This window comes from Eptesicus fuscus, chromosome 11, assembly GCF_027574615.1.
Source record: "Eptesicus fuscus isolate TK198812 chromosome 11, DD_ASM_mEF_20220401, whole genome shotgun sequence".
Lineage (NCBI taxonomy): Eukaryota > Metazoa > Chordata > Mammalia > Chiroptera > Vespertilionidae > Eptesicus > Eptesicus fuscus.
The window spans coordinates 8,605,022-9,181,737 of NC_072483.1; the positions used below are offsets into that span (position 1 = coordinate 8,605,022).

Consider the following 576,716-nt stretch of genomic DNA (forward strand, 5'->3'; position numbering starts at 1 on the left):
TGCTGGTGTGTTCCCCTGAGCACAGGAATGGCTCAGGACAGCCCACACTGATCAGGAGTTTAAAGACCTAAACTGGATGCTCCTTTATGCTGAGCAGCACAAATGAGCACTTAATTACATATGCATCACAGGGCAGGAAACTACAAAGCAAATCCCAGGAGGGCTAGTTTAACATCAGTCCTTGACAACCTGTAGGGAAGGCTTTATCGGCACCGTTTCCACGTCACCCATTCCCAGCAGCAGCGCGGTTCACCTTACGCACCTAAAGAGTCAAGCCAGGCCGTGTTTTTCTGGGCGTTGGGATTGCAGGTGGTTATTTTTAGACTTTTTTCTATGTTCTATATGAGCACGTACTACTTTAACATTCAGAATTATTTTTTGTACAGAAAAGTGATGAGGAAATTCTAGAGGACTTTTTAAAACAAACAAAATTCCTAGTGTAATGTGGGATGTGAGTTCCTTCAGAATGTTGTGTATAGTTTCAGTCATGGGATTTGTTCAAGAAACAAAATCCCACCCACCCACCCCCGGATTCAGTTTCTGTCCTGGTATTTTTTGTTTTGTTTTCTTGCTTACAAGCTCTCAATTTATCCAGCTTGTACTGAAAGGAAGCGGAGGCCATGTCCCAGTAGGTACCTGCGTGGAGCAGTGCCAGTCCAGAGCGTGCTGTGCTCCTTCATCACCGAGTCTGTGGGCTGCAGTCCCCGGGCCCAGGAAGAGGCGTGAGGACCGGAGGGACACGCCCAGGGTAACGTTAACCCACCCCTCCCCTTCCCGGCTGAACACTTACAGGAAACCAGGGGTGCATGGCTGCTTCCTGTGGGAAGGCCGAGCTGCAAACGACGGGCAATTGATTTCTCTGTAGTTGTTACCTTGCTGTAACTTTGGAGTACTAAGACAGCCAGTCCAGGAAGCATTCAAAAATATGGGTGACATCTGAGAGCCCTCTGTGTTCTAATCTGCTCTTTAGCATTGCAATAATTGTTTAAAAAGGGAAAGAAAGCTAGCACAGCATCTACCTACATAAGATCCTCATTCCGTTCCTAACTCCCTGACTTCCAGGTAATGCAGAGAAAAGTGCAAGTTCTCTGACAGGATAGGGACACTCACCTGACACCAGAGAGAGAAATGACATGGACCACCAGAGGCTGCCTCGTAGGAAGCACTATGAACAATGACGACCACTAGGTGGGGCCAAGAGCTTGAAGCAAACCATAGGGAACGTCATTCCCTTGTTTTAGGAACTTAAAACTTCAAAAATTAAAGAAAGTAAAAGACCAGGCATCCTCATCTGAGGAAATGCGCAGTGTAATTAAACTCTTCCAGTCAGACTAAACACTAGTTGTTTTTCATGGAACTGAAGTCAAATCCAGGCAAACTTTTTTGTTTTTTTTTCACCAACAAGTACAGGGCAAACTCCTGCATCCAACACGTTCAGCAGAAACTGATTCCAGGGCGGAACGTGGAAGCGTGCTGAGCATCCAGGTCCAGGCAGGAGGAGGCAATCCCTTAGAGCTCAGTTGTCAGTAAGCACTTCTGCTTCAAGATGGGTTCTTCGGTCACAACTGGAGCAGAGCTGAAAGGAAGACAGAATGGGTTATTCCATGAAACCCTTTGAGATAGAAACAACACCCATTTCTCCACGAGTGCCACATGGAGCACGCTGACAGTAAATGACAGACCTAGCGGCCGGCGTGGCTCAGTGGTTGAATGTCGACCTATGAACCAGCAGCTCACGGTTCGGTTCCCAGTCAGGGCACATGCCCTAGAATAGGGCGTGCAGGAGGCAGCCTATCAATGATTGTCTCTCATCATTGATATTTCTATCTCTTTCTCCCTCTCCCTTCCTCTCTGAAATCAATAAAAACATTTATACAAATAAAAGGGTAATATGCTAATTAGACCAGGAGACCTTCCAGACGTCCTTCCGGACAAAGCCATGGTGGCAGGGCTGAGGCAGAGGCAGTTAGGGATGATCAGGCCGGCAAGGGGGTGCAGTTGGGGGCGAACAGGCCAGCAGGGGGGGGTAGTTGGGGGTGAGCAGGCCAGCAGGGGGGGTCAGTTGGGGGCAAACAAGCCAGCAAGGGGGGCAGTTGGGGGAGAACAGGCCGGCAGGGGGGCAATTGGGAGTGATCAGGCCGTCAGGGGGGGCAGTTGGGGGTGAGCAGGCCATCAGGGGGCCAGTTGAGGGTGATCAGGCTGGCTTGGCAGGATAGTTGGGGGCAAGCAGGCTGGCGGGGAGGGGGGGCAGTTAGGGGTGATCAGGCCGGAAGGGGGGGTAGTTGGGGGCAATCAGGCCAGCAGGCAGGTGAGTGGTTAGGAGCCAGCGGTCCTGGATTGCATGAGGGATGTCTGACTGCCGGTTTCAGACATCCCCCAAGGGGTCCCAGATTGGAGAGGGTGAGGCTGGGCTGAGGGACACCCCCCGTGCACGAATTTCGTGCACCGGGCCACTAGTATTGATATAAAATAAAATAACAGACCTAAGTTACTGTGTTGTAATACTTAATTTAGCAATAAGGTATTCCACAGAAGGGAATTTTCTAGATAACTGATGCATATTTAATCTTGAAATTAAATCTAAAGATATCAATGTCTCCTACTTCCTTGAATAACATATACCAAACAGATACTTGCCCATTTCTTAATGAGTCAGTTATTATGATGAATATCAAGAACAACCGCCCTGACCAGTTTGGCTCAGTGGATAGAGCGTTGGCCTGCAGACTCAAGGGTCCCAGGTTCGATTCCAGTCAGGGCATGTGCCTTGGTTGCGGGCACATCCCTAGTGGCGGGGGTGCGGGAGGCAGCTGATTGGTGTTTCTCTCTCATCGATGTTTCTGGCTCTCTCTCCCTCTCCCTTCCTCTCTGTAAAATATCAATAAAATATATTAAAAAAAAAAAAAAAAAAAAAGAACAGTACTGTGCTGAGCATGACAGCAACCTGCTCAGGAAAAACCCAGTGGGCTGTTCTGTGCTTCTTTACATAGACTCAGGTGGCTGTCCAAGTTCCTATACCAGCCAGTATGTTTTGTTAGAGCTATGTGAAAAATAAAGTCTATGGCCCTGGCCCTGGCTGGGTGGCTCAGTTGGTTTGAATGTCATCCAGTGTGCCAAAAGGGTTGCAGGTTCGATTCTTGGTCAGGGCACATACCTAGGTTGTGGATTCAATCCCAGGTTGGAGCATACAAGAGGCAACAGATCAATATTTCTCTCTCTCTCTAAAAATCAATTAAAACATATCCTCACGTGAGGATTAATAAAAAATTTAATTCAATTAAAAAAATAAAAATATAAAGGCTTTGCAAAAGAGTCTCTTTTGTAAGTGAAGAGCATAAATTTAGGTGCAAGAACTTAACATCTATTTTGGTTTCAGATAAACTTAATATCAAAACATATAGTACAAGGACATACATTTGACCCCTGAACAACACGGGGATTAGGGGTGCCAACCCCCACGCAGTTGAAAATCTGCACATAACTGGACTCCCCAGAACTTAATTACAGCCTCTTGGTATCCACTGGGGATTGGTTCCAGGATCCCCATGGATACCAAAATCCAGGGATGCTCAATATTCGGACTGGCAAGGACATATATAGCATTTTTATAAAACGCTATAAACAATGCATAGTTGGCACCATGCATCTGGGGATGGAAAACACTGGTTTTCATCTGAGGTTGGTCGAATCCGTGGATGTGAAACTCAGGGATACAGCAGGCAGACTGTGTATTTATTTTTTAAAATACGCATGTAAGTAGGTGGTGCAGTTCAAACCATGTTGTGTTCAAGGGTCAATTATAGTTTAAAATATCAAAAGTACTAACAAGATTTATAAATGAAACAGCAATTATTTATCTCACCCTCTTCATTCCTACTACAAAACACTTTCAACTGTGGGGTGTTTTGTTTGTTTGTTTTTTCTGAAATTTTCCCTTCCCTTTTCTGTATCTCTGGTTTTCTGAGTGTAGGCCCTGGAATTGGTTATAAATGCAGATTCTTAGACACCATACCAGACATACAGAACCCAAGAGTCTGAGGGTAGGGCCCAGTAACGTGTGTTCTAACTAGCCCTCCAGGTAATTCTCGTGCACACCTAGCGCCAGTCCTGACTGTCCTCAGAGATGCTTCTACAGTGACTTCCTACTGGAGACCATGAAAACGTAACATTCCTGCACCCCACTCACCAGCCCCACAATCCTTTGTTCTTAATTTTCAACAGTTTATTAGAATTTTTGGTGATGCTAATATTCAGTATTTATTGTAATTATGCAAATATTGTCACAACTGAATATAGGTGCATTAAGTATTTTTTTCTTGCACAATTTGTTTTCTTGGGACTGAATAACTGCCTCTTCTGTTGTGAACTACTTTCCCAATTTTCTATCCTTGCTTCCGAGTGACCCCTAACCTCGCAGATAACCCCGGCTCTCTTCTGAGTAAGTCAACCGTGCCATGTAAGTTTTAAAAACTGGGGTGGGCTGTGTTTTCTTGGCAACATCCCTCCTGGAACTATATTCCCCTCTTCAAATCCACAGGATCTTTCCAGACCTCGGTGGGCAGCTGCCACCTTGGACGCTGCCTCCCCTCCCTTCTGGTAAATCCCACTCCTGTCTCCTGGCCCCACCTTGTCTTCTTTCTTAGATAATCAGCTTGTTCTGATGGAACACATGCGCCCATGAACAGCTTCCTGAGGAAGACCACAGGAGGAGCACCTACTCTACAGAGAAACTCTGTCTATTTCGCCTAACCCCACACTTGAATGATCGTTTGGATATGAATCTCTAGGTGAGAAATGCTTTTCCTCCAGAATTCTGAAGACATTGCTCCATTATCTTCTAGCTCTCAGTTAAGTCTGCTGTCATTCTGATTTCTAATCTTTCATATGTATTCTTCCCCCTGCCCCACAGACATGTATCCTCTCTTAACTTTGATATTCTGACATTTTACAATGTTCCTTGGTGTTGTCTGTTTTCATTCTCTGTGCTGGGTACTCAGTAGGCCTGCTGAATGTGAAAACTCAAGTACTTCTGTTCTAGGGAATCTCGATTCCTTTTTGTGACAATTCTCTCACGTTCATTTACTCTGTTCTTCTTTCTCTATCGCCAATGACTCCTATATTGGATTTCCTAGGCCAGTGGTCGGCAAACTCATTAGTCAACAGAGCCAAATATCAAGAGTACAATGATTGAAATTTCTTTTGAGAGCCAAATTTTTTAAACTTAAACCTCTTCTAACACCACTTCTTCAAAATAGACTCGCCCAGGCCGTGGTATTTTGTGGAAGAGCCACACTCAAGGGGCCAAAGAGCCGCATGTGGCTCGCGAGCCGCAGTTTGCCTACCACGGTTCTAGGCCAATAGTCAGCAAACTGCGGTTCGCAAGCCACATGCGGCTCTCGAGCCGAGGTTTGCCACTCTGTTGACTAATGAGTTTGCCGACCACTGGATAGGGGCTTAATCACAAGGAACAACAACAGCCTGTAATTATTGGAATCGAGAGTCTAGGTCAGTGGTCGGCAAACTCATTAGTCAACAGAGCCGCAGTTTGCCGACCACTGTCCTAGGCCAACCCTCCATTTTCTTTTCTTTCCCAGTTTTTACTTTTTTTATTTTGGGGTAGATTTTCCTCCATCTTATCTTCCACATATTTTTTGGATTTTATTTTTAACCTGGTTAATAGTTTCTAAGAGTACTTTAGTTTCTGTTTTCTTTTAAATGTCCTGTGTCATTGCATAGATGTAGTCAGTTATCTTTTCCCTCACGCTATTATCATTGTGCACTTTTTATTTCCTCCTGTTTCTTTTTCATTCAGTTTCCCTGTTCGGGTCTTTCCTCAAACATCTGATGACCTTTGCTCCCGTCATACTGAAGAGGGAAGCACTGGAACGCTGTTTGGAAACCACCCGTGGGTAAAACTGCTGAACATTAATGGGCTTCCAGGTAGAGCTTTTAGGCGGATTTCCTGGGATTCCATCAGGGGACCCACACACAGCCTTGTGGGCCTTTTCTCTTTGATGTGTCAGTTCCTCTATAAAAGAATCCTCTTAATTTCCCACTTGAGACAGTTATGCTTAGCCAACGACACTCTGGACTTTCAGTGTGTGAACTTTGAGTTAACCTTCCTGTTTTCAGTTTGGGACCTTACTCTACAGAAACCCCAATCCAGAGCTGCCGGAAGCCAATTCCAGCATGTCATAATTACAAGAGTTTCAACAAAAGGTTGATGAAACTTGGGGGCTCAATAAGGGCTGAGTCACATATGTAATCACCTGTTGGAATGGCTGAAAAGGCACTTGCCCCAAACCTGAATAGAATGATTGTTTGCTGCCAGACAGCTCAGGGCATCTTAATCTACATGTTATTGCCTCCTGTTGGCCAAACACCTGAACAGCTGTAGGCTATTCCCCAATGTGACAATGCTTCTGTAAACCCTACCCTTTGAAGTGTATTATCTCCACCTTGCCTTAGGACAAATTGTGTTAATAAAAAGTAGGGGGAGAAACCAAGATGGCAGCATAGATAAACACCTAAACTGCTGCCTTGCACAATATCAAAACTACAACTAAAAGACAAAACGGACACCATCCAGAACCACAGGAAAGCTGGCTAAGTGGAAATTCTACAACTAGAAGAAAAGAGGAAAGCACATTGAGACTCAGAGGAGCTTCAAAACGCTGAGGTATGGAGACTCGCACGTGGAGAGGACGGGGCGGCTGTGTGCACGGGTGGCTGAGTGTGCGGTTGGCTTTCTAAAGCTGGAGGGAGATGGAAGCTCCCGACTGCACTGAACTCTAGTTCCGGGAAAGTTTCTGGGAATCCCGACTCATTCGGGGAGAAACTGGACTGTCTGGCAGCGGACGAAAAATGAGGGCGACTTTCTCTCAGAGGTGCTTGCAGCGATTACTGAGGGACACTGAGACCCAGGGGCCTCATAGGGCAGGGCTGACAGGAAACCAAGGCTGTCTGCTCTGCCCTGAAACTCTGCCCCATCCAAGCTGAGCACAGAGGCTTTTGCAATTTTGCAAGTCTTGTCTCATAAGAGTGTCTCCAGCACAGAAGTTCTCCCAGCGTAGACATAGCTAATCCTCACAGCCAATTGGCCTGGAGGTCAATTCCTCCCAGTGATACCAACAACAATCAAGACTTAATAACTACAACAAGGCTGAGCACATAGTCCACAAAGGGGTGCAACAAGAGTGTCCACCTCAGGTAACTGGGGAGGCTGAGCCACTGGGCCCTATAGGACACCTAGCACACAAAGCTACCCTACCAACTCAGGGAAGCAGCGAAAATGCAGAGACAAAGAAACAGATCACAAATGAAAGAAATGGAGGAAAGCAAACGACTGGAGATAGAGTTCAAAACCACAGTTATAAGGTTTTTAAAGAATTTCCTAGAAAAGGCCGATAAATTTAGTGAGACCCTCGAGGATATGAAAAAGGACCAACTAGAAATTAAACATACACTGACTGAAATAAAAAATATTATACCGAGACCTAACAGCAGACTAGAGGACTGCAAGAATCAAGTCAAAGATTTGAAATACAAAGAAGCAAAACATACTCAGCCGGAAAAGCAAAAAGCAAAAAGAATCCAAAAATTTGAAGATAGTGTAAGGAGCCTCTGGGACAACCTCAAGCATACCAACATCCGAATTATGGGGGTGCCAGAAGAAGAGAGAGAGCAAGATACTGAAAACGTATTTGAAGAAATAATCATCGAAAACTTCCCTCACCTGGTGAAAGAAATAGACTTACAAGTCCAGGAAGCGCACAGAACCCCAAACAAAAGGAATCCAAAGAGGACCACACCAAGACACATCATAATTAAAATGCCAAGAGCAAAAGACAGAGAGAGAATATTAAAAGCAGCAAGAGAAAAACAGTTAATTACCTACAAGGGAACACCCATATGATTGTCAGCTGATTTCTCAACAGAAACTATGCAGGCCAGAAGGGAGTGGCAAGAAATAGTCAAAGTGATGAATAGCAAGAACCTATAACCAAGATTACTCTACCCAGCAAAGCCATCATTCAGAATTGAAGGTCAGCTAAAGAGCTTCACAGATAAGAAAAAGCTAAAGGAGTTCATCACCACCAAACCAGTATTATATGAAACGCTGAAAGGTATTCTTTAAGAAGAGGAAGAAGAAGAAAAAGGTAAAGATAAAAATTTTGAACAACAAATACATATCTATCAACAAGTGAATCTAAAAATCAAGTGAATAAAAAATCTGAAGAACAGAATAAACTGGTGAATAGAATCAGGGGCATAGAAAGGGAGTGGACTGACAATTCTCGGGAAGAAAGGGGTGTGGGAGGTGAGGGAATAGACTGGACAAAAAGCATACACCTATGGATGAGGACAGTCGGGGGGAGGTAAGGGCAGAGAGTGGGGTGGGAACCGGGTGGAGGGGAGCTATGGGGGGAAAAAAGAGGAACAATTGTAATAATCTGAACAATAAAGATTAAATTAAAAAAAAAAAAAAGTAGGGGTCCTGAGACAAGGAGAACTAAGAACGAAGAACTTGGAACTTTAGCTCCTTTAGCTGAAGCTCCTCTGACCCCCAATGCCTTTCAAAATTATCTTTCATCTCTGGACTCTTACTTAATCTCTGCACAGCCTTTCTCCAGATTACTGAGCCCTTTGTAATGCTGCAACAAGAGCATCAACACAGAGCCTCTCTGGCCCAGCTCCTCCAGCACAGGTAGGTTGGGGAGGACTGTTTACATGGGTACAAATACTTTCAGTCAATTCTCATTCTCAATCCCACCTTATACCCCTGTCTTCACAAATATCAGGACCCCCAATTCCTGAGCCTCTCCAGGGCTCTGCAATGTGAGTTTGCAAGCTTTGTATGTTTCTCAGTTTCCACTCCCTCCCTTTTCAGGTTTAAATTTCAGTTAAATGGAGCCTGCTAAATTGGTTACTACTTATTCATCATTTATCTGCTTCTAAAACTTGTTGAAGTCTCTCAATTGCTGTTGTCTCCTCTCCTGTTCTTTGTCTTTGTGGTTTTATACCTGAAAATTAAATTTTACAGAGAATACTCAAAGTAAATCTCATCTGTAGAAATGCAACCCGGGCATAATTTTTAGAAACATTTTATTGATTATAATGTATATACACTGAAGTGCACAGATCATGAGTGTACAGCTTGATGACTTTTTGCAAATGAAACACACCTTTGCAATTAATCAGCATGCAGATCAAGAAATAGAAAACTACTTGCCCTCCAAAGGTCCTTTTTGGACTTCCTTCTAGTCACTAACCACCTCAAGGATAACCATTATTTTGATTTCTAGGAGTTGCGCCTCATTTTGAACTTTACTTTGCTTACATTATGGTGAGGAGATGATCTCCAATGATCCTGACCTCCTGGAATTCACATGCTTACTTAATCTCCTCCCCTTGAGCATGGGTAGGACCTGTGATTTGCTTTAGTCAATAGAACATAGCCGAGGTAACAGAATGTCCCTTCTGTGATTAGATTGTACATGACTGACTTCCAGCTTGCTAGCAGGTACTACTGCCTTCTTGGTTTGCTAGCTTTGATGAAGTAAGCAATTATTGTGAAGAGGTCTGTGTGGCAAGGACTGAGGTAGCCTCTGGCCACTAGCCAGCTAAAACACGGAGGCCCTCAGTTTAACAGTCCTTCAGGAACTGATTTCTGCCAAGGACCATGACCGGAGGCCCTTCTCCAGTTGAGCCTTAGGATGAGAACCTATCCCTGGCCACCACCCTGATTGTGGCCGTCAGAAATCTGATGCAGAGGACTCACAGGAAGTGAGATTGTAAATGTGTATTGTTTTAAGCTGCTACATATGTGGTACTTGGTTCCACAACAATGAATAACTAATGTAAATATGTTTATGTGATTCATCTGTATTGCTACATTGCAGTTGTAGTTCATTAATCTTCACTGCTCTATTCTAATATTTATCTAGCTGACTGCTAATGGGCTTTTGTAAAGTTTTCAGCTTGGATCATTATGAATACAGCTGCTATAAACATTCTTGTACATGTCTTTCAGTGCACATATATTTGTACTTCTATTGGGTGTGTACATAAGAAGAGAGTCACTGATTCACTGGGTATGTTCAACTTTTGTAAATACTGTCAAACCTATTTCCAACATGGCTATTCCAATTTTCAGAGTTCCAGCTGCCTCCTATCTTCACCAACACTTGGTACTATGTGTCTTCTCTACACTGTAGCCCTTCTGGTAGTACGCAGTGTTCTCACATGGTGGTTTGAATGTGTATTCTTCAATGACTATCAAGCTGCACCCTATTTTGTATGCTTATTGCCCATTTGGATATCCTCTTGTGAATTGTCTAGTCAATTATTTGGTGAAATTTTCTATTGAGTTGTCTTTTTCTTGTTGGTTTATAAGAGCTCTTTATATACACTGGGTATGAGTCCTTTGTCAGAGAGGGGAGAAGAAGAGAGCAAGAGAGAGAAGGAGAGAGAGAGAGAGAGAGAGAGAGAGAGAGAGAGAGAGAGAAAGAGGAAGGGAAGAAGGAAGAGCGAGGGAATACAAATGTTCTCTCCCACTCCGTGGCTTCCCTTTTCAAGCTCTTGAAATGATATCTTTTGAGGAACAGAAGTTCTTGATATAACTCAAGTTATAATGTTTTTTCTGTGTGAGTAAAGCTCTTTGTGACCTGTTTAAAAAACCTTTGCCTCTATTCAAGGCCACAAAGATGTTCACACTGATATTTTGTTCTAAAAGCTTTATTATTTGATGTTTCATATTCAAATTTCCAATCCATCTAGTATGGATTTTTGTATATAGTATGAGGTGAATCAAGATATTTTCCCCAAATATTAAAACACTGTAAAGATATATGTACCCATGTGTTCAGTGCAGCATTATTCAAAATAAGATACAGAAACAACCTAAGTGTCCTTCAACTGATGATTAAATAAAGAAGATGTTGTATATATGCAATGGAATACTACTCAGTCATAAAAACGATGAAATATTGACATTTGTGATAATATGAACAGATCTTGAGAGTATCATGCTAAGTGGAGTAAGTCAGATGGAGAAGAACAAGAACTGTATGATTTCATTCCTATGTTGGATATAAAACAAAAAGCAACAAGTAAACAAATAAGACAAAACAAACAAGACAACAGAATGGTGGTTACCAGAGGGGAACGAGGATGGGAGGAGAACAAACTGGGTAAAGGAAGTCAATATATGGTGATGAAAGGCCACTAGACTTTGTGGGGTGAGCACACAAAAACCCATACTAGATGGACTGGAGATCTAAATATGAAACATCAAATAATAAAGCTTTTAGAAGAAAATATAAGTGAACAATGGAGTATACAGATGTTGTATTATAAAGTTGTATACCTGAAACTTATGTAATGTTATTAACCAACTAGCTTTCCCGTTGCAGGAAAAATCCTGCAATAGCATTTCCTGCTGCACTCTACCCCGCCTCCGTTCCTCCCTTGTTCGCCCGCCTCACCTTCTCCTCCAGCTCGCCCGCATTTCCCTTCGCCCCCGGCCCCGCCTCCGCTCCGCCTGCCCCGCCTTCTCCTCCAGCCCGCCCGCGTTTCCCTTCACCCCCGGCCCCGCCTCCGCCCCGCCCTTGTCACCCGCCTCACCTTCTCCTCCAGCCCGCCCGCGTTTCCCTTCACCCCCGGCCCCGCCTCCGCTCCGCCCGCCCCGCCTTCTCCTCCAGCCCGCCCGCGTTTCCCTTCGCCCCCGGCCCCGCCTCCGCTCCGCCCGCCCCGCCTTCTCCTCCAGCCCGCCCGCGTTTCCCTTCACCCCCTGGCCCCGCCTCCGCCCCGCCCTTGTCACCTGCCTCACCTTCTCCTCCAGCCCGCCTGCGTTTCCCTTCACCCCCGGCCCCGCCTCCGCCCCGCCCTTCTCCTCCCCCCTGGCCCCGCCTCCGCCCCGCCCTTCTCCTCCCCCCGGCCCCGCCTCCGCCCCGCCCTTCTCCTCCCCCCCACCTTGCTTGCTTCTTTGAAGCTTTACTCCCTTCTGCAGCTGTTGGCTTCTTTGGACGCTGTCTTGATATGCAAATTAGCCGCCATCTTTGTTGGGGCAATTTGCATACTCATCCTGATTGGTTGGTGGGCGTGGCTTGGCTGGTGGGCATGGCTTAGGTGTAGCGAAGGTGCGGTCAATTTGCATATTTGTCTATTATTAGATTAGATGTTACCCCAATAAATTTAATTAAAAAATTAAAAAAAATTTCCCACATGGGCATTTAACTTGTCTACCTGATTTACTGAAAGACCATTCTTTCCCCTATAGCGTTTTTTCATAAATCAGGTAACTGCAAACGTGTTGATTTGTTTCTGGACTCTATTCCGTTTCACTGATTTATTTACTTGTCATTTTTTGAATTATAATTGACATAATATATTAGTTTCAGGTATACTACTTGTCATTTTTATCTCTCTTATTCGTTTATGACTACTTTGCTTTGGGAAGGAGTAGAGATAAGCTCTTTTTCATCCGTAATTTTTAATTTGGAAATCCTTAAGAACTCACATTACATTGTGCAAACTCAATTACAAAGCATTATCATCTGGTCCTCTGTATGTAATCTCTATTTTTATAGTGGCAGTTACTAGGCAGATAAATGTTTAGAAAAATAACCTATTAAATTTCTCTTAAGTTAACCATCTAATAATTTGCCCTCTCTAATTAGGAAAGCATTTACTTCAATGACTCATATTTTCAATACTAGGAGGACATGAGAAATATGAGACATAATCAGGAAAAAGTCTAAGGTGAAAATGAAGGCAATTTTAAAGCTTTTGTAAAATGAGCACAGTTTTGGTCCTAACAACTAAATGTTGAAGGATTACAGGATAAACAAAAGCTCTTTTGAGTCCAATTTTTCTTTGTGGCAAGTGCTATGCAGAAATGAGTGTGCAACAGGTTTCAGTACAGGCTATCTCAGAGCCTGACCTTGCAAACTCCTACCTCACCCTGAGCTGTGCCTCTTCACCATACTGATGGACAACAGAATAGTAAAGCATGAAAGGAAGACAAATCAACTTCAATATGCACATGTGCAGAGCCCCTGGACAGACAACAGTGCAGAGGAAGGCCTGGGAGGGGACAGGAGTGGGGTAGAGGAGGTCAGTGGGGGGCAGGGAGAGGACATGTGTAATACTTTCAACAATAGGTAAATTAAACACACACACACACACACACAACACACACACACAAATTTTAAAAGATAAGCCTGTAACATTTTTATCTAACAAAGATTTCATTAAAAAAGTCATAATGTCTACTTCATAATTTTGTAGAAAATTGCTACTTGTCAAGAAAAAAGAAAACACTAAATAGTAAGCAGAGAAAAGACTTATCCAATTTCAATTAAGTTCAATGAAAGAAGAATTTACATTATTGCTTCAAATATATTTAATTTTTTCCCCTACTAACAGATGCCTAAAAACTGCAACTAAAAAAATGTCCTCACCTGGTCACAGCATCCACCAAGAATGGTGCTGGGGGAGAGATCAGCGAGATCACGTCTCTACTACCATGTCCCTCCTTCCCCACCAAGGACGGTCCATTTTCTGCGAGGCCATTAGAAAGGACACTGCTCTGCTGAGGGAGACATACAACACATGTGTGAGCAGTGGTGACAATGCTTACCCAAAGGTCAGTGCTTCAGCTCTAAGTCATCTTCCTAATGATTATGGTAATGAGGATGATGATTTTGATGATCGTGGTTGTTTTGGTTTGTTTGTTTGTTTTTAATCATCCTTTCCTTCAGATTTTTATTTTGTTCATCATTTATAAGTATTTACAAACAGAAAAGTTAAATAGCTAGTTTGAAGCTATTAAGTCAGTAAACAGAATTTTGATAATGACCCCTTGTTTTTCAGGAAAAACAAGAGCCTGGTAATCCTTTAGGTCTCATTCTGAAAGGGTAACCAACAGGAAAATTGTAAATATTAACTTACTGGCACAATCCACCGGGGCGTGATCATGGATGTTGAAGATACCTAAAATAAATTACATGTATGTATTTATTTTCATAATTATACTCCCCATGCTTTCTTCTACAATGAGACGCATTGGGTGGGGTAGGGGGCAGTTCTTAATGGTCCCTCGAGCAGACATGAACTTCTGAATCCAAGATCCTTTTCTACAACACAAATAATTTTGAGAATCTCTTTAATCTAAATATTTACTACTCCAAGAATGCTACTACTACTTTCAGTTCATTTAATAGGACTGTCCCCCACCTCAGCATTGGTTTAATATTTTATTTTCTGAAATTTTAGTTCATTACAAATAATTATAGCCTTCTTGGTAGGATTCTGAACAATGGATTATGACAAATCAAAATGAATAGCATAAAAAAGTACACAGGAAAAACATCTGTTTATACAGAGGTCATTCTCTAATTATCATGCATTCATTAGAAAACAACAATAGAACCACCCATATTACTTCTGCTTCATAGGGCCTTTGTTAGATTTATTTCAACATTTAATTTTCTAGATCTTACTTTTATGTGTAGAATTATAATCTAATAAACTCCCCTATTTTATAAAAACTTAGACTAACCCTTGCAGATAGCTTTATATTCTGAAAATAATAATAATAATATAAGTCCAGGTCTTAATCTACACTAATAAAAGAGAAAGATGCAAATTGACCATCACTTCGCAATGCCCACCAGCCAATCAGGAGTATGCAAATTAACCCGACAAAGATGGTGGGTTAATTTGCATATGCAGGCACCGAGCAGCCGGGTGCGGGGTGGGAACATCTGCAACACGGTGTATGTTCCTGCCCTGTGGACACTTGAGTTCATGCCAGCACCAAGCAGTCTGCGTCCCAGGGACAGGCATTCTCGGGAGCCAGGCCGCTCTGAGCCTGTAGGCCCGCGCATAGGCCCGGAGCCGCCGGGGTCCTGGAATGCCCCCGGCTGCTCTGGGCCTACGCATGCAGGCGCCGAGCGGCTGGGGGCAGGGCAGGAACATCCCTGGGACCCAGGTGCTCCGAGCCAGCGCATGTGCAAGCGGCCAGGGGGCAGGGCGGGAATGACCCCCACAGCGAGCAAGCAGACAGCAGGGCCCTGCTTGCCCCTGGCCGCAGCAGCAAGGGGCAAGCAGTCCCCCTCAGGGCCCCCACAGAGAGCAGACACCAGGGCCTGTGGTGGCATCAAGCAGGCAGGTCCGCAGAGAGCATAGAACCACGGGGAGCAGGCCTAAGCTGTCAGTAGGACATCCCCTGAGGGCTCTCAGATTGGAGAGGGTGCAGGCCGGGTTGAGGGACCCCCCCCCACCCCCCCTCCATGCACAAATTTCATGCACCGGGCCCCTAGTAAGTTATAATCACCAATATTTCAAAAAAAAAATGGACTTTTACCACTGGAAATAGAGAGAGAGAGAGAGAGAGAGAGGAGAGAGAGAGAGAGAGAGAGAGAGAGAGAGAGAGAGAGAGAGAGAGGGAGAGAGAGAGGAGAAACTACAGTAAAAGTAAACAAAAAATGGTTAGGAAGAAACAAATCCTATTATCATACTTACAGTAAATATAAATGGATTAAACTCAATCAGAGAATAAAGACTCTCAAATAAGATTTTAAAAACAAAATGCAACAAAATCTTGTTCATAAAAGGTTCATTTAAAACCAACAGATACACAGGAAGGTTGAAAATAAAAGGACAGAAAATTATACACTAGGTAAAACAAACTTAAAAGAAAACTAGGGTATCAATTTTATATCAATCAAGAGGGAAATTAAGAGAGAAAAAAAGGGCAAAGAAGGATACTTTAAAGTGCTTAAAGAAACTTAAGAAAGTATCATTATCATCAACATATATGCATCTCACAGCCTATCTTTAAAATATGCAAAACAACTACTGACAGATCTAGCAACACATGAGAAATGGATTAATCAATAATTGTAGACAGATATTAAACACACCCTAGAAACTGACTGAATATTCCAGGGAATCAGTAGATTGACTAATGAAAGAATTCAGCAAGTTTGCTAGACACAAAATCAAATTATTAATTCAATAGTAACAAATTAAATACCATTCACAATATCAATAAAACTACATTTAGGACTTAACCTAATGAGGAATATAGAAGACATATAGAGAACATTTAGTGATTCAAATAAAGATGAGAAATTAGAAATATATATCAAGTTTGTGAAAAGGAAAAGATATTTTTTTAAATGCCAGTTTTCTTTAAAAAATCTGTAAATTTAATATAGACTCCAATTTAGTGCAGGCAGAGTTGAGGGGAAATCTGACATACTGATGCTAAATTTATAATTAAAGATTTACTAGATATCAGAAAATAAAAACACAATAGTACTAGAGCAGGAAAAGAGGGCCCAACAACTCACTTGAGCATAAGCACTGCTGCACAGCGACAGTGGGAATGAGCATGCTGGATGAAGATGAGTTACACCCCAGGCAGGTGGAGGGGATGGCACCAGATTTCATCACGCTACTCAGAATGGCATGTAACTTAAAAGATGAATTGTTTATTTCTGGAATTTTTCATTTAATATTTTTGGACCATGGTTTACTGTGGGTAACCAAAACTTTGGACAACTGAAACTGTAGATGAGGAGGGAACTATGTACAAATACTGAATTATAATGTTGTATACCTGATATCCTATATAATAATAGAGGAATATGCAAACTTTCCAGGACTCCGAAACGTCAAGACCGCTTAGCAGGCTGCGCACGCGGCATGCCCCAGTAAGGCTGCTGAGGCTTTCATCTGGCCCTTTCTACACCGAAGACAGGGTTCAAGGAGGAAGGGCTCCAGTTTCGTTTTCTCAGCACCCAGCTAGGAGGCCTCCCTGGGGCGGCTCTCCCCTCCCAGCCCTGTGCAGGGTGGGCGCTCCAGCCCGGGAGCCCCAAGGGGAGGCGGAGCTAAGTGCTTTCCCTCCGGGACTCCGCTCTCCCTGGGAGTCTGGCGCAGAGGGCGCTCTCCCTGGGAACCCGGAAATCCGCCTCCCAGGGCGACTGTGCAGCAGCCGGGCGAGCCGTAGAAAGGCGACCGACCCATGCGGATGTGTACGCTGGCAGAGGCCACGCAGCTGCCATAGTTGAAGTCGTCCTCAATGGAGGAGCAGGGGTAGCGGGGATCAGAGTTGGCCATGTCGGCAATGGAACCCCAGCTCCCTGCCAAATGACGTAGAGTACACAGACCTCAATGGTCTTCGGTCACTTCCTGAGCAGCAGTCAGCCCTGACCGGGGATCAAACCTGAAACCTAAGTAGGTGCCCTGACAGAATGGAACCCACACCTTTGCTGTGGCGGAGGCGCTCCAGCCCACGGCGGGGCCAGGGCACCCAGGGGGGTTTTGTTAGGGGCCCTGACAGGCAGCCCGCAGCGCAGTGGGTTAGACCCTCCTCCTGATACAGCAAGGTTGCGGGTTCAGGGCACTGACAAGAAGCAACCAAAGAGCACAACACACTGGTGTTTCTCTCGCTCCCTTCCTATCTCTAAAATAATCAATCAATAAAAATTAAAATAAAAAATAAACCCTCTGGCTTGCAGAGTTGCTAAAACAGTTGAAAGTGAAGTCCCATCCCTTCCCGTTCATTCAACAAACACGTCATATGCTCCTTCAATAATCACACTGTGGATAGGTGTTTGTTTGTTTTGGTTAATCCTCACCTGAGGACATTTTTCCATTGATATTTTTTTTAGAGAGAGTGGGAGGGAGGGAGAAAGACAGAAACTAATGTGAGAGACATCAATTGGTTGCCTCTTGCTGAATCCCCAACCAGGGCCCAGGATTGAGCCTGCAACCCAGGTACGTGCCCTTGATCGGAATCCAACCCGGTACCCTTCAGTCCACAGGAGCACTACCCACTGAACCAAACCAGCATTTTTTTTCTTTTTAAGTCCTCCTCTAAGGATATGTTTTTTTTTGTGTTTTTTTTTTTTCATTGATTCGAGAGAGAGAGGAAGGGAGAGGGAAAGAGAAAGAGAAACATCTATCAGCTGCCCAAGCAATCTGACAGGGATGGAACCCACAACCTGTGTGTGTGCCCTCACCTGGAATCGAACCCATGACCCTTTGGTACATGGGAGGACACTCTAACTACTGATCCACACCGACCAGGGCCTGGAGGTACACTTAAACATTTTTTTTCAGATCTGCCCTGGCCAGGTGGCTCAATTGGTTGGAGTCTCAACCTGTACACCAAAGGATTTCCTGTTGGATTCTAGGTTAGGGCACATACTTAGGTTTAGGTTAGATTCCAGTGGGTCAGCAGGTGCAGAGGCAGCCTACCAGTATTTCTCTGTCACATGGATGTTTCTCTCTCTAAAAATCAATTTTAAAAACATCCTTAGGTGAGAATTAAAAATATATATATTAAAAATTTTTCAGACCTAAATTTTATTTGTTTTTTTTTTAATTTTTATTTTTTAAAATATATTTTATTGATTTTTACAGAGAGGAAGGAAGAGGGATAGAGAGTTAGAAACATCGATGAGAGAGAAACATCGATCAGCTGCCTCCTGCACACTCCCTACTGGGCATGTGCCTGCAACCAAGGTACATGCCCTTGACTGGAATCGAACCTGGGACCCCTGAGTCCGCAGGCCAACGCTCTATCCACTAAGCCAAACCGGTTAGGGCTGGTTCTTTTTTAAATTTTATTTTTCATTTACAGTTCACATTCAATATCCTATCCTATATAATAAAACCCTAATATGCAAATTGACCCAACGGTTCCTATGAACTGACCACCAGGGGGCAGACGCCCAATGCAGGAACTGCCCCCTGGTGGTCAGTGCGCTCCCACAGGGGGAGTGCCTCTCAGCCAGAAGCTGGGCTCACGGCTGGCGAGTGCAGCGGTGGTGCCAGGAGCCTCCACGGCAGCACTAAGGAGCAGCGAGCCGAGCGGTAGGGAGCAGCAAGCAGTTGGGCATTAAAGAGCGAGGGGTCCTGGACTTCGAGAGGGATCACGGACTGTGAGAGGGCACAGGCCAGGCTGAGGGACGCCCCCACCCCCCACCCCCAGTGCATGAATTTTGTGCACTGAGCCTCTAATATATATATATACCCACATATGTGTGTGTGTGTATAGTATATCAATTTTACCACAATAAAAAACTAAACAACAAAAAACAAGAAAAAAAGAAAGAACCCAATGAAACAGAATAGAAATATTAGTAACAAACCAATTAGGAAAGGATGGATTATTTAGTAGATAATAATTAGAGAATTGGCTTTTTATAAGGATGAAAAACATAACTGGGTTATAGCAAAACCACAATTGACATCCCCTCCCCCACAAAACTCAAACTGTTCAAATGTGTTAAAATCTAAATGTGAAAGATATAATAAAATCATAGCTAATAGAGAAAACCAGAAAATTTCTCAGGCCCCACCCCACACTTACCAAATTAGAAACTCAGGGTGGAGTCTAGCCATCTGTTGTTGTTTTTTAATTTTTATTGTTGAAAGTATGACATATGTCCCCTTTTTCCACCATTGTCCTCTTCTAGTCCACCCTTACCCCTTAGCCCCAGTCTTTACCACCATACTATTGTCTGTGTCCATGGGTTATGCATATATGCATACAAGTTCTTTGGTTGATCTCATCTCACCCACCCACCCTCCCCTGCCTTTCCTCTGAGATTCGACAGTCTGTTCCATGCTTCTATGTCTCTGGATCTATTTTGTTCATCACTTTATTCTGTTCATCAGATTCCACATATGAGTGAGATCATGTGATACTTGTCCCTCTCTGACTGGCTTATTTTGCTTAGCATAATACTCTCCAGGTCCCTCCATGCTGTCTCAAAGGGTAAGATATCCTCCTTTTTTACTGCTGCATAGTATTCCATGATGTAAATGTACCACGGCTTTTTTATCCATTCATCTACTGATGGGCACTTGGGCTGTTCCCAGATCTTAGCTATTATAAATTGTACTGCTGCTATGAAAATAGTAATATGCATACATTCTTTCTGATTGGTGTTTTGGGTTCCTTAGGATATATTCCTAGAAGTGGGATCACTAGGTCAAATGGCAGTTTCATATTTAATTTTTTGAGGAAATGCCATACTGTTTTCCATAGTGACTGCACCAGTCTGCATTCTCACCAGCAGTGTACTAAGGTTCCATTTTCTCCACATCCTCGCCAACACTGTCATTTGTTGATGGTAGCCATTCTAACAGGTGTGAGGTGATACCTCATTGTCATTTTAATGTGCATCTCTGATGATCAGTGACTGCGCATTTTTTCATGTCTCTTGGCCATCTGTATGTCCACTTTGGAGAAGTGTCTATTTAGGTCATTTGCCCATTTTCTTATTGGACTGTCTTCCTTTTGTTAAGTTGTATGAGTACCTTATATATTTTGGATATTAACTCTTTATCAGATGTATCATTGACAAATATGTTCTCCCATACAGTGGGTTCCCTTTTCATTTTGTTGGTTTTCTTTTTATTTTGATGTAGTCCCAATTTGTTTATTTTCTCCTTAAGTTTCCCTTGCCCTAGGAGATGTATCTGCAAACATATTGCTATGAGAGATGTCTGAGATTTTGCTGCCTATGGTTTCTTCTAGGATTTTTATGGTTTCATGACTTACATTTAAGTCTTTTATACATTTAGAGTTTATTCTTGTGTATGGTGTAAGTTGGTGTCTAGTTTCATTTTGCATGTATCTGTTCAATTCTCCCAACACCATTTATTGAAGAGATTGTCTTGACTCTATTGTATGCTCTTGCCTCATGTGTCAAATATTAATTGAGCGTAATGGCTTGGGTTGATTTCTGGGGTCTCTATTCTGATCCATTGATCGATATGCCTGCTCTTGTGCCAGTAACAGTGGCTTTGTAGTGTAACCTGGTATCTGGTATTTTGATCCCTTCTTTGTTCTTCTTTCTCAAGATTGCTGAAACTATTTGAGGTTTTTTTATGGTTCCACATAAATTTTTAAAGTATTTGTTCTATATCTGTGAAATATGCCATTGGTATTTTAATAGGGATTGTGTTGAATCTATACATTGTTTTGAGTAGTATGGACATTTTAATTATGTTAATTCTACCAATCCATGAATACAGTATATTCTTCCACTTGTTTATATCTTCCTCTATCTCTTTTTCAATGTTCTGTAGTTTTCCAAGTACAAGTCTTTTACCTCCTTGGTTAAGTTTATTCCTAAGTATCTTAATTTTTTTGTTGCATTGGTAAATGGGATTGTTTTTTTAGTTTCTCTTTTTGAAAGTTCATTATTGGTATATAAAAAAATGCCATCAATTTCTGGGTGTTAATTTTGTATCCTGCTACATTGCGGAGTTCATTTAATATATCAAGTAGTTTTTTTGGTGGAGTGGTTAGGGTTTTCTATGTACAATATCATGTCATCTTATATAATAAAAGGGTAATGTGCAAATAGACTGAATAGCAGAACAATCGAAAAACCAATCAAAGCGTAATATGCTAATGATACGCTAACGCTGCTCAACTGCTCGCTATGACGTGCACTGACCACCAGGGGGCAGTCAACTGGTTGACCAGTCACTATGATGTGCACTGACCACCGGGGGCAGATGCTCCGACTGGTAGGTTAGCTTGCTGTTGGGGTCTGGCTGAATGGGACTGAGCGAGATGGGCCAGACATGCCCTGGAGCCCTCCCACTGTCCCTCCCTGGCCCGATAGTGCACCAGTGGGGTCCCTCAGCCTGGCTTGTGCCTTCTTGCAATCTGGGACCCCTAGGGGGATATTGGAGAGCCAGTTTCAGCCCGATCCCGCAGGCCACTCCCCTTGGGAGGGTGCCAGATGCAGGGCTCATGGCTGGCAAGCACTGCTGCAGCAGCGCAAGCCTCTCCTGATCGGGGACTGATTGGGCATGAGCCTGCAGCAGGCACAGTGGGTCTGGATGAGCGGGAGCGGCAGGTAGGAGCTGCAGGTGGCATTGGACTGCGGATTTTGGCCCAATCCCTGCAGGCCACCTAGAGGGACCCCACCCATGCATGATTTCGTGCACCGGGCCTCTAGTCTACAAATAAATGAGAGTTTTACTTCCTCCTTTCCTTAGCCATCTGTTTTAATCACTGCAAGGATGATTCTGTTACACATCCAAGTTTGAGAACTAGTAATCTAAGCAAACATTCAGCACCATAGGCAGTACCATCTTCCAAGCCTTCAGAATTTCTAGTTCCTACAGCAATTTTTGTCACATTACTCATAATTCACTAAATGAGTTATCTGTATACAGTTCACCCACTAGACTGTAAGTCTCTGGTGGGAAGGAACTATTGTATTATGATCACAGTACTTAACACAGTATCTCCCATCCTACCTAATAAAAGAGTAATATGCAAATTAACCATCACTCCGCTACATGCACCAGCCACGCCCACCAGCCAATCAGAGCGAGTATGCAAATAAACCCAACCAAGATGGCTACAGCCACAGAGAGCAGGAGGGAGGCTTGGGTTTCCCAGGCAACGGAGCAAGCCAAGCTTTCCGCCTGCCCTTCCCGGCCTAAGCCTCCACTCAAGGCTACAAAGTTTCAATTATAGAAGGTAAACAAATCCAAACAGAAATGGCAGCAGCCACGTAGCTGGAAAGAGCAGGAGGCTAGGGTTGCCCCCCCCTTTCCGCACACCCTGGCTGGCCCAGGCCTCTGTGTAAGGCTACAAAGTTTCAATTATAGAAGATATACACAAACCCCAACAGAAACGGCTGCTGGCCATGGAGCGAGCAGGAGGCTTGGCTCCACTCCAGGCTACAAAGTTTCAATTGTAGAAGGTAAATAAATTCCAGATACCAGGGCCTCCGCTTGGGTCGCCAGGGGGCATGGCTGGCCTGCAAACCACCACAGGCCCCTCGCTCAGGCCGCCCCACACCCCAAGGGAACCCCCACCCTGATACGGGACACCCTTCAGGGCAAACCAGCCGGCCCCACCCATGCACCAGGCCTCTATCCTATCTAATAAAAGAGTAATATGCAGATTGACCATCACTCCAACACACAATATGGCTGCCCCCATTTGGTCAAAGATCCTGCCCCCATGTGGACACAAGATGGCCACCACAAGATGACCAGCAGGGGAGGACAGTTGGGAGGCACCAGGCCTGCAAGGGAGGGCAATTGAGAGGGACCAGCCCTGCAAGGGAGGGCAGTTGGAGGTGATCAAGCCTGCAGGGGAGGGAAGTTAGGGGTGACCAGGCCGGCAGAGAAGGGAAGTTGGGGACAAACAGGCTGGCAGGGGAGCAGTCAGACATCAATCAGGCTGGCATTGGAGTGGTGAGGGGGTGATCAGGCTGGCAGGCAGAAGCAGTTAGGGGCAATCAGGAAGGCAGGCAGGCAAGCAGTTGGGAGCCAGCAGTCCTGGATTGTGAGAGGGATGTCCAACTGCCTGTTTAGGCCCGATCCCACTGGGGGTCCCAGATTGGAGAGGGTGTAGGCTGGGCTGAGGGACACCACCCCCGCCCCCCGTGCACGAATTTCGTGCACCGGGCCTCTAGTACTACAATAATGATCAATATGTTCAATGCCACCCATATTTATATTCCCACCTTTCTGTAAATATTTTTAAAAATTAAATATGTCCTTATTGTCTTAACTCTTTTAAAAAATATAATTTGTATTGATTTTAGAGAGGGAGAGACAGGGAGAGAGAGACAGAAACAGCAATGATAAGAGAGAATTATTGATCAGCTGCCTCCTGCATGCCCTCCACTGGGGATTGAGCCCACAACCTGGGTATGTGCCCTGACCAGTAATCAAACCATGACCTCCTGGTTCATGGGTTGACATTCAACCACTGAGTCACACTGGCTGGATTGTCTTAACTCTTTTCAAGCTGGTTTATTTCCTCTATGTTATTTACAGTATGGTACTGAATTACAAATAGGCATATAGTAGTAACACACTGTACTGTGACACCCACATTCAAATTGGTAGAGTTTTATAGTACAGAAAAGGCAATGCTAATGCCAAGTGTTACTGAAATATGAACTCTTATTATGTGCGAAGTTTTACTAAATTGTTAAAAAGGCCAAAATTGGAATTCAGCAGCAACATTTGCAAAATAGAAATTTTTTTCCATTTTGGTGATTTAAAGCATATTTACCTGAGGTGTGACTGTGCTGTCAATCAGATTCTCAGTTAGAGATAAAAACAAGGCATCAAATTCATCTGTAGCATCCTATGGAGACAAAATATATATAGTTGATAAATGACCCACTAATCAGACTACTTTTCCCTTATCCTCTCAATTTATCATTCTGACCAAGGCCTGATTGGTGTTAACCTTTAAACAAACAGGGACATTCAGGAATCACACTTCTAGGAGGAGAACCTAGACTATAATCAGAATTTTAAAAAGCTAGGCATTATGTGAATTTGCAGATTAGCCATTCCTTCTGGTGAGACAAAATTTGGGTAGGGGAAAATTTGGGTAGGGTTAAGACTGTTCTGGTTCTTTTTTTTTTTTTAATCCTCACTTGAGGATATGTTTTTCATTGATGCAAGGAAGGGAGGGAGGGAGAGTGAGAGCGACACCAATCAGTTGCCTCATGCACACGCCCCAACAGAGGATGGAATCCACAACCTGGGTCATGTGCCCTAACTTGGAATTGAACCCACAACCCTTAGGTGCACGGGGTGATGCTCTAACAACTGAGCAGCACTGGCCAGGGCTGTTCTGGCTCTTAGACTAGACTACAACGTTTAGCACAGAAGCAAGATGAGTAAAGAGATGCCTGAATTCTAAATGCTTCTTTATCCAGATATATGAAAACTTCACTATTTTTGGAAGAGGACAGTATGAACTTCCCCATAAATGTTAATTAACACTTTTTGTTAAATTAGTATTTGAAGCACTTTATAGAACACACAGTTCTGTACTGCAGAGTGTGTGTGTATGTGCATGCATGTGTGTGTATGTGTGCACATGCATGTGTGTGTAGGGGGGGCAGGAAGAACTTTAAAAGTACAAAAGATAAAATTCCAATCTGGAAATAAGAGAAATAAGTATCTAATGTGTAGTACATAACAAAAAAGGCCCTTCATTTATACAATTCTATTTCTATCTACCTGCTTTCAGGCCAACTTTAATTACACACGTGAAAAAATTATTCTCTCTCTTCTTAGATTTCCCTCCTCCTATCTCACCCATCCCATCCTCTGGCCTGGGTGAGTGCCCCAAAACAGCTTGTGCATGTCCTACCACAGGCATTAACATTCTCTCTCCCTTTCTATAATTCTGACCGAGGCCTGATTGCTGTTACTATGTTTCAATCTATGTTTCAGTCTATTTTAATTTCCAAAGCCTAGTATGCTGTCTAGTGTATATTATGTATGCAATAAATCTTTGAACTAAATGTCCTGTTCCAAAAATCTCAGGTTCCGCTAACAATTTTCAATGGTCTAAGATGTCAATATATCTTTTTAGAATTTTAATTAGCAGAAAGGAAGATCCTGGTTGTTTGTTCATTTAACCCAAAAGTTTGAAAAGTTATACACCCAAATATTAACTACACTGTTTTGGGGTAGTGGGAATACATGTGATTTCTAATTTTTTCTTTTTTGAAATATTTGAGAAATTACTATAATAAATATGCTTATGTAATAGAAGAGCAAAATGATAAATGCTATTTTTGAGAATAACTTTTCATTTAACTTGCAAATTAAAACATTCACTAGGCAATGAACTAGGTTTCAATGTTTTCTAAACTGGTAAGGGTGTGGCAAGAGGGTATGGGAATGGCAGGAGCTGTGATGAGCTAGGCACACTGCAACACAATGACAGGATGCTGTTATTTCAGAAAGTTCATTTCAATGAATGGTTAGTGCCTACTATGTGCCATGTACAGTTTGAGACACTAAGGAAGCATAGCCAGCACCCAAAAAAGCAAAAATACAAAGACTACCCCAAACCAAAAATACCAACAAATAACACAAAAACTGGAGAAAAATCCCTGAGATCCTCTTGTGAGGGATTTGACAATAGGACTCTCCCTAGAGAATTCAGGCTCAGTGCTTTTCTCATAGCTTGAGTTCTGGTGTGAATCAGAATCACCAGATGCCCATGGTTGTACTACAGGATTCAACTCAGTATGGTCTTTGGGAAAACCTTTAAAAGATTAAAGATATTGTTACCTTTAGAACAGAACCATTTCCTGCAGGTGTGCTGTGCACTGGAGCAAGGGAACCTTCAGAGAGGGGCACATTATTCTCACTTACTACAGCCCTGGAAAGAAAATACAAATTCACATCATGGAGGTCTGTCTGAGCATGGGCAGTGTTTTCAAAGAAAGGCCTTGGGAAAGAAGTGTAACAAATTCATGTGGGAGAAGAAGAAATTCAACTTGTGAGGAGCATGACAGAAGTCCAGGTCACGCTCATATGCTTTTATGAAACCCTTTCCCATCCATCACATAACAGTTTCAAATCCAGGTCAGACTCACTCACAGATGGATCAAAATTGTGGGCTACTTTGCTTCCCTCCTAAGTCTCACTGAAGGACAGAAAAGATTTATCTTGAGAAGAAAAACAGATACACAAAAATGATAGATGAATAGATTGCTTTTTTTAAAGCTGTTATCAAAGACATGAATGAGAAGCTCAGTGGAACAAAAATCATACAGAATACCTGAGATATGGGAGAACAGTCAGGAACCACGAGAAGCCCCCATGTGAGGACACAGGCTGGAGAGCTCTGCTGAGAAAGAAGCAACATCCAGAATGCTCCAGGTATTACAACAGGACCAGCCAGGTGAGAGGATGCCAGAAAATGTTACCTGGAGGCCCAGCAGTAATGACAAGCAGGTCTAACCCCAGATGAGAACAAGAACAGGAGCAGTCTTACAGATGGCTCAACACCAGGAGAAAGGGGGGAATATACAGCCAAAGGTCATCCTCCACTAAGCTAACACCTCCAGCAGGAAATCCCAGCCCGCTCCATATCACTGAAACGTGTGCAAGCGACAGGAGCAGTTCTGTCCAATCCTGCAAGGAGACTGGGAAAAACAAGAGATAGATCCTAGACTGGAAAAGTCAGATGTAACTTCTGAAGTGAAAGCTAGGATGGTTGCAGCCACAACACTGAGGCAAATAGAGGCAAAGAGATGAAAAGAAATAAGGAACAGTTGTGAGAAAGAGAGAAGTGATCAGAATATTTCAACTAATGGATAGTGGATATTCAAAAAATAATGGCTTACGATTTTCTGAACTGAATAAAAGACATAGATCTTCAAATTGAAAGACCACCTTGAATACTAACAATTAAAAAAAAAACTATTCTTAGGTATACAGTAATGAAAATGCAGAACCTCAAGAATGAGCAGTAAAACCTGAAAGTTACCAGAGAAAAAATAGCTTTGTGTTTCAGAAAGAAGAAACAGTTTCAGACAAAAGGAGTTGATATGAGAAACAGTGAGTATTAAAAGAAGTAATGCTTTACAATGAATTCTCCCAACACTTCAGCAAAAGATTGGTCCTGGATAGCTTACACTGCTGCCCAACATGGAAAGAAGCACATGTAAAGCTTCTGCATCCATTCTGTTCAGCATGTGTCATGACCCAGCAATTCCATTCCTAGGCATACACCCTAAAGCAGTGGTCACCAACCTTTAAGACCTCATGGACTACCAACGGTCCATGGACCACCGGTTGGCGACTGCTGCCCTAAAGAATCCTCACAGCACATGTGTATATAGAGGAGCACACAAAATGTTAACTTGGAACAAGCATTTGCCCATTAATAAAAGAATGAATAGGAGAGAAACCAAGATGGCAGCATAGGTAAACACCTAAACTGCACCCTCGCAAAACAATTTCAAAAATACAACTAAAAGACAAAACGGACATCATCCAGAACCACAGGAAAGCTGGCTGACTGGAAATTCTACAACTAGAAGGAAAGAGAAAACCACAAGGAAAATCAGAGGAGCTGTAAAAGCCTGAGGTATGGAGACACGGGTGCGCGCGTGCGGAGAGGACGGAGTCAGAGAGGACGGGGCGGCTGAGTGCCTGGCTGGCGTTCTCTAGCGGGAAGGAGACAAAAGCTCCGGACTGCGCTGAACCCCAGTTCCGACTGCACTGAACCCCAGTTCCGGGCAAGACCCTGGGGACCCAGGGTCATACTGGGGGAATCTGGGCTGTAAGGCAGAAACTCAGGGGAGTGGCGAAAGGCAGAGCTCTGGAGGCATGCACGTGAATGCGCACAGAGGACGGACTGTTGACTGTGCCGCTGGATTGCCCTAGCGGGAAGGAGACAAAAGCTCCGGACTGCACTGAACCCCAGTTCCGACTGCACTGAACCCCAGTTCCAGGCGAGAATCTGGGAATCCAGATTCATTGGGGAAGAGACTAGACCAGGGGTCCTCAAACTACGGCCCGCAGGCCACATGCGGCCCGCCGAGGCCATTTATCCGGCCCGCCAGGTGTTTTTGCAGCCGACTTAGCAGTGTGCATAGGAATTTGTTCATAGTTTTTTTTTTAAACTATAGTCTGGCCCTCCAACGGTCTGAGGGACAGTGAACTGGCCCCCTGTTTAAAAATTGAGGACCCCTGGACTAGACTGTCTGGCAGCGGGCGAAACTCGAAGGCGCCTTTCTCTCAAAGGTGCTTGCAGCGAGTACCGAGGGACACTGAGGGACACTGAGACCCAGGAACCTCATTGGGCGGGGCTGATGGGAAGCCAAGGCTGTAGGCTCCACCCTGAAACTCCGCCCCATCCAAGCTGAGCACAGAGGCTTTTGCAGTTTTGCAAGTCTAGTCGAATAAGGCTGTCTCCCGATGTAGACACAGCTGATCCTCACAGCCAATTGGCCTGGAGGTCAACTCCACCCACTGATACCAACAACAATCAAGACTTAACTACAACAAGGCTGTACACACAGTCCACAAAGGGGTGCACCAAGAGCGTCCACCTCAGGTAACTGGGGAGGCCGAGCCACTGGCCCATATAGGACACCTAGCACACACAGCTACCCTACCAACTCAGGGAAGCAGCGAAAATGCGGAGACAAAGAAACAGATCACAAACCAAAGAAATGGAGGGAAACAAACAACTGGAGATAGAGTTCAAAACCACGGTTATAAGGTTTTTCAAGAATTTCCTAGAAAAGGCCAATAAATTTAGCGAGACCCTCGAGGATATGAGAGAGACCTTGAGGATATGGAAAATGACCAACTAGAAATTAAACATACACTGACTGAAATAAAAAATATTATACAGACACCCAACAGCAAACTAGAGGAACGCAAGAATCAAGTCAAAGATTAGAAATACAAAGAAGCAAAAATCACTCAACTGAAAAAGCTAAAAGAAAAAACAATCCAAAAATTTGAAGATAGTGTAAGAAGCCTCTGGGACAACTTCAAGGGTACCAACATCCGAATTATGGGGGTGCCAGAAGAAGAGAGAGAGCAAGATACTGAAAACCTATTTGAAGCAATAATGACTGAAAACTTCCCCCACCTGGTGAAAGAAATAGACTTACAAGTCCAGGAAGCGCACAGAACCCCAAACAAAAGGAATCCAAAGAGGACCACACCAAGACACATCATAATTAAAATGCCAAGAGCAAAAGACAAAGAGAGAATATTAAAAGCAGCAAGAGAAAAACAGTTAATTACCTACAAGGGAGCACCCATACGATTGTCAGCTGACTTCTCAACAGAAACTATGCAGGCCAGAAGGGAGTGGCAAGAAATAGTCAAAGTGATGACTAGCAAGAACCTACAACCAAGATTACTCTACCCAGCAAAGCCATCATTCAGAATTGAAGGTCAGATAAAGAGCTTCACAGATAAGAAAAAGCTAAAGGAGTTCATCAACACCAAACCAGAATTATATGAAATGTTGAAAGGTATTCTTTAAGAAGAGGAAGAAGAAGAAAAAGGTAAAAATAAAAATTATGAACAACAAATACGTATCTATCAACAAGTGAATCTAAAAATCAAGTGAATTAAAAATCTGATGTACAGAATAAACTGGTGAATATAATAGAATCAGGGGAATAGAAAGGGAGTGGACTGACAACTCTTAGGGGAAAGGAGTTTGGGGGTGTGGGAAGAGACTGGACAAAAATCATACAGCTATAAATGAGGACAGTGGGGGGAGGTAAGGGAAGAGGGTGGGATGGTAACCAGGTGGAGGGGAGCTATGGGGGGAAAAAAAGAGGAACAACTGTAATAATCTGAACAATAAAGATTTATTAAATTTAAAAAAAAAAGAATAGGGTGTGCTTGACTCACGTAATGGCAGTAAATATGAAGGACCCATAGATAATTTTTAAATACAAATATGTAAAAAAAAAAAACCACTGAGTTGTACACTTTACCTACTTTATTCTTTTTAAGTATTACATATGTCCCCTGAATTGTACAGTTTAAATGGGTGAATTGCATGGTATCCTAATAATAAAAGCCCAGGGTTGTAACTTGTAACAACCGATCACAACCAAAGGCTGACCAACCGGAAGTCAGTGCTGGGTTGCCGTGGCGACCTTGACAGCCACTGCCACATGCTGTGGGCTCGACTGGTCAGCTCCCCCCAGCCCATAGGAGACTGGTGAGCTGCAGCTGGTGGAAAGCAGTGAGCCCAGGCCCAGCCACCCCGGGATCACAGGGCGAACAGGCCAGGCCGAGCTGCCCTGCGATTTGGGGCAAACAGGCCAGGCCCAGCCGCCCTGCAATCATGGGGTGAAGAGCCCATGCCCAGCCGCCCCTCTATCATGGGGCGAAGAGCCCAGGCCGAGCCGCCCCGCGATCACAGGTGAACAGGCCAGGCCGAGCTGCCCCGCGATCACTGGGTGAACAGGCCAGGTCCAGCCTGGCCAAGCTGCCTGCAATCCCAGGTGAAGAAGCCGCTCCACTGACCAACCTGCGCTAGGGACCTGTCTGGGGCCTCTAGCCTGCAGCCACGGGAAGTCTCCCTCTCCCCAGAGTTAGGAGCACCAGCCCAGGTCTACCCAGCGGCCTGGTCCTGACTGCAGGGGTGAGTTCCTGCAGGCTGGGGTTTGATCCCCACGCATTAGCAGTAGGAGACCAGTGCCTTTGTTATTGCCGTGTGTCCAGGTTTTAATTGGACAAATGCCCGGCGTCCTGGGCGCCAGCTTAGCAAAATCTTTTAGAAGAATTCTGTCTGGGTTTCCTCAAATTCCCTCAGCCCCTACTCACCCCTCTGTAAAGGCGCAGAACAAGTGAGGCCCCTTAAATAACAATCAGAGGTCTCCAGCAACGGTGGGCCTCTCTCATCACAGTCATTTGGACTGGATGGCATTTGAGTATTTATCTAGGCACCATGACAGAGAAACACAAGCTCAAGTCATGATCTCTGCCCTTAAAAAATTCACAATCTTATTAGAGCGAGTGGATGATAAAAGCGCAGTAATAACATCAGAATGTAAGGCAACAACACAGAGAGGAACAGAGGCAATTGCTAGGATGATTTTCCAATAATTAGTACAAAGAGTATGTGCTGTGAATTAAATTAAAAAAATATGTGTGGAAGTAGCTGCTTCATGAGTATGGCATCCCTTCCTATTTTAAAGGAAGCTGAGTTCCACGTGAACTGTGTACTATGCTATGATATCTGAGGCACAGGACAAGGGAGGCCCTAAGTGTAATATGCTTTGATATTCGAGTCATTCTTTCTTGTTCAATGTGATTTATTTCTGTATGCCTCAGTTTTATAATAGTTAAATTACTAGAATAATACATCTTGCTATAAAATATTACTAGAAGATCAAATGATCAGGTGACATTTATTGCTATTTTCTATAAATGAACACAATCTCTGGTATGCTAAAGTGATAGGTATTATAGAAATATGCAGATAGGGAGACCTACAGGCTTGATTACAAGTGAGGCTTACTATCACAACCCAAATTTATTGCTTAAAAAAAAAAAGCAGGGAGCCAACTAGAAACTGAACCAAATATAAGCCCTTGAAGGGCAAATGTAAATTGGATAAGCTTTGCTATTACAAGAGCAAGAAGAAAAAATTCAGATGCAAGAATGAAAACCACATTACATCTACTCTAAGCAGCTGTTAAAGAAAAAGAATGATATACTATGAAAATACTTAATACAGATTGTAAAGACATTTGTTCAAAGAGGATTTCCTAGAGTAGGTGATATTTCAGTTAATTTTTTTAAAATGTGAAGAGATTAGCTAGATAAGAAAAAGGTGTAGGGGTCCGAATTGCAGAGGGTGCAGGCAGGACTGAGGGACCCCCTTCCATGCACGAATTTCGTGCACCGGGCCTCTAGTTTATTATATTTGCTAAAGCTGTTACTAAAGAATTAATGACCTGAATAGACATTTCTTCAAAGAAGGAAAGATGTTAACATCTTTAGTCCTTAGATAAATGAAAATCAAAACCTCAATGAGACACCACTTCATACTCACTGGGATGAGTATATTTTTTAAAATGGAGAATATTAAGCATTGACAAAGCTATGGAGAAACTGGAACTTTCATACCTTGCTGGTGGGAATGAAAAATGTTGGAGCTGTTTTGGAAGACAGTTTGGCAGTTCCTCAAAAAGTGAAACACAGAGTTATCATGTGCTCAGCAATACCCCTCCTGGGTATGTATTAAAGAGAACTGAAAGCATGGCTACAAAAATTCTTATATGTGAATGTTCATAGCAGCTTTATTCATAATAGACAAAAGTGGAAACATCATAAATGTCCATCAATTGATACATGGATAAATCAAATGTGGTATATCGATACAATGGAATATTATCCTATATAATAAAAGCCTAATACTCAATTCAACCAAATGGTGAAACAACGACTGGAATGACCAGTTGCTATGATGTGCACTGACCACCAGGGGGGCAGACGCTCAACACAGGAGTTGCCCCCAGCCGACAGGCCCCAGGCCGCCCAAGGCGGGTGCCAGCGGGGGTCCCCCTGATCGCCCCGCTGGTCGCCCCACAGATTGGCCCTGATTGCTGGCCAGGCCTAGACACCCTACCGGTGCACGAATTTCATGCACCGGGCCTCTAGTTCAGCCATAAAAAAGGATGAAGTACTAATACATATTATAATATGAATGATCCTTTTACTAGTAAGTTAAAGAAGCCAGGTACAAAAGGCCACATATTGTACACTTCCATTTACATGAATTGTCCAGAGTAGGCAATTCCAATAGAGGCAGAAAGTAGAATAGTGGTTGCCAGGGGCTGGGGCAGGAGTGGGGATGGGAATGGAGAAGAATGTGGAGATCAAATGGGTGTAGTGGTGCTTTCAGGGGCGATGACAATATTATGGAATTAGATAGTATATACAGTGGTAATAGTTGCAAAACTTTGTTAGTCTACTAAAATGCACTGAATTGTGTATTTTGAAAGGGTCAATTTTAAATTTTATGATATGGGAATTACAACTTAATAAAAAGATAAAAGAAAAGTGGTCAAAATCTATAATAGCAAAATATGAAGATGTGACAAAACTTGATATTTGGTATACAAATACACTTTATATAATCTCCATAGTTTTCTCTATGCCTGAAATATTTCATTTCTAAAAAGGGGATACAGTAATTTTTTTAAGTGTACAGTTTAGCAGAAAAGGGAAAGGTCCATAAATAGACCCATGTTTAAACAAGAACTTAGTATATATTATTTTATTTTTTCCCTATTCATTGAATTTATTGGGATGATACTGGTTAACAAAGTATACAGGGTTCAGGTGCATAATTCTATAACACATCATCTGTATGCTGTATTGTGTGTTCAACACCCCAAGTCAAGTCTCCGTCCATCACCATTTGTCCCCCCTTATACTCTCCTTGACCTCCCTTCACTCCCCCTTTCTCCTGGCAATCAACACACTGTTTTCCCTGTCCATGAGTGGTTTTGTTTTTTACTATTTTGCTCAATGCCCACCACACACACACACACACACACACACACACACACACACACACACAGTTGTCAGTCTGTTCTCTATCCATAAGTCTGTCACTGTTTTGCTTGCTAGTTTATTTTGTTCATTAGATTCCACATATGAGTGAAATCATATGGTACTTGTCTTTCTCTGACTGGCTTATTTCACTTAGCATAATGCTCTCCAGGTCCATCCATGATTTTACAAATAGTAAGATTTCCTTCCTTTTTATGGCCGAGAAGAATTCTATTGTATAACTATAACACAGCTTTTTTATCCACTCATCTACTGATGGACCCTTGGGCTGCTTCTAAATCTTGACTATTGTAAATAACACTGCAATGAACATAGGGTTGCATATATTCTTTTGAATTAGTGTTCTGAGTTTCTTTGGATAAATTCCCAGAAGTGGAATCGCTGGGTCATAAGGCAGTTCCATTTTTAATTTTTTGAGGAAACTCCATACTGCTTTCCACAGTGGCTGCACCAATCTTCATTCCCACCACAGTGCACAAGGGTTCCCTTTTCTCCACATCCTTACTAACACTTGCTGTTGGCTGATTTATTGATGATAGCAATTCTGACAGGTGTGAGGTAATATCTCATCATGGTTTTAATTTGGATTTCTCTGATGATTAGTGATGTTGAGCATCTTTTCATGTGCCTATTGGCCATCTGTATGTCCTCTTGGAGAAGTGGCTATTTAGGTCCTTTGCCCATTATTTAATGAGATTGTTTGTTTTTCTGGTGTTGTGTTTTATATGTTCTGTAATATGTGTTCTCATTCAATAGGCTGTCTTTTCATTTTGTTGATGGCTTCCTTTGCCATGCAAAAACTTTTTAGTTTGAGGTAGTTCTGTTTGTTTATTTTTTCATTTGTTTCCCTTTCCCAAGGAGATATATATATATAAAATATTGCTATGAGAAATATCTGAGATTTTACTGCCTATGATTTCTTCTATGATTTTTGTGGTTTCAAGTCTAAGATTTTAGTCTTTAGTCCATTTTGAGTTTATTCTTGTGTATGATATAAGAAGGTGGTCTAATTTAATTTTTTGCACTTATCTAATTTTCCCAACACCATTTAAATATATATATACATACATACATATATATATATATATATATATATATATTATTGATTTCAAAGAGGAAGGGAGAGGGAGAAAGAGACAGAAACATCAATGATATTTGGTACACAGATACACTTTATATAATCTCCATAGTTTTCTCTATGCCTGAAATATTTCATTTCTAAAAAGGGGATACAGCCCATCATTGATGGGCTGCCTCCTGCATGCCCCACATTGGGGGCATGTGGCCTTGACCGGAATTGAACCCCCAGGATCCTTCAGTCCATAGGCCGAAGCTCTATCCACTGAGCCAAACTAACTAGGACCCAACACCATTTATTGAATACACCATCTTTACCCCACTGTATGTTTTTGCCTTCTTTGTCAAATATTGACTATAAAAATGTGGGTTCATTTCTGAGCTCTCTATTCTGTTCCATTGGTCTATATGTCTGTATTTTATGCCAGTATCATGCTATTTTGATTACTATGGCCTTGTAGTATAGTTTGACATTAGATAATATGACTCCTCCAACTTTGTTCCTTTTCAACATTGCTGTGGCTATTTGGGGTCTTTTGTGGTTCCATACAAATTTTTGGAATATTTGTTCTAGTTCTGTACAAGACACCATTGGAATCTTGATAGGAAATGCATTGAATGTATAGGTTGTTTTGGGTAGTATGAACATTTTAATGATGTTAATTTTTCCTCTCCATGAGCACAGTATATGCTTCCACTTATTTGTATTTTCTTCAATTTCTTTCTCCAGTGTCTTATAATTTTCTGAGTATAGGTCTTTTACATCCTTGATTGAATTTATTCCTAGGTATTTTATTCTTTTTGAAGGAATTGTGAATGGGATTGTTTTCTTAGTTTCCCTTTGTGATAGTTCATAATCAGTGTATAAAAATGCAACTGATTTCTAGATATTTATTTTGTATTCTGCTACTTTACTGAATTCATGTACAGTTATAGTTTTTTTGGGTTCTCTGTATACAGTATCATGTCATCTGCAAATTAATGACAATATTCCTTCTTCCTTTTAAATTTAGATGCTTTTTATTTCTTTTTATTGTCTGATTGCTGTGGCTAGCACGTCCAGTACTATACTGAATAAGACTGGTGAAAGTGGACATTCCTGTCTTGTTCCTGATCTTAACTAAGGGAAACACTTTAGTTTTTGCCTGATGAGCAGAACTTAGTATATTTTAAAGGATGCATTAAATTCAAATCCTGGCAGGAAAAAAATTATTGAAAATATCAACAACCACTTAGAGAAAAGTAAATCTGGAAGTAAAGTGGAGTATATTCTATGCTCTTTCCAGCTTTTAGAGTTCAATGAAACTGGGCCATTATCTTCCTCTTAGAAAAAAAAAAGTTAATGAGGTTATTCTAAAAGGCTCCAATAATAATAGTATTAAAAATGTCAACTGATTTATTAGAATTAACTTAAAGGTTAAGTTGAAATTTCAGTTTTACCCCGATCATCAATTAATATGTTTGTTGAATACTAATTATAAAGTCCTATATACAAAGCCTGCTATATTCTTAAGTGCTATGTTGATTACAGTATCTGGAACCAAATATAACTAATCAGAAAATGCTCCACTAAGTTTTGAATAATGAGAAAAAAAGCAGCATTCATTCATTCAACAATGTTTAGCACCAACTAAGTACAGAACATTAAATACACAGTGATGAAAGAAACAAATTGGCATAGAGCAAGGAAAAAGCCCAGAGACAAATAAATGGCATAATACCCATTTAAAAAGAGAGAGGCACAAAGGACTGCAAAAGAAAATGAGAACCTATAGGAAGAAAGTTTATAAGAATGAGGACATTGGGATGACAGGAAAGTTAACTACCATACCCATGAGAAATAATATACATTCCTCCCAGGTACCTAATAAGATTAAAAATACCTGTAGAGGTTGTTTTTGCTTTGTAACTTCAATCAATTCAAAAAGAATGAGAACAGAGAGATTAATTAGGATTATCTTCAAATAATCTAAAACTAGGTACTAAGCAGCTATGTAAAGGACAGAAGAGTGAATTCAAGTTGTTTTTCAAATAGATATCCTGAAATCATGTGGTGATAGATTGGAAATGAAGAAAAAAGGCTACACAGAAAAGTTAAGAGGAAAAGAACATCATTTAATTCAGTGTAATCATGTGGTGATAGATTGGAGAATAGGAAAAAAGGCCCCCCAAAAAAGTGAAGAGGAAGAAAACATCACTTAATTCATTTTACCCAGAACTGTACCTGTTTGTGGCAGCATCCTGAACACTGGCGTTTTTATGACTCAATAGGCCATCTTCTCTTGTAACCTAAGAAAAAGAAATACACATTGCCCTAGCCAGTTTGGCTCAGTGGATAGAGCGTCGGCCTGTGGACCAAAGGGTTCTGGGTTTAATTTCAGTCAAGGGCATGTACTTTGGTTGCAGGCTCCTTCCTGGCCGGGCCCTGGTCAGGGCACATGCAGGAGGCAACCAATCCATGTGTTTCTCTCACATCGGTGTCTCTCCGTCTTTCTCTCTCTTCCACTCTCTCTAAAAGATCATTGGAAAAATATCCTCAGGTGAGGATTAACAAAAACAAAACAAACAAACAAAAAGATTATAAATATTAAATCTTTGTAGAGGATAGTAAAATAACAAGAAACTTAAATTTCTTTCCTGTAATTTAAAAACAGAAATATCAGTTTGCTTCAGTTCCAAAAGAGGTAATCATACCTTATCTATGGAGATAACAGTACTGCACCAAGTGCAATCTTATCCCATATCCAAATTAATAATCTACGCTTCTACTTGGATATATTAGTATACAAAGCCACATGCTTTACTAGATAACTTTCAATTATTTAAGACACCATGGTGTGTTAGTCTATACATACAGATTCCCAAAAGATTGCACATCAGAATTTTTTGAATTTACATGATAAAACAGATGTTAAGGTATATATTTGGCTTTTTATTTTTCCCTGAATGCAAGAATTATTTAATGAGAGAATTCTAAATATATTTTTCTGAAGAAATCAGTGTTTTTCATTAACTTTATTGAGGTCTCATTTATATATAGTAAAATGCACACATTTTTATTGTACAGTTTGATTAATTTTGAAAAATAAATACAGGTGCATAACTAACTCTACAATGAACATATACAGTGATGAAAGAAACAAATTGGCATAGAGCAAGGAAACGCTCCCTGAGGCTTCCAACACAATCCCAGCAAAACCCTTACTATGGCAAACAAGGACTCTTACTTTCTATAGTTCATATAAATGAAGTCATTATACTTAAATTTTGTATCTGCCTCTTTAGAATAGCATGTTTTTGAGATTCACCCATGATAGTCCACTTATCACTAATTAATTCTTTATGTGCTGAGTAGCATTCCACTGTATGGATATACCATAATTTACCTGTTGCCCTGATAATGAACATTTGGGTTGCTTCTGGTTGTTAGCTATTATAATAAAGCTCCTAGGAACTTTCCTGTACCAATGTCTATTTGAACCGACATATTCATTCCTCTTGGGTAAATACCTGAGAGGAACTGCTAAATCGTATGTGAGTGTACGTTTAATACATCGCCAAACTCTTTTCTAAAGAGCTTATCAAGCATTGTTTTTACTCATACCTGCAATGTGCACTGCAGGAGCCCTGCCACTGACAACATGGGAAAGGTCTGTTTTTAATTTTAGTTGCTATTCTAGTGAATGGATCTTCTGCCACAAAGTATTATGCTAGGTATAGATTTTCCCATAGATGCCCTTTACCAGGCTGAAGCAGTTTCATTCTATTCCTAGTTTGCTGTGAGTTTTTATCATGAAGGGAGGTTGAATTCTGTGAAATGACTTTTCCATAGGACTTGAGAAAATTTTCTTTATTTTTAACATGGTAAACTATACTGATATTTGAATGATAACCAACTTTCTTCCTGAGATAAACCCTATGTGGTCAGGATGTACCATCCTTTACATAAATTGTGAGTATGATTTGCTTATATTTTGTTAAGAACTTTTGAGTCCATGTTCAAGAGAGTTAGTCTATTGTTTCTTTTCTTGTCGTATGTTTTTCTGATGTTGGTACTGGGGTAATAATAGTCTCATAAAATGAGTTGGAAAGTGCTCCCTCCTCTCTATTTTCTCAAAGCCTTTGTGTAGAACTGTCATTAGTTCTTCCGTAAATGTTCAGTAGATTTCAACAATGAAGTTATCTGGTCCTGGATTTTTCTTCATGGTAAGGTTTTAAACTATAAAATAAAATCTCTTTAATTAAGGGCTAGTCAAGTTATTTCTCTCTTCTGCAATTCAAAAAATATCCAAAAATATAACTGAAATGTAAAGCAATGACAACTACTACCACTGCTACTACATGTAGTTCCAACATGTATTAAACGCTCATTATGTGCCAGGCACTATTCTGTGTCCTTTACATTTATTATCATTTCATCCTTGTAACCTACCTTAAGGTAGGTACAACCACGAACTTTTTTTCAAATACAATTAAACTGAGATTCAGAGACATTAACTAACTTGCCAAGTCACAAAGCTAGTAGGTGGTAGATTAGAAATAGGATTCAAACTCAAGTTGTCTGATTTATTTTTTATATGAAAATATTATGTTTTATGTTTATACTGGGGGAGAGGATAGATCAAAAGCACAAACAATATTCTTCAAGTCCTCTCAGTTCTTTTCAAGGCTGTTGCTGGGTACAGAATGGGTAAAATATATCTTCTCAACAGTAGGATGTTTTGAAATCCTTGTTGACAACATGATGTAGTGAGACAGGCTTTTGTCCTGGTTTACTACAGAGGACAAGTCTGACAATAAGGGAGGGCCAAGGGACAACTATCAGTGTGAGCAGGGATGCCAAAAATGTTGTGGGGGCTGGTCTCAACCCATTGTATCACTCACGATGTCACAGTGGACTCTTTCACCTTGTAACTTTCATTCTTGTTGCTTAGAACTTCACAATTTTGCCAAATTGGGGGTAGATGGGTGGTAGGAAATAGCAGATTGATTAAAAAATCCTAACATCATAGACTTAAGAGTGACAGGAACCTAAGAATCTCCAGATTTTCTGGCTATAACAAGAGGCAAAGATTAAGGACTCACTTTTATAGGATTTTTACCTTTTTAAAAAACTTATTAAACCCTAGAGCGTCTCTACTCTTACTTTGTATCCCATGACTACCCCTCTTAATCTAGCTTGTATTTAGAATTAGGAAGGCATTTTGCCATCTCGAGTATGTTTCTTGGTGTACTCTCTATCTCTAATCACTAGCTAATGTTCACGTATTTTATTCGCTTAATGCTTAATGTTCACGTATTTTATTCGCTTTTCAGAGTTTCTAGACTAAGTTTCATGTTCTTTTCACTTCACCAGGACTATCTCTATTAAAGCAGCTTACCTTTTGCACTGCTTCTACTTGAGCCTTCAAAATGTTACTCTTCAAGTCAGGAGGAACTCGCCTAGCATTCAATCCTGGGCTCTCAATGGCATTATTAAGACATTTCTCAGTCAGCTTCACCACTTCCTCCTATATATTAAAAACATACTATAAGCAAATCTGATAGTTACATGGAAATAGAAAAGGGGCTGATGAAAGTTCATATTTAGACAATCAGGAAATTATGTGTCTTAAACAGTCATAGCCTATTCCAGGAATAGTCAACTCCTACATGTAATTTCAAACTAAGGCTTGATTATTACAAACATGAAATATGAATTGATTGGGACCACAAAAAACCATCTAGACCAATTTCCTGTCTTTAAGAAATTGAATAACCAATTATATTACCTGGGACAAATGCTTGAGCTAACCACACACAAAGAATGTGTCATTTGCTGTCCCCCCTTACTCACAGCAGGTATGCTCCAAAATCCCCATTGGATCCTAAAAGCACAGATAGTACCAAACTATGTTTTCCTACATATATGCCTGCAGTGAGGCACAGAAAGAGAGTATAAACAATGACTGCTAATAAAATAGAACAATTATAACAATATACAATAATAAGAATTATGTGACTGTGGTTTCTGTCTCAAAATATCTTACTGTACTGTACTCACCTTTTCACTAAAGGAAGTTTCTATGGCTTCTGTTTGTTATATCTGAATTGCCAGCATCACTACTCTTGCACTTGGGGCCATTATTAAATAAACTAGAGACCCGGTGCACGAAATTCGTGCACTGGGGGCTGGTCCCTCAGCCAAGCCTGCCCCCTCTCACAGACTGGGAGCCCTCAGGGGATGTCCTACTGACAGAGAGTGGACCTAAGCCGCAGTCTAGCCTCCCTCTGCGGGAGGTGACTGGGCTGATCAGGGGAAGGCGCCAGCCCCATCACCCCGCTGCTGCTGCCACTGTCACAGCCACCAAGGTGTTTTCATCAACACAGACTCCAGTCCCTTCACCATGAAAAAATGACAACTTTCTTTAGGCATTTTCAAGATGTGTCTTTCATAGGATATGACATTTCTTTCTTTCTTTCTTTTTTATCCTCACCTGAGGATATGTTTCCCTTGATTTTTAGAGAGCTTGGAAGAGAGAGGGAAAAACAGAGAGAAACATCAATGTGAGAGGCACACTTTGATTGGTTGCCTCCTGCATGAGCCCTGACCTGGGCCCTGGCCAGGGAGGAGCCTGCAACCTAGGTACATGCCCTTGATCACAACTGAACCTGGACCCTGCAGTTGGCAGGCCGAGGCTCTATCCACTGAGCCAAACCGGCTAGGGCAGGATATGACATTCCTTAGCCCCTGCAGCAGCAGACCTTAGTTTTTGTCTCCAGGAGTGTGGTGGAAAACCCCTAGATTACCTTCTTGGATTCTTATTACCCAAGTTACCAAGAACACTGTGAGTGGCAGTGTACAGGGAGCTTAGCCAATGAGCCTTCAGAAAAGGTGTTTCCTCTGCAGCTCATGCGCAGAGGACCCCCTGCATTGTGTCCCCAGGGTTTCTGTCCACTTGGCTGGGGGCGTGTCCCGAGCCACATGGCAGCGGCCGCCTGGGGCACACCCCCAGTTCAGCGGCCCCACATTCTGTCTGCTGGGCCTCTGTCCACTGGGCTTCTGTCCGCTGGGCTGGGGGCATACCCCAAGCCACAGCCCAGGGGCCGCCAGGGGCACGCCCCCAGCCCAGCGGCCCAGTGTTCTGTCAGCTGGGCTTCTGTCCGCTGGGCTGGGGGTGTGTCCCGAGCAGCCGCAGCTTGGAGCACGCCCCCAACCCAGCAGTTCCACGTTTTGTCTGCAGCCCTCCCTCCCCCCGTGACCTGGGCGTGGGACGCTAGCATCGTCACCAGGGCGACACCGCCAGCATCCCGCCCTGGCGCTATGGGCGCCACCATCTTTGTCGCGGAGTGATGGTTAATTTGCATATTACCCTTTTATTAGATGGGATAACACACAGGCACTGCGAGACCATGACAGTTGACCTGATAACCAAGGTAACTACTCATTGCCTGGGTGGGACAGTGTGATAGTTTATCAGACTTCCCAGAATGGCACACAATTTAAAACTTATAAACTGTTTATTTCTGGAATTTCCCATTTAACATTTTTGGACCATAGTAGACCACAAGTAACTGGAACAATGGAAAGTGAAATCATAGATATGGAAGGACTACTGTAATTAATTTCAACTGGATTTTCAGTTAGGCTAATCCCTGTAATTCTGTAGCTGTCACCTGGCAGATAATTATGTTTGGATTATTTTATATAGCCACAAAAAGGTCACTTTCAGCTATAGACTTATGAAAATTATAGAATAAAACACAAATCCAGTTAATAAAGATCATAATTAAAACAATATAAATTAACTATTATGAAAAGAAGTGGGAGGAAGCAAATTAATAAGTTTAAATTATCTACACTACAATTGATATTTACTTAAAATGAATGACAACCGCCGAAACCGGTTTGGCTCAGTGGATAGAGCGTCGGTCTGTGGACTGAAGGGTCCCAGGTTCGATTCCGGTCAAGGGCATGTACCTTGGTTGTGGGCACATCCCCAGTGGGGGGTGTGCAGGAGGCAGCTGGTCGATGTTTCTCTCTCATCGATGTTTCTAGCTCTCTATCCCTCTCCCTTCCTCTCTGTAAAAAATCAATAAAATATATTTAAAAAAAAAAACACAAAAAAACAGGCTAGCTGGCATGTATGGGGTTATATACTGCACCACTATTCCAGGTTTAAAAAGATTTAATTAATGTGATTATTATTTAATTTGATGTTTCTTAGTATGGTCTCCACATATCTGCCTCCGGGTGCGATCCCAAAATCTGAATGTTTAGCAAGCTTTCCCATGTGATTCGGTACATACAAATCTGAGCATCGCTACTTCGGCCTAGACTATATCTATGTGTGTAACCTCCTCATCTTTAGAATGGTTCCTATTAATTGAAATAAGTCCTTATTGTCCTTTTCTGACCATGGCTACTTCATGGCTACTTCATGCCTTATGATCCAGCAATCCCACTTCTGATGATATATCCAAAGGAAACAAAATCACTATCTTGTATAGATATACTCCCATGTTCACTGCGGCATTATGCACAATAGCCAAGATATGGAACCAACCTATGGGAACATTAAAGACTGAGTGGACAAAGAAAATGTGGTGTTTGTGTGACTGTGTGTACACACATGGAATATTATTCAGTCTTTAAAAAGAAGGAAATCCTGCCATTTGCAACAACATGGAAAATGCTGGCAGGCATTATGCTAACTGAAATAAGTCAGACAGAGAATGACAAATACTGCATGATATTATTTATATGTAAAATCTAAAAAAAAAAAAAATTCAACTCATAGAAACAGAGTAGAATGGTTGCTACCAGAAACTGAGGGTGAGGGGGATAGGGAGAGGTTGGTAAAGGGTACAAGCTTTCAGTGATAACATGGTTAAGTTCTGAGGATCTAATGTACAGCATGATGACTATAGTTCATTATATTGTTTGGTACACTTGAAATTTGCTAAGAGAGTAGATGTTAAACATTATCACAAAAAAGCAAAACAAAACAAAACAAAATGATAACTCTCTGAAGTGATGGATGTGTTCATTTAATTGCAGGAATCATTTCACAATGTATACATATAGCAAATCACCATGTCATGTGCTTTAAATATATTACAATTTTATTTCTCAACTAGAGGTCCAGTACACGAAATTCATGAATTGGGAGGGAGGGTCCCTCACCCAAGCCTGTGCCCTCTCACAGTCCGGGAGCCCCAAGATCAACTGCCTCACAGAGGGAGGCCCCGCCCACTCACCACAGCACCACTGGCCGGGTAGCCTGGGCCTCCCTCTTTGGGGCAATGGTGGAGGCGCCCCCCCATTGGTGCCCCACCAGCCAGTGGCCAGGGCCTCCCTCTACGGGCGATCTGGGGCAATGGCGGGGGCCCCTGGCCAATCGCACTGCACCTGCTTTGGCTAGCCTGGTGCCAGGGCCTGTCATAGCGTATTGTCTGGACAGTCATCTGCTGTCCAGCCTTTGTTCGATTTGCATAGAACACTTTTATTATTGTAAATTTTATCTCAATAAAGCTGAAAAAAATCATAGCTAGTTCAAATGCTTTGACATTTTCTTTTCAGAGACAATTACGTTGCAGACTTGAGATGACTTGTTAATCACATTATAGGGTTCTCAGAACAACCTGCCTCTGACATAGGCAGATATTTATTTTCATGCCTATATTAAAAACAAAAACAATAGTTCAACTAACATCGCAGGTAAAAGTATAAATTGTTTCCATCTTTCTGGGAGACAATTTTGCCAAAGTACCAAAGGCTTTAAAAGTCTGCCCTGCCTGTACTCTGACTTACCACTTCTACTTCCCAGGAGGAAAATATCAAAGATGATTGCAGATATTTATGTGTAAGTCTGTCACGCAATAATTAGGACAGTGAAAATTAGCCACAGTCTGTCTAATGGGGATTGAGTAAACACACTGATGACTCATGCATGCAACTTAATTATTGCCTGTAATGTCACTGAAAAAAAGAATGATGTTTACAACTGATTAGTTTCAAAAAGCAGTGTTATTGCTTTTTAATTTTAAAAAATATATCACATTTAAATGCTTAAAGGTACATAAGTTTTTGCTTTTTAAATTTTGCTTTAATTTTAAAGTATCATGTATGTGTACAATTGAAAAATTTACTGAAATACAAGTTGAGTAATAACTTTAAAATATTTTCACTTTATTTCCTTATAGCACATAACTCCAATGGCACCCAGCTGCTGATATATCTGCCTTGGATGGCCAAAATGTGGCAAACATAAGACCAAAAGAATTAAAAGGACACCTGATTCCTAAATACCCCAATTAGAACTCATCTGAAATGACCCTCTACCGCAAAGAAGTCCTTGGTGGTCAGGTGCTTATGTCAGGGGTTAAAGGCAACCCAAAGTCTGCTTAAGTTCTCAACCAGTGTAACGAACACTCACTCTGCTTCTCCCCTCCTCAAGAGTCACCAGGCTTCATTCTTTTTTAGTTTCATTCAAGTCCTCCACTAAATTTGTGTCAAATTAACCTTCTGTCTCTGACCCTGCATTCTCCTACTTTACAGTGATAGTAAAGCAACTGACAAGGTGAAAGCACACAGACCAATATAATTACAAATATCAAGGTGGTCAAGAAAATAAAAGCCTTCCTGAAATTTAATCAGCTTCTAAAAGATATTTCTAAGAAAAAAACACATTAAAAAAAAAAAAAAAACTGGATTCAAAAGAACAGCTTTAACAAGTGACCATGCAAGAAAGAAGAAAATCACTCTCTACTTCATACTTGTCTCCGAAAAAATTCCTATTAGTTATCCAGGGATGAAAGAACACTGCAGATAAAGTGTTCCCCTTTCTTCTTTAAAACCGAATTAAAGCAGGATTCCTTCAACAGAGCCTTGCTATCTGTTGTCTATACAAGGGTGTCTCCAGATCATTACCTAAAATTCACTCTTCCATTTAGTGGGGACATCTGATAGCTAATACAATTAATTATTTTTATCTCATTCCATTTATTTTAGATATTTCATGTAGAAATAAGAAAATGCTTTGCAATTAACTAAAGTTTAATTGGTATGCACCCCTCCCCGCCCCAACACACACCCAATGCCTTAAAAACTCCAGAGAGACAGGGTGGTGAAAGGTATGAAAGATAAATCTGAAGCATCTAAAGATCTATTCTCTTCAAACAGAGCAGCTCCTTTCAAACAAACCCTCCTATAACTTCAAAAGCCATCACTAAGTTCAACTAAATCAAGACCCACTAAACAGAATTAAGAAAAAAAAAAGGCTGAATCAAAATTAAAAGTTACCATCTATATCACTTTTGACTGTATGTGTAAAAAAATTATGAGATGATCTTACAGTTCTTAATGTCACTGCCCAAGTTTCTCTTTCCCTCCTAAACATCTGAAAATGTCTCCTTTTTAAATGAGAAAACAGGTTTATAAGAATCCAGCACAGACAGATATCCCAGCAAAAGAGAAGAAAAAGTATTAGCTTTGGAAAGAAAGGATTTCTGGGAGGTCTAGAGATATGTGACAGGTATACAAAGGAGAAATCTGAATACCTGGTTGTTGATGTTAACATCAATGTTGGGACGAGGCGACGGCAATGAACCGTTTTCTGTCTCAAGGTGTTTCAGCTTCTCTGGCGCATCTTTTAATGCTGGGGAAAAAAAAAAAAAGGCAAAATAGCCCCTTAGTCTGCCACGCTGTCATAGCTGTGTGAGAGTATCATCAATTAAAGGGTTAGGACCACAGAATAAAGATATTTTCTTTCTGTAACCAGGTAACTCTCCATTAATTTGAATAAGAGTTAACCTAATCAGCAACATTAGCCTGTATCTACACCGCTCCTAAAAAGCCACTACATATGGAATCTCAATAGCATGTGTGGTTAAGAAGGCTTACTAGTTAAAAAGTTCAAAGAAAATGCCTGGCCAGTGTTGCTTAGTGGTTAAGCACCAACTCATGAACCAGGGGGTCACAGACGGATTCTTGGTCAGGGCGCATGCCCAGGTTGCTGGCTTGATCCCCAGTAGGGGGCATGCAGGAGGCAACTGATTGATGTTTCTATCTCTCTCCCATCCTCTCTCTCTAAAATCAGTAAAAATATGCTTTTAAAAGACTTAAAAAACAGGCAGAGCCCAGGCTGGTTTGGCTCTGTGGATAGAGCGTCAGCCTGCGGACTGAAGGGTCCCTGGTTCTATTCCAGTCATGGGCACATGCCCGGGTTGCAGAAGGCAGCCGATCAATGATTCTCTCTCATCACGGTGTTTCTACCTCTCTCTCCCTTCCCCTTCCTCTCTGAAATCGATATATATAGAGAGAGTTCACCTGTGACACTATCCTTTCTTCTATAACCACAACCCAAGCTCCTCTGGCCAAACCTCAGTACTTTGCCATTTTCTTTTCTTGGCCCTATATATACACAACAGCCTAAACCTAAACCATGTGGAGCAAACTGGTGAAGGATATATATTTATTCATTCACTGACTCAACATATTACATATTGGACACATTAGGTGTGATGCGGGACAAGCATTTTGTCTTATGTTCCACCTTGGCTGCAAAACACATCTCTCTATACACAAAAGCCTAATATGCAAAGTGTCCCCTTGGGAGTTCCACCATTCCTGGGAGTTTGGTTGCTTGCTATGATGTGCACTGACCACCAGGGGGCGCTGCAGAATGAAGGAAGGTCTCAGCCGGCAGCCGGGGAAGGGAGGCCTTGGCCACACCGGCAGCTGCTAAGGGACACTACCTGTGCATGAATTTAGTGCACTGGGCCTCCAGTTATAAATAAAGTCCTCTAACCACTAAAAAAATAATGCATTTAATACAATTCAGCTTTAAATGAACTCTATTTAAATTAACCACACTATTATAATCTTATACAGGGACTAATTGATATGAGTTGGAATTTTTACATGTTCATTTGACAAAAAGAGCTGTTGAATGCCTATTAATTTCTATATAGTCAGGCAGAAGAAGGGAGAAAAAACTATTAAATCATTTCCTCCTGGTCAAAGGGATCATATAAAAGTATACAGCAATTAACTCTTGGCTGAACATTAGAACCAGATGTGGAGTTTTTAAGCAATACTGCTTCCCAGAGCTGACCTTAGAACAATAATATCAGAATTTCTGGAGGTAGTTTTCTGGCACTGGTAGTTTTTAAAACTCTCCTGGTAATGAGAATCACTAATTCAACCCTGATCTCAAAATCATCCATACTCATTTACTTGCCATCTCCTGGTTTTCTTATGCTTCAAATTATTTTATGCTAAATTTTAACATGATGATGTTGAGACCACAAGTGCTTTAGCTTATGCTGATAAATTAATACTACCGGGTTTGGGTTTTTTTTGTTTGTTTGTTTGTTTTGTTTGTTTTTGTTTTTTTGCTGTTGTTTAAATAAAGCTTCTTCTGCTACATCTGTTTGGCAGAGGAACATCCTGAGATTGTAGGATAAGCTGTTCTTTAAAAAAAGAACAATACTTTTATAACTACTCAGCTATGCAAATCAGGATTTTCACATTACGGGGCGGGCTGGCGGAGAAGGCGGGCGGGGGGACAAGGGAGGAGCGGAGGCGGGGCCGGGGGAGAAGGAAGGAGAGCGGGGCGGGCTGGCGGAGAAGGCGGGCCGGGGGACAAGGGAGGAGCGGAGGCGGGGCCGGGGGAGAAGGAAGGAGAGCGGGGCGGGCTGGCGGAGAAGGCGGGCCGGGGGACAAGGGAGGAGAGCAGGCGGGGCGGGGTAGAGTGCAGCAGGAAACCCTATTGCAGGATTTTTCCTGCAACGAGAACGCTAGTTTCTGATATATGACAGAAACATTTAAAAAATCCTTTTCTATACTGATTGCAAATCTGCTTCCCTATACTTGCAAATTGCTGGTCCAAGATTTCACCAATGAAGTGTCATAAAATAAATTCTTTGCTATATCAGGCTTTCAAATATTTGAAGAGTTATTATATCTCATATTATCTTTTCTAGGTAACCCTCATTCATCCTACCATATTCACTAAAACCAATACAATTTCCTAAAAAGTAAGTACAAAGTAAATGTTGTTTGCTAATACAACACTATTGCAGCACTGTTAAAAAACTTTTAAAATTCATATAATAGACATAAAATGAAATGTAAATAAAATCAATACTGCCAACTCTATAATGGAGAGTACTTTCATTTTAACCCTGGAAATACTCCATATGAAGCTAGTCCTGCTTCTGGTTGAATCTAAATTCTGCTGGCCTTAGTTTCCTTCTTTGTTTTTTTTTAATATATTTTATTGATTTTTTACAGGGAGGAAGGGAGAGGGATATAGAGTCAGAAACATCAATGAGAGAGAAACATCGATCCGCCGCCTCCTGCACACCCCCTACTGGGGAAGTGCCCACAACCAAGGTACATGCCCTTGACCAGAATCGAACCTGGGACCCTTTAGTCTGCAGGCTACGCTCTATCCACCGAGCCAAACCGGTTAGGCCTGGCCTTGGTTTCTTGTCTCACATCCTTCTAGTGACAAAGAGTGATCTTTGCTAACAAAAGGTAGAGTCCAGCCCTAACTGGTTTGGCTCAGTGGATAAAACATCGGCCTACGGACTGAAAGGTCCCAACTTCGATTCTGGTAATGGGCATGTACCTTGGTTGTGGGCACATCCCCAGTAGGGGGTGTGCAGGAGGCGGCTGATCGATGTTTCTCTCTCATCGATGTTTCTAACTCTCTATTCCTATCCTTTCCTCTCTGTAAAAAATCCATAAAATATATTTTTAAAAAAAGATAGAGTCCAGGAAAGGGCTGTAAAAACTGGAAACTAACCTAAAGGAATTACGGCAAAGAAAGTACAAGACAAACAGTAATGGGGATGTTTTCTTAATCCAATAACTACTACTATCTTTAAAATAAAATTAGAACATTATTCTGAAATTACCAACATAATAAATCAAAGTTAATTTTTGTTTCCCTAATCTCAGATTCATAAGCACAATTCAAACATGGTAGATGTCAATAAGAACATAAAACCTTGAACATATCAGACTATTTGTTTAACCAGGTATTTGTTGTGGTTACTTGGAGAACAAAAGAACAAATTTTTAATGCCACTTACCAGTAGTACTTCTGCATGTTCTACTAACCCAGTGGTCGGCAAACTCATTAGTCAACAGAGCCAAATATCAACAGTACAACGATTGAAATTTCTTTTGAAAGCCAAATTTTTTAAAGTTAAACTTCTTCTAATGCCACTTCTTCAAAATAGACTCGCCCAGGCCGTGGTATTTTGTGGAAGAGCCACACTCAAGGGGCCAAAGAGCCGTATGTGGCTTGCGAGCCGCAGTTTGCCGACCACTGTACTAACCAGAAGCACAGTGTAACTTTTCATTAACATTTCCTATCTCTAAATTACTATACACTACTGCTGTATTCTATATTATTGAGAGACAACAGAATACTCAATGGCAATTACCGATCAAGAGCCACATAAATATGAGCTCCTTTTAAAAGGTACATTACCCTGAGATTCAATAGGAAGTTTTTGTTTAAACATAATTTATACTTTAATATCAAACCAAATTCACAAGTATTAGAAATTTCAACCTGAAATTTACTGTTTTCTTTTAACCTTTTAAAATGTTAAGGAAAGCAATTTTATTTCTGGATTATTTATTTTTGTAGGTCTGTACAACAACAGTCCTCATTAAAAACAAAATACTTTCTAGGAACTAATGGAATGTCCAAACATTTATTCAATCCTGAACCTTAAAAATCTTTCAAGAAACGTTTTCTTTTAATTTTCACTCAAGAAATGAAGTGAAAAAGCAAGTTTGAAAATGTACAAATATTTAATGACTTATAAGTGATACAAATGTTTAATGGTCTCAATTATGCAATCTTAAATATTTCAATGAACCCTTAAGCCAAAAAAAGGCAAGAAGGCATAACTCTTTTACATTAAAATTTAAAATTCAATTACTACATAAAATATTCTTGAAGGAACTGACTTAAGTAGCTCATTTAAAAGGGAGGTAAAATGAAAGGTGTCATTGATGTTCTACAGAATATTTACTCACTCCTGCCTTCAACTTCAGGTTCCTCTAATCCGGTTTGCCTGGGGGCTACGTTAATTTCATCTGGTGATTGCAATGTTTCCACAGTGTCCGGTGCCCCAATTACATCATCAATAGTTGTTTCCAATAAGGCTGGACTATCTAGCAAATCAATATTCAGAGGCAAGCTGTAAAGGTAAGAGAAAACTTACTTAGACCAAGAAATTTATCATTAAAAGAATTTAAAATACTAAGAAAAAAATCTTTGTTGAAAAAAAATTCATGTAAGAGTTAATATCCCAACTAGTTTATTCATCTGTCAAAACATTTTGGGTAGACTTTTCTATCAGCCAAGATGGAGTAAATGGCACTGGATTTAACTTCCTACTTGGAATAACTTAATAAGGGGGGAAAACTGTTTTCAAGTCATCAGACATCAGAAAGCAAAGGACAGTGATTCTGAAATTCGGGAAACAAAGGAGGTGAGCCCTACAGTTGCCTTGAGAGAATTTCCATGCCATGGCGCAGAGAGGATGAAATGAGGCACAGCCCAGAGGGACTCCCTTAGTCTCTTCCTAATAAGTAAGATGAGGCTGAGAGTCCAGGGAGACCACGGCAGCTAAATTCACAGGACAGAGTACCAGACAGGAGAGAGCAGCACTTCAAGGAGGGCTGAATCCTGGAGATGTGCAGGAGGTCCCCTCTCAAGTATTCAGCAAGTGCTGGTCAGAGAATGCATGTGAGGAAACTCTCTGAGCCTCGGAAAAGAACTATCCAAAAGAACTTCCTCCCTCCCTCCGTTTGGCTGGGCAAAGTACTAGTGGCACTCATACTGGACCACTGTTCCTGTTTCCATAGACTAAAACCTCAGAACTCACAGGGCATTGAGTATTTAGGAAGGTCCTGCCTCAATCATGGAAAATAATTAACTCAGGCTAAGCATGGCAACTGGCCCACCTACCCCCAAAAAATCAAACTGTTTCTAAGTAATTTAACTATATCCCAAAACAAAGTTCAAGAAGTTTTAGAGAAATATAGAATTATCTAGCATCAGGTAGGAAAGTTAAATTTGTTAGGTGAAGAACTTGATAAATTGTCAGACATCCACTCAAAGATTACCAGGAATGCAAAGACATCCCATGCTAAAGAGAATAATCAACCAATAGAAACTGTTATTAGAATTAGCAGAGAAATCCATTAAATAGTTATTATATGTATTCCATATAACCAAAAAAGTTAAGCAAAGGCATGGAAGATATAAAAAAGACTCAAAACAAACTTCTAGAGATGAAAACTACAATATCAGAAATGTAAAATATACTAGATGGGATTGACAGTAGATGAAAAGTTAGATAAGACACTAAAGGCATAGCAACAGAAACTATCCAAAATAAAACACAGAGAGATAAAGAATCCCCCCCAATGAAAAGAATATCATTTAGCTGTGGGACAACTTCAAGAAGCCTACTGTATGGATAACTGGAGTTCCAAAGTGGGGGTGGGGCAGGACAAATGTTTAAAGAAATAACTGTTGAAGTTTATCAAAATTTGATGAAAACTATTAGCCCACAGATGCCAGGGCTCCTTACACAGGGCACCACCTTGCTGGGGCTGACCAGCAGACCCTGCGCAACGGATGAATGGATTACTCGGAGATAGTTTCACTGTGAAAGAGAGGCTAAGGGACAGCCTGGCAGAAGTGACCAGGCAGCCTCGATTGCCTGCCTCGTTAGGCTTTTATTGGATTTTTTACCTTTAGATACATGTTCACATTGTCCTCTAGGCAAGGGCATCCAGGGATTAAGCATAAGGATTCCAGTAAACACCTGTGTGTCTGCAAATGCACAGACTTGTTTGGAAAGGTCAAGAAATAATTAGGGGTGTTGCCTTTGACTCTCCCCTAAGTCTCCCTTACATTGGAATTCTGATAAACAGGGCAGGCGGCCTTCCACTCACTTCCCTTTTCTTGGAATATCCTCCTTACAAGCTTTCCAACCAAGTCTCATGCTTCTCCACACACAGATCCAAGAATCTCAACAAAACCTAAAGACAAGAATATGAAGAAAACTACACCAAAGCATATCACAAACTACTTAAAACTTAATGATAAAAAGAAAATCTTAAAAACAGCACAAAATATTATGTGTTCAAATAAAGATATGAGTGACAGCTGATTTCTCATCAGAAACAATGCAAAATAGAGGACATGGAGGAACATCTTAAAAGCACTGAAAGAAAAACTATCAACCAATATTTTATAGCCAGCAAAATAAAGCTTTAAAAAGCAAAGAAAAAGCTAGGTATATACCAAAAAGAAAACACACATTTGCACAAAAATGTGTACATAAATGTTCATAGCAGCATTATTCATAAGAGTCAAAAGTGAGAACAGCACAAATACCCATCAACTGAGGAATGGATAAATAAAATGTGCTAGACCATAGAGCAGTGGTCGGCAAACCGCGGCTCGCGAGCCACATGCGGCTCTTTGGCCCCTTGAGTGTGGCTCTTCCACAAAATACCACGGCCTGGGCGAGTTTATTTTGAAGAAGTGGCGTTAGAAGAAGTTTAAGTTTAAAAAATTTGGCTCTCAAAAGAAATTTCAATCGTTGTACTGTTGATATTTGGCTCTGTTGACTAATGAGTTTGCCGACCACTGCCATAGAGTAAAATACTAATCAACAATAAATGGAGTGAAGCAACGATATATGCTATGACATGAATGACCCTTGAAAACATGATAAAGAAATCAGACACAAAATACCACATATTGTCTGAATAGATTTATATGAAATGTCCAGACTTGGCAAATCCCTAAAGACAGAGAGATTTGTGGTTGCCAAGGGCTGGAGGAGGGGTCAGGGAGGAATGGGGTGTTGTTTGACTGCTGTGGTGTAAGGTCTAAAATTAAGATTCAATACTAAGTGCTACCTTGACATCCCTGCCTCACAAGACTCCAAAGGCCTAATCACAAGTGCCCTTGCTCTCACCAGATATGCCCTCCCCCAAATCATTGAAAAGGTTCCCCATCCAGCTAGATCTGCTATCAACTGTACCACCTGCATTCTACCAGGTTCTAAACCTAACAAATTTCACTCCCCTGACAGCCAAAATTATTCAAACAGGCCAATCACATCCGCTGGTGGGAACCAAGGGTCACCTCATCCTCACGTCATTACAAAGCCCGTGTTTGTTCACATGGCTCCGAGGAGCAACACTCTCGTGGCCCTGTATGTTATGCAGTTTCCTCCTCCCTTGAGATATGAGTATATGTGACCAATAAATTGTGTCTATCTCATCTGTCCAGTGTTGGGTGTCATGTGTTGGACCCTCACCAAAAGAATGAACAGGTGGTAATCAAAACAACTGCTAATGGGTTTGGGATTTCCTTTGGGGGTGGGGGTTTGAGTAAAAATGTCCTAAAATAAAATTGTGATAAAGGTTGCCCAATCCTATGAATGTACTAAAAACATTGAATTGTCCTCTTTAAATGGGTGAATGATATGGTATGTAAATTATATCTTAAAGCAGTAAAAACAAAAAACAAAATAAAAAGATTGCCGTTCATATAAAATAATTCATAACCAAAAGACATGCACTAAAAAATGTTAAAGAATGACCTACAGGCAGAAGTAAAATGAACAATGTATTATGGGGTTTATAACATATATAAAAGTAAAATGCTTGACAAATGATAGTAAAGAAGCTGGGAGAAGAGAAATGGAAGTACACTACTCTAAGATTCTTATACTATACATGAAATGGTATAATATCCCTTGAAAGTAGACTGTTAAAAGTTAAAGTTGTAATGCAAAAGCAATCATTAAAACAAAGAAAGAGTTATAGCTAAGAAGTGAAAAAAAGGATATATGTAGAATTTTTAAAATACATATATTTTTTTATTGATTTCAGAGAGGAAGGGAGAGGGAGAGATAGAAACATCAATGATGAGAGAGAATCACTGATTGGCTGCCTCCTGCACACTGGGGACTGAGCCCACAACCTGGGCATGTTCCCTGAATGGGAATCGAACCATGACCCTCTGGTTCATAGGCTGGGCCCACAGTCAGGGGCAGAGAAACAAGCAAAAATAAATTGCAGGCCTCCAGCCCAGCTGGGTTGCTCAACTGGTTGGAGTGTCATCTGATGTACCAAAAAGTGTCAGGTTCGATTTCTGGTCAGGGCACATACCTAGGTTGAGGATTTGATCCCTGGTGGGGGTATACACACACAGGAGGCTACCAATTGAGGTTTCTCTCTCACATTGATGTTTCTCTCTCTCTCCCTCCACCCCCTTCTTCTCACTCTAAAAAGATCAATAAACATATCCTTGGGTGAGGATTTAAAAACAAAGTTGCAGCACTCAAAAGCCTGCCAGCATGGAACACAGGACTCACAGCTGGGGAATCTGCCCACTCCAACCCCCTGTGGCACTCTGGGCAACAAAATCCTCTCTGGGCAGGTTGTGAAAGGACTGGTAAAAAAACCTTTCCAGCCTAAGTGATCTGTACTCATTGCAGCTAAACTCACAAGGAAGAGCAGAATCAGGGACACCTGAACTCACTTCTCCCAACCCCCACCCACTGCTGCACATCCGAGTAGAGCAGGTGGGTCACTCAGAGCATCTGGCTTCAGGAAGGTGGCACCAGGAAAACACAGGAAATGCATAGTCCACCCCTTCCAATCTCTGGAGGTGGTGCCCTGAGACAGAGGTGCTCAGGTCCGAAAGCAGACGCCCACCTCCTGGGGAATACTGAGTGTTTTCCACAGCTGAGGCAACAGATCCTTGAAGCCCCACCTTCTGGAAAACAAGAATAAGACCTCTATTTAATCAACTAAAATTCTTTTTAAAAAGCAGCTTTCCCCCCCTCTCCCCCTAATGCCAGGCAGAGAAAAAAACTCATCAAACACAATGAATAGTCAAGTAACAAGGGAATTCAGAAATAAAATTAAAATCTCCAGAAAATAAACTGAAAGCAATGGAAATATGTTATTAAATGACAGAGAATTCAATATTGCAGTTCTGAAAAAACTCAAGGAGATACAAGAAAATTCAGAAAGGAAATTCAATGAACTAAGAAACAAAGTTAACAAACAAAAGGAGTACTTCATTAAAGAGACTGAAACTTTAAGAAAGAACCTTCTGTACAGCAAAAGAAACCATCAACAAAACAACAAGAAAGCCCAATGCATGGGAGAACATATTTGCCAATGTTATCACCAATAAGGGTTTAATCTCCAACATTTACAGGGAACTCATACAACTTAACAAAAGGAAGATTAACAATCCAATAAAAAAATGGGCAAAGGCGAAACCGGTTTGGCTCAATGGATAGAGTGTCGGTCTGCTGACTGAAAGGTCCCAGGTTCGATTCCGGTCAAGGGCATGTACATTGGCTGCAGGCACATCCCTGGTAGGGGGTGTGCAGGAGGCAGCTGGTCGATGATTCTCTCTCATCGATGTTTCTAGCTCTCTATCCCTCTCCCTTCCTCTCTGTAAAAAATCAATAAAATATATTTTTTTAAAAAATGTAAAAAAAAATGGGCAATGGACCTAAATAGATAATTTTTGAAAGAGGACATAAGGAAGGCCAAGAGACCTATGAAAACATGCTCAAAGTCACTAATCATCCGAGAGATGCAAATGAAAACGACAATGCGGTACCATCTCACACCTGTCAGAATGGCTACCATCAACAAGTCAACAAATGACAAGTGCTGGCGAGGATGTGGAGGAAAAGGAACCCTCGTGCACTGCTGGTGGGAATGCAGACTGGTGCAGCCACTGTGGAGAACAGTATGGAGTTTCCTCAAAAAACTGAAAATGGAACTCCCATTTGACACAGTGATCCCACTTCTAGGAATATATCCCAAGAAACTAGAAACACCAATCAGAAAGGATATATGCACCCCCTACGTTCATAGCGGCACAATTTACCATAGCTAAGATTTGGAAACAGCCTAAGTGCCCATCAGCAGATGAGTGGATTAAAAAACTGTGGTACATCTACACAATGGAATACTACGCTGTGGTAAAAAAGGAATTATTACCATTTGCAACAGCATGGATGGAACTGGAGATCATTATGCTAAGCAAATAAGCCAGTCAGAGAAAGATAAATATCACATGATCTCACTCATTGTGGAATATAATGAACAACATAAACTGATGAACAAAAACAGATCCAGAGACAGAGGAGCATCGATCAAACCATCAAACCTCAGAGGTTTGATGGGGTAAGGGGGAGAGATCAACCAAAGGACTTGTATGCATGCATATAAACCTAACCAATGGACACAGACACCAGGGGGGTGAGGGCATGAGTGGGGGTGGGGGTGGGGGCAATGGGGAGGATAAGGACACATATAGTAATACCTTAATCAATAAATAAAAATAAAAAAAAGAAAGAAAGAACCGAAATGAAATTCTGGAGCTGAAAAACGCAATAAAAGAGATGAAGAATAAACTATCAAGTTTAGGAAATAGAGCAGACCAGATGGAGGAAACAATTAGTGATAAAGAAGATAAAAATCTAGAAATGACTCAGGTGGAAGAAGAGAGAGAATCAACAGTAATAGAAAATCTCTACGAGAATTATCTGACTTCGTTAGAAAGAGCGATACAAGAATAATGGGTGTAGGGAGAACCAAGATGGTGGCATGGGTAAACACCTATACTTGCTGCCTCTCACAACCACATCAAAATTATAACTAAAAGGCAGAACTACCACCCAGAACTGCGGGAAAGCTGTCTGAGTGGAAGTTACACAACTAGAGAGGTGAAGAAAGCACATTGAGACTGGTAAGAGGTACGGAGGTGCGGAAAGTGCTGGCACCTGGATGTGCTGCTCTTTTAATTGGAAGAGAGATACAAGTTCCCGCTTGCTCTGAACTCCAGTTCCAGGCGAGACTCTGGGGGACCCAGACACACATGGGGAGAAACTGGACTGTCTGGCATCGGGACAGGAACTTGAGGGTGGCTTTCTCTCAGAGGTGCTCGCAGCAATCATGGTTCCTGCACAGGAGCACGGGACGCGGAGACCTGGGAACCTCTCCGGTGCAGGGCTGACTGGCAGCCATTGCTGTTTGCTCTGCCTTGGTGATTCCTAGAGACCCTGTCCCACCCAATTTACAACCCCACCCTAGCTGTGCACATTGGCTTTTGCATATGAATAGCCTGTCCTTTCTCCGCCTAAAACCTGTCAAACTGCAGCTGGGTCAGAGAGCACCAGAGCTTTCAAAAGAAGGCCCAAGGCCAGTAGCAGCAGCCTGCCTTGCTTCACAGCTGGGCCTCATCTGCGCACTTCCAAACCCCATACAAAGAGGAGGAATCTGTAGATGTCTCTATAGCTCCTGCTGGGCACCCCCAGACAGTGGCTGACCTTGCACCTCCTTGGAGATCCAAGAGCCAGTGTACCCAGTGGTCAGAGTGAGACCATACCGGATTACAACTCTTCACATCCATAAGAGACACACTCAAGGGGCAGACTCAGTGAGCACCAAAGCCCCACTGAAGCAAGTCCTGCCCCATAAGGGTGTCTCCTGCGCAACAGATCTTCCAGTGTAGACACAGCTGGTCCTCACAGCCAATTGGCCTGGAGGACAATTCCTCCCAGTGATACCAACAGCAATCAAGGATTAACTACAACAAGACTTTGCAAACAGCCCACAAAGGGGTACACAAAGAGTCTTCACCTCAGATGACTGGGAGGCTGAGCCACTGGGCCCTATAGGACACCTACCACACAAGGCCACTCTATCAACTCAAGGAGACTTAGCAGCTACCCAGTACATAGAAACAAACACAGGGAAGCAGCCAAAATGTGGAGACAAAGAAACAAGTCACAAATGAGAGAAATGGATGAAAGCAAAATACTGGATATAGAGTTCAAAACCACGGTTATAAAGCTACTCAACAATCTTCTAGAAACCTCCAAAAAATTTAGTGAGACCCTCAAGGATATGAAAAAGGACCAATCAGAAATTAAGCATACACTGACTGAAATAAAGAATAATATACAGAGATTCAACAGCAGACTAGAGGATCCTAAGAATCAAGTCAAAGATTTGAAATATGAAGAATCAAAAAACACCCAACCGGAAAAGCAGAAAGAAAAAAGAATCCAAAAATATGAAGATAGTGCAAGGAGCCTCTGGGACAACTTCAAGCATACCAACATCAGAATTATGGGGGTGCCAGAAGAAGACAGAGAGCAAGATATTGAAAACCTATTTGAAGAAATGACAGAAAACTTCCCCTACCTGGTGAAAGAAATAGACTTACAAGTCCAGGAAGCGCACAGAACCCCAAACAAGAGGAATCCAAAGAGGACCACACCAAGACACATAATAATTAAAATGACAAGGGCAAAAGACAAAAAGAGAATCTTAAAAGCAGCAAGAGAAAAACAGTTACCTACAAGGGAGCACCCATACGACTGTCAGCTGATTTCTCAACAGAAACTAAGCAGGCCAGAAGGGAGTGGCAAGAAATATACAAAGTGATGAATAGCAAGAACCTACAACCAAGATTACTCTACCCAGCAAAGCTATCATTTAGAACTGAAGGTCAGATAAAGAGCTTCACAGACAAGACAAAGCTAAAGGAGTTCATCACCACCAAACGAGTATTACATGAAATCCTGAAGGGTATTCTCTAAGAAGAGGAAGAAGAAGAAAAAGGTAAAGATAAAAAAATTATGAACAACAAAGTGACAACAAATACATATCTATCAACAAGTGAACCTAAAAATCAAATGAATAAAAAACCTGATGAACAGAACAGACTGGTGAATGTAATAGAATCAGGGGCATGGAAAGGGATCAGACTGACAAGTCTTGGGGGGAAGGGGTTGTGAGGGGTGTGGGAAGTGACAAAGAGCTTACACCTATGGACGAGATCAGTGGGCGGCAGGGAGGGAGACCTGGAGTGGGGTGGGAACGGGGTGGAGGGGAGCTATGGGGGAAAAAAGAGGAACATCTGTAATAAATTGCACAATAAATATTTTTAAAAAATAATAATAATGAGTGTATCAGAGGATGAAGAGCAGGAGAAAGGGACAGAGGGCTTATTTAAACAAATAAATGATGAAAACTTCCCATACCTTTGGAAAGAACTGGATCCTCGGATACAAGAAGTTAACAGAATAACTAATTATCTCAATTCTAAAAGGCTTTTTTCCAAGGCACATTATATTAAAACTGTCAAAAATTACCAACAAAGAAAGAATTCTCAAAGCAGCCAGGGAAAAGATGATGATAACTAATAAAAATAAATCCCATTAGATTATCATCATATTTTTTTAGCCCAAACTACAAGCTAGGAGAGGGTGAAATTAATTCAAATTATTAAAAGAGAAAAATCACCAGCCAAGAACAGATCCTTACTTCCAGTCAAGATGGCAGCCTAGATAAATGTGGTAATTGAATGCTTCCAAAACCACATCAAAATTACAACTAAACTACTGAACAACCATCATTCAGAGCCACCTGAAATCTAGCTGAGTGGAAGTCCTATAAGAAGAAGCCACATTGAGTCTGGCAGCCACAAGGGATATTCTGGCTGTGGAGGTCTGCCTTGAGGAACGAGAGGTCCCAACCCCACACCAGACAGAAACACAAGGGGGAAAAACAATGGAGACACAGAGCTACCAGAAAACTAACAATTAAATGGCTACAGGAAATCCTCATCTATAATAATAAAAGTGTAATATGCTAATTAGACCTGACATCCTTTCGGACAACCTTCTGGAAGAAGCCGGGCTGCGAGGGAAGCCCAGGTCCTGGGTGCCTGCCAGCGGTCAGAGGGAAGCCCGGGTCCCAGGTGCCAGAGGGAAGCCGGCACCAGCAGCTGGGGGAAGGAAGGCCTACTCTTGCACAAATTTTGTGCATCAGGCCTCTAGTATATCAATACTCATGCTAAATGGAAATGGACTGAACTCATCAATTAAAAGGCACAGAGTAGAGTGTTCAATCAAAAAATAAAACCCAACTGTATGCTGCCTTCAGGAGACACATCTCAGATGCAAGGACAAACACAGACTCAAGTGAAAGGGTAGAAAATGATATTTCAAATAAATGGCATCCAGAGAAAAGCAGGTATAGCTGTACTCATAGCTGACAAAATATATTTCAAGATTACAAAAATGTAACAAAAAAGAAAGATAGACATTTTATGATGATAAATGGGACAATATATCAAGAAGACATACACTTACCAATATGCACCCAACCAGGGAGCACCAAAATATATAAAGCAACGCCTAACAGAACTAAAGGGAGAAAGTGACAAAAACACAATTATGTCCCATTGAGAGCTATAGATAACACATCCAAACGGAAAATTAATAAGAAAATATCAACCTTAATCAACACATTAGACTAAACAGACTAAATATTGCTATCAATATTTACAGAGTTTTTAACCTCAGAACACCAGTGCACATGGAACTTCCTCAAGGATAGGCCATATACTGGGCACAAAATCAGCCTCAACAAATTTTAAGAAACTGAAATCATACCAAGCATATTCTCCTACCACAATGCTTTGAAATTAAAAATCAACTGCAAAAGGGGAAAACTACAAATACGTGGAGACTAAGTAAACAACATGCTACTAAATAATGACTTGATCAAAGAAGAAATAAGAGATCAAAAGATACATAGAGACAAATGAGAATAATAACACGACATTAAAATTTTGGGATATAGCAAAAGTGGCAATTAGAGGGAAGTTTATATCATTAAAGGCCTACCTCATGAAACAAGAAAAATTTCAAATAACCTAACATATCAACTTAAACAAGTATTAAACGAACAAAGTCAGTAGAAGGAAGAAATAATGAAAAGTAGAGCAGAATTAAATGAAACAGAGAATAAAAAGAAAATAGAAAATACCAACACAACCAAGAGTTGGTTCTTTGAAAAGATTAATAAGATTGACAAACCTCTGGCTAGACTCACTAGGGAAAACAGAGAAAAAACTAAAAAAAAAAATAAAAAAAAAATCAGAAACAAAATAGGAGAAGTTACAATGGAAACCAAGAAATACAAAGGACTATACAAGAATACTATGAATGGCTATGTGCCACCAAATTCCATAACCTAGAAGAAACAGACAAGTTCTTAGAAATATATAACCTTCCTAGACTGAATCACAAAGAACTGGAAAATCTAAATAGACCAATCAACAGTAAGGAAATTAAAATAGTCATCAAAAAACCTCCCAAAAAGTAAAAGTCCAGGACCAGATGGCTTCAACTACTAAATTCTACCAAACAGTCAAAGATTTAAAGCCTATGCTTCTCAAACTCTACCATAAAATGAAGAAGAGGCAATACTTCCTAACTCATTTTATAAGGCCAACATGACCCTGATACCAAAACCTGGCAAGGACACCACAAAAAAAGAAAATTAATATAGAAGCAAAAATCCTAAACAAAATACTAGCAAATCAAATACAGGAATACATGAAAAAGATTATATCACAATCAAATGGGATTCATTCCAGGGGCACAAGGATGGTTCAACATACTCAAATCAATCAATGAGATACACATTAACAAAATAAAATATAAAAATCATATAATCCTATCAATAGATGCAGAAAAAGCATTTGACAAGATACAACACTGATTAAGGCACTCAATAAAATGGGTAGAGAAGGAAAGTACCTCAACATAATAAAGGCCATATATGACAAACCCTCAGCAAATATCATACTAAATGGTGAAAAACTGGAAGCTTTTTCTCTGAAATCAGGAGTAAAACAAGGATGCTCACTCTCACCCCTGTTATTCAAAATAGTACTCCAAGTCCTAGCCAGAGCAATTAGGCAAGAGAAAAAAAAAAAACCCCTATCAGAAACTATAAATAAAGTTGCAGAATACAAAATCAATGTACAAAATCCACTGTGTTCATATGTACACTAACAATGTACATTCAGAAAAAGAAAAGAAATAAAAAACAATTCCTTTTATAATCACAACAAAAAGAATAAAATAACTATGAATAAACTTAACAAATGATATGAAGGACCTATACATTGAAAACTGTTAAAATATTATTGAAAGAAACTGAAGAAGACACAAAGAAATGGATATTCCATGTTCATGGATTGGAAGACTCAATATAGTTAAAATGGCCATATTACCCAAAGCAATATAGAGATTTAATGAAATCCCCATCAAAATCCCATTGGCATTACTTAAAGAAAAACAATAACAACAACAACAAAAAAAAACAGATTTATATAGAACAAAAGACCCGAAATAGCCAAACCAATCATGAGAAAAAAGAACAAAGCTGGCCCGGCTGGTGTTGCTCAGTGATTGAGTGTTGATCTATGAACCAGGAGGTCACAGTTCTATTCCGTCAGGACACATGCCCGGGTTGCAGGCTTGGTCCCCAGTGTGGGCATGCAGGAAGCAGCTAATCAATGATTCTCTCTCTCTCTTTCTCTCCCCCTCTCCTTTCCTATCCGAAGTCAATAAAATATATATATATATTTTTAAAAAGAACAAAGCTGGAGTTATTGCACTCCCTGATTTCAAATTATACTACAAAATTACAATAATCAAAACAGTATGGTATTGGCAGAAAAAAAAACACACAAAAACAGAAACATACACCAATGGAACACAATTGAGAGACCAGAAATAAATCCCAATCAATGTATGTGGACAACTAATTTTTGACAAAGGAGCGAAAAACATACAATGGAAAAAAGAAAGCACTTTCAATAAATGGTGCTGGAAAATTGGAAAGCTACATGCAAAAGAATGAAACAAGACTGCTATTTGACACCATATACAGAAATTAACTCAAAATGGATCAAAGACCTAAATATATGTCCTGAAGCAATTAAATACTTAGAAGAAAACATAGGTACTAAACCTTGGTCTCAGAGAGGATTTTATTAATTTGACCTCAAAGGCAAGGGAAGTAAAAGCAAAAATATATTAATGAGACAAGAATCATGATTTTGCTCATATATGGGATATAAAAACAGAAGCAATAAATGAACAAACAAACCTGATTGACACAGACAACAATTATGGTTATCACTAGGTGAGTAGGGTATGGAGATAGTTGAAGAGGGTAAAGAGGGTCAAATATACTGTGAGGGAAGGAGACTAAACTTTGGATGATGAGCACACAATGCAATATACAGATGATGTACACTTGAAACTTATATAACTTTATCAACCAATGTTGCCCTAATAAATTTAATTTTTAAAAACCTTAACCAAATTTGGAAACTAGAATGTAATAATCAGCAAAGTTGCAGGATACAAGATCAATATATAAAAATACATTTAAAAAAATCAATTGTGAACTCGAGAAAATGGCGACGGAATAGAGTCGGGTTTGGAGTCTGTTCCTGGAGCGGAGAGTCGGAGCAGCAGAGGCTCGCAGAGGGAGTGTATGTGGGCAAGCCAAGGGACAGCTAAACTCCAGGAGAAGGCGGGGGAGTGCTGGGCAGTGTTCCTCTGACCGCGCAGCACCCACAGGGGCTGGGTCCCCTCCTGGAGCTGCGGGCTCGCCGGGCGCCTCGCCATCTTGCAAGGAAAGGAGGATTTTAGTGGAAACCTGACTTTCCGCGACAACTGCAAACACTGAACTGCTGGGAGCACCAGACCACCGGTCCCCTATCGGCGCAAACATTCGGATTCAAGGGAACTCTTCACTGCACCACGGAAAGGTCAGATTTCGTCTGAAATGAGGTGCGGTTTCTAATCCCCGCGGTGGGTGAGGGAAGCGCTGGGTGAGGGAAGCGCGGCAGCCGCAGGACCGGCAGGAGCCGGGAGGTCTGTGCCTAGAAAAATCAGCGGCAGTTGGAACTGCCGTGATCCGTGAATGAGGAGGGGGGTCTTCTGAGCTGCTAACAGAAGTGACCTCTTGAAAGCAACTCATTTTAATCTGACGAGGAGGGTCAGACTAAGAATTTTCAAAGGAGTGCAGGCTCCTTAGTCTGGCGCACAGACCCACGGTCCGCACACCTGGGCTCTTTCCGACTCTGATTGCTAAGCCCAACACATAGAAAAACCCAGGTGGAAACCCTGAAAGACTGCAGGGGGAAGGTGTTTTTTCGGAACCTGGGGACCAGAGCTGCGTGTGACCATCAGAGAGGCAGCTCTGAGGCGCACACCTCCACAAACCGGTAGTAAGTGCCATAGAGGGGGAAAAAAAAAAAAAAAGAGCTAGAGAGGCCCGGAAGTCAATTCAGAAACACTGCCACCTAGGGGCTGAAACGCTAATTGTCTCTGGTGTAATAAAAAATAAATACTAGAAATTAAGACACGGCTGGCTTAAGAAGCAGGACTGGCTTCCAACACTGAGGAGCCCTGGAATGAAGCTGAACTGAAATACCGCCCAGACTGGGAAAAAGGCGTACCAAACAGAATAATAGAGGAAGTGAATGACAGCCGCTACTGCACATTTTAGTCTTCCTATTTTTTAATTTTCAATTCTTTTTTCAATTTTTTAAATTTTTTATTCTCATATTTTTTATTTTCATTTTTTGCATCTTTTACTTAAGAAACTAATTTTTTTTCTTTTTCCTCACTCGATTTTCACCTTTTTAATTATTACATTTTTATTTTCAATCAGCACTATTATTACTATTATTTTACTTTTTTTTTTTTTAATGTCATTTGATTTTCTCTTTCTTTTATTTTTGGATTAGTGTCCTACATTCGATTTGCATCTTTCCCTTACAATCGCTTTACCCTATCTCAAAGCTAACATTATGCCATCACTCTCCTCCTAACCTTTCCCCTTTTGGTCCCCAGTTTATCTTAACCCTTTCTGGCTTTAGATTTTCCCTACTTTTTCAGTTTACTCCCTGCTAAAACTTCACCCTACTTATATATCTAATTCCCAACCCCCTGCTCCAAATCCATACAAACCTCTCTCTACGCTACCTTAAAAAAATTATTTTTCTCTCGGGCCTTTTGTTGTTGTTTGCTTGAATGTTGATTAGATTGAATTTTTATGCTTTTTTATGAGATTGTTTTGATTATTCTTTTTGTTGGTTTGGTTGGTTCTTTTGTTTGCTTTGTTTTTGTTTGTTTTTTACTTTTGTTTTCCCTTGCCTCACTTGATATTAGCTGCTGTTGCAGTTTGTATTAATCCCCAGGCTCGTGTTGCTGGAATTTGCTGGGAATAGTGGTTGTTCTAGTGGAGTTTACTCCCCATATATATAGTTTGTTCCCCTTTTCTCTCTTAGTATCATTCTTGTCTCTCTTTCTTTTTTTTTTCTTTTCTTTTTCTTTTCTGTTATTTCTTTTTCTTTTCTTTCTTTCTGCTCTTTTCCCAAGTTCAGATTCACACTCTTTGTTTTGTTTTGTTTTGTTTTTTTTCGTTGTTGTTCTTTCTTTTTACTCTCCCTCTTCCACTCCTATTCCCTAATTTGTCTTTCTCTGGTGGTCACCTTTATTGGAGGTTATTAATATCGTGAATACAATTCTGTTCAGTGCCTTGTCTGTTGTGCCTGGTTGTGTTGTATTTTATACCTTTAAATCAACGCCAGAGAGAGAAATCTATATAACCAGACATCCGGAGAAGAGAGACCATGAGGAGACAAAGAAACAGCCCCCACAGGAAAGAGAAGCAGGCATCACCAGAAAAGGAAGTAAACGATTTAGAGGCAAACAACCTATCAGAGAAAGAATTCAGAGAAATGGTCATAAAGTGGCTGAAAAGGATGGAAGACAAATTCGACAATATGAGTAAGAACCAAGAAGAAATGAAGAAGAACCAAGAAGAAATGAAAAATGACATCGCTGCTGTAAAGAACTCAATAGAAAGCATCAAGAGTAGACTAGATGAAGCAGAGGACCGCATAAGTGAGCTAGAAGACAAGATGGAAAAAAATACCCAATTACAACAGCTTCTAGAAACAAAAATTAGAAAGATTGAGGAGAGCGTAAGGGAACTTCGGGACAATACAAAACAAAACAACATCAGGATAATAGGGGTGCCAGAAGGAAAGGAAACTGAGCAAGGAGTAGAAAACCTGTTTGAAGAAATAATAACAGAAAACTTCCCTGATATAGGGAAGAAAAAACCCACACAAATCCAAGAAGCTCACAGAGTTCCAAGCAAAATGAACCCCAAAAGACCGACGCCAAGGCACATTATAGTTAAGTTGGCAAACACCAACGACAAAGTAAGAATCTTACAAGCGGCCAGAGAGAGACAGACAGTTACATACAAAGGAACCCCCATCAGACTAGCAACTGATTTCTCAACAGAAACTCATCAGGCCAGAAGGGAATGGAATGAAATATACCAAGTCATGCAAAGGAAGGGTCTAAATCCAAGAATACTGTACCCAGCAAGGCTATCAATCAAAATTGAAGGTGAAATCAGGAGCTTCACAGACAAAAAAGGACTAAGGGAGTTTATCACCACCAAACCAGCAATGAAAGAAATGCTAAAGGGTCTGCTGTAAAAAAAAAAAAGAAAGAAAGAAATAGGAAGCAAAGAAGGTACACGGGTATAGAATAAAAATGGCGTCAAATAAGTACCTATCAATAATAACTTTAAATGTAAATGGATTGAATGCCCCAATCAAAAGACACAGGGTAACAGACTGGATAAGAAAACAAAACCCAGATATCTGCTGTCTACAGGAAACCCACCTCAAAAAAAAGGATGCACACAGACTGAGAGTAAAGGGATGGAAAAAGGTTTTCCAGGCAAATGGAAATGAAAAAAAAGCTGGGGTTGCAATACTTATATCTGACAAATTAGATCTCAAAGTGAAGGACATAACAAGAGATAATGCAGGCCACTTCATAATACTAAAGGGAGAAATCCAACAAGAAGAAATAACTCTGGTAAACATATATGCACCCAATACAGAAGCACCAAGATACATTAAAAAACTCCTGGAAGATATCAAAGGAGAGATTGACAGCAATATAATCATAGTAGGAGACTTCAATACCCCACTATCACCATTGGACAAATCCTCTAAACAAAAAATCAGCAAAGAAACATCAATCCTAAATGACTCACTAGAACAGATGGAATTAATCGACATCTTCAGAACATTTCACCCCAAAGCCACAGAATATACATTCTTCTCAAGTGCACATGGGTCATTTTCAAAGATAGACCATATCTTAGGACATAGGCAAAGTCTCTCCAAATTCAAGAAGATAGAAATCATATCAAGTATCTTCTCAGATCACAGTGGCATAAAACTGGAAATCAACTACAATAAAAACAACCCAAAGAAATCAAACACTTGGAGACTAAACAGCATGCTATTAAACCATGACGGGGTTACCAAAGACATCAAGGAAGAAATAAAAAACATCATGGCAACAAACGACAATGAAAACACAACAATCCAAAATCTATGGGACACAGCGAAAGCAGTCCTGAGAGGGAAGTTCATAGCTCTACAAGCCTACTGCAAAAAACAAGAAACAATGGTAATAAATTACCTAACCCAACAACTCAAAGAGTTAGAGAGAGAGAGCAACAAGATAAGCCCAGTGTAAGCAGAAGGAAAGAAATAATAAAGATCAGAGCGGAGATAAACGACATAGAGACCAAAGAAACAATACAAAAGATCAACAAAACCAAGAGCTGGTTCTTTGAAAGGATAAACAAGATTGATGGACCTCTAGCCAGGCTCACCAAGAAGCAAAGAGAGAGGACCCAAATAAACAAAATCAGAAATGAAAGAGGTGAAATAACAACAGATCCCGACGAAATACAAAGGATTGTTACAAAATACTACAAACAACTCTATTCCAACAAACTAGACAACCTAGAGGAAATCGACATATTCCTAGAAAAATACAACCTTCCAAAACTCAATCAGGAAGATTCTAAACAGCTCAACATGCCAGTAACTATGGAAGAAATTGAAGCAGTCATCAAAAAGCTTCCGGCAAACAAAAGCCCGGGGCCAGATGGCTTCACAGGAGAGTTTTATCAAACTTTCAAGGAAGAACTAAAACCTATCCTCCTCAGACTATTCCAAAAAATTCAAGAGGAAGGAACACTTCCAGGCTCCTTCTATGAAGCCAGCATCACCCTAATACCAAAACCAGATAAAGACAACTCAATGAAAGAGAATTACAGGCCAATATCCCTCATGAACATTGATGCCAAAATCCTCAACAAAATTCTAGCAAATCGGCTCCAGCCGTACATCAGAAAGATCATACACCATGACCAAGTAGGATTTATTCCAGGAATGCAAGGATGGTACAATATCCGCAAATCAATAAACGTGATACATCACATAAACAAATTGAGAGATAAAAATCACATAGTCATATCAATAGATGCAGAAAAAGCATTTGACAAAATCCAACACCCTTTCTTGATAAAAACTCTCAACAAGGTGGGAATAGAAGGCTCATACCTCAACGTAATAAAAGCTATTTATGATAAACCCACAGCAAACATCATACTCAATGGGCAAAAACTAAAACCATTTCCCCTAAGAACAGGAACAAGACAGGGATGCCCACTCTCACCACTCCTGTTTGACATAGTACTGGAAGTATTAGCTATCGCAATTAGGCAAGAAGAAGAAATAAGAGGCATCCAAATTGGAAAAGAAGAAGTGAAGCTGTCCTTATTTGCAGATGACATGATATTGTACATAAAAAACCCAAAAGATTCCATCAAAAAACTAATAGACTTAATAAATGAATTCGGCAATGTAGCGGGATACAAAATTAACGCCAAGAAATCTATGGCTTTTCTATCCACCAATAATGAACTTACAGAAAGAGAGACTAAAAAAGCAATCCCATTTACCATCGCACCAAAAAAATTAAGATACCTAGGAATAAACTTAACTAAGGAGGTAAAAGACCTATACGCAGAAAACTACAGGACACTGAAAAAAGAGATAGAGGAAGACGTAAACAGATGGAAGAACATACCATGTTCCTGGATTGGTAGAATCAACATCATTAAAATGTCCATACTACCCAAAGCAATCTACAGATTCAATGCACTCCCCATCAAAATACCAACAGCATATTTCACAGACCTAGAAAGAACTCTCCAAAAATTCATCTGGAATAAAAAAAGACCCCGACTAGCCTCAGCAATCCTCAGAAAGAAGAATAAAGTAGGTGGGATCTCAATACCAGATTTCAAGCTGTATTACAAAGCCACTGTTCTCAAAACAGCCTGGTACTGGCACAAGAACAGACATATTGATCAATGGAACAGAACAGAGAACCCAGATATCGACCCAAACCACTATGCTCAATTAATATTTGACAAAGGAGGCATGAACATACAATGGAGTCAAGACAGTCTCTTCAATAAATGGTGTTGGGAAAACTGGACAGATACATGCAAAAAAATGAAACTAGATCACCAACTTACACCATACACAAAAATAAACTCAAAATGGATACAGGACTTAAACACAAGACGGGAAACCATAAAAATACTAGAGGAATCCACAGGCAACAAAATCTCAGACATATGCCACAAGAACTTCTTCACTGACACTGCCCCTAGGGCAATGGAAGCTAAAGAGAAAATTAACAAATGGGACTACATCAAAATAAAAAGCTTTTTTACAGCAAAAGAAACCATCAACAAAACAACAAGAAAGCCCACTGCATGGGAAAACATATTTGCAAATGCTATCACTGATAAAGGTTTAATCTCCAACATCTACAGGCAGCTTATGCAACTTAATAAGAGGAAGATAAATGATCCAATAAAAAAATGGGCAACAGACCTAAACAGAATATTTTCAAAAGAAGACAGAAGGAAGGCCAAGAGACACATGAAAACATGTTCAAAGTCACTTATTATCCGAGAGATGCAAATCAAAACAACAATGAGGTACCATCTCACACCTGTCAGAATGGCTATCATCAACAAATCAACAAACAACAAGTGTTGGCGAGGATGCGGAGAAAAAGGAACCCTCGTGCACTGCTGGTGGGAATGCAGACTGGTGCAGCCACTGTGGAGAACAGTATGGAGTTTCCTCAAAAAACTGAAAATGGAACTCCCATTTGACCCAGTAATCCCACTCCTGGGAATATATCCGAAGAAACTAGAAACACCAATCAGAAAGGATATATGCACCACTATGTTCATAGCAGCACAATTTACAATAGCTAAGATTTGGAAACAGCCTAGGTGCCCATCAGCAGATGACTGGATCGGAAAACTGTGGTACATCTACACAATGGAATACTATGCTGCCATAAAAAAGAAGGAATTCTCATCATTTGCAGCAACCTGGATGGAATTGGAGAACATTATGCTAAGTGAAATAAGCCAGTCAATGAAAGAAAAATACCACATGATCTCACTCATTTAGGGATAGTAAAGAACATTATAAAGTGGTGAACAAAAAGATAGATACAGAGACAGTAAAGCATCAAACAGACTTTCAAATTACAGGGGGAAAGTTTGGGAAAGGTGGGGGAGTTATGAAATCAAACGAAGGACTTGTATGCATGCATATAAGCATAAACAATGGACGCAAAACTCTGGGGGGGAGGGCATGTGTGGGTGTGGGGTGGGGGGGTAATAGTAAGATATGTACACATATAATACCTCAATAAAAATATTTAAAAAAAAATCAATTGTATTTTCTATACACTAGCAATAAACAGGAAAATTAAATGAGGAAAATAATTACATTTAGAGACCAAATGTATTTTAACAATTTTTTAAGAGAACAAGACTCTCAACTCATCTGTTGTGTGAAAGCTCAAAGGTTGTAGACATTTATTCTGTTGATCTAATATTGAGTTAGAACAAAGGGAAGGAATTGCCGTTGTTAAGAAGGTTCCATGCTTTCCTAGAGAAATGAAGGCCGTGTTTCTATTATACACCCGAGCTGGAACCCAAGTAAGAAAAATATTTGAAAACTATTAAGAGATAGTAAGAACAATGAAAGAGAATTTCTGTGCAAGCGAAAAATCTGTGTCCTAGTCCTGTCTCAGCAACCATCTAGATGTACAACTTAGGACAAGTCACTTTACCTTTACAAACTGTGTTCTACAGAGACCAAAGGCTCCCACAGACGACTGTGAGTAACTTGGCTACAGGTATGGAAGAGGTTGTGAAGTTTTTTATGGACATTTATTTGGAATTCCCAGGTAGATATAATTCAAAGCGTTTCTAAACTCATTTGGAAACCACTGGAGTAAAGGCACTTAAAACACTTTTTACCTTTAACACCAGAAAAATATAATGTAAAACCATCTCAACTCATTTTCACCCTCAGTATGAATCAGGGGCTTTTTTTTTTTTTAAAGATAACATCCAAAGAAGAGGTGTCCAGCCGGTGTTGCTCAGTGGTTGAGCATCAACCAATGAACCAGGAGATCACGGTTTGATTCCCAGTCAGGGCACATGCCTGGGTTGTGGGCTCGATCCCCAGTGGGGGTCGATGATCCTCTCTCATCATTGATATTTCTATCTCTCCCTCTCTCTTCTTCTCTGAAATCAATAAACATTTCTATTTTTAAAAAAAGAGGTGGTGGTGATGATGGGGCAACCAGATGAAACTAAAGTGGCAGAACATTGGAATTTGTTGAAGCTGGTTGATGAGCACATTGCAGTTCATCCTATGTTCTCTCTATGGTTTTGAATTTTTCATCATGAATTTAAAAAATAATAAATACTGATATTCTTGGACAAAACAGCGTGAGCACTGGTTGGAATACATCTCCTGTGGTCCTAACATGAACACATGACAGGAAATAGTTTTTTAAACTACATACCATGTTAATATGTTCAGGTTGCTATAACAAAAATACCATAGATTGGGTGGCTTATTAATAACAGAAATTTATTTCTTCCAGTTCTGTAGACTGGGAAGTCCAAGATCAGACACCAGAAGGCTTGGTGTCTGGTAAGAGCCCGCTTCCTAGTTCAGACGACTGTCTTAGCTGTGTCCTGACACGGCAGGACTGAGGGCTCTCCCTGGGTCTCTTTTTATGAGGGCTCTGATCCCACTCACGAGGATTCTGTCTTCATGATCTAATCACCTCCCAAAGGCCTGACCCCCAAACATTATCACATTGAGGATTAGATCTCAGCATGTGAATCTGCGGGGGACACAAGTATTCAGTGCATAGCACTCAAAAATAAGAAAAAAAAAGTCGTAAATCAGAAATGACATAGAAGCCCATATATGAAAGAACGTTGAATTTTCTCAGAATTTATGCTGAAGAACATGGTCTAAAATACCCTTGTTATGGGTGAACTGTATGTTCCCCCAAATTTCGTATGTTGAAGTCCTAATATCCAATAGCTCAAGAATGTGATCTTATTTGGAAATAGGATGCTTGTAGATGTGGCTTAGGATAAGTTCACAATGAAGCAGGTTAGGCACTTCAGCATAACTGACGTCCTTAAAAACGGGGACACACACACACACACAAGGAAAGTGAAGGTGAAGGCAGAAATCAGGTGATGTTTCTACAATCCAGACTGTCGACAAACCACCAGAAGCTAGGCGAGAGGCCTGAACAGATTCTTTCTTAGCCCTCAGGAGGAAGCAGTGCTGCCTACACCTTCGTCTCTTGGACTTCTAGCCTCTAGAACTGTGAGATAAATTTGTGTTGTCACCCAGTTGTAATGGCAGTCTCAGCAAACCAATACATCTCATGTTCTAAAGTTCTGAACAGGACTTCGTGAAAGAGAACCCGAGAGAACATTAGCAGGGCCATAAAAGACAAGAAATCCAAAAAGACATTCTGTAAGGGAATATAAAGGAAAAGAGAGCACTTTGACTCTTCTCCTTTTGCCCCAGGAGAGTAGGGAATTGCAAAATCACATCAAGTGAAAGGGAGGGTCTAAAAGAACCTGTGAAGAGAATGGCATCTTACTTTCTGGTAGGAGATTGCTGAGCATCAGAAACTACTAGGGCTCTGTCAGGTGTGGCCCTGGGAAAATCTAGTGTATGAATCTATAAGCTTGGGAGCGTGTGTAAATATATTTCCCATGCAGGGAAGTGCGTTCTTCAGCATGGAGAGGTCCAAACTCAGTGAGCTGACTAGAGCCAACCTCAGTAACATGGGGAAAGGCCAGCAGATGGACAGGCTACATTTCCTGTTTGGCAGAGCAAGAATGCAGATTCCCAGAGGCCAAATTTGGAACAGGACACACATTAAAATAAATAAATAAATAATAGGAATGGAGGATATTACATTTTTAAAAATTGATTAGTCTAATAAATTATTTTTTCAGTGAAAGGAAATAGAGTTCTCTTTTACAGAATACCAACATATATTTGTAGAAAGAATGATAGAATTGGAAAATCACCATATTGTAAATACTGAAGTAATAATTGATTTAGGCAAAAAGTATCAATTGATACTAAAACCACTGGGTGAAAGACTGTTAGGAAACAGGATATCCACTCAACCTCAAAATGATACCCCACATATTAGAGGAAACGGGTACATTTACAGAGAAATCTGGTAGACATCACTTAACCAAAACAGTAAAAATGTTTAACTTCAATCTAATCATGAGAAATCTCACACATCTAAGCTGAGAGGTATACTGCAAAGGAACTGGCATAGACTCTTTAAAAAATGTCAATGTCATAAAAGACAAAAAAGGCTGGGGAACTTTTCATGATTTTAGCATAAAGAAACTAATTGAAATCTTGATTGGATCCTGGTTCAGAAAGAAAAGCAGCTAAAAGAGGCACTTACTGAAACATTTGAGTATTGACTATTATATTAGAGGCCCAGTGCACGAAATTCGTGCACAAGTGGGGTCCCTAGGACTGGCCAGCGATCAGGGCTGATCGGAGCCAGGCTGATCAGGGCCCGGCTGGAGAGGTGGTGACAGTCGCCGGGCCAGGCATGAAAGGAACGCAGGCCAGATGCCACCATTGTCGGCGACCCACCACCACGCGGTTCCCTGCCTCCCCACATCCTCCTTCCCTCGCCACCATGCCGCGGGTGGCAGGCCGATCAGGGCCTGCAGCTGGGGGGAGGGATGGGACACGGGAGGTTGGCCACCAGCCCTGAGGAAGGAGCCAGCCCTCAGCCCCCTTGGGAAAGGGGGGTCCGCTGCCACCCACCCCTGGTTCCCTGTCCTAGCCCGGGGCCCTAAGGCCCCAGCGGGGTCGGGAAAGGAGGCAACAGTCACTGGGCCAGGCATGGAAGAAATATACGCCGGATGCTGACACCACCACCGTCAGCCCATCAGCACCCCACCACTGCAGTTTCCCGCCTCCCCGCTCCTCCTTCCCTTGCCACTGCGCCACCACCACGATGGGCAGGTGGTGGGCCGATGGAAGCCTACTGGCTGGGGGAAGGGACGAGGCATGGGAGGTTGGCCGGCGGCCCCAAGGAGGGAGCCAGTCTTCTGCCCAATGGGAAAGGGGCCACGTCCACCACCATGCACCCCCGGTTCTCCATCCCAGCCCAGGGGCCGGCCCCAATCACGCGATCAGGGCCTGCCGGCTAGAGGGAGGGACCACAGGAGGTTGGCTGGCTAGGGGCAGTTGGCTGTGGGAGCACACTGAACACCAGGAGGCAGCTCGTGTTGAGTGTCTGTCCCCTGGTGGTCAGTGCGCATCATAGCGACTGTTAATTTCGTTTGCTAAGGCTTTTATATATATAGATAGTATTATGCCAATGTTAAATTTTTTGAGTGTGATAGATATGTCCTTCGTTTTTAGAGATACATGTAGAAGTATTTAGGGATGTAGTAATATGTTTACTAGTACATTATGATTCTCAATTAGTTCAGCCAAGTAAATAAATAAATGTCAGCATAAAGGCAAAATACTGACAGGTGGGGAATCTAGGGGAAGGGCATATGGCTATCCATCCACCATTCTTTAAATTTCTTTTGGCTTTGAAGTTTTCCAAAATAAAAAGTTGGGAGACAAGAAAAAATGCATATGCTTCTCAAGTTGGGTGTATGTAAGTCCAGCGTGAAGCCCAATCAATGGAATGCCACCCATGAGACAAATGTACCAGGGTAAAATGAGAGGGAGAAGAGCATTGCAAAAGGTGAAATATGAAGTACATTGCCAATGTTGGGCAAGTGACAGGTTTATGAGGGCCTCTGAAAAAACATACTGATAGATCCTCCCTTGCCCCAACTGGTGGACAGAGTATGACATAACCTGCACCTGCGGCCTGGACATACCTGAGTACCTAACCAGGCACCTTATATGGACTATACATTGAACCACCACCCATCAGCACCTGCCAAATACCCTAAGCCCTCGATTCCTAAGTACCTAAGTGACTATGTACCTTATATGGACCATACATTAAGCCACCAATCAGTGCATGCCAAGTACACTAAGCCCCCATTCCTTCCCATTCCTCCCCTCAAAAGGCGTGTTCACCTCTGCACGTGTTGCTGCTCTCCCCTTGCGAGACAGCCCGGCATGTCCTTCTCCTCTAATAAAGCCTGTAGTCCTGGTTTTCGGCCTCTGTCTGATCTTTCACATACTAATGTATAGCACAGAAGAGCTAGCACTTCTACACACACACACACACACACACACACACACACACACACACACTAAATATGCCCTGACAACTTGGATTACAACAACATCATTTAAGTACGACTTTTGCCCCTATTCCTCTTTCTTATTCCTTAACCCTGAAAGTCAGCACCAGAAAAATAATGGGGATAAAGTGAAGATGAAAAGACTAAACCACCCCCACCTTCATTAGAATGAGAATGGGGGAAGGGGGAATCATTAAATTGGGTGTAAGATTAGAAGTGCACTCACTGTAACTCAAAGTATGTTTCAATTACTAAAAATAAGATGGTTCTTATATGGATAAATGATGGGCTAGAAAGAGAAATGAAAGAATTGACCCTGTATAGATGAATGCAGTAATTAAGAAAAAAAGCAGAGGACCCAGCTCTTTACAAAAACAATAGTGATAACTCCCAGTAATAAATTAGGGCTCACTCCAGGAGAAACTCATGGAGCTGAGAGTGGAACTAGGACCTGAAGTCAAATATTCAACTCCCTGGGGGAAATGAAACCCACGACACCTCATGTGAGGCCCTGAACACGAGTCAGACTCAGTACTTGAAACCAGGGGAGTGTATCTTCTCTTTAAGAACAGGGACCGCAAAAAGCTCAATTCACAAGTCCAGTTTCAAATAAAAATAAAGTGCTTGCCTGCAATGAAGGGAAGAATTTAAAATATCTGTGCGATCAGCAATCAGAACATCATCTCCTGACTCAAGGACTAGAAAGGGTCTCTGAAAGATCCTATCTATCCTAAGACCTCTTCAGGGATGAGGACTTCAAAAAGTCAGACTTGGGCAATTTCAAAACTGCCTCAAAGGAAAGAGTGAGCGAAGAATGGAAAGAAAACAAATCTGTTTAAAACAAGGCAAGCTGAATTCACGAACAACAACAAAAGAAATCCAATGCTAACACACAACCAACAGACCTAAAAAATGGGAGCATTTACAGCTGAGCAAGTAGAAAGGATAATCTATCTATATATATATATATAAGAGGTAATATGCAAATTAGGCCGGGGTGCCATAATGGTCATGACCAGCTCAGGAGGAGGGGCCTGGCGCGGGCCCAGAGCCTGAGAGAACAACAGACAGGGCGGCCCCAGAGCTGGAGAGAACAACACACGCGGTGCCGGCCACCAGCCCCAGGCCTGCAGCGCTGCTGGGGCCGGAGCAGAGACACAAACCCGTAGGGGGGCCGGGTTCGATTCTGATCAAGGGCACGTACCTAGGTTGCAGGCTCCTCCCTGGCTGGGGCCCAGGTCAGGGCTCATGCAGGAGGCAACCAATCGAAGTGTGCCTCTCACATTGATGTTTCTCTCTGTCTTTCTCTCCCATGCTCTCTAAACATCAATGGGAAAATATCCTCATGTGAGGATTTTTAAAAAAAGAAAGAAATGTCATATCCTATGAAAGAGACATCTTAAAAATTCCTAAAGTAAGTTGTCATTTTTTCGTGGTGAAGGGACTGGAGTTCGTGTTGATGAAAACACCTTAGCACCTGCGGTGGCTGGCAGTGGCTACAGCAGCGGGGTGATGGGGGTGGTGCCTTCCCCTGATCAGCCCGGTTGCCTCCCGCAGAGGGAGGCCAGACTGCGGCTTGGGACATCGCCTGAGGACTCCTGGACTGTGAGAAGGGACAGGCTGGGCTGAGGGCCCCCCCCCAAGTGCACAAATTTTGTGCACCAGACCTCTAGTACAATATAAAAAGGGATAATAACACTAGAGGCCCAGTGCAGGACATTTGTGCATTGGGGGGGAGGGGGCGAGAGGGTCCCTCAGCCTGGTCTGCACCCTCTCGCAGCCCAGGACCCCTCAGGGGATGTCTGACTGCAGTGAGCAGGCCTAAGCGGGCAGTTGGACATCCCCCGAGGGGTCCTTGCGCTGCCACGGAGGCGGGAGAGGCTCCTGCCACTGCCATTGCACTCGCCAGCCATGAGCCTGGCTTCTGGCTGAGCGGCGCTCTCTCTGTGGGAGCGCACTGACTACCATGAGGCAGCTTCTGCGTTGAGCGTCTGCACCCTGGTGGTCAGTGCACATCATAGCAACTGGTCGTTCCACCGTTCAGTCGATTTGCATATTATGGTTTTATTATATAGGATAATAGTAGAATCTGAACAATCAGATATTAAATGAATCATTAGACATCCAATGTAAGGGACATAGTAAACTAGTAGAGTCAAAAAAAGAATTATTAAATTAAAAGATAAAAATTAAGGAAGTCACCAAGAAAGCAACAGAGAAAAAAATATGGCAAATACAAAAGATAGGAGATACAGAGATAAATATAGCTTAAAAGCTGCCATATACATTTAATAGAAATGCAGAAGAAAAAACAATGAAAAAGAGGGTATGATGCCTACAAATTTTCCCCAAAAAGAAGACATTCCTGAGGGATTAAACACTACATATTGAACACACACATTTTACATTTTACTCCTGTTTTCTCATAAAACTACTCTAAAGGGGAGGACACAAAATCACATTCATGGTCATAAAGATTTACCCCTAAGTTTTTTTTAAGACTTCTATAGTTTTAACTATTAATTTTAGGTCCATGATCCATTTGGAGTTCATTTCTTCATATGGTATGAGGTAGGGATACAATTTCATTTTTTATATATGAATATCCAGTTGTCCCAGCACCATGATAAATTTTTTAAAAAGTAGTACTGACATAACTGGAAAGCCATTTGAAAACAAATAAGATCCATTAATCACACCTTATACTGAGGTGATTCTAAGTGGGTCTGAGCTTACTGATATTATTATATGTTACTGATATTATGTAAGAGTTAATATCCTAATACACATTAGAAACTTAAAAATAGAATATAAAAAAAGCAAACAGTCCTGTTTAGAAAAGTGGGAAGAAGATGATACAGATAAGAGCAGTCAATTCATAGGAAAAAATGCAAATGGATTTAAACATTCAAAAATTTGCTCATATGAGAAATTTAAATGAAAACCACATTGAATATCTCCTTCATTAATTTTTAAAAATATTTTTTTATTGATTTCAGAGAGGAAGAGAGAGGGATAGAAACATCAATGATGAGAGAGAACCATTGATCGGCCACCTCCTGCACCCCTCCCCGCACTGGGAATCGAGCCCGCAACCCAGGCATGTGCCCAACTGGAATTGAACCTGGGACCCTTCAGTGTGCAGGCCAACGCTGTATCCACTGAGCCAAACCAGCCAGGGCCCTCATTAATCTGGACTATGGTATTGGTGTCGCAGGTGTATACATGCCTAAACTTAAACATTTAAAATAAATGTATTTGATTGTGTTTCAAATATACCTCAATAAAGCTGTAAGAAAAAAATACACTTCATCTTCAATGAAGGGAAATATGGCAATATCTAGAAAAATTGTAAATACATTGACTATTAAATGAATAACATAATTACATAAAAAAAAAACGAATCCAAGTCAATTTTAAGTGTAATACTTTATTATTAGTCTAAAGAGAAAGAACTGTGAAGAAAAACTGAACTTAGTAGATTTGTCGTTAATAGTGGTATAGGTACAGAAATTCTGAAACTACTTAGCATATACTGTACAAGTGGGCAAATATGGAGATACCGATATGGTAGGAATTAGACAGAATTTGTTCCTAGAAGGGAGATAGAAATAAGAAATTGGGGAGGCAAAGAAGAACCCTAGTTATTGGACTGAAATTAGAGTATCAGTATGAATTTGTGATTTAGACATATGTATTTTTTTACTCTACTTGGTGATTCTAGAAGCAATAGCACTCACAGTAGCAATGAACATACCTAGTGCCCAGATCTTGGTTCCTAACTACCATCTTAACTAAAAGGAACCAAGGCTCTTAAAGAAATGGTGATTTCAGGGCTAAGGAAAGTACAAATATGGAACCTCCTATGCCAAAAAGTAAGTAAGTGCTCAAAAAGTGAGGCACATATGGCACAGGATGCAGTCGGACGGGGTTCTCATTGCCAATCTGGGACGGTGTGACAATCAAAAGGAGTAACAGACCTGGCTGGTGTGGCTCGGTTGGTTGAGCATAGTCCCATGCACCAAAAGGTTACCAGTTCGATTCCCCATCAGGGCACATGCCTGGGTTTTGGGCTCAATCCCCAGTTAGGGGTGTGCAGGAGGCAGCTGATGCATGTTTCACTCCCCCAATGATGTTTCTGTCTCTCTCTCTCTCTCTCTCTAAAAGTCAATTAAAAAATCTAAAAAAAAAGGATTAACAATTGTCATGGACTATAAAAGAATCCATGAATCCATGTATAAAAAGAAAAAGTTATTTTTGTAGGATAACAACTAAAGAGTGTAGAATGATAGCAAATCATCATTTTGCAACTATCATACTAGTTTTCACCATTAGGTGAAAGTTTGGGGGGAGACGGAATATTTACACACGTATTTGATAATTTTTAATTTCAAAAGGATTACATAATGGAAAAATCTGATAGACATGAGCTTCACCAAGTAAAGTTAGCAATACCAATAATGGACAAAGTGGCACCAAGCACCCTCTGATGTGAAGCACCACAGATACATCACGTCTGTACACAGGTATACAGATACATCATATTTTTCTTGCCCCAAATGCATAACCTGAATTGAATCATGATGAAACAATCAATTATATCCATTCTCTGAAACAGTAAACTTGTACTATTTAGGAATGCAAATGTCATACAATATAAAGAGAGGCTGGGAACTGCAGCAGATTAAGACACTTAAGAAACAATGCAATGTTAATGTATAATCCTGAATCAGATCAAAGAAGTTGCTATAAAAGATAGGATTAGAACACCAGGAAATTTGAATATAGACCTATGTATTACATAACAGTAGGATATATGTTTGATTCCCTGAATGTATGTGGTAACTGTTTAGTGAACATGTAAGATAATGTTGTTTTTGTTCAAAAATACCTGCTAAAGAATTTGGATGTAATGGCTCACTCATTCTCTGCGAATTACTCTCAACTGGTAAGGGAAAAAAACACTCTTGCCTTGTATTTCCCATACAACAAAGTTATCTTTTAAAGGGGTGCATCAGGGCACCTCCCTTACATAAAACCCACCACAGGTGCACACTGCACTTGGAATAAAATTTAAATTATTTTCCCTGACATACAACGCCCTATGTGACTGGGTCCCTGCCTACTGCCCACAGCACCCTTATCGTACCAACATCTTCCTAATGAAGTCCATCCACACCAGTTTCCTTCTGTACCTCAAAATCAACTCAAAGGCCTCTGATTAGCTGTTATTTCTGCCTGAAATTCTCCTCTGCATGGCTGACTCCTTATGCCATTCATATCTCAAGTGTCTCTTCGAAGGCCTAAATCCCACCTCACAGTCACTTACTGTGACATTACCTTATTTTTTTCATAGCACCTATTATTGACACCACGGAATCTTTATCTGTTTTGCATATTTATGTCTCCTTCACTAGACTTTATGTGTCATGAGATTAGAAACTTTTATCTTGGTCACTTATATTTCCAGAATGTAAGACAGTATATGGTACACAGTAGGTACTCAACTAGTCATTGAATTACTGAGTAACTAATTTTGATATGTACCCAGTATGGAGTTTATCACTTAAGCAGGATGAAAATCTTAATGAAATCTCAAATGTTCATGTAGAAGCTATTCAAAACGGTACTTTAAATGCTAAGTATTGGGGAGGGAAAAAAGAAAAGACAGCAACACTTTTAGTGTAAAAACATTATCATCAAGTTAGGAGACACATGAAAACAATGTATTCCATTCATTCCCTGACTCTCAATCTATGAATTTCGTTTCAAACTAAACAAAGCTGGGGTCGGGGGTAGGAGGTAGAGGAAGAAAAAAAGGGAGGGAGGGAGGGGAGCGTGGACAAGAGCACAGAACGTGTAAACAAGGGGAGTGGTGTTAACAAAAGGCTATCTATTATGGAGGTTATCAGCAAGGTTCTCTCTTTCAACCTCTGTCTCAAAACAAAGCTGAATAGGATTCATTTATTTCTTGTCTTCCATTAAAATTATTTGAGCTCTGACTGGTTTGGCTCAGTGGATAGAGCGTTGGCCTGCGGACTGAGAGATCCCGGGTTCGATTCCAGTCAAGGGCATGTACCTCGGTTGCGGGCACATCCCCAGTAGGAGGTGTGCAGGAGGCAGCTGGTTGATGTTTCTCTCTCATTGATGTTTCTAACTCTTTATCCCTCTTCTTTCCTCTCTGTAAAAAATCAATAAAATGTATATTAAAAAAAACAAAAAAAAACCCTAGTTGACACATTCAAGTAATAAAGACTTATGGACACTCTTTCCTGTCTTACTCACACCCTTGCATGCTTATGCCACATTCGTTGTGTGCTGCTGTTACTGAAATTTTCATAGGTAACATCAGATTGAAGCTTGTCTGTCTGCAAAACCACTTCAGGGTTTATCTCGGAATTTTTTGGTAATTTGTTCAGTGTAGAAAATGAAACACCAATGAATCTGGCTGGAACACAGTGTTCAATAACTCCTTAAATAAACATACTGCACCCACTCTTCCCTTCCCTAGGAAAATATGTATGTAATTTAAGTGGCACATTCTTATTGTCCCTTCATCCAGAAATATTTGTTTAACTGCCCACCGAAACTTGTAAACAGATATGAGATTACAATCTACAAATAAGCAATAGTTGAAAGAGAATTTTAAAAAGAAGTTGCCCTTGCCAGTTTGGCTCAGTGGATAGAGCACTGGCCTGGACTGAAGGGTCCCGGGTTTGATTCCATTCAAGGGCATATGCCCGGGTTGTGGGCTCAATCCCCAGTAGGGAGTGTGCAGAAAGCAGCCAATCAATGACTTGCTCTCATCATTGATGTTTCTATCTCTCTCTTTCTCTTCCTCTCCGAAATCAATAAAAATATATATTTTAAAAAATAAATAAAAATAAAAAAATAGAAGTTGGTAACAGCAAGTACATACTTAGCCCTGAGCATCCTACCTTATATACAAAACTTAAATTACTGCTTATCTTTTTATGTTTCCTCTCTGAAACAGAGAAATAACTAATCACCCTGGTACAAGAGCTGCTCACAAACTGAAGTTATTTAACTGTCATTGTGCTTCATTTTCATTCTATACAATCTACCTAACATAGGTAGGGACATATACAGTGTACTACAAAACTGAAGTAAAACATTTGTTTGAAAAGACTACACAGACCAGCCTCCAAAGAACAACAACAAAAAAAACCACACACACAAACAAACAAAAAAGGAAACAGAATTTCAGATGCTACATATAAAGAAATCAAAGGTTGTATTATTGCATTCACTTTTTTAAATGGGCAAAGGATATGAATAAACAGTTCTCCAAAGAGCATGTGCAAATGGCCAATAAGCATATTAAAAATATCCAAAATATCATTAGCCCTCCCCCCCCGCAACAATGCAACTCAAAACTACATCACTATTAGGATGGCTATAATGAAAATTAGATAAAATTGCTGATGGAGATGCAAAATGGCGCAGCCACTTTGAAAAACAATTTGGCAGCTCAAGATGTTAAACATAGTTACCATATGACCAAGCAATTCCACTCCTATGTATATACGCCCCAAAATTGAAAACAAGTTCATAAAAAACAAAACTGTACAGCAGTTCCTCAAATAACAGTTTCACTCAATGTCATCTCACCATTGATAAGAAAAAAATTGATTCCGACCAGAGCCACTGTGTGTGTGTGGTTTGCTTGGTCTCCCCATGTTCTGTGTGGGCTTTCTCTGGGTTCTCTGGTTTCCGCCCATATCCCAAAGATGTGCACATTGGGTGAATTTGTGTTGGGTGAATTAGCGTGTCTAACTTGTCCCAGTCTGAGTGTATGGAAGGGCATCCTGTTCAGGGCGGCTCTCACCTTGAGCTGCTGGGACAGGCTCCGGCCACCCGATACCCTGAACTGGAATAAGTGTGTTGGAAAATAATTATCTTACTTGTTTTTACCAATCTTTCTTAAATGTATATACTTCAATGTTTAATATTAGAAGTGTTTAGATTTTTATTTAAAAGTTTGGTGATATTTTTGTGACCAAAAATATGCCATGGGAACTTAACTCTTACTTATATCACCTAGTCTGTGATGAAATTGGTTTTGTTATACTACATTGTTTTGCTTAAAAGTCAGTTCCCAAGAACCTATCTTCCATGTTACGTGAGCACTTACTTTATATCAATGTTCATAGTAGCATTATTCACAACAGCTGAAAGGTAAAAACCCAAATGTCCCTCAACTGATGAATGGACAAATAAAATGTGTACCATACAAGGAAATATATTAAGCCATTAAAAGGATCAAATATTATACATGCTACAAAATGAACTTTAAAAACACTGTGCTAAATACAGGTAGTTAGACACAAAAAGTCACATATTATATGATTCTACTTATAGAAAATTCCCAGAATGAGCAAATCCATAGAGATTAAGTAGATTAGTGTTTGCCAGGGCCTGGGAGAAGGGGAGAACAGACAGTAACTGCTAACGGCTAAGGTGATTTTTGGGGATGAAAATGTTCTGGAATTATAGTAATAGTTGTACACCTTTGTGAAATACTAAAAGCCAATGAACTGTACATTTAAAGTTTTAAAAACATAGACATTACTGTTTCAATCTGTGCCTTCAGGCAATGTCCCACTGTAATCCATTACTCAAGAACGTACAAAGCAACATGTAAGGGCATTATCTCTCCCATCCATCTCCTTCCTTTTCATGAACTCTTACCTGTGTAAACTGAAGCAGTTTATCCTGTTCCTCACTACACTTTGGGACATTTTGTTTTTATGTATTTAAAGTAGTTCATGCTAGCTAAGAAAAGCAATGTCACCACCCCCGCTCTGAAAATTCAGTTTATCTATCAAGGTCCATTTTCTGTGCATTGCAAATATATACATAGTTTGATGGTTTTTACAAAAATGGAAACATACTTCAGGTACTTCCCTTGAGTTTGTAACTCAACAGTGTATCACTGACATACTCCAGTAACAAGACACATAGAATTTTCCTCATCCTTTAACAATTACAAAATATGGTTGCAGCACATTTTATATCTTAATTATCCAGTCTCCCACCGATCAACATTCATTCTTCACATGGCCTCTCGAGTTATCTTTCTGAAGCAGAACTGTTACTACATTCCTATTCATTCTCCACAATCTAAGCTCCACCAAACTTTACATTGTATGGGGTCAGTACAGTAGATACCAGTCTGGACTCTAGGACCAAGCTGAGTTTGGAGCCCAGCCTTACCATGTACTAGCAATGTGACTTTGGGTAAGTTACATAGCCTGATTATGCCTTGCTTCCTTCACTGGCCTAAACACCTTACAGATTCTTATAATTAAACTAGAGGCCCGATGCACGAAATTGCAGCCCGGCTTTGTCCAGAACGTCATTCAGCTGTTCAGTCTAATTAGCATATTAGCTCTTTATTATATAGGATGCTTTGCTGGAGTAAATGTTTTACCTCCAGAACAATGTCAGGCACAGAAGCACTCAAATATCAGCTGTCATTACTGGAAAACTGCCAGTCTATAGATATTTAAAATCATAACACTAGATGAGATTACCAAGAATATGAGTTATTATAGAAAAGGTCCTAAGACAAAGTTTAGGGGGTTAGGGACATAGGAAAAACTAGAAAGGGGACTAAAAGTGGTTAGTGAGGTTAGCCAATTATCGAGAATAGTGTCCCTGTGCTAAGTGAAGAAAGCATTTCATGAAGGAAGTGGGCAATTGTTTTGAATGCCAGTAACATGACTGAAGATTGTGAGATTAGAAATGTGGAGGTCATCTGTGAACTAACAAAGCTACTTGGTGGAATGACAGCGTAACACTATGGACTATGCAGAGCATCTGTACGGATTTAAACAGTGCCCCTCCTGAAAACCTTTACTTCCATCTCTTGCAAAATTGTCATGGACTGATTTTACGAGAACATGAAATTTAGTGCCACCTACTGGAAACGGTTGTCATGAATGTGATCACGGTCCTGAATGTGGCGCTCTGGTGCAGTGCACAGCCTGCACAATCACACTTACAGGCTTAGCAGAAACAAAGTCTGACTGGAATGGGTTAAAAATAGAATGAGGAAAGAAAGGGCAGTTAAGTACAGACAATGCCCTCATCAGAAGGAGAAATGGGGCAGCAGTCAAGAGGAGGTGGATTCAGGGAAGGTGTTTTTTAATGATATGAGATGTCATAGATTATTTCTGTGCTGATGAGAATATTCTAGTAAAGAGGGAATTGCTTAATAATGTTCCTGAGTAGCTAAGAGTCCAGATATAATAGACCAATGAAGAGGTGGGCAAGAGCATAGGCAATTCACCTAGAGCAGTGGTCTGCAAACTCATTAGTCAACAGAGCCAAATACTAACAGTACAACGATTGAAATTTCTTTTGAGAGCCTAATTTTTTAAACTTAAACTTTTTCTAACGCCACTTCTTCAAAACAGACTCGCCCAGGCCGTGGTATTTTGTGGAAGAGCCACACTCAAGGGGCCAAAGAGCCGCATGTGGCTTGCAAGCCGCGGTTTGCCGACCACTGACCTAGAGCGAAGGAAAGGAAAAAGAGCATCTATGACCAAATGGAAATATGTTAATTAAGAAGATGGTGGGTGTGTTCAGAAGATCACACCCACTTATTTTCTCAATAAAACATTGGAAGTAAGGTCATTAGTTGAGAGTGAGGAGTAGAGAGTGAGAAGTGAGGAGTGATGGAGGCAGCATAGTAGAATGAATAAAAGGAAATGTAATAGGATTTCAGGCAGCACTGAAGGCCTACTTGAGCTTAGAGGCCTAAATTTCAAGTGAGACCATTTAACAATGTTACATTTCACATTCACCACCTACATTACATGCTAAGTAGAGAGGTGGATTTAACAAAATGTGCACAACAGGGGAAGGGTCAAGAAGTCTGAGGGTACCTACAAAAAAGTAATTGTAAGTGATTATGTGTAAGGAAGTGAATAAGGAGATACTCTGGTAGGTATTCAACAAATAATGAGGTGAATAATAAAAAAAAAAAGTATCAGTATAAGATGCCCAAAATCTCTTATTTAAAAACTTGCAAAGATTAATTCAGGCTTCTTTACCAAATCCAAACTCCTCAGGCTGACATTTAGTATCTTCCCATTGCACTTAAATATCTTTAACTGTTATTGCTCCAATAAGGCCTGTGAAGTTCCAATTAGTGATAACCTGGATATTCTTCAGTACCCATATTTCCCAGATCTTTCTAAAGACTTTCAAAGGTTTTGCTAATATTGCCCCTCAGAATTAATGTAAATTGTTAACGTATGTTTTATCTCTAAACTCCTGGAGAGTTTATAATTAAACTAGAGGCCAGGTGCACGAATTCATGCATGGGTGGGGTCCAGCCAGCCAGCCCCAATTGCAGCCAATTGGGCCGGGCCAGCCGGGGAGAGGGGACTCGGGAGGTTGGCCGGCTAGCCCTGCCCCCCATTGGGGTTGAGGGGCTGATCGAGGGTGGGGGAGGGGCTGGCTGGGGGAAGGGGCCGCAGGCGGTTGGGACAATTTGCATAATAGCCTTTTATTATATAAGATAATCCCTAAAGCTAATGGCTGGGCTACAAACATAGCTTTGTTATAAGAAACTCTTTTGTGTAATAGTATATATTCTAGTGGTAATTTAAATCCTAGATGTTTTCCATTAATTCTCTGGCTAGTTCCACAAGGCAAATCAGGCCAGCAATTATCTTCCGATTATCATCTCTTATCTTTCATTCTTTTCTTTTATTCCACACCTAATTTAAATTATTAATTTAATGTTTACAATAACCAGTCAATCAATAAACTAGACCTTCATTAAGGAATCTGCAACTTCTATCAAATCGTAACCATACACTGGCACATCTCATTTCTTCTTTATTAAAATTAGTTAAAAACAAAACAAATAAAAATTTCCTCAACAACAGAAAATAAGATCTGCAGCTGCTGAACCTGTTTTTAAGAGGAGGAAGGACAGGTTTATTGCACCACGAAGGGAGTCTGCAGTCCCACTCCTTGGAGAATGCTGTTCTCCAAGTCAGGCATCTCCTCCAGGCCAGCATAAACAAAGTGTTGGCCAGTTTTCAGGAACAAACTGTAAAAAGTTCACTCAAGCACCTAGAATTAAGGCCACAGCTTGTTGTTAGGAACACAGAGGCTTAGGTAATAGCTAATAAAAAATTTGTGAGAACAATCCCTTTAAGAAAAACAGGAACATGTGTTTTCCTGTTTCAGTATAAAAATAAAAATGTATCATTTAAAAAAACATAATTATTTTTCCTTTCACCAATTTCTTTTGATATTTTCTCTTCACTAGTTCTCTGAGAGGGCTAATATTACAAAGAGCTCAAAGCAAGTAAAGTGTATTACGCCTTAGCAATGGTCAAGAACTAAAGAAAAAAATGAAGTTACATAACATACTAGTATTTTCTATTGAAAGTGACATGCTTCACGTTCTAGTGTCTATACCAAGGTTAATGTCAACTGAGCAAGACAAAATTCTCACAATGACTTCATGTGACTAAAGTAAGAGTTAATTTATATAAACAGAGGATGGGAAATTTTTATGTCCTTCAAAACAGGGAGCTGAGGAAGAATATTATACCTAATTCACATGATCTAGAGTATCTACAAAGAATGTGAGAAATCCCATTTTATACAGAGGCACACGGAGGCACAGGAAGAGGGACAGAGACAGAGGTTTCTGCACCTCAGAAGCCACTTCAAATTCTATCTCTTATGTAAAAGCATCCCATATGCATTCACAACAACTCCAGGAGCAAAGAATAATTTATATTAAATTGTGATATAATTTATATTAAAATAAAGGAAGTATGTGGTGGTAAAGAGATTGTTATTGGTGCAAGATGGCTTTTATTTTTGCAAATCCATGTATACTGCAATGCACCACATACAAAGGATATAAAATAAATTAATGAACTTGATATTATTTTCAAACCCAATATTCAAAGCCTAAGACAAAAAATAATGGTCTTTCAAAGCAATGAACTATGTTTTATTTTTTATATGTTTTTATTAATTTTAAGGAAGAGAGGAAGCGAGAGGGAGAGATAGAAACATCGATGAGAAACATCATTGATCAACTGCCTCTTGCACACCCCTCATGGGTAATCAAGCCCGAAACACCGGCATGTGCCCTGACCAGGAATTGAACCAGTGACCTCTGGGTTCATGGGTCGATGCTCAACCACTGAGCCACACCAGCCAGACAATGAACTATGTTTTAGAAATGAAGAATATGTCCCAACCAAAACAGTTAAAGTACCATGGTTCAAACGATCCCTTCTTCCACCATCAAGAATGCTGCACTAGCCCAGCCGGTTTGGCTCAGTGATTATAGTGTTGGCCCTCAGACCGAAGGGTCATGGGTTCAATTCCCAGTCAAGGGCACATGCCTCGGTTGCAGGTTCAATCCTCAACCCCAGTTGGGGCACAAGCAGGAGACAACCAATCCAGGAGGCAACCAATCGATGTGTCTCTCTCACATCCATGTTTCTCTTTCTCCCCTGTCCCTCTCTCTTTTTCCCTCTTGACTTCCTTCCACTCACTCTCTCTAAAAATCAACAGAAAAAATATACTCACTCCTCAGGTGGGGGTTAAAAAAAAATGCTGTGCTAACTGTGGGGCAATCAATAATCTCCAACTTTTTCAGTTTACATCTGTGAACACATACAGAAGTAAAAGAGATCAAAGTTGAGGATTAATCTTCTTACGCCAGTGAAGCCCATCATCTCCACATTCTTCCTCCCGAAACCCAAAGACATCACTCCTCCACTCCTTACACCCTCCACGTGTTTTCCTGTTCTGGCAAGATTGTACGATGAAATGCATGACATCAGGACATATGAAAGTGACAAAGGAAGGTTGATAATCAAATAACTATTAGTGCCCCAACCAAGTAAATATGCAAAAATCTACTAAATAAGAGAAACTACCATAATTAAAGCTCAGCTAATTTTTTTATCCTATGAAACAAGCTGCCTCCCCATCCTCCATTCAGGAGACACTTCAGTTCTTTATCTTGACATATTTACATGGCACCTATTACATCATGGTTAGTTTTAACAATAAAGATTCACCCAAGTGTATAACATTTTTCTGGGTCAATATTTTAAATAAATTTTAAAAAGCCTCCCCCTCAAAAAAATGAGTTGCGTTATACTGATGATATTACAATATTAGAATGTTTAACAGAGGGGAGAACTGTATACCTGAAACCTGTATAATTTTATTAACCAATGTTACCCCAATAAATTCAATAAAAAAGAATGTTTGTATACTAGCTACTTTTTAAAATACAGACATATTATATACATAGGACAAATAGTTTGTTCTTCCCTATAAATTCATTTAAACGTACATCTATGATTATCCTATCAAGGTAGAAAGGTTAGATTATAATCAGAAAGAAACTTCTTTAAAGTGTTTTTACTAGCAAAAGAAATAATATTTTTTTAAAGCTTGTTTATTTTCATGTGTGAAAGTGTGAAGGTCACTAGCTTTGCTGTGTTTCTGTAAGTTTTTCTCTCTATAACCATTAGGTTGAAACATAACCAAACTAACTTAAGATGTGAAAATTCATTATATTAAATAAAATTAGCCAAGACATGGAAGTTGAATCACATGATCCTGAAGTTCTGTGGTGATGGCTTCCCCTGGTCAAAAGGATGTATGATCATTGACTTTTTAGGCACAATAAAATGCAGAGCATAGCCCTAGCCAGTGTTAAAGCATCGTCCCTTGGTTCAAAGGGTCGAAGGTTTGATTCCCAGTCAAGAGCACATACCTGAGTTGCAGGCTTGATCCCTGCCCCGGTGGGGGGGTGTTCAGAAGGCAACCAACTGTTTCTCTCACATCGTTGTTTCTCTCTATCTCTCCCATCCCCTCCCTCTCCTCCACTCTCTCTCTCTAAAAAAAAAAATCAATGGAAAAAATATCCTCGGTGAGGCTTAAAAAAAAAAAAGCATATAAATAGGCTGACTGCTATTTAATTTAGGTTGAGCTACCTATTAATTCTTCATAGTTCTAGAAACATGAATATCCATCTTAAAATTCTCAGTAGCAAAAAAGAAGTAATCACAATATCTGTTATGAAATCCTAGAGCATATGGGAACTTCTGTAACATAGATAAATTTGCTTCCACTAACACCCACTCTTAGCCCTAGACTTCCACTACCCCCTTTGCTGCCTTTTCTCCCCATCATCCCTCCAACCTAGTTTCTATTATCAGGAATTTATAAATGAACTATTATATAATAAGGATTTCAAAGAAAAAACATGATGTGATTTTTTCAATCACTTAAAGATAACAGTACTGATTAACAAAAATTATAAGTATAGAAATGACCACTTTTGATATAAACTGAAGATCTTGCTCTTCAATTACAATCCTCCCATATTTCCCAAAATTAGGATTCCGCTAAGAATCCTACGAGGATGATTAATTTTAAAGTGAGAGAAGTCAAACCTTAGGACTTTCTAAAATACCAGACAAGTTTTGTTATTATTATACCTCTGTGGCTTCTATTATAGAAATGATAGGTTCTTAATCATATTCACACCCATGAAGTCTTTTCTTGAATGGCACAAACCAGGCTTTCTGTACTTAAAATGTTATGATTCAAATTCCTTTCTTTTAAGAAATAATCATCAACAATACTTGACAATTGTAATCTGTGCTACGTAATCTAAAATAGGAGGGACATACATTAGTGGCTATTTTTAAGTAAACTAAATGATGATAAACTTAAGCAGTAGGAAGCGAGGCTAAATACATGAATCTGTTCATATTTACAGGATGCACTATAGAATACTTTGAGCATCCATGGCATATACATATATGATTGTGATAAACTCACAGATTGAAACTTGCCTATACATTTCATTACCTAAATATTATTTAGTTCTGTTAACTTATGTCTTCTATTAACAAGTTATATTATACTAGAAGCCCGGTGCACGAAATTCGTGCACGGCGGGGGGTTGTCCCTCAGCCCAACCTGTACCCTCTCCAATCTGGGACTCCTGGAGGGATGTCCAACTGCCCGTTTAGGCCCGATCCTGGTGGGATTGGGCCTAAACGGGCATTTGGACATCCCTCTCACAATCCAGGACTGCTGGCTCCCAACTGCTTGCCTGCCTGCCTTCCTGATTGCCCCTAACTGCTTCTGCCTGCCAGCCTGATCACCCCCTAACCACTCCGCTGCCAGCCTGTTTGCCCCCAACTTCCCTCCTCTGCTGGCCTGGTCACTCCTAACTGCCCTCTCCTGCAGGGTTGATCACCTCCAACTGCTCTCCCTTGCAGGCCCGGTCCCTCACAACTGCCCTCCCTTGCAGGCCGGGTGCCTCACAACTGCCCACTCCTGCTGGCCATCTTGTGGTGGCCATCTTGTGTCCACATGGGGGCAGGATCTTTGACCACATGGGGGCAGCTATATTGTGTGTTGCAGTGATGATAAATCTGTATATTACTCTTTTATTAGATAGGATAGAGGCCTGGTGCACGGGTGGGGGCCAGCTGGTTTGCCCTGAAGGGTGTCCCGAATCAGGGTGGGGTTCCCTTGGGGCATGGGGCGGCCTGAGCGAGGGGCCTGTGGTGGTTTGCAGGCCGGCCACACCCCCTGGCAACCCAAGTTGAGGCCCTGGTATCTGGAATTTATTTACCTTCTACAATTGAAACTTTGTAGCCTGGAGCGGAGCCAAGCCTGCTGTTCCCTCCGGGGCAGCAGCCATTTCTGTGGCAGTTAATTGACCTTCTACAATTGAAACTTTTTAGCCTTAAGCGGGTGAGCCCGGCCAGGGTGTGCAGAAAGCTTTGCTTCCCCCGTTGCCAGCGGCAACCCTGGCCTGCTCTCTCAAGCTTCATTCTGCCGCCATTTGTTTGAATTTGTTTACCTTCTATAATTGAAACTTTGTAGCTTGAGTGGAGGCTTAGGCCTGCAACGGCTATGGAAAGCTTGGCTTGCTCTGTTACCTGGGAAACTTGCTCTCTGTGGCTGTAGCCATCTTAGATGGGGTTAATTTGCATACTCGCCCTGATTGGCTGGTGGGCATGGCTTGGCTGGTGGGCGTGGCTTATGTAGCAGAGTGATGGTTAATTTGCATATTACCATTTTATTAGAGAGGATTTGCAACCAACAGTCCACTAATAAAGCCCTCTGAGACATTTACCTTTTCCTAACAAAGAGGGATAAGACTGACCTCTGAGGTGAGCAGGATGGTAAACCAGTTAGGCTGTTTAAAATAAAGTTTCATTATCTTGAAGTATTATAAATTCTCAAATTATAATATATCTTCAAATTGCTATATACATAGTTTAAAAGTTTAAAAATTTTGTTAAAATTTTTTAAAAACTGTTAAAAAATAAATAAAAGAATTGCTTCCCTTAATTCAGTTCCCATTACATTAGAAATGTACTTTTTTTTGTTAATTTGCCTCTATAAATTATAACAAAGAGCTTGAATAATTGTATTTTGAAGTTCATAAAGGATCAAATGTAGTAATATATCCAATCCATTTAAAAGTGATATAGTTTTGACCTCAGACTTTTATTTTAAAGGTTATAGTGGGCCAGATTATATGGCTATTGCAAACCTGGGAAATCTTTCAGATACATGAGATAAAAGAGAAAATTGAAAAGACAAAAGTAAATAAATTTTCCATTTGTACCACCATTCAGTAGTAATAGAACTATTCAGTTAACCATTGGTTAAGTAGTTAATGATGCAAAAGTAACCATTCAGTTTATCTCCCTACATGATTCACATTATTAATGTGATTTCTAGATCTTTCAGTAAATTAAAATACCTATGTTTATTAAAAAATAAGTGTTTTAAATAAAAACATTAATTGAAAGTATAAAATCTTGGGCACTTAACTGAAATTAAGACATGGGTTATGGTCCTTTTGGAAAAATATCACTAAAGACTGATACATTGTATCTGAAGATGGCTCCTTCTGTGTGCCTTTAATTAATGTGTCCAATTCTTTTAACTTCAATCTATTTGGATGGCAAGGAATGGGGTGAAATGGGCAGCTTGTTCACAAACACAAACCGTCTCCTGGACATCTTATGAGTGATATGTTAATATGTTAAAATCATGAAAAACCTTTCTAAAATTACAATGATATACATGCCCTTTCAACACAAAAACATGTGTCATTATCATTGATGGCATATAGCTTCTTCAGATCCTTTTCCCTTCCATAGAATTCCATTACAAACACCACCACACGACTAGTAACTCAATATAAAATAACTTCTCCCAAATTCTCCTAATGTGATCAGTCCCCAATAAACACCAGAGAACAAATACCATCCACTTGCACAACAAAGAGTCCCAGGGCCTAAGAGGCTTAACACTCATATATCAGTCATGGCTGCATGGCCGGGAAAACGAACATCATGATGGACTCCTGCATTCTTCACATTGTGCTCATGGACAAAGTCAGTGCAGTTTCTATGAACAGGCTGGGGCGGGGATAAGGCCCTTGTGTTCCACTGGTTCCCACCACGTTGGCAGCAGTCACTGGCAGCAGAGAGCCTGGATGGTTGGGGAGCGGGAGGGGAGCACAGTTAGTCAATAGGAATAGGAGAAAATTGATGTGTAAGAGGTAATAAAAGAGAATGACCAGCATGCACCACTGCTACAAGCAGTTATCAACATCTCCATGCAAGCACATTAAAAAATAACAAAGGTGGGGAAATTCCACAGTTACATGTAGTGGAAAATGGTAAATATGAAAATATGTATAAGTAATCAGTCTGTTAAGTGAATTAAATAAAGAAAAATTTCATAGAGAGCAAGACACTCTGTATCTGTCCTTGATGTTGCTATCAAAATCAAGGCAGAAATGCTGTTTGAGGTTCTAATAAGAAATAATATTTATAATCAACTTAGTTAAAATATGTCATAGGGCAATTCTACATAAAGACAAAGGCACATATAAAAAAGGGCAATTGTGAAAATTATTCCCCAAATTAAGTGATCTCACAAATTAAGTGAAATCCAGGAAACAAAATTCAGAATGAGGTTGTTGTTTTTTTTAAAAAAAAAACTATGCTCAGAGGCCATGTAATTTTACATCGATGTTCCCAATTAATAAGAGAACTATTATTCCTTCTATAATCAAAGTTCACAGGAGCTTAGAATGAAATTCAACAGGTACAGATAATGTGATGAGATTATAAGCCCGCTCCAAGAAATAGATTTAGTAACTGTATTAGATGCCTTTTACACACAGTGCTATAGAACAGGCCTAGAGAACTATGAGAGTGAAACATGCACACAAGCAGTTCCTGGTTAGAAATGATCAGAGTCCTCCAGTAGAAAGAAAACATTTACCAAGGTTCAGAAAATCAGGGTTTTATGACATGGCAAAAAGGGCAGCATATACTTAAGATAAGTATAAAGAAAAAAAAAAATAACCCCAATTATAAAAGACATATAAAGATATTTAAACATAGTATTTTTTCTAACTCAACCAAAACATGAATATTCATTACGTTTCCGTAGGAAAACTGAAAAAACTGGCTAAAAGTTTTTTACAATAAAATCATCTTCTTTCCTTCAACTGAAATACAATTTGTTCATTAGATATAAAAAAATTCATGACCCTCAATATAGGGTCTTTGAAAATTTAGGACATTAAATTAGGTTTATGTTCTCCCTATATATGCAAGATTTTCCAAATATTATTCAATTTTTTTTATAAATGGTTTAAAGATTTAAGATAAATTGTATCTCAAAGGGTGATACTTATTGGATAATTATAAGTTAATGCTATGCCAAATCATTCACTGCAATAATGGTGTCATTTACAAGACCCTAGGAAGAAAAAGCTACAGAAATTAACAGGGAGTACGTTTAGATGAAATTAGTTAAAAATTATCTGCCAGAAACAGAAAATAGTCCATTATTCTGCCCAACTGTTCAAACCTAGGGAGCATTTCTAAATGTTATTAATGTATCACTTTCTAAAGGAGGACTTTTATAGACATTTAAAAGTATCAAGAATCAAAGCATGCAGAAACAAAGAATGAAATATGGAATGCATTTTAAATTAGGGCTAGGGAGTCCATTAACACCAAGACACGTCGGTTCTGTATTATTCTTGTGCCACTGTTGACATACACTGAGGCTGATTAGGTTTTAAGGATCACCATTTTACTGCATTTCAGCAAGGGAGGTCACAGCACAATTACATAAAGGACACACAGCTCCAAATTTTTCATTTTTCTTCTAAGTCAATATGCTCAGATTCAATATTCTCTCTTTATAAAGGCTGCACCAAAGGAACTAATTAACCAGATTTAAATATGTATGCATAAAAGTTGGAAACCTCAATAAAGATTTAGTGTTACAACACAGGATGCAAAGAAACCAGGCTCTTGTTCCATATTAATATAAAAGGTAAGCATGTATTAAGAAAATTCTTTAAAGTTGAAGTCCCAGAAGCACTAGGTTCCCTTGCCAATAGGACTTGGTGGTAACACCAAGGAGATAAAACATAGCTGCTTATTGGAGCTGTGTTTTCAGTAAGAAATTGAAAAAAAAAACTCTTCTTAATGGCTTAAAAAAATAAAAACTAAAATTTGACATTTAGAAGCCTCACTATTCTATTCATACTTTAAGTGTGTTGTGCCCACATGCACACACACAAGTCCCCCCACCACACTCTCAAGTAGAAAGAAAAAGTAATAGGGTAGGTCCCCTCAATTTCAGAAACTAATCAAGTTATTTGGAACTGAAGTAAAAATATGCCCAACCATCAAGAGCAAAGCACCTTGCAGTTAGTTAAGCCAAAATAATAGCGAAACACAATTACATAGGAAAGTCTGAAAATGATCACCAACCACTGTGGACCCACCACCATGAAGGAAGAACTGGTTGCACAGAAAGCTGACCAAAACCTTGAGATCACCACAGAAACTCATTAGATTTCAGGTAGTAAAACTAAGAGCAAGAAAAAAAAAGAGAGAGAAAAAAATCCTATGAATTAAAGTTCATTTCATAAATAGACACAAAATTTGAACAGATGATGCAACCAACGTGACCAGTCAATCACATAATTCCCAAAGAGCGCCCCCAAGCCACATACATTTAATTGGGAAAAAAATGAACCCCACAGATTAACCCAATAAGCCACAAAGTATCCATATTTGTATACTTACTATCAATCTAAAAAAAAACAAAAACAACATCCCTGGAAATCTAAACAAATGAAATCTCTTCCCTCTCAGCAGGAGTATTTCATGCTTTGTTTTATTGGACTATAATCATGTTCCCCTTATGCCTTTTCTTCAGTCTTTAAAGAAGAAAACACATCCAAAGGGCAGCACCATGTTGTATGGAATAACATGTTTAACAAACATATTTTCCTTATAGGATTTAGGAAAAGGTTCTATTGACTATCATTGAAATCTTTTTTAACAGACTGCCCTTGCCCCCACATCAAAACTCCCAGGTCATGCTAACCAAAATGAGGAGAGCTGTCTGATGGTCTTCATTTAGACAACTGCACTCCCGAGCTTCTTCATCCATAGCCCAGTAACTGCTTAATAATATGCCTCTTTTCAGCTTACAAATATGAATAATTTGCTTTCAATCATTTAAAATACTCTACAGTTATAGCTGGGAACTTATAATACCATTAAGCAAGCAATATTTTCTTTTGGCTTAAGGAGCTAACAAACCATTTCCTGTCATGCTGGTCTGTTCCAGGACTCCTTGGAAGATTCTCCGTCTCCACCAGCAAGGGACCAGAGGGAATGGAAGAAGTCACCAGCAGAGTAGATCTCATACCCCAAGCCTTTGGACACAAGTTATAAAAATCATTTATCTTGCTTAGATAAAGGATCCCTTCACCAATTAAAAGAACATTAAAATGGAATACTATCTACATAGTCAACAAATATAATGTAAATAAATGCTTGTCTGTTATATGTCACCTTGAAGATAGATAGTAATCTAACTGAATATTAATATTTGATTCATTTTATAGGATTTACAGGAACAGAAAGTTTTACAGAGCACCTGCTCTATTCACAACACCTTAGAGAAAATAAAAGAGGGTTTCACATTACTAAGCCACTTTAGAGATAAAATAAAAGAAAAAACTCAGTTATACCACTATGAAATTCAATTAATAAAATACTAGTTTCTGTAATAATTAAGTACAGTGTTCTAGTGCTTTAGAAGCTTAATATTAAGAAGACTTACCTGTTGAGAGGCATTACTCTGAGTTGAAACATTACTGTGAACACTGTAAGGGGGGAAATCCATTGAAATCTATTAAAAACCATATAATGGTATAGGGCTTCTTGTTGTCAGATGACAATAAAAAGTAGCTCTATTTTTAAACACATTAATTTTGTTTCAAATAAAGAAAAAAATTACTGTTGCTTAAAACAAAGAATGTAAGGTGCCCAGAAAACATTTGCTTTTATAAGCACACTCTTGCTTTTCTATAGTTTGCTTATTTGGTACTTCCATGTATTTTAATTGTGCTTTAGATGTACTAAATGTGTTTTCGATGTACTACTAATCTTGTTTATTCACTGGACAATTATCTCAAAGATGACAAAATAAAGAAAGCAGCACAAATGATGCCTTAAATTCAAGGCATTAAGCACAAACACCTACATAAACTTATCTATCACTTCTTTGGTATATTCCTACCCTCTCAAGATTTTCCAGTGTCAGCAATAGCTCAGCATTTTATAACTCAAAAGGCCTTAGTATAAAGTTAGAAACTTCTCTGTATACCTTTCCCTCCAAACGATTTATTAATGTTTTTAAATTTTTAATTTCACTCATTTTCTTCACTGCCTCTCACAAAGCACTTAAAAAACCTAAAGCTATAATTCAACAAAATAGGAAAACTTAGAACAGCTGCTAAGAAAAACAAAAGAAGAGCATTCAATGAAATAAGAACTCAAAGAGGAAATAATACCACAATACAATGAAGGGGAGAAGAGGATACTTTCAGACCCTCTAGCATAAGCATAATTAGTATTCTAAAGTAAATAATTCAACTAAGGCAACAAAAATTTTATTCAAAGTTATTAAAAAATTCCTTGAAAATGATAAAGTAATGAGTGCCCTGGCCAGCACTGCTCAGAGATTAGTGTTGATCTGTGCACTGAAGGGTCTCCGATTTGATTCCATTCAAGGGCATGTACCTGGGTTGCAGGTTTGATCCCTGGCCCTGGTTGGGACATGTGCGGGAGGCAACCAATCAATGTGTCTCTCTTACATTGATGTTTTTCTCTTCTTCCCTGCTCTTTTCTTCCTCCTCTCCCCTCCCCTCCTTTCCACTCTCTCTGAAAATCAATGGAAAAAATATCTTCAAGTGAGGATTCTAAAAAATTAATTAAAAAAAGAATGCTTCTTAAACTCTATACATGCAAAAATAACATAAAATCATTTAAAAAATAAGATTTAATGAGCACTGTGTTCCAGAAAAATGAGATACAGAATTAAATACATTCATCCCTTTATTGTTAAATTATTGACCTTCAAGGACAAGTAAAGAATATTTCAGTTACCCCAAAGAAGATCTAAAAGCCAATTATTGTTAGTATCAGGTTGGCACAGACTTCCCAATAACAATACTCAAGAATATTATACCCAGCCAAGATGTCTTTCTAATAAAAGGAAATAGGCAAAGTTTATCAATCACAAACAAACTCTGAATGCAGCATCCAGGAGCCTTTCTTAGAGGAGCAAGAGCAAAACAAAAACTATCTGATGATGAAAGACTTAAAAAAGGACTCACATGCCCTGGCCAGTTTGGCTCAGTGAATACAGTATCGGCCCAAAGACTGAAGGGTTGCAGGTTTGATTCCTGGTCAAAGGCACGTACCTTGGTTGCAGGTTCCCCAGCCCTGGTAGGGGCGCATGTGGAAGGCAACCAATCGATGTGTCTATCTCACGTTGAGTTTTCTCTTTCTCTCTCTCCCCCTCCCCGCTCCCTTCCACTCACTCTCTAGAAATCAATGGAAAAAAATATCCTCTGGTGAGGATTAAAAAATAAAAAGAACTCACAAATAAAAAAATCTTGCTAAAAGGCTGAGTGATGAAGGAAGTCATTTTATGTTTATTTGTTTTTTTATTCCTCACCTGAGGATATGTTTTTATTAATTTTAGAGAGAGGAAGGGGGAGAGACAGAGAGAAACATCAATGTGAGAAACATTGGTCGGCTGTTCCTATATGCACTCCAACCAGGATCAAACCCACAACCTAGGTATATGCCCTGACCAGGATGTACAGGTGTACAGGATGACGCTCCAACCAACGAAGCCACTCAGCCAGGGCCATTTCATGCTATTTTTAAATCAATTACATCTCTATTATAAGTTGAGTCACCAGAATTTGCACTACTATTGCCTGGATTCAAATCTAAGCCACAGCACTAGCTATTACTCTCAGAATTTCAGGTTCCTCATTTGCATGAAACTATTAGGAATATTAAATTAATTAATAATAGCAAAGCACAAAGAACACTGATAAATAAAATGAACTTGGAAAAAACTCCAAAAAATATTGTTTAATGTAGATCTGTTGCCAAGGCAAATGTAAAAATATACATGTCAGGCATGAGTTATTTTTACTACTAACAATGTTGCTCTTCTCAGAGTACATTATATGCTGGTTTAAGTAACCAATAATCCCAAATATTAATGAAATGTGATCCCACCTGATTGGTACAGAAATTAGACTCGCTACTCTATGGTCCCCTAAATTACTCTCTGGAGCTTTTCCTTAAACTGGGAATAACCCCAGGAAGTGATGGATAAAAGATGAATAATAACATGAGGAAAAAGTACTTAAATAACTAATGTTAACTGGATCAGAGCTCTTTGTTTTCAAACAATTTGAAATGTTCAAAGTACTATTTTCTCATAATTATACATATTCTTTCACCTCCACTAATATGAAAGTAGGAGCACTTCTCACGACTGACATAATCTAAGCTTTCCCTTTTAAAGGATCACCTGCAATAACTGATACCTGTTGCTTTTATACCACCTTTATTCATCTTCTCCTCCACCTTCTTCTTTTCCTCTTTTCTGTCTGCAAAATTCTATGTTAAGCCTGTACAAAAAATGTGATCTTTTAAAATGTCACCTCTTAGGATACTTCATATTATTAGTCAAGACTCACAAGAAAATAGAAGATAAAATAGTACAAGTAAAATGACTGACATCAACCAATTTAAAAATTTGTTATTCAAACTGGCACAGTACAAGGTCAAGAAGCTTTTTAGGTCAAATAGTTTTGCTTTTTCAAACAGTACTGTTTTCCATGGTTCACTGAAGCAAAATTGTTCATGCAAACAGAACTACAAGGGCAAGACTAAAAGGGCATTCATGCCAGTCCAAGCTCAGGCTCTCAAGCTCCACTGAGTAATGCTAAATAACCTTCAGTCAGGAGAGCTGAGTGTCCGCCCCCACAACCACCACTTTCATTTCTAAAAGTTTATTCTAATAAAAAAGTAATAAAGTATCATTACTTAAATATCCTATTTCTAATGTGTTCATTACTCAAGAAAAAATATTGATTATTAAAGTTAAATTAATTTTAGGAAACTTCAGTCACTCATTTTCTAGTCAGAAATGTGTATTTCAAAAAATTTGTAAAGGATGATAAACTCTTACATAACAAAAGACTTAATTTTTCAACTACATGTCATTGCTTGAATGTTTTGTTTATATTTCTGCTGACTTCACCAGGTTATGTTCTTTAAGATCTAATATTCTGTCCTAGCTTCCCTTTCAGGAAAGCAAGACATGATCTATTAAACAAACAAAACCAATTTAAAAAGTTAAAAAAATACAGAACACCTCTAACATTTCTCCACCATTATCTTGACAGCACTGGTTATATGTAACTCCAAGGAAAACAAAATAACCAACAGCTAAAGAAATTTCAGGGATACCTTTCAAAAAGCAGAGTGCTTTTGTGATGAATCAATAATCACAGCATAGCTTTCTAGGTGAAAAAAAAACACTAAATAAGACATCTCAAGGTGAGGCTGACCATACTCAGTGTACACAAATTTTAAAAAGAAATATATTTTAATGTCCTGAATTGATACTTTAACAGGCATTCCAGAAAAGTGATGCACACCAAGGTTGAGAAGCATTATTTGAAACTACATAATGTAATATACACTATTAAAATTTATTGCTTCATCAGAAGTAGGACTTCTAGAATGATGGGTTGAGGATCCTCTCCCCAGTAAAACAAAGATGTAGCTAGTGACAATTATTTTTTTAAAATCATTGAAAGGCATATATCAAGTGGAGAAACATTTATTCAAGAAAATCTTCTAATTCTCAAGAGCCAAGCCTGGCAGTTAAGCCACAATTTGCTCCCCTTTCCCATTTTCCAAGTTCAGTGTTGTGGAAGCTCTATTCCAGGCTGGTGCAGCCCAAAAAATGAACTCTTTCTCAGCAATGCAGACTTTAAATCAGTTATTTTAAATATGTTCAGAAAATAAAGAAATCAAATCTAAAGAAATAAAGGAAAGTATGAGGACAATGTCTACACAAATAAGAGAATATAATTAAAGAGTGAAATTATAAAAACAAAAAACAGAAATTCTGGAGTTGAAATGAACAATAACTAAAAAGAAAATTCACTAAGAAAACACAACGGCAGATTTGAGCAGACAGAAGAATAAGTAACTTGATTATAGGTCAAGTGAGATTATCTAGTCTGAGCTACAGAAAGAAAAAGAAAAAAGAAAAAATGAAGAAAGACTACAGGACACCATCAACTGCAGCAACATGTATAATGGGAGTCTCAGGAGAAAAGAGCAAGATAATTTGAAGAAATAGTGGCTGAAAACCCCCAAATTTGATGAAAACAATATACCATAGAAAAACAACCAGAAGAGAACTGGATTGGAAATACTTATATCAGACAAAATAGACTTTAAAATAAAAATGTTACTGGAGAAGAAGAGGGACATTTTATCATAACAAAAGAATCCAACAATTATAAACATACTAGTGGCCCGGTGCACAAAATTCATACACCGGAGGGGGGGTTCCCTCAGCCCAGTGTGGGGAGCGGGCTGTAAGCTGACACGGTCCTTGCACCTGTAGGGGCTAGCAAGGCTGGCACCTACCCGCACAGATTTCCCAGGCCTGTTTGGATGGCAACTAATCAGTATAACGAGAGCAGCCCCTGCCTACAGAGCTTTCCCAGGGTTTGTTTATATGACTGCTATCAGTAGGATAAGAGCTACTTTCATGGCTTACCAAGAAATATGTATCCAACTAGTGAGATTTATTGTAACAAGAAACCTGTCCTTCAACTTATCCCTCCAGTAGTGATTTTAGAGAAACAAAGAATGTTTTCCTTGTGAGTGATTCCCTGCTTAGTGTCTTATGTATAAAAAGCACTGTATCTAATCTAATAATAGACAAATATGCAAATTGACCATACCTCTGACACACCAGAAGTCACGCCCACAAGCCACACCCACCATCCAATCAGAGTGAGTATGCAAATTAACCCAAACCAAGATGGCTAAAGCCACAGAGAGCAAGATTCCCTAGGTAACAGAGGAAGCCAAGCTTTCTGCCAGCCATTGCAGGCCTAAGCCTCCACTCAGGCTACAAAGTTTCAATTATAGAAAGTAAACAAATTCAAACAAATGGCGGCAGAATGGAGCTTGAGAGAGCAGGCCAGGGTTGCTGCCAGCAACAGGGGTAGCAAAGCTTTCCGAACACCCTGGCCGGGCCCACCCGCTTAAGGCAACAAAGTTTCAATTATAACCCCAACACAAATGGATTCGGGCCTCGGAGGGAGCCCCAGGCTTGGTTCTGCTCCAGGCTACAAAGTTTCAGTTGTAGAAGGAAAATAAATTCCAGATACCAGGGACTCCGCTTGCATCCCAGGGGGCGTGGCTGGCCTGCAAACCACCATAGGCCCCTCACTCAGGCCGCCCCACACCTCAAGGGAACCCCACCCTGATCAGGGACACCCTTCAGGGCAAACCAGCTGGCCCCCACCCCTGTACCAGGCCTCTATCCTATCTAATAACAGAGAACTATGCAGATTGATCATCACTGCAACACACAATATAGCTGCCCCCATGTGGTCAAAGATCCTGCCCCCATGTGGACACAAGATGGCCACCACAAGATGGCCAGCAGGAGAGGGCAGTTGGGAGGCACCCGGCCTGCAAGGGAGGGCAGTTGGGAGGCACCCTGCCTGCAAGGGAGGGCAGTTGAGAGGGACCAGGCTTGCAAGGGAGGGCAGTTGAGAGGGATCAGGCCTGCAAGGAAGGGCAGTTGGAGGTGATCAACCCTGCAGGAGAGGGCAGTTGGAGGTGATCAACCCTGCAGGAGAGGGCAGTTAGGGGTGACCAGGCCGGCAGAGGAGGGAAGTTGGGGGCAAACAGGCTGGCATGGGAGTGATTAGGGGGTGATCAGGCTGGCAGGAAGAAGCAGTTAGGGGCAATCAGGAAGGCAAGGCAGGCAAGCAGTTGGGAGCCAGCAGTCCTGGATTATGAGAGGGATGTCCGACTGCCCGTTTAGGCCCGATCCCAGGGATCGGGCCTAAACGGGCAGTCGGACATCCTTTGAGGGGTCCGAGATTGGAGAGAGTACAGGCTGGGCTGAGGGACAACCCCCTTCCGTGCACGAATTTCGTGCACCGGGCCTCTAGTTACTAATAAAAGTTGCCAGAGCTTCTTGAGAGCTGTGGACCTCCCGAATCCCGCTGTCCTGTCTTTCTTTCTCTTCTCAAATCCCACCTCCCTACCTCAGCCCGGTTCAATCGTCAGGCTGGACCTGACAGCCCAGCTTGCACCCTCTCCAATCAGGGACATCCCTCTCGCAATCTGGGACCGCTGGCTCCTAACCATTCACCTGCCTGTCTGCCTGACTGCCCCTAACTGCCACTACCTACCTGATCTCCCCCAACTGCCCTCCCCTGCCGGCCAGATCACCCCTAACTGCCTCTGCCTCAGCCCCCACCACAATGGCTTTGTCTGGAAGGAAGTTGGACGTCTGGAAGATGGCTGGTCGATCAGGTCTAATTAGCATATTACCCTTTTAGTAGTATAGATAGATTATATAGGATAGGATTGCTTAAATTGAGCCTTTTTCAGCAGGAGGAGATGGTCTTGGCAGACAAAAAATACATAATCCCTATATCTGGACTGATAGCTAGCCATATGCACTATACTGCCAAACTGGTCATTAAAAAATTGAACCGCTTTCTTACACCTTACACCAAACAGCTGCTGCCCTTAAAACCCCTCCTCAGCCCCCACGTTAGGTTCTGCCTTCGCAGTTCACCCAGATTAGGTTCTGATTGGTCGGTTTCTATGTCAGTCAGTGTCAAAAGCTCTGCCTCCTAGGCAGCCATTGGCTCCTCGCACTTCACCCAGATTTGGTTGACTGGTCAATTTCAATGCCAGTCAGCGCCAAAAACTCCGCCTCCTAGGCAGTCATTGGCTCCTTGCACTTCACCCAGATTTGGTTCTGATTGGTCGGTTTCTATGCCAGTCAGCATCTCCGGGCCTGATCAGAGAGGTGGGGCTGATCAGCAGCCTCTGTGGCTGCTGGCAAGGCCCAGAGAGAAAAAGAGGCAAGGGCTGATCAACAGCTGCCACGGAGGCTGTGGATCAGACCTTGCTTCTCTCTCCAGGCCTGATCCGCAGCCCCTTCGGCAGTCAGTGCTCGGTCGCCGCGGCGACCCGGCACTGACTGCAGGACTGACTTCCGGTGTCCAGTCATCCATTCAGTCATTTTGGACGTTATGGATCCTGGCTCTTTATATATATAGATAGATATGCTCCTAACAAAAGCCTCAAAATACATGAAGCAAAAACTGAAAGAATTGAAGGGAGGAATAGACAATAATTGAAGACTTCAAAACCCTAGTCTTAATACTAAATAGAACTAGGCAAAAGGTCAACGATGAAGTAGAAGTCTTGAACAACAATATAAAACCACTAGACCTGTAACAGACATCACAGAACACTATACTCAACAACAGCAAAATCTATATTCTCAAGCTCACATAGACCATCTTCTAAGAAAAATATGCTAGGCCATAAAACAAGTCTCAATAAATTTAAAGGCATCAAAATCATATATATTATGTTCTTTAACCATAATGGTATAAAATTACAAAAAAAAAAAAAAAGTGCCCTGGCTAGCATTGCTCAATGGTTAGAGTGTCAGCCTGGGCACCAAAGGGTTGCAGGTTGGATTCCCGATCAAGAGCACATACAGGTTAGTCCCTGGCCCTGGTCCAGGTGTGTGTGGGAGACAACCAATCAATGTGTCTCTCTCACATCAATGATTCTCTCTCCCTCCCCCTTCCTTGCCTTCCATTCTCTCTAAAAATCAATGGAAAAATTATCCTCGGGTGAGGATTAACAACAACAACAAAAAGACAGTAAAATTTAAGATACTCACAAATATGTGGAAATCAAGCAACAACTCTCAAGTAGCCAATGGAACAAAGAAAAAAATCACAACAGAAATTAGAAGATAATTTGGAACAAATAAAAATGAAAATATTATATACCAAAACTTATGGAATGTGATTCAAGTAGTGCTTTGTAGGGAAATTTATAGCTATTAATGTTATATTAAAAAAATAATAAAGATCTTGCCCTGTCCGGTGTGAATCAGTGGTTGGAGCATTGGCCCATACACCAGAGGGTCACAGGTTTCATTCCTGACCAAGGACTATATCTGGGTTGCAGTTCAATCCTGGCCCCGGTTGGGGCTCTTGCAGGAAGCAACCAATCGATGTGTCTCTCTCACATAGGTATTCCCCCTCCCCCCCCTCTCTCTCTGTCTCTTACTCTCTCTGCCCTTCCCTCCCTCCCTTCCATTCTCTCTAAAAATCAATAGAAAAATATCTTCAGATGAGGATTAACCAAAAAACAAAAAACATAATAAAGACCTCATATCAAAAACCGAATCTTCTACCTTTAAGAAACTAGAAAAAGGGGAGCAAATTAACCCTAAAGCAAGCAGAGGAAATGAAATAATCAGAGTAAAAAATTATAAAACAGCCCTAGCCGGTTTGGCGTCGGCCTGCAGACTGAAGGGTCCCGGGTTCGATTCCAGCCAAGGGCACATGCCTGGGTTTCGGATTCAATCCCCAGTGGGGGGCGTGCAGGAGGCATCCGGCTGATGATTCTCTCTCATCATTGATGTTTCTCTCTCTCCCCCCGTCTCCCTTCCTCTCTGAAATCAATAAATATATATATATTTTTAAAAATTATAAAATAGAGGAAAGTTGATGAAACCAAAAGCTGTTCTTTGAAAAGGCTAACAAAACTGACAAACTTGTCCTGGTAACTGTGACTCAGTGGTTAGAGCATTGGCCCGCATACCAAGAGGTTGGGGGTTTGATTGTCAGTCAGAGCATATACCTAGGTTTTGGGTTTGATCCCCAGTTGGAGCATGTATGGAGGCAACCGATCGATGCTTCGCTCTCTCTAAAAATCAAGAAAAACATATCCTCGGGTAAGGATTTAAAAAAATGAATAATGGGGCATCACTAGCAACCTTCCTATATAATAAAAGCATAATATGCAAGTCAACCGAACTGCAGAACAACAGGTTGCTATGATGCACACTGACCATCAGGGGGCAGACACTAAATGCAGAAGCTGCCCCCAGCCTGCAGGCCCCAGATCAGCCAAGCAGGTGCCAGCGGGGGCCCCCCCGATCGCCCTGCCAGTCGCCCCACAGATTGGTCCTGATCACCAGCCAGGCCTAGGGAACCTACCCATGCATGAATTTCATGCACCAGGCCTCTAGTATAATAATAAAAAGGAAAAGTGAATAATATGAACAACTGTATGCCACAAATTACATAACTTAAATGAAATGGAAAAATTCTAGAAAAACATAAACTTCAAAACTGGCTCAAAATGAAATCTGAATAGACCAATAACAAGAGATTGAATTCAAAATTTTAAAACTTCACACAAAGAAAAAATCCAGGCAAGATGGCTTTAATAGTGAATACTACCATACATTTTAAAGAACACCAATTCTTTACAAACTCTTTCCAAAAGATAGGAGAGAAGGAAACATTTCCCAACTCAATTTGGTGAAGCCAGATACCTGATACCAAAAACAGATGAAGACATTACAAGAAAACTACAGACCTATATCTTAGATGAATATAGGCCACAACTCCACAACAAAATATTAGTGAACCAAACACAGCAACATGTAATATAAAGAAGGATTATACACCATGACAAAGTGGAATTTATCCCACAAATAAAATTAATTGCTTATCTGCAATCAACCTTTCTTTGAATGCATTGTGTGCAAGGACCGTAATTTATTCATCTTTAAATCCTCAGTCACCTACCAATAATTAATGTATGTCATTCTCATTATAAATAGCACATCCACACCCACCCGACTTTTTATTTCTTTAAACTGCATTATTTTATTTTTTGTGTCTGGCCTTATGTGTCTGTTCCCAAACGCTTAGTGACAACTTAAAAACTTTGATAGATCTTCAAAATACTTGTTCAATTAATGATAGCAACTACATAAATTTTAAAAATTCTATGTCAATTCCTAAGATGCAAGACATTACCCACCTGAGTTCTTCAGGTTTTGCTGTACCTGCTGACAGAATAAAAATAAAAAAAAGTCCCATTAGTTTCCTCTTACATGGTAAACTGCATCACTGTTCATAAAAGCAAGTCTGGACTAAATGTTTTGTAAGCCATGGTTCCCAACCATAGATTTAAAAACCTTCATTTCACATCATTAAAGCCAATATGGCAATTACTTCCATTTTTTAAATAAATAAGCGTATATCTCTTCTTTGAAAACAAAACCATCAGCAAGCCTTCTAGAGTGCGCTGAGTGACAATGGAGCATTGTCAGTTCAAAAATAACAGGTAACTTACGAGTTTTAAACCATCACAAATTGAAATGGCTTCATTAATAGCTATATATTATTTAATGTATAGCCATACCAAAATTATAAATATAAATAATATTTTTTAAAAATTGACACTGCCAAACATTAGATCAGGGCAGTTGTTTCTGGACAATTGGTGATGACCCCAATATTGAACATACTTAAAATTCAGTCTATATTTTATTTTTTAAATATGTTTTATTGGTTTGAGAGAGAGGGGAAGGGAAATGGAGAGAGAAACATCAGTGAGAGAGAAACATCAATCAGCTGCCTCCTGCATATGGCCTACTGGGGATCGAGCCCACAACCTGGGCATGTGCCCTGACCGGGAATTGAACCAGAAGCTCTCAGTGCATGGGATGATGCTCACTCAACCAACTAAGCCACACCAGCCAGGGCTCAATCTGTATCTTAATACAAACTTAGACTTGAAACCAAACATAAGTTTTAGTTTCTTTGTCAAAGTAAACCATGCTTGTTATTATATAATTAAAGTAATTTACTGGAAGTAACATTTATGAATTTGCAAATATCTATGGTGAATATACAGTGATGATTAAATTTATTATTTAATAACTGTTATTTCACAGAATCCTTAATAATATTGTAATACCATATGACATAATCTTTACTTAAAATTTATTCATCACTTATCAATGTTTTTAAAAGTTCCTAAAGGGATTTTAAACATTATCATGAGTGAGATCTGAAAGACAAAAAGGGAAGGAAAATGTTTTTCTGCAGAATAACTAAAATAGTTAATACGAACAAAAAATGAACACAAACTTGATACAGTGTTTAAATTGGGATTAAGATCAATTTTAATCTCAGCAACCATGTAGGCTTTTTCCTTTTATATTTTATTTTATTAAATTGATTATGCCTGAATCAAATTCAATAAATGAAGAGTACTTTAGTTGACTCTAACAAACTTAAGAGTCAGACAACATCCTCTCAAGTAAACAGTACCAGTACCAACAACACAATAAACTGCCAAGAACGAACAGTCCTTTGAAACAGGCCTGCATTCACCTTTCATCTGTAGAGTTCGTCGAGAATATCGTTTGCTGGGTCTTCTTTCAAAGGATGTAGATCTTCTTGCTTTATTGGTTTTTGTGGTCTGATACTCAGTTTTCCCACTAAAATAAGTACGATATTAACAGGAGTAAGAAAATTTAAGACCTACAGTAATCAGACACATAAATGGGAGGAAGTCTACATTGGGATTCTCCTTTAACCACCCTGAATTTCATCCTGAGGGAAGTGCTGCTAATAACAGGCTTGATGTCTCCTTCGTGACATCATTCTTTCACTCTTAGGTTTGTGTAAAATATGCAACACACAAATTAAATATAATTTTTTCTTAAGCATGCACATCACCTAACATACTAAAAAGTTAGATGTCAGTGCTTTTATGGAACTCCCTTCTCTGCAATGCAAACTGTGCAATTAACTCAAGATTTTTTCTAATTGCAATATAGTTTTCAGAATAATTTTCCAGAAATATTTAAAACTATTGTCCCATTGTCCGTGATTTCCATTGAAATTGTTAAGAAAATGCCTCCCCACTTTTAATATAGATAGAATAGAATGAATCCCACAAAATTATCTTGCCACATTATTTACAATTCTTCTTTAAAGCCATCTGACTGATTCTCGTGGCATGTTAAAAACTCACAATTAATAATATACTCTCAGGTAAACCAAAATATTCCTACTTATAACCAACCAACAAGGAGTCTAGAATAATAATGGAATTTCAGGTTTATAAAGGACAAGAAATGTTATCCAAATTAATTTCCCACTCAGCACAGGATACCTTTTCTCTATATGGTATTCAGCTGTTGGATGAAGACACCTTAAAGCTCTTATTATATGGATTTAAACTGGAGGCTAATTAAGATATAAAGTAAAGGTCAACAGGGATATAAAATCCATTACACCATTATAATGTTTCCTATCTATTCTGGAAATTTAACAACGTAATTTCCTATCTTTTATTTTGGCCAATTGAAAACACTGGCAAGCCACTTTATTTCTCTGTGCCCTAGTCACCACATCTATAAAATGAGGGGTTGGCCTGTTTTGGCCTCTATGAAAGAAAGATATAGCAGAAAGCTTTTAACATCAACCTATATCTAAATCGTGATCCTAGTCGGATAAATCCTGATCGCTGAGAACCCTTCTGCACAGGGCCTCGGAGACGGAAGAAGGCATGGTGCTCCACAGCACATTTCCATAAATGTTTGCACGCTTTTGGATGGTCCAGTCTAAAAACAAACGTGTGTTCCTGCTCTTTGCCCTGAAAAACAAAAGAATGCAGAGAGGTAATGATTAGGTCAGACATTCCTATCCCGTTACTCAGCTACAATTGCAACCCCAACAATACCAAGAATCAATAAAACATCTTGTTTGCTATCCTGAAACTCAAGATACTCTTTATAGCTATCTATATAAAAAGGAAGAGCTGAAATCATCTTCTCAGCCAATATAAAATTATTCCTAAAAGGTCCTCTCTACTTATATGACATCATTTCTCAGAGATACATAAAATGAGGGTTTATCTGCCATATTTTGGAATATATTATAATTTAAAGATAAGATCTGGCAATATTTACCAACAGACTTAAAAATATCCACATTCTTTGTCACTGTAACCATTCTCACAAGAATCTATATATATAAAACCCTAATATGCAAATAGACCAAACAACAGAAAAACCGAACAACTGATCGCTAATACGTGCGCTATGAGGGGGAGTGCGTGGAAAATGGTGGGTGTCGGCAGCAGGAGGCAGAGCGCGGAAAAAGGTGGGCATCAGCCACGGCTGTATGGTGGAGCAGATGAGCGAGGGCACCAGACAACGGCGGGGCGCCGGTTGCTGTCATCGGGGCGAGCCTCTGGTGGTTACTGAAAATTCTTTGCTCCCGCATGCCACGGTCCTGCCGGGTGCTTGCATCCGCTGGCAGCGCCAGAGCCGGAGCCACTGCTCGCACCCGCTGCTGGCGCCTGGCGCCCGTCCCGATCGCTCCGCACCGTCAGTGGGTGCTAACGGCACCTGCCAGCCCCGTTCATCCCTCAGGGCTTATTCACCTCCCCCCTGCTCCTGAGGGGCGATCGGGGCCCGCAGCCACCTCTTGCACCTGCTGCCGGCGCCAGAGCCGACACTCACACACACTGCCGGTGCCTGGTACCAGCCCCTATTGCTCGGCGCCATCAGCAGGTGCGAGCAGTGGCTGCCAGCCCCAACTGCCCCTCAGGGATTCTCCGTCTCCCTCTGCTCCTGAGGTGTGATCATGGCAGCAGCCACCGCTCACACCCTCTGACAGTGCCGGGCCCCCTCGCACCCACTGCTGGTGCCAGCCCCAATCGCCCTAAGCTGTCGGTGGGTGTGAGCGGGGCTGGCGGCAGAGGGAGTGGGGCTACTGGCAGACAGGGGACCAGGGGCTGCAGCAGGAGGGGCCAGGCAGGGGAGCGGAGGATGGTCCGAGACACGCCCCTGTGCCCACTGCAGCCTCGTGGCCCACAGTTCCTTTCAAGGTGCATGAATTCGTGCACTGGGCCTCTATTCCTATATAATAAAAGCCTAATATGCTAAGTGCCTGGTCGTCCTTTCAACCAATCAAAGTGTAATAAGCTAATGATATGCTAAGGCCACTCAACTGCTCGCTATGACGTGCACTGACCACCAGGGGTCAGATTCTCTGAGAGGTAGGTTAGCTTGCTGCTGGGGTCCAGCCAATTGGGACTGAGCAAGATGGGTTGGACACGCCCTGGAGCCCTTCCACAGTCCCTCCCTGGCTGGCCAACCTCCCACGTCCCTCCCTGGCCCCGATCATGCAACGGTGGGGCCCTTCGGCCTGGCCTGCAAACTCTCACAATCCAGGACCCCTCGGGGGATGTCGGAGAGCCAGTTTTGGCCTGATGGCAGAACGACCAGTTGCTATAATGCACACTGACCACCAGGGGGCAGATGCTCAACGCAGGAGCTTCCTGCTGGTGGTCAGTGTACTCCCACAGGGGGAGCCCCACTCAGCCAGAAGCCGGGCTCAGGGCTGGCGAGTGCAGCAGCAGTCCACGGCAGTGCTAAGGATGTCCAACTGCAAGAGGGCACAGGCCTGGCTGAGGGACCCCCATCCCCGAGTGCACAAGTTCAGTGCACCGGGCCTTTAGTCTAATTATAATAGTTAACATTCATAGCCACTTTCCTAAGAATTTCACATGAATTACCTCAATGAGCAGATACTATCATTTGGCCCATTTCATAGATAAGGAAACTGAGACTCAAGAAATTAAGCCCAAGGTCACAAAGCTAGTTAAGAGAGAAAACCAGAATTTGAACCTCTCCATTCAGACTCCAGGCCCATGTTTGTAATATCTACACTATGTTTCTCCAGATTTTTTAAACAAAAAATTTGCACCCAAAGATTTTCTTCAATCTCATTTATAAGAGTAAACACTGGCACATGTAAAGAAAAAACAAAAAACTAACTGTCCAAAACAAAAGAAATAATCAAGTAAATACTGGTATATTTAAAAACTATACAGCCCTAGCCAGATTGGCTTAGTGGATAAAACATCGGCCTCTGGACCAAAGGGTCTCAGGTTCGATTCCAGTCAAGGGCACATAGGTTGGTTGCTGGCTTCTTCCCAGCCTGGGCCCTCATCGAAGCTCATGCAGGGTTTCTCTAACATCGATATTCCTCTCTTTCTTTCCCTCTTTCTCCCACTTTTTCTAAAAATCAATGGAAAAATATCCTTGGGTGAGGATTAAAAAAAAAAAGAAAAACACTATACAAAGATAAATTAATGAAGGTACTACTGTTTATTCATATTACAGAATACTACATATAGATTAAAATGAATGAACTAAATCTACATGGTTACACCTGTTTAGGTAAAATAACCAACATGCAAAAGAGTTTTAAAAAATATCCTACATAATAAAAAAGAAACATGTAAATTGACCGTACCTCTGCTACGCTCACCAGGCAATCAGGAGTATGCAAATTAACCCGACAAAGATGGAGGGTTAATTTGCATACACAGGTTCTGAGCGGCCTGGGTCCCGGGAACATGCTCGGTACCCAGGCCGCTCCTAGCCTATAGGCCTGCGCATAGGCCCTGAGCAGCCGGGGTCCCAGAATGCCTCTGGCCACTCCGGGCCTACGGACACAGGTGCCAAGAGGCAGCCCGGGTCCACGCCCCCTAGCCCAGCACCCACAATGCGGGGCTGGTTGCCAGCCTCTGGGGCGTGCCCCCACGGGCCGTGGGGACATGCCCCTAGCCCAGTGGACACAACAAAGGGGGTCCCCTGTGCATGAGCTGCAGAGGAAACACCTTTTCTTTTCTTTTTTAAAAATATATTTTATTGATTTTTTTACAGGAAAGAGGGGAGAAAGACAGTCGGAAACATCGATGAGAGAGAAACATCAGCTGCCTCCTGCACAATCCCCACTGGGAATGTGCCCCCAACCAAGGTACATGCCCTTAACAGGAATCAAACCTGGGACCCTTCAGTCTGCAGGCCGACGCTCTATCCACTGAGCCGAACTAGTTCAAGCGTAAACACCTTTTCTGACCGCTCATTGGCTAAGCTCCCTGTATGCCGCCACTTGCAGTGTTCTTGGTAACTTGGGTTATAAGAATCCTAGACGGTGATCTAGGGTTTTTCCACCTCACTCCTGGAGGAAAAAGCGAAGGTCCGCTGCTGGAGGGGCTAAGAAATGTCATATCCTGCCCTAGCCGGTTTGGCTCAGTGGATAGAGCCTCAGCCTGCAGACCACAGGGTCCGAGTTCGATTCTGATCAAGGGCATGTACCTAGGTTACAGGCTCCTCCCTGGCCGGGGCCCAGGTCAGGGCTCATGCAGGAGGCAAAAACTCACATTGATGTTTCTCTCTGTCTCTTCCTCTCTCTTCCACACTCTCTAAAAATCAAGGGAAACATATCCTCAGGTGAGGATAAAAAAAAGAAAGAAAGAAAGAAAGAAATGTCATATCCTATGAAAGACACATCTTGAAAATGCCTAAAGAAAGTTGTCATTTTTTCATGGTGAAGGGAATGGAGTCCGTGTTGATGAAAACACCTTGGCGACTGCGGTGGCTGGCAGTGGCTGCAGCAGCGGGGTGATGGGGCTGGCGCCTTCCCCGATCAGCCTGGTCGCCTCCCATAAGCTGTCAGTAGGACATCCCCTGAGGGCTCCCAGTCTGTGAAAGGGGGCAGGCTGGGCTGAGGGACCCCCCGGTCCAGTGCATGAATTTCATGCACTGGGGCCCCTAGTGTGTGTGTGTGTGTATCCTATATAATAAAGAGGTAATATGCAAATTGACTGTCACCCCCTTGCACAAGATGGCCGCCCCCATGTGGTCAAAGATGGTTGCCCCCATGTGGTCACAAGATGGCCACAAGATGGCCAGCAGGGGAGTGGTTAGGGGGCGATCAGGCTGGCAGGCAGAAGCGGTTAGGGGCAATCAGGCAGCCAGGCAGGTGAGCGGTTGGGAGCCAGCAGTCCCAGATTATGAGAGGGATGTCCAACTGCCGGTTTAGGCCCGATCCCGTAGTTGGACATCCCCCAAGGGGTCCCAAATTGGAGAGGGTGCAGGCTGGGCTGAGGGACAACTCTCTCCCTCCCCCCCACCCCCAAGTGCAAGAATTTCATGCACCGGGCCTCTAGTGTGTGTGTGTATGTGTATATATATGATTTATGTAAAATTTTAAAACAATTCTACCATGTGTTCATATTTTGAGAAAGAAGAGAATGATACCCTCCAAGAATGGTGACCAGCTACGGGGAAGAAAGGAGCAAGCTGGGGTGTTAGATCTTAACTGTATCAAACATACCATTATTATCTATTTCTAAAAGATAATTCTGAAGAAACAATGCCAAAAATGTTAAATCTAAATGAGTGAAATGGACATCAATTTTATAATTTTTGTGCTTTTCAGTATATTTAATTCTGTAACTTGAACTATTTTGTCATTTAAAAATATTTTATAAACTCTATATGTAGGTTCTTCATGACCTTGGTATAGGCAAAAATTCTTAAATTTTAAGACACAAAAAGTACTGACCACAAAGGAAAAAATTGTATTACATTAAAATTGAAATTCTCTATTAACCCAAAAGATACTATTAGGGGAGACAAAAGGCAAGCCAAGAAACAGAAGATATCTGCAACACATATATGACAAAGAACTTTGATAACCCAATAGGAAAATGAACAAAACACTTGAAAAGGCACTCCATAAAAAAGAATATCCAAATATCCAATAAATACAAGCTATACACTGTAACAGCTGATAGCTCAAGTTTGAAAATGAAAGGTATGTTAATAAACACTGCCTTTATAATTATTTGAAATGTGTATATACAGTATAAGTACTGTACTATAGGAATAGTCATCAGGAGAATGCAAATTAAAAGTGATCCTACTATCAGAATGGTTAAAATGAGAAAAAATAACATTAGTAAAAAAAAAAAAGCTCTTATAACACTGTGGGTGGAAGTGTAAACTTATATAAACACTTTGGAAAACAGTTTGGCAGCATCCACCAAAAACAAACACATGCATAGTTTAGTGTTCAGAGCAGCCCTTTTCTAAATAGCCAAAAATTAAAAATAATTCAAATGTCTATCATGGGTAAATAAGTGTATCTACTCATAAAATGGAATACTATACACTATATAGCAATATAATTATCCTATATAATAAAAGGCTAATATGCAAATCAACTGAATGGCGGAACGACCGGTCGCTAGGACACACACTGACCACCAGGCGGCATACGCTCAACACATGAGCTGCCCCCTGGTGGTCAATGTGCTCCCACAGGGAGAGCGCCACTCAGCCAGAAGTCGAGCTCACAGCTGGCGAGTGCAACGGCGGTGGCGGGAGCCTCTCCTGCTTCTGCAGCAGCGCTAAGGATGTCCAACTGCTGGCTTAGGCCTGCTCCCTGAGGGCTCCCAGACTGCGAGAGGGCACAGGCTGGGCTGAGGGACACCCCCACAAGTGCACAAATTTCGTGCACCGGGCCTCTAGTACATAATATAACAATAAGCTAACTACAACCACTCACTGCAACAGGGCTTACACTCACAAATACAATGTTGAAATAAGGAAACCAGATACAAAAAGAACATTCAGTCAGGTTTCATAAATTCAAAAGATAAGCAAAAACTGATCTATGGTGTTAGAGTCAGGAGAGTCGTTATCCTTGGGGAGCTGTACCTATTAGGGAGCACAAAGAAGATTCTATTATTTTGGTACTAGTCTATTTCCTCATCTGGGTACTGGTCATACAGATACATGTGAAAATTCAACAAGCAGTACATTTATATTAGCACTTACCTGAATGTATGCTATATGTCAATGAAATTTATCAACAAAAACCACACATAGGAAAAAACATGGAAAAATGAATAAACTCAAAGTAGGTAAATCTTTCTATGACACAAATCCCATACACCATAACTGACTGACAAACTCATCTATTTAAATTTTTAAAAATAAATGACAAAGATCCCAATAAGCAGTGCTAAAAGACAACAATTAGGTAAGGTATTTACAATTTATATGACAAAGTGCAAAACCTGCGAGAAAAACGTCCAACAACCCAAAAGAAAAATGGGCAAAGGATATAAATAGAGTTTGGAGAAAATGAAATACAAATAATTCAAATTTATGAAAAAATGTTCAATATCACTCATAACAATTAAAAATTAAACCTAGCATGAAATTCCATTTTTCACCTTTCAGATAAAAATGTGATAACTCCTGGAAAAGGTTTGTACACAGATAAGTAGTACCACATGGTAGGCTCTCTCTATATTCATGACAAATGCACATACCCATTTGAACCAGCAAGTCCACCTCCAGAAAATTTATGCTATAGATGCTTACCAATGTAGAAATTAATGTCTATATAGTGAATAAATGTCAATTAAATAAATTAGGGCACATCCTAGAATACTACAGTTTTGTGTTTTTAATAAGAATGAAGAAGCATTCTGTACTGACTAGAAGCCAGGTGCACTAATTCATGCACCAGTGGGGTCCCTCAGCCTGGCCTGCAGGATCGGGCCGAAACCGGCTCTCCGACATCCCCTGAGGGGCCCTGGATTGTGAGAGGGTTCAGGCCAGGCCAAGGGACCCCACCGGTGCACGATCAAGATCAGAGAGGGATGCGAGAAGGTTGGCCAGCCGGAGAGTGATTGTGGGAGGGCTCCAGGGCTTGTCCAGCCCATCTTGCTCAGTCCCGATTGGCTGGATCCCAGCGGCAAGCTCACTTACCAGTCGGAGCATCTGCCCCTTGGTGGTCAGTGCACGTCATAGCAAGCGGTTGAGTGGCCTTAGCATATCATTAGCTTATTACACTTTGATTGGTTGAATGGATGACTGGACTCTTAGCATATTAGACTGTTATTATATAGGATATGAAAAAGATTCCCCAGTTATAATATACAGTTGGAAAAGGATAAGAATAGTATATAAGCATGCAAACTTGTTTTAAAAAGAACTGATATACATATTTACTTGAATATTTGTATAAAATACTTTAAGATCTCTAAAAAACCAATACTGTATTATGTATTAGATCAAATCTAAAATGCCATCAATTGTAAGATGCAGAATTATTTTACAGCCCAATAACAAGTGTCACCAATTAAATTATGACCATATTCTTATCACATAGGATTATATTTTCTTCTTCTTGAAGGGACTACCTTTAGATTAAATTATCATTTAATCATACATGAGCTTTCATAAAAAGGGAAATATTGGAAAACCATTATTTTTAAATGCAATATCTGCCTTTTCTGCTCATATTTTGATAATATAATGATCATCCTCTGTGTCATCAAGAGATTTCTTTTTTAAATGATCAATTACTGTCTCTATGATTTTCTTCCAGGCTGTGTGATAGGACAATCCTTTGTATGTACCTCAATAATAAAACATTCAAAACTTAGCACTGTTATATCTAATTTTCAGAATCTTATTTTAGGTTCTTCTAAGTAGCCCTTCTCACACTTCATTGTGTATGCAAATCTCTTTAACATTTTGCCAAATTTGTTTTCATCTATACCTATCTATATGTATATGTGTTTTTTCAAATTTACTTCTTTGTATACATTAAAATTATATTTATTCACAATCCTGTAAGCTTTGACAAATGCATAGAGCAGCAATTTTCAACTGGTGTGCCACAAGAATTTTTAAAACATGCAATACCAGACCTATTTAGTCAGGGGCACTTTTCCCTTAGATTATCAAATTTAAAAATTACAATAGCCAATACAATAGTTGTCCAGTGCAAATCAATCAAAATCATATCTATTTTTTGTCAGATAAGCAAAAAATATATTTTTTGGTATGCCACAGAATTTTAATACTTTGTGTGTCATGAAATGAAAAAGGTTGAAAATCTCTGGCATCGAGTATAGACAGCAACTACCACCAAAATCAGGATAGAGAATAGTTCTCTCAGTCCTCCAAATTCCCTGTGCTGTTCCTTTGTAGTTAAGCCTTTTTACTCCACTTAGTCCCAAATAATCAGTGATCTATCCTCCCTTCCTATAGGTTTCCTTTCCCAGATTGCCATATAAAATAAACTCATAGTCATGATCTTTTGAATCTGCATAATGCATTTGAGTTGCACACATGTTGTTGTGTGTTTCAATTAGGAACTAGATTTAACTGGGGGGGAGGAAGAGGTAATTGTTAGTTTAGAAGATTTTACTTTAAAATATTATTACGTAGCCCGGCTGGCGTGGCTCAGTGCTTGAGCGTAGACCTATGAACCAGGAGGTTATGGTTCCATTTCCGGGCGGGGTACATGCCTAGAATGCAGGCTCGATCCCCAGTGTGGAGCATGCAGGAGGCAGTCGATCAATGATTCTCTTTCATCATTGATGTTTCTCTCTTTCTCTCCCTCTCCCTTCCTCTCACACATAGTAATCTGTATATACATAGTATCAATGAAGAAACAAAAATAGTTTTTTATATTGTCTTTAATCTTAAAGGCAGAACAACCATATTTTTAGAATGGTGTGACCTTAAGCAAGAAATTATTTAACTAAATTATTAATTATACTGAGTTCTTTGGGTCTATAAAACAACAAGGAACATTTTCCCCTTTTAGAGATTTAAGTTACTACATAAATAGTCATTGTTACATAAGTAATGCAATACAATTCCCACCTGATCATCATCTTCTACCACCACCAAGGTTAATTTAGTCTTCTTAAAATCCAATCTAGTTATCTTGGGCCTGTAACAATATGAGAATAATAGCCAGATTTTTAAAAAATGTCCTCTAAATTAAAAAAAAAAAAAATGTTGTTGTTACTTCAAGCACATTAATCATCTAACTTCTGAACTGAAAACTGGTAAGGGTAAAATAAACATAACCTGCACTGGCCATCAAAAAGGCCTCCAATCTAAAAAAATAGCTAAGATAATAACAAAAATTTTTCAAAAGCAACACTTCTAGCAAAATTGATGCTGCACATTTATCAGGCATTAAAAATGCTGAAGAGCGCTGGCTAGGTGGCTCATTGGTTGGAGCATTGTCCCGTCCACCAAAAGGTTTCAGGTTCAATTCCCAATCAGTGCACATACCCTAGGTCCGTGGTTGGCAAACTGCAGCTCGCGAGCCACATGCGGCTCTTTGGCCCCTTGAGTGTGGCTCTTCCACAAAATACCACGGCCTGGGCGAGTCTATTTTGAAGAAGTGGCGTTAGAAGTTTAAGTTTAAAAAATTTGGCTCTCAAAAGAAATTTCAATTGTTGTACTGTTGATATTGGGCTCTGTTGACTAATGAGTTTGCTGAGCACTGCCCATAGGTTGTGGGTCTGATCCCTCATTGGGGACAGTAGAGGAGGGAACGGATCTATGTTTCTCTCTCTCTTCCTTCCTCTCTCTTTAAAATCAATAAAACATATCTTCAGGTGAATATTAAAAAATTGTTCAGGAAAAAAATGAAAAAATTCATATAAATATTTCACAGGCCCCCAACTATGGTGTAAGAAATTCTCTAGGAACTGGATAAAGACTACAAAGCTTTTATAAAGGCATAAAGGAAAACATATTATTGATTAGGGTCTTCGACTCTATTTTCTATAGCAATTTTGGTTTGAGGAAATACATTTTTAAAAATAATTTTTTAAACCTCATTTTAGGACCCACTTTCCAACTCTATCTCCCATTTGAACTAAAATCCTCAACTACCTACCACATTTGAACTCTGTACTTCTATGAACTGTAATGTCAAAACAATGCAACTCTCACTAATTTTTAAATATCACTTATGTAAAATACTAGAGACCCAGAGCATGAAATCGCGAGAGACCCAGACCCGCCACACCGGCAGGACCCCAGACCCTCCCGACGTGAGCCGCGGGGCCCCACCTCTGTTGCGTGAGCCCCACCTTGTCGTGCAAGCTGCGAGTCCCAACCCACAAGAGGTGTTCCATGCACCTCCTGGTGACCGGTTGTTCGGTCGTTCCTCATCAGGGTGTGACGGCCACAGGCCTTTTATAATTTAGACAATTGTAAAGCACAGCTTGTTTGCAAGAGCTGTACTAAAACAGTAAGTGTAATAGTAATAAGTGAAGGAGGGGGAGGACCTAGAACTTACTTTAAGTGGAACCAATAATTATATATAACTAGAGGCCCAGTGCATTATTGAATCATGCATGTGTAGGATCCCCTACACGCTTTCGCTTTCGATCGCGGGGGAGCTGGGTGCCTGTCCGCTGGTGCACCAGGCCTTTCAGAAGCCTCCGGCTCAGCGGAGGCTTCTGAAAGGCCTGGTGCCGGAGCAGACAGGCACCCAGCTCCCCCGCTTTTGATGGTCTGCGGCGGGATGTGAGCTCGCTGCCCCAGAGGCCCCTTCTGTTCCGCAGCACAGCCATGGCACAGACGCTGGCCCAATCGGCTACCCTGGCCACCCTGAGTCCTGCCCCCTGCGCCTCCCGCTGGCCCAATCGTGGGCGTAGCGGAGGGATGGTAATTCACATATTACCATTTTATTAGGTAGGATGCCTACTAAGTATCAGGTACTCTTCTAAATGTTTTACATGTATTAATTCAATTCATTCTCACCACATTCTATGAGGTGGTACAAAAGATGCTTTATCTCTCAGCCTAGAGCATTTTCTGGCTATGAATCATATCCTGTCAGCCCACAGGGCAAGTTGGAAGTGTAAGAGAATTAACACTCAAGGACTGAGTAAATAAATACCCCAGCTCCCTCACCCAGAGAGGGACAATTATAAAGGTGTTCCATTCAAGTCTCTTAAAGAGTCCCGAACAAGGACACCTAGATGCAAAAATAAATGGAATATTATCTTCAACTTTTTAAGGGGAAATAATTTTCAACCTAAAATTCTATTCTCAGCTCAATTATCAAGAAAACATAAGAGAAGAATATAACATTTTAAGGCATCCAAGGATTCAAATAATTTACTTCCCATATCCTTTTATCAGGCAGTTACTTGAAAAAAAAAAATATATATATATACACACACACATATATATGTATATATATGTATATATGTATATATATGTATATACATATATATATACATATATATGTATCTCAGAAAAAAACAAAAGCAAAGAAAGAAAAATATGGAAAGAGGATACAGAATCCTAGCCAAGAAACAGAAAATGGAAGTCCCAAGATGAAAACTGTACAGCAGTTTAGAGAGCAAACAGTTCCCACTGAAAAAGAATCATTTCATATAGCCCTGGAGAATTTGAAAGAACTTAAGGAGACCACAAAGATGGATAACTTAAAGAGATGTATGTGGTGCTGTGCAAGACACTGGAAGAGGGGGAGCCAAGAGCTCTAGGAAAAACAAAAAGGTACATGGAAAGGAAATGTAATCCCAGTTGTGAGTTCAAGGATTTCAGCGCTGGTCAGGAAAAAGATAGCAGTACTGCACAGATCTTTACTGAGAGGTGTTTGGACAGGTTGCATTAGGGGAAGTCCTTCACAGCAGAACATCCAGAGACAAATGGCACAGAGGCCCCACCAAGAAGGGGAAGAAGGCATCGGGACTACCAGAAAAGGGGAATCAGAAAGGGGGCTTATGTACCTAGGCAATGGCATTCAGCAGCAAGGGGGAGTCTCTGGGTCAGAGAGCTCTGAAAGGCAGTAGTGGTTTGGAGTCTTTCATAGCTACAAGATTTACCCTATCTATGGCTAGTAGGGTTTTTTTTGTTTGTTTTTTTTAAATATATTTTATTGATTTTTTACAGAAAGGAAGAGAGAGGGATAGAGAGTTAGAAACATCGATGAGAGAGAAACATCGATCAGCTGCCTCTTGCACAACCCCTACTGGGGATGTGCCCGCAACCAAGGTACATGCCCTTGACTGGAATCGAACCTGGGACCCTTGTGTCCGCAGGCCGACGCTCTATCCACTGAGCCAAACCGGTTTTGGCTATGGCTAGTAGTTTTTACCGGGATATGCAAACAAGATAGACTTTAAATGGCTGAAAATATACTTAACCCTGACCAGTGTGCCCTGTGGTTAGAACATCGACCCATGCAACAACGGGTCTGCGGCAGGTTCAATTCCGGTCAAGGGCATGTACTTGGGTTGCAGGTTCCATTCCAAGCCCTGGTCAGGGTGTGTGCAGGAGGCAACCAATCACTGTCTGTCTCTCTCTCTCTCTCTGTCCTCCCTTCCACTCTCTCTAAAAACCAATGAAAAAATATCCTCAGTGAGGATTAACAAAAAAATAAAATTAAAATATATTATTAGGATATACATAAAGCAAATGGACGTGTAAGAATTTGAGTTTGGTGCTGAGGGCTTTGAGCTAACAGTCCTCACATGCTATGAAGAAGTAAACAATGTAAGAGCCAATATACAGGGCCATCTTAACCCACGTTTACAACACCAGTGCACTGCTCAAATCTGTGATACTTCTGACACTGACCCAATAATGTAAACACTATTTCTTTTCTTCTTTTTAAATATATTTTATTGATTTTTTACAGAGAGGAAGGGAGAGGGATAGAGAGTTAGAAACATCGATGAGAGAGAAACATCGATCAGCTGCCTCCTACACACCCCCTACTGGGGATGTGCCTGCAACCAAGGTACATGCCCTTGACCGGAATTGAACCTGGGACCCTTCAGTCCGCAGGCTGATGCTCTATCCAGTGAGCCAAACTGGTTAGGGCTGAACACTATTTCTTGATTTTCAGCTATGGACAAAACCTGGAGAACTTAATTACGATTATGAAATCCAACTTATACACAAATATAATTTAAGTTTGGATAATAGAAGTTGGGACACAGAAAGAGCATAGCTTAAAAGGAGACATAAAAGTATTAATATCTTCCTCTCATACAATAAGGAGTAGTGAGTAAAAATACTGCCTATGGAATAAGAAATAGCAAAAATAGTGACACTGAGGCAGGACAGTAAGAAGCTAGGAAAATTCTTTGGCAAGTAGAGTAGGGAAACTGAAACAGAGAGCTGAACAAACTGGCCGAGCAATTTACAGACAGACACAGGTCACCTCCCTACAGATAACAGGTAGGCCTCAGTTGTATTTCAGCACCAGGCCCAGGAAAGCAGCAAACCCAGATGGGCTATGCCAGGACCAGCTGCAATGATTAATGGCCCCCTGCCCTGGTAGTGTCCAACCCTGAAGGGCATACCTGGAAAGGTGACGTATAATTTGTGGAAGTCCCCCCTAAACTCCAGCCTTTAAAAATCCTCAAAACAAAGGACCCAACTTGTGCTCCCCATCCTGGAGCATACCCAAGCCTTTCCCTTCTCCCTCTGCTGCCCCCACAGGCATGTATCTACTAAATAATAAGATGCCCCAGAGACTTGCAACCAGGGGAGCAATGGGCAGCAGCAGCTCTTCCCAGGCTAACCCCCTGCACCTGTCTCCAAAGACTCATTTTTCTCTGACTTACCAGTGAGCCAGAGCAGTCCCACCTCAGCGCTCTTGTTGCTTCTTCTATCCTAAGCCCTTTCTTGTTCCACTGCCCCCAGCTTTAATAAATGTACTCTCAAAATCACCCACAGGCCAGCCCTAGTAGAACATAACTACATATCTAGAAATACATAATACTCATATTAAAACATGTACTTTGACATACCTTGAAACTAATGGAAAATGCGGCTAGAAGAGTTTTAAAACTTGCCCCTGGGTTGTGAAACTAAAGAGGTAGGACTATGACAGGAGACAGTTTCAATTAATTTATAACCTTTTCAGAACAATTTGATTTCCAAATTCTATTTTGTGTATTAACTTCATATTAAAATACAAAACAACAATAAATATCTTTGACACTGACTCTACTTACCAAAAAAATAAGCCAATTTTGGTCTCTCCTTCAAAAACAAGAACTCCTGTTGGGGTTAGTCCCAAACTATAGTCATTCCCGTCTCTAGCCTAATTTAAGGAATAGGAAATATGTTAACTTATTTGCATAAAACAGGCTTCACATTTTCATACAATTGCTTAATTTCATTTTCACACTGAATTATATTAATTATACACAGGTAATATTAATATGCAAGGTATTTTCAACAATTAGAGTTTCCAAAACAACATTCTCAGGAAAATTAAAATGTACATTTAGTTCATTGAAACACTACAGTTTTAAGGTATGTCCTCATTGAAAATAGTTACACTCCCACTACAACAAAAGCTCTTTCCAGATTCTTCTCATGTTCTATTCACCACTTAAACTGCAAATTTTGAAAAAAAAACAACAACTGCCTTTCTGGGAAAATTTAGCTACTTAAACTAAAAATAACTTAAGTCACTATACCAGCTATCCTACAGTTTAACGAAGTCCTCTCAAGTTACAGATTTTCAACTTTGCTTCCTAAATTACTTTAATTTTTATAGAGCCTGCTTATCTTACATATGAGATTATATGAATGTGAAGTGAAAGACTATAAAGTGGTTAAAATCTTTAATAAGTAACAGCTTAAAAGAACAAACATACTTTTTGGAAATTTTGGTTGTTTCCCTTCTTTCTTATATTAACCTTTATGTGAGATTCTTAACATTCAATATTTAATCTCAGCCTTTATAACTACCTATCTAAAGTACCTCGTACTAGCTCATACAAACTCCACAGCCTCTCTCACATTAAAAAATTTCATAGTCACCTTGTATCTTAAAGGAATAATTTTTTTATAAAAGCATCACAATATAGTGCTTACCTTGACCACATGCATATCAACACCATACATTTCTAGCCATTTGGCTTTATTCAGATAATTGGTTTCAGCTTGTGCTGGTGTCTGACCTCTGAAATTAAAAAATATTATTTCAATAATAATAAAAATGTAAAATGAAGTCTATACCAAGTACAGAAATAGAAGAAAACAATATAAAATCAGGATCATGTTGATGTTAAGGAAAGTGTGATCAAATATCAAGTACCTGTATTCCTTCCATTTCTCAAAAATAGCCAACTCCATCTCTTCAGTCTGAATGGGCATGAACCTGAACTCAGTTACAAGTTCAGGACTATGCTCAGCAAGATCACAGTCACCAAGTTCAGCTACAAACATAAGTTTTACAAAGTTATATTTTGTTAACAAGTTTATTTCCTGATGAATCTTTCTTTAAAACCAATTTTATTAATAAATACTGCTAGGATTAGAAAGATTCTTTTTTTTTTTTTTATTGAGGTATTATATGTGTACATATCTTACCATTACCCCCCCCACCCCACACCCACACATGCCCTCCCCCTCCAGAGTTTTGCGTCCATTGTTTATGCTTATATGCATGCATACAAGTCCTTCGTTTGATTTCATAACTCCCCCACCTTTCCCTAACTTTCCCCCTGTAATTTGAAAGTCTGTTTGATGCTTTACTGTCTCTGTATCTATCTTTTTGTTCATCACTTTATAATGATCTTTACTATCCCTAAATGAGTGGGATCATGTGGTATTTTTCTTTCATTGACAGAAAGATTCTTTCTTAAACTACCAGGAATTCATAACACCCAAACCACTCCCAAAAATAAATGTAGCTTACACTTGTGATTTATCTGACTATACACACGAATCACATACTTGTGATGGGTGGTGTATTTCCAATTAAATGTCTTTAATTTATCCAAACCTTATTATAATGCTTAATCTTTGAAAACTTCTTTCTAGACTTCCACAGAGAAATACATTTGACCTTATAATGAATAAACAAGAATATTTAGCAATCCTTAACACTTAGCTGGCATCTGTTAAGAATCTAACATGCAAAGAATGTGACATAAATTGTTAATCCTAAAGAAATAACAACAACAAAAACGCTCAAAAGTATTTGGGGAAGGCAGTGGGAAAAGAACTGAACAATGCACAAACATTTACGTACTCATCTGTGCTGAGCTCTGAACTGAGGGTTTGGAGGAAAAGGGAAAACATTCTAGTTTTCTATACTTAAACATGTTTTCCTTTAAAATAATATTTTACTCATTAAAAATGAAAATATTTCCATTTTTATTTAAAAAAATCAAACTGTGGAGAAAGACAATCTGTCGAGGAGAAACCAAGATGATGGCATAGGTAAACACCTGAACTTGCCACTTCGCACAATCACTTCAAAATTACAACTAAAAGTCAAAACCAACATGATCCAGAACCACAGGAAGGCTGGCTAAGTGAAAATTCTACAACTAGAAGGGAAGAGAAAAGCACACTGAGACTCAGAGGAGCTGCAGAAGTAAAGTGCAGAGGTACAGAGGCGTGCGTGCGTGCGCGCACGTGGGGTGGGCTGGCAACTGAGTACGCGGCTGGCTTTTTCAAGCCGGAGGGAGACACAAGCTCCCGACTGCTCTGAACTCCAGTTCCAGGTGAGACTCTGGGGATCCAGACTCATACGGGGAGAAACTGGACTGTCTGGCAGTGGGCAGAACTCAAGGGCGGCTTTCCCTCAGAGGTTCTTGCAGCGATTACCAAGGGACACTGAGACCCGGGGGCCTCTTAGGACAGGGCTGAGGATCAGCCATTGCTGTTTGCTCTGCCCTGAGACTCCGCCCCATCCAAGCTGTGCACAGAGGCTTTTCTATATGAATGGCCTGGTCCTTTGAAATCTAAACTTACCTATCAAACTGCAGCTGAGTCAGAGACCCAGAATATCCAAAAGAGGGCCCAAGGCCCCACAGCAGCTTGCAGTGCTTCATAGCTGGGCCTCATCTGGGCACCTCCAAAACCCAAACAAAGAAGAGGAATCTGCAGATCTCTCTGTAGCTCCTGCTGGGTGGCCTCAGGCAGAGGCTAAATTTGCACCTCCTTGGAGATCCAAGAACCAGTGTACCCAGGGGTCAGAGTAGGACCATCCAGATTACAACTCCTCAGATCCATAAGGGACACACTCAGGGGGCAGACTCAGTGAGCACCAAAGCCCCAATGAAGCAAGTCTTGCCTCATAAGGGTGTCTCCAGCACAGAAGTTCTCCCAGCGTAGACACAGCTGATCCTCACAGCCAAGTGGCCTGGAGGTCAATTCCTCCCAGTGATACCAACAACAATTAAGGCTTAACTACAACAAGACTATGCACAAAGCCCACAAAGGGGTGCACCAAGAGTGTCCACCTCAGGTAACTGGGGAGGCTGAGCCACTAGGCCCTATAGGACACCTAGCACACAAAGCCACTCTATCAACTCAGGGAAGCAGCCAAAATGAGAAGAAAAAGAAACATGTCACAAATGAAAGAAATGGAGGAAAGCAAATGACTGGATATAGAGTTCAAAACCACGGTTATGAGGTTTTTCAAGAATTTTCTAGAAAAGGCCAATTAATTTAGTGAGACCCTCGAGGATATGAAAAAGGACCAACTATAAATTAAGCATACACTGACTGAAATAAAAAATAATATACATAGATCCAACAGCAGACTAGAGGATCGCAAGAATCAAGTCAAAGACTTGAAATATGAAAAAGCAAAAAACACCCAACTGGAAAAGAAAAAAGAATCCAAAAATATGAAGATAGTGTAAGGAGCCTCTGGGACAACTTCAAGCGTACCAACATCCAAATGATGGGGGTGCCAGAAGATGAGAGAGAGCAAGATATTGAAAACCTATTTGAAGAAATAATGACAGAAAACTTCCCCTACCTGGTGAAAGAAATAGACTTACAAGTCCAGGAAGAGCACAGAACCCCAAACAAAAGGAATCCAAAGAGGACCACACCAAGACACATCATAATTAAAATGCCAAGAGCAAAAGACAAAGAGAGAATATTAAAAGCAGCAAGAGAAAAAACAGTTAGTTACCTACAAGGGAGCACCCATACGACTGTCAGCTGATTTCTCAACAGAAACTATGCAGGCCAGACGGGAGTGGCAACAAATATTCAAAGTGATGAATAGTAAGAACCTACAACCGAGATTACCCAGCAAAGCTATCATTCAGAATTGAAGGTCAGATAAAGAGCTTCACAGATAAGAAAAAGCTAAAGGAATTCATCACCGCCAAACCAGTATTATATGAAATGCTGAAAGGTATTCTGTGAGAAGAGGAAAAAGAAGAAAAAGGTAAAGATAAAAATTATGAACAACAAATACATTATCTATCATCAAGTGAATCTAAAAATCAAGTGAATAAAAAATCTGATGAACAGAATAATCTGGTGAATATAATAGAATCAGGAGCATGGAAAGGGAGTGGACTGACAATCCTCAGGGGGAAAGGGGTGTGAGGGGTGTGGGAAGAGACTGGACAAAAATCATACAGCTATGGATGAGGACAGTGGGAGTGGGGAGGTAAGGGCATGGGGTGGGGTGGGAACTGGGTGGAGGGGAGCTATGGGGGAAAAAAAGAGGAACAACTGTAATAACCTGAACAATAAAGATTAAAATAAATAAATAATTAAATAAATAATTAATTAATTAATCAAGCTGTGGAGAGAACTACATTGAGATAATCATACAAATGATGATAACATTATTTATTGAGCACCCACTCTACACACATATTACAAATACTAGAGGCCGGGTGCATGAATTCGTGCACCAGTGGGGTCCCTTGGCCTGACCTGTGGGATCAGGCTGAAACCGGCTCTCCGACATCCCCTGAGGGGTCCTGGATTGTGAGAGGGCACAGGCCAGGCTGAGGGATCCCACAAGTGCACGATCGGGGCCAGGGTGGGTCGCGGGAGGTTGGCCAGCCAGGGAGGGACCACAGGAGGGCTCCAAGGCATTTCTGACCCATCTCGCTCAGTCCCAATCAGCCGGACCCCATCAGCAAACTAACCTACCGGTTGGAGCGTCTCCCCTCTGGTGGTCAGTACACATCATAGCGAGCGACTGAGTGGCCTTAGCATATCATTAGCATATTACGCTTTGATTGGTTGAACGGCTGACCAGACAACCAGACACTTAGCCTATTAGACTTTTATTATATAGGATATTGTCATTTAACTTCCTTGAAGATTGTTACCACACCCCTTTATTGCTGAAGAAATTGCTCTTTTGTCTGGACTACAGTGACTTTAAGGAGCGCTAAACCAAACTGCTATATAATGTTGTTCAGAATGTTTACTAAAATGGTTCAGAAAAGTGAACTTGAGAGTATGAGAAAAAGGTAGTAACAGCTACCCTAATAAAATATAAAATCATAAATGAAACAAGAAGCTTTTTTTATGAAGATGAAAGTAATACTACAGCAAATTTATTTTTAAGGACCTTAAGAATTAATAGGATTTGATAAAGTATTAGACAAGAGACAAAGAGAGATGCATAGGATAAAACATAAAATTTGAAGGAATCCAAACTAAAGGTGCCATGGATAAAAAGATCAAGAAAAAAATTATTTAGGAAAAAAATATAAGGACTAAGAAATAATGTGTCAGTCACATGTACCAATCAAACCTTAAGTATTTAGTGAGCACTACTCTGAATACTGTTTTGTTAAATACACAAAAATGTATAAAAACCATATTTTCAAGAATCATATACTTTGCTTGTCATGAAAATTACACAATATGACAAAGACAGACTAGCTGATGCAATATCCTATCTACCTAATAAAAGAGTAACATGCTAATTGACCGTACCTTCACGACGCCCACCAGCCAATTAGGAGTGAATATGCAAATTAACCCAACAAAGATGGTGGGTTAATTTGCATACACAGGCGCTGAGCAGCTGGGGGCGGGGTGGACAATGACGCAGGCATTCTGCACCACCCCAGCCGCTCCGGGCCTCTGGGCAGCGTGGGAAGGCAGAAAGGAGTCTCTGGGCCAGAGCGGAAAGGTGGCTCTGGGCAGGAGCTAAGGCGCTGCCGGCAGCCAGGGAAAGGAAGGCCAATTCTTGCACGAATCTTCGTGCATTGAGCCTCTAGTATTTTAATAAAAGGGTAATATGCAAACTGACCCTAATGGACCACTGGGAACGACCAGTTGCTATGGCGAGCACTGACCACCGGGGGGCAGACACTCAATGCAGGAGCTGCCACCTGGTAGTCGGTGCATTCCCGCAGGGGGAGCTCCACTCAGCCACAAGCAGGGCTGATTGCTGCGAGTGCAGTGGCAGTGGCAGGAGCCTCTCCCGCCTCCTTGGCAGCATCCGACTGCGGCTTAAGCCTGCTCAGCAGGTGGAAATCCCCCAAGGGGTCCCGGACTATGAGAGGGAGCAGGCCGGGCTAAGGACCCCCTCCCCCATCCAGTGCATGAATTTTTGTGCACTGGGCCTATATGGTATAACCAATATTGAGAATGACAGCTCTTCAATAGATCAAAAAGTTTTAGAACTAACTTCATATAGAAATTAATAAAATGTAAAATATGTGCTTTTAAGAAAGATGCATGCAGTTATATACTTTTGATTGTTACAATGCTAGAAGCATAGCATTTCCAAACTAGTATCAAGTTAATATTCTGCAGAGGAGAAAAGTTTTAATTTGTAGACAGACTAGGATAGTAGACGGAGAAGGGTAGATAACAATTTATACTAGTAGCAAATTTTTGAAGTACAGAAATTTCGTCCATTCACAATCCTTCTATCAATAGGAAAATATGGTTTCTTAAATATTGGAAGCACAAAATGAGCAAAATATTAGGTTTATTATGAAAACATTAAAATTTTAGTATTATCTTTACAATAGCAAATAAATGCTACTGATCTTAGAGGGATTGGAGATACATATAGAATCAGCCCCCCCAAAAAGCATAAAATTATAATCAGGATATTTCTTTCCATTTTGTAAACAAGGACTGAAATTAATGTTTTACAAGAATTTCAATTTTTTAGAAGAAAATCCCTAAATTTAACACTATATGATTAATGTAACAAGGTACAAGATTTGAGTTTTTAATTACTCTCATTTACTGAAAAAACACTCTTTTATCCTTAAAATAACCATTAGGAACTTTTAAATACATGCTAAGTATTTCTTTCATGTATTTGTTTTTAAGAATACTACTAAAAGCAAACCATGTAGCTGTGGCAACTTTCTAATATATAACCGTATTCTTTTTAAGGAAAGAATAGCTGATGGCCAATTATAACATTTATGAAATTATCAAGTAGACTGCAATAATAATTTGAAAACATTATAGCAGAAAAAGAACAAACAAAGTAAAAGGGACAAGAAAGAAGGCAATGTTCTAAAACTAGTGAAAGTAAAGTCAGAGTTGGATATTGATACAAATTTACACAAAACCAATGCTGCTTCTCCCATATCACTTTGAATCTTCTGAAATTTTTTACCTAAACACACACTGAAAATAGTTATGCTTTGTTCCCAATAATCAACGTGAGAACTGCTTACCTTGCAGGTTATAAGCTGCCAACTGAACTGCTGTATCAAAAGGACACTCCAATCTGAGACCAAACACAATTGGTTAAACAATTTCACAACCTTCAGTGTAAACTACTCAAGAAAATATGGTTTACCTTAAGCAACTAATACTCACTTTCCACTGAGAATATCTTGTCTTAATTGAAGAACAAATAAATACCTAAGAAAAACAAAAGGCCCAAATTTAACTGAAGAGAACAATTTTACCCTTCTAATTTGGAAAGAAACATTCTTATATAGACTTTATTAATTTGGAGAGAAACATTCTTATATACAATGAATATATAGAATGAAGAGAACAATTTTACCCTTCTAATTTGGAAAGAAACATTCTTATACAGACTTTATTAATTTGAGGAGAGAAACATTCTTATATAGAATGAATATATAGAATGAAGAGAACAATTTTACCCTTCTAATTTGGAAAGAAATTAGAAGGGTAAAATCAATGATGAGAGAGAATCATAGATTGGAAAGAAATTAGAAGGGTAAAATTAGAAGGGTAATTTGAATAATTTTGAATAAACTTTAAGTAGGTTATATATATACCTATTTTTACTTTTTCCTGCCCTCCAATCAAAATAAAGTCTATATAAGAAATAAAGTCTATATAGAAAATATATAAGAAAAAAGGGACAATAAGCATCAGGAAGATGGTTGCATGTCTATAAGATAATAGCAAGAAACAGCCTAGTCGGTTTGGCTCAGTGGTTGAGCGTCAACCTGTGAACCAGGAGGTCATAGTTCAATTCCCAGTCAGAGTACATGCCTGGGTTGTGGGCTCAATCCTCGGTTCGGGGGAAGGAGGATGTGCAGGAGGTAGCCAATCTATGATTCTCTCTCATCATTGATTTTTCTCTCTCTCTCTCCCCCTTCTCCCTTCCTCTCTGAAATCAATAAAAAAATTTTTTTTTAAAAAGAAGAAATAGCAGGCACAGAATACATACAGTAGAGAGAAAAGGTTTAAGGCAAATTATTGAGAATGAGCTCTGTGAACTGATTTAACTGTACTCTGACAATGCAGCCACCTCATATGTGAAAGGATACTAGCATGCATATTAACTGTGGATAATAGCTATAATCTCATTGGCAGAGTAGTCAAGAGCAAAACCCTTCTGAAGGGATTCAACTAACTCAATCTTTTTTTTTTTTAATATATTTTATTGATTTTATTACAGAGAGGAAGAGAGAGGGATAGAGAGCCAGAAACATCGATGACAGAGAAACATCGATCAGCTGCCCCCTGCACACCCCCCACTGGGGATGTGCCCGCAACCAAGGCACATGCCCTTGACCGGAATCGAACCCGGGACCCTTCAGTCCGCAGGTTGACGCTCTATCCACTGAGCCAAACCGGTCTTGGCCTAACTCAATCTTTTACTTAAATAGTAAGTGGGCCTCCTGGTGCTTACCACAGGCTGTGTCTTATACTGACTGTACAGAAATAGGAGGCAGAGTAAACCTACCCCATATAGACCTCAGCTCAGGCTCTTTGCCTGGTCTGTATTGTGAATGGGGAGACACTGAGTCAAGGAGGTTTGGGATCTGACTTGTTTTCACTTCCTCTGGGCAAAGAGTAGATGGTGTTATAGATTTATTTGTGATATGGCAGCTCAGCCAGGGAGTGAAAAAACAAAAAAAATAAAAATAAATTGTAAGTGGAATGAGTCATGGATTTGCAATATCATCCATTAAGAAATACCAGGAGGGCAGGAAAAAGTAAAAATAGGTATACATAACCTACTTAAAGTTTATTCAAAATTATTCAAAACAAATAAAAATCTAACATTTTTTATTAATCAATGGCATTTCAATAGGTAAAGCAAATCAGGAGCCTACTTGAATAAATTCCTAGTGGCCAAAGATAGATCATTTTGAACATTAATGAACATGGCAATGTATTTAAACATACCCCGTTTACAATCCATAAGTTGATAATGACACTTAAAAAAAGAACTCACTAGTTACCTTTGGAATATGCTAGGGAACTAACTCTTTATTTTGAAAACTGATAAAAAAGGAAAATAAACATACACTTAAAAAGCACTATCCCAAAATGACATTCTATTGTCTGAGATCTGTTACAAGGGGCAAAGAATACATTTCATTAGCTGTCTATAAACTGGAAAGCATTATGGACAATCTTCCAATATTTTAGCTAGCCTGACCAAACTTTACCCATGTTCAACTACGTCTTACCGGGTTAGCTCTTCACGAAGATTATTTGGTTCTGAGGAATAAAACTTAACTCGAAAATGCAGACAATAGGGTGAACCAACTGCCATTAAAAAAAAAGAAAAGAAAAGAAAAAAGCTTTAATTTTTTATAACTATTTAAATAATAAGAATTTACAGTCAGTAAATCTGTCAAAAATCCACTGAACTGGGGACAAAAGATAACAGGTTATTATTATATTTCAGTTTACAGTGTAGGTTTGATTAAACCTAATACAAAAAGAGCAATCTTTTTTTAAACTATACCAACCACATAATAATCTGCCCTCCTAAGAATAGATAGCTCTAAATTAATTCTAACAGTTCAGGGCCAATGTCTATATACTACAGGCCCAGTGCACGAAATTCGTGCACAGGGGGTGGGGTCCCCTCAGCCCAGCCTGCACTCTCTCCAATCCAGGACATCCCTCTCACAATCCTGGACCACTGGCTCCTAATCGCTCACCTGCCTGCCTGCCTGCTTGCCCCTAAATGCCTCCCCCGCCAGCCTGATCACCGCTCACTGCCTCTGCGTGCCCCCAACTGCCCCCCCCCGCTGGCCTAGTCACCCCTCACTGCCCCCCCTTGCCAGCCTAATTGCCCCCAACTGCCCTCCGGCTGGCCTGGTCGCCTCTTATTGCCCACCCCCTGCTGGCCTGGTTGCCCCTAACTGCCCCCCTGCCAGCCTGGTTGCCCCCAACTGCCCCCCCTCGCTGGCCTGGTTGCCTCTTATTGCCCCCCCCTTGCTGGCCTGGTTGCCCCTAACTGCCTCCCCTGCCAGCATGGTCACCCCACGCAGCCTGCTTGTTCAGCTGTTTGGTAGTCCCTCACTAACCCCCCTGCCGGCCTGGTCATTGTCAGCCATCTTGTGAGGGCATGAGGATCAATTTGCATATTACCTCTTTATTATACAGGAGGATATAAAAGCTTAAGTGATCGTTATAACCAGTCGACCAAACGACCAGTTGACCAGTCGCTATGATGCACACTGACCACTCAACACAGGAGCTGCTCCTGGTGGTAAGTGCGCTCCCACAGCCAACCTCCCATGGCTGGCCAACCTCCCGTGGTCCCTCCCGCAGGCCAGCCAACCTCTCGCGGTCCCTCCTCCTCCCCCCGCCCCGCCCAGCCAGCCCCCATCAGCCCTGATCGGGCCAGCCAGCCAACCTCCTGCGGGGAGGGACAACTGGGCGAGATGGCCCTGATCGGCCTGATTGCCGGCCAGGCCGAGGGACCCCACCTATGCACGAATTCATGCACCAGGCCTCTAGCATCAAATAAAAAAGTTCTGACTGAGCTCTGATCAGTATTCCTCAGGTTCAATTCCCAGTCAAGGGCATGTACTTGGATTGCAGGTTGGATCCTGGGGCCCAACTGGGGCAAGTGTGGAAGGCAACCAATCAATGTGTCTCCCAGATTGATGTTTCCCTTCTCTCTCTCTCTCTCCCTTCCTCTTCCCACTTCCTCCTCCATGTCCTCCTCCTTCTTCTCTCTCTCTTTCTCTCCCCTCTTCCACTCTCTCTAAAAATCAATAGAAAAAAATATCCTCAGGTGAGGATTAACAACAACAAAAGTTCTGTGCAATCTAACAGTCCTGACAATCTGCAGAGCTGTATTTCTTAAAAGCACAGAGGAATACCTATGTTATTAATTGTTCATGGCAAATCCTCCCATACACTTTCCAATTCACTCCACCTACTTCATTAACATCTATATTCTATATTTTCAGTGGTTCCATTATTATGTAAAGACAAGAGTTGAAATGCCCTGAAATCTGTTACTACACAGGATAAGGTGTACTAAGGATTGAACACTGGTATTTTCCTGACTATTGATAGGAATATCACTGGCATTTTCTGTGAAATGCTTCTTTTCACTGTTTTTAATTTTTTTTTAAGTTACAGCCTTGCCTAACTGGCGTGGTTCAGTGGTTGAGCATTGACCTATGAACCAGGAGATCACGATTCAATTCCCAGAGCATATGCCCAGATTGCAGGCTCGATCCCTAGTAGGGAACGTGCAGGAGGCACCAATCAATGACTCTCATCATTGATGTTCCCATTTCTCCCTGTCCCTTCCTCTGAAATCAATAAAAATAAATATTTTTTTAAAAAGTCACAGCCTTAACCTTTTGCACTCGGATGTCGAGTGTGACTCGACACGGTTAGCATCGAGATTAAAATTACTCTTTGAATGTATCAATAATTTGAAATATAAAAAAATCCAAATAAATAAGTTTGTATGAAAAGAAACTCCAGTTTTTTATTCTACTGCCACGCTTTGTAAAATCTGGGGTATTTAAAAAATTAAATCCTGAGTAGAATTAAGGAATCGAGAAAAAAGCAAGCAAGTGCTAAGGGTTAAAGCCTCAAAATATTTTTCAGAACAAGCTGGACAAATGCCAAACAAGAAAATTCCAACATAAGAAATCTATCTATACCAGTGGTCGGCAAACTCATTAGTCAACAGAGCCAAATAGCAACAGTACAACGATTGAAATTTCTTTTGAGAGCCAAATTTTTTAAACTTAAACTTCTTTTAATGCCACTTCTTGAAAATAGACTCATCCAGGCCGTGGTATTTTGTGGAAGAGCCACACTCAAGGGGCCAAAGAGCTGCCTGTGGCTCACGAGCCGCAGTTTGCCAACCACTGATCTATACTAATAAAAGGGTAATATGCTAATTAGACCAGACATCCTTCCGGAAAAAGCCATGGTGGTGAGGTCAAGGCAGAGGCAGTTAGGGGTGATCAGGCCGACAGGGGAGAGCAGTTAGGAGGATCAGGCTGGCAGGGGAGGGCAGTTAGGGGGATCAGGCTGGCAGGGGAGAGCAGTTAGGGGGATCTGGCCGGTAGGCAAGTGAGCAGTTAGGAGCCAGCAGTCCCAGATTGCAAGAGGTATGTCCGACTGCCGGTTTAGGCCCGATCCTGCAGGGATGGGGCCTAAACCGGCAGTCGGACATCCCCCAAGGGGTTTCGGATTAGAAAGTGTGCAGGCCGGGCTGAGGGACGCCTCCCTACCATGCACGAATTTCGTGCACCAGGCCACTAGTCTATATATATATATATAAATATATATATATATATATATATATATGGCTAAGCGACCGTCGCATCCGAAACAACTGAACAGATGACCGAACAGGCTGTGTGGAGCGACCGGGCTGGCAGGGGGGTTAGTGAGGAACAACCAAACAACTGAGCAGCAGGCTGCATGGGGTGACCAGATCAGCAGGAGGGCAGTTGGGGGTGACCAGACTGGTGGGGGGGGGGCAGTTGGGGGCGATCAGGCCGGCAGAGGGGGACAGTGAGGGGTGACCAGGCTGGCAGAGGGGGCACTAAGGGGCAACAAAGCCGGCGGGGTGGGGGCAATTGGCAACTACGCCAGCAGGGGGGGCAGTTGGGGTGAACAGGCAGGCAGGCAGGTGAGCAGTTAGGAGCCAGTGGTCCCGGATTGTGAGAGGGATGTTAGACTGCCGGTTTAGGCCTGATCCGTGGGATTAGGCCTAAACTGGCAGTCAGACATCCCCCGAGGGGTCCCGAATTGTAGAGGGTACAGGGTGGGCTGAGGGGGACCGCCCCCCCTGCCCCCGTCCACGAATTTCATGCACCGGGACTCTAGTTACTATATAAAGGTTAAGCATCTCATGGGAACTTAATCTCATTTGCAAGCTGCAAGGCTTTCTCCTGGAAACAAACTGTAAGGCACTTCAATCTAATTACCATCAACCCTATATAATTTAGGATCAGTATACCAGATTGAAATTATTTTTAGAAAGTAGAGATGCTAAGAAAGTCATCTAAAACATGATTTTTAAGTCCTTACTATTAAAAATAACTAATATATAATTATATATAATTCAATTTCTATTTTTTTCACAATTTTTTTCAATACTTACTTTTAACTTGCTTTTTGATACTCTTTGTAACATCCAGCCAATGCTGAAAACAAAACAAAAATTCAGTTATTAAACAGATGACAGAACTTAGCATTTTAATTACTAAAAGTTAATTTTCATCATGCTTTTATTGGTAACCACAAGGAAATATTTTACAAGGAAAAAAGAGTGAAAATGAGAGGGAGGGTTATTTACCCAAAATCCATCGTAAGCTTATGAATAGAAATGAGCAAAAAAGACCTAAAACCAAATATATGACTTTTTAAAACATTACCTTTACTCTCAGTAACAAGGATAGTCTAAATTTTGCCCTTAGTTCTCAAAAAGAAGACTCACAACTATTAAAATTTGACAGAAGTATCTTCATGTTTCATATTCTTATAATAAAAATAAGATTTATTAACAGATCATGACCCCAAATTAGGTGAAATAACAATGCCATGTCTATTATACAAAGTAGCCCTAGCCAGTTTTGCTCACTGGTTAGAGTGTTGGACGGAAGACTGGAGGGTTGTGGGTTCAATTACTGGTCAAGGGCACATACCTCAGTTGCAGGCTGGAGCTTGGCTGGGGTCAGGGCACATGGGGGAGGCAGCCAATCAATGTGTCTCTCTCATATACTAGTAGATTTTTTTTCCTCTCTTTCCCCCTCTTTCCTTCCTTCCATTCTCTCTAAAAATCAGTGGGAAAATATCCTTGGGTAAAGGTTAAAACAAACAAACAAAAGACACTACTCAGAAGAGTCTGCACAAAATTAGATTTTTCTCATAATCAAGGCCATACCTATTAAGTGAAGCAGTCTTTGCCCCTTTATTTAACAAATAAAAAATGTTAATATTGTAACTAGCATATTTCTGGTTTCATGAGTAACAGCCTTTTGATAACTATAACCTCTTCACTCTCAAATGTCCATAATATAAACAGACTTAAGAACCAATTCCAAAGACTTCCATTGTAAACCATTCCCAGCTTACTTCTCTTCATTAATCCTTTTACACCACCAAGTCCTAACAGTGACAGCAGGCACTCATCCAACTAAGATATACATAATAGTGTTCTTTCCAGCGTGCTTACAATTCCAAGAATCCTAAAGGAAAAGAGTGGCTCTTGTGCTAACTAGTTCACAGAGTGAAGGAATCCAGTTTCAGAAATCCAGATAGACAAAGAGTGGGTAAACAAGGCTGCATTGTAAACAGACTTGTAACAATTTGATTTTCTTGCCAATTATTTGCCCTAGCCTCTTCTCATTCTTTCCCAGGACCCAAAAGTAAAATTCACAGAACTACTAGAATGCCAGCAAAGTACCTCTGCACATTGAAATAAGATGGTCAGTAAACATTTTCAAAGGCAATTAAATACTGTGCAATATTTTCTCTGGATTCCAAGTGTGTAGGCTACTTAGTTAGCTTCTCTCATTTCTTTAAAAATTCAGTTGGACTCCGCATTTAAACATATTTCAATCTAACAAATGTTCAGTTTACACAGACCTCTATTAATAAAATGCTAGGCCAGCCAGTAGACATAAAGTAATTCAATCTATTAGCAGAAAAGATTTCAATCTAGGACATCAAAAATTTCATCCATCATGGCCAAGCCAAACAATCCAATATCCAAAAATCCCAGATTTAACTGTGGAAAATATCTACGACAGCCTGATGTCAATCACATACTGGGTGTGAAATAAAATTAGTTTCCATGCCCGATTGTTTTCTCCCCACAACCATGGACCTAGGAGTTGCCCTATCTTCAGGTTTTACCTATTATACTGCAACAAACAATTTTATGGTTTGTCAGTTTATGGGCAGCCTCTTGTAGCCTTAGTTTTAGGGAGACTCTGATACACCATAAGTGCAAATTAGCACAACCATTCCAGGAGGTAATCTGACAATAGCTTTAAAAAAATCATTATGAATGTGTTCTGATTTACCCACAAGGAATGACATCAGAGAAAGTTAAGACAATTTATATTTCCAACCATAATAAACTGCCTACATGAAGTATTGCAATATGATAAAACACCAGGCAACAATTAAAATGAACGAAAGCAAATACTTAAGATTCTAGAAAATTGCTTACAATATATTGTTAAATTTTAAAAGCAGGTTATAAAATATTATAAACTAGTGGCCTGGTGCATGAAATTCGTGCACAGGGGAGTGTCCCTCAGCCCAACCTGCACCCTCTCCAAGCTGAGACCCCTCGGGGCAGTTGGACATCCCTCTTGCAATTCGGGACCGCTGGCTCCTAACTGCTCACCTGCCTGCCTGCCTGATCACCCCTAACCACTCTGCCTGTTGGCCTGATCACCCCCAACTGCCAACTGCCCCCTCTTCCAGCCTGATAACACCAAACTCCCCCCCCCCTGCCAGCCTGATCGCCCCCAAGTACCCCCCCCCGAGGGCCTGCTCGCCCCCAACTGCCCGCCCCCGGCCAGCCTGCTCGCCCCCAACTGCCCTCCACCCCTGCTGGCCTGATCACCCCTAACCTGCCTCTGCCTTGGCCCCACCACCATGGCTTTGTCCGGAAGGACGTTCGGAAGGTCTCCCGGTCCAATCAGCGTATTACCCTTTTATTAGTATAGATTATTTTTGTCAAAGGTACAAATCTGTATATAGTCATGCGCTTTCTTTTGTACTGAGGCAATCTATCACAAAATAGTAACAGAGTTGTTATCTAGGTGGTTTAGATTACTGGTGATACTTTTTTCTTTGTTGTTTCCTAAATTTTCAACTTAACCAAGAGTACATATTACTTGAAACAATAATCATGGACCCCCTTATTTTAATATTTTATATATAACTAAGATATTCATATAGTTTGATTTTTTGGTAATATTAAAAGGTACATGGTCAACAGTCCCTCCAACATCTGCAACAGGCCAAGGCCATCCTTCCCCCATATACCCAATTTTTATCATCATTCACAAATATAACCCCCAAGGCATTATTGGTTTCTGATTCTTTCCAGAGTTTCTTCAAACAGGGAAGAAAAAACAACTGTGTGTTTGTGCAGGTAAACAGCAGACTAAAAATCAACAGGCTAAATATAAATTTTGCCAAAATAAACTTTGAGGAATATAAAAAACATTAATATAAGACAGACCACTTACTATTTCAAGAACAACCTAAAATCTTAGACAATTATAACTTAAATTTCATCCAGTTTAAGAAATTTAGGCCGAAACCGGTTTGGCTCAGTGGATAGAGCGTTGGCCTGCGGACTCAAGAGTCCGAGGTTCGATTCCGGTCAAGGGCATGTACCTTGGTTGCGGGCACCTCCCCAGTAGGGGTTGTGCAAGAGGCAGCTGATCGATGTTTCTCTCTCATCGATGTTTCTAATTCTCTATCCCTCTCTCTTCCCCTCTGTAAAAAATCAATAAAATATAAATTGTCTCTATTTATTTAAAAAAAAAAAATTTAGGGCTAGTCTCATAGATACTCCTTAAGTCTCTAGTTTGTTTCCTACTATTCTCAGCAGCACAGTAAACATAAAATCATCCCAGTGAAATAAAGGATCAGAGCTTTTCCCAAGTAGGCATTTTAGTCTCTTTTCTACCTGCATGAAATAGCTTTCTAATAACTGGCACATCCTTAAGACAACCCAAAATTCAGATAAAGCACCAAACACATTTGAAAGTGAAATTTAGGAGCTGGGGGAGTTCTGGGTGAAGTTCTGGGGAAGGTCTGAGCTCATGTTTGTATATTCTCAAGTCTGTTTTCTTTCATCTCCTCCACATTCCAAGCCCAGGGACTGGAAAATGCAGAGCTCAGAGACAGGCACTGATAGTAGTTTTCCTTGATTTAGGATCTTTAGGAGTTGAGTTTAAATTACATTAGAAGATAAAGGTGAGAGCATGCAGATATATAGTCTTGTATGTTTGGTGTGAAAAAAATATGGTTCTCTTTCCTCATAGTACTTTAAAAAGGAAACAAACTTTCCTCATGGTACTTTAAAAACTTCCTTCTAATTTCCTACTTTTAAAAGTTTGGTTGATAAACTTTTATACCAAAGGATGTGGAAAGTCAGATTTCTTTTGATGCTATTAAACTGGGCATAAAAGAACAATTATTTACTTGTAAGTCTTAAAATATAAATAACATATAATCACAAACAGACATAATTAAACCAAATAAAGAATCACCTAAGGAGCTTCCAAAACACTAACATACACACACCTTCATCCCAGGCACTATTGCCAAATAATCTGTAAACAGCTCTTCAAATGACTATCTGATTTCTAACTGCCTACATTATTTTGCTAAAGAAAAGCACCATATTTTGCTCAAAAAGCCAAGACCACAAAGCAGAGAAATATTAGTCATCTTTCAAAATAATTTCCTCTGCAAAAAATATTTCTCCTGTGAGAAGTAGAAGCTTATGTTCTGAATTAAATGATTGGTTTAAAACAAATTTAAACATTTTAAACAGTTAACAAAATGTTTTTAAAAATCTATGCTATGAAAACAGAGGACCAATACATTGCATTGCTGTAATCTAACTGAACACACTTCAATTTAGTGTAGATTCCATTATAAATACTTTCTGAGTAATTACTTTTTTGGCATTAACAATTTGTGATATATATCTACAGATAAATATTTAATATATTCATATTTATTTCTAAATATTTTTCACTTCCCACTACTTAACTGAATCCTATTTGTGTTAAGTCTCTCAGGTACAACCTAATCCAATCATCTCCCAACAGTGATAATTTTACCTCCTCCTTTCTAACCTTTATAACGTCAGTAACTGCATTTGCTTACTACTATTATGAAATTACACAACAGTGGTAATAATGAGCATCTTTGTCTCATTTCTTTATTTAGTATGAATACTTCTATTGTTTCTCTATTAATCTATAATTATTATGATTTTTAAAAAATAATTAAAAATTAGTATAGAAAGAGAGCAGAACCCTGAGCAACCACCAGGTCTACTCTCCATAGGTGCTGCCTGTTGGCCCTGCACCCACCACCACCCTTGAATATGGGCACACCTTCCAAAGGTTGGCTAAACCTACACAGATAGAAATGTCAATTCCATACAGGCCAAAGTCCATTAGGTTTATTCAGGGTGTTATGGGGTAAGGAAGAAAGGGCTTAACAGGCCACCAAAAAAACACATGATCAGAATTCTAGAGTATCATGCTACCACTCAACCTCAGATGTGTGAAGTCAGCAAGCCAAACTTACAGCTCACCACATCATGCGTCCAGTACCTAAAATAGCTGAATTCTAAAATTGTGACAAGAATTGCCTCTTACCTTAGCTCAATGGTCTCGGATTTGCTACTATTGTAGCCTCCAGGTGTGCACTTACAAAACATTTACCCAATGTTCCACTAGACAATTGTTTTCTAGCTCTAACATCTCCATTTCTGTTTGTGTTGAATTTTGTCTTTAGGCTAAATGCCATAAACTTCAACTAATCAAGTTACTCATCTTACTTTCTAAAGATTTTAGTTTCAATCTTGTTGAATGTAGTTTCACTTAAGTATACAAAAAAGCAGTAACAGCATAAATTAGTTAACCTGTTCAGAATTGGCACACATCACATCACCTCACCTCACATTCCATGGCCAAAAGCAAGTCACATGGCCAAACCTGATAACAACTGAACAAGAAAGTATAATTCCCTTATAAGCAAAGGCAAGAAACAATCCCATGATATACCTACCATATGTAATAAATTTTATTATTTTTAATAAAACTGATACTGAATCATCTTTGCATTTCCGAGAATAAACCCCACCCAATTATAATGTATCATTTATACTTTCAATAGGCTGCTGACATTTTATTTAGGAGTTTTACATAGAAAACAAGAGAAATTTAAAATACACATATAAAACAAATCAATACAAGTTATCAAGTCAATTTGAGGAAAAAGGCAAAATATAACTATTACTGACATGTTAAGTTCTTTTTCCATATTTTCCAAATATTAGAATAAATACTATCTATGTTTTCCTTTTCTGAAGCCTAAATGTGTACATTCTAACTCATTCTTCTTTAAAAACTGATTGAACCAGTTAAAATTCTAATCTCTAAATATGAAGTTTTAAAAACTTCAAGCAGAGGTCACACACATATAGGTTAGAGAGGGTTGAATCTTGAATTAGAGCCATGTTTTATTTGGCCCACACTATATTTTTTTATTTCTTTAAAAATAATTTTATTATGAAATATTTACAGAAAGTTGCAATAACAAGAGGTCCTTTGTACTCTTTCTCCACCTTCCCCCAATGCTTACATCTTACATAACTATAGTACAGTATTAAGATAAAGAAACTGACATTAGTAGAATGTGTATACAGTAAGTCCCCACTTAATGTTGTTATTGTCAACAGGTTCTTGGAAACTGCAACTTTAAGCAAAATGGCATATAACAAAACCAATTTTACCATAGGCTGATTGATATAAATAAGAATTAAGGATGCCAAAACCGGTTTGGCTCAGTGGATAGAGCGTCGGCCTGCGGACTCAAGGGTCCCAGGTTCAATTCCGGTCAAGGGCATGTACCTTGGTTGCGGGCACATCCCCAGTAGGGGGTGTGCAAGAGGCAGCTGATTGATGATTCTCTCTCATCGATGTTTCTAACTCTCTATCCCTCTCTCTTCCTCTCTGTAAAAAATCAATAAAATCTATAAAAAAAAAAAAAAAAAAAAAAAAAAAAAAAAAAAAAAAAAAAAAAAAAAAAAAAGAATTAAGGATGTTTCGAAAAATGGCGACGGAATAGAGTCGGGTTTGGAGTCTGTTCCTGGGGCGGAGAGTCGGAGCAGCAGAGGCTCGCAGAGGGAGTGTATGTGGGCAAGCCAAGGGACAGCTAAACTCCAGGAGAAGGCGGGGGAGTGCTGGGCAGTGTTCCTCTGGGCAGTGTTCCTCCGCGCAGCACCCACAGGGGCTGGGTCCCCTCCTGGAGCTGCGGGCTCGCCAGGCGCCTCGCCATCTTGCAAGGAAAGGAGGATTTTAGTGGAAACCTGACTTTCTGCGACAACTGCAAACACTGAACTGCTGGGAGCACCAGACCACCGGTCCCCTATCAGCGCAAACATTCGGATTCAAAGAAACTCTTCACTGCACCACGGAAAGGTCAGATTTCGTCTGAAATAAGCTGCGGTTTCTGATCCCCACGGTGGGTGAGGGAGGCGCTGGGTGAGGGAAGCGCGGCGGCCGCAGGACCGGCAGGAGCCGGGAGGTCTGTGCCTAGAAAAATCGGCGGCAGTTGGAACTGCCGTGATCCGTGAATGAGGAGGGGGGTCTTCTGAGCTGCTAACAGAAGTGACCTCTTGAAAGCAACTCATTTTAATCTGACGAGGAGGGTCAGACTAAGAATTTTCAAAGGAGTGCAGGCTCCTTAGTCTGGGGCACAGACCCACGGTCCGCACACTTGGGCTCTTTCCGACTCTGATTGCTAAGCCCAATACAGAGGTAAACCCAGGTGGAAACCCTGAAAGACTGCAGGGGGAAGGTGTTTTTTCGGAACCTGGGGACCAGAGCTGCGTGTGACCATCAGAGAGGCAGCTCTGAGGCGCACACCTCCACAAACCGGTAGTGAGTGCCATAGAGGGGGAAAAAAAAAAAAAAAGAGCTAGAGAGACCCGGAAGTCAATTCAGAAACACTGCCACCCAGGGGCTGAAACGCTAATTGTCTCTGGTGTAATCAAAAATAAATATGAGAAATTAAGACACGGCTGGCTTAAAAAGCAGGACTGGCTTCCAACACTGAGGAGCCCTGGAATGAAGCTGAACTGAAATACCGACCAGACTGGGAAAAAGGCGTACCAAACAGAATAATAGAGGAAGTGAATGACAGCCGCTACTGCACATTTTAGTCTTCCTATTTTTTAATTTTCAATTCTTTTTTCAATTTTTTAAATTTTTTATTCTCATATTTTTTTATTTTCATTTTTTGCATCTTTTACTTAAGAAACTAATTTTTTTTCTTTTTCCTCACTCGATTTTCACCTTTTTAATTATTACATTTTTATTTTCAATCAGCACTATTATTACTATTATTTTACTTTTTTTTTTAATGTCATTTGATTTTCTCTTTCTTTTATTTTTGGATTAGTGTCCTACATTCGATTTGCATCTTTCCCTTACAATCGCTTTACCCTATCTCAAAGCTAACATTATGCCATCACTCTCCTCCTAACCTTTCCCCTCTTGGTCCCCAGTTTATCTTAACCCTTTCTGGCTTTAGATTTTCCCTACTTTTTCAGTTTACTCCCTGCTAAAACTTCACCCTACTTATATATCCAATTCCCAACCCCCTGCTCCAAATCCATACAAACCTCTCTCTACGCTACCTTAAAAAAATTATTTTTCTCTCGGGCCTTTTGTTGTTGTTTGCTTGAATGTTGATTAGATTGAATTTTTATGCTTTTTTATGAGATTGTTTTGATTATTCTTTTTGTTGGTTTGGTTGGTTCTTTTGTTTGCTTTGTTTTTGTTTGTTTTTTACTTTTGTTTTCCCTTGCCTCACTCCATATTAGCTGCTGTTGCAGTTTGTATTAATCTCCAGGCTCGTGTTGCTGGAATTTGCTGGGAATAGTGGTTGTTCTAGTGGAGTTTACTCCCCATATATATAGCTTGTTCCCCTTTTCTCTCTTAGTATCATTCTTGTCTCTCTTACTTTTTTTTTCTTTTCTTTTTCTTTTCTGTTATTTCTTTTTCTTTTCTTTCTTTCTGCTCTTTTCCCAAGTTCAGATTCACACTCTTTGTTTGTTTGTTTGTTTTTTGTTGTTGTTCTTTCTTTTTACTCTCCCTCTTCCACTCCTATTCCCTAATTTGTCTTTCTCTGGTGGTTACCTTTATTGGAGGTTATTAATATCGTGAATACAATTCTGTTCAGTGCCTTGTCTGTTGTGCCTGGTTGTGTTGTATTTTATACCTTTAAATCAACGCCAGAGAGAGAAATCTATATAACCAGACATCCGGAGAAGAGAGACCATGAGGAGACAAAGAAACAGCCCCCACAGGAAAGAGAAGCAGGCATCACCAGAAAAGGAAGTAAACGATTTAGAGGCAAACAACCTATCAGAGAAAGAATTCAGAGAAATGGTCATAAAGTGGCTGAAAAGGATGGAAGACAAATTCGACAATATGAGTAAGAACCAAGAAGAAATGAAGAAGAACCAAGAAGAAATGAAAAATGACATCGCTGCTGTAAAGAACTCAATAGAAAGCATCAAGAGTAGACTAGATGAAGCAGAGGACCGCATAAGTGAGCTAGAAGACAAGATGGAAAAAAATACCCAATTACAACAGCTTCTAGAAACAAAAATTAGAAAGATTGAGGAGAGCGTAAGGGAACTTCGGGACAATACCAAACAAAACAACATCAGGATAATAGGGGTGCCAGAAGGAAAGGAAACTGAGCAAGGAATAGAAAACCTGTTTGAAGAAATAATAACAGAAAACTTCCCTGATATAGGGAAGAAAAAACCCACACAAATCCAAGAAGCTCACAGAGTTCCAAGCAAAATGAACCCCAAAAGACCGACGCCAAGGCACATTATAGTTAAGTTGGCAAACACCAACGACAAAGTAAGAATCTTACAAGCGGCCAGAGAGAGACAGACAGTTACATACAAAGGAACCCCCATCAGACTAGCAACTGATTTCTCAACAGAAACTCATCAGGCCAGAAGGGAATGGAATGAAATATACCAAGTCATGCAAAGGAAGGGTCTAAATCCAAGAATACTGTACCCAGCAAGGCTATCAATCAAAATTGAAGGTGAAATCAGGAGCTTCACAGACAAAAAAGGACTAAGGGAGTTTATCACCACCAAACCAGCAATGAAAGAAATGCTAAAGGGTCTGCTGTAAAAAAAAAAAAAAAAGAAAGAAATAGGAAGCAAAGAAAGAACACAGGGGTATAGAATAAAAATGGCGTCAAATAAGTACCTATCAATAATAACTTTAAATGTAAATGGTTTGAATGCCCCAATCAAAAGACACAGGGTAACAGACTGGATAAGAAAACAAAACCCAGATATCTGCTGTCTACAGGAAACCCACCTCAAAAAAAAGGATGCATACAGACTGAGAGTAAAGGGATGGAAAAAGGTTTTCCAGGCAAATGGAAATGAAAAAAAAGCTGGGGTTGCAATACTTATATCTGACAAATTAGATCTCAAAGTGAAGGACATAACAAGAGATAATGAAGGCCACTTCATAATACTAAAGGGAGAAATCCAACAAGAAGAAATAACTCTGGTAAACATATATGCACCCAATACAGGAGCACCAAGATACATTAAAAAACTCCTGGAAGATATCAAAGGAGAGATTGACAGTAATACAATCATAGTAGGAGACTTCAATACCCCACTATCACCATTGGACAAATCCTCTAAACAAAAAATCAGCAAAGAAACATCAATCCTAAATGACTCACTAGAACAGATGGAATTAATCGACATCTTCAGAACATTTCACCGCAAAGTCACAGAATATACATTCTTCTCAAGTGCACATGGGTCATTTTCAAAGATAGACCATATGTTAGGACATAGGCAAAGTCTCTCCAAATTCAAGAAGATAGAAATCATATCAAGTATCTTCTCAGATCACAGTGGCATAAAACTGGAAATCAACTACAATAAAAACAACCCAAAGAAATCAAACACTTGGAGACTAAACAGCATGCTATTAAACCATGACTGGGTTACCAATGACATCAAGGAAGAAATAAAAAACATCATGGCAACAAACGACAATGAAAACACAACAATCCAAAATCTATGGGACACAGCGAAAGCAGTCCTGAGAGGGAAGTTCATAGCTCTACAAGCCTACTGCAAAAAACAAGAAACAATGGTAATAAATTACCTAACCCAACAACTCAAAGAGTTAGAGAGAGAGCAACAAGATAAGCCCAGTGTAAGCAGAAGGAAAGAAATAATAAAGATCAGAGCAGAGATAAACGACATAGAGACCAAAGAAACAATACAAAAGATCAACAAAACCAAGAGCTGGTTCTTTGAAAGGATAAACAAAATTGATGGACCTCTAGCCAGGCTCACCAAGAAGCAAAGAGAGAGGACCCAAATAAACAAAATCAGAAATGAAAGAGGTGAAATAACAACAGATCCCGACGAAATACAAAGGATTATTACAAAATACTACGAACAACTCTATTCCAACAAACTGGACAACCTAGAGGAAATCGACATATTCCTAGAAAAATACAACCTTCCAAAACTCAATCAGGAAGATTCTAAACAGCTCAACATGCCAGTAACTATGGAAGAAATTGAAGCAGTCATCAAAAAGCTTCCGGCAAACAAAAGCCCGGGGCCAGATGGCTTCACAGGAGAGTTTTATCAAACTTTCAAGGAAGAACTAAAACCTATCCTCCTCAGACTATTCAAAAAAATCCAAGAGGAAGGAATACTTCCAGGCTCCTTCTATGAAGCCAGCATCACCCTAATACCAAAACCAGATAAAGACAACTCAATGAAAGAGAATTACAGGCCAATATCCCTCATGAACATTGATGCCAAAATCCTCAACAAAATTCTAGCAAATAGGCTCCAGCAGTACATCAGAAAGATCATACACCATGACCAAGTAGGATTTATTCCAGGAATGCAAGGATGGTACAATATCCGCAAATCAATAAACGTGATACATCACATAAACAAATTGAGAGATAAAAATCACATAGTCATATCAATAGATGCAGAAAAAGCATTTGACAAAATCCAACACCCTTTCTTGATAAAAACTCTCAACAAGGTGGGAATAGAAGGCTCATACCTCAACATAATAAAAGCTATTTATGATAAACCCACAGCAAACATCATACTCAATGGGCAAAAACTAAAACCATTTCCCCTAAGAACAGGAACAAGACAGGGATGCCCACTCTCACCACTCCTGTTTGACATAGTACTGGAAGTATTAGCTATCGCAATTAGGCAAGAAGAAGAAATAAGAGGCATCCAAATTGGAAAAGAAGAAGTGAAGCTGTCCTTATTTGCAGATGACATGATATTGTACATAAAAAACCCAAAAGATTCCATCAAAAAACTAATAGACTTAATAAATGAATTCGGCAATGTAGCGGGATACAAAATTAACGCCAAGAAATCTATGGCTTTTCTATACACCAATAATGAACTTACAGAAAGAGAGACTAAAAAAGCAATCCCATTTACCATCGCACCAAAAAAATTAAGATACCTAGGAATAAACTTAACTAAGGAGGTAAAAGACCTATACGCAGAAAACTACAGGACACTGAAAAAAGAGATAGAGGAAGACGTAAACAGATGGAAGAACATACCATGTTCCTGGATTGGTAGAATCAACATCATTAAAATGTCCATACTACCCAAAGCAATCTACAGATTTAATGCACTCCCCATCAAAATACCAACAGCATATTTCACAGACCTAGAAAGAACTCTCCAAAAATTCATCTGGAATAAAAAAAGACCCCGACTAGCCTCAGCAATCCTCAGAAAGAAGAATAAAGTAGGTGGGATCTCAATACCAGATTTCAAGCAGTATTACAAAGCCACTGTTCTCAAAACAGCCTGGTACTGGCACAAGAACAGACATATTGATCAATGGAACAGAATAGAGAACCCAGATATCGACCCAAACCACTATGCTCAATTAATATTTGACAAAGGAGGCATGAACATACAATGGAGTCAAGACAGTCTCTTCAATAAATGGTGTTGGGAAAACTGGACAGATACATGCAAAAAAATGAAACTAGATCACCAACTTACACCATACACAAAAATAAACTCAAAATGGATACAGGACTTAAACATAAGACGGGAAACCATAAAAATACTAGAGGAATCCACAGGCAACAAAATCTCAGACATATGCCACAAGAACTTCTTCACTGACACTGCCCCTAGGGCAATGGAAGCTAAAGAGAAAATTAACAAATGGGACTACATCAAAATAAAAAGCTTTTTTACAGCAAAAGAAACCATCAACAAAACAACAAGAAAGCCCACTGCATGGGAAAACATATTTGCAAATGCTATCACTGATAAAGGTTTAATCTCCAACATCTACAGGCAGCTTATGCAACTTAATAAGAGGAAGATAAATGATCCAATAAAAAAATGGGCAACAGACCTAAACAGAATATTTTCAAAAGAAGACAGAAGGAAGGCCAAGAGACACATGAAAACATGTTCAAAGTCACTTATTATCCGAGAGATGCAAATCAAAACAACAATGAGGTACCATCTCACACCTGTCAGAATGGCTATCATCAACAAATCAACAAACAAGTGTTGGCGAGGATGCGGAGAAAAAGGAACCCTCGTGCACTGCTGGTGGGAATGCAGACTGGTGCAGCCACTGTGGAGAACAGTATGGAGTTTCCTCAAAAAACTGAAAATGGAACTCCCATTTGACCCAGTAATCCCACTCCTGGGAATATATCCGAAGAAACTAGAAACACCAATCAGAAAGGATATATGCACCACTATGTTCATAGCAGCACAATTTACAATAGCTAAGATTTGGAAACAGCCTAGGTGCCCATCAGCAGATGACTGGATCGGAAAACTGTGGTACATCTACACAATGGAATACTATGCTGCCATAAAAAAGAAGGAATTCTCATCATTTGCAGCAACCTGGATGGAATTGGAGAACATTATGCTAAGTGAAATAAGCCAGTCAATGAAAGAAAAATACCACATGATCTCACTCATTTAGGGATAGTAAAGAACATTATAAAGTGGTGAACAAAAAGATAGATACAGAGACAGTAAAGCATCAAACAGACTCAAATTACAGGGGGAAAGTTTGGGAAAGGTGGGGGAGTTATGAAATCAAACGAAGGACTTGTATGCACGCATATAAGCATAAACAATGGATGCAAAACTCTGGGGGGGGAGGGCATGTGAGGGTGTGGGGTGGGAGGGTAATAGTAAGATATGTACACATATAATACCTCAATAAAAATATTAAATAAAAAAAAATAAGAATTAAGTTCACATGCCATATTTCTGGTCATAAAAAGAACACTAAACTTCTAAATAAAGACCCAAAACACTTCTAATATTAAACACTGAAGTAAATGTGAGCTATACATACATTTAAGAAAGATAAATAAAAACACATAAAATAATTACTTTTCAACATGCTTATTCCAGTTCAGTGTCACAGATGGCCAGAGCCTGTTCTGGCTGCTCACAGTGGGACCCCACCTGGACATAAGTGCTCACACACACCCACACTCACTCAGACTGGGATAATGTAAATATACCAATTCTCCCAACTTGCACATCTTTGGGCTGTGGGAGGTAACAAGAGAAAGCCCATGCAGTCATTGAGAGAACATGCAAACCACACAGACAGTGGCCCTGGCCAGCAATTACTAGTATTTTTGTTGTTTTCTCATTAATGTTAGAACGAAACAATATTGAACGAAATTACATTATTCAAGGACCTGCTGAATATACATATTTTTAAATATATTTTATTGATTTTTTACAGAGAGGAAGTGAAAGGGACAGAGAACTAGAAACATCGATGAGAGAGAAACATCGATCAGCTGCCTCCTGCACACTCCCTACTGGGGATGTGCCGCAACCAAGGTATATGCCCTTAACTGGAATTGAACCTGGGACCCTTCAGTTCAATGAGCCAAACCAGTTAGGGCTAGTTCTACATCATTTTATCACACATTTAGATTCCTATAACACCACAATCAAGATAAAGAAATATCCCATTATCACAAAGAGCTCTCTCAGTCTACTCCTTTAGAGTTATACCCACCTCCTATCTCCAATATCCTTAAACCTTGGCAACCATTAATTTGATCTCTATCTCTATAATTTTGACATTTCAAGAATGTTATATAAATGGAATCATACAGTATGTGACCTTCTGAGATTGGCTGTTTTCACTCAGCATAAAGCCCTTGAGATCTACCCAAGTTGTGTATCAATAGTCATTTCTATTGATGAGTAGTAGCCAATGGTATAAATGTGCCAGCCTGTTTAATTATTAACCTATTGTAAGACATTTTGTTTTTTTCCCCAAGTGTTTTGCTATTACAATTAAAGTTGCTATGAGCAACCATGCACGGGTTTTTGTGAGAAAATAAGTCTTTATTTCACTGGGATAAATGGCTAGGCATATAAATGCTGTCATATGGTAAGAGTATGTTTAGTTTTTTAAGAAACTGCTAGACTATATTCCATTGTGGTTGTACCATTTTCACATTCCCAAAACCAATATGAGATCCAGTTTCTCCACATCCTCACTAGCACTACTAAGTTGTCACTAGTTTTTGTTTGTTTGTTAAATATATTTTATTAATTTTTTTACAGAGAGGAAGGGAAAAGGATAGAGAGTTAGAAACATCGATGAGGGAGAAACATCGATCAGCTGCCTCCTGCACACCTCCCACTGGGGATGTGCCCGCAACCAAGGTACATGCCCTTGACCGGAATCAAACCTGGGACCCTTGAGTCCGCAGGCTGACGCTATATCAACTGAGCCAAACCGGTTAGGGCAGTTGTCACTAGTTTTTATTTCAGCTGTTCTAATAGATGTGTAGTGATGATGCTCATCAAGGTCTTAATTTGCATTTCCCTTTTGTCCATCTTTTCATGTGTTTATTTGCCACCAGTATATCCTCTAATCCTACTCCAAACTCTAGAGGAGATAACTCTACAATACTATCTGCAAAGAAATGTCTGTATTTATAAAACAATTGAAAAAACTCGAAGCTTTATAAGCCCTTCCTCTTCCCAAATAATTCAGTCCAGAAGTAACTAGGTGGTCTGATCAAGGTCAGCATCGTGCAGGGAGAGGCTAGAGATTAATTCCATACAGACTGAGTAGTCAGGTAAATACACTGATGATAATCAAAGCCTGGTTTCTATACAGAAGAACTGCAAATAGAAAAAAAACAAAACACTGCAAGTAAGTCCTGTGATATTGGACTAAAATCAGAGTTATAGTGTGTGGTATCTCTCTCTATACACACACACACACACACACACACACACACACACACACACACACAGAAAGAGAGATTGAGAAATGTAAACATACAGTCCCTAAATCTAGCCAAAAAGTTCATTAGAGAACTGGCAAATTCCAGGGCTAGAGAAGCGAAATACAAGATGAACATCTTCTTGGGCCAGAAAGTCAGGAAATGCTCAAAGAATAATGTGTATCTTAAATGAATATAGAAGCCATCTTGAAGTGGCTCCCACTGACCAAACCACAGGAAACTGAACATCAAAATAAATGATAGTAACAGGTTATGATCCTTGAATAAAACAGAAATCCATTAGTTCAAAATAAATAAATAAATACAAAATTTGATGAGAAAGCCTCAAAGTAACTGTCCATAAAAAAATTATTGATTACAAAGAGTAAAATAACTTTATAATGGAAAGGACCTGGCCAACACCATGTTAATCAAAGGATCAAAGTTAATATCAACAGTAATGGGACACAATGAAATTACATGTCAGCTGATAGGACAATGAGAACACAGGATCACTTCTGTTATTTCCTGTCAAAGGAGTCTAAGATTAGCCTACTTCATGAGGAAGCATCAGAGAAAACCAAAATGGAGATAACCTACAAAATAACTGTCCTGTACCTTCAAAAGTGTAAAGGTCAAGGAAGTCAAGGAAAGACCAAGGAATTGCAATATTCTAGTGTGAAGACCACGAAAAGACATGGCAACTAATGTAAAGTGTGATTCTGTACTGGATCTTATGGCTATAAAGAACACTCAAGGGGCAACTGGCTTAACTTCAATGGATGGTGGAATTGCCACAGTGTTAAATTAACTTTCTGGTTTTGTCGGTTGTATTGAGTTATCCAAGAGAATATGCTTGTTTGTAGGAAACATACACTGAAGAATTCAGGGGTGATGGAACATCTTATCTGCAACTCTCTCTCAGATGGTTCCAGAAACATATTTATAGTGTCCTGCAGCTTTGCTGTAAATATGAAATTGTTTCAATTACAAAATTAAATATAATGCAGCCAGTGTGGCTCAGTGGTTGAGCATCAACCCATGAACCAAAAGTTTGCTTCCTGGTCAGGGCACATGCCTGGGCTGGGGGCTCAGTCCTCAGTGGGCGGCATGCAGGCGGCAGCCGATTGATGACCCTCTCTCATCATTGACGTTTCTCTCTCTCCCTCTTCCTAGCTCTCTCTGAAATGAATAAAACGTGTTTTTTTAATTAAATATGAACACCTTTTCACATATTCACATAAAATAGGCTACTATAAGCAAAGGTAAACAACTTTAAAAAAAGCAAAATTAGAAAAAAATTTCCAGGCAAATGAAAAAAAACACAAAAGCTGGGGTAGCAATGCTTATATCTGAAATAATAGACCTCAAAGTGAAGGCCATAACAAGAGATACTAGTAAGGAAGACCACTTCATAATACTAAAGGGATCGATACAAGAGGCTATAACTCTGGTAAACATATATGCACCCATTACAGGAGCATCTAAATATATAAAAAAACTTCTGGAGGATATCAAGGAGAGACCGACAACAATATGATCACAGTAGGGGACTGACATCACTGGATAAATCTTCTAGACCAAAAATCAACAAAGAAACAGCAATCCTAAATGACAGTCTAAAACAGATGGAACTAATTGATATCTTCCACCCCAAAGCTACAGAATATACATTCTTTTCAAGTGCACACTGGGCATTTTCAAAGATAGACCACATGTTAGGACACAAGATAAATCTCTACAACAGTGATGGCGAACCTATGACACGCGTGTCAGCACTGACACGCGTAGCCATTTCTGATGACACGAGGCCGCTGAGGCGGCCACATGCCAAGGATGAAACATTTGCTGCTCCTGAGGATGAAACATTTGCGACTAGAGCCTTGGAGTAACTCTAGTCGCAAATGTTTCATCCTCCCCTATTAGACACTCTGTGCCGGAGGTCTGTAGGACAAAACAACAGAAGTCCGGCACAGAGCGTCTAGTTCTGGGACTTCCGGTTAAGCCGGGATCTTTGCCCTCACTTTCGCAGGGAGCAGCGGAACGCAGCGGGGGACGCATCTCTGGGGGCCCTGCCATTACCAGTAACCAAATAACAGTTAACCACAGCAACCATTATCTACTGTTCTGGGGTGTCATGGATTTCTAATCCATCATTACTGAGATAAGTGAGGGGGAGGCTGGGAGAGGCGAGGGTTTGTGGCGTGCTATGGGTGCCGTTTCCCACCATTAGAAATAGCGGCAGCCATTTTAATTCACATAAGGAACACCATCTTGCTCCATAGTGCAGACTCCATTTCACCACTATTACTGTTGTGCATCCTTATTAACCCCTATTTCTGCTTATTAACCCTGCCCTTTCCTAAAAGACAGTTATATGCACCATTTTGTGGTTAGTTAGGCTAGTTAACCCCTAATTGCCTGCAGGCCTAACAAGCTATCTATAATTCTATCTTCTGTCACTGCCCCCCTGATGGAGAACCCAAAAAATAAAAAACTAAGGTTAAGTAAAGGAAGTGGTAGTAGCAGTGGCCGACCCTTTCAAGAGACATGGACCGAGATGTATGGCTTTATAGAAAAAAATGGCAGATTATTTTGCATTCTATGTACTGAAACGGTAGTAAGCAGAACGTGGAATATAAATAGACATTTTGAAAGTAATCATTCCCAGCTCTTGGGAAAAAGTGAGGATGAAAGGAAGGAATACATTTCCAGGCAGCTACACCTTTATAAGAGCCAATCTAATTCCATCCTTAAATTTATGAAAGGCTCTACAAATTTAACATCTGCAAGTTTGAGCATTGCTCACTCTATTGCTCAGCATGGAAAATCGCTCAGTGAGGGAGAATTTATTAAAGAAACTCTCCTAAGATGTGCACCAGTTCTATTTCACGATATGCAGAATAAAGATGCAATTATTAAGAGAATATCTGAGTTACCACTCAGTAGAAATATCATAAAAGACCGAATAATGAGACTGAACACAAACGTACAACATCAATTAAAGAGAGACATAAGGAAGTGTAAATATTTCTCTCTTGATGAAACTACTGATGTCACATCACATGCTCAGTTGGCCATTATTGGTCGATATTCTGATGGTCTCACAATGAGAGAAGAGTTAATAAAGTTAGTATCAGTGTCAACAAGTAAATCAGGAAGCGAAATATGTAATATTGTTATACAAACATTTCGTGACCTAAGCATTGATATCTCTAAAGTTGTGTCAGTGACGACAGATGGGGCACCAAATATGGTGGGAAAAAAGTTGGATTTGTCAAATTGCTTACAGAAGCTATTGGACATCCGATTGTGCCTTTTCATTGTATTATCCATCAGGAGGCTTTATGTGCCAAGGCAGGATTCACCGACTTAAACGACTTAATGTCAGTTGTTACAAAAATAGTTAATTTAATAGCTGCTCGCCCCCTTCACAAGCGAGAATTTTCAGCACTTTTACTGGAGGTTGATTCCACCTACAGTGGACTGCTGATGTACAATAATGTAAGATGGCTGAGCCGAGGCAAAGTTCTTGAGCGCTTTGTGGAGTGCTTTGAAGAAATTAAGGTATTTCTTGATGATAAGGATCTGGGAAACTTTCCTCAGCTTAATGATGATTAGTGGGTCAACACCCTGATGTTTTTTACGGATCTCTCTGTTCATATTAATGAACTGAACTTAAAGTTACAAGGTTTTGGCAAAAGTATTGACGTTATGTTTGGATACATAAAAGCTTTTGAAAGTAAAGTTAAAATTTTCAAGCGAGATGTAGAAACTAAAACTTATAAGTATTATCCTCGAGTAACAAAGTATTTTGAGAAGGCCAGTGCAGCTGTACAAAATGAAATGGAACTCTTGCATATGAAGTACCAGCATGTTTTAGACTCGTTACTTGACCAGTTTAGTGATAGATTTAGTCAATTTAGAAGTCTAGAACAGACCATGAAAATAATTAAGTATCCTGATGTAGTAGTCTACAGTAGTTTGGAACTAAATGGTTTCCAATGGATGCAAATTGATGATTTGGAGATGCAACTTGCAGAATTTCAAGACAGTATCTGGGCTCAGGTGTTTGTCGACTTGAGGTCAAAACTTGAGAATCTGGAAAGGTGCCGCTTGGAGAATCAAGAGGAGTACCACTATGAACAGGAAATTTAGAGTGCCTGGAACCGACTACCAGACACTTTTAGCACCCTGAAAAATATAGCAATGGCTTTACTCACAGTTTTTCCCTCTACATACTTTTGTGAGGCCTTATTCTCAGCATTAAATAATATCAAAACCAACAAAAGAAACAGATTGACAGATGAAGTTAGTAGCGCTTGCTTGGGTCTGAAGTGTACAAAATACCAACCTTCAATTGAAGATTTAGCCAATGAAATTTAGCAACAAAAAAGTCACTAATAGGCAGGTTAGTTAAAGAATTCCCCCTCCCCCTCACTTATCTTAGTTCACGGCACCAAACACAAGCTAAATAATATCAAGACCAACAAAAGAAACCGACTGACAGATGAACAAAGAAGTCACTAAGCAGGTAAGTTAAATATTTAGTTTTTGGTTTATTAAATACAATTATATATAACAATTATACATTTATGTTATTTAGACTATAAATATCGCGAAATAATGTTTTTTCCTCAAAGTGACACACTACCCGAGTTATGCTCAGTTTTTTGGTGAAGTATGACACACCAAGCTCAAAAGGTTGCCCATCACTGCTCTACAAATTCAAGAAAACTGAAAAAACATCAAGCAACTTCTCAGTCCACAATGGCATGGAATTAGAAATCAGCTACAATAAAAACGCTCAAAAACAATCAAATACCTGGAGGCTAAATAGCATGTTATCCTACCTAATAAAAGAGTAATATGCAAATTGACCGCACCTTCACTACGCCAAGCCACGCCCACCAGCCAATCAGGGTGAGTATGCAAATTAACCCAACCAAGATGGCGGTTACTTTGCATACATACCTGGGTCCGGGGAACCTCCTCGGTACCCAGGTCACTCCCAGCCAGCCATCAGGCAGAGGCTTTAGGCTTGGGAAGGGGCCGAGCCTGCGATCGGAGGGATGGGGGTCCCCTTCCCAAGCCTAAAGCCTGGGGCAGAGGCTTTAGGCTTGGGAAGGGGCCGAGCCTGTGATGGGAGGGGTGAGGAGGTGGGGGTGGGGGGAACCACTTCCCAAGCCTAAACCGGAGGCAGAGGCTTTAGGCTAGGGAAGGGGCCGAGCCTGTGATGGGAGGGGTGAGGGGGTAGGGGTGGGGGGAACCACTTCCCAAGCCTAAACCGGAGGCAGAGGCTTTAGGCTAGGGAAGGGGCCGAGCCTGCGATCGGAGGTGCGGGTGGGAAACCCCTTCCCAAGCCTAAACCTGGGGCGGAGGCTTTAGGCTTAAGTAGGGGCAGAGCCTGAGATAGGAGATTGAGGGGGGGACATCTTCCCAAGCCTAAACCTGGGGAAGAGGCTTTTGGCTTGGGAAGGGGCTGAGCTTGGGATCAGAGGGAAGGGGAAAAAATCATTGGAAACATATCCTCAGGTGAGGATAAAAAGAAAAATAAAGAAATGTCATATTCTATGAAAGACACATCTTGAAAATGCTTCAAGAAAGTTGTCATTTTTTCATGGTGAAGGGACTGGGATCTGTGGTGATCAAAATACCTGGGTGGCTGCGGTGACTGGCAGTGGCTGCAGCAGAGGGGTGATGAGGTGGGCACCTTCCCCTGATCAGCCCGGTCGCCTCAAGCAAAGGGAAGCCAGACTGAGGCTTAGGTACGCTCCCAATGGGGAGTGGGCTTAAGCCATCCATAAGACATCCCCTGATGGCTCCCAGTATGTGACAGGAGGCAGGCTGGGCTGAGGGACCCCTCTCCAGTGCATGAATTTCGTGCACCGGGCCCCTAGTCCTATATAATAAAAGGGTAATATGCAAATTGACCGAATGGCAGAACAACCAATTGCTATGATGTGCACTGACCACCAGGGAGCAGACACTCAACACAGGAGCTGCCCCCTGGTGGTCAGTGCACTCCCACATGGGTAGTGCTGCTCAGCCACAAGCCAGCCTGATAGCTGGTGAGTGCAGCTGCCACTGCGACAGCGCTAAGGATATCCAACTGATGGCTTAGACCCGCTCCCTGAAGCCATCAGTCAGACATCCTCCGAGGGTTGAGGGACAACCCCCCCTCCCTACAGTGCACAAATGTCCTGCACTGGGCCTCTAGTTAAGCAATAATTGGGTTACCAAAAAGATCAAAGAAGAAATTAAAAAATAACCTGGAAATAAATGAAAATGAAAACAATCCAAAATCTATGGGACACAGTGAAAGCAGTCCTGAGAGGGAAGTTCATAGCACTATAGGCCTACCTCAAAAAAAAAACAAGAAAAAGTGGCAATAAGTTATCTAACACTACAAATAAGAATAGAAAAAGAACAGCAAGAAACACCCAGAATAAGTAGAAAGAAGGAAATAATAATGATCAGAGATGAAATAAATGATAAAGAGACAAAAAAAATACAAAAGATCAATAAAACCAAGAACTGGTTCTTTGAAAGGATAAAAAAGATTGATGAACTTCTAGCCAAACTCACCAGGAAACAGAGAGACCCAAATAAACAAAATCAGAGACAAAAGAAGTGAAGTAACAACTGACCCCACAGAAATACAACGGATCATAAAAAAAATCATGAAATACTTTATTCCAACAAATGGACAGCCTGGACAAAATGGACATATTCCTAGAAAAATACAACCTTCCAAAACTCAATCAGGAAGAATCAGAAAACCTAAATAGGCCAATAACTACTGATGAAATTGAAACAATAATCAAAACACTCCCAGCCAACAAAAGCCCTGGTCCGACAGATTCATAGCGCAGTTTTACCAAATATTCAAAGAACTAACACCTATTCTCAAACTATTTCAAAAAATTCAAGAGGAAAGAACACTTCCAAACTCTTTCTAAGAGGCCAGCATTACCCTATTTCCAAAACCAGATAAAGACACTGCAAAGAAAGAGAACAAGCCAACATCCCTGATGAACATAGACGCTAAAATCCTCAACAAAATTTTAGCAAATCGGATTCAGCAATACATTAAAAAGATCACACATCATGACCAAGTGGGATTTATTCTGGGGATGCAAGGCTGGTACAATATCTGCAAATCAATTAAATGTTATACTGCACCTAAACAGACTGCAAGATAAAAATCACATGATCATATCAACTAATGCAGAAAAAGCATTCGACAAAATCCAATACCCTTTTTTGATAAAAAACCTCAGCAAAATGGGAATAGAGGGATCACACCTCAACATAATAAAGGCCATATATGACAAACATACAGCCAACATCATAGTCAATGGGAAAAAGTAAAACCATTACCGCTAAGAACAGGAACAAGACATGGATGTCCGCTTTCTCCACTCTTGTTCAACATAGTACTCACTTGCAATCAGACAAGAAGAAGAAACAAAAGACATCCAAATTGGAAAGGAGGAACTAAAACTCTCATTATTCCCAGATAAAATGATACTGTGCATAGAAAACCCTAAAGACTCCATAAAAAAAGCTACTAATTTAATAAATGAATTCGGAAAAGTAGCAGGTTACAAAAATAAAACCCAAAAATCCATAGCATTTTTATACATAACTAGAAGCCCGTTGCACGAAGTTTCGTGCAATAGACTTTCCTTCACCTGGCTGCCGGCATCAGTTTTCCGCCACTACCAGTTTTCCTCTAGCCACCTGCTGATAGGAGCGCCTCCCGCCAGCGCGATCTCTGGCCTCTGGCCACCCCCCCCCCCCCCCCCCCCCGATCGGAGCACCTCCCAAAGGCTGGGGGCGGGACTCGGGGTGGCCGATGGCGCTGGCTGGAGGTGGCTAGAGGAAAACTGGTAGTGGCGGAAAACTGATGCCAGCAGCCACGCAATTGGCCACCCCGAGTTCCGCCACCGGCGCCTTCCGCCGGCCCCATGGGTCCTCCCACTGCGCTGGCCGTTTAGGCCAGTGAGAGGAGTGGGGGGCGTCCCCGCCCCCCGCTCCTCCTGTCAGCCAATCGGCCACCCTGAGTCCCTCCCCCCGCACCTCCAGCCGGCCCAATCGTGGGCGTAGCGGAGTGATGCAATTTGCATATTACCTTTTTATTATGTACAATAGTGAACTCTCAAAAAGAGAAACTAAAAAAATTATCCCATTTACTACTGCAACAAAAAAATTAAGATACTTAGGAATAAACTTAGCCAAGGAGGTAAAAGACCTGTACTCCAAAAACTGCAGAACGTTGAAAAAGAGATAGAGGAAGATATAAACAAGTGGAAGAATACACCATGTTCATGGATTGGTAGGATTAACATTAAAATGTCCATACTCCTGAAAGCAATCTACAGATTCAATGCAATCCCTATTAAAATACCAACGGCATATTTCACAAACCTAGAACAAACATTCCAAAAATGTATATGGAACCAAAAAAGACCCCAAATAGCTGCAGCAATCTTGAGAAAGAAGAACAAAGTTGGAGGACTCACAATACCAGATATCAAGCTATACTACAAAACCAGTGTTCTCAAAACAGCCTGGTACTGGCACAAGAACAGGCATATAGACCAATGAAACAGAACAGAGAACCCAGAAATCAACCCAAGCGACTATGCTCAATTAATATTTGACAAAGGAGGCGAGAGCATACAACGGAGTCAAGACAGTCTCTTCAATAAATGGTATAGGGCAGTGGTCGGCAAACTGTGGCTCGCAAGCCACATGCGGCTCTTTGGCCCCTTGAGTGTGGCTCTTCCACAAAATACCACGGCCTGGGCGAATCTATTTTGAAGAAGTGGCATTAGAAGAACATTAAGTTAAAAAATTTGGCTCTCAAAAGAAATTTCAATCGTTGTACTGTTGATATTTGGCTCTGTTGACTAATGAGTTTGCCGACCACTGGTATAGGGAAAATTGGTCAGATTCATGCAAAATAATGAACTAGACTACCAACTTACACCATACACAAGAATAAACTCAAAATAGATAAAAGACTTAAATGTAAGACATGAAACCATAAAATTCCTAGAGAAAACCATAGACAGCAAAATCTCAGACATCTCTCATAGCAATGTTTACAGATATATCTCCTAGGACAATGGAAACTAAGGAGAAAATAAACAAATGGGTCTATATTAAAATAAAATGCCTCTGCACTGCAAAAGAAACCATCAACAAAATAACAAGAGAGTTCACTACATGGCAGAACATATTTGGCAATGATACATCTGCTAAGGGGTTAATCTCCAAAATATATAGGAAACTCATACAACTTAACAAAAGACAGTCCCATTACAAAATGGGCAAAGGACCTAAATAGACACTTCTCCAAAGTGGACATACAGATGGCCAAGAGACATATTAAAAAATGCTCCAAGTCACTAATCATCCCAGAGATGCAAATCAAAAAGACAATGAGATATCACCTCACACCTCTCAGAATGGCTATCATCAACAAATCAACAAATGACAAGTGTTGGCGAGGATGTGAAGAAAAGGGAAGTTAGTACACTGCGGGTGGGAATGCAGACTGGTGCAGCCACTGTGGAAAAAAGTATGGAGTTTGCTCAAAAAATTCAAAATGAAAGTGCCATTTCACCCAGTGACCCCAATTCTAGGAATACAACCTAAGAAACCCAAAATACCAATCAGAAAGAAAATATGCACCCCTATGTTCATAGCAGTGTAATTTACAACTGCCTAACTCCCTTTTGATTCTACAGTTTTGTCAACACAGTAAATATGACAAAGAAATATGAAAATCATTGTGTTTACATAAATGATCCTGGCCAAAAAACCCACTTGAGCTATCATCATGTTCACTATTTTCACCAAAAAATTGAAGTGTTTTATAAATTTCAATTTTGTTTCATTCTGGAGTTAAATCTGGCCACACAACAAATAAAGTCTTCTCTATGTGTACTTAACGTAATGAAGACTGTCATAGAACCAAGTGAGCTAGCACTTTAAGAATACTTAAAGTGTCATCTAGAGAGGTTATTTTGTTTGTTTTTTGCTAATCCTCACCGGAGGATATTTTTCCATTGATTTTGAGAGAGAGTAGAAGGGAGGGTGCAAGACAGAGAGAGAGAGAGAAGAGAAACATCAATGTGAGACACACATCGATTGGATGCCTCCCACACATGCCCCAACCAGGGCTGGGGATTAAGCCTGCAACCAAGGTATGTGTCCTCAAACAAACTCTAACTGAGGGCCCTTCAAACCCAGGATCCTTTAGTCCATGGGCAGACACCCTATCCAGTCAGGGCTAGAGTTTATTTTTAATAGTTATGGAATCAAGTGAGGGCTAGAGTTTATTTTTTACTAGAGGCCCAGTGCACAAAATTCGTACATAGGTAGGGTCCCTAGTGGCTGCTGGCTGCCGGCCAGGGCCTCCCTTCCCCCGGCCACCTGTAACCACCGCCCACCCATGCGGTGGGAGGCCGGCTGGGGGAGGGGCTGCGGACAGTTGGCCAGCCGGCCCCACCCTAGTCGAACTCCTGGTCGAACTCCAGGTCAAGGGGACAATTTGCATATTAGGCTTTTATTATATAGGATAGTTATGGAATCAAGTGATTTAGCACTTTAAGAATATTTAAAGTACTACCTAGGGTTTATTTTTAATAGTTTTCATCTACCAATTATTGTTCTTTCAGCTCAATTCACCTAGTTTAGAGCAGTGATTTTCAACTGATGTGCCACAAGAATTTTTAACACACATAATACCTGACTATTTAAATCAGGGGCACTGACCTCTTTTTCCTGAGACTGTCAAATTTAAAAAATGACAATAGCCAATACAACAATAGCCATCCAGTGTGAATGAATCAAAATTACACCTATTTTTGCCAGAATAGTAAAAAAATATATTTTTTAGAATTTTAGTAATTAGTTTGTGTGTCATACAATGAAAAGTGTTAAAAATCGCTGGTTTGGAATATTTTAGTGACAGAAAAAAACAGAAAATAAGTAAGCCTATGTAAATTTAATCTTAATGCCTAGATTTCTGGGTATTGGAAGGGATAAACTAGAACTAAAGAGTAGAGAATGAAAAGGCAAGAAAGGCATTTCCCCTTTGATATGTATCAAATAAAAGGGAAAATAATCATTTGGGGATTTAGAATTCAATAATTGCTGATATTGGCAAAGAGTGAATAATACAACCTAGCAATGACTGAATGTCTATTTCTTTCCACAAGCACTTAAATATTTTAAGTACCTGAAACCTAACATTGGCATACTTCTACCTCTTTCCCCCTTGACTCCTCAAAAAACAGTGAACTATAACCTGTATGTCCCTAAAAGCATTTACATTTTTCATCTGATTGCAAGACTTTAATTCCTTATTCTAGAGATGAGAGTTGAATGATATTAAACTAAATAGTCAAGCAAGCCTTCATCAGACTAGATAGCAGAACAGAACTGAATTCAATAAACATTTTGTGTGCCTAAACATATCCAAACATAGAAAAAGCACAGTAAAGCACAGCATAAAATTAAAAATGGTATACCTGTGTAGGGCACTTACCATGAATGGAACTTGCAGGACTAAAAATTGCTCTAGGTGAGTCAGTGAATGAATAATGAGTGAATGGGAAGACATAGGATATGTCTGTACACTACTGTGACTTTGTAAACACTGAATACTTAGGCTACACTAAATCTATTTAAAATAGTATAGCACTGCACTACTACATCACTAGGCAACAGAAATTTTTAGCATCATTATAATCTTTTGGAACCACTGTGGTATATGTGGTCCATCACTGACACGTCATTATGTGGTACATGACCATATTTAACACTAATGGTATTCAGTTTGGAAGAGATCACTACTAATTCACCTTTCAATCTTACCTACTATTTCCTTTCAAATATCCTCCAGTTAAATATTAGTACAATACTCAGCTCTTTGAAAAGCCTCCAACTTCCTACCCTACTACATATACTGTTCTCTCATTTGAAATGCACACGTCAAAGAACATCTATTTATAGATCCATAATCATATATGTGGAAGGGATCTTACTCCACTCGCCTTAATCTGCAAGCTGGAAACTTCTGTCGCTTACTTACCTACAAAACTGGCATTCTTTCCATTACACAGTGCTTCTCCAATTCTAATATGCCCAAAAACAAACTTCACCGGTTATGAAAAACACAGATTTCCAATCCTCATCTACAAAAATCATACACTAATAATTTGGGTTAGGGCTAGAACTCACTATTTTTTAATAAGCACATCATAATAAGAAGGAAGTTAAAGGGGAAAAGAGCACGTTAAGAATATATACTATTAGCCTTAAAAAAAAAAAAAAAGTAGCCTATAGCACTTAGCACATTATCTGAAATTTTCCATTTCTGCCCCATATTGGAACCTCCAAAAAACAGCTACTCACTGCTACTTGTGCTGAATCCATAAATCTCAGTCCAAAATAGTCTCTTTCAATAAGGTCCAAGTGGTATGTAATCTGATCAAACAGCTCTTGACCTTTGGCTTTTTTCTGAAATGGCAAGAAAATAAAAGAATCAGTAAGTGCTTTGCAGGGAGGGTAGGGTGTGGGTGGAGGAGGGCAAAGGAGGGAAAATGGGGAAGCCTATCTAATAAAAGAGTAATATGCAAATTGACCATACCTCCGCTACACCCACAAGCCCCGCCCACCAGCCAATCAGGAGCAAGTATGCTACTTAACCCAACCAAGATGGCTGAGGCCACGGAGAGAGCAGGAGGCTTGAGTTGCCCCAGCGATGAAGGAAGCCAAGTTTCCACAGCCCTGGTCTGCCTTGGCCTCTGCTTAAAGCTACAAAGTTTCAATTATAGAAGATAAATAAATCCCAACAAAAATGGCTGTGGCCACGGAGCAAGCAGGAGACTTGGCTCCGCTCCAGGCTACAAAGTTTCAATTATAGAAGATAAATAAATCCCATATCCCAGGGCCTCCGCTTGGGTCGCCAGGGGGTGTGGCCGACCTGCAAACCACCGCAGGCCCCTCGCCCAGGCCACCCCACACCCCAAGGGAACCCTCACCCTGATCTGGGACACCCTTCAGGGAAAACCAGCCGGCCCCCACCCATGTACCAGGCCTCTATCCTATCTAATCTGCCTATCTAATAAAAGAGTAATATGCAAATTGACTGTCACTCCAACACACAAGATGGCTGCCCCCATGTGGTCAAAGGTGACTGACCCGATGTGGACACAAGATGGCCACCACAAGATGGCCAGCAGGGGAGGGCAGTTGGGAGGGACCAGGCCTACAAGGGAGGGCAGACAGGGGTGACCAGGCCGGCAGAGGAGGGAAGTGGGGGCGACCGGGCCTGCAGGGAAGGGCAGTTGGGAGGGACCCAGGCCTGTAGGGGAGAGCAGTTGGGGGGGGGGGGGGGACCAGGCCTGCAGGGGAGGGCAGTTAGGGGCAAACAGGCTGGCAGGGGAGCAGTTAGGCATCAACAGGCTGGCAGGGGAGTGGTTAGGGGGTGATTAGGCTGGCAGGCAGAAGCAGTTAGGGGCAATCAGGAAGGCAGGCAGGCGAGCAGTTGGGAGCCAGCAGTCCTGTATTGTGAGAGGGATGTCCGACTGCCCGTTTAGGCCCGATCCAGGTAGGATCGGGCCTAAACGGGCAGTCGGACATCCCTCGAGGGGTCCCAGATTAGAGAGGGTGCAGTCTGGGCTAAGGGACACACACACACCCGTGCACAAATTTCGTGCACCGGGCCTCTAGTATCTGTAATAATGACCAAAAAAATGACTTGCAGTATCAACAAGCCAAAATGAAGATGGTTTTAGTTATAAAGATCTCTTAAAAGAAAAAAGAAACCATTAGTTGTAATACCAAAAGTATTACCATGTAGCAGATACTATAGTTTTCTAATAAACCATTTAAGGCCAAAAGAGAATTTGTTATATCTATGTGCTCTCCTGGAGAATGTTACTTCCTAACAACCAACAAATATTACTTTGTACCTAACACTGTGTTAGGAGACACTCTTCTCTTGTCTTGTCACACACACACACACACACACACCCACACACACGCACCAGTACCAATACCCCCTCGCTGGGACTTTCTAATTATTCTTTTTATTTATTAGAGTTTATGATCTATCCTTCAAGGATTAATTTTGAGGGAGAAAGCCAGCAGCTGGCTTATTACAAGGAGCAGCAAGTTCAGTGGCTAAAGCAAAGTGAACAAGAGAAAAATGGTCAACAATGTGACAGAAAACAGCAAAAGACCATGAAATCTTAAACCCATATAGGCAATAAGACAAACTAATTCAATATTTGAACATATTTGTTCTATTAATATGATGAAAAAGAGAACTATGGATTTAGGAAGGGAAGAGACAGACCGTCATTACCAGAAATGACAAAGAAAACTTATGATTTTAAATCATACTTATAATAACCAAGTCACAAAGCACTCAACTTAAACAACAAATACAAATTATGCACAACTTTGCAAATGGCAATGACCCTACAGCAGTGGTCGGCAAACTCATTAGTCAACAGAGCCAAATATCAACAGTACAACGATTGAAATTGCTTTTGAGAGCCAAATTTTTTAAACTTAAACTTCTTCTAACGCCACTTCTTCAAAAGAGACTTGCCCAGGCCATGGTATTTTGTGGAAGACCCACACTCAAGGGGCCAAAGAGCTACATGTGGCTTGCAAGCCACTGTTTGCCGACCACTGCCCTAAAGGAACACAAAATATTTCTAAATTAAGCAGGAAACCACAGAAATTATCTGCAGTATTCATTTACTGGTATCAAACTTAAATACTTCCATGACCTTAAATCTAAGGTACAGTTCTAGAATCAATTTGAAATTCCATTAACATTCTTTTTTAAAAATATATATTTTATTGATTTCAAAGAGGAAAGGAGAGGGAGAGAGAAAAACATCAATGATGAGAGAGAACCATTGATCAGCTGCCTCCTGCATACCCCTCACTGGGGACTAAGCCCGAAACCCAGGCATGTGCCCTGACTGGGAATTGAACTGTGACCTCCTGGTCAACGCTCAACCACTGAGCCACAATGGCCAGGCTCCATTAGCATTCTTTATTTGCTTTAAAGACTAAAAGGAAACACAACTAAAAAAATATATACTCTCATCCTTATTCTGCCAAAGTATCATTTGACAGCCTCTTGAAACATGATAGTGTGTTCTGAAGAAACAAAAAATCGACTTCTGCCAACTAGATAGGTGCTCCTCAGAATAAAACACTTCTCAAGGGTGCCCTAGCCGGTTTGGCTCAGTGGACAGGTTTGGCTCAGTGGACAGAGCATCAGCCTGCAGGCCAAAGGGTCCTGGGTTCGATTCCGGTCCAGGGCATGTACCTTGGTTGCAGGCTCCTCTCCAGCCCAGGCCCTGGTCAGGACTAGTGCAGGAGGCAACCAATCAATGTGTTTCTCTGACATTGATGTTTCTCTCTGTCTTTCCCTCTCTCTTCCACTCTCCCTAAAAAAAAAAAAAATCAATGGAAAAAAAGATCCTCAGGTGAGGATTAAAAAAAAAAAACTTCTCAAGGGTATGTATTAACCCCTTAATAGAGGCTAATTGAAGGCAAACCAATAGTGAACACAAGGCATTTGCAAGTTCGTAATGTTAATAATAATCTGACCTGGCTGGTGTGGTTCATTTGATTGAGCATCATCCCATGCACCTAGAGATCTCTGATTGATTCTGCGTCAGGGCACATGCCACCTGGGCTTGATCCCCAGCAAGAGGCAGCTGATCAATGTTTCTCTTTCACATCCATTTCTTTCTCTTTCTCTCTCATTCTCTCTCTCTCATTCTCTCTCTCTCATTCTCTCTCTCTCATTCTCTCTCTCTCCCTCTCCCTCTCCCTCTCCCTTCTTCTGTAGAAAGTGAATAAAAACATAATTTTTAAAAATAATAATAATGCTTAATCTAACAAATCTGACATTTCAAAAGAATATCTCTCAAAACACGTGAGGAACTGTCACTGTGTTCCAAACCGGCCACACCACCTTACATTCCTGCCAAAAAATGGGAACAATTTTCAGATTTCTCCACATCCTCACCAAGACTTGCTATTATCTGACATTTTATTTTAGCCTTCCTAACTGGAGTGAAGTAGTATGTCACTGTGGTTTTAATTTCCCTGATGATTAATGATGTCAAGCATCTTTTCATGTGCTTATTGATCATTTATATGTCCTATTTGGAGAAATGGCCATTCAGATCCTTTACCCATTTTTAAACTGGATAATTTATCTTTTTATTGTTGTTATAACAATTCTTGATATATACTGAATACAAGTGCTTATAAGATATAAAATTATGCAAACACTTTCTCCCATTTTGTGAGTGTTTTTACTTTCTTAATGGTGTCCATTGAGGTGCAAAAAAATTTAACTTTGATAAAGTCCAGTTTATTTTTCCTTTTGTTGTTCATGTTTTTGGTGACATATCTAAGGACATGAAGTTTTATCACTATATTTTCTCCTAAGAGTTTATAGTTTTAGCTGTTTAAGTCTTTGACCCATTTTGAGTTAATTTTTATCTATGGTGTGAAGTAAGGTTCTAATTTCATTCTTTTGCATCTGGCTATCTAGTTCTCCCAGCACCATTTGTGGAAAAAACTATCCTTGCTGCCACTGAATGGTTCTGGCAACCCTGTCAAATAACAAATAATCACAGTTTTATGGATTTATTTCTGGGTTCTCTAGTCTGTTCCACTGATCTATGTGTGTCTATCCTTGTACCAGTAGCATACCACCTGGATTACCATTGCTTTACAGTAAGTCTTAAAACTGAGAAATATGAATCCTACTACTTTGTTCTTTTTCAACATTGTTTTGGCTACTCTGGGTCCCTTGCAAATGCATATGAATTTTAAAATCAACTTGTCAATTTTTACCAATAAGTCAACTGGTATTCTGATAGGAATTATGTTGAATCTAGAGATCAGTTTGGGATATATAGGGGTATATTGCCATCTTAACAATGTTAAGTCTTTCAATTTGTGCACATAAGATATTTTCTCACTTATCCTATCTAATAAAGAGGAGATATGCAAATTGACCGTCACTCCATCACAAAGATGGCGACACCCATAGCCACAAGATGGCGACGCCCAGTCCCCTCAGCCCCGCCGGAGCTCCCCAGTCCTTTCAGCCCAGCCAGGGGGGCGGCAGGTGCACCGTGTGGCCGGACCTACCCTCAGCCCCCCAGCCACCCAGGGCTGGCCCGAGGCGCAGGTAAGCCTCGGATGTCGGCTGCCCAACTGACACCCGAGGCACAGGCAACCCTCGGGTGTTGGCTGCCCAGCCGCCTAGGGTCGGCCCAAAGAGCAGGCAAGCCTCGGATGCCCGCTGCCCAGCCAACGCCCAAGGCACAGGCAAACCTCAGATATTGACTGCTCAGCTGCCCAGGGCGGGCCGAGGTGCAGGCAAGCCTTGGATGGCAGCTGCCCAGCCACCCAGGGCCGCCCGAGGCTCAGGTAACCAGGGCCGGCCGAGGCTTGTGCTGATGGCAGTGGCAGCAGCAGAGGTGTGATGGGGCATCGCCTTCCCCTGATTGCCGGGTCACCTCCCGCCCCTGAGGGCTCCCGGACTGTGAGAAGGGGCAGGATGGGCTGAGGGACACCCCCTCCAGTGCATGAATTTTCATGCACCGGGTCTCTAGTTTAAGGTATAATAATACATGGTCTATATAATTTACAGATTTCAACATCTATATCAGCAAAGTAGGTATATAAAATTATTATCTATCAGTTAATCAAATATTTCCTATTAATTTAAAATTTAGGAGATACAGAGTTTTAAAAGACAGGCTATTTAAAAGACAAGCAGTACTAAACTCATAAATCAAAAGAGTTACTGTGGCATTTCCAAAATTTTAAAATCAGATAGAAATTTCTATCTGATGTTTTTGTCATTCACTGAAAGGCATTAAAACTGTATTAGTTCTTTAAAAAGAAGAAGAAGGAAGCAGAAGGTATATAAGCCCCCAACCCGAGTTTTGAGACAATAGGAGAAGAGAAAGAAGAAAATGACCATTACTACTTCTACATATTAATTTGAAGTCCATAGACTTAATTTAACCTATTTTAATCACATATAATCCCTTACATATTGCCTGGTCAATCATCTTAATTCCATTCTGGCTTGCAACAATCACTAGTGACCCTAATCCTAATGGGAATAAGTGCTTTCTTCAATTTCCAAAATCAATTCTAAATCTTCTTTCAGAATCATACTAGACTGGTTGAGAAGCTATATCAGAAAAAGGGGAGATTTTTCTTCTCAGAAATTAATATTCCTCTGACCTATTTTTCCCTTCAGTGAAGCAGTTTAGCTGGCAGGCCAATGCCCATTTTATATCCATTCAAGCATCTAGAGTTAGTTTACTAACTCGAATTTCACCTGCAGAGCTGAAAAGATAATTGTTCTAGTTCCACAAAGAGTCAAATCTAAAACTCCTGGCTTTCTCACTGCAACTGCCTGCATGAGAGGCCAGCTTGCATTTCTGGCCTTGGTCAAGCACCACATACACCCCCTTGAGCATACCAGGCATAGGAAACCACTCTATACCAATCACTAGTCATTTGTTCCACTGCTTTAAAACCTAGTGCTGTTTCTCCTCCACAAGACACTGCCTTTTTTAAAAGCTCCTACAAATTCTACTTTCCTAGTACCAGCCTCTCCATTAATAACCATGAGACTTCATACTTCAAACATTAGGTAATAAGAAACTTCTTTCCAGTCTCTTACACAGCAATCTCAAGCTATTCACCACATACCTAATGATATTTTAACAGAATAGTACACAAAAATCTTAAGATGTTTATCAATCCTCTCTAATAATAGACAAATATGCAAATTGGCAACACCTCCGACACACCCACAAGCCACGCCCACAAACCACACCCACCATCCAATCAGAGCGAGTATGCAAATTAACCCAAACCAAGATGGCTACAGCCACAGAGAGCAAGGTTTCCTAGGTAACAGAGGAAGCCAAGCTTTCTGCCTGCCCTTGCCAGGCCTAAGCCTCCACTCAAGCTACAAAGTTTCAATTATAGAAGGTAAACAAATTCAAACAAATGGCTGCAGAATGGAGCTTGAGAGAGCAGGCCAGGGTTGCCGCCGGCAACAGGGGAAGCAAAGCTTTCTGCACCCGCTTAAGGCGACAAAGTTTCAATTATAACCCCAACACAAATGGCTACCGGCAGGCCTCGGAGGGAGCAGCAGGCTTGGCTCCGCTCCAGACTACAAAGTTTCAATTGTAGAAGGAAAATAAATTCCAGATACCAGGGCCTCCCATTGGGTTGCCAGGGGGCGTGGCCAGCCTGCAAACCACCACAGGCCCCTCGCTCAGGCCGTCCCACACCCCAAGGGAACCCCCACCTGATCCAGGTTGCCCTTCAGGGCAAACCAGCTGGCCCCCACTCCTGTACCAGGCCTCTATCCTATCTAATAAAAGAGTAATATGCAGATTGATCATCACTGCAACACACAATATAGCTGCCCCCATGTGGTCAAAGATGGCCACCACAAGATGGCCAGCAGGAGAGGGCAGTTGGGAGGCACCTGGCCTGCAAGGGAGGGCAGTTGAGAGGGACCAGGCCTGCAAAGGAGGGCAGTTGCAGGTGATCAACCCTGCAGGAGAGGGCAGTTAGGGGTGACCAGGCCAGCAGAGGAGGGAAGTTGGGGAAAAACAGGCTGGCAGCAGAGTGGTTAGGGGGTGATAGGCTGGCAGGCAGAAGCAGTTAGGGGCAATCAGGAAGGCAGGCAGGCAAGCAGTTGGGAGCCAGCAGTTCTGGATTTTGAGAGGGATGTCCGACTGCCCGTTGGATCGGGCCTAAACGGGCAGTCGGACATCCCTCAAGGGGTCCCATATTGGAGAGGGTACAGGCTGGGCTGAGGGACAACCCCCCCTCCGTGCACGAACTTCATGCACCGGGCCTCTAGTAAGAAATAAATATGAAAACTATCCTCATAAAGTATCACTATTGCAATTTCTGACAAACCTTCAAGGAGCCCTTACAGAAAGAAAATTTAAATGTGTTAAAGTCTTCTAAAATCAAAAACGCTAAAAATGTCCAGTCTAATGGAAAAGTTATTATTTATAACAATGACTTTAAAACACTTTAACCCAAGAAACCAGAAACACCAATCAGAAAGGATATATGCACCCCTACGTTCATAGCAGCACAATTTACAATAGCTAAGATTTGGAAACAGCCTAAGTGCCCATCAGCAGATGAGTGATTAAAAAACTGTGGTACATCTACACAATGGAATACTATGCCGGTATAAAAAAGAAGGAACTTTTACTATTTGCATCAGCATGGATGGAACTGGAGAGCATTATGCTAAGCAAAATAAGTCAGTTGGAGGAAGATAAATATCACATGATCTCACTCATATGTGGGATATAATGATCAACATAATTTGATGAATAAGAATAGATAAAGCCGAAACCGGTTTGGCTCAGTGGATGGAGCGTCAGCCTGCGGACTGGGTGTTCCCGGGTTCAATTCCGGTCAGGGGCATGTGCCTTGGTTGCGGGCGCATCCCCAGTGGGGGGTGTGCAGGAGGCAGCTGATCGATGTTTCTCTCTCATCGATGTTTCTGACTCTGTCCCTCTCCCTTCCTCTCTGTAGAAAATCAATAAAATATATTAAAAAAAAAAAAAAAAAGAATAGATCCAGAGACAAATGGTAGGGGAGGGGGGGTTAGAGAGCAACCAAAGGACCTGCATATTAGCATAACCAATGGACACAGAGACTGGGGCAGTGGGGGCTTGCCGGGGTGGGAATGGGTGGGGGGGAGGGGTGTTAATTGGGAAAAAAGAAGACATATGTAAAACTTTAGACAATAAAAAAAAAAACCACGTTAAGAAATCCTGTGTCTTTAATTTTATATTCCAATATTTTAAAAATGTATTAATGTACATACTTAGTATGTTCTAAATTATTCAATAATCACAATATTCATTTAAACAAATTATCCAATTTCTTAATCTCTCACTCTGAGTTTATGGACTTCCCAAGCTTATTCAACTAATATATTGTTGCAGCAACCAGGCTATCATCTCTCACAAAAAGACTTTAAAATTTTTTATTTTTGGTAAATGAATGTGCACTAAAAGAGGTTGTGGGGAGGGAAGACATTGTGGAACGTCCAAGATGCGCTCTCTCATCATATCACATACTTTACAGTGTAGCTATTCTTGTAATGCAGAATAAAGTGAAGAAAGAGATTTGCCATTAGTAAAAAACCGCCTGTAAGGAATAAGTTAACCCCTTTCAAATATTTCGGACTGTTTCACACTGTGAGTTAGGATTATTCATAACTGTAAAGAAAATCTGCCCAGCCCTAGCTAGTAGATAGAGCGTCGGACTGTGGACTGAAGGGTCCTGGGTTCGACTCCGGGCAGGGGCTCCTCCTGGCCCAGCCCCTGGTCAGGGCTTGTGCAGAAGGCAACCAGTCAATGTATTTCTCTCACATTGATGTTTCTCTCTGTCTTTCCCTCTCTCTAAAAAAAAAAAAAAAAAAAAAAAATCAATAGAAAAATCTCCTCAGGTGAGGATTAAAAAAAAAAAACCTACCCAAAATGTGAATATGATTACAATACCCCATCTTGAAATAAAGATCACAGTGTACGAAAAACCTCCCCAGCAAAAGACTTCAGGAGCAAAAAGATAGTCAGAACTGAGGAATATAAAGAAAATCCTTTTCCTCACTTCATTTCATTACAATTTCTGTAAGCATACCATGGGAGAAGTATTTGTTTTGAGGAAGGTGAGGAATGTTTTAAAAACTGCAGAAAAGTACAGAGAAATAAAGTCTTACAATATGCATATACGTATCATTCTGGTTCCCAAAGATTCTCATTGCTTTAATAATTGCTCAACAAGCATTGTGAGAAATCCACTGGAGTACACTATATACTACCATTGTAAAGAACACACACACATAAATGACTCGCACCAATAACTGCCCTATCATTTAAACATTTAAGTAACGGCCACTAATTCCAAATATATACTATCAGGCCAGGTTCCTAAGGTTACCTGATATATGTATCTGTATGTTACAGTGCCTGATCCACACTAACCCTTATTACCTATTCCCCCAGGAAGTTATCAAGTAGAAAGCTCAAATGAAGAAAGTGATCTCATAAAGAATTTGCATGTCAGTGAGACCTACGTACCGGCAAGTCCACACTAACATCAGTACCATCCAGAAGGGACACCCGACACGTGATGATGGACTTAGAATCTCCAGCTGCAGGAATGTGTGTGGCAGCTCGTTGAGCTTCTCGGAGTCGTTCCTTCTCAGCATGTTTACGCATTGACCGACGCCCAAGCGTTCTACGGAAAAATCTCAGCATTTTTGTCACTATAAAACAGGAGAGAAAAAGGTATCAGAAGGCTCCTGAATTTGCAGTTAGAAAAATGGTGTTATTTAGTAAAGTTCTGTGGCCATTCCTAAATATGTTATTTAAAAGGGCTTCTGGTCAAGTAAATTTGAAAAGCTAATTAAAACTGGCCACTTCAGAGTTTTTAAAGACTTTATATAAAATAGAATTATGGCTTATGCATTTCTAAACATAGTGGACTATTTGATAAGGAGCTGATCTGTTAGGAGAGGGTAAACATTTATGAGAGGTCTTTTGGATCACTAAATTATAGCCATATCCCCATAAACATTAGGAGGCAATGAAATACACCAAGCATGTCAAACTTGTGGCCCAGCCAATGTAATGATATGTAAGAAATCCTATATAATAAAGATATAATATGCAAGTTGACCATCACGCCCTCACAAGATGGCTGCCTACGACCAGGCCAGCAGGGGCGTTAGTGAGGGATGACCAAACGACTAAACAAGCAGGCTGCGTGGGGCAACCAGGCTGGCAAGGGGGTTAGTGAGGGATGACCAAACGACTGAACAGCAAGCTGCATGGGGCGACGAGGCTGGCGGGCGGGGGGGGGGGGGGGGGGCCGTGAGGGGCGACCAGGCCGCCATGGGGGGCAGTTGGGGATGACCAGGCCTGCGGGATCGGGCCTAAACCGGCAGTCGGACATCCCTCTCACAATCCGGGACTGCTAGCCTCCAACCTCTCACCTGCCTGCCTGCTTGATTGCCCCTTACCGCTTCTGCCTGCCAGCCTGATCACCCCCTAACCACTCCCCTGCCAGCCTGATCAACGCCTAACTGATCCCCTGCCGGCCCGATTGCCCCTAACTGCCCTCCCCTGCCAGCCTGGTCGCCCCTGCCTTCCCCTGCCAGCCCAGTTGCCCCTAACTGCCCTCCCCTACAGGCCTGGTCTCCCCCAACTGCCCTCCCCTGCTGCCCTGATCGCCCACAACTACCCTCCCCTGCCGGCCATCTTGTGGCGACCATCTTTGACCACATGGGGGCGGCCATCTTGTGCGATGGCGTGAGAGTCAATTTGCATATTACTTCTTTATTATATAGGATGACTAAATTATTAGCTGAGCTATGTAGTGTACTGTGATTACTTTCCCTTTTCTACACAACTTCCTGTTTTCTCTGGAATGAAAATTGTCTTTTTTTGTTTATTGGTTTAGTTATATGTGTTTTTCTCAAACTCTTAGTTTTGTAAATTCAAACATTAGGTTAACTTGGTAGTTTTTATGGTATTTCCGTTTTATGTGTATTATATTTTTTAAATTACTAATACCCATTTTTACTAGTATTATTTTTAATGTTCTTAATAGAGATAAGGAACAAAGTAACATTAATTTGATATTATAAAGAATTGTTTATATTAAGTAGCAGCTTAAAATCTGTAACTAATAGAATATTTGATAAAAACTTATACATAAAATACATTTGTATTTTAGTTGAAAAAAGTTATTATTTTTTATTTTTATTATGGAAGCTCAGAAGATAAATGGAACTTCTTAGGATTATTATTTTCAAAGGATACATTAGAGTATGGCAAGGTAGTCAAACTCAAAGGCTAACATGGGCCAAATAAACAAGGTTTAAGTTTATGTGGGCTGCAAAAAAACCAAAAGCTTCAATTTTCATAGAAACAAAGATTTATTTTGGTAGAGAAAGGCTGAAATAAATGAGTAATCGTTAACATAAAATAATAGAACATTTTAATAAAAATTAGTATTTTTTTCTTGAACATTAACTTACCAGACACTGAATAACTGCACCAATTAATAAGTGTAACGCAAATAAACCTATTTTTCTTGTTTTCCAAAAGTGAAATATTTCCTGTTGCGCAAACCAAACAAGTCAGTACAAGACTAATGAATGACGTGGCAATCGGCTGCTAAAATATTCGCTGCGAGTATTAGTGGAGAGAAATGGTGTGCCTGTGTGTAAGGCGAGTAAGGGAAATGAATGCAACATGATTATAGTAGTCAGTCATTAGCAAACGTTGTAGTTTGTTATTAATAACTAACTAGAGGCCAGATGCATGAATTTGTGTATGGGTGGGGTCCCTTGACCTGGCCAGTGATCAGGGCCAATTGGGGCGTGGGAGGTTGGCCGGCTGTCCCGATTTGGACTGGACGGCCAAGGGGGAGGGGCTGCGGGAGGTTGGCTGGCCAGGGGGAGGGGCTGCAGGAGGTTGGCTGCCCAGATCGGGGCTATTGGGCCAGCCGGCCAAAGGGGTGGGGAGGGGCCACGGAAGATTGGCTGTGGGAGCACACTGACTACCAGGGGCCAACTCTGCATTGAGCGTCTGCCCCCTGGTGGTCAGTGTGAGTCATAGCCACCAGTCGACTGGTCGTTCGGTCATTCGGTCGCTTAAGCTTTTATATATATATAGACTAGAGGTCTGGTGCACTACTGGGATCCCTCGGCCTGGCCTGCTCCCTCATGCAATCTGGGACCCCTCGGGGAATGTCAGACTATCAGTTTCGGTCCGATCCCCACAGGCCAGGCCAAGGGACACCACCAGTGCACGATCAGGGCCGGGGTGAGACCGTGGGAGGGCTCCAGGGTGTGTCTGGTCCGTCTCGCCCAGTCTCAATAGGGGCCGACTGGGGCTGGCCGGCAGGGAGGGACTGCAGGAGGTTGGCTGGCCAGGGAAGGACCGTGGGAAGGCTCCAGGGCATGTCCAGCTCATCTCGCCTGTCCCAATTGGCCGGACCCCAGTAGTAAGCTAACCTACTGGTCGGAGCATATGCCCTCTGGTGGTCAGTGCACGTCATAGCGACTGGTCGAACGAATGGTCAGACACCATATTAGGCTTTTATTTTTTTTAATATATTTTATTGATTTTTTACAGAGAGGAAGGGAGAGGGATAGAGAGTTAGAAACATCAATGAGAGAGAAACATCGATCAGCTGCCTCCTGCACACTCTCCACTGGGTATGTGCCCGCAACCAAGGTACATGCCCTTGACCAGAATCGAACCTGGGACCCTTGAGTCTGCAGGCCAACGCTCTATCCACTGAGCCAAACCCGTCAGGGCTAGGCTTTTATTATATAGGATTATATATAACAGGATATTACAAAAATTAAGTAACAACATTTTTATTAAAACACTAGAGACCCGGTGCACGAAATTCGTGCATGGGGGGTCTCCTCAGCCCAGCCTGCACCCTCTCCAATCCGGAACCTCTCGGGGGATGTCTGACTGCTGGTTTAGGCCCTATCCCGCAGGCCTGGTCACCCCCAGTGCCCCCCCTGCCGGCCTAGTCACCCCTCACAGCCCCCCCGCCAGCCTGGTCAATGGCCAGAGTATCCTTGGGTGAGGATTAAGAAAAGAAAAAAATAAATGTCTATAAATTAAAAGTTATCATCATTGGTCCCAGATAGGAGAGGGTGCAGGCTGGGCTGAGGGACACCCTCTCCCCCAGTGTACGAATTTCGTGCACTGGGCCTCTAGTAATATTATAAATACTAAATACTGACTTAACCATAAATGAATGAAGGGTATAGCAGAGCTAGGTGTGGACAGAGAGCTAATTACTCATCTTGTCTAGCAGGAATTCAACAGATAATTCCTAAAACTAAAAAATCAAGAAGTAGCAATAACAGCATGTTATTAAAAACTAGAGGTTTGATGCACGAAGATTCATGCAAAAATGGGCCTTCCTTCCCTTGGCTGCCGGCACCGCCTTTGCTCTGGCCCGGAGCCACCTTTCTGACTTTGCTCCGTCCCGGAGCCTCCTTTCTGCTTTCCCACACTGCCCAGAGGCCCGAAGCAGCTGGGGCAGTGCGGAACACCTGTGTCGTCGCCCCCGGCTGCTCAGAGACTGTGTATGCAAATTAACCCACCACCTTTGTTGGGTTAATTTGCATACTCACTCCTGACTGGCTGGTGGGCATTGCGAAGGTACGGTCAATTTGCATCTTTCTCTTTTATTAGTGTAGATGTGACAGTGGTTGTCTCGAGGAGGGAGAGAATTCAGGGATGCTGTTTTTCAAAAGAAGCCGTTCCATTTGATGACTCAACTAGATAACATTTATAAACTTGACAAAAATAAAAGCTAACTTTAAGTAAATACTATCACATTTAAAAAAAAGTGTCTATTGCCCTGGCCGGTATTGCTCAGTGGTTGGAGCATTCGCCCACAGACCAAAGAGTAATGGGTTCGATTCCCTGTCAATAGCACATACCTTGGTGCAGGTTCCCCAGCTGTGGTAGTGTGTGCAGGAGGCAATCAATTGATGTCTCTCTCTCACATCCATGTCTGTCTGTCTGTCTCTCTCTCTCTCTCTCTCTCTCTCTGTCTCTCTCCCCACAACTCCTTCCCTTCCACTCTCTCTAAAAGTCAATGGCCAGAGTAGCCTTGGGTGAGGATTAAGAAAAAAATAAATGTCTATAAATTAAAAGTTACCATCATACATATATTACATGTATGGATATTCCTACATAATTAGGTAAATTGGAAAAGCCATAGTACTTGTCATTTGTACATTCATCTGCTTAGATCCTAAGGAAATAACTAAAATTTTAGATAGCTTTCAAGTTTATTAAGCATCCATAAATAACATCTGGCTCCAGTCTCTATCTCTCCAGGTGTTTTTTTCAGGCACTGCTCCTTTTGTGCCTTGCTATCCGGTCTCATTTCAGCTGTCTCTGAAAGGTCATACTTGTTATCCCAGACTTCTGTCAGAGAATTGTTCCTTATTTCTATTAACTCAACAACTCTACCTACATCTCCCCCGAGAAACAATTAGTTCTAAACCCTGAAAATATTTTACTGCTTCACTAATCAGATATTAATTATTCACCTGTTTGTCTCCTTTACTGTAAGCTCCTTGGTGAAATAATTCCTACTTTGAATAGCGAGCCACCTGGCACATTTCATTATCAAGTACAACAAATGTTTAGTAAACTAGAGGCCTGGTGCACGAAATTTGGCACTGTGGGGAGAGGGGAGTCCCTCTGCCCGGCCTGCGCCCTCTCGCAGTCCAGGACCTCTCAGGGGATGCCCACCTGCCGGCTTAGGCCAGATCCCCCCGGGGACCTGGCATCAGCCGACACGCAGACATCCCTCTCGCAGTCTGGGGCTCTCGCAGTCCAGGACCCCTTGCTCCTTACCACCCACCTGCCACAGAGACGAAAGGCTCCCACCACTGCCGCTGCACTCGCCAGCTGTGAGCCCAGCTTCTGGCTAAGCAGGGCGGGCGGGGGGGGGGGGGGGGGAGAGGTCAGTGCCGCTCAACCAGAAACCGGGCTCACTGCTCCTTAGCGTTGGCCCCGCCCCCCACCCACTGGTGAGGGGGACGATCTGGGGCCAGGTTGGCCATGGGAGGGGCCATGGGAGGTTGAGGCGCCGTGGTCACGCCCTGTCCCGCCTCTGCAGAGGCTCTGGGATCACGCCGCCCCTTCTCCCCCTGCCTCTGCGGAAGGGGCAGTGCTGGGACCGCCATGGCTGGCCTGATGGCACAGGCTCACTGGCCCCACCCCCCGCCCACTGGTCGTTCCGGAAGGTCGTTCCACCATCCAGTCTAATTAGCATATCAGCTCTTTATTATATAGGAAAATCTGACTTTGTCCTCAGAAAAACTCCCTGAAATACTATCTTATTTCCATGAGTAAACTAAGGGTCAGAGAAATTAAACCATTGGCCAAGTCCATTATTATTTTTTTTAAGTATATTTTTATTGATCCCAGACAGTGAGAGGGAGATAGAAACATTAATGATGAGAGAGAATCACTGATCGGCTGCCTTCTACACGCCCCACACTAGGGATCCAGGCCCCAAACTGGGCATATGCCCTGACCGGGAATAGAACGGTGACCTCCTGGTTCTTACATCAAAGCTCAACCATGCCGGCCAGGCGGCCAAGACCATTACTTAGTAAATAATGAAGACAGGGCTCAAACCCTGCTTTTCTGACTCCAAATGTTGGTCTCTCTTTCTACTACAGCATAGCATCATTCATGTAAAATACTCATTTTAGAAATAAATTATCAAAGAGCATAGGTAAAAACAAAAACCGCTGAATGAAAATGCAAACAAAGCATTAGGGATGAATTTATTTTTCAAAAAAATTAATTCAGCATATTCAACAAATAGCAAGGGGGTAAATAAAGAGATGCAAAGGTACGGATTAAAAGAGACTTAAAATACATATCAAACAATCACAATGTGTGGACCTATTTTAAATCCTAATTAAAATAATCTTTTTTTTTAGTTGTCGGATGTTATCATTGGGGAAAGCTAGGTGAAACGTATATGGGAACTCTGCACTATTGTTTTAACTTCTACACAGTCTAAAATTATTTCAAAATAAAATAATATTAAGACCCACATTTGTTGTTATATATATATATAAAATTAACAAATCTTACATAACCAGTTGATGCTTTAAACTAGATGCATTTGTAAACATGATAAATATAAAAGCTGAAATATTAACAAACACCAACATAGAAAAAATAACTCAATAGCTATAAATTGAGGATTATATCCTCCTTTTACAAGTAGGCATACTCCTATGTAATTATGTAAACTGGCAAAGCCATGACAGTTGTGATTTGAACTTCCCAAGGATATAAATCATATACACACACTTGAACACTGTCTGGGTGGTTGATGATAGAACAAAAGAGTTACTTGTCCTAGCTGTTTGGCTCGGTGGATAGAGCATCGGCCTGTGGACTGAAGGGTCCTGGGTTCAATTCTGGTCAAGGGCACATGCCCGGGTTGTGGCTCAATCCCCAGTGTGGGGCGTGCAGGAGGCAGCCGATCAATGATTCTCTCTCATTATTGATGTTTCTATCTCTCTCTCCCTTTCCTTCCTGAAAGCAATAAAATATTTTTTTTAAAAAAGAATTACTGCCATTTTTATTTTAGATAAAATAGTAGTATTAAAAATGTTTTAAAAAGTCCTTATCTGTTTTTTTTAACCTCCAAAAATGTGTCCTCTTTAATGTTAATGAGAATACTATACACAGCAAAGACATAACTTAAACACAGTGCTTTGATTTGGGTTCAGGTATTAAATTTTTAATTACTAAAAATGTTATTTCAAAGTTATACTCTCATCAGGAAAATGTGAAAAGGATACGGATACATTTTCTGTGATTTTTATGCCACAAACACCATTGTTTAGTAGATCATTTAATATGAAACAATTGTACTGACATATCTTGTTCCATTTTCCCATTGGATAAAAATACTTTATAAATTTTTTAGAATAACTTGAAGAGATAAGAGTTCTTATCTCTTCAAGATACATATTGATATTTTTATAGAAGGGATTATATGAGGTCTAGTATTTGCATTAAAATAATACAAGGAAGTGGGAATTGACTAGGAAACTGGCCAATACCTGTTGAAGCTGGATGATGGGTACATGTGGTTTATTACACTTTTCTGACTACTTTGGTATATGTTGAACTTTTCCATAATAAAAAAGTTTTTTAAGGAAAAAAATATTCAAAATGTGCTACAACTTTGAAGTTTCTAGAAAACAAATAAATTATAAAACAAGTTTTGTGACTTTCTGACTTTCACTTCTACACCTTGAAAATAAAGACTTAACCTGCTAAGGAAAAATCCAGCTTCTTCCAGATTTACAATTTCAATAACTATGTATTTAGAACTATAAAAACCAATTCCACAAATAAGTTCTTTTTATAAAAATATAAAAGCAACTTACATGAAAATAAATTTCAGATGAACTAAAGATTTAAAGTGAAAGAAATGAATACTAGAAGGAAACAAACAGTATACTAAAAAAACAGAAAAAGTTTTTGAAGGGATTAACATGCAGTTTACTTAAGAATTATCACAAATCATTAAGATAAACCCAACAGAAAAACAAATGGGCAAGATATGAAGAAACAAGCTCTAAAAGGTGATAGGCAATGAAAATATTCATTAAAATGATGTTCAATCTCAACATTATTAACCAAGAAAATCCAAACTTAAAAAATAAGATACTGTCTGTCATTTAAGAGACTTACAGATAGCCAGGGTTGAAAAGGATATGGGGAAAAAAACACTGTCCTCTTTGGAGGAGGATTTGACAACATTGACTAAATTTTAACATGCATGTCCTTCACTCAGCAATTCTAGTTCTGGTAGGATATCCTAAAGAAATAGTCCCACACATGCTTCAAGTTGTAGAAACAAGAATTTTTCACGACGTAATTAAGAAAACTTTAAATATGTCCCTCAACATGCAAGTAGTTAAATTATGGTACATACAATGGCATACAACATAGCTGTTTTTAAAATACAGTTGATCTTGGACACAAACAAAATTTTAACTGAAAAATGAAATCAAGAAAAAAAGGAATATAGTTTTATCCCACACTGAGGTGGATATATATTTACTTATATCTTACTAGAGGCCCGGTGCACGAAATTTGTACCTGGGAGGGGGGGTCCCTCAACCTGGCCTGCATTCTCTCACAATCCGGGACTGCTGGCTCCTAACCGTTCACCTGCCTGCCTGCCTGATCGCCCCTAACTACCTTTGCCTCAGCCCCCGCCACAGCAGCTTCATCTGGCAGGATGTCTGGAATGACGTCCAGAAGGTCGTTCGGCTGGCTGGTCTAATTAGCATATTACCCTTTTATTATTATAGACAGACACAAAAGGAATAGAAGGACATGCAAACTGTTAAGTGAAGTTATCTCTGGAGAGAGTTGTTTTGGTAGTTAAATTTTCTATAAGAACATAAGATGTCAAGAGTTTAAATTTTGTTAAAAAAAAAATTTTCCCCATATTCACACTCCCACACCCCACCTCCCACATTCTTCGTGCTGCAGCAGATTTTTTGCAACCACAAATCTGACCCCTGCTTAAAAGTGTCAATGTCCTTCCTTGCTCTCTGGTCCAGCTCCCACGCTTGGCTGGATCCCTCTTGGCAGCCCACTGCCAGCTGCTGGTTCTGCTCTGGTGCCCCTTCCGCTCAGCCCCAGAGTCTTTTCCCCCCGTCTGTCCCATCTGTGAGGAATGCTCTTTTCCCACCTCTCACACTCCCCCACCCCCTCCCACTTCACATGACTGATTCCAGGTTTCTGGCTGAAATGTCTTTTCCTCAGAAAAACATTCCTGACTCCTGAGTCTAAATAACACGCTCCTTTTATGACCCTTAGCCTTTTCTTTAAACCCTTAAAGAAACTAATTAAACACCCCATTGTTTAATTACTTGTTTTACTGGGTACGTCCCTCACCGGGGATACAAGGACAGGGACCTACTCTGCTTCAGTCACATCATGGCTCTGGCACAGCGAGATGCATACTAGGCACTCGATAAAGAATGTGTCTGACACAAATCACACAGTGGGAATTTTGGATGGTAGGTTAAAAAAATACTAGTTTTTATTCTGTTGTTTCTAATCTTCTGGCAGTAAACTAACAAGAAGGGTTTCCTTTACAACCATAAAAATACAAATTGCCTGTACTACCTAAATTGAGTTTTCAAACATATGTAAAACTCAAAAGTTTGTGTATACTTTCATACATGGCTGGTGGCCACAATCTTTGGTAAGCAATTGCTTTTTAATAAAGCAATATACCAATATACAGCAACAGCCGTAAAGAGATGAATACCTTCTGCCCCAATAACCCCAAAATACTTTCCTGTAAGAGGATTTTTACTTGTAAGGGAATAATTCAACAGAAGGTATACTGTACGTATCGTTTTTTAATGAAGTTTACCTAGAGAAAAACAGCAAAACCCTGAAAACCAGTTTACATGCACAAGTAGTCCGCCGTTAGGCAGGGTCCAACAACGTGTTGGTTACGTTAGAAACCGAGTTATGCTTTTGAGATTCACTTAAAACGACCCAAAGAGACGTGGGTCTCCCGATTTCAGGAGACTCGTAGCCACCAAGACAGTGACGAAGACAACTCGTATTTACAGCCGAGGACCGTCAGTAACGCCGCCCGGGGTTTCAGAGTCGTCGTTCCGGGGAACACCTGCCCCTGACTCCCCGGAGCTAAGTTTCAGCCGGACGAGAACCAGCTCCCGAGAACCCGGGTTTGTCCGGGACCGCGACGGGCTCCGCCCGCCTCGCCAGCTGGACGGCCAAGCCGCCCCTCGCAGGTGCCGGGCCGCGCGGACCCGCTCCGAGCCCGGGCCCCCCGCCCCCGCCGCGCCCGGGCCCCCCGCCCCCTCCGCGCCCGCGACCCCCGCCCGCCACTGGGGCGGCCAGGCCGGCGGGCCAGGCGGCCGCGCACCGATCCCAGCCGCGCGGCACGGGTCGCCCGAAACTCGGCGGCCCTGCCCATTGGCCGCCGCCGCCCCTCCCCTCCCGGCGGGTTTAGTGTGTAGCCGGCCCGGCCGGGAGGCTCCGGGCGGCAGGCGGTCCCGGCGCGAGGCCGCAGCCCCGGTCGCGAGCGCAAAGCCCCCGAGCGAGCGAGGACGGGCCCCCCGAGCTGAGGGTGCGGGACGCGGAGCGAGGACGGGCCCCCCAGCTGAGGGTGCGGGACGCGGAGCGAGCCGGCGCGGGCGGGGCCCTGGGCCTCGCGCTTACCTGCGGGGAGGACAGCGCCGCGGCGACTGAGCGAGGCTGGGGTGGGGGCGGCCCCTCGGGAGATGCTAAGCAATGGCGGCCTGCGGCGCGAGCCCACAAGACACAGATGCCCGGAGACCCCGCGGCCCGCCGGCCCGCCCCTTAAAGTCCCCTTCGGCTCCGCCCTCGGGGGCGGGGCGGGCGCACCGCTCTGAGCCGGGCCCTGACGCCGCCCCGGAAATTGCCGGCCCGCGAGAGTCAGGTTAAAGGGGCGATGTCCGGCCCTCCCCGCACAGGACCTGCTCTGTGGTCCGGCACCGCAGCTGCCCGAACCCAGCCGACCGTCACACCTCCGCCCTCGGGGTGCGGACCCCCAGCTATCACAAAGGCGGCTTCCCGGTGCTGCGAATTCGTTCAAGAAGTTAACTTAGCAAATGTTTGCAGCCTTGTTGCTAAAGGAATATGTACAGTGGACATGCTAATCTATCTATTAGAAGGCTAATATGCTAAGTGTCCGACCACCTGGGTGATGAGGTCAAGAGCAACCCCTGGCTTCCTCTCCCTAGCCACAACTAGCCTCAGGTGGAAACACCTCACACTCTAACCAAACGTCTGTGAAGCGCTTCCCGTGCCTCGTCTCATTTGGTCCTCGCACAAGTCCTGGAGTAGGTAGGTAGGTAGGAGGCTCAGCGGAATCCTATTTTCTTTTCATTAGCTGGAAAACAGAGATTTAGAAAGCTTAGAAACTTGACCTGACTGAAAAGAAGTAAGAAATGGTGGACCCTGAAAATGACTTCAGGTTTTCTCATTGCGCAGAATATAGTCAAACACTGCTGCCGTTAAATATTTTACCCTTTGTTCTCCCTGTGTGATCTACAATAATGATGAAACAGAATTTCTGGACTGGAACACGTGGTATTCCCCTGGGCAGACTGGTTCCCGGGCTCTTTGTCCGTGGAATCAAAGAATGAATCCACAGACGGAAGGTGATATAGCAAAGGTGGAAATTTATTGAAGAACAAGTACAGATTCCCATGGGGGGGGGGGGGCGTGGGAAGTGTCCCACTGAGTTCCTTTTCCCTATCCTATATAATAAGGAGGTAATATGCAAGTTGTCCCCTTTCGACCCGGGAGTTTGACTGCAGTTTGATTAGGGGGCATGGCCGGCCCACCAACCACCCACAGCTCCTCCCTCTGGCCAGCCCAGCCCAATTAGGGCAAGCTGGCTGGACCCCAACCATGCACGAATTCATGCACTGGGCCTCTGGTGGTTTATAAAGGCCCCAGATCTTTGTGCCTTGATATCCCTCTGATTGGTCACTATTCTGTCAGACTGGTTACTATGGTAACTCCTGAGGTCAAAGGTAGAACCTCACATGGGACATGTGAGGTTTTCCTCCCCTCCTTCCTTATTGTTTTCCTGTTCCCTTTGGGCTTGCTTCTCCTTTTAGGTGAGGAGCTTCCTTCCCTTTATTTTGTAAATATAGACCTTTTGCTGTTCCCAGCTCCCTCATTCTATGGAAAATGCACCTGTTGCAGCTTTTCAGCTCCCCTATTCTATGGAAATATACCTTCTGCTGTTCTGCAGCCCTGTGCTTCCTCCAAGGTCCCCTTAATTTCTAAAATTTCCTAAATCTGTCTTTTTTACTCCTAAAAATTCTCATTTCAGTAATGTACTTTGTGTTGATATTTACTGCTATGCTGCTGACAATTACCTGAAAGAGAAGTTGGGGTGCTTCAGTGGGCTAGAAAAAGTTTAGCTACATCAGAAAGCAGGTCTAATTAAGCAAGTTTGTTCTATATCTATAAAAGGCTAAGTTGACTCGTGCATGCCAATACATATAAAGCTCTCGCTGGCGCCCATCGCATGCGTGTGTTTCCATCTGTCATTGTTGATCATGAATTTGGTTGTTTTTATTGACATTCTGAAAGCTGAAAGAAAGCAGCAGCACTGCATGGAAGTAACAATGGCAATTAAATATGATTGTAATAGTGATCCGGGTAGATATAATTCTCCCCGTGTAACCAAAGTTGCCCTCATATTCAGAAATGAAGATGGAGGACCTCCTTTTGAAAGGGACTTGCTCATTCATTGTAAACCAGACCCCAATACTCTGAATGCCACTAAAATGAAACAAATCAGTATCCTGTTTCCTACATTAGATGCAATGACGTATCCTATTCTTTTCCCCCATGGTGGAAAAGGCTGGGAACAGATATTGCTTTAAGACTCAGAGAGGACAGTGTAATCCTATATAATAAAGAGGTAATATGCTAATTGATTGTCACACCGTCACAAGATGGCGGCACCCACAGCAGGGGCGGGGCCGGCTGTTCTGCGCCCCTGCCACCAGAGTCGCCTCAGCCCTGCCAGGGGCCTCGGGTCCTCCTGCACCCCTCACTGACTGAGGCTCAGGCAAGCCGGGCCAGCCCCAGGTGCAGGCAAGCCTCAGATGGCAGCTGCCCAGGCGCAGGCAAGCCTTGGATCAGCCCGAGGTTCAGGTAACCAGGGCCAGCTGAGGCTTGCTCTGCCAGCAGTGGCAGCAGCAGAGATGTGATGGGGCGTTGCCTTCCCCTGATCACTGGGTCACCTCCTGCCCGTGAGGGCTCCTGAACTGTGAGAGGGGGCAGGTTGGGCTGAGAGACCCACCCTCCAGTGCATGACAATAATACTAGATTCAATGGATGATGCCAAAAAGGAAAATTTTCCCATCAAATTTCTTAAAAGTATTACTCCTTTGAGAATGCTATGTCATAAATTATCATGCTACTGAGAAATCTCAATAGTAAATGGGGTCTTTGTAATGGTACTAGATTTCTTTTCAAAAGATTGGGACTTAACATAATCGAAGCTGAACTACTAACAGGATCTGCAGAGGAGCGGTTGTTCTGATTCCAAGAATTGATTTGTCCCCATCTGACACTGGCCTCAGTATTAGAATAAGTTTAATCAACTTATCAGTCATTGTTTTTATCAATGTTGTTTTTATATCATGTTTTTGTTGTTTCTATATCATGTCTTTGTTGTTGTTATATCATGTTGTTATTGTTTATTTATTAATCAATTTATATATTATTTTTATATACATTTTACTAATTTTCTTTCATCTCTGACACTAATATTATAGAGAGAGGGAGAATAGCGATATTAAAATATTTCTTCTAATTAATTTCCTTTCAATGTGCACGAATTCATGCACTAGGCCAATAGTTCCTAATAATTTATCACCTTCCCAAATCCTCTCTCCCAGACATAAATATCGTCTGTAACATCCCTGTTTTGTGGTAAATTAGTCCACTAATTGACTCCCACCAGAGAAAGAGAAGTCTCTCTCCTTGAACGCCGCTGAATTAAATAAAAATGAATTTAGCTGCAAGTAATAGGGAAACAATTAACAGTACTTAACCAAATAAGGAGTTTATTCTTCTCACATAAGTAATCTAGAGGTAGGCAGCTGCCTAGTACTGGTTAAGCTCCTCAAAAATGCTGTAAGAATCCTGAACACTTACTCTCTCAGTTCTGCCATCCTTGACATGCTGAGTCTGGTTTTTCTGCTTCCAGCCTTCTGACCACAGGAGGGCTGCCGTAGCTCCAGCTCTCCTATCTGAGGTTCTGAAATGAAAAGGGAAAAAGATCTTCTCTTCCTGAAGCTTTGTCATTTAGTTCAGGAAATAACTGAGGACTTTTTTCCCACATGAGCAAAATCTTCTCCTCTTGTCCTGATTTCCAAGCTCTTTACTTTCTTGGTCAGTTTCTCCACACTGGTGGAGCCATTCGTGCCAAGGGATTCTGAACAGAGTGGAGCAGAGGGAATTCAATATGAGATTCAGTCCTCCTGGAAATTGAAGAAGTCCTGCATTCCAAAGTCTCCATTGAAAAGAAAACACCATCAGGGGACAGGGAAAATGGGGGACATTTGTAGTAGTATCAACAATTTTAAAAAGGCAATTAGTGGGAAAAAAATTAGAAAAGAAAACACATCAAGAGTGTAGGTATGAAGAATTTATCAGACACTGGATCTACCTATTCAAAAAAATGCACACAGATAAAACACAGTCATGTGCCACATAAGAACATTAGGTCAGTGATGACTGAAGAAAGACCAAGATGGCAGCGTAGGTAAATGCCTGTACTCGCCACCTCCCACAACCACATCAAAATTACAACTAAATACAGAACAAACATCATTCAGAATAACCTGAAAGCTGGCTAAATGGAAGTCCTACAACCAGAGACATAAAGAAGAAACACAGTGAGACTGGTAGGAAGGGCAGAGGCGTGGAACGGGCTGGTCTGACACCCATGTGTGCTGTATTTGTTTTTTTAAAATCTGGAGGGAGATTGCCTCTGGGGATATCCCCCGTGAGGAGCAATAGGTCCCAGCCCCACACGAGACCCCCAGTGCAGGGTCCCAGAGCTGGGAAGAGAGGTCCCCACAACTATTGCTATAAAAAATAGTGGGAATTGTGGCTGAGTGACACGAAGGCTGCGGAGCCCCAGGTGTTGCATTTAAAGGGAAAGTGCATAAGCTTACTTGGACTGGCAGCATCAGGCAGCTTTGGGGGTCCCAGACACATATGGAGAAGAAATGGATTGTCTGGCATTGGGGCAGTAACTTGGGAGTGGCTTTCTCCCAGATGGGGGGTGCTCAAAAGAGTCATAGTTCCTGTGCTAGGACCTCTCCCATCACAGAGCTGACTGGCAGCCATATCTGAATCTCCATCAGTCTGTTCCACCCTGAGGATTCCTTAAGACCCCACCTCATCCTCAAAACAGCCACACCCAAGCTGTTTGTACCAGATTTTCCATATGAATGGCCTGTCTTTGCTCATGCTTCAGACTTTGCTAAAATAGCTCAAATAAGCTGCAGCTGGTGACCTATCAATAAAAGGCCCAAGATGGGGCACTAGCACCAGCATGCCTCACCTCACAGCTGGGCCTTGTCTGGGCACCTCCAAGCCCAATATAAATAGCAAATAGCAGCTGTCTGCAGATCCCTCTAAAGCTCCTGTCCGGTGGCCCCAGACAGTGGCTGACATTCCACCTCCCTGGAGGCCCTAGAGCCAGCGCATCCAGTGGACAGTTTGAGACCATCCCTGATTATAACGCTACACATCTACAAGTGACACACTCAAAAGACAGGCTCACTGAACATCAAAGCCCCACTGAAGCAAGCCCTGCTCCAGAGAGGTATTTCCTACACAGCAGCTCTCCCACTGTGGTCACAGCTGGTCCTCACAGCCAATTGGCCTGAACATCAACTCCTCCCAGTGACGCTAACAGCAATCAAGGATCAACTATAAGGCTGTGTACACAGCCCACACAGGGGCACACCTAGAGTACCCAGCTCAGGTGACTGGAGAGGCTGAGCCACTGGGCCCTACAGGACACCTACTACACAAGGCCAATCTACCAATTCCAGGAGGCATAGCAGCTCTACTTAATATACAGAAACAAATACAGGGAACCAGTCAAAATTCTGAGACAAAGAAATATGTCACAAATGAAAGAAATGGAAGCAAGTAAACTACTGAATACAGAGTTCAAAACCATGGATATAAGGTTACTCAAGGATCTTCATGAGACTTTTAAGAATCTTAATGAGAATGTCAAAGACATGAAAAAGGACCAGTTAAGTATACACTAACTGAAATAAAGAATAATTTACAGGGATTCAATGGTAGAGTAGGGGATTCCAAGAATCAAATCAATGATTTGGAATATGAGGAAGCAAAAAACACCCAATCAGAAGAGCAAAAAGAAAAAAGAATAGAAAAATATGATGAATATGAAGATAGTGTAAGGATCCTCTGGGACTAATTCAAGCACACCAATATTTGCATTATGGGGGTGCCAGAAGGAGAAGAGAGAGAGCAAGGTATTAAAAACCTATTTGAAGAACTAATGACAGAAAACTTCCCCTATGTGATGAAAGAAATAGACTTACAAGTTCAGGAAGCACAGAGAGTACCAAACAAGAGGAACCCAAAGAGGTCCACACCAAGACACATCATAATTAAAATACAAAGGGTTAAAGACAAAGAGAGAATCTTAAAAGCAGCATGAAAAAAGCAGTTAATTACTAACAAGAAAGTGCCCTTATGACTGTGAGCTGATTTCTCAACAGAAACAGAAACTTTGCAGGCCAGAAGGGAGTGGTAAGAAATATTCAAAGTGATGAATAGCAAGGACCTACAACCAAGATTACTCTACCCAGCAAAGTTATCATTCAGAATTGAAGGTCAGATAAAGAGCTTCACAGACAAGAAAAAGCTAAAGGAGTTCATCAGCACCAAACCAGTATTACATGAAATGCTGAAAGGTATTCTTTAAGAAAGGGAATAGGAGAAGGAGAAGGAGAAGGAGAAGGAGAAGGAGAAGGAGAAGGAGAAGGAGAAGGAGAAGGAGAAGGTGGAGGAGGAGGAAGAGGAGGAGGAAGAGGAGGAGGAGAAGAAGAAGGCTATAAATGCATAGCACTTTAAGGGAGAGACTGAAAATGATACATTCATAGTAGGGGACTTTAACACACCTCTGACTTCACTGGATAGATCTTCCAGGCAAAAAATTAACAAGGAAACAGTGACTCTCAAGGACATACTGGACCAGATGGATTCTTTGACATTTATAGGACATTTCACCCCAAAGCTGCAGAATATACATTCTCCTCAAGTGCACATGGATCATTCACAAAGATAGACCTCATGTTAGGACACAAAACAAGTCTACAAGTTCAAGAATATTGAATATATCAAGCATCTTCTCAGATCACAGTGGAATGAAATTAGAAATCAACTATAGTAAAAACACTCAAAAACACTTGAACACGTGGAGGCTAAATAGCATGTTATAAAACAATGAATGGGTTACAAATGAGATCAAGAAAGAAAGAAAAAACTTACTGGGAATGGAATGAACACACAACAACCTAAAATATCTGGGACACAACAAAATCAGCCCTGAGAGGGAAATTCAAAGCACTGCAGGCATACCTCAAAAACAAGAAAAGTAAAAAATAAATTATTTAACTCTAAAAGTTAAAGAACTGGAAAGAGAACAAAAAGAAAAGCCCAGAGTAAGTAGAAGGGAGGAAATAATAAAGATTAGAGCAGAAATAAATAACATAGAGACTAAAATAACAATATAAAAAAATCAATGAAACCAAGAGCCGGTTCTTTGAAAGGATAAACAAGATTGATGAACCGTTAGCCAGCCTCATCAAGAAACAAAGAGAGAGGACCCAAATAAATAAAATGAGAAACAAAAGCAGAGAAGTAATCACTGACACCACAGAAATACAAAGGACTGCAAGAAAATATTAAGAACAACTATATGCCAGCAAGTTGGACAATGTGGATGAAATGGACAAATTCCTAGAAAAATACAATCTCCCAAAACTGAATCAGGAAGCATCAGAAAACCTGAACAGGCCAATAACAGGAAATAGAAGCAGTAATAAAAAATAAAAATAATAATAATAAAAATAATAATAACAAAACTCCCAGCAAAAAAAAGCCTGGGTACAGATTGCTTCCCAGGGGAGTTTTACCAAACATTCAAAGAAGAACTAACACCTATACTCCTCAAACTATTTCAAAAAAATCCAAGAGGAAAGAACACTTCAAAGTTCTTTTTGTGAGGCCAGCGTTATCCTAATTCCAAAGCCAGAAAAAGACACTACAAAAAAAGAGAATTACAGGCAAATGTTCCTCATGAACATAGGTGCTAAAATCCTCAACAAAATATTAGCAAATTCATATCCAGAAATATATTAAAAAGATCATACAGCATGACCAAATGGGATTTATCCCGAGGATGCAAGGTTGGCACAATATTGCAAATCAATAAACGTGATACATCACATAAACAAATTAAAAGACAAAAATCACAGACATTGAAAAAAAGAGATAGAAGAAGATATAAACAAGTGAAACAATATTTCATGTTCACGGATTGGTAGACTCAACATCATTAAAATGTCCATACTACCCAGGGCAATCTACAGATTCAATGCAATCCCGACAGCATATTTGAGCATAAAATATCAATAGCATATTTCACAGATCTAGAACTAATACTCCAAAAATGTATATGGAACTAAAAAAGACCCTGAATAGCTGCAGCAATCTGGAGAAAGAGGAACAAAATAGGAGGAATCACAATTCCAGACATTAAGTTATACTACAAAGCCACCGTAATCAAAACAGCCTGGTACTGGCACAAGAACAGACATATAGACCAATGGAACAGAACAGAGACCCTAGAAATCTGACCAAGCTATTATGCTCAATTAATATTTGACACAGGAGGCAAGAGCACACAGTGGAGTCAAGACAGTCTCTTCAATAAATGGTGTTGGAAACACTGCACAGACACATGCCAAAAAAATGAAACGAGACCACCAACCTACACCATACACAAAAACAAACTCAAAATGGATAAAAAACTTAAATGTAAGTCGGGAAACCATAAAAATCCTAGAAGAAAGCATAGGCAGCAAAATCTCAGCATCTCTCATAGCAGTGTGTTAACTGATACATCTCCTAAGGCAGTGGTCAACAAACTCATTAGTCAACAGAGCCAAATAGCAACAGTACAACGATTGAAATTTCTTTTGAGAGCCAAATTTTTAAACTTAAACTTCTTCTAAGCCACTTCTTCAAAAGAGACTCGCCCAGGCCATGGTATTTTGTGGAAGAGCCACACTCAAGGGGCCAAAGAGCTGCATGTGGCTCGCGAGCCGCAGTTTGCCAATCACGGGGTTAGACCACATAGCCTAGGTGTGGAGTAGGCTGTGCCATGTAGGTTTGTGGCAGTGCACTCTGATGTTTGCATAACGACAAAATCATGGAAAGTAACCCTATTATTAAGTGATGCATGACTGTCAATTAAAAGATAAAACCAGTCATCAGGAAACACCACTAAGAGCGAGAATTTTATTAGCATACTGTAGAGTCTAGACTTTAGTTCAGAAGCTGAAATATCTGAAACAACTTTAAAGTATGTGAAATGAGGATGATGCTTCCTTCCTCACAGGGTAGTCCTAAGCATTACAGAAAATAAGTTATTTGAAAATGGTTTTAAAAGTATACAGTACTCTATATGAGATAATGTAAATGTATGCACCAAGGAACAAAATTCTTGGGCCTAATTTCATGCAATTGGATAACTCCCTTTCCCAGTTAAACCTTTCCTGAGCCAGAATCTCATATTTGAAAAGCCACCCTTCCTCTCTTTGCCAGTATTCCTGGGAGAAGTAAGCCCTAAAACAAAAGTATTAACCACATAGGCTATTTGAGAGACACCTTAAAAGAATGGAGGATGCTAAGCGAAATAAGCCAGTCAGAGAAAGATACATATCACATGATCTCACTCATTTGTGCAATACAATAAACAACATAAACTGATGAACAAAAATAGAACCAGAGACACAGAAGCATTGAACAGACTGTACAACCTATGAGGGAAGGCTGGGGGTGGGGGGTAAGAGATCAACCAAAGGACTTGAATGCATGCATATGAGCATAACCAATGGACACAGATAGTAGGGGGGTGAGGGCTTGTGCTTGGTGGAAGGGGTGGTGGGGGAAAGGTCAATGGAGGAAAAAAGGAGACTCATGTAATACTTTAAACAAATAATTTTTTAAAAAAAGATTTAAAAAGAAGAATGGGGGTGGCTGAGGTGGAGGGATGCAGAGAAGGGACACGGAAGGGGGATTTGAAGGTAAGTCACTTCTTTCTCCAAAGCACTCAGGCTTTTCCTACTTCCGAAGACTCCGGGCAAAACACCTAAACATTCATATTCCAGGAATCAATATTTCATGCATCACTCTATTCAGAGCCCTCCTGGAAGAGAGCCCTGCTGATCTGGTGGCCTGTGTGCCTTCTTTTTGCTGATGGGAAGGACATTTCAGAAAACATGGCTGTCTGCAGGCAAGTTCCTAATACTCAGCATTAGAGAGGCAGAGTGAAAACATTTGCCATTAGGTTTTCCTAGTGGTGAACCCATCATGAAACTGAGACTCAAGGGAAGAAAAGGAAAGAGCCGTGACTCAGTGCTCTGGACGTTAATGTGCATATGAGTCACTTGGAGATCTTGTTAAAAGGTTTAAGTTTGGGGTGGGGCCTGAGAGTTGGCTTTAACAAGCTTGAAGTTTGTTGATACTGCTCACTAGTGAGCTGAGCTAGGCTTTGAATAAGGAGGTCTTCAGATGACTGCCCCACACCTGTGACCATTGGGTGATACCAGGCTTGTGGGCATTAGGAGATTATATAGTGGAAAGATCAGTGGTGACCATCCTGCCACTAAGTCACTTGGACAAAGATTCTTTGTTTCTGGCATCAATTTGCTCATCTATAAAATGAGGGAATTAGCCCTGGCCAGGTAGCTCAGTTGGTTGGAGCATCCTTCCAATATGCCAAGGTTGTGGGTTTGATCCCCAATCAGGACACATACAAGAATCAACCAATGAATGCATCAATAAGTGGAACACAAATTGTTCTTTCTCTCTCTTTTCCTCTCTTTCTGTAAAATCAATAAAATAAAATAAAATATTTAAAATGAGATATTTAGAACAGATGATTCCTGAGATCTCTTTCAGATCTTAATTATAAATGTATTTTTGTTTTTATTCTTTTATTAGTGGCCTGGTGCACAAAATTTGTGCACATTAAAAGGGAATTAATTAGAGGAAATATTTTAATATTGCCATTTGCCCTTTCTCTATAATAGAAGTGTCAGAGATGAAAGAAAATTAGTAAAATGTATATGAAAATCTCCCTTCTGTCAGAGTCTGGGATGCGCCATGGGACCTAGAGTCAAGTCCCTGCCCACAACTCACATGTGCTTCGAAAACGCAGGAGACCCAGACCCGGCCGGCCCCACCCCCATTGGGTGAGACCAAAACCCGGCCAACCCCACCCTCTTCAAGCCCCTCCAGGTGGGGGGTGCAGCCTTAGGTCCTCCAGCCCAGCGCCAGGCAGGGGACACAGCCTCAGGTCCCCCATCAAGCCCGGCCGGGGCGGGGGGCACGGCCTGAGGTCTCCCGGCCTGGCACCGGGGCAGGGGGGAGGGCGCAGCCTGAGGTCCCCCATCAAGCCCCACCAGGCGAGGGGCCAGTCTGAGGTCCCCTGTCAAGTCCCGTGGGGTGGGGGCGCGACCTGAGGTACCCCATCAAGCCCTGCCAGGTGGGGGACGTGGCCTGAGGTTTCCCGTCAAGCCCCCCCCGGGCAGGGGGCACAGCCTGAGGTTGCCTGTCAAGCCCCGCGGGTTGGGGGGCACGCCCTGAGGTCTCCCAGCCCAGTGCCAGGTGCCATGCAGCCTCAGGTCCCTGCTGTTCGGTCGTGATGTTACAGCGTCCTGGCTAATTTGCATATTCCTCTGTTATATAGATAGACTAGAGGCCCAATGCACGAAGATTTGTGCAAGAATGGGCCTTTCTTCCCTTGGCTGCCGGTACCGCCTTCGCTCTGGCTGGAGCCTCCTTTCTGCCTTCCCAGCTGCCCAGAGGCCCAGAGCGGCTGGGGCAGTGTGGAACGCCTGCGTTGTCACCATGGTGATGACACAAGCATCCCGCCCCCAGCTGCTCAGCACCTGCAAATTAATCTGCCATCTTTGTTGGGTTAATTTGCATACTCACTCCTGATTGGCGGGTGGGCGTTGCGAAGGTACGGTCAATTTTCATCTTTCTCTTTTATTAGTGTAGATAATAGCTTCCACCACTAAACTCCCTAAGGACAAAGATCTCCCTCTGGTTCATCCAACATTTAGCAAGTTCCCTGGCACCTGGTTCAAACATTCAAGAAACATTTGTTAAGTGACTAAGTGAATGAACAGCAAATATGTATCAAACCAAACCTACCTAAACTACCTGGTAACATTCAACAAACAGTGAATATTCTATTGTGCTAAGGATTGGAGATGCTAATTTGCCCTGACTTTTAGAAGCTTATATTCTATTAAAGAGATATTTTTAATAATATCGATAGCTAACATTTTAGTCAGTGTTACAAGCATATTACACTGTTAACTAACTTATTGATTCCAATTACACTAGGAAGTAGATACTATGATGATCTCCATTCTGAAGATGTGGAAATTGAGGCTCAGAGAGGTTAATTTGCCCAAGGTCACACATCTAGTACAGGTTGCACTTGTATGTGAACACAGCTAGTCTTTCTCCAGAAGTTGTATTATTTTTTGTTTTTATTATTTTTATTTTTTTTTAAATATATTTTATTGATTTTTTACATAGAGAAAGGGAGAAGGATAGAGTTAGAAACACTGATGAGAGAGGAACATTGATCAGCTGCCTCCTGCACACCTCCCACTGGGGATGTGCCCACAACCAAGGTACATGCCCTTGACCAGAATCGAACTTCGGACCTTTCAGTCTGCAGACCAACACTATCCACTGAGCCAAACTGGTCAGGGCTATTTTATTTTACTATATATATTTTTATTGATTTTAGAGAGAGAGAGAGGGAGAGAGAGAAATATCAAATTAGTTTTAGGTGTACCACTTAGTGGTTAGACAATCATGTATTTTACATAGTGTTCCCCCTGTTATTTCCCATACCCAACTGAAACTATACATAGTTATTACAATATTATTGACTATATCTCAGCGCTGTACTTTACATCCCCATGACTATTTTATAGCTACCAATCTGACCCCCCAAAGCCCTCCCATCTGGCAACCATCAGTCTGTTCTCCATATCTATGAGTCTGCTTCTGTTTTGTTTGGTCATTTATATTGCTCTTTAATTTCCACATAAGAGTGAAATCGTATGATATTTGTCTTTCTCTAACTTATTTCACTTAGCATAGTACTTTCCATACTGTCGCAAATGCTAAAATTTTATTGTTTTATATGGCTGAGTAGAATTCCATTATATACATTTTTTTAATGGGCACTTGGGTTGTTCCCAGATCTTGGCTATTGTAAATAATGCTGCAGAGACCATAAGGGTACATATATTCGCTCAAATTAGTGTTTCTTTGAGTATATAGTACCCAGAAGTAGAATCACTAGGTCAAAAGGCAGTTCCATTTTTAATTTTTTGAGGAACCTCCATATTGTTTTCCAACAATCTGCCATCCCATCAACAGTGCACAAGGGTTTCCTTTTCTTCACATTCTTGCCAACATTTGCTGTTTGTTGATTTATTGATGACAGCCATTCTGACGGGTGTGAGGGGACCTCGTTGTGGTTTTAATTTGCATCTCTCCGATTAGTGATGTTGAGCATCTTTTCATATGTCTATTGGCCATCTGTATGTCCTCCTTAGAGAACTGTCTTTTCATGTCCTTTGTCCATTTTTTAATTGGATTGCTTGTTATTTTAGTGTTGACTTTTATGAGTTTTTTTTGTTTTGTTTTTTTAATCTTCATCCAAAGACATGCTTAGTATGAGAGACAGAGAGATAGAAAGAGGGGTGTGGGTGGAGGAAGAAACATTGATGTCAGAGAAAGATCAATCGGTTGCCCTCTGTACGCTCCCCAATTAGGGATCAAACCCACAACACAAGTATGTGCCCTGGCTGGGAATTGAATTGGCAACCTTTCTATGCACAGGTCAATACCCAGCCTACTGAGCCACTCGGGCTGAGTGAGTTGTATGAGTTCTTCATAAATTTTGGATATTAACTTCTTATCAGACAGATGTATCATTGGCACATATGTTCTACCATTCAATAAATTGTCTTTTCATTTTGTTACTAGAGGCCCGATGCACGAAGATTTGTGCAAGAATAGGCCTTCCTTCCCCTGGCTGCCGGCACTGCCTTCGCTCTGGCGCAGAGCCGCCTTTCTGCCTTCCCACGCTGCCCAGAGGCCCGGAGTGGCTGGGGCGGGGTGGAACGAAGGCATCCTGCACCACCCTGCCCCTGGCTGCTCAGCGCCTGTGTATGTAAACTAACCTGCCATCTTTGTTGGGTTAATTTGCATACTCATTCCTGATTGGCTGGTGGGCGTTGTGAAGGTACAGTCAATTTACATCTTACTCTTTTATTAGTGTAGATGATTTCCTTTGCAGTGCAAAAACTTTTTAGTTTGATGTAGTCCTATTTCTTTATTTTATCTTTTGTTTCCTTGCCTTCTGAGAAAATACATCAGAAAAAAAATTACTAACAGAAATGCCCAAAATTTTACTGCCTATGTTTTCTTCTAGGAGTTTTATGATTTTGAGTCTTACATTTAAGTCTTTAACCCATTTTTGGTTTATTCTTGCATGGTGTAAGAAGGTGTTCTAGTTTAATTTTTTGCATATATCTGACCAATTATCCCAACACCTTTTATTGAATAGATTGTCTTTATCCCATTATATGTTCTTGCCTCCTTTGTCAAATATTAATTGGCCATAAAGGCAGGGTTTATTTCTGGGCTCTCTCCTCTGTTCCATTGATCTATATGCCAATATTGTGCTGTTTTGATTACTGTGGAGTGGTAGTATAGTTTTATATCAGGTAGCATGATTCCTCCAACTTTGTTTTCCTTTCTCAAGATTACTGTGACTATTTGGTGTCTTTTGTGGTTCCATATAAAATTTGGGGTTATTTGTTTTAGTTCTGTGAATTACATCATTGGTATTTTGATAGGAATTGTGTTGAACTATATATATTACTTTGGGTAGTATGGACACTTTAACACTGTTTATGCTTCCATTTATTTGTTTCTTCTTTAATTTCTTTCTTCAGTGTCTTATAATTTTCTGAGTAGAGATCTTTTACTTCTTTGGTTAAATTTATTCCTACAGCCGAAACCAGTTTGGCTCAGTGGATAGAGCGTCGGCCTGCGGACTCAAGGGTCCCAGGTTCGATTCTGGTCAAGGGCATGTACCGTGGTTGCGGGCACATCCCCAGTAGGGGGTGTGCAAGAGGCAGCTGATCGATGTTTCTCTCTCATCGATGTTTCTAACTCTCTATCCCTCTCTCTTCCTCTCTGTAAAAAAATCAATAAAATATATTTTTAAAAAATTCATTCCTACATATTTTTGATACAATTATAAAGGGGATTGTTTTCTTAATATCCCTTTCTGATAGTTCATTATTGGTGTATAAAAATGCTACTAATTTCTGGTTATTTATTTTGTATCCTGCTACTTTACTGAATTCATTGATCAGTTCTAGTAGTTCATTTGTGGAATCTTTAGGGTATTCTATATACAGTATCATGTCATCTGAAAATAATGACAGTTTTACATCTTCCTTTCCAGTTTGAATGCCTTTTATTTTTTCTTCTTGTCTGATTGCTGTGACTACGACTTCCAGCACTATCCTATATAATAAAAGAGGAATATGCTAATTATCCATTATGCTGTGAGGGGTAACAACTGACTGTGTAATGACCAGATCATGGATCTGCAGGAGGGTGGGGCAGCGAACTACAAGTGGACGGCAGAGAGCTACAGGAGGGGGCAGGGCAGCAAGCAATGGGGGTAGGGGGACGGAGGGAGCTAAAGGAGGGTGGGGCAGCGGGCTGAGAGCCACAGGAAGGTGGCAGAGAGCTACTGGTGCATGGATTCGTGTGCAGGGCTACTAGTGTTGAATAAGATTGGTAAAAGCAGACATCCCTGGCTTGTTCCTGATCTTAAGGGAAATGCTTTCAGTTTTCCCCCTTAGAATATGATATTACCTACGGGTTTGTCATATATGACCTTTATTATGTTGAAGTATGTTCCCTCTATTCCCACTTTGCTGAGAATTTTTATCATAAACGGGTCCTGGTTTTTATCAAATGCTTTTCTGCATCTATTGGTATGATCATGTGTTTTTTTTTCAAGAGAAACATCAAAACTGCTTTATTCAAAGTAACGTCCATCGCTAGCTACCCATTTCCCCCATCTTTCAGGTAATTTGTGGATACCGTCCCAATAGAACTTTTCTTGTTTTTTTTTAATATATTTTATTGATTTTTTACAGAGAGGAAGGGAGAGGGATAGGGAGTTAGAAATATTGATGAGAGAGAAACATTGATCAGCTGCCTCCTGCACATCCCCTGCTGGGGATGTGCCCACAACCAAGGTACATGCCCTTGACCAGAATTGAACCTGGGACCCTTCAGTCCATAGGCCGACGCTCTATCCACTGAGCCAAACCTGTTAGGGCAGAACTTTTCTTGTTTTGAGGCAAACCATTCAGAGACCCAATTTTTCACTTCTTTGTAGGTTTTGAAGTGCTTCTCAGAAAGTGTGCGTGCCATTGATTGGAACAAGTTGTAATCTGAAGGAGCAAGTTCTGGTGAATACGTCGGGTGGGTTAATACTTCTCAGGCAAGATCTATTAGCGTGTCTTTAACTGGTTTTGAAGTGTGTGATGGTGAGTTATCATGAAGTAAAATTACTTTGCCATGTCTTTTGGCACATTTTGGTCGTTTTATGATCAAAGTGTGGTTCAAATTGATTATTTGTTGTCAGTAATGATCAGTATTAACAGTTTCACCTGGTTTTAGAAGCTCATAATACACCACACCTTCCTGATCCCACCAAACGCAGAGCATTGTCTTCTTTCCAAATCGATTTGGCCTCGCAGTCGATGTTGATGGTTGACCTGGATCGATCATGTGATTTTTATACTGCATTATGTTTGTGTGGTGTATCACATTAATTGATTTGTGGATATTGTACCAAACTTGCATCCCAGGAATAAATCCCACTTGATCATGGTATATGGTCTTTTTATTGTTGTTGGATTCGGCTTTCTAACATTGTGAGTATTTTTGCATGTATGTTCATCAGGACTATTGGCCTATAATTTTCTTTACAGTGTCTTCATCTGGTTTTGGAATTAGGAGAATGCTGGCCTCATAAAAAGAGCTTGGAAACTTTTCTTCACTTGAATTTTTTGGAGTAGTTTAAGAAGGATTGGTGTTCGTTCTTCTTTGAATGTTTGGTAAAAGTCACCTGTGAAGTCATCTGGTCCAGGACTTTTGTTTGTTAGAAGTTTTTTTTTATTACTGCTTCAATTTCATTAGTTGTAATCAGTCTATTCAGATTTTTTTGTTTCTTCTTGATTCAGTTTGTGGAGATTGTATTTTTCTAAGAATTTATTCATTTCTTTCAAATTGTCCAATTTGTGCTCATATATTTGTTTGTAATATTTTCTTATAATCCTTTGTATTTCTGGTGTCAGTTGTTACTTCTCCTCTTTCATTTCTGATTTTATTTATTTGGGTCCTCTCTTTTTTCTTGATGAGTCTGATTAAAGGTTTATCAATTTTAAAAACCTTTTCAAAAAACCAGCTCTTGGTTTCATCAATCTTTGTATTTTTTAAGACTCCATTTTGTTTATTTCAGTTCCGATCTTTATTATTGACACTTGTACTCACTTTTAGGCTTTTTGTTCTTTTTCAAGTCTTTTAGGTGCAAGGTTAGACTGTTGTGGATTTTTTTTTTTTTAACAATTTTCTTGCTTCTTGAGGTGAGCCTGTAATGCTTTGAATTTTCCTCTTAGGACTGCTGCCTTTGTGTCCCATAGATTTGGGGTTGTTTTGTTTTCATTTATATTTGTCTCAAGGTATCTTTTGATTTCTTCTTCAATCTCATTGTTAACTCATTCATTGCTCACCTGGCAACTATCAGTGTGTTCATTGTTTAGCCTCCTTGTGTTTATTTTTCTTATAATTGAGTTCTAGTTTCATACCATTGTGGTCGGAGAAAATGCTGTATATGATTTCAATCTTCTTAAATTTATTGAGACTTGTTTTGTGTCCTAACATGTGGTATATTCTAGAAATGGTTCCTTGTGCACTTGAAGATAATGTATATTCTGCTGCTTTGGCATGAAATGCTCTGAAAATATAAATTAAATCCTTTTGCTCAAGTGTGTCATTTAAGGCTGCCGTTTCCTTGTTGATTTTCTCTTTGGAAGATCTATCCATTGATGTCAATCGGCTGTTAACATCTTCTACTATGATTGTATTACTGTCAAACTCGCCCTTTATGTCCATCAAGATTTTTAAAAATATATTTAGGTGCTCTATGTTGAGTGAATAAATGTTTATAAGGGTTATATACTCTTGTTGGATTGATCCCTTTATCATTATCTCTTATTATAACCTTTGTTTTAAAGTTTATTTTGTCTGATATAAGTATTGCTACTCCAGCTTTTTAAAAATTTCCATTTGCATAAAATATATTTTTCCATCCCTTTACTTTTAACCTGTGTGTTTCTTTCATTCTGAGGTGGGCCTCTTGTAGACAGTATACACTGAGTGGACAGATTATTATGATCTCTGAACGCATAATAATCTGGCCACTCAGTGAATATATATCTATACTAATAAAAGAGAAAGATGCAAATTGACCGTACCTCCGCTATGCCCACCATCCAATCAGGAGTGAGTATGCAAATTAACCCCAAAGATGGTGGGTTAATTTGCATATGCAGGCATACAGGGACCTGGGTCCTGGGAACATTCTCAGGACCCAGGCTGCTCTGAGCCTGTAGGCCCACGCACATAGGCCCTGAGCTGCCAAGGTCACAGAATGCCCCGGCCACTCCTAGCCTACCAGCCTTGGTTCAGGTTGGCCAGGGGCAGGGTGGCAGAGGCTTGAGCAGGGCCTGACTGGAGCCGGGGGAGCCCTGCCCAAGCTGTGGCACAGGCTTGATCAGAGCGGGGGGCCCTGCCCAAGCCATGGCGGAGGCTTGAGCAGGGCCTGAGCAGAGCCGGGGGGGCCTGCTCTAGCCAGGGCAGAGGCTTGAGCGGGGGCCGGGGGGTGCCAGCCTCGGCTTGCCAGCAGTCCTGCCTCTGCATGTGAGCTGCAGAGGAAACACCTTTTCTGACCACTCATTGGCTAAGCTCCCTGTATGCCACTGGTAATGTTCTTGGTAACTTGGGTAATAAGAATCCAAAAAGGTGATCTAGGGTTTTTCCACAACACTTCTGGAGAAAAAAACGAAGTTCCGCTGCTGGAGGGCTAAGAAATGTCATATCCTGCCCTAGCCCATTTGGCTCAGTGGATAATGCCTTGGCCTGCTGACTGCAGGGTCCGGGTTCTGTTCTGATCAAGGGCATGTACCTAGGTTGTAGGCTCCTCCCTGGCCGGGGCCCAGGTCAGGGCTCATGCAGGAGGCAACCAATCAAAGTGTCCCTCTCACATTGAAGTTTTTCTCTGTCTTTCCCTCTCCCACACTCTCTAAAAATCAATGGAAACATATCCTCAGGTGAGGATAAAAAAAAAAGAAAGAAGAAAGGTCATATCCTATGAAAGACACATCTTGAAAATGCCTAAAGAAAATTGTCATTTTTCATGGTGAAGGGACTGGAGTCTGTGTTGATGAAAACACCTTGGTGGCTGCGGTGGCTGGCAGTGGCTGCAGCAACGGGGTGATGGGTCTGGTGCCTTCCCCTGATCAGCCTGGTCACCTCCTACAGAGGTGACATCCCCTGAGGACTCCAAGTCTGTGAGAGGGGGCAGGCTTGGCTGAGGGACCCCCCTCCCCCAGTGCACGAATTTCATGCACCGGGCCCCTAGTATATATATATATGTATGTGTGTGTGTATATATATATGGCCCAGTGCATAAATTCGTGCATGGGTCCAGCCAGCCTGGCCAGGGGGAGGGGACATGGGTGGTTGGCCGGCCTGCCTGCTGGTGAAACTCCTGGTCAGGGGACAATTTGCATATTAGCCTTTTATTATATAGGATATACACTGAGTGGCCAGATTATTATGCGTTCAGAGATCATTATAATCTGGCCACTCAGTGTATATATATATGGGTTTTGTTTTCTTATCCATTCAGCTATCCTATGCCTTTTGATTGTAGCAGTTAAGCCATTTACATTTCAAGTGATTACTGATAAGTATTTATTTATTGCCATTTTTCTTCATATCTATGAATCTCTTTTCTTCTTCTTCTTCTTAAAAAGTCCCTTTAACATTTCATGTATACTTGTATACTAGTTCAGTAGTAATGAACTCCTTTAGCTTTTTCTTGTCTGGGAAGCTCTCAATTTTTCCTTCAATTTTTTTTTTTATTGTTGACTCTATTACAGAAGTCCCCCATTCTTCCCCTCCCTCACTTTGCCTCACTCCACCCTGCTCCACTCCCTCCCCCCACCCCGGCCTTCAACACTTTATTGTCTGTGTCTATAGTTTATACATGTATGCATATATATTATTTGGTTGATCTCTTCCCATCCTCCCCTCCATCCTCCCTTCTAAGATCTATCAGTGTGCTCCATTTATCCATGCCTCTGGTCCTATTTTGTTTGTCAGTTTATTTTGTTTTTTAGATTCCACATGTAAGTGAGGTCATGTGATAGCCTTGTTGCGTAAAGTAATCTTGGTTGTAGGTCCTTGCTTTTCATCCCTTTGAATACTTCAGGCCAATCCCTTCTGGCTTGAAATGTTTCTGTTGAGAAATCAGCTGACAGTTGTATGGGAGCTCTCCCGTAGGTAACTGATTGCCTTTCTCTTGCTGCTTTTAAGATTCTCTTTGTCTTTAAAACTTTGGCATTTTAATTGTGATGTGTCTTGGTGTGGTCCTCTTTAGATTCATCTTGTTGTGGCTCCTGGATTTGTGTTTTTTTTCTTTCACCAGGTTAGGGACGTTTTCAGTCATTATTCCTTCGAATAGGTTCTGAATCCCATGCTCTGTCTCTTCTCCTTCTGGTACCCCTAGTATGAGGATGTTGTTATGTTCTATATTGTCTCAGAGGTCCCTTAAACTATCCTCATTTTTGCCTGCTTGTGGCTCAGTGGTTGAGCATTGACCTATGAACCAGAAGTTCTCAGTTCAATTCCCAGTCAGGGTACATGCCTGGGCTGTGGGCTCGATCCCCAGTATGGGGATCATACAGGAGGCAGCTATCAATGATTCTCTCTGATCATTGATGTTTTTATCTCTTTCCCCCTCTCTCTTTCTCTCTGAAATCAATATATATACATATATATGCTAAGGTGACCAGACGTCCCGCTTTTGGCGGGACAGTCCCGATTTTTAACAATTTGTCCCGCGTCCCGCGGCATTTTAAAAAAGTCCTGATTTTTGGAAAGAATGCACGGCAAGCTAGGGAACGGCAGGAGAACGGGAAGGGAATATACGGTTTTTGGCGGCCATGTGGCTATTTAGCCAGGATATGAGTTTTATATTATTTTTGTTAATTTTATAATGTTAAACTTTAATAATAACAAATAATTGTTGAGAACTGATTATTGAGAACTGCTTATCAAAGTTCGCATTGTTGATCAGTTGTTAGAATTCGACCACCATTGTTTGGACTTAATGAACAATGGCATTTTTTGGGATTGGCAACAACGAAAACATTTAGTAACTGTCTCTCAGACATACACATCGTACTGCGTGCTAGTGAGCTAGTTAAACAAGTGATGTCATTACAAATCAGCTATTCAGATAATTTAGGTAAGTAATTTATTTATTTATTTCATAAATACATAAATTTTCTTGAATTTAGCAGACAGTATTATTTATATTTTATAGTGGCGGCAAAAAGTCTAGCGCCGGCCTTGAAAGTGACACTTACGACTCACGTTATGACAAATTCAGAGGAAAAATAATACAAGTTAGTATTGTTATTATTTAGAAAGAAATATAGGATTAAAATAATTTTTAAAATATAGTTACTTTATAACAATCAAATTAATTTAATTTATAAACTAACAATAAAATATGTTCATGTAATTATGTACCTACTTACTGTGTTTTTAAGCAATATGTATATAATAATTTATAATATAATTTTAAATTATTTTTTTAGATTTTTAACATAGTGAGTAAGAAAAGAGGATGCAAATTCAACGATGATCTAAGAAGTGAATTTCCTTATATTAAAAAAACCAAAAGCGATTACAATATAGACCAAATTTTTAATCAAGAACCCCCCCCCACCCCCCGGGCCGAAACCAGTTTGGCTCAGTGGATAGAGCTTCAGCCTGCGGACTCAAGGGTCCCAGGTTCGATTCCAGTCAAGGGCATGTACCTTGGTTGCGGGCACATCCCCACTAGGGGGTGTGCAAGAGGCAGCTGATCGATGTTTCTCTCTCATCGATGTTTCTAACTCTCTATCCCTCTCTCTTCCTCTCTGTAAAAAATCAATAAAATATATTTTAAAAAAAAGAACTCCTCCCACTCCCATCAATGGTGTCCTGCTTTACCAATGTTAAAATCTGGTCACCTTAATATATATACATATACATATACATATACATATACATATACATATACATATACATATACATATGTCCTATAAAATAAAAGCCTAATATGCTAAGTGTCCAGTTGTCTGGTCATTCATTCAACCAATCAAAGTGTAATATGCTAATGATATGCTAAGGCCGCTCAACTGCTGCTATGATGTACACTGATGACCAAGGCAGACACTCCAACTGGTAGGTTAGCTTGCTGCTCGGGTCCAGCCAATAGAGACTGAGCAAGATGGGCCAGACATGCCCTGGAGCCCTCCCACGGTCCCTCCCCAGCTGGCCAACCTCCCGTGTCCCTCCCTGCCCTGATTGTGCACCGGTGGGTCCTGTGACCTGGCCTGAGCCATCTTGCAATCCGGGAACCCTCATGGGATGTTGGAGAGCCAGTTTTGGCCCGATTCCACAGGCCAGGCTGAGGGATACCACTGGTGCACAAATTCATGCACCAGGCCTCGAATATATATATATATATATATATATATATATATATATATATATATATATATATATATATTTTTTTTTTTTTTTCCTGCTCTGATTGTGCGATTTCTGCTACTTTTTTTTCTAAATAGCTAATTTCATCCTCTGCTTCATAGCTGTTGATTCCTTCTGGTGTATTCATTTCTTTTTTTTTTTTTAATTTCTTTACTGATTAAGGCATCACATATTTGTCCTCGTCCCCCCAGTTCCATCCCACCCCCCTCCCCACACATGCCCCCACCCCCGTGTTGTCCTTTTTTTTTTTTTTTTTTAAATATATTTTATTGACTTTTTACAGATAGGAAGAGAGAGGGATAGAGAGTTAGAAACATCAATCAGCTGCCTCCTGCACACCCCCTACTGGGGATGTGCCCGCAACCAAGGTACATGCCCTTGACCGGAATCGAACCCGGGACCTTTCAGTCCGCAGGTCGACGCTCTATCCACTGAGCCAAACCGGTTTCGGCCCCCCTGTTGTCCTTAATCGCTGGTTGGGCACACAAGTCCTTTGGTTGATCTCCCCCTTTACCCCCACCCTTCCCTACCCTCCCCCCGAGGCCCGACAGTCTGATCCATGCCTCCTTGTTTCTGGGTCTGTTTTTGTTCATCAGTCTATGTTGTTCATTATTTCCCCTAGATGAGTGAGATCATGTGCTATTAGAAATACACTTATAAGAACCGAAAATGAGACAAGCAATAATGGTTATAGTGACAGGCAAATGAATCAGTCTGTAGTGAGTTTCTTTCTGGGCCAACAGTTCTTTTGAGACCCAATTTCAATGTCCAACAGTTCCTTATGTGTACATGTCAGCACTGACATTTCAGTTCTGGATGGTGGACAACTGGTGGTAATGCAGGTCCGACTCTGTCTGGTTTGGTCCTGGGCAATCTGCAGTGATGCACAGCTGCTAACTGCTAGTATGGGAAGGCCACATCAGCATCTTCCATCTCTGGACTGCTTCTCTTCTGTCTTCATGGCTGGAGTAGTCCTGTCGATTCCTCTCTTGCTAGAATCCACATGGTCTCGGAGTTGTTTGGTGTATTCATTTCTGACTGGTTATTTTTTTAAAGCTTCTATGTACCTTTTTGTGTTTGCTTCTTCTTTGTTTATGTTCTCACTGACTTCATCCTCTCTTCCTTTAAGTTCTTTGAACATCATTATAACCATTGTTTGTTTGTTCTTTTTAAATGTTTTTATTGATTTTAGAGAAGTAGGATGGGAGAGGGAGATAAACATCAATTGGCTGCCTCCTGCATACTCCCTACTGAGGATCAAGCTTGCAACCTGAGCATGTGCCCTGACTGGGAATCGAACTGTGACCTCCTGGTTCATGAGTCAACCCTAAACCACTGAGTCACACCAGCTGGGCTATAACCATTGTTTTGAATTCTCTGTCTGGTAGATTGCTTGCCTCCATTTCATTTAGTTCTTTTTCTAGGGACTTCTCATATTCTTTCATTTGGGGTATTATTTCTTTATTTCCCCATTTGGCTGCCTCTCTCTACTTGTTTCTGTGTATTACGTGGATCTGCTGTGTCTCCCAGTCTTGGTAAGCTGGCTTCATGTAGTAAGTGTCTTGCAGTCTCCCTGATCAAAGAAAAATTCCCTTTATGTGGGCTATGTGAGTCCTCCTGTCGCAGTTGTTTTGATTGCTGACCCATCTGTGGGTGGAGGTGACTCTCAGGCTGGTTAATATGAGGATTTGCCCTGACCACAGTGTATGAGCTGCTGTGCAGGGGGCTGACCCAACAAAGCGGAATTAACCACAGCAGAGTCTGGTGTCTGCCAAGATCTCCCTCTGTGTGTGCCGCCTGTGGAGCTAATTGGGTCATGCTGTAATGTGGTGTGAAGCCCACCGCTGTGCGTATTGGTTATGGGGCCTCTTGGGAGGGACTTGTGCAGATCAATGTCAGGCACTGCCTGTGACTGGTCCTGGGCCACTTGTTTGGAGCTACAAAGCAACCCACAGTTTATGGCTGCCTCTGGGAGGTAGCAAGTTGCATGAAGTAGATTCTCAGTGAATCACCAGATAGTGTTGAGTGATGTTCACCAGATTGATATGGATTCAAACTTGGCACCAGTGCTGAGTCTAAGGCCACTCAGCAAAATTTCCAGGGTACATGAAGGCCAACCACCACTGCTAGGTGCACTCAGATCTTTGTGGTAAGATTGGGTCTCAGGGGACTCATCAGATGTGGCCAACAGAGTTCATTAGGACCAAACAGACCAAGATGTGGCTGTGTGAAGGAGGTAGTCTGCACAGGATAGTGGCACTGGTTGGTATGCAAGGAATCAATGGCTCCACCCTGGAGCCACACTACTCAGTTTCTCCATGATTTGGCCAGGACCTCCTTGAGGGCCTTCCAAGAAAGTCTGCACTGCAGGCCTTTTTACCATTTCTGAATCTGTTCCTTGTAAATTATTTTTCTCCTATGGGTCATATTTACTTGCTTCATTCTACTTATGGTAATTCTTGTTTGGAAAATGGGCATGACTAATTCAATTTTGTTGAATGATATTTTTAAGTGCATTTTTTATCTGTCAGGCAGTTAAGTAACTAGTGAATTAATTTGATCATTTTAAGAGTGGGTTTAAAGATCTTTTAGATGAGGGTAAAATAGCCTTCATTCTACAGTTTCTTTAGTCTTACTTCTAAAGTTTGACCTTTATTGAATGCCCTGTATTTTCAAAGAGACTTCTCTACTTGCCTAAAAATAACTTGAATTATTCCCATCATTGTGGCCATCTGTGGGGATATTCATGTTAAAACTCGGTAATTGTCTTTCCTTAAATGTTTTTCTTGTTTGGCCTCATGGAATTTCACCATATTCTGTGACTTTTATGTAAATTTCTTGAAATCCCTCTCGAGGTAATTTCCTCCTCTGGGACTTTGCTTTATAGTGTCAAATGGCCCCAACTTCCTAAAGCTCTGATATGTCTCCCCAAGTAGCAAGATTACCTGTCCTTTTTGGGTTCCATATTTCTGTACCAGTTTATAAATTGCCTCCACCTAGAAAAACTTGGCTTATGGTAAGACTCCCCTCACTTATTTCTCGCTCTTTGCAGGATTACAGTCTTGTTCTACTTTGGTCTAATATTGTAAAAGTTGTTTCCTACATTCTGTCAAACTTTCTAGTTATTTACACCAGGAAGATAATTCTGATCTCTTTTACTCCTTCATAGTCAGAAGCAGAAGTCCAAACAATTTTTTAAAAGTAGATTAAATTATGCCGAAACCGATTTGGCTCAGTGGATAGAGCGTCAGCCTGCGTACTGAAGGGTCCCAGGTTCGATTCCGGTCAAGGGCATGTACCTTGGTTGCGGGCACATCCCCAGTGGGGGGTGTGCAGGAGGCAGCTCATCAATGTTTCTAACTCTCTATCTCTCTCCCTTCCTCTCTGTAAAAAAATCAATAAAATATATTTTTTAAAAAAAGTAGATTAAATTACAATAACAAAAAACATTGAATGAGGAATTCACCAAAAAAGAAATATTCATGTACAATAAACATGTAAAAATATATTCAATCTTGCTAATTATATTTCATATACACACCTTATTACATGAGAAAATTTAAGTCCTAATATCCAGCAGGGAAGAAGACACACTTACATTATTGATGGAATTGTAAAGTGGTACATATTTTTGGAAGCCAATTTTACAGTATCGATCATAATATAAATATACCTAATGGCCCCAGAAATTCCACTCCTTGATATTTACTCAATAGAAATGAAAGCATGCCGGGTCCGGGTGAGGCCATGCGCCCCTGGATCCGGGTGAGGCTGGGTCCCGGGTCCGGGTGAGGCCGCGCGCCCCTGGGTCTGGGTGAAGCTGGATCCCGGGTCCGGGTGAGGCTGTGCGCCCCTGGATCCGGGTGAGGCTGGGTCCCGGGTCCGGGTGAGGCCACGCGCCCCCGGGTCCGGGCGAGGCTGCGCGCCCCTGGGTCCGGGCGAGGCCACGCGCCCCTGGGTCTGGGTGAAGCTGGATCCCGGATCTGGGTGAGGCCGTGTGCCCCTGGATCCGGGTGAGGCTGGGTCCCAGGTCCGGGTGAAGCTGGATCCCGGGTCCGGGTGAGGCCGTGCGCCCCTGGATCCGGGTGAGGCTGGGTCCTGGGTCCGGTTGAGGCCGCGCCCCTGGGTCCGGGTGAGGCCATGCGCCCCGGGGTCCGGGAGAGGCCACGCGCCCCTGGGTCTGGGTGAAGCTGGATCCCGGGTCCGGGTGAGGCCGTGCGCCCCTGGATCCGGGTGAGGCTGGGTCCCGGGTCCGGGTGAGGCCAAGCGCCCCCTGATCCAGGCGAGGCCACGTGCTCCCGGGTCCGGGCGAGGCCACGCGCCCCTGGGTCTGGGTATAGCTGGATCCCGGGTCCGGCTGAGGCTGTGCGCCCCTGGATCCGGGCGAGGCTGGGTCCCGGGTCCGGGTGAGGCCGCGCCCCTGGGTCCGGGAGAGGCCATGCACCCCTGGGTCCGGGTGAGGCCACGCACCCCTGGGTCCGGGTGAGGCTGGGTCCCGGGTCCAGGTGAGGCCGTGTGCCCTGGATCTGGGTGAGGCTGGGTCCCAGGTCCGGGTGAAGCTGGATCCCGGGTCTGGGTGAGGCCGTGCCCCCCTGGATCCGGGTGAGGCTGGGTCCTGGGTCCGGGTGAGGCCATGCGCCCTGGGGCCTGGGTGATGCTGGGTCCCAGGTCCAGGTGAGGCTGCGCGCCCCTGAGTCCGGGTGGGGTCGCGCCCCTGTGTCCAGGCGAGACCAAACCAGAGGGAGTCGGACCTGCATTACCACCATTTGTCCACCATCCAGAGCTGAAAAGTCAGTGCCGACATGTACACATAAGGAACTGGTGGACATTGAAATTGGGTCTCAAAAGAACTGTTGGTCCAGAAAGAAACTTACTACAGACTGATTCATTTGCCTGTCAGCATAACTATTATTGCTCATCTCACATTCGGTTCTTATAAGTATATTTCTAGTAACACATGATCTCACTCATCTAGGGGAAATGATGAACAACATGGACTGATGAACAAGAACAGACCCAGAAACAAGGAGGCATCGATCGGACTGTCGGGCCTCAGAGGGAGGATAGGGGAGGGTGGGGGTAAAGGGGAGAGATCAACCAAAGGACTTGTGTGCATGCATACGAGCCTAACCTATAGTTAAGGACAACAGGGGGGTGGGGGCATCCGTGGGGAGGGGTGGGGGACGGGAATGGGGGGATGAGGACAAATATGTGACACCTTAATCAATAAAGAAATTTAAAAATAAAAAATGAAAGCATGTGCCCATGAGCAAATTTGTACAGCAATGTTCATAGCATTTTTATTGATAATACCCCCAAACCTGAGAATGTCTCAAAACCCAGCTACCCATTAAAAGGAGACTGATAAAGAAATTGTTGTATCAATAAATGGACTACTACTACCAATTAAAAGAAACAAGACACACGGATGAATCTCAGACTTTCTGACTATAAACAAGTCTTAATGTGTGTATGCATATACACACATACATGTATATTCATTTCATTTACACAAAATTCTAGGACAGGCTAATGTAATCTTTGGAACAAGAAATACTGATTGTCTTTGGTAATGTTAGGGATTGTATTGTGTCTACCCCCACAAAAGACACATTGAAGTCCAAAACCTAGTACCTGAGAATGTGACCTTATTTGGAAATAGGTCCATTGCAGATGTAATCAGTTAAGATGAGGTGATACTGGAGTAGCGTGGGCCCTGATCCAATATGGCTGGTGTTATAGCAGCATGGGCATGTAAAGCTGCAAAACACAGGGAGTGTCCTGTGAAGATGGGGAATTGGAATGACATTTAAAAGCCAAGGAAGGTCTGAGGCTACCAGAAGCTAGGAGAGACATGTGAGTAGATCCTTTCCTGGCACCCTCAGAGAGAGCATGGCTTTGCCTCCACCTGATGTTGGACTGCTGGACTCCATCATTGTGAGACAACAAATTTTTGTTGTTTTAAGCCGCCCAGTTTGTGGTACTTTGTTATGGTAGCCCTAGGAAACCAATAAAGAAAGGAAAGAAATGGACTGGAAGGTGAAAAAGGAAACTTTCTTGGATGATGTTTTTCTATAAAAGTTATGCATATAAGCATATAAGATCTTTAGATAATATCTTCCCACCCCCCACCTCTTCCTTCTGAGATTCGTCAGTCTGTTCGTCATGCCTCTGGTTCTGTTACTCATCAGTTTATTTTCTTCATTAGATTTCTTGTTTATTTATTTTTTTAGATTCAATTGTTGATAGATATGTATTTATTTCCATTTTATTGTTTCTCCTCCTCCTCCTTCTCCTCCTCCTCCTCCTCCTCCTTTTCCTCCTCCTCCTCTCCCTCCTCCTCCTGCCCCTTTGTTTTCATCTTCTTCCTCTTCTTAAAGAATACCCTTCAACATTTAATGTAATACTGCTTTGGTGGTGATGAACTCCTCTAGCCTTTTCTTGTCTGTGAGGCTCTTTATCTGACTTTCAATTCTAAATGCTAGACTTGCTGGGTAGAGTATTCCTGACTGTAGGTCATTGCTATTCATCACATTGGATATTTCTTGCCAATCCCTTCTGGCCTGCAAAATTTCTTTTGAGAAAATAGCTCACAGTCATATGGGTGCTTCCTTGTTGGTAACTAACTGCCTTTCTCTTGCTGCTTTTAAGATTCTCTCTTTGTCATTAACCTTGGCATTTTAATTATGTGTCTTGGTGTGGGCCTCTTTGGGTTTCTTTGGTTTGGGACTCTCTGTGCTTCCTGGACTTGTAAGTCTATTTCTTTCACCAGGTGGGGGAAGGTTTCTGTCATTATTTCTTCAAATAGGTTTTCAATATCTTGCTCTCTTTCTTCTCCTTCTGGCACCCCCTTAATGCAAATGTTGGTAGGCTTAAAGTTGTCCCAGAGGCTTCTTACACTATCTTCATATTTTTTCATTCTTTCTTTTATTTGCTCTTCTGATTGGGTGTTTTTTTGCTTCCTCATATTCCAAATCATTGATTTGATTATTGGAATCTTCTATTCTACTGTTGAATCCCTGTAAATTATTATTTATTTCAGTCAGTATATGCTTAATTTCTGACTGATCTTTTTTTATGTCTTTGACATTCTCACTAAGATCCTTGAAAGTCTCATTAAGTCCCTTGAAGTTCTCAATGAGTTCCTTGAAACTCTCATTAAGATCCTTGAGCAACATTATAACCATTGTTTTGAACTCTGTATCCAGTAGTTTGCTTGCTTCTACTTCATTTGGAGAGTTCTTCTGTTCTTTCATTTCTGACATGTTTCTTGGTCCCCGCATTTTGGCAGCTTCCCTGTATTTGTTTCTGTGTATTAGGTAGAGCTGCTATGTCCTCTGGAATTGGTAGAGTGGCCTTGAATAGTAGGTGTCCTGTAGGGCCCAGTGGCTCAGTCTCTCCAGTCACCTGAGCTGGGCACCTTAGATATGCCCCTGTGTGGTCTGTGTGCACAGTCTTTTTATAGTTGAGCCTTGATTGTTGTTGATGTCACTGGGAGGAGTTGTTGTCCAGGTCAATTGGCTGTGAGGACCAACTGCAACTACAATGTAAGAGTTGCTTTTCAGGAGACACCCCTATGAAGCAGGACTTGCTTCAGTGGGGCCTTAGTACTGAGTCTACCCTTTGAGTGTGTCACTTGTGGATATGTAGAGTTGTAATCTGCTATCGTCTGAAGCTGTCCACCAGGTGAACTGACTCTAGGGCTCCTGGGAGGTGCAGAGTCAGCCACTGTCTGGGGTCACCCAGCAGGAGCTACAGACCTATATGCAGATGGCCGCTACTTGTATTGGGCTTGGAAGTGCCCAGACGAGGCCCAGTTTTGAAGTAAGGCAAGCTGGTGGTAGTGCCAAGTCTTGGACCTCTTGTTAATAGGTATGGGGCATGATGATGCCAGCTGCTGCTTGTTTGAGAGACTTTAGGAAAATCTGAAGACTAAGCCAGGACAGGCCATTCATATGGAAAAGTTTCTGCAAACATCTTTGGTGGGACTGCAAATTGGATGGGGCGGGGTTTATCACTAGGGTGGAGTGAACAGTGTGAGCCAGACTGATGGAAATTGAGATATGGCTGCCAGTCAGCTATGCAATAGAGAAAGTCCTAGCACAGGAACAAGGAACCCTGTGAGCAACCCCATCTGGGAGAAAGCCGTCCCCGAGTTACTCTCCCCATGCTAGACAATCCCATTCCTCCCTGTATTTCTTTGGTTCCCCTGATGCTGCTGCCCAGAGCTGGAGCTCAGTGGAAGTGAGACCGTGTAAGTTCATGTGCCAGCCCTTTAAGAGGAACTGCCTGGGTCTCCAGCAGCCTCCATGTCATTCAGCCACAGTCCCCACTGTCTTAAAGCCTAAAGTTATGGGGACTTTTCTTCCCAGTAGTGGAATCCTGGACTGGGGGTCTGGTATGGGGCTGGGACTCCTTGTTCCTCACAGGAGACCTCTGCAGTGGAGATATCCCTCCCAATTAAAAAACACCATACCAATGTTAATCTCATCATCAGAGTGTCTCCAATAAAATCAAACTGAAAGGACTGCAGAGTCTAAGAAAATTTCTGAACAGCTGAGGAATAATCAGTCCCTATGTGGTCTCCACTTTCTATCCTTGGTTATCCCGGTTCTCTCTCTGCATTGTGTGTCATAGCCACTGGTCATTCTGTTCATTCCACCATTCCGGTTGCTGGACTTTTATATGTATAGATTATGGTAGAAACCCACATATCTAATGTGATAAGAAGTAATGGTTGGTTGAATAAAAAAACAACATTTAAAGGAGAATTTAGAAAACACATGTATTTCATTTTAGCTAAAGACATATCCTATATAATAAAAGGCTAATATGCAAATCAACCAAATGGCAGAACGACTGGCCACTATAATGTGCACTGACCACCAGGGGGCAGATGCTCAACACAGGAGCTGCCCCCTGGTGGTTAGTGTGCCAGAAGCTGGGCTCACGGTTGATGAGCAGTGCTAAGGATGTCCGACTGGCGGCTTAGGCCCGCTCCCCCCAGAAGGACACCCCCAAAGTGCTCCTGGACTGTGAGGGCACAGGCCAGGCTGAGGGAACCCCCCTCCCCCCAAGTGCACGAATTTCATTCCCTGGGCCTCTAGTAAATGTATATTCACTTGTGACTCTTTTTATGTAAGGTGTGAGCCCAATTATAATCCCTTAGTCTTTGTTGCAAAAAACAGACACCAAGTGCATTACCTACTTTTGTCTGTTAGTCTCTCACCTATTCCTTTTTCTTTTATTCTCTCATAATTGTCTTGCCCATACTATTTTTAATAAATTTTTAAAGAATAAAGTTTTAATGACACAGTTATAAGGCTTTTGCAAACACCCTACCCTCTCTTTCTTTTCACACTCACATTTCATTGGCTTATATAAATCATAGTTAAATATAATAAAGGCAAACACATTTGCATAAGCAGGTTAGCAAATAAACACATGTTTTTCGTTTTTGTAAGCTTAAAACTTAATTGCTGGAACTAGAAGAGCTCCAACATGACTGAGAGCAGTCCACAGTGGCCAGGGGAGCACACAACAGGAAGATAAGTGTCAGTACTGAGTAGGTTAGTTTGATGGCGGTTAAGAGAGCCTCAGTCATAGATGGCAAGCTAATAGGAATTAGAACAAGTTTTTGCAGGTATACCCCAAACTCAGAAGTCATTAAAAAGATAGATACATTTGCTTACAAAAGTATTAAAAATATCATACCACCTGAGCCCTCAAAAAGAATAGTCAAAGATCACACCAAAAGAAACAGATTTTGCAACATGACTAATTTCTTTAATTTCCAAAATCTCATAATGAATAAAATATCATACGACTTGATATAAAAATGATAGCAATATGAAATTTAGAAAACAAGAAATACAAGGGGTCAGTAAATATAAAAATCTGCTTAATCTTGTAGAAGAAATACATCAAAATAAAATGTTTCATTTATAAGGTGAGCAAAAAAATTAAATATGATAGCAGTTCTAATAAGAATGCGTGGAAACATTCTCATATGCTTTGGTTGGAAGCATAAACTGGTAGACTCTTCTCTGAGAACAATTAGATAATATTTATTAAAATTTAAAAGTGTAGGTAGGTGTCCTATGACTTAGCAACCCCACTGCTAGAAATGTGCCCTATGCATATACTTGGAGTGATTAATAACAGTATTTGTATAAGAATGCTCATTGTAGCACTGCTTATACAGTATAAACTAGAAACAAGCCAGGTGTCCATCAAGAAATTAATTCTATGATGGAGTACAAGTTAGTGATTAAAAATAATGAGGTAGACCTGAATATGCAGATATGGAAATATTCCCAAGATGACAAAGCAAGCTGCAGAATATATTGTACAACCTCTCTGACATTAACAAAATGTGTGTGTACACACAAATGCATGCATGTTTTCCCCCCATAACAAGATACAAGCAATTTAACAGAGGTTGCCACTGATTTGAGGGAAACTATCCTTAGTTGTGGACAATGTGGCTTTCAGAACTCCTTTTGGATCTTCCTTATATTGTTTATATTTTTATAATCATAAATGTTTATTTTTGTCTTTTTAATATAATTTTTGATGTACAAGTATTTAAATATTAATGGATATTTTCTCTAAAAATTATTTTCTTTCAGATGAAAAATGGCATGCTTAACTGCACTTGGGGAAGATATGAAGCAAGCTGACTCAGGAATAGAAATAAAGTTCCTTTATTTTGATTGATAAGATCTTACATTAGGAATACCAGAGTAGAGGGGCTGGTGCTAGATCATCAGACATTCTTCTAAATGTCTTCTATTTCCTACACACCCTCTCCTTCCCCCAATACAGCCCCTATGTGAGCCAGTAATTCTAGAAATGTAGCCCTTAGCATTCTCCTAGTCCCTTCCCATCACCCATTAAATGAACATAACCATTGTCAGAGAAGCCCAACAACAAAAATTCCCATAAAATAATCTTCAATACTCCTACACTTTAAATTACTAAAGCACATCTTTATTTAGCAATTGAATAATTAAAAGTCACAGCTAGAGTTTTTTTCACGTTTGTACCTGGACAACTATTTCTCAATCAAATGAATATGGCCAATAAAATACATTTTATATAACGTAAGTCATCTCAGGACTAAAACAGTTTTAATGCATCTTAATCCTGTTTGCTGCTAGTATTCTAGGTACTTTTACATGAATTAACAGTAGGGGTTATAATTCCACTGATATTAAGACAAATAACTACACAGGCCTTTCGAGCATACAGTAAGTTACATGACAAACACAGTGATTTCAAATTACCCAGTGTTGACCAAATTCAAGCTTACACATTAAAAACAAACAAACCCTAAGCTTCTTTGCCTCTTAATTAAGGAACAAACCCTATTGATGGAGATATATTTTTGTAAAGTGGGAGAGGAGTTAGTTTAAAAAATTAGAGAGATAATTCCATTTGCTACAAGTTCAGTACAGTGAAATGTGAAATGGCAGCAGAAATGGAAAACTATATTTTAATTAGGAAATAAACTAGACTTTTAAGTAAGAGACTTTTTGCCTTTTATATTTACATATAGCACCTGTTACAAGAAAAAAATCCAAATTAAAACACCCTCTACATAGAATTATAAACATCACCAATGAATATATAGTAAACTATTTGTCATAAAATTAAGCCTACACTGTAGAAAATAAAGACTAGCTTTTCTTATTGGAAAAGATTACAACATGGATTGTAAGTGCAACGGCATGATGCTGTAGAAACACTGAATTGGGCAGTTTTAATTTCTTAAACACATATATTCTAATGATAGAAAACTGAAAACAGCTTAATGTAAACTGTTTTTACTCTTACATCCTGCCCCTGGACACATATCTGATGTGTCAGGTTTTTGCCCCCTTCAACTTATTTGTGGTGCAGTATTGACTTAACCCCTAAGTACAACACAAACCTAAACAAATGGATTTCCAAGTATTTATGTAATGTACAAAAATGCAAAGCAGAAATGACTGTTATAAACCAAACTTGGCTGAAGCTAGGTGAGAACTCAGTGTCCAGCGACATAGTCAACTGGGCAGCCTCTATTGTACTAAATAAATTACAGAAAAGCGGAAAAGCTAAATATCACACAGTTACCTTTTAAATATCAAATGATCAAGAGATCATTTTTAAAAAAAGAGAGAGGGAGAGATCATTGTAAAGCACTTAAACTTGGGTCCAATCCAATGACCTCTACATACTAACCCATTACATTTTTTTCATATTTACAGGACTCCTAGGATATTTTTAAATGTATAAATCAAGTCAGTAGTAAGCATGAAATAAAGTGCTACTATTTGAAATTCAAGGAATCAATGTCAGCATTAAAATCTGGCCTACTCTACAGAATACAAGAAAAAATGAAAAATCTTGCCAACTCACTAAAGATGGGGGCAAGAGAATCCCAGAATTGGGTTGAAATTTTCTTGCCCAGAAAGGCAAATAACTGGAACACTGTAATTCAAAGTAAAAACTAAAAGCTTCTTTTAAGTGTAAGGTAAAATGGGCTCAACTGTGACTACAGTAGATTTGGGGAAACCACAAATCAGTACCTATTGGGTCTAAGATTGTAAGCAGGGTGAGCCCCTTTGATGGCTTTATGATGACAATTTCATTTAGCAATGTGGCATTTTAAAGTTATCACAAATAATACCGCTAAATTTGGAAACTCCCAGGGTTAAGGGGCCCTGAGACTAATCTTTTAATAACTGTTAACAAAAGTTAATGAAGAAGAGATCACCTCAGTTGCTCAGGGTACTTCACAAAGACTCAACTGTAAAAGGGGAAGTAATGATTTTTATTTTTTTTTTACAAGTTGGAGGGTGGAAGCAAGGTGTCAAAAGAATCAAGGCCCCACTGAGTCAAGTTTAATAAGTAATAATAAACACTACCCTTTAAAGAAATTGTTGAATAAATCCATCATACTAAAGATGTTGGCTTAAAATACAAGGGGGGGGGGGGAGGAAAGAGGGAGGCTTGGTTGTGTTTTGCTCAGTTGACTTAATTAACCCTTAAACATATAAGACAAGTCAGAGTTGGGCTTATCTGTCTGATACTGAGAATAAAAAGGCAAAACTCTTTGTCAGTGGCCTCTGCACACATTTACCGTGCTGAATCTTAGGCTGGTTTTCTGGCTTCATTCAAGTCACTCTCTCACAGTGATGGCATTTGTGGCTGCAGTAGTGACAAAGCCTGAGAACTTTCCTTCAAGGTCAACAAGTCAGCAGAATGTTTTCCCTCACACGAAATGAACCTTCCACACTAGAGCAATCTAGACTTCAGTTGTATTACATTTAAAAACAGTATGCAAACATTTTCTTGAAAGTTCCTATTCTAGAGCCAAAGCAAAGCAAAATGAAAAAGAATGTACATTAATTTGAAATATGCCTCAACAATGACTGCTCTTATTTTGTTAATCTTCACCAGAGGACATTTTCCCATTGGTTTTTAGGGAGAGTGGAAGAGAGAGGGAGACAGAGAGAAACATCGATGTGAGAGAAACACATCGATGTGAGAGAAACACATCGATTGGTTGCCTTCTTCTGCAGGAGCCCTCGACCAGGGCCAGGGTTGGGGGAGAAGCCTGCAACGTGCCCTGGACGGGAGTCAAATCCGGGACCCTTTGGTCCTCAGGCCGACTCTCTATCCACTGAGCCAAACTGGTTAGGGCAATGACTGCTCTTCTTTATAATGAAATTACACTTTCTTCTAAAATTGCATTTTCTGTAATGAAGTGGAATACACTCTTCCTTTCCTTTTTAATCCCTCACTGACGTTTTTTTTTTTTTTAACCAAAGAGTATCCCTATAATCAATTCATAATTTTCATAACATTGAAAGATACATTCATTTTCTTTACAGCATGAAAGACAAATATCATTGTTCCTTTTTAAACAATAAAGTAAAAGTTAAGTTTCAATCTTTTGCCCATAGAAAAATATTTTCTGTATCATTTATACCACAATAGGAAAACTTGACAGTATTTAACTAAAACTTCTATGAGCACAAGGTTTTAAAATGTTTTCATTCCTGTATTTGAAATTTTGAAAGGTTTCAGGAAGTTAAACATGAGGATTTCTTCCTAAAATTGTAGCCTTTAACTTGAACTATTACTAATACCTTTCACTTTGTAAATTTAAAAAATATCAGTTTACTTATTTATGAAATGAACCATGTGTAGTCAGTGTTGATGAATTGTACCCCAGCAGATACTACTTCTGGCTGCCCATTTAGCTTGCATTACTAAAATGAAAACAATGAATATTAAACTTTAGAAATCAACAGGAAACTGCCACAGAAGAACATACAAATAAATAGCAGCAAATTTAGATAGGAAACAAGAAATAACAATTGGTATTTTCACCAAAATTATGGAAATAAAATGTCTAATTTCTGACTGAAATAGGGCTTGTTTTTGATAACATTGAAAGGCTTATTGTAATTGCTACTAAGAATGAAATCTGTATACAAAAAATTGTGTTGATCATAGTTGTAGACATTGTAAAGAAAGCTGAACCCCCAAAATTCAATTTAGAGATTCATTTCAAGGGCTCTTTATAAAATTGCTGTAATTATCTATTAGCAGTTAGCCCTAAAATGTTTTATTATGTAAGTGTGTTTCTACATAACTCAAAGAACTTTACAAAATGGTTGCTTGTGTTGTGATCACACTGAGGCACCATGGATCAGTAATTCTGATATTTGATTCAATTAATACAGTGGGTTTCAATTAACTGAGCTATTTTACTTGGAGGAAATAACACAAACACAAAATGCTGCCAGAACAGTGGTGGGATAGTTGAAGCAAATGGGAAGTAAGCAATGCTAATAAAGTCACTTTGTGGATGTGACAATTACATAAAAGCAAACTGTGGCATAATTTATCTTGGTCTTGTCATGTTATTAAGAGTTGTTTATTCCAACAAATATTTACCATAATGTATTACTCTAAGGGACTTTAAAGGAAAATTCACCTGAACTACAAAATAAATCATAACAAAATAAAAGAGATGTAAACTTACCCCACATTACTGTAGTATAAATAATTTTTATGAATTCAAACCTACTTTGGCAACCTTGCCGTCAGAATATTTTAAACATTCAAAACACAGATATTAAATAGAACACTGTTAAAAATTGTTTCCTTCGCTCTTCCTCTTAAGATTATAAAACAAATAATGCTTTAAAATTCTACTACATGTTCACATTATGCACATAAATTGATTGCAAGTGGACATCTATTCTAAATCTTAGTTTTATGTTGTAAGTGCTTTTAAATATTAGCCTTCTAATTTGCATTTAGAATGTTTTTGCACCGCACACACAGCTTAAATAAAAGCTTATGATTTGCCAAGGAAGCATGGCTAGCAAACGGGATCAGGTCCCAATGAGGACCACTTCGAAAAGTCTACTTATTTTCTAAACTAAGTGACATCAGTGAAATCACTGCCTGAATATAATTCTTGCGCTGAAACCCTAAAATTCATGAGAATTTATGGTAATCACATACGTTGCCTAAAATAACAGAGTGAAATTAGATAAAAATCTTTCAGGTTCCTTTTAGCTCTAATGTTGTACATAGTACTGCCAGTGGAAACAGGAGGCTTTTGCTCCAATACCTGATTAGACCTGATCAGACCTGCCAACAAATTATAAACAACTATACAGTTAAAAAGGAGGCCACACAAAGGAAATCAAAATAGATGCTGTTACTCTGCAACTATTTTGAATGAGTGCACTGGTGTAACAAATACTGCCAATCCTTTTTGTGAATGTAAAGTCTATTCCAAAATATTCCTCATCCTGTGTAGTGAGTGCTGACACAAATCAGATGCTCCAACATACATTTGAAATGAACATCGTAAAACCATCATAAATCAGAGAGGAAAGGTTTTCACAAACATTTCTTAGCATTTAAAAAAGCCCCTGGTTCACCAATAACTATTTCTACTTGTGAGAGTAACAGTCAAGGTTGATTGACTGGGGGTGGGGGGGTGGGGGGGGGGGAGGGGGACAGTAGTTTAGCTACAAGAAATCTGGCATTTTTATCACTTGGTGTTACATGATATGAGTGAAATCTAGACCTATTTGGTGTACCAAAGCTAGGATGATTCTAGAACCCTACATAGATCAATAAACAGGTTAAAATTTCTTAGGTATAATGGATAAAGTCTTATCTATTGAGTGAACAGGGAAGCATAATTAGCATATTTTAAAATTTAAGACCCCAATAAATGTGCCTTTAAAAAAGAATCTTTTTGTACATAACAATACTGACAGAACACCTCCTGGATGAACAATGGATATACGCGGGACTTAAACACTGGCCTTAACTGTTAAAAAGGGCAGCAGTGCTCATTGCCAACAATGATTAATCTCAGAAGTGTAAGCATTAAGCCCTAAAGAACATGCCAACCATGCCACTTACCTGTTTATCTCTATACAACTGCATATTTGTTTTTAAATCTGCGGATGTCATATTCTATCCACATTGCACCGACCAATTTTCTTTTTAATTCATGTGAAAAAACTGCCCAAACAGTTTTTAATTATGTAGTCCTGAACATGATTTCACTTTTCAACTGATCATCATGTCATATAGCAGCCTATATTACATTTATCTGTTGTCAGAGAATGGAATGTTCAAATAAAACTACAGTTTATTTACTCTTATACTGACTTGACTATGAAATTCAGAAATAGATAAGAGAGATTCTCTTAGACATACTGGTTATGTTTACTATTCTTTTTAGAAAACTTAAAATATTTTAATAATAATTTATTTGGTATCTTGGCTATTAATGATTAGGACTTAACTTCCTAAAATTCATTATTATGGATTTTGACTATCTGAAAGAACATCATTTAGATTATACTGAAGATTTTAAAATGTACATTTCCCTCCTCATACTAAATGGCATCCCAAAATATCCACCATTCAACCCTAAATTTTATCAATACTATTCTGAAATATTCAGAAAACACCAGTAAAAGTCAATTTCAACCATAATCCATATAAAATAATTGTGTAATTATAACACTTCAATAGGTGAGCAAATTTCCATTTAAATTAAAACAGCAATTTTAAAGTTCTATCTCCCTGTAGACTTAAAAATTAAAATAAAAAAACCTGAAAAGGAAAATATACAAGTCCTTAAAGGGCATCAGATCCTCCATCAGGTAGGACAGCCAACATTCTCCATGAATTAATATGCTTATAACCTAGTAAGTACATGTAAATTGGAGTAACTTAATGGTATACAAAAATGACCAGAAAAATCCTCATTTCAGTTATGGAGGGATTTCATTTCAGTTACTGGGGGATAATACTCTGAAACAAGTCAAAAAATGTTTCTCATTCCTTGTTTGAAGTATCCTAACTAATAGACTAGTGTGAACAAATTGTGATATGAACTGAAATGAATGCTGAAGAGTAATAATTCTGTTAGTAATAGAAATAAGCAACTAATTGGTCTAACTCTAGCTTACAGTATCAATATGTTTAACTTTAATGTGCATATTAGATGCCATTTCTAAAGTGAGGGATAAAACAAATATAAATTTGAAGAATAAAGCAACTTTTAACTTGAGCTGCTAAACTGTAACCCTTGTCTTTCAGGAAAGGAATGTGCAGATTTAAACAATTCCATAGCAGCAGAACGCTCTCAGAAGAACACAAATTACCTTTGCTTCCTGTGACAAAATATAGAAACACAATTTCCTTACCTTTCTTTGACTGCATACCTCTCAATACAAGAAGTTATTTTCAAATGTGAACTGATTAAAAATGCATAAAGATGTAAGTGTACAGTATACACACATACCTCCTAGTGGGTCAAATGAGTGCCTCTTCATTAGACATACAAAGATGTCTCAAGGCACTTACGGGGTTAAGACATAATACATGCATTCCTTTATATCAAGTACATGAAATCACATGATTTGGAATAAGCCAACCTTATGGTAAATATATTACATTATTAAATTCAAGAAAATTTGTAGATTCATATTTATATTTTCTGTAAGATGCTGGTAAATGGACAATGTGCAGCATTTCCTGGGAAAAGCAATTCCACCTTTCTTCTTATGAACAGCAGGTCTCTACAGGGGGAGTGTAGGGAAAGATGTGCTGCATCCATAGGCAGTGTATTGGCTAATATTGAAAATGATATTGCTAAAATTTAAAAAATAAAATCTGGTAATCAAGTAATACAGTAAGTACACGAATCACTGCAAACACCAGAGCTGGCTCCTGATGTTTACTTCTTTTTGCTTTCAAAGTACAGGTGTGTAACAGAGATGATGAGAATTCTGAGCCTTGTTTGTGGCAATTCCTCCGGTAGGGGTCTGCATGGCACCACTACAAAATTTCATAAGTTACCCTGAACATACTCAGTTATTCACTATTTGTTTGAAACAGAGCATGAAATAGTCTTGAAACACATGAATTATAGGTTTTGAGAGTGACTTTTTTTTAAAACATAAAGTGCAACAGTGCTGAAGTTTTCAGTTTTTGTCAGTTCTTCATTTTTTGTTTAGATGCCATTTCCTGCAAGCAGTATTATGGCACAGTGAATATAACTGGAAAGCAGTTTTCTAACACATACTCCAGATTTTTTGCTTGCTTATTTATTTGATGATGTTGTTAAGGGTTTAACAAATCCTTCTTCATAAACTTTCAAAATAGCTTCACATACAAATCTGTATTGACTCTGAAAAAGAAAATATGAAAAATAGAATTGATTAGAAAAACTGGAAAATAAAACAAAGAAATGACAAAAAAGTCACTTGACTTGCTTATAAAAGAAATACAAAGTAAAACAGCACAGGGATATCATTCTTCATGAACAGACTAACAAAAAATAACAGTCTGGAGGCATCTCCCCTTCTAGAAACCACATATAAGGAACGCTGTAAAAAATAAAATTTCGAGGCTTGATCAGAAAAAAAAAACAAAAAAAACCCCAGTCTGACAACATATTTTGTTGGCAAAACTCCCTCATGCATTGCTAATATTCCTAGCATTGCCACAATCTCTATAGATGGCAATTTGGCAGCATCTAACAAAATTACAGTAATTTATCTATTGACCCAGCAATCCTACTTTTAGGAATCTATCAAAGATAAACTAGAAAAAGAAATTGAAAACGTATATTCATAAGTGAGGCTATTATATAATTTATAATAATTAAAAAGTAAAAGCGGCCCTAACTGGTTTGGCTCAGTGGATAGAGTGTCGGCCTGCGGACTGAAAGGTCCCAGGTTCTATTCCAGTCAAGGGCATGTACCTTGGTTGCGGGCACATCCCCAGTAGGAGGTGTGCAAGAGGCAGCTGATCAATGTTTCTCTCCCATAGATGTTTTAACTGTCTATCCCTCTCCCTTCCTCTCTGTAAAAAAATCAATAAAAAATATATTAAAAAAAAAAAAAAGTAAAAGCGATCCACTCGCCATCAGGAAGGGGCCTGGTGAGTAATCTGTGGCACATCCTCACAGTGGATACAATGTATTGGGGGAGGAAGAAGTCTAAAGACTACTATAGAATGATTGCAAGATATGTTAAGTAAAAATAGGAAGGTAGAGAAAACAGCATATAATTTGTTATTTTTATAAAAGAAAGGAGGATATAAATTTCTATCTCAATATATGGGGTGGGGTAAACGTAGGTTTACAGTTGTGAGCACACAAAACACAGGATTTATTCTTGTATTATAAAAGCAAGGGAAGGATACTAGTATACCATTAAAAAATGATTTCCTATAAAAGAAAAAAAAATAAGGTTCAGGAGAAGGCTAGAGACTAGACTTCATTGAATACACTTCCTTCTTTTACAGATTTTACTTTGGAACCATATAAATATACCCCATAATTAAACCATTAATTTAAAAAAATCCAAAATTGAAAATAACATGAAACAAATCAATGTGTATATCTAGCTGATGGCAGAACTAAATAGAAAGGAGCGATATCAAGGGACTTTGAAACAGTAATTTGACTGTATATCTTTTGTAGAATATACCCAAAAAGCAAAAAGAACTGTAGAAAAATTTTAAGTTATTTTCAGTAACCATACTGTCTGTGGTAGTTGTGTTAGTTTAGTTGTTCTGAGATTGTTCTTGTGTAATCAAGTTAAAACAAATGGGTATTTGTGATATTCTAAGTCTTTCATTGCTGGTATTGCAGAGAACCAGCTTTTTTGTTAAAGAAGAAAGGTGGTAAAGATGTAAGGTAGAAGACATTAAGTAAAAACACTGTGCTCCTGAATTTGTATTGGAAACGCCAGTATTAATTCATAAGTTTGTTTTCCTACTTCTGGCTATTGAAGATTTCTATAGACAAATACCAACACTAACCCTAAAGCAATAGGAAACCTTAGTGCTCACAGGTGCTCCCTAATAGAATCCTATCTAATAATAGAGTAATATGCAAATTAACCATCACTCCGTGACAAAAATGGCGGCGCCCATAGACACAAGATAGTGGCGCCCAGGAGGAACCAAGATGGCGGCAAAGTTAAACAACTAAACTGCCACCTCGCACAACAATTTCAAAAATACAACTAAAAAACAAAACGTCTACCACCATGAACCACGGGAAAGCTGGCTGAGTGGTAGATTTACAACTAAGAAGAGAAGGGAGCGCAAACGCTGGAGAGCTGAGGTACGGAGGCGCGCGCGAAGCAGGCTGGTGGCGGGCAACTGGGCACGTGGCTTTTCTTCAAACCGAAGGGAGACAAACTCCCGATCACTCTGAACTCCAGTTTCTGGGGACACGCGGGGGACCCAGACGCCTACAGGGAGAAGCTGGACTCTCGGCCATCGGTCGGAGAGTGAGTGACTTTTCTCAGAGGTGCGCCTAGCAATCAGGGTTTGCTGCGCTGGAGTGCGGGACACGGGGACTTGGAAACATGGAAAGGCAGAGACGGCTGAAGGCAGCCATGGCCGTTGGCCACGCCCCAGCCTAGTGACGCCCTGAGACCCCGCCTGCACATTCTACAAACCCGCCCAGGCTCCACACAACGGCTTTTACATATAAATGGCCTGTTCTGTGGCAGCTCAACCAAATTAACTGCAGCTCCAGTCAGACTGCTCCAAAACCGCCCAAGAAAAGAGGAGAAAACTGTAGCTCTTACTGTAGCTTCTGCTGGGAGGCCTCAGACCTGCACCCCATTGGAGATCCAGACACTAGGGTATCTAGTGGTTGGTGTGGATGACACCAGATTTCAACCACTCTCATAAGGGACACATTCAAGAGGCAGACTCAGTGAGCACCAAAGCCCTACTGTGTCTCCAGCACAGCAATTCTTCTGTTATAGACACAGCAGGTCCTCACAGCCAATTGGCCTACAGGTCAATTCCTCCCAGTGTACCAACAGCAATCAAGGCTTTTAACTACACCAAGACTTTCCACTCAGCCCACAAAGGGGTGTACTAAGAGCGACCACCTAGAGTGATTGGGGAAGCTGAGTTACCGGCCCCTATAGGTCACTGACCACACAAAGCCACTCCATCAACACAGGGAGGCAGCCAAAATGCGGAGACACCAAAGTATGTCACGAGTAGGAGAGATGGAGGAAAGCAAACTAATGGACGACACAGTGTTCGGAACCACATTTATAAGGTTACTCAAGAATCTTCTAAAAACCGCTGAGAAACTTGAAGAGACCTTCAAGGACCTTAATGAGAATACCAAAAAAATGGAAAAGGACCAGTCAGAAATTATGCATACACTGTCTGAAATAAAGAATATACAGACACTCAACTGTAGACCACCGTACCCGAAGAGTCAAACCAAAGATCTGGAATATGAGAAAAAGAAAAAAACACCCAACCAGAGAGGCGGAAAGAAAGAAGAATCCAAAAGTGTGAGAATAGCATAAGGAGCCTCTGGGATGGCTTTAAGCGTACCAATATCCGAATTTTTGGGGTGCCAGAAGAAGAGAGAGAGCAAGATACTAAAAACCTATTTGAAGAAATAATGACAGAAAACTTCCCCCACCTGGTGAAAGAAATAGACTTACAAGTTCAGGAAGCGCACAGAACCCCAAACAAGAGGAATCCAAAGAGGACCACACCAAGACACATCATAATTAAAATGCCAAGGGCAAAAGACAAAGAGAGAATCTTACAAGCAGCAAGAGAAAAACAGTTAGTTACCTACAAGGGAGCACCCATACGACTGTCAGCTGATTTCTCAACAGAAACTATGCAGGCCAGACGGGAATGGCAAGAAATATTCCAAGTGATGAATAGCAAGAACCTACAACCAAGACTACTCTACCCAGCAAAGTTATCATTCAGAATTGAAGGGCAGATAAAGAGCTTCACAGATAAGAAAAAGCTAAAGGAGTTCATCACCACCAAACCAGTATTATATGAAATGCTGAAAGGTATTCTTTAAGAAGAGGAAGAAGAAGAAAAAGGTAAGATAAAAATTATGAACAACAAATACATATCTATCAACAAGTGATCCTAAAAATCAAGTGAATTAAAAATCTGAGGAACAGAATAAACTGGTGAACATAATAGAATCAGAGGCACAGAATGGGAGTGGATTGATAATTCTCAGGGGGAAAGGGGTGTCTGTGTGGGGGGTACGGGAAGAGACTGGACAAAAATCATATACCTATGGATAAGGACAACGGGGGGGAGATAAGGGTAGAGGGGGGGTGGGAACCGGGTGGTGGGAGATATGGGGGGAAAAAAAGGAGAAACAATTGTAATAATCTGAACAATAAAGATTTATTAAAAAAAAAAAAAAAAAAAAGATGGCGGCGCCCAGTCTTCTCAGGCCCGCTGGAGACCCCCAGTCCCAGGGAGAGCTGCCAATGAGAGCCGGCAGCATGGCCCAGGCTATAGGCCTGGGACGTGGCCGCGCCCCTGTCAACGATCTGCTAGTAGCCTCGGCCCGTGCATCCCTGGCACAATCTGCTCCCAGCCGCACCCCTGGCTGTCCACCTGGGAGGCTCCCGCGCCCCCCCCAACCCCCGTCCCGGGATCGGCTTCCAGCCCTGGCCTGTGGGCCTGAGAGGCGGCCACGGCCTCTGGCGCGATCCACTCCCATCAGTGACCCAGGTCATTGGCCTCTCGGCTGGGAGGCGCCTGCACCCCTCTCAGCACGTTCTGCTCCCAGCCATGGCCGGGGCTGTAGGCCTGTCAGCTGGGAGGCGCCCGTGCCCCTCTCAGTGCGTTTTGCTTCCAGCCGAGGCCAGGGCTGTGGGCCTGGGAGGCAGCCTCGCCCCTCTCCACATGCTCCAATTTCAGCAGCCGCCAGGGCTGAGGCTGGTCGCCTGGGAGGTGCCTGCGCCCCTCTCAGCGCGATCCACTCCCGCGATCTGCTCCCAGCTGTGGCCCTGGCCGTAGGCCTGTCGGCTGGGAGGCGCCTGCGCCCCTCTCCCGTGCGATCCACTCCCAGCTGTGACCCGGGCCTTAGGCCTGTTGGCTGGGAGGCGCCTGCACCCCTCTCGGCACATTCAGCTTTCAGCCACGGCCATGGCTGTGGGCCTGGGAGGCAGCCATGCCCCTCTCCGCATGCTCCAATTTCAGCAGCCGCCAGGGCCGAGGCTGGTCGCCTGGGAGGTGCCTGCGCCCCTCTCAGCGCGATCCACTCCCGCGATCCGCTCCCAGCTATGGCCCTGGCCATAGGCCTGTTGGCTGGGAGGCGTCTGCGCCCCTCTAGGCACATTCCGCTTTCAGCCACTGCCAGCTTCTTCCCAACCTGCAAAACTCCAGCTTGATTCCCCTATAAAGGGAAGAGAATAGGACAGGATGTTCCCAGGAAATGGTGACAACAGGTTGCATGTGTGGACTGTGCTGGAGCTGTGTCCACGGCACTGTGGGAACACTGAGGAAGGAGCAAGCAGATCTGGCTGTCAGGATGGGGAGAGGGCCACAGAGACTTGGCCAACCCTCAAAGGGCCCAGTAGAACTTTCATAGGTAGAGAGGATTGAGATTATTAAGAGGAGAAAGGCATCTTGGAAGGAGGATTTCTAGCAGAAGGGAAAAAATGGGCCAAAAGTTTGTGGGAAAATGGATAAGTACAGTGTTAGCAGACCTCTATGTGAAAAAGCCTTCCATCTTGACACCTACATTACTTAACAGACTTGGCTCCAATTGACTTTGCCCTTTCAAAATAATTTTTGGAGGGAAAGATGGACAGTTGATTACATGTCTATTGTTTATAAAAGAAAAGGAAACTTTTAGAAAATATGAAAAAGTGTGAAATGACCTATAAACCTTCTACTTATTCAAATATATGCCCAACAACCACATATCACCTTTCCAAGGTCTCATGAAATTCCTGTTTACGGAGTTTATTTTATGACACCTTTAGTTTGGGTTTACATTTTTACTGGTTTGTCAAGACCACAGCAGGTACACTGTACAATATGTTAAATAAAAAATCCTATCTAATAAAGAGGGAATATGCAGGGGAGGGCATTTGGGGGTGACCGGGTTGTCAGAGGAGGGAAGTTGGGGATGATCGGGCTGGCAGGGGAACAGTTAGGCGTCAATAAGGCTAGCAGGGGAGTGGTTAGGGGCAATAAGGCAGTCAGGCAAGCAGTTGGGAGCCAGCAGTCCTGAATTATGAAAGGGATGTCTGACAGCCAGTTTAGGCCCGATCCCTGTGGAACAGGCAGTCGGATATCTCCCAAGGGGTCCCAGACTGGAGAGGGTGCAGGTTGGGCTGAGGGACATACCGCCCCCCCTCCCCCCAGTGCACGAATTTCATGCACCGGGCCTCTAGTTTTTCAATAAAAAGAATCAGTACTTTTTGGAGAAATTGCAGACTCTAAGTTTGGGGCAGGAAGTGTACAAAGCTGGGGCCTAGACAGGTAGGGTCCCTCTGACTAGCCTGTGGGGATTAGGCTGAAACCGGCTCTCCAACATTCCCTTGGGGTCCCGGATTGTGAGAGGGCGGTTCTCGGGTGACACAGCCTGCAATTGGGGCTTGGGCAGGAGGCAACCAATCAATGTGTCTCTCTCACATTGATGTTTCTCTCTGTTTTTTCCTCCCTCCCTTCCATTCTCTCTAAAATCAACGGAAAAATATCCTCGGGTGAGGATTAACAAAAAACTAAAAAAACAAAAACAAAAACAAAACTGCTGCAGAATGTCCAATGACAACATAACCAATTACCATGAGCAATGTGGTATGATCACGTGTTAATCACTTGCTGAACATTGTTTATGAGCAATGACTTTAAGATTTAATTATGTAGACTACAGTTGTAGATATGTAATATTTATTTATGTCAGTGAAATTACTAGTGTTTTTTCCAACATATGGTTTATTCACTAAAATTTGTTAAAAGTAACAGTGGGAGAAACCAAGATGGCGGCATAGGTAAACACCTGAAATTGCTGCCTTGCACAACCACTTCAAAACTACAACTAAAAGACAAAACGGACATCATCCAGAACCACAGGAAGGCTAGCTGAGTCGAAATTCTACAACTAGAAGGAAAGAGAAAAGCACTGAGACTCAGAGGAGCTGTGGGAGGAAAGTGCAGAGGTACGGAGGCATGCACGCGGAAAGGGTTGGCAACTGAGTACGCGGTTGTCTTTTTCAATTGGGAGGGAGACAAAAGCTCCCGAATGCTCTGAACTCCAGTTCCGGGTGAGACTCTGGGGACCCAGACTCATACGGGGAGAAACTGGACTGTCTGGCATCGGGCGGAACTTGAGGGCGGCTTTCTCTCAGAGGTGCTAGCAGCGATTACCAAGGGACACTGAGACCCGGGCCTCTTAGGGCAGGGCTGAGGATCAGCCATAGCTGTTTGCTCTGCCCTGTTGATTCCCTGAGACTCCGCCCCACCCAAGCTGTGTGCAGAGGCCCAAGCTGTGTGCAGAGGCCTTTGCATATGAATGGCCTGACCCTCTGCGATCTAAAATTACTTGAACCTCTGCAGCTGGGTCAGAGAGACCCAGAACATCCAAAAGAAGGCCCAAGGCTCCATAGCAGCTTGCATTGCTTCACAGATGGGCCTCATCTGGACACCTCCAAACCCCAAAGAAGAGGAATCTGCAGATCTCTCTGTAGCTCCTGCTGGGTGGCCTCAGGCAGAGGCTAACAGCACCTCCTTAGAGATCCAAGAGTCAGTGTACCCAGTGGACAGAGTGGGACCATCCAGATTACAACTCCTCAGATCCATAAGAGACCCAATCAGGGGCAGAATCAGTGAGCACCAAAGCCCCACTGAAGCAAGTCTTGCCCCATAAGGGTGTCTCCAGTACAGAAGTTCTCCCATCATAGATACAGCTGATTCTCACAGCCAATTGGCCTGGAGGTCAATTCCTCCCAGTGATACCAACAACAATAAAGGCTTAACTACAACAAGACTGTGCACACAGCCCACAAAGGGTGCACCAAGAGTGTCCACCTCAGGTAACTGGGGAGGCTAAGCCACTGGGCCCTATAGGACACCTAGCACACAAAGCCACTCTATCAACACGGGGAAGCAGCCAAAATGCGGAGACAAAGAAACATGTCACAAATGAAAGAAATGGAAGAAAGCACACGACTGGATATAGAGTTCAAAACCATGGTTATAAGGTTTTTCAAGAATTTTCTAGAAAAGTCTGATAAATTTAGTGAGACCCTCGAGGATATGAAAAAGGACCAACTAGAAATTAAGTATTCACCGACTGAAATAAAGAATAATATATAGAGATTCAACAGCAGACTAGAGGATTGCAAGAATCAAGTCAAAGATTTGAAATACGAAGAAGCAAAAAACACCCAACCGGAAAAGCAAAAAGCAAAAAGAATCCAAAAATATGAAGACAGTGTAAGGGGCCTCTGGGACAACCTTAAGCGTACCAACATCCGAATTATGGGAGTGCCAGAAGAAGAGAGAGAGCAAGATATTGAAAACCTATTTGAAGAAATAATGGCAGAAAACTTCCCCTACCTGGTGAAAGAAATAGACTTACAAGTCCAGGAAGCGCAGAGAACCCCAAACAAAAGGAATCTAAAGAGGACCACACCAAGAAACATCATAATTAAAATGTCAAGAGCAAAAGACAAAGAGAGAGAATATTAAAAGCAGCAAGAGAAAAACAGTTAGTTACAAGGGAGTACCCATATGATTGTCAGCTGATTTATCAACAGAAACTATGCAGGCCAGAAGGGAGAGGCAAGAAATATTCAAAGTGATGAATAACAAGAACCTACACCCAAGATTACTTTACCCAGCAAAGCTATCATTCAGAATTGAAGGTCAGATAAAGTGCTTCACAGATAAGAAAAAGCTAAAGGAGTTCATCACCACCAAACCAGTATTATATGAAATGCTAAAAGGTATTCTTTAAGAAGAGGAAGAAGAAGAAAAAGGTAAAGATAAAAATTATGAACAACAAATACATATCTATCAACAAGTGAATCTAAAAATCAAGTGAATAAAAAATCTGATGAACAGAATAAACTGGTGAATATAATAGAATCAGGGGCATAGAAAGGGAGTGGACTGACAATTCTCAGGGGGAAAGGGGTGTAGGGGGTGCGGTAAGAGATTGGACAAAAATCGTATAACTATGGATGAGGACAGTGGGGGGGGGGTGTAAGGGTAGAGGGTGGAGTGGGAGCCGGGTGGAGGGGAGCTATGGGGGAAAAAAAGAGGAACAACTGTAATAATCTGAACAATAAAGATTTATTTTAAAAAAAGTAAAAGTGAATTACTAACAAAAAAAACTTGTTAATTTAATTGTAAGTAAATCTTGGTTAAAAGCATTTTAAAATTAACAGGATGTTAATTTTCACATATGACATATGGACTGGAAATTTTGTCTGTTAACTTTGAGGTCCGTTAAATTGATGTCTGCAAATGAGGGTTTACTGTACAGAGAAAACTACCTTGGGACTGCAATCAGCAAAATCCAGACTGTGGGAAACTATGTAGCACAAACTACCTGATTTGGTCATCAAATAAATGGTAAGAAACAAGAAAAAAGATGTTTGTGGAAACTACAGATTAAAAGATTTTGGAGATATATAAACTAACCAAAATGTGTGAACCACATCTGGAACTGATTTTACATACAATGTAAAAACAAAAAACAAAACTCATTAAGTATGATATGATCCAGCAATTTGACTTCCATGCATATATAAAAAAAATTGAAAGCAGGGTCTCAAAGAGATATGCATATACATCTATGTGCATAAAAGCATTATTTGCAATCACCAAGAGGTAGAAACAACCCAAATGTCCATTGACATGTGAGAGGATAATCAAAAGGTGGTCTATACACACAATGAAGTATTTTTAGCCTTAAAAGAAAGGAAATTTTGACACATGCTAAAACCTGGATGAACCTCAAAGATATTACGCTAAGTGAAATAAGCCTATTACAAAAAGACAAAACCTATATGATTGTATGTATATGAGGTATCTAGAAAGTCAAATTCATAAAAACAGAAAGTAAAATGGTGGTTGCCAGGGACTGGGAGGAGAGAGGATGAGGAGTTGTTGTTTAAGGGGTAGAGTTTTAGTTTGCAAGATGAAAAAGTTTTAGAGATTGGCTACATAACAGTGTGAATATATTCAAGGCTACTGAATTGTACACTTAAAAATTGTTAAGTTTTATGTTGTGTACTTTACCACAATTAAAAATAAAAAAATACATTATGTCATTATGTGTGAATATAGATACAAAGACCTCTAGAAAATATTAGCAAATCAAATGAAGCAACATATTAAAATAATTATATACTATCTTCAAGTAAGATTTATCCCAGAAATGAAAGGTTAGTTTAATATACAAAAATTAATCAATGTAATAGTAATAGAATGAAATACAAAACCAACATGATCATCTCAATAGACCCAGAAAAAGCATTTGACAAAATTGAATACCTTTTCATGATGAAACACTCAACAGTCTTGTAACAGAGGAAACTTTGTCAACTTGATAAAGAGCATTTTCGTAAAACCCTTTAAATATTATGCTAATTAAAAGAAGCCAATTACAAAGACCAAACTATATGAATTCATTCATATGAAAGGTCCAGAATAGGTAAACTTATAGAGACAAAGTAGATGAGTGGTTGCCTAGGTCTGGGACAGGTGAGATTGGGAAGGTATGAAGGAAGATAGGTATAAAGTTTCTTTTTGGGGGTGATGAAACATTCTAAAATCAGATAGTAATGAAGGTTGTAAAACTCTGTGATATACTAAAAACAACTGAACTGTAGACTTTAAAAGGGTAAATTTTATGGTATGTGAATTACATTTCAACAGTTATTCTAAAATTTAAAAATGATGAACTATATGAGACAACTGAAAGTTTGAATTCTGTTATTTGATAATATTAAGGAATTACTTGTTAATTATACTTGGATATGATACTGGTATTGTGATTTTGTTTAGAAGGAAAAATACTACTTATCTATTTGGGATACACATTAAAATATTTATAGACAAAATTATATGACGTCTAGATTTGCTTCAAATATGGAGAGTAGGTGGCAATATAGATGAAACAATATGGCAAATGTTGCTAGATCTGAGTACTCAACATAGTGTTAATTATATTGTTTACTTGTGTATATTTGAAATTTTTTATAATTTAAAGGTAAAAACAAGGCACTTACTAGGTCATATATGTCAATTCACTGTAGTAAGTTTAATGCTAACATTCCACAATGGCTTACTATAAAAAGTTACCTTAACATTAACTCTAAAACTCCATGATTCCCCTGTGAACTTGAAACATTATTCAGAGTCAGGGTGGAATTTCTATGATTTTTGTTGTTGCAATTTAAGTGCTTATATAAAAGAGAAAGGCATTTTGCCACAGCTGTGTCACAGAGCAGGTCTATTAAGAGTCTCCAGGTCAGGGACACTCTCATTCTCAGTATTCCCCCTGACTAAGTAATACAGGGCAAGTTCCTCTGAGCCTGTCTAAACACTCAAAAATTATCATGCTAGAGTGGTGTTGACAAACATTTTCTGTAAAAGACAAGATAGTAAATATTTTAGGTTTTTCAGAACATATGGTGTCTGTTGCAACTTCTCAACTTTGCTATTATAGTGTGAAAGCAGCCATAAGTAATATATAAACAAATGAGCATGGCTGTATTCCAATAAAACTCTATTTACAAAAACAAGTGGCATGCCGAAACCGGTTTGGCTCAGTGGATAGAGCGTCGGTCTGCGGACTGAAAGGTCCCAGGTTCGATTCCGGTCAAGGGCATGTACATTGGTTGCGGGCACATCCCTGGTAGGGGGTGTGCAGGAGGCAGCTGATCGATGTTTCTCTCTCATCAATGTTTCTAGCTCTCTATCCCTCTCCCTTCCTCTCTGTAAAAAATCAATAAAATATATTAAAAAAAAAAAAAACAAGTGGCAGGCCAGACTTGACAGTATTTGACAAATTCCTGTGTTAGGAGTTATTAGCTCCTGGCAGGATATTAAAAAGCTATGAATATGGTTCAGAATATGCACTGATAACAAAAATCATCATGTTGAGAATGCATGAAGTACAGTACTTACAGGTGTCTGGATCATCATGGCTCGTTGATCTCTCATTGTTCTTACAATGTCTAGTGGATAAACTGGTTGATTGCATTCAATGAGACACATGGCTGTTTCCATAGTAATAAGAACCCCAGTTCTTCCAATCCCAGCACTGAAAAAGGCAAATATGGGGCAAGGATACTATTCTGTTAAACTTCTGTGGATTTTGTGCAGAAAATTAAAGTTTCGAATCATAAAATAGAACAATTTGATTTAATGTTTAATATTATGAAAGTAGCAAGCCAACTAGAAATTATTTTGAAAATTGATAAAAATTTCACACAATACAGATTAAAATGGTTTATATCAACACCATCCCCCATTATTAGCTGTAAAAAAATACTATTTTAAAAGTTACATTTCAGTTTTTAAAATATGAACAAGATATAAAAGCTTATTGGAGCAACTCCACTTTAAAATGAAAAATAATAGAGGAAGGGATAAAAGATGACAATGGAGTAAGTAGAAGATACACCCAGGACCTAATTGGAAGTAGAACTAAAATACAGAATTATCAACCTGAATAACCAACTGAAGACTAGCTGAATAGAAGGCTTATAACCAAGGATTTACAGAAGAAGCCAATGGAGCCTGGTAGGAAGTGCGGAGGTGTGAAAAGGACTGGCCCCAATCCCACAGGCAGTGGCTGAGGTTCTGGAGGAATATCTCAGCTGCAGGGTGTTTCCCCTGATAAGCATGGGATCTCAAGTCCAACCCTGGCTCCCCAGCCCAAAGCACCAGAGCCTGGAAGAGGCGCACACATAACATCTGGTTGTGAATGGCAGTGGGATTTCTGTTTCCACCAGGGAGAGATGGAGTCCATGGAGTCCCCTAAAAACTCAGGAGCTGTCTTAAAAGGCCAACACACATAATTATAATTTTGTTCATAGCCACTCACCCTAGCTCTTGCCAATCACCTAGGGAGGGCAGAGCAGATGAGTCATGTGAGGAGAGACTGGGGTTTGTGGCTCTGGGGACAGAGCTGAGGGGACAATTGCCAGGACCCCCTGTGCTAAGTCACTGTACTGCATGCAGACACCATCTTTCTTAGGTGGAACATGCCTCTCCATGCAGCATTAGCTTGGGGAAAGCAATTGCCCCACCCTCTGGTCTTCCTGTTGAACCACCCTATGGAGCTCCTGCCCTGCTAAGGATTCAATCAATGGCTTGGGCAATGAGAGGTCTGGCAAATTCAAGGGATGTCAGTGATTGAGTTGTATGACTTAGCAGTGGGGGCCATTCCCTCCCCCCTTTCCTGTGATCCTGACCGGCACCTTCCCCTCACGGTAGATCCTCTAGCCCCACTTTCTAAGCTCCTGGAGGTCCCACCCTCTTGACTCTTGGTGGTTCCACCCTGCTGAGGTCTGGGCAGAATCCAGGACAGTCTGAATTGTGTGGCTCTGGGGTAGGGTCTAAGCCCTCCAACTTCCCCCAAACCTTACAGCACCTCCCATCTCTTGACTCCCAGTGACCCCTTCCTGCTGAGATCAGGCTCTGGCAGAATCTGGGGCAGACTGAGTTGCAATGGCTCTAGGACAGAGGAAATTTTTCCCCTCATTATCTCGACTGGTGCACACCTTCCCTTCACACAGCCAAATCTTGGTCTGTTTAGCCTGCTAAACTCTGCTGGCCCCATCCTGATGACTGCCCGAGACCCTGCCCTACAACCAAGGTAGGGGAGTACCCTGTGGGTGGCAGCTAGACGTTGTATACCCTGGGACATATGCTGAGTGCCCTCAGGCCCAGCACTGGCACCAAGATTGAACCAGTATAGCCCTGGTCTGTGTGGTTTAGTTGTTTGGAGAGTTGTCCCATGCACCAAAAGGTTGCAGGTTCAATTCCCAGTCTGGGCACATACTAGGTTGTGGGCTCGATCCCCAGTTGGGGCACGTAAGGGAGGCAACTGATGTTTTTTTCTCTCTCTCTCTCTCTCTCTCCTTCTTTAAAATAAAAAATAGCCACATGGGACATTGTTTTTTTTTTTGTGTGTGTGTGTGTGTGTGTGTGTTTTTTTTTTTTAAAGGTTGAAGCCCTATAGATCTGGAGAACTCTTCTCACCTGGTGACTGCCTTAAAAACTACTGCATGCAACTTAAGTACCTCCCGAGGCTCTTTCGGTGACTGAGCCTAACAGGTAGCCGGCAGGAGGAAGTAGGCAGAGGCAGATCTTAAGGTTCCTAGGGACTTTTGCTGACATACCCCCAGGTCCAGTACAGGTAAAAGTGAGTCTTGGTGCAGAGCTTGATTCTCCAACACACACCTAAGTCCAGAAGAGGCAGCCACAAACTGTGGATCGCTTTGTAGTTCCAAACAGGTTGCCCAGGGCTAGTCATAGGCAGCTTTTGACATTGACCTGCACCAGAGTCCCTCCCAAGAGGCCCCATAACAAGCACACACAGTGGCCAGCTTCAGACAACACCAGAGCAGGATTCAATTAGCTTCCTAAGTAGCATATCCAAAGGTAAGTCTTGGCAGGCAGCAAACCCTGCTGAAGTGAATTCCATTTCATGCGGTCAGCACCTGCACGGCAGCTCATACACTGTGGTTAGGGTTCTTCCCAGTCAGCCAGCCTGAGGGTTGATCCCACACATGAATGGGCCAATAGCAATCAAGAATCAATTACAATAGGAGGGCTTATCCTGTGATGGTATTGGGTAGGGCCATTCCAAGAGAGGTGAGAGAGCTCACCAAATGTGCTGAGAGGGGCCATAGGCCAGCAAGGAGTACCTTGCTGGGAGGGGGAAAACTAGATCTAATGCCTACATTATTGTATTTCATCAAGTCTAAGATAGCATCAATTGTATAACAAATCCCATTTTCAGAGATGTTAAACTGTAAATATGACAAGCTTCTAACTATCAGTGCAATAAAGTATTTTTACTTCTTATGATAAACTTTCTGCCAATCACATTGGAACATACCCTCTGCTTTCTACCTTCAGAGAACAGTTTTGAGTTCTTTCTAATTATAGAGAAAGCCACAACTTAAGGATAAAATAAAATACATACTCCCCTTTAAAAATGCCAGCTATTTAAACATAAAAGACAGAAAACAGAATACCTGCAATGAACAACAACAGGTTCTTCCTTGCCGGCCCTCTTATTTCGTACGTGACAAACAAAATCCAGAAAGTCACTGGAATCATCAGGGACACCATGGTCAGGCCAGGCTGTGTACTGGATCTGAGTGAGTTGACGACTCTCATTTTTCTAAGTGTAAAAGAAAAATTATGCACTTTAATTTAGGAATTATCTTTAAAATATAAATAAATACTCATATTTTAATTTTATAAGAAAAATAAAAGAAACTACTCCCACTACCTCTCCCCAAAGTAATAAATATGCACAATAAAACCCAAAATTTCAATAAAAAAGAAAAACATTTTATAGAAACAGTTGTATCCATTTAAGTATCCACTACTTGGATCATTCCTCTTCTTATAACTCAATTTCTATATTTGTAAAGTATGTTCAAGATGATAATCAAGTAAACAGGCAAAGACAAGTTCTAGAAAAACATTTAAAGAAAACTAAAGAACTGTTGGATGAACAAATATGGCAAAATAAAAACATTTTTTATAAACAAAGTTGAGCTAATCCTAAAAAATAAGTGAAATCATGGAAATCAGGAAAATAAATTTTCAAGATAAATGTAGATTAAAAACTGAAGATCAAAAAAACACAAAGTCAAATCGGGGCTTAATTCTTTTTGCCCTGAGGAGTTGATAGAAAAGAGAAAAAGATTTTGGATTTATACATCTTGACTCTGTCTGTTAAGGTACTTAATATTTTAGAACCTCACTTTCTTCAGTTACAAATGAAACAACATCTACACGTCAAAGGGAGAGTCTTATGTTGAAAGGATTCTAGGAGAGAAACTGCAAATCTCCCAATCAGCTGCTTGGAAACTTATGCTCAATAATCGATAGTTATAGTCATTCAACAATTGAAATCTGGTTACTGTCATTTACATTAAAGGGCATTTCCGGAAAAGACCATGAAAATAAAAGTTAGTTAAGAAAATGACCGATGTGCCCAGCTGGTGTGCCTCAGTAGTTGAATGTCAACCTATGAACCAGGAGATCACAGTTTGATTACGGTCAGGGCACATGCCCGGGTTGGGTTGCAAGCTTGATCCCTACTAGGAGGCGTGCAGGAGGCAGCTGATCAATGATTCTCAACATTGATGTTTCTATTTCTCTCTCCCTCTCCCTTCCTGTCTGAAATCAATAAAAATAAATTAAAAAAAAAGGGACTGATAAAAGAATTCCTAATGATACCCCAGTATAATGTAATAACAAATTTTTCAGAATCCTTAACCATATAGAATGAATGAAAAGCATCTAATATACACTGAGTGGCCAGATTATTATGCGTTCAGAGATCATAATAATCTGGCCACTCAGTTTATACAGATTACTTTTGATCATTATTAAAAATAAAGAATTTGCCCTGGCCTGTGTTTCTCATTGGTTACAGCGTCAGCCCGTGCACTGAAGGGTCACAGGTTTGATTCCTGGTCAGGGCACATACCTGGGTTGCAGGTTTTAGCCACAGCATGGGCCAAGGTGAGGGAGGCAACCAATTGATTTATCGCAAGACACAGTTTTTCTCTCTCTCCCTCCCTTGCTCTCCCCCTTCCACTCTTTCTAAAAGTCAATGGAAAAAACATCCTTGGGTGAGGATTAACAACAAAAACAACAAAACAACAACAACAACAACAACAAAAAAGGGAGGGGATTTAATGGTACCAATAACCTATAAGAATGGGTCATGTAAAAATCATATTTTAATTAGTTTTGGGATAGTGTTTGTCTCTATCTCTCCATTCAAGTATGTATATGTTTACATGATAGAAAATTTATTTTCTTTTTTGCTTTTTCCTCCCATAATTTTTTTAAAAAAATCTTTATTGTTCAGATTATTACAGATTCCCCTCTTTCCCGCCCCCATAGCTCCCCTCGATCCAGTTCCCAGCCCACCCCAGGCCCTTGCCACCCCACTGTCCACATCCATAGGTACTGCATACATGCATATAAGATCTTTGTCCAATCTTTTCCTGCACCCCTCCACACCCTCTTCCCCTGAGAATTGTTGGTCTGCTCCATTTCCATGCCCGATTCTATTACATTCACCAGTTTATTCTGTTCATCAGATTTTTTATTCATTTGATTTTTAGAATAACTTGTTGATAGATACATATTTGTTGTTCATAATTTTTTATCTTTACCTTTTTCTTCTTCCTCTTCTTAAAGAATACTTCAGCCTTTCATAAAATACTGGTTTGGTAGTGATGAACTCCTTTAGCTTTTTCTTGTCTTTATCTGACCTTCAATTCTAAATGATAGCTTTGCTGGGTAGAGTAATCTTGGTTGTAGGTTCTTCCTATTCATCACTTTGAATATTTCTTGCCACTCCCTTCTGGCCTGCAAAGTTTCTGTTGAGAAATCAGCTGACAGTCGTATGGGTACTCCCTTGTAGGTAACTAACTGTTTTTCTCTTGCTGCTTTTGAGATTCTTTCTTTGTCTTTTGCCTTTGGCATTTTAATTATGATGTGTCTTGGTGTGGTCCTCTTTGGATTTCTCTTGTTTGGGGTTCTCTGCACTTTCTGGACTTGTAAGTCTATTTCTTTCACCAGGTGGGGGAAGTTTTCTGTCATTATTTCTTCAAATAGGTTTTCAATATCTTGCTCTCTCTCTTCTTCTGGCACTCCCATCATTTGGATGTTGGTACGCTTGAAGTTGTCCCAGAGGCGGCTTACACTATCTTCATATTTTTGGATTCTTTTTTCTTTTTGCTTCTCCGGTTGGGTGTTTTTTTTTTTGCTTCCTTGTATTTAAAATCATTGATTTGATTCTCAGAATCCTTATAGTCTACTGTTGAATCCCTGTATATTATTCTTTATTTCAGTCAGTGTATGTTTAATTTCTGACTGGTCCTTTTCCATTTTTTTGGCATTCTCACTAAGATCCTTGAAGGTCTCACTAAGTTCCTCCGAGGTTTCTAGAAGATTCTTGAGTAACCTTATAACTGTGGTTTTGAACTCTATATCCAGTAGTTTGCTTTCTTCCATTTCTTTCATTTGTGACATGTTTCTTTGTCTCCACATTTTGGCTGCTTCCCTGTGTTTATTTCTATGTATTGGGTAGTTGCTAAGTCTTCTTGAGTTGATAGGGTAGCCTTGTGTAGTAGATGTCCTGTAGGGCCCAGTGGCTCAGCCTCCCCAATCACCTGAGGTGGACACTCTTGGTACACCCCTTTGTGCGTGTGTGCACAGTCTTGTTGTAGTTGAGCCTTGACTGCTGTTGGTATCACTGGGAAGAATTGATCTCCAGGCCAAATGGCTGTGAGGACCAGCTATATCTATAATGGAAGAGCTGCTGTGCAGGAGACACCCTTATGGGGCAGGACTTGCTTCAGTAGGGCTTTGGTGCTCAGAGTATGCCCCTTTAGTGTGTTCACTTACAGATGTGAAGAGATGTAATCTGGTATGGTCTTGCACTGACCACTGGGTACACTGGCTCTTGAATCTCCAAGGAGGTGCAAAGTTAGCCACTGCCTGGGGACACCCAGCAGGAGCTACAGAGAGATCTGCAGATTCCTCCTCTTTGTATTGGGTTTGGAAATTCCCAGACAATGCCCAGCTGTGAAGCAAGGCAGGCTGGTGTGGCCTTGGGCCTTCTTTTGATAGCTTTGGGGGCTCCCTGACCCAGCTGCGGCTTGTTTGACAGGTTTTAGACTGAGAAAGGACAGGCCATTCATATGCAAAAGTCGCTGAGCACAGCTTGGATGGGGTTGTAAATTGGGTAGGACAGGGTCTCAGGTAATCTCTAGGGTGGAGCAAACAGCAATGGCTGCCTGTCAGCCCTGCACCGGGGAGGTCCTAGCACAGGAACAATGACTGTTGTGAGCACCTCAGTCTGGAAGAAGGCTGCCCCCGCATTCCTGCCCAATGCCAGACAGTACAGTTTCTCCCTGTATGTTTCTGGGTCCCCCCGAGTCTCACCCGGCACTGGAGCTCAGAGCAAGCAGGAGCTTGCATCTCCCTCCCGATTAAAAAAGCGGCACACTTGGGTGCCAGCTCATTCCGTGCCTCCGCACTTCTTACCAGTCTCAATGTGCTTTCTTCTTTACCTCTCTAGTTGTAGTACTTCCACTCAGCCAGCTTTTCCGTGGTTCTGGATGATAGCTGCTATGTATTTTACCTGTAATTCTGATGTGGTTGTGGGACGCAGCAAATACAGGTGTTTACCTATGTCGTCATCTTGGTTCTCTCCGCAAATTTATTTTCTTAATTACGTTTGGTCACACTTTAGAAACTAATTTGTGTCTTAGTCTAGTTTTGATGTACTCAGGTTTGTAAAGAAAAGCCACTACAGTATATAAAACTGTTGTGAATAATCTACAGGTGGAGTACAATAAAGAGACTATGCTGAAGATATCAGTATTAGTCTATGTAACTATTTACAACCTCTCATATCTACTTGAGAAAATGAAGAAATACCTTACTGGCTTGCCTTGCTATGTTAGACCAGTGGTCGGCAAACTCATTAGTCAATAGAGCCAAATATCAACAGTAGTACAACGATTGAAATTTCCTTTGAGAGCCAAATTTTTTAAACTTAAAACTTCTTCTAACACCACTTCTTCAAAATAGACTCGCCCAGGCCGTGGTATCTTGTGGAAGAGCCACACTCAAGGGGCCAAAGAGCCGCATGTGGCTCGCGAGCCACATTTTGCTGACCACGGTGTTAGACTATGAGCTATATAGTATATAATCCTAAACACTAAATTCATTCTGATGGAATCTCTAGCCCATAAGGTTTTGGAACCATTCAATTTTTAATTTCTTATAACTTTAGCTTTAATCAATGTCAGATTGCTTTAATATAAGTCAGCACAACATCTAGCTCCTTCCTTTTAGGTAAGGCTCTACCTTGCTGGGTTCCTTTAATCATACACAGGGGGGTGGAAGGTAATGGAGTTCTCATTTCCAATGGGATAGGCCTGGGTCTTCAAAGTTTGTGTTGTTTGCTCTTCTCTAGCAATTGCTTCTTCTTCTCACAGAGCCCTTCAAAACCAAAGGTGGCAGGGGAATATCTAGTTGCAGGCAGTAAAAGTGGGGTACACTGTTTCTAGCAGACTGACAGCAATGCCACTTTCCACAGACATCTTCCAAATGGGTTATTAAGCCATCATTTATTAATCAGTTTCCATCTCTGGGTCTGGATTTGGAAGCTAAGGAGAGTGACTCAGGTGGCAAGAAGAAGAAGAAGAACAATCAGAAAGCTATGATGGCCTGGCTGGCGTGGCTCAGTGGTTGAGCATTGACCTATAAACCAGGATGTCTTGGTTCGATTCCCTGTGAGGCCATATGCCTGAGTTGCAGGCTCGACCCCCAGTGTGGGGCATGCAGGAGGTAGCCAATCAATAATTCTCTCTCATCATTGATGTTTCTCTCTCTCTCTCCCCCCCCTTCTCCTTTCCTTGCTGAAATCAATAAAAATATATTTAAAAAGAAAGAAATATATGATCTATCTTCTGTAGGAGGGTCCTGCCTATGATCTTTCCTCCTTAATACTAAGGAGACTGAAATTTCTCTCCTGTAGTCTCTTCAAAAAGAGGAATAATTTGATAACTGACAATTAATTGTTCTTTCCATTTCCACAGATGTACTCAAATACTTGATTAATATTATTTGGAGGCAAAAAAATCATATTAACCAAAAACATCTAAGGTACACTTTTTATGAGTATGCATAGCTGTTTTTTAAAAATATATTTTTATTGATTTCAGAGAGGAATCTGAAACTCAATATCCTTAGTTTTAAGAGTAATAAGTATTTATTTACTAGATTATTTTCTCACTGACCACTCATATTTAACTATAGAATTGGAAATTTATTATAGAAAGAAAATACATTTCATGAGATTCCAAAGCATCCCCCAAAATCAAATAGTTCAATAATTAAAAAAAATATTTTTTAGTAACCAGAACTCAGACTGAAAACATTTTCAGCTTTCAAAGTCTTCACCTTGAACATAACAGTTCTAATGAACGGTAGCTATTTTGCTTCCTACCTCTTGGTTAAATAGTGTCATCTTCCTGAAGATATATGCAGTGTTTCCTTCTTCCGAGTGGCAGGTGACTTGGTAGCATCCATAGGATGAACTTCCTGTGGGCTCTGGCCAATACTGGTGGCACTTCACCTAAAATCAATAAATTAAAAAAATAATAATATTTTAATATAACTTTCAAATTTACAGAAAAGTTACAAGAAAAACTTAATAAACTCTCATACATGCTGCACCTAGTTCTGTCAACTATTAACATTTCTTTGTCGTTTTTTTCTCTTCGTAATAATCTGTTTGGATATATTTTGAGACCGCAAATATCCTGTATACAATAAGCTTTCGCTCAATGTTTTACCATGTGTGATAAATTCTTGCCTGAATCAATTATTACTATAAGAATGGCAAGATGCTGCACTAATTTTAATATTTTTGGATTTAAGTTAACAATGAGAAAGAATCTTCAACTATAATGCCCAATGCAATCCATTTATTTTCACAATTAGAATTAAAAAACACACACAGCTTTATTGTTATAAAATTCACCCATTTAAACTACACAATTCAGCTTCCAGTCAAGATGGCAGTATAGGTAAATGCTGTGCTCACTTCCTCCCACAACTACATCAAAATTACAACTAAATTACAAAACAACTTTCATTCAGAACTGCCTGAAGCCTAGCTGAACAAAAGTCAAATAACTAAGGATATACAGACATCATGTCTAGACTGGTAGGAGGGGCGAAGATGCAGAATGGGCTGGTGCCACACCCACGTGTAACAGTTAAAAATCAGGAGGGATATTGGGGTTGTGGAGGGACCCCCTGAGGAGCAAGGGGTCCCAGTGCCACACCAACCTCCTGAGCAGTGTTTCAGTACTAGGAAGAGAAGTCCCCTTAACTTTTGCCTGTGAAAACCAGCGGGGATGTGGTTGAGTAAGACAGAGAGAGGGGCTGTTGGAGTCCCAGGCATTCCTCTCTTTTAAAAATTTAAGTTGACTTAATTTTTTCTATCACCAGGCGTTCCTATTAAAGGGCCCACACAGGGACTTACTTGGACTCACAGAAACTTGAAAGGCACCAGGGACACACAGGGAAGAACTGAATGGTCCAGTGGAGGCTGGAAGGGCAGCTTTCTCCCAGGTAGAAGTGCTGGCAGAGACCCTCGTTTCTTTGCTGAGCCTTCCCTCCATAGAGCCAGAAGGTGGGTGCCATATCTGAGTCTCCATCAACCTGGCTAACACTGTTGTGACTCTATGAGACCACCCCACCCAACTCGTGGGCCCACCCAATCTCTTTCCAGTGCCTTTTCCATATAAACAATTTTCCCAAAATCTCTCAAACAAGCAGCATCTGGCCTCAGTGTGCCCCGTACCTCTTGCTAAGTGGCACCAGTCCTGGCACTAGAGTCAGCCTGCTTCAGTTAGCAGCTTGGCCTCTCCTGGACACCTCTAAACTCAGGACAAATAGTAGCCACCTGCAAATCACTTTGTGCTCAGGTCTGGTGACCCTAGGCAGGGCACAGGCGGCACCCAGTGAATAGCTTCAGAAAACGTCAAAGCACCACCGCCCAACCACCTCCACAAGTGACACACTCAAGGTGTGGACCCAGCAGGCATCAGAGCCCTGCTGTAAAGTCCTGCTCTGTGGGGTCTGCCCCGGCACAGCTGATCCTGCAAGGTGGTCATAGTGAGTCCTTGTAGCCAAGTGGTCTGGGCATAAACCCTCCCTTTTAGGTGCCAACAGCAATCAAGGTTCAACTACAACAGGAGGGGGTACTTAGCCCACATGGGGGCGCACCGGGAGCAGCTTGGATGATTGGGAAGGCTGTGTCACTGGGCCCTACAAGACACCTATTATATAAGGCCAATCTACCAAGCCTGGGAGACGTAACAGCCCTACTTATTACATAGGAAAAAACACAGGAAGGCAGCCAAAATGAGGATACAAAGGGACATGTCCCAAATAAAGGAACAGAATAAAACTCCAGAAAGAGAACTAAACAAAATGGAGACAATCTGTTGGAAGTAGAGTTCAAACACTGGCTATAAGGGGGCTTAATGAACTTAGGGGAAGAGTGGATGAACTTAGTGAGAACTTCAACAAATAGATAGGAAATATAAAACGGAGATAAAAAACATAATAATGGAGATAGAAAACAGAAAAAAGCACTAATCAGAAATGAAGAATATAATAAATGAAATAAAGAATACAGTACAGGGGGCTCTGGCAGGTAGCTCAATTGGTCGTCCTGATACGCCAAGGTTGATCCTGGTCATGGCACATACAAGAATCAACCAATGAATGTATAAATAAGTGGAACAACAAATCAATGTTTCTCTTTCTCTCTCTCTAAAATCAATCAATCAATACAAAATAAAAAGAATACATTACAGGGAACCAACAGCAGAGGACAGATAAAGCAGAGGATCAAATCAGTGATTTGGCAGATAAGGAAGCAAAAACACCCAATCAGAACAGAAAGAAAAAAAAAAAATCCAAAAAATGAGGACAGTATAAGAAGCCTCTCGGACAACTTCAAGCGTACCAACACTGCTTAATTAGACCTGTTTTCTGATTTAAACTTTTACCAGGAGAAGAGAAAGAGCAAGAACTTGAAACATATTTGAAAAAAAATAACAACAGAAAACTACCATAACCCAAAATAGGAAGCAGATATACAAGTCTGGGAAGCCCAGAGAGTTACATACAAGATGAACCCAAAGAGGCCCCCACCAAGACACATCATTAAAATGCCAAAGGTTGCCCTGGCTGCTGTGGCTCGGTTGGTGGGAGTGTAGTCCTATAGACCAAGAGGTTGTGGGTTCAATCCCTGGTAGAGGTGTGTGTGGAGAGGGGGGGGTGGAGGGGGGAGGATGCAACCAATTGATGTTTCTCACATTGGTGTTTCTTGCGCTCTCTCTCATCAATAACAACAATAACAAAAAAGCCGAAGGTTAAAGACAAAGAGAGAGAGGAAATGATGAACAACATAGACTGAAGAACAAGAACAGCATTGATCAGACTGTCAGATCTCAGAGGGAAGGTAGGGGAGAGTGGGGACAAGGGAGATAGATCAACCAAAGGACTTGTGTGCTTGCATATGAGCCTAACCAGTGATCACGGACAACAGGGGGATGGGGGCATGCGTGTGGGGGGTTTGGAATGGGAATGGGGGGTTGATGACAAATATGTGATACCTTAATCAATAAAGTAATTAAAAAAAAAAACGAAAAAAAAAAAAAAAAGACAAAGAGAGATGATTCGTAAAAGCAGCATGAGGAAATTAATTAGTTATTTACAAGGGGGTTCCCATAAGACTGTCAGTTGATTTCTTAATAGAAACTTTGCAGACCAGAAGGGATTGGCAAGAAATATTCAAACTGATGAAAAGAAGGACCTATAACCAAGATTACAATTGAAGGAGAGATAAAAGAGCTTCCCAGATAAGAAAAAACTAAAGAAATTCATTACCACCAAACCAGTATTACAAGAAATATTCAAGGATCTTCTCTAGAAGAAGGGGAAAAAATAGATAAAAATTATGAATAAAAATGGCACTAAATATCCATCGACAATTACTTTAAATGCAAATTTATTAAATGATTCAAACAAAACACATATTGTGTCTGAATGGACAATAATACAAGACATTATATTCGCTGTCTACAAAAGACTCACTTCAGATCAAAAGACATACACAGAATGAAAATAAAAGGACATTTCATAAAAATGGAAATTAAAAAAAAAGCTGGGGTAGCAATATATATACTTTTAAAAAAAGGTTATAACAAGAGACAGGGAGGGAACCAGCAATTCTACTTCTGGGTATTTATCTGAAGAAACACCACACACAAAATTAAAAAGATATATATGTCCATATATTCACTGAAACATTATTTACAATAGCCAAGATATGGAAGCAACCAAGTTGTTCATAAATAGATGAATGGATAAAGAAGAAGAAATGCATATATATGATGGACTATGATTCAGGCATAAAAAAGAATAAAACTTTGCCACCTGCAACAACAAGGATGGACCTAGAGGGTACTGTGCTGAGTGAAATAAATCAGACAGAGAAAGACAAATGACAGAAGATATCACTTATATGAGGACTCTAAAAACTAAAATAAACAATTAGAACAGAAACAGACTCATAGATACAGAGAACATTTTGATGGTTGCCAGATGCAAGGGGGTTTGGGAGAATGGGTAAAATAAGTGAAGGGATTAAGAAGTACAAATTGGTAGTTACAGAATAGTCATAGGAATGTAAAGTAGAGCATAAGAATATAGTCAATAGTACTGTAATAACTTTGTATGGTGTCAGACGGGTAATAGAATTATCCGTTTTATCACTTCGTAAGTTATATAAAATGTCTAATCACTGGTTTGTACACCTGCATCTAATATAATATTGTACACCAATTGTAATTGAAAATTTTTTTTAAAAAGTACACAATTCAATTGTTTTTAATATATTCACAGAGCTGTGCAACCATCACCACAATCACTTCATCACTCCCAAAAGAAATCCCATACCCATTAGTAACCACTGTGCATTCATTCCTCTATCCTACTCCTCTTACCCAATTCCAGACTTAGACAAGCACTAATCTACTTTCTGTCCTCTATGGATGTAAAGGTTATAAAAAAGACTAAATCAATGTGAACATTTTGACTATAAGTATATGCAATGTAATTTGAGGAAGGTCCAAGCAATGTGTAAGATTCAAGTATGACTTACTCTGCCACGTTCAACTTGTGTGGTCAACATTACAACCATGGAGGAGCCTTGTTCCCAAGTCATCTGCCAAAAATCTGAACAAGTGTGTGGTAATGGCCCTTGACAAGCAATGTACTGATTTATAATGCTAGAAGAAGGAATTTCCATCTTAAAAGAAAAAGACATGAAAATAAAATCTTTTAATACTTTTTACTATTATCAAGCATATGAAAATCGTCCACGAAATAATTGAATGCAACTAATCTCAATAAACTGCAAAGTCAGTACAACAAATCTTTAAATAAAAATAATTTTTTTTTAATCTTCACCTGAGGACATGCTTAGAGAGAGGAAAGGAGAAAGGGAGGGAAGGAGAGGCAGAGAGGGGGGCGGGGACAGGTAGAGGAGAGAGAGAGAGAGAGAGAGAGAGAGAGAGAGAGAGAGAGAGAGAGAGAAACATCAATTGGTTGCCTTGCGTGCCCTGACCGAAGATGGAACCCAGAACTTGGGTATATGCCTTGACTAGGAACTGAGCTGGCAACCTTTCAGTGCACAGGATGATGCTCAACCAATTGAGCCACTCCTGCTAGGAAGCACAACAAATCTTTATCAACACTTTATTTTACCTGTAGAAGAAATTTCTTGGCAACAGCCAATATACATATATATATATATATATATTCCAATCAGTAGAAACAGAAATCCAAGTATTTTTTAAAGCTGTTATGGTTTTAAGAGAAGTTTTACAGAGAACCCAGTTTCAGAGGTGGAGACTTGGTCTCTAAACACTTACTGGTAAAATTTGTGAGGAGCAAAAGTTCTGCCATTTTAGTTTAGATTTTATATAATATACTAGAGGCCTGGTGCACGAATTCGTGCACACTGAAAGGAAATTTATTAGAAGAAATATTTTAATATTGCTATTCGCCTTTTATAATAGAAGAGTCAACCAAATTCACGATTGACAATGACAAATCGAAACACACGCATGCCACATTTTAAAATTTCTGTGCTTGTTAGTGATTTCACTGTTTAAAACAGTCCCCAAGTGCTGAAGTGATGCCTACTGTTGTAAGTGTAAAGAGGCCATGAAATGCCTTATGGAGAAAATACACATTAAATAAGCTTCCTTCAGGCATGAGTTATAGCGCTGTTGGGTGTGAATTCAATGTTAATTAATCAACAATGTGTATTAAATAAGGTATCTTTAAATCGAAGCAAGGTTATGTATTGATCAACTGACAAAAATGTTGTAAATAGAGGCTCATGGGACCCTAACCCATATATTTTTCCCTTGCAGCAAGGATTCAGTATTTGCTAATTCAGGGTTAATAAAGACTCTATAGATACCACAAATAACAAGAATTGAATATATTTACAAAAAGTGATATATTTGATTTATATAAATCTAGGGGGGTAGTGTTTAGATGGAATAAGATTGGCCATCCTATATAATAAAAGGCTAATATGCAAATCAACCGAACTGTGGAATGACCAGTCGCTATGATGCGCACTGACCACGGGGGGCAGATGCTCAACGCAGGAGCTGCCCCTGGTGGTCAGTGCGTTCCCACAGGGGGAATGCTGCTCAGCCAGAAGCTGGGCTCACGGCTGGTGAGTACAGCGGCTGTGGCAGGAGCCTCTCCTGCCTCCGCAGCAATTCTAAGGATGTCTGACTGATGGCTTAGGCCTGCTCCCTGGGCCTAAGCTGGCAGTCAAACATCCCCTGAGGGCTCCTGGACTGCAAGAGGGTGCAGGCTGGGCTGAGAAACCTCTCTCCTGCAAGTGCATGAATTTCGTGCACCGGACCTCTAGTTTGTTGATAGTTCTCGAAGCTGGGTAACAAGTTTATGGTTGGGGGGGCTCTTCATACTGTTCTACTTTTGAATAGATTTAAAAATGCCATACTTTTTTTTTAAAAAAAGTATTCCCTATGAACCATCTTTGCATATCCTTCATTGTTTTCATTGCATTGTATTTATTTTTCTTATTGACTTATAGAGCTCTTTATATATATTGATGAAATAAGCCCTTTATACTACTAAAAATTCAGTTTGTCATTTGATTTTAGTACTTTTCAAAGCATCCCCCAAATTAAAATTTATACATTGCCCAACTCATCAATCTTTTTTTTATAGCTTAGACATGTACCTAAGCTTAGAAAAACCTTCTCCTTCCTGAGATTTTAAACAATTCTCACCTATTCCTCCAAGTATTTTCTTGTCCGTTTCATACATTTATATTTTGATACATCTAAACTGTATGCTGACCTCAATAGTGTGTAAAGTGTTTATAGATCAATTATATGATGTATGGATTTGTTTCAAAACAATGTGGATGTGTGGGGGCATGGTGGGAGGATACGTGAAACAAAGTTGGCCATTAGTTGGTAACTGTCAAAGCTGAGTCATGTGTATAAATTCATTCAGTTTACTTTTTCTCTATTTTTGTATGTTTAAAATTTTCTATAATACAAAGTAAAAATAGTAATCCCTTTTTTGCTCCACGGGAGTGGGAGGAGACCTCCTTACCATGGTATATTCCAGACACCTAATTCATTCACTAGATCATCAGTTTTACCTTAAATTATTTAAAAGGCTATCTCTACCATAAACAAATTTCTAGTCTTTATTTCAGCCTATTTCTAGACTAGATTATTCCATTCCACTGTTCTATGTATATATTACTACTAGAGGCCCGGTGCACGAAATTCGTGCACGGGGGTGTGTGTCCCTCAGCCCAGCCTTCACCCTCTCCAATCTGGGACATCCCTCTCACAATCCAGGACTGCAGGCTCCCAACTGCTCGCCTGCCTGCCTTCCTGATCGCCCCTAACCGCTTCTGACTGCCAGCCTGATCACCCAGTAACCACTCCCCTGCCAGCCTGATTGATGCCTAACTGCTCCCCTTGCCAGCCTGTTTGCCCCAAACTGCCTTCCCCTGCAGGCGTGGTCACCCCTAACTGCCCTCCCCTGCAGGCCTGGTCCCTCCCAACTGCTCTCCCCTGCTGGCCTGATCGCCCACAACTGCCCTCCCTCGCAGACATTGTCCCTTCCAACTGCCATCCCCTGCTGGCCATCTTGTGTCCACATGGGGGCAGCCATCTTGTGTGTTGGAGTGATGGTCAATTTGCATATTACCCTTTTATTAGATAGGAGAGAGGCCTGGTGCACAGATGGGGACCAGCTGGTTTGCCCTGAAGGGTGTCCCGGATCAGGGTGGGGGTTCCCTTGGGGCGTGGGGCGGCCTGGGCGAGGGGCCTGTGGTGGTTTACAGGCCGGCCACGCCCCCTGGTGACCCAAGCGGAGGTCTTGGTATCTGGGATTTATTTATCTTCTATAATTGAAACTTTGTAGCCTTGAGCGGAGACCAGGGCTGCGGGAAGCTTGGCTTCCTCCATCACCAGAGAAATCCAAGCCTCTTGCTCACTCCGTGGCCACAGCCATCTTGGTTGGGTTAATTTGCATACTCGCTCCTGATTGGCTGGTCAGCGTGGCTTGTGGGTGTAGTGTAAGTATGGTCAATTTGCATATTACTATTTTATTAGATAGGATGCCAGTATCAAACTATTTTTTAACATTACTTTTATAATATTTTTCAATATCTGAAAGTTTAAATATTCTCTCAAGGTTAGGCTTTTAACAAAATGGAATAAATCTCAGTTTATAGTGGCCCTTCTTATACCAATGACATAATAAAAATAAACTTACATTTATATAATTTGCATTGATATAGTCTTCATTACCCTTTAAAATGACCCGTGTAGCATCATCTGAAAAAATTTAAAAAAATATATTTTAGTAAAGTTATGTTTAAAAGATTAAAGCCTAATATGCAGAAATCATAGATACTTACAAGGCGAAATATCTCTGTATCTATTTTTGGAAATATTCTGAGGTAATTTGGCACAAGACATTGTCATTCCAGGTTTTTTCCGATATAGTTGCTAAAACAAAACAAAACAAAAAGGTACGAGTTCAGCAAGCCAACAAAAGTTTCATTTTGTTTTTCCAACTTGTTCCTATGCTATGAAACAGGTTTTTTTTTTTTTCTTAGAATACCTCATCTATACAATGATGTACCTTAGGCTGATAGGATATTAAACCAGATTTGCAAAGCTAAATTCTGTACAAATTCTGATATGAATAATATATCATATTTTAGAGAATGGCAAAATAAATGAAAACAATTTTTCTTACAGCAAAAAGTACCTGAAGTTTTAAACAGAAAATCTGCAGAAAACATTTAGCTTTTATTTACTTTGTAGATATTTAAAGTATATGAACCCAGAACTTAAAGAAGCAAGCAAAACTGACAGGCCCTAAATGTTTTTTTTAGTCACAAATGTTTTAGTCAGTTATCTGTAACATATACTTCATAGCAACAAATACTAATGATAGCTAATTACACTGACAAAACTTAAAGGTTAAATATTACAAGGTACAAGTTATTTTCCTTTAACTCAGGATTTTTAAGTCTGCAATTGCCTACCTTCATCTGCCAACTTTCACAAAAACAGTTATTTAATTACAGATTGAGCGTCAGCCTGCGGACTAAAGGGTCCCAGTTTGATTCCAGTCAAGGGCACATGTCCAGGTTGCGGGCTCCATCCCCAGGAGGGGGAATGCAGGAGGCAGTCAATCAATGATTCTCTCTCATCATTGATGTTTCTCTCTCTCTCTCCCTCTCCCTTCCTCTCTGAAATCAATAAAAAAGAAAAAAAGAAAGAAATCATACAATATTGCCCTGGCTGGTGTGTCTCAGTTGGTTGGGCATAGTCCCGTACACTGAAAGGTTGCTGGTTCAATTCCCTGTCAGGGCACATGCTCAGGTTGCAGGCTTGATCCATCAGGGATGGATGTTTCTCTCTCCCCTTCCCAATTCTCTCTCTGAAAATCGAAATTAAAAAAATATTAAAAAAAAAAAAAAGAAAAGAAACCATACAATATTACTTACATCAAATTGTGTCAGGACTGTTCCCGTGATAAGCCCCTCAGCTAGCTGGATCATTGACTCCTGCAGGGAACGGTCATCCTGATGGACACTATCTAGTGGGGCCTTCTCAGGAATGTACTGGAAGTCTGGCTCAGTTTCTAGCTTTTCTTCCACTACATCATAGACAGCTAAGACCAAAAAAAATAAAATAAAAATTTTAATAAAGACACATGGAAAACTTAATGAATTGGGAAAAGAATTTACCAGATTTATTCTTTATGTGTCAAGAAAAATAATTTATTTATTCATAATTCATCAGATCTGAATCTGATGTCATGGTGTAGGGACAAACAGTGACTGTGGAGATGAAGAAATTTGCCGCACCTTAGAAGAAAAGAACAGTTCTTGGCTATAATTGCTGAAAATATTCATAACTTGAAGAGACATTAAGAAAAAGAGGAGCTGCCAAGAAGCAGCTTTGAAGAGACCTGCCCTAATTTGTGGGACCTAAGGCAAGATTACAAATAGAAGCCTATATACTATATGTCTACATATGAACGGTTATAAATGAAACAAGAGTTCTAAACAAAACATGTTTTCTCCTCTCCTTGACATATTTACAAAACAACCTGGGAGTCTGGATTTCAAATGAGAACCTAGGCCAGAATTCATGGCCATGGCAGTGTGAGGAGAGACAGACCCTAGACCCTGGCCTGTAGTCACCCTCTTTCTTTTCTTGACCTCAGATACATTAACACTAGAGGCCCAGTGCACGAAATTTGTGCATGGGAGGGGGTGTGTGTGTGTCCCTCAGCCCAGCCTGTACCCTCTCCAATCTGGGACCCCTGAGGGATGTCCGATCCTGGTGGGATCCGGCCTAAACGGGCAGTCGAACATCCCTCTCACAATCCAGGAATGCTGGCTCCCAACCACTCGCCTGCCTTCCTGTCTGATTGCCCTCGCATGCCTGCCTGCCTGATTGCCCCTAACCGCTTCTGCCTGCCAGCCTGATCACCCCCTAATCACTCCCCTGCCAGCCTGATCGATGCCTAACTGCTCCCCTGCTGGCCCGATTGCCCCTAACTGCCCTCCCCAGCTGGCCTGTTTACCCCTAACTGCCCTCCCCTGCTGGCCTGGTTCCCCCCAACTGCCCTCCCCTGCTGGCCCTCCCCTGCTGGCCTAGTCACCCCTAACTTCCCTCCCCTGCAGGCCTGGTCCCCCCAAACTGCCCTCTCTCCTGCAGGCCTGGTTCCCCCCAACTGCCCTCCCATACTGGCCTGGATGCCCCCAACTGCCCTCCCCTGCAGGCCCGGTTGCCCCCAACTGCCCTTCCCTGCCGGCCTGGTTGCCCACAACTGCCCTCCGCTGCAGGCCTGATCCACCCAACTGCCCTCCCTTGCAGGCCTGATTCCCCCCAACTGCCCTCCCCTGCTGGCCTGGTCACCCCCAACTGCCCTCCCCTGCTGGTCTGATCATCCACAACTGCCCTCCCCTGCAGGCCATCTGGTGGCTGCCATCTTGTGTGCACATGGGGTCAGCCATCTTTGACCACATGGGGGTGGCCATTTGTGTGTTGGAGTGACAGTCAATTTGCATATTACTCTTTTATTAGATAGGATGGGAGAATATGAACACCCCAATCCATATGTAAGCTTGTTTATATATCTCTGCAAATTGCTGCATCTTAGCCATGCCTCTAGGGCTACATACATCATGTGAGCCACCTTGGCAGAATGGATTTGGGGAAAATGGGCACACAGACTCATAGAGCTATTTGGACAGAAAATCGAAGGTTGAAAATAGTGGTCTAGGAAGGATGAGGAAGTCACAGGTGATGGCCTGGCAAGTCCCCTTGCTCCTATAAAATCCTGACCCCACGATGGTGGTGGTGGTGGAAGGCAAGGTTGAAGGAGAGACAGAAAACAGCCCTCTAAAGAATGGAGTCAAGCTAGGGGTCCCTTATATCCTTGACTAAGAGTTTTGGTTCCTGCTCAATATGTATGTACTTTTGGGAAGAATAAATTTTGGAAATGAAGAACAAAAAAGCAAAAAGGTATGAATGCATATTGTCTAAGAAGAAATAAGATTTGAAGGGAAAAACTTTTTTTCTGATATTTTTGGCAAACATAATTTTAAATTTTGATTATGCAGTAAGTCTTCACTTGACATTGTTGATAGGTTCCTGGAAACAGTAATTTTAACAAAATGACTTATAACAAAACCAATTTTACCATAGGCTAATTGACAAAAACAAGAGTTAAGTTCCTATAGCATATTTCTGGTCACAAAAACATCACCAAAATTCTAAATAAAGATCCAAATAGCCCTGGCTGGTTTTGCTCATTGGTTAGAGCATCAGCCCAAGGACTGAAGGGCCTCAGGTTCAATTCTGGTCAGGGACACATACCTCGGTTGCAGGCTTGATCCCTGGCCCCCGTTGGGGCATGTGCGGGAGGCAACCAGTCAATGTGTCTCCCTCATATCAATGTTTTTCTCTCTCTGCCTCTCCCCTTTCCTTCCACTCTCTCTGAGAAAAAAAAAATCAATGGAAAAACTATCCTCAAGTGAGGATTAACAACAACAATAAAAAGTTCCAAACCACTTCTAATATTAAATATTGAAATAAATGTGAGCTATTCACAAATTTAATAAAAATTAATAAAGACAGGTAAAATAATTATTTTCCAACATGCTTATTCCAGTTCAGGATCGCAGGTGGCTAGAACCTCACCTAGCAGCTCAGGGCACCTAGACAGGATACCCTTCCATCACAGGGCCACTCACACACACATTCATACTTGCTCAGACTAGGACAAGGTAGAAACGTCAATTCACCTCACGTGCATATCTTTGGGATGTGAGAGGAACCCGAGGCAGCAGAGAAAACCCAGGTAGACATGGGGAGAATGTGCAAACTTCACACAGTGATGTGGCCAGGAATCTTTTTTTTCTCTCTCATCAATGTTATATCAGAATGTTAAATAAAATATTACTCAATGACCTGCTGTTTGTTATTTTAAGTAAACAAGGACAAGGTAGACCCTGAAAGTGAATACAGGTCCTGCCCATATTTTGACAATCCTATTCCCATATAATAAAGAGATAATATGCAAATTGACCATCACTCCAACACACAAGATGGCCCCCCCATGTGGTCAAAGATGGCCGCTCCCATGTGGACACAAGATAGCCACCACAAGATGGCCTGCAGGGGAGGGAAGTTGGGGGGAACCAGGCCTGCAGAGGAGGGCAGTTAGAGGCAATCGGGCCGGCAGGGGAGCAGTTAGGCGTCGATCAGGCTGGCAGGGTAGTGATTAGGGGGTGATCAGGCTGGCAGGCAGAAGCAGTTATGGGCAATCAGGCAGGTGAGTGGTTGGGAGCCAGCTGTCCTGGATTGTGAGAGGGATCCCAGATTGGAGGGTGCAGGCTGGGCTGAGGGACACCACCCCCCCTGCACAAATTTCGTGCACTGGGCCTCTAGTAAAATAATAAGAGAAAGACCTTTGTCATGACCTAGGTGGATTCCTCTCCTAATTTAAAGTACAAATGAGGTGATTTGTCCAAAAAAAAGTCCAAAAAAGCTAAGACTTTTCCATTATATGGGTGTGTACTAGTCATAAATTTGTGAGCAGAACTGAATGTCTAGGTGTCAAAATGTCCTCAACTATAAAATGGGGATGGCATGTATGTCACTGGATAGCTGTAAAGATTAAATAAGAATATACAAGAGTCCAGGTGCATGGAAAACATTTAAAAACTATTATTATTATTATCATTATGTTCTTTAACATCTGTTATCAAGAGAAAACAAAACTAAATAGAGAGGATGTTATCTTAGTATAAAATTTAAAATTTAAGTTGCTTACTTGACAGAAAGTGCCTAATAATGAATCACCTAAATATCAGATCTAAATGAATGAGTTCCTTGAAAAGTCAAAATAGAATGTTGTGTTGGAGTCCTGTGAATTTTCCTAGAATGCAAATTCTAGATCATGAAAGCAGAAAAACACAAAGTAGAAAAGATGAAATGAAAATGCCTATTTGTACCCAATAGGCAAAATGAGTTTTGCATTTTTTTCTTGCAATTTTTATAGGGTTTGGTGTGGTGTGGGAATAGGTAGAGTTCTAATTACATTTTACTTGAATATATACCATAGGTATATATTAAAAAACTGGTAATATAGCATTAACCAATAATTACTCTTATGGCTAAAACTATGATTAATAGTAAACTGTTCAGAACAAAACCAGAAGAGTATGTCTAATGCTGGGATACAGGCATATATGAATTTTTTCCAGAGGAGATTGATACAGTGTGGAGGGAACTTGAAACAATGCCATATGAATACTCACTGAAGGATCTGGGATTACTGAACTGGAGGAAAGGGGGAGGGTTTCTGGTAAAATCAGCTATTGTCAAAAAAAAAAAAAAACAGAAGGAAGAGGGATTAAATTTATTCTGGATAACACGAAGTGGAACAACAGGACTGAAGGAAGTTTGATTTTAGTTCCAATTAATAGTTCAAGCTATCCAAAGGGGGGATGAACGGCTTCATGAGCTACTGAATGCTCCGCACCGGCAGGACATTCTTGAGATCACTACTGAGGAACTCAAGCAGTCGGTAAAGGAGCCAGAACTTACAGCATTAGGGCTTTTCCAAGCCTGGGACTCTGACTCTGAATTAGCACGTTCGCTGTCCAGAGCAGGAGATGACATGATTAGGCTACTAGGCATTCTCTACTGAAAACACAGACAGGATTTAAAAAAAAATGACTTAACTGCAGCTTGTTACAGAGTTTTCTAAAAGTGGAACAGAGTTCAAAATTTACTAATTCATTCAACTATTATTTATTGATTATCTATTACTACTACTAGAGCAAGCAGGGGAAGGAGGCCATTTTAGCTATGGTAGTCAGGAGAGAAGGACTTTCTGAGGATGACATGTGACTTAAAACCTGAAGGAAGTGAGAGTATAAGTCATACAAAATCAGGAAAATCATACAAAATGTAGGCAGAAGGAATAGCAAGAAAGCCAGCATAGAACAGAGTGAGCAAGGCTGAGTGGTAGGCAAGGAGGCCAATAACTTACATTTTACTCCAAGTGTGAATGGAAGCCACTATACTTTGAGCAGGAAACTGACATGACAAGACAGGTTTAGGTTTAAAAGCCTACTCTGGCTGCTATTCCAGTAAGAAACACTAATAATTATGAAAAATATCCAGTGCTACGTAGACTACTTACCATTAGGCCGGACTAGAAGTACGAGTTCCCCAGAATGTCTCTCACAGCTAGCTTTAATAAACAGGACAACCTGGTCATGGGTATGTTCTGCAATGTCCCGACCATTGATCAGTACAACTTGGTCCCCTTCATTCAATCGAGGGACACAGAGGTCAGCCTGCAACATAATGCAAATAAGGTTTCAGATTTGTACATGGCTTTCTAAAAGTAAAGCACAAAATTTTATTTTATAGACTCTATAGTAGAATTAAAACTACATATAGAAAAACATCTATCCATTCATCTACTCAAAAACAAAACAGAAATCTAGCTTTCCCATGAAGATACTATACTTCTTTCTTTTTTCATTCAACAACTTTTCCCCTGAAGCCTTATTACATGCATAGCCATACAGATAAGACTAGTTATCTGGAGATGCCTAGATACAATCAGGCCTCACTTTGCACTATCCAGATATGTACAAATTTCAGTTACCACATTTAGTCAAGTAACACCTATCTCTCAACAACAAGGTGCAAATTTCAGTTTCCACTGTGAATGTATTAATTGTGAATAATTACATAAAATACAATCTTTGCTGCTAGATTGTAGTCCAAAACTCTCTACATAAATAATAGACACATCATGACCAATGCCCAAACATATCACTTCCTTCAATGTCTGCTGGTGATCTGTCGCTGGGCACCTGTTACTCAGTTCCTGCAGAGACAGCAAAGTGTATACTAGTACTTGTGCTGCCTCATCTCCCAACAATAAAACCACATAAAAATGGGTAAGAAACAGCTGATGGTGAAAATATACACTGCTACTGTTTAAGACAGTGGTTGCCAACCTTTCGGACCTCATGGACCACCAGTGGTCTGCGGACCACCAGTTGGCGATCGCTGGTTTAAGAGACTCTAGTTATACAGAGAAGGGGATTTAGTGAAGGGGAACTTATCAACATTAATGATGAAAGTGGGTATAATAAAAAAGGATTAAGTTTTTCTTGAGGACATGATGCTGGCATAAAACTTCTCATTAAAGGAAATCTTGGAGATATTTTACAACATTAAAAATGCAGAGGACTGCCTGGTTGGTGTGGCTCAGTGGCTGAGTGTTGACCTAGGAACCAAGAGGTTAAAGTTCAATTTTAGGCCAGGGTTCATGCCCGGCCTGTGCACTAGATCCCTAGTGGGAAGCATGCAGGAGGCAGCCAATCAATGATATTCTCTCACCACTGATGTTTTTATCTCTCTCCCCCTCTCCCTCTCCTTTCCTCTCTGAAATCAATAAAAGTTTACTTAAAAAAAATGCAGAGGATCAAACATTGGAAGTAAATTCAAACTTAGAAAGGATTATGACAATTTGTTAAGACAAGAAAGAATGCTCACTCTGTATTTTAATTTATATGATGAAAGGGCACAAGCCTATTCAAACCACTTATGATAAGTTTTCATGAAGAAATAAAATAGTTAAGTTCTTAATGTTTCTAATGTTTAGAATGACAGGACAGTAAATCAATATTAGTTTTACTTTTTTTTAAAAAAAATTAAGCACTGATTTCACAGATTTTATTTACTTATCCTCTTCTAAGGATATGCATTGATTTTAGAGAGGAGGAAGGGAATGGGAGAGAGAGAGAAAGAGAGACAGAGAGATATCATTTAGCTGCCTCCCATACGTGCCTCAACTGGGACTGAACCAGTAACCTAGGTATCTGTCTTGACCGGAAATCAAACCTGTAATCTTTTGGTGTATGGAATGATGCCCAACCAACTGAACCATCCGACCAGGGCTAGTTTTACTATTTCTCATTTCCCTAACATTTATAAGGGAAAGTAAGAGACATTTTAATGAAAAATTTAAAGGTCTTAGAAACAACCATAATTTCCCCCATTAGTTATCAAGGTCACTTTACATAGTTTCAGCTTGAATGGTCATTTTTAGGTCCTGTACTACTGTGCAAAGTGATGACTGCCTGTATTTTATTGAGAAAAATAAATAAGTAATTTAAATAAAAGAGATAAACAGAAATATGGACAGCACATTCCAGGGACAGCAAAAAGAAGGCATAGGAATAAAGTATGAAGGACGATAGGTCAGATACAGAAGGAAATGATGGGGTTGGACCTAACACAAAAAAAGGAACTTCCTGTTGCAAAAGCTTGAAGACTTGAAAACATGACTACTCAAATTCACTATAAACACAAAGTCAATAAAATCCAACATGATATATCATTAATGAAAAGAACCATATCCTCTACTGCTTATAAAATGTGTGCTCTGAGATACTTGAAACTCTGAAAATGGAGCAGATAGCTGCTCTGATTATAATAACAAAGAGCTGTGAAGATAAAAATGATATAAGTATACAAAATGTTAAAATCTGGAGAACTCAAATTTAAGGTTATGACCATTCTCTTTAGTTGCTTTTTTCTCTCCTTCTTGTAGTGAAGCAGATGATAGTCATATACACCTTCTGTGTATTTGTAGTGTGATACTTTTATGTATCAATTTGGTCCAAGTTTTTGTAAATGTCTTCAAGATACCCAAAGAGTGGTGAACTGGAAGATATTAATGGTACTGGGAGAAAAGGGTTATAGCGAAAAAAGTTACCTTACTTTGTGGATAGTATACTTAATGAAAAGAGGAGGTAGTCTATGTGCTAAGGAGAAGATAGTTATGAATCTCTAACTGTACCTTAATATAGCCACTGATATTCCAAAGGATTAAGGCTAAAAGGGCAGTATTAACCAAAATGCTATATCTAACATGCAGAGATTTTTTTTTTAACCCACTATCATTGAAGAGAAAGAACTCTCTCATGCTTAATCTGCTTTTGTCAGTTATGTTTACAATTTTTTATTTGCATTTCATTCTGATCTGGAAAGTCCAGATGAACTGTATATTAAAATAAATTTTATTGCAGAAACAGCTATTGGCTCAAAGATGATCACATTGGAACAAAAATTTGACTTTAATTGGGAATTATTTTATCCATTTCAGAAGGAGTACAATTAAAAAAAACATGAAAATATTTAAAACTCTTTCCTCCCCTCCACCCCCAATCACTTAAAATGAGGTTTCCAATGGGAAGATTGTGATGGTCTCCAAATTAGTAAAATAATATATAAATGATAAATTTCTATTGTTTTAATTTGTCCTAAATTCAGCTAATATATATGGAACACAGTTCTATGTGGCAAAAAAGAAAATTTTACCAATAATCCGTATAGCCTAAAAAGAAAATTTAGAGTCACAGAATTCTGTTTGGAAGTGAACCTGTCTATAGAATGTTCCCTGAACATCCTTGACTTAATAACTATCCACATTCACTGCTCAGAAAAATCAATTATTTCTTTTGTGTCATTCACTGATCATTACAACTGGCATAATAAAAAAGGTTTATTGCATTTTCTAATTATAAAAGCAATGCATGCTCACTGTCATGATCTATTAAAAAAGGAATATAGAAGAAAGTGATTAATACCAGTAATCCCACTACTTGGATGAAACATTGTTAACCTTTTAATCATGTATCCAGACTTTTTAATACACATAATTTACATTTTAAAAAACTGGATCAAACATAAACGTAGAATTGTAATACTAATTTTTTGTAATATCTTCTTATGAACATATCTGCATACTAGTATAGAGCTACATCATCCTTTTCAATAGCTGCAAAGCAACACATAATGTATTTCACCAGCTCTAATGATGTACATTTGATTTGCCCCTGATTTTTGACTGTTATAAACAATACTACAGTGAACATCCTTGTATATCTTTTGTTCCCTAGCGCAACTGTTTCATTAGAGGCCATTCATTGTCAGGTCAAAAGATATATATTTAAGTTGCAATTAAAGTTTTTGTTTTTAGCAAAGTTATACATTACATAGTTTAAAAAGTTGACTAGAGCTGAAAGATTAAGAAACCATTTATCGTGTTCTTCCCTCCCATTCCCCCCTCTCTAGAGTCACCTTCTTTCAACATCTTACCTACATCTTTTGTGTTTATCTCAGTAACTGCACATATCTCCCCCATTTTGTTTTTCTTTAGTTTTCTATGTTAGACATTATCTATCTTACTACTTGATCAGAATTTAGCAGCCTTTTATCTCTTCATCTGCAGTCTGAAACATATACAGTTATCATTAAATATATACTAAATAAATAATTTTGGACTATTTTTCCCATCTTTGCCCCCATCCTTCATATGTGTAGTGGATTCAAGAGTAATTTTATACACTGTATCCCTGTCCTGTCCCCTCTGACCTCAAGATTGGTTTAAAAGAGGACATCTGACTCAAACTGGATCTGATTGGTTTATTTCCCAGGAGCCTGTAATTTGTACAGGCTTAATCGTTTTGGGTTGCTGAGCTGGTAATATGTAAATATGGAAGTTACTCATAGTCATATCCTACCATGTGTACTGAGGACAAAATAGCAGTAGCTATACAATTTTAATTTAGCAGAGATTTAGGAGTCATAATTATATCTGAAGGCAGAGTGTGTCTGGTGGTGTGATATTACAGGACTTGACCTGAAGCTGTCACTAAATACACTATTTTTATTCAGACTAACGTATTTGAAGTGGCTTGAGAGATGTCGCAGATTCAGTGTACAAAATGGTTTGAACTGAGAGAAGAATGGGACATTCACATAAGAAATTTAGATAAAAAGTAGAGAGTGATGGATGAGTTCTTTCTGGAGGTGAGACTATGTTCCTGTGCTTGGTTTTATGAGACACCTATGTAGCTCTATGTTATTTTTTTTGTTCTTGATGAAGCAGTAAAAACAATTAACTTAATCTCAATCCTTGAATATGTACCTTTTAATATATGACAAAATGAAAACTGCACATAAAACACTTTTGCACCAAACTGAAGTATGATAGAGTCTAAGGAGAAGCTGTAGTTATGTTGGCAGGGATATTCCATAAGTAAATGCCCTATTATTTGCAACCAACAAAGTCCTTCAAAATCAAAACCATATATTATGGTATCCTTAATTAATCCTGACTCTGATCTTCAAACTAACTTTGAGGTAGCTGCAAAGCACCAAAAAAGACATAATGACCTCTTTCTCTCAAGCTGCTGATTTATATACCTTTCTTAGGGGCAGGGAGATAAGTTAAATGATAAAGGGTGCTGACTGAAAAGTCCTTGAAGACCATTTAGGTAAAGTAGGCAACAACATAAACGTAAATTTGAAAGCCATATTTGCTGTATGGAAGAGCAATAAAGATAATGCAGCCATAATTAATTAAGAGCTGTCCTTATGATGAGCATGAAGTTCATGAGTGCTGAGCTAAATAATGGGAACAGGGGAAGTCATCATAATGGGTTCCTAAAATATTTTCTCCCTTTCTGTTTAGAATGTTCATAATAAAAATTGTCCTTATAAGAAAAAAATAATCACTGGTAATATTTATATTTAAACTAAGTTTTTTTTAAACATAAGAAGGCAAATAGAATATAAGTAAACAATTCTAAATGAAAAAACAAGCCAAAAAAAAAACCCACAAATAAAAAATATACCTCCTGTCTACATTTAAAAAAATATATCTTTTTACTGATTTCAGAAAGGAAGGGAAAGGAAGAGAGATAGAAACATCAATGATAAGAGAGAATCAGCCGAAACCGGTTTGGCTCAGTGGATAGAGCGTCGGCCTGTGGACTCAAGGGTCCCAGGTTTGATTCCGGTCAAGGGCATGTACCTTGGTTGCGGGCACATCCCCAGTAGGGGGTGTGTAAGAGGCAGCTGATTGATGTTTCTCTCTCATCGATGTTTCTAACTCTCTATCCCTCTCTCTTCCTCTCTGTAAAAAATCAATAAAATATATTTTTAAAAAAATGATAAGAGAGAATCATTGATCGGCTGTCTCCTGCATGCCCCCCACTGGGGATCAAGCCTGCAACCCAAGCATGTGTCTGACTAGGAATCAAACTGTGACCTCTTGGTTTATAGGTAGACACTCAACTTCTGAGCCACACTGGCTGGGCTCCTATCTACATTTTGCTGTTTAAGGAGTTATTCTGATAGGATCTATTTACACTTTAGAAGCATTGGAAGTCATACACCAGCTTCTTTGTAAAAACAAGGATTTTAAAAACTCTTATAAACAGGGCATAAATAAAAACTAACTTTTCAGCAATTTAAGATATCCAACCAACAACAGTAGATACTTGACAAATTAAAAGAATGATTATTTCCTTTTTAACTAATTAAAATAAGTACATATTCTTGAAAACAGGATTTACTTGGGAGATTTAGATAACTCACAGGTGTTCCTGGTGCTACTCGGGACACGATCACAGGCATCTTCTGATCATATCCTCCCTTAAAAACAGAGCAAATCAAATATTAGCAAAATAAAAACATCTTAACCTTTTGCACTCAGATGTCGAGTGTGACTCGACACGGTTAGCATTAGAATAAAGGAATGGAGAAAAAAGCAAGCGAGTGCAAAGGGTTAATTTAAAAACTGAGTACAATATAAATTTTAGATTACCTTTACATTGAAACCAAATCTTCCATTTTCATCAGGTTTCATTCTGATTAGAACCAGATTATCATGTGGAATACCACCATTAGGCTAAAAAGACAAATATAAATAACTTGTAATTTTCTTCACTTATAATCTATCCTTTACATACACATGAAGTATGCTTTTTTGTATGTTGACATTATCTATAGTACATAAAGAATCAAAATTTAAATTAAAATGTTAACTCAGAAAAGTACATTTTGAATAACAGGACTTAGGGAATGGCGTGTTACCCCAACTAGATCTATTTTCTCATGCTTTTATGCCACTGCATGCTAGACTATAAGTGCCAAGAGAGACAGGAGCTTTATCAATTATTATTTTTAAATTAATTCTTAGAGAGAGAGGAAGGGGGAGAAAGAGAGAAACATCAATTTGTTTTACCACTTATTTAACCTGGCTTAAAGCTTTGCATGCAGCAAGTGCTCATAGTGTTACATGAATTCATGTTACTCCCTCTACTTTTAAAAAACAGCCTTATTGAGATATAATTCACATACTATTGACTTTACCCAATCAAGGTGTGTAATTCGATAATTATTACTATAGTCACAGAGTTGTACAAACATCACTACCATTTAATTTTAGAACATTTTCATCACCTCCAAAAGAAATCCTGTATCCATTAGCAGTCATTCCCCAACCCCTCACACCATTCCCTAAGTCCTATTCAACTACAAATCTATTTTCTGTCTCTATAGATGTGATTATTCTGGACATTTCACTTATATAAAATTATATAATACTAGAGGCCCAGTGCACGAAATTCGTGCGGGGGGGGGGGGGGGGGGCAGGGCGGTGAGGGGTGTGTGTCCCTCAGCCCAGCCTGCACCCTCTCCAATCTGGGACATCTCTCTCACAATCCAGGACTGCTGGCTCCCAACTGCTCGCCTGTCTGCCTGCCTGATTGCCCCTAACTGCTTCTGCCTGCCAGCCTGATCACCCCTAACCACTCTTCTGCCAGCCTGATCGATGCCTAACTGCTCCCCTGTCAGCCTGATTGCCCCTAACTGCCCTCCCCTGCCGGCCTGGTCACCCCTAACTGTCCTCCCCTGCAGGCCTGGTCGCCCCCAACTGCTCTCCCCCGCTGGCCTGGTCACCACTAACTGTCCTCCCTTGTCAGCCTGGTTGCCCCTAACTGCCATCCCCTGCTGGCCTTGTTGCCTCCAACTGCCCTCCCCTGCAGGCCTGGGTCCCCCCTCAACTACCCTCCCCTGCAGGCCTGGTCGCCCCCAACTGTCCTCCTCTGCCAGCTTGGTCACCCCTAACTGCTCTCCTCTGCAGGCCTGGTCCCTCCCAACTGCTCTCCCCTGCTGGCCATCTTGTGGTGGCTATCTTTGACCACATGGGGGTGGCCATCTTGTGTGTTGGATATTACCTCTTTATTATATATAGGATATGGTTATTTGTTATTGGCTTCTTTTACTTACCAGGTTTTATGCCTGCTCTTTGAGGGTAAACATCTGGCTAATTCTTACTTATTCCTTCAAGACACAGTCAGAGATGATCACTTCTGGGAAGTCTTTCCTTAATCCCACAGCAGCATTAGTTATTTTTCTATACTTGTAAATTCTCTATAACCACTTCTAATTATAGAACTTATATTGCCTTCAAATTGTCTTCCTACGTGCTTGCTCTAGATCCCATCCTCTCTTCCATACTCAACAATATTGCTATAGCAATTCTCTACCCCCCTGCCTTATTCATTTCCCTCATCCTCTGGGAAATACTCTTATTTCTCCCATTAAAACAACAACAACAACTCCTCTTCTCCAACTCCACTTCCCCATTTGGCTACTGCCCTTTCTTTCCTTCCTCTTACTGCTAAACTTTTGTTTTGTTGTTGTTGATTACCTCTCACCCATCCAACCTCCCCCACCTTCTGAGATTCCGCACTCTGTTCCATGATTCCATGTCTCTGGGTCCATTCCGTTCATCAGTTTATTTTGTTACTTAGATTCCACGTATGAGTGTGATCATGTGATACTTGTCTTTCTCTAAATTTCTTGAAAGAGTGTTTCCATTTGCTGTCCCTCTCACTCCACCCTAGAGTCGGGTTTTCACCCCCAGTATTTCACCAAAACTGTTCCAATTACGGTCACCAGAGGTTTTCACTTTGTTCCAGTGTTCAATTCTCAGTCCTCATCTTACGTGACTTACCAGTAGCATTTGACAAAGTTGATTATTATTTCTGTGACTTTCTTCTCACCAGTCAGTTGACTACATTTCTATCTGTGTGTCCTCAGTCTCAGTTGCTATTTTATTTATTTTTTTAAAATCTCCCTCCTGTTTATAATTTAGAGGGCCAAAGCTCAATTTCTAGAATCTCTTATTTAGAAATCTATACACAACACACCTCCTTGGTGATTTCTTCCTACCTCATGGTTTAACATATTGTCTATATACCATCAGTTTTCAATGTGACAACTCTAGCTTGAACCTCTCCCTTCAACTCCAGAATCCCATCTCCAAATGGATTTCTAATAGACATCTAAAATTTAGCATGTCCAAAACTGAGCTCCTGATATTCCACCCATACCTGCTCTACCTGTAATCTTTCAGATCTTAATAAATGGAAACTTCACCTTTCTAGTTGTTCAGGGCAAAAACCTTGCTTCTATCCTTGATCTCTCTCTAGTACACCACAACTAATCCATCAGCATATTATGTTAGTTTTACTCTAAAAACATATCCAGAATACAGTCATGTCTTATTCCTTCTATGGCTACCACCCTGGTCCAAAGCACCATTGCTTGTTTGAAATACTTCAATATGTTATAACAACTATCTCTACTACCCTGCTCTAAGGCTATTTTTAATAGAACAGCTAGAGTGAAACTGTTAAAACTTAAGTCACATTATGCTACTTCTCTCCTCAGATCTATATGTGCATTTGGTTCCTACCTCACTCAGGGTTTAAAACAAAGTCTTTATTTTATAAGACAAGGCTTTCACGATCTGACCCTGTTCTGGACCCATCTCCTCCTCATTTGCTGATTTTGCTCTAGCCACATTGATTTTCTTGATGTTCCTTGATTGTATCAGTCATAACCCTGCCTTTGTATCTACCATTCCCTCGGCTTATCTATATGGCTTACCACTAAGTTCATTCCTGGCTATATTATCTAAAATTGTAACATTCTTGAAACTTCCTAGGCCTTCTGGCTTTATGTTTCTCCCTAGCATTTATAATATCTAATATGCTAAATACTTAAATTATGTGCCTTGCTTACTATTTGTTTCACCCTTATCCCCAGTATGTAAGTTCCTTGAAGGCAAGGTGTTTTGTTTGTTTGTTTGTTTTGTTTTTTCCCCCCATAAAATCCTCAAAGCCCACAACAATGCATGGCATACAGCAGGTACTTAATAAAGACATGAATGAAAAATAAAACTACACTGTAGATTATTTAACAGCAGAGACATGTCTTACTTGTCTCTGTATTCCTACTACCTACCAAGGTACCTTAGCACACAGAAATAACTATGAACCAATGAATGAATGAATGAATGATACAAAAGAATCACCACAGAGGTAACACTAAAGTTGCCATTTTTGGTAAGGATTCTTCTCTCTTTTTGATGTGTCTATGGTGGTGGAACAACAATAAGTGTGGGAGAATAGAGTGAGTGCCTCTTGCTTTCAACTTGACATAACATGGGAGGGCCATAGGTGGACAAACGAGAGGGCCACGTGTGCAATGGCTACCAGAAATTTCTGGCAGTGCCAAACTTGCTGTGGACCCTCTTCTCCCTGCATCTTATTTTATTTCCTGATGTCCCTATTAAGTTTCCTGAAATATACCCATATTTTGTCTGTCCTTATCCTTCTTCATGAACACTGTGTATCCTTAAAATTTATTGATAATCTCACTTTTGGTTTATTTACATCTATCTAAAAAAGCAATAAAAATTCGTAAATCAGGGGATTTTAACAATTTACCATTTGTTGTGGTAAAAGCATGCTCTATAAGGCAAAAGTACCAACATAATTCATAAATATAGTCAAAAGGTTGATGAAAATGATAGTCTATGCACTCAGTGAATTATAATCAAGTTAATGGTATTTAATGGACTATTAGCATTGGTTCTAGGAATGTGTTTTACAAGACTAAAATCAATATATATTTATTAAGAATTAACATCCAGAGCAATGAGCATTTTTATAAATGATGATAAAAGGAAATTCCAATTAGGTTATATCAAGTCATAATTTATGAGCAAACATATGATCCTATATAATAAAGAAGTAATATGTAAATTGACCCTCACAAGATGGCTGCCTACAACCAGGCCGGCAGGGGGGTTAGTGAGGGACGACCAAACGACTGAACAGCAGGCGACCAGACCGACAGGGAGGGCAGTTAGGGGCGATCGGGCTAGCACACAGAGGCAGTGAGGGGCGATCAGGCTGGCGGCGGGGGGACAGTTAGGGGCAACCAGGCAGGCTAGGTGAGCAATTAGGAGTCAGTGGCCCAGGATTGTGAGAGGGATATCCGACTGCCGGTTTAGGGGATTGGGCCTAAAGCGGCAGTTGGACATCCCCTGAGGGGTCCCGGAATTGAGAGGGTGCAGGCTGGGCTGAGGAACCCCCCCATGCATGAATTTTGTGCACTGGGCCTCTAGAGAAAAAGAGAAAATGCTACAAAACATGCCACTATACAAAAATAACTTCATTTATGATTTAAAAATTTCAAAGAAATATCAGATTTGAAACTACTTACAGTAGATTTTTCAGGGGAAGATGGAACATCAAATGCCTCGTTAATATGGTTTTCCAGATCTTGTTGAGAATGTGAATAATAAATTTGGTTCCAGCTGTTTTTCTTCGATTGTTTGGGTGGTAAAGCTGGAGGCTGCCCATCCCCAGGGGTCTCTTGTGATCTAGATAGGAAAAAGGAAAAGAATGAATATTTTGGAAGTTGCCTTACAGACTGTTATTTTAAAAGCTAGAGTCAAGCAACTCAGATATTTACAATGTCTAGTAAGAGACAAGCTTTAAATACCATATTGATTTGCAAATGCCACTGTTTAATGAAATATTTTCACATTTGAAGTTTAAATAGCACATATAATTTCCTACTTTATCAAATCTATAATCAATACTACATATAATAAAATCTATGTCAAGGGTATCCATGTGAAGATATTTATATTAATCTACTATAGCAGTGTATATACCTTTCCAAAAACCTTTTTAAAAAAGTTTTCAGTGCAGTCATACAAATAGCCAGGGAACAAGGCAGGCAAAGAGAAATCAGAACTGAGAGTTGAACCATTCCACAGGTAAAACAAATGGTAGTCTAGAGAAGTCAGGTGGCCCAATTTATTTAGAAATAAAACATGATTAAGGAAAGTAATGAACTCAATGCTGCAACAAGGATTAAAATCTGATTAAAAATGCTAAGATCAACAAAAAGACAAAACTGAATGAGACCTTGTTAGAATATAACTTAAGGGGGAAGATGTGAAAATCCAATTAACATTAGAGAACATAAGCCACAGTCTGTAACAGAAGGTATTGATAAAAAAATAAAAATAAAATAAAAGCTAGGTATAATAGGGGAAGTTTCAAGGTAAGAATTGTAGCTTTTGAGAACAGAGAACAGACTGACGGTTGCCAGAGGTGAGAGGGGCTAGGGTACTGGGTGAAAAAGGTGAAGGGAATAAAAAGTACAAATTGGTAGTTGCAAAATAATCAAAGTACAGCATAGGGAATATAGTCAATAATCCTAGATAATAAAGAGGTAATATGCAAATTGACCATCACTCCAACACACAAGATGGCCGCCCCCATGTGGACACAAGATGGCTGCCACAAGATGGCCAGCAGGGGAGGACAGTTGTGGGCGATCAGGCCTGCAAGGGAGGGCAGTTAGGGGTGACCAGGCCTGCAGGGGAGGGACAAGGCCTGCAGGGGAGTGCAGTTGGGGGAGACCAGGCCTGCAGGAAAGGGCAGTTAAGGGTGACCGGGCCAGCAGGGAACGGCAGTTGGGAGCAACCAGGCCTGCAAGGGAGGGCAGTTGGGGGTGACCAGGCCTGCAGGAAAGGGCAGTTGGGAGGAACCAGGACAGCAGGGTAGGGCAGTTCGGGGTGACCGGGGCAGTTGGGAGCAACCAGGCCTGCAGGGGAGGGCAGTTGAGGGCAACCAGGCCTGCAGGGGAGGGCAGTTGGGGGACCAGGCCTGCAGGGGAGGGCAGTTGGGGGGACCAGGCCTGCAGGGGAGGGCAGTTAGTGGTGACCAGGCCAGCAGGGGAGGGAAGTTGGGGGGACCAGGCCTGCAGGGGAGAGGTGGGAGGGACAAGGCCTGCAGGGGAGGGCAGTTAGGGGTGACCAGGCCTGTAGGGGCGGACAGTTGGGGGGGGACCAGGCCTGTAGGGGTGGACAGTTAGTGGTGACCAGGCCGGCCAGGGAGCAGTTTGGCGTCGATCAGGCTGGCAGGGGAGTGGTAAGGGGGTGATCAGGCTGGAAGGCAGAAGCGGTTAGGGGCAATCAGGCAGGCAGGCAGGTGAGAGGTTGGGAGCCAGCAGTCCTGGATTGTGAGAGGGATATCCCAGATTGGAGAGGGTGCAGGCTGGGCTGAGGGACACACACACCCCCCCTCCCCGTGCACGAATTTCGTGCACCGGGCCTCTAGTATTGTAATCTTACCTTATAATAGAGAAACATGCAAATTGACCGCACCTCCGCTATGCCCATGATTGGGCCTGCCAGAGGCTGGGGGCGGGACTCCAGGTGGCCCATCCGGCCGTTGGGAAGACCAAGATGGCTGCGGGCAATCCAGTAAGTTCCGGGGGTCTGAATGGCGATAGCCACCAGCGGGGGCGGGTCCGGGCCGAGCCCGGGGTGTCAGCATGGCGATCGCCACCAGGGGGGGCGGGTCCGGGCCAAGCCCGGCGCTCCCCAGGGTGTCAGCATGGCGATCGCCACCCGGGGGGGCGGGTCCGGGCCGAGCCCGGCGCTCCCCGGGGTGTCAGCATGGCGATCGCCACCCGGGGGGGCGGGTCCCGGCCGAGCCCGGCGCTCCCCGGGGTGTCAGCATGGCGATCGCCACCCTGGGGGGCGGGTCCGGGCCGAGCCCGGCGCTCCCCGGGGTGTCAGCATGGCGATCGCCACCCGGGGGGGGGCGGGTCCGGGCCGAGTGGCGATCGCCACCCGGGGGGGCGGGTCCGGGCCGAGCCCGGCGCTCCCCGGGGTGTCAGCATGGCGATCGCCACCCGGGGGGGCGGGTCCGGGCCAAGCCCGGCGCTCCCCGGGGTGTCAGCATGGCGATCGCCACCGGGGGCGGCGGGTCCGCTCCGAGCCCGGCGCTCCCCCGGGTGTCAGCATGGCGATCGCCACCCGGGGCGTGTCCGGGCCGAGCCCGACGCTCCCCCGGGTGTCAGCATGGCGATCGCCACCCGGGGGGGCGGGTCCCGGCCGAGCCCGGCGCTCCCCGGGGTGTCAGCATGGCGATCGCCACCCGGGGGGGCGGGTCCGGGCCGAGCCCGGCGCTCCCCGGGGTGTCAGCATGGCGATCGCCACCCGGGGGGGCGGGTCCGGGCCAAGCCCGGCGCTCCCCGGGGTGTCAGCATGGCGATCGCCACCGGGGGTGGCGGGTCCGCTCCGAGCCCGGCGCTCCCCCGGGTGTCAGCATGGCGATCGCCACCCGGGGGGGTGGGTCCGCTCCGAGCCCGGCGCTCCCCAGGGTGTCAGCATGGCGATCGCCACCGGGGGGGCGGGTCCGGGCCGAGCCCGGCGCTCCCCGAGGTGTCAGCATGGCGATCGCCACCCGGGGGGGCGGGTCCGGGCCAAGCCCGGCGCTCCCCGGGGTGTCAGCATGGCGATCGCCACCCGGGGTGGCGGGTCCGCTCCGAGCCCGGCGCTCCCCGGGGTGTCCGCATGGTGATCGCCACCGGGGGGGCGTGTCCGGGACGAGCCCGGCGCTCCCCGGGGTGTCAGCATGGCGATCGCCACCCGGTGGGGCGGGTCCGGGCCGAGCCCGGCGCTCCCCGGGGTGTCAGCATGGCGATCGCCACCCGGGGAGGCGGGTCCGGGCCGAGCCCGGCGCTCCCCGGGGTGTCAGCATGGCGATCGCCACCGGGGGGGGCGGGTCCGGGCCGAGCCCGGCGCTTTCCGGGGTGTCAGCATGGCGATCGCCACCGGGGGGGGGGGGGGGGGGCGGGTCCGGACCAAGCCCGGCGCTCCCCGGGGTGTCAGCATGGCGATCGCCACCGGGGGGCGGGTCCGGGCCGAGCCCGGCGCTCCCCGGGGTGTCAGCATGGCGATCGCCACCCGGGGGGGCGGGTCCGGGCCGAGCCCGGCGCTCCCCGGGGTGTCAGCATGGCGATCGCCACCCGGGGGGGCGGGTCCGGGCCGAGCCCGGCGCTCCCCGGGGTGTCAGCATGGCGATCGCCACCCTGGGGGGCGGGTCCCGGCCGAGCCCGGCGCTCCCCGGGGTGTCAGCATGGCGATCGCCACCCTGGGGGGCGGGTCCCGGCCGAGCCCGGCGCTCCCCGGGGTGTCAGCATGGCGATCGCCACCCGGGGGGGCGGGTCCGCTCCGAGCCCGGCGCTCCCCGGGGTGTCAGCATGGCGATCGCCACCCGGGGGGGCGGGTCCGGGCCGAGCCTGGCGCTCCCCGGGGTGTCAGCATGGCGATCACCACCCGGGGCGTGTCCGGGCCGAGCCCGGCGCTCCCCCGGGTGTCAGCATGGCGATCGCCACCCAGGGGGGCGGGTCCCGGCCGAGCCCGGCGCTTTCCGGGGTGTCAGCATGGCGATCGCCACCCTGGGCGGCGGGTCCGGGCCGAGCCCGGCGCTCCCTGGGGTGTCAGCATGGCGATCGCCACCAGGGGGGGCGGGTCCGGGCCGAGCCCGGTGCTCCCTGGGTGTCCGCATCCATGGCCACCCGGGGGGCGTGTCCTGTCCGAGCCAGGTGCTGCCGGGTGTCAGCATGGCGATCGCCACCCGGCGGGGCGGGTCCGGGCCGAGCCCGGCGCTCCCCCGGGTGTCAGCATGGCGATCGCCACCCAGGGGGGCGGGTCCCGGCCGAGCCCGGCGCTTTCCGGGGTGTCAGCATGGCGATCGCCACCCGGGGGGGCGGGTCCGGGCCGAGCCCGGCGCTCCCCGGGGTGTCAGCATGGCGATCGCCACCGGGCGGGGCGGGTCCGGGCCAAGCCCGGCGCTCCCTGGGTGTCCGCATCCATGGCCACCCGGGGGGCGTGTCCTGTCCGAGCCAGGCGCTGCCGGGTGTCCCGGGTGGCCATCGCCACCCTAGGGGGGCGATTTGGGCGGAGCCATGCGTTCCGAGGGCATCTGGGGGCCATTGCCACCCTAGGTTGGGCGTGGCAGGACTCGCCCAGCCCCTCCCAGGGTCCCTGGGAACATTGCAGGCATGTGGTTGCTGAGACCCAGACCAGGCCTCTGGCCACAGATTCATAGCTTTGCAGAGACCTAGGGCAGGGATCTGCTTCATCTGCAGAGAGACAGAGGTTCTGCAGTGCCCCCAAGACGTGGGTGGGCCCAGCCAGGGATCAAGGGGCATGGAAGGACTCCTGGCAGAGGGGCAAGGACCCTCACTCCTGAGGCGGGGGTTGAGGGATGGAGCCACCTCAGTGGAGGGGTGCTGCACTGCAGGGTACTGAACTGACTGAGGTGATTCAGAGAAGCTCCCAGTGCTAATGGGCCTTGCTCAGGCGGCCTTCACACTTCAGAGGCAGTGACTACTGCTCCTGCCTTCACCCAAAAGCAAGCTCGCTACACCCTGCCCCATAGCAGAGCATGCCTAGGCAGTGAGGGGTACGCCTTCCACCTGCTTCGGAGAAGGCGGGGCAGTAAAGAATGGGGGGAGAGGAAAGAATGTGGAGCATCTGCAATGAAGAGGTGCTTGAGAAAGAGGCTGGGAAGCCTGACTGGAAGGTTTGTTCTGTTTGCTGGGCCGCTGCCCCTTAGGAAGCGCAAAGAGCATGGCTCTGAGGGCTTCCTGTGTGCTCTGAGGGCTTCCTGAGTCAAGTTCCACAGCCAACTGGAATTGGCCTCAGTTTCCTGGTCTGTAAAATGGATGAAGCCTGTCCCAGTGCCTTCACTGAGCTTTGATGGCCAATTGAGATACTATATAAAGAAAATGAGGGAAGAAGTGAGAAAGAAAAGGACGGACAAAAAAACACAAAAGAAAGACTGAAAGGAACCTGTAAACCCATTGTCACTTAAATAGGGAATATAGTCAATAGTGTTGTAATGATGGTATGATGCCAGGTGGGTACTAGAAATATCGGGGAACACTTTGTAAAGTATATGATTGTCTAACCACTATTCTGTAACTAATATAAAACCTGAAACCAATACAAAATAATGTTGAATGTAAAGAAATGAAAATTGGAGTGAAATTTTTATAAATTTCAAAGTTTAAATAAAAGCTGTAAAGGAAGGAAGGGGAGAATAAAAAGTGTTTTTCATTTTGCCACTTCATTAAAAAGACAGTTGTCTTTATGTGATGCTTTTATACTTTTCTAAGTCATTATCTCATTTTAATTTCTGGGCAACTTAAAGACAAGGTAAGTATTCCCTCCACTATTCAAAGAAAGGAAATCTTGGTGTCTGGTCCTAATGATTCAATCGTCAAGCCCTTATTGTAAAGCAGGGTTAGTAAAATTTTCTGTGCAGGGTCATATCTATACTAATAAAAGCCTTGGGGGTGATCAGGCCAGCAGGGGAGGGTATTTGGGGGCAATCAGGCCCGCAGAGGAGCAGTTAGGGGTCAATCAGGCAGGTAGGTGAGCGGTTAGGAGCCAGCAGTCCCGGATTGTGAGAAGAATGTCCAACTGCAGGATTAGGCCCGATTCCTGTGTGGAATCGGGCCTAATCCTGCAGTTGGACATCCCCCGAGGGGTCCCATATTGGAGAGGGTGCAAGCTGGGCTGAGGGACACACACACCCCTCCCCAGTGCACGAATTTCGTGCACCGGGCCCCTAGTATTGTAATAACTATATATTGTGCCAGGTGGGTACTGAAATATTGGGGGAAACACTTTGCAAAATACAGTGAGTGGCCAGATTATTATGATCTCTTAACACATAATAATCTGGCCACTCAGTGTATATCCTATATAATAAAAGGCTAATGCAAATTGTCCCCTCGACCAGGAGTTCGACCAGCAGGCAGGCCGGCCAACTGCCCATGTCCCCTCCCCCTGGCCAAGCTGGTTGGACCCCACCCATGCACGAATTCATGCACTGGGCCTCTAATACACACACACACACACACACACACACACACACACACACACACACACAGTGGCCAGATTATTATGCATTCAGAGATTATAATAATCTGGCCACTCAGTGTATATGATTTGTCTAACTACAATGCTGCATAACTGAAACTAATTCAAATAATATTGATGTTAACTGTAATTGAGATAAAAAAATCATAAAAGTACAAGCACAGCATGTTAACATTACTTGTGAATTTCTCACAAAGACCAGAAGGGGGAGCCAGTGGTTCAACTTGTATGCTAGAAGGCATGCATCCAGGAAGCTGAGGAGTTGAGGAGCACAGGCAAGGGGAAAATGGTCCTTGATAAGAGCACTGACCATCTCTGGGCTTATTATTTATCTCTGAGATGGCAGGAGGTCCTTGGGGGGCGGGGAAATAAAAGAATTACTGTCCATTGCTTAAGGACAGATAAGAAGTTAATAGCTGCTGTGATACTCAAGCACATATTTTACTCAGTTTCTGTTTATTTTTGTTGACTAACAACATAGGCCTAAGATACAAGTTATAAGGCCGTGAGGAAGTAGAACTGTATTCGATTATATTGCTGTTCAAAAATCATTCTCCACCCTTCCCATTTGACATTAAGCTTGGCTGTATGACTTGCTCTGGCCAATAAAATATGAATAGAAGTGGTATGCTTCTCCTTTTGAAAGGGAGCTTTAAGAAACGGCTCTGGACTCATTATGCTTCTCTTTTTCCTCAGCCATGATCAGCCACATCCCAAACAGGGGCTGGTGTCAGTCTGGGTCCTGGAATAAAAAAGACATGGGTCGAGGCAGTCGATCCATGATGTACATATGGTATAAGAAAAAAATAATCTGTGTTGCAAGTCACTGTAAGTGGGGTAATTTGCTATACTAATAGCATGCTTTAGCTCAAGATAACTAATACACAGATTACTGCTGCAGTGGCCCTTAGATACATATGCTCTTCCTTGGTAGAGAAGCTGTGAACTTAGAGGCTTGCTGCTAAATACCTGGTGACTATTAGTAGGGAACTAAAAATCTGATTAGTGCCAAGGAAGTCAGAGGGATTAATAATGAATGGTGTAACTCTATGTCCTCCAGGGAGGGTTCCTCAATGAGAATTATAGTCCTTCTGAAATTGTATAAGCCACTATAAAATATAATAATTAAATAAGTAGATAAACAAGAATGCCCACTCAGTCTAACTTTCTACAAAGAAGGCTGCAGAGCATAAAATGCTCTCAATTCTGATAAACCTGTTATACTGCATCAGAGAATACACCTCTCCTTTTTAGCAAAAGCTTCTTAGAGGTCTATCCTGATGGCCAGGGATTCCAGATACCAAACATACTAGTTTATATTCTACTAGAGGCCTGGTGCACGAAATTCGTGCATGGAGGGGGGTTGTCCCTCAGCCCAGCCTGTATCCTCTCCAATCTGGGACCCCTCAAGGGATGTCCGACTGCCCGTTTAGGCCCGATCCCTGGGATCAGGCCTAAATGGGCAGTCGGACATCCCTCTCACAATCCAGGACTGCTGGCTCCCAACTGCTTGCCTGCCTGCCTACCTGACTGCCCCTAACCGCTTCTGCCTGCCAGTCTGATCACCCCCTAACCACTCTGCTGCCAGCCTGTTTGCCCCCAACTTCCCTCCTCTGCCGGCCTGGTCACCCCTAACTGCCCTCTCCTGCAGGGTTGATCACCTCCAACTGCAGTCCCTTGCAGGCTTGGTCCCTCTCAACTGCCCTCCCTTGCAGGCCGGGTGCCTCCCAACTACCCTCTCCTGCTGGCCATCTTGTGGTGGCCATCTTGTGTCCACATGGGAGCAGGATCTTTGACCACATGGGGGCAGCTATATTTTGTGTTGCAGTGATGATCAATCTGCATAGTACTCTTTTATTAGATAGGATAGAGGCCTGGTACAGGAGTGGGGGCCAGCTGGTTTGCCCTGAAGGTTGTCCCTGATCAGGGTGGGGTTCCCTTGGGGCGTGGGTTGGCCTGAGCGAGGGGCTTGTGGTGGTTTGCAGGCAGGCCACGCCCCCTGGCAATGCAAGCGGAGGCTCTGATATCTGGAATTTATTTTCCTTCTACAATTGAAACTTTGTAGCCTGGAGCAGAGCCAAGCCGGGGGCTCCCTCTGAGGCCCGCAGGCATTTGTGTTGGGGTTATAATTGAAACTTTGTTGCCTTAAGCGGGTGGGCCCGGCCAGAGTGTGTGGAAAGCTTTGCTTCCCCTGTTGCCGCTGGCAACCCTGGCCTGCTCTCTCAAGCTCCATTCTGGTGCCATTTGTTTGAATTTGTTTACCTTCTATAATTGAAACTTTGTAGCTTGAGTGGAGGCTTAGGCCTGCAACGGCTGGCAGAAAGCCTGGCTTCCTCTGTTACCTAGGAAACCTTGCTCTCTGTGGCTGTAGCCATCTTGGTTTGGGTTAATTTGCATACTCGCTCTGATTGGATGGTGGGTGTGTCGGAGGTATGGTCAATTTGCATATTTGTCTATTATTAGATAGGATTAGTTTCAACTGCTAAGAAACCACGCCTCTAAGATTCAATACAATCTAATGCTGTGGGTCCAAAGAAATGTTCCCACAGATTAGAATACAAACATGGATGTTGTGCTACAAGGGATTAAGAAAGATGAAGATGGACATCCCTTGGCAGAGCCTCACAAATGTGACATTTCTAAAAAGCAGTTGATTAAAAGCCTCCAAGACTTTACAAAAACCCAAAGTCTCTGAATTCCACATATTTCTATCCATAGGTCTCATTCCTTACTTAGGCAAGGTGAAGATAAACTTTTCCTAATTTTGTATTCAGCTGTCATATTCAGGAAGCATTTAGCTTCAAACTAAAAGTCTATAGGGAAGAGTGTAAGGGCTGAGGTCAGATAGGAATGGAGTCAGAGTGACTTTCTTTATTCTTGGTCCACTAATAGGCTAAATATAGTGCCAAAATATGGTACAAGGACAAACTGATGCCCAATCTGTAGAGTAACAGCTCAGTGAGCCAAACCTGGTGGGTCTGGGCATAACAATGGCGATGCTCAGTTACAAGAGAGGGGCAGCACTGGCATTACAGGACATTTTGCTAAAACCGTTGAATCTGCATTTCTGAGGTAAGATAAGGCATATATGGCAAAAAAGCTTGAGAAGTGATTTTTATTATGTACTTCTGAATAGAAATCACTGTCCTAGGATAGTGGTCGCAAATTTACAGATTGTGAAACAATTTTGGCCAACATACATTTGGCTCATCCATTGTTTTTGTAAAATGTGAGTTAATTGACATTAAAAATTACATGCATGCAAATATGGATTTCCAGAATGAAAAGTTTGGAACTTCTGGAAAGAATGGACCTAAATTGTAAGTTGTCAACCACTGGACAAAGCCAAGGGGTAGCTGCTGCCTTTAAATGGGTCATGGGCATTCAAGTCCACATAAATCCCACCCTGTGTTACTTGTCAGACTCCAGTGGGTATTTGAGTCTAACTCTCCTTTAAACATTCCTAGCTACAGGAAGACACCAATAGGAAGAGAACACAAGCATACAGGTTCGGGTTGGCATTTAAGCCAAATTCTAAAGAAAAAGTGAAGAGAATGGAATATAGACAGAGGATCAGCCAAGATGTAACAGAGGAAAGAATATAATTTTGGGTTTCAGAACATGGGCTATCTACCTTCCTTTATGGTTTTGTATAATTTTCTTGTTAAAATAACTTCTCAGAGGATGGTAGACAGGTTCTCGACATGCATGGTTGCTATTAGGGCTAGGATGCTTGGGGAAGCTTCTACAAACTATGTGCTCTCCCAGTAATCCCAGTAACTGCTTTCCCTTTCTACGTTTCCATTTCAATAACCAAACTATTTCTCCAACTACATACCTGTTTACCTACCTACCTAAAATACAGTCTCTAAAAATAATTAAGGATGCCAACATAGACTACTGAAATTCATATTTTGGACAAAGGTTATCAATTACATTTTAAAGACATACTCCAAAAGTATTAACTCAATTTATGGTAACTTCCTTCTACACATCTACTGTACAGCTGTCATATTACTCACCCAGTTATCTAGAAAGATGACTTTCATAGGTAAGCCATGCATTATAAATGTAAATTATATGTTTAAATAGTGTCATGAAACAGGCCAGTTCTAAAAAAATATATACCATTTCTAGGCCAAAAGAATTCACACCCCAAAATAAAAAACAAAACAAAACAAACAAACAAACAAAAACTGCTAAATATAACAGAATGAACAGACATTATATACATTGTAAGAACAGCCAAGCAGCGTAGCGGAAGACAGCCCCATTAGAAGTAACAGCTGGCACCCTGAAAGAAGGGACCTATAACTTAACAAGAAGGCCAGCATTCGCTATCAGGTGGCTTGGACAGGACTAGGGAAATAGAAACCAAAGAGAAAGGTTGGGATCAGAGGTGTGGCTGGAGTCTTACAAGTAGAGATAATATCATTTGGCTTTAAAGTAAGAGTTGGAAAAGATTTCATAGGAAGAATATAGAAAAAAATGACACCCCAAAGGATACTTATAAAAAGAAAAATGAGCAAGATAAACTCTGAAAATTGTGAATTAAAAAAATATGCTAAAGGTTTAACTGTACATAAATACCTTTCATAGAAGCATAAAGTTTATTCTAATTTAAGATTAGAAAACAAACAGAAACCACATTCTTAGTAGACACTAATATAAACTTACCAGGAATAACAGCTCCCTTTAAACTCTTATTTTTAGGGTACATACCAGGAGCTCATATCCTATTCAACTATAATCACTAGTGTCACCCAGTCTTCACTGGGCCTTTAACCCTACTGTACTTACATTACATAAAATACAGATAAAATTCTGGTTCAAAATTCAGTCTTTCTCAACACTGGCTAATTTATAGTGACATTCAGAGTATTTCAAAGTAAACACCACTTCAGACTGATTGCTAATGAGGTCCCAGACCTGAGATTCAGGGGTTCAACCAAATCTTAGCTGCCAAATGCAAGTAGTGGAGACTTGCCAGAGATGGAGGGCAGGTAAGTATACTGCAGTGATAGCAGACTGGGGACCTGCAATTAGTCTTGTCATAAGTACAACATCTAAGATGGTGCATCCTCTGAGTCCCTAGGGCTTGATACTTCCTTCCATCCACACCCTCTTTGGTTCTTTTATTTCCTTGTCCTAGAGCAGCCTAGTATTAGCAGGTTCATAGTATACTGCTAGACATAATCAAGACTGGCATGGGAACTGGGCTAAGCTGAGTCTGGAGATGAAGTTATTTGTGCTAACAGCTCAGAGGAACAGAGAGGGAAGGCAAATCTTTGAGGACTAAGCAGAAGAACTGAAGAGGTACAAACAAAGCTGTGGTGACTCATTAGATAAGACTAGAATGGGACAGGCCAGAAAAAAATGGCTCAGGGAAATGGACTTAATACTTGAGGATTATGAAGTCTGCACAGAATTTTTCATGATTAGGGACCTAAGGTCAAAGTTGAGAATTTAGGGGTTTCATCATTGTGTTCAATCAGACATCCACACTTCAAACATGCCAACAGATGAATGGTTGACACATACTTAAAGTTACCAGTATAAATCCCCCAAAATATTAACTGAAAAAGTTATATAATTATTATAGTTAATATCTACTAAGCGTTTTTTTCCTCTGCTGAACTATGCATCTCATTAATTGTTTACAGCAATTCTATGAGGTAGTTATTATCATCCTGTTTTTATAGGTGTGGAGATTGAGGCTTACAGAGATAAAATAATTCCCCTAAGGTCACATAACTAATTATGTGGTAGAACAAAGTTTTAAACCCAGTATGAATCCAAACCCTGTGCTCTTGTTCTTAAATATTATTTTTTTGAATTGATTTTTTTTTTAGAGAGAGGAAGGTATATATATAGAAAGATAGATTTGTTATTCTATTTATTTATGTATCCCTGATTGATCCTTGTATGTGCCCTGACCAGGGATTGAACCCACAACCTTGTTATATTGGGCTGACACTCTAACCAACTGAGCTACCTAGCCAGTGCCATAGTGCTTTTAACACTATGTTACAGTTGTACCTCAAAGAAAACAACTGCAAAAAGCAGGAGCAAAGTTGTTTTATTTTATTTTTATTATTTGTTTTTTAAATTACATTTATTAGGATGACATCCTACATAATAGACAAATATGCAAATTGACCGTACCTTCGCTATGCCTGCAATTGGCCAGGAGGCGCGGGGGGGCGGGACTCGGGGTGGCCGATTGGGCCGGTGGGACGCTGAGCTCATGTCGCCAGCGGCGGCTCGAGCTCAGCACCTGCGCCATGGCTGTGCTGCCACAGAAGGGGCCTCTGGGGCAGCGAGCTCATGTCCCACCGTGGACCATCAAAAGCGGGGGAGCTGGGTGCCTGTCCGCTCAGGCACCAGGCCTTTCAGAAGCCGCTGGTGGGGCGGAGGCTTCTGAAAGGCCTGGTGCACCAGCAGACAGGCACCCAGCTCCCCCTCGATTGAAAGCAAAAGCGTGGGAGCTGGGTGCCTGTCTGCTCAGGCACCAGGCCTTTCAGAAGCCTCGGCCGCGCTGGAGGCTTCTGAAAGGCCTGGTACACCAGCGATCAAAAGCAAAAGCGTGGGAGCTGGGTGCCTGTCCGCTGGTGCACCAGGCCTTTCAGAAGCCTCAGCCGCGCTGGAGGCTTCTGAAAGGCCTGGTGCACCAGCGGACAGGCACCCAGCTCCCCCCCTACACGTGCATGATTCAATCATGCACTGGGCCTCTAGTCCTATATATAAAAGCCTAATATGCTAAGTGTCTGGTTGTCCCTTCAAACAATCAAAGCATAATATGCTAAGGCCGCTCAAACGTTCGCTATGACGTGACTGACCACCAGAGGGCAAACAGTGGACTGGTCGAACAGTTGCTATGACATGCACTGACCACCAGGAGGCAGACACTCTAACTGGTAGGTTAGCTTGCTGCTGGGGTCTGGCCAATCGGGACTGAGTGAGACGGCTGGACACGCCATGGAGCCCTCCTGCGGTACCTCCCCAGCTGGCCAACCTCCCGCGTCCCTCCCCGGTCCCGATCGTGCACCAGTGGGGTCCTTCGGCCTGGCCTGCGCCCTCTTGCAATCTGGGCTGAGGGACCACCCTGCCCCCCCAGTGCATGAATTTTGTGCACTGGGCCTCTAGTTAGTTAATAAGATCCTATAGGTTTTGAGTGAACATTTCTACGATACATGATCTGTATATTACATTGTGTGCCCACCACCTATAGTCAAATTGTTTTCCATCATCCTATTTTGGCCCCCTTTTCCTTTTACTACCCCGCTCCGTCTTCCCTCTGGTAACCACCATACTGTTGTCTGTGTCTATGAGTTTCAGTTTTATAAGCAAAGTTATTTTAAATCAGGGGTTTCCAAATATTTTGTAGCAGTGAACTCTTTTATTCAAACAAAGTGTTTCAAATGAAAACCCAACTTAAACAACAGACAAAAGCTAAGCAATCCTCTTACTTGACAGTATCTGAGGCCTCAATAGACCTATATTTTATCATTCCATTTGGTTATAAGTGGTAATATTGTTATATTTAAATTCTAATACAAACTATTTATATTTAAATGAACAAATTGCAAGATCAGTAGAAACCAGGACCAGCGTCCTTATTTATTTTAATTAGTAATATATTTCTAACTCAATGATTTTAATATATTCAAAACCAATAATATGCCTAAAATAATCCAAAGATGGGTGGAAACCAGACTTCAAAACATACACTGTTCAAAATTTACCTACATAAAAAATTCTATGGACAAATTACTACCTGTGTTAACTTTTGTATGTTTAGAAAAAAGAAAGGGGAAGACAGGAATCTACAGATGACCCTTAAACAATGTGGGGGGTTGGGCACTGACCCCTGCACAGTGGAAACTTCAGCTATCCCTTGGTATCCACAGAAGATTGGTTCTAGGACCCTTGCGGGTACCAAAATCCATAGATGTTCAATCCCTTATATAAAAATAGAGGTCCGGTGCACGAAATTTGTAGGGGAAATGGGAGGGTGAGGAGGGTTCCCTCAGCCCAGCCTGCACCCTCTCGCAATCCGGGACATCCCTCTTGCAATCCGGGACCGCTGGCTGCTAACCGCTCACCTGCCTGCCTGCCTAATTGCCCCTAACCACTCTGCCTTCCTGCCTCATCACCCCTAACCACTCGCCTGCCAGCCTGATCACCCTTAACCACTCGCCTGCCTGCCTGATCGCCCCTAACTGCTTATCCTGCCTGCCTGATCGCCCCTAATCGTCTCTGCCTGCCTGCCTGATCACCCCTAACCGCTTGCCTGCCTGCCTGATCGCTCCTAACCACTCGCCTACCTGCCTGATTACCCCTAATCCCTCTGCCTGCCTGCCTGCTTGCCCCTAACCACCTCTGCCTCAGCCCCCGTGGCTTTGTCAGAATGTCGTTTGGCTGTCTAGTCTAATTAGCATATTATGCTTTTATTATTATAGATGGTCTAAGGGCAATGTATACAGCCAGCCCTTCTCATCTGCAGACTTCCCACTGTGGACGGAAAATACTATTTCAGTATGGGTCTTACAGATTCAGTGACATTTTCCTAGAGCACCTATAATAACTGCTTTGCTGATCACTCTATCTACTCTACCATCTTTTCTTTAATCCTGATTACATTCACTATATCTTATACCCCTTTCTCTTTCTCAACAATTAATGAATCTTCTTACCTATCTATGTATCTTATAAAGTATTTTACTTTTATCCTAATTCTCACACTGTATTTTTACTTGCATATGAACTGCATTATATAAAGCAATAAGTCCAGATGTTGCATATTAATGAGGGGAAAGCATTTTGTAAACTGATGACATATAAATACTGACTTATGAAGTTGAATATGTATATCAGTATGAATATGAAACAAGAATGAATTTTAAACATAATGTGCACATTATTTTCACATTATTATTTCAGTGTGACAGTCATCTTACTTAGTTCTCATCTGCTACTTAATGTTTCCAAACTGTCTAGTCATCTCATGGGTCCCTTTCTGAAAAATATTTTTAAAAACTATATCTTTCACTATCTTACTGACTACCACAGTGCTATAGTATCTGCAGAAATATTTAAGTGTATGTACTAAAAGTTCAAGAACATACTGAGTCCATGAAATAATGGAGATTTCTTTTTGGTGAGGGGAGCACCAAGAACTCTCAGAGACAAATAAGCACATTTACAAATATATAAAATTTTAAAACATTGCAAAAATAAAATCTTGTATCAAATACCCTAATTTCCAAGAATATTTCAAGTGAAACAATTTGGGGTATTATTATTTATAAGAAGGAAATTGAACAGGAAAAGGTCTTACGGTGATGATTCCAGAATGATGCTGTTAGCTTGTGTTGAAGATGGAGATCTGTGATTCACAAATACTTCGCTTGGGGAAATGTGAACCACATGGTCTACCAAATGACCAACTGAAGATGGTCGTAACCGGGGTCCCTCTTGTGTGAATGCAGAATTTCGACTACACAAAGAGGAAGAAAACTGAGTAAAATGTGCTTTAATTCCATTTTTAAAATGTTATTTATATATTTCCTTCAAAAAGTGGGTATGAGCTTTTAAGACTAACCACATCAACTACTCAGAGTCTCTGACAAAAACAGTGTGACATAAACAGAAAGAACACAGAATAAGAAATCAAAATCTAAGCTATAGACAATCATCTACCACAAGGATTTTACCTAGTTAGTCATCTATTATCTTTACCAACCTCAATGTTTCTAGGTTTTAGTTACTACAACTTGGTGACTTAATCAGCACTACTCATAAAATAAAGTGATAGAATAAATGATTCAGAAATATCTTCTTGTTTGAATTATTTTTTCATTGTATATTGCATTGTGCGCCCACGACCCACAGTCTAATAACAGTCTTCCATCACCATATACTTGGCTTCCTTTTCCCTTTACTACATTCCCCCTTCCCTCTGGTAACCACCATACTGTTGTTTGTGTCAATGACTTTCAGTTTTATATCCCACATCTGAATGAAATCATATGGGTCTTAGCTTTCTCTGACTGACTGATTTCACTTAGCATATTCTTTTTGAATTCTTATGAATGTTTTTTTATTTATGGGACTTTATTTACTTCCTACGAATAAATACTGAATAACATATTTCTATCCTCATACATGACATGGTCACATGAATTACTGTCACTATTATTAATTATGCTATCTAACATTTGAGTACTTATTGTATGCATTTTGTGCTAGGCATTATTCTAAGCATTTTACATACTTCACCTCATTTAACTTACATAACAATACTATAAGACTATTATTATAAATATAATTTTGTAGATAAAGGAAATGGGACAAAGAGATTAATTTGCTCAAAATTCCAATGTACAGTGACTCTAGGACCCATGCTCTTAACCCCTATACTGTACTGTCTCTTTAAAATTTAGAAAAAAGCCAATCTTTTCAGATCATACCTAAAATTGTTTTATTAATTAGAGCTACTGCTAATTAATTCAATCATCTAGTTTAAATTTCTTGTTCCTGGTCACAAATGGATAAATGGCTGGCTGGAAAAGGGCCCAGAAAAAGAAATTTCTGGATATTCTTCTAACAAGTTAATTATCCTTTGAATACAAACAATCTCTTTTAAAGAAAGATGATTTAGCAACCTGCAATAAGCAAGACAGAAACTTTTTAGTCTATTTTTTCTAATAATAAGAAAGACATCTAGGAATTAGGTATCATTCTGTGAACCCCAACTTTTGATGTATACTTTATTGGCAATATGGTAGAAGTGTATTCGTTGGCTCACAAACATCTACCAGTGACACAACTTTAATGTAGTGTACACTTATTGGACATTAATGTGTATGAGATACTTTTAAAGAAAGACTTCTTCAAATATTGTATTCCATACCAAAATTCAAATATTTTGTATATCAACCTATGGGTTAACAAGATCTGTCAATGTACTGACTCACATCCGTTTATTAGTATCTTAATTACATATACATATTACAACACATTTGTTAGCATTATAAAATGAAGATAAAATCTTTGGCTGGTACAAGTTGATGTTATTATTACTATCTACACCGAAGTATACAGCATTTGTGAGCAATCCTAGAGTATAACTCATAAACAGAAAGTGCTGAATAACACAGCTTCTTAGCATAGCTATGGCCAAGCTTGCAGGAACTGATGTTGGAAATCCCTCTTTCTAGACCATAGAAAATGGCAGAGCAGTGGCTGGGGTAGGAGTTTAAGTAAGAGAATCATAGTCACTTAGAATTTTCAGACAATGTATGCTCCTTCAGAAATTCTATTGGAGATCCACATGGAAAAGGATGACGTCAACAACAACCATATTCTCATATTTTAAGTCTAGTAGCAGATTTTGATTTATTGGTTAGGGACCCTTAATTTAAAAGTTGACTGTGTAAGAAAGTGAGCATTCTTGCTGAAGGCTCTACTACCTCATCTGATGGGAGGCTATTATTCCATGCCACTTACACAATGAGCTAGACTAGAGGCTCAGAGAAAGGCTAAGAGGAAATAATGATCTGCAGTAACAAAAATCATATCTAACCAAAGTTTAAATAAGAAATATTTACATATTTTGATCAAGTAATGGACATATACAGTCAATAATTTAGAAATGAGAAAAATGAACACCTGATGTGAGTCTGCACTTACTGATTAGGTGTCCCAGGCGGAGATCGTGATGGAAGGCTTTGTGTTTCCAACCTGTCATCAGATACTGAATTTCTGCTTACTACTTCCCAATCCATTAATTTTCGTGCCAAGGGTCTACTTGGGGATCTGCCAAAATAATTTAATATGTAAAATTTTTTAATTTTATGCACCAAACTATAAACCAAAACTTAGAATTTGTATTAACATATCATATTCTAGATGAGTAAACATAGTTTACTTTTAAGAAATTACTGTAGTCGAAGGCTATTTATCAAATACTTTCCTAAGAAAGTAAATCTGCTTTATATTAAGGAAGAAAAAATAAGCCAGAAAAAGTAGGAGAGAGAATAGGGAAAAGGAGAAAAAGAAAATAAACAAGAATAAAAAGGAGAAAAGGAAAAAGCAAGGGAATAGATGGCTATCAAAAGTTTTCTCAAATATTATCAAAATTGTAGATGGTGCCTCTTCCTATCCCAAAGTCTCTGAAACCCTTGGATGTATTAAATAATTCCTAACATATTATCTCCTGAATGTCCTTAAATTCAAACCCTGATCCTCTGCCTCAGGGAGGACAGGGCAAAAATGATAGCTATGTATAGTACATTTTATTTGTATTTTTTTCCTTCTAATATGTAGTAGGCCAGTGGATATTTTTCTTTTCTTTCTTTTTAAATTATAAAGGCAGGGTTTATTAAAACACATTATTTATTTATTTATTTACTTATAAATTCTTTATTGTTGAAAGCATTATATATGTCTCCTTCCCCTCCTCACTGACCTCTCCCTGTCAGTTTAGAAGGTTAACTATTCTGTCTCATGGTGGGAAATAAAAGAATATGTTTTGTTACCTACTTATATATTGTCAGCTATCATCTTTTCAGAAAAGATATTAATCTTTGCAGAGATTAAACACCCTCAGAATTTTATGTAAGTTAACAACTAAAGTCTTTTTTATATGCAAATTCAAATAGTGGCCAAAATTCATGGAAAATATATGACATCTATTTAAATTTTAGTTTTTTGAGATGCAGAGCTAATATGGAGGCTAATATTATGAATTAAACTACTTGTATAAAAAACACATAATAAATTATCTTATGAACTGGTAGTTTTATATTTGAATAAGAAAGTCACTGAAAAAAAAAAATAAAGAAATTCACTGAAGAACACAGAGAAAGAATGGACTAAAAAACATGTAACAATAACCAAGAGTACTCAATAAGATTTATGTACAAACCAGGAAGCACATTTGAACTTATATTTACTTTCTTAGTATTCTAATCTCTTCTCTATTCGCCTGTTTATTTTCTACAGTATTTTACTAGTCTTATTCTTTTAAAGTTACTATATTGTCTTGTATTTTATTTCTACCTATTTTAAATCCCAGAAAATATTATTGGGTTGGCATTCTTTTATATATATTTACATATTTCTCCCATTACATTAGTCTTTATTTCCATATTTCTCTCTTGAATTATTTTCTTTTGCAAAAACAAACAAACAAACAAAACCAAAAAAGCAAAAAAAAAAAAACAAAAACACAAAAAAAACCCCAACCCCAAAAACAAACAAACCACAACAAAAAACCATGATCGGTGGGGACCCTAAATCCTAATTTTGACCTTACAACTAGTATCTACGTTATTAGTACAATGTATAATCTTAAGGTCCTTTACTACCTCCTGAATTTTATAATATACGAGTATCTGTTTTCTGTGCAATGTTTTAGTCTATTAATTTTACTAAAGCATGAGTAACTTAATTACTTATGAATCCAAACCACACAAATGTATCTTTTCATGTATTTATAGCTAAAGCCTTTTTAGTTTGGCCTAATGACATCTCCTTAATATAAGAACATTTGCTAGGAGATGTAAATGTTATCAATTTAAAAAAAAAGGATGTTGACTCAGATTTCATTTTTTCATAAGTAAATTTGAAGTTTTTAAAGCATGAACTTTAGCATTTATGGCTCTCTTATGAATGCTAATTCTTAATGTTAAACTATTCTTTCTCATATATTAAACTACTAAATGTAAACTGTAAGAAACTTTACTAACTATAGCTAGGAGATCAACTACTTTCATTTTCTAAGAAAGGAAAAAAAGTCATTTGAAAGTGGAAAAAATCCAGTTATACTCACCTAGTATAAAGCGTCAGAACACTTGACTGTTGTTAATAAACTAAACATGGTTGTAAATGCTTTGCATTTAAAGCTAAATTTCAGGTATTTTATTTTATTAACAGTTTTAACCTCAGAGACCCACCCACTCAGACTTGCTGTCTATGTTTCCTGTTGAGTGTGGAAATTTCAGAGAAAAAAATACCACACTTCATCAGTGTGTTTGCAATGTGGTAAATTCATATTCTGACCATGGCAACTCAATTTTCTGTTGCATGAGAACATTCTTTTGCTTTCTTCTTAGATATTATATGACAATTAAAAAAGTGTAAAAGCAATTCAAAGAGTTGATATATAAGTAAAACACAGTTAACTTATTTATTATTGCTGAAGAAAAACCAACCTTAAATGAAAAGTCAAAGGAGAAATCTGTTCTATTTATATTGCCAACTCTAGAATTCTCTAATACTTTAACAGAATGAGTGAATTTAATAATTGCTAAAACCATTTCAGTATTTTGGTAGATGTGCATCAGGTCACCACAACAAGTTTCTGATATATTATAAAAACCACCCCAGAAAAGCTTAATCTTTCACTATTAACACCTGTACCAGGTGATGACCTATTACTTCAAAGAGGATTCATATAATTCTGGCATGACAAGAGAAATAGGACGGCTATTTGAGTTTTATGGTATTGGAATGGTAGCTTTACTATTCAGTGAATGATATATATCTGTCTTATAAAATCACCTTTTAAACAATTTCACATTTTAATAATGCATATACAAAATGAAGAACTAAGACTCAGGTATAACTGCATATTTCTAGAAATCTGATATGATCAAAATATTAAAACATTAACACTTACAAGAAAGTTATTTGCATGTGATACTAACATTAATATATAAATACAGCTATGACTTGGTACTCATATTAGATCATCACACTACAGTAGAAGTAGTTATCAAATCGTGTTCAACATTTTTATAAATATCAAGTGAATAAAGTTTAAGTTTCTTGTTAGGAAAATAATGTTAGTATTTTGTTATGATGCAGTTTTAACAGAAAAGAATCAGAAAAACATTTACTTTGATTTTAACAAGTTTCAAAGGAGTGTTGTAAATAAGTTAAGAGCTAAAACAAATACATTTTTAATTAAAACAACAAAATTGATAGGATGTAAACTCTTTCTCAAGAGCAATTTCAAGGAAAATAATTTCAAATTAACATTTTACTGTGCAGGTCCTTAGTAATGTCTAACTGGAAACAGGGTATCCAGGATTGTAAAAGGGAGGATTCTGAGTAATTTCAGTAGCTACGTCCACTAAGGTAGGCATCTCTGTGTTCTCACGGTCTTTTTTTCTCCTTTCCAAAATGACCAAACCACCAATATAACACCAATATTTAGTAGTATATTTAATAGAGAAACAGAATATTTTCCTCACAAATCTAAAAATAATAAATCAACTTCAAAACTTTTTTTGAACAAATGCTGAATTACATCATTCAAAGTGAAGAGTCAACTTGTCACAGCAAAATGGTATAGCTCTAACTAGCTAAATCCTTCCTATATCAAGGCATTTTCATTGATGGCATTCCTGTAGGGTGGATTATTCACAGACCAATCAGGATAGGATGAGGGTAAGCCAGGAAGGAAGAAAACAAGTGCAGTAAATGTTATTGTTCAAACACATATAAATCATGTATTAATGACACACACACACACACACACACGCACGCACGCACACTAGAGGTCCGGTGCGCGAAATTCGTGCACGGGGGTTGTGTCCCTCAGCCCAGCCTGCATCCTCTCCAATCAGGGACATCCCTCTCACAATCCAGGACTGCTGGCTCCCAACTGCTCGTCTGCCTGCCTTTCTGATTGCTCCTAACCACTTCTGCCTGCCAGCCTGATGACCCCCTAACCACTCCCCTGCCAGCCTGATTGATGCCTAACTGCTCCCATGCCAGGCTGTTTGCCCCTAACTGCCCTCCCCTGCAGGCCCGGTCACCCCCAACTTCCCTTCTCTGCCAGCCTGGTCACCCCTAACTGCCCTCCCCTGCAGGCTTGATCACCCCCAACTGCCCTCCCTTACAGGCTTGGACCCTCCCAACTGCCCCTCCCCTGCTGGCATGATCACCCACAACTGCCCTTCCTTGCAGGCCTGGTCCCTCCCAACTTCCCTCCCGTGCTGGCCATCTTGTGGCAGCCATCTTGTGTCCACATGGGGGCAGTCATCTTTGACCACATAGGGACAGCCATCTTGTGTGTTGGAGTGATGGTCAATTTGCATATTACTCTTTTATTAGATAGGATATATATATATATATATTTTTGTTTCCAATATTCTTACACCAAGGAACTTATACTATTATTTTAAATTTATTTTTATAAGCATTCAGGGCATAGTACTGGCAAAGCCTCAGATACCCTTAGTAATGACTTGGACTCTGGAGGCATGGAAGTCCCAGGGTAAGGGGAAGAATTCTAAAGTTATATCTACAGTTTAGGATAAAAGGATTTAACAATTTACTGACATTATAAATGATTGTAGATTTTTCAACATTAAAAAAATACCCAAGGATATAAATGACGGCAGAGTAAGTGGATGCTACACGGACATGGTCCCAGGAACAAACTGGTATTACAACTAAAATACAGAAAAACTTCCTGAATAATCAACAGAAAACTCGCAGGAGAGAACCCTGACACCTGAGGACCGAAAGTGGAGACTGCATAGAGACTGGTAGGAGGGGTAGAGGCAAAAGGGCTGGACGGTTGCCCAGAGACAGCAAATGAAGACCCGGAGAGATAGCTCAGATGTGGGGGCTTGCCACTGAGAACTCTGGGATCTAATCCTGAAGCTGGGCACCCCAGCAGAGAGCACCAAAACGGAGGAGGATAACCACATAACATCAGGCTGTGAAAAGCAGCAGGGTGCTGTCTGCCAGAGTGTAACAGATGAAAACATGGGTCATTCACAAACATAGACCACATGTTAGGATACAAAACAAGTCTCTACAAGGCCAAGAAGATTGAAATCATATCAAGCATCTTCTCAGATCACAGTGACATGAAATTAGAAATCAACTACAGTAAAACACCCCAAAATATTCAAACACTTGGAGGCTATATAGCTTGTTATTAAACAATGAATGGGTTACCAACGAGATCAAGAAAGAAATAAAAAACTTCCTAGAAACCAATGAAAATGAACACACAACAACCCCAAATCTCTGGGACATAGCAAAAGCGGTACTGAGAGGGAAGTTCATACATAGCATTACAGGCATACCTCAAAAAACAAGAAAAAACAGCAATAAACTATTTAACCCTACAACTTAAAGAACTAGAAAGAGAACAACAAGAAAAGCCCAAAGTAAGTAGAAGGAAGGAAATAATAAAGAATAGAGCAGAAATAAATAACATAGAGACTAAAAAAAACAATACAAAAAAAAAATCAATGAAACCAAGAGCTGGTGCTTTGAAAGGATAAACAGAGTTGATAAACCATTAGCCAGACTCATCAAGAAATAAAGAGAGAGGACCCAAATAAACAAGATCAGAAACGAAAGTGGAAGAGTAACCACTGACACCACAGAAATACAAAGGATTGTAAGAATACTATGAACAACTATATGCCAACAAGCTGGACAATATGGATGAAACAGAAAAATTCTTAGAAAAATACAGTCTCCCAAAATTGAATCAGGAAGAATAAAAAAATCTGAATATGCCAATAACAACAGATGAAATAGAAGCAGTAATAAAAAAAACTCCCACCAAACAAAAGCCAAGGTCCAGACAGCTTCACAGTGGGATTTTATCAAACATTCAAAGAACTAACACCTATACTCCTCAATCTATTTCAGAAAATCCAAGAGGAAGGAACACTTCCAAACTCTTTTTATGAGGCCAGCATTATCCTAATACCAAAACCAGATAAAGACACTACAAAGAAAATTACAGGCCAATATCCCCGATGAACATAGATGCTAAAATCCAACAAAAAATTAACAAATCACATCCAGCAATATAGTAAACAGATCACACACCACATTTATTCCGAGGATGCAAGACTGATACAAAATTTGCAAATCTATAAATGTGATACATCACATAAATTGAAAGACAAAAGTCACATGATCATAATGATATATGCAGAAAAAATATTTGACAAAATCCAATACCCATTTTTGATAAAAACTCTCAGCAAAGTGGGAATAGAGGGAGCATATCTCAACATGACAAAAGCGATATATGACACACATATAGCCAATATCATACTCAATGGGCAAAAACTAAAACCATTTCCCCTAAGTACAGGAACAAGACAGTGATGCCCACTCTCACCACTCCTGTTCGACATAGTACTGGAAGTGCTAGCCATAACGCTCAGTCAAGAAGAAATAAAAGGGATCCAAATTGGAAAAGAAGAAGTAAAACTGTCATTATTTGCAGATGACATTATATTGTACATAGAAAACCCCAAAGACTCCATCAAAAAACTACTAGACTTAATAAATGAATTCGGCATTATAGCAGGATACAAAATTAACACCCAGAAGTCTATGGCTTTTCTATATACCAATAATGAACTCACAGAAAGAGAAACTAAAAAAAAAACAACCCAATTTATCATTACAACAAAAAAAATTAAGGTACCTAAGAATAAACTTAACTAAGGAAGTTAAAGACCTGTACTCAGAAATACAGGACATTGAAAAAAAGAGATAGAGGAAGACATAAACAATGGAAGAATATACCGTTTTTATGGATTGGTAGAACCAACATAATTAAAATGTCCATACTCCCCAAAGCAATCTGTACAGGCAATGTAATCCTCATTAAGATAACGACAGAATATTTCACAGACCTAGAACAAACTCTCCAAAAATTCATATGGAAAAACAAAACAAAACCTGAATAGCTACAGCCATCTTGAGAAAGAAGAACAATGTTGGAGGGATCACAATACCAGTTAGCAAGCTATACTACAAAGCCACTGTTCTCAAAACTGCCTGGTACTAACACAAGAACAGACATATGACCAATAGAACAGAACAGAGAACCCAAAAATCGACCCAAGCCATTATGCACAATTAATATTTGCAAGAGCATACAATGGAGTCAAGACAGTCTCTTCAATAAATGGTGTTGGGAAAATTGGACAGATACATGCAAAAAAAAAAAAAAAAATGGAACTAGACAAGCAACTTACACCATACACAAAAATGAACTCAAAACGGACAGAGGACTTAAATGTAAGACAGGAAAATATAAAAATCTTAGAAGAAGCCATAGGCAGCAAAATAGACATTTGTTGTAGCAATATCTGTACTGATACAGCTCCTAGGACAATGGAAACTAAGGAGAAAATAAACAAATGGGACTACATCAAAATAAAAAGCTTCTGCACAGCAAAAGAAACCATCAACAAAACAACAAGGAAGCCTACTGCATGGGAGAACATATTTGCCAATGTTATCACCGATAAGGGTTTAATCTTTAAAATTTACAGGGAACTCATACAACTTAACAAAAGGAAGGTAAACAATCCAATAAAAAAATGAGCCAAGGACTTAAATAGACACTTTTTGAAAAAGGACCTACAGAAGGCCAAGAGACATATGAAAACATGCTCAACGTCACTAATCATCTGAGAGATGCAAATCAAAACAACAATGCGGTACCATCTCACACCTGTCAGAATGGCTATCATCAACAAATCAACAAACGACAAGTGTTGGCGAGGATGCGGAGAAAAAGGAACCGTCGTGCATTGCTGGTGGGAATGAAGACTGTTGCAGCCACTGTGGAAAACAATATGGAGTTTCCTCAAAAAATTAAAAATGGAACTCCTATTTGACTCAGTGATCCCACTTCTAGGAATATATCCCAAGAAATCAGAAACACCAGTCAGAAAGGATATATGCACCCCTATGTTCATAGCAGCACAATTTACAATAGATAAGTTTTGGAAACAGCCTAAGTGCCCATCAGCAGATGAGTGGATTAAAAAACTGTGCTACATCTACACAATGGAATACTATGCTGCTATAAAAAAGAAGGAATTCTTACCATTTGCAACAGCATGGATGGACTTAGAGAGCATTATGCTAAGTGAAATAAGCCAGTCAGAGAAAGATAAATATCACATGATCTCACTCATTTATGGAATATAATGAACAACATAAACTAATGAACCAAAATAGAGCCAGAGGAAATAAATATTTTAGAATATAATAAAAGTAATCCTGTTATATGCATATTTTTAATATTTCCTACAACTTTTGTGATATTATACTATGTTAGTATAGTTTTGGTAATACTATATTTAAAATCTTTTTTTCTTGATTTTTATTTCATGTAATATTATATTTAAAATAATTTTTCTTGAAATTAATGTTTATTGCATGTAACATTATTATACTTAAAATAATTTTTCTTGAAATATTAATGCTTATTGCATGTAAAAATAAAATACAAAAAAAAACCCACAAAAAAGAAAAATGCCTATGATATGTTAAATGATAAAAACAAGCAACAAAAAGTATAAAACAGCCTGGCGATGGTTCAACAATGACCTATGGACCAGGAGGTCACTGTTCAATTACTGGTCAGGCATATGTCCAGGGTTGCGGGCTCGATCCCCAGTGTGGGGCGTGCAAGAGGCAGCTGATCAATGATTCTCTCTCTTCATTGATGTTTCTATCTTTCTTCTCCCTCTCTCTTTCTCTCTGAAACCAATAAAAAAAAAGTACTTAAAAAGTATAAAACAAATTTTAATGCAAATAAAATATATACACGCATTTATCCCTGTGAGTATATGCATAGCAAAATCTTGACTAGTAAATACCAAAATTTTTTTAAATGATTGTATAAGTGGTGAGGGGGTCACATTTTTTCCTAATACTACTTGGCATTGTTAGTTTTTATATATATCTATATTTTTTGTTTATTTATCTAGTTTTCATGTTTTAAAGTTTTTATTTTTAAAAAGTAAGTTTCTTAGATTTAATAATGCAGTTAGTTTTTCAAAAATAGTGAATTATCACTTAGTAAGAAAAAACAATAAAGCATTTTCTACTTTTGGAGAGAAGAAAAAAAACTCCTTTTACTTCAGAAACACAAAGCCGGAATATCTCTGGATAACGACTAAGAGGTAAATTGAAATAAAATTAAAAGCAACATTTGCTAGTTCTCATTTATTTAAAATTCTCAGGCCTCTAATGGCAGTAGTCGCCAATTACATGAAATCTTTAATTTAAGGACTTACCCACTCTAAGCCATTTTCACTGAAAACACACTGCTTCATTAGAAAAAAAAAACATCTACCATATCCCAAGTATTTGTATAAGTGGCTGTGGCTATTGCAGTAAATAAAACAGACAAAATTCAAGTCCTCATAGAACTTACATTCTAGTGGGGGAGATAGACAATACACAGGGTCATCTCTAATACTTCTGAGATGGGAAAGGAATCAAGCATTCACCTATGTCACATAGAATAGCAAAAACTGTAAGGTTAAAAGTGTGGGTAAGACCCTAAAATTCCAGGTTAGAATTGTGGCTACATCCCTTACTATCTGTAATCACAGCAAAATCATTAAAACTTGCTGTGCAGTTTTCTCCTCTATAATGGAATTTACTTCAGAGTTAAGCGGATTGTGAGTTAATATAAAAATCACCTGGCACAGATAAGTACTAAATAAATGTTAGCCATTATTAGATCAACTGATCAACCTCTTTCAACTCACATCCTCATCTAGTTGATTCTATCATACCAGACTATGACCTCTCCTACCCCTGATATTTTTATTACGGAACATTTAAAACATAAATATAAATAGAGAGAATAGTATAATAAATCCTGTGTACTCAGAACCCAGGTGCATCAATTATCATCATGGTCAATCTTGTTTCACAGTTACCACTTTAACTCTCATCCCAATTGGTTTGAAGCTAATTGTAGAAAGCATATGATATCTTCTATACTAATAAAAGGGTAATATGCTAATTAGACCGGGTCAACCGGACATCTTCCAGACGTCCGACTTCATTCCAAACAAAGCCATGATGGTGGGGGCCGAGGCAGAAGTGATTAGGGGTGATCAGGCTGTCAGGGGAGCAAGCAGTTAGAGGCGAGATCAGGCTGGTGAGGGGGAGCAAGCAGTTAGGGGTGATCAGGCTGGCAGGGGAGGGCAGTTAAGGGGTGATCAGGGCGGCAGGGGAGGACAGTTGGAAGCGATTGGGCTGGCAGAGGAGCAGTTAGGCAGCGATCAGGCCGGAAGGCAGAGGCAGTTAGGGGCAATCAGGCCGGCAGGCAGGCAACCAGTTAGGAGTCAGCAGTCCCAGATTGTGAGAGGGATGTCTGACTGCTAGTTTAGGCCCGATCTGGCAGTCAGACATCCCCTGAGGGGGTCCCAGATTAGAGAGGGTGCAGGCCGGGCTGACGGACACCTCCCGTGCACAAATTTTATGCACCAGGCGACTAGTCGATATATATATATATATGCCTAAGCAACTGTTAAGACAGAACGACTGGAACGACCGGTTGCTATGACGCGCACTGCCCACTAGGGGGGAGACACGCAACACAGGAGCTGCCCCCTGGTGGTCAGTGAGCTCCCACAGCCAAAGCGCTACTCAGCCAGAAACCGGACTCACAGCTGGCAAGCGCAGCTGTGGGAGCCTCTCTAACCTCCGAGGCAGTGCTACCAAGCTGCGGCGGTGGTAGGCACAGCAGGGCCAGGATGAGCGGCAGTGGAGCTGTGTCCGGCCCCCGCTGGGGCTCCTCCCTGGCCGCCTGCCACTTAGACACTGCTACACACCTTAGGGGATGTCGGACTGCCAGGTTTCAGCCTGATCACGGCAGGCTAGGCACAAAGGATTGGGCAGAAACCCGGCAGAATCCAACATTCCACCAAGGGGTCCAGGATTGCGAGAGAGCACAGGCCAGGCTGTGGGACCCCACCTGTGCACGAATATGTGCACCAGGCCTCTAGTTTGTAAATAGTTTATTACTGTACCAGATTTTAAAAAATGCAAGTCTGTTTATATCCCCTTCTATGCTGTTAGTTTCCATTGACTTCCACATAAAACCCAAAATCCTGCCCGACCAACAGCTCAGTTGTTGAACATAGACCTATGAACCAGGAGGCCATGGTTCAATTCCTGAAGGCACATGCCTAGGTTGCAGGCTCTATCCTCAAAGGAAGGCGTGCAGGAGGCAGCCAAATCAATGATTCTCTTTCATCATTGATGTTTCTCTCTCTCTCTCCCTTTCCTTTCCCCTCTGAAATCAATAAAAAATATTTAAAAAAAAAAAACCCCATACCAAAGTCCTTAACATTTTCAGCACAGGATCATACAAGTTCTGGTTGCTGGCTACCTCTTAACCATCTCCTCTACCACTGCCTTGCTCAAACGGGTCCATTATTGGCCTGCTCTTCCTGCAACATAGGAGGTGCCAGTTTCCATGGCTGTGTACTGGCTCAGTACTTTACTGGGGATGGAGCCTGCAACCCAGTCATGTGCCCTTCACTAGAATCAAACTGGGGACCCTTTAGTCAGCAGGCCAACACTTTATCCACTGAGCCAAACCAGCTAGGGCTATAATGTTCTTTATATTCCACAAATGAGTGAGATCATGTGGTATTTTTCTTTCATTGACTGGCTTATTTCACTTCGCATAATGCTCTCCAGTTCCATCCATGTTGTTGCAGATGGTAAGAATTCCTTTTTTATAGCAACATAGTATTCCATTGTGTAGATGTACCACAGTTTTCTAATCCACTCATCTGCTGATGGGCACTTAGGCTGTTTCCAAATCTTAGCTATTGTAAATTGTGCTGCTATGAACATAGGGGTGCATATATCCTTTCTGATTGGTGTTTCTGATTTCTTGGGATATATTCCTAGAAGTGGTGTTACTGGGTCAAATGGCAGATCCATTTTTAAATATTTGAGGAAATGCCACACTGTGTTTCCACAGTGGCTGCTCCAGTCTGCACTCCCACCAGCAGTGAAGGAGGGTTCCTTTTTCTCCGCATTCTCTCCAGCACTTGCCGTTTGTTGATTTGTTGAAGATAGCCATTCTGACAGGTGTGTGATGGTACCTCATTGTTGTTTAGATTTGCATCGCTTGATGAGTAGTGACTTTGAGCATGTTTTTATATGTCTCTTGGCTTTCTGTATGTCCGCTTTCAAAAATTGTCATTTTTTGATTGGATTGTTTACCTTCCATTTGTTAAGTTGTATGAATTCCCTGTAAACTTCAGAAATTAAACCCTTATTGGAGATAACAATGGTAAATATGTTTTCCCATGCAGTGGGCTTTCTTGTTCTGTTGGTTTCTTTTGCTGTGCAGAAGCTTTTTATTCTGATGTAGTCCCATCTGTTTATTTTCTCCTTAGTTTCCATTGCCCTAGGAGCTGTTTCCATAAAGATATTGCTAAGACAAATGTCTGCTATTTTGGTGCCTATGGCTTTTTCTAAGAATTTTATGGTTTCCCACCTTACGTTTAAGTCCTTTATCCACTTTGAGTTTATTTTTGTGTATGGTGTAAGTTGGTGGTCTAATTTCATTTTTTTTGCATGTATCTCTCCAATTTTCCCAGCACCATATTTTGAAGACATTGTCTTGATTCCATTGTATGGTCTTGCCTCCTTTTTCAGATATTAATTGAGCATAATAGCTTGGATTGATTTTCGGGTTCTCTGTTCTGTTCCACTGGTCTATATGTCTGTTCCTGTGCCAGTACCAGGCAGTTTTGAGAACAGTGGCTTTGTAGTATAGCTTGATATCTGGTATTGTGACCCCTACAACATTGTTCTTCTTTTTCAAGATTGCTGCAGTTATTTGGGGTCTTTTTTAATTCCATATGATTTCTGGAGTTTGTTCTAGGTCTTTGAAGAATGCCATTGATATTTTAATGGGGATTGCATTGAATTTATAGATTGCTTTGGGTAGTTTGGACATTTTAATGATGTTGATTCTATCATTTCATTTCTTTTCTCTTTTAAAAATATATTTTATTGATTTTTTACAGAGATGAGGGGAGAAGGATGGAGAGTTAGAAATATCGATGAGAGAGAAACATCGATCAGCTGCCTCTTGCACACCCTCTACTGGGGATGTGCCCGCAACCAAGGTACATGCCCTAGACCAGAATCGAACCTGGGACCTCTCAGTCGGCAGGCTGATGCTCTATCCACTGAGCCAAACCAGTCGGGCTGATTCTATCATTTCATGAACATGGTATATTCTTCCATTTGTTAATGTCTCCCTCTATCTCTTTTTTCAGTGTCCTGAAATTTTCCAAGTACAGGTCCTTTATCTCCTGGGTTAAATTTATTCCTAGGTATCTTAATTTTTTTGTTGCAATGGTAAATGGAATTGCTTTTTTTAGTTTCTCTTTCTGTGAGTTCATTATTGGTGTATAGAAAAGCCATAGACTTCTGGGTGTTAATTTTGTATTCTGCTACAGTGCCGAATTCATTTATTAAGTCTAGCAGTTTTTTGATGGAGTCTTTGGGGTTTTCTATGTACAATATCATGTCATCTGCGAATAAGGACAGTTTTACTACTTCTTTAACAATTTGGATCCCTTTTATTTCTTCTTCTTGTCTGATCCTTATGGCTAGCACTTCCAGTACTACGTCAAACAGGAGTGGTGAGAGTGGGCATCACTGTCTTGTTGCTGTTCCTAGGGGAAATGGTTTTAGTTTTTGCCCATTGAGTATGATGCTGACTGTAGGTTTGTCATATATGGCTTTTATTATGTTGAGGTATGGTCCTTCTATTCCCCCTTTGCTGAGAGTTTTTATCAAGAAAGGGTGTTGGATTTTGTCAAATGCTTTTTCTGCATCAATGAATATGATTATATGGTTTTTATCTCTCAGTTTATTTATGTGGTACATCACATTTATTGATTTGCAGATACTGTAACATCCTTGCATCCCCAGCATAAGTCCCACTTGGTCATGGTATATGATCTTTCTAATGTAATTCTGGATTCGATTTGCTAGAATTTTGTTGAGGATTTTGGCGTCTATGTTCATGAGGGATATTGTCCTGTAATTCTCTTTCTTTGTATTGTCTTTATCTGGTTTTGGGATTAGGGTAATGCTGGCTTCATAGAAAGAGCTTGGAAGTGTTCCTTTCTCTTGAATTTTTTGGAATAGTCTAAGGAAGATAGGTTTTATTTCTTCTTTGAATGTTTGATAAAATCCTGCTGTGAAGCCGTCTGGTCCAGGGCTTTTGTTTGTTGAAAGTTTTTTGATTACTGCTTCAATTTCCTCTATAGATATCGGCCTATTCAAGTTTTTTTATTCCATGTGGTTGTGTTTTGGAAGGTCGTATTTTTTCTAGGAATATGTCCATTTCTTCTAGGGTGACCAGTTTGTTGGAATAGAATTGCTCATAATATTTTTTATGATTATTCGTATTTCTGTGGGGTCTGTTATTTTGCCTCTTTCGTTTTTGATTTTGTTTATTTGGGTCCTCGCTCTTTGTTTCTTGGTGAGCCTGGCTTGAGGTTCATCAATATTGTTTACCCTTTCAAAGAGCTAGCTCTGGGTTTCATATATATATTTGGTCTCCATGTCATTTATTTCCACTCTGATCTTTATTATTTCCTTCCTTCTGCTCACTCTGGGATTTTCTTGTTGCTCTCTTTCTAATTCTTCAAGTAGCAGAGTTACATGGTTTATTACCAGTTTTTCTTGTTTTTTGAGGTAGGCCAGTAACGCTATGAAATTCCTTCTTAGGACTGCTTTCACAGTGTCCCAAAAATTTTGGATTGTTGTGTTTTTATTGTCATTTGTTTCCAGGGTGTTTGTTAAAAATTTCTTTGATCTCTTTGGTAACCCACTCATTGTTTAAAAGTATGCTATTCATCCTCCAAGTGTTTAAATTTTTGTGATTGTTTTTATTGTAGTTGATTTGTAATTTTATGCCATTGTGATCTGAGAAGATGCTTGATATGATTTCTATCTTCTTGAATTTGGAGAGACTTTGCCTGTGTCCCAATATGTGATCTATCTTTGAAAATGTCCCATGTGCGCTTGAGAAGAATGTATATTCTGTAGTTTTGGGGTGGAGTGTTGTAAAGATGTTAAGTCCATCTGATCTAGTGAGTTGTTTAGGATTGCTGTTTTTTTGCTAATTTGTCTAGAGAATTTATCCAGTGATGGGGTATTAAAGTCTCCTACTATGATTGTATTGCTGTCAATCTCTCCCCTGATATCTTCCACAAGTTTTTTTATGTATTTGGGTGCTCCTGCATTGGGTACATATACGTTTTAACAGAGTTATATCCTCTTGTTGTATCGATCCCTTTAGAATTATGAAGTGGCCTGCCTTGTCTCTTGTATGGTCTTCACTCTGAGGTCTATTTTGTCAGATGTAAGTATTGCTAACCCGGCTTTTTTTCATTTCCATTTGCCTGAAGGATATTTTTCCATCCCTTCACTTTCAGTCTGTGTGGGTCTCCTGTAGACAGCATATAGATGGGTCATGTTTTCTTATCCATTCAGACACTTGATGTCTTTTGAATGGAGCATTTAATACATTTACATTTAATGTTATTATTGATAGGTACTTAGTTTGTAGGCATTTCTGTACTTTATGCCTGTTTTCCTTCCTCCCTTTCTATTCTTTTTCAGCATTCCTTTTAGCATTTCTTGCATTGCTGGCTTGGTAGTGATAAACTCCCTTAGCATTTTTTTTTTTTTTGTCCGCGAAGCTCCTGATTTCCCCTTCAATTTTGATTGATAAGTCTTGCTGGATAGCATATTCTTGCATTCCGTCATTTGCTTTGCATCACTTTGTATACTTCATTCCATTCCCTTCTAGCTTGGAGTGTTTCTGTTGAGAAATCATTTGATAATCTGATGGGGGATCCTTTGTAGGTAACTCTCTGTCTCTGTCTCGCAGCCTTTAATATTCTCTCTTTGCCATTAACATTTGCCATTGTAATTATGACGTGTCTTGGTGTGGGTCTTTTGGGATTCCCATTTGCTTGGGACTCTCTGTACTTGTGTGACTTTTTTCTTCCCCATATCAAGGAAGTTTTCTGTCATTATTTCTTCAAATAGATTCTCTAATCCTTGCTGCTCTTCTTGTCCTTCTGGAACCCCTATTATATGTATGTTACTTCATTTTGTGTTGTCCCAAAGCTGCCTTAGGCTCTCCTGCTTTTTAATTTTTCTCTCCATTTGGTGTTCAGATTGGGCTTGTTTCTCTACCTTATATTCTAACTCACTAATTCGGTGCTCAACTTCTTCTAGTCTACTGTTGAAACCTTTCATAGTGCTTTTGATTGTAGCTATATCACTTTTGATTTTTTTCTGATTTTTGCATAAGTTGTTGATTTTGTCATCCACTCAGATTATGAACTGTATGACCATTACGCTGAATTCTTTTCCTGTCACATTGCATGCCTGTTTCACTTATTTCCTTTCTTGGCGATTCCTCTTTTTCTTTCCTTTGGGGATTGTTTTGTTGCCTCCCCATTCTAACTATCACTAGAAGGTCCAAACACCAAGTTGCGGGGGACTGAGCCATGTGCAGTGGGAGCATCATGACAACCGAGTGTCACTGAAGAGCTCCGACAGCAAGGCGTGTGGCTGCTGTGGGTTGGTGGGAGCCACACACACTGAGAATCAGTCACCAGCGCTCAGTGCAGCCTCATGTGTGCACCTTCAATTAGGGACCCCACATGTGTCATGGTGATAAAAAAAAGTCCCTGCAGGCGTGCACCTACAATCAGAGTCCTATAGCATGCGCCAGGAATCAGAGACCCCGTGTGCACGCGCTGAGAATCAAGTATTGGAGTCTCTGTCGCTTGGTGTGGTCTTGTGCTGAGAATCAAGGTCCCCGTGTGCCTGTGTGCCAAGAATTGGAGTCACAGGAGCCCAGAGTGAGTGCACTGAGAATCAAGGATCACGTGCACGCACAATGAGAAACAGAGTCCCTGTTTGTGTGCGCCAAGAATCAAGTCACTGGTGCTCATTTCTGTCTCTCGTGTGGAGAATCAGGTTCCCTAGTCTGCTTGGGGGGCCAGGGTGCACAGTTGCCCTGTGTGTGGTGGGGAGGCCCACACCTGCGCCATGGGAAACAGACTCCTGTGTGTGCGCCGAGTCAAAATCAGGCAGCAGAGCCGCCCAGTGTCGGCAGGAGGCCCACTCCTGTGCCACAGGAAACAGACTCCCATGTGTGCGCAAGTCCAGAGTCAAAGTTAATTCACACAGCCACCCTGTTTCAGCAGGAGGCCTGCTTGCATGGAGTGGGTCTGGCAGGTCCTATGCTGCTGCAGCGGGCCAGCAGGTGGGCTCCGTGACTCACAGAAATCTGTGGCCAGGATGTCTGGAGTCTTGGTGTCCATGGCTCTGCAGTTGTGATTGCAGGTCTTTGTCCCGAGTGGTTGTAAGGTCATGGCTTATGTCTGAGACCAGATTGGGTGTTGGTGAGGTTAGGATCCAAGTCACAAACAGTCCTGTTCTTCAAGATGGCGTGGTCTCTGTGCCCATGCTGGCCACCCCAGCGTGTCCGCGGTGGCAGTGGGGTTTTGCAATCCAAGACTGCCCAGTCTGGCAGCCCCCTGGAAGACCCGCAGGATCTAACTGTCCCTAGCTCTCTCTCTCTCTCTCACACACACACACGTCCACACACTCGTCTATTGCTCCCTCACTCTCTCACACATTCTCCCTCCCTGCTTTCTTGCGGGTCGTGATCTTTTTTCCAGTGCCTCTGAATATTTAATCATGATCCTGTTAGGAGCATTGCTCAGGCATATCAAACTAGACCCGTGCCAATTTAACACCTTTTTCCATTACAAATTTGTTCTCCCTTCTACATCCCATCTGTTGTATATCATTCAAATCTGACATTCTTTCCAGATACGCCTGTAGCTAACACATCCCTATCCAATTGGTCATTTACTTTTACTATGTCTACTTATAAGATGTTCCCCAAATTTGATCTTCCACTCACTGCCAATATTTTAGTTCAGGCCTCCATTATTTTCACTTGGATTACTGCAATAACCTGGTCTCTGGGTACTCAGTCTCTATTTATAATACTTTGTGTATCCTTGCTCATAAAACCATTTTCTAAAACATAAATTTAATCACCTCACTTCACTTGTTAAAAGTAAATTGGCTATTAAAAGAACCTAAAAAAGTGAAAATAATTAAATGACAACAAAATAAAAATCAACTTATTTCTTAACAATATGATTAAAAAATATATGGAAATGACTGGATAATAAAAGTGATAATGTTTCTCAAAACGTTTTGTGTGTGTGTTTTTGTTTTTTTTTAAAATGTAAAACCATTTAATTCTAAATCAAATCACTTACAAAACAGTGAAAATTAGCAACTAGTCAAAGTGTGGCACTGTACATGGTGTCCTTTTCTGTCTGTGGCTGGGACCTGGTCCTGATCCACACAGGCAGCAGGAGTAGTAGAGACTAAGAACATGGAGAACACACACAAAAGAAAGGAAAACTGCCTTGGCAGGGGGCAAGGTGGTGAGCCTGCAGAGGGTTGGTGGGAAGGGGGCTCTCTTTCAGGGCTGGGCCAGCAGTCCCAAATCGGCTTTTCTGCCCCAGCTCCTGGCAGAGGATGCGTGGGGACCTATAAGGTTAAAATTAAAGGGTAGGTAGCCAACCTGGCTTTGCTAATTGGTTCCTAGGATACCTTTCTTGGTAGAGCTCATCTGGGCTCACTTCCTTTGATTCCAAGTGATTATAGCTTTTTAAATCCTCACCTGTGGATATGTTTTTATTGATTTTAGAGACAGAGAAAGGGAGAGAGAGGGGGGGAAACATTGATGTGAGAGAGAAACATCGATTTGTTGCCTCTCATACACATCCTGATCAGGGAACGAACTTGCAACCTGGGTATATGCTCTGACTGGGAATCAAACCCGAAACCTTTGGATCTACGGGATGATGCTCCAACCAATCCACCCAGCCAGGCCTCTGAAAGTGTTTTTAAAAAGGGTAATAAACCATGCAATAAAAAGTTATATTAATTATATAATACTTGATTCAGCGTAGTCAGAGCTATAATGCTTGGCACAGGGTTAATATAGCTCATGCAAAAAATATGAATGAATGAACTGGACAAATTGTTTCACTATTCCCTCAACATATTCTGTTGTTTAATTAAATGAAGGGTCAGGTGATAATTTTGTAATCATATTTGAGAAAAGAGTTTTTAGTAATTTTAATATTTCTTAAAAAAAAGAAGAAGAAGAAGATACTGAAACAGGAGCCTTACCTTGCAAAAACCCTGTCCTTATTTGCTTTTTCTTTGCCATACTGAACTGACTGGACTTCAGTTCTCCCGCTGAAATACATAAATATGCACAATAAAATATTGAAGAGAATTATAAAATAACACACAACATGATTATATTACAATCTCTTAAGAGACAAGGTATTTCTAGCAGAGAAAAGAAAGCAAATGATATGAATGACTGGACTACATTCTAGTTCTAGCTGAATGTATGAAACTTAATTAAGTTCTCCCATTAATGAACAAAAATGTATTCCACAGACACTTTCTTACTTGGGAGTAAATGTGAAAGAAATAATTTTGCATGAGAGAAATTCCTTCTCTGCTATGCCCTGTAAAAGTACTCCCTCTAGACTGAGATAGGCTGCTGTGTCTCAGCTCATCTAAGCCCTGCCCTTACCCTAGAGGCCTGTGGTTAGGTGGTGTCTCTACTACTACATAATGAAGGGCCTAAAACATGGACATCTTGAAGAACAGCTCTTTCCTTATGCAAGCTTTTCCTCCTTGTCTACTGGTAATGGTTACAGATAAAAAGACTGGTTACATTGTGGTCAACCAAAGAACTTGTATGCATATATGCATAACCCATGGACACAGACAATAGGGTGGTGAAGGCCTAGGGCAGGGGCAGGCTAAGATTGGGGGAGGTGGGGGACCTATGAAATACTTTCAACAATAAAGATTAAAAAAAAAAAAAAAAAAGACTGGTTACATCCTCACATCCTTTCATGTCCAGACACAAAAAATTCCAGATTTTTGTATATAGAAAGAAACTAAGAACAGAAATATGATTTGGAGTTGAGCACTATAGAGGATTTTTCGTGAAGCTGATTTGCCTAGCAAGTACAATGTTTATGCACAGGAATTGACCCTCCATTATGATACTCCAATGTTTCCAGACCAAATTTGTTAATAAAAACTTGGTTCTCAGAGAATTTGTTATTTGACACATCACATTTAACTGTGAATGTACATAAATGTCTAATTTATCAAATGTAAACATTTACATATGCAGATATCTAATACATATAAAAGCAGCCATATGGGTTTCCAAAGCTAAGCAATTTTAAGATCATCTTTTATGGGTGAGTATAGCTAAATGTAAATAGAATGGCATGTCTGTTGAAGCTTTAATGGGAACGTTAGAAATGTTACTATGATTTTTAAATTTAGATAAGTTGAAGTTTAAGAAATTATATTTCCTTTAAGAAATGATCGAACTTGCAACCTTTAAGAAGAAACTATAATTTCTTAAACTTCAACTTATCTAAATTTAAAGGAGTGGGCTTAAGCCATCAGTCGGACATCTTTAGCACTGCTGTGTTGGCGGGAAAGGTTGCTGCCACCACTGCTGCTCTTGCCAGCCGTGAGCCTGTCTTCTGGCTGAGTGGCACTCCCCCTGTGAGAGTGCACTGACCACCAGGGGGCCGCTCCTGAATTGAGTGTCTGCCCCTGGTGGTCAGGGCACATAGCAACCGGTTGTTCCATTTTGGTCAACTTGCATATTAGCCTTTTATTATATAGGACTAGAGGCCCGGTGCGTGAAAATTCATGCATTGGAGTGGGGGGGGGGTCCCTCAGCCCTGGCGATCAGGGGAAGGTGATGCCCCATCACACCTCTGCTGCTGCCACTGCCGGCAGCGCAAGCCTCGGCTGGCCCTGGTTACCTGACCCTCGGGCAGCCCTGGGCAGCCACAATCTGAGGCTTGCCTGCATCTTGGGCTGGCCCTGGGTGGCTGGGCACCATCCGAGGCTTGCCTGCACCTCGGGCCAGCCCTGGGCAGCTGGGCAGCAGGCAACCAAAGCTTGCCTGCACCTCGGGCATTGGCTGGGCAGCTGCCATCTGAGGCTTCCCTGCATCTCAGGCCAGCCCTGGGAGGCTGAGGGGACTGGGGGACTCCAGAGGCAGGCGCGCGGGGTGGGCCCGGCCTTTCTGTACGCCTGCCGCCCCGGTATGGCTGAGGGGACTGGGCGCCGCCATCTTGTGGCTGTGGGCACTGCCATCTTTGAGGGCATGACAGTCAATTAGCATATTCCCTCCTTATTGGCTGTGGGCACCGCCGTCTTTGAGGGTGGGGCAATCAATTAGCATATTCCCTCCTTATTAGCTGTGGGCGCCACCATCTTTGCAATGGTGTGAGGGTCAATTAGTATATTCCCTCTTTATTAGATAGGATACTTAGTGTTCATGAATTAGTTTTATATTTAAAGGGTTTAATCTTCATTCTTAGTTCTTTTTGCCAGATACTCCTTGATTTATTTTAATTATTTATTGATTTTAGAGAGAGAGGAAAAGAAAGAGGGAGGGAGTGAGGCAGAGAAGAAGGAAGGAAGATAGTTAAGGAGAAAAACATCAATTTATTGTTCCATTTATTTACGCATTCATTGGTTGATTTTGGTATATACCCTGACTGGGGATTGAACCACAACCATGGCATATTGGGATAACACTCTAACCAACCTACACAGCCATGGCGAGTTCATGAGCTATTTTTTGTTAATCCTCACCCAAGGATACATTTTTCCATTGATTTTTTTTAGAGAGTGGAAGGGAGGGACAAGACAGAGAGAGAAACATCAATGTGAGAGAGACACATTGATTGGTTGCCTCCTGCATGTGCCACTACCAGGGTGGGGATGGAGCCTGCAATTGAGGTAAGTGTCCTTGACTGGAAAGTGAACCTGGGAACCTTCAGTCCGAGGGCTGAAGCTCTATCCACTGAGTCAAACCAGCTAGGGTTCATGAGCTATTTTAATTTACCTCTTGAATAGCTCAATTTTACTATTAAATATTTTCAAAGTATATTTTTATTGATTTCAGAGAGAAAGGGACAGGGAGAGATAGAAACAACAATGATGAGAGAGAATCATTGACTGGCTGCGTCCTGCAAGACCCCTACTGGGGATAGAGCCCAAAACCGGGACTCTTAATCACTGAGCCATGCTGGCTGGGCACCATTAAATGTTTTTTAAAAATGGGTTCAGAAATGTTATGTTCTGTGAGGATTTTTATTTTTGTTAATGTCTAAATTTCAATGGCAACCTCGCTAAGTAAAATATTTTTTTTGGTCATATTTTCCCCCTTTCAGACATGGTAGACAAGCTATATATGAACCTCAAAAAAAGTTTCTGCATGCCCCACATTGGGGATCGAGCCTGCAACCTGGGCATATGCCCTGACTGGGAATTAAACCTGTGACCACTTGGTGCATAGGACAATGCTCAACAACTGAGACATACTAGCCAGGGCTGGATAAAAGCTTTGTCACTGAATAGTTAAAAACTAGAGGCCCAGTCCACGAAATTCGTGAACAGGGAAGGGGGCATTGGGGGAGGGGGTATGTGTCCCTCAGCCCAGCCTGCACCCTCTCCAAACTGAGACTCTCTCACAATACAGGACTGCTGGCTCCCAAATGCTCACCTGCCTGCCCTCCTGATTGTCCCTAACCACTTCTGCCTGCCAGCCTGATCACCCCCTAACTACTCCCCTGCCAGCCTGGTTGATGCCTAACTACTCCCATATCAGCCTGATTGCCTCTAACTGCCCTCCCCTGCAGGCATGGTCCCTGACCCCACTGCTCTCCCCTGCAGGCCCGGGTCCCCCCCAACTGCCCTTCCCTGCAGGCCCAGACACCCCCCAACTTCCCTCCTCTGCCGGCCTGGTCACCCCCAACTTCCCTCCCTTGCAGGCCTGGTCCCTCTAAACTGCCCTCCCCTGCTGGCCATCTTGTGTCCACATGGGGCAGCCATCTTTGACCACATGGGGGCAGCCATCTTGTGTGTTGGAGTGATGGTCAATTTGCATATTACTCTTTTATTAGACAGGATATTTAATCCAAACTGATAAATCTCTAGCAAGACTATTCAGGAAGAAAAGAGAAGAAACATATTATCAATATCAAGAATGACAGAAATGACATTCCTACAGATTCTAGAGATATAAAGGTAACAGGGAAATATTATAAATTTTATGTCAAAAAATTCAACAACTTAGATGAAATAAATACATTTCTTGAAATACACCTACTAATGCTTGTTCAGGAAGAGAAATCCTGAATTGCTTTGTAGCTAATAAAGTATTTTCATGTGTCATTCAAAAGCTTCCTGTAAATAAAACTTCTGCCCAACATGGATTAATTGGTAAATTCTTTCAAACATTTCAAAAGAAAATAATACCATTACTACAGAAAGTCTTCTAGAAAGTTGAAAATGAGAAAATACTAGTACTTCCCAACGTATTTAATTTTTCCCAACTCATTTAATGAGGCCAAAAACCTAACACCAAAACCTGACAATGACATTATTAGAAAACTACAAAATAATATCCCTCATGAACATGAATGCAAAAATTCTAAATAAAACTTTAGCAAAGTGAATAAAATAAAGAAAGGGTAAAAGATGATGACAAAGTAAGGTTTATCACTGAAATGCAGGGAAAGTTTAAGACATGAAAAATCATTGTCACTCATCATATAAAGAAACTTAAAAAAAGCCTTTGCTTCTAAAAGAAAAAAAATAAAATGAAAAAGAAAAAAAAACAACTAAAAAGAGAAAATTAAAAAAAAACTAAGTTGGAGGAATAATACTACTGATTTTAAAACTTATTAGATATAAGACCAAAAACAAGTCTATAAAAATCTGAATTGTTGATTTTCAACAAAGGTGCAAAAGCCAAGTCAATGGAAAAATGGACAATCTTTTCAATAAATTGTGCTGGGACAACTGGATGTCCATATGCAATAACAAAAACAAACAAAAGCCTAACAAAATCAATCCATACTTCCCACCATATACAAAAATTATTTCAAATGAATCATAGACCTAAATGTTAAGAGCTAAAACTACAAAACACATAGAAGAAAACAGGAATGAATCTTTGTGACCTGGGGTTAGGCAAAGATTTCTTATATAGAAACCAAAAGAAAAATCCATAAAAGAACAAATTGGCTACTTTAACTTCATCAAAATTATGTGTTCTTTAAAAGACACTAGTAAAATGAAAAGATAACAACAAATGTTGGTGAGAATATATTGAGTGGAAATCTCATACATTGCTGCTGGGTACATACAATGGTACAAACTCCTTTAAAAAAAATGACTGGCAATTTTTGCAAAGTTAAATATTTACATACCACATGATCTGGGCATTCCACTGTTAGGTATTTAATCAAGAGAAACTGAAGCAAACATTTCACATGAATATTCACAGTCGTGTTAGTAATAGCCCAAACTCGGAAACAACCCAAATGGGGAAACAAACCACTTGATATCCATAATCAAGTGAATGGATAAAAAAATTATAGTATATCTATACAATGGAATACTACTCCACAATAAAAAGAAATGAGCCATCAATACATGTAACAACACAAATACATTTTAGAATATCTATGCTTAGTAAAAGAAGCCAGACTAAAATACAAACATGCAATATACATGCTTAAACTGACATAAAACCTTAGAAAAACAAACCATTTATATATATTTATATATAAAATATATTGTTGGTTTCATGGGGATATAAAAGAGTGGGAGAAAGGAATTATAAGAGGGTTTGCGGAAACATTTTGGGTAGATATGCTTGCGATCGTGAGTGGTGATGGATTCATGGATATGTATCTCCAAATATCAATTTTAAAACTTTAAATATAGTAGCTTACTGTATATCAATTACATCTTAATAAGGCTGTTTAGAAATGCAAAACCTGCTAGTAATAGGCCCATATTCCCCCAAGGGCAGTAATAGGCTGAAGGGCAGGTGTTGCTCTTCTCCCCACCAATATTTTCTTTTTTAAACTAATTTCTTTTGCTTCTTCATTTAAAAAAAAAAAAAAAATCAATATCCATGTAGAAATTTCATTCTGTTTCAGTGATGATTTTTCTCCAAACTATTTAAACTCTCTTTTGTATTTGTAGTCATCATGATTAGATTTTGTTTGCTGTGGTATAGTTTGGGTAAATTCCTTGATTTTTTTTCTCATCTGAGACCTGTTTGAATTATAGTGGAAGGCTGTTTACTACAATCTATTCATTTCTTTGCTGCTAAGTAAAATGGTGTGTGCATTATTTATATTTATACTAGAGGCCTATGCACAAAATTCATGCAAGAGTAGACCTTCCTTCCCCCAGCTGTTGGCACCGGCTTCCCTCTGGTACCCAGGACCTGGACTTCCCTCACAGCCCTGGCTTTGTGCGGAAGGTCATCCAGTCTAATTAGCATTTTATGCTTTTATTATTATAGATTGTATTTTCAAGGACAGAGGAAGATTAAAGATAAGTATAGTCCTTGTACAATAACTCTGGGGGATGCTTAATTAGGAATGAAGTTTATTGAGACCATTATGGTTTAGAGATTTCTTTTGTCTTTGCTGAGGAATAGTACCAATATATAATGTTTAGTAAAATTTTCCTTGACTTTCACCTTTGATCTAACACTCACTCTCTCTATTTACCTTTGAATTTGCAAGTACCACTGCCTTAGTTTGTTCAATATTGCTTTTAGGAAGGTGAGCTAGGAGTCAAACATGACACCAAGCCACTTAAAAATCTGCTGTGCCTGAAAAAATAAAGTTTTTATTGATTTTAAAGAGGGAAAAAGAGAGAGAAACATTGATCAGTTGCCTCCTGCACCGCCTCCTATTGGGCATCGAGTCTGCAACCCAGGCAGGTACCCTGACCTCTTGGAGCATGAACGATGTTAAAACTTTCCCAATTCTGTTTGTGTTGCTACTGAATCTTTTTGGGGAGGGGAAGGCATGCATTTTAAATAAAATAACCTGTTAGAGGCCTTATGCTCTTATTTTTTTCTAATTAGCTATCCCCCAAAGATTGTTGCCTTCAGGAAAAAAATAAAAGCTATCACAAATAAAAAATACAACAATATTAGGAAAAGGACCTAGGGCTACTTTTCAGTTATTAAATCTGATTTTGTATAACAGCTGTTTTGAACTCTTTACAATAAAGGGTTTGAGAACTCAGACATAAAATAAGCAAAGTATTATACTAAGCTTATGCAGAAAACAACTTACAAATACATGGTGTCTTGGAAAAAAGTTTTCTTGTAAATGTTTAATAAAAACACAATAGAAATTATAACAGTTCTAGAATATAAATAATTAAATATCAATGATTTACTATAGGAATTAATGAAATGAAATAAAGTCAAAGAAACAGGTTTCTCACAAGAACCTACAGAACTTTTTGTTGATAATAGTCATGGAGATTTTGATTCTGTAGGTATGTGTAAGTAACAACAATTCTATGGTTCAATAAACTATACCTTTAATTTAAAGGGAGGAAAAATCTAGCAATGCAGTATTAATGCAAAAGCAATACTTACCAGTACCGGAATTTTGAACCTAATGTAAAATAATGTGCAAAAAAATTCTTCTGAGGTGGAAGTGGTCTGTCCAAACGGAAGAATGTGTGATGTTCTACACATGCTTTCCACAAATTTTTGCATGCTCTATAGTTCACCATATTAAATCCCAATAAGGTTTCTCTGGATTCATGCTGTAATAAATAAAAAGTAGAAAATAACAGGAATATATCAAGATCTAATTCTACATTTACTTTTTATAGGTAAACTAGAAGCCTGGTACAGAAAATTCGTGCACAGGGGGGTGGCTTGGATCCCCTCAGCCCAGCCTACACCCTCTAGAATCTGGGACCCCTTGAGGGATGTCCGACTGCCGGTTTAGGCCCGATCCCAAGGATCGGGCCTAAACCGGCAGTCAGACATCCCCCTCACAATCCAGGACCACTGGCTCCTAATCGCTCACCTGCCTACCTGCCTGATTGCCCCTAAGTGCCCCCCCCCCGCCCACCAGCGTGATCACCCCTCACTGCCTCTGCGTGCCAGCCTGACTGCCCCTAACTGCCCCCCACTGCCAGCCAGGTCACCCCCAACTGCTCCCTCCCTGCTGCCCTGGTCGTCCCCAACTGCCCCCCTCTGCCGGCCTGGGCGCCCCCAACTCCCCCCCCCCCCCCCCCGCCAGCCTGGTTGCTCCCAATTGCCCCCCCTGCTGGCCTGGTTGCCCCTCACAGCCCACCCTGCCTGGTCGCCCCGTGCAGCCTGCTGTTCAGTCGTTTGGTTGTTCCTCACTAATCCCCCTGCCAGCCTGGTCTTCCCATGCAGCCTGATTGTTCAGTCGTTTGGTCATCCCTCACTAACATCACTGCCGGCCTGGTCATAGGCAGCCATCTTGTGAGGGTGTGATGGTCAATTTGCATATTACCTCTTTATTATATAGGATATATGCCTTCCAGCAGTGTGGTCGGTCCCACATACCACTGATTTATCAATCTTTTCATTATATTATTCTGGTGGATATGAAGAAGTATCCCATTTTTGTTATTTGTATTTCCCTGATGATTATTAGTGAGGTTCAACATCTTTTCATGTTACTGGCCATGTGGATATCCTAATTTCTGCAGTGTCTGTTCAATCCACTAATATGTTTTTAGATTAGATTGGATATACAACCCAGGATGCAGTGTGTGTGTATTACATACATATTCTGTGACACTTCACCCTCTTAATGATGTCTTTTGATGAATACAGTTAATAATTTTAACATAGTTCAAGTTATTGAATTTTTCTTTTCAGATAGTTTTGCTTCTCTGTCCTGTTAAAGGACTCTTTGCCCATCAAAAGGTCATAAAGATATTTTTTCATAACAAAATACAGAAAAATGCCCAGATATAAATATTAAATTACTTTTAGAAGATAATATGCTTACAATATCACTTCTAGATGATCAAAGAATTCTTAATTATGCTTAAGGGTTGCTTTGCATGAACTACATAGTTACATATTATACCACATACCACAAACAATGAAAAATGACAGAGAATGTCTCAGAATATGACTGCAGTAACTGTTCCGTGCTCCCTCTTTTGACACTTAACTTCAAAAAGTCTATATGTGATTCTGACATTCTACCAATTGTATTTGGAATGTAACAAACTTTCCCACACATATTGTAAACAATAGATATGCTAAATGTGGTATTGAGAAATAAGTAGATTCTATAAAGTTTGGGTATCCTATCTAATAAAAGAGTGGTATGCAAATTAACCATCACTCTGCCATGTGTGTACATCACACTGTACCACAAGCCATGCCCACCAGCCAATCAGGAGCAAATATGCAAATAAACCCAACCAAGATGGCTACGGCCACAGAGAGCAGGAGGGAGTCTTGAGTTTCCCTGGCAATGGAGGACAGTTAGGGGCAAAGAGGCTGGCAGGGGAGCAGTTAGGCATCAGTCAGGCTGGCAGGGGAGTGGTTAGGGGGTAATCAGGCTGGCAGGCAGAAGCAGTTAGGGGCAATCAGGAAGGCAGGCAGGCAAGCAGTTGGGAGCCAGCAGTCCTGGATTGTGAGAGGGATGTCCGACTGCCTGTTTAGGCCCGATGCCTTAACTTCCCTCCCCTGCAGGCTTGATTGCCCCCAACTGCCCTCCCTTTAGGCCCGGTGGGATCGGGCCTAAACGAGCAGTTGGACATCCCTCGAGGGGTCCCAGATTGGAGAGGGCGCAGGCTGGGCTGAGGGACACCCCTTGTGCACGAATTTCGTGCACCGGGCTTCTAGTTTAAAAATAGATATTTCAGAGAGAAAACATTAACAAGGCACCATTCTGCAGAGTATGCCTGTCTACAGTCTTTAATCAATTGTTAGTTGACTTTTTGTTACTGATATTACCTGAAGCTAAACACATTCCTAATGATACATTATCTGAGGCAATGGTTGTAAGAATTAATTGATATGAAAATGACTGGTATATTACCAGGCACACAGTAAATGTTACATACTATAAGTACTGTTATAATGAGTAATAACAATAGTACTATAATAGGAAGCAAATTAGAAAAGTTGACTTCTTTACTGCCTTCTACCTATATGAGGTAAAATATTTGTTTGTTCTCCAGTTACCAGATAAGACATCATATTTTATTCCTCTAAAAGTTTACTGAAACATGTAAAAAATGCTCATAAGAAGCATTAATAATAATAGCTACAATCTGGAAATGACAAAACTGTTCACTAACGTAAGAATAAATAACTATTTATGGTATATTCATTCAGTAGAATAGCATACAGCAATGGAGCAAACTACTGCTATGTCCAAAAACATGGATGAACTTCATAATGTTAACCCTTTGCACTCGCTTGCTTTTTTCTCAAGCTGCTACCGATGCTAACTGTGTCGAGTCACACTCGACATCAGAGTGCAAAAGGTTAAGAGAGAAAAAGCAGACAAAAGGAGAACATTCTGTAGAATTTCTTTCAAGTTCAAAAATAAACAAACTAATCCATGGTGATACAAATGAGAGTAATGTTTGCCTTTTGGAAGGGTTAAGCACTATACTTACTATTTGTATATTTTTCTATTTCAATAAAACTATGTTGAAAAAAACTTTCTTATTTTGTGAGCATAAATGATGAATCATAGTGACTTAGATCACTATCTTCTGATAAAATGCAGCTGATTCAGATACAATTTTAAGATCTTGAATATGTTTTACACATACACAACTATCCTGAAACCTGCATTAATTTGTCAAGATTTCTGAGAAATAATATATGTCAAATAATAAGATTAGTCTAATTTGATAAAACAGAAAAAAACTACACGATGAAATTCTTTCCAACACTACTTTCCATGATAATGCAATATGTTGTATTTAATATATAAAAAGGACACTGCCAGAACAAAAAAGGGAGAAACGAACTATATGTTCATGAACAAGAAATAAAACTAAACACTCAAGTTCCCTAAAAGAAAATGAGCTTATATATGAAAGGAACTGCTATAGATTTAGTAGTAAAAAGAAAAAGAACACATAAAATACTCAGTTACTGCCCTGATGAATGGACCCTGGGGACTGATATTAAACATCATGACTGAGGCCAGTTTTTAAGCTTAAAAGATAGTAGAATGGATAACTAGAACAAATTTAAATCATAACCATAGAAACACTGGGAAAATAATACACCTTGTCATAAAATGTGAATTAAGTCAGGAAGCAGTTATCAATCTATACTAATAAAAGGGTAATATGCTAAATAGACCACGTCGACCGGCCATCTTCCGGATGTTTAACTTCCTTTTGGACAAAGCCACAGTGGTGGGGGACAAGGCAGAGGCAGTTAGGGGCAATCAGGCTGTCAGGGGAGAGCAGTTAGGGGCGATCAGGCCATGAGGGGAGCAAGCAGTTAGGGGTGCGATCAGGCCGGCAGGGGAGGGTAGTTGGGGGTGATCACACTGGCAGTGGAGGGCAGTTGAGGGCGATCAGGACGGGAGGGGAGGGCAGTTGGGGGCGATCAGGCCGGTAGGGGAGGGCAGTTGAGTATAATCAGGCAGGCAGGCAGGCAAGCGGTTAGGAGCCAGTGCTCCTAACTGCCTGATCCCTGCGATTGGGCCTAAACTGGCAGTCGGACATCCCCCAAGGGGTCCCAGATTGGAGAGGGTGCAGGCCAGGCTGAGGGACCCCCCGCTCCAGTGCACAAATTTCATGCACCAGGCCTCTAGTAGTATTAATAACACTTTCACTAGCACTAAAAGTTGTCATGAATGACCTCTCATTTCTTAAGACTTCATTTATATTGATAATTATTAGACCAATACTCACCAACTCTTTTCTAAGTTGAATAAAAAACTGTTTGCACTTAAATGAAATTTTTACAATCTTCAACCTAGATAAAAAGAAACAGAACTGAAGTATTTAAAATACTGATTAAAGACATAAATATTAGCAAATTAAGAAAACAATTATTTTAAAAGATCAATAAAATTGATAAACCTCTAGCCAAACTAGGAAAAAAGAGAATACACAAGTACTAATATCAGAAACTAAAGAGTAGACATTACTATAAATTCCACTGATATTAAAAGCATAATAAAAGAATACTATGAATGCCGGAGCCGGTTTGGCTCAGTGGATAGAGCATTGGCCTGCAGACTGAAAGGTCCCAGGTTCGATTCCGGTCAAGGGCATGTACCTCGGTTGCGGGCACATCCTCAGTAGGGGGTGTGCAGGAGGCAGCTGATCGATGTTTCTCTCTCATCGATGTTTCTAACTCTCTATCTCTCTCCCTTCCTCTCTGTAAAAAATCAATAAAATATATTTTTTAAAAAAAAGAATACTATGAACAAGTCTATACCCAAAAATTTGATAATTTCAATGAAATGAACCAATTTTTTGAAAGACACAATCAGCTAAAATTTATATAGGAAGAAATATATATATTTTTTCTTTATTGATTAAGGTGTCACATATTTGTCCTCATCCCCCCATTTCCATCACCCACCCCACCCCCCTGTTGTCCTTAACCATTGGTTAGGCTTGTATGCATGCACACAAGTCCTTTGGTTGATCTCTCCCCTCTACCACCACCCTCTCCTACCCTCCCTCTGAGGCCCAACAGTCCGATCGATGCCTCCTTATTTCTGGGTCTGTTCTTGTTCATCAGTCTATGTTGTTCATCATTTCCCCTAGATGAGTGAGATCATGTGTTACTAGAAATCCTACCTAATAATAGACAAATATGCAAATTGACCGTACCTTCGCTATGCCCATGATTGGCCAGGAGGCGCGGGGGGCGGGACTCGGGGTGGCCAGGGTAGCTGATTGGGCCAGCGGGACGCTGAGCTGCGTTGCCAGCAGCAGCATGAGCTCAGCGTCTGCGCCATGGCTGTGCTGCGGCACAGAAGGGGCCTCTGGGGCAGCGAGCTGACTTCCCGCCGCGCGGACCATCAAAAGCGGGGGAGCTGAGTGCCTGTCCGCTCAGGCAGCAGGCCTTTCAGAAGCCTCCGCCATGCCGGAGGCTTCTGAAAGGCCTGGTGCACCAGCGATCGAAAGGAAAGCGTGGGAGCTGGGTGCCTGTCTGCTCAGGCAGCAGGCCTTTCAGAAGCCTCCGGCGCCTGGTGCACCAGCAGACAGGCACCCAGCTCCCCGTGATCGAAAGCGAAAGCATGTAGGGGACCCTACACGTGCATGATTCAATCATGCACTGAGCCTCTAGTATACTTATAAGAACCGAATGTGAGACGAGCAATAATAGTTATACTGACAGGTAAATGAATCAGTCTGTAGTAAATTTCTTTCTGGACCAACAGTTCTTTTGAGAACCAATTTCAATGTCCACCAGTTCCTTATGTGTACATGTCGGCACTGACTTTTCAGCTCTGGATGGTGGACAAATGGTGGTAATGCAGGTCCAACCCCCTCTGGTTTGGTCTCACCCGGACACAGGGGCGCGGCTTCACCCGGACTCAGGGGCGCGCGGCCTCACCCGGACCTGGGACCCAGCATCACCCGGGCCCCGGGGCACGTGGCCTCGCCCGGAACCAGGTGCGCGCGGCCTCACCTGGTCCCGAGATACAGCCACCCCCAGACCCAGGGGCGCGTGACCTCACCCGGAACCAGGGGCGCATGGCCTCTCCCGGACCCAGGGGCGCGTGGCCTCACCCGGACCCAGGGGCGCGTGGCCTCTCCCGGATCCAGGGGCGCACAGCCTCACCCAGACCTGGGCTCCAGCTTCACCCGGACCCAGGGGTGCGCGGCCTCGCCCGGATCCAGGGGCGCACGGCCTCACCCGGACCTGGGGCCCAGCCTCACCCAGATTCAGGGGCGCACAGCCTCACCCGGACCCGGGATCCAGCTTCACCCGCACCCAGGGGCACGCGGCCTCACCCAGAACCGGGACCCAGCCTCGCCCGGACCCAGGGGCGTGCGGCCTCACCCGGACCCGGGACCCAGCGGGGCCTCGTCTTCCCGATCCCAACTCCCATCGGTCAGTTACTTCTCAGCAATTCCTCCGGCCATTGTTCTGGATGGTGTCTGCTCTGTTTTCCAGTTGTAGTTTCAAAATTGTTGTGGTAGGCAACAATCAGGCGTCTGCCCTATGCCGCCATCTTGGTCCTCTAGAAGATTCGTAAGTAACCTTATAAATGTGGTTCTGAACACTGTGTCGTCCATTAGTTTACTTTCCATCATCCCTTCTATTCGTGACCTGCTTCGGTGTCTCCACCTTTTGGCTGCCTCCCTATGTTGATGGAGTGGCTTTGTGTGGTCAGTGACCTATAGGGGCCGGTAGCTCAGTTCCCCAATCTCCCTAGGTGGTCACTCTTGGTACCCCCCTTTGTGGGCTGAGTGCAAAGTCTTGGTGTTGTTAAGCCTTGATTGCTGTTGGTACACTGGGAGGATTTGACCTCCAGTCCAATTGGCTGTGAGGATCAGCTGTGTCTATGCCGGGAGACCGCCTTATTCAACTAGACTTGCAAAACTGTAAAAGCCTCTGTGCTCAGCTTGAATGGGGCGGAGTTTCAGGGTGGAGCCTATAGCCTTGGCTTCCCGTCAGCCCCGCCCTATGAGGTTCCTGGGTCTCAGTGTCCCTCTGTACTCCCTGCAAACACCTCTGAGAGAAAAGCGCCCTGGAGCTTCGCCCGCCGCCAAACAGTCTAGTCTCTCCCCCAATGAATCTGGACTCCCAGATTCTCGCCCGGAACTGGGTTTCAGTGTAGTCGGAACTGGGGCTCAGCGCAGTCTGGCGCCTTTGTCTCCTTCCCACCAGGGCAATCCAGCGGCACAGTCAACAGACCATCCTCTGCGCGCATTCCCGTGCGTGCCTCCGGTGCTCTGCCTGCCCTTCGCCGCTCCGTGTCTCCGGCTCACAGCCCAGGTTCCCCCAGCATGAGTCTGGCTTCCCAGGGTCTCGCCCGGAACCGGGGCCCAGCGCAGCCGGAACTGGGGTTCAGCACAGTCCAGAGCCCCTGTCTCCTCCCCGCCAGGGCAATTCAGCGGCACAGGCAACAGTCTGTCCTCTGTGCGCATTCACATGCGCGCCTCCAGAGCTCTGCCTTTCGCCGCTCCTCTGTGCCTCCACCCCACAGCCCAGATTCCCCCAGCATGAGCCTGGCTTCCCAGGATCTCGCCCGGAACTGGGGTTCAGTGCAATCTGGAGCTTTTATCTCCTTCCCGCTAGAGAACGCCGGCCAGGCCATCAGCGGCCCCGTCCTCTCCGGCTCCATCCTCCCCGCATGCGCGCATGCTCGTGTCTCCGCCCGTGTCTACATACCTCAGGCTTTTACGACTCCTCTGATTTTTCTTGTGGTTTTCTCTTTACTTCTAGTTGTGGGCATTTCAGTCAGCCAGCTTTCCTGTGGTTCTGGATGATGTCCGTTTTGACTTTTAGTTGTATTTTTGAAATTGTTATGCCAGGCTGTAGGTTAGGTGTTTAACCTATGCCGCCATCTTGGTTTCTCCCCAGAAGAAATATTTGATCTAAATGGGCCTATACGGTAGTCCCCCTTCATTTGCAGGGCATAAACTTCAATATCCCAGAGAATGCCTGAAAATGCATATAATACTGAACCCTACCTCTGAATGTTTTCCCCCCCTATACATACTTACTTTTTCACCTAAAGGAAGGAATTTATGGCTTCTTTTTGGCATATCCAAGTTGTCAGCATCACTAAGTTTTGCACTTTGGGCCATTGGTAAGTAAAATAAGGGTTACTTTAACATAAGTACTAAGATCTGATAACTGAGAGGGATACTAGGTGACTGATGGGCACGTATCGAATATGCTGAAAAAACGATAAGTCATGAGTCACATCCCTGGCTGGATGGAGCTGGACAGTTCAAGATTCCATAACCCTACTCAGAACAGCATACAATTTAAAATTTAGGAATTGTTTATTTCTGGAATTTTCCATTTAACATTTTCAGACCATGGATAACTGAAACTGTGGAAAGCAAACTGCAGATAAGAAGGGATTACTGTAGATATTAGATATTAAAGGAATTTTTAAAAAGCCACCAGGCCCACATGTATTCACTAGTGAAGTGTACCAAACATTTAAATATTATACCAATTCTTTACAATCCCTTTCAGAGTATAGAAGCAGAGGGAATACTTCCAAAGTCATTTTATGAGGTCAGAATTATCCTAATACCAAAACTAGACAAAAACCTTACAAGAAAACTACAAAAAAGCATCTCTCATAACCATAAATTTTAAAAATCCTAAATAAAATAGTATCATATGAAATTTAACCATTCCAGATGGGATTTATCCCAGAAATGCAAGCCTTTTGAAAATCAATTAATATAAACCAATACTTCAAAAGACTAAAAGAGAAAAAAAATTACACGATCACATCAATACATTCAGAATAAGCATCTGACAAAATCCAATGCCTAGTCATGATTAAAAACCCTCAGTAAAGTTGGAATAGAGGGAAACTTTCTCAACTTCATACTTTGTATAAAACCCTTGCAGCTAACATACTTAATGGTGTGAAACTAGTGTTCCATCTAAGATCAGGTAAAATGTAGGGATGTCCCCTTTAACCACTCCTCTTCAATAAGGCAAGAAAAGGAAATGAAAGATACACTGATTGAAAAGGATCACATAAAACTATCTTTGTTCACAGATGACATAACTGTCTATGTAGAACATCCAAAAGAATCAAACAAAAAACCTCCTGGAACTAATACGTGATGATAGTAAAGTTGCAGGGTACACAGTTAATATACAAAAGTCCACTGCTTTCCTGTACAGCAACAATAACCAAGTGGAATTTGAAATTAAAAACATTAATACCATGTACATTAGTACCCCAAAATGAAATACTTAAGTATAAATCTAAAACAATGCACTAGGATTATATGAAGAAAATTATAAAACTCCGATGAACAAAAATGACGAAGATATAAATAAATGCAAAGAAATTCCAAGTTCCTGGACAGGTAGAATCAGTATTGTTTGTGAAGATGTCAATTCTGTCCACTTTGATCTATAGATTCAATGTAATCCCAATAAAAATCCCATGAATGCCCTAACCGGTTTGGCTCAGTGGATAGAGCGTCGGCCTGTAGATTAAAGGGTCCCAGGTTCGATTCCGGTCAAGGGCATGTACCTTGGTTGCAGGCACATCCCCAGTGGGGGATGTGCAGGAGGCAGCTGATCGATGTTTCTCTCTCATCGATGTTTCTAACTCTCTATCCCTCTCCCTTCCTCTCTGTAAAAAAAATCAATAAAATATATATTTAAAAAAAATTTAAAAAAAAATCCCATGAAGTTATTTGTGAATACTGACAAACTGATTCTAAAGTTTATATGGAGAGGTGAAAAATCCAGAATAGCCAACATGTATTATAGCAGTGGTCGGCAAACTCATTAGTCAACAGAGCTAAATATCAACAGTACAATGATTGAAATTTCTTTTGAGAGCCAAATTTTTTAAACTTAAACTTATTCTAATGCCATTTCTTCAAAATAAAGTTGCCCAGGCCGTGGTATTTTGTGGAAGAGCCACATTCAAGGGGCCAAAGAGCTGCAGGTGGCTCGTGAGCCGCAGTTTGCCGACCACGGTATAGGAAAACAACGAAGTTGGAGGAGTGACGCTACCTGAGTTAAAATCTTATTATAAAGCTATCATAATCAAAATAGTATAGTATTTGTGAAAGAACAGACAAAACAGATTAATGTTATAGAATAGAGAACTCAGAAACAGACCTCCATAAATAAAGTCAAATGATCTTTGAGAGAGGGCAAAGGCAATACAATGGAGCAAAGACAGTCCCTTCAACAAATGGATCTGGAACAACTGGACATCCACATGCAAAAACAAAATAAATTTAGACAAAGACCTTATACCCTTCACAAAAATTAACTCAAAATGGATCAGAGACCTAGACATAAGATGCAAAATTATAAAACTCTTAGATATAGCAATGGAAAAAAATCTAGATGCTCTTGGATATAGGGATGCTCTTATAGATAAGACACCAAAAAAACACGATTAATAAAAGAAATAATTAAGAAGCTTGAATTTAGTAAAATTAAAAAGTTCTCTGTGAAAGGCAATAAATTAGAAAACAAGCCACAGACTAGGAGAAAATATTTGTAAAAGACACATTCGATAAAGGACTATTATCCAAAATATACAAAAAAACTCTTCAAATTTAACAATAAAACAAACAACCCAATAAAAATGAGCCAAAGCCCTTAAAAGACACCTCACCAAAGAATATATGTAGTTGGCAAATAAGCACATCATATGTCATCAGGGAAATGCAAATTAAAACAATAAGACAGCACTATACACCTGCAGAATGGCCAAAACCCAGAATACTGACAAAATCAAATGATGACGAGAATATGGAGCAACAGGAACTCTCATTCATTTTGGGGGGAAATGCAAAATGGTACAGCCACTTTGGAAGATTATTTGGCAGTTTCTTACAAAACTAAACTTACTTGTACCATACCATCTAGAAACTACACTCCTTGGCATTTAACTAAAGCAATGGGGAATGGATGTCCACACAAAAATCTGTACATGGATGTTAATAGCAGTTTTATTCAACTAGTGGCCCGGTGCACAAAATTCATGCATGGGAGGGAGGGTGTCCCTCAGCCTGGCCTGAACCCCTCCAATCTGGGACCCCTCGGGGGATGTCCGACTGCCGGTTTAGGACCACTGGCTCCTAACTGCTCCCCTGCCTGCCAGCATGCCTGAACGCCCCTAACCACTCTGCCTGCTGGCCTGCTTGCCCCCAACTGGCCCCCCCTCATCAGCCTGCTTGCCTCCAACTGACCCCCTGCTGGCCAGCTCCCCCCTACTCTCCCCCCCTGCCAGCCTGATTGCCAACTGCCCCCCCTGCCAGCCTCCAACTGCCCTCCCTGCCGGCCTGTTTGCCTCCAACTGTCCCCCCTGCTGGCATGGTTGCCTCAAACTGCCCCCCTGCCAGCATGATCACCCCCAACTGCCCCCTCCCCCCCCTGCCAGCCTGATCGCCCCTAACCGCCTCTGCCTTGGCCCCACCACCATGGCTTTGTCCGGAAGGTCTCCGGTCTAATTAGCATATTACTCTTTTATTAGTATAGACTGCCAAAACTTGGAAGGACAAAATGGCTTTCAGTTGGTGAATGAATGAAAAAATGTGGTATATCCAGACAATGGGGTATTATTCAGCTCTATCATGTATCAAGCCATAGAAAATATGTATAAAAAGTAAATGCGTATCACTTAGTGAAAATGTATGCAAGTCTTTATACTCACACGAGAGGCCTGGTGCACAAATTCATGCATGGGTGGGGTCGGGCCGGCTGGGGGGAGGCGACGCGGGAGGTTGGCGGGCTGGCCCCACCCCCTGGTCAAATCCCGGGCGAGGGGGCAATTTGCATATTATCCTTTTATTATATAGGATTTGTTTAATTTCCCTTGGGTAAAACCTTAGGAATAGTATGGCTCAATCATATGATAATTTTTAAGTTTAAATTTGTAAGAAACTACAAAACAGTTTTCCAAATTGGTTGGACCATTGTACAGAGTAATATAGCCACACTAGCCTTCTTATGAGTACTATTTCCATGCATTTACATATTATATCACTTTCATTTATTTTCACCCAATCTATATATGCATCCATATCTGCTTCTTTCTTTTCAATCTGTTTGCCTTTAATTTCATATTCTTGCCTTAACATGATTGTTAGGTCTTAAATAACAAAACTGAAGTAGAAAGAGTAAGCATACTTTTTCCTGATTTTACTTACATAAAAAGCATTGACACTTTTACTATTTAGCATAACATTAACAGATTTTCCATAGATATCTTAATCAGGGTATCCTTTTGTATATACAAAAATGTATATACACTTTGAATACTTAAAAAGGCAGTGTTTATTAAAATATATTTCATCACCTGGCTGGTGTGGCTCAGTCGTCGAGCGTCGACCTATGAACCAGGAGGTCAAGGTTCCATTCCTGGTTAGGGAACATGCCCTAGGTTCTGGGCTCCATCCTCAGTAGGGTGTGTGCAGGAGGCAGCCCATCAATGATTCTCTCTCATCAGTGTTTTTATCTTTCTCCCTCTCTGAAATCAATGAAAATATATTTTAAAAAAATTACTATAATACATTTTATGTTCAGAATGTGAGCTATTAAAGTAGGACACTGTTATCACTGAACCACACTGGCCAGGGCTGCTGGACTATTTTTATGAACTCTATCTCCAGCAGTCAACCCTCAGTGTTAAGCTTCTACTGTTGCTTTTCAGGAAGGCACAGCTTTGAATATGCCCACAGTAATCCTAAAATGACAGTGATACCAGTCATCCCAGTCTTTCAATAAGCACTCCCAACTGTAACACTCCCTTACTTACCCACCCTACCCTCTTGTTTTCAATAATGCCCTGGGGTGTAAATTCCTTTAGAAACTTAAGCTATCAAACTGTAGCTTCCTCAAAGGAACAGTTTGTGAGGTAGGTGTTTGAGGCTATTTCCTATCCTATCTTTGTTTTTGTCTCCGGGTTTCCTGACAGACTACTTCTTATGTAGACTGAATCTTGCAGTTATTTAAATTGTAATTATATTATACAGGAACCTTGTTGATGTAGTAAGATGTGGGTTGGAGGAATAATTCTTTAATCCTATGATTAGGTCTCAGTGTTTTAGTGGTCTGTGACCCTTGACTATGACTTTCAATGCTTTTCAGCTCACTTTGTTTTTAGTGATAGATCCTCCCTCCCCCCAACTGGTGGGCGGAGTTATGACGTTACTGGCGTCTGGTGCCGACATCCCCGAGACATTGAACCACCAATCAGCGCTTGCCGAGTGCCCAGGGGCCCACCCCTTCTCGTTCCACCCTGGCCCCAACCCCTTCCTTTTCCTCCCCCTCAAAAGGAGTCTCCACCCCTGCACATGTTACTGTCTCTTCCAGTCTGCAGGAGGCAGTCCCGCTGTGGTTCTCCTTCTTCTCCTCCCCCTCCTCTAATCCTGGTTTCTCTACCTCCTCCGTAAAGAATCTCGCTCGTTACTGTGGAATAAACTTTCCCTTTAACATGTCTTGGTCTCCGACTCCCGTTTCCTGCCCCTCGAACCTTACACTTAGGTGACACAAGAACTATGGAGGGAGCCAGATGTGGGGATTTCCCTTCCCCACTTTGGTCAGGCTCTTATTGATAAAAACTCATGTTGGTTAAGTATTGGTAAAACGGATTTCCTTGAGGGCAGACCTTCCTTAAAGAGAAAAGAAAGCTCTGGGCACATTTTAAATAGTTACCTCCTGGCTCACCAGCACCATCAACCCTCAACCCTCCAGAACATGAATAGATTTTTCTCCAATGTTCACACTGAGAACCTGGTGAGCAACTGATGGTAAAACTTATGAAAACATGGGGGGGCCTTCCTAAGGCTGAGACTTCACGAGTTTTCATCTCTCAAGCTATCTTTGCTCAGTCTAAAGCAAATAGTCAATTACCCTTTGATTATTTCCTAACAGTTGCTGGCTACAGCAGTGATTTCTTAGTCCTAGTAAACTGTCATTCTTTATATTCATCTGTCTCTCCAGTTTTGAGAACTGCAGTGTGCCTTGAGTACTTAATTCTCTGAAGGATCTAAAAACAATAGTTGATTTTCATATTTCCTTATTTTTTGTTGTTGTTTGTTTTTTTCTTGTAAGGATAGGAGTGATGACTTCCAAATTCTTTACCTGCTGGACTGGGAACCAGAACTTTCTCCTCCCCACTTTATTTTCTTAATGGTGGGGTTGTTTTTTTTTTTTAAAATATGTATTTCTTTCTTTTTTTAAAAAGAAATATTTTAATTGATTTCAAAGAGGAAAGGAGAGAAAAAGATAGAAACATCAATGATGAGAGAGAATCATTGATCAGCTGCCTCCTGCACGCTCCATGCTGGGGGATTGAACCCACCACCTGGGCATGTGCCCTGACTGGAATCAAACCATGACATCCTGGTTCATGGGTTGACGCTCAACCACTGAGCCACACCGGCCAGGCTTAATGGTGTTGTTTTTTATTAGCATTGATTTTAATGAAGTCTAATTTACAGAATACAGATAATCCCAATTCACTATTCAACACTTTAAAAGTATGAACTTAAACTAAATAATTCAGGGATAATCATACGTGAAAAGATATGAGGGAGCATATTTAGTATGTGGCACACTACTTTTTCTACATGTAGCTCTAATTTTGAGAGAAGTGGTAAGGGAGAAGCTTGGGTTTCAGAATCTGAAAGACCTGGGTTTAAAGTTCCACTTCCTACTTACCAGTTGTTTAACCTTAGACCAGTCAATTTCTCTGCCATTTTTCAATCCTTATCTGTAAAAACAATGCTAATAACCCCCAACTTACAGGATTCTAAGCTACAGATAAAATGCATTAAAATCCATGAGTGATTTTTTTTCCTTGTCTCAATCTTTAAAACAATCAATTCTAAAACTTCCAACTTTGCTCTAAACCAGTGATGGGCAACCTTTTGAGCTTGGTGTATCAAACTTTGCCAAAAAACTGAGCATAACTCGGGTAGTGTGTCACTTTGAGGAAAAAACATTATTTCGCAAATGTTTCATCCTCAGGAGCAGCAAATGTTTCATCCTCGGCATGCAGCCGCCTCAGCGGCCGCGTGTCATCAGAAATGGCTACGCGTGTACACGCGTGTCATAGGTTCGCCATCACTGCTCTAAACTCTTCATTCATGTAGAACTTTGCTAATTCTACCATTTGAATTTTGGTTTGATACTGGATCTTAAATCATGGCTACTTGTGAAGTATTTATAAATGTATTTGTTGTAGTATGTATTGTTATGAGTAGTTAGGATCATAAGACATTCTTATGTTCCATGACAATGAAAATTTAATAGCTTTAATACATTTAAATCCCATCTACATAGATTAATTCTTCACAATAAAGTTTAAAATGAACACTATATAAGGTTTTCCAGTCAATATCTTAAAAGGTGCATATCCTAGCCTAAATTATATGAGAAAGACTTGGAAAATATGAGTTCTTTCTCAATATTAAACTAGCTGCAGGTATACTTACCAATAAAATAATATACCAACTCCTGAGCATATAGAATACATAAGATCCTTCACAATCTAAATCTAATTTCTCTCTTAAGCATTATCTTCCTAAATTCTTGTTCCCTTGCTTCTATACACAATGAAGAAAACTGAAGGAAAAACCAAACCAAAAAGCCCAATATTTCCTCAAGTTGCCATGTTCTTTCTTACTATTAGGTCTTCGCACATGCTTGGTACATCTACCATGAATTCCCTGATTGAACCCTCTACACACGTGCCTCTTGCACATTTCCTTTTCATTTAGGAAATTTTTATTTATCCTTTAAAAACCATTTCAACTATCACTGAGCCATTAAAGTTTTCTCCAGAGAGATTGTATCTTTTGTGTTTTTAAAGCAATTTGCCAAAAACTCTTTTAGAATCCTTATTAATAATAAAGGAATTGTGTATAATATAGAATTTTGACAATACAGGAAAATTTAGATTATCATATTCTTTTAATCCATATCATCTGAAAATAATTTATTTCTGATTTTGACATTTATATAAAATGTAAGAATGTATTTTTAAAAATTGTCTTTAGTAAAATCATAAACATAAAGATATACATCTACCAATACATTTTTTTACTGTGTTTTATATGAATTTTTGTGTTCACTTATAGGGACCACGTATTAACTGTCTTATATTCTCCTTTGAACATTACACAGTTTGAATTGCATAGGAAGCACTGAGAAGATGTAACATGAAACACTAAGTGATCTTTAGTTTTTTTATGAGCTATTCAGAGGTATAATTTATACATACAATGGAAATATAACAATCATAGGTGAAGAATTCAATGAATTTTGACAAATGTATTTGGCTATGTAACTTCCATCCACCCAATTCACCATGTAACATTTCCATCACTTCAAAATGTCGCCCTGGTGCCCCTTTGCAGTCAATTGCCTCTTCCCATGTTCAGTTCCTTGCAACCATTGGTCTGCTCTTACTATAATTTATGACTGCAGAATTTCATATAAATAGAAACAAAGTATATGTATGGTCTTTGTGTCTGACTTCTAACAATCAGGATAATGTTTTGAGGGTAGGGTCATCCATATAGCTTAGTGTATCAGTAGTTCATTTCTGCCAACCTTTCCCTTTAAAAAAAAGAAGTTTTTATTGATTTTAGAGAAAGAGGAAGGGGAAGATGTAGACACATCAACGATGAAAGAGAATCATACATTGGATGCTCCCTACTGGGGATCGAGCCTGCAACCTGAGCATGTGCCCTGACTGGGAATTCAACAGTGACCTCCTGGTTCATTGGCTGATGCTCAACCACTGAGCCACACCAGCTGGGCAACACTGTCATCCTTTTTAATTGGAGCTTTTCTAGTGGGTGTACAGTAATAATGCACTATGGTTTTAATTTGCATTTCACTGATGACTGAGCATCTTTTCATGTTGGCCATTTGTTTATCTTCTTTGGTGGAATTGTCTATTCAAGTATTTTTTGTATTTTTTAAATTAGTTTGTCTTCTTATTACTGAGCTGTAAGTTCTTCATATATTCTTGGTAAATCCTTTATGTTTTTTAAAAATATATGTCTTTTTTAAACAACTGTGTCTTGTCTTTAAATCTTTAGAGTATCTTTTGAAAAGCAAAAGTATTTAATTTTGATGAAGTTCATTTCATTAATTTTTTTTTTATGGCTTATGTTCTTGTGTCCTAACAGAAATTTATCTTTCTTTTAAAAAACAAAGTTGTGGCAATTTTATAAAATAATTGCTCCTGTCAGTTATCATATTTCTATTAAGAGTGAATATTATAAAAATAAAAACCACAGATATTGAAAAATCAGGACCAAATATTTTAAGAGCTATAAAGAAAACAGATTAATACAAGATAGTTCTTTTGTATTTGTTTCTTCCCCTAAAGAAAATAATTGTGTTTATTTTTTAAAAACCCGAGTTACTTATATGAGATCTGATAAATGTGACTGTTAAGATTTTCATGTCATTCCATTAAAGGGAACTGGCAGATGCTACTTTTCCTTTTTCTTCATTCTGGGATATAGAAGTGATGGTGGGTGAGTCATCCTAGACAGTGAGGACAAGGATAATATACTAAGGACAGTAGAACACTGAGACAAAAAACAAAAATAAAAACATGGGTTTTATACCCCATGCAGCCATACTTTCTTAGCACCAATTTAAGCCACTGTAATAGTAAGTCTTAGTATGCCTGTGTTCCAAATAATAATCAGTACCTCACTGAAAGCATTTAAATGAAATACTTACTGTATTTAAAGCAATGGGGATGGTGCAGGACAAAGTACACATGATGTTAGCTATCATATTACAGTACAAATTTAGAGATACCCTAAGAGAAAAATTCATAAAGTAATATTTCCGAGAAGCTAAGCAATTTTTGAAATAAATTAACACAATTATTTTGGTATCTTCTGGTAGATTCCAAGTAAGTAAAATAAATTTGCATGCCAACATTAATATACTTCATCACTTTCTTTTATATGAATTATTATATTAGTAATATAAAAAAGCAAAAATATTCATGGAAGTCCTTACCATGGAAAGGTATTCATTCGTACCCTGTTCTTATAAATGAGAATTCCTCCTGACATCACTCCAATCATAATTTCATTGTTACTTTGATCCTTCAAAAAAGAAAATGACAAATCTAAAATACTGGGCTTTATCTGTTAAAAATATATTTTAAAAACAGGATTAGTTTTCTTTTTTATACAATGAGAAATTTTCAAAGGCACCACATCCTATATAAAAAAAAACCCTAATATGAAAATCGACCAAACGGCAGAACGACCGGTCGCTATGATGCACACTGACCACCAGGGGGCAGAAGCTCAAAGCAGGAGCTGCCCCCTGGTGGTCACTGCGCTACCACAGGGGGAGCACCGCTCTGCCAGAAGCCGGGCTCACAGCTGGAGAGCTCAGTGGCAGTGGCAGGAGCCTCTCCTGCCCTCAAGGCAGTGCTAAGGAGCAGCCAGCCCAGCTTCTGGCTGGAGAGCGCAGCAGAGGCGGTAGCCTCTCCTGCCTCCGGCAGTCGGACATGCCCCAGGGGTCCCAGACTGCAAGAGGGCGCAGGCCGGGCTGAGGGACCCCCCCATTCCTCCGAGTGCACAAATGTCATGCACCAGGCCTCTAGTAATTGCATAGTTACAAATCCATACGGTAATTGTTACCTCATAAAAATAAATGCCATATTTCAAATCAAACTTAAATGTTGCATTATTAAAAGTCATTATGATCTCAAAACTTCCCATAGTTTATACTTTATTTGGGACAGAAAATTAGAATGATGAGTTAGTATCCATCCTTCCATTCCTTAAATTCTTATGTTCTAATCACTGTGCAAATATAATGCTCTGATAGCAAAAAGTGAATAAAAAAAAATAGAGGACTTCAGAGTTTGGTGAAGGGTAACCTGTAATAAAACAGTATTTTCAATATAAGAAAACTCCTATAATTAGTATAATACAATAAAATACATCATGGAATTATAGAGTGAGGAACAATTAATTGAGAGTTTGGAAGACTCTAAAGAAGAAAATCTGAATTGCACTTTGAGAACTGAGTAAGAATTTTCATGCTAACAGATAGAATTTGAATAGCTAACCTACATTATGAGGAAAATGAATAGAATTAAAATACTGATTTTCAGATGCTAATCAACCTTGAAATAGTTTTGCTTTTTGACTTGAAACATTCCATAGATAAACTAATATAGCAATAATGCTTTTACCTCCTACTATTGATCTGCTCAAAAAGAATTGCTGAAAATATAAGATTTTGTAATTGTCTCCCTAAGAAAACAAAAATATTTAAAATGTAGTTACAATAATTTCTAATTAAATAAAACCTTATTAAATTAACCCATTAGGTAGAATAATACATAACAAGGTCAAACACAACAGTGTATGCTAATTTGTCTGGCTGCTCATTTTGTTTACAATTAACCAAAAACCCCTGTACATTATTATCAGAATCTTAAATCATTTTTTAAAGGACATCAATTAGAAGTCAGGACCAAAATAGCAGACTGAGCCTAACAGATAACAGATTTAATATATGCACCTATTACTTTTTCAGCTCCCCATCAGAAAACATCAGAAAACATGTATTGGAATGCACACCTATGTTCATAGCAGCACAATTCACCATAGCTAAGATTTGGAAACAGCCTAAGTGCCCATCAGCAGATAAGTGGATTAAAAAACTGTGGTACATCTACACAATGGAATACTACGCTGTGGTAAAAAAGAAGGAGTTCTTATCATTTGCAACAACATGGATGGAGATGGAGAGCATTATGCTAAGTGAAATAAGCCAGGCAGAGAAAGATAAATATCACATGATCTGACTCATTTGTGGAATATAATGAACAATATAAACTGATGAACAAAAATAGATCCAGAGACAGAGAAACATTAATCAGAACGTCAAACCTCAGGGAAGGTAGGGGACAGTGGGGGCAAGGGGGAAAGATCAACCAAAGGACTTATATGCATGCATATAAGCCTAATCCATGGACACAGACAACAGGGAGGTGGGGGGTAATGGGGGAATAAGGACACATACGTAATACCTTAATCAATAAAGAAATTTAAAAAAAGAAGAAAAAAAAAGAAAGAAAAAGAATCTGTAAAACTTGAAAACAATCCGTAACACTTCAAGGTATGTAATCAATGCATCTGAACTGTAAAGACATAAAAAAGATACAATCAGATTACAGAAAACCACAGCTCAAACTACACACACAAGAGCAAGTTCTGTGTAGAGGTGGAAATAGAAGCAAACTTAAAAGATAAAGTACAGAAATTAAAAATGGCGGCAGAGAAAGTGGATGCTGCACGGATATGCTCCAAGGAACAAACTGGAATTACAACTAAATTACAGAAAAACTTCCTGAATAATCAATGGAAGACTCGCTGGAGAGAACCCTAATACCTGAGGACCAAAAGGGGTGACTGCATAGAAACTGGTAGGAGTGGCAGAGGGGCGAAAGGGCTGGCCGGGTGCCCCCAGAAAGCAACTGAGTTCCAGAGAGATATCTCAGCTGTGGGTGTTGCCACTGAGAACTCTAGGGTCTAATACCCGAGCTGGGACCCCCAGCAAAGAGCACCACAACTGAAAAGGGTAACCACATAACATTTTGCTGTGAAAAGCAGCAGGGTTGTTGTTTGCTAGGGAGAGACAGTTGGAAATTCAGGCACCCTCTTAAAGGGCCAACGGACAAAATTCCCTGTGGAACACCCTACCTTGTGCTCTTGCAGAGGGAGGGCAGAGTGGACTGGAGCTGTGTGAACAGAAGCCAGGATCCGGGGCTCAGGAGTTAGAGCTCAGAAGGCAGACACCCTGGTTTCCTGTGCTGAGTCATTCCCTTATGCTGCGAGGTCATATTTCTCGTGCAGGCATTAGGTATATAGGCGACCTTGCCTGTGGGGGAAGACAGCTGATCCACCCAATTGGAAAACACCTCGCCCCACAGTGCACAACTGCTGAGGCCCAATTAAGAGACTGAGAATAACAATTAGCCTCCAGGCGGAAGCAACTACCCAACCCTGTTGAAAAAACTCTTGCCACAACTGTGGATGATTGATTGAGGACAATTTAAGACAGAATCATGTAAGTCTGTAAACAGATACGGTCTATGGATGCTTTCAGTCTTTGCCTGATCAGTCAGAAACAGCATTTGACACTGTCCTGCATTAGAGATTGAGAGGCATAGCAGATCTATCTAATACACAGTCACAAACCCAAACAGAAAGCCAAAATGAGGAAAGAAACAACCCACAAATGAAAGAACAAGAGAATTCTCCAGAAGAAGAGATAAATGAAATGGAGATCAGAAATTTATCAGATAAAGAGTTCAGAGTAAGGATGGTAAAGATGCTCAACAGCATGCGAAGACATATAGTAACTATGAAAACAAATAAAGAACGACATAGCACACATAAAGAAGACATTGGAAGGAATAAATAGCAGATTAGGGGAAGCTGAGAATCGAATCAGTGAATTAGAAGATGAGGTTGAAAAATCACTCAATCAAAGAACCAAAAAGAAAAAAAAAGATTCTCGTCGCAACGAGATCTTTCGAGATCTTCTCCGCCCCCGCTACCCGGCGCCCTCTCTGCGGCCGCTGAGCCGGAGCCGGCCTGAAAAATTTAAAAAAAAAAAAAAAAAAGAAAAAAAAATTAAAAAACAGGAGGACAACTTAAGGGAGCTGTGGGTGACAAGATGAAATGTTAACAATATTCGAAGAGCAGGCATGCCAGAAGAGGCAGAAAGGGAGAAGGGATAGAAAACTTCCCTAACCTGGTACAGAAAAAGTCACACAAGTTCAGGAGGTACAGAGAACCCCAAACAAGAAGAACCCAAATAGGCCCATGCCCAGACACATCATAATTAAAATGCCAAAAATTAAAGTCAAAGAGAGAATCTTAAAGGCATCAAGAGAAAAGCAAACTATTACCTACAAAGGAGCTCCCATAAGGCTGACACCTGATTTCTCATCTGAAACTCTACAGGCCAGAAGGGAAGTGCATGAAATACTCAAGGTAATGGAAAGCAAGAATCTAAAACCAAGATTACTATATCCATCAAGGCTATCATTCAAAATAGACAGCCAAATAAAGAGCATCCTAGACAAAAAAAGGCTAAAGGAATACATCACCACCAAGCCAGCATTACAACAAATGCTAAAGGGAATGCTGTAATGAGAAGAAGAAAGAGAAAGAGAAACCTAGGCATACAGAATTAAACAGAATTAATTTGGCAATAAATAAGTTCCTATCTACACTAATAAAAGAGTAAGATCCAAATTGACCATACCTCTGCGACGCCCACCAGCCAATCAGGAGTGAGTATGCAAATTAACCAAACAAAGATGACAGGTTAATTTGCATATGCAGGCTCTGAGCGGCAGGGGGCAGGGCGGACCGCTTGCATCGTCCCCAAGGTGACAATGCAGGCGTTCCGCACCACCCCAGCTGCTCTGGGCCTCTGGGCAGCGTGGGAAGGCGGAAAGGCAGCTCTGGCCGGAGCGAAGGCAGTGCTGTCAGCCAGGTGAAGGAAGGCCCATTCTTGCACGAATCTTCGTGCATCGGGCCTCTAGTTAATAATAACCTTAAATGTAAATGGACTAAATTCTCCAATCAAAAGGCATAGGGTAGCTGAATGGATACAAAAACATAACACAATTATATGCTGTCCATCCACCTCAGAACAAAAGATACAAACAGGATGAGCATGAAAGGATGGAAAAAATTTTCCCATGCAAATGGGAGAGAAAAAAAAGCTGGAGTAGCAATACTTATATCTGAAAAATTAGACCTCAATTGAAGGCCATAACAAGAGATAAGGAAGGCTACTTCATAATACTAAAGGGAGCAAATCAACAAGAGAATATAACTCTGGTAAACCTATATGCACCCAAATACATTAAAAAACAAACAAAAAACACCACTTCTGGAAGATATCAAGGGAGAGATGGACAGCAATATAATCATAGTAGGGGATTTTAATATCCAACTGACATCACTGGATAAATCTTCTAAACAAAAAATCAGCAAAGAAACAGCAAGCCTAAATGACTCACTAGATCAGATGGACTTAATTGACATCTTCAGAACATTTCATCCCAAAGCTATGGAATATACATTCTTCTCAAGTGTACATGAACATTTTCAAAGATAGACCACATATTAGGGCACAGGCTAAGACACTACAAGTTCAAAAAGACTGAAATTATAACAAGCATCTTCTCAGATCACAATGGCATAAAATTAGAAATCAACTACAATAAAAACAATTAAAAAGTATCAAACACCAGGAGGGTAAATAGCATGCTTTTAAACAATGAATGAGTTACAAAAGAGATCAAAGAAGAAATAAAAAACATTCTGGAAACAAATGATAATGAAAACACAGCAATCCAAAATCTATGGGGACATAATGAAAGCAGTACTGAGAGGGAAGTTCAAAGCTCTATAGGCCTACCTCAAAAAAAACCACAGAAAAACTGGTAATAAGGTATCTAACTCTACAACTTGAACAACTAGAAAAACAGCAACAAGAAAAGCCCAGAAATAAAGACCAGAGCAGAAATAAATGACACAGAGACCCCCGTCCCCCCCAAAAAAAATCAATAGAACCAAAAGCTGGTTCTTTGAAAGGATAAACAAGATTGATGAACTGTTAGCCAGGCTCACCAAGAAACAAAGAGAGGACCCAAATAAACAAAATTAGAAATATGTGAAGTAACAACTGACCCCACAGAAATACAAAGGATTGTAAAAAAAAATACTACGAACAACTCTACTCCAACAAACTGGACAACCTAGATGAAATGGAAGTATGCCTAGAAAAATACAATCTTCCAAAACTCAATCAGGAAGTATCAGAAAACCTGAGTAGGCCGATAACTACCAATGAAATTGAAGCAGTAATCAAAAAACTTCCAGCAAACAAAAACCCTGGACCAGACAGCTTCACAGCGGGATTTTTACCAAACATTCACAGAACACCGATCCTCCCCAGACTATTCCAAAAAATTCAAGAGGAAGGCACACTTCCAAGCTCTTTCTATGAAACCAGCATTACCCTAATCCCAAAACCAGATAAAGTCAGTACAAAGAAAGAGAATTACAGGACAATATCCCTCATGAACGTAGATGCTAAAATCCTCAACAAAATTTTACCAAATCACATCCAGCAATACATTAAAAAGATCATACACCACGACCAAGTGGGATTTATTCTGGGGATGCAAGACTGGAACAATATCTGCAAATCAATAAAAGGGATATACCACATAAACAAATTGAAAGACAAAAATCACAGTTGATGCAGAAAAAGTATGACACAATCCAACACCATTTTTTGATAAAAACTCTTCAGTAAAGTGGGACTAAAGGGACAATACCTCAACATAATAAAACCTTATATGACAAACCTATAGCCAACAACATACTCAATGGGGAAAAATTAAAACCATTTCCCTTAAGAACAGGAACAAGACAGGGATGCCTACTCTCACCACTCCTGTTTGACATAGTACTGGAAGTGCTAGCCATAGTGATCAGCCAAGAAGCAGAAATACTAGTAAAAGGTATCCAAATTGGAAAAGAATAAGTAAATCTGTCATTATTCGCAGATGACATGATATTGTACATAGAAAACCCTAAAGACTCCATCAAAACATTACTAGATTTAATAAATGAATTCGGCATTGTGGTAGGATACAAATTTAACACCCAAACATCTTTGGGTTTTTTGTACACCAATAATAATAAACTAAAAACACAACCCCATTTACCATTGCAACAAAAAAATTAAGATACCTAGGAATAAACTTACCTAAGGAAGTAAAAGACCTGTACTCAGAAAACTACAGGATGTTGAAAAAGATGTTAAAAATCTTCTAAAATTTAATAGGCAAGAGCATACAATAGAGTCAAGATAGTTTTTAGTTTCTTAAGTGGCCCCAGGGCAAGGTGTTTTCCAATTTCGGGGTCAACTGTCTCCCGCCCAGGCAAAGCAAACGTGTGTGGAAAAGATGACCTCCCCTGTGTGAGGCAATGACTCACCACAGGAAACTGGCAGTGTCTGCCTTCAAGCGCTAACCCCATCTCCAATCCTGGATTCTGCTCAGAGAGCTCCAGCCCACTCTGCCCTCCCTCTGTGGGAGCATAAGGTGGATGGCTCCACAGGGAATTTTGTGCATTGGCCCTTTAAGAGGGTGCCTGAATTTCCAGCTGTCTCTCCCTGGCAGACAGCAACCCTGCTGCTTTTCACAGCCAGATGTTATGTGGTTACCCTTCTCAGCTGTGGTGCTCTCTGCTGGGGCGCCCACCTCAGGAATTGATCCCAGAGTTCTCAGTGGCAACCCACACAGCTGAGATACCTCTGCGGAACTCAGTTGCTCTCTGTGGGCACCCAGCCAGCCCTTTCTCACTTCAGCCCCTCCTACCAGTCCATGTGGTCTCCACTCTTGGTCCTCAGGTATCAGGGTTCTCTCCTACAAATCTTCCGTTGATTATTCAGGAAGTTTTATGTATTTCAGTTGTAATTACAGTTTGTTCCTGGGAGCATGTCCATGCAGCATCCACTTACTTTCCCATGATTTTTAATCTCCTCAAGGGATTATATTTTTAATTTTTTTATTATTCTAACCATTCTCTCATGAAGTGTTCAAATACATGCAGGTTAAAAACAAGGTTTTGAAAGAACCTATAAACTGGTTCTTCTCTTACCTCACAGGGCTGTTTTAAGTATTAAATGAGATTAATAAACATAAAGCCTTAGTAAATGCCAAATAGGTGTTTCCTGTTACTATTATCTGTATCCTGGAAAGCAAAATCTCTCACAGCCTTCCTTAAATACTCCCTAATCAATCTCTGGTCCTCACTCTACTTTCCAAACTGCTCTTACAAGGCCACCAAGAGCTTACACATTTCTAACCAGGACTCCTCTAACATAGTTATCACTTGGTTTCAAAGACACACACGTATCTTTGACAGAAAGGCTTTCTTTCTATATAAAACTAGAGGCCCAGTGCATTAAATTTCATTCACTGAAGGGGGGGGTCCCTCAGCCAGGCCTGCCCCCTCTCACAATATGGTAGTCCTCAGGGGCAGGAGGTGATCTGGTGATCAGGGGAAGGCGACACCCCCATCACACATCTACTGCTGCCACTGCCGGTAGCGCAAGCCTCAGCTATCCGAGGCTTGCCTGCACCTCGGGCTGGCCCTGGGCAGCTGGGGGCTGAGGAGACTGGAGGACTCCAGAGGCAGGCACGCAGAGAGACCGGACCCACCTGGGGGTGGGCCTGACCTTGCTGCATGCCTGCTGCCCCAGCAGGGCTGAGGGGACTGGGCACCGCCATCTTGTGGCTGTGGGCGTCGCCATCTTTGAGGGCGTAGCAGTCAATTAGCATATTCCCTGTTTATTAGATAGGATGCTACTTCTTCCTGGTGTTCTTTCCTGGTTCTTCCTAATCTTTCTAACCTCTGAACTGCTAAATGTTCAGCTCCAAGGACATCTTCCGTTCAATATCTACTAGGCATGTTCCTGCAGTGCTCTCATCTTATGACTTTAAATATCCTATATAATAAAGAGGTAATATGGAAATTGACCATTACTCCAACACACAAGATGGCCGCCCCCATGTGGACACAAGATGGCAGCCACAAAATGGCCGGCAGGGGAGGGCAGTTGTGGGCGATCAGGCCAGCAGGGGAGGACAGTTGGGAGGGACCAGGCCTGCAGGGAAGGGCAGCTGGGGGCGATCAGGCCAGCAGAGGAGGCCAGTTGAGGGCGACTAGGCCTGCAGGGGAGGGCAGTTGAGGGCGACTAGGCCTGCAGGGGAGGGCACTTAGGGGTGACCGGGCTGTCAGAGGAGGGCAGTTGGGGCGAGCAGGCCTGCAGGGGAGGGCAGTTGGGGGCAACCAGGCCAGCAGGGGAGGGCAGTTAGGGGCAATCAGACTGGCAGGGTAGCAGTTAGGCATCGATCAGGCTGGCAGGGGAGTGGTTAGGGGGTGATCAGGCTGGCAGGCAGAAGCAGTTAGGGGCAATCAGGCAGGCAGGCAGGCAAGCAGTTGGGAGCCAAAAGTCCTGTATTGTGAAAGGGATGTCTCAGATTGGAGAGGGTGCTGGCTGGGCTGAAGGACACCCACCCCACCCCCATTCATGAATTTCATGCACCGGGCCTCTAGTCCTATAAAATAAAAGCCCAGTGACCGAACGGTGGAATGACCAGAACGATCGGTTGACCAGTTGCTATGACGCACACTGACCACCAGGGGGCAGACGCTCAATGCAAGAGCTGCTCCCTGGTGGTCAGTGGGCTCCCACAGTGGGAGTGCCGCTCAGCTGATCGGGATAAGCCAATCCCCGCTGCCACACCCCCCACCAATGCAGGAGGAGCGAGCAGGCGGGCGGTAAAGAGCCAGGGACCCTGGACATCCCCCAAGGGGTCCCGGACTGCGAGAGGGTGTAGGCCAGGCTGAGGGACCCCCCTCAGTGCAAAAATTTCATGCTCCAGGTCTCTAGTTACCTATAAGCTGAAATTTCCCAAATGTTTATCTCTAGTCCAGACCTCTCCTCTGAACTTCAGTTCCATTTGTTGAATTGCCTACCCTCCTTCATTTGGAGTAAAAATCTTCTAAAATTTAATAATCCCCAAACTAATTCCTGATTCACCCTCTGAAATCTTCTTCTCTCTCATCTTTCCCAACTAGTGACGTACTCCATCTCTCTAATTATTCAGGCCAAAAACTTTGGAATCATTCCCAATTCCTTTTTCTTTCACAACTCACAACCAATACATCAGTAAATGCTGTCACTTCCATATTCAAAATATATACTTAATCTTACTACTTTTCACTACCCAGGAACTACAACCACCATTATATTTCTCGTGGATCCCTGGAACAGTCTCCAAGCTGGTCTCTTCCTTTAGTTCCTTACAGAATACTCTCAAAACAGAGGTCATTATTGTCTCTTAAAAATGGCTTTGCTTATAATTAAAAACTGAAGTCTTTAAAATGTGCTCTAAAGTCCTGGTTTTCCTGACTCCATTGATACTCTCCCAGCTTGCACTACAGCAGCCATGCTGTTCTCTTTGCTGTTCCTTGAAGTACACTATACCATGGCAATTTTCTCTGCTTAGAACATTCTACGCCTAGATATCAGCATGACTCCTCCAGGTCTGTTTATCTCCTCAGTTAGGCCTTTCCTATCATGATACCCCAGTTTTTCTTGTTTCAATCCCCTTTCTCACCTTAATTTGTCTACACTGCATTATCACTATGTGATATATTACATATTTACTTAACTGCAAGAAAATCCAATATATAGTAAAATGCACAAATCAAGCCTTTATACACATGAATTGACATACATATATACACTTCTCTGAAACCACCACAATTATAATAATAGCCCTCCATAGGTGACTGCTATTCTGGCTTCTACCAGTATAAACAGGTATTTTGCCTGTTACTGAACTTTACTTCCAAGGAACCATACATTATGTACTCTAATTACTCAATTATTTTTTTAGTCTGTCTTGTCCACCAGAATACAAGCGGCATGAGGGTTAGGTTTTATCTACTTTACTCACTGCTGTTTCTACTATGTTTATAACAGGATTTGGAACATAGAAGGTGCTCAATAAATATTCAATGAAACATCGAAATAGCATCATTAGCTTTTCTTTCTTGAAACTTTGAAGGGCAAAAGTTATTTTTCAGTAATTATCTTCATCATTATTATAAACTAGAGGCCTTATGCACGAAATTTGTGTAAGAGTAGGCCTTCCTATCCCTGGCTGCCAGCACCAGCTTCCCTCTGGCACCCGGGACCTGGGCTTCCCTCCGGCTGCCGGCAGGTACCGGGACCTGGGCTTCCCTTGCAGCCCCGGCTTTGTCCGGAAGGTTGTCTAGAAGGACGTCTGGTCTAATTAGCATATTACACTTTTATTATTATAGATAAGATATTCACAATTAAGCCTAAAACATGGCTATTTGTATTAGAGTTAATTTACTAGTAGAGCATCCTATATCTAACTAAAAACCTAAAGCCAAGCTTTCTGTCATTGCACTTACATTGTATAATTAGAAATCAGTTTAAGTAAACATTATGCTAACATCCTTACAAAACAGAAAGTGAACTTGAGGATCCATGGCATAGAGATATTCTAGCTCTGTAATGTTCTTTTATTCTATGCTCAGTCTAATAAATACTGATTGATTTTTGGTATAGTGAGCCCTCACACTATTCATTTAACAAGACATTTAAAATTTTTATTGATTGATTGACTAGAGGCCCGGTGCACGAAATTCGTGCACTCGGGGGTATCCCTCAACCTGGCCTATGCCCTCTCACAGTCTGGAACCCCTGGGGGGATGTCCACCTGCCGGCATAGGCCTGCTCTCCGGGGAATTGGGCCTAAGCTGGCAGTCAGACATCCCTCTGGCAGCCTGAGAGCCCTCAGAGGATGTCTAACTGACAGCTTAGGCCCGCTCCCCATTGGCAGCGGGCCTAAGCCGCAGTCACACATCCTTAGTGCTGCTGAGGAGGCAGGAAAGGCTCCTGCCACCACTGCTACACTTACAGCCCATCAGCCCATGTCGCTGAGCAGAGCTCCCTCTGTGGGAGCACACTGACCACCAGGGGCAGCTCCTGCATTGAGCGTCTGTCCCCTAGTGGTCAGTGCACATCATAGTGACCCATCGTTCCCAGTCGTTCTGCCATTAGGGTCAATTTGCCTATTACCCTTTCATTATAATGGATTTGCGAGAGAGAGAGAGAGAGAGAGAGAGAAGAGAGAGAGAGAGAGAGAGAGAGACACAATGATTTGTTGTTCCACTTATTTATGCATTCATTGGTTCATTCCTGTATGTGCCTTGACTGGGGATCGAACCTGCAACCTTGGCATATGGGGACAACACTCTAATCAACTGATCTACCTAAGCCAAGGCCAGCATTTACTCCTGATAGTGCTTTTTCCATTTTAAACGGTCAGAAATTCTTTACAAAAATTTAAAACACATGTTATTTGGTATTAACATATTCAAGTTATTTTTTATTTTCAAGATTACTTTGCTACCCATTACATCATCAACCAATCCTAACCACCAACTTAGGGGTAACTAATTATTATTCTTTCTAGATGAGTGTCTGAGAGAAAGCACATAGTGTTGGGTAGAAATAATGATAGTGTTTGTACCCATGGTTTATTTAGAAGTATGTTTCTTAATTTCCAAATATTTGGAGAATTAAAAAAATATATCTTTATTGTTCAAAGTATTACAGTGTGTCCTCTTTTGTTTTTCCCCTTTGACCCCTTCCCCTCACACCTGTCCCTCCCTGGCCTTCACTACACTATTGTCTGTGTCCATGGGATATGCATATATACATATAAAGTCCCAGGTTCATCTCTCCTCCCCCAACCTTCCCATCCCACCTCCCTTCCCTCTGAGATCTGTCAGTCTGCTCCATGCTTCTATGTCTCTGGATCTATTTTGTTCATCAGTTTATTTTGTTCATTAGATTATTTGGAGAATTTTTAAAGTTATCTTTTTGTCATTGTTTTTAGCTTAACTGCACTGTGCTCAGAAATTATATTCTGTGTTTGAAAACAATGCATACTCTGAAGTTGTTGGGGACAGTAATCTACACAGATCAATTAAGTCGTTTGCTGACTGTATTTTTAAAACCTATATCTTGCTGATTTTCAGAATGTTTTATCAGTGACTGAACAATGAATATTAGAATCCATCACTTTCTTTTGAAATACATTGTTAAGAGAATAAAAGGGCAAACCAAAGAGTGAGAGAAAACATCTGCAAATCATATATCCAACAAAAAACATATATGTAGAATACATAAAGAGCTCTCAAAACACAAAAGCAAGAAAAGAAACAACCAAATTAGACAATGGGCAACACCAGAAGAGACATTTATCACAGGAAGTAGGATGTGCAACATCATTAGTCATCAGGGAAATGCAAAATAGAACCATGATGAGATAAAATACACCTACCATAAAATCTTAAGAAACAAAACAAAACAAGCAGTACCACATGCTAAAAAGGATGTGAAACAACTAGAACCTGCAAATACTGCTGATGGGGATACAAAGTGGTGCAATCATTCTAGAAAACAGATGGGCAATTTCACATAAAGCTAAATATGCATGTACCATATGACCCAGCAATCCCACTCTTACAAAACAGAAAGTGAACCCTACAGAAATAAAAACTTAAATTCATACAAAAACTTGTAAATAAGTGTTTGCAATAGGTCTATTAATAATAAAAAAAAATGCTGGAAACAATCCAGATGTCCTTCAGTGGGTGACTGTATAAACAAACCACAGTATATCTATACAATGGAATAATATTCAACAATAAAAATAATGAACTATTGATACATACAATAACTTATAAAATCTCAAATTCATTACTGAAAGTAAAAGAAGCCAGTCTCAAAAGGTAATATACAGAATTCCATTTACCAGACATTTTGGAAAAGACAAAACTAGAGTCTAAATATAAAAAAAAATAGAGTCCGAAAATAGGTGTAAGTAGAAGGCTGGACTACAAAGGGGTAGTGTGAGACTTTTTTTGGGTGATGTAACTACTCTGTATTCTGATTGCAATAGTAGTTACATGAATCTATACATGTGTTAAAAGTCATACAACTGAACACCCCCAACCGAGAAAAACCAACTATTTAGAATATGTTTAACAGTAAACCAAAATATCCCCCTGCTTCATCTCAAATAATTTTTATTTTCCTTTTTATCCTGAAGTTATCATTCATTCTTTAGTTTTATATCCTCTTCCCTTATTCATTTAATCTTCTAGAGATACTAACAGTTTTCATTGTGTGAAATATTTCATGTTCTCCAGTTATTTCAGGTCTTCATTCATGCTGACAACTCTACAGTGAAAACCACTCTCTTTGCTATTCTTATTCATTCTTCTGGGTTCAGTAAATTATTTCTTCTAAGAAGGATCCCCTACCTCTGCTCCCGGGTTGGATTAGATATTCCTGCCATATGACGCCATAGCATTCTGTACTTTCTCCTTCATGTCCCCACATATTTTAACCGTTAATACATGTTCCATTTCTTTCTCCCTCACTATACTGTGAGTTCCATGAGGGCAGGGCTAATTGATGTTTTGCTCACTAAGTAATCCTCAGTGCCAACACTGCAAGGTACATAACAGAGCCAGCACAATGAATGCACTAAGACACACTTTTGCTTATGATATTCAATTAAAACTTAAGTATTCTATTTATGTATCCTCTCCCCTCTACTTTTTTGTTCCTGATGCTGCAAAATTTCCCTTCATGTTCACTGAACATTTGCACATTTTCTTCTTAAACTTTCTATATCCACACACAACAGAAATCTTTCCTGGCTTTTTTTTTGTCTGTACAAAATATGTCTCTGGATAACTCTGTTTAAATTACTTTAATCCAGTACTCCACATTTAAGACTTTCTGAGAGAGAGTTTTACAATCTAATAATATGAATAACAAAAAGTCTTACCTTAAATTAATAAATAACATGGTTAATTATGTGTAAAATCCAGCCATGTCGCTATAAAAAGGAAACTACAAAGCTTTTGCAGAGCAAAAGATATCGCCAACAAAACAAAGAGGCAACCAATGGAATGGGAGATATTTGCAAACCACAGCTCCAACAAGGAATTAATATACAAAAAGAATTCAACACTAAACAAACAATCCAATTAAAAAATTGGGCAGAAGACCTTAACAGACATCTCTCCCAAGACATACAAATGGCAACAGACATATGAAAAGATGCTCAACTTCACTATCTATTAGGGAAATGCAAATCAAAACGACAATGAGATACCACCTCATATCTGTTAGAATGGCTACTGTTAGTAAGACAGGTAATAACAAGTGGTGGAAACGTTGTGGAGAATAAAGAACCCTCATTCACTGCTGGTGGGAATGTAAACTGGTATAGACACTATGGAAAACATTCTGGTGGTTCCTAAAAAAATTAAGAATAAAGTTACCACACCCTGGCTGGTAATAAAGACTCATTTTTATACACCTACAACCTCTCATGGCTTCTCTAAGATTTGGTGTGCAAGGAGGTCCAGCCCCAAGCAGAGGTGCTCAGACCCCACAACTGAATCTAGTGAACGGAAGATAAAGGAGGAACTTGAACTAAGTTCCCAACAGTTCAGTTGGTTGGAGTGTCGTCCTGTACATAGAAAGTTGGTGGATTCAGTCCCATTGGGGTGCATACAGGAGGCAACCAATCAATGTTTCTCTCTCTCTATCTCCCCCTTCCCCTCTCTAAAAATCAATAAAAACATATCCTCTGGTAAGGATTTAAAAAAAAAAGAATAGAGTTAGCATACACCGAGCCATTCCTGTTCTGGTTAGCTACCCGAAAAATTTGAAAACATTTATTAGCAAAGATATATATACTTCCTATATTCACTGCAGCATTATTCACGGTGGCCAAGACATGGAAACACCAAAGTGTCCTTCGATAGAGAATTGGATAAAGAAGATGTGGTACATATATACAATGGAATACTGTATTACTCAACCATAGGGAAAAAATTACATACTGCTATTTGCGACAACATGAATGAACCTTGAGAATATTACACTAAGAGAAATAAGTCAGTTAGAAAAAGCTGAGAACCATATGATTTCACTCATATATGGGATATAAAACTGAAACCCATAGACACAGACAACAGTATGGTGGTTGCCAGAGGGAAGAGAATAGGGGGTAGTAAAGGGGAAAGGGGCCAAATACATGGGGATGAAAGATGACTTGGCTTTGGGTGTTGGGTACACAATGCAATATACAGATTGTTGTATCATAGAGATGTGCACTTGAAACCTATATAATCTTATTAACCAATGCCACCCCAATAAATTTAATTAAGAAAAAGAAAAAAAGGGTAGTTTAACACTCCTTGTATTTCACTGATAGCAGTCAGAGATAACAGATAGCAGTCCAAACTACCTTTACAAAACTGATAAGCCCTGTGTGGTTCAGTGGTTTTGGTGTCCTGTGCACCAAGAAGTTGCTGGTTCCATTCTTGGTCAAGGGCATATACATGCCCGCGCTGCCAGTTGCGGGTTGGATCCCCGGTAGGGGGTGTGCAGGAAGTAGCCGATGCATGTTGCACTCTCACACTCATGTTTCTCTCTCTCCCTCCCTCTATCTCTAAAAATCAATAAACTAAAAAAAAAGAGAAAAAGCTTATGACTAAAATGACTGAATGTAGTGGTCTTTTTATTGTTAACCATAGTTTAGTTCACATATTAAATTTCTACTGGTTTTAAACTTTATTAAAATAAAAAACAAAACTTAGTTGCACAAATACTGAGCACTATGTTACATTTTAGAGAATCATGTTCAAAGGTAATAGCCTCCAAATAGGGGGTGAGGGTGCAAGGGCACATTTTAAAGAAAAAAGTTCAAGAGAGACTGTGGGAACCACGCCAGAGTCCCCAGACAGCCAAGGCCACTCAAAGTGTGAAAGGCCTTGTTATCAGTATGCCAAGGCCGCTCTGAACATGAGAATCCTAATCAGAATGCCCAAGGAATAAGCAGGTGCAAGGCCACAGCAATCTCCCAGAACGCTGTGCACTTCTGTAACCCAAATGATTGACATCACTGTTGGCAACTAGCCATCTTTGTCTCTGGAGTAATATTCAGGTTACTGACTAGCTAGGCTGCTGGAGTGTGAAGAAGTGTTCTGGAGAGACGGAGATGGGAGAGAAGCTCGGAGGTAGTTACTATGTGAGGCTACAGAGTCCAGTGCGCTGGGCAGGGAAGATAGAAGCTGCTGAACCAGAGAGGCTAGAGAAGCTGCTGAGGCAGAGCTTAGGTACCACTATGATATGAGGCAGTGAGTCTAGGGGGCAGTGTGCAACTGCTCAGATGACTGTGGGTACAGAGACTATTAGAGGTGCGACTATGTGGGAAAGATATGTATTTACAAGCCCATGTACGGCTGCCTGATTGAGATACTGTTATGAAGGACTGTCTTGTCTCTAATGGCTTATGGCCACTGGCTTCTGCAATAAAGACTCATTTTTATACACCTACAACCTCTCATGGCTTCTCTAAGATTTGGTGTGCAAGGAGGTCCAGCCCCAGGCAGAGGTGCTCAGACCACAACTGCATCTAGTGAACGGAAGATAAAGGAGGAACTTGAACTAAGTTCCCAACAGTTCGTACAGTGGGCACTGCCCTGGCGTAGTCGGGAAGAATTTAGAAGAATATATGGACTCAGAGCAATTCAAGAGCACCAGAGCTGAGTAGTGCTCTTGCTGTCTATGACAGAGACTTACACATTTTAAATGCCGTTACACAAACAGATTTCCAAGTCACAAACACTAAGGATGATCAGATATAGTTATGTTAGGAAAGCAAGTAATTCTGTGTTGTTTTTTTAAATATTTTTAAAAATTGATTTCAGGGAGTAATGAGGGGAGAGGGAGGGAGGGAGGGAAGGAGGAAGGAAGGCAGGGAGGGAGGGAAAGAGAGAGAAACATCAATGATGAGAATCATTGATCAGTTGCCTCTTGTATGTCCCCCAATGGGGGTCAAGCCCGCAACCCAGGCATGTGCCCTGACCAGGAATCGAACTGTAACCTCCTGGTTCATAGGTCAACGCTCAACCACTGAGCCATGCGGCTGGGCTAATTGTTTTTTTTAAAGGAGAGACTGACATAAGCTTTGTGAAATATAAGACTTAGTGCTCCTCTCAGAACATAAACAGGTGAGGCCCTAAACAATAAAACCATAACATGAAGTAGAACTTCGAGTTCTCAAACCATCGTTTGTCTGTGTATGTCTGTAAATTAAAATAAATTCAAAATAACTAAAGAAAACTCATCTCCCTTTCAGGCTGCTATTCTTATCAGGTTCAGCAATTTGTCCCAAGAGAATGTAAAACCTATCACCAACATAACCGATGATTACCTATATATTTCCACTTTTCACTGGTTACAGATAATAGCTGTACTCCAGTTACTTCTAAAGGAATATAACCTCTTGATAATATGTGAAGGTGTACTAAGAATAGCCACTCACAAATATCCTTATGGCAAGAGGATATAGTCTTTAGGAAGCAGCCACGTTTGACTCAATTAAAAAAAAAAGTGCTGTGGAAAAGCTAGTGATCATAATTCCACCTTTTTAAAAAAGATTTTTTAATTGATATTTTTTTTTAGAGCGACAGGGAGAGGGAGAGAGAAACATCCATTGGCTGCCTCCTGCATGCCCCCTACTGGGGATGGAGCCTACAATCCAGGCATGTGCCCTGACTGGGAATCGAACTGGCAACCGCTCAACCAACTGAGCAATACCAGCCAGTTAATGAAAGGATTTGGGGGGACGTGGACAGTCAAAATATATTAATATGCTTCATTTGTGCTTTAAAAATAAAAATGTTTAATGTCACTAAATGATGAAAGTAAAATAAGTGTGGTGAAAGCATCTTTTATGATAATGCTTATCATGAAAGTTAAACATATAAAAAACTACTTTTCTTAATCTTTATTTTTATTTAATTTTTAAAAAAATATATTTTATTGATATTTTACAGAGAAGAAGAGAGAGGGATAGAGAGTTAGAAACATCGATGAGAGAGAAACATCGATCAGCTGCCTCTTGCACACCCCCTACTGGGGATGTGCCCGCAACCAAGGTACATGCCCTTGACCGGAATCAAACCCGGGACCTTCGAGTCCGCAGGCCGACGCTCTATCCACTAAGCCAAACCGGTTTCGGCTTAATCTTTATTTTTAAAATGAATGTTCTAAAGGTACTGTCTCCTATGCTCTGCAAAAATTATCACGATTACATAAATCACTTCCTTGAAGAAAAATAACATGAAAAATATACTTCAACCATTTTCATCAGGTATTGAATCTTAAGTGAGTGTGAAAGTACACTTAGGGGAAATTTTCAGTGTAACTATACTGGCAGCACTTACTAGTTACTACATTTGTTACCTAATGCTATTAAGGCATTACTATGTTAATAGAGCCCAACTCATCAATATCAAAGTAAGTTTTCTTCACTTACCCTTGCATAGTGGAATTCAACTCCATAGAGTTCTAAGGTACGTGCTGTGTTCAGGTAATTAAATTCTGCTTCTGCAGGAGTTAAGCCTCTGTAAAGATATCATTAGGTTAAAAATTAAATCAATCACAAATATGGCCAAATTGAAAAAGGCTATTTATCTGGACATTTTTCAGCATCCTAATTAAATCTTTTACAAAACACCATGCAAGACCACTCCTCTTAGTTATGTACAGTAACATCTACCTTATCTGAAGGGTACATTTTCAGTAACATAATTATTATTTTGTACAATATTTTCTTATTTTTGAAAAATATAAGAATTCATTACGTTTTAAAAGTTCACAGCTGCTCCTATGGTTGTTAGAAAGTCACTCATTCTCAGACATAACTTAGTGTGTTTGTAGACATCTGCATTTAAATCACATAGATTGCTTCTGAAACATGTAGATTCTGAGACAAACTCTGTGCAGTGTTTCTCAGAGAATGGTGCACAGACAGGCATTGATTCATAACAAATATAGAAACTGAGAGAATCAGAGTTTTATAGAATTTTGGTGGAGTAATTTCATGTCTGTTGAATCTAACAAAAAAAATGGCTTGCAATTTTTTGTCTTTACTTCTCTATTAATTCATTTTTATTATATACTAGAGGCCTGATGCACGAAATTCATGCAAGAGAAGACCTTCCTTCCCCCGGCTGCCGGCACTGGCTTCCCACTGGCATCCCGGACCTGGCTTCCCTCCAGCCGCCAGCAGGCACCCTGGACCTGGGCTTTACTTGCAGCCCCAGCTTCGTCTGGAAGGTCGTCTGGGCTAATTAGCATATTATGCTTTTATTATTATAGATTTTAGAAGTATTGTTCCATGACAGAGTAGAGAAAAACTGGTCTTTCACAGAGATAGTAAATATCCCGTGATTCTTATAAATACAAGTTTTAGAACTATAATTTTAAATGCCTTTAAAAACTGACTTACTTCTATATTATATATACTGTTCTAACAACCTTAGTTATCTGTTCTTATCAGACTATAGCAGAGCAAGAGCAGCAAATTACAAAAACAAAGATATAAGCCTCTCATTCACTATAGATACTAAAAAAGGACCAGCAGCCTGTCAATTCATGATCATAAAAATGAGATTCCTCATAAAAAAGCAGATATATTTCAGATTTTTCTACAATTCAATTAAGCTAAATATTCTCTTTCCCACCCCATCCCCAGTTAAACTAGATGATTCTATTTTTTTCTTTGTTTAAAGAGTTGAAGAATCATTTCTTTAAACCAAATAGAAATATATAATTAATATATGGTTAAATGTATAATCTTTTTCCTTGCAGAAGAGACTTTTCATTATTGGTAAATTTTTTATAAATTGGGTTTATCTTCAAACCCTTGATTTGGATATGCTCTGTATAGAACTTTCATTATAAATGGCATTTACTTTTAGACCATAATAGTCCCCTTACCACATTAGGCCAGTCTAAAAAATTCTCATTTAAGAGTCTTATTATAGACTAGAGGACCGATGCATGAAAATTCATGCACCGGAGGGAGGTCCCTCAGTCCGGCCTGCCCCCTCTCACAGTCCGGGAGCTCTCAGAGGCGGGAGGCGACCCGGCAATCAGGGGAAGGCAATGCTCCCATCACACCTCTGCTGCTGCCACTGCCGGCAGCAAAAGCCTCGGCCGGCCCTGGGCAGCTGGAAGGCTGAGGGACTCCAAAGGCAATCCGCGCACCTGCCATCCTGGTGGGGCTGAGAGGACTGGGCACCGCCATCTTGTGGCTGTGGGCGCTGCCATCTTTGAGGGTGTGGCAGTCAATTAGCATATTCCCTCCTTATTGGCTGTGGTCGCCATAATTGTGAGGGTGTGATGGTCAATTAGCATATTCCCGCTTTATTAGATAGGATTAGGGTCAGCAAACTTTTACTGGAAAGAGCTAGCTTTCAGGCCATATGGTCTCTGTTGTAACTACTAAACACTGCTGTTATGTGAAAGCAACCACACATAACATGTAGACAAATGAGGGAATCTGTGTTCCAATATTTGCTCATTTACGGACACAAATAAGAATTTCTCAAAATGTCATGTGCCACAAAATGTTATTATTTAAAAAAAATTTTCCCGACCATTGAAACCGTACAAACCATTCTTATCCCATGGGGCATTAAAAATAGGCAGTGGGCTACAGTTTCCCAACGTGTATTAGATAAATGGGGCCATTACCAAATAAAAGTTTCTTTAATAGTAAGAGCTAACCCTGACTGGTGTGACTAAGTTGGTTGGAGCATCATTCTATACACTGAAAGGTCTTGCACATCATCCCAGTCAGGGCACATACCTAGGTTGTGGGTTTGATCCCCAGTTGGGGCACGTATGGGAGGCAACCAATCAACATTTCTCTCTCACATCAATGTTTCTCTCTCTCTCTCTGTAAAAATCAATTAAATAAAATCCTATATAATAAAAGGGTACTATGCAAATTGACCCTAACGGCGGAACGACCAGAACAACCGCTCAACCAGTCACTATGCGGTACACTGACCATCTTTCGGCCCCTTTCCTTGGCTGGCAGGCTCCGATCGCCCGATGGCGAACAGGGAACCAGAGGTGGGTGGTGGGGAACATGGGTGGCTCTAAGCCGAGGCCCCCACCCCACCAGTCGCCCCACAAACAGAGGGCAACCCACGGCGGGGGCGGGGCCACCAAGTGGGCGGAAACGGCTGACCTCTCGGTTCCTCCCCCCGGCTGGCAGGCTCCAAATACCTGATGGCAAACAGGGAACTGGGGGTGGGTGGCGGCAGGGGGCCACCCACCCCCAGTAATAAATAAATATTATTAGTAAGGATAAAAATAATCCTAATATATAAAAACCCTGGGTCATAACGATCAGTAACGACCAAGGCTCAACCAACCAGAAGTCAGTCCTGCAGTCAGCGCTGGGTTACCACGGCTGCGAATCAGGGCCAGAGAGAGGCCTAAAGAGAGAAACAGGGACTGATCCATAGACTCTGAGGCAGCTTTTGATCAGCACTGCCTCTCTCTTTCTCTCCCAGTCTGGTCAGCAGCTGTGCCTCCATTTCTCTCCAGGCCTCCACCAGGGCTGCTGATCAGCCCCGCCTTTCTGATCAGGCCCCATTGATAGGCACAGAGACACTAACTGGCATAGGAACCGACCAATCAGAACCAAATGTGGGTGCTGTGAAGAACCAATGGCTGCCTAGGAGGCGGAGTTTCTGATGCTGACTGGCAAAGAAACCAACGAATCAGAACCAAATCTGGGTGCTGTGGGGAGCCAATGGCTGCCTACGAGGTGGAGCTTTCGACGCTGACTATCATAGAAACCGACCAATCAAAACCAAATTGGCCAGCAGAGGGCAGTTGGGGGTGAGATCAGGCCTGCAGGGGAGGGCCATTGGGGACGAGATCAGGCCGGCAGGGGAGGGTCGTTGGGAGCGAGATCAGGCCGGGAGGGGAGGGCAGTTGGGGGCGAGATCAGGCTGGGAGGGGAGGGCAGTTGGGGGCAAGATCAGGCTGGGAAGGGAGGGCAGTTGGGGGCAACCAGGCTGGCAGGGGAGGGCAGTTAGGGGCGATCAGGCAGGCAGAGGCAGTTAGGGGAAACCAGGCTGGCAGGGGAGGGCAGTTAGGGGTGATCAGGCTGGCAGGCAGAGGCAGTTAGGGGCAATCAGGCAGGCAGGCAGGTGAGCAGTTAGGAGCCAGTGGTCCCAGATTGAGAGAGGGAAGGGGTCCCAATTGGACAGGGTGCAGGCTGGGCTGAGAGAGCCCCCCTCCGTGCACAAATTTTGTGCACCAGGCCTCTAGTAAATATAATAACAACTAATATTTCTTCAGTGCTTACCATGTGTTAGGCACTGTCTTGAATACTTTATGTATAAACTAACTTAATCCTTACAATAACTTCAGAGATAGGTAACTTTTATTATTCCCAATTTACATATGAGGAAACACAGACATAGAACCATCTGGCCAAGGTTATATGATAGTATGTAACTTTACAAGAATTCCAATCCAGAAATTCTGGCTTGAGTTCACACTCTCAGCCAATATGCAACACCACCTTAGCTTCTACATGAGTAATCTGAATGGTATGTTAAAGCAAAACTCATCTCTGACCCAATAAACAATAATGCCTTCTATTCAAAACAATAGATCTCTTCTTGAAAATATTATGTAACAGAATATTAGACTCAAAAAATATCAAAGTTAAATACTGCTATGAGTGAAAAATTGTTACTATCTTTAAAGGACTATTTTTTTATTATTATTAATTAAGTACTACATAAAGTTCCTTTTCTCCTCTTGGCTTATTATTAGTAAAAAAAAAAAAAAAAAAGAGTCCCTTTACACAGTTAAAAACTGAAAGAGAATTGCTAAGTAGATTGTGAACATATGATTAATATTCTAGAATTCCTGGCAACTTTATATAATAAAAAAACTTTATATATATTCCAACAACTTTGTATAATAAAAACAACCTTAATATATTTATATACAATATAAAACTTTATATAATAAAAAGTTTATAGCCTAGTTGGTGTGGTTAGTGGTTAGTGTGAGGCCCTGCACACTGAAGGGTCGCAGGTTCGATTCCTGGTCAAGGGCATGTGCCTGGATTGCGGGTTCTCTCTCCACTCCCTGTCAGGGCACATGCAACCAGTTGATGTGTCTCAAATCAACATATTTTTTCCTATCTCTCCCTCCCTCTCTCCCGCACTTCCTCCCTCCCTCCCTCTCTTCCACTCTTTCTGAACAGCACTAGAAAAAAATATCAAGTGAGGATAAAAAAAAGATTATATAATGAAAACTAGCAATTTTATATAATAGCAAGTAAATTTCTGTTTACATATACCTTTATAAGATTTTTAAAAAATATATTTTATTGATTTTTTACAGAGAGGAAAGGAGAGGGAGAGAGAGTTAGAAACATCGATGAGAGAGAAACATCAATCAGCTGCCTCCTGCACACCCACCCTACTGGGGATGTGCCCTCAACCAAGGTACATGCCCTTGACCGGAATCGAACCTGGGACTCTTGAGTCCAAAAGCTGATGCTCTATCCACTGAGCCAAACCGGTTAGGGCACCTTTATAGTTCTTAATAAAAATGAAAGCAAGTCTCATATGAAATAAGCAATGATTTTTCTTTTAAATAGATCAGCCAGATTTCTTTATAACAATTATACTATTTTATATAATAGCAACTGTTCTACATTAAGTAAATATAACAATTACATTAAAAAATGTTAAAACATTTGTCTAGAAAAGATGCCATTAAGAAATTTACTGCCTCAGCTGATCGCTCAGTGGTTAGAGCACTGTGTCTTGGATTCAATTCCAGTCAAAGGCTCGAACCCTGGCCCAGTCAGGGTTTGTGTGGGACGCAAGCAATCAACGTCTCTCTCTCACATCGATGTTTCTCTTTCTGTGTCTCCTTCTTCCTTCCCCTCTTTCTAAAAACATCCTCAGGTGAAGATTAACCCCCCAAAAAAGTTTGCCAAATAAGCAGAAAAGTAAATAAATCCTTACGTATGTTGCTGATGTAATTTTGCAATTTCTTTTTCAAAATCTTGAGGTTGATTAGGAATGAAAGAATAATCTGAGAGGTAGCCTGGCAAGCTTTCTGACTGATTGTAGTCTCCAAGTTCAGCTAATAAATGAAAGAAAAATATTTACTTTAATAAACACATTTTTTAATGTTTATAGCCAAATCAGCAAAGTCATGAATTCCATTATATTTCTGGAAGTAAAATATTTCTATTTCTACTGTTACCATTTTAACAAGTTATAACAATGCATATAACATTCTTTAAGATTTCAAACAACTTCAGAACTTTTTTTCTGGAACTGAAGTAATTGCTAACTAAGTGTATGTTTCATTACATTTCCTTTGCAGTCACTTTCTTCTGTACAGCAACTCACGTCTAAAGAACTTATATATTAAAGGCAATGTACTATCAATATAGACCAGCTATACAGTAGGTCCTCGGGTTATGTCAGAGATCTGTTCCTACGGCGTGACATAATGCGATTTTCGCCGTAAGTCAGAACCCACCTACATAAGCACCTACGTCACTCACATGGAGCACATACACAGCAGTAATGAAGTGAAACAGTAAAAAAAATTTAAAAGATAACAATTTCTGACCTTTACTTGTGGTAAATAAATAATAAAAAAATAAACCACATATGTACATACGTCGAAATGACGGAACTTTTTTTTTTTATAATGGGAGATGGTGACGTAACCATGAAATGATGTATGTTGAGTCCGACGAAACCCGAGGACTGCCTTTATATATAAAAACCCAGCGACCATTACAGTGGAATGACCAGGAGAACCAGAATGACCAGTGGCTATGATATGCACTGCGGCAGCCAACCACTCTGCTCCGGGCCAGATCTCACCCCCAGCACCCCGATCAGGGCGGGGCCAGCTGGCCAAACTCCTTGGCTGGCAGAAATTTGGGGTCTGGGGACCTTGGAGGTGCTCAGTCTTGGGCAGCTGCCCAGGAAAAGCTCTCCTTTGGCGGAAGTGGACCCGGGATCAGGGCACCAGAGTCAGGGATTGGTTGGGGAAGCTTTCCTGGTGGCCACAGAAGTCCCTGTGGGTCACGCACACCACCGGGCATCTGGCCCCGGTCTGAGCAGTGGCAGGAATAGGGGCCATGGGGCGCAGGTGGCACACAGGAGCCAGGAGGCGTGAGGCCCAGCCTGGGCTCTTAACCCGCCTGCTGGGCCCAGCAGCACCAGCAGGTGGGCCATGGTGTGCAGCAAGGTGCTGGGCCACCGACCCGAGGGGAAGCAAGCCAGGAGGGCAAGGCCCCACGCCAGCCAGAACCCCAAGCGGCGTGGGTAGGGCCAGAGCTAGAAACCCTGGTGAAGTGGGCGGGGCTGCACCTTGGCCTTGGAATTCTTCAGGCAACCAGTGTACTGGCTACCAGCGCATCAGAGGTCAGCCCTGCTTCAAAAAAGAGGACGTGGCGGAAAGTGGCAAGGCCACAGGAGGGATGGGAAATGTTGTGGCCATCTTCGGGAAACACAGCTGCCATGGTCTTCAGTAACTAAGAACAGGTAATTTTTGGTCTCCGTTCTACAGAAAAGGAAGCCGAGACTCAAAGAAGAGAGTCTTCCGCAACACCTCACCCACTTCTCAGACCTGACCCTGTGCAGCATTGTTTTTGTTGTTGAAAGTAGAGGATCCAAAATGTTTTTAGATCTTTGCTATTTTAGGCAGGAGAGAATTTAGCACAGGGAATTGGTGCTTGGGAAATCATCGGAAAGCTGGAGGAGTGGTTATTAGGCTGGGCCCCCATGAAAGACTCCCTGCCCAGAGGGAGGAGCTGCCCCTCAGCCACAACTGAATTCTAGAACACTCTGGTGTAGCTATGACCCAGGGATCGGGAAACTGCGGCCCCCGCAAGTGCCCCCCCAGTTCCTAAAAACAGGTCACTGGGCACTGCCTCTGCCACAACTGCCTGTGCACAGCCTAGATTCCACTGCAGAAAACCTCCACATCTTTGCAAACATGATCACCAGCAGCAAACAGCCCAAACTGCGGGAAGATGCCTCTGCCCCATTTCTGCCTTCAAAATATTGTGCAAGTGCATCCAATTAGCAAAAATGAATTCATATCCAGAAACCTAGCTGCAAAGGAGTTTGGGCAATTTCAGACTTTCTTCTAGGAGTGAGATCTTGCCAATGTACCTCATGTGCCTGGTATTGATAAAAATGGGGTCCAGCTGGTGGGGCTTAATGGTTGAGCATCGATCTATGAACCAGGAAGTCACAATATGATTCCCACTCAGGTTTCGGACTAGATCCCCAGTAGGGGGTGTGCAGGAGGCAGCTGATCAATGATTCTTATCATTGATGTTTCTATCTCTCCCTCTCCCTTCCTCTGAAATCAATAAATACTTTTTTTGAAAAATGGGGTCATGCTGTATTTATGTGTTATAACGAATTTTTCACTTCATAGATCACTAATGTCTTTCCTGTTAAAACCATACTTATAGAACATTATTTATTTATCATTCATTTTAATTTTTTTAAAAATATATTTTATTGATTTTTTTACAGAGAGGAAGAGAGAGGGATAGAGAGTTAGAAACATCGATGAGAGAGAAACATCGATCAGCTGCCTCTTGATGTGCCCGCAACCAAGGTACATGCCCTTGACCGGAATCGAACCTGGGACCCTTGAGTCCACAGGCCGACACTCTATCCACTGAGCCAAACCGGTTTCGGCTATCATTCATTTTAATTGATCTCAGAGAGAAGAATGGAGAGAGAAACATTGTTCCGTTGTTTCCTGCACTCACTGGACTGGGTATTGAATCTGCAACCTGGGCACGTGCCCTGACTGGCAATCAATCCACCACTTTCTGGTGTATGGGATGATGCTATGCTGGTACCCTGACCCCAAATTTCAGCCTCCAGAAGTGTGAGAAAAATAAATTTCTGTTGTTTAAGCCACACAAATTTATGATATTTTGTTATGGCTGTCTGAGCTGACTAATCCTATATAATAAAAGCCCAGTGACCAAATGGCAGAATGACCGGAACAATTGTGGCCCCTCACCCAGGCCAGCCCCGCCCCCAATTGGCTCCCATCAGGGCGGGCTGATTGGACCCCACCAGTGCACTAATTCATGCACCGGGCTTCTAGTGTAATTATATGCTATTTGTTTCAAAAGTTGCTGGACCTGGCTGGTGTGGCTATGTTAGTTGGAGCTTTGTCTAGAGCACCTGAAGGTCATGGGGTTTGATTCCCAGTATGGGCACATGCCTGGGTTGTGGGTTCCATCCCCAATTGTGGTGTGTATGGGAGGCAACTGATCAATGTATCTCTCTTTCTCCCCCTTCTTCCATCTCAAAAAATCAATAAAAAATAAAAACCTGGGCTGATACTTACACTGAACAGCAAATGAAGCCAAAAGGACAGCAGTATTATAAGGACAGGGCAATCTAATAAAACAAAACAGAAAATACATAGCCCAAAGTTAAACACAATGATTTCAAAAGCACTATAATTTATAATATACTAGTCACACTTGAAATTTCCATGTGATTTATATTTTAACTATTAAGTAATGAACTTATTTGATGAAAGGAATTCATATTATATGTAACCATTTTTCAATCGATAGTTTGCAAAGATAATGAATTACTTACTATAGAACTAAGAGTATTCTTAAACCTATTACTAAAAATATATAATAGCCCACCTTCCAGTAAGAATGTCTTGTTTAATTTGCAAAAAATACTGGTACCTTAAAAAAAAAAAAAAGATAGTTAGCATTTACTGGAATTATAGCATTTAGATATTAAAAAATATTTACTTATATTAACAAATAAAAATTTAAGTATTTACTTCTATAATAAACATATTAACACAAGATATTTTAAAAATAAGCTTTCATAAATTCATGAATCCAAGTTTTAAAATTCTTTGATAAATGAAATTTTATACTGCAACAGTCTTGTTTCCACTAGATCAGTTATGAAATTCCTAATGCTTGTTAAGCATTACATGACCTAGGGAGAATATTAGAGAGAAATACTCTAAGGATTGGTGTATGCAGAAAGTATACTGGGAAGCACAGCAGACATAGGAGAGCTGACAGTGACAATGCACTAGAGACCAGTAGAAGAAAATCATTCTTTCTGCTGAGATGGGAAGTCAACTGCAAGAACAGGCCTGTGTGCTGATTGTCTTATGGCAGCAAGAAGCTACTGATTGCAGAAAAGCACCTTTCCCTCTTCATATGAGTTAAGAAAGCTCTCTTTGATTAAAAAACAAAAACAAAAAACCCACATAAGTTCCTTTACCTACAATTGATCTAATATTAGAATTGCCAAGTACTCAATTTCCTTAAAAAAAAACAAAAAACAAAAAGTGTAAGTATCCTATAACAAGAATACTAGGGTTGCTTACAAGATGTCCTGTCTCTGCTAGTGGGTGAAGTCATTCCCTGACAGATGTATCAATGCTTGGGCAAAACCACCTGTGCTGTATAATGTTCGTAGAAGACCAAATTTTTTGGCTGTAAATGTTTAAATAAGAAATTTACAGACTTTTACTTCACCTCACTAAAAAGAGGATACATACTCCAAGAGTTAAAAATCATTAAAAATTTTAGTTGTTTGATTATAGTCATTAAAGAGCTCCATGACCATTCAAATTACCAAAGAATGTAATTAAGGTTTCACAGAATCAGATATTGATTGTAATTTTTTTTAAAAAGAGCTGACACAAATATCTTGGCTTCATATATTAATAAATTCTCTGAGGCTTAATACATAATATTACAAATATTATTGTTTACTCAATCTAAGACAACATATTTCTAAGCAGCCAACTTAGTTTCATAATTAAAAGTTAAAGGTCCCTGGTCCTGGCTGGTTACTCAGTGGTTAGAATGTCAGCCCTGGGTTCAATTCTTGGTCAAGGGCAATACCTCAGTTGCAGGTTCGATCCCCTAATTGGGGAAAGAGCAGGAGGCAACCAATTGATGCTTTCTTCCCTCTCCCTTTTTTCCTTCCCTTTCTTCCCTCCCTTCCACATTCTCTAAAAATTCAATGGGAAACATATGCTCAGATGAGGATAAAAAAAAAAAAAAGTTAAAGGTTCCTGGTGGAAACAACCTTATAGTTAGGACTGAAAGGTCGTGTATATCCTTGACATAATACTCTGAATACTACACAAATAATACCTATGTGCTTGCTGAATTTTATTTCCATACTAATCATTAAAGACTGACAGAATGGAAACCAGAATAAGCTAAATCTAAGCTAGAAGTCCTAAAGTAAGCCAGCCTATAATCTTTGGCAAGTTACTTAAAATCTGGCTGGGTCTTGTTTCTCTATTTGTAAAAAGAAAGTAGAATCATAGCCTAGTATATGTATCTCAGGAGCCCTAAACAGAAAATACAAGCCTAATTTTAAAAGACAATCAAGACCTTTAAAATAGATTAATAATGATTGAGGTAAGTATAATCACCTTTACAAGCTGTAAAAATAACCTTAACTTTTCTAATCCAGACAATAATGAATACCATGAATTAAACACTTATCATGCTCTAAAAAGGTATGAAAAGTGATGTCATTTGTATTCTCTTAACTCCTGAGAAAACTCCAATTCCAATGATGCCAGCAATAGTAAATGATGTTTCATTTGGAAGCTCTGTAAGTCCATTCTTTTTTTTACCAATAACCTAAAATGGAATCCCAAGGTAAGGAGGTATAGCTGATTTCCTGTTTTGTGGGGCTTATACTAGTCCTTATAATTAGCAACTGTGGCCAAGGGTGTCTTATTACTAATCTGGACCATCGCATTAAAGCTACCTAAGCAGTAAAGTTTTAAAGGAGTATTTCTTAAACCTGGTGGCATATTTGAGTCAACTGGGAAGCTTGTGATGCTTATGCACAGGTCCCATCTGAGATCTATTAAATCAGAGTACTCAGGGGGTGTGGCCAAAGCAAGAGCTACCCTAAGCGATTCTAATTTGTAATCAGGGTAGAGATTCATTGATGTACAATGTACACTATGGTAATAAAATAAAAACTAGCCACTTACCCCATTTTACCAAATAGTGCCAGTTATAAATACATTATAAAGGATTTTTGAAATAATGTATTATTTCTAAGTGAAACAAAGATAATTTTCTAGACTGATGGACTGAGTAAATACTTCCTCGATTACTGTAAAATTTGATTTTACTTTAGCAATGGCTACGTGGGTCTACAATAAAGTCTCTCCTATATGCCTACCATGTGTCTTGTCTTCTCCGTTTAATACCCTGTGTCTGAGGACCTATGCTCCTCGAGAAGGATCAAGGAGGAACTTGCTTCCACAGAAAGAAATATCAATTGAGCTATCAGCTGTTAAAGTGTGTATACATTATTTGGACACCCTGTATTATAGAATACTTTGCTACTTGATTTCAAGTTATATGTACCAGGAAACAATAAAATGCATTTAAAAATACTTTATAAATCACAATTTTCATTAATTCAGTGTAGCTTCCGTTAAGTTCATCCAAGAACAGGTTTTACTATACTAAAAATCTTGTTATTTTAATTAACAACAACAACAAAACCTAAGGGCAAATAGTATTAAACTAAAGGGTATTCATATAACACAATTTTGCTTTTCAAGAGAAATTAGCTTGGATACTATTAGTTTGAACTACCTAATCCAGAGCATATATTCTTGAGTTCTCCTGTTATAAAAAAGGTAACCCACTATCCCCACTTCCCCACAACAAACACACAGAAAAGAACTCTAAAAGATGTGAATCTAACTTTTCTTACTTTATCTACTGAAAACCCTACTTCAGAAACACCTGTGGATTGGCAGGGAAATGTGTTTAATTTAATCTTTCGTTTTTCTACTTCACCTCAGTATTCTAAAGGATAACCGATACATTAACATCTACAGGTAGCTTTAGGTACAGATTTTAAATTTGTCACCTGTCTTTTAGAATAATTGTGAATATAGTCACTGACCTATATTCTTATATCTGAATCTTTTATGGAAGGTATAATATGCTAATATTTATTCTGTCTTATTTTGCTAATGAATTACTAATTATCTTTCAAGCAACACACATGGTTATCCTTCAAGTTACTTAAAGATTTTTTAAATTGATATTTTAGAGAGAGACAGGAAGGGAAAGAAAGAGAGAAACATCAATGTGAGAGTGGAACATTGATTGGCTGCCTCCTGAACACCCCCTACCAAGGATGGAGTCTGCAACCCAAGCATGTTTGCTGACCAGAAATGGAACTGGCGACCTTTCAATGCATAGGACCACGCCCAACCGAAGCCACACTGGCCAGGATTCTTCAGGTTATTTTAATAATGACAGTTACCACACTGTGATTATTCCCCACTATTTATACCTTAAACAGTTACCTAACCTTCATACACTATCAAAATACCCATCTGGGCCATTCTTGTATTTTCAATCTGCAGTTGGGAATCAGCTAATATGGAGGACAACTTGAATTATATGGAGATTTTTACTGAAAAGGTGGTCGATGTGCCTAACCTCCATGTTTTTCAAGGTTTAAGTATTTTTATAGGGGGGCAAAAGCAGGCACAATTCTCAATATATAGCACCACTTAAATTGAAGCAGCATCTGATTACTTCAATTAATAACAGCAAAGCTGCTTAACCAGTTTTCACTGGAAAATCTTAATATTTATGTAGCTCAGGAGGCTGCTTGTGGCTGGATGGGGTGGCCCTGGGGTTCCAATCTCCTAAAGCATTCCCTGTCATCCAGGAATGAAGTAAACTGTTTTCTTGAAACATCTATGACCTATTCTGTGTGCTGCTAGTAAACTCAGAATTATGGCATGGCAATCTATTTTTGCCTAATTAATTTCAAAATTTCATAATAGTTTTGAAAATATTTTCAAGAAAAATATGCTCCATAAACTCACCTTGTGTATTCTTCTTGTAACTTGTTGGGGTCACTTACAAAAAATTTGACTCTGAAGTTCAAACTGTAAGGTGATCCTCCTAGAATTAATAAAAGCAGTTCTAATTAATCAGATTATATTAACCCTGCATCTTTATAAAGTATACTGACAAAACATGAAGTAAACATGTATGCTCACTCTTTAGCTGCTTCCTTATTGGTTTATTTGGATCCAGCCACCTCTGAAAAATAAGTAAGATTGATTTCATTTTTTCTTGAGGAACTAATACATTGATTCATGCAAATCTGTTCTATTTAAAGATTAATGCTAAAAACTGAATTTCTGAAAAGGCCTCGTAGGGAAAAAGTCATTAACTTACAGATTATCATAGCATATATAACAAAATTATGCTAGAAAGTACTGAATATATATAGGTGGTAGCTTTAAGATTTTTATTTTAATTTTACATCAAATTATACCATATGCAATAACCTCTATTCCAAAAGTAAAAATGTTTAATAATCACTGCAACTAATATGAATTCTGTTCATTTAACTGTATTATGTAATAGTCTGGAACATTTAAAAAAATTATGAAAAATTTTGTAACTTCTACCCCAATCCTTAAAAAATAAATCACCGCCCCCTCCAAAAAAAAAAAAGAAACAAAAAAAGAAAACAACCACACTAATTTTGAAAAGGATAATGTTTAGTTTTTGGAAGGACTGCTTTTTGTGTGTGAGAATTTTAAGTAGCCTCAATACTTCTGAATGCCAGTTAAGACCTATTTTAGAAAAATGAACTGAACTCAGAAAATATCTGAACAGCCAACAAGTTTCAATTTAAAAAAATTAAAAAACCCAAAATGAGGTTATAGATGTGGCAGTATTTTCAAAGCAATACACAAATATAAGCTTATGTATCATCCTATCTAATAAAGATGGAATATGCAAATTGAGCATAACTCCGCTACAAAGATGGCGGCACCCACAGCCAATAAGGAGGGAATATGCAAATTGATGCGACAAGGCGAGAGGTGGAAAGGTGGCTCCGGGCCGGAGTGAAGGCAGAAAGGTGGCTCCGGCTGGAGTGAAGGCGGTGCCAGCAGCCAGGGGAAGGAAGGCCTATTCTTGCACGAATCTTCATGCATTGGGCCTCTAGTTATTTATAATCCTTACATCCCATACTTGATTCCATGAAGAGTACTTAAATAGATTTTAGTAACAATTGGCTGGGAAAATCTGTATTTTTTCTTTCCATTATCCCTAACACCCAACAGATCAAATCCAGCTGATTCAACCTTTATTGGTTTTAAAAATATATTTTTTATTGATTTCAGAGAGGAAGGAGAGGGACAGAAATATAAATGCCTCCTGCATGCCTCCTAGGGGATTGAGCCCGAAACCCAGGCTGGTACTCTGACAGGAAATCGAACCCTGATCTCCTAGTTCATAGATCAACGCTCAACCACAGAGCCATGCTGGGCTAACTCTACCTTTAAACCATACCTAGAATTTAAGAATTCTTCTCCATCTAGTTTTCCACCATTCTTATTTCTGTTGTGGCTCTGGCCACGGCCTCTTAATTACTGTCCCCGTTTCTTTTCTTACCACCCTCATCCTCCATTTAGAAGCCATAGTAGTCTTTTCAAGCATAATGTTACTCCTTTGCTTAATATGCTTGATCATTTCTCAATGAAGCGTACAAAGCCCTTAGCACTTTCTCTTTACCTCTTCTACCCCAATTTACTAAGCTCCAGCTATAATGCCTCCTTTCTGCTACTCAAAGATGCCATTCCATGTTTCCTTAATGCACAGAATGTCCTTCTCCAGCTTCTCCATGGCTGACTCCTTTCAATACCTGTGTCTCCACCTAAATGCAACCTGCTCAGGAAGGTCTTCACTGACCACCCTATCAAAAGTATGTCACAAAGCTCCTATTTACTTAGTTATTTTCCAAAGACAGGCAAGGAACATTAAATTCTCTCATTACACTAAAAAAAAAAAAAAAAATCCTCACCGAGAATACATTTTTAACAAGTTTTACAGAGAGGAAGGGAGGGAGAGAGAGAGAGAAACATCAATGTGAGAGAGAAACATTGATCATTTGCCTCCCACATGCACCATGATCAGGGATTGCACATGCAACCTGGGCATTTGCCTGCCACCTTTTTGTGTATGGGACAATGCTCCAACCAACCAAGCCACAATGGCCAGGGCACACATCTATGTATTAATGTACTGATTTTGTTTTTCACATTTTAGAGAAAAAAGTCATAAATTACTTTCATTTTAATACTAGTCTAAAATCAAAATTTGGGATCAATGATTGTATCCAAACCCTTCCTTCCTCATTGCATTCCCCTCAAAATATTCTAATATCAGATATACAAACGCATTTACAGGTAGATGTGTTAAGCTGACATAGCTTAGAAGGAGTACAATGATAAGCACCAGAAAACTGAAGAGACCTCATCAATGACGTCACTGAGATAGGACTTAGGATTTTGGCTTAAAACAAGATGGAGCAATGCTATAATGAGCACTATTAGACAGTAAAGATGGTGCTCATAGTAAAAACACACCATTATGTCGAAAGAAAAACAATGTGGTAAAAAAGATAACATATAAAACTGTTCTACAAATCAGTAAGAAAAAAAACCCAACACTAATAAAAAAAACAGACAATAGGTAAGGATGGAAAGATCATGGGAAAGGAAATATAAGAGTCTACATTAGGTTATCATTTTTCAATAGTAGTACTGGCAAAGATTAAAACGTTTAATGACAAACCACAATGGCAAGAATGTGAGGAAAACAGCACTCATACATAGCTTCTAAGAATATAAATTATACCACCTCAATGTAGGATAACTTGGCTATATTTATCAAACTATAAAATGCGTATCACTACAGACCAAGTATTCTTTTTTACAGACCTTGATATATTTCACACAATATAAAATTCACTATTTTAAAGTGTACACTTCAGTGCACTTTAGTATATTATGTTGTACAACCATAGACACTAAATGTCAGAATATTTGCATCATCCCCAAAATAAATCCCATTTCTATTAGCAGTCAGTCCCAATACTGCACTACCAACAGCCTCTAGCAAGTACTAATCTACTTACTGTCTCTATAAATTTGCCTGATTGGGACATTCATATGAATACAATCATACCATAGGTGATCGTTTCCGTCTAGCTTCTTTCTCTTTTACAGTAGGCACCCCCTTAATCCACAAGGGATATGTTCCAAGATCCCATTGGATGCCTGAATCAATAGATAATACTGAGCCTGCTATATGTACTACTAGACACCCGATGCACAAATTTGTGCAAGAGTAGGCCTTCCTTCCCCCATCTGCCGGCACCGTCTTCTCTCTGGTCTCTGGACCCGGGCTTCCCTCACAGGCCCAGCTTCGTCCGGAAGGACGTCCAGTCTAATTAGCATATTATGCTTTTATTATTATAGATGTTCTTTCCTATACATATCCTATATAATAAAACTCTAATATGCATATTGACCAAACAGCGGAACGACCAGTCGCTATGACGTGCACTGACCACCAGGTGGCAGACCCTCAACGCAGGAGCTGCCCCCTGGTGGTCAGTGCGCTCCCACAGAGGGAGTGTCGCTCAGCCAGAAGCCAGGATCACGGCTGGCAAGAGTAGCAGCAGTGCAGGAGCCTCTCCCACTCCGCGGCAGGCGGACATCCCCCAAGGGGTCCTGGACTGCGAGAGGGCGCAGGCCAGGCTGAGGGACCCCCTCACCCCCAGTGCATGAATTTCATGCACCGGGCCTCTAGTCTATAATAAAGTCTATTTATTTATTTTTGTTAATCCTCACTGAAGGATTTTTTCCCATTGATTTTTAGAGAGACTGAAAGGGAGGGATGGAGGTAGGGGGAGAGAGAGAGACATTAATGTGTCAGAGACACATTAATTGGTTGCCTCCCACATGCAACCCAGTCAGGGATGATGATTGAACCTGCAACCCAGGTACATGCCCTTTACCAGGAATTAAACGTGAGACTCTTTGGTGCACAGCTGACACTGTCCACTGAGACATGCTGGCCAGGGCAATGATAAAGTTTAATAGATAAATTATGCACAGTAAGAAAGTAATAATAATCTTAATATATAAAAACCCAGGATCCATAACATCCATAATGACCGAAGGATCGACCGGATGCCAGAGTGCACGTGCAGCATGCCAAGAGGGCTGAACTGCTGACCTCTCAGAGAGAGATGTGGGGACTTGCAGCGTCGGGGACTTGCATGAGGCTGCCTCATGGCACCCCAAATACCTCCCTGAACGACCACTGCAACCCCACAGGGAGCAGGCCTAAGCTGAAAGTCGGACATTCTTAGCACTACCAGAGGCAGGCGAGGCTCCCGCTACCGCTACTGCGCTCACCAGCCGTGAGCCCAGCTTCAGGCAGAGCGGAGCTCCCCCTGTGGGAGCGCACTGACCACCAGGAGGGAAGCTCCTGTGTTGAGCATCTGCCCCCTGGTGGTCAGTGCACATCATAGCGACTGGTCATTCTGCCCTCAGGCCATAACCAGCTCTCCAACATTCCCCAAGGGGTCCCAGATTGTAAGAAGGCGCAGGCCAGGCCAAGGGATCTCACCAGTGCACGATCAGGGCTGGGGAAGGATGAGTGAGGTTGGTCAGTTGAGGAGGGACAACGGGAGGGCTCGAGGTCATATCCGGCCCATCTTGCTCAGTCCTGATTGGCTGGATCTCCAGCAGCAAGCTAACCTACCGGTCGGAGCATCTGCCCCCCGGTGGTCAATGCACATCATAGCGACTGGATGACCAGTCGACTGTCTGCCCCCTGGTGGTCAGTGCATGTCATAGTGAGCAGTTGAGCAGCCTTAGCATATCTTTAGCATATTACAATTTGATTGGTTGAACGACTGACCGGATGACCAGATACTTAGCTATTAGGCTTTTATTATATAGGATTCCCTATTCTGTACCTTATATCCTAGTGACTGTTTTTATAACTGGTAATTTGCACATCTTAATCTCTTTCCCTTTTGTGCCCATCCCTCAAAACCCCTCCCCATCTAGCAACCCCCAAAGTATTCTGTGTACTTCTGAGTGTTTTTGTTAGTTGGTTTATGTTTTAGATTACACATATAAGTGAAATCACATGCCATCTGTTGTTCTCTGTCTGACACATTTAACTTAGCATAATATCCTCTAAGTGTAACCATGTTGCTCCAGATGGCAAGATTTCATACTTTAATGGCTCAGTAATACTAGTATTCCATTGTATATATGTATAACTTCCCCTTTACCCATTTGTCAATTTATGGATACTTGGGCTGCTTCCACATCATGGCAATAGTAAACAATGCTATAATGAACATAGGGATGCATTATGTCTTTTTGAATTAGCATGTTGGGTTTCTTTGGATAAATACCCAGAAGTGAAATTCTAGGTCCTGCTTTGTCTCTTATTACAGACTTTGTTTTAAAGGCAATTTTGTCTGATAGAAGTATTGCTACTTTAGCTTTTTAAAATTTCCTAAATATATTTTACTTTCATTCTGTACAGGTCTTGTACATAGCATATGTATACATCTTATTTTCTTAGCCATTCAGCTATCCTATTCTTTGACTGAAGCATTTAATACATTTATATTTAATATAATTACCAACAGGTATGTACTTATTGCCATTTTGTTATTCATACTTTTTATCTTTTTTCCCCTTCTTCTTAAAGAAGTCCCTTTAACATTGGTTTGGTGGTAATGAACTCCTTTGACTTTTTCTTGTCTGAGAAGCTCTATCTGTCCTTCAATTCTAAGTGATAGCCTTCCTTGTTGGTCCTTGCTTTGCATCACTTTGAATATTTCATGCTAATATCCCTTCTAGCATGAAATATTTCTGTTGAGGAATCAGCTGACAGTCTTATGGGAGCTACCTTGTAGGTAACTAGCGGCTTTTCTCTTGCTTTTAAGATATTCTCTATCTTTAAGCCTTGGCATTTTAATTATGATACTAGCGGCCCATTGCAGGAAGATTCCTGCAAGAATAGGGTTTCCTTGGGCCTATTCCTACAAGAATAGGGCTTCCTGTGGCAGAGCGAAGTAGCAGAGAAGGGAGCGAAGCAGGCTTTGCTCCCTTCTCCCCTGCCTCGCTCCCTCTCGTCTCCGCTGCCTCGCTCCCTCCCATCTGCGCTGCCTCGCTCCCTCCCGTCTCCCCTGCCTCGCTCCCTCCAGTCTGCGCTGCCTCGCTCCCTCCCATCTGCGCTGCCTCGCTCCCTCCCGTCTGCGCTGCCTCGCTCCCTCCCGTCTGCGCTGCCTCGCTCCCTCCCATCTCCGCTGCCTCGCTCCCCCCACCTCCGCTGCCTCACTCCCTCCCATCTCCGCTGCTTCTGTAGCTTCCTTCTACGCTGTCTTCAGTCTTTGCTCCGCGCCTGCCTATGAAAATTAACTGCCATCTTTGTTGGGTCAATTTGCATACTCGCTCCTGATTGGCTGGTGAGCGTAGCGGAGGGATGGTCAATTTGCATGTTTCTCTCTTATTAGTGTAGATGTCTTGGTGTGGGCATCTTTGGGTTTATCTTACTTGGGACTCTGTGCTTCCTGAGCTCGTATGTATATTTCTTTCTCCAGGGTAGAGCAGTTTTCCATCATTATTTCTTCAAGCAGGTTTTCAATTCTTTGTTTTCCCTCTTCTCCTCATACCTCTATTATGCAAATGTTGGTATGTTTGATGTTGTGCTAGAGACCCATTAAACTATCCTCATTTTTTAAAATTCTTTTTTTCTTTTTGCTGTTCTGATTGGGTGTTTTCTGCTTCCTTATCCTTCAAATCTCTGATTTGATCCTCTGCTTCATCTCCTGTTGATTTCCTCTAATGTAGGATCTTCATTTCTGGCTAGTTCTTTTTTTATGTTTTCTATCTCCATATTTACATTTCCTATTTCTTTGTTGAAGTTCTCACTGAGTTCACTACTTTTCCCTAAATTTATTGACATCTTCATCCTTATAAACAGTGTTTTGAATTCTGCATGCTTTAAATTGCTTGTCTCTATTCTTAGTTCTTTTTCTTAACTTTTGTTCTGTTCTCATACTGGGACATGTTTCTCTGTCTCCTCATTTTTGCTGCCTTCCTATGTTTGTTTCTGTGTATTAGATAGAGCTGCTACATCGCCTGGTCCTGGCAGAGTGGCCTTATGTAGTAGGTGTCCTTTTAGGCCCAGTGGTGTGGTCTCCCTAATTACCTGAGCTGGATGCTCCAGTGTGTCCCTTGTGTGTGCTTTCCTATTGTAGTTCAGCCTTAATTGCTGTTGGCTTGGCAATGGGAAGGACTGACCCTCAGACTGATTGCTTGTGAGGACTGGCCATGACTACAAAGGAGAAGCTGTAGTGCAGTGGCTGAACCCACAGAGGATTTACTTTAGTGAGGCTCTTGTGTCTGCCAAGTTTGCCCTTTAGGTATCTAATGTTATCTGAAACTCACCACCAAGTGGTTTGGTTCTGGGGCCACTTTGGAAGAGCTCTGGTATAGACCATGTTCAATCACTGTTAGTGTCCTGCACAGAGCCACCTGGTATGAGCTACAAAGTGATCTGAAGTTGGTTGCCACTATACTGGGCTTAGAGGTATCTCTGAGAAAGGAGCTTGTATAAAGTTGGGGAGCCTTGACTTTTGTGTCTGTTGCCCAGAGGACACATCCCTCTATATTGTGGGTCTAGTGATTAGTTCCTGGTTTAAAGGAAAGCAGCAAACAAAACAAGTTCTTAATTATCTACCCCACCCTAGGGGTCAGTACAGAGAAAAAAAGACAGGAATACCTGTTTCCTGATTTTCTCCTGAAAGAGGTATATTCACAATCTTTAAAAGCTGCTGCCTGAAGGTCTAGATTCCAATTAGCCTGAATCTAGGCGTTAAATGAATGTTTCCCCTTTAGGACAATGGCAGGTCTTAGCATACCTTTAACTTCTGGAAGTAGCCACTAAAAATAGGCTGCTTGAGTAATTACAAAGGTTTGAGAAACAGCCAAGGCCTAGAAGAAGGTTGAAAAGATAAGGCTAATTTCCTTCAAAATCGAGAGGTGATTGTTTCATCTAATGCATAGAAACTAACAAGGAGAGTCAAGGAAAATGAAGAAATAGAGAAATATGTTTCAAACAAAAGGACAAGAAAATCCTCAGAGAAAGACTTTAATAAGATGGAGATAAGTAATTTACCTAATAGAGAGTTCAAAATAAGTCAGAAAGATGCTCATCGAGATCAGTAAAAGAATAGATGGACATAATGAGAATTAACAAAGAGATAGACAGAAAATATTAAAAAGTACCAAATAAAAGTCATTGAGCTGAAGAACATAACTCAAAAATACAATAGATGGGTTCAACAACAGACTAAATGAAGAAAAAAAATCAATGAACTTGAAGACAGGACACTGAAATCAGAACAGCAAAATAAAAATTTTTAAAAAGTAGTGAAATAGCTTAAAGGACTTATGGGACAACATCAAGTGGGCCAAAATTCATATCATAGGGTCCCAGAAGTAGAAAAAAAGAAAGAGGGAAGAAAGAGGAAGGAGGAGGAAGGAGGGAAGAAAGGGGAGGAGCGAGGAGGGGGGAAGGGGGGAGGAAGGAAGAAGAGGAGGAGGAGGAGGAGGGGGAGGTAATAATAATAGCTGAAAACTCCCCTAACCTGTGGAAAGAATTAAGACATCCTGATCCAAGAATCCTAGAGTTCCAATGATGAAGAACCCAAAGAGATCCCACTAACACATGATATGATTAAACTGTCAAAAGGTAAAAAAACAAGTGGAGAATCTTTAAAGTAGCAAGAAAAAAACAATCCTCCTATACAATAAAGAGAAAATATGCTAATTGACCCTCAAGCTGTCACAAAGATGGCAATGCACACAGCCAATCAGGAAGGAATATGCTAATTGACCACCCCACCCTCAAAGATGGCAGCACCCACAGCCACAAGATGGCAGTGCCCAGTCCCCTCAGCCCTGCTGGGGCAGCAGGCATGCAGCAAGGCCAGGCCCGCCCCCAGGAGGGCTGGCTGCTCCGTGCACCTTCCTCCGGAGTCCCCCAGTTCCCCTCAGCCCCCCAGGGCCGGCCCAAGGCGCAGGCAAGCCTTGGGTGGTGGCTGCCCAGCCGATGCCCGAGGCGCAGGCAAGCCTCAGATGTCGGCTGCCCAGCCGCCCAGGGCTACTGAGGCTCACGTAACCAGGGCCAGCCGAGGCTTGTGCTGCCGGCAGTGGCAGCAGCAGAGGTGTGATGGGGCGTCGCCTTCCCTTGATCGCCAGGTCACCTCCCACCCGTGAGGGCTCCTGGACTGTGAGAGGGGGCAGGCCGGGTGGGCTAAGGGACCCACCCCCTTCTGTGCATGAATTTTCATGCACCAGGCCTCTACTTGGTTATATAAAAGGAAACCCCTTAAGCCTATAAGGAAATTTTTCAGTAGAAACTTTACAGGCCAGAAGGGAATTACATGATAAATTAAAAGTGCTGACAGAAAAAAAGTGCCAAGCAAGAATACTTTATCCAACAGTTGTCCTTCAGATTTGAAGTTAAAAGAGTTTTCCAGAAAAGCAAAAACAAGGAGTTAATCACCATGAGACTGGCCTACAAGAAATGTTGAAGAAACTTTAAAAACTGAAACTAAAATTAGTAATAGGAACACATATGAAAGTATAAATCTCAATATATAGTAAAATTCAGAATAATATAAAGTTGTCAAGGTGGTGGGTTAATCACTTACAACCCTAATAAGATTAAAATATAAAACTACTACAAATAAATATAACCACAGTAATTTGTTACTAGATACACAAGATAAAAGGATGTAAAATGTGACATTAAATACATAAAAGGTGATGAAGTAAAATTGCAGCAGTTTAGAATGTGTTCAAACTTGTTATTATCAACTTTAAAAGACTGCTAAAAATAGAAGTTGTTTTATGTAAGCTTCATGGAACCACAAAGCAAAAACCAATAATAGATACATAAAAGATAAAAAGAAAGGAATATAAGTATACTACTACATAAATTATCAAACCACAAAGGAAGAAAACAATTAACAAATGGTAATAATTGCATACCTATCAATAACTATTTTAAATGTAAATGGACTAAATTGTCATGTAAATGAACTAAACAGTCAAAAGACACAGAGTCTGTGAAAGAAGAAAAAACCAAGACCTATCTATGTGCTACTAAAAAGAGACTCACTTCAGATGTAAGGAACATAGGAGACTGAAAGTGAAGGAAAAAGATATTCCTTGCAACTGGAAACCAAAAGAAAGCTGGGTAACTATACTTACATAAAATAAAATAAACCATTAGAAAAAGAGTGTAATAAGAGATGAAGAAAGTCATATAGACCTGGCCAGTGTGGATTGGTTAGTTGGAGTATCGTCTCGTACACCAAAAGGTGGTGGGTTCAATTCCCACTCAGGGCACATAACCAGGTTTTGGGTTTGATCCCAAGTCAGTGCATGTGGGAAGCAGACAATCAGTGTTTCTTTTTCACATTAATGTTTTTTTCTCTCTCTCTCAAATTAATTTTTTAAAAGTCATTATATAATGATAAAGGCTTAAATCCAACAAGAGGATATAAATATGTAAATAATTATGCACCTAAATAAAACAAAATATTAACAGACCTAAGGAAGAAATAGACAGCATTACATAATAGTAGGGGACTGCAATTTTCTACTTTCATAAATGGGTAGACTAACCAGGCAGAAAATCAATAAGTAAATATTAACCTAAAACAATAGATATGGAGAAAAGGAAAATCTTGTACTCTCTTGGTGGGAATGTAAATTCATGCAGTCACTATAGAAAACAGTATGTAGGTCCCTCAAAAAATTAAAGATAGAATTACCATATGCTTTAGCAATTTCACTTCTGGTATTTATCCAAAGGAAACAAAAACACGAATTTGAAAAGATATATGTGCCACCATGTTTACTGAAGAATTATTTATAATAACCACAATATGTAAGCAAACTAGGTGTTCATCACTTAAAAGAAAATTTGGTATATATTAAAAATAAAATATTATTCAGCCATAAAGAAGGAAACCTTACTATTTGTAACAACTTGGATAAACCTTAGGGCATTACATTAAGTGAAATACGTAAGACATAGAAAGACAAAAAACATGATCTCATTTATATGTACAATCTGAAAATGAAAAAACAACAACAAAAAAAAAAACCAAAATGCTGAACTCATAGATACAGAGAACAGAATGGTCATTGCCAGAAATGGGAAGGTAGGGCCAAAAGATACAAACTTCCAGTTAAAATAAGGAACTCCTGGGGATGTAATATATAGCTTGGGGAATATAGTTAACATTTTATACTAACGATAATTAAAGTATTGTATATATGAAAGTTGCTAGAATAAATCTTAAAAGTTCTCGTCACAAGAGAAAATGTAACTACATGTGGTGATGGGTGTTAACTAGACTTATTGTGGTAATCATTCCCCGATATATACAAATATCAAATCATTACGTTGTACACCTGAAACTAATATGTTATATATCAATTATATATCAATTTAAAAAATAGCTATTGATTCTTGGCCTTTTAACTAAGATCAAGTGTAAAAAATAGCTAACAGGAATGGGTATTTCATCATCCACTCTATCATAAATTCATGAAGAAGTTTCAGTTAAGGTATGGAGTTCTACTTATAGTCTTTTCAAAACCAATTGCTCATTCTTTTCCCTTGGTAGAGTCTCTTTTTAATTCTGTAAACCATTTCATATTTGCAAGTTAATTTTATATCTTCCAAAATGTAGCATTTGAAAAAAAGGTTGTGATTAAACTTGTTACTTGTTGTTAAATGTTTATTGAGCACTTACTATGTTCCAAGCATTGTTCTAAGTCCTTTACATGTAAAAATTCACTTCATCTCCACATTAACCTCAAGATTGGCACTGTTATTTCCTTTTTTACAAATTGCTCTCCTATTTCCATAAATGTAAATTTTGCTAACTTGGGCAAATCTCTTAAATATTGTTGGCTTTCCTCAAATGTTGGTGTCTGTTTTGACTGCTTCGTTTTATAGCTGAAACTAGTAGCCCTGCACACGAATCCGTGTGCCAATAGCTCGCTGCCACCCTCCAGTAGCTCTCAGTCCACTGCCATGACCTCCTGTAGCTTCCCCCTCCCCCTCCCTCCCAGCTTCCTGCCCTACCCCCTCCTGTAGCTGTCTGCCGCCCACTTGTAGCTCACTGCCCCAACCCTCCTACTGATCCAGTGATCCGGTTGTTACCTGGTCGGTTGTTACGCTTCACGGCGTAATGACCATTTGCATATTACATCTTTATTATATAGGACTCCCTGTAAGCTGCTTTATGGATCCTTTATGTGTCTGTCTCCTTGTGGAGAAAAGACATGATACACAGCCTGATTTCAATAATTGGGAAAGATAAATAATCTGTGCTGACAGCATCTCTTGGGCAAAGATGCTTTTTTTTCATTTCACTGGGGTCACCAGTCCTCTGCAGGAATTAGTTTACCTCTATAATTCAAGTACTCATACTTATATTACAATTAGGGGTAAACAGTGCTAATTGCTTAACACATGGCCCATTGAGTTGACCCACCTGGCTGCTGCTTCTATGCCCAGTATACCGCTTCTCAAATACCACCCAGTAAATCTCTAGTCTGCCCCACCTCCTCATTGAATTAGGTAAACCCCTGGAACCACTCTCTCATTTACTAACTTTGTGATTGCTTCTCAGCAACTTGATTTTTTTAATCTGTAAAACAGGAATGATAATATTCAACAAGGTTTTCAGCCCTGGTATCTGGGATTTATTTATCTTCTACAATTGAAACTTTATAGCCTGGAGCAGAGCCAAGCCTTCTGCTTGCTCCGTGGTGGCAGCCACTTCTGTTGGGACTTATGTATCTTCTATAATTGAAACTTTGTAGCCTTAAGCGGAGGCCTGGGCCAGCCAGGGTGTGCGGAAAGCTTGGCTTCCTCCATTGCCGGGGGCAACCCTAGCCTCCTTCTCTTTCCAGCTCTGAGGCTGCCGCCATTTCTGTTTTGATTTATGTATCTTCTAACATTGAAACTTTGTAGCCTTGAGTGGAGGCCTAGGCTGGCAAGGGCAGGCGGAAAGCTTGGCTTCCATTGCCGGGGAAACCCAAGCCTCCCTCTTGCTCTCTGTGGCCGTAGCCATCTTGGTTGGGTTTATTTGCATATTTCCTCCTGATTGGCTTGTGGGCGTGGCTTGTGGTATAGCAGTGGTGATTAATTTGCATATTACTCTTTTATTATATAGGATTTTTGTTTAACATTTTACTTATTGATTTTAAAGAGAGAGAGGAAGGGGGAGAGAGAAACATTGACTCACTGTTCTATTTATTTATGCATTCACTGGATGCTTCTTGTATGTGCCCTCAACAGGGATCAAACCTCGCAACCCTGGAACATCAGGATGACGCTCCAACCAACTGAGCTACTGGGACATGGCTAGATCCTTTTTAAAAAAAATCTATTCTGCTAATTTTGATTGGGGGATTTAAACCATTTGCCTTTAAAGTAATTACTGAGGGGGAAGCACTTACTTGCCATTTTGCTATTGGTTTTCTATATGTCTTGTAGCTATTTTGTCTCCCTCCTTTCCTCTGTAACTGCCTTCCTTTGAAGCAGTTGACTTTTTGATAATGTTTTGTTTCCTTTTTATTTCCTTTGTGTATATTTTACCTACTTTTTTCTTTGTGGTTATCATGAGGATTCAATATAACTTCCTAAAATTATTGCAATCTGTATTAAGCTGACATTAACTTAGCATCAATTAAAACTCTACTCCTTTGTGGCTCAGTGGTTGATCATTGGCCTATGAACGTGGAGGTCACACAGTTCAGTTCCTGGGTCGGGGCACATGCTGGGTGTGGCTCAATCCCCAGTGTGGGGTGTGCGTGAGGCAGCTAACCAATAATTCTCTCTCATCCTTAATGTTTCTGTCTTTCTCTCTCTCTCTCTCTCTTCCTCTTTGAAATTAAAAATAAATAGATAGATAGATAGATAGATAGATAGATAGAAAGATAGATACACACACACACACACCACAACAAAAAAAAACTCTAGTTGGTTGAACATCATCCCACGCACCAAAAGATTGCTGGTTCAATTCAAGGTCAGGGCACAAACCTGGGTTTCAGGTTTGATCCCTGGTCTGGGAGGGTATAGAAGGCAAGGCAACCAATTAATTTTTCTTTCTCATATCAATGTTTCTCTCTCTCTCTCTCTCTCTCTCTCTCTCTCTCTCTGTCTGTCTCTCTCTCTCTCTGTCTCTCTCTCTCAGCATGTCCTTGGGTAAGGAGTAAAATACAAACAAACCCTCCCCCCTGCACTCCTTTAGAACTCTGCATCAAATTATATTACATACTAGTGGCCTGGTGCATGGATTTGTGCACAGTGAAAGGAAATTAATTAAATATCTTAATACCGCTATTTGCCTTTTCTCTATAATGGAAGTGTCAGAGATGAAAGAAAATTAGTAAAATGTATATGAAAATAATATATAAATTGATTGGTAAATAAACAATAACATAACAACAAAAACAACACTGATAAATTGATTGAACTTATTCTAATATCTCCCTGTATACTACATTTCAGAGTGCTTGACTAATTTCCCTTGTGATGAAGTATTTACAACTTTAACTTTAACGTCACGCACTCTTCGAAATCGAGACAAAGCAACATATAACTGACCATCTCCAAAAACGAATTCAGGTAGGAATATTCCTACTTTGTCTAGAGTTTGTCCTTGTGATTTATTAATAGTTATCACAAATGCTGGCATCATGGGAAATTGTCTTCAAATTAATTTAAATGGGAGGCCAGTGTCAGACAGGGACAAATCAATTCTTGAAATCAGGACAACCTCTCCTTCCGCAGACCGTTAATAGTTCAGCTTTGATTATGTTAGGTTGCAATCTTTTGATAATAATCTAGTACCATTACAAAGACCCCATTTACTATTAAGATTTCTCAGTAGCATGATGATTGCACCTACTTTCAATTTTAACTTATGACACGGCATTCCTGAAGGAGTAATGCTATTAAGAAATTCGATGAGAAAATTTTCCTTGTCGGCATCAGCTGTTGAATCGATGGAATCACCACTCAAATAGGTGTGAAAATCTCCATCGAGTATATCCAAAATTTCTTTCTTTAATTTATGAACGTGCTCATTTTTAGGACAAAAAATCGCACGTTTAGATATATTTTTAATATTATCTATAGATATACTATTTTTTTTGATCACCTAATATTTTTTTTCATTTTTCATTTTTTTATTGTTTAAAATATTACACATATTAGTGCATATATCTTTTTTTTCTCCCCCCCCCCATCTATAGATATACTATTTCCAAAGGTAGCTTCAATAATAGATCTGTTACAAATCATTTCACAGAGGATTTCAATAATACCCATTCCAAGAGCTTTATATGTATCACACACATGCGAGTCAACGTTTATTTTTAAATTGCAAGTGCACGTCATATGTACCAGCCGGTCGGTTGGTCACTTAGCCTTTTATATATATTACTAGTGGCCCATGCACGTGGCCTGCACCCTCTCCAATCTGGGACCCCTCAGGGGATGTCCGACTGCTGGTTTAGGCCTGATCTCTGCATGCCTGCTTGATCGCCCCTAACCACTCTGCCTGCCGGCCTGCTTGCACCCAAATGCCAACCCCCACCAGTCTGCTCGCCCCCAACTGCCCCTACCCCACTGGCCTGCTCGCCCCCAACTGGCCCCCCCTGCCGGCCTGCTTGCTCCCAACTGCCCCTCCCCACCACAGGCGTGATCACCCACAACTGCTTTCCCCTCCTCGCCTGATCACCCCTAACCGCCTCTGTGTTGGCCCTGCCACTATGGCTTTGTCCAGAAGGATGTCCGGAAGGTCTCCCAGAAGGTCTCCTGGTCTAATTAGCATATTACCCTTTTATTAGTATAGATAGTACACTATTGAATATAAATTATAATAATTTATAATTATTCTTTATGCATTTGCCTTTTAAATCTTATGGGAAATATAAAGTGAATTTACAAATCGAAGTTACAATAATACCAGTTTTTGTAACTGTTCACATATGATTTTTATATGGCTTTGAGATGCTATCTAGTGTCTTTTTCATTTCTACTTGAAGGACTCCCTTTAGCATTTATTATAGAGCAGGTGTAATAATAATGAATCCCCTCAGGTTTTATGTCTGAAAGTGCCTTAATTTAACCCTCATTTTTGTTCTAATTTCCCCCCATTGATTTTTAGAGAGAGTGGAAGGGGGAAGGGAAGGAGAAAGAGAGAGGGAGAAAGAGCTAGAAACATCAATGTGAGAGAGACACTTCAACTGAGCTGTGGATCAAACCTGAAACTGAGGTATGTGCTCTTGACTAGGAATTGAACCCACGATCCTATGTTGCGCAGGCCCAACGCTCTACTAGTGAGCCAAATCGGCCAGGGCTCACCTTCATTTTTGAAAGACATTTTGTTGTATACAGTCATGCACTGTATAATGATATTCTGGTCAACAATATATTGCAAAAAAGTATAATGGAGCCGAAAACATTTTATCACCTAGTGACATAATTGTCATGTCATAGTGTAATACATTACTTGTATTTGTGGGGATACTGGTGTATACAAACCTACTACTCTGCCACTCATAAAAGTATCCTATATGATAAAAGCATAGTATGCAAACTGTCCCCTCGACTGGGAGTTTGTCTGGGAGTTTGACCAAGGGGAGGGGCCAGCCGGGGGAAGGGAAGGAGGCCCCAGCTGGAGGTGGCAGGCAGCTTGGGGAAGGGAGGAAGGCCCCAGTCAGCAGCGGCAGGCAGCAGGGGGAAGGGAGGAAGTACCCGGCTGGCAGCCAGCAGCCACTAGGGACCCTACCTCTAGTAGCAGGTATAATTATGTACAGTACATAACACTTGATAATGATAATGACTATGTATTTACTATCCTATACTTTTTGTTATTTTAGAGTGTGCTCTTTCTACTTACAATTTTTTAAAAATTTGCTGTAAAACAGTATGCCAGCAGCAGCTTCATATATCTTGTGTTTAGAGCATCTTTTTATTGCATTTTTGTACAGCAGCATGCTATACAGGCTTGTAGCCTAGGAGTAACAGGCTATACTATACAGCCTAGGTATGTAGTAGGCAGATTCTATGCTGTTCATACAATGAGGAAATTGCCTAATGACATGTTTTAAGACTACATGCCTATGGTTAAAAAGAGCGTGACTGTGTAGAATTCTTGGATGACAGGTTTTTGTTTTTTTCTTTCAGCATTTTAAACATAGCATCTAACTACATATTGCCCTGCGAGGTTTCTGCTGAAAAATCTGTTTATCATCTTTCTAGGTATCCCTTTATTGTGATGATTTGCTTTTGTCTTACTGCTTTCATGATTCTACCTTTCATTTCAAACAGTTTAATTATGTGCCTCTCTTTGGGTTTATCCTTTATACATATTGGTAGGGTTTCCAATGGCTTTCCTCAAATTTGAGAAAAATTTTGCCCATTATTTCTTCAAATAATCTCTTTCCCTCTCTGTTCTCTTTCTGTGACTTCCCTAATGCATATGTTGGTCTTCCTATGCTGCTACATAAGTCCCTTAGGCCCTGTCTACTTTTTTCATTGCTTCCTCTTTTTGCTCAATAATTTCAAATCACCTTTCTAAAAGTCTGCTGATTCTTTCTTTATGTTTGTTCAAGTCTGTTGCTGAACTCCTCTGGGGTATTTTTCAATTCAGTTATTGCCTTTTTTGCTCCAGAATTTTTAAAAAAAATTACTCTTTCTTAATATTTTCATTTTGTCTGTAAATGATTTTCATGATTTCCTTTATTTCTTAGTCCATGATTTCCTTCAGCTCTTTGAATATATTTAAGACAGTTGTTTTAAAATCTGTCTGTTAAGTCTGATATACATTTCTGGAGATGTAATTTGTTCCTTTGAATTGGAAATATTTCTCAGTTCCTTTGTACTTCTACTGACCTTTTCTTAGAAACTGGTCATTGACTAAACAGCCACCTCTCAAACTCTTCGCAGACTGGTGTGGAACACGTTCACTAATTGGTGAGCCCCTGAGCCTTAAGATCAGCACAGCATAAAGGCTTAATGTCTTTTCTGGCATTTGTTCTATCTGGATTTATATGGGTGTATTTTTTAACCCCCCATTTTCCCATCTGCTTTGAAATGTCTAAGTTCCCAGGGTCTCACTTCAGCCACTTCTTAGATATTCTGGTATATGTATTCCTGACTTTAGACTCTGGTCCATGGCTCTGCAGTGCCCCTGCAGTTTTCATGTATTGCAGCTCCTGCTACAAGCTTTTGTGGCTTCCAGTCTGAGATCCAAACTATGCTGCTGTTTCCTGTCTAATCTCCAAGTCAAGTAAGAACAAAAGCAATCCCTGGGACAGCCAACAGATACACCAGAATGTTGCAAACAAGTTTCACCTGCTACTGTCCCAAGGGAGGGAATAAAAAATTAGGTGGTTTCCCCCTGACCATGATGTGCACACTGGGGAAGGGTAGGGCAGGTGACATCAAACATCACAAAAGTAACTGCTTAGTTGTTGAAAATCTCTGACTGGTTTGCAGAGCTCCTAGATGGTTATTCTGATCAGTCTGTAGTTGCTTTTTGATGTTTCTGTGTGGGAATGAGGGCCAGGACCTTTCGAGTTTGCCATCTTGCACACAATGTTCTATTTCTTGAGCTATTTTTTTTTTCTTTTTTAATTTTCTATGATTGCTCTTTATGTTTGAAATATTTCAAAATAAAAATATTTGGAGTAGTAGAATTATAAAGAATACCTTATACTTGTTTGTAGAATTCATCTTTAGGGAAAACAATGTTTAAAAAGGAAAATAAAAAGGACTTTATGATAAAGATATTATTCTGGGTCAATAATAAAATAAATATTACTCTGAGTCAAAAATAAAGAAATTAAACATGTAAATAATGGATTATATTAAAAACTTCAAAAACTCTATATGTAAACTTCCTAATATACTGCAACATTAAAAAATATAGATATCAAATAAATAGTTCTTTCATGATTTTATCCAAAGCACTAAAGTAGCAACCAAGAGTGCATTTCTACTTCTCAGTAACTATATGTTTTCTTTGTTCTACAATTTAAAATAAATTAAATAATATAGTACATACAGTTCCACTTTATAAAAATACAATTATTTTTTAGTCATGTTTTTTTTTTATTTTTAATCTTTATTATTGAGAGTATTACAGATGTCCCTTTTCCCCCCATTGTCCTCCCCCACCCAGTTCCTGTCCCACCCCAGGCTTTTGCCACCCTATTGTCTGTGTCCATAGGTAATGCACATCTATATTATAAAAACCCAGTGGCCCTAATGCTGGAATGACCCAAGACTGGTGTGGTTGGGCGGGGCTGTGCACATGGGTGGGCGCGGCTGCGAGCACAGTGAGGCCACGCAGGTGCGCTGGGCTTCTAGTAGGCATATAAAATCTTTGTTTAATCTCTTCCCGCCCTCTCACACCCTTTCCCTCTGAGAACTGTCAGTCTGTTCCAGTTCCATCCTTCTGATTCTATTTTATTCACTAGTTTATTCTTTTCATTAGATTTCTTATTTATTTTTAGAATCAATTGTTGATATGTATTTATTGCCATTTTATTTTTTATATATTTTATCTTCTTCTTCTTCCTCTTCATAGAGAATACCCTTCAACATTTCCTGGAATAATGGTTTGGTGGTGATGAACTCCTCTAGCCTTTTCTTGTCTGTGAAGCTCTTTCTCTGGCCTTCAATTCTAAATGATAGCTTTGATGGGTAGAGTAATCTTGGTTATAGATCCTTGCTATTCATCACTTTAAATATTTCTTGCCACTCTCTTCTGGCCTGCAAAGTTTCTGTTGAGAAATTAGGTGATAGTCATATGGGTGCTCCATTGCAAGTAACTAACTGCTTTTCTCTTGCTGATTTTAAGAGTCTCTCTTTTTCTTTAACTTTTGGCATTTTAATTGGGTGGGGCTGCAAAATGAATGGGGCGGGGCCTCAGGGAATCACCAGGGCAGAGCAAACAGATATGGCTGCCAGTCAGCTCTGCAACTGGGGAGGTCCCAGCACAAGAACAATGATCCCTGCAAGCACCTCCATCTGGGAGAAAGGCCCCCTCTCCCCCAGTTCCTGTCCCGATGCCAGACAATCCAGTTCCTTGTTGTATGTGTCTGGGTCCCCCAAAGCCTTGCCTTAGTGCTGGAGCACAGAGGAAGCAGTCCTTTGTAAGTTCCGTTCATGCAACGGCCCTTTAAGAGGAAGAGCTGGGTCTCTAGCAGCCTGTCACTGAGCCCCAATCCCTGATGGTTTTTACAGCCCAAAGTTATGGGGATTGCTCTTCCCAGCTCTGGAACTCTGGGCTGGGGAGTCTGGTGTGGATCTGAGACTCCTTGCTCCTCACAGTCTGCTTCCGCAGAGACTATCTCCTCTTGATTAAAAAAGCAGCACATGTGGATGCCAGTCCAGCCCGTTCCGCCTCTCCGCCCCTCCTATCAGTCTCAATGTGCTTTCCTCTTCTCTAGTTGTAGGACTTCCATTCAGCCAGCTTTCAGGTGGTTCTGGATGATGGGTGTTCTGTATTTTAGTTGTAATTTTGATGTGGTTGTGGGAGGTAGCGAGTCCAGGCGCTTACCTATGCTGCCATCTTGGTTCTAGGCCTCAGTCATTTGTTTATTGATAGATGTTAAGGTTAACTAAGGTTTGGCCTACTAGAAATTATACTGCTATGATCATTTGTGTATAAGATTTCTTATGCCCTGGCTGATGTGGCTTAGTTGTTTGGGCATCATCCCTGAGCGCTGAAGGATTGCTGGTTCAATTCCCAGTCTGGGCACATGCTTGGGTTGTGGGCTCAATTCCTGGTAGGGGGCATGCTGGAGGTAACCAATGGATGCTTCTCTCTCTCTCTCTACCCCCCCCCCCCTTACTCTATCTCTAAAAATCAATTTGAAACATCTGTGTGAGAGACACACATCAACCGGTTGCCTCCTGCACAAGTCCCAATCAGGGGAGGGGAGCGAACCCATAACCCAGGTACATGCCCTTAACCGGGAATCAAACCCACGACCCTGCGGTGCATGGGCTGATGCTCTAACCACTGAGTAACAATGGCCAGGGCTATGTTTAATTTTATAGGAGACTGCCAAACTACTTTCCAAAGTGGTTGTACCCTCTTAAAATTCTACCAGCAATCCTTGACAACACCTGTTATCGTAAGATTAATTTGAAATATTCTAGTGGATGCATGCTAACATCTCGTTGTGCTTTTACCTGACATTTCCCTGAGGCATCAGAAAGTGTAGAGTCATGTCATTTATCAGAGTGAGGATGTCTCTTTCTTTTCCAAGTTTGTTGAGAGTTTTCATTATGAATAAGTACAGAATTTTATTCTATGTAAATTATGCCTTAATTATACTGATTTTTAAAAAACTATAGTTAACAGCAGACTTAAAGAAATGGAAGCTTAGCCGGTTTGGCTCAGTGGATAAAGCATTGTCCTGTGCACTGAAGGGTCCCTAGTTCGATCCTGGTCATGGGCACATGCCTGGGTTTCAGGCTTGATCCCCAGTAGGGGGCATGCAGGAGGCAGCCAATCAATGATTCTCTCTCATCATTAATGTATCAGCTATTTAATTATCTGTCATTAAAAAAGTTTTGTGAGCCTTAGTTTTCCATCTTTAGAAGAATTTTAGCCCTAACCAGTTTGGCTCAGTGGCTAGAGCGACGACGGCCTGTGGACTGAAGGGTATCCGGTTCGATTCCAGTACATACCTCAGTTGCAGGCTCGATCCCCAGCCCTGGTTGGGTGAGGCACGTGAGGGAGGCAACCATGTTTCTCTCTCTGTGTCTGTCTCTCTCCCTTCCACTCTCTCTAAAAAATCAATGGAAAAGTATCCCCAGGTGAGGATTAACAAAAAAACAAACCAAAAGAATTTTAATGATATTTTCATACGATTCTTATGATAATTTGGTTTATTAACCAGTCCGTAATAGATATTTCGTTAAGTGTTAGTCTCTTACTCCTTTCTCTTTTTAAGAATGACTTCCAGAACTTTCCCTCAGTCCATTATACATCTTCAAAGTCTTGATATATTTCATATTGACAACCAGAGAGGAGACACTACTTTACAACATTTGTGCTCTAAAGGTTCTTCTTGAACACATTTTGGCATTTCACAGATTCTCCTGAATATTTAAATACTGAAATTGTAGTGCTGTGGAAAAACTTGCGTGGAAAGTTAGGAGACCCAAGTCTAATTTCATTAATGCCATCCAGTAGCTTGGACTTTAATCTCTTTGGATTGGGATAATTTCCCATGAAAAATAAGGGTGTTGGACAAGATAATCTCTCAGGGTTTGGGTATTTAAATTCTATAATTTGGGGGAAAGAATTATCTTGGATCATTAGCAATTAGGTCCTTGGGCCTGGGAATATATCTTATTTGGGAAGGAATGTTCAAGATAGAAAAGTATGACTAAGTAAGAAAAAGTAGGTGAGAGCAAACAAATCATCCCAGCTCAAAATACCTCTCCTTTCCCACATTCACCCTGCTGTCATTGTTTTAGAATAGAAATATCTTCTTATATACAAATTTACACCAATACTAACAGGCCACTTGCTTTGTTTTATCTATATCGTCCTCATAGTTTTCAATTAAAAAGTCAGTAAATTATGCCAAAAATAAGTAATATTTAACATTTCATATTTACTTCCTACCTACCATTTATTCAGAGAGCTAAGATACTGGCTATGGGATGAGGGCGAGGGCGAGGGCGAGGGCAAGGGCAAGGGCGAAGGCAAGGAAGTTATTTATTTTGTCTATAGCCATCCTTCAATATGGCCTTATAAAACTGATTTCTAAAGCAGTGATTTAGAGAACCATTTTTCAGCTTCCCAGTCTTTTAAAACTATACGGAACTTGTCCTTCAAAATAGTCACTCTTTTGTACAAGTCAAAAGGATATCATATTCTTTTGTAAGAGACCTCACTGAATAACAATATACATTTACAAAAAATTCATAATTTCTGTTATTCAACACATGCTATTTTCTATTTCTATGATGTGATCTTTCCAATACAAAGAATCATGATTGCAATTACTGAGGAATTAATAACAATCTAATAAACAATACTGCCCAAGAACTATAGAGCTGTGACATTTAATCTGTACCTCATTTGTGAGGGCCTCCATTGAGTCTTCCTACTTGGAAGATTTACACAAACAGCTCACTACAAATGCCACAAAAAACTAATTTCACCTTAATGCAGGCTAATTTACAAGATACATTAATATTTTAAAATATTTTACTTTAGTATTTTAATATTAAATTAACATTTTAATCTTGAGGCCAATTTTCTCCTTTTAAGTCAAGAAGCATGAATTAGATTTACTTCTTAGTTGTCTGAGACAAATAAAGAAACTGGCACTAGATATACAGACTGACTTATAATTTTTAAAAACTTTACAGAAATAATTACAGATTAAGTCATCAAGAAAATAATGAACAAAGGCAAAGAATTACCTCTGATTATTCAAATTAATATTTTTTGTCTTTCTTGCTTTTGAGTTAAAAAAATTTTTATTAAATATATTGGGCTGACATTGGTTAATAAAATCATACAGGTTTCAAGTGTACAATTCTGTAATTCATCATCTGTATACTGCATTGTGTTGACCAGCCAAAGTTGAGTCTCCTTCTATCACATTGCCACAGTCAAACTAAATTTTTTTTAGAACTCACTCAAACAGTGAACATTATAAATCACAAAAAAACTTAAGACAGAGAAAAATTAAAATGAGAAACAACAGCTTAAACTTACTGGGTTATCTGTGGAATCATCAGCCAACTGTAAACCAAAATAGTCACGCTCAGTCAAATCAAGATGTTTGAAGACTATATCCAACAGAACTTGCCCCTGATCATGTTTCTAGAAGAAAAATAAAAGGAAATCAATACTGATAGGCTATATACACTTTCAGATTTTTAACCTGTTGGACTTTTCTCCTCTTGTATTAAATTGGCAGCTGTTCCCATCCGATGACTATTGAGAATAGAGACTTCACAGATTACACAGTACTTCAAAAACTGTCTAACTTTAGGCAAATTAATTCAAAAACCATATAATAAGTCATATATAATAAAGAGGTAATATACAAATTAACCATCAGTTCCACACACAAGATAGCCGCCACAAGATGGCCGGCAAGGGAGGGCAGTTGTGGGCGATCAAGTCAGCAGGGGAGGGCAATTGGGAGGGACCAGGCCTACAGGGGAGGGCAGTTGCGGGGGGGGGGGAGGGACCAGGCCTGGAGGGGAGGGCAGTTGGGGGGGACCAGGCCTGCAGGGGAGGGCAGTTGGGGTCAACCAGGCCTGCAGGGGAGGGCAGATAGGGGTGACCAGGCCGGCAGGGGAGCAGTTAGGCGTCGATCAGGCTGGCAGGGGAGTGGTTAGGGGGTGATCAGGTTGGCAGGCAGAAGCAGTTGGGGCAATCAGGCAGGTAGGCAGGCAGGCGAGCGGTTGTGAGCCAGCAGTCCTGGATTATTTAGGCCCACTGGATTGGGCTTAAATGGGCAGTCAGACATCCCTTGAGGGGTCCTAGATTGGAGAGGGTGCAGACTGGGCTGAGGGACACCCCCCACCCCCTGTGCATGAATTTCGTGCACCGGGCCTCTAGTATGAAGATATAAGGAAAACCTTTAATTAAAAATGCATTCTGCTTTCAGGATAGTATGATATTTTTATAATTTGCCACATTAGTCATTTGCATTATTGTTTTTTTCATACATTTAAATTGACTGGAAAGTGACATATTTGACTAAATACAATTTAAAATTTGTGTGTCTAAAATAAATAATGCAAGCCTGGCCGGCATGGTTCACAGTTTGATTCCCAGTCAGGTATATGCCTGGGTTGCGGGCTCAAAGTCCAGTGTGGGGCGTGTAGGAGGCAGTCGATCAATGATTATTTCTCATCATTGATGTTTCTATCTCCCTCTCCCTCTCTCTCTGAAATCAATAAAGATATATTTTAAAAAATAAATAAGTAAATAAATAAATATTTGGTTTGTTGAATAAATGAATGATAAAATGGCCTATAGAATAAATTTTAAAGTTTATATGGTTTTTAGTTTCTTTGTAGCCATTACTGGCCCTTTAGTTTTTCTTACTTCACAAGATCAGTTAGGGAAGGAATCTCTAAAGCACAAGGGATAGTACATCTGCAGAGAAGCTAACTTACTGGAAATAGTTTCTCTAAAGATACAGAGACTATCTCTAACAAAACCTATTTAGGCTTATCACTAGAGCTTTAAGGAGTAACAACAGACAGGCAAAACTGAGATTCCCACTCTTGTTGGCAGGCCAAACACAAATAATATTCCAACAAACTAAACAACCTAGAGAAAATGGACATATTCCTAGAAAAATACGACCTTCCAAAACTCAATCAAGAAGAATCAAAAAATCTCAACAGACCTATAACTAAGGAGGAAATTAAAGCAGTCATCAAAAAACTCCCAGCAAACAAAAGCCTGGGGCCAGATGGCTTCACAGGGGAGTTTTACCAAACCTTCAAAGAAGAACTAAAACTTATCCTTTTCAGACTAGTCCAAAAAATTCAAGAGGAAGGCACACTTCCAAGCTCTTTCTATGAAACCAGCTTTACCCTAATCCCAAAACCAGATAAAGATACTACAGATTTCTGAGTTACAGGCCAATATCCCTGACGATCATAGATGCTAAAATCCTCAACAAAATCTTAGCAAATCGAATCCAGCATTACATTAGAAAGATAATAACATGACCAAGTAGGATTTATTCCAGGGATTCAAGGCTGGTACAATATTCGCAAATCAATAAACGTGATACATCACATAAACAAATTGAGAGATAAAAATCACATAGTCATATCAATTGATGCAGAAGAGGCATTTGACAAAATCCAACATCCTTTCTTGATAAAAACTCTCAGCAAGGTGGGAATAGAAGTCTTATACCTCAACATAATAAAATCCATATATGACAAACCCACAGCCAACATCATAGTCAATGGGCAAAAACTAAAACCATTTCCCCTAAGAACAGGAACAAGACAGGGATGCCCACTTTCACCACTCCTGTTCAACATAGTACTAGAAGTGCTAGCCATAGTGATCAGACAAGAAGAAATAAAAGGCATCCAAATTGGAAAAGAAGTAAAACTGTCGTTATTTGCAGATGACATGATATTGTACAAAGAAAACCCAAAAGATTCCATCAATAAACTAGACTTAATAAATGAGTTTGACAATGTAGCAGTATACAAAATTAACGCCAAGAAATCTATGGCTTTTTTATACACCAATAATGAACTCACAGAAAGAGAAACTAAAAAAACAATCCCACTTACCACTGCAACAAAAAAATTAAGAAATCTAGGAATAAATTTAACCAAGGAGATAAAGAACCTGTACTCAGAAAATTACAGGATGCTGAAAAAAGAGATAGAAGAAGACATAAACAAATGGAAGAATATACCGTGTTCATGGATTGATAGAATCAACACCATTAAAATGTCCATACTAAGCAAAGCAATCTATACATTCAATGAAATCCCCATTAAAATAGCAACAGCATACTTCAAAGACCTAGGACAAACTCTCCAAAAACTCATCTGGAATAAAAAAAAAAACCCCGAATAGCTACAGCAATCTTGAGAAAGAAGAATCAAGTTGGAGGGATCACAATACCAGATATCAAGCTATACTACAAAACCAGTGTTCTCAAAACTGCCTGGTACTGGCACAAGAACAGACATATACTAGTAGATCAATGGAACAGAACAGAGAACCCAAAAATCGACCCAAGCCATTATGCTCAATTAATATTTGACAAAGGAGGCAAGAGCATACAATGGAGGCAAGACAATCTCTTCAATAAATGGTGTTGGGAAATTGGACAGATATATGCAAAAAAAAAAATGAAACTAGACCACCAACTTACACCATACACAAAAATAAACTCAAAATGGATAAAGGACTTAAACATAAGATAGAAAACCATAAAAATCTTAGAAGCAGCCATGGGCAGCAAAATAGCAGACATTAGTCGTAGCAATATCTTTACTGATATAGCTCCTAGGGAAGTGGAAACTAAGGAGAAAATAAACAAATGAGACTTGATCAAAATAAAAAGCTTCTGCACAGCAAAAGAAACCCTCAACAAAACAACAAGAAAGCCCCACTGAATGGGAGAACATATTTGCCAATGTTATCTCCGATAAGGGTTTAATCTCAAAATTTACAGGGAACTCATACAACTTAACAAAAGGAAGATAAACAATACAATCAAAAAAATGGGCAAAGGATCTATATAGACACTTTTCAAAAGAGGACCTACAGAAGGCCAAGAGACATATGAAAACATGCTCAAAGTCACTAATCATCTGAGAGATGCAAATCAAAACGACAATGAGGTACCATCTCACACCTGTCAGAATGGCTATCATCAATAAACTACAAGTGCTGAAGAGGATGCAGAGAAAAAGGAACCCTCTTACACTGCTGGTGGGAATGCAGAGTGGTGCAGCCACTGTGGAAAACAGCATGGCGTTTCCTCAAGAAATTAAAAATGGAACTTCCATCCATTTGACCCAGTGACCCCACTTCTAGGAATATAGCCCAAGAAAACAAAAACACCAATCAGAAAGGATATATGCACACCTATGTTCATAGCAGCACAATTTACAATAGCTAAGTTTTGGAAACAGCCCAAGTGCCCATCAGCAGATGAGTGAATTAGAAAACTGTGGTACAGCTACACAATGGAATATTACACTGCTGTAAAAAAAAAAAAAAAAAAAAGAAGGAATTCTTATCATTTGCAACAGGATGCAACTGGGAGAACATTATGCTAAGTGAAATAAGCCAGTCAGAGAAAGATAAATATCACATGATCTCACTCATTTGTGGAATATAATGAACAACATAAACTGATGAGCAAAAATAGAACCAGAGACATAGAAGCATCGAACAGACTGTCCAACCTATGAGGAAAGGCGGGGTGTGGGGTAAGAGATCAACCAATAGCATATGAGCATAACCAATGGACACAAACTGGGGGGAGGGGCGGTGAGGGCATGTGCTGGGGGATGAGGGCGGCCGGGGAGAGGTCAACGGGGGTGGGGGTGGGAAGGAGACTTATGTAATACTTTAAAAAATAAAGAATTAAAAAAAAATACCAATTGCCCTTTCCAATAATACAGCAGACTAGATCATCTAAAAACTCTCTGCAATAAAATCCCAAGCGATGCTGGATAAAATGTAATAAGCATTCTTTTCATTGCATAAACTGAAAAAGAAATCAGCATGGAAAAAGGAAGAAACAGAAAACTTAAGAACTTGAGTGGGAGCCCCTTTCACGTCCCATGTGGTTCAGGGTTCGGGTTCTGGAGAAGGCCGCACACAAATGAAAGAGACTAGAAAAGTATTAATTTGGGAAATGGGGGGCCAGGCCGGGAGTCCACCTCTAGGGGGAGGACTAAGCCCCGCTCTGGCTTTGCTATCCCTTTTATTAAGGTTATGAGATACACCCATATCCTTTAGGCTGCTTTAACTACCGATGGCTCAACTAAACAATGAGTGATTAGCTCCAACCATTCAGAGCAATTAAGGTTGACCCGCCTACCGTATTCCTTGTTCACATTTCTCTTTTAGTGACAATGATTGGTTTCCAGCAAACTTGGGTATAAACTGTGCTAGGACTTCCATGGAAAGGCTTGTGAAAGAATAGCAGTTTAGGTTTATCACACAAAGGTGAGACAATAAGTAGGGCAAGAGCTCAACCAGGTGAGATACAGAACTAAAACTTTCCATTGAAACAATGGATCCTGGATAGCAATATTCTTAGTGAAACATAGACTATGGAGAGTTGGGGGCACCTCCCACTAGCCCAGGATGAGATCAAAGTAGTTTTTTTTTGCCTTCACCTGAAATCTGGATAAAAAGAATGGGTCTAAAGTTTGATTTTATGCTACCTATTGTCTATAGAACCCCAAAGGTAAAAAAATTATGATTAAAAATTAGTCCTGAGTAAAAACTATTTCTCAAGGAAAATATCCTTAACCTAAACTAGATGATTCCCAAAGCTAATGCTTATCAGAAAACAAGGTCACAATTCAAAATTGTACAACTCAAGAAGAATTGAGAGCATAAGTCAGCAGAGCTAAATTACATCCCTTTAGAACTTCAAGTAACAGAACTATAGAGACCATAAACTTAAATGATGGAAAGTATTAAAAATATAAAATGATTTGCTCTATCAAATAAAAAACATTATTATAAAGATACAAATAATTAAGACAGTGTGGACTGGCAAAGATAGACCAAGAGACTATTATAAATAGGAGAAAAATCCCAGAAAACAAACCCACACAAACTTTATTTACAACAAAATAGTACTAAAGAGCATTGGGGAAAGGAAGGTCTTTTCAATATGATGACAAGGAGCCAACTGGATATCCATATGAAAAGAATAAAACTTAACCTGCGGGAAACAAATCAGTTTCACTAAAAGAGAGATGTTGACAGGAAGCCAGGAAGGCTGGTCAACAACCTTAATTGCTCTAACCACTCACCCTTTAGTTGAGACATTGTTAGCTGAAGCAGCCTCCACCTTTGTTTTTCCCATGAAAATTTCTGTTTATCCTGGCTAAGATGTTTTCCCAAAAGCCTCAATAAAAGGGATGGCAGGGCCAGAGCAGGGAGTAGTTCTCCCACTAGAGTTGGACTACCGCCTGGCCCCCCATTTCGCCAAATTGAATTTCTTCAAGTCTCCTTTCATTTGTGTGCGGCCCTTCTCCAGAACTCGAATCCTGAACCGGAACCCTGGACCACGTGGGACGTGGAAAGGGATTCCTACATTAACCAAAATCAGAACTTCACCAGCCCTAGCTAGTTTGGTTAGAGCAGTGGTCGGCAAACTCATTAGTCAACAGAGCCAAATATCAACAGTACAACGATTGAAATTTCTTTTGAGAGCCAAATTTTTTAAACTTGAACTATATAGGTAGGTACATTGTTATTAACTTAATTAGGGTACTCCTAAGCTGGCCTTTGCTAAAAATTCAAGGGGCCAAAGAGCCGCATGTGGCTCGCAAGCCGCAGTTTGCCGACCACTGGGTTAGAGCATCAGCCCAGGGACTGAAAGATCACAGGTTTGATTCCAGGTCAAGGGCATGTACCTCGGTTGCAGGTTAGATCCCTAGCCCTAGTGTGTGCTCTTGGGAGGCAACCAGTTGATGTGTCATTCTCACATCGATGTTTCTCTCTCTCCTCTCCACTCCTCCCTCCCTTTCACTCTCTTAAAAAAAAAAAAAAAATCAATGGAAACAATATGGAGGGGGAGGGGGATGGGTTAAAAACAAAACAAAACTTCACTATACACCCCAATTACTAATGGATTAAAAGGATTAACAACACACAAACCTCTGAGAAGACTGAATATGAATAACAAAAAAAGCAAAATAACAACAAAAAATACAAAAGGAATCAGAGCATACAGACCTACAAAAATGAAAGAAAACAGTAAGCAGTTTAAAATCTCACACATCAAAGATACCAGACACAGATATCTTATTACCAAATCTGTAAATTCTAACAACCTTCAAAGAACACATAATCTCCAATTTACCGACACTATGCCAAAGATTACAGAGAATGTTACCCACTCTATGATTCTAATTCTGATATATCTCCTTGGATAAGGGAAACAGAAGAAAAAAAGACACAAATGGGGCTACATCAAATTAAAACTCTTTTGCACAGCAAAGGAAACCATCAACAAAATGAAAAGACAACCCACTGAATGGGAGAACATATTCGCCAATGATATATCTGATAAGGGCTTAATATCCAAAATTTATAAGGAACTTATAAAACTCAACACCAAGAACACAAACAATCCAATTAAAATATAGGCAAATGACTTGAATAGACATTTCTCCAAAAAGGGCATAGAAATCGCCAACAGACATATGAAAAGATGCTCAACATTACTAATCATCAGAGAAATGCAAATTAGAATCACAATGAGATATTATCTCACATCTGTAAGAATGGCTATCATCAATAAGTCAGCAAACAAGTATTGGCAAGGATGTAGAGAAAAGGGAACCTTATGTACTGTTGGTGGGAATGCAGATTGGTGCAGCCACTGTGGAAAACTAGTTTACTGAAAAAATTAAAAATGAAACTGCCTTATGACCCAGCAATTCCACTTTGGGGAATATATCCAAAGAAGCATGAAACATTAATTTGAATGAATATATGCACCCCTATATTCAATGCAGTGTTATTTACAATGGTCAAGATCTGGAAGCACCCCAAGTGTGCATTAGTATATGAGTGGATAAAAAAAGCTGAGATACATTTACACAATGGAATACAACTCGGCCATAAAAAATGAAGGAAATCTTACCTTTTGCTACAGCATTGGTGGACATAGAGAGTATAATGCTAAGTAAAATAAGCCAGTCAGAGAGACAGATGTGACATGATTTCACTTAGATGTGGAAGCTAATGAACAAAATAAACTCACAAACAAAATAGAAACAGACTCATAGATACAGAAAACACTTCCAACTGTCAGAGAGGAGGGGGTTTGGGGGCTGGGTGAAAAGGTGACGGGATTAAGCAAAAACATAAAACAGACACAGACAACAGTATGGTGACTGCTGGAGGGAAACGGTGATGGGGGGAGGTAGAAGAGGGTAAAGAGGGAGATAAATGGTGATGGAAGGAGACTTGACTTTGGGCGGGGGGGCAGGGGGTGGAAGGGGGAAATGCACAATGAATTATACAGATTATGTATTACAGAACTGTTCACTTGAAAACAGCATAGTTTTATTCACTAATGTCACCTCAATAAATTCAATATAAATTTTTTTAAAAAAAGAAAACAATCCCATTTACAATTGCATCAAAAAGAATAAAATACCCAGGAATAAATTTAACCAAGAAGGTGAAAGACCTGTACAATGAAAATTATAAGACAAAATGAAAGAAATAAGGCAACACAAATAAGTAGAAAATTATTCTGTTCTCATGTGTTGGAAGAATTAATATTGTTAAAATCTCCATACTACACAAAGCAATCTACAAATTCAATGCAACCCCTATCAAAATTCCAATGACATTGTTCACAGAAACAGAACAAACAATCCTAAAATGTCTATGGAATCAAAAAAGACCCTAAATAGCCAAAGCAATCTTGTGAAAGATGAACAAAGCTGGGGGCATCTGCTTGATGATTTCCAACTACATTACAATGCTACAGTAATCAAATCAGTATGGTATTGGCATAAAAACGTATAGGTCAATGGAACAGAACAGAGAGCCCAGAAATAAACCCATGTATATATGATTAATTTACAACAAAGGAACTATGACTATCCAATTGGAAAAGAACAGTCTCTTCAATAGTGGTGCTTGGAAACTGGACAACCACATGCAAAAGAATAAACCTGGACCACTATCTTACACCAGAAACAAAAATTCATTCAAAATGGATTAAATACATGATTGTAAAACCTGAAGCCATAAAACTCCTAGAATAAAAATGTCAAGCTTCTTGACATTGCTCTTGTTGATAATTTTTTTGGTTTTGACACCAAAATGAAAGCAATAAAAGCAAAAATAAACAAGTGGGAATTCATCAAAATAAAAAGTTTCTGCACAAAAAAAACCAAAAACAACCATCAACAAAATAAAATGAGAGATAATATTTGCAAATCATATTGGATAAAGGGTTAATATCCAAAATATTTGAAGAACTCATAAACTCAATAGTAAAAAAACAACAAACAATCTGATTTTAATATGGGCAGATGATCTGAATAGGCATTTTCCCAAAGAAGAAATACAGGTGGCCAATAGGTACATAAAAAGATGTTCATCGTCACTAGTCATCAGGGAAATACAAATCAAAACCACTATAAGATATCATCTCACATCTTTTAGAATGGCTGTTATAAAAAAGATAAATAAATATTGGCAAAAATGTGGAGAAAAGGAACATGTGAAATCTTGGTGGGATGTAAATTGTTGCAGCCACTATGGAAAACAGTAAAAGGGTTCCTCAAAAAATTATAAATAGAGCCCGGCTGGCACGGCTCAGTGATTAAGCATCCACTTATGAACTAGGAGGTCCATGGTTAGATTCTGAGTCAGGGCATATGCCCGGGTTACGGGCTTGATCCTGTATAGGGCATGCAGGAGGCAGATGATCAGTGATTCTCTCTCATCATTGATGTTTCTATCTCTATCTCTCTCCTCCTACCTTCCTCTCTGAAATCAATAAAAATATATTTTAAAAAAATTATAAAGAGAACTACCATATGATCCAGCAATTCCACTTCTGGATATTTTTCTCAGAAAAACCAACAACAATACTAAAAAAGATATATCCACCTCATGTACATTTCAGCTTCATTTACAAGATCTAAGATATGGAAACGACCTAAGTGTCCACTGACAAATGAATAAATCATCAAGATTATTTATCCACAGTGAAGTATTTTTCAGCCATAAAAAAAGAATGAAATCTTGCCACTTTCAATAACATGGATGGACCTTGATGGACCTTGAGGGCATTATACTAAGTAAAATACTGTATAATCTCACTTTATGTGGAATCTAAAAAAACAAAGAAAACCCCAGCTCATAAATATAAAGAACAGATTAGTGATCTGGGGGCTAAGGGAGTTGGTGAAACCGTGAAGGTAGTAAAAAACAAACAAACTTCCAGTTATAAAATAAATAAATCATAGGGATGTAATATATAGCATAAGGATTACAGTTAGTAATACTGGATTTCATATTTGACAGTTGCTAAGAGAGTAAATATTAAAAGTTCTCATCACAAAAAAAAATTCTTTATGTATGGTGATGAATGTTAAGTAGATTTATTGTGGTGATCATTTTGCAATACATACTGAATCATTATGCTATACACCTGAAATGAATATAATGTTTATACCTTAACACAATAAATTTTTGAAGGTATATAGATTAAAAAAAACAAAAACAAGAAAAAAAAATTGACATATTTGTCTATGTAGATCAAGAGACATGGAAGCATGCAACAGACTGACAAATATCTTGTCTGGGAAGGCAAAGAACTGGCATCTATGTGTTCACTCCATGTTCACTCTATGTGTTCACTCCAAGGTCTCCACAGGATAGCCTCACAGTAGCCAGACTTCTTACATGCAACCGAAAGCTCGCCTAGAGTGAAAGCACCACAAAATACCAACAGAAGCTGAACTGTCTTTTCTACCTAACCTGACAAGTCAGCATATCTTCCAATCCTATCTAATAAAAGAGTAATATGCAAATTAATCAGCAGTGCGCTACACCTACAAGCCACGCCCACCAGCCAATCAGGAGCGAGTATTCAAATGAACCCAACCAAGATGCCTGCAGCCAAAGAGCGAGCAGGAGGCTTGGGTTTCCCCGGTAATGGAGGAAGCCAAACTTTCTGCATACCCTGGCCGGCCTAGGCCTCCACTCAAGGCTACAAAGTTTCAATTACATAAGATAAATAAATCCCAACAAAAATGGCGCCACAGAGCTGGAGAGAAGAGGAGGCTTGGGTTGCCCCCGGCAATGGAGAAAGCCAAGCTCCCACAGCCCTAGCCTGACTTGGTCTCCGCTACAAAGTTTCAATTATAGAAGATAAAAAAATCCCAACAAAAATGGCTGCAGCCACGGAGCAAGCAGGAGGCTTAGCTCCGCTCAAGGCTACAAAGTTTCAATTATAGAAGATAAATAAATACCAGATACCAGGACCTCTGCTTGGGTCACCAGGGGGTGTGGCCGGCCTACAAACAACCACAGGACCCTCGCCCAGGCCGCCCCATGCCCGATGGGAAACCCACCCTGATCCAGGACACCCTTCAGGGCAAACCAGCCGGCCCCCACCCGTGCACCAGGCCTCTATCCTATCTAATAAAAGAGTAATATGCAAATTGACCATCACTCCAACACACAAGATGGCTGCCCCCATGTGGACACAAGATGGCCAGCACAAGATGTCCAGCAGGGGAGGGCAGTTGGGAGGGAACAGGCCTGCAAGGGAGGGCAGTTGTGGGCGATCAGGCCAGCAGGCGAGGCTATTTGGGAGGGACCAGGCCTGCAAGGGAGGGCAGTTGGAGGCGATCAAGCCTGCAGGGGAGGGCAGTTAGGAGTGATCAGGCCTGCAGGGGAGAGCAGTTGGGGGCGACCAGGCCTGCAGAGAAGGGCAGTTGGGGGGGACCCAGGCATGCAGGGGAGAGCAGTTGGGGGAGACCAGGCCTACATTGGAGGGCAGTTAGGGGTGACCAGGCCTGCAGGGGAGGGCAGTTAGGGGTGACCAGACCTGCAGGGGAGGGCAGTTAGGGGCAAACAGGCTGGCAGGGGAGCAGTTAGGCATCAATCAGGCTTTCAGGGGAGTGGTTATGGGGTGATCAGGCTGGCAGGCAGAAGCGGTTAGGGGCAATCAGGAAGGCAGGCAGGCGAGCAGTTGGGAGCCAGCAGTCCTGGCTTGTTAGAGAGATCCCAGATTGGAGAGGGTGCAGGCTGGGCTGAGGGACACCCCCCTCATGCATGAATTTCATGCACCAGGCCTCTAGTCTATATATATAAAAGCCTAAGTGACCTTCGCAACCCAACAGACGACCGAACAGGCTGCGTGGGGTTAGAGAGGGGCAACCAAACGACTGAGTAGCAGGCTGCGTGGGGAGACCACGCCGGCAGGGGGGTTAGTGAGGGGCAACCAAACAACTGAGTAGCAGGCTGCGTGAGGCAACCAGCATGGCAGTGGGGGGTTAGTGAAGGGCGACCAAACGACCGAACAGCAGGCTGTGTGGGGCGACCAGGCCGACAAGGTATGAAGTTGGGGGCAACCAGGCTGGCAGGCAGAAGCAGTTAGGGGTAATCAGGCCAGCAGGGGGGCAGTTAGGGACAATCAGGCTGGCAGGGGGGGCAGTTAGGGACGATCAGGCAGGCATGCAGATGAGCGGTTAGGAGCCAGCGGTCCAGAATTGTGAGAGGGATGTCCGACGGTCCAGGATTGTGAGACGGATGTCCGACTGCTGATTTAGGCCTGATCCTGGGGCAGTCGGATATCCCCCGAAGGGTCCTAGATTGGAGAGGGTGCAGGGTGGGCTGACGACCCTCCCCCCCCCGTGCACGAATTTCATGCACCAGGCCTCTAGTCTATATATATAAAAGGCTAATATGCTAAGTGTCCCTCCTACTGTCCGACAGGTCACTATGATGCACAATGACCACCAGGGGGCAGACGCTCAATGCAGGAGCTGCCAAGCTGCAGTGACTTGGCAGTGGCAGTTCTCTGGTGACGCAGTCCAAAATCAGAGAGGAGGGAGCCCGATTCCTTGTGGGGCCATGCGATTCTACCTTCAGCCATGGGTTATGTTGCTTTGGGGTACTGTCGCCCCGAATTTGGTTTACTGCACACTTGCGTTTGCATTCCACACCCTGTACAACAGCCTGCCAGAGGGACCCCGCTCACTCCACAGACGGCGGGGAGGGACCAAGGGAGGATGGCTCCAGGGCATATGTAGCCCGTCTCGCCCAGTCCCGCCCTGCTGGCCACCTTCTAATTAATTTTCTTTCAATGTGCACAAATCCGTGCACTGAGTCACTAGTGGATTATATTGTGCAGTAAGTCACAAAGCCCCACTAAGATTCAAGTGGAGAAAATATAGACTCCCTCTCTTGGTGAGAGAAATTTCATAGATTTTTATGTACATGTTTTAAACCACCATAAGTATCTTTGGGATATTTAGTATACAGAGTTCAAATTGAGGAAAGATATCAGGAAAGACAGGGAAATAGACCCCCAAAAAATGGTAATTCCTAAAGGATTACCAGTATGTAGGGAATTAAGAAAATCTAGAACGTGACCAGAGATATAAGAGAGCTTCCTTTAAGAGAAAAGAAGGTAAGAATTCTAAAAGTTGCTAGAGGTCAAACAAAATGAGCTTGAGAAGTTAATTAATTTCTCAACTAGATGATAATCTTTGAGGAAACAATTTAAATAGAAGAATGAGGGCTGAGGCAAAATTGCTGAACTTGTTTATTTTTCAATCTTTATTTTAAAGTATAATTGACAAATAAAACAAATATATTTAAGGTAAGCAACCTGATGGGGTGCTATACATTGTCCAATTATTAGATTGCAGTATTTTGATGCTTGATGACAAAGTGGGTAAGGTAGGTCTTGTTATATTTCCTAAAAACAACAACATATAAAATAGAAATGAGGAGATAAACTTAAAAAAATAGCTAGTTTTACTGGTAATGCAAATACAAGGATGTGATATCAAATTTCATTACAAACAACGATCCATTTTTGTTATTCTTGTTAATGAAAAAGAATTAGCAATTTACTTTTTAAAATGTTTAAGCAAATTAATGACCTTACAAATCAGAAAGCACCAGATTCAGATGTGATTCACTGGTGAATTGTACCAAATACTTAAGAAAAAAATCTTATCAATTCTCTACCATATCTTTCAGAGGAAGAAGCAGAGCTAATACTTCTGAAATTATTCTATGATGCCCTAATACTACAACCAACAAAGACTTCATCAGAAACTACAGAACACTCTCTCTCAAGACATAGATGAAAAAATACTCAACAAAATATTATCAAATGGAATCTACAATGTGTAAAAAGAATTAAACACCCTGTCCGAGTAGATTTAAACCCAGGCACACAAGGCTGGTTCAACATTTTAAAATCAATTAATATAAAATCCATCACATCCAGAGGCTAATAAAGTCACATGATCATATCAATGGATGCAGAAAAAGCATTACACAAAATCCAACACCCATGCATGATCAAAACAAGACAAAACAAAACAACTCTGAAGTGAACTACAAGGGAACTTTCTCAACTTGATAAGAGTATGTACCAAAAACCTACAGCTAATTTAATGATGAGAAACTAGAAGCTTTCCCACCAAGATCAGGAACATGGCATGGATGTCCACTTTTACCACTCCTAATGTAATAACATAAGAAAAGGTAATGAAAGATATACAGGTTGTGAAGGAAGACCTAAAACTGTTTTTGTTCACAAATGACATGATTGTCTATAGTGAAAATCGAAAAGAATGGACCCAAAAAGTTCTGGAACTAATAATTATAGCAAAGTTGCAGGACACAAGGTTAATATATAAAAGTCAATTGCTTTTCCATATACCAGTAGTGAACAAATGGAATTAGAAAATAAAAAGAGACTAGCACTTAAATTACTATCTCCCACCGCCCCCGCCCAAAAAAAGTTGGGAACAAATCTAACACAGTATGTACAAGATCCATAAGAAGAACACTAAAAAACTCTGATGAATAAAATTTAAAAAGAACTAAATAAATGGAGAGATATTCCATGTTCATGGATATAAAGAATCAATACTATCAAGATGTCAGTTCTGCCCCGGCTGGTTTGGCTCGGTGGATAGTGTCATCGTCCCGTGGACTGAAGAGTCCCTGTTCGATTCCGGTCAAGGGCACATACCTGGGTTGCAGGCTTGATCCCCAGTAGGGGGTATGCAGGAAACAGTCAATTAATGATTCGCTCTCATCATTGTTGTTTCTCTCTTTCTCGCTCTCTCTCTCTTCCCCTTCCTCTCTGAAATCAGCAAAAATCTATAATAATAAAAGCATAATATGCTAATTAGACCGGACATCCTTCCGGATGTCCTTCTGGACGACCTTCCGGACAAAGCCACAGCAGTGGGGGCCACCACAACAGCAGGGGCCGAGCCCCTTGCACGAATTTCGTGCAGCAGGCCTCTAGTATATATATATAAAAAAAAGACGCCAGTTCTTCCCAACTTATCTACAGAATGAATGCAATCCCAATCAAATCCACCAAGTATATTTTATGGTATACTAGTAAACTGATTATAAAGTTGATATGAAGAGACAAAAGACTCAGAATAGCCAATACAATATTAAAGGAGAACAAAGTTGGAGGACTGACACCACCTACCCAACTTCAAGACTATCAACCTACAGTAATCAAACTGTGTGGTACTGGTGCAAGAATACACAAATAGCTAGATGGAACAGAACAGAGAGCCCAGAAATATATCCACATAAATACAGACAACTAATCTTTAACCAAGGAGGAAAGGCAATACAATGGAGCAAAGATAATCTTACTAACAAATCATTATGTCACAACTAGACAGTCACATGCAAAAAAAAAAAAAAAAGGAATTAGACACAGATCTTACAACCTCCAAAAATTAACTCAAAATGGATCAATGCAAAACCATAAAATCCCTAGAAGATAACATAGGAGAAAAGTTGAATGACCTTGGGTATAGTGATGCCTTTTATTTTTTAGAGAGAGAATGGAAGAGAGAGAGGAGGGGGAGAAAGAGAGAGAAATATTTATGTGAGAGACACATGAACTGGTTGCCTCCCTCACATGCCCTGACCTGGCCTAGGGAATCAAGCCTGCAACTGAGGTATGTGCCCTTGACCGGAAATCAAACCCGCAACCCTTTGGTTTGAGGGCTGACGCTCTAACCATTGAGCAAACCAGCTAGAGCCAGTGATGCCTTTTGAAATAAAACACCAAAGACAAAATTCATGAAAAGAAATAATTGAAAAGCTAGACCTCATTAATATTAAAAACATCTGCTCTGCTAAAGATAGTGCGGAGAATGAGAAGACAAGCCAAACAAGGCAGAATAATGCAAAAAGCACTTCTGATAAAGGACTGTTATCCAAAAATACATAAAGATCTCTTAAATCTCAATAATAACAAAAAATAGGCCAAAGATCTTAACAGACACCTCACTAAAGAAGATAAGCAGTTGGCAAATAAGCATAGGAAAAGATACTCCACATCACACGCCATCATGAAGATGCAAATTAGATCAATGAAAAAAAAAAAAGAACAACAATGAGATACCAATACACACCTATAAAATTGCTAGAGAGGCTGTGTAGCAACAAGAATTCTCAATCAATGCTGGTGGGTATGTAAAATAATACAACCACTCTAGAAGACACTTTAGTTGTTTCTTACAAAACTAAATAAACTCTCACCGTTAAGATCCAGCAATTACACTCCTTAGTATTGACCCAAAGAAATGAAAACTTAAGTTAACACAAAAACCTGCACACGATGTTTATAACAGCTTTATTCATATAGCCAAAACTTGGAAGCAACTAGATGTCTTCAATTAGGTGAACAGGTAAATAAACTGCGTAGTACACCCTGATGATGGACTATAATTATAAAACACTAAAAACAATCAAATGAGATTTCCAGCATGAAAAGACATGGCAGAACCTTATAAGCATGTTACTAAGTGAAAGAAGCCATTTGAAAAGGTGAAATACTGTATAATTTCAAGTATATGACATTATGGAAAAAGGAAAACTACAGAGACAGTTAAAAATATCAGTGATTGCAGGAGTTGTGGGAGAAAGGATGGAATAAATAGGCAGAACACTGAAGATTTTAGGGCGATGAAATTATTCTGTATGATACTAATGTGGATATATTTCATTTTACATATATCCAAACCCACTGAATGTACAACACCAAGAGTGAACCCTAATGTAAACTATGAACTTTGAATGATTACGATGTGTCAATGTAGGTTCATCATATGTACCCCTCTGGTAGGGAACAGTAACAAAGGGGGAGAGTATAGATGTGTGAGGGCAGGAGTATACAGGAAATCTCTTCCTTCTGATTAATTTTACGGTGAACCTAAAAACTGCTCTAAAAAAAAAAGTATTTTTAAAAAATGTTTCAACTTAGTGTAAATGTGATAAGTGAACAACATGTGTTTACCTTTGCTCCTTCCTCAAAAGCTCATTATATTGAGGGGGGGAAAAAATAGGAATTAAAACATAAAATCCAGCCCAAGCTGGTTTGACTCAGTGGATAGAGTACTGGCCTGAGCATTGAAGGGTCCTGGGTTCGATTCCAGTCAAGGGCACCTGCCTGGGTTGCAGGCTTGATCCCCAGTTGGGGGTGTGCAGGAGGCAGCCAATCAATGATTCTCTCTCATCATGGATGTTTCTATCTCTCCCTCTCCCTTCCTCTCTTGGAAATCAATAAAAGCATTTAAAACAAACAAAAAAACAGGATGGCAATGAGTCTAGTTATACAACAAGTGTACACAGCAACCAGTTCAAAAGAAGCATATTAAAAGGCTCTTAGAGCCCTAACAGGTTTGGCTCAGTGGATAGAGCGTCGGCCTGCGGACTGAGAGGTCTCAGGTTTGATTCTGGTCAAGGGCATGTACCTTGGTTGCGGGCACATCCCCAGTAGGGGGTGTGCAGGAGGCAGCTGATTGATGGTTCTCTCTCATCGGATGTTTCTAACTTTCTATCCCTCTCCCTTTCTCTCTGTAAAAAATCAATAAAACATATTTTTTTAAAAAAGGTTCTTAGAGAGATCTAAGAAGATGAATTTGATAGAACATCTGATATGAAGAATATATAAAGATCCAGATAACTATTAAAGAGTTTTGAATAATTAATAATCTATATAGGAAACTAAGCAAAATAGAGAGGGAGAGGCGGGAAAGTAAATGACCAACTCTGAAAACAAAGAAGTTTTGCACAAAAGAAAAATAATCATAATGTGCTATGTGGCTCCGCTGTAGATAACATTTACATAGCCATAACAATGTACATTGAATTGTAACATAAGCACATTATATAACTTAATTATATTGATAGGATGAGGAGTAAGGGTTAGTGGTTAAAAAAAAAAATCAAATTCCCATTTTGCATAATAGAAGTCAATGGATAATGTAAACTGAAAAATAAGTACTAGCAACACACACACGGTATTTAGATACAGACAGGGAAATACCAAAAGACTCTACTAAAAAGAATTAAGGTAGTTGTTTCTAGGGAAGTGCTTAAATAAGGGCAATGGTAGTAGATAGCTGCTATTTTGTAATATACCTGTAAAATGGGTAGAACTATCTAATTCTTTAAATTAATACACATATAATTTGAAAAGACAAAATTTTAAAAACAACAGAAAGAAAACTAAGAATATTTTTTAAAAGAGGCAATGAAGAATTATAGCAAGAGCAAAATATAATCACAGTATAGTATTTGGTTTAGCAGTGACTTAACTTGCATAATCATAAAACGATAAATGACACCAATTAAGTCAGAAACTGCTAATTGCCGACAACATATCCATTTTCTCTCTTTTCTTTAAAATAAAATTCCAGTGCTCTTTGGGGTAGCAAAAAGAATATCTGAAATACCCAGGCTTGCAGGCCAAATGAGGGCATGTAACTAAATTTTGGCCAATAAGATGCAACTAGAAGCTGCAGGGTAGAACTTTTAAAGGCAAAGTCTCTTAAGATTGGGAAAGAAAACTGGCATGTGTCCCTTTTGCTTCTCCATCCCTAACCCCATCACCTGCCTGAAAACTGACATGATTTTGCTAGGGCTCTAAAAGCTATCTTAGGTCATTAAATAATCTTATGTATAGCCATGCTCTCAAGAAAGTGAAGGACAAACAGGAAGCCTGGTTTCCTGATAACCGTGAAGTTGCTATCCCATTCCTGGACTGTCAATCTCTAGAATTCTTTTATATGAGAAAAAAATAAACTTCAGCTCCTTGAAATTACTGTTAAAAGCACTTTCCTTTACTAAAAGACAAATGTAATTCTGATATATAGAAGACAGAAAGATCAATAGTAGATAGATAAATTTAACTAAAAATTGTGACAAAAACGTTTGGAGGTGAAGGTGTAAAATGGACTACAGCTATTAAATCCTTATCTTGCAATTCAACTGCCAATGTGCTGCCATTGAAGTTCAATGTGATTGGACTTGCAGTATTTTCTTATCTGCTAACAGATCAAAATGCAAACTTCGTGAAGACCTTGACTGGCAAGATCATCACCCTGGAGGTGGAGTCCAGTGACACCACTGAGAATGAGAGGGCCCAGATCCAGGATCAGAAAGGCATCCCTCCTGACCAGCACAGGCTCATCTTTGCAGGCAAGCAGCTGGAAGGTGGCTTCACTCTTTCTGACTAAGACATCCAGAAAGTGTTCACCCTGCACCTGGTCTTCTGTCTGAAGGGTGGCTGTTAATTCTTCCGTTTTTACATTCATAGTGCCCAATGATGGCACTACTCTGCATTCTAGCCATTTAAGTTTATAAAATGCCTGCTTCTGTAATAGCTGAGTCTGTTCAAGATGCTAATAAAGTTTTGTTGCATGGTAACATAAAAAAACTCCTTACCAACCTAACTGGTTTGGCTCAGTAGAAAGAACGTTGGCCCGTGGACTGAAGGGTCCCAGGTTTGATTCCAGGCAAGGGCAAGTACCTCAGTTGCAGGCTCGATCCCTGGCCCTGGTCAGGGTACATGCAGAAAGTAACCAATAGATATGTCTCTTATATTGATGTTTCTCTCTGTCTCTCCCCCTCCTTTCCACTCTCTCTAAAAATCAATGGAAAAATATCCTCTGGTGAGGATTAACAAAAACAAAACAAACAAAAAGCAAACAAAACCTCCTTATCTTGCATAATAGGAAGTCAATAGATAATATCTAAACATAAAAATAGATATAAATACCTAGAGGACATCTCCAAATGTATTTGGAAGCTAGTACTAAAAGAATGGGAGCATTTCATTAAATTTTCATTATATGCTTTGTCCTGTTATTTTTTTATTGTTTGTTTGTATGTTATTACTTAAAAATTAACAACCAAAATATTAATGAAGAATAATCAGCCACTACAAAAACGTAGAAATCAGGTATAGTGAAGAAATAAATTTTTCCAAAGAGAGGTTCTGGCCTTTACTCTTGGCTACTGGAAAGTGATTTCTAGGCCCCTGGAATGTCATGCCTGATAGAAGTATCTTTGCCTGTGGTCTTTGGTCACTAGACAATCTAACAATGTGATTTATGATGGGAGCTTTGGGCCACATCATATCAGTTCTAACCTCAGGAGGAATGAGAGACTAGGGGTATTAGGCCTGATCTCTGGGAGAGGCTAGAGATTAGGTCAGTCGTGCTGGGAATATGTGACTGAGTCCCAGTAAAATGTTTGGACACCAAAAGCTTGGGGAGCTTCCCTCATCGGGAACTCTGTGCATATTATCACACCTGGTGGCCAGGAGGAGGTAATGTCATCCATGATTCCACAGGAAATAGAGAACTAGAAGTTCTCTGTTTAGATTTTTTCTGGACTCTGCCCAAAGTGTCTCTTCCTTTGGCTAATTTTAATCGATATATATCCTCTTTCGGTAATAAACTGTAAACACGAGTATAACAGCTTTCAATGAGTTCTGTGAGTCCTTCTAACAAATTATCAAAACTCAGGGTGGTTTCAGGAACCTCCCATAGTGTCCACCAGACTGCTTTCACTGGTGTCAGAAGTGAAAGCAGTCTGGTGGACACTATGCCATCTAAACTTTACACTTAGGCTAACTCTGGGTAACCAAAAAGGAAAGAGAGGAAAAAAGATAAGAAAAAGGGCAAGAAGAGTTGTTATATTTCTAGAGTACCTACTAGAACCCTTATTGGATGATTTATATGTATTCATTTAATCCTGATAACCCTAATAAAATAGATGCTATTTCTTATATAAGAAAATTATATCTCAAGATCAAGTAAGTGGAACAATACCACAGAGCAAGTATTTACTCTTGGTCTGAATACAAATCTATCCTTCCAGATTCCAAGGGCCCTGCATTCTCACTTTATTATGCTGCTTCCTAATACCAAAATGTCAGTTTTGTTCATAGAATGTTCACAGAATGTTCATGTCAGTTATTCATAGAATGCTTAGATTCTTAATTTTGACATCTGCCTGCGATAGTCTAATACCTAGAATCCAGGACCAGAACTATGTAGTTCTTTATAGAACTAGCACAGTTCCCACCTGAGTTATTCTTGATGAAGGAAAATGAAAAGTCACCTCATAGTAATTCAAAGTTAAGGAATATAAAAAAATACATAGTAAATCCAAAGTTGTAATTTAACCTAGTACTAAAATTAAGTACTTATTCAATGTACTAAGTGCCCACCTACTGCCAGATTTCTTTAATATAGGAAAAATTAAGTAGCTGCAAAAGAAACAGCAAAACTATAAGCTCTGAAGTTTATTATGAACAGACAAAAGAAAGCTTCAAAAGAAAATACAGATTCAGAAAAATGTTTGTCATAACAATATTATTAATCCCTCAAATATCACAGCTGTTGCTTTTCTTTGTGGGAACTAAGTAAACTGTTACACCCTGGCCAGGTAGTTCAGTTGGTTGGAGTGTCATCCCAAACACCAGTTGGTTGTGGGTTCGACCCCTAGTCCGGGCACTCACAGGAGGCAACCAATCAATTTTTCTCTCACATCAATGTTCCTCTCTCTCTCTCAAATCAATAAAAACAAACAAACAAACAAAAAACCTCTTTCATAATAAAAATTATGTGTAGAATCCAAAACGTGAATGAAAAATAGAGTCATAAAGCCAGATAGTAGGGAAATATTTAAGAAGACATATTACTATATTGAATTCTCAAACAGGAGAAAAGAGTTTCAAATAAAAGATTTTTTTTAAGTGGGTAATTTTTCTTTATAATGCATGTATGTATATATGCAAGTCTCAGGTTGTTTTATTTTGAACTTCTGGAAATATAATTATTTTCATTCTTATTATTTAAAAGAATGTTAGATAAGGGCAAGACTCAAATAAGGTTAAGTGGATGATAGCTTTAACACAAAACCAAATTTCTAATATATAGATACTTACCTATCTAATTTGACTTAAAAATAACATTCTAAATAAGCACAAAGATGAGAAGCAATATTTTTCTACAGTGTTGTGATTAGCAGAGTCCAACCAGCTTCACCAAAATCAGCTTCTGGGCAGAGGGTCACATTGGGCACCAGTGCTTCCTCTGGTGAATTCTTGGGTCCATGAGAGACTCAGAACTGAGGGTTATCCAGGGGAGGGAAACACGCTGTAGGGCATCAGAAAGTGAGTCATGTAACTTACTTATGTGATAAAAACTATATCTCTTTTTATGGTCACCAACCAATCATTCCAATATATATGAAAGCTTATTTAAAAGCTCTAGCAGAGAACTTTCATGGGTATATGTCATACACCCATTCCCAAAGAACAGGTCAATCTGAGAAGGGCATACTATTCAATACTCAACTTCAGGAGAGACACACACACAGCAACAAAGTGAAAGTAGGCCCCAAGAAAACCACCTCATTTCATCAGATTAATCATGGAAACCAACGGCCTAGACAGACAGCTTTTAGATTCAGTACAAAAAAATAAAAGAAAAAGAAGGCAGTATCAAGGCAAAAACACTTAAATGATTATTCCCTCAAAGAATATGAAATAAGTCACAAAATGGTGCATTACCAACTCTGTATTCTGTGCCAACTGTGAATATGGTAATTAAGAAGAAACGGGATGGGCTAAAATACTTATGAATTGTTTTAAGATGCAGGATACATAAACAACAAATGCAAAATTATTAAATAATTAAGTGTTAAGAATTGATCAGCCAAGGAAAGTTTCTCTGATAAGAGCTGGCCCCAGCTCAACTAGAGTTAAGGTGGCATGTCAAATGTGAGAGATGGCATCTGACTCAAAGTCTTCTAAAATAACAAACCCAATGGCCCATTTGCTTAGAACCTCATATTTAGAAAGCAAGTGCCATTTTATCCTCCTCACCACGTCAATATATTTCAGACTAATCTGATTTTAGAAGAAGCACACATTTACCATTAGTAACTGAGATACGAGTCCTTCTATTTGGTTCAACTATTTGGCTCAACTGAACAATGGATCAAAGAACACAGCGAGCAATATGTCAAATGTAGTCAATCAAAATCCACTATTATATAATGAGATACATTCTCACATTTTAAAACAGCCAGGATTTTTGGTTCATGTTATGATGGAATAGCACGTGTTGGAATACCCTCCTGCTATAAACATCTATAAAAGCTGAACGCAATATACGACGACGACAACAACAAAACCCACTATTTGCAGGCATTAGACAACAACTAATATAGGGTTATGATCCTTGGTAGAAGAGTACCAGATGAATCAAATCCCACATTCACACAGGCTTTCTCCTTGAGGGCATTTTACAAATAGAAATGTCTGTAGAGCCCAAGAAGAGAGTAGTAGTCTTGCTAGGATGCGAAAATTAAAACTAACGTTTGAGGCTGCTAAGGTGGCTGGGTTTTGGGGGCAGGCTAGTAGAGAGGAACAAGTCAAAAAGAAAAAAACTATAAAGGTTTACATAAAAATCCCCTCTTGTAGTCATCTGCCTCATAGCCTATGCATGTAAGGGTCAGAACCCTAGGAAAGAATAGCTATTTGGAGGCTGCTGGCTAAACAAAGATTTCAGAAGTTGCATAGTTCTGAAGAAATGAAATTCAGGATCAGTCAAAAGAGAGAGACCTTGATGAATACCTCCAGTCATTTATTTGAGACCTTGGACAATCCATGCCAAAGAATTTTTTAAAAAGTTGAAATAGACCTCCTTGACAAAGTCGAAAACTAAGCCTCCATAGGATCAAAGTCACCCACTGGCCATTAACTGTCTGCCAGAACAAAATTCAATACTATTCATAGGAAGATAACAATCCAGCACTTCAACAATAGGGGTCACAAATCTTTCCTATTAAGGGCCAGAAAGTAAATATTTTTTAGGCTTCGAGGGCCATAAATATTCTATATTGTACATTCTCTTATACACACACACACACACACACAACTTTAAAAATGTAAAAACCATTATTAGCTCATAAGTCACATAATAATAGCCACCAGGCTGAATCTGGCCCATGGGCCACGGTTTACTATGTGCTACTACTCTACATTACACACACAATATCCATCACACACTGCTAAGTTAGTAGATATGTGAAATTGAAAAAGTGACTGAAATCAAGAGACAAAACATTCAACAAAAAGAATAATCTACATGTTGGTTTTAATATATAAAGACTTCAAAATAAATATGATTAAGATATTAAAGACAATAGAAGAATAGAGAAAATGGATTAAAATATGTAATATTTCAAAGGAGTTAGAACCTATAAAAGTGATCATAAAGACATTTCTAGAATTAGAACAAAAATATAATATGGAATGGGTTTAACAGCAGAATAAGAAAAAAAACAGAATTACCTCAAAGACAACATTAATAGCTGTTAAAAACAGAGAGAGAAATTATAAACAAAAATAGAACATACATTAGATATGAGGTGCAGTGAAGCAGTCTAACATATATATAATTACTAGAGGCCCGGTGCATGAAATTCGTGTAGGGGGGGGGTTCCCTCAGCCCTGTCTTGGCCTGCAAAGACGCCAGCATCCCTCATCCCGGCCTCTAGCTAGAGGTTCCTCCCCTCCTTCTGCACAGCCTCTGGGAAGATGCTTGTCCTGGGGCCTCCTCAAGGCCCTGGCCCACAACGCCCTGCAGTTCGGGTACTCGGGGGCTTGGGCTTTCAGGTCTGGCTTCCTCACCCGGCATGGTGAGCATCAGCTGCCATGGGAGCCTTGCCTTAGGAGTCACCCCCTTGGACCATACTACTTGCAAGTGTGTGGAGGGGGGTGGCCTCGGTGGCAGTGATTTGATGTCTGTAGCATGCCCGCTGACACCCACCACCACGGCGCAACACTGGTCCCATCTGGACTGCTGGCAGGGGGCTTCCAGTCTGCGACTGGGGCTGATGGGCTGCCAATGGGGTCTGCAGGTGGAGGACCCCGGCACCCATAGGACTATCAGCATCAGAAACTGGAAAGATCCATTTTTCTGGTTTCTCCCCTGCCGCGCAGATGCTGAGCTCCGGGCCCCACAGGTCTGTACACTCCCGCCACAAGGCCAGCCATGGTGGGGACATGGGCTCGCTGCCCCAGAAGCCCCTTCTGTGCCGCAGCACAGCCATGGCGCAGACGCTGAGCTCGCGCTGCCACTGGCGACGCGAGCTCAGCGTCCTGCCGGCCCCATTAGCGACCCGAGCTCAGCGTCCTGCCAGCCCCATTCGGCCGGCGCGGGGACTGATCGTGTCCGGCCAGAGGCGTGGGCAGGGGGCAGGGACATTCCATCCCCGCCGCCCCGCCCTTGCCTCCAGCCAGCCCCATTAGGTCCACGCTCAACGGAGCAGGGACTGATCGTGCCCGTGCCTCCCGCCGGCCCAATCAGCCACACCAGCCACCCCGAGTCCCGCCACCCCCGCGCCTCCCGCCGGCCCAATCAGCCACCCCAGCCACCCCCAAGTCCCACCCCTGGTGCCTCCTGCTGTCCCATTTGTGGGCGTAGCGGAGTGATGCTAATTTGCATATTACCCTTTTATTATGTAGGATAGTCCAGAAGTAGAGAAAATGGGTTAAAAGCAATATTTGAATCATTAAAGGATAATAAGCTTTCAAATTTTATAAAATATTCACCAAGAGGTTCATGCTCACTGAATATGAAGCATGATGCACGCACACACCGCATTTAAAGTATAGTACAGACATGTGACTAAAAATCAAAGATAAAGAGAAAAATATTAAAAACAGACAAAGGAAGAAAGGACACATCTCTTGTCCTTCAGGAATAGAATAAGAATGAAAGAGGACTTCTCAAGAGAAACTATGAAAGTCAATTAAATGGTACCTTTAAACTACTAAAGAAAAAAATATCAACATAGGTTCTTTACCCAGCAAAAATACCCTCCAAAACATGAAAAGTAACTAAAGACATTTTCAGACAAACAAAAAACTGAATCTGTTGTTAACAAATCTTATTTCAAAGAATAATAAAACAATTTCTTTAAAATGAAGGAAAATTATTCTAGATGAAAGCATGGATATATAAGAAATGAATAGCTGCAGAAAGTATAGATATAAAGGTAAATAGACTATTCTCTGTTTGAAGCAATAATAATAATGTCTTGTAGGGTTTATAACATATAAGGGGTATGGCAAAAATACATAAGAATAGCAAAAGAGTAGAAGGCAAGTAAATGGATTTAAACTGCTTTAAGGCTTTTGCATGTGGGGGGGGGGTAACATGGTAGAAGTACTAAATAAAGGTAGACTTTTGTAAGTCAGGACACATTTTGTCATTTCTAAAGTAATCATTAAAAGTTTAATACAGCATGGAGTTCCTCAAAAAACTAAAAATGGAACTCCCATTTGACCCAGTGATCCCACTTCTAGGAATATATCCCAAGAAATTAGAAATACCAATCAGAAAGGATATATGCACCCCTATGTTCATAGCAGCACAATTTACCATAGCTAAGATTTAGAAACAGCCTAAGTGCCCATCAGCATATGAGTGGATTAAAAAACTGTGGTACATCTACACAATGGAATACTACACTGTGGTAAAAAAGAAGGAATTCTTACCATTTGCAACAGCATGGATGGAACTGGAGAGCATTATGCTAAGCGAAATAAGCCAGAGAAAGATAAATATCACATGATCTCACTCATTTGTGGAATATAATGAACAACATAAACTGATGAACAAAAACAGATCCAGAGACAGAGAAGCATCGATCAGAATGTCAAACCTCAGAGGGAAGGTAGAGAAGGGTGGGGGTAAGGGGGAGAGATCAACCAAAGGACTTGTGGTAGGATAAAGACACATATGTAATACCTTAATGAAGAAAAAAAGAAAGATTAACTAAGGGGGGGCTAATAAAGGAGAAAAAAATGCAGTAAGAAATAGAGGAACATGAAGAAATATTCTTTGGTGAGTGAAGTATTCAATGCCTTAATATGGTGGTGGTTCCACAGATGTATACATATATAAACATTCACTGAATTATATACTTAAGATTTCTGCACACCACCATGTAACATGTATTGTATCTATAATAATAAAAGCATAATATGCTAATTAGACCAGATGACCTTCCAGACGAAGCCAGGGCTGCAAGGGAAGCCTGGGTCCTGGGTGCCAGAGTAAAGTCGGTTCCGGCAGCTGGGGAAAGGAAGGCCTACTCGTGCACGAATTTCATGCATCAGGCCTCTAGTATCCTAATATATAAAAAGCCAAGGGCCATCATGACCAAAATAACTGGACGGACGACCGAACAGCAGGATGCGTGGGGCGACCAGGCCAACAGGGCAGTTAGTGAGGGACGACCAAACAACTGAACAGCAGGCTACGTGGGGCGACCAGGCCGGCAGGAGGCAGTTGGGGGCAACCAGGCCAACGGGTGGGGTGGGGCAGTTAGGGGCAACCAGGCCGGCAGAGGGGTCAGTTGGGGTTGACCAGGCCAGCGGGGGGGGCAGTTGGGGGTGACATGGCAGGCGAGGAGGGGAGGCAATTGGGAGCAACCAGGCCGGCGAGGGGGGCAGTTAGGGGCAACCAGGCCAGCAGAGGGGGGAAGTTGGAGGGGACCAGGCTGGCATGGGGGGCAGTAAGGGGTAACCAGGCCGGCAGGGGGTGGGGCAGTTGGAGGCGACCAGGCCGGTAGGAAGGGTGGGCAGTTAGGGGTGATCAGGCCTGCAGGCAGAGGTGGTTTGGGGTGATCAGGCTGGCAGGGGGGGCAGTTAGGGGTGATCAGGCAGGCAGGCAGGTGAGCAGTTAGGAGCCAGTGATCCCAGATTGTGAAAGAGATATCCAATGGCCGGTTTAGGCCCGATCCCTGGGATCGGACATCTCCCGATAGGTCCCAGATTGGAGAGGGTGCAGGCTGGGCTGCACCGGGCATGCACTGGGCTTCTAGTATTATAATAAACAAACAGAAAAAGTCTATATATACCTTCCAGAGTAGAGAGACTAAGCTACAGAATCTTTCTAAATAGAATCCAATATATTTCTCAAAAATGTAATAATGGCTTACAGCTATTTTCTGAAAAATTTTCCATAATGCATACTAGGCACTCAATACTTATTATTAAATAAAGTATATGAATAACTATACTCTTATTTAATTTACTGTACTGGCTTTTGAAACAGTCCATGAAAATATTATATGTACATATAAAACAATTAAAAGATTGCTATTTTGTAGAATTTTAATAATATTCTTCTAAGAAAATATTTCTGGAACTAGAGGATAGATCAATTGGATCACAAGCAATAGAAGAAAGAAGAATCAACCTTTCTAAATGCATATGAGTCAGACACAATAAATAGGTACTTCACAAATATTCTTATTTGATTCTAAGCATCCTATGCAAGGCAGGTATATTCTCTCTTAACAAATGAAAAATCTGAAGCACAGAAAGTTACAGTAGCTTGATTAGAATCACAGAACTAGTAAGTCTTCAAAATAAACACTTAGAAATTCATCACTGGATAATTGTTGAAATCGTTCAAGAGAAGTAAATGTCATTATTAGTAACAGACTTATCTATGACAAATATGATACAAAACCTAACAGCTATATATGTCTAATGAAAATACAACAGGATAAAATAATAAACCAAGAAATATGGTAATCTTAATTGTACACAACTACAAATCTAATTGATAAAGTGTTTTCTAGTGCTTAACATGATATAGTTTAGGAAGAAACACATTTCAAAACAGAGTAAGAAAATCTTTAAAGATTGATCATATACTACAATGTTTGAATTTTCACACACTATGAAAATTGGCAAATTATCGTGTCTGTTTGCACTCAAGATGATCAGTTCCATTTTAACATCTGATTTTACTCAAAAAAATCTTGGTAAAGATTAAATTCTCCTTCAGGTCAGACACTGAAAATCAATCTAAGAGATGTCAAAGCTAAATGAGGCAGACTGGACAGAGATGTTTGCCTAAGACACACTAAAAAAAAACAGTAAAGGCAGTAATCAAAGCTAGTTTGTAAAACAGCCCCTTCTCTGACCAAGAGATCCCCCCTCTCACTTGCCCCTTCCTATTGCCAATCTCTGTAAGAACTAGAGATTTGCTCTCTGAAGAAAATGAGCCAGTAATATTATGGAATCAGGGACATAAGGTACAGTTGATTACTTTTTATTGTACATGGAAAATCTACAAAGTAAGAAAAGCCTACATATGAAGAGTTGAGACCTTTCAGTTCCCTTTCTCTCATTCAGCTCTACAAACTACAGGCATATAATTGAAGAATTTCTCGCTAGGGAAAAAAAATATTGAACTAACAAAATATTACTATAATAACTTCTTTGTTTATTGACAGGATGACAGGAAGTATGTGGAAAGAGAGGTATAAGAGATCTAAATTCTCATCCTCCAAAGTCAATACATAATATGAACAACAACAAAAAGAATAACCAAAGCAGACAAAACCAGAAATAATATAAGCATGTTTCTTAGACTTATGGTAATAAATATTAGAGATAAACTTAATGTGTTGAGTGTGGTTACTTCTAAGAAGTAACAGAGTGAGAGTCTGCTAGTTTTTGTTATAACACTTAACAGAACTGTTTGGTTTGTAAAATTGTATACATGAATAAACCAATAAATGTACAAACAAAAACTTGAGTGAATCTGAGTGACATCCACAAATAATAATATTTTAAAAGGAATTAACACATCAAATTTAAGTAGGGCTAAAGTACTACTTAATAAATAATCCTTGATAAAATAATCAAGTGTTGAAAATAAGAGGTCCTAACAGACCTTGCAAACACAACACAAACGTACATGGTCCTGGCTCTGCCATTAACTTGGCAAGTAACCTAATGACTAAATCTATTTTCTCATATGTGAAATAAAGTCAATGGAACAATAACCAGGAAAAAAATCCCCCAAATCCTATCTTCCTTTACAAATATGACTGTAGAATGAGTCCAAGTAAATTAAGTTTCATTTAGCCAAATCCATCATCCTTATACTCCTTTGGCTTCCCATCTCAATATGCATCCACCAGGTAAACCCCCTTTTATAATTCTATTTGTACTATTAATTTGGTTAACAAGTACTTCAACATGAAAAAAAGGAGAAGATTCAGCCTACTAAATATTCATCAACCCCAAGTTGTTCCACTGTTAATAACTGGAACAGGCTAGTTTCCCCCAGTTCTTCCTTGTGACACAGGCTACTGCTATTATTTTCATAACTAGAGGCCTGGTGCACAAAATTCGTGCACGGTGTGTGTGTGTGTGTGTGTGTGTGTGTGTGTGTCCCTAAGCCCAGCCTGCACCTTCTCCAATTTGGGACCCCTCGAGGGATGTCCGACTGCCCATTTAGGGCAGTCGGACATCCCTATCACAATCCAGGACTGATGGCTCCCAACTGCTCACCTGCCTGCCTGCCTGCCTGCCTGCCTGCCTGATTGCCCCTAACAGTTTCTGCCTGCCAGACTGATCACCCCCTAACCACTCTCCTGCCAGCCTAATTGATGCCTAACTGCTCCCCTGCAGGCCTGATTGCCCCTAACTGCCCTCCCTTGCAGGCCTGGTCGCCCCCAACTTCCCTCCCCTGCTGGCCTGGTCACCCCTAACTGCCCTCCCTTGTCGGCCTGGTTACCCCTAACTGCCCTCCCCTGCAGGCCTGGTCATCCTTAACTGCTCTCCCCTGCTGGCCTGGTCGCCCCCAACTGCCCTCCCCTGCAGGCCTGGTTGTTCCCAACTGCCCTCCCTTGCAGGGCTGTCTCCCCCAACTGCCCTCCTTTGCCAGCCTGGTCACCCCCAACTGCCCTCCCCTGCAGGCTTGGTCCCTCCCCCCCCCCGCAACATCCCTCTCCTATAGGCCTGGTCACCCCAACTGCCCTCCCCTGCAGGCTTGGTTCCCCCCCCCCTCCGTAACATCCCTCTCCTATAGGCCTGGTCACCCCAACTGCCCTCCCCTGCAGGCCTGGTCACCCCCAACTGCCCTCCCCTACAGGCCTGTCTCCCCCAACTGCCCTCCTCTGCCAGCCTGGTCAACCCCAACTGCCCTCCCTTTCAGGCCTGGTTCCCCACAACTGCCCTCCCCTGCAGGCCTGGTCGCTCCCAACTGCCCTCCCCTGCTGGCCTGATCGCCCCCAACTGCCCTCCTCTGCCGGCCATCTGTGTCCACATGGGGGCAGCCATCTTTGGCCATATGGGGGCGGCCATCTTGTGGGTTAGAGTGACAGTCAATTTGCATATTACTCTTTTATTAGGTAGGATGTTAAATTTTCGGGTGTGATAATGATACTGTGAGGCTCTTAGGATGCTGAAATACAGGCAAAATGAACCACTTTTAGAAAATAATGACAGAAAAAGAAAAGGAAAGTAAATGTACAACAAAATGTTAAGAACAGGTTAATCTAGGTAAAGGGTATATGGGTATTCATCATACTTTTTCATCTTTTCTTTTGGCTTCAAATTTTTTAAACAAAAAGCAGGAATGCACCCTTATATATATCAAGACATACACAAGAATATTCACCAGCAACATTACTGATAAGAGACAAAAGTGGAAACAATCCAAATAAACACCAACAGTAAATTTGACAAGTAAATGGTAATAAATCAATGGACAAGTAAATTACAGTATATTCATATAACAACAAGTACTACAATACAGCAATGAAAATGACCAACTACTGTTAACACACCACATGGGTGAAACTCACAAATAATGTTGAGCAAATTAAACTATACACAAATAAGATGAACAAATTATTTGTTGAATAAATATTCCAGATAAGACTCAGATAATATCAGGGCTATTATTTATCTCTGTTTAGCAAAGGTTTTATTCACAGGCAGTATAAGAAAGATTAAAATGAAAATGTATAAGTTATTTAGGAGAACAAATTCCTTTCAGGCACATTTATAAAAACTACCCATATACTATTGTTCTGCTCCACTAATTAATCATAATGCACTGCTGATTTGTCAACTTTTTTAAAGACAGTGTTTGAATCAGAACTTGTACTTGATAGTTACAAACCTGCACTACAAAACTGTTCTTCACTGAGTAAGAGTTTCAACCTCTACTATAATTAACCAATTTTAATTATAACCAGATATTATTTTTAAAAGAGAGCAACATAAAATACTTACACTAACTTTGAAAACTTGTACAGTGTTATCCAGAAGAAGAATGTTGCAATCCACCTCTGTATGCTGTCTGTCTCGGGCCAACTCTGATGCTCGTACATTGTAGGTTCTGCCAGCAGGCAAACGGAAACGTGAGGTCATTACTGTCCACACAAGGTCTAAGTTGGGGGAAAAAATAATCACTGAATAAAATAGTTCAAGATACAGAGTAGTTTATTTAAAACACAAATTTACTATGTGTTTTTCAATTACCACTTAGGTAAAAAGCAGTTATAAATTTTGAAATAACCAGATAAGAATTTGTAAGTATAAAAGAAGATACCATACATATAGTTCATTATCTAAACTAAAATTACAACCTACCTAAAAAAAAGCTTTATTTTTAACTGTTGCATTGAGAAAAACAGAAAAATTGTTCAGGGAATCATATTCCAATTCAAAACATATAAATTTAGTAGTCAAAAGAGGGAAGGAGAATTTGCTACTTCAGGAAGTTGAACATTACTCATTGATGCAAGCATTAAAAACACTGCAAAGTGGCAACAGGAGGGAAGATTATTTAACTCTGAAGGGCTCCATTCCTTTATTAAGCGTAAGGCTAGGAGGAAACATGGCGTTTTGGGTTTTTTTTTTTAATACAATGCCCTTCATTTTAACTATCCTCAAATTCAAACTAATTCTAATAGGATTACTCTTATTATTCTTAACACAAAAACAAAAACTTAAAGCTACAGATCTTTGGATCTCAACTTATAACCTAAGAGGGGAAAAAGTATATTTCCTACAGAAGAACAGGTATCACACCGATATAAGCAGCATTTGATATTACAAAACAATGAAGATGTATCTTCAAAGTTTGAAAGAAATTTACAGTAAACCCTCAATTTTATGGATCTTGATTTAACAGACTTTGGATTAAATGGACAAAATTTCCGGCTATATGTCATATGTGAAAATTAACACCCAATTAACCAAGCTTTGCTTATAAGTAAATTAACACGTTTTCTTGTTACTTTTAACAAATTTTAGCACATAGGCCTTATGTTGGAAAAAACACTAGTAATTTCAATGACATAAATAAATATCAGGTATCTACAATTATAGCTTACATATTTAAATTAAAGAGTCACCACTGGTAAACAATGTTCTGCGAATGATTACACCACATTTCCTGTGGTAATTGGTTCTGTTGTCCCATGGCATGACATTCTGCAGCAGTTTTAACACATGCCAGCTGGCTGATGTTCTCATATGTGCTAAGCCATACCCCAGCCATGTGCCCCAGTCCTGTGCATTTGTTTACTTGTGGTGACTGGTGAATGCACGTATTTACTAGACCTATTCAGTATAAATTTAAAATTACTGTAATACATATAGAAAACGCTTCTATGAAATTAAACTTTTCATACATAATTTTAATTACACAAACATGTCTACATAAGCAAAAACAGGTAAACTAATTTGTCAATTTTTTAACCTACACATTTGGAAAACCTACTTAATTATATAACAGACACCCACTTGCCTGAATTAGTCTATTATATTGAGTCTTTACTGTATTTGAAACACAGAAGTATATACCCCCAAAATTAGAATTCGTATTGTGGGCCCTCGGAAAGAAGACATCTACTAAGAAGGGCTCCTGGTGGTTAACTGGGCTCAAACTTAAAAACAACAAAGACAAAAACAGAGCTCAGAGCCCAGCAGCCATTTCTACACAGGAACGACTCACACAAACTGCACTTCAGGGAGAAGCTTGCACTAAACTCCCTGCCTCTGTACTGAACTGCTTGCCTGCAGTGTGTTTCTGCCACCTAAGCCAACCCTTACAAAGGGGTTCCTGGAATCCTATTTACCCAACAGGACTGAGCCTTTCCACATCCAATTAAACCTGCACAGCTCCAACCATCCAGAGTAGCTCTATTCTGACCATTCAGGACAATGTCTTTTGGACCAATCAAACTTTGAAGATTTGGAAACCTGTTGTGAAAGAGGAACATACCAACCAATCAGGGAGCAGGTCCACATAAGCCAGCTCTCCTCTGGCTCTGGAAGCACATTTTCCCTTTCCACCAAAGACTGCGGTTCCCCAGCTGAGCTGAAACACCAGAGATGTCTCACCGGAACAGAGCAGAGCACACCAATGCAAGCCAAAGCAGACAGGCAGGAAGCAGAGCGGATCAGTGAGGAGCAGAGTTGAGCTATCTAGCCAGAGAGAGGCCTGGCCCCAGGGATGGCTAGTCCTAGGGCTGCTTCACAGCCATGCTGTATCACAACTGAGCTGTTCCAGTAATGCTGCTGTCATAGCCATGCTGTATAAAAATTGAACTTCTTCAGCACATTCCAAATTGGGGGTTCCTTTTGGCGTTGAAATGGAGTCAACGACCATTGTTTGACAATGTGAAAGAATAAAGCTAAAGACATTTTCCAACATTCAAGGATTCAAAGTTTAAAATCCATAAGCTGGAGAGACAGGCACATATGAAGAGTCACAACTTACCAGAGTAGAGACACACAAGCAGAAACTGCCATAGGAGCCAATGCATGAGTAGTAGGAAAGCCTGAACTGTAACTGATGAATTGCTGGAGACTCAATGTGGACAATTCTTAACAGTTGGGCTGGCTGGAGTGGCTCAGTTGATTGAGCATCATCCTGTGTACCGAAAGGTTGCCGGTTAGATTCCCGGTCAGGACACATACCTGGGTTGTGGGTTTCATCCAGTTTGGGAGCATATGAAAGGCAACCCATCAATGTTTCTCCCTCTCCCTTCCTCTCTTTAAAGCATGTCCTCAGGTGAGGATTAAAAATAATAATAAAATAAATAAAAACTCCAGGGGGACCCAGTTATTGGAAGGCTCCCATAATATTGTGAGATTTACCTCCAGGAACTCAACCAGATTCCCATAGAAAATATTAGAGAGAAACACTCTTGGGCTTCCCACAGGTTGGTGAGATGGGGTGACCAATATGAAATTACAAACCAGAGCATTCGGTCCTTCTTAACAAGAGCTACACTCAAAAGAAACTAGTTAATCAGAGCCTAAGGGACCTGGGGCAAAGAAAATAACCAACCCCAGCCTACTCTAGCCATGCTGTCCCACCTGGGGGAGAGAAAAAAATGAAAAACACTTGTGAAGTTCACAGTCCAGAGGCATAAGTTCACTAAAATACTAGGAGCAAAATGTAGGACTAAAGCAGGGGTGGGGAACTTTATTCCTACCAAGAGCCATTTGGATATTTATAACATCACTCATGGGCCATACAAAATTATCAACTTAAAAATCAGCCTGCTGTATTTGGTCAAACATTTAATTAACTCACCCCTAATGCCTTGGCAGGGCCAGACCAAATGATTTCTCAGGCCCTGCGGGCTGGACATTCCCTGCCCTGGGGAAAGAATGTTTCCCCTACCCCAGTGGTTGGCAAACTCATTAGTCAACAGAGCGGCAAACCGCGGCTGTGGCTCGCGAGCCGCAGTTTGCCGACCACTGCCCTACCCCAACCTTACTACCACATTACTAAGGCCCTATTAATGGCAGTTCCTTTTAGCAAAATATCATATCTACCTATCAAGAAAAATTTATAAGGCATACCAAAAGGTAAAAAACACACTGTGTAGAGACAGTGCAAGCATCAGTACCAGACATGGAAAGTTGGAATTATTAGACATGGAATTTAAAACAACTATAATTAATATGCTAAGGGCTCTAATGGATAAGGTAGACAGCAAGAACAGATGAATATTGTAAGCAGAGAGATAGAAACCCTAAGAATGAACCAAAAAGAAATGTTAGAAGGAAAAAAAAACCCAGATATAAATAATGCCTTTGATAGGCTTATTAGTACATGAGACACAGCAAAGTAAAGAATCTCTGAGCTAGAAAATATATCAATAGAACACTTAAAAAATGAAAATCAAAGAAAACAAAGAATGGAAAAAACACACAGAAGAATATCCAAGGACTATGGGACAACTACAAAAGGTATAACATACATGTAATGGGAATATCGGAAGAAGAGGGGAAAAAAAAACCACAGAAATAAACCAATAATGACTGAGAATTTCTACCTTATTTCTTTTTTACAATTTCCCCAAATTAATGCTGGACATCAAACCACAGATCGAGGAATCTCAGAGAATACCAAGAAGGAAAAATACAAAACAAAATAAAAACAAAACAAACAACCCACCCTATACATCTATGCATATAATTTTTAAACTACAGAAAATCAAAGACTAAAAAAAAAAAATCCTGAAAGAAGCCAGAAGAAAAGAATCACCTTACCTACAGAAAACAAATAATAGTATCTAACTTCTTAACCATGCAAGCAAGAAGAGAGTGGAATAAAACATTTAAAATGTTGAGGGGAGGAAAATACCTACCAACCTAGAATTCTGTATCCTGAAAAATTACCTTTCAAAGGAGAAATAAAGACTTTCTCAGACAAAAAGAGAAAGACAATCTGTTTCCAGTGGACTTGCCTTGCAAGGTATTTTTAAAGTTCATTAGAGAGAAGGAAAACAATACAGGTCTAAACTCACATCTACATAAAGAAAGAACACAAAGAAGGAATAAATCAAAATAGATTTAAAACTTGATGTTTCTATCTCTCCCTCTTCCTCTCCCTTCCTCTCTGAAATCAATAAAAATGTATTTTTTTAGCCGAAACCGATTTGGCTCAGTGGATAGAGCGTTAGCCTGCGGACTCAAGGGTCCCAGGTTCGATTCCGGTCAAGGGCATGTACCTTGGTTGCAGGCACATCCCCAGTAGGGGGTGTGCAAGAGGCAGCTGATCGATGTTTCTCTCTCATCGATGTTTCTCTCTCATCGATGTTTCTCTCTTTATCCCTCTCTCTTTCTCTCTGTAAAAAAATCAATAAAATATATATTTTTTTAAAAATGTATTTTTTTAAAAGAGAGAGACTACCCTTGGTGGCCCTGACTTAATCAGGTGAAAGCCCTTAAAAGAAAGACTGGAACCTTCCTGAAGTGAAGGAAATTCTGATGCGGGCTTTAAAGACATGATCTGCCATTTTGTGAAAGGGCCTATGACAGAGCCATGCGGCAAGGAAGTGCAGGAACTGTCTAACAGCTGACAGCCAGCAAATACCTGAAGACCTCAGACCCAGTTTATTTTAATTGTCAACAATAACATGTTTTGGAAGAGAACCTCAAGCTCTTGCAGTCCAGTCAACATGTAGTTTTTAACTTTATGAGAACTAAAACAAAGCTGTACCCATACTACTGACCCACAGATACTGGAAGAAAACAAATGTGCTGTTTTATTCTGCTAAATTAGTAGTAATTTATTGCACAACAAGAGGCCTGGTACATGAATTCGTGCACGGGTGGCGTCCCTCGGCCTGGCCGGTGATCGACGCCAGCCAGCCGGGGTAAAGGACCATGGGAGGTTGGCTGTGGGAGCACACTGACCACCAGGGGGCAGCTCCTGCATTGAGCGTCTGCCTCCTGGTGGTCAGTGCACGTCATAGCTATCAGCCAGTCATCCAGTTATCTGGTCATAACAGTCACTTAGGTTTTTATATATAAAACTAGAGGCCCGGTGCACGAAATTTGTGCACTGGGGGGAGGGGGGAGTGTGGGGGGGTGCCCCTCAGCCCAATCTGCACCCTCTTCAATCTGGGACCCCTCAGGGGATGTCCAACTTCCAGCAGTCGGACATCCCTCTCACAATCCGGAACCGCTGGCTCCTAACCACTCACCTGCCTGCCTGCCTGATTGTCCCTAACCCCACTGCCTGCCTGCCTGCTCGCCCCTACCTTGATCTCCTGCCAGCCTGATTGCCCCTACCTTGCCCTCCCCTATCAGCCTGATCACCCCAAACTGCCTGTGCCTTGGCCCCCAGTCTGGCCTCCCTCTGGAGGCACCACCCCAATAACCCCAATGCTGCTGCCACTGCAGCTGGTTATGGCTGCCTGAGCCTTGGCCTTTGTAGCCACTGCGGCTTTGTCTGGAAAGATGTCCGGAAGACAACCACTCTAATTAGCATACTACCCTTTTATTAGTATAGATTTGGGGACCATTACAACCACGCAGAACTTGAAGAAAACACATGGCCCTGGTCAGTTTGGCTTAATGGAGAGAGCATCGGCCTGTGGACTGAAGAGTCCAGGTTTGATTCTGATCAGGGGCACACATGCCTGGGTTTCGGGCTCAATCCCCAGTAGGGGGCCTGTGGGCGGCAGCTGATCAGTGATTCTTTTTTTTTTTTTTTTAATATATTTTATTGATTTTTCACAGAGAGGAAGGGAGAGGGATAGAGAGCTAGAAACATCGATGAGAGAGAAACATTGACCAGCTGCTTCCTGCACACCCCCCACCGGTGTGTACATGCCCTTAACTGGAATCGAACCTGGGACCTTCCAGTCCGCAGACCCACGCTCTATCCACTGAGCCAAACTGGTTTCGGCTGATCAGTGATTCTTATCATTGATGTTTCTATCTCTCTCTCCCTCTCCCTTTCTGAAATTTTAAAAATGTATATTTTTTAAAGAAAACACATGATCTTCACTTTGGGCTTTGTCATCTTACAATATCCTTTGTGCAGTGTTTTAACTTCCCTCAGCTTTCCTTTACCCACCTTTAAAGTGCAATCTATTTTGGGGAAGATGATCAGGAAAGTGATTCCAGTGGGTAGAAGTTTTTTTTGGAGGGGATAGGTCATGAAGATATTTAAAAATTGAGCATGGTGATGGTTGTACCACTCTGAATTTACTTTAAAAAACCAGTTCATTGTACACTTTAGGTGACATGTACAGTATATGGGTTATATCTCAACAAAGCTGTTCTTTTATTTCTTTTTAAATAAATACCAGTCTTATAATCAATTGCAGATGTTTTCAGAGGCCCCTCAAGATTTGCTTACCGCGTCCCAAATCACGGCTGTGATTCCCAGTTGCCTCCAGTCCTGGTGGATCTGGATGGTGTGGTTTGCAAAGGAGAAGGTGGCAAGAGGCTTATGGAATTTCAGCAACCCCATTCCCCCGGTCTCCTCATAGGGCACCAGGGCCATTCCCACTGTGCCAGCTCTGCTCCCTTTAACCTGTTGGGCAAAAGAATCCTGCGTGCTCTGGCCAGAAAGTGCATTCTTTCTTAGGTGGCCCGAATGCTTTTTTTAAGGTCGTTTTATGGATTCAAAAGAATAAACAGAGATGTGGAAAGCTTTTGTCAAAATCCTTTGACATGGTTCTTCCAGTCTCATGGGAAATGAGATGTGGCTCTGAATTCATCCCAAAGTGTGTCTTTGGGCAAAAGCACCCAGAACGGCACAACTCCTGTAGAATGCCCCACACACTTTGCTGTCAGGACTCAGGGGGGCTTGAGGGTGAGCGAGGCGGCAGTGCCAGCACAGGACCTGGGAGAAGGTAGCGCTTTCTACACTGCCCAGGCCACGTGGACTACAGCAGTACCCGCCCAGGTGGGCAGGGTGTTTCTGCTGTTTTGTTTTGGTCTGGCCTCCACCCCATCAGCCACGGACCTGTGCCTGCACTGAGACTGAATGGTTTGATGGCCCTACTTTTTGGTGGACAGTGGATGCAGTCCCAGAGACTGGCAGTTAGACTCTGGCGGCTTCTGAGTCCCTTGCGGGGAGAGCCCGGCCCTAGGTCAAGAACAGACTCAGGCGTCCTTGGCCAGGAGGCCTCCTTGGGCTAGGGGCCGCCACAGTTTGAAGGCTGGTCATGACCCCAATCCTGGCAGGGGTCTCCTCTGGGGTGCTGGCAGGCCTGGGCTAATGGCCGCCCTGGTTTAGAGACTGGTCACGCCCCCGATCCTGGCGGGGGTCTCCTCTGGGGCGCTGGCAGGCCTGGGCTCTGGCGCCGCAAAGGGAGAGGTTCCTGAACCTGCTTCCCACGCACCTAGGCTAGGATACATCTTGTAGGAGGCGGCTTCAATGCCGGGGGTCGGTGACCAGGTCCTCCGGAGCCTCGCTTTCTGGACTGCAGTCCCACGTCTCCCAGTGCCCCAGCCTCGGATGCGCCCCCGCAGTTGCCCCCACCACCAGCCACCTCAGTGCAGGCCACAGCAGCTGAAGCCAGCCTCTTGGAAGCCAGGCCACCACACCCACCACCCCTAGTAGCTCTCTGCTGCTCGCTCTCTGTGCCCTGTCCACTGGGGTGGGGGAGTGCTCCCAGCCCAGAGGCCCTCCCTCCCTCCGCAGCCTGGCTTGGGAAGCTGGCCTCGTGCTGGGGCTACGATGCCAGCGTCCCCACTCGGCCACTATGGGTGCGACGCGGACCCCACGGAGGCCAACCTGGAGAACTCGGACCCGAGCTCTGCATCCAGCTGCTGCAGATGCCCTTGGTGGTCAACTACCACCCGCTCCTTCCGCCGGCCCCATTGATCCCTCTCAGCACCAGCCATTTAGGCCAGGGTGGCGATCGCCTGAGGACCCCCGCCTCGGGAGCGCCCGGCTGGGCCCGGCCACGCCCCCCCAGGGTGGCGATCGGCCCCGGGGACCCCCGGGGAGCTCCCGGCTCGGCCCGGCCAAGTTTGTATGAAAAGAAACTCGTTTTTTATTCTACTGTCGCGCTTTGTAAAATCTGGGGTATTTAAAAAATTAAATCCCGAGTAGAATAAAGGAATCGAGAAAAAAGCAAGCGAGTGCAAAGGGTTAATGTTGTGGTTCATAATCTGTTGACTACATAACTAGATTCAATTCAACTTAACATAATGAATATTTTGGCCATTTTTCTTCATGTTAATATGCCTGATTTCTTATACAGATAGCAACTAGTTTGAGGTTACACAGGCAAAAGTGATCAAATAGCATGTGAATCCAGATCTGTCTAATCTCAAAGGCAATACATTATTGCCATAACAATGTAATGAAATTTCTACTTTCTCATGCTAAAAATATTCTTTTGATTGTTCTTTTCAAAGCCAACTATAAAAGCACCTAAATTAACTGAAGAAAGATATTGAAAAAGAATCATCACTATTTGTGAGTTTTACAAATCTTTAATCTGATCCTTTGCACTCTCCATTTCATCAATTTCCACCAGATTGGAGAGGGTGCAGACTGGGCTGAGGGACACACACACTCCCGTGCATGAATTTCGTGTACCAGGCCTCTAGTTCTATAATATAAAACAATACATCATCTGTATATTGCATTGTGTGATCACCACCCAAAGACTAGTCTCACTCTGTAACCATGTAGCATTTGACCCCCCTTACCCTCTTCATCCTTCCCCCACTGCCTTCCCCTCTGAAAACCACCATAGCATTATCTATATCTATGAGTTTGTTGATAACAAATTTTTTGGTTGAGTTAAATTCAAATGGCCACATTTGGCTAGTGGTTGACCTATTGCGCAATGCAAAATCACATGATCTCTAAATTCGCTTCTAGCTCTAAATTCAATAATTTCTAATTTCCAACATTTACAAATTTTTCCTTTCTCCCTAAAATAGGATACACAAATGAACAGTAAGTCAAATAAATAACACAACCACCGAGGAAAAAAATGATCCTACTAACTGTTGAACACAATATTCTTGTCTAGGTTTGACAAACATTTTCTGTAAGTGGCCAGACAAAAAGTATTTTAGGTGTTGTAGGCCATACAATCTCTGTCAGAACTGCTCCATTCTACCTTTTAGCATGAAAGCAGCCATAAGCAGTATGTCAATAAATGAGCACTGCTGTATTCCAATAAAACTGTGGATACTGATGTTCAAATTTCATATAATTTTCATAATTTTGTAATGAAATATTTTTAAAAAGTAAAAATATAAAAATCAGTCTTAGGTTTATGGACCATACAAAAACAGGTGGCAGGTCAGAATTGACCAGAAGACCAGTTTGCTGACACATGCCCATGAGTATAGAACCACCACAGGATTTATTCTCAGAATAAATAAATAAACAAATAAACTATAATTTTTACTTAGTAAGTTTGTTGTTGGTAGTGCTCTTGATGCAGCATTCTGAAACTATTTTGCATATACTATATAATTGAATAAATATCTATACTAATAAAAGGGTAATATATTAATTAGACCAGGAGACCTTCTGGGAGACCTTCCAGACGTCCTTTCAGACAAAGCCATGGTGGCAGGGCTGAGGCAGAGGTGGTTAGGGGCGATCAGGCGAGGAGGGGAGGGCAGTTGGGGGTGATCAGGCGAGGAGGGGAGGGCAGTTGGGGGTGATAAGGACAGCGGGGGGGAGGGCAGTTGGGGGCGAGCAGGCCAGTGGGGGGGAAGTTGGGGGCAAGCAGGCCGGCAGTGGGAGGCAGTTGGGGGCAATCAGGCTGGCAGAGGGGGCTGTTGGGGGTGAACAGGCTAGCAGGGGGGCCAGTTGAGGGCAAGCAGGTCAGCAGGGGGAGCAGTTGGGGGTGAGCAGGCCGGCAGTGGGGGACAGTTGGGGGCAATCAGGCTGGCAGAGGGGGCTGTTGGGGGTGAACAGGCTAGCAGGGGGGCCAGTTGAGGGCAAGCAGGCCAGCAGGGGGAGCAGTTGGGGGTGAGCAGGCCGGCAGTGGGGGACAGTTGGGGTCAAGCAGGCCAGCAGTGGGTACTTTTGGGGGTGACCAGGCTGACGGGGCCAGTTGGGGGTGATCAGGCCAGCGGGGAGGGGGGGGGGCAGTTGGGGGTGATCAGGCCAGCGGGGGGGAGGGGGCAGTTGGGGGTGAGCAGGCTGGCAAGGGGGAAGTTGGGGGTGAGCAGGCCAGCAGGAAGAGTGGTTAGGGGCGATCAGGCAGGCAGGCAGGTGAGTGGTTAGGAGCCAGCGGTCCCAGATTGCAAGGGGGATGTCCGACTGATGGTTTAGGGATTAGGCCTAAACCGTCAGTCCGACATCCCCTGAGGGGTCCCAGATTGAAGATGGTGCAGGCCGGGCTGAGAGACCCCCACACCCCATGCACGAATTTCATGCACCAAGCCACTGGTATATGAAAAAATATATAAATATATTAACCCTTTGCACTTGCTTGGTTTTTTCTCGATTCCTTTATTCTACTCAGGATTTAATTTTTTAAATACCCCAGATTTTACAAAGCGCGACAGTAGAATAAAAAACTGGAGTTTCTTTTCATACAAACTTAATTATTTAATGTAAGAAAAGCCCAAATAAAGGAGGAGGGATGGAGGGAAGGAAGGGATGGGCTACCGATGCTAACCGTGTCGAGTCACACTCGACATCCGAGTGCAAAAGGTTAATGTTGTTGGCAACCAGGAGTCTCAATATAGAAGAAAAAACAAGATCAGATATTGGCATGGAAAAAACTAACATTAAATTGAAATTAGAGATATTGATATACAAGTAATCTTTTAAAAAATATATCTGCTATCTCTGTATACTATTAGAACCTAGAAGCAAAAATACTCCAAAACAATGAATAAACCTAATGCCCTTTATATTGTTCTATTCTAAAAGGAATCAAAACTCCTTTGGAGAAATGGCTGATTTCAGATCTGGCACAAGGAAAAATACAACATCAGGCTGAATATCTTATGCCAGTAAATAAAGAAGTCCTCCAAATCTGATGAGAACAGGTCAAAAAACACGAGAAACAGTTTAAAAGGGCTTAAACCAGCCAACTGAGACAGTTTATGTTTCAAAATAATAGCAAGAATAGAAAATCTTCTATCCTATCTAATAAAATAGTAATATGCAAATTAACCATCACTCCGCTACACCAACAAGCCAATCAGGAGCGAATATGCAAATAAACCAAACCAAGATGGCTACGGCCACAGAAAGCAGGAGGGAGGCTTGGGTTTCCCCGGCAATGGAGGAAGCCAAGCTTTCCAAACACCCTGGCTGGCCCAAGCCTCCGCTTAAGGCTACAAAGTTTCAATTATAGAAGATACAAAAGTCCCAACAGAAATGGCTGCCGCCACGGAGCAAGCAGAAAGCTTGGCTCCGCTCCAGGCTACAAAGTTTCAATTGTAGAAGATAAATAAACCCCAGATACCAGGGCCTCCGCTTGGGTCGCCAGGGGGCGTGGCCGGCCTGCAAAGCACTACAGGCCTCTCGCCCAGGCCACCCCATGCCCCAAGGGAACCCCCACCCTGATCTGGGACACCATTCAGGGCAAACCAGCCGGCCCCCACCCATGCAGGATAGGCCTCTATCCTATCTAATAAAAGAGTAATATGCAGATTGACCATCACTCCAACACACAAGATGGCTGCCCCCATGTGGACACAAGATGGCCAGCACAAGATGGCCAGCAGGGGAGGGCAGGTGGGAGAGACCAGGCCTGCAAGGGAGGGCAGTTGGGGGTGATCAAGCCTGCAGGGGAGGGTAGTTAGGGGTGACCAAGCCGACAGAGGAGGGAAGTTGGAGGAGACCAGGCCTGCAGGGAAGGGCAGTTGTGAGGGACCCAGGCCTGCAGGAGAGAGCAGTTGAGGGGGACCAGGCCTGCAGGGGAGGGCAGTTAGGGGTGACCAGGCCTGCAGGGGAGGGTAGTTAGAGGCAAACAGGCTGGCAGGGGAGCAGTTAGGCATCAATCAGGCTGGCAGGGGAGTGGTTATGGGGTAATCAGGCTGGCAGGCAGAAGCAGTTAGGGGCAATCAGGCAGGCAGGCAGGCAGGTGAGCAGTTGGGAGCAAGCAGTCCTGGATTGTGAGAGGGATCCCAGATTGGAGAGGGTGCAGGCTGGGCTGAGGGACACACACGCACACCCCGTGCACGAATTTTGTGCACCGGGCCTCTAGTATATATATAAAAGCCTAAACAACCAACCAACCAAATGAACAGTCGCTATGATGCGCACTAACCACCAGGGAGCAAACACTCAATGCAGGAGCTGCCCCCTGGTGGTCAATGCACTCCCACAGGGGGAGCACTGCTCAGCCAGAAGCCAGCCTCACGGCTGGCAAGTGCAGTAACAGTGGCAGGAGCCTCTCCCACCTCCGTGGCAGCACTAAGGACCCCTTGGGCGATGTTCGCCTGTGGGGAGTGGGCCTAAGCTGTGAGAGGGTGCAGGCCGGGCTGAAGGACCACTCCCCCCCCCCCCCCCAATTGCACGAATGTCATGCACTGGGCCTCTAGTACTTAACATAATCAAAATGAATGTCATAAGTACCATGACATCATACACTGAGACTATAAAATCTATGCAATATTCCTGCCAAAAATGTTAACCTGAACCTAATTATGAAAAAATAAAATATATTCTACAAAACAACTGCCTGGTTCCTTCAAAAATATGAGGAGGATGAGGACGAACGGGAAAGAAGAAGGAGATATAGAAGAAAGCTGGGAAAGTGCTGTAGATTAAAGAGACATAACACCAAATGCAATCTGGTCACTGATCCAACCATGAATGGGGGGGACGGGAGAGAGGGAAGAAGGCATAAAGGACCTGATTGGACAACTGGAGAAATTTGAATGTGGACTTTATGTCAGATTAAAAGTATTGTGACAATGCTAAATTTTCTGAGTGTGATCAAATGGCTATATAGGAGAACATGTTTATTCCTAGAAAACCTACAAACTGCACACTGAAACATTTAGGGTAGCTGAAGCATTTAGGGGCAAAGTGTTTGCAATGTTGAAACAGTACAAAATTTCATTTTATTTTAGATATTCAAACAACTAAACTGATTTTACAGAATATCTATGTATATCAGCAACCAGAACACCATAACAACCAGAATGACCGGTCACTTTGACGCCCACTGCAGCCAGCGAACCAGCCCAATGGGGGGGTGGACCAGCCTGCCAACCTCCCCCAGCCCCTCCCCCTAGCCGGCCCCACCCCTGATCAGCTTCTCCCACCCCAATGAAGGGAGGGGCAGCCAGCCAACCACCCACCCAATAGGAGACGGGGCCAGCCAGACAACCTTCTGCAGCCCCTCCCCCACCTGGCCCCACCCCAGATCGGCACTCCCACCCCAACAGGGGCAGGATTGGCAGGCCAACTGCCTGTGGCCCCTCCCCCCAGCCAGCTCTGCCCCTGATCGGACCCCCACTCTGATCAGGGGAAGGGCCAGCCGGCCAACCACCCATGGCCCCTCCCCGAGGCTGCTGGACCCCGATCAGCCCCCAACACCCCTATCAGCCCACAGCCCGTACCCCCAGCCAGCTCCTCCCCCAATCCGCCCCCACACACACCAATTGGGGATGGGGCTGGCCGGCCAACCTCCCCTAGACCCTCCCCCAGCCAGTGACCCCCAATTGGCCCCCCCACCCCATTCGGGGGCAGGGCCTGCCGGCCAATCGCCAGCAGCCCCTCTCCACAGCTGGCCTGGCCCTGATCAGACCCCAATTGGGGCGGACCAGCCGGCCAACCTCCAACCTGTTCTCCACATCCTTGCAAACACTTGTTGATAGCCATTCTGGATAGATGTGAGGTGATATCTCATTGTGTTTTAATTTGCGCTTCCCTGAAGATTAGTGACATTGAGCATCTTTTCATATGTCTATTGGCCATCTGTATGTCCTTCTTGGAGAAATATCTTTTCAGGTCTTTTGCCAATTTCTTGACAGTTTGGGATTTTTTGGTGTGGAGTTTCATAAGTTCCTCATAAATTTTGGATATTAAGCCCTTATCACATGTATCATTGGCAAATATGTTCTCCCATTCAGTGGTCTGTCCTTTCATATACTTGGGTTTCTTTTGCTGTCCAAAAACTTTTTAGTTTAATGTAGTCCCATTTGTTTACTTTTTCTTTTTTTTCCTTTCCTTAGGAGATAAAGTAGAAAAAATATTGCTAGGAGAAAGGTCTGAGATTTTACTGCCTACGTTTTCTTCTAAGGATTTTTTGTTTTTCAGTTTATCATTTGTCTTTAACCCACTTTTTGAGTTTATCCTTGTGTATGCTGTAAGAAGATAATCAAGTTTCATTTTATTGCACATCTGTCCAATTTTCCCAACACCATTTACTGAAGAGTCTCTTTACTCCATTGTATTTTCTTGCCTCCATCGTCAAATATTAAATGACTAAAGAGTTATGGATTTATTTCTGGGCTCTGTATTCTGTTCCATTAATCTATTTCTGTTTTTATGCTAATACCATGCTAACTTGATTACGATGGCCTTGTAGTACAGCTTGATCAGGTAGCATGATTCCTCCAACTTTGTTCTTCTTTCTCAAGACTGCTGTGGCTATCTGGGTTATTTTGTGGTTCCATATAAATTTTTGGAATATTTATTCTAGTTCTGTGTAATACACCATTGCTGTCTTCATAGGAATTGCACTGAAACTATAGATTGCTTTGGGTAGTATGAACATTTTAATGGTGTTAATTCTTCTTACCCATGAACAGAGTATATACTTCCACTTATTTGTATCTTCCTCAATTTCTTGCTGCTCTTTTAACGTTCCAAGGACAGGTCTTTTACATGCTTGGTTAAATTTGTTCCTAGGTATTTTATTCTTTTTGAAGCAATTGCAAATGGGATTGTTTTCTTAGTTTCCTTTTCTGATAGTTCATTGGTGTATAGAAATGCAACTGATTTCTAGATACTTGTATCTTGCTACTTTCCTAAATTCATTAATTCTATTAGTAGAATTGGTAGAATACTAGCATTTAGGGTTCTCCATATACAATATCATGTCATCTGCGAACAATGACAGTTTACTTCTTCATTGCCAACTTGAATGCTTTTTTTTTTTTTTAATATATTTTTGTGGATTTCAGAGAAGAAGGGGAAGGGAGAGACACTCAACTACTGAGCCTCACCAGCTGGGCTTAAATGCTTTTTATATCTTCTTCTGGTCTGATTGCTGTGGCTAGGACTTCCAGTACTATCTATAACTAGAGGCCCAGTGAAAGAAAATTCATGCACTAGAGGGGAGTCCCTCAGCCCAGCCTGCCCCTCTCACAATCCGGGAGCCCTCAGGGGCGGGAGGCAACCCAGCGATCAGGGAAAGGTGATGCCCCCATCACACCTCTGCTGCTGCCACTGCCAGCAGCACAAGCCTTGGCCGGCCCTAGTTACCTGAGCCTTGGGTGGCCCTGGGCGGCTGGGCAGCCGCCATCCAAGGCTTGCCTGTGTCTCGGGCCGGCCCTGGGCAGCTGGGCAGCCGACATCCGAGACTTACCTGTGCCTTGAGCCGGTCCTGGGCGGCTGGGGGGCTGAGGGATTCCGGAAGTAGGCACGCAGAGCAGCCGGACCCACCTGGGGGGGAGCCCAGCCGTGCCGCGCGCCTGCCACCCTGGCTGTGCTCAGGTGACTGGGCTCCGCCATCTTGTGGCTGTGGGCGCTGTTATCTCTGAGGGCATGGCAGTCAATTAGCATATTCCCTCCATATTGGCTGTGGGCAATGCCATCTTTGAGAGTGTGTCAGTCAATTAGCATATTCCCTCTTTATTAAATAGGATAATAAAAGGCCAGGTTCACAACCAGAACGACCAATTGACCAGTCTCTATGAGGTGCATTGACCACCTCCTCACTCCCTCCCCCCAGCCTGCAGGCTCCCATAGCTGGATAGCCAGTGGGGAACCACGGGAACCGGGCTGGGTGGCAGCGGAGCGGGACTGGGGACTGGACTCGCGGGACAGCGGCAGCGTCGAGGAGCATAGCAGGGCGGCGGCAGTGTCGCGGAGTATCCGGGGTGGCGGTGAGCAGTGTTGTGGAGCATTGTGGGGCAGTGGACATGGCTCTGATCACAGGCTAGGCCTAGGGACCCTACACACGCACGATTTCATCCATACTGGGCCTCTAGCTCTATATAATAAAAGCCTGATATGCTAAGTGTCTGACCGTTCGACCAATCACTATGATGCACACTGACCACCGAGGGGCAGACGCTCCGACAGGTAGGTTAGCTCACTGCTGGGGTCTGGAAGATCGGGACTGGATGAGACAGGCCAGACAGGCCCTGGAGCCCTCCCGTGGCACCTCGCCAGCCCTGATTGTGCACTGTTGGGGTCCCTCGGCCTAGCCTGTGCCCTTTCACAATCTGGGACCCCTCAAGGGATGTTGGAGAGCCGGTTTCGGCCCAATTCCCGCAGGCCAGGCTGAGGGACCTTGTGCACTGGGCCTCTAGTCTGCAATTAGAGTGGAGAGACCAGTCAGTGTGGCTCAGTAGTTAGGTGTCGACCTATGAGCCAGATCACAATTCAATTCCCAGTAAGGGTATATGCAGGGGTTGCAGGCTCGATCCCCAGTAGGGGACGTGCAGGAGGTAGCCGATCAATGACTCTCATAACTGAAGTTTTTTTCTCTCTCTCTCTCTCCCTCTCCCTTCTTATCTGAAATAAAATATACATATATATATTTTTAGAGTGATGAAGCAGACATCCCTATCTTGTTCCTGATCTTGAAGGAAATGCTTTTAGTTTTTGCCCATTGAGTATGATGTTGGCTGTGGGTTTGTTATGTATCTTTTGCTGAGAGTTATCATAAAGGGGTACTGGATTTTATCAAATGCTTTTTCTGCACCAGTTGATACAATCATGTGGTTTTTTGCCTTCATTTGGTTTATGTGGTGTAACATCTTTCTTGAATTGCTCATATTGTACCAACTTGCATGGCAGGACTAAATCCCACTTGATCATGATGTATGACCTTTTTAATATATTACTGAATCCAGTTTGCTTATATTTTGTTGAGGATATTAGTATCTATGTTTATCAGGGGTCCTGGCCTATAATTTTCTTTCTTTATAGTGTCTTTATCTAGTTTTGAAATTGGGACAATGCTGGCCTCATGAAATGAGCTTGGGAGTCTTCTCTCTTTAAATTTTTGGAATAGTTTAAGATGAACAAGTCTCAGTTCTCCTTTTAATGTTTGGTAAAATTTACCTATGAAGCCATCTGGTCCAGGATTCTTATTTGTTGGGAGTCTTTTGAGTAGTGCTTCAATTTCACTAGTTGTAATTTGTCTACTCAGATTCTCTGATTCTTCCTGAATTGGTTCTGGAAGATTGTATGCTTCTAGGAATCTATCCATGTCTTCATAATTATCAAATTTGTTGGCATATAGTTGTTCCTAATATTTTCTTATATTCCTTTGTATCTCTTCGGACTCAGCTGCTACTTATCCTTTCATTTCTGGTTTTATTTATTTGGGTCTGCTTTTTTTTTTTTTTTCCTGGATGAATCTGGTTAAAGGTTTGCCAATCTTGTTTATCTTAAAAACAAACAAAGAAACAACTCTTGGTTTTATTGATCGTTTGTATTTTTTTAAGACTATTTCATTTGTTTCTGCTGTGAACTTTATTATTTCCTTCCTTATAGTCACTTTGGGCATTGATTATTGCTCTTTTTCAAGTTCCTTTAAGTATAACATTAGATTGTTTATGTAACATTTTCTTGTTTCTCAAGGTGGGCCTGTGCTGTTATTAATTTCCCTCTCAGGACTATTTCCTCTGTGTCCCATAGATTTGGGGTTGACGTAGTCTCATTTTCATTTGTTTCAACATACCCTTTGAATTTTTTCCCTTGATCTCATTGTTAAACCATTCATTGTTTTGTAACATGTTATTTACGTCCAGGTTTTTGTGTGTTTTTCAGTATCCACAGGGTGGGATAAGAGGAAATCCAGAGAGTGGGGCAATTGCTTTCTCCCAGGCTGATAACACAGGGGTGAAAGAGCTCCACCCAAGAAATATGGCATCTGTGGTACAGAAGAATGACTCAGCACAGGGATCCTGGGGGTTGTCCCTTCAGCTGTCTCCCCAAACTCTCCTCAGGTGATCTAGACAGCTCTGCCCTCCCTCTGATGCAGCCAAGGTGAGTGGCTACGAAAGTAATTTTGTGTTTCCAGCAGATTCCATCTGTTCCTGGCGGACAGATACCCCACTGTTTTTCAGAGCCAGATGCTATGTGGGCACTTATTCCTGGCTCTGGTGCTCTGCACTGTGTAGCCCAGCTTGGGGTTTAGGTCCCACATTTCTGAAGGGGAATCCCACAGCAGAGATATCCCTTTGGAACCTCAGTCACCAACCATGGGAGCAGAGCAAGCCCTTTCTCATCTCAACCCTTCCTACAAGTCCTGATGTGACTTTTTCTGTAAATCCATGGATATAAGACTCATCTATCTTCAGTTGATTACTCAGGATGATTGATCTTTAATTAGTTGTAATTCTAGTTTGGTTCTGGGAGGAGGTGAGTGTAGCTCCCACCTACTCTGCCACTATCTTGAAATACTAGTTCAGAAATTCAGAAGTATATACACAGAGAGAGATAAAGCAAAGTAGCAAAATGTTAGCAATCGATGAATCTGTAGGAAGAGTACAATTGGTTAATCTATATGAAGGGTACATGGGTATTTAACATTATTCTTGCTACTTTTACATAGGTTTGAATGTTTTCAAAATAAAAAGTGGTAAGTAAAGAGTAAGAAAACAACATTCCTTTCAAATTCTGTTTTTACACTTAACAAAAGCAAATATAGTAAAACTTTAGTTAACCAAAATTATTAAGCAATTAACCATTCACAAAAATTTTCTGGATAGTTGACAACCCTTTACACCTATTTTAAATGGAATGTTCTCAAACAAACGATCCTTTAAATTTAAAAAAAATTTTTATTGAATTTACAGAAAGAGGAAGGGGGAGAGAGAGAGAGAGAGAGAGAGAGAGAGAGAGAGAGATTGATTTGTTGTTCCACTTATTTATGCACTCACTGGTTGATTCTTATATGTGCTGTTACCAGGGATTGATCCCAAAACCTTAACATATCAGCACAATGCTCTAACCAACTAAGCTAATAGGCCAGAGCTGTTTTGCCTGCTTAATTTATCATATACATGCTTTGAATGTACCTATAAATAGAAATGCTGAGAGTGTAAGGTACTGGACTGAATAAATTAGCTTTTTGCTATAACACTATACAGTATTCAATTAAGGCTTCCTCAATCATTCTGAACTAAACTTAGCAATATAAACCTGAATGGGTCAGATTCTCTTAGGGCAGTGCTATCAAAGCTATCCTACCCAATAAAAGAGCAAGATGCAAATTGACTGTACATCTGCTACACCCACAAGCCACACCCAACCAGCCAATCAGGAGCGAGTATGCAAATTAACCCAAACAAGATGGCTGTGGCCACGGAGAGAACAGGAGGCTTGGGTTTCCCCAGCAATAGAGGAAGCTAAGCTTTCTGCCTGCCCTGGCCTGCCTTGGCCTCTGCTTAAGGCTACAAAGTTTCAATTATAGAAGATAAATAAACCCCAACAAAAATGGTGGCAGCCACGGACCTGGAGAGAGCAGGAGGCTTGAGTTGCCCCCGGCAATGGAGGAAGCCAAGCTCCCACAGCCTTGACCTGACTTGGTCTCCACTACAAAGTTTCAGTTATAGAAGATAAATAAATCCCAGATACCAGGGCCTCTGCATGGGTCGCCAGGGGGCGTGGCCGGCCTACAAACCACCACAGGACCCTCGCCCCGGGCGCCCCACTCCCTAAGGGAACCCCCACTCTGATCCGGGTCACCCTTCAGGGCAAACCAGCTGGCCCCCACCTGTGCACCAGGCCTCTATCATATCTAATCCTATCTAATAAAATAATATGCAAATTGACCATCATTCCAACACACAAGATGGCTGCCCCCAAGTGGTCAAAGATGACTGCCCCCATGTGGACACAAGATGGCCGCCACAAGATAGCCAGCATGGGAGGGCAATTGGGAGGGACCAGGCCTGCAAGGGAGGGCAGTTGGGGACGATCAATCCTGCAGGGGAGGGCAGTTAGGGGTGACAAGGCCAGCAGAAGAGGGAAGTTGGGGGCAACCGAGCCTGCAGGGAAGGGCAGTTGGGCGGGACCAGGCCTGCAGGGGAGGGCAGTTAGGGGTGACCAGGCCTGCAGGGGAGCAGTTAGGCATCAATCAGGCTGGTAGGGAGTGGTTAGGGGGTGATCAGGCTGGCAGGCAGAAGCGGTTAGGGGCAATCAGGAATACAGGCAGGTGAGCAGTTGGGAGCCAGCAGTCCTGGATTGTGAGAGGGATCCCAGATTGGAGAGGGTGCAGGCTGGGCTGAGGAACACACCCCCTCGTGCACGAATTTCATGCACCAGGCCTCTAGTGAACTATAAAACTAATACCCAGTGGAAGGGAAAAAATCAAATGTAGCAATAGTTTTGCTCTAAACTTTATCTCTCTATATTTAATATGCCAAATATTAAATAGTAATTATTATGCAATACCTTATACAAGACATTTCTTATTTTAAAAATGGTAGTGTGAGAGCACTCCTTGTTCTCTCCCCCTGAAATTTCAACAAATTAACCAACTATAATTCAACAAAGAAATCACTACTCAACCCAGATGCATGCCTGAGAGACCTGTGCACTGAAACATCTAAAGGTGGGCAACTGGGAATAAATGGGGAGAATAGAAGCAAGCACAGACGGCCTGCAGAAGCAGTTCTGCAGCCGAGTGCTCGTGCCACTGGGAGAGGGGAGAAAGCAGGCGGTATGAGGCGCTTCCTTTAACTAGGAGGAACAGAGAGCTGCGGGGCGGGAGCAGCCTAGCAGGGCAAGCGGCAAGGGAGCAAACAGTGTCTAAATCAGCAGAAACCTGACAGAGCACAGGGTTCTGCTGTGCAGCTCTCCACTGCGGGGCTGGCAGTGGTGTTTCTCACAAAGAAACAGAACCACAGAGCCCTGCCGCCTCTTGGACTCCCAAAACTCGCCTCCCATTGCCCTTGGAGTTGGGTCCAGGAACACATAATCTGTAAACCAAGAGCTGTTGCTGTACAGCCGCTATTTCCCTCTCTGACTAATCCCCCAGAGGGGGATAGGGGTGGGATCCCATGGAGGTCAGTGAGGGCAAAACAAACCACACTCCCAAGATGTGTGGCTGTACTATCTTACAGAAGCCTTGTAGGAGATCACAGAGATAAAAATAAATAAATAAATCTTGTAGATTTGTGCCATCTACTGGAAAACAGTAGAAAGAACTCTCAAGAGAAAGCTACATGCCTTGACAAAGGAGAATAGCAAATACCATGAATAACCATGGTAACAAGGATGATCCTCTGGGGAAAAATGTAATCCTCAGAAAATAAGCTGGAACACATGTAAATATGTGATATATATGACAGATTTCAAGATTGCAGTTCTGAAAATACTCAACAAGATGTGAAAAAATACAGACAGGCAATTCAGTGCACTCAGGAAACAAATCAATGAACAAAATGAGTACTTTACAAAAAAAAAGAAAAGAAACTTTAAAAAAGAACCAATCAGAAATCCTGGAAGTGAAGCATGCAATTAAAGAGATTAAGAGTGAACTACTGAGCAAAGAAAACAGAGCCAACCAGATGGAGGAAAGAATTAGTGATATCTAAGATAGGAATCTGGAAATGACACAGAGAGAAGAAGAGCGAGACCTGAGCATAAAGAAAAATGAAAGAGCTCTATGAGAACTATCTGACTCCATCAGAAAAAGCAATATTAGAATCACAGGCATTGTGGAGGAGGAAGAGAGGGAACATGGAATGGAGAGGCTATTCAAACAAATAGTGATTGAGAACTTCCCAAACTTATGGAAAGAACTAGATCCTTGAATCAAAGAAGCAAACAGAACATTTATTAGTAGTTATCTCAATCCAAAGAGGCCCTCTCCAAGGTACTTGGTATTAAAACTGTCAAAAATTGCCCTGACAGGTTTGGCTCAGTGGATAGAGCATTGGCCTGCGGACTCAAGGGTCCCGGGTTCGATTCTGTCAAGGGCATGTACCTTGGTTGCGGGCACATCCCAGTAGGGGGTGTGCAGGAGGCGGCTGATTGATGTTTCTCTCTCATCAATGATTCTAACTCTCTCTCCCTCCCCCTTCCTCTCTGTAAAAAATCAATAAAATATATATTTTTTTAAAACTGTCAAAAATTAATGACAAAAAAAATTTTCTCAAAGCAGCCAGGGAAAAGATGGAAGTGATTTTCAAAGGAAAATCCATCAAAATTTCATCCAATTTCTCAGCAGACACTTTACAAGCTAGAAGAAAGTGGAACTAAATATTCAAAGATCTGAAAGAGAAATTAGCAACCATGAATAATATATACAGAAAATTATCCTTTAAATGTGATGCAGAAATAAAGACGTTCCCAGACATACAAAAGCTGAGGGATTTTATTACCAGAAAAGCTCCATTGCAGGAAGTTAGTCTACCAGAAACAACAAATGTAAGGTCACAACACTATAAGTAAGATCACCAAAAAACTTACAGCATAAAGAGGGATAATCTGTGACAACAAAAAAACATAAAAGGTCTGAACTGGCAAAGGAGGATAAGGATCAGATGTACTCAAAAGAAAATACTATGGTATATATGCAACTTCATTTTGTATAAACCTAATGGTATCCACACACAAATATCCTCAAACCAGGACATATAGCTTCAAAAAAGAGGAAACAGAGGGGAAAAAGTATGGAGTACCACAAAAAAACAAAAAAAACCAACACACAGAAACATAAAGGAAAAGAACCAATGGAGGCACAGACCTACCAGAAAACAAAAGATAAAATTGATACAAAAAATTCTCATACATCAATAATTACCCTAAATGTAGATGGTCTGAATTCACCATTAAAAAGGCACAGATTAGCAGAGTGGATCAAAAAGCAAAACCCAATCTTATGCTGCCTACAAGAGACACATCTAAACTGCAAAGACAAAGGTAGATTCAGAGTAAAAAGGTGGAGAGTGATTCTCCAAGTAAATAACATCCACAGAAAAGGAGGTGTAGCCATACTTATATCTGACAAAATAGATTTCAAGAGACAAAGATGGACACTTTATAATGATAAAGGGAACACTACATCAAGAAAACATAACACTTTTTAATATATATGCACCCAACCAGGGAGCACTGAAATATATAAAACAACTACTCACAGGACTAAAGGGAGAAACAGATCAAAACACAATCAGAGTTGGGAACCTTAATATTCCACTGACAGCTCTATACAGATCAACCAAACAGAAAATCAATAAAGAAATACAGGCCTTAAATGCAGCACTAGACCAAATGGGCATAATTGAAATTTACAGAACCTTTCATCCTCAAACATCAGATTATACATTCTTCCCTAGTGCACATATAAGACACTCAAGGATAGACCATATGTTGGGTCACAAAACTAACATCAACAAATTTAAGAAGACTGAAATTATACCAAGCATATTCTCTGACCACAATGCCTTGAAATTAGAAATGAACTACGAAATGGAAATAAAGAAATACACAAATACATCGAGATTAAACAACATACTACTAAAAAACAACTGGGTCAAAGAAGAAATAAAAGATGAGCTCAAAGGATATATAGAGACAAATGAAAATGACAATACAACATATCAAAACTTCTGGCATAAGTAGATGAGTGGATAGAAAAGCTGTGGTACATTTACACCATGGAATACTATGCAGCAGTAAAAAAGAAAGATCTCTTAACCCTTTAGACAGCAAGGAGGGACCTGGAGAGTATTATGCTAAGCAAAATAAGTCAGTCAGAGAAAGAAAATTATCACATGATCTCACTCATATATGGACTCTAATGAAAAAAATAAACTGATGAACAAAATAGATCCAGTGACACAGAAGCATAGAATAGACTGGGGACTTTCAGAGGGAAAGTAGGGGAGGGATGCATGGGTGGGAAGAGATCAATCAAAGAACTTGTATGCATATATGGATAACCCATGGACACAGACAATAGGATGGTGAAGTCCTGGAGTGGGGCTAGGGGCAGGGTAGAAGGGGTCAATGGGTGAAAAGGGGAGACATAAGTAATAGTTTCAACAATAAAGATTTAGTTAAAAAATAAAAGTGATAAATTATTTTAAAATGAAAAAAAAAAAAAAACTTCTGGGATGCAGCAAAAACAGTAATAAGAGGGAAGTTTATATCATTACAGGTCTAACTCAAGAAACAAGAGAAACCCCAAGTAAACAATCTAGCATCAGATCTTAAAGTTATAGAAAAAGAACAAAAACAACCCAAAATCAGCAGAAGAAAGGAAATAATAAAAATTAGAGCAGAATTAAATAAAATAGAGAAAAAGACTATACAAAAGTTAATAAACAAACCAGCTGGTTCTTTGAAAAGATTAATAAAATTGACAAACCTGTGGCTAGATTCACTAAGAAAATAAGGGAAAAGACCCATATAAACAAAATCAGAAATGAGAGAGTAGTCACCACAGACATCATATATACAAATGATCATACTAGATCACTATGAAAGACTATATGCCACCGAATTCAATAACCTAGAAGAAATAGATAAGTTCCTAGAAATATATAACCGACATAGGAGCCAGAAATACACAATGGAGTGAAGATAGTGTCTTCAATAAATGGTGCTGGGAAAACTGGAAAACCACATGCAAACGAATGAAACTGGATTAGTTTGCCCCCATGTACAAAAATTAATTTAAAATGGATCAAAGACCTAAAAATAAGATCTGAAACAATAAGTTACATAAAAGAAAATATAGGTACCAAACTTATGGACCTTGGTCGTAGAGAACATTTTATGAACTTGACCCCAAAGGCCAGGGAAGTAAAGGCAAAAATAAATGAATGGGGCTATATCAAACCAAAAATCTTCTGCAGAGCAAAAGAAACTGACAACAAAACAAAGAAGCAGTGAACCAGATGGGAGATATTTGCAAACAGTAGCTCTGACAAAGGTTTAATTTCCAAAATATATAAAGGACACATAAAACTCAACACCAAACAACCCAATCAAAAAGTGGGCAGAGGACCTGAAAATACACCTCTCCCAAGAAAACATCTGAACAGCCAATAGATATATGAAAAGATTTTCAACCTCACTGGCAATTAGGAAATTGCAAATCAAAATTACAACGAGATACCAGCTTACACCTGTTTGAGTGGCCATTATCAACAAGACAAGCATTAACAATGTTGGAGAGGTTATGGGGGAAATGGGAACCCTCATTCACTGCTGGTGGATACATAGACTAGTACAATTATAATGGAAAGCAGTCTGGCCATTCCTCAAAAAATTAAGAATAGAGGTACCATATAACCCAGTAATCTCTCTCCTGGGTATATACCCAAAAATCATGTATTTGCAAAGATATATGCACCCCTATGTTCATTACAGCATTACTCAGGGTGGCCTGAGATGGAACTGGATAAAGATGGGCTACATATACACAATGGAATACTACTCAGCCATAAGAAAGGATGAAATGGAGTCATTTATAACACGGATGGACCTTGAGAACATTATGCTAAGTGAAATAAATAAACCAGAAAAAGCTATAAGAACTATATGATTTCACTCATATGTGGAAACTCATGAAGGCAAACAGCAGTGTGGTGATTGCCAGAGGGAGAGGGGTTGGGGGACAAAAGGGTCCTAATATAAGGTGACAAGAGAATTTTTGACTTTGGGTGGTGGACACACAGTGCAATATACTGGTCTTGTAACACAGAAACCCACACCTGAAACCTGTATATTCATGTTGACCAATGTCACCCCAAATAATTCAATAAATAAGTATTTTTTAAAAAGAAATGGTATACACTATAGCAAAAATGATATCCTAGATCAGTGGTTGGCAAACTCATTAGTCAACAGAGCCAAATATCAACAGTACAACGATTGAAATTTCTCTTGAGAGCCCAACTTTTTAAACTTAAACTTCTTCTAATGCCACTTCTTCAAAATAGACTCGGCCAGGCCATGGTATTTTGTGGAAGAGCCACACTCAAGGGGCCAAAGAGCCGCATGTGGCTCGCGAGCCGCAGTTTGCCAACCACGGTCCTAGATAATCATGTGCAAAGCAATTAACTGAGACATGAATCTATACATAACACTGGATCTACACATGTTGATTCACTGATGTACTGGCAGCATTTTCCAGATGTCCTTTATATGTCCTCTATTCAAGTGTTAAGAATACCAAATTTCAATGTCAAAATAAATTTGATCTTCATTGTAAACTATATAGTCCAACACAGGACTCTAATTTGAAATATTTCTCACATCAAATTTATTTACCTGAAGCTTCTCCCTTTTTTTTTTAAATCTTTATTGTTCAGATTATTACAGGTATTCCTCTTCCCCCCTATAGCTCCCCTCCACCTGATTCCCCACCCCACCCCATACCCTTCCCCCCCCGCCACTGTCTTCATCCATAGGTGTAAGATTTTTGTCCAATCTCTTCCTGCACCCCTCAGACCTCCTTCCCCGAGAATTGTCTGTCGCCTCCCTTTCTATGTCCCTGATTCTATTATATTCACCAGTCCATTCTGTTCTTCAAATTTTTTTATTCACTTGATTTTTAGATTCACTTGTTAGTAGGTATGTATTTGATGTCTTTTTGTTGTTCATAATTTTTACCTTTACCTTTTTTTTCTTCTTCCTCTTCTTACAGAATACCCTTCAGCATTTCATGTAATCCTGGTTTGGTGGTGATGAACTCCTTTAGATTTTTCTTATCTGTGAAGCTCTTCGTCTGACCTTCCATTCTGAATGATAGCTTTGCTGGGTAGAGTAATCTTGGTTATAGGTTCTTGCTGTTCATCACTTTGAATATTTCTTGCCACTCCCGTCTAGCCTGCATAGTTTCTGTTGAGAAATCAGCTGACAGTCATATGGGTACTCCCTTATAGGTAACTGTTTTTCTTTTGCTGCTTTCAAGATTCTCTCTTTTTCTTTTGCTCTTGGCATTTTAATTATGATGTGTCTTGATGTGGTCCTCTTTGGATTCCTCTTGTTTGGGGTTCTGCGTGCTTTCTGGACTTTAAGTCTATTTCTTTCACCAGGTGGGGGAAGTTTTCTGTCATTATTTCTTCAAATAGGTTTTCAGTATCTTGCTCTCTCTCTCCTTCTGGCACCCCAAAAATTCGGATGTTGGTACGCTTAAAGCCGTCCCAGAGGCTCCTTACGCTATCCTCACACTTTTGGATACTTCTTACTTTCCGCCTCTCTGGTTGGGTGTTTTTTGCTTCCTCATGTTCCAGATCTTTGGTTTGACTCTTGGGGTACGGTGATCTACAGTTGAGTTTCTGTATATTCTTTATTTCAGACAGTGTATGCATAATTTCTGACTGGTCCTTTTCCATTTTTTTTTGGTATTCTCATTAAGGTCCTTGAAGGTCTCTTCAAGTTTATCAGTGGTTTTTATAAGATTCTTGAGTAACCTTATAAATGTGGTTCTGAACATTGTGTCGTCCATTAGTTTACTTTCCTCCATCTCTTCTATTCGTGACCTGCTTCGGTGTCTCCACATTTTGGCTGCCTCCCTGTGTTGATGGAGTGGCTTTGTGTGGTCAGTGACCTATATGGGCCGGTAGCTCAGCTTCCCCAATCTCCCTAGGTGGTCGCTCTTGGTACCCCCCCTTTGTGGGCTGAGTGCAAAGTCTTGGTGTTGTTAAGCCTTGATTGCTGTTGGTACACTGGGAGGATTTGACCTCCAGGCCAATTGGCTGTGAGGATCAGCTGTGTCTACACCTGGAGACAGCCTTATTCAACTAGACTTGCAAAATTGTAAAAGCCTCTGTGCTCAGCTTGGATAGGGCGGAGTTTCAGGGTGGAGCCTACAGCCTTGGCTTCCCGTCAGCCCCGTCCTATGAGGTTCCTGGGTCTCAGTGTCCCTCTGTACTCCCTGCAAGCACCTCTGAGAGAAAGGCGCCCTGGAGTTTCGCCCGCTGCCAAACAGTCTAGTCTCTCCCCCAATGAATCTGGATTCCCAGATTCTCGCCCGGAACTGGGTTTCAGTGCAGTTGGAACTGGGGCTCAGCGCAGTCTGGAGCTTTTGTCTCCTTCCCGCTAGGGCAATTAAGCGGCACAGTCAACAGTCTGTCCTCTGCGCGCATTCACATGCGCGCCTCCGGAGCTCTGCCTTTCGCTGCTCCCCTGAGTTTCCGCCTTACAGCCCAGATTCCCCCAATATGAGCCTGGCTTCCCAGGGTCTCGCCCTGAACTGGGGTTCAGTGCAGTCGGAGCTGGGGTTCAGCGCAATCTGGAGCTTTTATCTCCTTCCTGCTAGAGAACGCCGGCCAGGCACTCAGCCGCCCTGTCCTCCGGCTCCGTCCTCCCCGCACGCATGCGCGCCCATGTCTCCGCCCGTGTTTCCGTACCTCAGGCTTTTATGGCTCCTCTGATTTTCCTTGTGGTTTTCTCTTTCCTTCTAGTTGTGGGCGTTTCAGTCAGCCAGCTTTCCTGTGGTTCTGGATGATGTCCGTTTTGACTTTTAGTTGTATTTTTGAAATTGTTGTGCGAGGCTGCAGATTAGGTGTTTACCTATGCCGCCATCTTGGTTTCTCTCGCTTCTCCTTTCTTTACTACTTCATCTCATTATTTCCTATGTATACATTACAGTATTTAAAGTATGGTGCGTGTGTGTGCATGCACATGTGTGTGTGTATGTGTGTATACGAAAGAGAGACACACCCTAGACCCAAGACCCACAAAGAGCTCCCTAATCCTGTGCCTTCAATACACCTGTTTATTCATGCAAACATGTCAAACAGCTTCTCATGGCCAGACACAGCTAGAGATATAAATATGTACACATCTAGTGTGGCCAGCATGGCTCAGTGGTTCAGCAGGAGGTCATAGTTCAATTTCCCGTCAGGGCACATGCCCGGGTGGCGGGCTAGATATCCAGTGCGGGGGCATGCAGGAGGCAGCCGATCATTGATTCTCTCTCATCATTGATGTTTCTCTTCCTCTCTCTCTCTCTCTCCATCTCTGAAGTCAATAATTTTTTAAATATGTGACATCTAGATCTCTGCCCTTAAGGAGCTCACAGTCTAATTGAAAAACAATATTTTAAATAATTCAGTGAAATAATATACTAAAAAAGATATAAACAAACAGTTTTAGTGAGTCAACTACTGTTTCTCTCCAGTCTGTAGATCATTACCTAACTGCTGCTAGTGCTTTCCCTCAGTCCCTCCCCACTTTCTAAATTTCTGTTAGTTTCCTCTATATGAGATTCCAACGATAAAGCAGATCTTTCACAAGTACCACCAGCCAATGAAAACATTCTTTTTTTTCCTTGTCTAAAACAGGCCAACCATATAGCAGTGTATGGGGTATCATTTAGAAGGCTATGGTGAGCCTTTCTTCTTCAGCTTAGGGGATCAGTGTAGAGAATTTTTTAGATCAAAAATAAAAGAATTCTCGCCTCTAGAGTTTTTCATACTTTCTTTAGAAAGTAACGATCTCATATAAGCAGAGTTTTCTATGTAGCTGAACACAAACAATAAAGTTTATAGCACTTAAATGTTTAATGAAATGTTTCAGACTGCAGGTTGAGACTTATTGACTGACAAATCAACTTAGTGGGTCAAAAACAACATTTTTTAAACAAAAGAGAATATGATAAATTAGAATTTATCAAGAACATAATGTAAAAAGTACTTCTTAATGTGGGGTAAAGACTATATAAGGGAAAAGCCACTGACTTTATATCAGTTCTTAATAGTATCCAATCCTATTACCTCATATGTTTTCACGAGTCCTTATGTCTGTTGAAAATGACTGCTTATCAGTCTCACAAATAAAGTTAGATTAAAAGAACAGAAGGGGATCTGCAAAGGGGCTAAAAGTATAAAAATGTAAATTATTAGTTTACATGGGAAGTAATACTGTTTAATAGTTAAGACTGTCAGCTCAGAAATCAAACTGTTTTAAGGTTCAAATCCTTGCTATCTTTATGACTTTGGATAGTTGTTAAATGTCCCTGTGCCTCAGTTTCCTCATCTATAAAATGAGTTACTATGAGGACTAAATGAGATTAACACATAAGAACTCCTTACAAGTACCTAGTATTAGCCATTATTATCATCATCATCATCATCATCATCATGGCTAAACTACCTCTCTAAATATTCAAATCTGACTTCAAGAAAAATTTGGAAATACATATTATTATTTTATTTAAAATATTCCAGTTATACCAGAATTAAAACACGGCATTGATTATTAAAAGCCTCAGAAACCAGAGTGTCCAAGAAACACCAGTAATCCAGTTGGACAAGAGGAAAAATCAACAGGGGAACAGCAATCATTAAAGTTAGAAAGATATTTAGAATTGTATTGTGGAGGAGTTCACACTCATTTGAGCAATAGTGGCATAATCCAGGGGTAGCAACCTATGGCTCACAGGCCAAATTTGCTCACTGTTTTTGGACCATGAGTTAAGATAGAGCATTATGCTATGCAAAATAACTCCAGCTGCTGGCACCCAGGACCTGGGCTTCCCCGCAACCACTAGTAGGCACCTGGGACCCGGGCTTCCCTCCCCAGGGCTTCGTCCGGATGGTTGTCCGGAAGGACATCCGGTCTAATTAGTATATTACGCTTTTATTATTATAGATACTGGGCCACCTTCTTACATCATGTACAAAAATAAACTCAAAATGGAGTAAAGACTTAAACGTAAGACTCAAAACCATAAAAATCCTAGAGAAAAAAACCAAGGTAATAAAATCTCGGACGAATATGTTAGCAATATTTTTTTTCTGATATAGCTCCTCAGGCAAGGGAAACAAAAGAAAAAATAAACAAATGGGACTATATCAAACTAAAAAATTTTTCCACAGCAACGGAAACCATCAACAACATGAAAATGGAAGAAGATATTTACCAAGGATGCATTTGATAAGGGGTAAATATCTAAAATTTATAAGGAACTTAAAAAACTCAACACCAAAAAAGCAATCCAATTAAAAATGGGCGTAGGATTTGAACAGACACGTCTCCAAAGAAGACATACAGATGGCCAAGACATGAGATATTACCTCACACCTGTCAGAATGGCTATCACCAATAAATCAACAAACAACAAGTGTTGTCAAGGATGTGAAGAAAAGGGAACCCTCATGCATTGTTAGTGGGAATGCAGACTGGTGCAAACACTATGGAAAACAGTATGTAGGTTCCTCAAAAAATTAAAAATTGAAGTGTCTTATGACCCAGCAATTCCACTTTGGGGTATATATCTGAAAAAACCCAAAACAGTACTTTGAAAAAATTATATGCACCACTATGTTCATTGCAGTGCTAATTACAATAGCCAAGATATGGAAGCAACCTAAGTTCTCATCAACAGACGAGTGGATAAAAGTTATGATATGTGCCCTAGCTGGTTTGGCTCAGTGGATAGAGTGTCGGCCTGCAAACTGAAGGGTCCTGAGTTCAATTCTGGTCAAGGGCACATGCCCGGGTTGTGGGCTCCATCCCCAGTAGGGGGTGTGCAGAAGGCAGCTAATCAATGAGTCTCTCTCATCATTAATGTTTCTCTCCCTCTCCCTCTCCCTTCCCTTCCTCTCTGAAGTCAATACAATAGTGTGTGTGTGTGTGTGTGTGTGTGTGTGACACACACACACACACACACACACACACACACACACATATATATGTAAGTTATTATGTGTATATAAATAATGGAATATTATTTAGCCACAAAAAAAGAATGAAATCTTACCATTTGGAACATTATGCTAAGTGAAATAAGTCAGACAGAGAAAGACCAAAGCCATATTATTTCAGTTATATGTGGAATCTAAACAACAAAATAAATGAACATAGAAACAGACTCATAGATACGGAGAACAGACTGATGGTTGCCAGAGGGAAAGCGGGGTGAGAGGCTGGGTGAAAAAAGTAAAGCGATTAAAAACTACAAACTGGTAGTCACAAAATACTAGTAGTCCCAGGTATGTAAAATACAGCATAGAGAATATTGTCAATAATATTATAACTATGTAAGGTGCCAAGTGGGTACTTGAAATATTGGGGGAACCTAAAACAAATACAAAATAATAGTGAATGTAAACTGTAATTGAAAAATAAAATTTAAAAACTAAGGCGATAAGCAGGGAATGTAGGAGTAGGGATGTAATTTTAAATAAGGTATTCAGTAAAGGTATGACTGAGTAATGCATTTTTGAGCAGACTTGAGAGGAAGTGAGGAAATGAGACATGTGGACACTCAGCCTGGAATACTTGGGAGAAAGGTGTTCTAGGAAGAGAGAAGAACAAGTACAAAGGCCTAAAGTGGGCATATATCTGGTCTGTTCCTCGAACAGCAAAGAGACCCGTGTGCCCTGAGAAAAGTGAACAAGAGTGGTCAGAGATGAATTCAGAGAGAGAACTGGAGCCACAGATCATGTAGGGCCTTGGCGGCCATAGTAAAAACTACAGCCTTTACTCAAGTGAGACAGGACGCCATTAAAGGACTTGCAGCAGAAGAACATGGTCATTTCACTTACACTATAAGTAGATAAATTTTCAACTTGCATCATTATCTTATTGGTGTGCAAGATACAAAAAGTTCAGAATATGTCACAAGCATGTTACTATACTAACAGGAAACCAGTTATCTACAGTATTATAAATTGGTTTAAAAAAAAATATTAACACCCTACCAGATAAATGAACAAAAAATCTAAAGAATGTATGCAACAAGAAATGAAATTAGTAAATAAACATGAAAAAAATTCAATTATCACAAAAAAGAAATTCAAGGCAAAACAAAGTACTGTTTATCACCCATTGCTAGGAAAATTGGTGGTAGTGAAAATCAACAATCATGTCAACAATCCGGCATCTGAAACCTCTGGTTTGAAAACACTTTCAGAAGTGTTGTAGATTTCAGAATATTTGGATTATGGAGATGTGACATGACACAAATCTATAATAATAAAAGCATAATATGCTAATTAGACCGGACAACCTTCCAGATGAAGCCGGGGCTATGAGGGAAGCCTGGGTCCCGAGTGCCTGCTGGCAGCTGGAGGGAAGCCTGGGTCTCGGGTGCCAGAGGGAAAAAGGTGCCGGCAGCCAGGGGAAGGAAGGCCTACTCTTGCATGAATTTTGTGCACTAGGCCTCTAGTATCTTATAACTAGCATTCTTAGTTGGGTCTAGGGCAGTGGTCGGCAAACTGCGGCTCACAAGCCACATGCGGCTCGCGAGTCGTGGTTTGCCGCTCTGTTGACTAATGAGTTTGCCGACCACTGGGATAAGGGCTTAATCACAAGGAACAACAACAGCCTGTAATTATTGGAATCGAGAGTCTAGGTCAGTGGTAGGCAAACTCATTAGTCAACAGAGCAGCAAACCGTGGCGCGAGCCGCAGTTTGCCGACCACTGGCCTAGGGTAACCATATTGCTAACTTAAAATTTCTTATAGAACTTTAAATGGAATAAATTAAAAACTAAACAGCCTTCCATCCATTTAGGTCAAGTTTGGCTGGCAAATTAATTACAACTTTCAGTTTTCAGGGCTTTAGGGATTTCAGAATTGCATATGAGGAATTGTTGACCTATACGATTCTTTTGTAAACCATTATGCTAACAAAGATCAAAAGCCATAAAATAGCCAGATGCAAGATGGGTCACAATATCGGAATCACCTGGGTGAACTTCTCCAAATCACAAAACCCTTATTAATGAAGATTCCCTATTTCCCTAGTAGCTTCTGTAGTTAGTCACTGGACCTCATAGCAGTATATATTGGGCTGAAAAAGGCACAATAAATTTGAAATGAAAATAAACCAAGTATAGAGATTTTTAAAAGTCCAATGTAAATAAAACAATATGGGAATCCTTGGAGTTTTAAAAAATATTTTACTCCATGAGGTAAGAAATAGCCCAAAAGAAACAGATACAAAGAACATCAACATTATTTTAAAATCTGGTATCTCCCAAATAATTTTAACCTTCTTAGAAAATTCATTTATTTTATTCACTCAAAGTATAGTCAATATTAGCAGACATTATGTGCAAGGCACTGTGTGTACCAGGGAATACCAGGAGTGAGGCTTGGAGAGGTAGATAGGGGCTGAACGTGAGTTTAAATTTTATCTTAACACTAGAGGCCCTGTGCACGCATTCGTGCATGGGTGGGGTCCCTCAGCCTGCTGGCAATTGGGGCGGCTGGCTGCGGGGAGGGACTGCAGAAAGGTGGCCGGCCCCGGGAGGTTGGCCGGCCCTAGGAGGTTGGCTGTGGGAGCGCACTGACCACCAGGGGGCAGTTCCTGCGTTGAGCGTCTACCTCCTGGTGGTCAGTGTGCATCATAGCGACCAGTCTACCAGTTGTTCGGTTGCTTAGGTTTTTATATATATATAGATGCAGATGGAGAGGCCAAAAAAAATTCTGAGCAGGAGTGCAATGTGATCACCCGTGCAAGTCAGATCACTCTGGCTACAATGTAAAAGAAGACTAAAAAGGGAAGACCACTAGCAGAATGTACTTTCAGAGACTATTGTAAAAGTCCAGATGAGACATGAAGAGCTTTGTTTAAAATCATCCCCCAAAATTTCCGAAGTTCTGCCTAAGCTTCATATTGCCAAACTGAAGCTCAAGAGGTGATAGGGCTACAACAGGGAAAATTAGTGGAGAAAGAGAAACTCAATAGTATTGATGAGAGACAATCTAGACAAGCAAGTAGAAAATGGTACCTACAGCTTACAGTAGCAGACAATAAGCAGTGTTCCAGGCCTTACTGTAGAAGTCAGGTAAGCAGGTGGTATCCCAACAATCAGGAAAAACACAATAGTGGAACATGTTTAATTTTACGGTTCCTGATGAAAAACTTATAAGAGATAACAGAGAGCTCAGCTATCCTGGAGTTCAGGAATTCAAAAATAGGACACAAAAAATAGGACAGCAGCAGGAAAGATACAGATTCTGGACTCAAATTAACTTTTCAAAACCCTAACTCTGCCATTTCTAGCTATAAAAGTCGGGACAACTCAGCATTTTCAGCCTCAATTTCTTCATCTATAAAAAGGGAATAAGACTACCCACTCCACAGGGTTGCTGGAAGAATTAAATGAGGTATCAATACTTTAAAACACCAGTAGAGTTGAACAAATAGCAGTTTCATCCCTTTCTCATTTTCTTCCATTTTTCATTGAAGCTACTGAAATAGGGAAGTATTTTGCTTGACCACAAAGTCTGAAAGGCTTATCCAACTAGGCATTAAAGGAGGTTAGGTGAACAAAGGCAGGTAGGTCATTAATGCAAAATACCTTATGAAAACACTAGTTCATAAAGAAGTCAAAGTAAATGAGTCACACAAGTAAAAGGACCTTAAAACTGAAGTAGAGTAAAAGTTTAAATCATTGAATTAGCCTAATGCCACTACATTAAAAAAAGAAAAAAAAAGAAAGAAAGCAAAAAGGGAGAGCTCTCTGTATATTGAAGTGAAAAAATCTCTAAGGTATATTTTAAATTTAAAAAATTATTATATAAAACAACATGGTATGTTGCCTTTTACATAAAAGGTAGAGGGGGAAATAACAATCTATATTTGTATTTTGTTTCTATTTGCATAAATACTAGTAAAATATACAAAAACAAAAATTGGTTACCTATAGAGAAGAGAGGGATAGACATAGTAGTATTGAGACTTCTCAATATATACCTCCGTATATTATTTTGAAATTTGAACCAAGTAACCATATTACCAATTAAAAAAGGAAATAAAATTTAAAATGCTTGAGAAACCTGAGTGTTCTGATAATATGTTCCACTACACTTACTAATTATGTATGACTTATCTGTACATATTTTAGCAATATGATAGATTTTTAAGTTCCTCCAAAGAAAGAATTATTATCTTGAAGATAAAGATCATGTCCCATTTGTTCTGTAACCTCACTGCCAAGCATGGTGTCTGGCACCTAGCTAGTATTCAAAGAATACATTAAATTGACTCTGGATTGCCTAAAGAATACATTAAATTGACTCTGGATTGCCTAAAGAATACATTAAATTGACTCTGGATTGCCTAAAAGCTTTCCAACTGAAGTCACCTCCAATTCTGCATATATTTTTAAATTGTACTGCTTATCTATGTACAAAACCATACTTGAATTTTAAGAAGGAGATTTGACTTGGGGTGGTGAGCACACAATACAATACACAGGTGATGTATTATAGAATTGTACAACAGACACCTATATAATTTTATTAACCAATGTCATCCCAATAAATTCAATAATAAAGAAAAAATTCAAGTTTTTATAAAAATGAGGAAAACTCTTCTAATTAACAATTGTTTAACAAAAAAGGCAAGATATAAATTTAACTATTAATAAAATAAGATTAACAATTACCCCTGGATCACTCCAAAGACTCAACGTAAGATGGCAATCATTTGAAATGGATCAGGGAACCAGCCCAGATACTTACCAAAGTCTGTTCATTTCCTTGATAGCATGTATTGCTACCTAGTTTTACTTACCCATCTTTCAAATAACCACTATAGTTGCTTTTTCTTAATTCCAAAAAAATTTTTTTCTTAGTTCTGTTCCCCTATTCTTCATGACCCAAAAGATCCTTCTTCTTCTCTTATGACCAAATTTCTTAAGAGTTTTCTGGTCTCTATTCATTGTATGTCTAGTTTCCTCAATTTAGTTTCTTATCACACCCCTCTTATAACTCCTCTAATAAGACAATGAATGTCAAACTTTAGTATACTTAAAACTGTAGCAGCATTTAAGTAGATCTCCTATGCAACTCTTCCTCACTCCTCACCCACCCTTTAAAGAATCTAAAAGGTGTGTGATGAAACCTGATCATTTTAATCAGTATCTCATTTGATTCTAATACAGGTAGCCTGCCTGAACACACCTGAAACCCAATTAGCTTAGGTCATCAATAACTGTCCAATAGTCACATTCGAAGCACTTTTGTTATCTCTTTCAGCATCTGACACCTTCCTGTAAACTCCTTCCTTCTACCACCTTCTACCATACTACTAGACTCTCCTCTCTCACCACCATTCTATCTCCTTTACTGGCTTCTTCACTTCCTGATAACCCATAACCTTTAAATAATAGTGGTAGGGGCTGTCAGTGACTCTCTTCCTAAGTTGACAAACTTCATAAGCAGTAATAGGTGCTTCAGCTACCACCTATATGCCATCCCAAACCCTGCCATTTTGAATTCCAAACTATTTTCAGGTAGTCAGAGACTATGTAGTACAGGAGGGAAACAAAACAAAACAAAACAACCAACCCAGCAAAGATGCTTCAGCATCATGCATATCGGAATTCAAAATATTTGCTCTACTATTTACATGATAACATGCCCAAAGCCACACACTTTTCTGAATTTCAGCTTTGTTGTCCTTTAAAACTGGAGACAACATGTTTGTAACAAATTTTTGTTTAGATTAAATGAGGGAAATAAAAAGATTAACTGAGAAGCTCCATTCCCTTCCTAGCAGGAACTTGAACGCATCCTTGAGGACCCATGCCATAGGCCTCAGAGGTGGCAGATAAGGGACAACTAGCCTAAGGTTGGGAGATTAGAAAATATAAGAGTTTGAGCAAATAAGTAAATATACTGAGCATAATGGGAGCCAATTTCTCGCTGCTGGAGAAGAGATTTATAAATAAATTTTTAAAAGTCAGTAAGAACTTATGATGACCTTGGTACAAAATGCCTGGCTTACTACAGTACTAAATAAAAATTATTTGGCCTTCCCTTTCCAGCCGCTTGAATAAAAAATCATCAACTCTTTTCCTCTTTCCCCTATATCCAAATGGACTCTCAGTTCTAGAAAAACTACCTAATAAGTTTTCAGCTTTCACATCCAATTTTTATTTCCCCATCTCTCCATTTCCAGTTCTTACCATCTCTCACCTGGACCACAGCAAGAGCATCCTCACTGGTCTCTCTGCTCCAATTTTAACCTTATCTTTGCACCATCCTTACATCCTTGCATCATTATCTAAAAAAACCTAGTTACTTTTCAAAACTTATATCTAATTTTATTGTTCTTTTATTTAAGTACCTAAAATTGCTCACCGATGTAAATGTTGATTTTCTAAGAGGAAAATTAAACATGTGTGAAAGCATTAGCAATGCAGAAGCACTAAAAAGATATTTCTCTCTCTCTCTCACACACACACACACACACACACACACACACACACACACCAATGAAGTGGTAATTACTGGTGGGGTGGGGATGGAGGGACTTGACATCTTTTATGCTTGTTTTAGGATTTGGTACTGGTTTTATTTTTTATTACATATTGGGAATGCCAGGGATGAGTAGGTATCATAAACTTTCCAATACGTAGAGCCTCTAAAACAATGCTTTTACCAATCCTTTGCCCAACCTGGCATCAAAGAAAAAAAAACTTTTAGCACACTGGGACAAGCCAAGGAGACGATTCAAGGTCAAAAGAAACCATCCTGGGTGGCTCAAATATGCCCAGTCCTTTAGATCAGTGGTCAGCAAACTCATTAGTCAACAGAGCCAAATATCAACAGTACAACGAATGAAATTTCTTTTGAGAGCCAAATTTTTTAAACTTAAACTTCTTCTAACGTCACTTCTTCAAAATAGACTCGCCCAGGCCGTGGATTTTGTGGAAGAGCCACACTCAAGGGGATAAAGAGCCGCATGTGGCTTGCGAGCCGCAGTTTGCCAACCACGGCCTTAGACTGACAGGCATCTTGCTCTTAGCATTAATGGTAAACCATTCATGGCCTACCAACTAGTTGGAAAGCTCTGTTCTAAAGGTCTTAATATGATCCCACTCATCACCCAAACAAGGACCCTCACAACCTTCCCTCTCCTACCATAGTTAACACACACATACAGACACACAGATTTACAAACAAAATCAGATACCAATACCCATCCCATAGACAGAGACAGACACATACAAGACAACTTGCATTTCTCCAAACACACTACGCATCCTTTTATACTTCTGACTTTTTGTACGCGCTGTTCTATCCAGATCAATTCCAACTCACCCTCCAAGACACTGCTCAAATGCTACTGCTGCTTCCCCCAGATCTTATTACACTTATCACTCTGAATTGTAATTGTTTGTTGACATGTGTTACCACCCTAGAATTTGAGCTCAAGGGCAAAAATCATGTTTATCACTGATCCCTATAATAGACATTCAGATGTTTAATTAACATCCTATATAATAAGAGCCTAATATGCTAAGTGTCCGGTCGGCCATTCAACCAATCAAAGCATAATATGCTAATGATATGCTAAGGCTGTTCAACCACTCACTATGACATGCACTGACCACCAGGGGGCAGACACTCCGACTAGTAGGTTAGCTTGCTGCTGGGGTCAGGCCGACTGGGACTGAATGAAATGGGCCGAACACGCCCTGGAGCCCTCCAGCAGTCCCTCCCTGGATGGCCAACCTCCCGCTTCCCTCCCCAGCCCTGATCATGCACCGGTGGGGGTCCCTTGGCCTGGCCTGACCCCTCTCGCAATCCAGGCTGAGTGCATGAATTTCATGCACCGGGCCTCTAGTCCTATCTAATAAAAGAGTTATATGCAAATTGACCATACCTCCTCTAGACCCACCAGCCATGCCCACCAGCCAATCCGGAGTGAGTATGTAAATTAGCCCAACCAAGATGGCTGCAGCCAGAGAGAGAGCAGGAGGCTTGGGTTGCCCCAGCCTTAAGGCTACAATGTTTCAATTATAGAAGATAAATAAATCCCAACAAAAATGGCGGCAGCCAGGGTGCTGGAGAGAGCAGGAGGCTTGAGTTGCCCCCGGCGATGGAGGAATCCAAGCTTCTGCAGCCCTGGCCAGCCTTGGCCTCTGCTCAAGACTACAAAGTTTCAATTATAGGAGATAAATAAATCCCAACAAAAATGGCTGCGGCCACGGAGCGAGCAGGAGGCTTGGCTCCGCTCAAGGCTACAAAGTTTCAATTATAGAAGATAAATAAATCCCAGGTACCTGGGCCTCCCCTTGGGTCGCCGGGGGGCATGGCCAGCCTGCAAACCACCACAGGCCCCTCACCAAGGCCGCCCCACACCCCAAGGAAACCCCCACCCTGATCCGGGACAACCTTCAGGGCAAACCAGCCGGCTCCCACCCGTGCACCAAGCCTCTATCCTATCTAATCCTATCTAATAAAATAATAATATGCAAATGGACCATCACTCCAACACACAATATGGCTGCCCCCACGTGGTCAAAAATGACTGCCCCCATGTGGACACAAGATGGCCACCACAAGATGGCCACCACAAGATGGCCAGCAGGGGAAGGCAGTTGGGAGGGACCAGGTCTGCAAGGGAGGGCAGTTGTGGGCAATCAGGCCAGCAGGGGAGGACAGTTGGGAGGGACCAGGCCTGCAAGGGAGGGCAGTTGGGGGCGATCAAGCCTGCAGCAGAGGGCAGTTAGGGGTGACCAGGCTGGCAGAGGAGGGAAATTGGGGGCGACTGGGCCTGCAGGGAAGGACAGTTGGGGGGGGGACCCAGGCCTGCAGGGGAGAGCAGTTGGGGGGGACCAGGCCTGCAGGGGAGGGCAGTTAGGGGCCAAACAGGCTGGCAGGGGAGTGGTTATAGGGTGATCAGGCTGGCAAGCAGAAGCAGTTAGGGGCAATCAGGAAGGCAGGCAGGCGAGCAGTTGGGTGCCAGCAGTCCTGGATTGTGAGAGGGATGTCCCAGATTGGAGAGGGTGCAGGCTGGGCTGAGGGACACACACACACACACACACACCCCCGTGCACGAATTTTGTGAACTGGGCCTCTAGTTATATATAAATGTTCACTACATAATTCACCAATAAGCCAAATATTTTTCTTTCTTTTTTTTTTAATCCTCACCCAAGGACATGCTTTTTTATTTATTTTAAAGAGAGAGGAAGGAAAAGGGGGAGAGAGAGAAAACATCAATTTGAGAGTGAAACATCCATTGGCTGTCTCTCTCATGCACCTGGACTGGGGAATCAAACCTTGAACTTGGATATGTGCCCTGACCAGAAATCAAACTTGTGACTTTTCTGTGACGGGACGGGACGATGCTCTAACCAACTGAGCCACACAGGCAAGGGCAACCAATTTTTCAAAATACATTAATTAAAACAATGAGGTACAATTTTACAACCAAATTAGCATTAGGATTTTTCCAAAGCAAGAACACCCATTGTTTTTTAAAAGAAAGATTTGGCATAGAAATATTCTTACCATTGGACCCTTTTCCCAGTCCTAGGGTTTTAGACTGAGGAAACAAGCAAGCACAAATATATTCAATGCAGATTATAACATTGGAAGCTTTAGAAATAACCAAAATGTTTAACAAAAGGTAAATGACTAAATCAATCACCTGATCAATAAATCATGTGAAATGTCTAAGCAACTGCTTAAGTTATGACAATGGGAACAGAAAAATGATATCAGCTACCATTTATTGATCATCTCTTTTATTTAAAAAATAGTGCCAGATGTTTTATACATAGTACCCTAATCCTCACAACAATTCAAGGCCAACTATTATCCCAATTTCATAGTTAAGGAAGTCTGCTCAGAGGTTATATAATTTGCCCAAGGTTTTTGAGATCACATTCCAACCCAGATCTATCTAACTCCAAAGTGTGTCAGCTTTTCCCTACATTACATTGCCCATGCTATACAATATTTACAGTATATTAAACTCAAATTATATCTCTACCACACAACTTTATTTTTAAAAATATGGACAACTGCCTGGAAGGAAACAAAAACATCTATTAGAGTGGTGATTAAGGATGAATGTTGTTACAGTAATTATCCTTTTTTTAAAATTAGCAACTTTTTAAAGCAGAATTGATAAACAATAGACTAAACTCATGAGGCAATACAAAAGAAACAATCCCCATTTTTTATTTTTTTACATTTTCATTAAAGACAAAGTAGGTAAAATAAAAACTTAAGAAGGATGTACTCAATTGAAATATCTAAATAATCACATATTAACCCCAAGGTGCTTATTACCAGGATTCAAAATCTAGTCATTATGACTGGATTAGGCAGCATTCTTCCAGAAAAAAAAAAAGGTGAATTTTGAGGAATACTTGAAGAGAAGACATATGGACTGGAGATAGGAATGTTTAAACTGAGAAATCAAGGGCAAAGGAAAAAACAAGTTTTCTTTTTAAGCAATAATGAGAAACAGGGTGAGCGGAAGTTGGTGGAAAGTCTTCAAGGCCAAGCAGATAAGTTTGGGATTAATTTGATAAGCAACAGAGAACCATATTCTTAAATGGGAAGGTGGCATGCTGAAATATGGTCTTTAAAGATCCAAACTTTGTTCCAAGGTACTGCCTTTGGTTACACAGTGTTTCACCAAACAACTGGGGGTGGAGAGGAATAATCCATTATCTTTTATGTGTGCTTTATACATACTCTGGTCAAAAAGAGAAACTGACTAAACAATAAAAATCTATAATAATAAAAGGGTAATATGCTAATTAGACCGGATGTCCTTACAACCTAGCTTCCAAATGAAGCCAGGGCTTCGAGGGAAGCCCGGGTCCCAGGTGCCAGCCAGCGGCCAGAGGGAAGCCTAGGTCCGAGGTGCCAGAGGGAAGCTGGTGCCAGCAGTTGGGGGAAGGAAGGCCTACTCTTGCAAGAATTTCGTGCATCGGGCCTCTAGTCTTCATATAATGGGTGAGTATATTGGGGAGGAAGGCCTTTCAGATATAATGCTTGTGAATATTAAATGCCACTGTACATTTTAATAAGAATCATATAAGTTTAGAGCAAGAAGGATGCTGGAGGTAACCTTTTAGTGACCATCTCTTCATTTTCAAAATGAATTAAACTGATGCTCAACAACTAAATAACTTGCCTAATGTCATATATAGCTAGTAGAATATTCAATATTAAAACTCAGATTTTCTAGGCAGTAAGATATAAAGCTGTGCTGTCCAATATTGTAGCTACTAGCAACATCTGGTTATTTAAATTTAAACTGATTAAGATTAAATAACATTTTTTAAAATTTATAATTGATTTGTAGAGAGACTAAAGGGGGGAGGGAGGGAGAGAGAGAGAGGGAGAGAGAGAGAGAGAGAGAGAGAGAGAGACAGACATTGATTTGTTGTTCCACTTATTTATGCATTCACTGGTTGACTCTTGTATGTGCCCTGATCCGGATCACAACCTTGGTGTATCAGACATCACTCTAACCAAGTGAGCTGCCCTGCCAGGGCCAAAATTAAATACAATTTTAAATTCAGTTCCTCGGAAATAAAATTTTAAATTCAGTTCCTCGGACACGATAGTCACATTTTTGAGCGCTCCATGCTGCACATGGCTACCACATCTGACAGTGCAGAAAAAAGAATAACGTCATTTAGTTTAATGCTGTTTTGTTGATGAGATGCCTTAAGAACTTAACCCTTTTTTCTATCAGTTCGCCTATGGTAAAATTGGTTTCATTATACGTCATTTTCCTTAAAGTCACAGAAGCAATCTATGACTTTAAGTGAGGACTTAGACTTACTGTACTTCCACCACTGTAGAAAGTTTACCTGGACACCAAGATCTAAAGAATAAGCTTCAGAGTCAGACAGACCTAATTTGAATTCTACTTACTAGCAGTGTGATCCTAGACAAATTAACTTCTCCTTGCCCTCACTTGGGGAGGAGAAGGGAAAATCGGGAGATTGTTAATACCTACCTCACAAAGTGTACTTGAAGATAATGTGGGATAACACGAAAAGCCCCTTTACACAAAACTGGCACAAAAAAGACAATAAACACTTCCCTTCTGGGTCCTTTTTTTCCCCTACTCCTCAATATAACCTCCTTGTTAAAAGATACAAACACAATAACTCACCCAAATTAGTATCTTCCTTCCCCTCAAGATAATCCACAGTACCTAATTTTCTTCTGTTCCTGCCAATTTCTTCAAATACTTGCACCTCTCTTCCAGTGTTTCTATTTAGGAATAATGAAATGAAGAATGAATGTAGAGGGAAATGCCTCTAATAAAGTGCAAGAGAATGGAACAAATTGCCCCTCTGTTTTCCATCCTATTTTAAATATGATTATACTGACTGATCAAAGTAAAATATATTATACTGTTCATAAATAATGTAATTCTACACCAATAAAGTCGATTTCACCATCTGTACTAATAACTGGGTATTAAATGAAGAAATAACACTTTCCCCCTAAAGTACTACTTTCCAGGGGGGAAAAAAGGATCTCCAGAATGCTAAACCAGTAGTCAAGGCTTCACAGCTTAATCTAGTGAACTGACAAATTTAACAAAACTAGACTACAGCATATAAAAAACTTCACAACATGCATGTTATCAACCCAGAAAAACAACAAAATTCAACTCAGTTTATAACCAGTGAATTTCTGCCAATTCTATATTTTATTTAGAATGAACAATTCATATTTAGCTACATAAAGTCACATAACTTGCCGTTTCTAATGAGATTACCAATATTACATTCCTAATAACATAAAGAATTAAAGCAGAACTTTTAAACATACGTCTTTAAACTTCCACTAAACAACATTTCTACATATTTTTTAAAACTTTCTTGTTATTTAAAACTGACCATATTAACTTTCAGAGGGGAATAACAAAAGTCCTCTCATCAACAGTCAATAACAGCGTCTCCTTGAAATTATCTGGTAGTCTCTTATTTTACTCCTTAAAGATTACTAAAAAACCACTGATCCCCCTTATAGAATTTAGAATAAGTCATAAATAGGAAGTAGATAACATTGTACTGTCCTTTACAACTCAAATTATGTTTAGTAGACAAAACTAAAAGATGTTTAATATACAAATCACAGAGTTTAATAATCCATGGGGGTTCACATGTATTTAAGAAAATTATTTAGGTTTTTATTACTATCCCACATAAAGTATTTTATACATTAAGAAAAAAAGGCTTCTATGCCTGAACTTATACAACCTAATTGTGTGAGAGTGTATCGTTTTTTTAAAGTCCTTCAATAATAATGAAGTGTACATTGGTCACAGTAGAATAGTTCAAATGAATTTTCCTGAGGCTGCGTTCTGAATACATCTGACCCAGAAAGTATTTTTAGCAAGTGTGTTCAATCAATGCTGGTTTTATGCCTAGCCTAAATTAGAAATTGGTTGTCACAAATTTAAAGTAACAAAGTTACTAGGAACATTTGAAGATATTCAATTAGAACACAAGAAAAAATGTCTGAAACAATTCAATACCCACAAGCTAAGCAGGTTAGAAAATAGGCAATAAGAAAGGCATATCCTCATTCATTACTGCTTTTGAGGAACCTGTGATTTTTCTATCTTAATAAACTTTAAACTGCTCAATTAATATTAAAAACTACAAAATTGTGGCTTTGTGTTTTCAAAATCTTTTGCCAAATGTTTAAAATAGATGAGCTAAATAACAAATATTCCCATGTACAAAAAACAACCCACACGTTTCTCTTCTTATAAACCACCAAGATCGTATTATGGAACCATGCACATGTTTCAGTGCAAAAATGGTAACAAAGGTATGTGTACCATTAAAAAAAAAGAAGAAAAAGAGTTTTTGTGGTAATCGGAGCACGAATTTATTCTGACCAAATATGGTGGGGGTCCACAAAATGATTGCACTCTTTTTCATTATGAGTTAGTAAAGACATTCTGTACAAACACACAAACATTTGCTTACAAAGTCTTTTTTTAATTTATAGGTTGAATTTATATTCATCAAATTCAGATGTAACTGATATACCTATCTCTCTTCCATTAAGCACACTTTGGGCTCTGAATAATCATTTATTTTAAGGTTGTCTCCTCCCCGCTTAAAAAAAAAAGAATAATTAATTTTTTCTCAGGCTCCTTAAGGATCCAAAATCAGGATTTAAAAAAAAAAAAAGGCCAGTCTTCTTTTCTACTTAAATCGTCTTTTACGAGGAGAATACATTGGTTTTCTGCCCTCTCCCCCCACCCCCTCCCCAAACATGTTTTAAACGGTATTGTTTTAACTGGGTCTAAAATCTGGTCACATAAATCTTTCAGTATTCCAATTTCTTGATTCGAAAAGCAGTTGGCATAGTGTATAGGTACAGGTTCTCCCAGAAAAAGGAAGGGCTTGAAAATCCTACAGATCGTCCCGGTACAAGAGTGGTGTCCCTAAATAATGCAACCCCACAAAGTCTCCCATGCTTAAGTTTCTCAGAAACGTGCAAACATAGGTCTGTTCCACTGTAAACTGTCCCATTCCAAGGAACCGCTGGGAAACGCATCGGTACGCTTCTTTAGCTACATCTCAACTTTTTTTGCCCCAACTACGGATTCTTAAACACAAGTATATGCCGGTAGAATCCTGAAACTTAGAACCTTCAACCGCAGGGCGTCCGTCTATGCAGCACGCAAGCAGCGCTCATAGGACCCAACAAAAAAAAAAAAAAAGGGAATCCCACCAGCACTGGAAAACTCAGGTCCTGAAACCTTTCTCAGAGTTAGGTCCCGTGGAACATTCCACCCACACGTCTCCCCCGCCCCTGTCCCGCTCACCTATCACATCTTCCAACTCTTACCCCAGGAGCCCGAGAGCAGAGGTCCCGGGGGAAGGGGGGCCGGGGGAGCATCCTTTTCCCCTTCCGTTTAAATCAACCTCGTACCTCGGGGTGGCCCTACCTGGCTCGTTTCCCAAGGGCCACACTCGCCGCAGGTAACAGCCTCGCGCAGGACGCGCGGGGCCGAGGCCGGCGGAGACCCGAGAGCCTCTTACCTCCGAGTCACAGCCGCGTCCTCTCGGCTGGAGAAGAAGAGCCTCGCGGCCCGGGCGGCGGGGAGAAGCGCGTCCGCGCGCCGCGCCGGGGTCTCCCTCAGCGGCCCCCCAGCACCCGCCGCCGCAGCGGCCGCGCCAGGGCTGGGAGCGGCCGGCACCACCTCATACTGCGGGGCTGCCGCGCGCGGGCCGGCGCCGCCGGGAGAGCGGAGGGCGCGCTCCCACCTCGCAGCGGGGATGACCTAATCCACACCCCCCAAAAGTGCCGTGGGGGAGGGGAGCCCCGGGAGGGGCCCGGGCCCCAACCTCCGACCCTCGGCCACAGCCAAGTTTCTCCCCTCCCCGGCTCAGGCTCGAGTTCCACCCCGGGGACCCAGGAGTCCGGGGAGAACAATGCGGGGGCCGTGAGGAGCGGAAGAGCGCGCGGCGCGGCGTGAGCGAGCGGGTACTCTGGGGCTGCGCTGGTGTGTGCGAATGCGAGAGGCGCTCGGTCCCCCGCCTCCCTCGCCTCCTCCCCCTCTTCCTCCTCCTCCGAGGGCTCCTCCTCCCTCAAGCACACTCCGTCTCCCAGGCCACGGCATAGCAACCGAACATGGCGGCTGCGCAGACGCCGCCAGTCAGCGACCCGGAGCAGCGGCGGCAGCGGCACCAGGCGATCTCGCGAGAGGTGAGGCCAAACCCCTTTCCCGCTAGCGCAGGAGGGAGAGGTTGCACCAGCCTGTGCGCCGGGGGACACGCAGGTGCGAAGGAGGCCGGACCTGAGAGGTCGGGGAGGGAGACTGGGAGGAGGAGGCGGAGTCTGTGGCTCCGCCCCTCGGCCCCGCAGCGATTGGTTACTAGAACATCGACACCCCCCCTGCTGTATCACTGACCTCGGGGACCGGACAGAGGGGCTAGAAACCCAAGTTTTAAAGGGGAAAATCAGACCTTTTGGCCCAGGTCCTCCCAACTGAAGTGCTAACAGAGGATATAGGTTTAGGATGCAGTTTAGAATCATTTCCTATCCTAAATATAGTCTCCAAAACAAAGAATAAACGTTCATTTATGAAACATGTTTGGGTGCCTTCTGTGTGCCAGAATCGTGTGCTTTTAAAAAATGAATTAATTAACTCTCATAACACATACGAATTTGGTGTTATTTTTCCAGGTTTTTTTTTCCCAGGTGCATTCGAATATTTTATTGAAAATACAAACATTGGTAATAAGACAGATGCAGATACCTACGGGCTGGGTGATGTCAGCTGAAATGCTGGGAGGAGAGATTTGGGAACCTTCACACTTCCTTTGCCTTCATTTTTCTGTCGGTGCACTTGTCGGTAGCCTGGCGCCTTTTGCTCTTCTTGCTCTTAGCTTCAGCTCCTCACCAGAGCTAGCCTTCCTACAAGCATTCTTTCAACACGCTCCCTCAAAGCCAACACAATGCCTGTTTACTAATTAACTGTGGTTTTCACAAGATAAACTCTTGCAAATTCATACAAATCTGTGAAAGACAGCGATTACTATTGACCCTCTTCTCCCTCGAGCCTCCCTTCAGTTTTTCCATTTTAAAAAGACAACCTGTCAGTCCATATTTTTCCTGCTTTATCTCTTTTACTCATTTTCCTTACCAGAGCTTAGTTCCAGCCTGTGCTCATTCATTCTTCCTTAAATATGCTTTTCTCGCTCTAGCTCTCCGTTTTCTATACCTTTGTTCATACTATTCCCTCCACTAAAATGCTTTTCACTTCATCTCCACCTATCAACATTATATAATCAGGTTACATGGGACTTCCAGCAGAAGTAAAAAGTAATTTCTTCCTCCTTTCACATTGATAGTTCTGGTTTTACACCTCCCTTTTTCTTATGCTGCACATATTACTATATAATACTTAGCTCTGTGTGAGTCATCTCCATTACTACATACTAGTAGTAAGATACTTGAGAGCAAGGACCTTGTCTTAGTTATCTTTCTATTTTTTTTTTTCAAATTATATTTCATTCCCTTTAATTAATTTGTAATTAATTAGTTGTCAGTTTGATAGTAGTTTTCCAGAAGGTTTTATACCATGTTTGGTTTCAGAACTTTTTTTTTTTTTGTCTTAGTTATCTTTCTATCCCCTATAATGCCTGATGACACTGCCAGATGCCAAAAATGTTTGTTGAAATAATGAAATGCTTAAATCTCTAATTGGTGGGATTTCAGGAAGGTACGTGGGACAGAGCAGGCTCTTCCTGAGCTTCAATCTGGTAGGATGCTGTATCTCTGGGTGATCCTGGTCTGGTCTAGATATGTCCTTGTTGATGCCTTGTAGAGCCTTGTAGCTAGTCCCCCAACTAATCTTCCTATCTCCAGACCTTCCCTCTCCAGCCCATTCCTCCCACCCCCATCCATAAATCACTATGACCTTTTATACAAATAAAAATCTGAGTTGTAATATAAATAGAGCTGTAGTCTCAACAACCTTTGTTTTGGGACACTCCACAGGGTGCACTCTTTGGATAAATAAATGTAATTCTCATATCCGTTTCCTATTCTTTAGGAAAACTGTGAAGTCAACTTTTAAAACTTGAGATATAATTCACATATAAAAAATTCACCCATTTCAAGTGTACAACTCAGTGCTTTATAGTATATTTACGAAGTTGTGCAGCCATCACCACTATCTATTTCCAGAACATTTTCATCAGGAAAATGAAATCCATACCTATGAATTGTCATTCTCCACCCCCGCCACCCCCTAGCTCCTGTCAACCACTAATTTACCTTTTGTCTCTATGGACTTGCCTACTCTGGACATTTTATATACTAGTAAATGGAATCATATATATTGCAAATCATCTATGTAAATTTTGCTATTATTTTAAATTATAATTTAAAAAATTAATGCATGCCTATTCTGGATCATTTTGATGACCACCTTATAATCAGTCAAATACTGCCACTTGATTTTGTATTTGACACCAAAAACTATAATTTCCTTGAGCTAATGAGAAAAGAATATTCTTATGGAGATGACAGTGTTCTGGTTAAGTGAAGGTCAAATGTCCTCATGGCACATTGTACAAAAGTTTCACAGAAATTCAAATAGAGAAGAATATTGGGATAATTAAGTTGATTATAAGCATTCTTTTAAAAGCCTGTACAATAGCAGTAAGTTCATATTTTCATTGTAAAGGATGATTTAATTTCAACAAAACAACATCATCAACTACATTGCATAATAATATTAATTGAATTTTTTAATTTGTCAATTTAATTTGCAATATTTTTTGTTTTATAGAGGTAGAATTGCTGTGAAAATAAGGACTTTATACATAGTCTTATGTTTACACTTAATTAAGAAACATAATTTAAATAATTTAATTTCACATTCAAGAGTGAGCAAGACTTTTTTTTTAAGTGGCCTCAAACACTACTAGATATTGGCAAACACTGCTATTGACTGAATTTTTTCCCCTTGTCTGCAGCCTGCCTTTGGCTATGCTTTGGGAGAATAAGAGCAAGGTTGTGTCCACACTTGCAGGATGTTGGCAGGAAAGACTGGTGTTTCTACACTGTGTGGTTGACATTAGGACCTCTCCTAACCCTGCGTAGCTACAGCCAAGAGGGAATAGACATTTGTTTTAGCCTCTGTAGCCTACCCAGGCTTCCTGGGCCTTGGCAGTGAATTCTGGCAGCCACAAGCAGCAGAGACAGATCCTTGACCAGGCACAGTGGCTGACTGACCAACCCCATTCCCCAGGCCCTCACCCCCATCAACAATTTGGGAGGATCCTTTGGAAGAAATGAGTAACCCTTGGGTTACTGGGGATATCTAGGGGAAGACCCCCAAGGGAAAGCTGGACCCATCTTGCTAGAGCTTAGAGTGTTGTGAATTTTAACATTAAAAAACACATGACTTAAAGTGACTTGAATTTTTTGCCTAAACTGGTGAGGTGGTACATACAAGGTGCACAGCCTTTCAAACACCTCTCTGACACATGACCTTAATTAGATATCCATCTGCCTTAGCTGCACAATTAAGGAGGAAATTTATCTTTTTACCTGTCTGGATCTTCAGGCATAACTTAAAGCAAAGCAAAGCAAACAAATTTAAACAGTTTATACCTTTAAACAGGTGTCATACATTTTTCCAACAAGTTCAGAACTCTGTAGCTTCGGCTTCCTCTAATTGTAGAGCCAATTTATATATACTTATATATGTATTTACACACACACACACACACACACACACACACACACACACACACATTATATTTATTTTTTTATTTTATTTTATTTTTATTAGCTAGCATATATCCTCTGGTGCAGGTGGCCCAGATTTGCTCACTCTGTCAACATGGCCCCTCCCTCTTCATTTGCTAGCAATTATTTCCTTCCTTCCTCCCTTCCTTCCTTCCTCCCTTCCTTCCTTCCTCCCTTCCTTTCTTCCTTCCTGTAGCAGCAGAAGACTCAAGTTAGCAATCCCTGGAATCAAGAACTATACAGAAAAATGTAGAAATTTTAAAATAAAAAGCTTCTTTTTACTCCCAGTTTCACTCCCCAAAAAGTACGTACTATTAGCAACGTCTTATATATACCTCCAGACTTTTATTCTATGTAAAGTAAATGTATTTTTTCACTATATACAAGGGATTATACCACATATACTATATTTCACTTACAAATCTCCTTTACAGAGCACATATATGACATACTTTCTAAGGGTTGTACCATAATATATTTAATTTTCTACAATAAATGAGCATTTAGGTAATTTCCAATTCTTTGCTATTACATGCAATGCCTGTAAAGAACATTTTCATCATAAAGCTTTGTACACATAACTAAGAATGTATCTAAGATAAATTCCTGTAAAGGCAGTTGCTGGGTTAAAGTGTATGGGCATGTTTAATTTTGCCAAATCAACTACCAATGTGTAAGTTACTATCATTCACTTCTTCCTTATCATTTCTGGGTTTTATATCTTCCTCAATAAAAAAAAAACAAAACACAACAACTGTATTTTCTTCTAGTATTTTTAGATGATCTTTTAAATACTTAATCTTGACCCATCTGAAAATAATTCTGGTGTAAGGAGATAGGGATCCAGCTTTATTACTTTTATTATTAACTATCCAGTTGTCCATTATCGAATAATTCATCACACCCACACACACAAACAGGCTTGCTAAATTGCCTTTATCAGATATTAAGTTCTAAATTTTGATTTAGGAATTTTTTAGTTTAATCCGTAGAACTATCTACTGCATCTCTGCATTTGTTTCCTATTGCTGCACATTACCACAACTGCAGTGGCTTAAAGCAGCACAAATTTATCCTATTACAGTTCTGAATGTAAGATAATAAGTCTCTTCCAGCTGCTTAGAGGCCACCTGCATTATTTGGCCCATGGCCCCTCCTCTGTCTTCAAACCCAGCAGCCTAGAAAGTTCAAATTTCTGTCTATCACCTTCTCTGTCTCTCATACCCTCGTGCCTTCCTCTTAAAGACCCTTGTGATTACAGTGGACCCATCCACAGAATCCACCAAAATTTTCCCATTTCAAGATCCTTAATTCAATCACATCTACAAAGTCTGTTTTGCCAGGCAAGCTAACACAGTCACATAATCACCCTGTGGGTTAGGGTGTGTACATTTTTGGAGGCCATTATTCTGTTTGCCACAGCCTCTAATAACAAACTTTTTAGCTACTAGAGTTTCTAATAAGCTTTAGTATCTGAAGGAGTCAATTTCTCCTCATAACTTCTTTTTCCAAGATGAGCATGTTTTTAATTATATGAACTTAAAATGTGAGCCCATGATTGTGACTGAAATGTTAAATTACATCAACAGTGTATATGGTGTGCCTACTGTGGGATCAAATTTTTTATACTATCTAAAAAAATTATCTGCAGATATGTATCTATTATAGAGGGCCCCCTGGGAAGGCACATGGACATTTCTTTAAATTGTCAGCTGAGCCCGAGGCACTGGCAGAGTCGTGTCACGGCTACACCCCCCCCCAAGAAGGTGGGGGGTGTTATTCAGTTCTGACTTAACCTTTGTCCAGGTGTTGGCAGGGGCAGGTCTAGTTATGTAAATCTAGGAATGCTAGGGCCTACTAAAGAATGCAAATAAGCTCCTTTGATCCTAAGTTTTGATGTTACTTCCTGGATTTTTGGGATATAAGATAAACCTGCTGCATGGCTCATGGTGCTCACTGCCTCTCCATCAGAGAGAATGGCGCCCACCTAGCTCCCAGCTTTATAAATCTATTTCTGCCTCTTGTCTCTTTCTTTCTTTAATTTCTTAATCCCCAGCTCCTCCACTCAGGAACCTGACCTGTTTCCGTTTCCGTGATGGACGCGGAAAAGAGAGAAAAACCTCTACAGTCTATAATCTATCTACACTAATAAAAGAGAAACATGCAAATTGACCATACCTCCGCTATGCCCACAAGCCACGCCCACCAGCCAATCAGGAACAAGTATGCAAATTAACCCAACCAAGATGGCTGCGGCCATGGAGCAAGCAGGAGACTTGGGTTTCCCCGGCAATGGAGGAAGCCAAGCTTCCCGCCCACTCTGGCTGGCGCTGGCCTCTGCTCAAGGCTACAAAGTTTCAATTATAGAAGATAAATAAAACCCAACAAAAATGGCGGCAGCCACAGAGCTGGAGAGAGCAGGAGGCTTGGGTTGCCCCTGGGCTCTGCTCAAGGCTACAAAGTTTCAATTATAGAAGATAAATAAATCCCAGACACCAGGGCCTCCACTTGGGTCACCAGGGGGCGTTGCCAGCCTGCAAACTATCACAGGCCCCTCGCCCAGGCTGCCCCATGCCCCAAGGGAACCCCCACCCTGATCCGGGACACTCTTCAGGGAAAACCAGCTGGCCCCCGTGCACCAAGCCTCTATCCTATCTAATAAAAGAGTAATATGCAAATTGACTGTCACTCCAACACACAAGATGGCTGCCCCCATGTGGTCAAAGATGGCTGCCCCCATGTGGACACAAGATGGCCAGCAGGGGAGGGCAGTTGGGAGGGACCAGGCCTGCAAGGGAGGGCAGTTGGGGGCAATCAGGCCAGCAGGGGAGGGCAGTTAGGGGTGACCAGGCTGGCAGAGGAGGAAAGTTGGGGGCGACTGGGCCTGCAGGGAAGGGCAGTTCGGGGGGACCCATGCCTGCAGGGGAGGGCAGTTAGGGGCAAACAGGCTGGCAGGGGAGCAGTTAGGCATCAATCAGGATGGCAGGGGAGTGGTTAGGGGGTGATCAGGCTGGCAGGCAGAAGTGGTTAGGGGCAATCAGGAAGGCAGGCAGGTGAGCAGTTGGGAGCCAGCAGTCCTAGATTGTGAGAGGGATGTCCGACTGCCCGATCCCTACCAGGATCGGGCCTAAACGGGCAGTCGGACATTCCTCGAGGGGTTCCAGATTGGAGAGGATGCAGGCTGGGCTGAGGGACACCTCCCCCCACACCGCTGTGCATGAATTTCGTGCACTGGGCCTCTAGTATAAATACATTCTTAGGACACTAATTATCCACTACAAGGCAATGAACCTGTTCCTAAGTCTTAATTTAAATATTATTACAAATTACTCATAAAATAAAACATGTTACTGCCCACTTATTATTCTCTAGATACCAGGAATACAGATAAGAAGTGGCCTTTGCCCTCAAGGCAGGTATTTTTCATTCTTAGGTTGTGACTTATTAGTGGGTTATAATATCAATTTGGTGGATCATTACTAGTATTTTGAAAAAAAGAAATGAACTAGACTGGAAGATATTAGGATACATCACACAAAGTGAAGATTAAGATGGTACTGGGAAACTTTCACTTTAGTTATATGTTTGTGTGTATGTGGGCTGTGATATAAAATGTCTTTGAGAGCTGTGGCCTGAGGGAGAATTAATCCTATGTAATAAAAGCCTAATTGGCAAATCAACCGAACGGCAGAACAAGTGGGTGGCAGGTGCCAGGCCAGACACAGCAGGTGGCAGTGGGCAGAAGGAGGGGATGGCGACCGGCAGTGGCTGCCGGGCAATGGGGGGGGGCAGTTGCCTCCCACAGAGGGAGGCCAAACTGCGGCTTAGGCCCACTCCTCGCGCCATCAGTCAGACATCCCCCGAGGGCTCCCAGACTGCAAGAGGGTGCAGGCCGGGCTGAGGGACTCCCCCACCCCCTGAGTGCATGAATTTTCATGCACCAGGCCTCTAGTAAGTAAATAAACAATACAAATTAATATAAGAAGTGCTTTCATTGATTAACCTGTAAACTCCATGAGAGGAGGAACCATGATTGTTTCACTTACCATTATTTCATCACAGCCTAACCTAATGTCTGATATGTAATCAGCCCTTAGTTATCCTATATAATAAAGAGCTAATATGCAAATTAACCCTCATGCCCTCATGAGATGGCTGCCTATGACCAGGCTGGCATGGGGGTTAGTGAGGGATGACCAAACGACTGAATAAGCAGGCTGCGTGGGGCAACCAGGCCAGCAGGGGGGTTAGTGACGGACGACCAGGCCGGCAGGGGGGCTGTGAGGGGCGACCAGGCTGGCGGGGGGAGACCATTGGGGGCAACCAGGCCAGCAGAGGGGGCAGTTGGGGGTGACCAGACCGTCTGTGGGGGCAGTAAGAGATGACCAGGCCCAGGGGGGGCAGTTAGGGGTGACCAGGCTGGTGGGGGGGGTACAGTTGGGGGCAACCAGGCCGGCAGAGGGGGCAGTTGGGGGTGATTAGGCTGGCAGGGGGGGGCAGTGAGGGACGACCAGGCCAGCAGGGGGGGGCAGTAAGGGGTGACCAGGCCGGTGGGGGGGGGGGGAGTTAGGAGCAACCAGGCCGGAAAGGAGGGGGCAACCTGGCCAGCAGCGGGGGTCAGTTAGGGGTGACCAGGCTGGTGGGGGGGGGGGCAGTTAGGGGCAGGCAGGCAGGCAGGTGAGCGATTAGGAGCCTGCGGTCCAGGATTGTGAGAGGGATGTCCGACTGCCAATTTAGGCCCGATTCCTGAGGGGTCCTGGATTGGTCCCGGATTGGGCTGAGCCTAAGGCAGATGAACAGTAACCCAGTCCAGCCTGATAGGAGAGGAGATGGTTTTAAGGCCCCGCGACTGCAAGTGACTGGGACCAGGAAGAGTTACTCCATTAGGCGCTCTCTCTTCAACTGACAGTTTTACTTCTAAAATTTGGTCTTTTTTTTTTTTTTTTTAGTACTTTAAGATATTCCTGATTTAGTCGTGGTAGTAAAGTTAAGAATTTTTCCATGGTTGTACCTTGTTACTGTTTTGGGCTTGCAACATTTGGAATTATCATATATGTCAGAGTCTTTCCATGTATGAATGTTTTGTGTGCTTAGGTGATAAGGAGACAGGGAAGAAAGGATTTTACAGAATCACAGGTCGAGTCTCAATGGGAAAAGAGTAGGATTAACAGCCACCAAAAGAGAAGAGAACTGAAACTGTATCTTCATCTGGCTTGTGGAGAAGAAGGAGCATGTAACATACTAGAGTGTGATAACTGTAGGGCAGTGGTCGGCAAACTCATTAGTCAACAGAGCCAAATATCAACAGTACAACGATTGAAATTTCTTTTGAGAGCCGAAAACCGACTTCTGCGCATGGGCCACGAAGTTTCAATCGCACTGTACGTGCGCGCCTGCACGTGGTATTTTGTGGAAGAGCCACACTCAAGGGGCCAAAGAGCCCCATGTGGCTCGCGAGCCGTGGTTTGCCGACCACTGCTGGAGGGCATGTCTTTTTTTCTGTTTTTACAAGCTTATCAGAATCTACACATGTAAATTAGCACAGTCCTCCAACTTAGTGATTTGGGGAAGCTGTTTTTCCAACAACTTGACTATTTCTCAAATACTGTCAACTCCACCTCATTTCATCTCTACCACCCAGATTCTTATCTGGGAAGATGCTGTTCCTTTTAAGTACTCTGCCAACCCAGCCCTATTCTGAACCCTGGTTGAAGCAGGAGGTAAAATCAGGACCTCTAACCCCACCAGCAGGAGTGAGCAGTTGGCCTAGTCAAGTGCCTTCTCTTGCCTGGCACTATGCCAGGATCTGAGTTTGCAAGGTGAATACATCACAGCCCTGCCCCTAAGGACTTGCCAGCTAGTGGAGAAGGCATTGATTGAAAAGCCTGTAACCTGTTCTCCCTCTCTTTGTAAGGGGTAAAATGTCCACGTGTTCATGGAGCTGAGAACAAGAACTGGGAGACCTGTTTGTAAGGGCACACACTCCAGTTCCCGATACACCTGTACAGTTGTCCTGGAGCACCTCTGATTGTTGACAGTTTGGCTGAACTCCAACCCACGAGAACCTGGGTAAATACTGTGAGTGTGGAACAAGTCAAGTTTACCCCAGTGGGCAGCCCCAGTGCCTCTGTTTGATAGATCCGGCAAAATGGAAGCAACGTGAAAAGGCAGTTTTTAAAAGAGCAAAAACGTCCAAGTGTCTTTGAAACAATTCCCTTATTTACAGAATGATAGATTTAACTTCAGTCTAAATTATTTTGGTATCAATGACACCCAACCAATTATGCCAGATCAATTTAGGGATAAAAAGAGCTTTCATTTATTGAGAATTTATTGTTGTTGTTGTTTTGTGGACATCCTATTGGCTTTGTACTAATTTCTATAATGTTAGTATAAAAAATGTTGTTGTTTTGTGGACATCCTATTGGCTTTATACTAACATTCTAGAAATTAGTACTTAGATTGTTGTATCCCCCAAAATAATTTGTATCACATTTATGAAAAACTCTGGTGCATATAGCTAAAGCAAATGGATTAATTTAAATGGTCTCCAGCCACAAAGAAGAGATAAGGTTGCATAGTTGTTACGAGTACACTGTCTGGGGCTGCCCTGCCAGGATTCAAATCCCTGCTCTGACGCCATCTGTGTGACATTGGGCGAGCTTGCTTACTTGTCATAGGCTGAATTATGTACCCCCCCCTAATTCATATGTTGAAGTCCTAATCTGTGGTGATTATTTGGAGATGAAGTCTTTAAATAAACAAGATTATGCCCTGGCCGGTGTGGCTCAGTTGGTTAGAGCGCCATCCTGTGCACCAAAGTATTGTGGGTTTGATTCCCTGTCGAGGCACATACCCAGGTTTTGGGTTCGATCCCCGGTTGGGAGGCAACCGATCGATGTTCCTCTCTCTCTTTCTCTCTCACTCCCTTTCTCTCATTCTAGAATCAATAAAACACATATCCTTTGGTGAGGATTTAAAAAGAAAAAGAAAAAAAGAAATGATATAATTAGGGGGGATCCAAATCAAGTATGGCTGGTGTCCTTATAAGAATAAATTTATATACAGACATGCACAGAGAGAGAACCATGTAAACAAACAACAAGGAGGTGGCCCTCTGCAAGCTAAGGAGAGAGACCTCAGGAGAATGCCAACGGCCAGCACTGTGACTCTGGACTTCCAGCCTCCAGAGCCTGGAGAAAGTACATTTGTGTTGTCTACGCCGCACAGTTAGTGGTACTTTGTTATGGCAGCCCGAGCAGAATAATACAAACTCAAACTCTCCGTGCTTGTTTCTCCATCCGTAAAATGGGAATAATGCTTTACTTCAAAGGACTGAAGATCAAGGGAACTAGCAAACATACAGCACCCAGAGCTGTCCTGGCCCAGGGTAATACTGGTCCAGATTAGTAGCTGTTATCATTGATCAGACGCTTACCATGTGCCAAGCCTTTTAAGTGCACTGTTGAATTGTTCACTTCCTAACTCCCCTATGAGCAAGTATTAGTATCCCCATTTTGCAAATGAGGAAACTTGAATTTAGAGGTTCCAGCAAGCCTAATCACATTTCATATTGACCCTTCTATGGAGCTGTAAACATCAAAAATTGCTATACATAAATGCAAGCAACTCGAGTTAGTAAAGGTAAGACAGTGTGATGTCAGCAGCCAGCATGGAGAGAGCATAAGCCAAGTTGAGAAAGGACAGGAATGAGAATCGCCTGGTGGCCACCTTTGCATTTGTGTCATGAACTCTGTGTTGGCGGCAAAGAAGAGCCATAGAAAGAGATGTGTTTATCCACAGGCTTTATAAAGACCACAATAATGATAAAGTAGCATAGGCTGCGGGGGTAAGGGAAGCGTAAAGGTAGGGAGACCAGTTTCAGACCCTCATAATAACCCGCAGAGTTATAGTAAGTATTTCAGCCAGGGTGGAAATTGTTGATACAAAAGAGAACAGAGATGCTTGAGATACTAAGTAGGCAGAAGTAAGATGACTCAATCATTATTTGTACATGATTCAGGTGGGACCCAGGTTTCTGGCTCAGCCAAGTGGCTGGATGGATAGTAGTGCCAGTCACTGAGATCAGGAGCACAAAATTGGGGACTAGGTTTGACAGAGATGAGGTTGAATTCAGTTTAGAAGAAACTGAACTTGAGGTACCTGTGAGATTCTAGCTGGAACCATCCAAAAGTCAATTAAACCTACAGGCCTGCAGCTTGGGCCTCCCGCATGCACTGGAGTTGGAGATTTGAGTTGGCAGCACAGATTGTGAGGACAATATCGGGAGAGAGAAGTAAAGGAAAGCATCCTGGGGAGTGAGACCCAACATTTGGGAATAGGCCCTTGTAGTAGACCAGTCAGGGTGAAGAGAGAGTAGGGTCCCAGGCCCCAAAGGAGGAGAGCTTGTCAAGACTATCGGGGATTGATGGTGCCATGTGCCACAGAGCTGCGTGAGCTGTGGGAGGAAAAGTGTGCCAGGGGTTGGGAGTTTAATACTCATTCATGACCTTTACCAGACAGTTTCAAGGAAGAGGTGGGGTGGAAGGCAGATGACAATGAATTGAAGAAGGAATGGGGAGTCCAGACAGAGTGAAGACAGGTCACAAGGAGCTTAGTTGTTTAAGGAAAGTGAGAGAAATAGACAGGATCAAGGTAAGCTTTGGTTAGAACATAATACTAACAATGCTAGCTCATGGGATTCAAGTCCCCATGGGAGTCAATTAATAGTCTCTTTAAAAAATCATAGTTAATAAATGCTAACCCAAGGTAACCATTTGGTAAATGAATAATCCACGCTTCACTAGCTCCCCCATGATTTTGGAGTGTCCTAAAGGGTTGTGCTAGCTCCACTGATTGCCCACTCAGCAGCTGTTGCCCCCGCTTTCTTGCTAATAGAACTCAATTGTATGGTGTGGCAATTTGCCCAGCCCATAGTATAAACTGTGATTGCTCCAAGACAATTATTGCAATGCTGTTTCCCTTTGCCAGGAACTGGTCTGGGTGCGTGTGTGACCCAGTCCTAGCCGATGGGAAGTTTGCTGAGGGCTCCTAGAAAAGGTTGCTCCCTTGCCCCAAACCCCCAAAAGGAGACAAAAGTGAAGAAAGCCCTTTTTCACCCCTCACCTTCCATTCTGTTTAGGATAAACATAATTATAAGGAAGTCCAACAAAGTTCTGGTTTTTCCAAAAGTAATTTCTTTGAAGCAGACATAGAAAAGCAAAATTTTAATTTCAAAAATCAAGTTTTTAGATGTTCCTGCTTTGCGCATATCCTAAGCAGACTTTTAATTAGTTTATTAGACAACCTAACACTGACCTTGAGCAAATTATTTGACTTGTATGAGCCTCAGTTTCCTCACTGGGATCCTGGAGGTGAGAATAGCTACTAAAGCCTGTGGTGAGAACTAAGGCAGGATGTGTAAAATGCCCAGTAGATAAATGATGTGCCTGGCTCCTATTTTCACATGGGTTATTTGCACATCCCCTCACCCTCTACTCCTACACCCTCCCAGGAGAAACTAGGCGTGGCCATGGGCAAATTGCTGATAGCCAATCCCCTCCCGAGGGGCCTCTGAGAGACCTGGATCCTCCCCTTCACAGTTCCAGGTCACCCACTGGCTGCCAGTTCCATGACAGTTTTCTTCCCGGTCACACTCAGCCTGCCTGACTGACCACCTCCCCAGACTGTCTGCACTGTCAGCCTGTTGAGCCCACAGACAGAGTGCCCAGGCCTTGTGCCCCTCCTGCACCAGACCTGTGACAGCTTGATTTCCCCAGCTTATGACCCTGCCCACTGCCCAGGCGGCCCATTTTCCTTTGCCTCACCCTGGGCCTGTATTATAGCAGGTGCCAGGGAGCCACCCCACTTTCTGACCAATGAGCCACAAAATAAACCCTGTGGCCAGAAAGTAACATCAACTGAACCCATACTCTGGGCCACTTTGATATTCCCTGATGGCAAGGCAACAGGGTGTCTCTGTCCATCTGTCTCTCTGTCTTTCATCCTCAGCTTGGAAAGACAGTGCTGAGTGATGAGGAGAATGTGTACTTTGAGCGAAGACAATTATGCAAATCCCAGCTTCAGTACTTAATGAAGATTTTAGTCCCACCAAGCTCTCTACCTTTTCAAATCATAATGATAATAATAATGGTAACTAATATTTATTGATTGTTTATTTCTCTGCTAAACACTTTACAGTGTACAGGGTGTCCCCAAAATATATATGCACTTTGAATAATTTTAAAGGCAGTTTTTATTAAAATATATTTCATTTTCAAAAGGTAATAGAATCAGCTGTTACACTGTATAAACATTTTTGGGGACACCCTATATTATCTCAATTCTCTCAGTTATTATTTTGGGGTGATTTTATTATTCTCCCATTTTACAGATGAGGAGCCTGAGACATAGAGAGTTAAGTAACTTGCCAAAAGTCAGAAGGAGTGGATAGAGGAGCTTGATCTGCTTGATTCTGGAGGCCAGACTCTTTGGGACTCAACTTCCTAATCTGAGCAATATGCACAATAATAACAACCTCATAGAACTGATCAAGAATTAGATATATAACTTCTATATGGTCCCTACTAGATGCCTAGAGATGCTAGTTCCCTCCGGCTCTCCTCCCTGCTAACGGAATCAACACAGACAATGTGCTCTCAATAAGGATTTGTCCCCAAGGCAGACATTCCCTCAGATGAACTGATTTGCAGGAATTGCTGTTGTTGCTTATGGGGATCCTTCATCAGAAGGAGTTCTTGCAGATGTCAGTCCCTTTTCAGTTCAGCACAGGGACACACGGAAGCTCCATAGGCTGCTTCTACATCCTAGCACCCTGACACCCTCAACACCAACCTATTCTCCACCTCTCCAGGCATCAACTCGGTGTCCTGCTATGTAACTCAATTCTGACACTAACTACCTTATGTTACTGTCAGACCCCCAGGTTACGGGCTCAGTCCCACAAGACTCCCCCCACTTCAGACACAGTTGCAAGTCACCAGCCTTCTACGGCTGGCTGTAAGTAGGGGGTTTCCACGACCTCCTATCCTCGGGTTTAATAATTTGCTAGAATGGCTCGCAACTCAGGAAAACAGTTCACCTACTATTACTGGTTTATTTGAAGGTTACAAGTTAGGAAACCCAGGAACAGCCGAATGAAGAGGTGCATAAGGACCAGGCATGGTGTGGGGGTTTTTCATGGAGGTTTCATTATGTAGGCCTGATTGGCTAAATCATTGACCAATGGTGATTAACTGACTCTCCAGACCTTCCCTCCTCCCCAGAGAAACAGGGGTGGGGCCGGAAGTTCCAACCCTCTAATCACATGGTTGGTCTTTCAGGCCCCATACTGAAGCTAACTAGGGGTCTCTCACTCCAGAGTCATCTTAGTAGTGTACCAAAGGCGATTTCAAGGAGATTTCAAGGCCTTTTGAAGCTCTTGTGCCAGGAACTGGGGACAAAGACCAAATATATATTTATTATATGTCAACATCGCACAGCAACCCTGCTGCTGAGAATGGTGTCTGCCAGAAACACTGACCTTAGGGACAACCAATCTGAGTGGGGTGGGATACAGGCTCCTTAGTCAGGTCAAGGGGAATTTAGATACCAGTCTGTGTGAAGTTCCGAGTTGGCTCAAGCCTATAATTTAGAACCACACATAAAAATCACTTTTTTGAGAAAGACTCAAAATTACTGAAATGAAGCTTCTTTCTTTCCATAATGTGAGGGCAAATAGCTCCCAGCCCCACCCCCACTCTGGCCTCCTCCGCCTTCTCTTACAATCACCGAGAAGTTTGTTCCCCTCCCCTCGCCCCTCATTCATGGCTTTCCTGGCACTGCTAAGAATAGCATAATTTGGAGTGGGTTTTTTTCTTTCTCTTTTGGTCCACATGAATGGTCTGTGGGTTTATTTCTTCCCAGATGTTTTTTCTTAACCTGCCTGCTGTAAGAAACCCAGAATTATTTTTAAATGTAATTTCGGAGCTTCCAAATAAAACAAATATCTTGCCTGTGGGTTCCTAAGTTACAAGTTCTTCCTTGGTGGTGGGGAGAACAGAAGACTGAAGGCAAGGGCCGGGGGGCCTCTGAGGACAAAGTGAGGCCTGAGGCTGACCCCCTGGGCTGGCGTGTCTTCCCCTCCTTGCTTTCCCACTTCTTAGGCATTGTTATGGACTGAATGTTTGTGCTGCTTCCCAGTTTGTATGTTGAAGCCCTATCCCCATATGACTGTACTGTATTGGAGATGGGAGCTCTAAGGAGGTTATAAGATTGGGGCCTTGATCTTATAGGATTCTAAGTGTCCTTAGAAGCTCCTTTTCTCCACACACACTCAGAGGAAAGGCCATGTGAGGAAAGGGTGGCCGTCTGCAAGCCAGGCAGAGAACTCTCATCAGAAACTGAGCCCTGTAGGACCTTGATCTGGGACTTCCAGCCCCCAGAATTGTGTGAAAATAGATTCTGTTGTTCAAGCCATACAGCCTGTGGCATTTATTATAGCAGCTGTAGCTGAGTAATGCAGGCACCAACCCCAGTGCCTTCTGACTGCCCTGGGTGCCCTACTTGACTAAGTCACTTCCATCCCATGAAATACACCACGCAGTGTGCTGAGCCAGCTCAGCCAGGTTCGGTGAGCCTGAGAGGGGGCAGTGAAGAATTGAGAAAAGACAGACAAGAGAATGAAAGCTGGGTCTGGGTGGGACGCTGTCCTCTCTGATGGAGAGGTAGCAACAGCGCCATGACCTGTAAGCTGTCTCTTTATTTTATAGCCATACTAGAGGATGGGACGCTGTTCTCTCTGATCCCAGGCCTTCTCTCTGGCCGGAGTCTGCTGTCTTTGCTGCAGACTCAGGCAGGAGTCTGCAGTCTTCATCTTCGCTGCGGCCAGAGTTCCGCTCCTGTAGATCCCTTTGCCCCCCCCCCCACCCCCCTCTCATAGCAGGTGTCCTGCCCTGCCCGGCCACTCTGCAGCTGGAACAGCTGGGTGGCTGCCATCTTTGTCCTTCTAATTTGCATATTCCCTTCTGATTGGCTGGTGGGCATAGAGGAGTGATGGTCAATTTGCATATTTCTCTTTTATTAGTGTAGATTCTACAAGGCAAAGTAAGGGCGTGGTCAAGATGTTTACAACATTCTTGTGAGTTTTGAATCTACTCAATTACATGCACCTGAACTCTATCAAGCCCACATCACTCAGGCACATGGGGCCACGTGTTTGGACCTTAGGTTCAAGTTTACAACTACAGCTTTTGGCTATAATTGTGCTGGGAGGGCTCTGCCCTCCAAGCTGGGACTTACACGTGGCCATGAGAGGACTGTGCCCTATCATTAGTCCGATGCTTGAACCTGTTCAAACACTATAGCTGCTCTCCACAACACAGATCTTCTGTTAAATTTTGTCGCCATTCTTTTTCCTCCAAAGCTAATCTGATAGAGTGATTCATACATTACTGAGGACCCTTAATGCCTTAACCCAGTGGTCGGCAAACTGTGAGCCGCGGTTTGCCGCTCTGTTGACTAATGAGTTTGCTGACCACTGACCTAGACTCTCGATTCCAATAATTACAGGCTGTTGTTGTTCCTTGTGATTAAGCCCCTATCCCAGTGGTTGGCAAACTCATTAGTCAACAGAGCCAAATATCAACAGTACAATGATTGAAATTTCTTTTGAGAGCCAAGTTTTTTAAACTTAAACTTTTTCTAATGCCACTTCTTCAAAATAGACTCGCCCAGGCCGTGATATTTTGTGGAAGAGCCACACTCAAGGTTGCCAAAGAGCCACATGTGGCTCGCGAGCCGCAGTTTGCCAACCACAGCCTTAACCCATTGGTTCTCAACTCTGGCTGTACATTAGAATCAGCTGAAGAACTTACTAAAATATACATTTCTAAGCCCCACCCACCACATCAGGGGTTATGCCCTGGGAACTGTATTTTTTATTATAAAGGTAACAGGTGCTCATAGATTTTGTTGTTGATGTAAACATTACAGAGCTGTTTTAAGTGAAAAGTAAAAAGTCCTTCACTCCTCAGGAGCTAGCACCAGTTACAGTGTTGTATGTCTCTTTTTAGAAGTTGCCTGTGTACATATTACCAAACCATGTGTTTATTTCTTATCAAATGTCATCAAATTATCACACTTGCTTTCTTCATTTTCAATAGACCTTGGAGAACTTTTCACATCACTACTAACTGAGCACTCTCAACCTCCCTAAGATTAGCCTTGCATCGCACCCTGTGGACGGCGCTGCGGAGGGCCTGCTGGAGCAGTGACTCCCGTGGGAGGGAAGCGGAGCCACTACTGACTGGGGTGTCTCCTAACTTCAAGAACCTTAGGTTTTGTGTTGCATTAGCATCCGTTTTGCCTGGGAGCTCATCTGAATGGTTGCCTATAAGATAACACCACAGCACCTTAGCACCAAGACAGCCTCCCAGGTAACACACTGAAAACGCCTGTGTAAACTGCAGGAAACCTCAGACACACCCTGGCACTCTGACGTGTTTCCTTCCAGTGCACGTGGCCTTAGGTTGCTACAGGAAGTGAGGGTCACCTGGACCGTTCCTCAGTGGAAACAGAGGAAAGAGGAAGCACATCTCAGGGGGGCCGTTTTGAGAACAAACCTAGGACTTCACAAAGACAAAAAGGCTGGAGTATGCGTGCAATTTGGTTTCTTAGATAATTCAACTAATAATCTGGCTTCTCACTGTGTCAGAGGGGTTCCCTCTGAATTGTTGACCTGTTTTCATCATCCTTTCCCACGTGGAGAGAAAAGCTCCCTCTAGTCCCGGTCCTGTCACTACGCTGGTATGGATGTTAGGTCTTTTAACCTGACTGGGCATCCATTTCTTCATAGCATGATCATACACAAACCATAGAGGAATATTTTTTAAGTAGCAAGTGAATTTAATTATTTGGAAAATAGGTGGAATTCCACTTTCCAGCGGGGTGCCTCCTGTCCACACTGTTGTATCCTGACTTGAGTAGCGCTCTTCCAACCTCTCTTAAGTGTGGGATTCAGAGCATTGCGTTGGACCTTGATGGTGTGAGCTTGCTTTCTTCCAGAACTACCACCAGCCTGCCACTTATTTCAAGAGGATATTGTCCAGTTTAATGCATTGCAATAATAAATACGTCTAATCTGCACTTGAGCTTCAATCGTGCACCATGGATGGTATTTTAGAAAGCATATGGGTTTTTCAGGAAGTGATGCCTGGATTTGAATTGCCTTATAGGGATTTGGTTGCAAATAGAAACTATTTCTGGTTAACTGAAGTGAAAGAGGAAAGTGTATGAGGAGCAGTGGGTAAGTCACAGAATCACTGGGTGGCAGGAGGCCCTGGCTGGGGTGGGACCCACAGGAAGTGAGGCACAGTCAGGAGGCTGCCTGGGAGGCACCAGCTTGGTGGGGGAGCACTTGTTGCTGCACTTCAGGACCCCTCATATAAATCCTAACTGACCTTGTGCCTTGGCTTGTCTCCCCCAAGGGTCACAGTTGTGAGGGACCAGGAACTGGGAAGAGGAACTCTCTTCCCCCTCAGCTTGGTTTCCATAGTAGGCCATGGACCCTCTTCCAGATGTTCTTCCCAAATAAGACGTGTAAATGCAATTGGACATCTTTGTGCAAAGGAAAAGAACCTGGATTCTTACCTTATTTCATAGACAAAAATTAAGTCGGATTAGACCATTGACCTAAATATATCCACATGCTAAGCAGCTGAAATGACAAATGCTCAGCACACGGCTCTGCTACCTCCTACTGCCAGCCAAGTGACCTTGGGTACTTGAGGAGGGGGATAATGGCCATCTCCGGCGGCTGTGTGGTTCAGTGGGAACATGGACGACCTTGGCCCAGGGCCTGCTGCTCCCCACCCCTCTGTGTAGCGATGTTCCCTGCGCCTGACCTGAAGCTTGGGCCTTTCTGGATTCCTGGGCATGTCTGCTGTTAGTGGCACTGCCAGTGTCCAGGTGTCACTCTGCTGGGAGTGAGGGGTGGGTGTCTGAGGGGACATTTTGACACCTCTTGGTTTTTGCAGCTTTGAGAACCCCAAACTTTAACTTCCCTGGGTAGCTGTAGGGAGGGCCTCTCAGGCTCTTGAGAAGCTTATGTGGGGGTTTGAGACCCCAGGAGTTCCCAAAAATATCTCTGATGAAACTAATGTGGGGTGGAAGCCCTGTGTCAGCAGGTGGGAGGCATGAGTCGTGACATCTGTTAGTGAGGATTCTCCTGTTCTTCCGGCTTCCGGAGCCTGAGATGATGTGGGACACATGCACTGTTCAGGGGATTCCATCCCATCCTTTGGGGTCTGTGGAGCAGGTCCCAGTGGGCCCATTTCCCTGGGGGAAGAAATGGAGACTGATGAACTAAAGATGTGCTGAGGCTGCTCAGCTCGGGCCAAGGGGCTTGTTTTCCTGATCTGAGCCCAGCATCCTTCCCACCATCCACTTCTTCCTGTGGCGGTACCTCCAACATTTGAGCACCTGGATATTCTTAGCTAACAATGGACACATAAATAAACTCAGGGCCACTTCCCCACGTTTCCGCACAGATCCACTGCAGATGGCAGACCTCTTTCTCTGAACGCTGCATGAAAAGGCATTTCCCTGAGAGAGAATTTCGGCATTAATCACCACGGAGCTGCGGAAACTGGCCTTGCAGGGGACGTAATGTCCTTCAGGGAAGATGGGCAGCCCAGGCTCACAGTCGGGACCCCTAGTGTTGGGAAGTCAGAGCTGCCCTTCCCGGGCATGGCTGAGGGCTTCTGCTGTGCCAGGAACAGCTGTTTGCCCTCAGTCCCCGGGGAGAGCACCATCTGCCGTCCCCTGCAGAAACTAGACCCAAGCTCTGAGTGCTTATGAGTAGCAGGCTCCTGCCCTGGCCCCGTGGCCCATGCAGAGGTAGGGGAGGGGGTTGCTGCCCGTAAGGCCTGGTCCAGAATTCTCCATACATTGACTGAGCCAATGAGGAGGATCAAACGCACACGCAGGAGGAAAGAAGAGATCCAAGGCTGAGAGACTCAGGCTGCTTCTCGGTCCGGCTGGAAGGTTGTAACAAGATGGGGTACAGGGCACAGTGTCAAGAGCCCGGAGGGAGGAGGGTTATGGTGAAGACCCTCTCTCCTAGGACCCCTGTGCCCAGTGGAGGTAGATGATCAATGACTGCTTGTTGAAGTAATTACTGTAATAGTTTAGCAACCAGGGACAGTGTTTGGGGTGGCGGTGGCTCCTGAAAGGGGCTGCAGTGGGCAGGGTGGGGCTGTAAGGTCAGTATGGAGGAGCCCTTTTGGGCCTTCAAACTCCATCGTTAAGGCTTGTCTGCCTCCAAGCCCAGGTGGCTTCCCCTCCGCTGTCTTTCTCTCTGCAATAGGGGAAAGCAGGCCTCCCATGAAGTGCGTGCACCCTCACGGATGATTGTGCCTTAACATTTGTCAGCCAAAAAGGGACAGGTGGGCATTTGTCTAATGCTATGCAATTAGGCTAGAAAGCATGTTTTTTAAAAATCTTTATTGTTGAAAGTATTACATATGTCCTCTTTTTTTCTCCCATTGACCTCTTCTAGCCTGCCCGACCCCCTACCCCAGGCCTCCACCACCCTATTTTCTGTGTCCATGGGTTATGTACATATGCATACAAGGTCTTTGGTTGATCTCTTCCCACCCACCCACCCCATACACCTCATCTTCCCTCTGAGATTCGACAGTTTGTTACATGCTTTTATGTCTCTGGATCTATTTTGCTCATGAGCTTATTTTGTTCATTAGATTCCACCTATGGGTGAGATCATGCGATACTTGACGTTCTCTGACTGGCTTATTTCACTTAGCACATACTCTCCAGGTCCCTCCATGCTGTCTCAAAGGGTAAGAGATGCTTCTTTTTTACTGCTGCATAGTATTCCATGGTGTAAAAGTACCACAGCTTTTTTATCCACTCGTCTGCTGATGGGCACTTGGGGTGTTTCCAGATCTTAACTATTGTGAATTCCACTGCTATGAACATAGGGGTATATATATTCTTTCTGATTGGTGTTTCAGGTGTCTTAGGATATCCTAAAAGTGGGATCACTGGGTCAAATGATAGTTCTATATTTAATTTTTTGAGGAAACTCCATATTGTTTTCCATAATGGCTGCACCAGTCTGCATTCCCACCAGCCATATACTTGGGTTCCCTTGACTTGTCGATGGTAGCCATTCTGATAGGTGTGAGGTGATACCTCCTTGTTGTTTTAATTTGCATCTTTCTGATGACCAGTGACTTTGAGCATTTTTTTATATGTCTCTTGGCCATCTGTATGTCCACTTGGGAGAAGTGTCTATTCAGGTCTTTTGCCCATTTTTTGTTGTTCTTGTTAATCTTCACCCAAGGATATTTTTTCATTGATTTTTGAGAGAGTGGAAGGGAGAGGGAGAGACAGAGAGAGAGAAACATCAATGTAAGAGAGACACATCGATGGGTTGCCTCCTGTAAGCAGTCCGACCAGGGGCAGGGATCGAGCCTACAACAGAGGTAAGTGCTCTTGACCAGAATCAAACCTTGGACCCTTCAGGTTGATGCTCTATCCACTGAGCAAAACCGGCTAGGATCTTTGCCAATTTTTAAATTAGATTGTTTGTCTTCCTTTTGTTAAGTTGTATGCAGTTCTTATATATTTAGGATATTAACCCTTTATCAGATGTATCATTGCCAAATACGTTCTCCCATACAATGGGCTCCCTTTTAATTTTGTTGATGGTTTTGCTTTGCTGTGCAGAAGCCTTTTATTTTGATGTCGTTCCATTTGTTTATTTTCTCCTTAGTTTCCTTTGCCTTAGGACCGTGGTCGGCAAACTGTGTGACTCTTTCACAAAATACTACGACCTGGGCGAGTCTATTTTGAAGAAGTGGTGTTAGAAGAAGTTTAAGTTTAAAAAATTTGGCTCTCAAAACAAATTTCAATCGTTGTACTGTTGATATTTGGCTCTGTTGACTAATGAGTTTGCTGACCACTGCCTTAGGAGATGTATCTGTAAGCATATTGCTACGAGAGATGTCTGAGATTTTGTTGCCTATGGTTTCTTCTAGGATTTTTCTGGTTTTATGTCTTACATTTCAGTCTTTTATCTGTTTTGAGTTTATTCTTGTGTATGGTGTAAGTTGGTGATCTAGTTTTATTTTTATTTTTTTGCATATATCTGTCCAATTTTCCCAACCCCATTTATGGGGCGATTTCTGGGTTCTCTGTTCCGTCCCATTGATCTATTTGCCTGTTCTTGTGCCAGTACCAGGCTGTTTAGATTAGAGTGGCTTTGTAGTATAAGTTGGTATCTGGTATTCTGATCCCTTCAACTTTGTTCTTCTTTTTCAAGATTGTGTGGCTATTTGGGGTCTTTTTTTTTGTTTTTGGTTCCATATAAATTTTTGGAGTATTTTTTCTAGATCTGTAAAATATGCAGCTGGTAATTTAATAGGGATTGCATTGAATCTATAGATTGCTTTGGGTAGTATGGACATTTTAATGATGTTAATTCTACCAATCTATGAACATAGTATATTCTTCCGCTTGCTTATATCTCCCTCTATCTCTTTTTTTCAATGTTCTGTAGTTTTCTAAGTACAAGTCTTTTACCTCATTGGTTAACTTTATTCCTAGATATCTTAATTTTTTTTGTTGCTATGCTAAGTGGAATTGTTTGTTTAGTTTCTCTTTCTGAGCATTCATTATTGGTATATAAAAATGCCATCGATTTTTGGGTGTTGATTTTGTATCCTGCTACATTGTTGAATTCCTTTATTATATCTAGTAGGTTTTTGGTGGACCCTTTAGGGTTTTCTATATACAATATCATGTAATCTGTGAATAATGAGTTTTACTTCCTCCTTTCCAATTTGGATTCCTTTTATGTTTTCTTCTTGTCTGATCACTGTGGCTAGAACTTCCAGTACTATGTTGAATAAGAGTGATGGCAGCAGACATCCCTGTCTTGTTCCTGTTCTTAGAGGAAGTAGTTTTAGTTTTGCCCATTGAGTATGATGTTGGCTGTAGGTTTGTCACATATGGCCTTTATTATGTTAAGATATTCTCCCTCTATTCCCACTTTGCTGAGAGTTTTCATAAAAAATGGGTGTTGGATTGTGTCAAATGCTTTTTCTGTCTATTGATATGACCATGTGATTTTTGTCTTTCAATTTCTTTATGTGATGTATCACGTTTATTGATTTGTGGGTATTGTACCAGGCTTGCATCCATAGAATATCTCCCACTTGGGATTGGTCATGGTGTATGATCTTTTTAATATATTGCTAGATCTGATTAGCTAATATTTTGTTGAGGATTTTAGCATCTATGTTCATCAGGGATGTTGGCCTGATTTTCTTTCTTTGTAGTGTCTTTATATGGTTTTGGAAAAAGAGCTTGGAAGTGTTCCTTCCTCTTGAACTTTTTTGAATAGTTTGAGGAGGATAGGTGTTATTCTTCATTCAATGTTTGGTAAAAATCCCCTGTTAAGCCATTTGTACTAGGGCTTTTGTTTGCTGGGAGGTGTTTTGTTTTGTTTTAATTACTGCTTCAATTTCCTCAATTATTATTGGCCTATTTAGGTTTTCTGATTTTTCCTGATTCAGTTTTGGAAGATTATATTTTTCTAGGAATTTTTCCATTTCATCAACATTGTCCAGCTTGTTGGCATATAGTTGCTCATAGTACCCATATATATAAAAGGCTAATAAGCAAATTTTCCCTTCAGGAATTTGACTGGGAGTTCAATTGCTCGCTATGACATGTGCTGACCACCAGGGGGTGGCGTGGAATGAAGGAAGGCCCCAGAGGGCAGCCTGAAGGTCCCAATCGGCTCTGTTTGCTGGCCAGGCCTAGGGATCCTACCTGTGCACAAATTTCATGCATTGGGCCTCTAGTTTTCTTATAATCCTTTGTATTTCTGTGATGTCAGTTGTTACTTTACTGCTTTCATTCCTGATTTTGTTTAATTGGGTCCTCTTTGTTTCTTTATGAGTCTGGCTAATGGTTCATCAATCTTGTTTATCTTTTCAAAGAACCAGCTCTTGGTTTCAGTGATTTTTTTTTGCATTGTTTTTTTTCAGTCTCTCTGTTATTTATTTCTGCTCTAATCTTTATTATTTCCTTTCTTCTACTTATTCTGGGCTTTTCTTCCTTTTCTCTTTGCAATTATTTAAGTGGTAGGGTTAAGTAGTTTATTAATCCTTTTTCTTGTTTCTTGAGGTAGAATAAGTTCATAGGCTGCAGTGCTATGAACTTCCCTCTTGGGGCTGTTTTTTCTGTGTCCCAGAGATTTTGGGTTGTTGTGTTTTCATTTTCATTGTTTCAAGTTTTTTTATTTCTTTCTTGATTTCATTGGTAACCCATTCATCTATAATAATAAAAGTGTAATATGCTAATTAGACCAGACAGCCGAACGACCTTCCGGATTTCATTCCGGATGTCCTTCTGGATGAAGCCACCGCAGCGGGGGCTGAGGCAGAGGTGATTACGGGCAATCAGGCAGGCAGGTGAGCAGTTAGGGGCAATCAGGCAGGCAGTCAGGCAGGCAGAGGGGTTAGGGGTAATCAGGCAGGCAGGTGGGCAAGCAATTAGAAGTGATTAGGCAGGCAGGCAGAGTGGTTAGGGGCAATCAGGCAGGCAGGCGAGCAGTTAGGGGCATCAGGCAGGCAGGCAGAATGGTTAGGGGCAATCAGGCAGGCAGGCAAGCAGTTAGGGGTGATCAGTCAGGCAGGTGAGTGGTTATGGGTGAGCAGGCAGGCAGGTAGGTGAGTGGTTAGGGATGATCAGACAGGCAGGCAAGCAGTTAGGGGTGATCAGGCAGGCAGACAGAGTGGTTGGGGTGATCAGGCAGGTAGGCGAGTGGTTAGGGGCAATAAGGCAGGCAGGAAAGCGGTTAGGAGCCAGCGGTCCTGGATTGTGAGAGGGTGCAGGCCAGGCTGAGGGATGCCCCCCCTCCATGCAAGAATTTCATGCATCGGGCCTCTATTTGTTTAATAACATGCTATTTAGCCTCCATGTGTTTGAATGTTTTTGAATGATTTTACTATAATTGATTTCTAATTTCATTCCATTATGATCTGAGAAGATATTTGATATGATTTTAGTCTTCTTGAACTTGTAGAACAAGCATGTCAAACTCATGGCCTGCAGGCCGCATATGGCCCACAATGAATATTTTTGCAGCCCAGCCAATATAACGGTATGTAAGAAACATTTTAATAAAAATGTCATAACTTAATTTTTACAATATCCTGTTATACATAATTATTAATAACGAGCTACAACGTTCGCTAATGACTGATTACTATAATTGTGTTACATTCATTTCCCTTACGTGCCTTATGCACAGGCAACCATTTCTGTCCTCTAATACTAGTAGCAAATATTTTAGCAGCCAATTGCCATGTCGTTAGTCTTGTACTGACTTGTTTGGTGTGCACAACAGGAAATATTTTGCTTTCGGAGAACAAGAAAAATAGATTTATTTGCATTATGCTTATTAATTTGTGCAGTTATTCAGTGTCTGGTAAGTTAATGTTCAAGAAAAAATATTAATTTTTATTAAATGTTCTATTATTTTATACTAGCTTTCCCGTTGCAGGAAAAATTCCTGCAATGGGATTTCCTGCTGCACTCTACCCTGCCTCCGTTCCTCCCTTGTTTGCCCGCCTCACCTTCTCCTCCAGCCCGCCTGCGTTTCCCTTCGCCCCCGGCCCTGCCTCCACCCCGCCCGCCCCGCCTTCTCTTCCAGCCCTCCCTTGTTTTCCTTCACCCCCCGGCCCTGCCTCCGCTCCGCCCGCCCCGCCTTCTCTTCCAGCCCTCCCTTGTTTTCCTTCACCCCCGGCCCTGCCTCCGCCCCGCCCGCCCCGCCTTCTCTTCCAGCCCTCCCTTGTTTTCCTTCACCCCCGGCCCCGCCTCCGCCCCGCCCTTGTCACCCGCCCCGCCTTCTCCTCCAGCCCACCCGCGTTTCCCTTCCCCCCCGGCCCCGCCTCCACCCCGCCCTTCTCCTTCCCCCGGCCCCGCCTCTGCCCCGCCCTTCTCCCCGGCCCCGCCTCCGCCCCCGCCCCCCCCCTCCCCCCCCCCCCCCGCTTGCTTGCTTCTTCGAAGCTTTACTCCCTTCTGCAGCTGTTGGCTTCTTTGGACGCTGTCTTGATATGCAAATTAGCCACCATCTTTGTTGGGGCAATTTGCATACTCATCCTGATTGGTTGGTGGGCGTGGCTTGGCTGTTGGGCGTGGCTTAGGTGTAGCGAAGGTGCGGTCAATTTGCATATTTGTCTATTATTAGATTAGATTCATTTATTTCAGCCCTTTGTATTCAGCATGTCTCTATCAAAATCAAGTGGTAGTAAAAATAATAAAAAAATTGCTGACAAACATAGCAATTTCCAAGAAAAGTGGGAATTGAAGTATTTTTGCTGTGAAGTAAAAAATAAATTAATCTGCTTGATATGTAATAATGCTATTAGTATACCAAAGTTATACAACATTAATAGTCACTATGAACAACATAAATCAAAATATGATAATTAGGAGGGCTTAATGAGACAAGAAAAGTTGAAAGAGCTCAAGTTGGGACTGAAAAAACAACTGTTCATGTTTACTAACGTATCATAAGAAAGTGAAGCGGTGGTGCACACAAGCTACGTCTTGTTGGAGTTGATAGCTAAACACTCGAAACCTTTTACTGTAGGTGATTTCATCAAGGAATGTATAATTAAAGCTGCAGAAATTGTTTGTCCTGGAAATGTGAAATCTTTTCAAACAAACTCTTTGTCTTGAAATACAGTTGTGGAAAGAGTTACTGATCTGGCCGACAATACAGGTATAAGTATTCAGATCATTGCCTGTGACGAGAGTAAGGACATTGAAGGCATAGCTTAGTTAGCTGTGTTTCTTCATGCTGGTGACACGGATTTCAACATTTTTGAGGAATTATTGGAACTAGTACTGATGCATAACACTACTACAGGACAAGACATATTTAATTTTGTTTTTAAACTTTTGTAAAAATACTATCTATCTCTCTCAAAATTAACATCTGTAGCTACAGATGGTGCTCCTTTGATGACCAGAAAAAAACAATGGTTTCATGGGATTACTGCAAAAAAAAAAAAAAAAAAAAGTGAAATTTATGGCAGATCCAAGATTCATCATACGAATTGCATTATACATCAAGAAGTATTATACGCGAAGGTAATAAACATGGAAAATGTGTTGACATCTATCAAAAAAATTATCAGTTTCATAAGATCTTGAAGTTTAAATCAGCGATAGTTCTCTGCTTTCTTAAGTGAATTAGACAGCGAACATTCCGGCTTGTCCTACTCTACTGAGGTACGTTGGCTATCCTGTTCCAAGGTTCTGAAACAATTCTGGGACTTGAAAGAAGAAATATGTCAGTTCTTAATAACTAAAAATCAAGACACAAGCCTGTTTTTTGACACAATATGGTTGCAAGATTTATCCTTCATGGTTGATATAACAAAACACTTATATGATTTAAACTTAAAACTGCAAGGAAAAGATCAGATTATTACAAGCATGTCTGACCAAGTCAAAGCATTCACATGTAAGCTAGTTCTTGGGCAAGCAGTTGAAAAATGAAGATTTAATGCACTTTCTGACATGCAATATGAACAAATCAAGTTTAGGTAAAACTGCATCACATCAAAAATACACAGAAAAAATTTTAGCCTTAGAACTGAATTTGAAACAAGATTTGCAGATTTAAAATGTTTGGAAGACAAGTTTTCTTCTATTTTTTCAATAAATATAGAACCAATACCTAATCAAATGCAAATGGAGGTAATTGAGATCCAGTGCAATTCAGATTTGAAGGCAAAATTCAGTGAAGTTGGTGTGCCTGAATTTTACAAATATTTACCTGCCAGGGTTGAAAATACTCGAAAATTTGCATATGAAATTATTTCCATGTTTGAAAGTACTTCTCAGTGTGAGCAGTTATTTACAATTATGAAAGGAAATAAGTCTCCTGTCAAACCCAGAGTTACTGACATTCACCTTGGGTCAGTTTTGAAATAATCACTGCAAACAAGATTTCCGCCGAAGTAAGAAAGGTAGCAGAGAAGAGATGCCAGTGTCAGGAAGAAAACATTAATTTTATCATTGCTCTTGTTCTTTTTTTTATACTATACTTTTCGAAATAAACCTACATTTCTATGAAAATTGAAGCTTTTGGGTTTTTTTTGTGGCCCACATAAACATAAACCTTCTTTATTTGGCCTGTGTTAGCCTTTGAGTTTGACATGCTTGGTCTAGATGATCTATCCAGCAGGGTGTTCAAGTCCCCTACTATGACTGTATTGCTGTTGATCTCTTTCTTAAATTCCCCCAGAAGTTTTTTTTTTCTATATTTAGGTGCTCCTATATTGGGTGCATATATTGGATTGTTACATTTAGTATTATGTAGTGACCTTTATTGTCTCTTGTGATAGCTTTCATTTTGAAGTCTATTTTTGTCAGATCTGAGCATTGCCACTGCAGCTTTTTTTATTTGTTTGTTTCTATTTTCATGGAAAATTTTTTTCCATCCCTTCATTCTCATCCTGCATGAGTCTTTTGTTCTGAAGTGTGTCTCTTGTAGACAGCATATATTTGGGTCATGTTTTCATATTCATTCATCTACCCTATGCCTTTTAATTGGAGCATTTAATCCATTTACATTTAAGGTCATTATTGATAGGTACTTATTTATTGCCATTTTGTTATTTATGCTTATGTTTTTCTCCCTCTCTGTTTCTTTTTCTCATTACATCAGTCTCTTTAGCATTTCTTACAGTGCTGGTTTGGTGGTGACAAACTTTTCTAGCCTTTTTGTCTGGGAAATTCTTTATTTCACCATCTATTTTGAATGATAGCCTTGCTGGATATTGTAATCTTGATTTCAAATTATTGCTTTTCATTACCATGAGTACTTCATGCCATTCCCTTCTGGTCTGTAGAGTTTCTGATGAGAAATCAGCTGACAGCCCTGGAAGCTCCTTTGTAGGTAACAAATTGCTTTTCTCTTGCTGCCTTTAAGATTCACTCTTTGTCTTTAGTTTTTGGCATTTTAATTATGATGTGTCTGGGTGTGGGTCTGTTTGGGTTCTCCTTGCTTGGGGTTTCCTGTGCCTCCTGAACTTGTGTGACTTTTTCCTTCACAGGTTGGGGAAGTTTTCTGCCATTATTTCTTTAAACATGTTATCTATCCCTTGCTCACTCTCTTCTCCTTCTGGCACTCCTATTAAGTGAATATTGTTATGTTTCATGTCCCACAGCTCCCTTATGCTGCCCTTCTATTTTTAAAAAATATATTTTATTGATTTTTTACAGAGAGGAAGAGAGAGGGATAGAGAGTTAGAAACATCGATGATAGAGAGACATTGATCAGCTGCCTCTTGCACAACCCCCACTGGGGATGTGCCCGCAACCAAGGTACATGCCCCTGACCGGAATCGAACCTGGGACCCCTCAGTCCGTGGGCTGACGCTCTGTCCACTGAGCCAAACCAGTTTCGGCTGCCCTTCTATTTTTTAATTGTTTTTCTTTTAGGTTCTCTGATTGTGTCATTTTTTCTACCCTGTCTTCTAATTCACTGATTCAATCCTCGGCTTCACAATGTGGTGTATTTCTCTTCTACTATATTCTTTATTAGTACTATGTCATTTTTCATAGTTACTATATCTTTTCTCATGCTATTGAGCATCTTTGCCATCATTATTCTGAACCCTATGTGTGATAAATTTCTTACCTCCGTTTCATTTAGCTCTTCTTCTGGAGAATTCCCTTGTTCTTTCATTTGTTTTTTGTTGTTGTTGTCTCCCCATTTTGGCCACCTGTTTGGGTTTGTGACTACGTATTAGGTAGAACTGCTATGCCTCCCAATCTCTAGAGCAGGATAGTGTCAGATGCTGTTTTTGACTGGCCCTGAGTACCCTGTTTGGAGCTATCAGCAGTACACAGCTTGTGGCTCCCTCCGCTGGGGCTGGGTGCCTTTGGAAAAGATCAAGATGTGCACCAAGGTCTGCTTTTCCTAGCCCTGGGCCCGAATTAGATCAGGCAAAGACTCCAGAGACCCACCTCTGCCTGCAGTCTGATTGTATTCAGTTTGATTTGCCTCAAGCTATTGACTACAGGCTGGGTGAGAGGTTTTCCAACAATTTGGGGCAATTGCTTCCACCTAGAAGCTAATTGTTATTCTCAGTCTCTTAATGGCCCTCAGAAACTCCACAGGGTGGGGCAAGGGGTTTTTCAATAGGGTGTGACAACTGCCTTCCCCCCAGGTAAAAACCACCTGGATAGCAAAGGTCTACCAGAGGAAGATGTCCTCCCCAGCATGAGGGAATGACTCCACACAGGAAACCAGGGTGTCTGCCTTCTGAGATCTAACCCCAGAGCCCCCAAACCTGGCTTCTGCTCACACAGCTCCAGTCCACTCTGCCCTCCCTCTGCTGGAGCACAAGGTGAGTGACTGCACTTGAAATTTTGTGTATTGGTCCTTTAAGAGGGTGCCTCCATTTCCAGCCATCTCTCCATGGCAGACAGCAACCCTGATGTTACGTGGGCACCTTTCTCAGTTCTGGTGCTCTCTGCTGGGGGGCTCAGCTTGGGTTTTAGACCCCAGAGTTCTCATTGGGAAGCCCCCACAACTGAGTTATTCCCCCGGAACTTCAGCTGCTGTCTATGGGAGCTTGGCCAGCCTTTTGCACCTCTGACCTTCCTACCAGTCTCTATGCGATCTCCACTTTACATCCTTGGTTGTCAGGGTTCTCTCCAGCTCATGTTCAGTTGATTATTCAGGACGGTTTTTCTGTATTTTAGTTGTAATTCCAGTTTGGTCCTGGGAGCATGTCTATGAGCTTCCATTTACGCTGCTGCCATTTTGGAATTCTCCAGACCAAATGATTTTGTGGGCCTTATCTGGAAAGCATATTTCAAATGAATATAAGAGGAGAAAGGAAGGAAGTTGAATTTGCTTAATTACTCAGATAATTAATAGGTTGACCTTAATTGGTTTAGATGTTAACCTTTTGAAAACAAGTGTACATGTAGAAACTGTGTACATTTAGTATCTTTGAACCCATGTTTACCAATCATGGAAGTTGATGACTGTTTTGGCACAAGGATGTGTGTTCAGTTTGAGGTTCAGGTAGCTCTGTCTATCTGATATGTGACCTTGGTCATCTGGTCCCTTGCTGGGGGAGTTTAGTTCCAGCTCTATCTTAGCTACTTGCCTTTCAGGCACCACTCTCCTGGAGCCCCGGTGGGTACTGGGGCTCTGATGGCTTTGTTAACCCTCAGGGAAGTCCTCTTGGTTGTTTGGGCCCAGTTTTCTTTAGTTCTCAGCTCTCCCTGCCTTCTTAATTTCGACATCACTCCATCCCATGGGATCCTGTGGGCTGGGCCCACCCCTGAAGAGGGATTCTCAGCAGTTGACTTCGGCTTCCTTCCCACCTTCCATGTAAAATGATACGGTTGGACTGGACTGACTCCAAATCCCTTCCTACTTTAATTGCCCAGGAGGCTAACAAAGGTGCCACTGAACGATCTGAGCAGGAGCCCCCCCCTGAAATCCTGGCGGGAGGAGCATGTAACTCCACGGCTTTGCTCGTACAAGATTTGGATGCTTTCTGGACAAAGTTAGAAAGCCAAAGGAGCCAGGCAGGGAGCCGTGGAAAATAAAGGCAGGACAGAAGGCAAGTATTCAAGGATGAACTTGCCATCTGAGGGCATGCCCGCCAGACTCGGGGCTGCTTGCAAAGTGGATTTCTCATCCTGTTCTCTCAGGCTTACAAGCAGCTCATTGTTCTCAGAAGACAGCAGCTGCTTCTGGGAGCTTTCAGCATGTGGGTGTGACAACCGAAGCGTTTTCAGCATCAGGCACAGGCCTTCCTGTCACAAGGAAGGGAGAGACCACGCTGGGCAGGGTATTAGTTTTCTGTTGCTGCTGTAACAAATCACTACAAGTTTAGCAGCTTGTGAGGGTCAGAAGTCTGGTGCGGACCCTCACAGGGTCACATTTCTTTCTGGAGACTCTGGGGGAGGATCCCTTTTCTTGTTGGCAGGACTCAGTTCCATGAGGTTGCAGGACTGAAGTCTTCATTTCCTTGCTGGCCGTCAGCTGGGACTGCCCTTAGCAGCTGGAGGCCTCTCTCTGGTTCTTGTACATAGACCTTTACATCTCAGGACCAGCAACACGACTTCCCCTCTCACTGCCCTCTTGCTGACCTTTCTTCCACTGTCACTTCCCTCCCTCTGGCCATCGGTAGGACAGTTTCTCCACCTTTAAGGACTCATGTGATTAGGTTGGGACCACCTGATACCCCAGGATAATCTCTTCATTTGAAAGTCCTTAACTTAATTACATCTCAAAGTCCTCTTTGCCATGTGAGGTAACATTCATAGGTTCTGGGGATTAGGGTGTGGACATCTTTATGGAGCCTGCATTATGCCTCCCACTGTCAAAGTTAGGCTATGTAATTGGCTGACCCTCCGCTTGATGTTACTCAGGGACAGCAAACCTTCCTCAGGTGACTCAGACCTCCCAGGCATGTTGAGAGACACAGAGTTGTGCGAACTGCAGCACGCCAGTGCCAGCTGGGCACTGTGCGAAGTGAGACTTGAACACCATTGTCCTAGGCACTTTATGGTCAAATCATCAGATTCGCTGAGTAGCTACTATTGTTCACATGGGTTTGTGAAATGCAATTATGCAGACTGGCTCATAAAGCATTTTTTTTTTTTTTTTTTTTTTTACAAGATCTGACACAAATGGAACCCACACATCCTGCTTTTCCTGTTCTAGCTTTGCCGGGCAGAGTCAGGACCCCTCTGGAACTCCATCCACTGCCAACCCTCCCCGCCTCCCACCAGTGTGGTTTGAACCCACAGAGTCGCTGTTGACTTGACCTGAACTCCTCCGTATTCACACTTGCTGCAATGCCTGCAATGCCCAACCCTTTATATCTCCTGCAAGGGCCTGGCAACTCCTCCTCCATGTCCTTCTAGCCCCTCTCTGCTCAAAGGGCATGTGAGACATCATTGGAGGGATGTAACTCCACGGCTTTGCAGAATCTTAGGCCCCACTGCAGGCCTACTGAAGCCAAAGCTGCATTTTAATTCCATCCCAGGGGATCATGGGCACTTTAAAGTTTGAGCAGCACTAAGTTAGGGCCTCCTCCTCCATGAAGCTCTTCCTGATTGCCCCAGACCTAGCAAATATGCTCTTCCCACAGCTCCCGTTGTGCCACATTTGGCCTTTTTTCATAAGAAGGGAATATAACTGGATGTTTAAAGGGACTTTTCTTGTTATCTAGAAATTTCAGCAGAGGCCTCAAAGGCAGAGAACAAAGTAGTCAGTGCTGAGAAGGCTCCAATCCACATGAAGGGCCGAGACCCCACGCAGGAGAAACTCAGAGACTGTAAAAGGTCCTCGCTTCTCACCTATGAACAGCAGGTCAGGAGGGTTTCTATGGAGGGGGTTGACTGAGGTCCTGTGTCTGCCAGTGCCCTTCCATCGGGGAGGGGAGACAGGTGCGTCCTCCTCAGCTCAAGGTAAGTAAGAAGGGTTTCAGGGGATGCTTTCCTTGTACCTTTAAGTGTTTGGGGAAACCAGAGGCCTGGTCTGAGAGGTCAGGGCTGTGAAGCAAAGGTACGTGGTTCCATGGCCCAGGTGTGGGTCACGAGGTGGGGAGGCTGCTGCGAGCCTCCCTGAAGGAGCACACCCAGGAGGCGTGGGGAAGCAGACAAAGGGACCCAGCAGAGACGGGCCATGAGAAACCAGAGCTGGAGGGCTGCCTCAGTGCCCTCCCAGCATGCACCTACCTCACAGTGAAACTAGTGGTAGGGTGGCCAGATTAACACAAAGCCGAATGGCCATTTAGATTTGAGTTGCAGATAAGCACTGGATAAGTTTTTCATGTCACCTGCAATATTTGAGACATGCTAAACAGTTATGTATTGTTTATCTGAGCTTCAAATGTCGCTGGGCTTTTTCTATTTTATCTGGCAACCTTAGTTGGAATCATGGCAGCGGAAATTCTCATGGCTTCTCCAAGAAATGCACAGAAGTGTCTCAAATAGAAGTTAGTTATTGAACCCCAATGGCAGGTCGCTCCTGAAGCTGTCAAATAAGAGTGTTTCTGCTCCTTTACCCGTGTTCCTATCCCCTCTCCTCCTTCCCCACGGCTCATCAGGAACCCAGGCTAGTGAGCGGGAGATGAGAGAAGGGAGGGTGCCTGCAGATGACCACACCCACACCCTCCCACCGCCGCAGACACGCCCAGCGAGAGAAGGTGTCACTCTAAGTGAATGGAGCATTTTGACTAGTAGCTGGACCAGACTGCTGAACAGCTGCTGTTCTTGTGATTTAAGGGGACCGCTGCTTGATGACTGCCTGAGATACCACGCAGGGGTGGGGCAAGAGGCAAACTGGAGCCAGGTTGAAAAGACAGCGGCTGAGGGACTAGAGTTGCTTCATGATTGCACCCTGCGGAATAATTTCTTGTTTGCACATCCATTTCTCTCACTCATGTCCTGTTATTCTTCTGTGTCCCCAGTGCCTGGTGTTATGTAGTAGGTGCTCAGTAAATCTTTGTGTTGAGTGATGAAAGCTTTAGTGAATCAACCCATTTTTCCACCTACAGGACCTATGGAGAGAGTTTTCTGGCATATCCTATATAATAAAAGCCTAATATGCAAATTATCCCCTCGGGTGGTCTTTTGACCACTCACTATGATGTGCGCTGACCACCAGGGGGCAGCGCAGAACATGGCAGGCGTTGGCAAAGCGGTGCTGGCAGCAGGTGGCAGTAGAGACGCTGCCGGCCCCAGTGGGCCTCGATGAGAGCAGGACAGCAGCGGGATGGTGGAGCAGGTGAGCGGGCCATGCCAGGCCAAGGCAGGAGCAAGTGGGGGCCCGATCGCCCTGCAGATGGCGACCAGTGGCGGCAGTGGGAGGCAAGGCCACCACCCAGCTCCCAGGCGCTAAGGGAGCCAGGCAGGGGGGGCAGGGCTGACCCTAATTGATCACCCCACAGACGGGATGGTAGAACAGGTGAGGGCACGGTGCCAGGCCAAGGCAGGGTGCCAGGTGGGGCTGCGGAGCTACGAGGCTAGGGGTGCAAGCTGGGGCTGCAGGACTGGGGGCGTGAGCTGGGGCCCGATCTCTGCAGGCCACTCCGAGGGACCCCAGTTGTGCACAAATTTGTGCACTGGGCCTCTAGTACTAGTATAACCCTTCCCAAAGGTGCTGTGGCTGTGGGCAGCTTCTTGTTACAAAATGTGCCAGACATCATGCTGGAGACACGCTAAGCTGGATTCGGAACCTTGTCTGAGAACAACTGCAGGTTGTCATGGCAGGTGCACATCTAGGTGTTTGGGGACCTGATGCTTATACAAACTGGGACCCTGTCTAAGAAAAAGATGATCAAGTTATAAAGACAAAATTAAGCATAAATGTGGATATTAATATAGGGGAATTCACAACAAATTACAAATTAAAAAACACACACACGAACTAATACTACAAACATGACAAAATCCAGAAAAATAACATAACATTTGGATGGTTAACTATTGACACATAGCTACAAGACACTTTTAAAACTGTTTTTTGACTATATTTTGCCCCTGCATTATTGGCTCAATGTCCTGTGGTAGTCCTGTTATCCTTGTTGATGTTGGTATTTTGTGGTCCAATCACCAAGAATGCAAATATTTTTCAATCTACAATAATAAAAGCGTAATATGCTAATTAGATCAGACGACCTTCTGGATGAAGCTGGGGCTGCGAGAAAAGCCCAGGTCCTGGGTGCTGGAGAGAAGCCTGGGTACTGGATGCCGGAGGGAAGCCTGTGCCGGCAGCTGGGGGAAGGAAGGCCTACTCTTGCACAAATTTTGTGCATCGGGCCTCTAGTATATTCATATGATTCATTTTTCTTCATTAAATTGGGTTGTTCAAAAAATATATTTATGTTCAAAATCTATTTCTCCCTTTTAATGAAGAAATGCTCTGCCCAGCCAGTGTAGCTCAATGGTTGAGCATCAACCTATAAACCAGAGGTCACAGTTTAATTCTTGGTCAGGGCATATGCCCAGATTGTGGGCTCGGTCCCCAGTATGAGGCATGTGGGAGGCAGCCAATCAATATTCTCTCTCATCATTGATGTTTCTAGCTCTCTCTCCCTCTCCCTTCCTCTCTGAAATCAATAAAAATATATTTTAAAAAATGCATTTGGCATAATCTAATTCTTATTAATCTTCCTTTCTTCTCTTCACATTTTCATTATTTATATTTTCTTTGTTATGGTTCTTTTCTTTAACCTCATGCTTTTGTCCATCAGACCTTTTAGCTCCTATTACATTAGAACGAGAGTTTATGAAGTTTCTTTCAGTCTTTTTTCCTTTCAATTTTTGTCTGAGGCTTCTACGAAGATGCTTCTTTCTTAATACATTTGACTTTTATATAATCAATAATTCTGAAAAAATATACAAACTTAATCAGAAACAAAGGCAGCAATTCAAGAGCAATTCAAATGCACTTAAAATGCTGGCTGGGTAGCTCAGTTGGTTAGAGTGTCAGGGTATATATATAAGAATCAACCAATGAGTGGCTCAGAGGTTGAGTGTGGATCCATGAACCATGAGGTCATGGTTTGATTTCCAGTCAGGACACAGTCCAGTGTTGCAGGCTCCTTCCCCAGTGTGGAGCATGCAGGAGGCAGCTGGTCAATGATTCTCTCATATCATTGGTGTTTCTATCTCTCTCTCCCTTCCTCTCTGAAATCAATAAAAATATATATTTTAAAAAAAGAATCAACCAATGAATGTATAAACAAGTGGAACAACAAATTGATCTCTCTAAAAAATTTTTTAAATGTACTTAAAAATTGCTGAAATGTTGGGTTGATTTCCACATTGGGGACCTGATGCTTATACAAACTGGGACCCTGTCTAAGAAAAAGATGATCAAATTATAAAGACAAAATCAATTGTGTTTATGAACCAAAATTTAATCAATTTGATTGTGTAATCAAATTACTCTTCTGCCACACACAGTGATCTATTGGTGAGTATGTGTAGGGATTTGGTTACCATGAAATAGCACAGTTGCATCTGGGGCCACCAAGTCCATCATAACAGGAGGGTTGTGTACTCAGGATGATCCTCTTGCCTGGAACGTGAACCTGTGGCAGGTATCACACAGTCAGTGAAAGTGGACAAGCACCGACTCCAAGTCTGGTGTGATTTCATATAACCTTGTTTGAAAGCCTTAAAAATATTCATATCCCCCTCCTACACACATCCATCTTCCTATACTTTGATCTAGTAATTGAACTTTGGGGACTTAATTTTTTAAAAAAATATTTTATTAGTTAAAACAGTTTAACAGTCATATGCATAACCCATGGACACTAACGATAGTGTGGTGAAGGCCCGGGCGGTGGGAGGGGGCAGGTGCAGGCTAGAAGGGGTCAATGGAGGGGGGGAGGGACATATGTAATACTTTCAACAATAAAGATTAAAAAAAACAGATGAACAGTCTTAATGTTGAAAAACAAGTCTATAATAATAACATGTGGTTCAAAGAAAAGTGTCAAAATCAAAATTGTGTACAAAAAGTCAGGATGTTTAAGGAACTCAGAAACTGCCACCTCCATGCCGATATAGTTGCTGGATGAAATTAACAGAGATTTGAACAACAACAACAAAAATGTAGCGTAGCATTTAAAAGTAAGGGCTGGTTTTGGTTATAATTACTGTCTGACTTATAATTAGACAAATATGAGAAATCACTGTATTTCTGCTTGTGAATTGCTAGAAAGTAAGGACATGGGAGACTCTCTCATTTCCTGACCTACTTTGCCATCCTAGACCAGGAGCACCAGCCAGGCTGCAGGCCCTAAGGCATGGATCACTCACCCGCTGACAGGGCTCCCTAGTCCTCTTACCAGCTTCCCACCCTTCTCAAAACCTAATTCCAGAACTTTCCACCAGGATGTGGGGTCCTGATGTCCTGCAGGCAGGGAGGCCATTGAGCCCAGCAGCTGACGCCCCCTGGAGACTTAATCTTAAGGAAATACTACTAAAAACATTATGCATGAGAGATGTTAGCAATATATTCCTAACAAAAAACCTTTTGGGCTGAAACTAGTTTGGCTCAGTGGATAGAGCATCGGCCTGCAGACTGAAAGGTCCCAGGTTCGATTCCGGTCAAGGGCATGTACCTTGGTTGTGGGCACATCCCCAGTGGGGGGTGTGCAGGAGGCAGCTGATCGATGTTTCCAACTCTCTATCCCTCTCCCTTCCTCTCTGTAAAAAAATCAATAAAATACATTTAAAAAAACACACAAAACCTTTTTGTAATAACTTCGTTCAACAATAAATGATTGGTTTTTTAAATCATAAAACATCAACTTGATGGGTATTATTGCTATTGGAGTTGATAGAAACTTGGTTATATAGAACAAAACAGTTCTTGCATAATGCTAAGCCAAAAAAAAAGCAATATATAAAATTATATATGCATTTTTATTTCAGCTAGATTGTTATAATCCCTATACTAAGAAAAATCCTGGAATATACATAATTTTTAAATGTATGCTATATAAATACGTACTTTATGTCATGAACATTCTCCTGTGTCAATAAATAGAAACCCACGATATTATTATTTTTAAATATATTTTTATTGATTTCAGAGAGGAAGGAAGAGGGAGAGGTAGAAACATTAATGATGAGAAAGTTTCAGTACCAAAAGCTCTGGGTCCTGGGCAATTGTGTGTGTGAACCAAAATTTAATCAATGTCTTATTTTAAGATATTTATATTGTTTCTAGTCTTTTCCCGTGTTAAGTATATTGCAACGAAAACTCTTGCACATTAATCTTTAACCAGTTTTCTAATTATTTCCTCAGGATAAATTCCTAGCAGTGGAATTGCTGGGTCAAAGGCATTTTTAGGACTTTTGAGACTTATTGCTCAATGACCTTCCAGAGAGACTATAAATGCGCCCTCCCACCAGCAGTGTGCGTGCAGGTCCTGTCCCTGCTGCCTTTGCAACTGGACTCATTAATTTGCTTTAAAATCGAGAAAATGTGCCTGCAACAGATTTGAAACTTACTACAGTTTTTATTACACAATCCCAGCTTGCTATAATAATGGTGATAGTGGCTGCTACCAGGTCCCAAACACTGTGCCACACGAGTTAACGTTTGTAATTCTCCGGACATTTCTATGAGGTGGGTGTCGTTAGCAACCCGTTTCACATGTGCGGAAAGTGAGGCACAGAGGTGCTGAATAACCTGCTCAAGGTAACACACCCAGAGCGACGAAAGGATGGGCTAAGGTTTGAACCTAGGCCACGGCCTTCACCAAGCTGCACAGTGTCTGTCTTGAAGATCCCTGCTGAGATGTTTGTAAGCACCGGTGAGACTGTTCAGTTCAGGACTACCCACGGCACAGGCAATCCGAGGCCATAGTGAGGACGGGTTTCAGTTTGGGCAGAGGTCTCAAAGAGAACCATTTAGAAGATCCCAAGAATCTACATCCGGGAGCCAGGCAGACCCTCCCTGCAGGAGCTGCTAAGGGAGGATAAGGTTGTCCTACCAGTTCCAGCCCACTGGCCCCACCAGTCTGAAGAGTGAGGAGAAAGGGCTGTTTTGGAGGAAGCTGGGTAAGGTGACCAACTCCTCGTGGTTTGCCTGGGGCTGTCCCAGTTTACGGAAAGCCCTGGGCAACCCTGCAGTCCTGGGCAAACTGGGACAGCCGGCACCGTAGCACTTCCCTCTCCCTCAAGGCGAGTGGGAGAGGGTTTGGAGGTCCCGTCTGGAGCCACAGGCCTGGGACACAGCTAACTCCTGTGCACCAGACACTCAGAGGACCTCGTGCCAGGTCACGCTGCTGTGCCTCCTTCCACCATCCCCTCTCCCTGACTTCAGATGGTCTGAAACCTAGCTAGTGAGTATGGGGGCTGGGGCGGAGCTGGGAGAGAGAAGCGGTCAATGCCGGGGACACCCACCCATCCCCACGGCCCCTTCTGAGCCAGAAGTAGGCCTGGGCTTGTGGGAAGGGGAGCAGAAACTAACAATCTAACACAATTTAGAGGTTTGTTACACTGGCTTGGACATTGTAGTCACGAAAATGAGACGTAAAAGGGCCCAGACGTAGATGGAAGGCTGGGGAGCTGGTCCCTGGGGACCGGGAAGATGATTGCAGAGGGCAGTCTGCTTTATGGCTGCACGCTGCCGCGTCCAGCCCCTTCAATAGCAGGGTTACAGGGAGCAGCGCTGTGGACCCACCCAGGCCCTGCTCCTCTCAGCTGGGGTGGGACCGCAGCTGCTGCCTCATCTACTGCCTCCCCCCGACAGGCTGTGGCCCCCTCACTGCCTCCCCCCCACAGGCTGTGGCCCCCTCACTGCCTCCCCCCCACAGGCTGTGGTCCCCCACTGCCTCCCCCTCACAGGCTGTGGCCCCCCCACTGCCTCCCCCCCCACAGGCTGTGGACCCCCACTGCCTCCTCCCCACAGGCTGTGGCCCCCTCACTGCCTCCCCCCCCAGGCTGTGGCCCCCCACTGCCTCCCCCTCACAGGCTGTGGCCCCCTCACTGCCTCCCCCCCCCCACAGGCTGTGGCCCCCCACTGCCTCCCTCCCCAGGCTGTGGCCCCCTCACTGCCTCCCCCCCCCACAGGCTGTGGCCCCCCACTGCCTCCCCCCTACAGGCTGTGGTCCCCTCACTGCCTCCCCCCCACAGGCTGTGGCCCCCTCACTGGCCCCCCCCCCCCCCACAGGCTGTGGCAGGAGCCTCCCTCCACCCAGAGTCCACCTCCCGCCGTGGAGCATCTCAGCCCTCCACACTGTCAGGTCCATGCCCATGCCCCTCTCCCCCAAGAAGCTAGAGTAATAAATGAGAGCTTGTTGTACACGAAGACACTTGAGTAAGTCCTTTCTATGCACTGTATTGCCTGTGCTTATAATTTACCTGGGAGGTATCATGATCATTCTCAGTTTTCAGCGGCTCAGAGCAGTTAAGGAACTAGTTTAGCTGCTAACTGGCAGAGGTGACTCACAAACAGCTTTTAAAAAAAAAAAAAAAAAAAATATATATATATATATATATTATTTATATATATTATATTGATTGATTTCAGAGAGGAAGAGGAGAAAGAGAGAGATAGAAACACCAATGATGAGAGGGAATCATTGACTGGCTGCCTCCTGCACACCCCCTACTGGGGATCCAGCCTGCAACCTGGTCATGTGCCCTTGACCTGGAATCGAACCTGGGACCCTTCAGTCTGAAGGCCGATGCTCTATCCATGAGCCAAACCAGCTAGGGCATAAACAGCTTTATTTCCATCTAAAGCCCATGCCAGTTCACGTTCCGCTGGCCTCCTCGCTCTCACCTGGGAGGGTCTGCTTCCTGCTGGCGCTGTGGTGGCCTAGCTCTGTTCCCACGATTCCCACGTGGCACTTGGAACGTGCTTTTGCTTAGAAACAACATGATAAAGGACGTTTGGCCCCTGTGGTTACTTATTGGCTAAGCCGCCCTTTGTGACCTGGCCTGGGGTTCTAACCACACTTGATCATGTGACTTCCCGGGAAGAAAACACAGCCTGAGTTCTAAATAGTGAATTCCAAACACTCTGTGAGTATCCAGCTTATTTGTGAGCTGGGGAATGTCGGCCTGTAAACGGTTTTATTTTGTATGACAAGAAAAGTAAGCTGGGCTCTTGAGCTTTCCTGTTTGGGTGGCTGGTTTAAAATAGCAGAGAAGCAGTGGCACTGCTCCACACTGTCGGCCTTCACAAGAGCATCATCGATTTGAATTACTTAATCTCCTTCAAGAGTTTGTGAATATGGCCCCAGCCGGCGTGGCTCACTGGGTAGGGTGTCGGCCTGCGGACTGAAGGGCCCCAGGTGAGTAAAGGAGTGTCGTGAGTAAAGACTGGATTAGGAGAGAGATGATGTGGGTCAGTCCTGCCCTTGCCCTTCACTGGTTGGGTGACCTTGGGTGAGTCACTTTACTTCTTTAGGCGTTGCCTCCAATCTGTAAAATAAGGGGTTACCCTAGAGGATCCCCAACTTCCCTTCCAGTTCTCAGATTCTATGCAACACAGACAGCCCTCGGTGCAGAATTACAAATGCGGGGTCTGCTCCAAAATTGTGTTTCGTCCTTTTACTTCCCTTGCAATTTTTAGAAATCTTTTAGTTGTGCTAGTCTCCTTAAGACCTGGCAGAAGAGAAAAAGGGAAAGTCAGGCTCCTTTTCATTAAATGGGGCATTTAATGATGGATGAGCAACGAGACCGTGATGGGCCTTTCCTCAGGTTGGACGTTTGGCTAATAGATCAGCACATCCTGGCATCTGAGTGACAACCTGCACTGAGAAGGGTGGGACTTGGCTCTCCGGCCCCTCCAGCTGTGAGAGCTTGAAAGGGAAGCGATGGGGGAATGCCTTTCACTTCCCCTGGAAGCTGGGGAAACGTTCAGTGTAGCGCGGCCAACTGTGCCACGTGGGCTGGCCTCTAAAGGAAGCCTTTCTCCTGGGCTGTCTTGCCGGCCGCGGCCTTCCCTTTGGCACCCTCACCCCCTTGGAACTAAGCCTAGTGTGAAGCCTGGGTGCTCCTCAGATCAGCCTGGGGAAGAATCCATGTCATAATGCTGCAAGGGCTCAACGCGTCCTTTTATTTTTTGAAAGCTAGGATTTGATTTGTCTACTTGCGTGTTTTGTCCTATCTCTTACAGCAGACACTTACAACAAAACGCTCCTAGGAAAACAAAAACAAAAACAGAGGCAGAAATTAAGGCTCAGAAAAATAGAAATAGAAAATCAAGATCAAGTAAAAGAAGAGCACCGATGTGTGAACTATGAAGGTCAAAGAGCTGTTGTGGCTGAAATTCATATTTAGCTAACAACAATTTTCCTAGCGTCAAAGCAAGAATGGGCTACACAGATAGCTGCATACTTCCTCATATTAGGGAGAGAAGGGGTTCTAGTCACTCAGGGGAATGTCCTCTTGTCCACTCATGTAAAAACACTGAGTAAAGGTTCCTCAAGTGCCAGGCACTGTCCCAGGCAATCAAAGATGAAAGGGCTGCACTCAACCCCCAGGAGCTCAGTGTCTAAGGCGGTGGCGGGGGGGGGGGGGGGGGGGCGGGGGGGGAAGTAGGGGAGATGCTTGAGGAATGCTGTTTGTGTACCCAACTACATGTTGGGCACTATGCATTTATTATGTACCTACTGCACCTACTGCATGTCACACACTATGCATTTTGTTTAAATTACAAATACTCATTCAGGTAGACATTGCTATCTCTTTTGCACAGATACAAAAACAGACCCAAAGAGTCTGTTCCCACAGCTGGTAAATACCGATGTTGGGATTCAAATCAAAGCCACTGTTGGTGGTCTCCTTAACATCCATTATCCCCCTTCTCTTTCCCAACAGAACCTCAACTTTATTTAGTTATTTACCTCAAAAAAAAAAAAAATCTTCTGTGGGCCAAGGGATGATGATCCCCTTCTGCACTCTTTGGGGTAGATAGGAAGATTGATCTGTCTAAACCAATCACAATCCTTCGGCTTGGTGGTGACTGATTTAAGAGCCAGGGCATTTAAGTCACTCAATACGTGGCATTCTTCCGGTGACTATCTTAGGTCTAGGATAAAATAAGTGGGCACAATGAAACGGAAGGAAAGAGCGTATATTCTGTGTTTGGGGGTTACATTTTTCTTTCTTGCTTGTTGGAAATAAACTAGTAGGTGCGTTGCTTTTTGTGACTCTGGGGGAAGCCCCTGCTTCTGATGGAGTGTTGAGACACCAACTGCAGTGCACTTCCCCAGACACAAATGCAGACCCCACCTGCGCCAGTGCGATTGCACAGGGACAGGGCGCCGTCCCCAACAAGACTGCTACTCAGATGTCGGCTGCAAGTGCGGTCTCAGCCAAAGGCCTTATGACCAACTGGCTACAAATCTCTAGTGTTCCTACAACACCCCTCAGGTTCCATACCCGGTTAAAGTGACTCATGAAACTCAGGAAAGCATTACTATGCTTACAATTACAATTCTAACATCAAGGATACAAATCAGGATCAACATGGAGCACTGTGTCCTCTCTCGGGGAATTAGGGGGCCCTGACAGTGTGGAGGGCTGAGATGCTCCACAGGTCGGGGGTGGGGGGGTGGGGGGGGTAGGGGTGTGTGCAGGGGGGACGGGAGACAGACTCTGAGTGGAGGGAGGCTCCACCCTCCCAGCTCAGCAGTGTGTTCAGCCAGGAAGCTCTGCTGAACTTGAACTTTGGCATCAAGGTTTTTATTGGAATTTTATTGACTCGGTATGATTGATTAAACTTTGGCCACATGATTGCAAACTCAGTTTCCAGCTCTTCTCCCCTTCCTGGAGGTGGAGCTGCCTCAAACTCCAACCCTCTAATCACACGCTTCGTCTTTCTGGTGACCAGCCGCATCCTGAGCCATCTCAGCAACATCAACTCAGGGGTGATTCACGGCCGATGAAAAACAGACACTGCTCTCACTCAGGAAAGGGTTTTAGAAGCTTTGTGTCCAAACCAGAACTGGGACAGAGGCCAGGTGTGGTCTTTATTCTCCACCCCGACCTTCAGACAAACATGGAGGAAAGTGTTGGTGGGAGCGCAGGACAGAGCAAGGCTGGAGGCCTGCTTACACTGCTCCGAGCCCCCACTCCGGACCCTCGGAGACTGGGCCTGACCTCACTGGGTAAGCCAGTTTCCGTTGTTTTTGTCACTTGCAGCTGATTGCTTTTATATTTGTCATTAAGCTTTGAGCTGCAGGAAACAGAAAACCTGACTGAAAGTAACTTAAACAGTACCATCTTTTATAATTCCACATAATAAAAAGTCTAGAAGTAAAACAGTTCTACAGTTTTTATTTTCACTCTGGGCTGGGCCTAGGTGAGGTGAGGTCAATTTTGGCTAGGGTGAAAAATTTAAAGGAGTACAAAAAATTTAATAATTAAGTTAAATAATACTTAATGCAATATTTTAAAAAATGAAAACGGAAGCACAAATTCACAACAAACAGCATAGCAACATTTTAAAGGTATTATCAGTATTACTAATTTTTCCGTTGGTCTCAGCACAGTGCTTGTCCACATCTAAACCAGCCACTAGCGAGGGTGATGGAAGGCCCGTGCTTGGCTTAGAGCAGTCAAGGTCTGTGCCTATGGAGAGGACCGCCTTCCCTGACCCCATGCCCCGCGGAGGCTGCATCCTATTCAAGCTCAGGGCTTGCTGTGTAGTCAGCCAGGACTGCCATAACCAACTACCACAGACAGGCGGGCTTAAACAACAGCAACTTATTTTTCACAGTTCTGGAGGCAGAAATCCAAGGTTCTGGCTGGGAACTCTCTTCTTTGGCTTGCAGACAGCTGCCTTCTCACTCTGTCCTCACCTGGTCTTTCCGAGTGTGCTGTGGAGTTGGGAAGAGGGAGAGAAAGAGGGAAAAGGTGAGCTCTCTGGTGTCTCTTATATGGACACTAATCCTATGGGACTAGGGCCCCACCCTTATGACGCCATATAAACCTTAATTACTTCATTAGAGGCTCAATCTCCAAATAGGGCCACACTGGGGGTTAGAATTTTAACGTATGAATTTTGGGGGTGGAGTAGACACAAACATTCAGTCCATAACACATGCTATATAGAGTTCAAAAATAAGCCACACCGATCTAGGGTGTTAGAAGTCAAGAGGTGTCACCTTTGGGAAGGTGAGAAAGAGTAGTCATTGGAAAGAGACACAAGCAGCTTCTGGAATACAAATAATTTTCCATTTCTTAATCTGGGATGTGTTTCATGGGTGTGTTCATCATGAAGCTGCTGCTTATGGTTCGTGCATTTTTCTGTACGTAGATTGTATCCTGCTGTTCAAAGTGTGGTCTATGGCCAAGCAGCACCCACACTACCTGGGAGCTTGGTGGAAATGCAGAATCTCATGTTCCACCTACTGTGTCAGAAACTGCATTTTAACAGATTGCCAGGTGATGCACGCACACATAAAGTGGGGGGCCTGATATCATACATCAGTTTAAAAACTGCTTTCGTAGGTTGTAAACAGGGCCCCAGTCCCTGGTCCAGTTGGCTCATCTCAGGGCTGGTGGGGACGGGGGACTCTGTGGAGGTGGGGCGTGTGGTGCCACACGTGGCTAAATCTTTCACACGTATGAACGGGGCGGGGGGACAACTCAATCTCCAGAAATGTGGACTGCAAGAATATATGTTTTGCAAGAAGGAACATAAACTGGGATTCTAAACTCCGGTAACACAGACATTTTAGAAGCAGTACACTTTATTCCTTTGCTCTGATTTAAGATAAAAATTCTGCTTCTGCTTCCCGCCTACACTTTGAGCGCTCTCCACCCGGCTGGGCTCCCACCTGCGGGGCTGCAGAGCCCTGCGCAGTGGCAGAAGGAGCACGCAGAGGGGCTGTCCGCAGAGGAGAAAGGCTTCTGTTCACAGGTATCAGGCACCTCCTCCTTTTAAAGTCTCAGGTCAGGGGTAAAGGTCAGCCCTGGGGGGTGGTTCACGGGAGCCGTGGCTGTGACCACACAAAGGGCTCACCCACCACCCACAGGCCCAGGTGAAAGCTCTTGAATATCCCAGGCTTACGTCAGGGAGGTGACACTATGAGCGGCCTGGCCTCATGGGCATGTGACCTGTGCAGCCACAGAGAGCCCTTGTTCAGGAGACCCCTTTTACTGTCTCAAAATTCTTAACACATTTGCAAAATTGCACACTTCTCACACTGCAGCACCGTGGCCACCCTCTTCCACTGTCAAGGACCCTGGTGATTGCATCGGGCCCTCCTGCATGATGTCTGTCTCAGGCAGCTGATCAGGGATCTCAGTTCCCCACTGGCTATGCAGCGTAACGTGCTCACAGATCTGGGGATAGGATGTGGCCGTCTGGGCTGGGAGGGTGGAGGGGACTCACTCTTCTCCCTATAACACCGTTTGCCTTCTCCCCCAGCCTGAGGTCCCAGCTTATCTTGTCCCTTGGCACACTTTTTAGCCCAGCAGGGTTTTTTTGTTTGTTTGTTTTGTTTTTTAAATATATTTTATTGATTTTTTACAGAGAGAAAAAGAGAGAGATAGAGTTAGAAACATCGATGAGAGAGAAACATCGATCAGCTGCCTCTTGCACACCCCCTACTGGGGATGTGCCCGCAACCAAGGTACATGCCCTTGACCGGAATCGAACCTGGGACCCTTGAGTCCGCAGGCCGACGCTCTATCCACTGAGCCAAACCGGTTTCGGCAGCCCAGCAGGTTTTTGAAAGCTCCTCCAAACTAACCATAATAGAAATTGATGCAAAAAAGAAAGGAGAGAAAAACAGGGGGGAGGGAGGAGACAGAAGAGGCAGCATTTTGATAGCTTCTCAATTTGTGATTTTACATTTTGCAACTCCCTGCACCACCTCCACCTCTCTTTAGCACATCTGTGCCTGCCATATTTGAAGGTCATCACAAATTTTAAAGTTTAAAAAATAAATTACTAATGAGAAAGTGGTAGGAATTATACCTATTGAGCAGGCACAATAATTAAGGTTCTAGAAAATGCGTTTTAGGAGGGAGACATAAAAGAGACCTTGAATAATTGCATCTCCCTCTTCCACTTCTGAATGTGAAATCTGTGCTCTGGACCCAGTGAGTTGCCCAAGACCCTTACATTTCCTTGGAAAGTCTTCATTCCATCCCTCCTTCCAAGGTCAGGGCCCCCTTCCTTTGGGGGGATGAGGAGCTCTGGGGTGAGTGCAAAGGTGCCCCTGTGTGTTCCTTACCCTGCATCTCCCCTGGCTGGGGTTCAAGCATTGCAAACAAGAACTCTTGGGCAGATTGCTGAAAGAGGATCCTGGCTTGGAAAATGTTGCCAGCTGGTCTCGTACCCACATCTTTTCAGTAAATCTCTCTCGAGCATATGTACACATACAAATACGCCTTCTGTTGACGGCGACGAGATAATCTCTCCCCATGGAGGCCGGAGGGAATGTGCCGAGCCCCGACACTGCCGCAATGCTCTCCGGTCTGGGTCCGGCTCTTCAGAGCACAGGCCCTGTTCCCCCGTCGCCAAGCAGGGCACAACTCGGACATTCCGCAGATGGCAGTGCCCTGGGAGCATGATTCCAACGCGTGCAAGTCCTGCTGGGACGTGCTCACCTTCCCCTGGCCACCTGGCTAAGGAGGCTCCACGTCAGCCCTGTCCCATCCCCATTTCCCTGGTTCTCGGCACAGACCACTCTGGGAGATTGCCTGCCTGGCTTGTGCACGTGTTGTCTCTCTCCCCACAGGAATGTAGGCTCCTGATGTGTTTTGCTCATAGACGTATTCCCAGTACCGGGGACCTAGATGCTTGGTCCCCGCCGTCACAGTTCTGTCTGTGGATAAAGCTTGTCTGTTCTGGACCATCAGTCATTGCACCTGCCTTGCCTACAGGGAGTCAGGCCCCCTGCCCCTCAGCCACAGGGCTCTGGGCAGTGAATTCTGACCCACCAGCTTCTCCTTGGGAGTCTGACCTCAGGTTGAGGGAAAGGCTTTGCCAGTAGAGGTCACCCCGCAGGAGACCTGGGCCAGCCGGGGACACAGGGCAGCAGCGGCATCTGGTGCTGCCAGGGCCGGGAGACAGCGAGGAGGAAGCCAAGAGGCCGCCCTTTGTGGGTGTGCATCCAGGGGAGACGAGCAACGAGCCACTTACAACGCAGTGCGGTGGGCGCTCTCGGGGGGCCCGGGGTAGTCTCCGAAGGCTTCCTGAGGAGGTGCCCTTGAACACAACCTTGAAAAATGAGCGGGAGTTTGCCAGAAGCAAGGAGACTCATGCAAAGGGGTCTGGGTTCAAATCCCACCCCTGCCCCTGCGTAAGGCAGGCGCTCGGCTTCTTCCCCTTTGGAAGAGCGATCATGGCCGCCATGCTTACGCTGTAGGAGTCACAACATGGAGCAGGAGGGCCGGGCTCCTGCATGCGTACGAGGCAGCGCTCATGCCAAGAGTAGGGGACACACATTTCTTGTCCCCCCTCTGCTCTCCTTTTCCTCCCTGTCACCTTGTCTGGGTTCAAACTCTTCTCCTGACTGGGCTTGCACCTGGACTCTGGCCTGGGCCAACTTAACGGTAAGTCCCAGGGCCTTAGCCAGAGCTCTACCTGCCCCCTCCCCCCGCCCCCCCAGCGTGGCTCCTGACCAGCAGCCCAGCCGCCCAGCCGCGCCTGTATCACCTGCACCTGCGTCTTAGCAGCTTTCCCCGACCCACCCCGGGGCTGGCCAGGCGTGCCCATCCCTGCCTGTCCCGGGCTGCCCTCCCCGCTTGCTGCTGCACCTCCAGGCCCCTCAGCAGGCTGTGTCCGAGGAGCAGGGCGGAGGAGCAGACTGAAGGAGTGAGCACTCAAGTGGCATCCATGGTAAACTTTCAGCTGCCAGCTCTGCTGCTTGAGGAAGTCACCACATTTGTCCCCCGTCCTTCTTGCCGATGTTTCTCTCAGGGCTCTGGAAAGAGGAGGCCTGAGCTCATGCCTCAGAAATGCTTTGAAGATGAGAAGCACTGAGCACTTCCCCAACAGCCCTCAATTTACTTTTTCAGCATTCTCTCTGGGCTGTCAAGCCTTTGTAGTTATTTTTATAAATAGCAATTGCTGGCTGTTTCCATTTTTACCCCGGAAAACTCCACCTCCGCTGGAACTGGCTACCACCCTCTGGCAGGCCAGCCATGGGGCTGGATTTGCCCTACTTCTCCTGAACACCCCCTTCTCTCCGCGTCCCTTCCACCCCCGCAGACCCCACTCTCACTGCCTCAGGTGTGTGTCCAATGTCACCCCAACTCCTGTAGCCAAGCCACTCATCTGTCCCAATTGCTCCCCTCTACACACAGAGCCCACGGTCTCCAATATGGAGCCCCAAGTCCTCCCCTCACCTGCTCAGTCTCATCCCTTCCTTGTCCCCCGCCACGCCCTGGGCCCAGACCTGCTGAGCGGCCTGCTGTTCCCAGAGCACAGGCTCACTCACGCTTCCAGGCCGGGAGAGAAGCCGGCTCACAGAGAATGGGGACGGAGCCTGGAGGTGGGCCTGGCACAGCATGGAGGGGAAAGCAGGCGCCTTGACTGATTAATGTATGTTTTTGGAATAAAATATTTAAATCATATAAAAATGTATGGGGAATAGTATAATGAACCACTTGGCTTATGGAACTAAATGCTATCTTTATATTTATGAATCTCTTTTTTCCTCCAACGTTGCCCCCTCCCCACATTCAGGGTACCCCCCAAACATGTATACACACTTTGAATAATGATCTATTTCAATGGGTTAAATCTGAAAAGGAAGAAACATTAATTGGTCTATCAGCTGTTAAAGTGTGTATGCATATTTGGGGACACTCTGTCTATAGATGATTTTTTTGGTGTGTCACTGGTTATCTAGTTTGGCTTGATCTCTTTACTAAAAAATGATATCAATCTTACCTTTGCATAGTGTTTTCACATATTATTCATTTAGTCTCACAGCCGATCCATGAGGGAGCTTCTTTGCCAGCAACTTGGTCAACTCAATGGTGTAGAAAAGTGATGGGCCTGTGAGGCATCTGGGCCAGGCTGGGCTCCAGACCGTGGACTCCCGGCTCTGACCGCAGGCTAATGCTGCTGTTGGGTTGGCATCTACTCCACGTGTCTCTGCTCTTCCTTGGGACAGTGGGTGTCCAGGGCATGCTCTTCTCGTGGCCAGTGGCAGGGCACAAGAGCAGGGGCAGAAATGTGTGAAGCTTCTTGAGGCTGTGAACCCTGAGAAGAATTATATCTACCAAAACGGACTCCTCATGGCTAACTGGGCCCAAATTCACCACCAGAGTCTAGCAGCTATTGCTCACCCTCCCACACACGCTGCATGTGGGGAAAAGCCACAGGCTGAGCTCTCAACCTCCAATGCTGTGCCCTGCCTGTTTACCCTGCAAGAGTCAGCCACTATAAGAACGTTCCTGGTTTCATCTGTCAGCCAATGGACCGAAACCTGCCCAATTCAATCAGAATTGCACAAATTGTATCCTCATTTGGATCCATACCAACAAGAACTGCACAATTTGGACTAATCAGATTACATGAATTGGAAACCTCATTTGCATGAAACAAATGAAAATGGGAACTATGGACAGCAAGTTTCTCTATAAAAGGTGGTCTCTCCTTTGTTTCTGCAGAGAACAATTTAGGTTGCTACCTCAATCTGTCTCCTAAGCAGTAGCTCTTTGTGCTCAAATAAATGCTTTTATTCTTTATTACAGTCTAAAATTAATTTTGGTCCACAGGCCTGGGGTAGGAATTGTCACTCTGTCACTTCTGTCTATATTCCATTGAACAAAATAAGTATGACTGTCTTAGTCTGCTCGGGCTGCCATAACAAAATACCAGATTGGGTGGTTTAAACAACAGAAGTTTATTTTTCTGACAGTTCTGGAGGCTGGAAGTCCAAGATCAAGGTATCAGCGGGTTTGGTTTCTCCTGCAGCTTCTCTCCTTGGCTTGCAGATGGCAGCCTTAGCCTTCTCACTGTGTCCTCACCTGCTTTTCCTCTGTGCCGCTTTTCAATTAGAGAGGAACCCTTCCTTATTTCTCATCCAGGGGATGAGAAAAGCTGGGCCTTCCTTGTTCAAGACGATTAGCTTCCTCTGGATATGGGTGTTTCTGCCTAGGAAAGTTACCTGCTCCTGAAAGCCCTGCTCCGGTCCATGTGTCGTGGCTCCCTAGGTGCCAGGTGCGTTGTGACTATGACTCCCTTGAACATTTGCAACTGCCCAGCAAGAAGACATTATTGTCCTCCCTTTACAGACGAGAAGCAGACTCAGAATCAGCAACAGTGTGAACTCCCTGGGACACACACATGAAATGGATTTACTTTCTTCTCCAATATCTTTTAGAGATTTATACCAATATCTTTTTCACAATCCTTAATAAAATTTTGGGCTGGTCCCAGAGCTTTTGAGTTGCTTTCAGGTATTAAAAATCAAACAAATCCTGTCCAACCTGGTCCCTTTTCACGATCTTAAATCTTGAATCTGATGTGGTGCCCACGGCCGGCCCCTCTCCCAGCACCAGCCTGCCCTTAGCCAGGAGCCCGGGTGTGAGGATGAGGCTGTCTGTCCTCAGACTTCTCACTCTTTCGGTCCCTTTCTCTTCCTGTGCTTGGGGACCTCGAGAAGGGGCGGGGGTGGATAGGAATCCTTTCGCTTCACTGGGCGTGTGATTGCAGCTCCCCTGGGCTTTGTGGGTCCTCTATTGCTGTCCTCAGGATGGCAGCTGTCCCTGACTGTGGGGCCGGTCCCCCGCTCCCTCGACAGCAGGAGTCCTTCTACTCGGGGTGGCTTTCATGGGGAGAGGTGCTGGTAGGACAGCCAGGAAACCTACTGCCCCATGATACTCCTGGATAATTAATGCCGACGCGTGCAAGCCACTTCATCGCAGCCGCTCCATTTTGCCCCAAAGTCTCTCTCCAGCCCAGGAATACCCTTCCCACAGGCACCTCTGATTTCAAAAGGCAACACTCTGACAGTGGCTCACTTGGCTGAGGAGGGAGAGCCAAACAGTGCTCCCTCAACTCACATCTCGTCGTCCCCTGACATAGTCTGAGGAGGTGGGAAGGCTGGGGTGTGGATCTAGCAGAGTCTAGCTGAGACATTGATCCTGTTAAGAGTACTGTATTTATTTTTATTGGGCGGAAATCCACATAAAATTAACCATTTTAAAGTGAACAGTGCCGTGGCACTGAGTACATGGACAACAACGTACAGCCACTGCATTGATCTAGTTTCAAAACCTTTTACCAACAAAGTACAACCCCACGCCCACTGGCCAGCTCCTCCCGTTCCTCCCTCTCCCCAGGCCCTGGGACCACGAGCTGCATTCTGTCGCTGTGGATTTACAGGTGGAGTGCATTTTGATCCTTTTCTGGGACTCTTTTCCCTCAGATTAGCTGGCTATTAGCCAGCGCTGTGGCTTCCTGTGCCCAGTGGATCAAATGCTCCCTGAAAATCCCAAGGGACATCGTTTGGAGTGAGATTTTAGCCAGAAACCACTATTTACTTTCAACAACTATCTTTAAAAAGCCACAATTTCACTCACCTCAAGTAACTAAAAACCAGACCCAGAGCCATAATACATCCATTAGACGGCCGTCATTTAGTGAGCGTTTCCCATGTTTCAGGGGAAAGGGCAGCCGAGGCGCCTGGCCCAGAGGAAATCCCCTCAGATGGTGCGTCCTGGGCAGCCAGCCGGCCACGGTCCTTGGATAAAGTATGGAGCTACCCTGAGCCTCAGTTTTCTCATTTGTAAAACGAGTGGTGGCTTATGACGGATGCAATTTGTAAAGCCATAAAGCATAATCATGGCTTAGATGAGATGATCTTGGAGATCCCTTTGTGGTTAAAAGTCATTGAGTGGCTTAGTTTTTGCTTCCGTCTGACTTTACACAATAGTATGGAAACAAAATAAACAAATGTAGAAAAAATTAAAAGGAGTTAAGTACTAAGCAGTGGTGCAGTCTGTGGGGGCCACAGGAGGAGAGGGCCCATGCCCTGTGGGGGAAGGGCTGTGGGGGCCACAGGAGGAGGAGGAAGGGCTGTGGGGGCCACAGCGGGAGAGAGAAGGGCTGTGGGGGCCACAGGGGGAGAGGGAAGGGCTGTGGACTGAAGCTGAGGAACCAGTTTGTGGAAGGGGCTCTGGGAGAAGTGGGCACAGCAGGGGGAGTCAGGGGCTCAGTGTGGCTGTGCTTCCAATCATGAGCACGTGTGTGTGTGTGTGTGTGTGTGTGTGTGTGCACGCACACACACATCTTGTGGTGGGAGGACTGTTCAAGACGAAAAGCACTCAGGAAACATCTACCAAATACCATGCATGGACCTTGTTTAAATCTCAATTCGAACAAACCAACTGCACACTAAACACCGTTGGAACAATGGGAGAATTTGAATGTGGATTAGAAACCTCTGCTCATTTTGTTAGATGTGAATGTGTGAACATGGGTGAGAGCAATTTAAATATGCTTGTTATATAAGAAAATTTCCTTATTTTTTAGAGACACATACTGAGATCACTTAACAGCATCATGATGTCTGGGATTTTTCCCCACAAAAATAAAAATAGCTGAAGTATGGCAGGATGGCATTGGTTGTGAAATCTGGGATGAGTGTTTGGGTGTTTATTGCACTGTTTGTATGAGTCAGGATCTAGTGAGGAGGCAAAAACCACTTGAACATTTAAGGCAGAGGGACTTGGGACAGAATATCGGTTGCACAGGAGATGGGAGACTGGGGAGCCCCGAGAACCCAGAGACCAGGGCCAGCACGGCCAGCTCTGGGCGGGGGGGACGCCAGAAGGTGCTGTCCCGGAGCCCAGGGCCTGGGGTTACGTCGCCAAGTGGGAACCACAGCAGGCCGCTGGTGGGAGGGGGTGCTGGGTCACGGTGGAGCCACTGCTGTGGGGACACTACCCAAGGCAGAAAGGAGGAGAAAACCCTGCCCCCGCACCCCCAGTCTCCTCAGGTGCTCGCTCTCAGCCAAGCATAACCTCCAATCAAAATGAGCCTGTCAGGGCTCAGCCTCTCACCACAGCGCAGAGCAGGGGTGGGCACGTGGAATGGGTCTGAGGGCAAACAGGTCTAGGGCCTGTGTGGGATTCTCTTGACGTGTGTGTGTGTGTGTGTGTGTGTGTGTGTGTGTGTGTGGTGTGTATGTGGTGTTTGTGGTGTGTGTGTGTGGTGTGTATGTGTGTGTGTGTGTGGTGTGTGTGTGTGTATGTGTGGTGTGTGTGTGGTGTGTATGTGGTGTTTGTGGTGTGTGTGTGTGTGTGTATGTGTGGTGTGTGTGTGGTGTTTGTGGTGTGTGTGTGTGTGTGTGTGTGTGTGTGGTGTGGGGTGTGTGTGTGTGTGTGTGGTGGTGTGTGTGTGTGTGTGTGTGGTGTGTATGTGTGTGTGTGTGGTGTTTGTGGTGTGTGTATGTGTGGTGTGTGTGTGTGTGGTGTTTGTGGTGTGTGGTGTGTGTGTGTGTGTGTGTGTGTGGTGTGTATGTGGTGTGTGTGTGTGTGTATGTGTGTGTGTGTGTGTATGTGTGGTGTGTGTGTATGTGTGGTGTGTGTGTGTGGGGGTGTGTGTGTGTGGTGTGTGTGTGTGTATGTGTGGGTGTGTGTGTGTGTGGGTGTGGGTGTGTGTGTGTGGTGTGTGTGTATGTGTGTGGTGTGTGTGTGTGGTGTGTGTGTGTGTGTGTGGTGTGTGTATGTGTGGTGTTTGTGGTGTGTGTGGTGTGTGTGTGTGTGCGTGTGGTGTGTATGTGGTGTGTGTGTGTGTATGTGTGTGTGTGTGTATGTGTGGTGTGTGTGTATGTGTGGTGTGTGTGGGTGGTGTGTGTGTGTGTGGTGTGTGTGGTGTGTGTGGGGTGTGTGTGTGCGCGCGCTTTAAAAAGGGAAGCAAAGGAGATCTCACCCTAAAGCGTTACTTGCCCTGGGACATCCCAGCCTGTGGGGGCTGTGGCCACCCTGCCACGCTCTTGGGGTAGAAGAGCATCAGCTCCATTTTCCAGCAGACGATGCCTTTCTGGCAAATGAACCAGGAACCTCTGTGTCAGCGCCAGCTGCTGACAAGGACCCAGAAAAGCATTGACTGCGGTCACTGCAGAGCCAGCAGCTGTGCTGCCCCACGGAGACGAGGCCCAAGATGCCGCAGCAGTCCTGCTGATGACCGACCCAAACCCAGCTCCATCTTCCCCCCAGCAGGACCTGGATTTTGTTCCTGCTGGCAAGGTGCCCCGCTTAAAAATGTGCTTCCCCAGTTCTCTTGGCGTTACTGGTGGTGCCCGACCTCGTCTGGCTAAGACGATGTCGCTGGAAGTCCTTGGGGACGGTGAGCCTTCAGAGTGAAGCCGCAGGGCCCCTTGCTGCCCCTGCTTCTGCCGTGTGAACACGGTGCAGGCCTGGCGAAGCAGCAGCAGGCTGTGACAATGAGGCCTGAAGTCAGATGCTGGAGCGGGAGGGAGTCTGGGGTAACAATGGCATCTGTGAGCAGCTGCCCCAGGCCTGGCCTGCCTAGCCCTGGGCTGCCTGTTAGGTGAGTAGAATAGATCCCTTACTTATTTAGCCACTGAAGCGTTTTGTGTGATTTTCAGTTGAACACATACCTTGACTCAAAGCAAAGAAATATGCTTTTACTCAACAGAAGGAAAAGACGGGAGTAAGTAAGTTGGCTACCGAGGAAGAGACTGGCAGCATGATCTGCGTGTATGGCACACAGCAGATGCTCGGAAACATATGCCAGTGCCTGGGTGAATCGATGTGGACAAGCGAGTAGTGAATCTGAAGGGTATAAAGGCTTCAGGTGGTAAGACGACCTCTCCTATCGTCAACTCAAGGGAAACCAACAACAAACATGGCCCGCACGCCTGCTGTTGTCACAATTATCTTGGGATAAAGAATATTATTTCCCGAGTGTCCTGGTAAAAAATGCAAATAGTGTCCATGGAAGGCAAATACATATTTGTTCACCACTCAACAGATAGCAGGACTCTGAGGGGATAGGTGTGGTATGCGCACTTTAAGGTGACCCCCAATGAGTCACACTCTGTATTAATTCCTACCCTCTGTCATTCCGTTGATAAGGTTACATTACAGGCATGCCTTGTTTAATTGTGCTTCTCTTTATTGCACTTTGCAGATACTGAGATTGTTACAAATTGAAGAAAAAACCCTCCACCAGCAAAAAGATTATGATTTGCTGAAGGCTCGGATGATGGTTAACGTTGTTTTTAGTAATAAGGCATTTTAAAGTTAAGGTAAGTACATTGTTTTATTAGTCATAATGCTATTGCATGTTAATAGACTACAGTATAGTGTAAACATAACTTTTATATGCAATGGAAAACCAAAAAATTCATGTGACTAAACTTATTGCAATATTCACTATTTTTGCGGTGGTCCGTAACTAAACCTGCAATATCTATCTCTAAGGTATGCCTGCATATGGCAAAGGTAATCATATATGTGTATGTTACACACACACACACACACACACACACACACACTGGGCAGACTGGAGTGAGAGAGAGATTTTTCCATGCTGACTTTGAAGAAGGAAGCTGCCATGTGGTGAGATGGCCACTTGGCAAGGAAAACAGAGACCTTCATCCTACATCTAAGGAGATGAACTCCATTACAAGCTGGATGAGTCAACAAGCTTGGGAGTCGACCACCTGGGCACAGGCTCTGAGACCAACTCCAGTCAAACCTTCAGATAAGAACTCAGCCCCTCCAGCCCCTTGATTGCAGCCTGTCACTTGAGCAGCAGCCCCAATCTAATCTGTGCTCAGAAGCTCTGAGATAATAAATGCGTGTTGTTTAATCCACTACGTGTGTGGAAATTTTTTACACAGCAATAAAAACTAATGCAATGGGACAGAGAATAAAGATCCTCTCTGGAGAAGAGGCATCCTAGGACACAGCCTGCGGAGGGCTGATCCTGGTAAAATATTAATTTCTCCCTTCATTGATTTGTCAACTACTTATTAGGAGTTACTATAATGTACTGGGCACTAGGTCACAGTATACAGCTTTTGTCTCTTACACCTCATTTCTTCTTTACCAGGCAGCCATAGCGGTAACTTTTCCAATCTAGACAGGGCTGCAGGGATAGAAGGGGAAGTCACAGTTACAGTTCCCATGATGACCTGGGCACAGGGCCAGACTTTACATACACTGACTCATCAGTCATCACAATGACCCTTACGGTCAGTATTAAAATCATCATTTTACAGATTTTAAAAACTGAAGTCACACAGCAGTGGTGGAGCTGGGATTCTAAGAAATTAAGTCCCCTCCTCCTGCTCCAGGTTGGGTTAGAATTTGGCGCTGGGAAAAATCAGGTCATCTGAGCTCATGTGGCCTACTTTATCAAGCAGCCTCCGCCTCCCCTCTTCCTCTCCTCAGAAGCACCTTCTTGAAAGAATTAAAACATTATGTATTAAAAAATACAACCTGTAACTTATGGCTATTTTAAAATGAAATAAATGTCAAAAAAAGTGTACCTTTTTACCTTTCCTTTGTCGGCATGCTCTTCCCTTCCGATAAAGACACAGTCAGAACATCCCTTCAAGCATTTCTAAATGTGAGCCTGGTGCCAGCCCTCCTCCCGGCCTCCGGCGGCACCGCTGTGAGGGATCCGTGGCATAATGCACCTGGCCTTTCTTCTCTGCAAAGCTTTGTATTCTTTTCTTTTCACTAACATGTTACCAGTCAGAGTCCTGGCAGGAAACAGCTCTCACTCTGATGGCTCAAATGGAGAGCCATTTAGTGAAGGATGAGTTACTGAGATGTGGGTAGGTTGAAGCCATCCAACAAAGGCTGCTGAGGCACCCAGGAGCTGGCCATAGCTGGCAGCTGTTACCACTCTCACCAAAAGGGCAGGGGGGAAATGGTGGTAGCAGGGCCCCAGAGGGCTGCAGGCTTAGAGGAGGGCGCCCAGCAGGACCTGTAATCCTAGAGGCACCGAGACAAGGATTGAATGGAGATGTATCACAGCCTCTCCATCCTCCCACCCTTCCATCTCCTGCTGATGTTCCCCATTGGCTGAACCCAATGCAGTCCGAAGGCAAGAAGTCAGGATAGAGTAGTCGTCTGGGGTCGAATTCCTGGGCAAGGCGGAAAATAATTCTGGAAGGACAAATGGAGACGAATTAGCACATTATATTATGAGCACTATCCCGTGTTGTTAAGTGTCCTTTGAAGACAGTATGCTTAATGGCTAAGTAATATTTCATCGTTTGGTGGGTCTACAATTTATTATTAGTAGTAGCAGCAGCAGTAGTAACATTATTGCTATTCTTCTCACCTGCCATTTCTAGTGACTCAGTTCATGGAGGTCTCTCCGCATTTCACAGGCTTGGAGGGTCTAGGCGGGAAATACCAGAGGCCCACCCATCCCAGGATCCCTGGAAACCACCTTGAGCCATCAAGTCCTAACGTTTCTTGGTCCAGTTGCAAGTCAGGAGAAGGCTTGGGCGGCACCTGAAAGAACAGCTCTTCAGAAAATGCAAGGCTGGGCCTTGGGGCTGAGGGAGGGCGATGGACGCCCAGGGTTGGTTCTGACGCTCACAAAGGTGCCTTCTCCCTAGGAAACTATTAAAGGCCAAGAGACTCAGCACTCCGGGCTTCCACCCACCCTTCTGCCTGGGGCTCCTGGGCCTTGGGCTGAGGTGAGCTTGCTCCCCCTGCTGGCCAGCCATGGCATCTGCATGAAACGGTGCCCAGCCCTGCTCCTGTGGTCCTGTGCATCAGCCGCCCTGAGCATAGTCACCGGTCTGTGCCCAGGCTCTGGGACTGCCTCCTGAAAAGTTCCCACAGGGCTCTGAGCACCAGAGGGATGCTGGGATTCACCTCCCTGTGAAACGGAATTTTTGGACTGGAACCCGGATTCTTTGTCCGCCGGAGTCGAAGAATGAATCCACGGACAGAAGATGGTATAGCAAAGGTGGAGATTTATTCAAGAACAAGTACAGACTCCCAGGTGGGGAGGGGGAAAGGGTCCCACAGACTTCCTGTTTCCATGGTTTATAAAGGCTGAAGTTCCTGTGTTCTGATATCCCCTCTGATTGGTCAATATTCCCTTACGAATTGGTTACTATAGTAACTCCTGAGGCCCTCCTCCCTCATTGTCCTCCTATTCCCTATGGGCTTTCTTCCTCCTTCTTTATTTTGTAAATATAGACCTCTTGGCTACTCCCAGTTCCCTTATCTTATGTAGATGTAGCTGTTGCCTCTCCCTTGTGTTATGGAGATGTAATTGCACCTGGCTTCCTTGTCTTATGAAAATGTACCTTCTCCCAGGCTATAGACCTGTGTTTTTTTTTCATGGACCCCAATTCCAAAAATTCCCTAAGCCTGCCTATATTCCCCTAAAATTCCTGTTTCACCTGGAATAGAAAATGTCGTGGTTAGATCAGGATCTCTCGGAGATTGGTGGAAATTTATTGAAAGTGGTCTATCTGCTGAAAGCCTTCATATTTTTGATTCAGCCTCACCTCCTCCAGGAAGCCTTCCAGGACCACACTCCCAACCTCCAGTGTAATATATATGCCCCCCTTTTCTGCTCCTGCAGCTTTTCTGCTGGTCTCTGATTCAGGTGAACAGTAACTTTATTTTGCTCTAATTTTTAACATCTCTATTTTGAACTCCAATTCTGCAAGATATTGTAGTAACTTGATTTCAGTCATTTCAGGGTTTTTCTCTGCTCTTTCCCTGGGATTGTGAACTAGAGGGAGGTGGAGGGAATGCCGACTAGCCAAGACCCGGGGACGTGGGCAGCCCCTAGGCCTCTCAATCATCTGTCCTCACACAGGCACCTGCTGAGATGCCCCTGGACAGCAGCCAGGGAGTCCCTACCAAGAGGCCCTGCATTCCTGATTGTGGGCTTCTTCACTGGCTACATGGGATCCCTGGGAACCCCTCTGAGGTCCTGTGCACAGGAGCACAGGACTTTCTGAAAGAATAGCTAAGGAATAAAAAAAAGCGGAACTCTTTTGACCTCTCCCCTCCCCCCACCTGGTGCTTCCCTGGAAAAGAGGTCCTGGTACCCTCTACTCTCACATCATTGCCCCAGCTGGTCCTGTCACACCCCAGGGGCTCAGCTCAGGAAGCAGGGCCAGGGCCCACCTCTCCCCTCCTCCCCTCTGACGGGTCTCCGCCCAGCCTGGGAATCACAGCCCGGGCAGGAAACCTGGCTCTCATTCCCCTCCCAGATCTTTTGTCCTTGCCCAAGTGACTCTTCCTCTAACAATCTGGGAGGGATTTTGAAAAACAAAAGCCAGGAAGTGACTGCTTTCTGCTCTCACACTTCTTCCGTCTCCCAGGGGAAAGGGAATGCTGGCTGAACAGGGGGGAGGAAGGGAAGAAGGGAAAAGGAGGTGAGGAGCCCTGTTAGAGCATTGTCCCAATACACCAAGGTTGTGGGCTCCATCCCCAGTCAGGGCACAGATAAGCATCAACCAATGAATGCATAAATAAGTGGAACAACAAATTGATGTTTCTCTCTAAAAAATAACAAATAAATAAATAGTTTTAAATAAGAAAAGGAGGTGAGGAAGTGGAGGAGAAACCCTCTGATGTTTTAGTCATGCCACCACACATTCCCACTTTCATTCTTTTTTTTTTTTAATATATTTTATTGATTTTTTACAGAGAGGAAGAGAGAGGGATAGAGAGTCAGAAACATCGATGAGAGAGAAACATCGATCAGATGCCTCTTGCACACCCCCTACTGGGGATGTGCCCGCAACCAAGGTACATGCCCTTGACCGCAATCGAACCCGGGACCTTTCAGTCCGCAGGCCGACGCTCTATCCACTGAGCCAAACCGGTTTCGGCTCCCGCTTTCATTCTTGCATCACCTGTCCTCACCCCTCCTGTCCCAGGGTTGGGGTGGGGCAGTCAGGACCTGCCCTCTCAGAGGCGGAGGAGGGGCTGTCTATGAGCCTTGGCGGCAGGCCTATCCCTGTTGGCCTAGCACGGGCCTGATCTGCAGCTCGTCCTCAGTCAGTGCAAGCCATGAGAAAGATTTTAAGACAGCCAGAAAAGAAAGGAGGTAACCTACTCCCGAAAGAGAGAGCCGAACAGACAGCGAGAGGCAGAGAGAAAAACAAAGGGGGAGAAATCTGCCAGGAGAAACAGCCTTTGGAGAAATGAGCGCTTGACTGGAAGCTGGGAGACCCATGTGCATGGAGACCTTTGAAATGGTGCTTCCACCTTATTCTGGTCTGGTCCTTCCATTGAGACTGGGAGGCAGAAGAAGACAGAAGAAATCATGGTCTTTGCCGTTGATACTGCCTATGAAATAGCCTACTGGTGGGTGTGACGTGGGCAATCAGTTAACCTTTTCTAAGTCTCATTTTCCTCATTTGTAAAGAATTTCCACATTGCAGTGCTGTTCTGAGGATTTGTTGCAGAAGACCAAAGAAAAACCAAGCAACGCTTTTAGAGACAAGGAGTTACACTGTTTAATATATGGGCGGACTCAGCGGAATAACTTCCCAAATCTGAGTAAAGTAACATGCAGGGGGCTTCGCTTTTATATCTCCCTGTGGTATTTGTCCCACAAATATGGATTATGCTTCGGGTCCTTTTCTTGGGCCTTGCAAGAAGGCCCCCAGGTGTCGGGGGTCTCCAGGCCGTATCTGATGGTCTGGCCTGGCGCCAGCGTTAATAACCCTCCCTCTGGGACAGTGCACTGTTCACAGTTTTATGGCCTCTGTAACAGGTTCTGCAAGACCAGTTTCTGGGAAAGAGGCAATGACTTAATTATAGGTTATTAAGAATGTACACTGGGCTTGCTGGCACAGATCCAGATTGCTAGCCCCCCAAATATCAGGGTTGCATTGGAATTAGCCCTTTTTTAGCCTTCTCAGATTAAGTGAGAACAGTTGTGAAAGTGATACCATTGTAATTAATCCAGTTATTAGTTAGCTGGAAAGGGGCAAAGAGAAGGCCAAGTTTTGTAGGCATGCCACTTGTGCAGCTTTGCCAGGAGCTGCCCTTGAACACTCCCCAGGTAGCCACCAGAAGGGACAGGATGGGGGAGAAGAGACACATGCCCAGTAAAGTCTGGATGAAAAGGGAAGGTACTTGTCTGTCAGTCACACCTGGGAACAGGTCATTGGCCGGAGTAGGCGTGGCCACTGCAAGCGCGGAAAGAACTGAGATACTTAAACTCCTAAACAGAGGAGCTCTCTCTCTTCTCTCTTGCCTCTTGGTGGTGCACTTGGCTCCTGCCTGCAGGGGCTCTCACGCTCCTGCACTCGCCCACACACAATGGACTGCGACTAACCTGATGCTACACAGGACCGGCTCCACCCGGGAAGGAAGCTCTGGACGCTGGCTTTGCTTCTAGCTCTGCTGAAGCCCCAGCTGTACCCCTCTCAGGACTGGGTTAGGGAAAGTTGACTGCAAACCCAGGGGTGCAATTCCATGCAAATAAAGCTTTCCACCACATCTCATCCTCCTGCGGGGCCTCCGGAAATGCTTATTCCAGCAGCACCCCAACAACCCCACTCCCACTGGCAATGGAGAAAGGCCATCCAGGCGTCTCTCTGATAACAAAAGGACCCACGGAAAGCCGGCCTGGCGTGAGCATTCTCCCGAGGTGGACAAGCCATTGTTTCAATGTCCCGGAAAACCAGGGACAGCTCCTAGCACAGGTAAACGGAAGACTCAGTGACGTGTCACCTTGGACGCCTGCAGGCTCCGACCATATCCACCACCCCTCCCGCCCTGTTCCTGCCTTCCTTCCAGGGCCTGGGAGCACTAGCCTCCTGTCCCCAGCTCCTGTTTCACTCCCAGCCCTGGTCCTCTCCACCCTAAAGTCCAGCCACCGGAACCAGGGAGCCAACACTTGTTGTTAGACAAGAACTTCCCGAGATTTCATGGAGAGGCAATAATGCCTGTGTACAAGGAAATGAAATCGACACTCAGGAGGAGAAAAGCCAGGCAGTCCCCCCGCACAGTGATTCAGCAGGATGACAGAGGAAGACAGAGGGAGGCTGTGAGGGATCAGCCACTTCCTGGGGGAGCGAAGCCTGAGGAGCCGGGCGACCAAGGCTGCGGTGCTTCAGGCACGAGCACGTATCCTGGTGACAGGAGAACCCACGTTACACAGCTGGATGCCGAGCCAGGCCTGTGGCCACGGAGCACAGGCTGACCCGTGCCCTGGCCCTCAGTCCTGTGACGGGGTTGGTTCCGTGTTCTGGGGCAGCACCACTCAAAGGCAAGTTGGGTGTGATCTGCACCTCTGAGAGCTGTGTCTACGGGCCTCCTGGGAGGGGCCACGGTCCGGGGAGCTGTGTCCAGCAGCCTGCAGATGTCCGCACAGGCCTGTCTGCCATAGCGACCACGAGCGGGCCTCAGGCAGGCAGGCTTCTTCCCAGGCCGGGAGGGCTGATGTCAGCAGCAGAGGCAAGAAGATGAGCAAAGGTTTCAGGATGAAGCAGTCGTCCTTCACAAGACCCTGATAGACCACAATTAACGTCAGGCTGTGATGAAGACTAAAAGGCAGTTATTTGAGCAAAGAGGAGCTGCAGCCTGGGAGACTGATTCCGTTGCCACCTACACTGTGTGGCACGGAGACAGAGGGGAGGCCGTCCTTCACAGAGAAAGCCTGTCCAGGTTCCCAATTAGTCCATTTTATGGGAATGAGGTACCAAATCGTGCAGTTCTGTTTGGACCAGGCAGTTGGTAGGAAGAGAGACCAGGGCCCTGCAGGGTTGAGCAGATGGTGTCAGCAGCAGGTGCAGGGGGATGGGGGGTGGGGGAGGGAAGCCGGGAGTTCTTCCTGGAGGCAGAGCTGTGAGGGGCCCCTGTCAGCCACCAGGCTGTTGTTATTCATAAAATTTGTGTCCTCAGATGACCACGGAGCGTCCATCTCAGCAGATAAATTCCTTCTCAACATTCACATCACATGGAGCTTCTCAGGGTCCACACCCTATATAATCCAGCCCCTTCTCTCACCTCTCTCGTTTCATCTCCCGCTTCCCCCTGCTCCCTCTCCTGCTCCAACCTCAAGCTGCTGGGCACAGCTCCTGCCCCACAGCCTTTGCCCTTGCCCTTCCCTTAGCCCGGATGCTCTTCCCCCCGATTTCCACTTGGCTCCCACCCTTCCTTTGCTCAGGTCTTGGCTCCAAGGTCACCTTCTCAGCCTAGGCCTTCCTTGGTCACCCTACTTAGGAAAGCCCTGTTCCCCCACCCAGCACTTCTAATCCCTGACCCACAGCTGTCCTTACCAAAATCTTATTTGCTTGTCCTAGCCGGATTTGGCTCAGTGGATAGAACATTGGCCTGTGGACTCAAGGGTCCCGGGTTCGATTCCAATCAAGGGCATTGTGGGCTTCATCCCCAGTAGGGGGCATGCAGGAGGCAGCCAATCAATGATTCTCTCTCATTATTGATGTTTCTATCTCTCCCTCTCTGAAATCAATAAAAATATACTTAAAAAATATTACTTGCTCTGTAACTACTTATTCCTAGTTTATTGTCTAGACTCTAGAATATAAAGGCAGCGATTTTTCTCCATTGCTGTTTCCAGAGCCTAGAATAGAACCTGATACCTAGCAGGTGCTCACTAAATGTGTGCTGATGAGCGAAGGGCTGAGGAGGCGGGGTGTAGATCTATGTCAGGATGCCCCCTGCAGCATGGTGGTTACCACAGGTCAGTGACCACACGAGCTGTCCAGTCCTCCTGGGGTGTGCAGGGCGCTCAGTTGGGACCTCGACAGCTGTCCACCCAGCCACCCCCTCCCTGGGCACGGCCCCTTGGGCCAGATTTCTTGTCTGAGCACTGATCTTTGCCCACGTGCTCTTGAGCAGCTGGGATTTCTGGCCACTGTCCCATCCAGGCTGCCCATTCCTGGATCGTGCATTTATTCACTGCGTGCCTCCAGCCAGGCCCTGAAGGATGCTCTGTGGACCTGGAGATGAGGGGGTCCCACCTGCCCCCAGGCCTGAGCCTGCCATCACACTCAAGGCACCTGCACACTCCTGCTCAGTGAATCCAGGAACCCCGGTTTCAGGCCAGGCTGGGGTGTGGGGAGAAGGGTGCGGTTGGAGGGCCAGCCCCCTCCTTTTATAAACCAGATGCCGAAGTTCCTGTGGTCACTTGCCACGGGGGGCAAATCCAGGAGGACTCAAAGCAAGGTGCACGGTCCAAGGCCGCGTCCCTTTTGCCACATCTCACGTCATCTCAGTAAACCCGCTCTCTTCTCCAGCAGAACAGGGTACTTTATGTACAGTTTGCCCCGCCACAGTGTTGCCAAGCTCACAAACAAATATAGGAAGTGTTCATGATCGGGACTTTCCCCACGCCTCACCCTGTGACTGCACAGTGGGTGCTCAGTAAAAGCGTTTGGATTGGGTTGCTCTCAGGCCCATGGATGTCCTCCTCTCCCGGGCCTCCTCCTGGCCTTCCCCCACCGCCACCCCCACCCCCACCTAACGCGCAGGAGCTCAGCCAGGTGGCCGACACCCAGGAAGGAAGGGCCTGCCCTGCCGAGACATTCACAGCCCAGTTGGGAGAGACTGACAAGGTACCAGACAAAATGTGGTGTGAACAGTGCCTGGCAGAGGTGCCAGGCTGCCATGGGAACCGAGGGGGCTTGCAGCCACAGGGAGGAACGCAGCTCCTTCAGCTTTTCAAAGACCTGGGTGTGAAGGGGGAGGTGGGTGACAGACACTGAGAAATGGAGTTTTCCCATCCAAATTTGCTCACATTCCAGGACTGTCGCCTCAGTTGAGCCCTTTCAATGGAGGAGAAAGAAGAAAGACACAAACTCACCCGCCCGTGAACGAGGCATTTTAGCAGCTCCGAGAAGCAGGCATTTCTCGGTGTGTTTCTCGGCAAGGCTTTGCAGCATCAGCTGGCGGTGCTGTGGAGGCTGAGCATTAAGAATCTGTAGGTAAGCCCTAGCTGGTTTGGCTCAGTGGATCGAGCGTTGGCTTATGCACTGAAGGGTCCCGGGTTTGATTCTGGTCAAGGGCCCAGGCCGGGTTGTGGGCAAGATCCCCAGAAGGGGGCGTGCAGGAGGCAGCTGATCAATGATTCTCTCTCATCATTGATGTTTCTATCTCTCTCTCCCTTTCCCTTCCTCTCTGAAATCAATAAAAATATATTTTAAAAAAGAAAGAAAAAAGAATCTGCAGGTCTGCTTCCAGTGAGCAGAGTCCTCGCCCTGTGAACGAGCCACTCCACTCCCACCCCTAGTTTAGGGCCCCAGTTACATGCTTGTCTAAGCAGAGGGACCTTAACCTGGTGGTGGTTTGGCGCTTAAGTGTGGCATTGCAGCAGGAGGGGTAGGGAAGTAGGTGGTCACAAATAACCCCAAATCTGGGCCTTAAAACCACAAAGGTTTATTTTTGCTCTCACTACATGCACGTCCGTGGGTGAGCAGGTCTCTGCTACAGCCATCCCCACCTGGAGACCCAACATCCGGAGGCCCATTGGGAAAGGGAAGATGGAGACACCCTGGCTCCCGAATGCTTTCATGTGGAAGCGATGCTACTATCTAACAAATCCACTGGCCAGAGTGGGTCCTGTGGCCATGCCCACCTTCAAAGGGGTAGGGAGTAGTGGGAACAGAACCTGGTCCACTGTGATGTTCACACAGGTGGCAAAGCATGGGATCCATCCCTGCCAGTCACCTAGGGTTCAAGGCTTTCCAGGCCCCACCACAGGTGGGGCTTAACCCTGGGAGAGAATGGGACGGGGCCAGGGAATTAATATCACCCTTATTAGGGCTAGACTTCCAAAAGCTGCCTGGGGCGTGGTATTTGTGTGTGTGTGTGTGTGTGTGTGTGTGTGTGTGTGTGTGTGTGGTATGTAGATTGCACGTCCGTGTGTGTACTCTTCAAGGCTCCCGTTGGTGTGCAGAGGTCACATGTGTGGTTCCTGCAGCAGACCTTTGCTTCAGGCGTGGCCCAGGCCTTTTGCCATAGAGGGAGCTGCATGGATTTGAGAGGCTTCACTCCTCAGGCATTTAAAGATATTAACCTGCCCAGTGGTTGAGCATCAACCTATGAACCAAGAGGTCACCGGTTCGATTCCCAGTCAGGGCACATGCCTGGGTTGCAGGCTCGATCCCCAGTGGCAGGCGTGTAGGAGGCAGCCAATCTATGATCCATGATGTTTCTCTCTCATCAGTGTTTCTATCTCTCTATCCCTCTCCCTTCCTCTCTCTAAAAAAGTCAATAAAAACATATGAAAAACAAAACAAAACATAGTATCCATATATTTTTTTAAAAAGATATTAACCTACATGTTGGCTTATCCAAAAGCAGTGATTCTCAAACTTTAGGGAACTCACAGATCACCTCAGGGACACGCCTGTGAGCAATGCGGCTTCCTGCACTTGCCCACACCAGGTCTGACTCAGGGTTCTCAGGTGGGCCTGGAATCTGCATGCCACAAGAGTCCCAGGTGGCTCAGAGCTTCCCATTCTGAAAGCTGATCGAGTTTCACTCTCCATCTTTCTCTCCTTAGAGGAAGTTTTACGAAGAACCCGGAGTTCAGAAGACCAGAATCATCTCCCTGTATGACAACATGACAAAGCAGTGACCCAGGGGCTGAGCTGCTCCAGTTGGGGCTCCTGGGCCCCGTGTGCTACTGCTTTAAACCTGCTCAGCGAGAATGCCCCAGCAGGGGAGTGGGGCTCCCCGGGGTCTCCAGGAGGCTTTGTCACTTCGCAGCTGTAGAAACCCTAGGTGACCCTACTTCCCAGTGAGGCTGCAGCCTTGCTAGAAGAAACAGCACTGGCTTTGCATGAGGGCTCAGGAGTCTCATTCTGGTCCCATCAGCAAGAGCTGTGTGTTCTCGGGCAAGTTACTTAACTTCTCTGAGCTACTGCTTCCCATCTGGATCAGGACACAGCCTGGCTCAGAGTAGCTGCTCCAGGCACGGAGGCTGTGACATTGGTCTGTGGAGGGAGTCTCTGCGAGGGCCTGGGGAAATATGAAAGCTCCGCCTACCAAAAGCCACCCCTGCCACCTCTGCTGAGGACCAGCCCAGCATCGGCCCCGTCAGGGGGCGAGGGCCCAGCACCACAGCAACTTCCTCCTTAGGCCACAGGGCCTCCTGCTTGCTGGGCCTCCTTAGCTGTCTCTAGGCCTCTAGCCTCTGTCCTTCCCCAGGGCTGTCTGTTCTGCCTTCAGGTTAATGAAACCTCTGAGTAATTTAGCAAATCTCCCCTTGCTCAACTGAAGAACATGTCATGAGGCAAAACAAAATTGAATCATATGTATGCAAGCATTTCCCCAACAGCTGTCGCTGGCTTATGCAACAGATGGCTCCCGGCATTCATTTGGCTGGCGAGGAGGCCTCGGGGAGCAGGATCCAGAATGGAGGGGACGGGAGTTAGGGAATGAAGGAAGCTGAGTCTGCAGTTAGGAGGCGGGCCAGGGCCCGAGTGGGGCCGCTGTGGCCCAACTCCCGAGGGTTCCCTGCAGCCCCGGCCGCTGCACAGGCTCCTCTGCAGGACTGAGTGGGACCCAGGCTGGGACCGCTCGCCCCCCAGGACCACAGAGGACGATCGGTGTGCCATCAGGACCTGGGGGTCGCTGCCTGAGGGTGGCCTCCAGCTGCGACCGGGAGCAACATCAGAAGGTGCTGGGGGCCCCTTTTGAGGTACCATTTCCAGAAGGGGCAAGATTGGAGTCCAGAGGCCTTGCTGTAGCAGCCTGTCCCCTGTGGGTCCCCGAGAACTCTGGGCTGAGCTGAGCTTCACAGGCCAGCGTCTCTGGGTCCACGTACCAGGCACACCTCCTCACGCCCAGCACAAGTCACAATGACTGTCCGGCCTGGGAGTAGGAGAGGGGATGGCCCTGGGCTGCCCTTGGAGAAGTTCCAAGCTGGTCTGGGAGTCAGACACAGGAATAAGACTGCCAGGGGGCTGAGGACGCTGTGGAGGGCAGCACTGCCAACCCTGGCTCACATCAGGTCCAAAGGTGCCACCGAGCCGCTTCCCAACCACCACGCCGTGGCGAATGAAGGTAGACTCACTTCCTCAGCTGTCCCGGTGCCGGACGCTGTTCACAGCGCTTTACAAATACCAACGTGTTACATTCTTAACAACACCCAGGAGCGGGCACTGCCATGGCGCCACTTATGGATGGAAACGGAGGTGCAGCGAGGGTAAGAACATGCCCAAGGAAGTAAGTTGCAGGGCCAGGATCTTAACTCAGGTGTCTGGGCCTGAGGCCAAAGGCTGCCTGGAGTGGCCAGATCCAGCCCCTGGCCAACGGCCCCCATGGACCCAGTCTCCTTGGACCCCGACTCCGCTTCTTTCCTGCCTCAGCAAGTGGACAGGCCCCTGTCTCAGGCCCGCAGGACGGCTCACGAGCAGGGGGAACTGGCAGGGGCCTCCCAGGTCCAGCTCCGGGAGGTCACGGGAGTGAAGCTCGGGGACCCAGGAAAGTGAGGGAGGCCCTCTATTGGGAAAAGGGGCTGGGCCCTTCGTCTGCTCACAGGTGGGGCACCCAAAATTCCACGCTGACATTGACGTGGGGTCTTGGAAAACCGAGCCAGTGAGCAGTGTGCACCTGACCGTGCCGTGGCAAAGACAGATTACAGCCAGGCCGTGAAGGGTCCCTGCCCATGCACCGGTCAGCCCGAGGTGTCAGGCTCTGGCAGGTCTTGTGTGATGACAAGTACAATCTGTACGATCATCAGAAGGTCTGATTATGAAGCAGTGACACTGCTGTCTGTGTGCTGTCACCCCTTCCCCTCTTTCCACGTGGGCTCTGGCTCCAGTTTGCCCCTTCGCCAGGCCTGCAGTGCCTGCAACCATCCGGTGCAGCAGATGGGGTGAGAGGGAGGGTAGAGGTGGGAGAGAACCTGGGTTGATCCTGGAGGTGATTTACCCTTGAGGCGCAGCAGGGAGCAGGGCCCTCGGGGGCGGGGGGAGGCTCTAGGGGGGCGAGTTGGAAGAACTCCAGGGCCAGGGAGGCTTTGAGTCCAGGGGGCTCATGCAGCGCAATAGTAAGTGTGTGCTCCAGCCTGCAAGAGCTCCGGGCTGAGTTAGAGGGTGCAGGATGGAGAGCAGGGGGAGAGGCAAGCGGGAAGGAGCGGGCAGGGTCCAGGGTCCAGCCACGAGCACCGGGGCTCACCTCCATTAGCCTTTGTTCGGAACAATCTGTGATGCTTTCCAGACCATGTTTGTTCCTCTTCCTCACTCTGCCTCAGTCAGGGAGCTTGCAAGCATCCCGGTGGGTTGAAAGGCTTCACTCATCATAATCATCAACAACAACATTGTGTTTCCGAGGAGGCTTCATCAATGAGGGAGGAGCATCGTGCAGGAGACAGAGAGAGGGCATTTGTGAGCTCTGCCACAGGGAGAAGGGGTGGAGGGGGCACCCCAGACACCAGCTTCCAAGCCTGATCCCCGCAGACATTCCTCACCCACTCCTCAGACCCGGTCCACCAGCACATTTCACCGCTCACAAACCCATTCTTCATTGCCTGCTCGGGGAATGGAGACGGGCACGCTAAACATCTCCTCCCCACCCCCACCCCCCTCCACTGGCACAGTACCATCTCCTAACTGCAGCCCGGGTCCTGCTTCTTCTATCCCCACTGCCACCGCCAAGTTCAGGCCACCACCATCTCTCCTAGGTTACCATGCCTTCTCTTGCTAGAACATTCTCAAAGGCTCCCACTGCATTTACAATAAACCCTGGAAATCTCGCCATGGCGCACAAGGCCCTGCATACTCTGGTCCCTGCCAGGCCCCTCAGCCTCATCTCTCCCCACACCCTCCCTTGCACTCTATGCTAACATGCTAGGTGTTTTATTTTTACTAGAGGCCCAGTGCACAAAATTTGTGCATGGGGAGGGGGGTGGGAGGTGGCCTCTCAGCCCGTCCTGCACCCTCTCCAATCTGGGACACTTCGGGGAATGTCCAACTGCCAGTTTAGGCCCGATCCTGCAGGGCAGTCGGACATCAGTCTCGCAATCCGGGACTGCTGGCTCCTAACCACTCACCTGCCTGCTGGCCTGATCCCTAAATGCTCTCCCCTGCCCGCCTGGTCCTCTTAACTGCTCTCCCCTGCCGGCCTGATCCTCCTAATTGTTCTCCCCTGCTGGCCTGATCGCCCCTAACCGCCTCTGCCTCAGCCCTGCCACCATGGCTTTGTCTGGAAGGATGTCTGGAAGGTCATCTGGAAGATGTCTGATCTAATTAGCATATTACCCTTTTATTAGTATAGATTGTTGACAGTATTACAGATGTCCCCCACAATTGGAGCAGTTATTGATTTATTGCCTCTCAATTACAAATTCATTCTTCATTGCCTGTTGTGAGAAAATGGAGATGGGCATGCTAAACATCTCTCCCCAGTTGGCACAGTGTTGGATTTTGTTAGGAGAAGGCACTGGAGGGACACTGGGGCAGGACTGGACTTTTCTCTTCCTGGTTCCATTGTGCCCCTCTTGCCAGGCTCTTGTAGGGCCGTTGCTCCTCTTGCGGGCTCCTCCTGGGTGTTGGGTCCTGGGTGTCGGGTCCTCCTGGGTGTTGGGGCCCTGCAGCGGTCCTGGCATCCCTTCCGTGGTTCTCAGCAGAGTGCTGTTGTTGAGGCCCCTCCCTACGGACCCCAGCATTCCCTCAGGTGGCTTTGAATCAAGTTCCGAAGAGGGGCACCTGCTGTGGATGTCTTCCCAGTCACCCTGAAGAGGGTATTTCCAGCAAGTTCTGCCAGCGTGGCACCTGACTGAGCAGCTTCTGGCACCTTCTCCCATGAGGCCGCCTCTCAGCCAGGCCAGGGGCAGGGGCTGCTCCTCCTGTATTCCTAGAGTTCTCTTCATTTCTATAAACTAATCCCTCATCACTCCAATCCCCTGTCATAACGGCAATAAGAACTCCCTACAGAATAATAATTCTTCACATTGAACTTCTCTTGTTCAAATTCCTGTGCGGTGTCAGTCCCTGTTTGGGCCCTGATGACACAGAACCACACAAATGGCCGCAGTTCTGGCTTTGGTAGAGGCCACGTGCACATACATAGCCTGTTTCACCCGGCGAACTCGCGACAGTGCTAAGAGCATGAACACTAGAGCCAGACTACCTTTGCCAGATTCCAGTCTAGCACTGGCTGGTGTGAAACCACTGACCCTCTCTATGCCTTGATCTCCCCATCAGTAACATGGAGATAATAGGGTTGCTGTGGGGATTACATAAATTAATACCTGTAAAGGGTCTGGCATGTCGCGGTTATATGCCTTTGATGTTATCAGCATTAGCTTTTATTAACTCACACTTAGGGGTTTCAGCACCAGGGTCCCCTCTTCTGGGAAGTCCTTCCTGCCCACCTCCCATCCCAGGCTGTTAGTGCCCCTCCCTGTGCTCCCACACAAGTCTGTCCCTCAGACTCCTTCACTGCTCGGATCTCACTGTGTTATCACTGCAGGGTTACTTGTCAGTCTCTTCTGCAGGACTGCAAGCTCCATGAGGGCAGGGCGTCCTCAGGACCTCCTTGCACCTGACTGAGGGGGTAACCTGTTAGTTCAGGTCCTCTGAGAAGCAGACACGGAGACTGGGTGACCGAGTAAGAGATGTGTTGGGGAAATGTCTGTGAAGGATAAAGGGGGAAGGGACAGGAGAAGGTGGGGAGAGCCTTCAGATCACCATGCAGGTCTGACACCTGTGGAGGAGAGAGGGAAGGAAGGAGGCTGGGTAGGAAGGGTCTCAGGTGTCAGAGCAGTTCTACGAAAGATCTGCCCAGGCCACTGGCACATCTTTGAGCCTTAGTCCCTCCCTGGAGGATTCCTACGGTTCACTGGAATGGGCCTGAGTTAGTACTGCCGCAGTGATCAGGCCTTGGCTGGAGCAGCCCGCAGAAGGATGGCCTGGGTGAGACTGTGGTGGTGGATCTGGAGAAACAGCTGGGGCTGTCAGTCAGTTCTGCTCCCACAGCAGATCCCAGCAGCACATTTTCATGACCGACACAGTAACTGACAGACAGAAGGTTGGCTACATCCCAAGGATACAAGGCCAAAAGCAGTGAAGCCAGAATCTGTCACCTTGATGCAGGGAGAAGGAGGGGGGTCCATGGACTCTCCCTCAACTAAGTTGTTGTACATATATATAAATACACATAGTGCTAAGTCCATATATATATATATACAGGGTGTCCCAAAATGTATACAAACAGTAACAGCTAATAATGCAATTTTGAAAATGAAATGTATTTTAATAAACACAGCCTTTATAATTATTCAAAGTGTGTATATACATTTTTTTTAGCATCCTATATATTGAATGTATAAAGTCATTCAAAATTCTACCATTACAGAATTACTTTCAGTGTGTGAAATTTCTTTCCAGGTCTTATCATGTTTACATTATTGCAATCATTGTGCAAGTAGTATTTCATATTTTTAAATATTTAATATTTATGACTAATATTTCCATGTTTTTATCATTATCTTCATAATTACAGTTTTTAAAGTGGTTTTATTTTATTTTTACTTTTGTTAATCCTCACCTGAGGATATTTTTCTTAGAGAGAGTGGAAGGGAGGGGGAGAGACACAGAGAGAGAACATCAATGTGAGAGAGACATCGATTGGTTGCCTCTCACACGTGCCCTGACCAGGGCCAGGAATTGAGCCTGCAATGGAGGTACGTGCCCTTGACTGTAATTGAACCCGGGACCCTTCAGTCCATGGGTCAACACTCTATTCACTGAGCCAAACTGGAGTGACTGGACAATATTCAACAAATGGGTATACCACAATTTCCTAAGTCATTAGTGTTCAAGATTTCCATTATTCCTATTTTTTTGTGTTATAGTTAATGCTCTTATATACATACTAGAGGCTCAGTGCATGAAATTCATGCACGGGGGGGGGGGGTGTCCCTCAGCCCAGCCTATACCCTCTCCAATCTGAGACCCCTTGAGGGATGTCCGACTGCCCGTTTAGGTCCTGCTGGCTCCCAACTGCTCGCCTGTCTGCCTTCCTGATTGCCCCTAACCGCTTCTGCCTGCCAGCCTGATCACCCCCTAACCACTCCCCTGCCAGCCTGATTGATGCCTAACTGCTCCCATGCCAGCCTGATTGCCCCTAACTGCCTTTCCCTGAAGGCCTGGTCACCCCTAACTGCCCTCACCTGCAGGCATGGTCACCCCTAACTGCCCTCCCCTGCAGGCCTGGGTTCCCCCCACTGCCCTTTCCTGCAGGTCCGGTCGCCCCAACTTCCGTCCTCTGCCAGCCTGGTCACTCCTAACTTCCCTCCCCTGCAAGCTTGATCGCCCTCAACTGCCCTCCCTTACAGGCCTGGTCCCCCCAACTGCTCTCCCCTCCTGGCCTGATCGCCCACAACTGCCCTCCCCTGCTGGCCTGATCACCCACAACTGCCCTCCCTTGCAGGCCTGGTCCCTCCCAACTGCCCTCCCCTGCTGGCCATCTTGTGGTGGCCATCCTGTGTCCACATGGGGGCAGCCATCTTTGACCACATGGGGCAGCCATCTTGTGTTGGAGTGATGGTCAATTTGCATATTACTCTTTTATTAGATAGGACTAGAGGCCCAGTGCATGAAATTTGTGCACTGGGGGGAAGGAAGGGGGAGGGTCCCTCAGCCTGGACTGCACCCTCTCGCAATCTGAGACCCCTCGGGGGATGTCTGACTGCCGGTTTGGGCCCAATGCGGGATTGGGCATAAACCAGCAGTCAGACATCCCTCTTGCAATCTGGGACAGCTGACTCCAAACCGCTCACCTGCCTGCCTGCCTGATCGCCCCTAACCACTCTGCCTGCCTGCCTGATCACCCCTAACCACTCGCCTATCTGCCTGATTGCCCCAACTGCTCACCTGAAAGTTACTAGATCAAAAAAGCAACTTTATGATTTTATCAAGTTTTGCCAAATTACTTTCTAAAAACATCATGTCAATTAATAAGGTGTATTAGTCGTATATTGCTACATAAAAAGTACCATAAAACTAAATGGCTTAATACAACCCACATTTGTTGTCTCACTGTTTCTGTGGATCAGGGATGCAGACATGGCTTAGCTGTGTCCTCTGCTTTAGGGTCTGTCATGGGCTGAGACGAAGGTGTTGCTGAGGCTGGGGTATCATCTGAAAGGCTGGCTGGGGAAGGATTCACTTTCATGCTCACATGGTTATTGGGGGCTGTTGGACTGATGACCTCAGTTCTTAGCCAGCTGTTGGTCAGAGGCTGCCCTTTGTTCCTTTCCATGTGAGCCTCTCTAACAAGGCAACTTGCTTCATCAAAGCATGTATCTGAGAAGATAACATTCTACCAGTAAGATAGAAGTAAAACTTTTTTGTAAGTTAATTAAAGAAGCGACATCTGCTTAATGTTGCTGTATTCTATTGTTTTAAAACCAAGGGGAGCAAAGGAAAGGATAACACCAGACCAAGAATTCAGGAGCAGAGACCAGTGCGAATCACCTTGGAAGCTGCCTGCACAAACATCAACAAGATCTTAGGGATTTCAAGATGGCAGCAGAGTAGGTGGGAGCTATATTCACCCGCTCCTGGGATCAAACTGGGATTACAACTAAATTAAAATACAAACATCCTGAATAACCAACTGACGACTAGCTAGGGGAGTCTTATAACCAAAGATTCACAGAAGCCACACTGAGACTGGTAGGAAAGGTGGAGACATGAAAAGGGCTGGCTTTGTTCCCATAGGTGGTGGCTGAGGTTCCGGAGGGATATCACAGTTGACCCTCTTAAAGGGCCAACACACAAAATTTTGTTCACAGGCACTCGACATGGGCTCTGGCAAAGGGAGGATGGACCAGACTAGAGTTGCCTGAAGAGAGTCTGGGATTTGTGGCTCTGGGGAGAGAGCTGAAGGGACAGCCCCAGGATCCCTGTGCTGAGTCATTCTCTCATACCTCAGATACCATCTTCCTTGGGTGGAGCACTCTCCTCTGTGTGGCCTGCACCAAAGTCCTTCCCAAGAGGCCCAGAAACAATACACTAGTGGCCAACTTCAGACAACATCAGAGCAGGATCCGATAAGCTTCACAAACAACATATTGAAAGAGAGATCTTAAAGGGAACCAAACCCTGCCGAGGCAAATTCCACTTCATGTGATCAGCACCTGCACAACAGCTTGCCATGGTCAAGGTTGAGCCTCACACTCAGCCAGTCTGAGGGTTGATCCCACATACAAATGGGCCAAAGCAATCAAGACTCAATTACAAGAGGGCCCACATAACACAGAGAAGGAACATTCCTAGAGCACTGATGATCAAGGAGATTGTACCGCTAGATTTCACAGGCCACCCCATGAACACTGGGAGTCATAGAAAATCTATCTAATACATAAAAACAAACACAAAGAGGCAGCCAAAATGGGGAGACAAAGAAACAGGCCTCAAATGAAAGAACAGAAGAACTCTCCAGAAAAATAGCTAAATGAAATGGAGGCAAGCAATTTATCAGACATAGAGTTCAAAGTAATGATGATAATGATGCTCAAGGAATTTAGTGAGAACTACAACAACATGAAGAAGGATATGTAAAACAAAAAAAGGACCAGTCCAAAATGAAGAATATAATACATGACATCAAGAATATATTGGAAGAAATAAAGAGTAGATTGGATGAAGCAGAAGATCGAATGAGCAATTTGGAAGACAAGGTAGAACACCCAATCATAGCAGCAAAAAGAAAAAAAAAAAAGAATAAGGATAGTTTAAGGGAACTTTGGGGCAACAAGAAGTGTAACAACATTCACATCATAGGGGTACTGGAAGGATGAGAGAGTGAACAAGGGATTGAGACCCTATTTGAAAAAATAATGACCAAAAACTTCCCTAACCTGGTGAAAGAAAAACATACATAAGTTCAAGAAGCACAAGAGTCCCAAAAAAGATGAACCCAAAGAGGCCCACAGAAAGACACATCATAATTAAAATGGCAAAGGTTAAAGACAAAGAGATAATCTTAAAAGATGTATGAGAAAGACAGTTACCTACAAGGGAACTCCCATAAGATGGACAGTTGATTTCTCAACAAAAGCATTTCAGCCCAGAAGGAATTGGCATGAAATAGTCAAAGTGATGAAAAGCAAGGACTTACAACCAAGACTACTTTACCAAGCCAGGCTATCATTTAAAATTTATGGAGAAATAAAGAGCTTCTCAGACAGGAAAAAGCTAAAGGAGTTAGTTACCACCAAATATGTATTCAAGAAATGCTAAAGGGCCAAGAAGAAGAAGAAATAGGAAAAAAGAAGGAGGAAGAAGAGGAGGAGGAGGAGGAGAAAAAGAAGAAGAAGCAATAGAAAAACATAGTTAAAAGAATAAAATGGCAATAAATATTTCCCTATCAATAATCACTTTAAATGTAAACAGTTTAAATGCTCCAATAAAAAGATATCAGATAATTGAATGGGTAAGAAAATAAGACCCATAATAAGCAGTCTACAAGAGACCCATCTCAGAGCAACAGATACACAGACTAAAAGTAAAGGGATGGAAAAATATATTTCATGCAAATGGAAATGAAGAAAAAGCTGGGGTATCAAAACTTATGTCTGACAAAATAGACATTATAACAAAGGCTATAGTAAGAGACAAAGAAAGACACTACATAATGATAGAGGAAGCAATCTAACAAGAGACTATAACCTTTGTAAACATTTATGCACCCAACTTTGGAGCACCTAAACATGTAAAGCAAATCTTGATGGACATAAAGGAAGAGATTGGCAGTAATAGAGTCATAGTAGAATATTTTAACACCCCATTGACATCAATGGATAGATAGTTCAGACAGAAAACCAACAAGGAAATGGTGGTCTTAAATGACACACTAGATTAGATGGATTTAAATAATACCTTTGGAGCATTTCACCCCAAAGCAGCAAAATATACATTCTTTTCAAGTGAACATGAAACATTTTCTTTTTAAAAAATAAACATATTTTTTATTGATTTCAGATTGGAAGGGAGAGGGAGAGATAGATAGAAATATCAATGATGAGAGAGAATCATTGATTGGTTGTCCCCTGCATGCCCCACACTGGGGATTGAGCCCACAATCCGGGCATGTGCCTTGACTGGAAATCAAAATGTGATCTCCTGGTTCATAGATCAATGCTTAGCCACTGAGCCATGCCATCCAGGTGAATGTGGGACATTTTCTAGGACAGACCACATATTAGGGCAGAAATCAATCACAGGAAAAAAACAACAACAACAGAAAAACACACAGACATGAAAGCTAAATTACATGTCATTAAACAATGAATGGGTCAACAGTGAGATCAAGGAAGAAAGCAAAAGATACCTTGTAACAAATGAAAATGAGAACACAACAACCCAAAATCTATTGGACACAGTGAAAGCAGTTCTAAGAGGGAAATTCATAGCATTACAGGCCTACCTCAAGAAACAAGAAAAATCTCAAATAAACAATCTCACTTTCTACTTTGAGGAACTGGAAAGAGAAAAACAATTAAAGCCCAAAGTGAGTAGAAGAAAGGCAAATAAAGATTAGAGCAGAACTAAATGAAATATGGTCTAAAAAATATAAAACATCAATGAAATCAAGAGCTGGTTCTTTGAAAAGATAAACAAGATTGACAAACCTTTAACCAGACTCATCGAGAAAAAAAGAGAGAGAGGACCCAAATAATTAAAATCAGAAATAAAAGAGGAGCCCAGCTGTGGTGGCTCAGTGGTTTAGCGTCGATCTATGAACCATTAGATCACGGTTTGATTCCTGGTCAGGGAATAGGCCTCAGTTGTGGGCTCGATCCCATTAGGGGTCTTGCAGGAGGCAGCCAATCAATGTTTCTCTCTCATCATTGATGTTTCTATCTCTCTCTCCCTTTCCCTTTCTCTCTGAAATCAATAAAAATATTTTTTAAAATAAAGAAATAAAAGAGGAGATGTAACAACTGACTCCACCAAATAAAAGGGATTTAAGAAAACATTATAAACAGCTATATATCAAATTGGACAATCTGGACATAATGGATAAATTCTTAGAAACATACAATACAACCTTCCAAAACAGAATCAGGATGAATCAGAAAATCTGAAGGGACAGATTACAACTAGTGAAACTGAAGTAGTAATAAAAAATTCTCAGATCAGATAGCTTCACAGGTAAATTTTACCAAACATTTAAAGAACTAACACCTATCCTTCTCAAACTATTCTAAAAAATTCAAGAGGAAGGAAGACTCCAAAGTTCACTTTATAGGTCAGCATTATCCCAATTGCAAAACCAGATAGAGACACTATGAAGAAAGAATATTATAGACCAATATCCATGATGAACATAGATGCTCAAATCCTCAACAAAATATTAGCAAACCAGATACAGGAATACATTTAAAGGTCATACACCATGATCAAGTGGGATTTATTCTGGGGATGCAAGATTGGTAAGTATCTGCAAATCAATAAATATGAAACAGCACATAAACAAACTGAAAAATAAAAAACACATGATTATATCAATAGATGAAGAAAAAGCACTCGATAAAATCCAGCACCTTTCTATAATAATAAAAGCATAGTATGCTAATTAGACCAGATGGCCAAACAGCAGAATGACCATCTGGAAGAAGCTGGGGCTGTGAGGGCTGAGCCCCTTGTACGAATTTTGTGCACCAGGCCTCTAGTTTATGATAAAAACTCTCAGCAATGTGGGAATAGAGGGGACATAACATATATATCAATGTACCATAATAATGGCCATATTTGACAAACCCACAGCCAACATCATCCTCAAAAGAATTTCCCTTCAGATTGGGAACAAGACAGGGATGTCCCCTTTCACCATACTGATTCAACACAGTACTGGAAGGCCTAGTCACAACAATTAGACAAGACTAAGATATAAAGATCATTCAAATTGGAAAGGAAGAAGTGAAATTGTCATTATTTGTGATGACATAATACTGTATATAGAAAAACCTAAAGATTCTATCAAAAAACTTCTAGAACTGATAAATAAATTCGGTAAAGTAGCAGGATATACCGTATTTTCCAGCGTATAAGACGACTGGGCATAGAAGATTTTCCTGGGTTAAAAAGTCGTCTTATACGCCGGAAAATACGGTAAAATAAATATCTAGAAATCAGTTGCATTCCTATATATCAATAATGAACTATCAGAAAGAGAAACTAAAAAGACAATACCACTTATAATTGTTTCAAAAAATACTTAGTAATTTATTTAACTAAGGATGTAAAAAAACCTGTACTCAGAAAATCATAAGACATTGAGGAACGAAATTAAAGAAGATACAAATAAGTGGAAGCATATGCCATATTCATGGATAGGAAGAATTAACATCATTAAAATGTTCACACTACCCAAAGCAATCTATACATTCAATGAATTCCATCAAGATACCAATGGTGTATTTCACAGAACTAGAACAATATTCCAAAAATTTATATGGAACCACGAAAGAACCTGAATAGCCACAGCAATTTTGAGAAAGAAGAACAAAATTGGAGGGATCATCTACCCGATATCAAACTATACTGTAAGACCACAATAATCAAAACAGCAGGTACTGGCATAAAAACAGACATATAGATCAATGGAACAGAATAGAGAGCCCAGAAATAAGCCCACGCCTATATGGTCAATTAATATGTGACAAAGAAGACAAAACATACAATGGGCTAAAGATAGTCTATTCAATAAATGGTATTGGGAAAATTGGACTGATGCACTAAAAAAAAAAAAAAAATTAGACCACCTTCTTCCACCCTACAAAAGAAAAACTCAAAACAGATTAAAGACTTGCCCTGGGAAGCGTTGCTCAGTGGTTAGAGAGTCAGCCTCCCCCAGAGGTTCCTAGGTTTGATCCAGTCAAGGGCATGTACCTGGGTTGGCTGCATGACCCCTTACCCCCAGTAGAGGTGCAGGTGGGAGGCAACCAATCGATGTGTCTTTCTCACATCAATTATTTCCCCTCTCTCTCTTTCCTCCTCCCCCTCCCTTCTACTCTCTCTCTCTAAAAAAATCAAATATCCTCATTTCTCAGGTGAGGATTAAAAAAAAAACAACAGATGAAAGATTTAAATGTTAGATTGGAAACCATAAAAACCCTAGAAGAAAACACAGGCAGTTAAAGCTCGGAAATTTCTTTCTTTCTTTTTTTATACCTAGCATGTCATTTTGATTCCACAAATGCAAAACTCTAACTATATGGTACAGAGTGCTAATAAGCCAGAATAAATAGACTTCAAAGCAGAGGCTGTTTTTTTACATTACTTTTGGCTAAATAAAACATAGCAGCCCTGGCTGGTGTGGCTCAGTTTGTTGAGTGTTGTCCCATGGACTGAGAGGTCACCGGTTCGATTCTCAGTCAGGGCACATACCTAGATCACAGGTTGGATCCCCAGTTAGGGTGCATAGGGGAGGCAACCCACCTATGTCTCTCTCTCTCTCTCTCTCTCTCTCTCTCAATCTCTCTCTCTCTCTGTCAATAAACATATCCTTGGGTGAGGATTAAAAAGAAAAAAGAAATTACTCTGTGAAGCAGAAGTCCACAATGGAGTTACATCCAAAATGATGTTAAAACCAATTTTTATTTTAATTGAAAAATGATATATGCTCACAGTAAAAATAAAAAGCAAGTGGGTCACCCATCACCACAGTTCCCCAGCTCTCTTTTCCAGAAACTTCTGCTGTAGCACTTTCTTGACTATCCTTCGAGAAAATACTGTATGAACTTATAGGTATGTGTGCATAAAAGTATGTGCATATCTCTGTGAGTATAACCCACCCTCACTTGTCTTTTAACCCAATTAGGAGCACACTGTACTTATGTTCTGCACAGTTGATAGTAGCAGAAGCAAAGGAGCGAACCTAAGAAAGAGATGCTGATACCTGGGAATGGCAGAGTCACTGGGGTCCTTGCAAAGTCCCAGAGAGCCACCAGTGTGTCATGAGCCCATTTTTAATACTTTCTAAGAAATCTACTTAGGTTTTCTGTGCTTCTCTGCTTCTTGGATAAGCCCCTATCACCTAAGGTAAACAAAGGGGTTCCTTGAAATAGTCACATTGAAGTTACAGATTAACAAATACCTTTGGGCTAGATATTTGCTGAGGTAGAAAAGATGAAGCCAACCAAGGACTGTCACTGCTTCTTGGGATTGGGATCTAAAACCCCTCACCTTTCTTTTTCTTAAAAAAAAAAAAAAGATATTTTTTGTGTTGATAGTATACAGATACCTCCCATCCCCTCCCTTTATCCCTTTCTTCCCATCCCCTCCCCTCCCCTCCCCCAACCAAGTCTTCACTACCCTATTGTCCATGTCCATGGGCTATGTGTATAAGTATGTAAGTTCTTTGGTTTATCTCTTCTCATCCCCCACACCCACATTGAGGTATGTCAGTCTGTTCCATGCCTCCCTGCTTTGGGTCTTATTTTGTTGGTCAATTCATTTTGTTCATTAGATTCCACAAATAAGTGAGATCATGTGATATTTGTCTTTCTCAGATTGACTTATTTCACTTAGCATAATATTTCCTAAGTCCATCCATGCTGTCCCAAAGTGTAAGCAATCCCTATTTTTTACACTTGTATAGTATTCCATAATGTAAATGTTCCACAGCTTCTTTATCCATTCATCTACTGATGGACACTTAGGCTGTTTCCAAATCTTAACTATTGAAAATAATGTTGCTATGAACATAGGAGTGCATATATTTTTTTCTGATTGGTGTTTTGGGATTTTTAGGATATATTCCCAGAAGTGGGATTGCTGGGTCAAATGGAAGTTCCATTTTTAATTTTTAGAGGAAACTCCATACTGCTTTCCATAGTGGCTGCACCAGTCTGCATTCCCACCAGCAGTAAACTAGTGTTCCCCTAGCCAGCACTTGTTTGTTGATTTTTTTTATGATTGCCATTCTGACAGGTCTGAGCTGATATCTCATTGTGGTTTTAATTCCCATTTCTCTGATGATTAGTGTCTTTGAGCATTTTTCATATGTCTTTTGGTCATTTGAATGTCCTCTTTGGAGAAATGTCCATTCAGGTCTTCTGCCCATTTTTTTAATTGGCTTGTTTACCTTCCTTTTGTTGAGTTGTATGAGTACTTTATATATTTTGGATATTAACCCCTTATCAGATGTACCATTGGCAAATATGTTCTCCCACATATTTTGATGGTGGTTTCTTTTGCAGTGCAGAAGCTTTTTATTTTGATGTAGTCCCATTTGTTTATTTTTCCTTAGTTTCCTTTGCCCTAGGAGATGTATCCATAAATATATTGCTACCTGAGATGTCTGAGATTTTACTGCCTATGTTCTCCTCTAAGATTTTTATGGTTTCATGCCTTACATTTAAGTCTTTTATTCATCTTGAGTTTATTCTTGTGTATGGTGTCAGTTGGTGGTCTAATTTCATCTTTTTGCATGTGTCTGTCCAGTTTTCCCAGCACCATTTGTTGAAGAGACTGTCTTTACTCCATTGTATGTTCTTGCCTCCTTTGTCAAATATTAATAGACTGTAATGGTGTGGGTCAATTTCTGGGGTTTCTGTTCTGATCCATTGGTCTATATTCCTGTTCTTGTGCCAGTACCAGGCTGTTTTGGTTATAATGGTTTTGTAGTATAGTTTGACATCTGGTATTGTGATCCTTCCTACTTTGTTCTTTCTTAAGATTGCTGTGGCTATTCAGGGTCTTTTTTGGTTCCATATAAATTTTTGAAGTATTTGTTCTAGTTCTGTGAAATATGCCTTGGCATTTTAATAGGGAGTGTGTTGAATCTATAGTTTTATTGGGTAGTATAGACATTTTAATGATGTTAATTATTCTAATCCATGAACATGGTATACACTTCCATTTGTTTGCATCTGCCTCTATTTCTTTTTTCAATGTCCTATAGTTTTCCAAGTATAGGTCTTTTACCTCCTTGGTTAAGTTTATTCCAAGGTATCTTATTTTTGTTGTTGTTGTTGTTGCAATGGTAACTGAGTAAATGGAATTACTTTTTTAGTTTCTGTTTCTGAGAGTTCATTATTGGTGTATAAAATGCCATTGATTTCTGAATGTTAATTTTGTATCTTGCTGAATTCATTTATTAAGTCTAGTAGTTTCCTGTTGAAGTCTTTAGGACTTTCTATGTACTATACCATGTCATCTATGAATAATGACAGTTTCACTTCTTCCTTTCCAATTTTGATGCCTTTTTATCTCTTCTTCTTGCCTGATTGCTGTGGCTAGGACTTCCCGTACTATCCTACATTATAATAGAGAAACATGCAAATTGACCGCACCTCCGCTATGCCCATGATTGGGCCTGCCAGAGGCTGGGGGCGGGACTCCTGGTGGCCTATCTGGCCGTTGAGAAAACCAAGATGGCGGTGCCAAATCCTCTTAGTTCCGGGGGTCCTGGTGAGTGATGGCAACCCTAGAGGGGCGTGGTATGCACGGCCAGCAGCCTCCCTGGGGTACCGGGACCCATCGCGACCCAGGGGGGCGTGGCCGGGCACAGCCAGCAGCCTCCCGGGGGTCCCGGGACCCATCGCGACCCGGGGGGCGTGGCCGGGCACGGCCAGCAGCCTCCCTGGGGTACCCGGACCCATCGAGACCCGGGGGGGCGTGGCCGGGCACGGCCAGCAGCCTCCTTGGGGTCCCGGGACCCATCGGGACCCGGGGGGGCGTGGCCGGGCACGGCCAGCAGCCTCTGTGGGGTCCCGGGACCCATCGCGACCCGGGGGGGCATTCTGCAGGAGTTGTGCCGTTCTGGGTGCTTTTGCCCAAAGACACACTTTGGGATGAATTCAGAGCCACATCTCATTTCCCATGACACTGGAAGAACCATGTAAAAGGATTTTGACAAAAGCTTTCCACATCTCTGTTTATTCTTTTGAATCCATAAAACGACCTTAAAAAAAGCATCCGGGCCACCTAAGAAAGAATGCACTTTCTGGCCAGAGCACGCAGGATTCTTTTGCCCAACAGGTTAAAGGGAGCAGAGCTGGCACAGTGGGAATAGCCCTGGTGCCCTATGAGGAGACCGGGGGAATGGGGTTGCCGAAATTCCATAAGCCTCTTGCCACCTTCTCCTTTGCAAACCAAACCATCCAGATCCACCAGGACTGGAGGCAACTGGGAATCACAGCCGTGATTTGGGACATGGTGAGCAAATCTTGAGGGGCCTCTGTAAACATCTGCAATTGATTATAAGACTGGTCTTTATTTAAAAAGAAATAAAAGAACAGCTTTGTTGAGAAATACCCATATACTGTACATGTCACCTAAAGTGTACAATGAACTGGTTTTTTAAAGTAAATTCAGAGTGGTACAACCATCACCATGCTCAATTTTTAAATATCTTCATGACCCATCCCCTCCAAAAAAAACTTCTACCCATTGGAATCACTTTCCTGATCATCTTCCCCAAAATAGATTGCACTTTAAAGGTGGGTAAAGGAAAGTTGAGGGAAGTTAAAACACTGCACAAAGGATATTGTAAGATGACAATGCCCAAAGTGAAGATCATGTGTTTTCTTTAAAATATATATATTTTTAAAATTTCAGAAAGGGAGAGGGAGAGAGAGATAGAAACATCAATGATAAGAATCACTGATCAGCCGAAACCGGTTTGGCTCAGTAGATAGAGCGTCGGTCTGTGGACTGGAAGGTCCCAGGTTCGATTCTGGTTAAGGGCATGTACATTGGTTGCTGGCACATATCCTGGTGGGGGGTGTGCAGGAAGCAGCTGGTCGATGTTTCTCTCTCATCGATGTTTCTAGCTCTCTATCCCTCTCCCTTCCTCTCTGTGAAAAATCAATAAAATATATTAAAAAAAAAAAAAAGAATCACTGATCAGCTGCCGCCCACAGGCCCCCTACTGGGGATTGAGCCCAAAACCCAGGCATGTGTGCCCCTGATCAGAATCAAACCTGTACTCTTCAGTCCACAGGCTGATGCTCTCTCCATTAAGCCAAACTGACCAGGGCCATGTGTTTTCTTCAAGTTCTGCGTGGTTGTAATGGTCCCCAAATCTATACTAATAAAAGGGTAATATGCTAATTAGAGTGGTTGTCTTCCGGACATCTTTCCAGACAAAGCCGCAGTGGCTACAAAGGCCAAGGCTCAGGCAGCCATAACCAGCTGCAGTGGCAGCAGCATTGAGGTTATGGGGGTGGTGCCTCCAGAGGGAGGCCAGACTGGGGGCCAAGGCACAGGCAGTTTGGGGTGATCAGGCTGATAGGGGATGGCAAGGTAGGGGCAATCAGGCTGGCAGGAGATCAAGGTAGGGGCGAGCAGGCAGGCAGGCAGTGGGGTTAGGGACAATCACGCAGGCAGGCAGGTGAGTGGTTAGGAGCCAGCGGTTCCGGATTGTGAGAGGGATGTCCGACTGCTGGAAGTTGGACATCCCCTGAGGGGTCCCAGATTGAAGAGGGTGCAGATTGGGCTGAGGGGCACACACCCCCACCCCCACCCCCAGTGCACGAATTTCGTGCACCGGGCCTCTAGTGTTGAATAAGAGTGGTGAAAGCTGACATCTTTGTCTTGTTTTTGTTTCTAAGGGAAGCACTTTTAATTTTTGCCCATTGAGTATTATGTTGGCTGTAGGTTTGTCATATATGGCCTTTATTATGCTGAGGTATGATCCCTCTATTCCCACTTTACTGAGAGTTTTTATCACAAAAAGGGTGCTGGATATGATCATGTGGTTTTTATCTTTCAATTAGTTTATGTGATGTATCACATTTATTGATTTGTGAATATTGTACTAGACTTGCATCCCCATAATAAATTCAATTTGATCATAGTGTATGATCTTTTTAATATATTTCTGGGTCTGAATTGCTAATATTTTGTTGAGGATTTTAGCATCTGTGTTCATCAGGGATGTTGGCCTTTAATTTTCTTTCTTTGTAGTGTCTGTATCTGGTTTTGGAATTAGGATAATGCTGGCTTCGTAAAAAGAACTTGGAAGTGGTTTTAATTTCCATTTCTCTGATGATTAGTGTCTTTCTTTGTTTCTTCCTCTTGAATGTTTTGGAATAGTTTGAGGAGGATACGTTTTATTTTTATTTTTTTATTGTTTATTGTTTAAAGTATTACATATAGTAGTACATATATCTCCTTTTTTACATATAGTAGTACATATATCTCCTTTTTACATATAGTAGTACATATATCTCCTTTTTCCCCCATTAACCTTACCCCAGCCTCCCCTACCCCCTGTTGCATGCCCTCATCCCACCCCCTCAGTGTCTTGAGTCCACTGGTTGTGCTTATATGCATGCATACAAGTCCTTTGGTTGATCTCTTTCCCCCAGCTCCTCAACACTCCCCAGCCTTCCCGCTGTAATTTGACAGTCTGTTCAGTGCTTTACTGCCTCTGTATCTATCTTTTAGTTCATCAGGTTATAATGTTCTTTATTTTCCATAAATGAGTGAGATCATGTGGTATTTTTCTTTCATTGCCTGGCTTATTTCACTTAACATAATGCTCTCCAGGTCCATCCATGCTGCTGCAAATGGTTAGCATTCCTTTTTTTTTTTTTTTTTTTTATAACAGCATAGTATTCCATTGTGTAGATGTACCATAGTTTTCTAATCCACTCATCTGCTGATGGGCATTTAGGCTGTTTCCAAATCTTAGCTATAGTGAATTGTGCTGCTATGAACATAGGGGTGCATATATCCTTTCTGATTGGTGTTTCTAGCTTCTTAGGATATATTCCTAGAAGTGGTGTTACTGGATCAAATGGGAGTTCCATTTTTACTTTTTTGAGGAAACTCCATACTGTTCTCCACAGTGGCTGCACCAGTCTGCATTCCCACCAGCAGTGCATGAGGGTTCCTTTTTCTCCGCATCCTCACCAGCACTTGTCATTTGTTGATGATTGCTATTCTGACAGGTGTGAGATGGTACCGCATTGTCGTTTTGATTTGCATCTCTCGGATAATTAGTGACTTTGAGCATGTTTTCATATGTCTCTTGGCTGTCCTTCTGTCTTCTTTAAAAAAGATTCTATTTAGGTCCGTTGCCCATTTTTTTATTGCATCATTTATCTTCCTTTTATTAAGTTGTATAAGTTCTCTGTAGATGTTGGAGATTAAACCTTTACCAGTGATAACATTTGCAAATATGTTCTCCCATACAGTGGGCTTTCTTGTTGTTTTGTTGATGGTTTCTTTTGCTGTGAAAAAGCTTTTTATTTTGATGTAGTCCCATTTGTTTATTTTCTCTTTAGTTTCCATTGCCCTAGGAGCGGTATTGGTGAAGAAATTGCTTCGGCATATGTCTGAGATTTCTCTGTCTGTGGATTCCTCTAGTATTTTTATGGTTTCCCGTCTTATGTTTAAGTCCTGTATCCATTTTGAGTTTATTTTTGTGTATGGTGTAAGTTGGAGATCTAGTTTCATTTTTTTGCATGTATCTGTCCAATTTTCCCAACAGCATTTATTGAAGAGACTGTCTTGACTCCATTGTATGTTCATGCCTCCTTTGTCAAATATTAATTGAGCATAGTGGTTTGGGTCGATATCTGGGTTCTCTATTCTATTCCATTGTTCTATATGTCTGTTCTTGTGCCACTACCAGGCTGTTTTGAGAACAGTGGCTTTGTAATATAGCTTGATATCTGGTGTTGTGATCCCTCCAACTTTGTTCTTCTTTCTCAGGATTGCTGTGGCTATTTGGGGTCTTTTTTTATTCCAGATGAATTTTTGGAGAGTTCTTTCTAGGTCTGTGAAATATGCCATTGGTATTTTAATTGGGAGTGCATTGAATCTATAGATTGCTTTGGGTAGTATGGACATTTTAATGATGTCGATTCTACCAATCCATGAACATGGTATGTTCTTCCATCTGTTTACGTCTTCCTCTATCTCTTTTTTCAGTGTCCTGTAGTTTTCCACATATAGGTCTTTTACCTCCTTAGATAAGTTTATTCCTAGGTATCTTAATTTTTTTGTGCGATGGTAAATAGGATTGCTTTTTTAGTCTCTCTTTCTGTAAGTTCACTATTGGTGTATAGAAATGCCATAGATTTCTTGGCGTTAATTTTGTATCCTGCTACATTGCCAAATTCATTTATTAAGTCTAATAGTTTTTTTATGGAGTCTTTCGGGTTTTTTATGTACAACATCATGTCATCTGCAAATAAGGACAGCTTTACTTCTTCTTTTCCAATTTGGATGCTTTTTATTTCTTCTTCTTGTCTAATTGCAATGGCTAATACTTCCAGTACTATGTTGAACAGGAGTGGTGAGAGTGGGCATCCCTGTCTTGTTCCTGTTCTTAGGGGAAATTGTTTTAGTTTTTGCCCATTGACTATGATGTTGGCTGTGGGTTTATCATATATGGATTTTATTATGTTGAGGTATAATCCTTCTATTCCCACCTTGCTGAGAGTTTTTATCAAGAAAGGGTGTTGGATTTTGTCAAATGCTTTTTTTGCATCAATTGATATGACTATGTGATTTTTATCTCTCAATTTGTTTATGTGATGTATCACATTTATTGATTTGGGGATATTGTACCATCCTTGCATCCCTGGGATAAATCCTACTTGGTCATGGTGTATGATCTTTCTGATGTACTGCTGGATCCAATTTGCTAGAATTTTGTTGAGGATTTTGGCATCTATGTTCATGAGGGATATTGGTCTGTAATTCTCTTTCATTGTGTTGTCTTTATCTGGTTTTGGTATTAGGGTGATGCTGGCTTCATAGAATGAGCTTGGAAGTGTTCCTTCCTCTTGAATTTTCTGGAATAGTCTGAGGAGGATAGGTTTTAGTTCTTCCTTGGATGTTTGGTAAAACTCCCCTGTGAAGCTGTCTGGCCCCAGACTTTTGTTTGCTGGAAGCTTTTTGATGACTGCTTCAATTTCTTCCATAGTTATTGGTCTATTGAGATGTTTAGATTCTTCCTGATTGAGTTTTGGAAGGTTGTATTTTTCTAGGAATACGTCCATTTCCTCCAGGTTGTCCAGTTTGTTGGAATAGAGTTGTTCATAGTATTTTTTAACAATCCTTTGTATTTCGGCGGGGTCTGTTGTTATTTCTCCTCTTTCATTTCTGATTTTGTTTATTTGGGTCCTCTCTCTTTGCTTCTTGGTGAGCCTGGCTAGAGGTTCATCAATCTTGTTTATCCTTTCAAAGAACCAGCTCTTGGTTTTGTTGATCCTTTGTATTGTGTTTTGTGTTTTTTTTTTTTTTTTTGGTCTCTATGTTGTTTATCTCTGCTCTGATCTTTATTATTTCCTCCTTCTGCTTACACTGGGCTTTTCCTGTTGCTCACTTTCTAACTCTTTGAGTTTAGGGTTATGTAATTTATTACCATTGTTTCTTGTTTTTTTTGCAGTAGGCTTGTAGAGCTATGAACTTCCCTCTCAAGATTGCTTTTGCTGTGTCCCATAGATTTTTGATTGTTGTGTTTTCATTGCCATTTGTTGCCATGATGTTTTTTATTTCTTCTTTGATCTCTCTGGTAACCCAGTCATTGTTTAATAGCATGCTATTTAGTCTCCATGTGTTTGTTTTTTTGGATTGTTTTTATTGTAGTTGATTTCCAGTTTTATGCCACTGTGCTCTGAGAAGATGCTTGATATGATTTCCATCTTCTTGAATTTGAAAAGACTTTGCCTGTGACCCAATATATGGTCTATCTTTGAAAATGACCCATGTGCACTTGAGAAGAATGTATATTCTGTGGCTTTCGGGTGAAATGTTCTGAAGATGTCAATTTATTCCATCTGGTCTAGTGAGTCATTTAGGATTGATGTTTCTTTGCTGATTTTTTGTTTAGAGGATTTGTCCAATGGTGATAGTGGGGTATTAAAGTCTCCTACTATGATTGTATTGCTGTCAATCTTTCCCTTGATATCCAGGAGTTTTTTTTATGTATTTGGGTGCTCCCGTATTGGGTGCGTATACGTTTACTAGAGTTATTACTTCTTGTTGGATTGCTCCCTTTAGTATTATGAAGTGGCCTTCTTATCTCTTTTTATGTCCTTCACTTTGAGATCTAATTTGTCAGATATATGTATTGCTACCCCAGCTTTTTTTTCATTTCCATTAGCCTGAAAAACCTTTTTCCATCCCTTCACCCTCAGTCTGTGTGTGTCTTTTTTTCTGAGGTGGGTTTCTTGTAGACAGCAGATATATGGGTCATGTTTTCTTTTTTAAAAAAATATATTTTATTGACTTTTCACAGAGAGGAAGGGAGAGGGATAGAGAGCTAGAAACATCGATGAGAGAGAGACATCGGCCAGCTGCCTCCTGCACACCCCTCACTGGGGGATGTGCCCGCAACCAATGTACATGCCCTTGACCGGAATCGAACCTGGGACCTTCCAGTCCGAAGACCGACGCTCTATCCACTGAGCCAAACTGTTTTTTTATCCAATCCGTTACTCTATGTCTTTTGATTGGGGCATTTAATCCATTTACATTTAAAGTTATTATTGATAGGTACTTGTTTGTCGCCATTTTTATTCTTTACCCCTGTGTTCCTTCTTTACTTCCTATTTCTTTTTTTTATAGCAGACCCTTTAGCATTTCTTGCATTGCTGGTTTGGTGGTAATAAACTCCCTTAGTCCTTTTTTGTCTGTGAAGCTCCTGATTTCACCTTCAATTTTGATTGATAGCCTTGTTGGGTACAGTATTCTTGGATTCAGACCCTTCCTTTGCATGATTTTGTATATTTCATTCCATTCCATTCTGGCCTGATGTGTTTCTGTTGAGAAATCAGTCGCTAGTCTGATGGGGGATCCTTTGTAGGTAACTTTCTGTCTCTCTCTGGCCGCTTTTAAGATTCTTACTTTGTCATTGGTGTTTGCCAATTTAATTATAATGTGCCTTGGCATCAGTCTTTTAGGGTTCATTTTGCTTGGGACTCTGTGAGCTTCTTGGATTTGTGTGGGGTTTTTCTTCCCTATTTCAGGGAAGTTTTCTGTCATTATTTCTTCAAACAGGTTTTCTATTTCTTGCTCAGTTTCCTCTCCTTCTGGCACCCCTATTATGCGGATGTTGTTTTGTTTTGTGTTGTCCTGAAGTTCCCTTAGGCTCTCCTCTTGCTTTTTAATTTTTTTTTTCTAGAAGCTGCTTTACTTGGGTATTTTTTCCTACCTTGTCTTCTAGCTCACTGATGCGGTCCTCCTCTTCTTCTAGTCTACTCTTGATGCTTTCTATTGAGTTCTTTACAGCAGCGATATCATTTTTCATTTCTTCTTGGTTCTTCTTCATTTCCTCTTGGTTCTTACACATATTGTCAAATTTGTCTTCCATTCTTTTCATCCACCTTATGACCATTTCTCTGAATTATTTCTCTGACAGGTTGCTTGCCTCCATTTTGTTTACTTCCTTTTCTGGTGATGCCTGCTTTTCTTTCATATGTGGGCTGTTTCTTTGTCTCCCCATGATCTCTCTTCTCCAAGTGTCTGGTTATGTATTTCTCTCTCTCCTGCGTTGATTTAAAGGCACAAAATACAACACAACAAGGTACAATGCACAAGGCACTGAACACAAATGTATTCACAATATTAAAAACCCAAAATAAAGGTGACCACCAGAGAAAGGCAAATTAGAGGATAGGAGAGAAAGGAGAAGAGAAAAAAAAAAGGATTGCAAAAATGAAATTGGGAAAAGGAAAAAAAAGTAGGAGCAAAAAGAGAGAGAATAATAAAGAAGAGGGGAAAAATATATAAGGGGAGAAAACTCCAATAGAACAGCCACTAATCCCAACACATGCCAGCAACAAATACCTGGAGATGAATGCAAACTACAAACAACAACTAATAGCAAGTGAGGTGAGGGAAAACAGAAGCAAAACAAACAAACAAAAACAAACCAAACAAAAAAAAACAAAAAGAAAAAGCAAAACAATATCACAAACAAGCATAAAAATTGATATAATCAACAATCAAGCAAACAACAACAAAAGGACAGAGAAAAAAATTTGGATAGTGAAGAAAGAGAAGAGAGAGGTGTGTATGGATTTGGAGCAGGGAATTGGAAATTAGACATATAAGTAGGGTGAAATTTTAACAGGGGATAAAAAGAAGGAATAGGGAAAATCTAAAGCAGGAATAGGGTGAGAGAAACAGGACAACAAAAGGGGAAAAGTGAGGAAGAGAGTTATGGCATAAAGGTAAAGTTGAGATAGAGTAAAATGATGCTAAAGGAAAGATGAAAATAGAATGTAGAACACTAATCCTAAAGTAAAATAAAGAGAAAATAAAATGACACTTAAAAAAAACCACACGTAAAATAGTAGTAGTAATAATACTGATTGAAAATTAAAATGTAATAATTAAAAAGGTAAAATCAAGTGAGGAAAAAAGAAAAAATATTTGGTTTCTTAAGTAAAAGATGAAAAAATAAAAATAAAAATGTGCAGTAGTGAAGGTCATTCACTTCCTCTACTGTTCTGTTTGGCACGCCTGTTTCCACTGCTCCTCAGTGTTGTAAGCCAGTACTGGTTTTTAAGCAGGCAATACGTCTTTATTTCTTATATTCCTTTATTTGTGTTTACACAAGAGTCCATTTGTGATTCAACCCCTGGGTGGCAGTGTTTCTGGATTGACCTCCGTGTCTATAGGTCCTCTCTAGCTAGTGTTTAGATTTTGTTTTCCCTGTGGCACTTAATACCGGTTTGTGGGAGTGGGTTGCCCCAGAGCTGGTTCTCTGATGGTTATTCCCCGCTCTGATCCCCAGGTTCCAGAAAAACAACTTTCCCCTGCAGTCTCTTAGAGTGTCCCCAATTGGGTGATCCTATGTATTGGGCTTAATAATCAGATGCAAGGATTTAAGGAGAAAAAAAAAAAAAAGAAGAAGAAGAAGAAGAAAAAAAAAAAGAGCCAGCGTAAGTGTGCGAACTCCAGGGCTGCGTGCAAGTCTGTGCAGTCTTTTTTTCCCCCCTTGGGTCTAAGCAGCCGGCACACTTTTAAAATTTTTAGGCTGTCCTTTTGTGCCCACATCAAAATGGGTTGCTTTTTAGAGTTCTCTTCTGTTAGCAGCTCTGAGGACCCCCTTCCACATTCATGGATCACGCCAGCCCCAACAGCCACAGATTTTTCTAGGCACAGACTTCCCCAGGTCCTCCAGCCCCCACCATGTGCTTGTTTCTCTCTCCTGCTGGGACCACAGACCTCACCTTATCCCAGGCAAAATCTGACCTTTCTGTGAGGGAGTGTAGAGCTCCTCTGAATCCGCATGCTTGCGCCACTTGGGAACCAGTGTTCTCGGGTTCGCAGCTGTTCGGTGGGTGCCATAGTTGTAGATTCCCCGGGCTTTTCAGGCTTCCGATAACATCCACTTTTCCCTTCAAGATGGCATGGTCTCCATGTCCGAGCTGGTTGCTCCGGGAGGGAACCCAGCAGCAGTGGGGGCTGCCCGGTCAGGGGAGCCCTGTCCAGCAGTCCCCCACAGTCTCCTGGAGTATCGCTGTCCCTCAACTCACCAACAAACACTCCCCGTGTGACTACACACTCTCCCTTTGTTTTCTCACTCACACAGTATCTTGCAGTCTGCCTTCCAGTCGTCAGCCATCTTCCCTATTTCTGAGGAGGATACATTTTAGTTCTTCTTTGAATGTTTGGTAAAATTCACCTGTAATTCTATCCAGTCCAGGACTTTTGTTTGCTGGAAGTTTTTTTTTTTTTAATATATTTTATTGATTTTTTACAGAGAGGGATAGAGAGCTAGAAACATCGATGAGAGAGAAACATCGACCAGCTGCCTCCTGCACATCCCCTACCAGGGATGTGCCCGCAACCAAGGTACATGCCCTTGACCGGAATCGAACCTGGGACCTTTCAGTCCGCAGACTGACACTCTATCCACTGAGCCAAACCGGTTTCAGCTTGCTGGAAGTTTTTTAATTACTGCATCAGTTACATCAGTTGTTATTGGTACTCAGGTTTTCTGATTCTTCCTGGTTGAGTTTGGAAGATTGTATGTTTCTAGGAATTTGTCCATTTTGCCCATGTTGTCCAGTTTGTTGGCATGTAGTTGTTCATAGTATTTTATTACAATCCTTTGTATTTCTGTGGTGTCCATCGTTATATCATCCTTTCATTTCTGATTTTACTTATTTGGGTCCTCTCTCTTTGTTTCTTGATGAGTCTGGCTAGGGGATTATCCATCTTGATTATCTTTTTAAAAAATCAGCTCTTGGATTTATTGATCTTTTTGTGCTGTTTTTTTGTTTTGTCTTTATGTCAATTATTTCTGCTCTGATCTTTATTATTTCCTTCCTTCTACTTCCTCTGGGCTTTTCTTGTTCTTTTTCTAATTCATTTAGTTGTAGGGTTACATAGTTTATTAGTCCTTTTTCTTGTTTCTTGAGGTAGGCTATGAACTTCCCTCTCAGGACTGTTTTTGCCATGTCCCATAGGTTTTGTGTTGTGTTCATTTTCATTTGTTTCCAGGAAGTTTTTAAAAATATATATATTTTATTGATTTTTCACAGAGAGGAGGGGAGAGGGATAGAGAGCTAGAAACATCGATCAGTTGCCTCCTGCACACCCACCACTGGGAATGTGCCCACAACCAAGGTACATGTCCTTGACTGGAATCGAACCCGGGACCCTTCAGTCCACAGGCCGACGCTCTATCCGCTGAGCCAAACCAGTTAGGGCTGTTTCCAAGAAGTTTTTAATTTTTTGCTTGATCTCATTGGTAACCCATTTATTGTTTTCTAACATGCTATTTAGCTTCCATGTATTTGAGTGTTTTTTAGTTGTTTTTTTTTTTATTGTAGTTGATTTCTAAATTCATGCCATTGTGATCTGAGAAGATGCTTGGTATTATATCAATCTTCTTGAATTTGTATAGATTTCTTTTGTGCCTTAATATGTGGCCTGTCTTTGAGAATGTTCCCTGTGCACTTGAGAAGAATGTATATTCTGTTGCTTTGGGGTGAAATGTTCTGTAAATATTGGTTTGATCTATCTGATCTAAAGTGTTATTTAAGGCCTCTGTTTCCTTGTTAAATTTCTGTCTGGAAGACCTATCCAGTGATGATAATGGGGTATTAAAGTCCCCTACTATGATTGTATTGCTGTTAATCTCTCCCTTAAAGTCCATCAAGAGTTTTTTTTTTTTAATGTACTTGGGTACTCCTATATTGGATGCATGTATGTTTATAAGGGTTATATTTTTCATGTTGAATCATTCCCTTTAGTATTATGAAGTGGCCTTCTTTGTCTCTTGTTATGGCCTTAGTTTTGAAGTCTATTTTGTCTGATATGAGTATTGCTACCCCAGCTTTTTTCCCCCTTCCTATTTGCATGAAATACATTTTTCTATCCCTTCACTCTCAGTCTGTATCTTTTGTTCTGAGGTGGATCTCTTGTAGATAGCATATATATAGGTCATGTTTTCTTATCCATTCAGTCACCTTATGAATTTTGACTGAAGCATTTAACCCATTTACATTTAAGGTTATTATTGACTAGAGGCCCAGTGCATGAAATTTGTGCACTTGGGAGTGAGGTCCCTCAGCCTGCCCTGTGCCCTGTCACAGTGCAGGAGCCCTGCGATCAATAGCCCCAAAGAGGTAGGCCCCCCGCATCCATCCGGGGCTCCTTGATGGATTGCCCCAAAGAGGTAGTCTGGAGCCGGGGGTCCTGCCTACATGCCACATGGAGCTGGGAGGCAGGACCCCTAGGACCCCCAGGTAGGCCTCACCACATGGAGCCAGGGGACCCCTAGGCAGGCCTCGCCTCATGGAGCTGGGAGGAGGCGGGACTCCCAGGCAGGCTCAGTGCTGTGCATGCAGCATCAAGCCCAGCCCCACCCACCTGCACGTGCCCACTGTGCCATCTTGTGATGGCATGAGGGCATCACAGCGTGATGACCACTTAGGCTTTTATTAGTAGGGATAGGTATTATTTATTGCCATTTTTATTTTCGTTATGCCTATGATCCTCTCTCTCCTTTTCTTCTTCTTAAAGCAGTCCCCTTAACATTTTTTGCATTGATGGTTTGGTGGTAATGTACTCCTTTAATTTGTTTTTTGTCTGGAAAATTTTTATTTCTCCTCCAATTTTAAGAATAGTCTTGCTGGATAGAATAGTCTTGGATTTAGGTTCTTGCTTTTCATTACTTTGAGTACTTCATGCCACTGCCCTCTGGCCTGAAGTGTTTCTATTGAGAAGTCAGCTGACATTCTAATGGGGTAATTTTCTGTCTCTCTCTTGATGCCTTTAAGATTCTTTCTTTATCTTTAACGTTTGCCATTTTAATTATGAGTTCATCTTGATTGGCATTTTCTGTACCTCCTGAACTTGTGTGACATTTTCCTTCACCAGTTTGGGGAAGTTTTCTGTTATTTCTTTTTTGTTTTAATTTAAAAAAATGATTTCAGTGAGGAAGGGAGAAGGATAGAAACATCAGTGATGAGAGAGAATCATTGATCAGCTGCCTCCTGCACACTCCATACTGGGAATAGAGCCCACAACCTGGGAATTTGCTCTGACCTGGAATTGAACTGTGACATTCTGGGTCATATGTCAATGCTCAACCACTGAGCCATGCTGCCTGGGCTGTCATTATTTCTTTAAACAGGCTCTCTGTTCCTTGCTCACCCTATTCCTCTTTTGGTATTCCTATAATGAAGATGTTATGATTCATGATGCCCCAGAGCTCCCTTAAGCTATCTTCCTGCTTTTTAATTATTTTTTTCTATTTGCTGCTCTAACTGGGTATTTATTTCTACCTTGGATTCTAAATTGCTGATTCAATCCTCTGCTTCATCCAATTTACTTTTAATACCTACCAATGTGTTCTTTTTAAAAATATATATTTTTATTGATTTCAGAGAGGAAGGGAGAGGGAGAGAGAGATAGAAACATCAATGATGAGAGAGAATCATTGATTGGCTGCCTCCTGCAAGTCCCACACTGGGGATCAAGCCTGCAACCTTGGCATGTGCCCTGATCAGGAATCAAATCTGCAACTGGTTCATAGGTTGATGCTCAATCACTGAGCCATGCTGGCTGAGCCCTTTCAGTGTGTTCTTGATGTCAGATATATCATTCTTCATTTCTGTCTTGTTCTTGTTCATGGCCTCTATTCCCTTTTCATGCTGTTGTAATTTACGCTAAGTTCCTTAAGCATCTTTATAATCATTGCTTTGAACTGTGTCTGATAGGTTGCTTACCTCCATTTCATTTAGTTCTTTTTCTGGAGAATCATTTTTTCTCTCATTTGGGGGTTGTTTCTTTGTCTCTCCATTTTGGCTGTCTCTTTGTGTTTGCTTCTATGTATTGGCTAGGACTGCTATGACTCCCAGTCTTTGTGGGATGGCCTTATATAGAAGCATGATGAGGGGTCAAGAGGAGCAGTCTCTTTGCTCACCTGAGCTGGTTGCTCTAGGAATTTCCTTTGTGTGCATTATTTGGGCTCTCCTGTTGTAACTGGGACTTGATTGTTGATGTCCCATTTGTGAGAGGGATCTCACCTTCAACTTGCTTCCAGTGAGGTTCAGCCCGAATGTTGTCATGCCAGCTGTTATGCAGGTACTTTGGGTGTGCTATTTGTGGGGCTTGCTGTACTTTACAGATGTTGTTGAATCTGGTCCCTTGGTGTGTCTATCCTGGGCCACTTGGGAGCTTCTCTTGTGCAGGTGAATGTGAGTCACTGCCCCTTTCTGGCCCTGGGCAACATGATTGAGATCTGAGAGATTGAAACCTCTGAAAGTCCAGTGGTTGGGACTCCTTAGCCCAGAGGCTGAGTCTGCCTTGAGTTTCATGTCTTGATTTTAGATCAGGCAAAGACTCAAAGCCTCCATAGACTCACCTCTGCCTGCAGACTGATCGGCTTCAGCCTTGAGTAGCCTCAGGCATCGTCCACAGGTGGGGTGAGAGTTTTTCCAACAGTGTGGGCAACTGCTTTTGCCTAGAGGCTAATTGTTATTCTCAGTCTCTTAATGGGCCCCAGATACTCCACTGGGTGGCACAAGGGTTTTTCCAATAGGGTGGGGCAATTGTCTCCCCCCCAGGCAAAAAAAAGGTCTGGATAACAAAGGTCGGCCTGAGAAAGGTGACCTTTGCAGCATGAGGGAATGACTCAGCATAGGAAACTGGGGTGTCTACTTTCCAAGTTCTAACCCCAGAGCCCCCAACCCTGGCTTACGCTTACACAGCCACAGTCCACTCTG

At 41.8% G+C, this 576,716-nt stretch overlaps 2 protein-coding genes and 1 non-coding gene across 8 annotated transcripts; 1 reads left to right on the forward strand and 2 right to left on the reverse strand.

The window, feature by feature from the left end:
* Positions 1 to 1,292: 1,292 nt before the first annotated feature.
* Positions 1,293 to 177,807, reverse strand: EPB41L5 (erythrocyte membrane protein band 4.1 like 5). 6 transcript variants are annotated; one of them, XM_054723367.1, is made up of 24 exons: positions 177,628 to 177,807; positions 167,837 to 167,941; positions 139,398 to 139,440; positions 135,487 to 135,565; positions 133,403 to 133,447; positions 133,258 to 133,310; positions 126,921 to 127,041; positions 126,698 to 126,785; positions 125,827 to 125,915; positions 120,686 to 120,755; positions 111,614 to 111,783; positions 110,514 to 110,620; positions 109,153 to 109,177; positions 98,759 to 98,801; positions 98,233 to 98,348; positions 51,026 to 51,189; positions 46,522 to 46,619; positions 40,362 to 40,490; positions 37,205 to 37,269; positions 26,116 to 26,206; positions 24,086 to 24,160; positions 13,954 to 13,995; positions 13,464 to 13,594; positions 1,293 to 1,576 (listed from the first exon to the last, which is right to left on the reverse strand). In XM_054723367.1, exons 1-24 carry the CDS (start codon positions 177,805 to 177,807, stop codon positions 1,510 to 1,512), a joined length of 2,196 nt encoding a protein of 731 aa, XP_054579342.1. In that variant the 3' UTR covers positions 1,293 to 1,509. The 6 variants fall into 6 exon arrangements, with proteins under 6 accessions (XP_054579342.1, XP_054579341.1, XP_054579340.1 ...); XM_054723366.1 differs by having other exon boundaries at positions 13,464 to 13,591; positions 109,153 to 109,180; XM_054723365.1 differs by having other exon boundaries at positions 109,153 to 109,180.
* Positions 134,683 to 134,813, forward strand: LOC129150821 (small nucleolar RNA SNORA51). The gene has a single exon (XR_008557567.1). It is a non-coding gene; the product is annotated as a small nucleolar RNA SNORA51 (small nucleolar RNA).
* Positions 177,808 to 229,085: 51,278 nt separating the features above from the next.
* PTPN4 (protein tyrosine phosphatase non-receptor type 4) lies at positions 229,086 to 475,805 on the reverse strand. The gene is made up of 28 exons (XM_054723364.1): positions 475,712 to 475,805; positions 472,920 to 473,020; positions 428,444 to 428,598; positions 396,274 to 396,381; positions 372,569 to 372,611; positions 372,392 to 372,491; positions 368,169 to 368,213; positions 367,856 to 367,908; positions 364,471 to 364,591; positions 358,926 to 359,013; positions 339,857 to 339,945; positions 326,071 to 326,134; positions 321,776 to 321,948; positions 314,419 to 314,487; positions 295,003 to 295,128; positions 292,649 to 292,807; positions 276,771 to 276,930; positions 272,014 to 272,097; positions 271,785 to 271,841; positions 265,516 to 265,672; positions 260,294 to 260,460; positions 259,193 to 259,283; positions 259,048 to 259,109; positions 255,359 to 255,505; positions 250,619 to 250,747; positions 244,599 to 244,747; positions 241,516 to 241,651; positions 229,086 to 229,732 (listed from the first exon to the last, which is right to left on the reverse strand). Exons 3-28 carry the CDS (start codon positions 428,579 to 428,581, stop codon positions 229,646 to 229,648), a joined length of 2,802 nt encoding a protein of 933 aa, XP_054579339.1. The 5' UTR covers positions 428,582 to 428,598; positions 472,920 to 473,020; positions 475,712 to 475,805; the 3' UTR covers positions 229,086 to 229,645.
* Positions 475,806 to 576,716: the final 100,911 nt, after the last annotated feature.

Bases quoted from the DNA above. Each gene is read 5' to 3' on its own strand.
- EPB41L5 (XM_054723365.1), bottom strand. From the start codon at position 177,807: ATGCTGAGATTTTTCCGTAGAACGCTTGGGCGTCGGTCAATGCGTAAA. The intron at 40,491-46,521 runs GTATTCAGATTT...TTTAATATATAG, and splicing joins ATGTTAACATCAACAACCAG to GAGGAAGTGGTGAAGCTGAC. The intron at 1,577-13,463 runs GTGAGGACATTT...TCTTCCTTTCAG, and splicing joins TTGGTGGATGCTGTGACCAG to CTCTGCTCCAGTTGTGACCG.
- PTPN4 (XM_054723364.1), bottom strand. From the start codon at position 428,581: ATGACCTCACGTTTCCGTTTGCCTGCTGGCAGAACCTACAATGTACGA. The intron at 321,949-326,070 runs GTGAGTATTGGT...TATTTATTACAG, and splicing joins TTCAACTTAGAAAAGAGTTG to CATGAATCCAGAGAAACCTT. The intron at 229,733-241,515 runs GTAAGTACTGTA...TTTCTTTTTCAG, and splicing joins CCATGATGATCCAGACACCT to AGTCAATACAGATTTGTATG.